We start from the raw sequence: 576,716 nt of genomic DNA on the forward strand, positions 1-576,716 counted from the left end.
GCTGCTCTCACCGTCCTAGAAGCACACACCCCTCAATAAGAGCCCTGCTGCTCTCACAGTCCTAGAAGCACACACCCCTCAATAAGAGCCCTGCTGCTCTCACCGTCCTAGAAGCACACACCCCTCAATAAGAGCCCTGCTGCTCTCACAGTCCTAGAAGCACACACCCCTCAATAAGAGCCCTGCTGCTCTCACAGCGCCTAGAAGCACACACCCCTCAATAAGAGCCCTCCTGCTGCTCTCACTGCTCCTAGAAGCACACACCCCTCAATAAGAGCCCTGCTGCTGCTCTCACAGCTCCTAGAAGCACACACCCCTCAATAAGAGCCCTGCTGCTCTCACAGGTCCTAGAAGCACACACCCCTCAATAAGAGCCCTGCTGCTGCTCTCACAGCGCATAGAAGCACACACCCCTCAATAAGAGCCCTGCTGCTCTCTCAGTCCTAGAAGCACACACCCCTCAATAAGAGCCCTGCTGCTCTCAGTCCTAGAAGCACACACCCCTCAATAAGAGCCCTGCTGCTCTCACAGCTCCTAGAAGCACACACCCCTCAATAAGAGCCCTGCTGCTCTCACAGCTCCTAGAAGCACACACCCCTCAATAGGAGCCCTGCTGCTCTCACAGTCCTAGAAGCACATACCCCTCAATAAGAGCCCTGCTGCTCTCACAGTCCTAGAAGCACACAGCCCTCAATAAGAGCCCCGCTGCTCTCACAGTCCTAGAAGCACACACCCCTCAATAAGAGTCCTGCTGCTCTCACAGCTCCTAGAAGCACACATCCCTCAATAAGAGCCCTGCTGCTCTCAAGGCTCCTTGAAGCACACACCCCTCAATAAGAGCCCTGCTGCTCTCCCAGTCCTAGAAGCACACACCCCTCAATAAGAGCCCTGCTGCTCTCACAGCTCCTAGAAGCACACATCCCTCAATAAGAGCCCTGCTGCTCTCAAGGCTCCTTGAAGCACACACCCCTCAATAAGAGCCCTGCTGCTCTCCCAGTCCTAGAAGCACACACACCTCAATAAGAGCCCTGCTGCTCTCACAGTCCTAGAAGCACACACCCCTCAATAAGAGCCCTGCTGCTCTCACAGTTCTAGAAGCACACACCCCTCAATAAGAGCCCTGCTGCTCTCACAGTCGTAGAAGCACACACCCCTCAATAAGAGCCCTGCTGCTCTCCCAGTCCTAGAAGCACACACCCCTCAATAAGAGCCCTGCTGCTCTCACAGCTCCTAGAAGCACACATCCCTCAATAAGAGCCCTGCTGCTCTCAAGGCTCCTTGAAGCACACACCCCTCAATAAGAGCCCTGCTGCTCTCCCAGTCCTAGAAGCACACACACCTCAATAAGAGCCCTGCTGCTCTCACAGTCCTAGAAGCACACACCCCTCAATAAGAGCCCTGCTGCTCTCACAGTCGTAGAAGCACACACCCCTCAATAAGAGCCCTGCTGCTCTCCCAGTCCTAGAAGCACACACCCCTCAATAAGAGCCCTGCTGCTGCTCTCACAGCTCATAGAAGCACACACCCCTCAATAAGATCCCTGCTGCTCTCACAGTCCTAGAAGCACACACCCCTCAATAAGAGCCCTGCTGCTCTCAGTCCTAGAAGAACACACCCCTCAATAAGAGTCCTGCTGCTCTCACAGTCCTAGGAGCACACACCCCTCAATAAGAGCCCTGCTGCTCTCACAGCTCCTAGAAGCAAACACCCCTCAATAATAGCCCTGCTGCTGCTCTCACAGTCCTAGAAGCACACACCCCTCAATAAGAGCCCTGCTGCTCTCAGTCCTAGAAGCACACACCCCTCAATAAGAGCCCTGCTGCTCTCACAGCTCCTAGTAGCACACACCCCTCAATAAGAGCCCTGCTGCTCTCAGTCCTAGAAGCACACACCCCTCAATAAGAGCCCTGCTGCTCTCACAGCTCCTAGAAGCACACACCCCTCAATAAGAGCCCTGCTGCTCTCACAGTCCTAGAAGCACACACCCCTCAATAAGAGCCCTGCTGCTCTCAGTCCTAGAAGCACACACCCCTCAATAAGAGCCCTGCTGCTCTCACAGCTCCTAGAAGCACACACCCCTCAATAAGAGCCCTGCTGCTCTCAGGGCTCCAAGAAGCACACACACCCCTCAATAAGAGCCCTGCTGCTGCTCTCACAGTCCTAGAAGCACACACCCCTCAATAAGAGCCCCGCTGCTCTCACAGCTCCTAGAAGCACACACCCCTCAATAAGAGCCCTGCTGCTCTCACAGTCCTAGAAGCACACACCCCTCAATAAGAGCCCTGCTGCTCTCACAGCTCCTAGAAGCACACACCCCTCAATAATAGCCCTGCTGCTGCTCTCACAGCGCCTAGAAGCACACACCCCTCAATAAGAGCCCTGCTGCTCTCCCAGTCCTAGAAGCACACACCCCTCAATAAGAGTCCTGCTGCTCTCAGTCCTAGAAGCACACACACCTCAATAAGAGCCCTGCTGCTCTCACAGCTCCTAGAAGCACACACCCCTCAATAATAGCCCTGCTGCTGCTCTCACAGCGCCTAGAAGCACACACCCCTCAATAAGAGCCCTGCTGCTCTCCCAGTCCTAGAAGCACACACCCCTCAATAAGAGTCCTGCTGCTCTCAGTCCTAGAAGCACACACACCTCAATAAGAGCCCTGCTGCTCTCACAGTCCTAGAAGCACACACCCCTCAATAAGAGCCCTGCTGCTCTCACAGCTCCTAGAAGCACACACCCCTCAATAATAGCCCTGCTGCTGCTCTCACAGCGCCTAGAAGCACACACCCCTCAATAAGAGCCCTGCTGCTCTCAAGGCTCCTAGAAGCACACACCCCTCAATAAGAGTCCTGCTGCTCTCAGTCCTAGAAGCACACACACCTCAATAAGAGCCCTGCTGCTCTCACAGCTCCTAGAAGCACACACCCCTCAATAAGAGCCCTGCTGCTCTCACAGTCCTAGAAGCACACACCCCTCAATAAGAGCCCTGCTGCTGCTCTCACAGCTCCTAGAAGCACACACCCCTCAATGCTCTCCCCTCTGCATGGACTCAGGGTCTCTTCAGTGGCCGCACAGCAGGGATGCAGTGTCCGGGCGCTGCGCATGCGCTTCTGCCCGCCACTAAGGTGCGCATGCCCACAGGACGCGCAGTGACGTAACAGAACAGAACACGCATGCGCAGAATCGCCCTGCATCTCATTTAGTATCACCTCTCTGGCGCATGCGCAAAAGCGCTCTGCCGCTCCTCGAGAGACACTGTGTTCATGCGCATGCGCACAGAGGACCCGCTCCTCGCTGGGCATGACATGCGCCCTACATGTGAGCGTCATCATGCAAACATGCTTAGACACGGAACCGACTCAGGCGCTCAGCATTGCAGACCCAGACATGAATGAATGAAGGGCCCACACTATCTGAGCCGACGCATGCGGTGGAGGAGGCCCTGCGCGGGGGACGTGTTTCCGCTTCCGGGTCAATGACATCAGAGTCAGCAGACAGAGAATGGAGACAAGGCCACGCCCACGACTTCCGGTGACTCCAGCTTGGAGGGGCCCTGTCTGTTAGTCATCTTCAGACCCCCAGTCCGAGGCGGAGGGGAGAGCGCCTCGAGGCGTCGGCTCAGGTACGAGACTGTCAGCCCCGTCTGCTGTGGTTGGAGAGATAACACACACCGCTCTGGAGCAATGAATATCTCCATTTTATTTTATCACAGGAAACATTTAATTATCCTATCTTTCGATTTCAATCCTAAACAAATGGATTATCCAAATTATTTCAAAGCTCACATATACTATGGGACCGATCCTTGCAATTAAAAATCATACATAACCCCTCCTTCGGTCTCTTCCTACTATACACATGTATTGTACATTCCTGTGTGTATTATGCATTATACTGTATTTATATGTATCCTGTATCTGTATGTTTTCTGTATGTTTTATGTATTATACTGTATGTATATGTATCCTGTATATATTATGTATCAGTATGTATCCTGTATGTATTATGTATTTATCCTGTATGTATTATACTGTATGTATATGTATCCTGTTTGTATTTGTATCTGTATGTATCCTGTATCTTAATGTATCCTGTATGTATTATGTATGTATCCTGTATGTATTATGTATTATACTTCATGTATATGTATTATTCATTCATTGTATCCTATACAAATGTATTATACATTCCTTCTTCGGTCTCTCCCTCCTATACAAATATATTATGTACAATTGCATCCTATACAAATGTTTTATACATGTACATGTACGAATGTATTATGTATTATTCCTCCTATACAAATCTATTTTCCAAATTATTTCAAAGCACACATATGATATGGGACCGATCTTTGTAAACAAAAATCATATATAACATCTCTCCCTCCTCCTTTCTCACACTTTCCCTCCTTCAGTCTCTCTCTCTTTCTCTCCTACAGTCTCTCTCTTTCTTTCCCTCCTTCGGTTTCCCTCTTTCCCTCCTTCGGTTACTCTCTTTCCCTCCTTCGGTCTATCTCTCTCCCTCCTTTGGTCTCTCTCTCTTTCCCTCCTTCGGTCTCTCTCCCTCCTTTCTCACTCACTTTCCCTCCTTCTGTCTGTCTGTCTTTGCGGTCTCAGACTGAAATTCCAGATAAGAACAACTTATTCGTTCATCATTCTGCATACCCTCCCCCCCCCGCCCCGTCAAACTCCGCTGGCGATGCCACCTCGAGCCTGGCACTCCTCACTATTGTCGTGGTCCCAGATTTGTAGTGAAGATTCCACGACAACAAACTCCCTTCCAGTCTGAACATGGCCCTGAGGGGGACCCTCTGGCATACCTTGGAGGCCGCTTCCTTAACACGTGCAGCAGAGTGGATACTCCCTCATGAGGGAATACTAGAGCAACAGGGTACGCAGTGTCATAACACGTGTGCAAAGAAGAAGAGCCCCACTGGTGACACGCCCAGGTACCACAGTTCCAAAGTGCACACTCTCTTTTTACGTATGCAGGGGGAGGATCCCCACTGGTGACACGCCCGGTACTACAGTCCCTCAGTACACTCTCTGTTAATTCGCATGCAGGTGGAGGATCCCCACTGGTGATACTCCTTGGTGCCCCACACCCTCAGTACGCGCTCTCTTAATACTTGTGCAGGGGGGAGGATAGCCACTGGTGATACTCCTTGGTACTACAGTCCCTCAGTACGCGCTCTCTTAATACTTGTGCAGGGGGAAGGATAGCCACTGGTGATACTCCTTGGTACTACAGTCCCTCAGTACGCGCTCTCTTAATACTCGTGCAGGGGGGAGGATAGCCACCGTGATACTTCTTGGTACTACAATCCCTCAGTACGCGCTCTCTTAATACGCATGTAGGGGGGAGGATCCCCACTGGTGATACTCCTTGGTACTACAGTCCCTCAGTACGCGCTCTCTTAATACGCATGCAGGGGGGAGGATAGCCACTGGTGATACTCCTTGGTACTACAGTCCCTCAGTACGCGCTCTCTTAATACTTGTGCAGGGGGAAGGATAGCCACTGGTGATACTCCTTGGTACTACAGTCCCTCAGTACGCGCTCTCTTAATACTCGTACAGGGGGGAGGATAGCCACCGGTGATACTTCTTGGTACTACAATCCCTCAGTACGCGCTCTCTTAATACGCATGTAGGGGGGAGGATCCCCACTGGTGATACTCCTTGGTGCTGCACTCCCTCAGTACGCGCTCTCTTAATCCGCATGCAGGGGGAAGGATCCCTTATGGTGATACTCTTTGGTATTACAGTCCATCAATACGCGCTCATGTTGGACAGGCCACATGAAGGGCCGCTCTCCCCCGGCCCAACCAGGCCCGAGCCCGGTCACGCCAGTACCACCCACCACCATTGCACGTCCTCCGTCCCCTCAGGGACCCCTGCCCTCGAGCATGTCGACCTCGTGGGTCCGATCCACTGCCGGCCCACGCGCCCATCCTGGGGCGCCATCTTGGACACTCCACCACGAGGCCGCCTGGCCCCCGATCGACCTCAACCCTGGGCCTGGCCCGGCCTCAGACATCCCGGCACCACCATCCACCCAGGAGGTGAGCGGACTACTTGGCAAGTCAATGGGAGAAAGAGGTGCCGATGGCTCTCCCCCCACCAAGTGCCGCTCGCCCATCGCCTCCCCGGGCGCTGGCTCCACCCCCCTGCTGGGTGTCTGGACTCCCCCATCCCGGACCTCCCGACCTCCAAGTGCGAGGGTCCGGACATCAAAGCACACCAGCCCTATAACTGGGGCAGCTCCAGAGCAGGAAGGCAGTTGTATCTTGGAGTCGAGAGACGTAAAGAGGAACTCATCCTGGACGGACTACTGGCGCTGCCATAGCTCTGTCCTGTGCACCATCGTCCTGCCTGTTGGCGCTGCCACAGTCGTCGTAACCTTCATCCTTCATCGTCGTCGGGATCTGCTGGCGTGGCCGCGGACCGTTGTAACCGTCATCTTCCACCGGGACCTGCAGGCTCCGCCGCGGACCGTCGTCCTTCCTTCATCCATCTCGGGACCTGCTTGGCTCCTCCACGGCCCGATCATCTAGAACGCCGAGCTCGAGGATTGAGAGCTATTTTGTACTCATTGGTAACTAAGACTGTCCCGCTACCCCTTTCCTAAACCAGAGACTAGAACCGAGGGGACCCCTGAGTCCAGACCTCCTTGTATCCATCATCGTAACCTAAGAATTGCATATAAAGTCTCGTTAACCTTCAACCTTGTGTGGTGTCCGTCTGTGGGGGGGGGAAGTTACTTATCTGTACAGTCGTTGGAGACGGCTCTCCCTGGAGACCTCTCCCCGTAACCTCGGCCGACCCTCCCGGTCCGTCTAACATTGGTGGCCAGCGGCGCGATCCGAATCACCGCATAAACGTACAGAGAGTAGCTCACCCCACGACGGAGTCACAATGACCACGAAAGAGAGCGGATCAACCGAGAAATTCCAAATGGAGAAATTGGGGGAGTACAACCATCGTGAACTTAAACAATTCTGCATCGAACTGGGTATCGCTACCACCGGACTGAGTACCAAGGACGATTTTAAGCATGCCCTAGAATCTTGGGCAGAAACCGGGGCTGCCGGAACCCCTGATCAAAGCACCGTAGAAAAAACGACCACGGCCCCGGAAGAGCAAAGAACGGGTCTCTCGCAAGACGAGATCCAGGAAAGAGAAAGGACCCGACTACACGAGCTAGAAATGGCCCGACTTAAAATGGACGTTGAACTTAAGTTGGCCGAACAAAAAATCAACTTAGAGCACCTGCGTCTCCGAGAAGAAAGAGAGGAGAAACAGAGACAAAGGGAGCTCGAGGAAAAGAAACTAGCGTACGAACACGAACGAAACCTAGCCGAGATCAACCTACGCAAGCAGAATAAAGAAGCAGGGGTGCCCGAGCGACCCCCCACCCCAGGGGCCACAGACAAAAAGGTACACATCCCCAAGGATGTTGTCCGAGAATACTTCAGAGAGGACGACATCCAGCAATGGTTTAAAGCCTATGAAATCGCTATGACTGCACACCGGATCGATAGAAGCGACTGGGGAGCCGGTCTCTGGGGAAGATTCCTCAATGAGGGCCGCGACACCCTACTACATCTCCCGGACCACCAGATGACCTCCTACGACCATATGAAAGCGGCCCTCCTCACCCGCTATGGTCTCACACCCGAGATGTACCGTCAGAGGTTCCGAGACTGCACCCGCATCCCGGGTACAACTTGGGTGGACTATGTAACATACTTTAGCCGAGCCTTCGAGGGCTGGATCCGAGGAAGCAACGTCACGACCTACGAACAACTATTTAACCTGATGGTATGGGAGCATCTGTCGAACAATTGCTTCATTGAACTCCGCCAACACCTCCTCGACAGCAAGTTAACGGATCCCCGGCAGCTCGCAGCCGAAGCTGACCGGTGGGAGATCACCAGAGTAGGCCGGAATGGGTCCTACGAACAGAACCGGAATAACAATGGTCAGCACCGACCCAGAGGAGGAGGAGGGGGCCAAGGGCGAGGAAGAGACAACGCCCCGGTCGCCCCCGCTACCAACACCACCCCCCCGGCCAACCGGGGCAGCACCCCAGCGCGACCGGGGTACAGAGCCAATGTCACGTGTCACCGATGTCAACGAGTCGGCCACTATGCGAACGACCCAAACTGCCCGCAGTACCAGAGCCCAAGACCCCGCCAAGTGGCCGCTGCAGCCCTAGGGGAAGAACAGATCTCCGAGGAACAGGAAGAGTACGAACAAGAGCATCAAGAGTGGGAGCCAGCCGCCATGACTCTAGCCTGCTTAGGGGGGAAAGACATGGTCCCGCGGGTCCCCCTACCCGCCAACACCCAGAAGTACAGCCAATGGGTGAGCATCAATGGACACCAGGCCGAAGCCCTTCGTGACACCGGGGCCAGTGTAACAGCCGTCCGCTGTCACCTGGTGGCCCCAGAACAGTATCTACCGAACATTCTCTGCCCTGTACGATCAGCCGATAACTCGGAGAGCCTGTGTCGGATGGCCTGCGTCCCCTTCGAATGGGGGGGGGTCTCCGGCATGTTGAAAGTGACGGTCCGAGACGATGCCCCCGTAGACTGCCTCCTGGGCAATGACCTGGAAAGCTCTCCGTGGGCCGCCGTGGAGCGAAAGGAACACCTGGGGATGTTGGGCGTCCCAGACTGGGCGTGCGTCACCACCCGTTCCATGGCCGCCCGTGCCAACCACCAGCCAGAAGAACCCGAATGGCCGGCGCCACCGCCTCCGGTCGCCCCGGCCGAAAACACCGACCGCAACATTCCCGCTGAACCAGCTCAATCTACCGACCTCGCTAACCTCGACCAGTGGCCTCAAGAAGGGGGGCCCACACAAGAACAATTTCGCAAAGAACAGAAGACCTGTCCCTCCCTCGAGGGACTCCGCCAGCAAGCGCTCGCCCAAAGCGCAGGGGATACCCCCGGAACTCATTGGGTCTACTGGGACAATGATCTGCTGTACAGCGAGCAAAGAATCGCCGAGCTGGGGAGCAACCGAGTACTAGTGGTACCCCTCCGTTTCAGAGACTTCCTGTTAAACCTGGCCCACGATGTCCCCCTGGCAGGACATCTGGGACAAGATAAAACCTACAGTCGCCTAGTGACCCACTTCTCCTGGCCCAAAATGAGAAACGATGTGCACCAGCATTGCCGATCTTGCCCCACGTGCCAAGCCAGTGGGAAGAGCGGCCGCAAACTAAAGGCTCCCCTGCAACCTTTTCCCGTGGTCACTACCCCGTTTGAGAGAGTCGGAATAGACATTGTGGGGCCCTTGGACCCACGCACAAAACAAGGCCATCGATTCATCCTGGTGCTAGTGGACCACGCCACCCGCTACCCTGAGGCTGTTCCTCTGCGAACCGTGACAGCCCCGGTGGTCGGCCGGGCCCTGATGGGGATCTTCTCCCGTGTGGGCTTCCCCCGAGAAGTCGTCAGCGACAGAGGCACGAACTTTATTTCCAAATACATGAAGTCCCTCTGGCAACAGTGCGGGGTCACCTACAGATTCACAACCCCCTATCACCCTCAAGGGAACGGACTCGTTGAGCGGTTCAACCGCACGCTAAAGGGAATGATCGGGGGGTTGGAAGAGCCCCTCCGTCGCCAGTGGGATGTGCTGCTGCCGTGCCTCCTCTTCGCGTATCGAGAAGTCCCCCAGAAATCCCTGGGCTTCAGCCCATTTGAACTGCTATATGGACACCCAGTGCGAGGGCCGCTCAGTCTCGTCAAAGAAGGCTGGGAGATGCCTCCGCTAAAGAACCCGCCAGATGTCTTCCGGTACCTCCTCACCCTCCGCAACCAGACCCGGCGGTTCAGAGAACTAGCGAAGGCCAACCTAGAGGCCAGTCAAGAGGACATGAAAAAATGGTATGAACAGAACGCCTCATCCATTGAATTCGAACCTGGCCAACAGGTATGGGTGATGTCCCCCACTGAGCCATGCGCCCTGCAAGACAAATGGACGGGGCCCTTCAAAGTAATAGAGCGCAAGGGTCCTGCCACTTATCTCATCGACATGGAATCCTCCCGGAACCCTCTCCGGGTCCTCCACGCTAACAGACTAAAGCCCCACTTTGTGCGAACAGAGCTCAGCCTCCTGATGGCCACAGACACTGGGGTTGAAGAAGACTCCGAGCCTCTCCCTGACCTCCTACGGACTCAAGAGCAAGACGGCTCCGTGGATGGGGTCCGGCTCTCAGAGGCCCTCACCAGAGAACAACGCCAGGAGTGTCAAGCCCTCCTATCACAGTTCGCCAGCCTGTTCTCCCTCACCCCGGGTGTCACTTCCTGGTGTGTGCACGATGTGGATACCGGGGACAGCCCCCCTATCCGCCACCGAGCCTACCGCGTGCCAGACCGGGTACGGGCCTGCATCCAGGAAGAAATAGCCAAGATGCTCACGATCGGGGTCATCGAGCCCTCAGACAGTCCCTGGGCCAGCCCTGTCGTACTGGTCCCCAAAGCAGCTGCCCCCGGCACCACACCAGAACTCCGGTTCTGCGTCGACTACCGGGGCTTGAATGCGGTCACCAGAACAGACGCGCACCCCATCCCCCGGGCAGATGAACTAGTCGACCGAATGGGAGCTGCCCGCTACCTCAGCATCTTCGACCTGACAGCAGGCTATTGGCAGATCGGCCTCACACCCCGGGCGCAAGAACGTTCTGCCTTCTCCACCCCCGATGGCCATTACCATTTCACGGTCATGCCCTTCGGCATGAAGAATGCCCCAGCAACATTCCAACGGCTCGTCAATCAGGTCCTAGCGGGGCTCGAAGGATTCAGCGCCGCCTACCTAGACGACATCGCTGTATACAGCCACCATTGGACCGAGCACCTCCACCACCTCCGAGCAGTGCTGCAAGCCCTTCAGCGAGCTGGCCTCACGATCAAGGCCAGCAAGTGTCAAATTGGGCAAGGGTCTGTAACCTACCTCGGACACCAGGTGGGAAGCGGCCTAGTGGCCCCGCTACAGCTGAAAATTGCCGCCATCCAGGCCTGGCAGCCCCCCATCACCCAAACCGAGGTACGAGCCTTCCTGGGCCTCACGGGCTACTACCGAAGGTTCGTAAAAGACTATGGTACCATAGTGGGGCCCCTCACAGAACTCACGTCAAAGAACCAACCCAAGAAAGTCACCTGGACCCCAGAGTGTCAAACTGCATTTGAACAATTAAAGGCCGCCATGTGTTCCGCCCCTGTGCTCCAGGCCCCAGACTACAGCCGGGAGTTCGTCGTCCAGACGGACGCCTCCGACCAGGGCATTGGGGCAGTCCTGTCTCAAGTGAACACCGAAGGCCTTGATCAACCGGTGGCCTTCATCAGCCGGAGACTCCTACCACGGGAGCAACGCTGGAGCACCATAGAGAGGGAGGCCTTCGCTGTGGTATGGGCCCTCAAGAAACTCCGGCCCTACCTTTTCGGCACCCACTTTCGGGTGCAGACCGACCACCGACCCCTGCAGTGGCTGATGCAGATGCGGGGGGAAAACCCAAAGTTACTACGCTGGTCCATCTCCCTACAAGGTATGGACTTCACAGTTGAACACCGGCCTGGGCCAGATCACGCCAACGCGGATGGCCTGTCCCGGTTCTTCCGCCTCGACGAGGAGAGTCCCCAAGAGGATGGGTAACTCTCCCCGCCTTCAGCTGGGGGGGACGCATGTTGGACAGGCCACATGAAGGGCCGCTCTCCCCCGGCCCAACCAGGCCCGAGCCCGGTCACGCCAGTACCACCCACCACCATTGCACGTCCTCCGTCCCCTCAGGGACCCCTGCCCTCGAGCATGTCGACCTCGTGGGTCCGATCCACTGCCGGCCCACGCGCCCATCCTGGGGCGCCATCTTGGACACTCCACCACGAGGCCGCCTGGCCCCCGATCGACCTCAACCCTGGGCCTGGCCCGGCCTCAGACATCCCGGCACCACCATCCACCCAGGAGGTGAGCGGACTACTTGGCAAGTCAATGGGAGAAAGAGGTGCCGATGGCTCTCCCCCCACCAAGTGCCGCTCGCCCATCGCCTCCCCGGGCGCTGGCTCCACCCCCCTGCTGGGTGTCTGGACTCCCCCATCCCGGACCTCCCGACCTCCAAGTGCGAGGGTCCGGACATCAAAGCACACCAGCCCTATAACTGGGGCAGCTCCAGAGCAGGAAGGCAGTTGTATCTTGGAGTCGAGAGACGTAAAGAGGAACTCATCCTGGACGGACTACTGGCGCTGCCATAGCTCTGTCCTGTGCACCATCGTCCTGCCTGTTGGCGCTGCCACAGTCGTCGTAACCTTCATCCTTCATCGTCGTCGGGATCTGCTGGCGTGGCCGCGGACCGTTGTAACCGTCATCTTCCACCGGGACCTGCAGGCTCCGCCGCGGACCGTCGTCCTTCCTTCATCCATCTCGGGACCTGCTTGGCTCCTCCACGGCCCGATCATCTAGAACGCCGAGCTCGAGGATTGAGAGCTATTTTGTACTCATTGGTAACTAAGACTGTCCCGCTACCCCTTTCCTAAACCAGAGACTAGAACCGAGGGGACCCCTGAGTCCAGACCTCCTTGTATCCATCATCGTAACCTAAGAATTGCATATAAAGTCTCGTTAACCTTCAACCTTGTGTGGTGTCCGTCTGTGGGGGGGGGAAGTTACTTATCTGTACAGTCATTGGAGACGGCTCTCCCTGGAGACCTCTCCCCGTAACCTCGGCCGACCCTCCCGGTCCGTCTAACAGCTCTCTTAATACGCATGCAGGGGGGAGGGCAGCCAGTGCTGATACTCCTTGGTTCCGCACTCCCTCAGTACGCGCTCTCTTAATCCGCATGCAGGGGAGACGATTCCCACTGGTGATACTCCTTTGTACTACTGTCCCTCTGTACACGCAATCTTTTTGCATATGAAGCATTTCCAATTCAAACAATGCTTGATATTTTTCTTGTTAATTCCTGCATAATTTGGCAACTGTTTCCACCCTTAAGACCTCCTTGATGAATAGTAACTTCAGGTACTTTCAGACATTGGCCTATTTTCAGAAATCTTTCATAATATATTTTGTCTATCGAGAAGTGTGCCCCTTTGTGCAGCACTTTTGCTCTTTCTTGAGTTCTGTATTTGGATTAATTGGCCCTCATATTGCAATAGATTTGACTGTGTTTTGTTGTGGCTATAACTTTTCATTTTATAAGGGGCCTTGGTTGACATGGCTTATTTGTTTGTTTATGGGAGAGCAAAAACGATATGTCATGTTTCTACTACCTGTCCTCCCTTATCAGCTATGCAAGATTATAATCCTTTTACTAATCTTCAAACATACATGGAGGAATCGGATTGCAACACGTTATCAACCCCAGTGGGATCTACACCATTGTCATCAAATATCCTCATTTAAACTTCCAAACATGCTTCAAAAGTACTTGCTTCTTCTGCACTTTCTTCTGGCAATCATATTAAAAAAGGCCCTCTATCTCCTGTCACACCTCCTCCGTCTATATCCATGGAATTACTTCTTGAGTAGATTTGGGCTCTTAGACAATATAGGGAAGAAACTAATAAACGTCTTCAAAATGTAGATGATAAATAGTCATGCTCGAGAACAAAGTAGTACAGATGGAACAATGTGTAGAATCTTTTCAAGCTATGGTAAACAATGTTCCTCCAATGCAATTGGAAATTGCTCATCTAAAAAAATAGGTGGGAAATCTTGGAAATCGTAACGGGCATAACAATTTACACATATATGGCCTGGCAAAAGGCTTGAAAGGTTTGAATCCCATCTCATTTCTCAAGTCTTTTCTTCCAAAGATTCTTGATCTCCCAGACACTCCAGTTCTAAATATTCAAAGAGCTCATCGTCTCGATCGCGGTCCACATTCTGTAGCCTCCTCTACTAAACCCGGAGGTGTTATCATTTAGTTCTTAGAATATACTGATTTATTGAATGTTCTTCAAAAAGCCAACTTAAGGGTTGAATTCCCTGGCAGGGATCTTCTCTTTTCTTTTCCCAAGACTATGCTAAAGAAACGGCGGATAAGAGGAAAATAATTTGGACATGAGACCTGCGCTTTGAAAAATCAATGCTCAGTTTGACCTTTCATCCATGTCTGTTTAAAGTGACTTATAAAAATAGAACTATGACTTTTGAGGATCCTGCTTTCTTACAAGCTTTTTGGACAATTGCAGAGAAGAAGATATGGATATTACCAGGCTTTCAAATATTTGATCCTGTTGTAGCATACTTTAATTGCCTTTCTCTTGTTTGCTTGTTAAAACTGCATATTCTGGTTGTTGATATTATGTGTTACTTACTATTCATGTTTCTTATTTTTGTTAGGTGCAGTTTTTACGTTTGATCACTGTGCTTCCCGATCCGCTTAGATGGTGTGTCCCTCCCTAACACTCCGCCCTGGCTTATCTGGTTGGTTGTATCATCTTCCTTATGTGGCTTTACCTCCTTCAGTTTCTCTCTGTCATTTTTGGTATGTTAGTTTGCTCCTTATTTATGCGGTTGTTGTTTTTCCTTCTTGTATCTCTTCTTCTTTTCCTTTTTTCTTTCTTCTGTCCCTTTTCTGGCAATCATCTATTTTCTTTAATATATACTTTTCTCTTGTTTCATACCTTCTATACTCTTTCTCTCTTGTATCTAGCTTTCAATTGGCTTTCCATTTTTCCTCATTCATGATTGTGTATTTCTTCTTGTATGCTAATCAATTTTGCTGTTTTATTCATGCTTGTTCTTCGATAATTTTTATAGAATTTTGTAATATTTTGACTGCTGTTATGTGTATCAACGTTGTACATTTTTTATTACGTTATAGATGGCTTTAAGAGTTATCTCTTGGTATGTTAAGGGTTTAGGTTCTCCTATAAAACGTCAGGCAGTACTAACGCATACTTCTAATTTAAAATGTGATATTGCTTCACTACAAGAAATTCATATTCTGGACAAATAAGTATCTAAGCTTAAACGTCAGTGTGTTGGCCATGTTTTTCTTCTTCTGGGACTGGGAAACGTAATGGTGTAGCTATTTTATGTGACAAATGTTTGAATATACAAGTGCTCACAAAAGACACTGATGTGATGGGTAGATAGGTTGCTGTTTGTCTGTTGGTTAATAAAATCCCTGTGACTATCTTTAACCTTAATGCACCCACTTCCCCAGGCAACTCCTTTCGACCCGGAATCCTTTCTACATTAAGCACTTGCCCAGTCAGCATGACAGTACCAGACTGCACGCAGGTTCTGCAATGGCAGACCTTAGGCAAATTTTTCTAGGCCGCTACTGTGGGTCGCACAACCAGTGCTGCAGCCCACCAGCAACATTTGTATTTACAAGCCCTGGCACTCCTGGTGGCACAAGAGGGCCAAGCAAACACTTGGGAAGAAGGCATATTAAAGCAACCTGAAAATAATATCGAGATTTTTGAGGATCTTTCTAAAAGAGAAATAGTTGATGTAATTTGGGATGAAGAAGTTCAGAGAAATGAAAGTAAAACTTATTGGTAAATCCATCAGTACCTGGCGCCTTACCGCTTTTAATAGTAAGTATGGCATTAGAAATATCTTGAATGTGAACGTCATCATCTTGTATTGAAAAATCTATATTAAGATGAGAAGGAGGAGTAATGGAAGATAAATAATGGAGAATATCTTCTTGAAGTGTAGGTTAGTCCAGAGTATAAAGAATATGAAAGAAATGTGTAAATTCTGATATCTCTTCATTTTTATAAACCATGCGATTAGTGAAAGGTGAGGACAGAATCAATCTTGGTGTGTTCCATTATAACTTTGAGGTAGTTTGCTAAACGTTTTCCAGCTTTTTTCTGACCACCAGAATATTTGGCAGAAACTCTAAGTAAAAATTAATTTTCATTTTCTGTAGAAAATTTATTACAATCAAATTTGGATTTAATGAGTTGCTCTAAACAAGTTTTAGGATTGGTATGGTAATAAGTGTTTTCCAATGGTTTACTACATCCTGTAAGTAGTTCTTTGATTTCAACTAGGCTTTCTTTTTATGAGATACAAGAGAAATAATGAAATCTCTAGAAGTAGCTTCAAAGGTATCCCATATAATCTGTGGAAAAGTTTTTGGAAACCCATTTTCACGAAAAAAGATATTGGCAAAAAATGTAAATCTTTGAGTAAAATTGGAATCCAATGGGAATAATTAAGTCTCCACCTTCTGGTACCTGTAAGAGGTGGAAAAAGATCCAAATTCAAAGTAACAGGGGCATGATCCAAAATTAATATGGAGCCTATATTAGAATGAGTAATTTATTGGGTGAGTGATTTAGAGAGGAAGAAATAATCTAAACGAGATGGGAAGGAATCTACAGGAGAGAAAAACGTATATTCTAAAAGCGTGGGATTACAGAGTCTCCAAGCATCCACTAGCGACCTTTGTTGAATAGTAAATGTAAACTGAGAATGCATGCAGGAAGGAACTAATTTAGATTTAGAATTGTGATCAATAATGGGATCAAAGACCATGTTACAATCATCACCTACTAATAAGCATCCTTGTAAGTAATTAATGTACAGTACACTCAACTTTCCGTGGGCAGCGCTGCCTAGACAGGCAACACCAGCAGCAGCTTCTCCTTCAGGGGGGTAGCACCCAATGTTCCTGGGGCGCAGTTCAGGGGGGAGGCTCACACGTAAGCCCTTGGAGATTGTTCACAAAAATGCACAAGTTGAATTAAAGTCTTTCTCAGTATTTATCTTCTCTCCTTCTTGCAGCAAGGCACCCACCACAGGCCAGTCTCTCAGGCTAGAAACAGTAGTCCTCCAAGCAGCTTTCCCAGGTCCTTCTCTTCGGGCAGAGTTTCTTCTTGGCGCAAACAGGATCTAATTTCTTTGGAGCAGGGCTCCTACTTTTATACACCATTTCTTTTGTCCTTGCAGGCAAGGGGGGCCTGTGCCTAGTTCAACCCGGTTTTGGAGCACTTTGTTTTGGAGACTCTGCTTCTTCTTTCAGGGTGCAGGGCAGAGACATCAGACGCTCCACAGAAGGTGGAGCCAGCATTGTGGAGGCAGAGCACAACCCTATTCAGAGTCAAGGGGCACTCCTCCCACCCATCCTGGTGTAATCTCTCTATTCACCACCTGGCAGCCCAGACTGTCTCCTGGAATTCCCCAGCCCTGTCACTCACAGAAACCAGACAGGAGATACACATCAAAGCAGATGCAGGCTGAAATGGTCAGGCAAGCAAATGCTAACTTTCTAAAAGTAGCATTTGCAAATGCAGGATATTAAAATAAACTTTACCAAAATAAGTATTTTATTATTCTGAGTTCAGGCATACTAAACTTGACTTTCTACCATGTTCCCTGAGCCTGCTGGGATTATAGAGTGTAATAATTCCAGCAGGCCATTCTGGCCTATGAGAACAGGTAGCCTTACAAGAGTGAAAAACGAAAATGGCTGTAATTCACTATTAGGACATGCCACACACATCAGGGCTTGTCCTACCTTATGCTTACAAAGCACCCTGCCCTTGGGCCTACCTTAGGGGTGACTCACATGAAGTAAAGTGAAGGTTTAGTGGCTGGCAAGTGGGTGCACTTGCCCAGTCAGCATGACAGTACCAGACTGCACGCAGGTTCTGCAATGGCAGACCTTAGGCAAATTTTTCTAGGCCGCTTCTGTGGGTCGCACAACCAGTGCTGCAGCCCACCAGCAACATTTGTATTTACAAGCCCTGGCACTCCTGGTGCACTTTACTGGGGACTGACAGTAAACAAAATAAGCCAATCATGGAACCCAGTCAATGTATACATTTTATACAGGGAGAGCATATGCACTTTAGCACTGGTCAGCAGTGGTAAAGTGCCCAGAGTCATTAAACCAACAAAAGCAGGTCGAAGAGAATATTGGAGGAAGGCAAAAAGTTTAGGGATGACCCTGCCAAGAGTGCCAAGTCCAACAGTGATCAATAAGCTGTATAATTTTAAGATTTAGGTAGGGTTTACGAAGTGAATAGGATATACATGTTTGACACTGTATATTATTATTGCACTGTTTTATGACTTTCTTATTTGGGATCACTAATATGACTTTATACGTTTTTTACATTTATAGGCTGCTGGTTAATGCATTATTTACACAAACCCCCGGTACAGGGGCATTTGTGCATATTTTCTATAATGTTCTCACTGGCCACTATTAGCATCATTATCACTTTATATATTCTGTATACCTAGTATTCCGCATAACGTTATCTTGCAAATTATAAAGTTTGTACCAGGTTCTTGGGTTTTTTGTGGATCTTGCCATATTTTACTACTACTAATACTATATACACTATCAATATGTCGAAACACAAATTACAAAAAGGAAATAAAACTGTAGACGAGGGCCTGCGTCACCGTTCTTCTTGTTTCGGTCAGGATCCACTTGTAGATCCTGCAGAGCATGCGGAGGGTGTTGTAGCAGGAGGAGGAGACAGCGTTGACCTGCTTAGACATGGAAAGGGAGGACTCGAGGATGAATCCTAGATTGCGTGCATGGTCGGTGGGTGTTGGTGCTGTTCCCAGTGTGGTCGGCCACCAGGAGTCATCCCAGGCTGAGGGGGTGGGTCCGAGGATGAGGACCATCGTCTTGTCCGAGTTCAGCTTCAGGCGGCTGCTCCTCATCCAATCGGCGACGGCCATCATTCCCTCATGGAGGTTGGTTTTGGCGGTGTGCGGGTCCTTGGTGAGGGAGAGGATGAGCTGGGTGTCGTCGGCGTAGGAAATGATGTTAAGGTTGTGATGGCGGGCCACTTGTGTGAGGGGGGCCAAGTAGACGTTGAACAGCTTTGGGCTGAGGGATGAGCCCTGGGGGACGCCACAGATGATGTCGGTGTCTTCTGATCGGAAGGGTGGGAGGCGGACGCAGTGGGTTCTGCCGGAGAGGAAGGAGGTGGTCCAGTCAAGAGCATTCTCTTGGATTCCGGCATCTAGGAGGCATGTCTTTAGAGTGCGATGGCAGACCGCGTCGAAGGCCGCCGACAGGTCCAGGAGGGTGAGGGCTGATGTTTCGCCGTTCTCTAGTTTGCGCCTGATGTCGTCTGTGGCGGCGATGAGGGTTGTCTTGGTGCCGTGGTTTTGTCTGAATCTGGACTGGGACGGGTCCAAGATGTTGTTGTCTTCGAAGTGGCGGTCCAGTTGCATGTTGATGATTTTCTCGATGACCTTTGCCGGGAACGGGAGCAAGGAGATGGGCCGGAAGTTCTTGAGGTACTTGGGGTCCGCTGTGGGCTTCTTGAGGAGGGCGTTGATTTCGGCATGCTTCCAGCTTTCAGGGAATGTCGCTGTTTCGAAGGAGATGTTGATGACCTTCCGTAGTTGGGGTGCGATGGCTGCGTCTGCTTTGTTGAATACGTGTTGTGGGCACGGGTCAGACGGAGATCCTGAGTGAATGGAGTTCATGACCTTGCGTGTCTCGTTGACGTTGGACTAGGAGGTCAGGCGGTTGGCGCTGGTGGTGTTCACAGGGGAGGTGGAGTCTGGCGTATTCGCACCGGTCGTGGTGTTGAAGCTGTCATGGATGTCAGCGATCTTGCGTTGGAAGAAGATGGCTAGTGAGTCGCACAGTTCTTGTGAGGGCGGGATGTCGTTGGCGCTGGGGTTGTAGAGTTCCTTTATGATGCTGAAGAGCTCTTTGCTGTTGTGTGCGTTGTTATCCAAGCGATCTTTGAAGGAGGATCTCTTGGCTAATCTGATGAGGTGGTGGTGTCTGCGGGCGGCGTCTTTGTGGGCTGCGTGGTTGTCCAGAGTGCGTTCGTAGAGCCACATCTTCTCCAGTTTCCGGCATGCGCGTTTTGAGGTCTGGAGCTAGTCGGTGAACCAAGTGGCTCTCTTGTTGGTGCGGCTGTTGGAGGTTTTCTTGAGCGGGGCAAGGGTGTTGGCGCACTCGTCGATCCACTTTCTGAGGTTCTGGCTGCGGCGTATGGGTTGGTGGGGTTGGTGGGTGAGTTCTTGGCGAGGGAGGTGATCATCTGGTCTTCGATGACTTTGCTCCAGAAGCGGCAAGGCAGCTGTTGGGTGCGGTGGTGCGTGGTTGGTTTCTTGAAGGTGAAATTGATGCAGCAGTGGTCGGTCCAGTGGAGTTCGGTGGTGTGGTCAAAGGCGATGTGGGAGCCTGTGGAGAAGACGAGATCCAGCGTGTGGCCGGCGTCGTGGGTGCGGTGACAAGTTGTCTGAGGTCCAGGTTGGCGAGGTTGTCGATCAGGGTGGCAGAGTTGGCGTTCTTGTTGTTCTCGAGGTGAAGTTCAGGTCCCCGTGGAGGATGTAGTCCGTGGAGGCGAGTGTGTGGGTGCTGGCGAGGTCGGCGATGGAGTCGCTGAACTGAGCCCGGGATCCGGTGGTCTGTAGCTGAGTGTTCCGATGAGGGTGGTGTTGGGGTCAGTGTGGATCCGGAAATGCCGGTGTTCGTCAGTGTTGAGGTTGTCTGCGTGGGTGGCGACCTTGAGGGTGGACTTGTGGACTATGGCTATTTCTCCTCCGATTCCGTTGGTGCGATCCCTGTGGGTGATCTTGTAGCCGTCCGGGATGGCTATGGCGATGTCGGGCGCCGAGGAGTCGTTCCACCAGGTCTCGGTCAGGAAGGCCACGTCTGGGGCAGAGGTGTCGAGCAGATCCCAGAGCTCGACTGCGTGTTTGCGTGCGGAGCGGGTGTTTTGGAGTATGCAGCAGAGGTGGTTGGGTCCAGTCCTTGGAGGTTTGGTGGTTCTGTCGCAGGTGAAGCTGCAGTTGTGGCAGGAGAAGGGTCCGTGGGTCCGTTTCGGGGCGGCCTGGAAGCAGGTGTGGTTTCAGCTGGCGTTGAGTTTGTGGAGGGTGCTGGCGTCGTAGTGGATTCTGGTGTTGTGGCGTTCGCAGGGCCAGGGGTTCTGGCGCTGGGCGTGGTCCAGGCGCGGATGGGTGCAGAAGGGCGTGGCGCGCCAGCGGTGCTGCCGCTGCGTGGCTGCTTCTCGGCCTGCATATGAGGTGGCTTGGGAGGGAGAAGCAGCTGGGTGGCGGGAGCGGGGAGGCGAATGGGTGTGCAGGGGGGCAGGGCCGTAGGGATGCTGCAGCGGGAAAGGGTCGGATCGAGAGCGGCGGGGACGGGGGAAACTGGTGCACAGGGCAGAAAAGGTTACGGAAAACGGGGGGGAAACGAGTGGCACAGAGGCAGAAGGTCACAAGAAAGGGCAGAATGGTCACAAAAACTGGGGGGAAACGAGTGGCACAGAGGCAGAAGGTCACAAGAAAGGACAGAAAGGTCACAAAAACTGGGGGGAAACGAGTGGCACAGAGGCAGAAGGTCACAAGAAAGGACAGAAAGGTCACAAAAACTGGGGGGAAACGAGTGGCACAGAGGCACAAAGGGGAGTAGAGGCAAGAAAAACGAGTGCAATCAGGGGAGCAGAAGGCAAGAAAAACGAGGGCAAGAAAAACGAGTGCAATCGGGAGCAGAGGCAAAAAAACGAGTACAATCAGGGGAGCAGAAGGCAAGAAAAACGAGTACAATCAGGGGAGCAGAAGGCAAGAAAACGAGTACAATCAGGGAAGAGAAGGCAAAAAAAATGAGTGCAATCAGGGAAGAGAAGGCAAAAAAAACGAGTGCAATCAGGGGAGCAGAAGGCAAGAGAACGGGCACAGATAAGATTGCAGTCACGGGGTAGACAGGCAACAGCGGTCACAGACACCAGAAGACAGTATGGGCAGTACAGGGAAGACAGACAGACAGCGACAGTGATACAAACCTAAGGCCTACCACTGGCCACCAGGGATGAGACGCAGGTGGTAGCCTGCGGGTGGAGGAGGGCCTCAACTTCTACAGCAGCGGCAGCTGGGGCAGGGTCAGGACACACAGGCGGAGCTGTTTGGTGGGGGAGCGACCTACCAGCAAGGTCAAGGGAAGAAATAATAGATCAATTAATCTACCCCCGGAATGCTGTCCATATTTGGCAGTTTTGGTGAATGCCCCTCTTCTTGGACCGGGCCAAAGGGACGCACACTCATCCCTTAAAAATAAAGTGGTGCAATAGCTAAACCGAAATTGCGGCTACCCGGTAGATCGTGCAGACCAGATTCTTACGACCAGAAGATTTAACTGGATTGGCCCTTTAAGGAAAACAACGCAGGGTGACTGTGTCATTATTCATTTCAGGAACCCTCATTGGGCCAGGATTTCCCTGGACAGAGCTGCTGCCTTACCAGACAATGATTCTAAAACCTTACTTCTCCCCCTTGGCTTCTTTTATAGTCATTTAAAGCCATCTCCAACCATGGGAGTAGACCAGGAACACCGCAGCGCCAATTGGGCTATGCCACCCCAGTCGCACTTTGCCTTTCCTATATATAATAGATTCCAATCACTCTGTACACTTGAGGAAAATGATTGACAAAGTTTTGCCTGCCATACCGTTGGAAAGGTGGGCCCTGATGGTACTGGCCAGCAGTGGGCAGAGAGGCTGTCAGGACGGGTGTCAAATGCGATGGAGATTACAGATATGTCTGCTAATAATGATCCAAGAAAGGAGCAAGGGGTGATTTTTGATGGAAATAGAGGTCAATTATTAGAAGATACTGCCTCTCCAGGGGTGGACACCTTAAGTAGTGAGACTGAGGATGGTCACAGTATAATTGCCCAGCCACATGATAATACAGGCAGTCCCCTAGTCAACAGGTTCACTATAGTCTCTAGGAATATCGCCGGATTGGCTAAAAAAAAGGGATATGCTGGGCTGGACGAATTTCCTTAATAAACATGATATAATATGTCTCCAGGAAACTTGGTGTACTGATCATGTTAATTTTGAGGGGTTTACTTCTTATGACCTACCTGCACTGCATTCTTCATTTGGCAGAGCGAAGGGTGTGCTGCTAATACTTATGTCAAATAATTTGCCTTTGGAAGTCAAAAGGTTTATGAATGTTGGGTGCCACTCACAGATACTTTGGCTATACCACAAAAATGGTCGGGATGTTTTGCTAATAAACTTCTATAATAATCTGTTTGGCTCCACTCGTAAAGTAGTCACCGAACTGGAGATAGAAATTGACAAACTGGGAAGGAAGAAAATGTTAATTTTGATATCATATGGGTTGGAGACTTTAATACGCCAATTTGTTCTCTGTCGATGACTAAGGTTTGTGGGTTTAGGAATGATATAGGCGATGATTGTGTACATTTCTGACATAACATCTATGGAGATACATTAAATACCTTCCTGGCTAAATTTGATATGGATATAATGCAGTGTGCTCGAGATGGGCTTGGGAAATTGATCCCAACTTTCACAGGTAGAAATGCAAATAGTATAATTGATCACGTATTGGTCTCCGTAAATATTTTTTCTTTTTGCACTACCCCGTTGATTGAAGAATTGTTACTCAGTGACCATAACTGAATTATTATGCCAATAGTTGTGTGGGGCAATAGTTCCAAAGCAATACAAACTATAGTGGATAATATTGCCACGTTTAGCCCAAATGGCACCAGAATAAGATGGAAAGGTGTTAACCCAGATAAGGTGTTAAAAGATATAGTCTCAGCAAGCAGCACAGAGATATTTGCAATTTTGGATATCAATACCGAACCAGCACAGATTTTAACCAACTTCTGTAAAATAAATGGAACTATTGATCCAATACTGACTACGACATCAAGAAATAAACATACCCGGAAAAGACGATGGTTAAAACAAGCACTGTCTAGCAGCCACAGTGATATGGTGCTTGTAAAAAAATTAAGATTAGATTATAAACTAAAACAAAAACAGAGGAAGAGAGAGCTCCAACAGGAGGCCTGGGACAAGCAGGCTAAATCAATCAATCAATCAATCGAAGCATTTATATAGCGCACTACTCACCCAGAGGGTCTCAAGGCGCTAGGGGAGGGGGCTCTGCTACTGCTCGAACAGCCAGGTCTTGAGTTGCTTCCTGAAGGCGAGGTGGTCCTGGGTCAGGCGGAGGTGGGTCGGGAGGGAGTTCCATGTCTTGGCGGCGAGGTAGGAGAAGGACCGTCCCCCTGTGGTGGCTCTTCGGATGCGGGGGACAACGGCGAGGGCGTGGCCGGTCGATCGAAGCTGGCGTTTGGGAGCGTAGAAGTTGAGGCGGCTGTTGAGGTATCCTGGGCCTTGGTTGTGTAGGGCTTTGTGTGCGTGGGTGAGGAGACGGAAGGTGATTCTCTTGTTGACCGGGAGCCAGTGCAGGTCTCTCAGGTGTCCGGAGATGTGGCTGCGACGGGGGATGTCCAGGATGCGTCGTGCTGAGGCGTCCTGGATCCGCTGGAGTCTCTTCTGGAGTTTGGCGGTGGTTCCGGCGTAGAGGGAGTTGCCGTAGTCCAGACGGCTGGTGACGAGGGCCTGGGTGACCGTCTTCCTGGTCTCGGTGGGGATCCACCGGAAGATCTTACGTAGCATGCGCAGGATGTTGAAGCACGACGAGGAGACGGCGTTGACTTGTCTGGTCATGGAGAGGGAGGAGTCCAGGATGAAGCCCAGGTTGCGTGCGTGGTCTGTAGGTTTGGGTGCGCTGCTTAGGGCGGGGGGCCACCAGGAGTCGTCCCAGGCGGAGGGTGAGGATCCCAGGATGAGGACTTCCGTCTTGTCCGAGTTCAGTTTCAGACGGCTGTTCTTCATCCTTTCGGCTACCTCTTTCATCCCTTCGTGAAGGTTGGCTCTGGCGGTGGCGGGGTCGTTGGTGAGGGAGAGAATCAGCTGGGTGTTGTCGGCGTAGGAGATGATGTTGAGGTTGTGCGGGCGTGCGATGTCTGCTAGGGGGCTCATGTAGACGTTGAAGAGGGTTGGACTGAGCGAGGAGCCTTGAGGAACGCCGCAGATGACTTCGGTGGCTTCTGATCTGAACGGGGGGAGGCGGACTCTCTGTGTCCTTCCGGCGAGGAAGGAGATGATCCACTCCAGTGCCTTCTCCTGGATTCCGACGTTGCTAAGTCGCTGCACTAGTGTACGGTGGCAGACAGTGTCGAAGGCCGCGGAGAGGTCTAGGAGGATGAGGGCTGCTGTTTCTCCGTTGTCAAGCAGTGCTCGGATGTCATCGGTGGCTGCGATCAGGGCGGTCTCGGTGCTGTCGTTGGCCCGGAAGCCAGACTGCGAGGGGTTGAGGGATCCGTTTGTCTCGAGGAAGGCGGCCAGCTGCTTGTTGACGGTCTTCTCAATGACTTTTGCAGGAAACGGGAGCAGCGAGATGGGGCGGTAGTTCTTGAGGTCAGTGGGGTCGGCCGATGGCTTCTTTAGTAGAGCGCTGAGTTCGGCGTGCTTCCAGCTCTCCGGGAAGGTAGCGGTGTCGAAGGAGGTGTTGATGATGTCCCGCAGGTGGGGTGCGATGACAGTGTCGGCTTTGTTGAAGATGTGGTGAGGGCAGGGGTCGGTAGGAGATCCGGAGTGAATGGAGTTCATCGTGCGGACGGTGTCTTCGGCGCTGATCGGGGTCCAGGCGCGGAGTGTGGTGGTGGGGGGCGGTGGTTCGGTCGTGGAGTGCGTGGAAGTTGAGGTCCCTGAGGAGGATGTTGTCAGCGGAGAGGAGGGCGTGCGGGCTGATGAAGTCGGCGAAGTCTTCGCTGAATTGTGTGCGTGGTCCCGGGGGTCCGTAGATGAGGGTGCCTCTGAGGGTGGTCTTGGGGTTGATGTGGACCTGGAAGTGCAGGTGCTCGGCGGGTGCGAGGGTGTCGTCGGTGTTGGTCGTGATGCGGATGGTGTTCCTGTGGATGATGGCGATGCCTCCTCCGGTCTGGTTGATGCGGTCCCTTCGGATGATCTTGTAGCCGTCTGGGATGGCGATGGCGATGTCGGGCGCTGAAGAGGCGTTCATCCAGGTTTCCGTGAAGAAGGCGACGTCTGGTGAAGTAGTGTCGAGCAGGTTCCAGAGCTCGACGGCGTGTCTGTGGACGGAGCGGGTGTTGAGCAGGATGCATTTCAGGTGGCTGCTGCTGTTGCTCGTCTTGGTCTTGGTTGGTGCTGGAGTAGTGCAGGTCCGGATGCAGGTGAACTTGCAGGAGTTGCAGCAGAAGGGTCCGTGGGTGCGTCTCGGGGTGGCTCTGTAGCATCCTGGGATTCGGCCGGCGATGAGGGTGGCGGCGTCGTACGTCCGGTGGGTGGGTTGGGGTCTGCGGGGGCCAGGGGTCCTGGCGCTGGGCGCGGTCCAGGCACGGACGGGCGCAGACGGGCTTACCTTTGGCGCACCTTCGGCGCTCAGTTGGCGCTCCCGCTGCGCGCGTCCGCTGCGCGGTCGCTCTGGGGGCGTCATAGGAAGGGGGACGGGAGGGCGGGTCACCTGGGCGGCGGGAGCGGCTCGGCCAATGGGCCGGTGGTGGGCGGGGCCTGTGGCGAGCTGCGGCGGGAAACTGGCGAGCGGGCGGCTCTGCTGTGGCTGGGCCGCTCAGGGGGCCAGGGGGGCGTCGGCGGTGGAGAAAGGCGTCAAGGCTGGCAGGCAGGAGGTGGCAGGAGGAGCAAGGGGGTGATCCGGCCTGGTGAGAGGCGCACCAGTCACTATGGTTGCAGATACATCAAATAGTCAGTTGTTTTGGGAAACAGTTAATTCACCATTTATAAAAAATAAAGTAGTCCCTGAATTGCTGTCCCATGTTAGTTGTGAGGCGTGGGTGGTACACTTTTCCAGCATTTTTAACCCAGGTGATATTAATGCTGAGGATGTTATTAACCCAAGTACTTAAACATTACACTAGCTGAAGTAGAACAAGGAATTAACAGCAGAAAGGGAGGGAAAGCCCCAGGCCCGGACAGCGTACCAATAGATGTTTATAAAGCTATGCCTGCTCTCTGGGGCCCCATACTTACTAGGGTTTTTAATGCTGGAGCAACAGAGGGAACTCCCACTTCTTCTGGCGAATCACTCATTATACCCATCTATAAGAGGGGAACAAATCAGAAGCCAAGAACTATTGGCTAATTTCTTTATTACATTCATCAATTAAAGTAATGAGTTGGGTTCTACTGGTCAGGTTAGAGGAGTGTGCTGAGGACAATGGGATTTGAACACAGGCCCAATAAGGTTTTAGGAAACGGCGGGGAACCCTAGAACAGTGCATCAATTTAGAACTTCTAATTGGAAAATACACATGTGCTAAGCAAGGGTCCCTTTTTCTATGTTTTGCTGACCTCAGCAGCACCTTTGATCTAGTGGATCACGCTATACTTCGGCCGATTCTACTAGATCTTGGAGCCCCAGAGCCCATTATTAATTTCTTAGCAAGACTCTATGAAAAATTATTAACATCAGTACGGTACGGCCAAAGAGGCGAACGTACCCATAAATTTGATGTTAAACGTGGCATCCGACAAGGCTGCGTCCTCGCACCATTGCTTTTTACACTTTTCATAATGAAGTTGACGCAGCACTCAAACTTGTACAGTCGGTTGCCCCCCAAGCTGAGGGCCAGGATGTGCCGGTTCTGCTTTATGCAGACAACGCTGTACTTTTATCCAGAACAACGGTAGGTCTACAGCGGTTAATAGATAAGTTTGCTGATTTTAATAATGGGGGGAAGATGCAGATTAATAAGACAAAAACATACACTATGGTTTGTGGACCGAGGCCCAGGAGGACAAAATCCTTCTTTATAGATGGCAAAAAATGCAAACTGTTGGCAATTTCTGGTACCTAGGGACATCTTTCTCTGGTGACAGGAAATGGTCGCAGGAGATGTCGAACGCCCGGGCCAAGATGGCAAAAAGCGTCCATGGGGTCTTTAGGTTCGCATCGAAATTAGGGGATCGCCGAAATAAAGATATGACACACATTTACCAGTCTAGATGTACCTTTATTGCATTATACAGTGCACGGGTATGGGGTCATCAATCTAATGGTGAATTGCAATCCGAGGAAAATATATTCCTTAAAAAGCTGCTCGATCTACCTACTTCGATGTCCACCGAATTAATCCACTGTGAAGTGGGGATTAACTATTTGTCAGACCTAATTGCGCTTAGACCTTTATTGATCTGGAGATCAATATGGCTGAAAGAGGAGGCTTTATTTAACCCCTTCGCCGCGGGGATAATTTCCCCGTGGCGTGGGGGGGAGGATGGCCGCGCACGGCGCCGCAGTGCTGATGACGACCCAGGCTCGTCATGCAGCACGGGTGCTCGTGTGCTCGTCATGAGCCTGTCCGCGCAATGGAACGCTCAGCACAGCGGGGGAATTACCCCCGCGTGTGAGCGTTCCACGGCTCATGACGAGCTCAGGCTCGTCACCAGCACACGAGCACCGTGCTGCATGACGAGCCTGCGGTACAAAAGGGGGTGGTGATGGACGGAGCATCTGAATCAATCAAACACTCACACCCAGTCAAAAGATCTGGGTTTAATCCATCACCGTTCTTTAGCCCACTCTGCCACCCCAGTTCAGACATGGCTATATGCAAATCAGTCTGACCCTGTGCCTCATGGGAACAGTCCGGCCCGAACTGCCAAGCCATGTCTTCCCTGGACCGGAAACAAGCTTCCGAGGACCGGTTTCTGGCATTCCAGCCGTCTTCAGCCAAATAGCCATGTCTGAATGTGTCTCAAATCCCAAAGTAAAGGCTTTCAATATGGTGATAATAAATTAAAACTTCCAGTTTATGCTGATGACATTTTACTTTTTATCTCACATCCACAAATGTCATTACCAGCCTTTTTATCAGAGGTAAATAATTTTGCCTCTATCAGGATATACATTAAATGCTGACAAATGTGAAATCCTTCCTTTTACTAAGTTTTGTTTTCTTGCAGATTTTACTTCGTTTAATTTTAGCTGGAATCCGGATAAAATAAAATATCTTGGTTTATGGTTTCAATCTTCTATCAAAGAAACTGTATCCCTTAACTTCAAATAACTACAAACGCCATTGAAATCTCTTGCGTCCAGCTGGAATCCTTTATTTTTATCCTGGTGGGGCAGCCTTGACACAATAAAGATGATGCTAGTCTTTATAATACTTTTTTATTGTTCTAATTTTCCTATTAATATTCCAAATTCTCCATATAAGATAATTTATTCAATTTTATCTAATTTCTTATGGAATTACAAAAAAGTTTGTACATCTCTTCATAAACTCAAAAGAACCAAACCTTAGGGGGGAGTTAATCTTCCAGATTTTCTCTCCTATCATAGCATTTTCCCTCAAACAGTTTTCTTTGTTATTATCTCTTACACACAGGCCTCTGTCTCAATCCCTTCCTATTTTTAATAATACTTGTTAAATCCCCCATCCTCTTTGTATTTCTTATCACAATGCTAAGGATTAATGTTTGCAATCCTTATGGTACAACAAATATTTTAAAATTAATAACTAATTTATATTCTGAAAGGATTGGCATGCGAAAGGAATTCGTTGGGTTTATCAACTTTTTCATGATATCTGTATACCTTTCAAAACTGCTCAGACACGTTTTTCCTTACCATCTTCTTATAAATCTAAATACATTTGTTTAATCTGTGATTCAATCAATTTATAATCAACTTTCCTCTACTCCTATTTCTATCTCTTACAACCCTAAAATACTTTTAATTTTAGCTATTTCTCTTTCTGCGTCTCAATTATATAAACATTTAACTTCTTTCCAGATACTCAAAATAAAACAGAGGTGGAACTCTCTTGGGAATCTGATTTCCAAACTTCCTTTTCCATCTCCGTTTGGAATAACATTTGGACTATATTAAAGAAATGTAGAGAATCTAATACCATTCAAACATTTTTCATTTAAAATAGGCTTAGGTATACTCCTGTTTCATTACATAAAATAAATTCTGCTCTTTCTTCTTCGTGTTGGTCATGTAATGCTAATTCAGAAGATCTCAAACACATGCCATTTGAATGTCCCCATATTTATACATTTTGGGTTGTACGTCTGGCAGCAAATCAATTACATTTTTTACACACAAATCCCTTTTTTTTAGGTAGTGTTTCTGAAGATTGGGCTTCTCATTCTACTAACTTTCACACAATAGATTTACTTCTCGATGTTGCTTTTCAATAGATAACCAGAGCTGGGAAGGATTTTACCAAGGTGTCTTACCATACCTCGTGATATGGTATCTGTTATAATCACATATTAGATAGTCAATAGTGGAGAAGGATCGTCCCCCGCATCGGGTCTTCTCAATGCAAGGGCGGCATGCAGTAGCCTGGTAGGCCAACCAAAGGTGTCTGGTGGGTTGGTAGAAATGGAGGTGAATACTTGTGCTTCTTCGCTTGCTCTTCCATATACTCAGAATCTATAACAGCTCCTGGTCATGCGCCTCTCTATCTTTTGCATAAATCAGGATATTGTCCTGGAAACCGAGGACACCTAGGATACCCTTGAACAGAACCTCCATAAGATGTTGGAAGACAGCGGACCCTGATGCAAATCCTAAGAGCATCTATCTGGAATAAAATGCCCCTTCCAAGGTGACCAAGAAAGTCAAATACTGTGGCACTGTACCACACGGCACTCTGATGCCACATCAAGCATGTTGAAAAACCCTTACTTCCTTTACAATTTTAAATATGTTATATTAATATAATAATAATAATAATAATAATAAATTAATTGAATTGAATTTTTGAATTGAATTGAATATCTTTATTCGGTAAAAATTGTTCACCATAAAAGAGTACATATACACAATAAAAGTACATTTCCCCCTCTTGAACAATGATAAAATATAGCAGTATAATTAATGTAGACTTTAGCCAAAACATCCTCGTCAGTTCACTATGTTAAATAGGAGAGCCATCAATTACATACAGTCAATCAGTTGGTAGCCTAGAGTGCAGCTTCAATAACCTTGAGAGCGTCAGCCATGCACTACTCAAATAGTTTGCCACCCCGCATATCATGGCAGTGGATGATGAGTCAGTAGAAAGTACACGTAAGGCCAGTCTGTGACACCTCAGCCCCAACTCCCTGCATACAGGTTTCAGCCAGATCTTCCGTGCCACTTTGTAGGCGGGGCAGGCAAAAAGTAAGTGGGCCACAGACTCCTTAGGGGCTGCACAACCAGGGCACGAACGTGAAGGTCCACCAGAGTTGGACCACCTCGCGGTGAATTCATGCACCGGGAGGGTCCCGTACCTTAGTTTTAAATATAACGCTCTGTCTAGAGGCTTGGTTATAAGATCAAAAAGGGGTTCCAACTTTCTAGCCCATTTGAACTCTAAAAACCGTTCAGTGAGTGAACCCCCAGCCCCACCGCGTATTGCCTCGCCCTGCACCCAATCCCAGTATAGCTTCTTGATCACTAGTTTGGGCGGCGGCATTTGGGTCTCCCACACATCTCTCAATCCCAATTGAAGAACCAGGTGTTTCACATTGTTCAGCCATCCAATCTTGTTGCCAGTATCAAGCAGTAATAGGTCGTCCAGCCCTTCAGCATATTTGGCAAGCTCCTTGGTCCTTCTTAAGCGGACCCAGAAGAGTAATGGGCGCAGCCTCACTAGGTCCTTTAGGGCTCGTCTGCCCAAATCTATTCGCAAGGGGATCAGCGGGGTAGAGGCGGGGAGAGCCACCACCTCCCTCAGAAACTTATTTTCCGCTAAGGAAAGTTCCAAAACGTTTTCGAACCCCCAGAGCTCAGAGCCATATAATGCTGCCGGGAGTATCTGGCCCTCATGAATGGCCATGACCGGAGACACAGGTTTACTTGTTGACTCTCGATACTCCCTCAAGGTCACCCCATTTACTCTTTTGTGACCAAGTAACATTTTAGCCAAGTGGTCCTTCCAATTCATTCGACTATTTATCCGCACCTCTAAATAATCGAATGAATCGACCATCTCCAGGGGTGCCCCATTGAGAGAGAAATTGTTTTTAAATCTTTTGGAGGATGAGAAAGCCATCAGCTTGGTTTTCGAGGTGTTGATGGTTAAGCCTCTATCTATGCAGAAGGAGCTAAATCGATTCAAAAGCTTTTGCAATCCTACTGGGGATTTGGAGATCAGTATAGTGTCATCAGCGAAGAGTAGAGTGGGGATTCTTTCCCCCGCCAGAGATGGAGCATCCGACTCTTCCCCTCTCAGATGATCCACCACTCCATTCACAAACAAGGAGAAAAGAGTCGGAGCCATGACGCAGCCCTGGCGTACTCCACTCCTCACGGGGACCCTTTCAGTCAGCTGTCCCTGGGTACCCCATCTGATCCTCACTTAGTTCCCCTCGTGGAGCTTTACAATTAAACTCAAGAGTCTACCGGGGAAGCCCATCCTTCCTAGAATCTCCCACAATTTAGCCCGAGGGACCAGGTCAAAAGCTGTTTTGAGATCTATGAAGGCCATATAAAGGCTGCCCTTTTTGATGGTGACTGTCTTCCAATAGATAACAAAAAAGCGAAAGACCTGGTCCATCGTGCCCACTTTCTGGCGGAATCCAGCTTGGAGGTGGGAGAGGATGCTAGCCTCCTCCATCCAATTGCCAACCCTTGAGATAATGACCCTGCCAACCACTTTCTGGATTACATTTATCAAACTGATAGGTCTGTAATTGGCAGGGTCATCTCTTGCCCCCTTCTTATACACGGTGACCACCTCAGCCCCCTTCCACGAATCAGGCACAGGATGGCCCCTTGCAATCAGATTCATTATAATGGCAATTAAGTTGGCCCAGGCCATAGGTTCCGCAATCAAGAGGTCCCCTGGGCTCCCATCCGGACCGGCCGCCTTTTTTGGGGTCAAGTGTCTAATAGCCACTACTACTTCAGAGGCCGTAAATGGGTGCTCGTCCTCCCCTGTAGGTTCCCCACCCTCACCGCTGGCTACCACAGGGCTATTTGTATCTTCAGTTCCGCCATATAAAGCTGAGAAGTGATTAAACCATTGCTGGCTAGTTATATGCGCTGCTAGTGGTTGCGATCTCCCCTGTCTAGCTCTATTGATTAAGTCCCTAAATAACTTCGGGTTCCTCTTACTCACAGCATCTGTTAAATCCTGCCAATGCTGTTCCTCCCATTCACGTTTAGCCAGCGCTAATGCTTTCAAGTTATCCTTTCTAGCCGCTCTAACTAGTAAGGGATCCCTTGAGAGAAGGGCTTCTGTCAGATTTTTCCTTTTACCCTTGCACTGGGCCGAATACCAGGGGTTGCTTGAAATGGGGGGTGAGTTGTTCATTCTGCAACTTTTCCCTTTAGCGAGAAAATAGTGACTTACTTGCTCTATTGTGGCTTTATAAACTGTATCAAGGGTAATGGGAGGATTCAGGTTACTCCCGTTTTCCCGATCCAAAACCTCCAGATCCAAATGCAGGCCCACCACAAGGGATGTAATGGTCCCTAGTTGGTCCTCCTTCAAGTTTGCCTTGTCCCATTTCAGTCTACGATTATTGTTATATGGGATAATCTCCTTAGTTAACTTCATGGGGGCGCTCAGCCCCCTATCTTTAAGGTTACCCCACTTAAACTTGCTGCATAAGGGATTGTGGTCACTATCCTGAGTAGATACCACCTCCATATCAATTAGGTCAGTCCACATACTAACGTCCATTAAGATGTAATCGATTCTGGACGGCCCTGTGAGCCTATTAAAGGTCATCGCACCTGCCCGGTCGGACATGGTCCTACCGTTAAGTGCTCTTAGTTTGTGATCCCTGATAAGGGCATTAATTTGAATTGCCCTTGCAGACCATTTTCGAATGGGGGGTAATGACAGAGTGGGATGGACCATTTAGAATCTTCTTCTTCGATACCTAGGGGGTCATCTCCGAGGAGAGGTTCAAACGTACAATTGAAATCCCCCCCCACAATAATTTTAGCTGCAGGAGGACAGTTGACTAATGCTGAATCTAAGCTTAGTATAGTTGCTGAAGTAGTATCCCCCGGGGCCCCTCTGGCATACACATTGAATATTTCAAGCCTATGTCCCTCAATGTGACCCCTAGAGGAGAGGTGTAGTATATCACTACACTCCGAGTCATGGAGGGTCACATCCCAGTCCAGGTCAATTTTTATCCAGACCGTGAGTCCTCCCGCCGGTCTTCCCTTCCCTCTGCCTACTGCTGGAGAAAAAAAGGTAGTATAACCCGATTTATTTATTGGTAGCAGGATCCAGGTTTCCTGAAACAAACAAACATCGAACTTCTCGATGAATGTATGCCATTCCGGTATGTCCATCTTCCTTTTTAACCCCGCTACATTCCAAGATAACAGGTTTATTACCCGACGGCCCTTAAGAACTTTGGCATGGACCCCCTTGCTCCCCCCATCACCACCCACCTTAGTCATGCAGCCATCCACCACCCGGATAGGAGGTTTGGGGTGTACAGTACAGCCAACAGTATTATCCATACTCAGGGCTTCCAACGAGGCAGTTGCTAGCCGCATTTTGAGCTACAAGGGATCCCTCCTGACTTATACCTTTGGATCTACCTAACCACAGAGCCTCCACACCTAACTGTCCACTTCTCTCCCCCTTAGACTGTGAACATCAATCACAGTCTTCCAAACCGGAAAGCTGCGAAAACCTGTTGCAGGTGTCCAGAGGAGTAAAGGGTCTCAGATGTTCCATCCTAGTGTCGTAATTCATTTTGTGTCTCTGGGGTACTGTAATCCAGCCAAAGTGATCAGCGGCCTGGGCAGGGTACTGCCCGAACGGAGGATAGATGTTGCTATGCGGTAAAGGAGGGTTAGGTCTATAACGGTGGAACTTGTTTTGGTGGTTGGGGGGAAAAGCAACTGACCTAGGATAGAAATATGTTAGAGCCCGAGGGATAATACGATTATCCCCACTTCCAGTGGGCCAGTTTAGAATGTAATCTACTGCCCGAGGGTCTCTAAAGTTAACCACCACTATGTCCCCTTCAATATCTTTGCGTCTACTACCCAGCCAGTTGATCCGCCTGACATGCACTATGTCCCCATCCATATTGTGTGCTATGGGCCTATATGTCCTCAACCAATGTATGATTTTATTTTTTAATTCAGCATAACCCTCCTTCTTGTTCTCTACCAACGGTGGAACCCCGGTCAAAACTACCACAAAGGGCACTGCTTCTGGGGGAATTTCCACTTGCGACCCCTTGTTTACTGGAACTCTAGTGTATCTACCTTCCACATGTTCCTCCCGTTTGTTCGTTCTGGGGGCCTTCGTCACTAACCTATTGGGGTCACCACCCGTTTCTACTACTGGAGTATTTATATGATGTTTAGGGGGGAGTGGATTTTGAAGTCCGGGCTCAGCCCTACCCTGAGACTGCGGCTTCTGTTTAGGAGGTATGGGATGGGATGCGCCGCCCCGCTTCCCTGGGCTTTGGTTAAGGTAACCATGCTGTTTATAGCGGTCTCCAGGATTGTCAATCTAATTTCAACTTTCTTAATGGTCTCGTTAATGGGTAGGAGCAAAGATCTCAGTAAGAATTTCAAGTTCCCTATTAATGTAGGGGGAGATGGTGTATCTGATACTACAACCCCCGCATTACTATCAGAACCTACAACATTTGTGACCATTTCGGTTGATTTGATTTCTGGCGGTGGTGCCTCCGATGGTAGAAATACTGGCACCTCCACTATTGCCCTCTCAAGAGTAGTGGCGGTTTTTAGCACTTTACCAAAGTCAGAGTGCGGAATTTTAACTTTACCTAGGCCCGCCCTTAATTTCCTCCTTTTTTTACTAGGTGGTGGGCCATGGTTCTGGGCTACAACTAATTGCTTAGATTTCAACTTCCTCTGCTTTGCTATAACAGTAGTACAACAGAGGCTAGGAGTAGGGGAAACAATTACAATATGGTCTGAGGGCAAGCAGGGGGTGGGGGTACAATCGCGCAGCAAAAAGGGGACACCTTCTTGACTAGCAATTTCCCCGCTCATATCAAGTGAACCTCCCTCCCGGGCCGTAGTAAGAGGAGCACTGTCAGTGAGGGATCTGTTTTTCAAACACTCGACTGAACTTCGTCGCTCCGCCCTTCGCTCAGCCAAAGTTAATTCCTTGTCACCGTCACACAAGACCTTAGGGAAGTAATTGTCCAGAGACCCATTACGTAGTCTTCCTCTTTTCCCAGGAGTTCCCTCTTCAGACGGCATAGCCATTACACTTGCCTGTAATAGGGACAGCAGATCTACAGACGTTGGAGGGTGGGCCCAGCCCAGCCTACTCTGGCCTACGAGGGCCCGCCCTTTGCCCGGGCTTCGCCCCGAGCTTCGTCCCGCGCGCGTGTCGCTGCGCGAGACGAGTTGACTATTTATATCCTCCCTGGTGGGGGGCGGGGCCGCTGCGGGAAGAGGCTGCAGGTGTGGGGCCTGCCTCGCAGTCCCGCAGCGGTGTGGGCGGTGAGGGCGGGTCCTTCAATCAGCAACAGCAGCTCGCTGGCAAGAGCCGCGTCCAGGGGGAAAAAGGTTCCAATCCAGCGACGTGTAGGATCAATCAGGAGCAGGAGCAACAACAACGCCCAGTCAGGTCAGCCCCACGACTCTGCCTCTGAGTAGCACCCGCGCAGCGGCTGCTGCGAAAGTTTATGGAGCACCGGGCGGGGGGGCCGGGCCGCTGCGGGAAGAGGCTGCAGGTGTGGAGACTGCCTCGCAGTCCCGCAGCGGTGTGGGCGGTGAGGGCGGGTCCTTCAATCAGCAACAGCAGCTCGCTGGCAAGAGCCGCGTCCAGGGGGAAAAAGGTTCCAATCCAGCGACGTGTAGGATCAATCAGGAGCAGGAGCAACAACAACGCCCAGTCAGGTCAGCCCCACGACTCTGTCTCTGAGTAGAATAATAATATAATATTAAAGACATTTATAGAGCGCATGGAAAAAAAATATAGTACGCCATCTCGGCGTGTCCCCGCGCTAAAGAAAGAGGCGAGAAACTCATAAGGAGGAGAGGACAGTACGAGGCATGGGGCATTAAGTAGGCTATAAGGAGAACAGATGGGTTTTAAGTTGCCGTCGGAAAATGGTTTCTGAAGGCTCCAGGCGGAGATGGATGGGAAGTTTATTCCATGCTGTGTTAAATAAATAATAAATAAATAATGTTGGGCAGGAGATGCTGGTTTACAGTCTAGCATTTATATCCCTGAGATTGATAAACATACAGCGCTACCCATAAGTCTAACCACTCCAGTCCTTCAATCCACTCATTACCATCATGTTCACATACATTTTCTTGCCCTTGTTGGCTCAGTTCAAAGATCTGCCCCAGTTTCATTCCCAACTTCATTGACTTTTGTGTGAAAAACCCTTAAGTATTCCCAATTTCTCATTCATCACATTTGTAAATTCATCACTCCCAAGTCCCTAGAAATATACATTCAAATACTCTCCTCTTAGTAAAATTCTCCTGATTGAAAGGACCAGGAATTTGCTTTAGTCACTCCAAGAGGCATGAGCAGCCCTTAGCTCCGTACACCAATCCATGCCTACGAAGAACAAGACTGTCTCCAACTCTCCCGGTACCTCAATCTAAGAGTATGACATTGGTTTTCCTTAAAGTCACATTCTGGAACCAGGCCCCCTCTTTCACTCAAATCAGGATAAACAATGACCCATTTGAACATTCAAACCTAACACATTGATCTTACAAAATGGTCTGCGAATGACGTTTCAAACAACATGTAGTACTGGATCATTACCCAGATCCCTCTTGTTAACCAACAAGGAGTCAAAACACAGCACTTTCTTCCCTCGAATCAAACCACTTGGAGTCTTTGTCCACATGACCCAATGCATTGACAGTTTTGGAAATTACCTTCTCTGCACACTTTAGCAAAATTACTAAACCTGGGTACAATACTCTGCTATGCCAACGGAGTATGCAGAGTTTTGCCAATTCTGCACTCCACTGGGAATGCAGAGCTTAGCAAAAAACCCTGATTCCGCGGCGTAGCGGAGTTTGCCCTACCACGCTCCCCACTATCTGGCTTTTCTGGTCACACCAGTGCTTCTGTCCACTACCCTGGTTGTCCTCCTCCTCCTGGCTGTCTCCAGTCCTCTCCACTCCAGGCTCGCCTGACTCCCCAGACGCTCTACATCACTCTTGGGAGGACTACACATGCGGGCACATGAACAGTCCTCCGTACAGTGACGTTGAGCATAGGTGTTTCATTTTCCCCGGGGAGTTGGATGAGTCTGGAGTGTAGTGTAGTTCCTATTTTCCCAATAGGCCCTGCGCATTGGAATAACATAAACAATAGTTTGGACGTAGAAGTGCGGACTTCCAGGTCTCTACTGACTATGCTAAACTTAATTGGGTTTGTTACCAACTAGCTCAGAGGTCACTGGAAACTTTCTTGACTGAATAGGAAGTGATCAGCTTCCCTGGTACAGACAAGAAGGGATTCAGTTTTCCAACAACCGCATAAACATGACAACTTTGCTCCTTAGAATAAGAGTCAATCTCTAGAGTCGTGTGAAACAATAGACAGTTATTTTACTCAGTCAGTTGTGCAGATTACTTTCACCAAGATGCAGAGAAATAGAGAGACGGGCGTTTTCAATAAAAAGGTATTATTTATTGAACAGTCTTTCTTCTCATGCAAGAGAAATGAATTGCCACAATTGCAAGACTAGTTATTATAAAAAGTGCGTACAGTAAAATGAGGATTGTGAAATAATACTGTAAAAGCATTGATATGGTTTCTTAGCCATACAATGGTTAAAATGAATAAAATATATACATTCATATATACATTTAGCTAACGTACTCAACTGGTGCTTCTAACTACGCCTACCCCAGTGTACCTGACCTAAGCCTAATACTTGGGAGGGAGTAAGTAAGTAGCAGTTTTAGTTAAGTTGGTTTTGCCAAGGTTTGCTTCAAGAATTCTCTCTAAGGGTTTAGTCAACACCATACCTCTGAAATAGAATGTTGGAGGTCTTGTATCTCCTTCCAGGACTCGATATCCCAGTCACTCGCAAGAGTAGGCTGGAATCACCGGAGCTGGATTTTCTCGGCAGGAGAAAAGACAGCGTCTCTCTCAGCGCGTCAAGGAGGAAGAGGGGCAGCGTCCGCGGGCAGCTTGCATCTGCTGGGCTCTGCAGGGGACAGCTGTTCTGCTCCTATGTTCACCACACCATCGCTATCATCGATGTCGTTGAGGCAGCGTTTGCTTAAGGCAACGTTGGTAATATTTATACCTGAAAGGTGCCTGGTTTGACGTAAGTTTTTGGACATAAGACGTCAATAAAGATGTCACTAGGAAGTGATCGTCTCTCAGTGCTAATTAGAGTTCTATTACTAATCAAAACATAGCAAGCGGGGTTTTCCCAGGTTGCTGAGTTTTATCTTGTTGAAGAACACGGAGTGTAATCTAGGAATCTTAGATAGTGGTTTCTGCTGTGTCATTTGCTCTAATGAGCTGCAGAGGAAGAGATTCTGAAATGTGGCTCTGATCGTGTTAGGCCAGAGACGAGTTTCTGAAATATCGCTCTTGATCGTTTATGCCATTATAGGGGAATAAATGGATTATAGCCGTATAGGGGCATAAGGTCACAGTATTGATCGGGGTCCTAGATTAGAACGCGACACCCATTCCACGAATTTATGTCCATCAATTTACTAAAAACTATAGCAAAAGATGCATGTGTAACATTACCCACCCCAAAATACATATTTGCATTTGAAATGGCGTATTTGAAATACATGGATTGTACTGTATGTCTTTAAGCATAGAAATTATTCAAAATTATAGCATATGTAATCAGTGAACGATTTTGCGAAAAAATTTACACATGAAATATCTCTTAATACAGAAAAGAAGGGCGAGATAATTTCATCACATAGAAATGCAATTGCTGTAACATGTGCTAGAGGCTGATGTAAAGTTATTATGTCTCTAGATTTACCTAAAAATAGAAGCTTCTATTCTTTATGAATAGGTCTACTTTAAGCAAAGAATTTCGTGCCAGAAAAAGGTAAATATTTTTTTTAAGTGTTCAATTAAAAAAAAAATTCTTGTTGAACGGGGGAATAGAGTTCCAACGCTTTTCAGCAGTTTTTGTTGATCAAAACTGAAGGCCGAATTCAGAGTTCATGGGAACGCTGTGTGTCGGAATGCTTTCCAAAATTATTGTTTCTGTTCAGGGGAGAACATCATATCAGACAGGCTCTCAAAAAATTGGTCTACAAAATCAGGTGACAGTTCGACCAAGTTCGATAGTGCTGTAACTTGGCAGGTGTGAGAATGATTGCGATCATCAAAGTCTGGATCAGCAATGCTCACAGAAGGTCGTACCTGGGTGATGTCGCTTTTATTTCTCGCTCCACTGTTACCACCTAGTCTTAGCACATGAGTCTCAACGAATGCCGTCATCAGGATTGGTAGCCGCTGGGGACAACACAATGCGTGAGCCGTTATAGGACTTAGCAAAGTATTGATATCCATTGGTACTGCTGATGGAAGTGCAAGACAGATGTCCAACACACACTCATCTCCGCATAGCATACATCGAAGCACAGGTAAGATGCAGGTCTGCCATATAGGTCTGAATGAAAGAAACCAGGTCATTTTCAGATCTCTCAGCCTGGCCAATCCAAGGACTCTAGTTATTCGGTTCCGGTAGCGTATTGCTAGGATCGTTTCTTCCATCCTTGTCTGAGTCATGTCTGAGTTTTGGCTTGCCATATCGGAGCAGGAAGGTCAAAAATAAAATGCCTGCTACAAGTCCCAAAATCAGGGGTATGCCGCCAAAGACTGAATGGACATTTACTGTTGACAGTTCTCTTTTCTTCACGTGGGATGATCTGTGTGGTTTGAGGTCTAAGTTGATGTTCTGACTTGCTGTGTCCATTGTATTGTAATAAACCTTCCTAAAATTAAAACTAAAATTAGGCATAGTAGGAGTATGAATACCCCTGAAATAATCCAATGTTCAATCAATGGTGCATCCAGATATACTTCTTTGATTTGATGAAAGAGTTCTGTTGCTTTTTAGGTCTCGCCTGTCGATGCGCATGCGCATCGAGCTTGCGAGACTATGGGGGCTTAACCACTCTTTAACTGACTTGCAAGGAATCGTGGCGATTCCTTGCAGTGCCCGTGACTTTTAAGCTCAATGCGCATGCGCATTGAGCTTAAAAGCGCGTGCACATCAGTTCCCTCATCCGCACGTCGCATTTCTCCTCCCCAGCTCCCCTCCCCAGCTCCCCTCCCCAGCTCCGCCCCCTCACTTCTTGATTGCACGGCCGCTAGGCCGTGCCTCCCCTACTCTCCTCCCCCCTCCTCCTCCTACTCTGCCTGCCGTGTCGCACCTCTCCCCTCTCCCCGCTCCGCCCCCTGCACACTGGCCTGAATTGTACCGAAGACTGGACCTCGTATGCCCTCAATCCATATTGTGGACCCCTTGGCTCCAGTTCCCGCAAGAGGGCAGACGCTCTGCATGCACCTTTGGTCTGTCCATATATTGTTTCATTACACTCCCAACCCAAAATGGCCGACACTTTCTGCCGCGCGCCCATTGGTCATTTGCTTCCATGTGACCGCGAGCGGCTTTCTTATTATGACAACACATTGCTGAGGGCGTATCGTGAAGATCTCTCACGCCTAGCAAGGACCCCCATTGCGGACCTGCAATTCTTCCTTTGGGGTAAGCCCTTATAGATGCGCGACATATTTGAGGCTCCAGACATGCTTTATTTATTTGAACCCGCCTTCAATTTTTATGTGTCAATTGTTTATGTGCACTTTCCCTTCCCGCAGATTATCCATCAAGGGCACTGTTCCCGCTGGTAAGCTCGTTTATTAGAGCACCCTTTTTTCACTGCACACTCGGTAATTGATACCCCAGTTCACTCTCCCCTCTCTCCCCACAGACGTCTTCAATACTCCCCTTGGCCCCACCTCGTGGTAAGTTTTTTCCGCAATAATGGCAGCCCCTTTTTTGGGCAATATGACCGTAATTAACTGTCTAATTCCTTTCCCCTTAGACACTTGTTATACTTTGCATACAGCGCTGAACTCCTCTCAGCTTCATTCCACCGGTAAGCCTCTCTCACGGTCCCTTACTCCTGCACTCCTTTAGAGTCCTTCACTTATGGCTAGCAATGTTGCATTCCAAATGCTATAGGTGTCACATTCGCAAAAGTTATAACTATTGGCATTGTAAATGACAAAGCTATCAATTTATCTATTTTAAAAACCAACAAATAAATAAAATATTTGTCATTTACAAGACCAATAGCTCCAACTTTTCTAATGCGAGACCTATTGCATTTCCAATGCTTGTTCTTTGAAAGTCTTTGTTTCTGGCATCACTTCAGGGTTGCTATGATCTTCAGAAAAGTTGTTGAAGTTGATGAAGTAGCCAGAGGCAGTTCTGTCAATTGTTGGAATTGTTCTTTCAATTTGTCTTTCGGTAGCACATTCTGATGCCACATCATTGTAGACTTGTGTTTCTTGACGAACTGTTTCAATCTGTGTTTCAAGAGGCACAAGTTCCATGGCATTATTGCATAGTCCCTCTCTGTGCACTGCAGGCTGATCGAATGTGATTAGTCTTTCAGTTTGAACCTCTTGGATTGTTGCAAGTTTGGGTATTCTGTTGTTTCTCGGGAGTCCACTGGGCCTACTGTTGATTATAGACCACATGCTTGTGGTTTTACCAGGTCGATTGATACAACTCTGTTCCCCTTTTTACCAGCAAGGGGCGGTAGATCTTGTTCCGTTGACTGCTAAGACAGGTACTGCTTTTCTGTAAGAAGGCCCAAATTCCTTCTTCACCGCTATTTTTTCTCTGACTAGATCCCCAATCTTTGGAATCTAGACAGGCCTTGCTGGGGCTGGTGGTGCCTCGTCAGTGGTAGTTGGCTGTTGCTTTAACTTTATGTTGCTTAAGGATTTTCTTGTTTTATTCAAGTGCTGTAAAACAGCCAAACGGTCTTTGATGTCAAAGTCTTTATTCTTATCTTCTACCACTGATACCTGACTATCTAAGTCCTGAATGTACATTCTAGTTCCGAACAATAGTTCGTATGGGCTGAAACTTTTTAGAGAATTTCTTGGCAAATTGTTAAGACTTAACTGGACACTTATTAAATGTTTGACCCAGCCATCACCCGAACCTAATACCTTCGCTGTTATAGATTGCTTTATGTCCCAGTTTTTTCTTTCTACCACACTGTTACCTTCGAGGTGTGACGGACAAGAATACCGCAAGCCAACGCCCATGCTGGCCATGGCCTTCTTATGAGCTCGAGAGCTGAAAGCAGGACCCTGATTAGAATGGAACATAGCAATTGCGTATGTGCCGATAAAGACTCGCAGATCTTTTATAACCGTTCTGGCGTCAGCCGAGCGCTGGGGCCACATCCTTTAAGTGGATTTTGTCTTAACGATTAATAGGACGCTGGATGGCATGTAGACAGCATTACGCTGTTTCTAATTGGTAGCCGGGCAACAGACTGGACCAGTTCACTACTGCGATCTCTGTCACAATTGGGACAGTTCTTCACATATATTTGATTTGCACGCTCATCCCCTGCCACCAGTATACTGATTGTAATTCAGTCAGAGATTCCTTGATCTTTTTGTGCCTAGGACCCAATCCCATGTGTGCGTCTGCTATTAAAAATATTCTCCTGTTCATGTTTGGAATTACCCTATCCCCCACTCCAGGGATTCGAGCAAAAGGAACGGAGTTTGCATCAATTACGTATGCATAATTGAGTGGATAGGTCACGGGTAGTGCTGCACAGTCGCCTTTTAAGGACGTTTTTACTGCCAGCATGGTTTCCACGTCTATGTATTTTTCTGAACGCTTTTTTGTGGCTATGGAAGCCGGTTTAGTTGCTTCCGCTATGGCTATATTAGCCAATGAATTCCCTGCAACGTGAACGCCATCACGTTGATGACTCAGAGAGTGTATCACGTGAGTCTTTTGTAGTTCTTTCTGTAAAAGAGCTACCTGTTTCCAAATCATTTTATGCTTTATTGTGGCACCTGTGTCATCTTTGTAATCATTTTCAATCCAGCTCTGCAACTTATTATTGTAAGAGTTGACGCAAAAATGCGAATTGCACACGATTAGTGTCGGGACTTCACGTTCTGCATTTTCAAGCGCCATCTTTAAACATCTGATTTCAGCTCTCTGAGCCGAACAGTTTCTAACTGATTCAGTTTTTGTTATTTTCGGTCTGAATTTACCGCACAGCCAGCGACCTTTAACAATCGCACAGGCTGCATCGTAGGATTTGTTCTCTACGTTGAAATGCTGTACAAATCTATCTGTATAGATTATACAGGCGTACTATGGGAGAGGCAGAAGTTCGATTGGCAGAGGATATTCTTCTTCATATGTCAAATCATTCAGTTTTTCCAACTGCGGAGCGAAATAGTATTTCACATCTTCCGCTCCAAAAGAATTTACACACTGTATCCATTTCGGATCCAGTGACACTGTAGGCAGGTTTACTGGGCTGAATAGCTCCTCGAAGGCGGATTATCTCACCCAAGCCAACAACCTGCGGACTTATACAACTGTCTGACGCAGATACAAGGATGGATGAACAGCTCATCTTTAAAACTTAACGGTTCAAAGACTGACATTCTCCTCCTTGGTCAGAAAGGGCTCTCCCTTTCACAGAACATCTGGCCTCCCTGTCTGGGTTCGCCTCCAGACCCGAAACCCGAGGTCAAAAGCCTGGGTGTGTGGCTCGAAAAAGATCTGTCATTTACAACACAAGCTAAAAAAGTAGCCGGGACGTGCTTTGGGCTCCTCAAGTCGATTAGAAAGATCTTGCCTCTACTTCCTCCCACCTCTCAAAAACTGTTAATCCAAGGCCTGATACTATCTAGGCTCGATTACAGTAACTCCATCTACCTAGGCGCCCCTGAGGCAACCTTGAACAAGCTACAAAGGATCCAAAACTCCGCTGCCCGGATCCTCACTAATACTCCTGCCAGAGCTTCGGCCAAATCAGCCTTGAAGCTTCTCCATTGGCTCCCAGTGAGAGAGCGAGTGAAGTTCAAAGCCCTTTGCTTGGCCCACAGACTGCTCCAAAACAAAGGCCCCCCTATCTTTTTTTTCATTCTGGCCGGCCTCGAAATCAGTTTGTAGCACAAAAAACAGCCATAGAACAGCTCAGCAGTCCCTAGAGATGAAAAGCAGCAAGTATTCGAAATACCACATATGGGAAAAGGGACCGCAGAGTACAGGATAAATTAGGTTAATTTTAAAATTATAAAATAAGAAGGATCAGACGCCATTCAATCCACAGAGAACACATAGTGGGCAATGAACACAGTAGGTTATCAACGAAGCTAAGAGTCACAATTGGAAGATCGGCACAAAAATACGCTTATCAGGATAAAAAACATGTATTCACAGTACATACTGGTCATTACCCACCCCATGAACGTGGAACATCCTAACTAATGTTAGCGGTAGCACTAACAACAGAAACGATAAGCAACGCTACACCTAGTCACCATACTGACCCAAAAGAAGGAAGAAAAAGAGAAAGGAACCAAGAAAAGAGAAGAGAAAAAATAAGGCCCATAGAAACTAAGACAAAACAAAAAACCCCGCCCCCCAACCCCCCACCCTGCACGCATGCAGAGGCTACGGCCTACCCCCCCCCCCCCCCCCCCTAGCAGTGTGCCTGTCGCCCGAAAAACAGGAGCCCGAAATTTAGGTACAGAAAAGAGAAAGGAAAAAGAAAAAAAGTTATATAATACCGGAGGAGGGCCATCCCAACAGGCTCCCGGTCTCCCCTTCCATGAATGTATTCTTCACCCCAGGAGCAACAGTCAAAGCAGCAATCACTTAGTGCAATAAAAATGGGGGTGAATCATCACGTATTGCGCTATTAAATGTATCTTAAGAACTCGCCAACCCGCTTCCCCACCAGCCACACAGACATCAAATATGAGAGAGAACCACTTAGCCCTAGCCCGTTCTTGTAAGTCCCCCGTGGCATGCCCGCAGAGGAGATCCCGTCCCAGCAGACATAGAAAGACAAAATGTCCACGCACGGCATAGGCGCAACTTGCGAACACAAAATGGACGTCGCCGACCACCGACAGAGTCTCCTTCACTGAAGACCAGCACACCCAGTTCCGATTCAGGGGACGCATTCCACAGCAGAAGTACAGGGACGAGGAAAGAGGAAGCAGTCACAGGAGGCAACAGTAGCTGAACCAGTGTCCGAGTCTTCAGCGGCTCTACAATGGACGAGGCCACTATCAAATGCTGGGAAAGGCATCCTTCAGCACAATAGAGACGTGTGGGCATTCTGTCACAGGCACCCACACCGTCCGGGATCATCCATTCCCCTCCGCGTCCAAGTATAACCACAGTACCCTCCTCAAACGTAGGTGGGGGCAATTCCTCGCGTGCCTGGGGGCCATCCGGGTGCAGCCGCCCCAGTGTGAGCGCAATATCGTCCAGCTTTCCACCGAGCGCTCGGGAGCAATCCCTCCAAGTGGAGTGGAAGTCACTCAAGGCAGCAAGAATATCACTGCAAGACAGCACAGGCTGTATTTTCCCCATCACTGAACTACTTGGTGACTCGCACTCACCCTCACACAGCACTTCAGTAGGCAGGGTATTGTACTCCTTCTTATTCAGGCACCCATCAGGCGTTTCCAACTGGTCGGGAGAACAAAGGCAGGGCAGGGACAAGTCCGGCTCAGGCAGACTACAGCTGGAATTCCGGGGACTTCCAGAGTATAAGCCTGAAAAGCAATCTACGGCAGTGGCCATCCCCTCTCCGACTCAGCACCAGTCACAAATTCGGGAGCGGCCCGAGAAAACCGGGCAGGATCAAAGACAAAGCCGACAGGCTCACCTTCCGCACTCCGCAATCAGTAATAGTTCCACCGAGCCTCCATGTCGAGGATGCACTCCAGCCGCACCGTGTGACAACCAGGGCACCTTCAGAAAATATCTCTCTGGAGTTGCTGCGTCCCGGTGGGCCGACTCCGCCCTGGTCCAGCTGGCCGCCGCCGATGAGTCAGCGCCCGGCCATGTTTACCAGTCGAGGTCTCGGCTCAGGGTCGTTTGAGGCCATCAATCGATTTCGCGAATATCTCCGTCTGTGAGGCCGGTAGAGGCGCCGGGATCGCGCAAGCGATATCTGCGCGCTTTCACCGTCGCCCCGCTGCCATGCAATGCCAGGATCTTAGGCAGGACTGCCTTGCGGGGCTCGGAAGCTTACGGAGCCGGGAGCCTACACTTCCATGCCGATCGCCATCTTCAGGCCCCCCTACCTTAAGAAAATTCATCAGACCATATAAAGCCCCAAGATCCCTCCGATCCGATCAGGAATATCTCATCATCATCCCCAGAGTCAAGAAGGCATGCACGGGTGGAAGGCGCTTCTCGGTCCACACCGCACGCCTGTGGAACGCGTTACCCCGCGACCTGAGAACAGAACCAAACTACCTAAAATTCAGGAGGCGGTTGAAAACCCATCTCTTCCCTTAATTTCGGACCCCCCTCGCCCCCACTGACCCGCAGTTGTATGGATCTTAGCGCTGGGATACTCACGGGTGACTACGCGCTTTATACATTTTTTTTAATAATAATAATAATAATTCCACTGTGAGGATATTAATCCTTTTGCCATGTGCTAGTTCTCGTTCATTCGCTAATGCAGTTTCTACTGCTTTCACAGAATTTTCTGTTGGACTGAATGTTTTTTCTGCTTGTGTGTACAAGGGAGATTTAATTGAAATTGGTACCTTTTCTCCCTCATTAGAGGTCAGGTACGTGAATCCGCATCCTCCTGGGATGACTTTGATTACAAGATCGCGTGTGTTGTCACGTGTATCTAATTTTGTTTTTGCTAACATGTCTGTTTGCAGTGATCTCAAAATTTGTGTGTTTTTGAGTCCAAGTGATTGGTTTAAAATCAGGTTTAATTAGTTCGTAGAGAGGTTTAACCCTCTCCGCGTAATTTAGAATGTAAGTTCTTCCGAAATTCAGAAAACCTAGAATCGATTGTAAGTTCTTCAGCATTTTTGGAGCTTGGAGTACAGCGCACTTCTCTAAGAAGTTGTCCGCTAGGCTTTTTCCTTCACTTGACAATTCGTATCCTAAAAATAATACTGTCAGATGGGCAATTCGAGACTTTTTAAAGTTGAATTTGTAACCCTCTGCTGCGAACCCAAGTATAATGGTGTTCACTCTTTTCAAATGAGTCTCCAAGTCGTCGTCTGTGAGATAGATATCATCTACGTAAGATAATGCCTCATCATCATACATTTGTAGTAACTCTGTTACTCTGGCTGAGAATAGTCCTAGGCTGTTCTTGAATCCCTGTGGGAGCCTACAGAAATTTTTCTGTGACCCCATTACTGAGAAAGCGGTCAAATATCTGCTTTCTGGTGCAATATTTTGACAAAAGAAACCATTAGATATGTCTAATGTCGTTTTATATTTTTTCCTAACTATGTTATTCATTAGTGCAGCACTATGCGAATTTTGCACTGCAAATGTTTTGCAACATGCGTTAAGGTGTATGTAGTCCAAAACTAGACGATATGAATTGTCTGGTTTGGAGACAGGAAACAAAGGATTGTTCATTTGAGAGGTGCATGTTTCAATCATCCCCTGGTATTCAAGTTGATCTAAAATCTCCCTGACTTGTTTTTTAGCTTCTTGCTTAATTGGATACTGCCTTTGTGCATTCGGTTGACTTTTTAACTGGATTTTGTGAGGAGGAGAGTCCTCATCCCATCCTACATGATTTTTATATAATGCTGGTGCCTGGGCTACTGCTCATTTCCTTGCATAAATATATTTTTTGTGAATCGGAATGTGATTCGAGAAGGCAGGCATAATCATTTCTTCGCCACGAGGGCACTCCCTGACAAACTCTGGGGGCCAATCTTTTTCAGCTAACAGAATGTCATAGCCTTTTGAGAGTTTATCCCAAAATAGACCCCTTATTTTCCTAATCTTATCACTCTCTATACGTAGTGTTATTTCGTATATCTTATGAGGTTCGCTAACTCTGGTGTCGGCAGTTTCAACCTGAATGTATTCATTCGTGTCCACTGTCTCCAGATGACTCATCAGGATCTTGCGAGCTATACTGATTTCTGCTGCACTGTCTAGCATTGCCTGTGCCCACTCCCCGTTTTTCAACTGTGTCCTCAGTATTCTCGGCATGTTCGATTACTCTAATACTGGCTACCTTCTTTCTTGGAAATTGAGATTTTTTACTTTGAGCAGGTTCCTTGTCTTTGGACTTGGTGTGCTCTCCTGGGTCTGACCGTCCTCTTCTTTCCGATTTCTGCGAAAAAGATCGAGAGGGACGTGTATCAATACTTTGACATCTATCAGGCTTCTTCAAATTATCCCTATTTCTAAGGTTGTATCTTTTCTCACAGGGCTCCCTCTGGGGGAGACTGGTGTTCTCGAGTCGGAGTTCTTTCCCTCCGTCGAGGAGACCTTCTTCTGGACTGGAAAACTTTTTCTTTGGGAGTGGATTGTTTATTTCCATCCCAGCTATTTTTAGGAGTGTTTGAATTATTTTTAATAAATAATTTTTCAGGATTTTCGAGCAGTTGGGGCTTTACTGGTTTTCCACCCAAGCTGTCTCTACCTAGTTCTTCATAACATTTTCTATGATTCTGGCAAGCTCAATTGGTTGATCTGTTATATCGGTTTCCTTCAACTTCTGGCGGATCGCCACAGATGCTGCTTCTCCTTTTATATTAGCTAGTAATATAGCCGAGACCTGTTTGAAGTCTTTCAGTAATTTCATACCAAGAGTTAAAGCAGGTTCTGGACCGTATTCATTCTGAATCTGTTTTAGCACATCTGGTATTACCGCCATTGACGGAACACCATGTGTTTTTGTGTAAATGGAAGCAAAGACTGTACCCCAAGTGTCACAGTCCTCCACGTGTGGTGCGACCCCCATTGGAAGTCAGATGGTCAGGATCCTGTGTTTCTCAATAGGGGTAGTATTCGGAAATACTGCCTCTATTTGAGTAATTTTCTGCTCTAACCAGAAAGGAATTTGTTCCCGTTTTATGGGTGTTTTACCAAGACATGACTGTATGTTCTGTGGTGTAATTTTATTTGTGTTCCCCTGATGAGGGGTCCGCTGTGGAACATTAACAGCTGTTTGGACTGTAGCAGTCCGCATTACATATTGGACTAATTGTCTATGTATTTTAATTAAAGTTTTTAGCTGTATTCACAGCTCATCTCTTGACATTTTTGCAATGTCCGGATGTGGTGTGTAGCTGGCTATAACCGGCAACGTTGCTCCTGGTCTACCTAGTGGACCGAGCCTGGTAATATGATCATTATGTTTAGGGCGCTTTTAAACCAGAGCAGATGCTCTTGGAATTTTAATGGGATTTCAATCTCCTCAAAAGGAGCATACTCTTCCGGTGGATCCCGTACTATGTAGTAGTGGAACTCGTGTGTTGCGGCGTTTGCCGCTGGAAATTTTATCCAAGAATAGAATACCTCTGTCTGCCGATATTCGTGTGCCTCTATCACGAAGACGACTGTGCCACCTTGTGTGGTCAGTCCATTTTCTATAAGTTTTGACGTTATAGATTTTCTTAAATGTGCCGGGATGATTATTGCACCCGGTTCAGTAGTACCGTCGGGACCCTGCTCAGTCGCATTTACTGCGGGTGCAGCGGTTCTGTTTTCTCCTGGCATTGTTTAAATGCAAGGTTTGCAGAGCGGGTCTCCAAGGAGACAAAGATTAGGTGCACAATATTTTGGAACACTGTATCCTTCAACGTTGAATTAACCAGAGCTTTACATAGGAATCTCTTCCTACTAAGTTCGGGCGGATTTTAACCTTTCACCCACTCCAGATGTCTATTGGAGTATTTACGGTAGAAAGGGGTCTGTGTGAAAAATGCACGACTGAGTTACTATAACGTCTTGCGTTAGTTTTATCGCCTTACCAAACGTTGGGCGCTATGTAGTGTAGTTCCTATTTTCCCAATAGGCCCGCGCATTGGAATAACATAAACAATAGTTTGGACATAGAAGTGCGGTCTTCCAGGTCTCTACTGACTATGCTAAACTTAATTGGGTTTGTTACCAACTAGCTCAGAGGTCACTGGAAACTTTCTTGACTGAATAGGAAGTGATTAGCCTCCCTGGTACAGACAAGAAGAGATTCAGTTTTCCAACAACCGCATAAACATGACAACTTTGCTCCTTAGAATAAGAGTCAATCTCTAGAGTCGTGTGAAACAATAGACAGTTATTTTACTCAGTCAGTTGTGCAGATTACTTTCACCAAGATGCAGAGAAATAGAGAGACGGGCGTTTTCAATAAAAAGGTATTATTTATTGAACAGTCTTTCTTCTCATGCAAGAGAAATGAATTGCCACAATTGCAAGACTAGTTATTATAAAAAGTGCGTACAGTAAAATGAGGATTGCGAAATAATACTGTAAAAGCATTGATATGGTTTCTTAGCCATACAATGGTTAAAATGAATAAAATATATACATTCATATATACATTTAGCTAACATACTCAACTGGTGCTTCTAACTACGCCTACCCCAGTGTACCTGACCTAAGCCTAATACTTGAGAGGGAGTAAGTAAGTAGCAGTTTTAGTTAAGTTGGTTTTGCCAAGGTTTGCTTCAAGAATTCTCTCTAAGGGTTTAGTCAACACCACACCTCTGAAATAGAATGTTGGAGGTCTTGTATCTCCTTCCAGGACTCGATATCCCAGTCACTCGCAAGAGTAGGCTGGAATCGCCGGAGCTGGATTTTCTCGGCAGGAGAAAAGACAGCGTCTCTCTCAGCGCGTCAAGGAGGAGGAGGGGCAGCGTCCGTGGGCAGCTTGCATCTGCTGGGTTTTGCAGGGGACAGCTGTTCTGCTCCTATGTTCACCACACCATCGCTATCATCGATGTCGTTGAGGCAGCGTTTGCATAAGGCAACGTTGGTAATATTTATACCTGAAAGGTGCCTGGTTTGACGTAAGTTTTTGGGCATAAGACGTCAATAAAGATGTCACTAGGAAGTGATCGTCTCTCAGTGCTCATTAGAGTTCTATTACTAATCAAAACATAGCAAGCGGTGTTTTCCAGGTTTCTGAGTTTGATCTTGTTGAAGAACTCGGAGTGTAATCTAGGAATCTTAGATAGTGGTTTCTGCTGTGTCATTTGCTCTAATGAGCTGCAGAGGAAGAGATTCTGAAATGTGGCTCTGATCGTGTTAGGCCAGAGACGAGTTTCTGAAATATCGCTCTTGATCGTTTTTATGCCATTATAGGGGAATAAATGGATTATAGCCGTATAGGGGTGTTGGACAGGCCACGTGAAGGGCTTGCTCCCTCCCCGCATGACAAGGCCCGAGCCCGGCCCTCCAGGTGTAACCCACAGTAACCACCCGCTCCCCGTCTCATACGGGACCCCTGCCCCCGGACATCCCTGCATCATGGGTCCGGACCACTACCGGCCCCCTCGCCCGGCCTGGGCGCCATCTTGGACATTGCACCACGAGGCCGCCTGGCCTCCGATCGACCCTAACCCTGGGCCTGGCCAGGCCCCGACATCCCGGCACCACCATCCACCCAGGAGGTGAACGGACCACTTGACAGGTCAATGGGAGAAGGAAGTGTCGATGGCTCTCCCCCGCCAGGTGCCGATCGCCCCCAGCTCCCCCAGGCGCTGGCTCCACCCCCCTGCCGGGTGTCTGGACTCCCTCATCCCGGACCTCCCGACCTCCAAGTGCGAGGGTCCGGACATCAAAGGGCGCCAGACCTATAACTGGGGCAGCTCCAGAGCAGGAAGGCAGTTGTATCCTGGAGTCGAGAGACGCAGTGAAGAACTCATCCTTGATGGACTACTGGCGCTGCCGTAGTCCTACCTTGCGAACTACCGTCTTGCCTGCTGGCGCTGCCGCAACCTTCTGAAGCCTTCATCCTCGTCGGGACCTGCTGGCGTGGCCTCGGACCATTTGTAACTACCACCCTCTCGGGACCTGCTGGCTCCGCCGCGGCCCGATCATCTAGAACGCCGAGCTCGAGGATTGTGAGCTATCCATCTTATCGTCGCATCTACCAGATTGATAACGAGACTGTCCCGCTACCCCTTCTCCCCAAACCAAGAGACTAGAATCGAGGAGACCCCTGAGTCCAGACCTCCTTGTACCATCCTACCGTACTTATCGAATTACTTATAAAGAACGTTAAACCTTACTTCTGTGTGGTATACCTCTGTGGGGGGGAAGTTACTCGTCTGTACGAACGCTGGAGACGGCTCTCCCCGGAGACCTCTCCCCTTGTCCTCGGCCGACCCTCCCGGTCCGTCTAACAAGGGGCATAAGGTCACAGTATTGTTCGGGGTCCTAGATTAGAACGCGACAGGAGTGGATGTCTTACGCCGATGATACTCATCTTATAGTTTCTGTAACTAAGTCTGCAGATGCTATGGCAGCTGATTTCTGTAAATGTACCTCAGCTTTGATGACCTGGATGAGCTCTAATTTTCTGAAGCTGAACGCTGAGAAAACTGAAGCCTTGGAGTTTGGTTTGAAAGACTCAATCTGGAATCAGCTGTGGTGGCCTTCTACAGCTGGCACTTGCCCCGTGCTGGGTATAAAGGCCAGGAATATCGGAGTTATGTTCGCAAAAAACCTCACCTGGGTGTCGCAGATTAACCAGGTCTCATCTGCATGCTTTTTTATGGTAAGGAGCTTGAGAAAGATTCTCCCTTACATTCCCTTCTCCCTGAGGAAAAGGGTGGTAGTAGCCACCATTTTATCTAGAATCAACTATTGTAACGCTCTTTATTTGGGAATAGGTGTTGCCCAACTGGCCAAACTTCAGTCTATTCAAAATGTGGCAGTCCGAGTTCTGCTCGGGTTACCAAAACATCAGCCTACTTCAAAAGCGATAAAGAAACTTCACTGGCTTCCAGTACGACGACGTATTGAGTTTGTCACTCTGCCTCGTGCACAAAGCTCTGTTTAGAGATGGGGCAGAGGATGTGAAAGCTTTGTTTTCACGTTACCTTCCTCTGCGGACTTTAAGGTCATCCACCCTTGGCCTTGTGCAAATTCCCAAGATAAAAAAAGCATGCTGCGGAGGAAAACGGTTTTCCTTACTATCATCCAAACTCTGGAACACATTACCAGTACATCTGAGAAGACTACCTAACAAATTGGCCATCACGAAAGAAATTAAGACATGTCTCTTTACCCAACTCTAATGTATGTGTGGTTATGTCGCAGCTTATTTTTACCCCAGCGCCAAGACACCTCAGCAGTAGTGCGCTTTACAAATACCGTCAGTCAGTCATGGAGGAGACGGCCAGAAGAACAGCCCGGGCAGGGCACGGATGCACCAGCGTAACCAGGTAAGTCTGCAGTGGCCTCGGGTTGGGTGGCAGCAGGGGATGGTGAGGTGCAGAATTCCACAGAGTTTTAAGCCAGCTCCGTGGAATTCCACAAAATGGCAATCCGACAATTCCGCCCACCTTTAAAAATGACCCTTTTTAGCTCTCAACTAGGCAGCGCATGTGCGGTCTCTTTGAGACATGCTATTTCTATAATATGAGCTTAAAGCACCACCCACCTTTTCAACTGGCTCCTCTTACTGCAGTTTGTGAATGCTTGCTTTTGATTGCTGAATAGGCTTAGTAGTCCCTCCTTTTGGACTTTTGTATCCTCCCATAAGGACTGCCCCTGTTACATGTGCTCTTACCCTTCAGGTTATTAAGGATACTTTGAGTGCACTCTTTTTTTGTAAGCCTGCCTCTGCTCATGTTAAGTGTTCTGTTTACTTCATGCACAGCTTAATGAAACTTTCCCGGCCGTTTCAACTTTGCCTGTCACTTAATCTCCCCTGCCATCCCCCCAACCTCTCTCCCCTCCGACAACACTATGTAAATGAATTGTTTGACTTATTTATTGGCATTTCTCATTTTGCCGTTGTTTTAGTGAGGATCCTCATGTATTTACATTCAGTTTTTTAAGGTACAGTTTTAACAGCGCCGAGACACAAACCCGGTTCCCCAGTTCCAAAGTCGGCCGATCTGGAGGTTACACATCAACATGTCGCCTGCTGGGCATAGCGAGCTGCCAGCGGCAAAGCCTGCTTCCCTAGGGCTATCCTTGTCATTTTGTTTGTATTTATCTCGCTCTAAGATCGACTTTTACAACAAAGTTTCGGTGATCGAATTGTAAAAATGGTATGATCAGGAAATAAGGGAGTCTGAATTAGCACCCAAGATTTTTGTGAGAAAACTGAATTCATTAAACATTTCACACTCAGATGTTGTTTTTTGACGTTGCTACACAACTAGTTTATGGCATTTGACAGTTGGAAACTTTGTTGTAAACATCGCTCCTAAGGAGGAGCTGCAGTGCGGGATATGCTGATGCTAGATGTTGCAGTTTTTGTCTGCAGTAGCCATCTTTTCTTTCTCTACAAAATGTGCACAGTCATTCCATTTGGATTTTTTTTCTATTTACAGTGTAATGTCTGCTTTTGCAGCATATTCGCTTAACAAATTGAACACTTTCTGTTATATTTTCCTCAAAACGCAAATAAAACGAGAGGATGGCTTTCATGTGAGCTTTTTGATTGATGTGGCTTACCTTATTTATTAGCATTGTCTCCCGTGTAAAAGTATCTCGCTACTGCGAGCTGGCCCAAATAGAATGTTGGTGCTTTATAAACAATCCATTCTTATCAAATTATTGTAGTTATATTTTTATGTTTGACATTCACATATTACAGGAGTGTTTAATTCACAACATGCCTATGTTGAATTGGCCATAGGGTCAGTCCAGTTTTTATGCCTGTCACCTTCTACCTCTATTATTCTTATAATTGATTTGCGTCTATTTTTAAATTATAAATTTTAAAATTGCGCCGTTGTGTTGATCGTCTTGCCGCACTTACCTGTTCCTAAGCAGCCAGCCTAGACCCTGGTCCACCATGGCCTATGCCGATTGACCGGAGGGACGATAAGGCTTTATTCTACTTCCGGTGGTTAGCCCGGCAATGTAGTTAGCGCTCCAGCCTCTTTACCACTCTCTCCAAGTCTACTTAAGGCGGTGCAGGGTGCCGACGCTTAGCGGATGCGGGCAGCGGTGCGCCAAAGGCAATACCGTCTGTGCCCGTCCACGCCAGACTGCTGCCAGACCACCGCCAAACCGTTGCCAGAAACCCCTTTAACCCTGCATTTCCTCCAGTGGTCCGGAAATGGCAAGAGTACACTACTACAGCCAAGAAGTTAAACACCTCGACAAACTTCCCGAACAACCAGTCCCCCAGGGCAATATAGTTACCAGCAATATGAAAGAAAAATCATGCCAAAACAACCCACTATCTGTTAACACACCTCAAACACCTTGTGACCTGATCAATCATTAAAAGTGATCTTAATGCAAGCGCCATCCCAAAACACACTATGGAAATATGGAGTCTAATGGACATGGAGTCACCAGACATTTGCTTTATAACAGAATCCTGGTTGCATGAACACTCCGCTACAGATGTGGTAGTTGCCTTTCGACCCCAATATAAAATAACCAGGTTAGACAGAAAGGGCAAAAGGGGAGGTGGTCTGTTAATTGCTACAACTCCCAGTATGACCATCACCGCCCTAGACTCTGTTAGTACAGATCAACTAGAAATATGTATTTTTAGAATTGACGGTCTATCTCAGGTCACCTGGAGAGGAGCACTAGTATATAGACCACTTGGTCCGAAAAACGATTTTACATATTAGCTGCCCGAAAATATTGCTCCACATGTGCTAACCTCAGATTTTTTTCTCCTAATAGGAGATTTTAATCACCATGCAGAGATTTTATCTTATCCTTACACCAACCAGCTTATCACTTAAATGAGATGTCTCTGACAGTTGGTAGACATTCCCACTCTGCAGGGCATGCACTTGACTTAATATTTACAAACTCGCCGAGTATTATGGCAGAACCCCCATCCCCACTATTATGGCCAGACCATGATTTACTGAAATTCTCCATCCCAGGCCAGAAAATCAAAAATGAGTTAGAGGACGAACTAAAATGGCGAAAGTCATGGCGGAAAGTCACTCCCGCCTCCTTTTCAACCCATTTCAACCCACCATCTAAATTCCAAGAAGATAAAATCGACAAGGTTGCAACTTCTCTTGAGGGACCCATAACATCTGCTCTTAATAAAATCGCTCCCTTTACTAAAGTCAAATTCAAACCCAGAACCGCACCCTGGTTCACGGAACAACTGAAGGAATTAAAACTGTCCTGTAGGACCTCGGAACTGAAATGGAGGAAAAACCAGAACCAGACAGATCGCAAAAAATATTGCAAGGACAATAAATATGTTTTACCATAAGGCCGTTCAATTGTACACAATATCTTCTTGGTGATTTAGAAAATAACAAAATGAAAAAAAATTTATATTAAAAATGATCAACATCATCCACAGCAGTCACAATACTCTACAACATAACTAACAAATATCAGCCAAACCAATAGCTCAAGCTCAAGGTCTGAAAGGCCAGACCTATTTGCTGTGCTAATGCTTGGTTGCATTTGTTGCAGATTCAAACCCCTGTAGGACAACACAAGGAATTGCCTAAGTGATTTTGCTACCACACTTGTAACAATCTAAGCAATTGGATTTTTTGCCTGTGATCAAGTCTCTGTCTTGTTGGATCTGCTGACAATATCCACTCTCTGGGCACATGGTGAATGCGGCATTAAAGACGTTCCACCAAGTACGTTGTTGCTGTATCATTGAAGAAAAGGTGGGTAACCCAATAAACCCTTGCGGGCTCGGGCAGATATGTGTAAAAAGTAAATTGCCAGCAAGGGATTTGTTTAACAATCTTATCAACAGCACCAGGAATCTCTATTGAAAAAGAGTTTTAGACCGTAACTGTAGGCATCAGTTGCTGTGTTCTATTCAAATGTCTAATTTATAGACCAAAGCACAGAAGTCACAATACCAGCTACCACACTAGCCAGAACAAAGAGAGGCAACAAAGGAAAATTATGTATCAAAATTGTTATTATTTTAAAGCAATTATCAGGGTTCTTCATCAGTTCTTGAAATAAAACATACTATACAATTCTAATGTACAATTAATATGTCAATTTATCCAACAGTACAGTAGAAAAAGGTCCAGACTGCTACAATTGATGCAGTGACTACTGCTAAAATCGAAGTAAGTCACTGAACGCAGGATATCGGTAGTGACAGAAGTGGACGTGAAGGACGTTGTATCATGGCAGAGTCATCTTCAATGACTTCGTCCAATGTTACATTTGGACGAAGCCATTGAGTCAATAATGCCGCATGGATTTTCCTTGTGGTTTTATTCCACCATCTGATCCCTTCCCATCTCCTCTTCTGATGCTTAGTGTGTGCATCGAGCAGCAAGAACTCTCAGCGCACCCACAATACCCTTTTTTGGTTTCTCCAGGTGGTTGATGACTTCTATAATGTGTGACTCTCAAACATCACACTTTGTGAGGGTTGAAACGAGAACTCGACATATTCATGGCAGAGGCATATTCATCAGCTACATCTTCCTCTTCCAATAACATTTCCTTTAGAAAATGATTAATTACCTGTTAGAAATGGGATTTCTGGTTGGCTAAGGCTTGCGCCAAAGCCAGACAGAAACTATCACTCTAGTCCAAGATAACCCCTGCTCACCCCCTTGGTAGCGTGACACGAGCAGTAATGCTTATCCCGGAGGCAATGTGTAAAGCATTTGCGCAACACACATACACAGCAGCAACACACAAGGTACACCACAAAAAGGAACTCCACACAAGGTTATATATAAAAATAGCCTTTGTATTACCATAAACACATTAGGGATTATATTCACAGGACAGGGTCACATGGCCACCGGCAAAAATAGCACTTAGTAGAAATAGCACTTTGTAGAACACAGAATAATTGTAGCACAAAATAACACTTGCAGAACACAACCAGTAACCACTGGTAAAAGGTAGGTACACCCTACGCAATACTAATCATTTCATTTTGATAACTTTATTTCGGTCATGGACCATAAAAGTGCAGATAAATTACATACAGAGCACAGTAGTAAAATCATATGGTATCATATGTTAAAACCCTACACGCCTGCACACATTGCCTAAGTCCCATGTTTCTGCATAGGGGGATCAGCCAATATTTTCGTATTTTACTGTACGACGGGCAAAAGAACATAACATGCACAATGTCTTCTCGGGTACAGTTACAAGCTGGGCAAGTTCCCTCATCGATGCTGGCCCATTTAGAAGTAAACGCCCTAATGGGTAGGGAGCCGTGTCCCAGTTGGGTGTATAATTTCCTTGCGAGGGGAGGTTGCCCTAGATCTAAAAATTCCTCCCTCTGGGAAAAAACTTTTACTAACAGAAACGCAGCAGAGAGCCTGCCCAGAGTTGTCGAGCACTGTAGTGCATGGTTGTTTTGATACCTCACATAGGCCAGCAACTCTGACCTAGGTATCCTCTGGCAGCTCAACTCGGGGGTCTCCCATAGCTGGGGCAAACCTACGTAATAGGAATGAGCCTTGATGTGGGATAACCTGGGTATGTTTTTGTTCCCAAACCTCAAGAAATTCGCTCTATAGCCTTAGAGCTCGGGTACAGACGAGAGCCTTCTCCAGTAGAGCAGAGGTCGTGCGGTTACCAATTCCTTAATGGACTCCAGACCCACATCTAGTTGCATGGGTGTAAGTGGTGTACTTTGAGGAAGACTCACCAAATTTCTCATAAAGGACTGCTCAACCTTTAAGTGTATTCTTGTGTCCCCAAAGTTCTGCGCCATATACGGCTGCTGTCCTGGCCTGGAGTCTATATATCTCGGACAGGGGCAACAGGTTTAAAAACCGATGTTTTGTGGAGTTTACCAATACCCCCTATAATCTGTGAGAGTCTCAGGGCAGATTTAGATATTTGATGGCCCCAATCAAAGTCCCTTGTCATTGTGACACCAAGGTAGACAAAGGTTTCACCCGTTCAAGGGGGATGCTGTTCAGAACAGGGTTAGGGCGGGTGTGCCTCGGGGGATTGAAGATCATAAACTTTGTTTTCTCCAAGTTTACCTACAATCCCCGCGAGGCACAGAAAATTACAAACCCGTCCAAAACCCGCTGGATGCCCGTTGATGTTCGGGATAGCAACAAAGTGTCATCCGCGAACATCAGAGCGGGCACCCGACCGGTAACTAACCGGGGAGCGTCGTTATCCTTGACACCATTTAAGGCATCCACCAGGCCATTGATGTAAAGGCTGAATAGTGTTGGAGCCAGGACGCACCCCTGGCGAACACCCCTAGATACAGGGAAACGGGCCAAAAGGTCCCCATTCCTTCCACACCTAACCTGGGCATAATTCCGTGCATGGAATCTAATCAAGACGTCGAGTAAATACGACGGGAGGCCCAATTCTTCCAACACCTTCCACAATCTTTCCCTGGGCACAAGATCGAACGCGGCCCGCAGGTCCACAAAAACAAGGTAGAGGCTGCCACCCTCTACTCTTGCAGTTTTCCAGAATAGGACCTGGAGCCTAAAGATTTGGTCCAGGGTCGAGATGCCAGATCTAAAACCGGCCTGGAGAGTGGTCAGTATTTCATGTTCCTCCATCCATCCCTGTATCCAGTCCAGTATGATCCTACCCATTAGTTTTTGAGTTGTATCTATAAGGCTAATGGGCCTATAATTGGATGGGGTTAGTGGGCAGTGCTTTTTATAGATGGGGACGATCTCAGCTCCCAACCAGGTGTCCGGTAGGTCAGACCCCCTAATGACCGCATTGAACAGGATTAAAAGGTAGGGTGCCCAGATTTTAGGGTGGGAGCGAAACAGGTCACCTGGCAATCTATCAAGGTCTGGGTCTTTGTTAGGGAGAAGTCTTTCAATGGCAGATTCCACTTCCTTAAGGGAAACACCCTCTCCGATTTCGGTGGGGGTCGCCTCCCGATTTTCCAGGTGGTCCGTCCGTGATCCCACGCCCACGACCCCCAGTGATTGAGACTCATGTGAGAGGTCTAGGGCCGGGAATGACGGGAGGGCCGTGGCCCCATCTAGCATCTGATCCAGACCTGGGTTCTCATGATCGTCACACTCAGTACTTGTGTAGAGTTCTCCGAAATGTGTCTTCCACACTGAGGGAGCAATGTTCGGGGAAATGGCCTCACCTCCCCCTCTTACACCTGAGTTAAATATGGTCCAAAATGACTTGGCATCCTTGGAGAGGAGCGTAGATCTCAGCTCTTCCCACCTCGTTTCCTCCCACTCTCTCTTACCCCTGGTGATTTACCTTTTTATAGAGCAGTCAAGATGACCTAATTTTTACGCTGTCTTTGGATTTAACTGCTATGAGGAGATCCCTTTTTGCCTTCTTGCAGGTATCATCAAACCAGGGGTGTGTCTTATCCCCACGCCGTTTATTTCCACTCACTGGGTAAAACACATCCCCAAGTGCCACAGCTAGCTGCCTTTGTATTTCAACGGCTTGTCAGTTAAGGACCGAATCACCCATCTCGATGATCTGAGGAACAGCAATCTGGTATATTTTAGCAAGCCTACTAGGGGAATCCAGGGAATAGGGCCATTTAACCCTTCGCCTGTTGTTCGTTAGCATAAGGGGTACGGCCACAATATTGGGGTTAGGCTCGGGGTTTGTTAGTCCAAAGGACCCCGGCTTGCGAGTTAGGACTAAGGCATTATGATTGCTATCTTGCCTCGGTAAGACCACAAATTCTTTCAGGGTGTCCCAGTGTTTTGTTTCCATCATAACATAGTCAATGGTGGAGGTTTGGTCTGTCCTATTGAATGTAGCTACCCTTGGGCAATCAGGGTCCAACCTCCCATTGCACGCCCGCAAAGATGTTGCAAGGGAGAAAGACTTTATTTGAAGGACCAATTGGTTCCATGCCCTGACCGGAGGAATCTTGGGGTCAGGAATATGCCAAAACAAATCTTCTTCATCCTGGTCACACACCTCAGGACTACCCAAAGGCTCGAATTGGCAATTAAAGTCACCTCCGAGAATTATCGTAATTGAGGGGTCTAGTGCCTGGATGAAGATGTCCAGTGCTTTAATTGTACTCGATGCCTGCCCATTCTTAACTGGTCTCGAATAAATGTTAATTATGGCTACTTTAGGCTTATTTTGAGGTGATAGTAGCACACATTGGACATCTGGGGAATTTGTTTATAGTTGAGTGGCCTGAGTGCCCAAATGAGTGCCTATCCATATCAATAGACCACCCGATGGGCGGCCTCTACCCCTAGATGTTGCCAGGATATCGAAAGTTGCATAGCCGGGACTTGCACTCCCCTCAAGTGCCCAAGTCTCCTGCATCATGCAGATATCATGTGCTGACATAAAGGAGACCAACTCTGGCGTGAGCAGTTTATTTTTTAACCCGGCTATATTCCAAGAGAGGATTTTTAGACATCCTTCCACTGCCTCAGCGGTTCCTTGTGGTTCCCCTAGACAATTTGCAGGGGGGCTAATGCTAATGGGGGTCTTTGGCCGGGTATTTTCATCCCTTTTTTCCAGGCTAGACACGTCCCATGTGACCGGGCCCCCTGTTAGAACTCCGATTCCCCCGTTTCACCACTTCCCTCCCTCATCACTGTGTAGGGTAATGTACCTTCAGGGGAGGTAGTAGGATCGCATTCCTTCAATACAGTTCCTTTGGTAAACTCTCCATTTACAATTTTTAGTGGTGAGTTACCATTCAATAGGAGTCAATCCACTTCCTCCAACACACTAAACCTGTTCCTGTAAGCTAGCATTGGGAGTGCGAACTTGTGTAAATGTGTGCCCTCCCTGGCTGTTCGCCACTGCTGCATTCTGTTTGTTGGATCCCAATATCCCTCGCTGTGATGAACACTTTTAGAATTTGGTAATCTCAGGTGTTGAACAGGGTGGAAGCGGGACAGATGTAGTGGGTGGATTTGGCTGTTAGTTCTACTTGGAGGCATGCTACAAATGTAATCCACAGCTAAGGTGTCCTAAAATTAATTACTACAGTATCTCCTACTGTTTTTTAAGAGCCCCTCCCGATCCATGCTATTCTTCTAACAACAAGTATTTCCCCAGAAACGTTTGGAGGTAATGGCCTATTTACATTTAGCCATTGGATGCACTTGTTTTTTAAATCAGTGTGGTCTTCTCTTTTGCCCTCACTTAAAGGCGGAACTCCTGTGAGTACCACAACGTAGGGTAGGGATTCTGGCGGTAAGTTTATAATTGGCAATTCATTTGGGGTGACTTTAGGTGGTACATTCCTGCTCCTTAGCTCGCTATTTTTACTCCCAATTATACCCTCCTTAGGGCTAAATCTAGATGTACCAGTGTTAGGAATAGAGTTTTTAACAACCTGATTGGTTTGACCATGTACGTTATTAGTGAGGGGGTAGAGGGGGAGTCGGAGCGCCTGGAGGCTCCGTGATAGTTGGTGGGACTCTTGCATTTTTGTTCTGCGTGGAACAGTTTTGTGGTGACGCTACCCTTTCACTAAGTGTATTTTTGGGTGTGCCACCAGACTCAGGAGAAGCAAGGTTCCCCAAAGAATTTACGGGCTTGGCTGTCCCTACACCCATATTGTTAAGAGTTGAGGCTAATCTATCTAGCTTAGATACCAAGGGCTTGATATGGGTAACAATAGTCTGCTCCAGACAGGCCTGTAAATCAGCCACCAAATGTGTTACCCAGCACAGGACTCCTAGCGTCAATTGCGGAGTGTTATGAATTGGTGTTACAAGGTTATGGTTAGCCAAATTCTTTTTACCCATTTTTTTTGGTAATCTTTCCTTTTTGTTTCTGGGGCCTGGTTTGTTTACAGCATGGATTTCCAAGGGAAGGGGGGAATTCAAAGCAAGGGAGTTAGCCTCAATATCTATGGGGGCCTCTACAGGAGTCTGGGCACAGGGCAGCTCCGCGAAAGAATATATTAAGTAGGAGCTTGAATCAGGGGCATTGATTTCAATTACTGAATAGTCCCTTCCTTGATGGGGGAGACATACCGTGGGAGTGATTGATAATCTTCTTTCTGTATTTTCAATTGCAGTAGCTACAACACCGATAGTTTTTTGCAACATCTTATCAATTGCCGTTAAACTAGGTACAGGTTGCGGTGTAGCCGCCTGCAGCCTAGTATTTGGGCGAGATACAGCTGGTTTTTGTTTTTTACCCAAATGACTCATTTTTGAAAATAAGTAGTGGTTAAGTAATACCCCCGTCCTAGTTAGTTATTACTCCCTCCTGGCTACAGAATGGATAAATATTTGAACAGTATTGGCCAGGGCGTATTAGGTCCGAATAAAAGTACCTTTGATATATTTTCCAATCTTCATTGATGACCGTGGGGAACGAAAGGGGGGTAGCCCGTCCCGTCCTCGTCCGTTCACTGACGGCCACAGACGGTCCTGCCCTTGTCCCGGGCTTCTCCCGGCGACGCCCGCGCGCGTCCCGCGACGCGGGGCACTGCGCTGGTTTTTAACCCCTCCTGGCGCTGCGGGCCATGTGTGTTGTGCGCTGCGCCGCTGGGGCTGCCGGGAGTTGTGGTCCCGGGGCGGCGGCGCTAATGCTGGTTCCTGGTGACTCTCGGCGATGGCGGCAACAAGGTAAGCCCCCCGGTGGTATCCTGTAAAGCTCCCCCGCTCTGCCGGGCACTGCGCTGGTTTTTAACGCCTCCTGGCACTGCTGGCCGCGTGTGTTGTGCGCCGCACCGCTGGGGCTGCTGGGAGTTGTGCTCCCGGGGCGGCGGCGGCGCTAATGCTGGTTCCTGGTGACTCTCGGCGGTGGTGGCAACAAGGTAAACCCCCGGTGGTATCCTGCAAAGCTCCCCCGCTCTGCCGGGCACTGCTCTGGTTTTTAATGCCTCCTGGCGCTGCTGGCCGCGTGTGTTGTGCGCCGCGCCACTGGGGCTGCCGGGAGTTGTGGTCCCGCGGCGGCGGCGCTAATGCTGGTTCCTGGTGACTCTCGGCGGTGGCGGCAACGAAGTAAGCCCCCCGGTGGTATCCTGCAAAGCCACCCTCGCTCTGCCGGGCACTGCGCTGGTTTTTAATGCCTCCTGGTGCTGCTGGCCGCGTGTGTTGTGCTCCGCTTCGCTGGGGCTGCTGGGAGTTGTGGTCCCGGGGCGGCGGCGGCGCTAATTCTGGTTCCTGGTGACTCTCGCCGGTGGCGGCAACAAGGTAAGCCCCCCAGTGGTATCCTGCAAAGCTCCCCCACTCTGCCGGGCACTGCGCTGGTTTTTAATGCCTCCTGGTGCTGCTGGCCGCGTGTGTTGTGCTCCGCTTCGCTGGGGCTGCTGGGAGTTGTGGTCCCGGGGCGGCGGCGGCGCTAATTCTGGTTCCTGGTGACTCTCGCCGGTGGCGGCAACAAGGTAAGCCCCCCAGTGGTATCCTGCAAAGCTCCCCCACTCTGCCGGGCACTGCGCTGGTTTTTAATGCCTCCTGGCGCTGCAGGCTGCGTGTGTTGTGCTCCGCGCCGCTGGGGCTGCTGGGAGTTGTGGTCCCGGGGCGGCGGTGGCGCTAATGCTGGTTCCTGGTGACTCTCGCCGGTGGCGGCAACAAGGTAAGCCCCCCGGTGGTATCCTGCAAAGCTCCCCCGCTCTGCCGGGCACTGCACTGGTTTTTAACGTCTCCTGGTGCTGCTGGCCGCGTATGTTGTGCGCCGCGCCGCGCCGCTGGGGCTGCCGGGAGTAGTTGTCCCTGGGCGGCGGCGGTGCTAATGCTGGTTCCTGGTGACTCTCGGCGGTGGCGGCAAAAAGGTAAGCCCCCCTCGGTGGTATCCTGCAAAGCTCCCCCTACTAATCACCTTAGGCATAGATCACGCAGGTACACATAAACTCCCTGTACTAGGCAAAGCAACCTTCTAAGCATGAAACACATTTAGAGGTATAAACAGGCATAACACACTACGCAATAATAATCACCTTAGGCATAGATCACGCAGGGAAACATAATTTTACTAGCATACCCATACTAGGTAAGAACAACCTCCTAATCATAAACACATTTAGAGGCATAAAGGCATTGCACATTACGCAACAACACACATTAGGAAGAACCATGTAACCTAAGCGAGGGCACAACACATAAAAACTGTCCCCCAGGCCAACTTGGCCTGTTAGGGGCTCAAACGCCCTTGGTCCAACAATGACACGCTCTCTTCTTCTCTACAGTGCAGGAGCACGGGATAGGCTCCCGTATGCTTCCTGCTTACTTCTCGGGGCAGCCAATGGCAGCGCGGTTCGTCACCGTCGAGCCCCTGCGCTGCTAGGGGACGCCCAACGATGCGGCCAATCCCAGCACGGCGATCCCAACGTCAGCAAGGGGGGCGGGGGCCCTCACAAAGCTCCCGGGCCGCTGGCCGTGATTTTCTTTGTTCAAAATACAAGGTAGGCTCCCATTCTAACTGCCAACGTCCCTGGCGGGGTGGGCACCAGCTAGGGGATAAAAAGAACCAGCAGATATGCGAGGTAGGCACCAGCGAGGCACAAAATGCAGGGTGGGCACCTGCTATGCCTATAAATCCACAAAACACGACACAGCAGAGACGCGGGGTGGGCACCCGGGCCGAAAAGAAGGCGGGTGCGGGGGAATCTCCACGCCTGGGATTCCCTTGCAAAAGCGATCGCAGCTCCTTGCTGCAGTTGAGAACAGCAGCGCTGCTCCTCTCAGCACCAGAATGAAGCGCTCCTCCTGGAAGGAGAAATAAAGTGCTTCCCATGCGCTTTAGCACCAAGTCCCAAAGTCCAGGGGAAAGTTCAGGGAAGGAAAGCAGGGGGGGGGCATAGGCTGGGCCCAGGGTCTAGCTCACAGGGCCCTCCAGGCATGGAGGCAGCATCCAGTGGCGGTTCTTCCTGGCCCCCAGCTGCAGCAGGCCCCTTTCAAATTAGGATTAGACAGAGAACACCTTTCATGGGGTCACTGCCCCTTTTTATATACACATTTCCTTTGTCTTACAGCACAGGGTTAAGGAAAAACCAGATGCAACTGGTTTTGGAGCACTTTGTTGTGCTCAGCCCCTCTCCCCATTCACAGGACAGGCTAGGGACATCAGACCACCACAGGGGGCGGAGCCAGCATTGTGGAGGGAAGGCCCAGCCCTATTCAGGACCCAGGTGCACTCCTCCCTCCCATCAACGTGCAGATATCTCCATTCACCAACGGGGCAGACCCATCCCGACTACTGGACCCAGGCACACCAGCCAACTCCAGCCAATCATAAGCCAAACAGTCAATTCACATTTACTACACAGACATGCAAACTTCTAGAAGTAGCACTTCCACACCAGACACATTAAATCTGCGCACATCATCGCGCAGCATTTAATCTCACTACTTCGCACATACCAAATTCGCCCCTGCACTCCCCACACATCAGGAACTACCATGGACACATACATTCCCCATGCATTCCTATGGGAGGGCAGGCCAATCTCACAACATGCACTCAGAGTACGCACACACTTTACACTGGGACACAGTGTTAAAATGCGCATAAGCCAAAAAAAACACCATCAAGTCATCTTACAATGTAAACAGTTTAGGGGTGATCCTGCCAAAAGGGCCAAGTCCAACATTACCTTTGTATCCTCTCGTCCCAGCCAGTGCCTCAACAAGGAGCCCTTTTTAGGTCGAGCCTGGGAACACGCATCCGAAGGATGCGGTCCAGGTGGAGAACTATAGCGAGCTGACACGGGGGAATGACGGACAAGAAACTGTCACGCGCTTCTCCCCGGCTGGATTCAGCTGCTTGCACGCGCACCCACATTCACGCATGCGCACATCACAGCCACACGCATACACAGCACTCACGCATGCGCACATACACACGCATACACAGGCACACCCCCCGTCGCCGCAGCCGCACCTACACGCATACACAGAGACCCCTCCACACACACCAGCCCCTCTCCTCCCGGCTCCACTCACCGGTGTCTGGCGGGCGCTCCCCGGGTCTCCAGGCTCCTTCCCTTCCTCCGCAGCTGCAGGCTCTCCCCACATCACGGGGGCCCGCTGCTGGACAGAAGGCTTCTCTGTGGCCGGGCGGTGGTAGCGCTCGGCGGGGCTCTCTCTCCACATGGGAGCCCCGCCTCCTCAGTGCGCCCGCTTCGCCCCGCGGGTCTTCACCCGGTCCCCCATCTCGGGACCGGGACTTTAAGGGAAACAGTATCCAGGGCTCCTTCCTGGTCACGGGAGCCCCGGGGCCGCAATGCTCACGCCACTTCCTGCTGCCGGCTCCTCTTCCTGGTTGCACGTCAGGTCCCGGGACAGCAGCCAATCAGAGCGCGGCCCGGGAATGACGTCACAGAGGTGTCCCGCAGTACCGCCCCCGGCCTGCCTGACTTCCTGGTCGCAGGAGAATTCTACTGCTGAACTGGGTGTTATAACGCAGTCTCCACATGTAACTGTCTGCAAAGGTAATGCAACACTTTTCAGTTCTCAATTACTTTATTCAGGCACTGAAGTGGGGAAAAAATGTAATTAGATTAAGTTGTTCTTTAGATTTACGTGATTCGTTCACGTCTCGGAAGCGAATTGACCGGGACGGGTGCTGGAGCCCTTCGGACGCGTAGAATGTTTTCCGGGCTTCCGGGCTGCAGGACCTGGGTGTAGCTAACGGAGACGATCTTAAAGACACCCTAACCAATTGAATAAATGAACATTTGGTGAATTACCATTAAAATATTTGACTTTTTTACTAAGATATTATTGTACTCTTTTATGCAAACAAAATTTAGATACTGCATAAATAACTTTAACAAAACATATTTTATATGTAGCTTTTTATGTAAAAAAATAACTATAGCACAAAGCAAAAAACAATTGCCATTTACAATGCTAATAGCTCAAACTTAAATAATGCGAGACCTATTGCATTGCAAATGCTTGTTCTTTTTGGTAAGGGCATCTCCCATTGGCGGTGCCTCCATGAGGGCAAAAGAGCGTCACCACGTCGCTGAAAGTGAAGGGAAACATGAAAAATAAAAGGGTAAAAAAAACAAATGTATTACCATTTAATTTTTCATTCTGGCAAGCAGCCACATCAGATTCGGCTGGCCGGCAGCAGGGAGGAGCCGGGGGCACAGTGCACTTCAGTTTCACTTTGGCCGGCTGTCTTGCGAAGGCCAGCCTGATGTGCGCAGTTTAAACACTCCTAACTTAGCAGTCTTAACAGCCTGGCCGAGAGCATTCACAGGCCTCCAGGGTCCAAAGGAGCGTCGCACAAGGGTGCTCCAACCAATACTGGTGCTGCTGAGCAGCATGAGAGCAGTGCTGGGATTGGTAGAGGGGAGTTGGGAGAGGCTCTCGGAGCCTGCTGCCTGTTCTGGTGGAGCCCCGGAGTGTTGAGACGAAGAGGAGCAGTGGGTAAGTAAATATTTATTTCTTTATTTTAATTTAAATTAGCTCACTGACAATGCACTGTGAGAATCTCGCAGTGCCTTCAGCCTCCACTTCAGAGCACTCAATCATGGCCCGTTATAAACATTGTTTAAAATGCATCACAAGTAAGAGGGTTGACACCGAGCACTGCTGTTTTTTGTGTGGTGAGAGCATCAGCGATAGGTTGACCTGCTCCACACTTACAGCGATATATTATACACAAATAGTATGTGTGGCGTGAGCATCACCGATAGGCTGACCTGCTCCACACTTACACTGATATCTTATACACAAATAGTATGTGTAGTGTGAGCATCACGATGAGCTGACCTGCTCCACACTTACAGCGATATATTATATACAAATAGTATGTGTAGTGTAAGCATCACGATGAGCTGACCTACATTTACATTCACACCTCTCTCCTTACCCTCACAATACGCACTGCTCGCCTTACAATAACATAACACACTGATCTGCTAACACTCACAATACACACCAGTCTCCTTACGCTCACAACACACACTGCTATCCTTACACTCACAATACGCACTGCTCGCCTTACAATAACATAACACACTGATCTGCTAACACTCACAATACACACCAGTCTCCTTACGCTCACAACACACACTGCTATCCTTACACTCACAATACGCACTGCTCGCCTTACAATAACATAACACACTGATCTGCTAACACTCACAATACACACCAGTCTCCTTACGCTCACAACACACACTGCTATCCTTACACTCACAATACACATTGCCTTCCTTACTCTCACCATACATACCCATCTCCTCACACTCACAATACACATTGCTCTCCTTACACTTGCAGTACTTCAATCCTCTTACACTTGTAGTACACACTGATTAACTTACACTCCAAATACACACTGCTCGCCTTACACTCACAATACACACCAATCTCCTTACGCTCACAGCACACATTACCTTCCTTACACTCACAAGAAAACCTGCTCTCTTTACACTCAAAATACATTCTCATCTCCTTACACTCATAATGCACACTGCTCTCCTTACACTCAATCAATCAATCAGGGGTTTATAAAGCGCGTTACCCACCTGTGAGGTTCTCAAGGTGCTGGGGGGGCAGCTCTGGGTCAGTCGAAGAGCCAGGTCTTGAGGTCCTTCCTGAAAGTGTGCAGGTTCGGAGAGCGTCTGATGTTAACTGGGAGCTTGTTGCTGGTTTTGGCTGCGATGTAGGAGAAAGCTCAGGGCAAGGTCGGCGGAGTGAAGGTTCCTATTGGGTGCGTGGAAGGACACTCTCTCGTTGAGGTATTTGGGTCCGATGTTGTGGAGGGATTTGTAGGCGTGGGTGAGGAGTCTCGACGGGGAGCCAGTGGAGGCCTCGTAATTGTTGGGTCATGTGCTCATGGCGCGGTGTCCCGAGGACGAGTCTGGCTGCAGAGTTCTGGATGGTCTGGAGTCTGTGCAGAAGAGTGCTGTTGATTCCAGCATAGAGGGCGTTGCCGTAGTCCAGTCTGCTGGTAATGAGTGTGTGGGTGACGGTCCTTCTGCAGGTGGGGGGATCCACTTGAAGGTCTCACAGAGGATGCAAAGGCAGTTGAAACTGGCGGAGGCGACGGTGTTGATCTGGCGGGTCATGGAGAGGGAGAAGTCAAGGATGATGCCAAGGTTCCTGGTGTGGTCAGTAGGGGTGGGTGGGCTCCCAAGGGCAGCGGGCCACAAGGTGTTGTCCCATGCAGAGGTGCAGAGGCTGAGGATGAGGACCTCGGTCTTCTCTGAGTTCAACTTCAGGCAGCTGTCCTTCATCCAGGCTGCCACGTTCTTCATACCTTTCTGGAAACAGAGTCTGGTGTCCTTGAGATTCTTCGTGAGTGAGAGGATGAGCTGGGTGTTGTTGGAGTAGGATACGATAGTGAGCCCATGCTGTTTGACAATGGCGGTGAGGGGGGCCATGTAGATGTTGAAGAGCGTGGGGCTGCGTGAAGATCCCTGGGGTACTCCGCAGTTGATTTCCATGGGTTTGAGGAGGAAGGGAGGGAGTCGGATCCTCTGGGTTCTCCCGGAACTGGTTACACTCACAATACACACCAATCTTGTTGGACTTGGCCCTTCTGGCAGGTTCACCCCTAAACTTTTTGCTTTGTGAATGTGAATTGGAGGTAGTGATTTTTGGTTTGTGCGCACTTTCACTGTGTCCCAGTGGAAAGTGCGTGCGCACTCTGAGTGCGTGGAGTAAGGTTGGCCTGCCCTCCCATAGGAATGCATGGGGAATGTCTGTGTCCCTGGTAGTTCCTGATGCGTGAGGTGTGCAGGCTCGAGTTTGGTATGTGCGGACTCGTGTGATTGAATGCTTCGCAATGATGTATGTGGTATGATTGTGTCTTGTGTCGAAGTGCCACTTCTAGGAGTTGGCATGTTAGTGTAAAATGTGTCTGGCGTGTGATTGGCTGGAGCTGGCTGGTGAGCCTGGCTCCAGGAGTCTGGATGGGTCTGCCCGGTGGTGAGTGTGGAGATTAGCATGCTGATGGCTGGGGAGGAGTGCACCTGGTTCCTGAATAGGGCTGGGCTTTTTTCACACAATGCTGGCTCCGCCCCCTGTGGTGCGACTGATGACCCTAGCCCTGCCAGTGAATAGAGTGAGGGTCTGAGCACATCAAGAGTGCTCACCAACCAGCTGCGTCTGGTTTTTCCCCTCACCCTGAACTAAGACAAAGGATTTATTGGTAAAAAAGGGGCTGTGTCCCCATAGAAAAGGTTCTCTTCCAGTATCCTGAGGGGGCTGCTGCTGTTGCTGGGCAGGAGGACTGCCACTTGGATTGCCTCCCTGCCTGGAGGCCCAGTGAGCTGGCTCTGGGCCCAGCCTTGCCCCCCTGCCTGCCTAAGGAGCTTTGCTGGATCTGGACCTTGCCCTCAAGTGCAGGAGAGCGCTGGATTTGCCCCTGCCTTCCTTACTTTGAGCGGGGACCCTGTTGCCTAGGCGCTGTGCTGGGGGAAGGCCTGCTGGGGGGCCTGCCGCGCCGAGAGGCTGCCTGGAGAGCCCCTGCCTGTGGTTTACAACGCGGGTGCCCACCTCGCGTTGTCTGCCGCTCCTGTGGCCCCTAGCGCTTAGGAGCGCTTTCTTGTAATTTTATCCCGTTTTATTTATTTATTTAACCGGTGCCACACCGCTTTATTATTGATTCATGAGGGAGCATACCCCTTGTGTGCCCCCCCCCCCCGCATCACCGCTGCATCCCGGGACAGCCGAAAATTGCCGCCCAGCCCGCGACAAGGAAGTCGGGCAGGCCGGGGGCGGGACAAGCGGACAACCGGAAGCAGGAAGTCCGGCCGGCTGAGGAGAAGCGCACCGGCCGCCGTGCAGCGAGGCACCCAGAGTGCGGAGAGTGCCCCGCCACAGCCAGCCAGAGAAGCCCAGTGAAGCCGAGCCGCCACCGCCTGCAGAGGTCTTGAGGGAGAGCCCCGGTCTGCCTGGTAGTGCCCGCGCTGCCTGGAGAGGAGCCCCGCAGCCGCCGCAGGAGAGCCAGTGAGTGCAGGAGGGCTGGGGCCTCCCAATTGAAAGCAGAGCGGCCCAGTTGTTAGTGGGCCCCTCCACCGACAGGAGCAGTGTTTCTTTAGAGCCCTGAGAGGGCTCCAGGGGCATTTGATCATTGTTAGCCCTGAGAGGGCTCTGGGGGCATTTGGTCATTGTTAGCCCCTAGAGGGCTCCAGGGGCATTTGGTCATTGTTAGACCACGAAGGGCTCCGGGGGCATATTTCGTTGGTTGAGCCACCGAGAGGCTCAAGCCGCCACCGTTGTGCACGGGTCCCCCGTGAGGGACCCCGCCGCTCCCCTAGCGAGGTGGCTTCTTTGTAGTACGAGCCCAGAAGAGGCTCTCCAGTGCCACATTTGTTTAGAGCCACGAGAGGCTCTTGTGTCCCACAGTGGTTTTAGAGCCCAGAAAGGCTCAGGGGCATATCTTTGTTACCGAGCCTGACGAGGCTCCCACGCTGTGTTTGGCCCCATTGTGTTATTGAGCCCAGGAGGCTCCAACGTTGGCCCCATCATTTTCCCCAGCTGCCCAGCACTTCGTGGGCAGCTGCTACGTTTAGGCCCCTGACATTGGGACACAGGGCGTCCTAGCCCCAACAAGGCCAGAGGGCCTAGGGACTGCCACAGGTGGTGGCTTATGTGAGTTTGGCGCAATTGTTCTTTTGCTACACCTCTGAATGTTTTTAGGCATCATGTGTTTTCCTTCCCTGCACCTCTGAATGTGTTTTATTGCGTCATGTGCCATGTTCTTACACCGCTGAATGTATGTTATGCATCATGTGTTTTCCTTCCCTACACCTCTGAATGTGTTGTGATGCATCATGTGTAATGTGTCTATGCCCCTACTTGTATTGTGATACTTAGGTGGTTGTTCTTGCTAGTACAGATGGTGCTAGTGAGGTCCTGGTTCCCTGCGTGACCTGTTCCTAAGGTGGTAAGGGTTGCGTAGGTGGTACTTACTGGTTACCAGTAGTTACTGGTTGTGTGCTTTATGTTCTATTTTGTGCTACGGTAATTTTATATTCTATGTTCTAAGTGCTAATTCTACCCAGTGCTGAGTTCTAAGAGTGCCTATTCCTGACAGTGCTCCATGTGGCCCTGTCTTGTACATATCCCCTGTAAATTCTGCCCGTGCCTGTTGGCACATTGTAAAGTGTGTGTTTTTATCTAATGTGTTTTGGTATAATACAAAGGCTATTTTTATATATAACCTTGTGTGGAGTTTCCTTTGTGGTGGGCCTTAGGTGTTGTTGCTGGGTGCGCGCGCAAACACTTAACCTACATAGCCTCCAAGTTTAGCCTTGCTGCTCGCACCACGTTACCTAGAGGGTGAGCAGGGGTTATCTTAGCGTGTAACTCCCTTGCCCTGACTTGGGAGTGGTGGTCTCTGACTGACTTTGGCGCAAGCCCTGGCCAGCCAGGGATCCCATTTCTAACAGATCTCCTTACACTCACAACACACACTGCTATCCTTACACTCACAGTACACATTACCTTCCTTACACTCTCAATAAATACTTTTCTTTTCACGCACAATACATTCTTATATCCTTACACTCACAATACACACCAATCTCCTTACACTCACACCACACACTGCTATCCTTACACTCACAATACACACCGCTCTCCTTACACTCACAATAACTACTGCTCTCTATACACTCACAAACATTCTTATCTCCTTACACTCGGAATACATACCACTCTCCTTACTCTCACCATACATACCAATCTCCTCACACTCACAATACACATTGCTCTCCTTACACTCACAGTACTTAGATCCCCTTACACTTACAGTACACACTCATCCCCTTGCACTCCAAATACACACTGCTCGCCTTACACTCACAATACAAACTGCTCTCCTTACATTAACAATACACACTGCCTTACACTCAAAATACACATTGCTCTCCTTACACTCACAATACACGTTGCCTTCCTTACACTCACAATACATACTGCTCTCTTTACGTTCACAATACACTCCTACCTCCTTACACTCAGAATACACAGTCATCTCCATACACTCCCAAAACACGCCACTCTACTCGCACTCACCCTGCACACTGATCTCCTTAAACTCGCAAGACACACTGTTCTCTTTACACTCAAAATACACACTACTCTCCTTACAATAACAATACATACTGCTTTCCTTACACTAACAGTACACACCACTTCACTTACACTCACAATACACACCGCTCTTCTTACACTCTTAATACACACCCCCTCTCCTTACACTAATGATACATACTTCTCTCCTTACACTAACAGTACACACCACTTACACTCGCAATAGACACAGCTCTCCTTATACTCATAATAATCACTTCTCTCCTTACACTAATGATGCATACCACTCTCCTTACACTCATAATGCACACTGCTTGCCTTACATTCACAATACACACTGCTCGCCTTACATTCACAATACATACTGCGCCTTACACTAATAATACAAAATGTTCGCCTTACACTCAAAATACACACCGCTAGCCTTACACTCACCATACACACTGCTTTCTTAACACTAACGTTGCACATTGCTTTCCTTACATTCACAATACAAACTGCTCGCCTTACACTCACAATACACATTTCTCTCCTAATATTTATAGTACACACTGCTCACCTTACACTAACAATATAAATGTAAAAAAATATATAAATTGATACTTGTATAGCGCACTACTCACCCGCAAGGGTCTCAAGGCGCTTGTACGAATACCACTGTGGAACCCATCCTGGCTTTTCTTGTGAGGCGTCCACTCCTGGGCACCCCCAAGGTGGAGGCCAGGCATCCTTAGCATTGTGGGGGCCGTTGTGGAGATTAAGCAAGCTATTGCCCAGAGTTGCAGAGTGAGACTTCATGATTGGAATAGGCACCGAGGTGAGAATTATCAGGTCCGTGGAATTTTGAGCCCAAGACCCGCCAAGGCGGGGAATTGAACCCTGGTCCCAGGCTAGACCTCTGCATCAGGGTCTGCCGCTCTAACCATTGAGCCACACTTCACTGCTCTCCTTACAATAACAATACACCCAGCTCGTCATACAGTCAAAATACACACTGCTCTCCTTACACTCATAATATACATTGACTTCCTTACACTCATAATACATGTTCACTGCTTACACTCACCACACAAACCGTTCACCCAACACTGATAGCTTATGACACTGACCCTGCACACACAATACAAACCATTTATTCTGCAGTCAGATAATCACTGCACTTCTTGCACTTACAGTACACACTCCTCTCTCATTTGTGCCCACACACTTCTCAACCTGCACTCACACACCTCTCACCTTACATCCAACTGAGTTAAGAGTGAGGCCGACTGTTAGTGTGTCCCTGGTACTACCTGCATGTCCCAAATCTTGGAAGAAGGGTTTTTACTTTTCAGTTTAAACTGATTATAGACAATAAAATATTTGCTTTTCCTTAGAAAGCAGAATTCACTGGATTTTGCCCCTTATTTCTCATCCTAGGTGTTCATGAAAGAAGAAGAAAGAGTGGCCGCTCTCCATCCCATCTCACCTACGTTTTGCCTCGGTTTCTTTAGGTCAGGTGAGGACAGTTCCTACTGTCCCCACCTATCCTAATGTAATTGTAATGTATAAAACAGGGAAACATCTTCATTCTTGTCTAAGAATTAAGAGAATCAAATGTATTGTAATAAACTTGTGGAATTATCTGACATTTTCTTAATTGTACTATATAGGCTGTATCCTTCAGTAGTGTGATCTAGTGGTTACATCATAAAGGTGATGGGTGTGCACAGCAACACCAGTCTGCAAACGATAGGGAGGGATAGCGCCAGGAAGCAGCCGAAACAAGGCTTGACATTTGGCAGTATCACGCGTACAAAACCCTTTGACCTCATTAAATGGACACACATTGAGAGGTGCTCAATAACAATGCACTGCACTGAATACAGAGGTAAAGTGCCTTGTGCAAGTGTCACAAATGCCTGGCAGGATCACAGTCCATGCACTTAACAAATCTGTATATCAAACAAGCAGCGCCTCTACTATGGATCGGTACTCTCAATTGTTTGTCCTCACGTTATTTACGCAAATATACACCATTTTATTTTATCTTGCATCTTTTTCATTCATTATACAACCATGCTAGACGTCATAATTTTCACATCAATACTCCTCGACATGAATAATAATGCTTAATTTTTATTTAAAAAGATCATATGAACACTAAGGGTGGGCGGAACTCGACGAATTTCACTCCACAGAATTATGTTAAGTTACTTGAAAACAGTGCAGAGCTCTGCCTGTAGTTGCAAAAAATGCATGTCCTGCCACGGTTTAACACTGGGTGGTGCGTTCTGTGCTGAAAAATCAGCGCAAACTGCACCACATTGTGCGTAACAGCGTGGGTCTATTCGAGTTGATTTTGCCGTCACTCGAGTAGAAAATATACTCCAGAAGCAGCCGTCTAACCCCAATCACTCTTGTGACCGCTCATGTTGGAAAATCATGCCAGCAGGCGTCCTATCAAACAGAAATCATAATGGAGGATGCCAAAACTGGCTTGCGTTCACCAGCTCGCTTGCTGGAGCCTTGTGTTACTCCCGTTGTCATTGCATTGCTCAAATCGGAAATAAATGATCACACTGCGATTGGCGCAACTTGGTCGGAACTCTGTGTTAAAAAAGAAATGCAGAGTTGCAAATTCCTCCAATTCCGCGAGTAGAACTAAAAATTCCAGCTGGGTCTATTGAACACTTCCATTGTTATGGTGCAAGTAAAAAATTATGGGTAACTCGTGAAATAAGAGTGACACTCTATCAACATTTTGTGATTTGTATCGTGTTCATGCAGAAATCAGATGTGTATTGAACTTGTATGACTACTAAGTACTCCTCAGAATTGGGAACTGGTGATGCAGATTTTGCGACTACTTTTCTGGATGGACACCAGTTCATCAAGAGAAGTAAAGGGGCCACTCTCGATTTGTCTCTGGGGAATAAATGTTGTAGAATATTTTCAGTATTTTGCAACCCATGTTGTTCTGTTGGTATATATTACAGAGTCAGGAAAAAAGGTCACTTACTGCTTTCATATTCTTCAGTTTGCTTTTTTTAACCCCTCCCATGCTCGTGACGGAACCGTTCCGTCACGAGCCTCGGGTGGGCTGTGCTGGTGAAGGAACGGTTCCGTCACGGCCCTCTCATCTCGCCTGCGCGGCGCGAATTCCGCGCCTGCGCTAACGTTCTCTAGCGCGGGCGGGGCCGTGACGGAACCGTTCCATCACAAGCACAGCTCACCCGCGTGCCGTGACGGAGCGGTTCCGTCACGAGCAATGGACTGCCGAGCGCCCCCCCCCCAACCCCTTAGCACTTCGGCGGAATAGCCGCCGCAGTGAAGGGGTTAATGGTGTTTGCACACCGAGAAAGGGGACTTATTAGTCAAAATATGTTAATTAGTGTCCTGTTAAGCGGAGAAAGTTTTTTGGGTGACATAGAGTACGGAGGGAAAGCTGACTTTATATATTGAGAGAGAGAGATATCACGTGCTAAGAAACAGATTTGTTTATAATAACACAGACAACCTCATTTTTTACATGCACTACATAGAGCACATCATATGGATATTTCACTACCTAGTTACATGTTTATGTTGGACCTGGCCCTTTTGGCAGGTTTACCCCGAAACTTTTTGCTTTTTCCTAGCCTGTTTTTGTGACCTGGTGTTGGTGATTTTAGGCCTCTGCGCACTTTCTCACTGTGGTACAGTGTAAAGTGCGTGAGCTCTCTGTGTATGTGTGGTGAGTGACCTGCCCTCCCATAGGAATGAATGGGGAATATGTATGCCCATGGTAGTTCCTGATGTGTGGGGAGTGCAGGGTCGAGTTTGGTATGTGCAAACTCGTGTGATTGAATGCTGCGCAATGGTATATGGGGCATGATTGTGTCTAGTGTAGAAGTGCCACTTCTAGAAGTTGGCATATTTGTGTAATTTGTGTCTGGTGTGTGATTGGCTGAGGCTGGCTGGTGAGCCTGGCTCCAAGAGTCTGGGAGGGTCTGCCCCGGTGGTGAATGGAGTGTTTAGCATGCTGATGTGAGGGAAGGAGTGAGCCTGGGCCTGCTTGTGGATTGACCGTCTGGTTTGAGGGTCCTGAATGAGGCTGGGTTTCCCCCACACAATGCTGGCTCCACCCCCAGGGGTGCGTCTGATGTCCCTAGCCTGGCCAGTGAAAGGAATTCCCTATATCCAGTTCTAGATGGTTCTCACACTGCCTGCACCCTGCTAGACAAAGGATTTCTCTGTATAAAAAGGGTCTGTGTTCCCTTACAAAATGTTCTTGTTTCTGACTTTAATCCTGCCAGGGGCGTGCTGCTGCTTGGGCTCAGGGGAAGGCTTGCCTCCCTGAGCCCTGCCCAGCCCCTGGAAACCTGATGGACTTTCCTGGGGGAGCTGGAGGACTTTTCTTTGTTGGGAGCTGCTGTGCTCCACCTCTCTTGTCCCTGAACTGAGTTTATAGCGCTGGGAGCGCTTTATCCTTTCTCGTAGCGCTGGAGAGCGCTTTATATTGCCTTTAAGCACCTGGGAGCGCTTTTTATGATCCAGGCAGGTGCCCACCCTGCCTTTCGTAATGCCGCGGACCTTGCCGCTATATTGCCCCGTTTTTATTTAATTATTTGAAGCCGGTGCCCACCCGGCATTGCCCAGTGTTCCCACCGCCGCTGCCTGGGACTGCCGAAGGAGAAACCGAAGTAGCAGAGCCCTGATTGGCTCAGAGCGACGAGCCCCCTCAGGATTTTTCCCCAAACCGCAGCATCACCCTTTGGCCCGCACTCTGATTGGGCAGCGCATGGAATCTGCCTGTGAGGAAGAGGAATCATGGCGGCCGGTCGACCGGGCTCCCGTGAGCTGAGGGAGCCCTGCAGCAAGAGGAGAGGTAGCTGGCCGAGTGAGAGGGGCAGCAGCCCGGGGCTCCCGTGAGCGAGGGAGAGTCCCGGGGCCGCCAGAAGGAGTAGCTGTCCGCGGGGCTCCCATGTGTCAGGGAGAGCAATGCTTTGCCCGTGAGAGAAGTGCTGCTGCCGGGCGGAGAAGAGAAGAGCAGCAGTGGAGAAGCCGGTGAGTAGGGCCCTGGTGTGCACGTGAAGGGAGGAGGGCGTCGGGGCACATTGCCAGTGCCTGCCCCTCCCGCTTGGGCTATCAATGCCTCGAGAGGCTCCGGGGGCATTTTGCTAATTCGAGTCCCCCTGCGAGGGACTCCCACAAGGCCCCAGTGATGTCAGTTGAGCCCACGAGAGGCTCTGGGGGCATTCTTGTGTAGAGCCCTGAGAGGGCTCTGGGGGCCATATTATTTCCAGCCTGATAGGCTCCGCCGCTGTTTGGCCCCGCATTTGAGTTAGAGCCCTGCAAGGCTCCCCCAGCAGCCGCATTCTTGCAGAGAGCCTAGTGAGGCTCCTGGGGGCATTTCTATTGAGCACGAATCCCCAGACTCAAACAACGGGGCCATAATTGTTTAAGAGCCTGTGTGGCTCCAACGTTCTGCGCAATGTGGCACAGTTTCAGAGCCTGTGTGGCTCCAACGTTTGGGGCATGTGTTATGTCAGAGCCTGTGTGGCTCCAACGTGGGCACGAGTGTTTCAGAGCCTGTGTGGCTCCAACAGTTGGCGCAGTTCTGTTCTAGGGTCAGTGAGGACCCTGTCGCAGTTTTGATTCCCAGCTGCCAAGCAATTAGTGGGCAGCTGCACCGTTTAGGTCTTGCGATTGTTCCCAGGTGCCCAGCAAGTAGGGAGCACCTGCAACGTTTAGGTTTTGCGCCGGTGGCGCACCCCTGACTGGCGCTGCAAGGCAGCGCGCCCTGACATTCTGGACACAGGGCTCTTTAGTCCCTTTATTATATGGGGGCTGGTATGTGATTTTATTTAAGCGCAATGTGATTATCTATGTGATAATAATTGCCTAATGTGAGTTTTGCGCAATGTGATGTGGTGCTAGGAAATATAATGCATTTAATATGATTACGCACCTTGATCTTACACCTCTGAATGTTTTTTGGCATCATGTGTTTTTGCGCTATTGAGTTATGTTCTGGCACCTCTGAATGTTTTTATGCATCATGTGTCTTCCTTGATTTTACACCTCAGAATGTGTTGGTTTATGCATCATGTGTTTTTCCTTCCCTGCACCTCTGAATGTGATTTTGATGCATCATGTGCCTTGTTCTGACACCGCTGAATGTATGTTTTATGCATCATGTGTTTTCCTTCCCTAAACCTCTGAATGTTGTGATGCATCATGTGTAATGTGTTCTTGCTTATACCCCTAATTGTATTGCAATACTTAGTTGGTTTTTCTTTTTAGTACAGGTGGTCCTAGTGAGGTCCTGGTTCCCTGCGTGACATTCTCCTAAGGTGTTTAGGGTTGCGTAGGTAGTACTTACCTGTTACCAGTAGTTACTGGTTGTGATTTATATTTGCTAATTTGTGCTACAGTGATCTTATATCATATATTCTATTTTCTACTAAGTGCTGATTCTGACAGGACAGGCGCCCACGTGGCCCTGTCCTTTGTAAATAATCCCTTGTGAATATTGCCCGTGCCAGTTGGCACAATGTACATGTGTGATTCTATCTGATGTGTTTTGACAATACCAAAGTTATTTTTATATAACCTTGTGTGGAGTTCCTTTTGTGGTGTACCTAGGATGTTGTTGATGTTGTGTGCTGGCGCAAATGCTTTACACATTGCCTCCGGGATAAGCCTGTCTGCTCGTGCCAAGCTACCAAGAGGGTGAGCTGGGGTTATCTTGGCGTGTGACTCCCTTGCCCTGACTAGAATGGTGATTTCTGCTTAGCTTTGGCGTCGGCCTTAGCCAACCAGAAATAGCCAGTTCTAACAGTTTGTTTGCTTGAAAGATCTGTTTTAAAATCACATGCTTTAGAATTTATTTAAAGATATTGTCACATTGACCTCATGTCGTACTTCACACTGCAGACAGTCTAAATGATTTTAAATGTCTTTTTTTAATCTCTTTTCACACAACTACAGGTGGACACATGAAGAAAAAAGAAATTAAAAAATGAAATATCTCCAGTAAGACTTCTAATAAATGTCTTCAGTGTTGGGAGCTAGAAGAATCCAGTAAGAAATGGAAATGCACCCACGAACAGATACATCACTTTCGAGAAACATCAATGAAGCAGATCTCAGAATCTGTGCTGAGTGCACAGTGAATACAATGCATTGATCGCACCGACAAATGGAAAAAAAGGACCAAATCCAATCTTGGTTCTGGAATGCGCACAGTAATCATACACTTTTATAAATAAACTCTTGCCTTGATGTTGGAACATAGTAAATCCATTGTAAGTCAGTTCACAGCAGCCAGAAAAAGAGTTCAAAGGTTAAGCGAATGCTAATGGTGAACCAGACAACTGAAAATTTAAAAAATGTTTAGTGACCATTTAGTGCTAATGTTAAATTTTAAAACCTGTGAGAAAAATACCATATAAATGCAGTAAACATAGAAATATCTTTCAAATTCGATTACATGTGATGGCTCATTGGTGAAGAAATCCAGTCCAGTATATACAGATAGCATTCCTTACTTGGAAATATGCTCTCAAATTTCCACCATCATACCTAAGCCAGGAAACGCAAACTGAAGGTTCGGAGTCCTCTGAAAACCCATGTCATCTGCACTGTGTGTTGATGTTGTTGGGTTCTAAAAGTACTTAATGTTAATTTAATGTAATTAATTTAATCTGTCCCTTTGTGATTCTGTGTTATAAAAGTCAGTAAAAAAATATAAAAACTGGATATTCTAATGGCACAACAAAAATGTCTTACATTTACAGTGTGTATTAATCACTTCAGTTAATTTTCACAGTCAGGAACCCATCGGAAAATACATGTGCAGTGAATGTGGGTCGAGTTTTAGTAACTCACATACCAAATAAATCAAGCATAGTGAATGTGAGATGATGGTTAAACAATCATTGAACCCAAAGCGCATTTGTTTAGTGCAAACGAAAGAAAAACTACACACATGCAGTGAATGTGGTATGACCTGTAATGGATCATCTCATCTAAAGATTCATCAGCAAACGCACAGAGTAGAAAAAAAAACACACACATGTAAGGTCTGTGGGAAGCATTTCAGTCGCTCTTCAAGTCTTAGGCTCCATCAGCGGACACACTCAGGAAAAAAACCACACCCATGTCCTGAATGTGGTAAGAGTTTCAGTTACCCTTCAAAGGTTAAGGCCCATCAGAGGACACACACTGGGGAGAAACCATACACATGCTGTGAATGTGGGAAGAGTTACACTACCTCAGCAATACTTGCCACCCATCAACTGAAACACACAGGTGAAATGCCATACAAGTGCAGTGAATGTGAGACGAGCTTTAATCGGTTAGCAAACCTAAAGAGACATCAACAAATGCACACGGGATACAAACCACATATATGTAGTGAATGTGGGAAGAGCTTTTTTCAGTTAGCACATCTAATACTTCATCATCGAATACATACAGGAGAAAAACCACATGTTTGCATTGAGTGTGGTAAAGGGTTTAATCAGCCATCCCACCTATATCGCCATTACCGAACACACATTGGAGAAAAACCACATACCTGCAGTGAATGTGGCAAGCATTTCACTCACTTATCTAGCCTTAGCGATCATCGGTGGTTGCATATTGGAGAAACGCAATACAAGTGTGAAGAATGCGGTATGGGTTTTAATCGGTTGGTAACTCTACAGCGCCATAAGCGCACACATAGAGGAGAAAAACCATACACATGCAGTGAATGTGGTAGGAGTTTTAATCGGTCAGAACACTTACAGCGCCACCACTATATACACACTGGAGAAAAACCATACATATGTAGTGAATGTGGAAAGGGCTTTACTCAGTTAACAAACCTTAAATGTCATAGTCGAGGACACACTGGAGAAAAACCATACACATGCAGTGAATGTTGTATGAGGTTTAATCGGTTGATGCACCTGCAGCGTCATTACCGAACACACACGGGAGAAAAACCATACAAATGCAATGAATGTGGGAAAAGCTTTATGCAATCATCAAACCTAAAGTACCATCAGCAAACACACAAGGCAAAACCATAAAAATATCATCAATCCTTAAAGGTCATTAGAAAACACACACACACAGGATAAAACCCACACTGTGCGGTGAATGTGAAAAGAGTTGCAGTGATTTATCAAGTCTTCGAATCCATCAGCACCCATACAGTAGAAAAACCTTAAATTTGCATTGATTGTGCCAGGGGTTTTAATCAATTAGTTTGCCTACTGCACTAGTAGTGAACACTCACTTTTAGAAAACAAATACACTCAGTGAATGTGGGAAAATATTTACTCTGTCCGTACTTATAACATTCCATAAGCAATCCCACAAAGGTGAAAATATATTATTGTACGACATGTGGCATCCATTTCCGTGACTTGAAAGAGCTATGGAGTCATCAGAGAACATGTTAATATCATAAATGCAGTGAATGTAGAAAAGGTTATAATCTGTTCTCAAACCTAAAGATCTATCTGCAAATGCACAAGACGAACCTTATGTGCAGTGAATATAAGAAGAATGTCTTTATTCAGGGACTCGACGGAGCCATCCCAGAAAATACAAGAGGAGGGAGAGTCGATTCAGTGAATATGAGAACATTTTCAACAGCCTGGTAATCATGGAAAGGCCATTAAACAAAACATAAAGAGAGGAACTTGGGACCTTTTATTTAATGTGAGAAACAAACCCAACTTTAAATCTCAAAGTGATAACATGCAGTAAATGTGACAGGAGCAAAGAGCCCTATCTCACACAGCAGAGAGACTGCAAGACTCAGAACTTTGCACTGGATGTGGGTTAAAGGAACCAAAGCCAAAAGTGGCAGCCCTAATCCTGGGAGCAAATATTGTGTAACTTGGTGTTCATGAAAAAGAACAGCTGACGGGATAACCACATGAAATCTATGCACTTGAGATAAGGAGATTTGAAAGAGGTGTGTTGTCAATCAATCAATCAAGAGTTTGTAAAGCGTGCCACTCACCAGTGAGGGTCTCAAGGCTCTACTCACCCGTGAGGGTCTCAAGGCACTGGGAGGGGGAGGGGGGTTGGTATTCTCATGTGTATGCTAAAATAATCTCACTTAAAAAAGGCCCCACATAAAGAAGGGCCTTACAATCACATGAAATGTAAAAGAAGAGAGCTCTATGGAAAAGAACCTTGAGCACGTGTAGTTCTATACAATAATGTTTATTTATTTTGGGTGTGAATAAATGGTCTGTTTTGTGTAGCCCGTCTTCAGCAGCTCACCTGCCAGCATTGCACTGTCTTGGTGAAGGTGTGGTACTTGAATGACCTTGTACAAAAGACTGAGGTTCTTAAATTCAAATATTTGCTTGACTAAGAACCAGTTGAGTGAAAGCAGAGAGGGTGATTTGTGCCTATCATGCAGGTCTTGTGACTTTTTTTTACCCTGTTTTTGGTTCTTGTCCTATTCCCTGGCAGGTTCACACATTGTATTTTCAGTAATCCACGCCATTGATGACCACCACTGAAATCAGCGTCACTTTTTGCAGCACGTGTAATTCCGCCAGTAGTGGGACCTCCTTTAGTGATGTTGTTCTCACGTTAGGCTCATTGTTTCTCTGGAGTGATTCCCAGGTTGCAGGGCTTGTGGGAGTGAATCATGATGTGTCCGGTGAATCTTCTTGTCTCAACAGTAGCACCTCAGTCTTTTGATACTCAATGGAGCAAAAAATATCTGCTTGGACACTCTGATTGCATTGTATGTTACGCCCTTAAACTCGTAAAGTATTGATTTGGAAGTTGTTCTATTCAACGTGATTTGTTACATGTAGCCCAGAATAGGCCCTATCAAATGTGATTATTAATCAACTTTAATTTTTTTGTGCCATTAAACTTAAAGATTGGATTTAGCACTAGTTTTAAATGTTCAACCCATATCGGTTGTTAAGCAAATGCAAATAAATTTAATGGATTTAGTTCAGTTTAATAACTGTGCATGTTTAATGACCTTTTTTCCCCTTTGCTCCCATGTGTTTTGTGGCTGATCATTAGGTGCTGTGAATGGAGAGTTAGGCGTGACATCCATCCCTTTGATAGTACAGAGGGGTTGCAGATACTTGTACGGCCCCCGGTGCAGATGTAGCAGCAGCACAATCCTAAGCTGGTGTTTCCTCATTTCAATGGGGGAAATGAGGAAACCATTTGACCCTATGCCTTGTTATGCAGGTACAGAGATAAAGAGGCCATTAGGGTGTTTGTTAACAGAGTGCCGCAAAAGGTTGTGCTAAATTTGTGCCACAGGGGGTTGGAGCACAGTGTGCGCACTCTCTGAAGGTGCACCTTGAAAGGGTGCGAGGGAACGGAGTCAGAAGAGTTCCCTTATACTCTGCAGCTGTCCCTTCTGCAGGCGGGTACAGTCACTCACTGCACTCACCTGCTGGGGAATCTCTACCTCCTTTTACATTGCAGGCCATATTGCCTGCTGCGAAGCCCCACAGCAAATGCCAGTTCCAAACTGCCCTGGGGGCAGCACATTATCGGTCAATGGGCGCACTGCCCTGGTGTGTGCCCGGTACACCCAACTAAAGGTGCTCCACAGTGCAGACTAAGGCAGCGGACTCTTTAAATAGTACGCCCCTTGGTGATTGACAATGGTTTGGAAAATGGAGACAGCAGCACATTCTATTGTGTGCTCCAAATTCAACTAGCCCACGTTTTGGTATGATCCTATCCTGTGGTGAGCTATTGAGACCAAAGAGAATTTGCTGTAGAAATTCAGGCTTTTTATAAAGAAATTGACTTACTGGGGCATCACAATATTTCCCCGATTCAGCAATGGGTAAAGTTTCAAAGCCATTACATGAGGTTACCAGTAAATAAATCAGACCAGCAATGAGGTTCATACCTGGCTACAGAATTCAAAGTAAGTAAAGTATTGATGAAAAATGGGCGATTCTACATGAATATTCAAATTTGTAGGAGTCTATTATAGGGAGGTCATATGTCACCTTCAGGCATCTGCCAATATGTAGTGGATGTTGAATGAATGGGTTCTCGATCCCACTCTCTAGGACTCTTTATGCCACCGCCAACCATTTAGAGGGCTTCTTTAGCTGACAAATGTGTTCCAGCTGAAATAAAGATTGTAAAGGAGATTGCTAACCCAAATGTAGAACTGAAAATTCTTTAGCATCTTAATGTCCAAGAGGCGTTATTGGTGTGTATCTTTGTCCATGTAAACTGCTATACATTGCCACTACCATATGAAGATTAAGAACAAGCATTGGCATAGCCAATAGGTCTTGCCTTTGGGACCTTATAAGTATTTAGTTATGCAGCACAATATCCTTTGTGCAACTACATAAACTGTTGCATGGCTAAACACTTATAAGGTCCCAAAGGCAAGACCTATTGGCTATGCCAATGCTTGTTGCTACTTTGTAAATAAATAAAAAAAAATCTTAAAATACAGTCGCCCTTTATGCAAGTAATACTGCTGTAAACACGCGGTAAAAAAGTATTCAGTGTTGTTATCGTGACAGCCCAAACCAAGGAAACAGGTTTACAATCTTAGAACCATCTTATTCACAATGATGTCTGGCACGAACCAACGAAATCGCAATTACTTCATGACATATTAATTGTAAACTATGAAGTTCTGGAATGCATTCAGTTATGCAAAAATGATTTAACCCTGTTGGCTGCTGCAATAAGCACACGAGGAAACACCTTAAGAATGGTAAAGTAAATTGTGGTGGTAGGGAGGAGCAGTGGTGGTACACTCCCGAGACAGCCTAACCTTTTAGGAAACTTCTGCTGCTTCAGGGACAGCACTCTGTTTAAGGGTCTGCCACGGCTGGGCTACAGTCAGCCGAGAGTCCTGTGGCTGCGTGGGATAAGGAAGGAGTTGTGTACTCGTCACAGGGGAGCCCATGGTCGCCGCAGTAGGTCCGTCCATACTTGTAGCTGTTTTGACTCTGACCAGCGACAGCAGGAACACACCACCCTCCAGAACCCGTCAAACTAGGTAGTCTTGGAAATAGAAGGAGGACGTACAACGCGTATACAATGTTGTGGCCATCTTAGAAGGCTGATTCAGTCAATTCTGTTTTTTATCATTTAAAGGCAAGGTCATCCCAGGGAGCAAATGGATTTCAAACTATTGAAAAGTGATTAATATTACACACTGGCGTTAATTTTTAAATATAAAGCGGCATATACAGTGTTTATATATAATATAGACAGACTTTAACCTAAAATGCATTTTCCTTACACATGCGATGACGCGCACTGTGCTAAGCACGCTATTGATGCGCGCACAGCAATGATGGGAGAGGCTGAGAGAGGCGTGTGTGCTTGTGCACGTAACCGCAAGCTGGTGGTCGGCGGTTAGCACTTTGAAAAGCCCCTTTTCACTTTTCACTGCAGCCTGCCACAAAAGCACCCTTAGGTCTGAGAAAGGGGCCATGCTTGGCTTCAGACCTTTAATCGGTGATCCCGGCCTTTAGTTAGGGTTGTTGGTGGTTTTGGCGTGTTCCAGACGCTACTTTACTGATGTGACAGAAAGCTCTGGCTTCTGTGTGTGCATCCTGCTATCAGTGCACTGTGGCAAATGTGCAGCCCCGGTGTGATGAAGGGCAAGAGAGCCCCCCTCCTGCTTCTGGAGATAACAGAGAAAGGACGAGATGGTGCTCTAGTCAGGAAGGCGCTGTGGTTGAGGTTTCTCAGGTCAGAGTGATGCTCAAAAGGGTCAACCTCTCGACACCCTCAATTCTTAATACCATTAAGAAACAGAATATTGAGGTGATCGAGCGAGGGAAAGGGTTGTGGGGTGGGACAGTGGGGAAGGAGACCTGTAGACAACACAACACCCCACTACTCTTAAGATACACATGCAGTTTACACTGTGTAAGCAGGTGACTGGCAGGGCGTGTGTGCACCTACCTGTGAGGTCCGGGACCTCCATTCACAGCTGACTCCAAGCACAGGCCGGGATCGCCCCCGCCCCCAACTAGAACATATTTATAATCTGTTGTAAAAGTCACAAATATGTGAATTTACTGATAATTCACATTGTAATAAAAGTGTCCGCATTGACAGGACTGACGCAAAGACTGAGGTCTCACGAAACCAGCTCTGAGACTCCAAGGACCACCACCATGTCTCCATGGCTTCCTCAGCCCAAGCATTTATGTGACTTCCAACATGGGCCGTGCCTGGCAGCGATAAAATAGAAGCACGTAGAGATACTGCCATCAATTTGGTGATACCCTAGAGTCAAGCTAGCCTGGCTGATGAGGGGTGATACTCCAGAACTCTCCCCCTGCCTGCTTTGTTTGTCCTTATGCCTATGCTATGCTTTTGTAACTCATGTAACAACGCTTCAGTAACTCTGTGTAACTGTGTAACTATGTTCTGAAACAATGTTCTTCCTCATGTAAAGTGCTCTGATACCTCAGGGTCTAGCCAGCGCTAAAGAAAACTTTTCAAATAAATAAATAAATAAAACCAGTCCCCGGATGCTTGTTTCCGGTCCAGGGAGGATCTGGCTGGTGGTGGTTAGACACAAATGGCGGCGTAGATTGAGCCAAGAGTATGGAGATCAAGGGTACAGAGCTTGGAGCCTTCCGCTGAGGATTGTGGAAGCTGTTTGGAAGAAGTGAACTGTGCTCAAAAGAAGGAAACCTCGGTGAAGGGAGTTGGAGTTCTTGCATTAGCGCCTGGAGACCCTCACGGGTGGTTAGCTGCACTTTACAAATACTGAATGATTGACTGACTGATTGATAGGTGGATGTAAAGGAGCGGCCATCTTTCAGTGATCATAACACCAGTTAACCTGATTTTTAATAAAAAATTAAAGTATGTTTAGCTAACATGAATGGGTTGTAAATAATTTAATTGAACTATATTTCACATGAAAAACTTTTAAGTCAGCATAACCGGGCCGCATAATTAATGTACTGACCCTGCTGGTGTAGTTCGCCGACAGCTAAAGAAAGTGGCTTTTTAAAAATTCAATGGAAAGGTTTTTGCACGGATGTTTTTTTGTACACGGTCCTTTTCATAAAATCATTCAAAATGTGATGGCTTCTGTGGTGCTGCTTATTCATATTTTATCAAAAACTGTTCTAAAGGTAGCTTGCTGGGAACGTTTATTTAGTTCACACGCTGTCACAAATGATCAGGCTGTCACTGCATGCACAACCTTTTATTTATTCATTGGGCACGAATGCCCTCTGATTTATTGAAGTGGTCAAAAATGGAGCAGAACTTTTGACATTTTAGAGACAAATTCCCCTTTATGGAAGGGATCTAGAACTTGTGCAGAGTACCACAGTGAGGCTTCATTGACTTCAAATGTCATGGTTAGCGAAGGGACATTTCTATACATCATTGCAAGCCATTTCTCATGGAAAGGGAAATACAATTTCCCTAATTGCTCCTCATCATTTCTTTGCTTACCAAGTGCCAAGCATTCTAACCAGGAACATGTTGCAGTTCCAACTAAAGGTGTCGCCCAGCCCACTCTCAAGGAGAGTGGGCTGGGCCTTAAGGGCTTGCCTGTGGGTGGTTCTTTAGATTCGTTGTGGTACAAGATTGCGATCCGAAACCACTTCACTTTCAACTGTCTGGGCACTTTTCAGTTAGTTGGACTTCGCTATGGGAACCAAGACTGCACCGGGAAGACTCCTGCCACTCCTGGTCTCGTCGTCCTGCCTTGTTTCTGCATCTTCTGTGCCTGTGCTCCTTAAAGGTCCTTCTCCAGGCCTGTGGGCATCCAAGACAGCCCAAAGAATCTCCCTTGAAGTGAAGGAGTCACTCCCCTGCATTTGCAGGCATCGCAAAGAAGCTGACCAGTCTACTGTTCCTGAGCTCCCATGGATTCCAAAAGGTTCAGCAACACAGGTTCTGCAACTCCCTCGAGGCCTGCACTGTCTTCTCAGCAAATCTGAAGTCAGTATCCCTCGTGGGAACCACTGGAGCAATAGCCCCATGCACTGCATCGACTTGCAGTTGCCAAGGCTTGTTGACTCTTCTCCAGAGATCTTCAGAATCAAGAAGCTCCAGCCTTCAGCATCTCTGGCTACCAAGATCTTCGTCCTCACCGCATCCTCTGCACCGTGGGCCTGCATCATTGGTGAGCTGCTAGAGGTCCTCTTGCGTCTCCTGTGCCTTCGGTCCGTGGGTCCTCTTGAAGGTCTTCTTTGTCTTCAGAGGGCCCCCTTATTTGCTCCGGGTCTACTTTGACTTTCCTGCACTTGGTTAGTCCTTTGGACCTAGCTGGTTCAGACACTGCACCTTTTTCGTCTGCCCCATTTGTTGCCGCTGTCAAGGCTTGTTGATGTGCCCGCCGGAGACCGACCCCCTGACTCTTCACATCTGATGTGGTGCAGCTCGTGAATGGCTTCTGGTCTTTCACAGCAGTCTGATCCACACACCTACAGCGCAAAGGTCACCATCCACTCTCCAACATCTTCCGACATCGGTGGGCATTCGTCTTCAGTGCCTCCTGAACACTCGTGAATGCCACAGACGTTGTCCCCTCCGCTTGCAGGTACCTCTCATCCTGAATCCACTCTTGGATTCCACCGGACTCTTGCACCTTCTTCGCCAGCAGCATCTTTACTGAAGTCTTCCATTGTGGTCTACGGCGGTTTCCGAAGTCACTTCGCGCCTATGCACCCAGCTTCCCTGGTGTAGCTTTCCTGGTTCCTGGGGTATCTACAGGTGGGGTGACTCTCCAACCTTCCATCTTCCACAGGGTGTCTTCAGGGTCCTCTGGGAAACAGCAACCGTGACTTCCCCATTTACTTGTATTGATCAGGTGGTTGTGTTTCGACTCTATAAGAGCCTCAGTGGGGTTCCTGGGTAATCACCTTGGGTGGTTCCTTGGGTCTTCTAAGTCTTCTGGGTCCAGTCGCGACTTAGGTCAAGGGTCGCATTCCACTTTATTAGTATATGGTTTGGTCTCCCCCTGGAGACCACTGTGTATTTGTGCTACTTACATGTTCTATTGCTGAAGTATTGAGTGTATTCTGATTATATCTCCGGGGAGGAGATATTGCAATGTTTAGTGAGTGTTTATAATAAAAACATATTTTTATAACTATACAGTGTGGTTCTGTTTCACTATATGATGAGTACTGGTAAAACAAGCTGCTTTACACTCCTTCTGGACTAAGCCTGAAGGCTGCTCTCCACAGCTACCACTTAGAGAGCTTTTTATGGTGTCTATGACCACTAAAATCACCATATGTGTTGCCTGGATTAGCTGAGGGTGCTACACTAACATAAGTGAGCACCATACACTAAGCCAGCTTCCTACATTGGTGTGCAGTGGTTGGGATTCAAGCCTGCTTTTTTAGGTCGACCTCTGCCAATGCGCTTGCGCATTGCAGATGGTCGATCTATAGTGGCCAAAACAGGAGCTGAACCAGGCGGCCGGATTTCGGCAAGTGCACGTGCTCATGCACGAGCTTGTCATTTGCTCCCCAGCCGCATTTCAAAGGAGCTCTCCCCCGCCCCCCTCTGTGCATTGCCTTCAAAGGGATCACCTCCCCAGCCCCCTGTCGCCAAGCTTCCCTCCCACTCGCTCACTCCCCTGCTCCTTTTGGCTCCCATGCAAAGACCAGCTCACTGAAAGTCTTTACTAAAAGAAATGCTGCTTGCGGAGTGCTCTTTCAAAGAGTTTTTTTACGAAAGATGGCAACATTTGGAAAGGTCAAGCACCAAAATCAGACAAACATTGGCATGGTGACGGTCAGCATTTGTGTATGAACACGCATTTAAGATAATGTTACACTGTCACAGTTCTCAGGAAATACGTTTTGTCTTTGAATTGCAATATAATTCCTTTCGTAGGACATCTCCTTAACAGTCCTTCCAACGCAAGTTGCGCCTTTTTACATGAGTGAAAGGATGGTGAAGGGATACAGCTCTGATAACCTTTATCGGTCAATGCACGGCATTCCCTGTATGCTATGCTTTTGTCGAGGTGAGTGTTTATTGAAACTGCAGGCTGCAGTTCACTTGGAAACACCTAGGCGAGGGGCTGGAAGTGACTCGGCTGGAGCTGGGAGTGTCAAGGTCTAGGCCCGTTTTCATGCAGAATTGCCCAGGCAATCGCCAATTCACACCTGTTCCTCGTACGCCTGCATGACAAAAGAAGCCCTGCCTTGCATATCTGCGGGAGGGGGGACGGGCGCCACGGAGGAGGGGGAACCTTCTGAAAAGTTCTCAGGTTTGCAGCCACGGGAAAAGTGGGCTTCGACTCTCAGACGGAATTAGAGCATTTCAGCACACTGCATGCTCATTCTATAAATAGACACTATTATTTTGTGGGAAATAATACCGAGCCCATCCATAGAAAAAATGCAAAATGTCACATTTGAAATCTGTGAAAGGTAAATACCATCTCTGCACCTGCATTAGCCACTGGGTATGTATGAAAAAGTTGATATTTTAGCTTTTAGCAGGTGCTTTACATTTAAATACTTACTATACTTTTTTTTTAAATTTGAAATTTACACGCCCAAACTCGTTTCTACTTTTTTATGTAAACATGCTCACATTCTCATTCACATTTTACAAATCACTTTATAGACAAACATCACTCTGGGGCAACACTCATGGCCAACACCGCATTACTTAGGGACACCCTAACCTCACTCATGGACACCGGCACACTACTTACAGACACCCCCACGCATCAAAAAGGGACATCAACGCATCACTCAGGGACACCACCACATCACTCAGGGACACCACCACTCATCACTCGGGGACACCACCACATCACTCTGGGACACCACCACATCACTCAGGGACACCACCGCATCACTCAGGGACACCACCGCATCACTCTGGGACACCACCGCATCACTCGGGGACACCACCGCATCACTCAGGGACACCACCACATCACTTAGGGACACCACCACTCATCACTCGGGGACACCACCACATCACTCAGGGACACCACCACATCACTCAGGGACACCACCGCATCACTCAGGAACACCACCGCATCACTCAGGAACACCACCACATCACTCAAGGACACCACCACATCACTCAGGGACACCACCGCATCACTCCGGGACACCACCGCATCACCGCATCACTCAGGGACACCACCGCATCACTCAGGGACACCACCGCATCACTCAGGGACACCACCGCACCACTCAGGGACACCACCGCATCATTCAGGGACACCACCGCATCACTCAGGGACACCACCACATCACTCAGGGACACCACCACATCACTCAGGGACACCACCGCATCACTCAGGGACACCACCACATCACTCAGGGACACCACCACTCATCACTCGGGGACACCTCCACATCACTCAGGGACACCACTGCATCACTCAGGAACACCACCACATCACTCAAGGACACCACCACATCACTCAGGGACACCACCGCATCACTCAGGGACACCACCGCACCACTCAGGGACACCACCGCATCACTCAGGGACACCACCGCATCACTCAGGGACACCACCACATCACTCAAGGACACCACCACATCACTCAGGGACACCACCGCATCACTCAGGGACACCACCGCATCACTCAGGGACACCACCGCATCACTCAGGGACACCACCGCATCACTCAGGGACACCACCACATCACTCAGGGACACCACCACATCACCTCTTCCGCAAAACTCCGCCGACCAAGGTACAAGTGTTCCATATGTTTGCACTAAACTGCCGCTCTCTACCGAAACACCATACGGAGATTGCCATATTGCTCGAGGAGAAAAAACCTGACGCAATCTTCCTGACAGAAACATGGCTCACCGCCCACTCCGATCCAGACGTGGCGCGTGCACTACCCGTAGACTATCACATTCTTAGAGTGGATAGACCGGTCGGCAGAGGCGGAGGTCTGGCGATCATTCTAAAAAACCAGTACCAATGCCGTTTCTCAGCAGACACTATCCCTGATTGTGAAAGCGCAGCATTCTGCTTAGAATTCAATGCAAACAATTCCTTCTCAGGTACCCTGATTTATCGCCCCCCGGAACCTGTAAAACTGTTCCACAGGTCTCTGCCAGAAATCATTGCGGAAAGAACCCTCACATCAGCCAACCACACGATTTTGGGGGATCTCAATCTTCATTTTAATTCCCCTACAGACCACATCGCACAGGAATTACTAGAAGATCTGGAAGCCCTCCAACTCACCCAGCTGGTGGCTGCTCCGACCCATGAAAAAGGCAACCTGCTAGACCCCATTTTTAGTAACTGCCTGGACCTAACTGTCGACCAACCCACTCCCCTTCCGTGGTCAGACCACTTTCTGGTCCCCTTCTCTTGGGCCACTCATAAAAACACCCAAGCACCCCCCCAAGCCACCATTAGGAGGAACTGGTCAAAACTCCCTTTGGAATCCTGGCTGCACCAACTGGACTCCACCCGCCCCTCACCCTGCCCGGATCCTAATGTGGGAAATGACAACTACAGAGACTGGATCACTCGCTCATTAGACTCTACTCTACCGATGCGTAAAAGCTCCTCCAAGAGACCTCATAAATCTGCCCCCTGGTTTTCCGACTCTCTAAAACAGCTTAAACGCACTTGCAGACAACGAGAGAGAGCCTGGCGCCTAGATTTCCTCCCAGAAAAGAAGACCTCTTATAAAGAAGCCATCAAGGTATATAAAGAAGGGATTAGAGCAGCTCAGGCTACCTATTTTTCTGAGAAAATAATGGAAGCGAAGTCTAAACCCAAGGAAATCTTCCAAATCATAAAACAATGCTCTAGCGCCACCACGGCTCCCCCCCCTATCAAATCCCAGGAGCAATGCAACGAGCTTGCAGATTTTTTCCATAACAAAGTTTTAAAAATCTATTCCACCTTCCCACCTGTAGCCACTCCCCCGGAAGCGTTCAAACCACCTTTTCTCAGACCACTTCCCCGTCCAGGCCAGCCATCGCTCGAGCACTTTCTCCCCCTCGTCCTCGACACTTTAAGCAAAGTGGCCCGTGCGGTCAAGTCAGGATCTCCCCGTGACCCTGCCCCTCCAGACATCCTGATGCAGGCAAGCAAAGCCACCTTGCCTGTAATCTTGGATCTCCTGAACACGTCCATTTCTGCATGCTCTGTCCCCACAGCTTGGAAGCAGGCCATGGTACGGGCGCTGCTAAAAAAACCCAGCCTAGACCCTAACGACCTATCAAGCTACCGTCCCATCTCACTCCTTCCTTGGACGAGTAAGGTGCTGGAGAAGCACATAAATGCACAGCTGGTGCAGTTCCTGGAGGACCACTCGCTGTTACACACATCCCAGACAGGCTTTAGACCACAACACGGGACAGAAACCGCCTTATTAGCAGTCACCGAAGATACTAGAAGGATTCTGGACCAAGGAGGATCAGTGGCAGTGATCCTCCTTGATCTAAGTGCCGCCTTCGATACGGTCAGCTATTCCACCTTGCTGGACCGTCTCCACAACATCGGAGTTTCAGGCGACGCTTTAAGGTGGTTTGAATCCTTTCTGTCTGGGAGGTCGTTTCAGATCTTCGACGGTGTAACAGTATCCTCCAGCAAACCCCTGAGCTGCGGAGTACCACAGGGCTCCTCCCTGAGCCCTGTGCTGTTTAACGTCTACATGAGGCCGCTGGCAAGTGTCGTCGAACCGCATGGCATTAAAATCGTGTCATACGCCTACGACACCCAGCTGGTGGTCTCGCTGGCTACCGAGAACAGCAAGCACTCCCCAGCCGATTTACTACACTGCCTAGAGGACATAAAGGGTTGGATGACCAACTCCTCCCTTAAATTAAATGGAGACAAGACGGGGCTCATGCTCCTAGGCCCACCCTCCCCAGTCCCATTCACCTCCCTGTGGCCCAATGCACTGGGTCCCCCCCCCACCCCAAAGGAAAGCGTGAAGAGCCTGGGAGTGTGGTTGGATAACAAACTCTCCTTCTCCACCCAGGCCACAAAACTATCTGCTACATGCTTTGGCCTACTAAGAACCTTGAGGAAGGTTCTTCCGCTGCTGCCGTTAGAAGCCAAAAAGGTTGCGGTCCAAGGGCTAATCCAGTCTCGCCTTGACTCGAACAATGCCCTATACATGGGGGCTCCTGAGTTTACACTTCGGAAACTACAGGTTGTTCAAAACTGTGCAGCACGTTCCCTGCTAGAAATCCCGCGCACTCAGTCTGCTAAACCTGCTCTAAAAAAATCTCCACTGGTTGCCAGTGAGGCAGAGGATAGCCTTCAAAGCACTGTGCCTGGCGCACCGCACCTTCTGGAACACAAGCCCAGCGATCAACAGAAATCTTGTCACCCCCTATCATCCCAACAGGAACCTACGATCAAAGGAGGCCTTCCTTGCCGTCATTCCCAGAGTAAAGCGAGCCAGAGCAGGGGGAAGAATGTTCTCGCTGAATACCGCCAGGCTCTGGAATGACCTTCCCCTTTCACTCCGGTCCAACTCAGATCTTCTCTCATTCCGCAAAAACTTAAAAACATGGCTGTTTGACAAACCCACTGTACCATAGCACCTCCTCTGTCACTTTCTGGTCAGCTCAGCGCTTGGACGCCCACGGGCAGCAATCGCGCTCTACAAATACCGTTACAATACAACAATACAATTACAATACAATACTCAGGGACACCACCGCATCACTCAGGGACACCACCACATCACTCAGGGACACCACCACTCATCATCGGGGACACCACCACATCACTCGGGGACACCACCACATCACTCAGGGACACCACTGCATCACTCAGGAACACCACCACATCACTCAAGGACACCACCGCATCACTCAGGGACACCACCGCATCACTCAGGGACACCACCGCATCACTCAGGGACACCACCGCATCACTCGGGGACACCACCGCATCACTCAGGGACACCATCGCACCTCTCAGGGACACCACCGCATCACTCAGGGAACCACCGCATCACTCAGGGACACCACCACATCACTCAGGGACACCACCACATCACTCAGGGACACCACCGCATCACTCAGGGACACCACCACATCACTCAGGGACACCACTCATCACTCAGGGACACCACTGCATCACTCAGGGACACCACCGCATCACTCAGGGACACCACTGCATCACTCAGGGACACCACCGCATCACTCAGGGACACCACCACTCATCACTCGGGGACACCACCGCATCACTCGGGGACACCACTGCATCACTCAGGGACACCACCGCATCACTCAGGGACACCACCGCATCACTCAGGGACACCACCGCATCACTCAGGGACACCACCACATCACTCAGGGACACCACCACTCATCACTCGGGGACACCACCGCATCACTCGGGGACACCACCGCATCACTCAGGGACACCACCGCATCATTCAGGGACACCACCGCATCACTCAGGGACACCACCACATCACTCAGGGACACCATCGCATCACTCAGGAACACCACCGCATCACTCAGGGACACCACCACACCACTCAAGGACACCACCACATCACTCAGGGACACCACCACATCACTCAGGGACAACACCACAATACACTGAACATAACATTCACAAAAGTTTTTTAGTAAAGTTTAAGATATTGCCATTATAAATTAAAATTACTTTTATTTAAGTATTAAATACTATTTTAGAAAAAACAATTGTTATTTGTTATATCAACCTCTAATGACCAGATATTAACCATACTATACTTTTGTACTACACTTTCTCTCTTTTCAGAAACGCTACTCCCTTCTACAAACTTGGTGGCACTGGTTACTTCAGGCCACCACTGATACCTTTGGTCCTGAAGAAGTGCTTTGGATATCCTTCTGAGGCCACATACAGCACGAAACATGTTGACCTTTATATATGTCCATTAGGGGCATATACCCAGCTACAGAGGGACATAATATCCCCTAGACCAGCACTACACCCTATGTTTTAACAATGACAGATGGATCACCCTAATAAATAGTACCCACTCTCCCTCCAGTCATTTTTTAACACACCACTTTAGAATTCACTGCCAGGTTACACCATTCGCTTCTCATCAAAATATCTCTGATAAAGAGACCCTTCGGGGGGCTCATAGGGCATAAAAGCACCGGCCCGACGAGGAGCAAAGCCCAAATAATGAAGCATGACATCCTTCGGGGTGTGTGAGGGCATTATGATGAGGACACACTGTCCCGCACAGATAGAGTGGCACACGAAAAAACGTTTCTTCCTCTTTCATCCTCTGTGTTGGACTTGGCACTTCCTGCTGGGTCATCCCTAAGCTTTTTGCCTTTTTCCTCCTATATTTCCTCTGACCTGTTTTTGTTGGTTTAGGACTCTGGGCACTTTACCACTGCTGGCCAGTGCTAAAGTGCATATGTTCTCCCTGTACAAAGTGTATCTGTAGTTGATATTCCTGATTGGGTCATTGGATTTACTATCAGTCCCCAGTAGAGTGCACCAGGAGTGCCAGGGCTTGTCAATGCCAATACTGCTAGTGGGCCTGCAGCGCTGGTTGCGCCACCCACAGAAGCAGCCTTTTAAAATGTGTCTAGGGTCTGCCACTGCAGAACCTGCGTGCAGTCTGGTACTGTCATGCTGGCTGGGCAAGTGCACACACTTGCCAGCCCCTAAACCTTCCCTTAACTTCATATAAGTCACCCCTATGGTAGGCCCTAGGGCAGGGTGCATTGTAAGTGTAAGGTAGGACATGCTCTGAGGTGTGTGGCATGTCCTAATAGTGAATTACTGCCAAATTCGTTTTTCACTATTGTAAGGCTACCTGCTCCCTTTAGGCCAGAATGGGCTGCTGGAATTATTACACTCTATAATCCCAGCAGGCTCAGGGAACATGGTAGAAATTAATGTTTAGTATGCCTGAACTCAGAATAATAAAATACATCTTTCAGTAAAGGTTATTTTAATATCCTGTGTTTGCAAATGCTACTTTTAGAAAGTTAGCATTTGCTTGCCTAACCATTTCAGCCCGCCTCTGCTAGTATGTGTATCTGACTGTCTGGGATATGTGAGTGACAGGGCTGGGGGATGACAGGTGGTGAATGCAAGGATTACACCTTAGTGGGAGGTAGGAGTGGCCCTGGACTTCTAATCAGGCTGTGCTCTGCCACCACAATGCTGGCTCCGCCCCCCTGGGGAGTGACTGATGACTCAGCCGGCACCTGGCCCAGGAAGGGCGAAGCACCATCATCAAGGTACTCCTGGCTGCCCCTGGCCACACAATGCTGGCTCCACCTCCTGTGGAGCGTCTGATGTGCCTGCCCCTCACACTGAAAGAAGACACCAGAGTACACCCAACAAAGTACTCAGAGACTGAAAGGAGTTATGCAGAGGCCCCCCTGGCCTGGGAGAACAAAGAAAACTCTGTATAAAAGTAGGAGCCCTGCTCCTTGTAAATTAGATCCAGTTTGCGCAAAGAAGAAGCTCTGCCTGAAGAGAAGGACCCTGGAAGCTGCTGGAGAAGTACTGACTCTGACCCCAAGAGACTGGCCTGTGGTGGGTGCCTCGCCGCTGAAGGAGAGCAGGAGAAGAAAGACTGAAAGACTTTGCTTTTATTCAACTTGTGCCAAACTTTTACCAAGATCTCCAAGGGCTTGCTGTGGAACTTGCCCCCTGAACTGCGCCCCAGGAACAGTGGGCGCTACCCCCCCCTGGAAAGAGAAGCTGCCGTGAGATCTGCATCTGCCTGGTAAACCCTCCTGAGGAAAAGCGGAGTGCGCTGTGAAGGAATCACTGCGCCCCCTGAGAGGCCCTTGGCACCCCCGTCCCGCCGAGCAACGCATCTGCTTCCTGGCAGGCCCCAGATAACATCGCCAGGACCAGCCTCGCTGGCCCCAGCACCGTGCCTGTCGCCTGCCTAACTGCGGACTGCACCGCCAGACCGGACTCTGCCTTTCGCCCGCCTGCTCCTAAAGGAGAAAGTGCCTTGAAGCCCCAGCCGCCACCGTTCGTGTGCAGCAGCGGCGTGGGGAGAGAAGGAGCACTCCCTGTGCTTTGCCAAGGCTTGTTTTGTGCCTCACTTTGCTGCCCGGGGCACCGCCCCCTCTTTCCAGGACTCGAGGCGCTTTGTCTCTCTGGCCCGGCCCGCGCCGCAACGCCAACCTTCAAGCCCGAGACGAGCCGCCGCTCTCTCCAGCCCAGGGAGGAAGACACCGCGACGCAGGACACCGAGCCGACTTGACCTTGCCGCCTCGACCCTCTTCAAGGATCTCAAAGGTACTGTGTGTCCCACGGTGCGAGCATCCTGCCCTTTGCAGCTCGCAACGCCTTGTGTGACCTTGTGTGCCCCGGGAGCCTCGCAGCTGCAGTCTGCACCTCGGCACGAGCCTCCCCTCTCCAGTGAGGCTCGCACCGCTCCTGGCCCCCCGAGGCCCCCCCCTGACATTCCCCGTGGCCGGCTCCCCCTCCGCAGCGAGTCCCACACAGCAGTGTGACTCATCCTGAGAGCCAGCCCCGGTCGTGCCCTTCGCTGCTCACGCGAAAAGCGTGAGATTTGGCAGGCCGGGCCCGATTGTCAAGCAGGAGGTGCACAGAGGCGCTGGGAAGCGCTCAGAAGCGCTAGAAAGCACTATACTTATTGAAACTGGGCAGAAGGCCCCAAGAACACCTTTTAAGACTATTTTTGAAACGTTGAATAAGATCTGTGGCATATTTACAAGTTGCTGGAACCTCGCATTGAAAGTAACAAGACTGTATTTACAAGCCTACGTTAAATGAATGTCTGACATAATATCGACAGACAGAATATCTACATACAAAAATATCGACACAAAAATATCGAAATCAAAAATATCGGAGTCATATCTTCATAAAGGTAAGTACAAAAATATCAAAAAAATTAATATCTTAGTACAAAAATATCGAAATTAAAAATACCGTTTTTTTAAATGTATTAATAATAATGTAAAAATAATTTTAAAATACATATAATTTTACAAATATTAAATAAAAATATTAAAACATAATTAAAAAATTAAAACTAATACATATACATTTAAAATAAATTAAAAACTTAATAATTTCATGTAATTTTATTTTTTTTAATTTCATTTAATTGATTTAATTTAAATTTATTTTATTTTTACCCTGTACGACTGTACCCCAAAAACCCAAAACTGACCCTGAACCCTAAAAATACCCCTTTACCCAAAAACCCAAAACTGACCCTGAACCCTAAAAATACCCCTTTACCCAAAAACTGAAAACTGACCCTGAACCCTAAAAATACCCCTTTACCCAAAAACCCAAAACTGACCCTGAACCCTAAAAATACCCCTTTACCCAAAAACTGAAAACTGACCCTGAACCCTAAAAATACCCCTTTACCCAAAAACTGAAAACTGACCCTGAACCCAAAAAATACCCCTTTACCCAAAAACTGAAAACTGACCCTGAACCCTAAAAATACCCCTTTACCCAAAAAATGAAAACTGACCCTGAACCCTAAAAATACCCCTTTACCCAAAAACTGAAAACTGACCCTGAACCCTAAAAATACTCCTTTACCCAAAATTAATTAATATTATTTAATTACCAATTAATTATTAATTAACAATAACAATAAAGTAAATATATTAGCACATTAGCTGTAATTAATTAAATTTAATAATTAATATTATTTTTTCCCAATTAATTAACAATAACAAAAAATTATATATAAAAAAATTACTCTAAATAATATAATTAACTAATTAATATTAATTAATTACCATTTAATTATTAATTAAAAATATGTGCAAAATTATATTAATTAACTAATTAATATGAATTAATTACCAATTAATTATTAATTAAAAATATTTACAAACATATATTAATTAATTATTATTAAATTACTTCCCACCCTATTCCCCTATAAACCCACAACCCGCTCTGATACTAAAACGCAAAATGTAAACAAATTTACAAATTTTCAAACTTACATTACAAAACATGTTTAACAAACATATAAACAACATAATAAAATACATAACACTAAAAAAAAATTCGATATTAGTAAAATTCGATATTAGTAACATACATACCTTAAAAAAACGATATTCTGTCTGTCGATATTTTGGACATCGATATTCTGTACTGTCGAAATTAAAACATCGATATTATTGCATATCGATATTTTAATTTCGATATTTTGTCTGCCTACCACGTTAAATATATATATAAAGATATATTTTTACTAAAATACAGTTTGGTGTCATTGTGTGGTGGGTTAGTGGTCATTGTGTGTGATGTTGCAAATGTTTAACCCTATGTACTCCAGAGTTTAGCCTAGACTGCTTGCGCCACACTACCTAGAGGGTGAGCAGGGGTTATTTCTGGGAGTAATCCTTTGCCCTGACGTAGAAGAGAGGGTCCCTGCTTGTCGCAAGTACATACCTGCGCCAACAAGAGACCCCCAATTCTAACACTCTACAAGTGACTCCCTTTAGGTACTCGTTAATTTTCGGGAGCAAGTGTGTCTGGACCTAATAATCAGCTCCTAGAGTCCCCCTCTCTAAAAATAGGGTTAGAGAATGTGTACAATGTAAAAATAGAGACAACATTTTTACATCACGGACTATGCCAGTGGTTGGTTGTAAATTGTCAAATAAGATGTTCCATGGCAAGAAGGAGCTATTGATATTGCTGGTCCGCTGGAAGGTGAGCATCATACACCATATTTGGTTGTTTTGATAGATTTGTATTCCAGGTGGGTGTAACTGTTTTGTATGAGGGAAATGACCACAGATAGTATTAGTAGTTTTTTACAGGAGATATTTTAAATAGAAAGTTTTCCAAAAACTGTTTTATCTGATAATGTCTCCCATTTTTGTTCCAAGCTAATGAAGGGTCTTCTAGATTCATGTCGGATAGAACACAAGACGTGTTCTACTTATCACCCTGAGAGAAATGGACCTTTAGAGCGGTTCAACAGAGTAATAAAAGAGAATATTCAAATGCCCAGGGTGAATGTTTTAGATTAGAAGGAAGAGTTACAGAAATCTATCACAGCTCGTCTTATGACACCTCATTCCATGATTCATAAGTCACCTGTTGAACTGTTTAAGGGTAGAGCACACAATACGGAGTTGTGTTCAGGAGGGATGAATTGGGATAACGGTATTAAGTATAATGATCTGGCAGACACCAAGTACATCAGTTCTCCCAGCCCCCTCCCCCTGTGGCATCAGCCACTGACCCACCTTAGCTTGCCATAAGTGACACATTTTTGTGGCAGGAAGAATCCAGCACTTCCTCCCAGGCTGGGAGGAAGTGCCCTACCCTTTCTCAATACTCCCCAAATCTTTTCACATATCAGAGCGAACCTAGCAGAGCACCTGTCCATTCTGTTGCAAGAGGTGCACGTTTTACTCTCAGTATTGACTCATGCCGAAGAAGTATGGGAGACTCCAACCCATCTTAGACCGACTTCCTCAAAATGCCTTTCAGTGGAAGGGCAAATTCAGAATGTTCGCACTGGCCCCATAATGGCTGCCCTAGACCCGAATGGATGGTGAGTTTGGACCTGCCAGATACATATTTTCATATACTCGTCCTGCAGTCCTACAGACTTTTCTGCGATTCAAGGTAGGTAGGAGCATTTTCAGTTTACTGTGCTCCTCTTCTGCCTCAACAGTGTTCCTTGGTGTTTACAAAATGGTAGTGATTGCTGCCTATCTTTCGATGTTAGACATGCCTGTTTTCCCCTATCTCGATGACAGGGTGCTGAAGGCATGCTCACCACATTCAGTCATAGACTACCTCCTGGCGACAGCGCGCCTCGTGACATTGTTAGTGTTCACGAATCAGCCTAACTCCTGGCGAAAGCGCGCCTCATAACATCGTTGATGTTCACAAATCAGCCTACGTCCTGGCGATGGCGCGCCTCAAGACATCTTTAGTGTTCACGAATCAGCCTACCTCCTGGTGACGGCGCGTCTCATGACATCGTTAGTGTTCACGAATCAGCCTACCTCCTGGCGATGGCGCGCCTCATGACATCGTTAATGTTCACGAATCAGCCAAAGTCACATGTGACTCCTTGCTAGAGGCTTCCTTTCATTAGAGCTGTCCTGAATACTTGTTGGACTTGGCCCTTCTGGCAGGTTCACCCCTGAACTTTTTGCCTTTTAGTGTTACATAATTATAATGATTTCTGGTCTTTGCACACTTTGGCACAGTGGCGCAGTGTAACGTGCGTGCGCTCTCTGAGTGCGTGTGTGAGAATGGCCTGCCTTCCCATAGGAATGCATGGGGAATATGTGTGTCCATGGTAATTCCTGATGCGTGGGGAGTGCAGGTGCGAGTTTTGTATGTGCGGACTCGTGTGATTAAACGCTGCGCGATGATGTGTGCGGCATAAATGTGTCTAGTGTGGAAGTGCCACTTCTAGAAGTTGGCCTGTCTGTGCAGTGAATGTGCTGGCTTGTGATTTGCTGGGGCTGGCTGGTGTGCCAGGCTCCTGGAGTCAGGATGGGTCTGCCCCGGTGGTGAATGGGGAGATCTGCATGTTGATGGCTGGGGAGGAGTGCACCTGGGACCTGAATAGGGCTGGGCTTTCCCCTGACAATGCTGGCTCCACCCCCTGTGGTGTGTCTGATGTCCCTAACCCAAACTGTGAATAGGCAGAGGGGCTGAGCAAAACAAAGTACTCAGGAACCAGTTGTATCTGGTTCGCCCCTTGCCTGCACCCATGTAGACAAAGGAATTGTGTGTATAAAAAGAGGCTGTCACCTCATGTAAAAGGTTCTTTTTTCTGACTGGAAACTACCAGGGGCGTGCTGCTGCTGGGGCCCAGGGGAAGGCTTGCATCCCTGGGCCCTGCCCAGCTCCTGGATGCCTGATGGACCTTGTGATGGGACCCCTCTGCCTTGCCTGGGGGACTGGAGGACTTTTCTTTGCTGAGGAGCTGGTTTCTCCAATTCTTTGCCCCAGGACCTTGCGGCATCTTTTTAGCACCCTGGGAATACTTTCCTCTTTATTTCAGGACCTCTGGGTACATTTAGCGCCTGGGAGCGCTGTGTGCATTATGCCTGCTTATTTTTTATTGGCCCGTGCGCAGGTGCCCACCCTGCGTCTTCATTTTGAGTTAATAATTAATAGCGGGAGCCTACTCCGCTTTCTGTTTTTTTAAATTTAATTATGGGTGCCCACCTCAAATATTTTGTAGGGCGGGTGCCAACCCCGCTCGCTACTTGTTCACTTAGAGGGAGCCTACCCCTCGAATACTGCCGCGATTACCGCCCGCGGCCCGCCTGACTGTGGGCATGGGCCGCATTTTGGAAGTCCTGAGTGCGGTCGGAAGTAGTAATGCCCAAGAGAGGAGGTCGGGAGCCCACCCCGCCTCCTTGAGCCCCCGGAAGAGGAGAGGAACGTCCTCCCGCGGCCCGGGGCTCCAGTGAAGTAGGGAGAGCCACGGGGCCACCAACAGAAAGGAGACCAAGATTGCGGGGCTCCCTTGTCCCAGGGAGAGCCCCGCGGTGGCGCCAGGCAGAGAGAAGCCCCGGGTCCCAGGAGGGGGCCCTGGTGAAGAAGAAATGGCGGCCGAGGCCGCCCACTGCAGTGCGGGGCTCTCAGGAGGCCAGGGGAGCCCCGCTGGAGAAGTACCGCTACCCAAGAAAGAAGCCTTCCCCCGCCAAGAACCGGTAAGCTGGGTCGGCTGGAGTGGGGGGTAGGCCATGTGTGCACCGCGGGCCCGCAATGGTGGGTCGGCCCTAGCGTTGGGCGAATCCCAGTGAAGGGGCCCCAGTGGGGGTCCCTCAGGCAAACAAGTGGTGCCCCTTGCCCTTGTCAGAGCTGCCCCGGATGTCAGCAGGCCGCTCCTACGTTTGAGGGGCATCTGTTGTTAAGGAGCGAGGTTGCTGCCCCGCCCCAGTAGTTCTCTGAGCCCCGTGGCTCCAACGACCCGCATATTTGTTATTAGGGTGGCCCCGGATGGCAGTGGGCCACCCCACCGTTATTTTCAGAGCCTAAATGGCTCCTGTGGCACAGTTGTTTTTCGAGCCTAGAGGGCTCCGAAATGCACCTATATTTGTTCCAGAGCCTAGAGGGCTCCTGGGGACACATTGTTTCAGAGCCAGAGGGCTCTAACGGTTTGGCGCAGTCCTTTCTCCAGAGGGCCAGTGAGGGCCCCGGTCGCAGTTCTTGATTCCCAGATGCACAGCAATTAGTGGGCAGCTGCACCTTTTAGGTTCTTTCTTTCTAGGTACTATGTCTTTGGACTCAGGAGTGAGACGCATTCCTTCTTCTCTACCTTGGCCTTCCACAGCTGCGCAGCACTTAGTGCCAGCTGCAGCGTTCAGGCCCTGTCCCTGTCCTCAGCTGTCCAGCAAGTAGTGGGCAGCTGCTACGTTTAGGTTTTGGCACAGTGGCGCAACCTGGACCTTAATATGATTTGTTGGACCTGGCCTCATGGCGTGGTTCCCCCCCGTTCCTCAGCACCCCGGTAGCCTAGCCCTGCACCCAGAAACCCCCGGTCGTCCTGTCCATGTCCGCCCAAACGCCGACGAACAGCCCCGGCATGCCCCCGTACTCCTTCCCGGCCCCGCGCGCCCGAACCTGCAAAGCCCCACAGGCCCACCGGCAGCCATTTTCCCTTCCCGAGATCCCTGACCCCCTGGGCCTAGAATGACCCCAGCCCCAGCGAAACTTAGGCTCCAGCTGTGCCAGCCCCAGCTGGGAGGGTGAGGGCTCCCCGAGTGAGATAAGACAGCGAGTTTAGATTGCACCTCTGGCCTCCCCTGAGAGACTGGTTTCTGTCGCACCTCTGGCCTTCCCCAGGGAGCCGGTTTCGATCGCACCTCTGGCCTCCCCGAGTGCTGGCTCCAGACCCTGCTGGGCGTCTGGGAATTCCCGGACGCATCTTCAAAGAGATCAAAGGGCCAACCGCCAGACCTCACCAACGACCCAGTCCCCAAGGCCTAAGACCTCCGCCTGCGAGGGTCCGGACATCAAAGGGCCACTGGACTATATCAAGGCCCGCCCCAGAGCTAGCGGGCAGTTGTATCCTGGACAAAAGAGCCCTGCTGATCTGATCGCGGCTTACCCTTGGGGAAAAACGGAACTTTAGAACTCTTCGAGCCCTTCTGACGCTGTCGCGGCTCATCCTCGTAATTACGGAACTGGAGCATCGGAGCCCTGCTGACCTCGTCGCGGCTCGATCTTGAACCTCAACGATCTTCATCGAAACTCCTGAGCCCTGCTGACGTGGTCGCGGCTCCTCAAGAACTATCTTCCGGATCGAGTCCTGCTGACTACGTCGCAGCTCGAGGAGTACTCTGGTCTGGCTGGACCATCGACGCTACCAACACGAACGGAGTCAACCTGAAGTGAGTAGGACATCCAGTACGACTATCATCTCCCGTATCCCCCCGGCTCGAGGATTGAGAGCTGTGCGCAGGGTACGCTTTGTACTGGCCGAAAGTTAAGACTGTCCCGCTTCCCTTCTACCCGAATCTCTGAGACTTTACGATCCCTCGATCGCTTGTAAATAAGAGTGCTGATTCATTTTTTCTGTTCATAAAGAACTTATTACTAAAAACCTACAGTGTGGTGTCCGTTCGTAAGTGTGGTGTGATCTCAGTGTGTACGATTCGATACTCGAGGTTCTCCCTGGTGAGAGCCTCTCGTTAAGACTCGGCATTATTGGCAGGAGAGGTGGGTGACGGAGCAGTCGGGTGGACATAACCTGGCCTCTGGGACCGCCCCTTCTAACATTGGTGGCAAGCGACGGGATAAGAGCCTACGTCTAGGAATCGTACAGTAAAGCAACTGACACACCACCGGAACAAAGAACAACCATGAGTCTCAACGGAACAAGCGAAAAGACCACATTGCAAAAGAACCTTCTGGAAGAATATACCCACCGAGAACTAAAATAATTTTGCAAAGACTTCCACATTGCTACCACTGGGTTAAGCACCAAAGACGACTACCAGAAAGCCCTGATGGCCTGGGTAGAGGCCGGGGCCCACCTCCCCACGACAGAAGGAAATGGCGTACAGGGAGAGACACCGATCGAAACCAACCGCCAAGAAGATGAGGGAACCGACTCCCTGACGCGGAATACAAGCGTGGAGAAGGGTCTGTCGTTAGAGGAAATGACAGACCGAGAACGCAACCGAAACTACGAGCTAGAACTGGCACGCCTTAAAATAGAAGGAGAACTCAAGTTGGCTGAAAAGAAACTGGCCGTAGAACAATTACGGCTGCAAGGAGAACTGGAAGAGAAGAAGCTCCAGAGGGAGCATGAAGGAAAGAAACTCCAGCTTGAACATGAGCGCAGCTTAGGAGAACTGGAACTCAAGGCCAGAAACGAAGAGACCCGACCCCCGGGGAACAGAGAAGTCCCTTTCCAGCCGAAGCTAAAGTGCATATATACTCAAGGATGTCGTGAAGGAATATTACAAGGGGGACAACATCCAGCAATGGTTCAAGGCGTATGAGGTCGCCATAACCTCCCATCGAGTGCCTGAAAAGGTTTGGGGGCCGGATTATGGGGTCACTTCCTCAGTGAGGGATGTAGCGGCAACGATTCAGAGACTGCAAAAAGATCCCCGGCACCACTTGGGTGGAATACGTGAATTTCTACAGCCGAGCCTTGGAAGGGTGGATCAGGGGCAGCAAGGTGACCACCTTTGAAGGACTCATTGATCTCATCGCCTACGAACACCTATCCAACAACTGCTTTGTGGAATTGCACCTTCTGGACAGCAAGTTGGCCGACCCCCGGAAGCTGGCTGTCGAGGCCGATTGATGGGTAAGCACCAGAGTCCCACAAGGTCCCGTTGGGGACTATGGCCGAAACGAGCATGGATCTCCCCGCCAGAGGGGCGGGGGGGTCAGAGTAGACAGGCGGGGCCCCCACGAAGCCCCTCTAGAAACAAGTCCGGGGCCACCGCGAGGGCAGGGTTCCCCCAGCTAGACAAGGACCCAGAATAAGCCCAGCCTGCTACCGATGTCGACAAACTGGGCATTATGCCAGTGACCTCAACTGCCCCATGCTCAGAAAACCCATTGCTGCAAGTCCCCCTGCACGCCACCTCGCCAACGTAGCCTTAGAAGAGTAAGTGATAGAAGAACCGGAGGGGTGGGAACCAGCAGCCATGACCTTAGTCTCCCTGGGGGATAGAGAAATGGTTCCCGGAGCTCTCCTGCCAGATAACACTGAAAAATACCGACAGCAGGTGATCGTCAACGGGCACTGCGTGGGGGCCCTCCGAGACACAGGGGCCAGCATTACTGCAGTAAGGGGGCACCTAGTTACAGAAGACCAAATCATACCCCACGCCTCCTGCAGGGTGATCTCAGCTGACAACTCCGTCCGCACCTGCCGAATAGCTCAGGTCCCGTTCGAGTGGGAGGGCGTCTCCGGGGAATTATGAGTAGCAGTCCGCACCGACATGCCCATGGACTGTCTACTGGGTAACGACCTGGAGAGCTCCCCGTGGAAGCAGGTGGAGCGAAGAACTCACCTAGAGATGGTGGGCCTGCCCGAGTGGGCCTGCGTAAACACACGATCCATGACCGCCCGAGCGCCCGCCCCCGAGGGGGTGGAACCCGAGAACCCTCGCACTGTCCCCGCCGAGCCAGAGGGCAGCGGCAAACCGAAGGCCTCGATCTTTCCCCCGGCGAGGGCAGTGACCCCGACCCAGGTTCCCTGGACCCTGCCGGTGAACCGACCCCGAACACGGAAGACCTCCCCGAGTTAGCCCAGTGGCGCCAGGAGGGGGGGCCTTCCCGAGAGGAGTTCTGCCTGGAACAGACCTCCTGTCCCTCTCTAGTGGGACCGCGGGAGCAGGCCGCCGCCCAGGCCGCCGGTGACCAGTCCGGCTCCCACCACGTCTATTGGGAAAACGGCCTGTTGTATAGTGAGCGAAAGTCCGCCGAACTAGGGTCAGCCCGGGTGCTGGTGGTACCCCTACGTTTCCGCTGCTTCCTCCTGAACCTGGCCCATGATGTGCCCTTGGCGGGACACTTGGGACAAGACAAAACCTACCACCGTCTGGTCACACATTTCTACTGGCCCCACATGCGCTCCGATGTGAAGGCCAACTGCAAGTCCTTCCCCACATGTCAGGCCAGCCGAAAGAGCGGAGGGAGGTGCAAGGCTCCCCTCCAACCCTTCCCCGTGGTCAATACCCCCTTTGAACGGGTGGGAATAGATATTGTGGGGCCCCTTGACCCCGGGACCTCCTTAGGCCACCGGTTCATCCTTGTCCTGGTAGACCATGCCACCCGATATCACAAGGCCATTCTCCTCCGAACGGTGACGGCCCCCGTAGTGGGGCAGGCCCTCATGGGAATCTTCTCCGGGGGGATTCCAGCGAGAAGTGGTAAGCGACCGAGGGACGAACTTCATCTCCAAGTACATGAAGTCCCTCTGGCAACAGTGTGGGGTGACATACAAGCTCACCACCCAATACCATCCCCAAGGTAACAGCCTGGTTGAGCGGTTCAACCGTACCCTCAAGGGAATGATTATGGGTCTCGAGGAGCCCCTGAGGCGCAAGTGGGACGTCCTCCTTCCCTGCCTCCTGTTCGCTTACCTAGAAGTTCCCCAGAAGTCCTTGGGGTTTAGCCTTTTCTAACTGCTATATGGGCACCCCGTCCGGGGGCCCCTCAGCATGGTCAAGGAATGATGGGAGACGGCGTCTCTGGACCCCCCTCCAGATGTGTTTCGATACATTCTGGCCCTCCGAAACCAGACTCTGAAGTTCCGAGAGCTGGCCGAGGCAAACCTCGAGGCCAGTCAAGAAGAGATGAAAAGGTGGTATGACCAGAATGCCACTTTGGTCGAGTTTCAGCCCGGACAACAGGTCAGGGTGATGGCCCCTGTGGAACCTTGTGCCCTACAGGACAAGTGGACAGGGCCTTTCAAGGTGGTAGAACGTAAGAGCTAGGTTACCTACATCATCGATGTGCAGTCCCCCAGGAACCCCTTGCGGGTCCTTCATGTAAACCGCCTTAAGCCCCACTTCGTGTGGTCCGAGTTGAGTTTGCTACTCGCCACCGACGACGGGGCAGAAGAGGACACGGAGCCTCTCCCCGATCTCCTGTGTGCGAAAGAAAAAGATGGCTCCGTGGAGGGAGTGAGTCTTTACTCCTCCCTCGCCGTCGAGCAGCGCGAGGACTGTCGCCAGTTACTGGGACAGTTCTCTGACCTTTTCTCTCTCATCCCCGGCATCACCATTTGGTGCGTCCACGATGTGGACACCAGGGACAGCCCTCCAGTACGGCACAGAGCCTACCGCGTCCCCGACCGAGTCCGAGCCTGCATCAAGGCAGAAGTCTCTAAGATGCTAGCCCTGGGGGTGGTCGAAGCCTCCGACAGCCCATGGGACATGGCCCGTGGTCCTGGTTTCGAAGGCGGCCGCCCTCTGCACTGTTCCAGAGCTGAGGTTCTGTGTGGACTACCGCGGGCTCAACGCAGTCACCAGAACCGACGCCCACCCCATTCCCCGAGCAGATGAGCTCATTGACCGCCTAGGTTCTGCTCGCTATCTCAGCACCTTCGACTTGACCAGCGGATACTGGCAGATCGCCCTGACAGAGGGAGCCAGAGAGAGATCCGCCTTCTCCACCCCAGATGGTCACTACCATTTCCGGGTGATGCCCTTCGAAATGAAAAACGCCCGCCACCTTCCAGAGGCTAGTTAACCAGGTACTGGCTGGGTTGGAGGAATTCAGTGCCGCATATCTGGACAATATCGCAGTATTCAGCTCCCACTGGACCGAGCATCTCCTCCACCTCCGGGAGGTCTTGGTAGCCCTGCAGAGGGCGGGTCTCACCATCAAAGCCAGCAAATGTCAAATCGGACAAGGGTCCGTGGTCTACCTGGGGCACCAGGTCGGGAGCGGCCTCGTGGCACCCCTCCAACCCAAGATCGATGCAATTGTGGGCTGGGAGGCTCCCACCACCCAGACGGAGGTGCGGGCGTTCCTAGGGCTCACGGGATACTACAGAAGGTTCATAAAGGGGTACGGCAGCATTGTAGTTCCCCTCACGGAGTTAACCTCCAAAAACCAGCCGAAGAAAGTTAGCTGGACCCCCGCCTGCCAAGAGGCGTTCGAAGCATTGAAACACGCCATGTGCACCGCCCCCGTGTTACAGGCCCCCCCGACTACTCCCGAGAGTTTGTAGTCCAAACGGACGCGTCCGAGCATGGCATCGGAGCCGTCCTGTCCCAGATGAACGAGAAAGGTCTGGATCAGCCAGTGGCCTTCATTAGCCGGAGGTTACTCCCTCAAGAGCAAAGGTGGAGCACCATCGAGCGGGAGGCCTTCGCGGTGGTTTGGGCTCTGAAGAAGCTGAGGCCCTACCTGTTCGGTACTCATGTGAGTTATGTGCTATTATGATTCATGCACTAATGCTTTGGGTGATAAGAAATGTACTGTGTGTAGTATGTTTTGCGCACCCTGTGTTCTGACACCTCTGAATGTGTTGTTATGCATCATGTGTCTTCCCTACACCGCTGAATGTGTTTTTATGCATTGTGTGAAGCTTCTGGCCTATACCCCTAAATGTATTTTCATGCTTAGGTGGTTGTTTTTATCTAGTATGGGTTATACTAGTGTGTTCATGGTTCCCTGCGTGATATTTTCCTACGGTGGTTAGGGTTGCGTATGTGGTACTTACCTTTTTCCAGTGGTTACTGGTTGTGTGCTACATTTGCTAGTTGGTGCTACAATTGCTATGTTCTAAGTGCTACTTCTAAAAGTGCTTATTCCTGACAGTGGTCCATGTGGCCCTGTCCCATGTACATAATTCCTTGTAAATATTGCCTCTGCCAGTTGGCACAATGTACATCCTGTGTTTATGCTTCTGATGTGTTCTGATAATACAAAGGCTATTTTTATATAACCTTGTGTGGAGTTCCTTTTGTGAGGGGCCTGGGATGTTGTTGCTGGTGGGTGCGTGCACAAATGCTTTACACATCGCCTCTGAGATAAGCCTGACTGCTCGTGCCAAACTACAAAGTGGGTGAGCAGGGGTTGTCTTGGCGGGTGACTTCCTTGCCCTGACGTAGAATGGTGGTTTCTGCCTGGCTTTGGCGCAAGCCTCAGCCAACCAGAAATATCAATTTCTAACAATACTGTACAAGTCAGCGCCTTCTGTCCGCTGCAACAAGTCCATTCTATTTGTACTATGGTCCCGATATTTCAGCCTCTGTCCTGGATCTTGGTTATAGCAGCTCTGACATTTCAGAGCCTTTTGGCCACATGCATCCTCCTTGTAACCAGGTGGCACAAGCAGGCTCTGCAATGGAATCAGTAGTTCCATTAAGCTGAGCGCTAAGGAAAACTTTTTGATGGCATTTAAATCTTGGAGGAGACCGCAGACTACTCGCAGTAGCGACTGCTCGACCATAACTGGACCATCAGCAGGCCCCCTCCATTCACCACCTAGGACTGAAGGTGGAGATTGAGGTGTCACTGATGGGTTGAGGGGCCATCAGGGGACGTAGAGCTCAGATAACTCTGGTCTCCCATGGAAACCCTGCTCCATTTGAATAACATAACATAACATTGGTATTTGTAAAGCGCATGTATCACCCAAAGGTCACAAGGCGCTGAATAACAGATGTATATTTTTACCCAAATCATTTTATCAACCTCAGATGGAAGAAAGGCTGGGTAGACCTTCCCGAATTTGAACCTGTGACCATGAGGTCCAACACAGGCCCCTACAGTGGAAGCATTAGTCCACTGCGCCACCAGACCCGGCATATCAAACGGATGGAGTAGTGCACCCAGGACTGAAGGTGGAGATGGAGGTCTCACTGATGGGTTGGGAGCCATGAGGGGACATAGAGCTCAGATAACTCCGGTCTCCCATGGAAACCCTGCTCCATGTCAATCTGTTGGAGTAGTGCACCATTCGAAAGGCATTGAAGGTTTTCCTGCCATCCATCAAGGAGAGGCTAGTAAAGTTTCTCAAGGACCACATCACTGCCATGTTGTACTGATAAACGCAGAGTGCAGCGGGTCCTGAATCCTATGGAAGACCCCCTGCGCCTCTGGAGATTGCAGGAGTGTTAGAGAATTTCCCTTACTGTGAGCAGCGCTGCCGGCTCCTCTATTGCGAGGACAGATGAGCAAAGCTTTCCTCATCTGGCAGATCATTAGTGGCATCTACATCCAGAGGATACAGGGGCTATCTTCCAAGATTGGGAGAAACCTGGGTGACCCTTCTCGCCATCATAAAGAACGCGCAGAGTCCAAAGATTTGCATGTGGGAGATTCTGGAAAGAAACTCTTGCATTCCAGCTGGAAAGGAACACAGGGCTCCTGTACACCTTCTCACCCCTGACTCCTGCCCAGAGTTCTGAAGAAGATCAGGAATGACCAGGCACAAATCGTCCTAGCGGCGCCGTACTGGACCAGGAGTGAGAGGTACCTGGAATTTATGAGCACGAGTATATATCCGCCGATCAGACGTCCACAAGATCTTCTGTCGCAGCAGCAGGGCAGACACAATCTACAACGCCATGAGTAAAAATGAGGAAAAGGCACTTAACTACATTTGATCTGCCCCTCAAAGTGTTGGATGTCATCCTAACCGCCAGGTGCCCACCATGAGCACTGGGGCAAATGTGTGGCCTGGTGTGGAGTCCACAAGGCAGCTCTTTTACAAGCCAAATTATAAGGTGTTCTATAGTTTGAGGCCCTGCAAAGGGCACTAAAAAAGGATGTTTGTCTGCACTTTGGGGCCTTTTTGTATTTACAGGACTAACAGTAATCTTTGAAGTTACTGTTGTGATACGATTTATCAAATGTTTGACACACGTTTCCTGTCACAGTATTTGAGATGCCACAGGGGGACTTTAAAATCATTTGACGTCTATCATGTGTAAGCCCTTTGAGCCGATGTCCAGTTGCCGCTTGCGTCTTATTACTCTAAAGACTCTCTTCATCATGTGTGTCTGCTACGCACTGGCCACGAGGCCGCCCCCCGAAGTCTGAGAGCCCATCCACCAGGGCCGAGGCTGCTGCCACTGCATTGGCATGTGGAGGGCACTAGTCCCATGACAACCAGGTCTGCTGGGAAGACTTTTTTGCCTGTTTGATCCTGCAGGACTATTTGTAAATGTAAATGTAAATCCACTACTTGTATACCACACAAATCACCTCCAAAGGGGTATCTCGGCGCTGGGAGCCGTTGGGAAGATTAAGCGAGCTATTGCCCAGAGTCGCATGGTGCTGGGCAGACCCCTGCCACCGGAGCCAGGGATCGAACCGTGCTCCCCAGCGTCCAGCGTCAGTCGCCCTGGCCGAGGCGCCAATCGAACCGTGCTCCCAGCGTCCAGCGTCAGTCGCCCTGGCCGAGGCGCCAATCGAACCGTGCTCCCAGCGTCCAGCGTCCAGCGTCAGTCGCCCTGGCCGAGGCGCCAATCGAACCGTGCTCCGAGCGTCCAGCATCAGTCGCCCTGGCCGAGGCGCCACACCTCTCCCCTTTTTGGACTGAGTCCACTCGGCAGACCCTCCATCTTGGTGAGGTGCAGTTTCTGGTATCGATGCTATGGTGAGGAATATGTAAGTAGAAGTATCCATCAGAAGAACAAATGACTTGCCTCCGGTAGAGCTCTTTCTGGCGGATACTCTACTTAACCACCGATTCTTCATGGATCTTCACCTGTGACCCCGGAGGAGGATTCTAAGGTGAGAAATCTGCAGTAAGATAGAGTATCCGCCAGAACAGTACGGAAGGTAGTAACGTGTTCCTCAAGGTGCTGCATAGAAGGCTGATTGGATGGTGATTTGACAGATCATTTTTGGAGCCCATTTTGCGCAAATGCACTATTCCAGCACAGTACCGGGGGCCTCATTTATGAAAAGTGACGCATCGTTGCGTGAAAACAGCGATGCGTCACTTTTCACTGCGCACTCCTTGCGACACCAATGATGCGTCATATTTAATGTATGACGCATCATGTCGCAAGGACTTACAGATACGTTAGTATTTTTGACGTATCTGTAAGCGCAAAAGTGACGCATTGCTGGAGTGTGCCACAAAAGTGACGCAACTCCAGCAATGCGTCCTTTCACATGGGGAAAGCCCCATGTGAAAGGGCTTGCGTCAGTCTTGCGCCTGCTGTGAGGCAGGCGCAAGATTTTGACGCAACGGTGTCCTAAAAGTGACGCAGTGAAATCTCATAGATTTCACTGCGTCACTATTACGAGGCTTTTTGCGGGGGAACGCCCCCTCTGCATACATTATACCTGACGCAGGTATAATGTGGCGCAGGGGTTTAAAAAGTGACGCATCTACCTAGATGCGTCACTTTTTAAATATGGCGCAACAAGGCGCATTTTGTACGCCGCTGGTGCATCACAAAAAGTGACGCACCAGCGGCGCAAAACTGACGCAAGGCCTCATAAATAAGGGCCCAGGAGTTAGGCAGGTGGGTGTCTTCCAAATCATTTAACTTATGAGCAAAATATAACTCCCCATAGGGTAGGCTCAGATTTATATCAGGAGCATAACGTGTATTTGTATAGAACGCGTTCACCCTGAAGGGCCTCCAAGCGCTGAATCAAAGATGTTATCGATCTGCCCGAACTGTCTCGGGAGCCATGGATTTTCCAGTCATGTGTCTATTCATGGGTATGATAAATTCATTGTGGGGGGAGGGTTAGAAAGGTGGACATTCTGTGAGCGGCGAATGGCAAAGGAACCCATTCACCAACTGAAAAGTGGTCTTGTACTATAATGACGAGCAATGTGTCAGGGAGTCATATTGTGTTTCAGGATTACTATTAACAATTTTCCAGCCAAATAACTTTGCAGCCTTTGACCAGACTGCCTTGAGTAACTCTTTCCACCTCACATTGTCCCACTTTTGTCTTTTCTCAACTAAAGTAGATTTGTAACATCTGCTGCATATTGTTTTAGGGCCCAATTCACAGAACTAACTTAAGTTCAAGTTCAAAAATGTGTATAGCGCAGTACTCACCCAGAGGGTCTCAAGGCGCTTGAGGGAGGGGAGGGGAACTTTACTTATCGAATATCCAAGTTTTAGTTGCTTTCTGAAGGAGAGGTGGTTCTGTGTAAGGCGGAGGTGGGTAGGGAGAGAATTCCAGGTTTTGGCCGCTAAATAGGAGAAGGATCTTCCCCCCATGGTGGATCTATGGATGCGCGGAATTGCGGCGAGGGCTTGATTGGACGATCGTAGTTGGCGGGTGGGGGTGTAGAAGGACAGTCGCGTGTTGAGGCATTCAGGTCCTAGGTCGTAGAGGGATTTGTGTGGGTGGGTGAGGAGACAGAACGTTATTCTCTTGTTGACGGGGAGCCAGTGGAGGTCTTTCAGGTGACCGGAAATGTGAGCTTGACGGGGGATGTCCAGTATGAGTCTAGCTGAGGCGTTTTGGATGCGTTGGAGTTTTTTCTGTAGTTTGGCTGTGGTTCCGGCGTAAAGGGTGTTTCCGTAATCCAGTCGGCTAGTGACCAGTGCGTGGGTGACCGTCTTTCTTGTTTCGGTGGGGATCCAGCGGAAGATTTTTTTGAGCATGCGTAGGATGTTGAAGCATGATGATGAGACGGCGTTGACTTGTCTGGTCATCGAGAGGGAGGAGTCCAGAATGAAGCCCAGGTTACGTGCGTGGTCCGTAGGTATGGGTGCGGTTCCCAGGGCTGGTGGCCACCATGAGTCGTCCCAGGCAGAGGGGGATGAACCTAAGATGAGGACTTCTGTTTTGTCTGAGTTCAGTTTTAAACGGCTGTTCTTCATCCACTCGGCTACTTCTTTCATTCCTTCGTGTAAGTTGGTTTTGGCGGTGTTAGGGTCTTTGGTGAGGGAGAGGATCAGCTGGGTTTCGTCTGCGTAGGAGATGATGTTGAGGTTGTGTTGGCGTGCGATGGATGCGAGGGGACTCATGTATACGTGGGACTGAGTGATGATCCTTGTGGTACGCCGCAGATGACTTCGGTGGCCTCTGATCTGAAAGGGGGGAGGCGGACTCTCTGAGTTCTTCCGGCGAGGAACGAGATGCTCCAGTCCAATGCTTTTCCTTGTATTCCGACGTTGCTGAGGCGTTGTATGAGGGTGCTATGACAGACTGTGTCGAAGGCTGCGGAGAGGTCAAGTAGGATGAGGGCAGCTGTTTCTCCGTTGTCCAGTAGAGTTCGAATGCCGTCTGTTGCTGCGATGAGGGCGGTTTCGGTGCTGTGTTTGGCTCGGAAGCCAGATTGTGAGGGGTCGAGGGATTTGTTGGATTCAAGGAAGGCGGCGAGCTGACTGTTGACGGCTTTCTCAATGACTTTGGCAGGGAATGGGAGGAGCGAGATGGGGCGGTACTTCTTAAGTTCAGTGGGGTCTGCTGTGGGTTTCTTCAGAAGGGCGCTGAGTTCGGCATGTTTCCAGCTTTCCGGGAAGGTAGCGGAGTTGAAGGAGCTGTTGATGACGTCGCGGAGATGGGGTGCGATGATGGAGTCTGCTTTGTTGAAAATGTGGTGGGGACATGGGTCGGTTGGCGATCCTGAGTGGATGGAGTTCATCAGGCGAATGGTGTCTTCAGTGGTGATTGGGTTCCAGGCGCAAAGGTTGTTAGAGGGCGGTTTTGGTTCGGAGGTGGGTGGAGTGGAGTGGTCTTCGGTCTGGTTTTCACAGCTGTTATGTATGTCGGCGATTTTGTTGTGGAAGAATGAGGCTAGGGAGTCGCAGAGGTCTTGGGAGGGAGTGATGTCATTGGTGTCGGCGGTGGGGTTGGTAAATTCTTTCACGATGTTGAATAGTTCCTTGCTGTTGTGGGCGTTGTTGTCGAGTCGATCCTTGAATGCTGATTTCTTGGTGGATCGGAGCAGTTGGTGGTGTTTGCGGGTGGCGTTTTTGAAGGTGGCCAGGTTGTCAGTGGTTGGGTTTTTTCTCCAGGCTTTCTCGAGAGTACGACAGAACTTCTTGGATTTCTTAAGGTCATCGTTGAACCAGGGGGCTTTTTTGCTACCTTGCTTGAATTGATGGTTTTTCAAGGCTGCTAGTTCGTCGGCGCTGTGGGTAATCCATTGTGTGAGGTTGGTGGCTGCTTGGTTTGGGTCCGATGATTTGGCAGGAGGATTTTGGCGAAGCGATGTGAGGAGCTGGTCGGTGGTAATTTTGTTCCAGTTTCTTCTGGGAATAGGTTGTGGGGGGTTGTGGGTTGTGGTCTTTTTGTAGTTGAAGTGAACCCAGCTGTGGTCCATCCAATGGAGAGCTGTGGTGTGATTGAAGGAGATGTGCTTGCTGGAGGTGAAGATTGGGTTGAGCGTGTATCCGGCATAGTGGGTGGGGGTATTGACAAGTTGTTTGAGTCCGAGGTTGGCCAGGTTGTCCAGAAGGGTGGAGGTGTTGCTGTCGTTTTTCTTTTCCAGGTGGAAGTTGAGGTCTCCCAGTAGAATGTAGTCCTCGGAGGGGAGGGCGTGTGGGCTGATGAAGTCAGTGATGTCTTCGCTGAATTATGTGCGGGGTCCTGGTGGTCTGTAGATGAGGGTGCCTCTGAGTGTGGTCTTAGGGTCGGTGTGGATCTGGAAGTGGAGGTGTTCGGCGGTAGCGAGGTTATCGTCGGAACTGGTCGTCATGCGGATGGTGTTCTTATGGACGATGGCGATGCCTCCTCCTGTTTGGTTGGTGCGGTCCTTTCGGAGGATCTTGTAGCCGTCCGGGATGGCTATGGCGATGTCGGGTGCTGATGAGGCGTTCATCCAGGTTTCTGTAAGGAAGGCGACATCCGGCGATGTAGTGTCGAGTAGGTTCCAGAGTTCAATGGCGTGTCTGTGGACCGAGCGGGTGTTGAGTAGGATGCACTTTAGGTGGTTAGTGTCGGAGCTCTGTTTGGAGTTTGTGGATTTGGTGTGGGTCCTGATGCAGTCGAACCTGCAGGAGTGGCAAGTGAAGGGTCCATGGGTGTGTCCTGGGGCGGCTTGGTAGCAGTTTGGTGGGCGGCCGGGGTTAAGGGCTGAGAGGGTTGCGGCGTCGTATGTTATGCGGGTGGGGTGGGTTTAGCGGGGGCCAGGGGGTCCGGCGCTGGGTGCGGTCCAGGCGCGGACGGGCGTAGACGGGTTTACCTTTGGCGCACCTTCGGCGTGCATGGGGCTCGATCGCTGCGCATGAACGCTGCGCGCGAATGCATCTGACATAAGTGGGTAGTGGAGGGGGGAGGAGCGAGGGAGGAGCAGCTGGGAGGCGGGAGCGGGGTGGAGAGGCTGGCTACGAGGCACAACAACAAGTATGGCGGCGAAAGCAAAACCGAAACAGGACGAGATTGAGGGCAGAAAGTTGGATGTCGCAGTGGCACCGGCACAATGAGGCAATAATAGGTTATTTCAAATCAGGCGATGCGAGCGCTCACTAAAAATATAGTACTTTGCACAGATTACAATGCGAGCAGCAGCAGTGAGCTCTAGCAGGCAGCAATTCTTTGTAAGTAAAGCGAACAAAGCGCTACGATACCCAGATCACAGAGCAATGTGTCAGGGAGTCATCTTGTGTTTCAGGATTACTATTAACAATTTTCCAGCCAAACAACTTTGCAGCCTTTGACCAGACTGCCTCTTTCCACCTCACATTGTCCCACTTTTGTCTTTTCTCAACTAAAGTAGATTTGTAGCATCTGCTGCATATTCTTTTAGGGCCCGATTCACAGAACTAACTTAAGACAAATTCCTAAACTTACCACTATTTTGGTATTCACAGAAGGCACTTACTCATTTTGGTATTCACAGAAGGCACTTACTCATTTTGGTATTCACAGAAGTTAGGAGTCCTAACGTTAGGAATCCTAAATGCCTTCTGTTATGTTATGTTATTCGGGATTTGTAAAGCGCACGGGCACCCAGAGGTTTCATGGCGCCAGAGAGAAAAGATGGTATGCAGTGTCCTAACCGTGCGCTTGCTTGAACAACCAGGTCTTCAGTGCGCCCCTGAATTCCATTTGATTAGTGCAACGCCAAAGTGACAAGGGAAGCGAATTCCATATCTTTGGGGCCAAGTAGGCAAATCGACATCCACCGAGGCGTTTCTTTTTGAAGAGGGGCAAGGTAAGGAGGGACAGGTGGGCAGAGCGGAGATTACTAGTCGGTTCGTGTTTGTTTATGAGATGGTTAATAAACTTGGGGCTTTTTCCATGAAGAGCCTTAAAGGCCAAGCAGCCTACCTTGAAGGTTACCCGTTGGGCTATAGGTAGCCAATGAAGAGTGGCTAGCAGTGGTTTCGCCAAACTCCTGCCGTTGCATTTAAATATTAGTCTGGCCGCTTGATTTTGCACAATCTGCAGGCGATTAGAGAGAGCCAAGGGAAGGCCTAAGTAGATGGAATTGGAAAAATCCAAACGGGAGAGGACCAAGGCGATTACCACCTGGATGAGGGCCTAGTGTGTGAGCAGATGAGCTATTTTCTTAATCTTCCGAAGCTGGAAGAAGCATGAACAGATCACAGTTCCCACCTGACTTTTCAGTGAGAGATCGGTGTTGAGGGTGATCCCGAGACTTTTTACCGATGGAGAGGGAGACGGGGGAGATCCCATTGATGGTGGCCAAAAATGAGGGCCCCAGCTGGTTGCACTTTTACCCGGGAGTACCAGCTCGGAATTTCCAGGGTTGAGTTTTAGATGGTTCAACTCCATCCACCCTTGAATGTGCAACATAGTGGCCTGAAATTCCTCAACAGAGTCTGTAGAGTTTAGTGGGAATATGAGCTGTAGGTCGTCCGCATAGTTGTATATTGTGACCTTCCTGTTTTTTAAAGAGTGCAACAGCGGTTTAAGGTACAGATTGAACAGGAGGGGGGACAATGACGATCCCTTTGGGACACCGCTGGTGGTGGAGAGTTTGGGAGCCGTGAAGTTCTCAAGCTTGACTGCTTGGAATCGGTCATTCAGAAAGGACTTGACCGAACCGAGGGCCGCGCCTCGCAGGCCGGCCTGTTCGACACGGTGTAATAAGATAGTGTGATCCACAGTGTCTGCCGACAAGTCCAGGAGCACCAAGGCCTGATGTAAGCCCTTATCGGCATTAGACCTCGTTGTGTCCAGGACCGTTAGGATCACCGTCTCGGTAGAGTGCGCCTGGCGAAAGCCGGCTTGGTTGGGCTCCAGGTAGTCAGATGTCTCTATCAAACTAGAGATACAGCTAGCCACATGAGCTTCAAGAATCTTCGCACCGAAAGGGAGAAGGGATATGGGTCGGTAGTTCAATAGGTTGGAAGGGATTTTCCAGTCCTGTATCTATTAATGGGTATGATAAATTCATTGTGGGGGGAGGGTTAGAAAGATGGACAATCTGTGAGCGGCGAATGGCAAAGGAACACATTCACCAACTGAAAAGTGGTCTTGTACTATAATGACGAGCAATGTGTCAGGCAGTCATCTAGTGTTTCAGGATTACTATTAACAATTTTCCAGCCAAATAACTTTGCAGCCTTTGACCAGACTGCCTCTTTCCACCTCACATTGTCCCACTTTTGTCTTTTCTCAACTAAAGTAGATTTGTAACATCTGCTGCATATTCTTTTAGGGCCCGATTCACAGAACTAACTTAAGACAAATTCCTAAACTTACTACTATTTTGGTATTCACAGAAGGCACTTACTCATTTCGGTATTCACAGAAGTTAGGAGTCCTAACGTTAGGAGTCCTAAATGCCTTCTGTTATGTTATGTTATTCGGGATTTGTAAATTGCACGGGCACCCAGAGGTTTCATGGCGCTAGAGGAGAGAAAAGATGGTATGCAGTGTCCTAACCGTGCGCTTGCTTGAACAACCAGGTCTTCAGTGCGCCCCTGAATACCAGGGATTTCTGCAGATGTCCACTATTTCCGAAATGGTAGAGCTGGACTGAATACTGTCTTTTATAATGGCAATCTTATCCTTAAAGAAGTCATTAAGCTGATTGCACATTATTTGAGTGGGAACTTGAGAGGGGGAGGTTCTGACATCATTACATAGGTCGTTTACGACCCTAAAGATTTCTCTGGATTTGTTTTGGGCGTTTGAGATTTTTTCGGAGAAGAAAGCAGCCTTAGCAGATAAAATGGAGTTCTTATACTTCCTGCGGGCAGATGTACATGATGATCTGTCTTCATCAGAGTACCCGTGTCTCCATTTTCTCTCCAATTGGCGCAGTTCTAATTTTTGGTTTTTTAGGTCTGCGGTAAACCACCTATGGGCATCCATACGGCGAGCACATGAGAACTTGGTTAAAGGAACATGCACGTTGCTGGCAGCCAGGAGCCATTCAGTGAGATCTTTGTCCATGAGGTTAATATCTGGGGAAGATGCTGGGAGAGAGTTGGCCAGAGTAGACAGGAAATCTTGTTTATTTAGTGAGCTCCATTTCCTTACTAACCCTCCCGCAGAAACGGGAGCCTCAGAGTGGCCGTGAAAAGTGATGGAAAATTGCAGTAGGTGATGATCCGACCATATGCAAGGCATTGTCGTCGGGGTGGATAGTGGGACATTGCAAGACCAAATCTGGTCCAAAATGTGTCCCTTTTCATGGGTGGGGGTCAGGACTGATTGAGAGAAGTTCATGTGGGAGAGAAGCTCAAAGAGTTCTGTGGCCTGGGGTCCTGCTTCTGTGAATACCGAAAGTCTTAAAGTTAGGATTTTTCTCACAGAAATGAATAAGTGCCTTCTGTGAATACCAAAATGGTAGTAAGTTTAGGATTTTGTCTTAAGTTAGTTCTGTGAATCGGGCCCTTAGCCTCTATGTTCCTTCTCTATATTGCCTCCAGAAGGGAGGCCTTAGCCACTCAGCAGTCTTTTTGAAACCTGGGATGTCTCCTAGGCTTCAGTGGCCTCCTACAACCACAATGCATGGGGTGAGGTATGGACGACGTCTTCTGGCCTCTGAAGTGATGTGGATGAGATGGTCTTGCCCTCAGCACAGCCAGGCTCAATGGTGCTGGGACGAAGCCATGTAGCAAACAAGGCGCTGAATGTTATAGGATTAGAAATCCGTGATCATTTTGGGGATGCGCCTCCAAACCATATCAGTTGTGAGATTTCAGCTCGTCTGATCCTGCATGTTGTAATTCAGTTGCGCTCGAGTGCAGCCTATTTTTGAATGAACTTCTTCAGTTGGAATCCAAGGCTGTTCTACCACTGCACGTTCACAAGCCGTGTACAAGAGTGATCAATACACATTGGCGACCATCTCTTGTGCGACAGGTGCTGTAGTTACCAGTGAACAGGGGTAAGCCCCAAAATAGGCATTCACTTGTGAGATGGCTGTGTAATCTCCACGTGGTTCACAGGTGCTGTTAAAATCGCCTGCAACTGTTATCATGGCCATTTCTTAAATATTAATGTGATTAAGAAGCTCAGTTAGCCTTCAGTAAACGAATCTGACTAAATGTGATGCCTCTACGATTTCTCATCTCCCTGCAAACATTGAAGAGGGTCATGTGTCTCCTTGTGTTGATGCGAAGTAGCAACTGTTGCACGTCCTTGTGAACACTCAATTTCCTCGGCTCCCCCATTACAATCGATGTCAGTAAACCATCACAAGGTTTGCCCATGGCGCCCCTGGCTGTCAAGATTGTCAGAGCATGTATGCCCAGCCATATGTACTGGACTGACACTGGAACAGGTTTGGGTGTCTGTTTGTGAAGCCATTTCTAATTCCCAATCAGATCTTCAAGTCACCGGATCTGGCTCCAGGGCACAAGGTTTACACTTCGTTGGTTGAGTGTTAACCAACTAAGTAACCTTTTTAATTAGAGAGTGACCTCTAACTCGTGAGGCAAATGGACCCATTCATATTGGGTTTCAGTGTTGGCATGGCCGCTGCTAACCATGACCTTTTCTGTTTCCTTTTTACCTGCTGGTTCAAAGACTGTCAATATTTCTTCATTCGGACGCTTGCTGGTGGAGCGGGATGGTGGAGCGGGATGGTGGAGCGGGATGGCGGAGCGGAATGGTGGAGCAGGATGGTGGAGCAGGATGGTGGAGCGGCGTGGTGGAGCGGGATGGTGGAGCGGCGTGGTGGAGCAGGATGGTGGAGCGGGATGGTGGAGCGGAATGGTGGAGCGGGATGGTGGAGCGGGATGGTGGAGCAGGATGGTGGAGCGGGATGGTGGAACGGCGTGGTGGAGCGGCGTGGTGGAGTGGGATGGTGGAGCGGCGTGGCGGAGCGGGATGGTGGAGCGGGATGGTGGAGCGGGATGGTGGAGCGGGATGGTGGAGCGGGATGGTGGAGCGGCGTGGTGGAGCTGGATGGTGGAGCGGGATGGTGGAGCGGCGTGGTGGAGCGGGATGGTGGAGCGGGATGGTGTTACTCATCAGATCTGATTGCACGCCTGGCCGGGTTTGTTTAGCTTCCTCAAATTCTTTTTTGCTGTAAACAGTGATGAAGTCTTTGGGTGGCCAAGGTACAGTTACTTCATCCTGCTCTGTGCCTGCGTTGTCTTCTGATGGGTGCATGGTAATTGGCTTTTTGATGCAACACAATTTTCGCCATATGGAGAGACATTCCTGATTGCAATTTTCCCATGGCATTGCCTTTATGCCTCACAAACGCCTTTATTTTCAGACTTCCTTTGGCTCCTATTTGCGTGGAGCACTTACTGAGTCGCTGTCCTTGATGTTCCGGCGAGGCACGGCTGCGGGAGCATCCCAGTTCCATAGAATGATTCATTTTACGGGCATGGGTCTAATCTCATCAATGAGATCTTCTAGTCTCAGAAATGAAAAGAGGGGTTCAATCAGTCTGAGGGTGCGGACAAAGAGTTGGGGCCAAACTCAAGAAGAGCTTTGTCGCCACTGATCTCAGCCTCAAGTGCTCCCGTGTCCCTGTGCAGTTTTCAGTATGTTCATGGTCTTATGTATTTCTGGGTCTCTATAAAGTTGCTGTCCGGATCTTGAAGGATTTTGGAAAACCTTTTAGTCGAGTGTGTGTTCGTTTTTACATATCCGCTGCCCATTGTTCATCACACCCACAGATCACGTCTAAGCAGCTGTGGTGAAAAGAAATGGACTTTAGTGCCTGGGAACGCTTGCTTCGGACTATGGAAACCCCAGGTCAAGGGGAGTCCTGCACAGTCCAGACAGCGTCGGAAGGTCAAGGGGAGTCCCGAGCAGTCCAGACAGTGTTGGATGGTCAAGGGGAGTCCGGCGCAGTCCAGACAGCGTCGGAAGGTCAAGGGGAGTCCTGCGCAGTCAGACAGCATCGGAAGGTCAAGGGGATTCCCACGCAGTCCAGACAGTGTTGGATGGTCAAGGGGAGTCCGGCGCAGTCCAGACAGCGTCGGATGGTCAAGGGGAGTCCGGCGCAGTCCAGACAGCATCAGATGGTCAAGGGGAGTCCTGCGCAGTCCAGACAGCGTCAAATGGTCAAGGGGAGTCCTGCGCTGTCCAGACAGCGTTGGATGGTCAAGGGGAGTCCTGTGCAGTCCAGACAGCGTTGAATGGTCAAGGGAAGTCCGGCGCAGTCCAGACAGCGTCGGAAGGTCAAGGGGAGTCCGGCGCGGACCAGACAGCGCAGTGCAGTCCAGACAGTGTCCGATGGTCAAGGGGAGTCCGGCGCACAGCGTCGCATGGTCAAGGAGAATCCGGCGCAGTCCACACAGCGTCGGATGGTCAAGGGGAATCCGGCGCAGTCCACACAGCGCGGCGCAGCCCACACAGCGTCGGATGGTCAAGGGGAGTCCCGCGCAATCCAGACAGCGTTGGATGGTCAAGGGGAGTCTGGCGCAGTCCAGACAGCCTCGGATGGTCAAGGGGAGTCCGGCGTAGTGCAGACAGCGTCGGATGGTCAAGGGGAGTCCGGCGTAGTCCAGAAAATGTTGGATGGCCAAGGGGAGTCGGCCGCAGTCCAGACAGCGTCGGATGGTCAAGGGGAGTCCGGCGTAGTCCAGAAAATGTTGGATGGCCAAGGGGAGTTGGGCGCAGTCCAGACAGCGTTGGATGGTCAAGGGGTTAGCACAGAGAAGACTCGATCGCTTTATATATGAGTCACCCATGATTTGTTTACTGGATTCGCAATTAATGACACATGCATGGATTTGAGCAGACGCCACAAGAGATGTACTATCAGAGTGGGATGGTGGAGCGGGATGGTGGAGCGGGATGGTGGAGCGGGATGGTGGAGCGGGATGGTGGAGCGGCGTGGTGGAGCTGGATGGTGGAGCGGGATGGTGGAGCGGCGTGGTGGAGCGGGATGGTGGAGCGGGATGGTGTTACTCATCAGATCTGATTGCAAGCCTGGCCGGGTTTGTTTAGCTTCCTCAAATTCTTTTTTGCTGTAAACAGTGATGAAGTCTTTGGGTGGCCAAGGTACAGTTACTTTATCCTGCTCTGTGCCTGCGTTGTCTTCTGATGGGTGCATGGTAATTGGCTTTTTGATGCAACACAATTTCCGCCATATGGAGAGACATTGCCGATTGCAATTTTCCCATGGCATTGCCTTTATGCCTCACAAACGCCTTTATTTTCAGACTTCCTTTGGCTCCTATTTGCGTGGAGCACTTACTGAGTCGCTGTCCTTGATGTTCCGGCGAGGCACGGCTGCGGCAGCATTAGCGACAGTGACCCCACCCCAACTTATCTGGGTCCAGATTATACTGGTGAGCGCCCATTCGTCCCAGTTCCATAGAATGATTCATTTTACGGGCATGGGTCTAATCTCATCAATGAGATCTTCTAGTCTCAGAAATGAAAAGAGGGGTTCAATCAGTCTGAGGGTGCGGACAAAGAGTTGGGGCCAAACTCAAGAAGAGCTTTGTCGCCACTGATCTCAGCCTCAAGTGCTCCCGTGTCCCTGTGCAGTTTTCAGTATGTTCATGGTCTTATGTATTTCTGGGTCTCTATAAAGTTGCTGTCCGGATCTTGAAGGATTTTGGAAAACCTTTTAGTCGAGTGTGTGTTCGTTTTTACATATCCGCTGCCCATTGTTCATCACACCCACAGATCACGTCTAAGCAGCTGTGGTGAAAAGAAATGGACTTTAGTGCCTGGGAACGCTTGCTTCGGACTATGGAAACCGCAGGTCAAGGGGAGTCCTGCACAGTCCAGACAGCGTCGGAAGGTCAAGGGGAGTCCCGAGCAGTCCAGACAGCGTTGGATGGTCAAGGGGAGTCCGGCGCAGTCCAGACAGCGTCGGAAGGTCAAGGGGAGTCCTGCGCAGTCAGACAGCATCGGAAGGTCAAGGGGATTCCCACGCAGTCCAGACAGCGTCGGATGGTCAAGGGGAGTCCGGCGCAGTCCAGACAGCATCAGATGGTCAAGGGGAGTCCTGCGCAGTCCAGACAGCGTCAAATGGTCAAGGGGAGTCCTGCGCAGTCCAGACAGCGTTGGATGGTCAAGGGGAGTCCTGTGCAGTCCAGACAGCGTTGAATGGTCAAGGGGAGTCCTGCGCAGTCCAGACAGCGTTGAATGGTCAAGGGAAGTCCGGCGCAGTCCAGACAGCGTCGGAAGGTCAAGGGGAGTCCGGCGCGGACCAGACAGCGCAGTGCAGTCCAGACAGTGTCCGATGGTAAAGGGGAGTCCGGCGCACAGCGTCGCATGGTCAAGGAGAATCCGGCGCAGTCCACACAGCGTCGGATGGTCAAGGGGAATCCGGCGCAGTCCACACAGCGCGGCGCACCCCACACAGTGTCGGATGGTCAAGGGGAGTCCCGCGCAATCCAGACAGCGTTGGATGGTCAAGGGGAGTCTGGCGCAGTCCAGACAGCCTCGGATGGTCAAGGGGAGTCCGGCGTAGTGCAGACAGCGTCGGATGGTCAAGGGGAGTCCGGCGTAGTCCAGAAAATGTTGGATGGCCAAGGGGAGTCGGCCGCAGTCCAGACAGCGTCGGATGGTCAAGGGGAGTCCGGCGTAGTCCAGAAAATGTTGGATGGCCCAGGGGAGTTGGGCGCAGTCCAGACAGCGTTGGATGGTAAGGGGTTAGAACAGAGAAGACTTGATCGCTTTATGTATGAGTCACCCATGATTTGTTTACTGGATTTGCAATTAATGACACATGCATGGATTTGAGCAGACGCCACAAGAGATGTACTATCAGAGGTGGGGGGGAAACGGGGGTTGTGGGCGTGGTTGTGAAAAAGATAGACAGATCACTCCAGAGTGTTGATACTCAAGAGGATAGCAGCTTTGCAGATTGCGGTTACCATTTACAGCAATATTGACCTCAGAGCAGCCAATCATCAAGTCAGGCTCAAAAAAGAATCCCAAGCTCTCTGTACTTTTATTACACCCATTGGTGCTTATAAGTATCTATGCATGCCGTCTGGTCTGGCATTAGCAGCAAGTGTTTTTTAAAAGCTGATGTTTTCCCTATTTAAGGATGTGCAGGAAGTTTTAGTTTTTCAAGACAATATACTCATTTTCGCCAAGAATATTCAGGAACACAATTGCATCTTGGACAATGTATTGGAAACACTGTCCAAGCATGGAATGACTATTTCAAAGGATAAATGCACATTTCTTACAGACAATGGCTAACGTTACGTTACGTTAAAAATATTTGTACCGTGCACGTTCACCAACGGTTTCATGGCGCTCCATGGCACCAACGGTTTCATGGCTAACACGCACTCGCGAAGTGCTTGAAGGGCAACGCTTACCGACAGCAACGCTTACCGGCTGATCGCAATCTACCACCAGGCAGCACAACACCTCTGGGGTCCTGATGCTGAGGTTGCCCCCGCCGCCGAGCTGGTGACACCGCTCGGCCGCGGAGTGGGGTAAAACTACAACTCCCAGCCTGCCTTGGAAGGGCCGCACCGCCCACTTCCACTGCAGCGTGCCTGGAGGCGCTTAAATACATGCAGCTTCCAGGGAGGAGCGGGGGCTAACACGCACTCGCGAAGTACTTGAAGGGCAACGCTTACCGACAGCAACGCTTACCGGCCGACCGCAATCTACCACCAGGCAGCACAACACCTCTGGGGTCCTGACGCTGTGGTTGCCCCCGCCGCCGAGCTGATGACATCGCTCGGCCACGGAGTGGGGTAAAACTACAACTCCCAGCCTGCCTTGGGAGGGCCGCACCGCCCACTTCCTCTACAGCGCGCCTGGAGGCGCTTAAATACATACAGCTTCCAAGGAGGAGTGGGGGCTAACACGCACTCGCGAAGTGCTTGAAGGGCAACGCTTACCGACAGCAACGCTTACCGGCTGACCGGAATCTACCACCAGGCAGCACAACACCTCTGGGGTCCTGACGCTGTGGTTGCCCCCGCCGCCGAGCTGGTGTCATCGCTCGGCCGCGGAATGGGGTAAAACTACAACTCTCAGCCTGCCTTGGGAGGGCCGCACCGCCCACTTCCTCTGCAGCGCGCCTGGAGGCGCTTAAATACATACATCTTTCTCCTCGTCGCGGACGCGCGCGGACGGTGCCAGGCGAAGCCCGGGCAAAGGGCGTGCAATCTGTGGCCGTCCGGGGACGACAAGGGACGGGACGTCCCTTGTCTGAGGAGTATCGTCCAATATGGGTAAGCGTAAATTACAAACTTCAATTAATGGAGGATCTGCCAAAGCTAAAGTCCCTCGAAAATCCACCACTTCAGCCAATATCTTGTCCTACCTTACTTCAGCTGTGAGTAAATTAAATAAAGAAATTGCTAATACCGAACGGGAGCTGGGACTGGAAAACCCTACAAGTGAGACACCAGGGTCTCCCTTGAACTGTAGACAGACTATTCCATTGGAGCCCAGGATTCTTATTAACCCTTGTAAGGACATTTTAAACCCGCCCCCCCCCCCAACACTCTATGCCCTGAGGATGATATCCCCGCCAATATCCCAACAGAGCAAGGTCCCCCAGGGGGTGCCACAAATATAGTCAAGAAACGTGGCAAGAGACAGTCTAAAAGGTACAAAACGCCTATCTCCTATCAACAGAAAAAAGGACATTCTTCATCCAGACACTATGAATCCTCGATGAGAGACATGGCTGAGAGTATCCTCACAGAAAAACTGGAAACGACACTGATCCTGATATCAAATGACATTATTGAGACCTTAAAGGAATGTGTAGCAGAAATTTTGAAAAAATGTGAGCGTATAGATGCATTTATAGCCTTAAAAGAACGTTATCCCCCTATGCCAAACGACCACTCTACTATCAATCCCCGATTCCAGCAAGTACAGCCCCCGGAGACGTCAGGAGAATGTACACCATCAATCCCTCTGACCTCTCCTCCCTCACCGATGCTTCATAGTGGTATAGTATCAACTGGCCAAGAAAAGGGCCCTACGGGCCAGGTGCTGGGTACAGCTCACTCTAGCTCCCCCTCCCCCCAGGACTCTTTAACAACAGGGAGGGTACATCATAAGGGCAGGGGTCTGGGCCTCAAATCCATCATTAATCTACCCCCTGAGGCCACACCCTATGTAGCTATATTAGTAAATGTACCCCCACTGAAACAGGGAGAGATGGAGACCCAGGACTCACTGTTAACTAACATCAAGACATGGTGTGACGAAAACTGTATGGGTGGTAAAAATCTTTCTGCCAGTATAAATATGGGAAGACGAGTAGGATGGTTGGGGAACACAAAAAAAAACCTAAAGGGAGACTGCCTCATTGTAAATTTTAAGAGACCCTATGAGGCGTCACGTCTGTTTTGGAATGCCACGGAATTGGATGCTAAGGAGGGAGAGATAAGAGCTCTACCACTTGGATTCTTTTACCCTCGGCCAGAGTCACCTAGGAGTTATCCAGGGGTGGGCTATCCTCTAGTACCAGTAAGACATTCAGTAAGACATCCGGTCTGCCTAACTAGTTGGGCTACTCAGAAAACAGGCCTACTACCAAAACCTCAAAACCCTTGTACGACAGAGCCTAGGGAGGGACTGGCATTGACAAATAGGTTTTCACCCCTATCACAACTGGGAGATATTGATTGACTGACTCAAGTAAGATCATCGAATCAGTCTCAATGTAACGCATTAAATAAAGAGGGGAGGGGGAAACTGCCAAAATTGATGAGCTGGAACATCGCAGGTTTACGATCTAAGAGGGATGACAAAGTATGGCTAGAATTTGTGAGGCAGTATGATGTTGTGGCAATACAAGAGACATGGGATAGGGAGTGTAATTTCTGGGTGGATGGGTTTACCTCGTATTTTGTAGCTGCCAGTATGTACACGTCAGGGAGAGACAGAGGAGGGCTTATGTTTCTGATCTCGGTTAATATAAAGGGTACGGTGAAGGTGCTTAATACTATCTCTCCAAATTACTTGGTACTTGAAGTAACCCTGCCTAATAATAATAAAATCTTATATATTAACTTTTATAATGCAATGCAGGGAGAGCGCCCAAATGAGCACCTCCAATCATTAGCAAATTTTGTATCGAAATATAGGGAAGCCTAAACCACTTTCTTTCAATTTATTCTGATGGGTGATTTTAATATTCATTTATGTGATTTAAACTGCCAGTATAGAGACTATAATTACCCGGATCATTCCTCTTATCAGCACTTTAAACACAGCGCAAAGGGGACTGCCTTGGAAGATCTGCTCTCGGATATTGACTTTTCGAGCCAGGGTTCGCTGACAAGAAGGAACGGGTTGCCACGTATAGTGCTAGGGACAGTGAATCCATTATAGACTATATGTTTATATTTCCTGGCTTGTTAAGTTCTGAGGTAAATCGAATTTTATATGACCAGGTATGTCCCCTATCGTGTACCCCAACGTCCCATGTACATGCATGACCTCCGTGCATTTTCCCTCCATGGCCGAAAATGAAGACGCAAATGCATTTGCGTCCAACGTTAACATGTTATCTACCAAGTTCTCCAAGAAAGCAACATTAATCTGGTTTCTAAACCTATGTTGCCAACGTCTTTACATGGTGCACTTTTAACGCGAAGCCATGTTTTCCTGGCTCTGCCGAGCTAGGCCCTGAATTGAGGCTCCGAAGTCTCTTCTGTTTCTGAAAGCTGCCGTTCTGGTATGCATCCCTGACCTCTGCCTTACTTCCTGCCCAGCGAAGCGGTGCCCGGCTAGGCCTGGCCTGCCTGCCTGCCAAGACCGTATTTTGCCTACAAGTTATCTGCTCAGCCTCCTCGAAAACACATTCCAGTCTAGTGAAATAGGTAAACATATTCCCGGCTGCAGAGTAAAGGGCCCTGCCTTCCTGTCTCCATGCAAGTAATTTACAGCACCCGTTACCATGGTAGGCCTATGGCCCCCGCGCATTGTGCCAAGACACGTATGCACTCCCTAGCATTCAGTAATGTATGGCCCATGCCTGAGAGACCTTTCACTCCAGACACTACATCCTCCAAACATGAGATATTAGATAGGTTATAGGTATAGGTCGTCCTGACATCCCAGACATCGAGACTCTTCTACTAGAACTAAAGTCAAAGCCCCCAGCTCTCCCCAGTTACACGTCATGCCAGCTGCGCGCGCATCCAGGTCATAAGTTTCTGCTGACCCTGCAGAATCCTCCTATACATCCACCCACTTATGACGTTTCTTGTGACGTTTCTCTGACAAGTTAAGTGCACGCCCTCATGTACGCCTTCTTACACACCTCCTGCTACGCACATGTGTTCTTATCTCTTACTTTTCACTTGTCACGCCTACTGTATTCAATGCAATTATACTGTTTTACTATATATATTGTGTGATGTTAATAAACTTTGAGATTGTCCCTTCCTGAACCTTAGTGGTGATGGAACCCGATGTCCCCTGCCTCGAGGCATCCCATTAAAGCCCGTATGACTCAGATACCACGGACTCTGCCTCTCATTTGATTGAGCTATCCCTCTTGATTATTTAATGCATGAAAAATGGTCCGGTAAATTTTATTTACCACAGTTCAGTTATTTTTTTATAGTGCTATACAATCAATTTTTAGTGATCACAACCCAGTGGTGATGGAACTTGATAATAACTTACTCTGCTTTAATAATGCAGTGACCACAGTAGCTGCAGTTGAGGTTGTAACAAAGGACCAGGGGAGGAGATTAAAATGGAACAAAATCACCCCTGAGGACTTTTTTAACACAATCAGATTTAAGGTCGGGAAAGAACCTAATATCTGCAGTGATCCGCTTAGATACGGCGGGGATGTTATTGCCTCATTCGAAGCAATTTGTCACCAAGTCTCAAGCGATCTTACAGTGAAGGTACAACAGAAAGCAAAACCGGCGCAGGGATGGTTTGATCACAAATGCACAAAAGCTCATAGTGAGCTCAAGAAAGCACTTAATAAGAATACTAGAGACAAGTACGAAGTTTCTCTGCTAAGGAAAAAATATAAAACTATCCTGCAAACACGTAAAAATGAAGTAAAAAAAGAGGCATGGGACTCATTATATGAGAAAGCCATCTTGAGGAATAGCTCTAAATTCTGGTCAATCGTTAACTCCCCTTTGTTTAACGGTAAGGAGAATGACCCGTTAGAAGCTAACATTTCAGAAAGGGATTGGCTAAACCATTTTGAAAACATATATGGGAGTAACCTAGAGCCTGTTATCTACGTGCCACATAATAGTGAGTCATTGAGGTCTCCCCCGAGATTCACTATAAAGGAAGTGCAGAAAGCAATAGCAGATACGGCTGGACATAAAGCACCCGGCCCAGATAGGGTGCCACCTGACATGTATAAAGCTAACCCTGACTTTTGGTCAGTAATTCTTACAAATGTTTTTAACATAGCAGCCTGCTCCACCCCTGTCACCTTCCCCGCCTCCTGGTCCCGCTCCTCTATAATCCCCGTATTTAAAAAGGGTCAAAGGTGGGACCCAAGATGCTACAGGCCAATCTCTTTAATTGACTCCTCAATTAAAATATTGGGGAAAGTAATTATAGCCAGGATAACAGCCTGAGCCACTGAAAATGCCATCTTAAGTAACGCACAATACGGCTTTAGAGCCGGGAGAGGCACCGAAGACCAGTGCCTAAACTTACATCTTGTAATTAATAAATATACGGTTGCGGCTAAGGGATCAATCTTCCTGGCATTTATGGACTTATCCACAGCTTTTGACCTGGTCAACAGGTCAAAGCTGTGGATGATGCTCCTGGAGCTAGGACTTGACCAGGCCCTGGTGAATTTTTTGGCTCAATTGCATAGAGACCTAACTGCATCTATTAGGATGAAGCAGGAGGGAAGGTGCACGGCTGGGTTTAGATCGGGAAGGGGGGTGCGCCAAGGGTGCATTTTGGCTCCATTGTTATGTACATTATATATAAACTCCCTGGAAGATGTTCTGGTAACTGCAACAGCCGATATTCCGCGTATAGGAGGAACGCCCATCCCTGTACTCCTTTACGCGGATGGCACTGTGCTATTAGCAAGGACTCCCATCACCTTGCAACGCCTCCTTAACTCCTTTGGGGAGTTTATGAAAAAACTGGACCTCGTTCTTAATGTAGAGAAATCGCATGTCATGTCACTAGGGAATAGGAGGAAGTGCTTTAAAACCGCCTTTTGTAATGACCCAGTAATATCTAGAGTAAAAGTCTTCACGTACCTAGGGGTCGTGTTCGACGATGTAGGCTCATGGGTCCCCCAAGTTTTGAATAACGTAGCCGCCTTAAGAAGATCCTCGGCTGCTATTTTAGGATTTGCTAAGAGACTGGGTGGCAAACCAGGAGAGGCAATATTGTCTATCTACAAAGCCAAAACTATGGCCATTGCAAGGTGTGGGGCAGCAATATGGGGCTATAAAGATACAGCTCTCATTCAGAGAGAATAAAATACATTTCTGTGAGCCTTATTAGGTTTGCCCCAATCAACTGCTACATATGCAGTACATATGGAGCTTGGGATGGGATATATCTCTGACTTATTAAACATGGCCCCTATCCTACTATGGATCAGAACCTGGCTGAGCCCCAATCTCACACTGAACCATAAAATCATCAGGGAATGTATGTTACTTGATAAAGTGTCGGAAATACAATGGCTGTCCTTCATTAAATCTACTTCTAATAATTTGGGACGTCCAGATATTTACACCAATCCAGAAGGCCTAACTAAAGCTGACATCAGCTGGGTAAAAACAAACTTTTTAAGGTCCAGAGAACTGGATCGTGAAGCCACAGAAACAAGTAAACCAACTGTGAGGGCCCATTATATGCTGATACTGTCTATATCTATACAACCGTACCTGACAATTGTCACTAAACCCTTTCATCGATGGCTGATTACCAAATTTCCTTTTAATCAGTCGCACTTGTTATTGGGAATTTTTAGCGGGTGGTGCAAACCAGAGGATGCCACTCCTTGCAAATGTGATGACCATTCATATCAGGACACGATGCATTTTGTGTTTTTCTGCCCATTTTATATGGGAATATTTACAAAAAGGGGCGGTGAGGGACAGAGTCTCTGAATTAAGCAGAAAGCTCTCACCCAGTCAAAAGATCAGGGCTAGATCCAACACCGTTTTTTAGCTCACTGCACCATCCCAGTTTCAGAACCCGGCTGTATGCAAATTAGCCTGTTCCTGTCCCAGTGCATGATGGGAACAGGACAAACCAAACTACAGAAGCCAATTCTTACACTGGGAAGGAAACAAGCTCCCGGGGATTCAAGCAAGCCGGGCCGAAGAAGGCTGAAATGCCAGAAACCGGTCCCCGGTAGCTTGTCTCCTTTCTGGTGAAGAATTGGCTTGGTAGTTTAGTCTGCCCTGTTCCCATGATGCACTGGGCCAGGGACAGACTGATTTGCATATAGCCAGGTTCTGAGCTGGGATGGGGCAGTGAGATAAATAACGGTGATGGATCAAGCCCTGATCTTTGGACTGGGTAAGAGTGGTCTGTTTAACTCAGACACTCTGTTCATCACCACCCCCTTTTTGTAAATCATTTTATATGGGAGGCAGGAAAAAGTTTATTATCCCACTACTAAAAGATAGGGGGTTCTTGCAGGTAAAACCGGCATTACTTTATCTTCAATTAATGGAATCCCCCGCGGTCATGTTTGGGGTAGCAAACTTCCTGGTAGCATCCATCCGCAACAAGAAGTATAGATCACTGGGGCAAACATCCTCGGATTATGTATCTTCTCAAACTGTAATTGATACTACCAACTAATTGAGAATGCACACAAATGAATTTTGTTGTTTTTAAATCTGTATTGATTTGCTGACTATCATGTGCAACCTGTAAGCTACTATGAATTATTATCAATTCGACACCACTGTGTGTTCTGTATATATGAAATGTACATTTTTGTGTAAATCCATTTTTATCTTTTTGTATTAACCCTGATATTATCCTGTCATTGAATAGCATACTTTTATGATTTTAAAATAATCAAATAAAGTGGATTTGATTTGATTTGATTACAGACAATGTAGAATACTTAGGTCACCACATAACTGCACAAGGTATCAAGCCAAAGAAGATCTTGCAAAGCTTTAAAAGAAGTGCCTCTACCCTCTAACAAAGATGAACTAATATTCTTTTTTTGGGGTTGAGGGATTACTATTCTAGATTTGTTAATGTTAATTTGCTACTCTAATTGAACCTCTGAAGAAAATGCTGAGATAAAAGAGCATTTTCCTGGGGCACAGTGGAACAGAATGTCTCTCAATAGATAAAAAAAAATTATTTCCAATGTCACTTTAAATCTTATGTAAGAGGGTGTAAATGTATCATAACAGTAGTTGCTAATGCGGTTGGCCTTGGCGCAGTTTTGTGTCAATCAATCAATCAATCAATCATGACATTTGTATAGCGCGCTACTCACCCGGAAGGGTCTCAAGGTGCTGGGGGAGAGGGGTCAGTTACTGCTCGAAAAGCCAGGTCTTGAGTTGCTTCCTGAAGGAGAGATGGTCCTGGGTTAGCCGAAGGTGGCTGGGGAGGGAGTTCCATGTCTTGGCTGCCAGGTAGGAAAAGGATCTTCCTCCGGCAGTGGCTCTGCGGATGCGTGGAACGGCGGCGAGGGCGAGGCTGGTCGATCGTAGCTGGCGGGTGGGCGTGTAGAAGGTCAGGCGGTTGTTGAGGTACTTGGGGCCCAGGTCGTGGAGGGCCTTGTGTGCGTGGGTGAGGAGTCTGAACGTGATCCTCTTGCTGACGGGGAGCCAGTGCAGGTCTCTCAGGTGTCCGGATATGTGGCTGTGTCGGGGGACGTCCAGGACGAGTCGTGCCTAGGCGTTCTGGATGCGCTGGAGTCTTTTCTAAAGTTTGGCTGTGGTTCTGGCGTAGAGGGTGTTTCCGTAGTCCAGTCGGCTGGTGACGAGTGCCTGGGTGACCGTCATCCTGGTTTCGGTGGGGATCCATCGGAAGATCTTTTGGAGCATGCGCAGGGTGTTGAAGCACGATGATGAGACGGAGTTGACTTGTCTGGTCATTGAGAGGGAGGAGTCCAGGATAAAGCCCAGGTTGCATTCGTGTTCCGTTGGCTTGGGAGTGGTGCTCAGGGCAGGGGGCCACCAGGAGTCATCCCAGGCGGAGGGCGAAGACCCCAGGATGAGGACTTCCGTCTTGTCTGAGTTTCAGGCGGCTGTTCTTCATTCACTCGGCGACGTCTTTCATCTCTTCGTGTAGGCTGGATTTTGGCGGCGACGGGGTCGTTGGTGAGGGAGAGGATCAGCTGGATGTCGTCGGCGTAGGAGATGATGTTGAGGTTGTGTTGGCGTGCGATGGCTGCGAGGGGGCTCATGTAGACGTTGAAGAGGTTGGGACTGAGCGATGATCCCTGTGGTACGCCGAAGATGACTTCGGTGGCCTCGGATCTGAACGGGGGGAGGCGGACTCTCTGGGTTCTTCCGGCGAGGAACGAGATGCTCCACTCCAGTGCCTTCTCTTGGATTCCGATGTTGCTGAGGCGCTGCACTAGGGTGCGGTGGCAGACAGTGTCGAACGCTGCGGAGAGGTCCAGGAGGATGAGGGCGGCTGTCTCCCCATTGTCGAGCAGAGATCTGATGTCGTCAGTGGCTGCGATGAGGGCGGTCTCGGTGCTGTGGTTGGCTCGGAAACCGGACTGCGAATGGTCGAGGGATCAGTTCGTCTCGAGGAAGGCGGCAAGCTGTCTGTTGACGGTCTTCTCGATGACTTTGGCAGGAAAAGGGAGGAGCGAGATGGGGCGGAAGTTCTTGAGGTCGGTGGGGTCCGCTGTTGGTTTCTTCAGGAGGGCGCGGAGCTCGGCGTGCTTCCAGCGTTCCGGGAAGGTGGCGGTGTTGAAGGAGGCGTTGATGATGTCCCGGAGTTGGGGTGCGATGATGGAGTCGGCTTTGTTAAAGACGTGGTGGGGCAGGGGTCGGTTGGGGATCCGGAGTGGATGGTGTTCATCGTGCGGGTGGTGACTTGACTCAGTCCAGGCGCAGAGGGTGGTGGTGGGGGGCGTTGGCTCGGTGGTTGGGTGCGTGGTTGGTGCGCCGTAGCTGTTGTGTATTTCGGCGATCTTTCGGTGGAAGAGGTCTTGCGAGGGAGTGATGTTGTTGTTTCCGGCGCTGGGGTTGGAGAGCTCTTTGACGATGCTGAAGAGTTCCTTGCTGTTGTGGGCGTTGTTGTCCAGTCGTTCTTTGAATACTGTCTTCTTGGTGGTGCGGATCAGCTGGTGGTGTTTGCAGGTGGCGTGCTTGAGGGCAGTCATGTTGTCTGTGGTCTGGTCGTTGTGCCAGGCTTTCTCGAGGGTGCGGAAGTTCTTCTTGGAGTTCTTAAGTTCGTCGGTGAACCAAGAGGCTTTCTTGCTGCCGTGTCTGCTGGGAGGGGTCTTCTGTGGTGCGAGGTCGTCTGCGCAGTTGGTGATCCACTGTGGAAGGTTGCTGGCTGTTTTGTTGGGTTCCGTTGTGCTGGCGGGAGGGTTCTGGCTGAGGGAGGTGGTCAGCTGGTCGGCGGTGATCTTGTTCCAGCTCCTGCGAGGAACCTGTTGCGGGTGGTGGTGGGTTGTGGTTCTTCTGAAGCTGAAGTGGACGCAGCTGTGGTCAGTCCAATGAAGTCCAGTGGAGTGGCTGAAGGCGATGTACTTGCTGGAGGAGAAGACTTCGCACTGCCCCACACACATCTTTCGGAGGTGCAGACTCACTGGATTGAAGCCTTCGCACTGCTTAAACACATCTTCTGGAGGTGTGCACTCTCACTGGAGTGCAGCCTTCGCACTGCCCCTGACACAACCTCTGGAGGTGCAGACTCTCACTGGATTGAAGCCTTCGTACTGCCCCAACACATCTTCTGGAGGTGTGCACTCTCACTGAATTGAAGCCTTCGCACTGCCCCCAACACATCTTCTGGCGGTGTGGACTCTTACTGGATTTAAGCCTTCTCATTGCCCGACACATCTTCTGGAGGTGTGCACTCTCACTGGAGTGCAGCCTTCGCAGTGCCCCCAACACATCTTCTTGAGGTGCAGACTCTCACTGGATTGAAGCCTTTGCACTGCCCCCGACACATCTTCTGGAGGTGTGGACTCTCACTGGATTGAAGCCTTTGCACTGCCCCCGACACATCTTCTGGAGGTGTGGACTCTCACTGGATTGAAGCCTTCGCGCTGCCCTCGACACATCTTCTGGAGGTGTGGACTCTCACTGGAATGCAACCTTCACACTGCTCCCTACACATCTTCTGGAGGCGCGGCCTGTCACTGGAGTGCAGCCTTCACACTGCCCGGCACATCTTGAGGAGGTGTGGACTTTCACTGGCGTGCAGCCTTCGCACTGCCCCCAACACATCTTCTGGAGCTGCAGACTCTCACTGGATTGAAGCCTTTGCACTGCCCCAACACATCTTCTGGAGGTGTGCACTCTCACTGGAGTGCAGCCTTCGCACTGCCCCCGACACATCTTCTGGAACTGCGGACTCTCACTGGAGTGCAGCCTTCGAACTGCCTCAGACACATCTTTTGGAGGTGCAGACTCACTGGAGTGCAGCTTTTGCGTTGCCAGTACCACTTCACTAGAAATGGCTCTGCAATCTCCTTAATGTAGCACTTGCTCCCATTCTTCTTCCACAAAATCTAGCAGGGTCCTTATGCCTGAAGTGAACCGGCTTGTTTCCTGCACCTCTGCTTCTCCCAGCCCCCTCTGCATGCCCACAACAAAGGGCATAACTACACTCAGACTGTGTCAGTTTCTTAAACAAGAAAGATCCATTCTGCGAATCCTTGCAAGATGTCCTATCTGCCCCTCTATTCTGCTTTTCCACCAGGTATCACACAGCTGGTCTGCAGCCATCCTAGTCACCATCTGTCTTGGACAGGATAGGTGTGCTCCGGAATCAACACCTAACCCAAGTCTGGCAAGTTGGAAACATCAAGTAGAAACAGCAGAGCTCCCACACCTGCTGGCAGTGATGGCAACAATAATTCATTAAACAACAGCATTTTTATAAAATCAATGGTGATATACAATAAATGTTACATAAACTCAAGGAATAAACGATTGTTAACATGAGAGTGCTGACACCGCAGATAAAGTCACTTCTGTCCCTGATGTGACTTTCTAAGCGATGCTTGAGACTCCTTGTTCCCTTCGTGACTCGCCAGCTGCTGAAAACACTCCCCACATAAGTTCAAAACAAAGACAACACCCTTCCACCCACACACCCTCACTGTGTAGCGTGCTACCCATGCTGACAAGCGCTTCAGAGCCCCACATAGGAGTAGTAAGTGCAGTATGAGATTTGCAACACATTACAATACGATACAATAGACAGTCTTTGGGCCACGGTGGGTGGTCTCTACCATGCATATAAAGCCTCATTGAGGTCACGAGTCACCTCCTTTTATAGCTGTGAATCTCGCAGATCCAATATGCAGACTTTAAGATGATGATGCTGATTGGACCATGCTGCATAGATTTGGCTGGTGGACCACGTGAAGTGGATGTTCAATGTCTCTTTAAACTGATGCAGGGCCCAATGTCCTCTCCTCTTATCCCCTGAAGCCAGTTTAGTGTTTCAAACTTGCTGCACAGGGTCCTCTCCTCATCAGTGATGCAAACGCTCAAGTCACATCTGGGTCCCTCGTCCCTCCAGGAGATGCTCCGAACCTTGTTTGACGAAGGAGGGACAGGAGACTGCAGCGAAGTGTTGTGCTTGCTTTCAAAACCATTGGCAGCACAATTGCAAGTACAAGCTACATATTTAAAGAACACTCTCAGCAAATGCAGCCTGTTCTCACCTTTGTACACACACATCAACTAAGCTATGCCACTCTTGCAGGACACTGAAGGTGGCAAAGTATGACGCTCACTCATTGCACCTTGTAACATTTGTACATCCTTGGGCCTTCATTAGTAGACCAGAAGATATTATTAATCAAAATAAAGTCTACAAATCTAACAGAATGAAGATCTTATTAAGTATCTACTACGGTACTAATGGCATCAAAAAACATCGAGCGGTGTCTGGTCTGATCTATTGTAATTAATTCTCTTTCAATTCAACTTATAAGGTTCTAGAGTAAAACATTGTTTTTTTGAATGATCCAGTTCAAGTCCGTTAAGACTGTTTCAAGCTGACACCAACTCTTCCCTCCCAGTCATGGATGACATTTCATATGATGTGCCACTGATGAATGGAAACTGGGTGAAAAGAAGATTTCGGCGAGCATCAGAACATGTAGAGCTGGGACTCGTAGATGTAGACGTGTCATAGCATGTAGATGTTAGAGTCTGCGTCTGTAGATGGACATTGCCACCACATGAAAAAGGCCAGTGGCGTCATCAGATGTACAATGGATTTGGTGACTCTGGACTTGAAATTTTGGTGACAGTCATGAAGACCTCCTGAATGTTCCTGATCTAAGGGTTGGCTCTGATGCCGCCACCCTGGGTCAGAGCTAGCGCTGGGCACGTCTTACACTGGATGTGGGGTGCTCATGTTTTCACCAAGCCGTGATTTTGTCTCTCAAACATAGTACAATGTTTCCAGGAAGTACCAGTACTTAAACATTATTTATGTCTTCTTATCTCCTGTGTCAGTGTCTCCAAGTGAGGTTTGAATACACATATTGGCAAAAATGTACTCATTCCAAAGTCACAGTATGTTTGGATAATATAACCTCAGATTGTTATTTATAATCCTTGCACTGTGGCAAAGATAACCTCTGTGTAGTTTGTTGTTTATTGGCCATGCAGCTTTTCTTGATTAATCCGGCTGTACCTAAGACGACTGGAACAATTTGTGTTGCTGTGTTCCACAGTTTACTCTCCAGGTAGTTGTTTTCTTGTTTCTTTCAGTGCACAGAGCAGTGCGCGCTGAGACCCCACACTGCTAAAGTCATATGCATAGTTGTGAGTTTCTCCTTTAACAGTGTCTGCTGTTGACACAACAACCTTTCTAAAGGCTGAGATCGATGTGAGCCTTGTTATTATAACGTCTTTGTGCTCTGTACCCGTGGCTGGCCGTGGACCCATTTAATGTACAGTGTTATAATCCTGTAATGCTTACACAACTTGAAATGGATGAGGCGAGGACAAGGTATTATGCTGTTTAGCACTACGCACATCAAACTCTGCATTCACCTGATGTATCTGATTGTTCTTTGCAGATAGTAAACCATCTTGTGGGAAGAATGCAGGGCAGGTGTCACCGGCATCTGTGGTTTGTGTTCCTTTCTGCACAGCCAACTGTTTGCCTGTTTACTGTCCAAGTGGGATTTCTGAGTGCTCTACAAATGCATCCACTTCTGATAGGCCTCATGCTACCAAGAATAAGTACTTTTTGAGACATGCTGCCAATCTTGGAAGGAATGTGAACCCTCACAGAGAGCCAGTGAAGGGCATGCTTAGCCCTGGGATGTGTGAATGCCCTCCTTTTAGACTTGCAGTATAGGATGAATTTGATGCCAAAAGACCTGTATAGAGTGAATTGCTGTTGATAGGTGTTCCACCACTTATGCTCAATGTATATCTTGTAGCCGAGGCCTGATGCTTTTTAAAACATGCGGCTGTAGTTGGTAGAAACAGCTACACATGAGCGAGTCTACCTCAGGACTCAGAGAGAGGTCGGCTTCAAAGGTGAAACTTCAAATTTCACCCATTCAGTGACAGGAAACTGCTGCTCAAATATGGACAGAGGTGTAACGGATGATAGATTACAGCAACATTTGACCCTAAAGACAATAAGCTCTAATTTGGAGCAGTTAAGTTGCAGATAGTTACTGTGCACCCACAGCCACCTCATCAGAGACGCTCTGAAGGTCAGACACTGACGAGGCATCTCGAGAGAATTGTGTCTGGTGCTAAGTCTCATCAGTGTCGGATTCTACCGCTATATCTGTGTTTCTGAAGACATGGACTATAGGAACCGCTGAGCAATCGGAACCAAGTAACACACTCTATTAAGACATTTTTACTTAAAGAATTGTCAAAGAACAGTATCAAACACTGCAGAGGTAACATTTCAGTTTTTTTTGCTGGATTTCTGCCCTCCTCAACATTTTATTTGTATTAGTCATGTTTCTTGAACAGGTGCTTTTACTGTGTTGTTGTTTCTGGTACCTCTTTTTCTTCTTGGATTAAAGAGCTGCCTCTTATGCCTTTCATTTTGCAAATGTTTATTCAGGTTTGATAAAAGAAGAAGAGTTAGTCTATATTTTGCTGCTCTTAGTTTAGTATGTAAGGGTATCATTGAGTGTAAGTATGTAGGAGAATTCTTATTGACAGATAGGTGCAGTCAGATTCACTTAGGTCTACCTCACTTTTTGCTCTTGGAAAGTACAATCTAGAAATTAACTTTTGCATGTTAAATGATGATCCTACAGCAATGTATGTTTTTTCTGAGACAATTGGTTTACTTGTTATTATCTGTGATTCTGTACATAGAGCATAAAATAGGTGTGGTAAGTCTATAACTTACTGTTTGTTACCGACTTAAAAAACTCTTCAGACTTAATTGCATTTTTCTCCAAAATTCTTTACCTTTGTTCCTATGTATAGATGTACTCCTTCCTGGCCGAGTTCTTTCATGCTGTAGGCTTCTTTTAAGTTGATGATCTGTGTGAAATCTTTACTTCATGTGTTTGCTGATGAGTCTTCAAGGTGGATGAGTGATTGAAACACGCCCCACATTCACTGCACGGGTGCAGTTTTTCTCCTGTGTGTGTTCGCTGATGGATCTTTAGCGTTGATAAGCGGTTAAAGCTAATTCCACATTCACTACAAAAGTATGTTTTGTCTCCAGAGTGCGTTCGGAGGTGAATTTTTAGGTGTGATAATCGATTAAAGCTCGTCTCGCATTCGCTGCAGGTGTGTAGTTTTTTCCGTGCGCATGCTTGCTGATGATATTTTAGTGTTGATGAGATACTAAAGCTCTTCCCACATTTACAGCATGCATATGGTTTTTCGCCTGTGTGTGTTCGCTTATGAATTTTTAGGGCTGATGCGCGATTAAAGGTATCCCCACATTCACGACATATGTATGGATTGTCTCCTGTATGTGATCTCTGGTGAATTTTTAGGTACCATAATTGATTAAAGCTCTTCGTACAGTCGCTGCACGAGTATGGCTTTTCACCAGTGTGTGACCGTTGGTGGGTCTTTAGGTTTGATAGCTGATTAAAGGTCTTTCCACATTCACTGCAGGTGTATGGATTTTCTCCTGTGTGTGTTCGCTGATGACATTTTAGGGTTGATGACCGACCAAATTCCTTTCCACATTCACTGCACCTGAATGGTTTCACACCTGTGTGTGTTCGCTGATGGTTCTTTAGGTTTGATGAACGATTAAAGGTCTTCCCACATTCACTGCACATGAAGGGTTTTTCTCCTGTGTGTGTTAGTTGATGGTCTTTTAGGATTGATGAACGATTAAAGCTCTTCCCACATTCAGTGCATTTGTATGGTTTTTCTCCTGTGTGTGTTTGCAGATGGCTGTTTAGGATTGATGACATATTGAAGCTCTCCCTACATTCACTCTGTTTGTATGCTTGTTCTTCTGAGTCTGTCTGATTTTTTTTGGTGATATGAGTAAGTAAAGCTCTACCCACATTCACTTCACTTGGATGGTTTTGTTTCTGTATGTGTCATGGAGATGGCTCTTTAGGTTTAATGACATATTAAATTACTCCCACATTCACTGCATTTATGTTTTTGTTTTCTCCAATGTGTTTTCTCTAATCTATCCATTTAATGAATGCATTATCGAAGCAATCCTCAAATTCACTGCATATATATTTTTTTTCACCTGTGTGCACTCGTTGATAATTCTTTAGATTTTCATAGTAAAGACCGCATTTATTGCACCTTAGTGGTTTGTTACCTCTGGGCAGGCACTGATGGGTCCTTAAGGTTGCCTTCTAAAGACAGTCCCGACATTCACTGGATGAGTATTTGCGGATGGCTCCTCGGGTTTGATGGATAACTGAAGCTCTTCCTATACTCATTGCACATTACTTTTTCTCTCAGTGTTGGCATCTCCAAATTGGGTACGTTTTTGCACAGGCGAGATAGCTATGTTTAGTGATTGATCAGTTTATTTTCACATTTTTTAGATGTTTCTGAAACAGAGGAGAACATTGAGGAGTCTATAAGAAGGATACCTTGTCACAGGGATGGTTCATCGAATGTTCCTTTAGTGAGTGTGTTAATGGGTAGAATGAAGTACAGCTGTTTTCCCATCACATAAAGCCATTAAGGTCAGATTCTGCTATCCACTGAATATATCTTGACTGTTTCTTGCTGTGTTACATCTGCTGAAGTTTGGGTTCCCGTCTCAAATCAACTGTTTATTGACACTGGGAGCCTTTCACTCACAAAGAGTATTTGATTATGTCCTTGATTCTTCATCTCCTACGTATTTTGTTCCTGCATCTTTTCTCTGTAGGATATAAAGAGATATGACATGACTAAAGGTATACACTGAACATGGAGAACTGAGTATACATAACATACCAAACCTTTTAACATTAGCTTTTAAAGAATCCTAATGCTTTCAATTGTAGTTCGTTCACATAAGAATGCATGCCACAAATCTGTCAAATAGCTATTTTTCTAGGATTTAAAATCTCCAGAATTAAATAAGAAAATGTTTCTACTTTGAAAAACACTACCCCTTAAAATATGGAATATAAAAGCTAAGTACAACCTCAGGCCTCACAAAAATATTCATAGCAAGAAAAATAATTCAGTGGTAATCATCATATTCTACCATTGCTGAAGCTTCAGCATGTGACAGTGACGACAGTGACACAGTTTCACGGTAGCACACATGACTCCTATATTCCTGGTCACTGGGAACTGTATGAACGCTTAGTAACAAGAGAATTTTACGAGGGCTGTTCACTTGGTAAGCTATGTATGTTTAAAAATTATAACATTTTAAAAAGTATATTTATTTTTTAGCAATTCTCCAACTCCTCAGCCACATAAAACACCATCAACCCTTCCCAGGAACTCTGCGACACCATGTCTAACTTCTTCCACAACAAGATCTCCGTCATTTACAAAATATCAAACCCCAACCTAGCGACCTTTACAGCTTCATCACTCCCACATATACAAACCCCAACCACTTTCTCACCTGGGAACAGCTCTCCACTGAGAACACCACAGCAATCATGAACTCCATCCACTTAGGATCACCCATGGACCATATGTTTAACCGCAGAAGCAAGGAAATCAGCAGCGAGCTCACCTCCATCCTCAACATATCCATCACCACAGCCTCCTTCCCCAGAGACTGATAGCACACAAAGGTCAAACCCCTTCTCAAGAAAACATCCGCTGACCCCAACGAGCTCAAGAACTACAGCCCAATCTCCTTGTTCCCTTTGCCAGCCAAAGTTCTCAAAACAGCCATCAACGATCAACTTACCGAACACCTGGAGAACAACAGCCTGACGGACACCTCCCAATGCAGATTCTGCATGAACCACAGCACTGAAACCACCCTGATCACTGCCACAGACAACGTCAGAATCCTTCTCGACCACGGAAAAACTGCAACTCTGATGCTCCTCATCTTATCTGCAGCATTCCACCGTATCCAATCACACCCTTATCAAGAGACTTCAACACATAGGAATCCAAGGTGACGTCATCAAATGGATCGCCTCCTTGTTCTCTGGGAGAACCCTGAGAATCCGCCTACCTCCTTTCACCTCGGAACCTAAGTTCATCATCTGCGGTGCCGTTCAAGGTTCATTCCTCAGCCTCACACTTTTAAACACCTACATGACCCCCCTGGCCAACATCATCAGAACCCATGGACTAAACATCAAATCCTATGCTGACGACACCCAGCTGATCCTCTCACTACCCAAAGATCCCTCCACAACTAGAGTCAACTTCCAAAGATGCATGACAAGCGATGCCGACTGGATGAGAAATAACTGCCTGAAACTCAACACTGACAAAGCAGAGGTGCTGATCTTTGGGAACAACACCTCCCCATGGTGCAACGCATGGTGGCCCTTTAAATCAGGATCATCACCCACTACTGTAGGCCACGCCTGCAACCCTGGCATCATCCTTAACAGCAAGCCCAGCATGAAAAGCTAGATCAATGCTGTCTCGTTCGCTTGCTCCCTCAGTCGCAGCATGCTCCAGACAATCTTCAAATTGCTCCCCATCAACACCATTACCCAAGCCCTTGTCACCAGCCTGCTGGATTAGGGCAACACACTCTACGTCGGAATTACCAATCAGCTCTAGAAAAGACTGCAGGCCATTCAGAAAGCAGCAGCCAGACTCATCTTCGACCTTCCAAAAAGGACCGACATCACCCCCCCACCTCAAGACCTCTACTGGCTCCCCATCCAGAAAAGATGCCAATACAAGATGATCCACCCGCAAGAGCAGATCTCAGCACCTGGATATCCTCGCGGGTGATTAGCTGTGCTCTACAGATCTTGTTTGCTTGAACGATTGATTGATTGATTTACACGTTCCTAAATATATTTACAATTATAGGTGACATTGAAATCACATGTAGATACAGACAAGATAGTTTAATCAACGAACAGCAGGAGAGAAAGGGGATCAAACTTAATCTTTGGACTGACCTGTTTCTTTGCTGTGGTTCCTGGTAGCTCCTGGCTCCCTGCGGATAGCGCCACGCACCTTGCCCCTAACGCCGGTCTCCCCCCGCCGCAGCCTCTTGAAATCTCGGCGCGGCCGCAGTGAGGGGGGGGGGGGGACTACATTACCCAGTGTCCCCAGCGGCAGAAAGCCGCACACGCCTGTTCCGCGCCCGGAGGCGCATAGAAATCCAGGAGAGCCCCCGCGTTGCGGGACAAGCGCGGGTAGCGCCGGGCTAAGCCCGGGCAAAGGGCTGGCCATCTGTGGCCATCAGAGGCCAGAGGAGGCCAACCCCTTAAGGCCTACCACCGGATTTTCCTATTGTTGTCAAAACTCCAGGGGAGACAGACATCTAGCAGATCCTGGAAGCATAATCAACGATTATTGACTGTCCAGAGTTCTTCAAAGGTACTGTTTATCATCGTTGTTAGTAAAGCAGGGACACTTTCCAGTCCTGTTCATGGCGAAATGTAAGCCCACACAGACTAGGGTGGGGAGAGGAGTGAAGGGGACCCTGGACGCTTTTATTTCAAGAGGAGAGTCCCTTCTAACACACGAAATACAGCTGACTGAAAAGAGACTGTCACTGGACACACTAATCGCACGGAAATGATCCTGTATGGGCAAAATAGCGACGTGCTCATCTCCCTGAGTCGACACTCCCTTAGACCAGGCTAACCCTGTGCACACTACACCCATTCACTGCACTAAGGCACAAGTTCATACCAACCCACTAGTACAAGGGGTTGGCGAGTTAGCCAAACCAAATGAGCGGATCGGAATTGATTTAAACCTAGCACAAACCCCTATAGGTGAAAGAAAAGGGCACGCGGCTATCCCCCCAGGGTTAGTGGAGGTGAGTGGATTGGGGGAAGGGACAGCCCTAATAACAGATCCCTCACAAGGGTCAGTTAGGGAAGTGGTCACACGCTCCAAAAAGTCTCTACTCACCACAAATTCTGCCCCTTTAGTCACCCCATCAGTTGTCACTAAGCCTACTGGTAACCCAGCTAAGGGCGGGTCACATACAACAAGACCCAAAACCATATCTAAACGGAAAGGGGGTGATAAGATTAACAAAGATGTGGAGGGTGGAACCGTGAGCACAGTGTGTCAAAGTTGCCCAATTTGTAGAGGAGTGGATTGGTCCCAGGGAATTGCTATGGCGCTAGAGTCAAAGCTGGAATTGCTTTTAATCGCACACCTAGGGCCGGTGCTTGAAGAAATAAACAGATTAGAAGGGAAAATATGCAGGATATTTGAGTAAGATAGGGGACAACCAACCGTGATTAGTGCACGGGCGGCGGATGAGTGGACAGGGTCCCTGCATTGCCCGGAGCCAGCTAGCACCAATAAGGGAATAGCGGAGGGAAACTCTCATGTTGATAAGCCTACAGGCGGGAAAGAGGTAGCCAAGGAGGGACTAAGGGCAAACATCAGGAGCCCAATAAGTTTGGGGCCAAGTAATACCCCCAACCCCTCTACAGCCACCACACATAACGAGGGAAGAAAGGAGACTGCCAATTGTCCCAAACATAAACTCAACTGACCATGTACGCAGCAGGCAGGGTCTCCAGACCCTCGACTTACCGCCGGCATCCTGTCACTACACTATAGTATTGACAGGGGTCCCAGCATGTAGCCAGGATAGAGAAGAAACAACAAGAACCCTGATTAATAAGGCAGCACATTGGATGGCTAAAAATACGAATGTGAGCACATTCCATCACAGGCACATTCTCATGGCAAGGAGGGTGGCATGGAAAGGAGCTAGTAAGAAGTAGTTCACAGGAGATTGTGTAATCGCAAACCTTAGACATCCAGAGTTAGTTAGGGACCTGCTCTTCTCCCGGCAGTGGGGCCCTCATGAGGCAGACGGTGTATCCTGCATTAAAATGCTGCCCGTGAGTTTTTTTTACAGGGACACAGTCAGAGAGGCAGGCAATGTAGGCCACAGGCGGTTCATGAATGTTCCAGGATGGGAGAATTGGCCCAAACCAGTAACCAACAGATACGTCCCACTTGCTAGTGCATTCATACTGTATGAATTAGATTGACTGGGAGCAGGGGAGGGATCTGAAGACGCTATAATACAGGAGAGCCCCCTCAGGACTGTAGTAAAAGGAATGGTACGCACAACAGAGCCAAGTAACCCAACCTCCTTGGAAGTGCATGGGGTACAGTCGAGGGAGGGCAATGAACAGCTTGTAAGACGGCTGGAGACGCCTTTAATACTAGGGAAGGGCACCACGGGGAATAGCACAGAATAATCTTACAACCAGTGAGATTAGAGCGGTCTCATGGAATATTGCAGGATTATCGGCCAAAATACAAAATAAAGAATGGTTAAACATTTTATCAGAAAATTTCACATCATCTGCCTTCAGGAAACCTGGGAAACTAAAATCAGTGCCCCTCACCTAGATGGATACAAAATGTTTTTTGTCCCGTCACGCAAAACAACCATGGGGCATGCTAAGGGCGGCCTAAGCATTTATGTGGACTTGGCAATGCAAGGAACCTGGGAAGACTTGGGTTGGGACTCGGAATTCATGCAGGGAATTAGGTACTGCAAGAAGGGACTAAAATTAATTTTTATTAATTTCTATAACGCAATAGTGGCGGGACAAACCACGCTAACATTGTGTGAGCTAGACGACAGGCTGGCTGGCATACAGGAGGCAGGGGATACACCCTCTCAGCTGATAATAGTGGGCGATTTCAACTGCCATCAGTGCCCCTTCCTGAAATGGGCCACTGATCAGGGCAGGAGATTGAGATGGGGAAGCGTTTTATAGAACGCTACTCGCCAAGTCTGAAATCCAGATTTGGAAATGCCTAGACCCAGCAGTGGAGGGGAATGACCTGATCAGCGCATTTGAGAGCACAGCGCAACACATCGACGGGCTATTGAGGGGCAAAAAGATGAACCATGACCCAATGCACCCTAGATGGTTTGACCACGGATGCAGCTTGGCACAGAGAGAACTGAAGCTAGCACTTAAAACCGTCCCAAAAGATAAGAGTAAGGTGGTTGACTGTAGGGCACACTATGAAAGGGCCATTAAACAACGTAAAACCAGGCTACAGAACCAGGCAGATTAGAGACACTAAAAGATGCAGCAGAGCGCAGGGATATGAATGAATTCTGGAGAGTGATTAACGATCCTTGCTTCCAGGAATCGAATAAATCGAAGGTGGCCTGTCATATTCTCCCGGACTCTTGGAAGGAGCACTTTAAAGGCCTGTATAACTACGGTGGCTTGGAAGATTTAATAGTACCAGATGCAGGAAATGTAAACAGCACGCAGATAAGCTTTTCCCTGGGAGAGATCAAGTCAGGAATAGACGGGCAGACACGAAATAAGGCCCCAGGCCCCGACAGGATCCCGCCAGACCTTTTTAAGAGCCAGGTAGACCTTTGGGCCCCTATACTCACAAGAGTGCTCAATACAGCAGTGGAATCAGGGATGCCCAGGTCATGGTCCATGGCCCATGGCCACCATAGTCCCGATTTTCAAAAAGGGAAACAGGAGCGATCCACAATGTTACCGCCCGATCTCGTTAATAGATGTAACAGTGAAAGTCCTGGGAAGGGCCATCCTCAATTGGTTGACAGATTGGGCGGAGGAACATGATATTATCTCGGGTACCCAGTATGGGTTTAGAAATGGCCGATCCACAACGGACCAATGCCTTAATCTATACCACCTAGTGGCCAAGTACACTGTGTCAAGTGAGGGGACGGTGTACTTGGCCTTTATGGACCTGACGGCAGCCTTCGACCGGGTCAACCGGGGGAAACTGTAGGAATCTCTAGGGCTGCTTGGTGTTGACCTAGGCCTGATAAATATTTTGAGAGTGCTCCACCAGAACACCGCGGCACAGGTCAGATTCAATGAAGAGGGGAATACAACTAATCATTTCCCTTGCTCAAGAGGTGTGAGGCAGGGATGTATCCTGGCGCCTTTTCTATTCACATTATATATAAATGCCCTGGACAAAGCGCTCGGAGATCTAGGGGTGGACTGTCCACGTATAGATAGGAGAGGTATACCGGTCCTACTGTACGTAGAAGACGCGGTACTCCTGGCCCGAACCGCTCGAGGATTACAGTCCCTTATTGATGGTTTTGTCAGCTTCATGGAGGATCTAGATCTAACACCCAACCTCACTAAATCATACGTAACGCAAACAGGGAAAAGACCATCTAAGAATTTTATCTTTACAATTGGGTCTCACAAATTAGAAAAAGTGCAGGTATTACATTATTAAGGGATTTCTTTTGGTAAGCACCTTAGTTTTAAAACATTGATTAATGATCAATGTAGCTCACAAATCAGCTCGGTGGGCTCAATTATGAATTTTGCAAAAAGACTAGGCCTCTGGTCACCGATTGATATAATACAATTGTATAGCTCTGTATGCTGTGCTAGGACCTTGTATGGAAGTGAGGTATGGGGTTTTAGAGATACCACACTGATTCAAAATGAGGAAAAGAAATTCCTGAGAATGATTCTGCAGGTACCACAAAGCACGCCTTCCCATATCGTCCATGAGGAGTTAGGCCTCACCAATATTAGCAACAGGCTTAGACTCCGACCCATAACCTGTTGGATTAAAATATGGACGTGCCCTGAAGCCACATTAAGTAGACAAATACTAATGGACTGCATTGCCCTGGATAGGGGACGAATGATACCTCGGCTCAAATATGTAAGGGAAACCTTGAAAGGGTTGGCCTATGTGAAGTATTTTGATGAACCCACTAAACTCACGCCTAAAGACAAGGGCATCATAAAGATGGAATTCTTAAGGCAAACAGCAAATGAAAGGGAGGACAGAGAACTGATTAAATCCTCGGTGAGAGCCCACGCGCTAACTAAATCAACTCCAGGAATGGATTTTACCTGTCCCACACGTACAACAAACATGACAGATTCTTAATGACCAGATTCACGCTGAATCTCCTGCGTCACATTTGATCAGTTCCAGCAGGGTACACATCAGATATCGAGATAAAGGGTCCGTGTGGCTGCGACCAGTGGTCTCCGCAGGACACTCTTTATTTCGTTTTAATATGCCCCTTCTATACGTACCCAAGGACAATGTTTTTAAAAGCTATTTTAAGGCAGAACAGATTCAACCAGGCAAAGGTGGCACTACTGTTTCTGAAACTGTCATCAGATCCCCTAACGCTGTTCAGCACGGTAAAGATCGGCGGTGGGACTAAGGAACACTGGAGGCGACGAGTAACTGTCTATGATCCTCCTTGGTGACAGAAGGGTTGGCTGCACCAATATTGTCCAGGATTCTTTTTTTTATTGTATAAATCGTTTTTAATATGACTTTTAAGACATGAAACAATTTTACTGTGAATGTTCATATCTTTCTTTATTTTATTACGTAACTTTCAGCGGTTGTAATGCCTTTCTTTTTTTATTAATAATGCACTTTGTATGGTATCGTTTCTATACCGAATAAAGTAATTCTTTTTTGTTGACAGGGGATATAATTAGACTCTGAAGCAAACACAAGCAGGGAAGGGAGGTGCTGAAACGGAAGAGCTGCTGTCTACAAACGAGTTGGAGAGAAAAACAATAGCCCCTTGGGTTGCACAATTTAGCAATAAGAGATGGAGAGCGAGTGGAATCTGTTACTGACAACTCTGATACTGAAGAATATGATCCTCAATTTCCACCCCAGGACAGGATGTTGCAAGAACCGCTAAGGATGGGTACGTAGGACTGATGTTACAAGCAATAGTTTTGAGGTGCTTGCGAGAAACACATTAGTTTAAAGTTTACATTTTTTATTGGTCTCTTGATATCATTCATAAAAATACGGTTATGCACCCCCCGCCATGCACAGGTTTCTCATTAAGAATTTTTCAGCAAATGTTGCAGTGATATTATCAATGATGTCATGAAAAGTGGTATGAGTGATGTAATGTGTGGGGTAATCAGGAGAAACATCCGGAACAACAAGGCCGAAGCCACGAGTTCCAAAGTCCCGCAAGCTTAACCGCGCTTGCCCGAACAACAACTTTGCCTTAACCATGGTTAAGGCAAAGGCGCTGCTCGGAATGGGCAGGGAAAGAGGAGCGTCGGGAAGCGGAAACAGAAAGGTAAGTGGGGGCTGGGGCTGGGGCCATGTCTTGACGGTGGGCGTTGTGGCAGTTTTATGGGGTGGTGTGGGTTCGGGTTTGTTTTCAGGGGTGGAGGTTTGGGGTAGTTTTTATGGGTGGGGTTTCAGGGTAGTGTTTAGGGATGGGTGTTCGGGGTAGTTTTATGGGGTGGTGGAGTTCAGGATAGTTTTAGGGGATGGCAGGGGTTCTGGTTTGTGTTCAGGGGTGGGGGGTTGGTGTGGTTTTTAGGGGTGGGAGTTCAGAGTAGGTTTTAGGGATGGGGGTTCGGGGTAGTTTTATGGGGTGGCGGGGGTTCAGGGTCGTTTTTAGGGGTGGTGGGGGTTTGGTGTAGTTTTTTAGGGATGTTGGTTCAGGGTAGTTTACAGAGGTGGAGGGTAGTTCGGGGTAGTTTCTAGGGGTGTGGGTTTTTAGGGTAATTTCTAGGGGTGGGGGATTCAGGCTTGTTTTTAGGGGTGGGGGTTGGGGTAGTTTTTAGGGGTTGGGGGTTCAGGGTACTTTTTAGGCGTGGAAGGTATGGGGTGATTTTTTAAGGGGTTGTTTTTAGGGCTCAGGGAGGTGGATGGGGTCGTTTTTAGGGTTTAGGGGAGGGCGCGGTCGTTTTCAGGTCTCAGGGAAGGAGTAAGGGATGGTAACCTTAGCCACGCATGCCCCTCTACCATGCATGTCATTATCACATAAAATTTGGGGTGAAGGCATGCAAGGTAGAGCAATGAATGTTTAAGACGCTGTCATTATACAAACCGCGTTGTTTAGGTATGGGGGTTTGAGGAACTTGTTGTTCCATCATACAACCAGCAACTAGCAGTGCCTGACGAGGATGTGAAGTTAGATATTCTTACAACTCCTAACTATACCACCAGATTAACCTTTATTTTTTTCAGTGGAATTGTATTTTTTTTATGTAAAGTACAATGTCCATTGCAATCCACAGTGGTGGATGGAAGCAAGGCCTGGCTTGGATTTACCCGTTGTAAAGCCCCTGTCCAAGCCTGCTTCCTCTGCCTCCCTGCTCCTTCCCCTCCATTCAAGTCTATCCCCCTGCCTCCTTATTCTAGTCCAGATGTTCTGCCACTGCCCTACCCGCCTGCCCTGCACAGTTAGCTTGCTGTCCCTACCCAGCTCCTCCCTGCCCTGTGTTATCGGAATCCATGCTCCGGCATGGTTTGATGTGTTGCCACTGCTGATGTCCCTGCCCACTCCTCCTGCCCTCATTGCCTGAGTCTATACCCCATCACTGCCCTCCAGTTAGCTTGATGTCCCTGCCCACTCCTCCTGCCCTCATTGCCTGAGTCTATACCCCATCACTGCCCTGCTGCTTAGCTTGCTGCTCCTACCCTTCTACCTCTTGTCCTCAGATATCTGTGTGCATGACCCTTCTCTCCCCCTTTTGCCCACCATGTTCCATGAACTTGCCACTGCCCCTCCACCTGCCCAGCATGGTCAGATGTCTGCCACCTGTGCCCGTCCCCTCCACCCTACCTTCCACTGTCCAGGTTACATGCCCCTATCCTCTCTGTCATGCCCTCCATGGTCCATTTTGCTACCACTCCCTTCTGTCCTCCATGCTCTGTTGTGCTGCAACTGCTCCGCCTTGGTCTATCGTGAAGCTCTTTTCCCTTCCTAAGTCCTCTCTTGTCTGTGTCTAACCCACATCCCTCACTTCTGCCCTCTGTGGTCCTTTGTGCGTGCTCCTTTCCCCTGCCTTTTGCTCCCCATGGCCATTGTTCTGCCACTAACTCCCTGCCTGCTGTGCATGGTCTTTTGTTTATTTATTTAATTTATTTTTATTTAGAGAGTTTTATACAGCGCGAACGTGACCCTTGGGTATCAGAGCGCGAACGTGACCCTTGAGTATCAGAGCGCGAACGCGACCCTTGGGTATCAGAGCGCTTCACATTTACATGAGGTCGGTTCGATATACATCTTATGTGGCATGGCAATTCAATGGTATGAGGTAGGTTTGATATAAAGCTATACATTAAACGTTTCACAAGGTATGAGGTAGGTTCAGAAATGACATATATCTGTATAAATCCTGTAAATGTCTATCTTAAAGGTTTCAATGAAAGTTGTTGGACTTGTCTACTGTACTGTATCAGGTGTATTGTGACTCCAGTACCAATAGTTCTGAATTGCCCTTTTCCGTGCAATCTACATCCATAAATCTGGATTAGTATAGTATCGACACATGTTATCCCCTATATAGCATGTGACTTTCTCTTCACTTCCATTTGTTGTTCTGTTTTAGAAACATCCATGTCCCGGTGGTGGTGATGTCCTGTCTTGCCTATTTGAGGAACTTACTCATTAGGAAGATCTTAGCTTCCCTCTTGAATGTTGCCGGGGAGGGAGTTCCAAATTCGGGGGACGGCTCCGGAGAATGCTCCGTTATACGTTTTCTTCTTCGGGAACATGGGAGGTCTCAGCAGCAGCTCCTTGGCACTCCTGGCTGGTCTTCAGCCTCCAGATAGCTCAATCGTCTGGGCCAGGTATCTTGGTGTTTTGTAATTGAGCGCTTTGTGGGTGATACATGCCATCTTCAGTTGGATTCTGGCTTCGTACGGTAGCCAGTTTAACGATTTCAGGTGTGGGGAGATATGATCGCATTTCCTCGCTCGGTGATGAGTCTTGCAGCTGCATCGAGGCATGCTTTTAGTGGAGCTGTAGAAATTTTTGGTAGACCTGCTAAGGTCGTGCATCCATATTCAATCCTTGAGATAACTAATGATTGTACTGCCAGTTTGAGATCCGCCATAGAAAAGAATGGTTTCACTCTCCTAATGTATTTCAGGTGAAAACAGGCACTTTTCGGCATTGATTTGATGTGGACTTTCATGTCTAGGTTCTTATCTAGTGTGATTCCTAGCGTTTTCGCTGAATCCACTATATTAGGGGTGCAGTTTAGTGCTGTGATCAGTTTGGTCCACTCCTGCACTTCTGTGTAGTTCTTTGGTGGTGAAATTAATAGGAATTCTATTTTTTGTGCATTTAGTTTCAGATGATTGGTAGTTAGCCAGCAAAGTGACACTTTTAGTGCCTCATTCATTACCTTGATGTCTTCCAGGGATGTGATTTTTATATAGATCTACGTGTCGTCTGCGTACATGTGATAGGATATGTTTGCGTCTCAGAGAATTTCTGTAAGGGGTTCGACATAAAGGTTGAAAAGTGATGGAGATAGTGTAGCGTCTGGTTGACCAGAAATCTTTGCGTTCTATTCTGAAGGAAGGATTCAAACCATATCAGCACATTTCCTGACAGTCCCATCCTGTCATGAAGCCTGGCTAGTAATTTTCCATGATTTACCGTGTCGAACGCAGACGACAGGTCGAGAAGGACTAGTAGACATGTTTGATTGCGATCTAAGGTCTGTAACGCATCATCGACAATATGTAGGATCACTGTTTCTGTGCTGTGGCTTGTTCTGAATCCCGACTGGCAGTCGTCCAGTAGCAGGAAATTAGCGATGTGTTGGCTCCGTTGATTTTGCACACATTTCTCAATTAATTTGGCAAGTAATGAAATATTGGTAACTGGGTGAAAGTTATAAGGATCTGCTGGGTCCGCTGTAGGTTTTTTGATGATGGGGATGACTTGACCTGTTTTTAGGCATTCCGGAAGGATCCCTTGAGATAGTGAGGCATTTATTATTCTAGTCCATATTGGAATGACAATATGGCTGATTTTTTGTAGACATTTATAGGGGAGTGGGTCATTATAGTGGTTATTAGGTTTGATATCCGAGAGGATTTTGGCGATGGTAATCTGGTCGTATAGCTTGAAGGTATCCCACTGTGCTTTGTTCTTTGCCCTCTCATGGTCGATTGTCAAGGTGGTTTTGTTCAGTATTTGTGTTTGGTTGGGCATGTTGTCAGCTGCAGACCTGAGCTCTCTTTCAAGAGTGTTGGCCTTATCGGTGAAGAAAGTTGAGAATTCTTCACAACTCAGATGAGTTTTAGTGGTTTCTTGGGCAGAATTGTCCAACTTGTTGGATTGCTGCTTTAATATCTCGAATAGTTTCCATGGTCTGTTTTCGCATTATTTAGTTCCGATCTAATAAATTCTTTTTTGGAATTGAGGATCTTTTTGTTGTATTCGTTTCTGATTTTTCTGAGCGATTTCAGCTCAGGGGATGATGGGTGCTGTCTCCATTTTCTTTCAGCTGGTCTTAGTTTCCGTCTCTCTTCGTTCAGCGTCCCATTAAACCATGGATTTTTATCCTCTTATGTGACTCTTTTCAGTTTTAGTGGCATGGTAGAGTTAACTATATTTGTTACTGATATATTGTAGTGATCCGTTAGCTCATTCACATTCTGCAGATTGTTAGGCGGATTCAGTTTCTTCTCACAACTTTCTACCAGTAGCTCACTATTTTAGTCTTTAGTGTCCCGGGTCCTCTTTTTGAGTTTAATATGTTGCGTGGTCTTGTTCCTTTTCAAGGTGGGTATCAGGAAGGTTATGGCATGGTGATCTGAACAGTCGCATGGAACAACTGAATGGATTGAGACATTCTTGTTTCTCAAAACTATCCCGTCTAGTGTTGCTCCTTTCGAGTGTGTTGGCTGTGTGCAGGCTTGGGTAAGGTTTAGCCCTGGTAAAAAGTCTTTAAGAGCGTTGACCTGTTTGTCCTTATTGTCTTCCCATTGTAGGTTAAAATCGCCTAGGAAAATGTTGTGATCGTTAGAGTTAGCAGTGATGATCTCCATTAACTGTTCTATGAAGGTGGCATTATTACCTGGAGGGTGGTACAGCGCATGCCATTGCACCTCCCAACGGCCCTGTGTAGTCAGCTTGCTGTGCCTGACCGCGTACCACCCTCCCACCGCTGTCAGTGTGTATGCCATTATAGTTTCCCTGCTGCCCTCCATTGTGTGTTCTTCCAGAGCCCATTCCGTCTGCCCTGCATGGTCAGCCTGCTCCTCCTGCCCTTCACCCTTGCCCCCTGCCCTCAGTTTCACATGTGCAAGCCCCTATCGCCTCCCTCCTGCCTTTCATGGTCCATTACGCTGCAACTGTCCCTCCTAACTGTCTGATATGGTCAGTTTGCTGCCCTTGCCCCTGTCCCCACTGCCCTCTATTGTCCATGTGTATGGCCTTGTCCCCTCCCTATTGCTTTCCATGGTCTGCTGTGCTGCACGGCCCTCCCACTCACCCTGTGTGGCTGCAACCCCTGACGCCTGCCTGTAAGGTCCGTTTGCTGCCCCTGTCCACCTCCCTCCTGTCCTTTATTGTCTGAGTCCATGTCCCTGCCCCATTCCTCCTGCCCTCCGTGGCTCAATTTACTATACATGCCAATATTTTGACCTTTGTAAGAGTAAGATTTTGGAGGAAAGAAAATCAGGGGAAATGATTTTCCGCATTGACTTACACTGAAAAAGAGGTGATTGTAGGCGGGAGACAGATAAAATAAAGCCCCTTTGGGCTTAAAAACATCAGGAGTGTCCTGCCTGAATCGGGTCTGTTGCCATGTATGTTTGAACTACCCCTGCCTCTCCCTTCTGGCCTCAAGAGTGGTTTGTGTTGCCACAGCCTCTCTTGCCTGTCCTGCTTGGTTGGTTTGGTGCGCCTCCCCCCTTTTCCTGCCTTCCATGGTCAGTTGTGCTGCAACTGACGCTCCCCCCGGTCCTGCGTGGTCAACCTGACTCTTCCCCATCCTTCCAGCCTTCATTCTGTCTTCTTATTTTAAACAAAAATGATATTTTAAGAAGTATATTAAAGTTTACTTTGCTGTATGATGTCATCCGTCATGTCATTTGAGATGTCATCAGTCATATCATGAGTGATGTCACTGACCATGCCATGAGTGATGTAATATGTGAGGTCATAAGCAGTGCATTGTGGGGGCGTACGTTATAGGTAGCTCAGGTAACTATAACTGCTGAATTTCTATGGTTTTGTGCATGTAAAATCTAAGCCTGACAATAATGTCTCTGTAACCTTTATTTGTTTCAGTGAATTTCTAAGGTTTTTTTAAATTCTATTTCCTAACTATCATGTCTCTGTACCCTTTATTTGTTTCAGTGAATTTCTAAGGTTTTTTTAAAATTCTATTACCTAACTATCATGTATCTGTAACCTTTGTTTGTTTCAGTGAATATCTAAGGTTTTTTTTAAATTCTATTTCCTAACTATAATGTCCCTGTAACTTTTGGTTTTTACAGTGAATATCTATGTTTTTTAATGCTATTTCCTAACTATAAAGTGCCTGTAACCTTTGTATTTTTTTGTGTGAATTTCACTGTATAAAATGTACTACAATTTCACATATATGTTCAATGTAGCAATATACATTTTTACAAGTTGATAAATACATTTCAGTTACACATTTGTTCTTATTATGCATTTTAAAAGTACCAATGAAAAAATTCATGTAAGGTAACTTATGTAGTCTTTCTATAAATGCAATACAGAAAGTCTATCCCCCTTTTTAGGTCTCGTAGAGAGACCTTTTGCCATCCATCCACAAAGCTGACTTTTTATGATGAAGATTCTCAACAGTTCACGTTGAATCACGTGACCACAAGCTCCTTCATGCACGAGCTTGCATTTCCCCACAGGCTTCCCCCTGCAGCATTTGCTACATCAAAGGCTTCAGCTGCCCCGCCCCCCGCCGTCACTTATTCACGGCTGCAGGCCGTGCCTTGTTGTCTGTAGAGAGCCGCGCGGCTGGTATGTTTCGTTTTCGCTTTTTCGCTACTTCCTTGTTCCTGAGCAGTCATCCGTTCCCTCTGCTGCATGCTATCACAACAAGCTGACGGGCTCGCTTTATCTGCTTATTTACTAGAATATATATTATTTTAAGAACTCACTCTCTGACTGGTAAACGGTGTCTTTTTACAAGACCGTGCTGTCTCTGCAAAACATGGCTCTTTCTGCTGTACACAGGGCCCAGTCTGGCCTGATGCAGTATTGTTGAACGGCGGAATACACCAAGTTTCTGCTTTGCACATCACATGCTGTCTCGGTTCAACATTATGGGTGTAGAAATTTGATTGGGTTACTCGTCGTTATCTTGTTGAAAGTTTCCGATTTATTTTTTACGAATGCCGTCTCAAGTTTGTAGATGTAGATAAGCATTGCTATTTGTGTGTGTTTGACATTCCCTCCAGAGGATCTGTGCCGCCGCAGGAGGCAAGCCCGTCACTGCACATGGCTTACAGTGTAGTATGTTATAGAGAAAGAAATATTGAAGTAATAGCGACGTTTCAAACAACTTTTCTGTTATTAACATACTTGAGGTGCCACAGCACAAAGCAGCCCATCTGTTTGAGTTCTTAAATGGTCTGCTTTGAAGTATGGGTGAGGGCTCATATCTCTGCCTTAAATGTTTTTGTTGCACCTTAACGTGCACGTCAATGCAGATTTTTTTTGTCTTGAAACTTGTAGTAAGTGATGTAATTTGAATTATACTCATACCGCCGGCAGTTTTTTTTGGAAGATTCTTGGCATCTCATGATTTTGATAGAAGCAATCAGGCGTCTTTTACCTTCGTCTGTCAAGTTCTAAATGCACCAGTAAGCAACTTAACCTGTTTATCAAGGTGTTCTACTCTTGTTTTTTTTGGATCCATTTCATGTGAAGAGCTGACGTCTTGTTGGTATTGTCGTTGATCTGCCTCGCTTCTGCTGAAATCACCTAGCAGCTCGCTTCCAGGGGGGCTACATCAGAGGACAGAGGTGCTGGAGGAATGTCCCATTCTGATCAAAAGGGCCTCCGTACTGCACGCCTCCTCACAAATAAATTGAGTGAAGCCGTTGAAATTAATGCAGTCTGATGTTTAGGTAACAGTTGCGCGGCGTGCGAGTTTGGCAGGCGACTGCTATATTTTATAGTTTATACTTCCCTGTAAAATACTTAAATTTTTATGGCAAAGGCATACGTATAAAAAAAAGTCGGTGTTAAGACTTATGTTGCAATGACGCTGTCATGGTCCCAGCATCGTTGTAAAGGCATGCGTGGTAAATGTCCTTGTCGTTCCGTCATACAGCCTGTCTGAAAGAATATGTTGCAGAAGGATCCATATTTCAATACCAAGATGTCCAACCGGGTCATAGGAAACATTGGTTCTACTTCCACCCGACTGGGATACAAACGGTGGACATTTCCTTGGTGATCCGGTCTCAATATCCTCTTTAACCGCTCAATGCAATGTTGACATCTTGTTTTTTATTAGTCTTCCGGACAGCCTTGTGGAGTATTAAACAATGAGCAATGCCTACTATGGTGCCCTCTGCCGCCATCGCAAGGATGAAAGCCCAAGAAGACCCTACTGGACTTTTACCTGTAAGAGGCAAGTTGCCCAGAGAGGTCTAAACCCGAAGCATTAAGCTGCGGAGGTCTTACAGGCCTCCGACTAGATGCAGTAACTACCAGAAGTGCTGTTTATTAACAGAAGCAAGCATGAAACTGAATACAGGCATGGGTGATGCTGGCGGAGGGTCCTATTGTGCACAGGCAGTGAGCGGTTTACACAGTAGCAGTAGGGTAGTCCTGTGGTGCACAGGCAGTGGGCCGTTCCAGTGTTGCACAGTGAACACACTAGCAGTGGGGCAGTACAGTGGTGCCCAGGCAGTGAGTGGCGAACACAGTAGCATGGGGCAGTCCTGTGGTTCACAGTGAACACAGTAGCAGTGGGGCAGTCCTGTAGTGCACAGTGAACACAGTAGCAGTGGGGCAGTCCTGTGGTGCACAGTGAACACAGTAGCATGGGGCAGTCCTGTGGTGCACAGTGAACACAGTAGCAGTGGGGCAGTCCTGTGGTGCACAGTGAAAACACAGTAGCAGTGGGGCAGTCCTGTGGTGCACAGTGAACACAGTAGCAGTGGGGCAGTCCTGTGGTGCACAGTGAACACAGTAGCATGGGGCAGTCCTGTGGTGCACAGTGAACACAGTAGCAGTGGGGCAGTCCTGTGGTGCACAGTGAACACAGTAGCATGGGGCAGTCCTGTGGTGCACAGTGAACACAGTAGCAGTGGGGCAGTCCTGTGGTGCACAGTGAACACAGTAGCAGTGGGGCAGTCCTGTGGTGCACAGTGAACACGGTAGCATGGGGCAGTCCTGTGGTGCACAGTGAACACAGTAGCAGTGGGGCAGTCCTGTGGTGCACAGTGAACACAGTAGCAGCGGGGCAGTCCTGTGGTGCACAGTGAACACAGTAGCAGTGGGGCAGTCCTGTGGTGCACAGTGAACACAGTAGCAGTGGGGCAGTCCTGTGGTGCACAGTGAACACAGTAGCAGTGGGGAAGTCCTGTGGTGCATAGTGAACACAGTAGCAGTGGGGCAGTCCTGTGGTGCACAGTGAACACAGTAGCATGGGGCAGTCCTGTGGTGCACAGTGAACACAGTAGCAGTGGGGCAGTCCTGTGGTGCACAGTGAACACAGTAGCAGTGGGGCAGTCCTGTGGTGCACAGTGAACACAGTAGCAGTGGGGCAGTCCTGTGGTGCACAGTGAACACAGTAGCAGTGGGGCAGTCCTGTGGTACGCAGGCAGTGAACATGAGCAGTGTGGTGTTCCTGTGGTGCACAGTGAACACAGTAGCAGTAGGGCAGTCCTGTGGTGCACAGTGAACACAGTAGCAGTGGGGCAGTCCTGTGGTGCACAGTGAACACAGTAGCAGTGGGGCAGTCCTGTGGTGCACAGTGAACACAGTAGCAGTGGGGCAGTCCTGTGGTGCACAGTGAACACAGTATGTGAAGTAGTGTGGCTCACTGGTTAGAGGCGGCAGACCCGAGAGCAGAGGACGGCCCGGGACCAGGGTTCGAATCCCGGCGCGGCAGGTTTCTGGACCAGGGTCAGCGGACTCGATAATTCTCTCGCCTCGGTGCCCACTCTGATCAGCGATCACACTCGGCAACTCTGGGCATTAGCTTGCCTCATCTTCACTAACGGCCCCACCAGACCGCCGGGGATGCCTGGTCTCACCCTGGAGATACCCATTAAGGGACCATCTCTCAGGGAAAGCCAGGAAGGGTTTCGCAGCGGTCGAAGCGCCTTGGGACCCTCCGGGTAAGTAGTGCGCTATATAAATGCCTATACATACATACATACATACATACATACATACACAGTATCCTGTGGTGCACAGTGAACACAGTAGCAGTGGGGCAGTCCTGTGGTGCACAGTGAACACAGTAGCAGTGGGGCAGTCCTGTGGTGCACAGTGAACACAGTAGCAGTGGGGCAGTCCTGTGGTGCACAGTGAACACAGTAGCAGTGGGGCAGTCCTATGGTGCACAGTGAACACAGTAGCAGTGGGGCAGTCTTGTGGTACGCAGGCAGCGAGCACAGTAGCAGTGGGGCAGTCCTGTGGTGCACAGTGAACACAGTAGCATGGGGCAGTCCTGTGGTACGCAGGCAGCGAGCACAGTAGCAGTGGGGCAGTCCTGTGGTACGCAGGCAGTAAACATGAGCAGTGTGGTGTTCCTGTGGTGCACAGTGAACACAGTAGCAGTTGTGCAGTCCTGTGGTGCACAGTGAACACAATAGCAGTGGGGCAGTCCTGTGGTGCACAGTGAACACAGTAGCAGTGGGGCAGTCCTGTGGGGCACAGTGAACACAGTAGCAGTGGGGCAGTCCTGTGGTGCACAGTGAACACAGTAGCAGTGGGGCAGTCTTGTGGTGCACAGTGAACACGGTAGCATGGGGCAGTCCTGTGGTGCACAGTGAACACAGTAGCAGTGGGGCAGTCCTGTGGTGCACAGTGAACACAGTAGCAGTGGGGCAGTCCTGTGGTGCACAGTGAACACAGTAGCAGTGGGGCAGTCTTGTGGTACGCAGGCAGCGAGCTCAGTAGCAGTGGGGCAGTCCTGTGGTGCACAGTGAACACAGTAGCATGGGGAAGTCCTGTGGTACGCAGGCAGCGAGCACAGTAGCAGTGGGGCAGTCCTGTGGTACGCAGGCAGTGAACATGTGAACATGAGCAGTGTGGTGTTCCTGTGGTGCACAGTGAACACAGTAGCAGTTGTGCAGTCCTGTGGTGCACAGTGAACACAGTAGCAGTGGGTCAGTCCTGTGGTGCACAGTGAACACAGTAGCAGTGGGGCAGTCCTGTGGTGCACAGTGAACACAGTAGCAGTGGGGCAGTCCTGTGGTGCACAGTGAACACAGTAGCAGTGGGGCAGTCCTGTGGTACGCAGGCAGTGAACATGAGCAGTGTGGTGTTCCTGTGGTGCACAGTGAACACAGTAGCAGTTGTGCAGTCCTGTGGTGCACAGTGAACACAGTAGCAGTTGTGCAGTCCTGTGGTGCACAGTGAACACAGTAGCAGTGGGGCAGTCCTGTGGTGCACAGTGAACACAGTAGCAGTGGGGCAGTCCTGTGGTACGCAGGCAGCGAGCACAGTAGCAGTGGGGCAGTCCTGTGGTACGCAGGCAGTGAACATGAGCAGTGTGGTGTTCCTGTGGTGCACAGTGAACACAGTAGCAGTTGTGCAGTCCTGTGGTGCACAGTGAACACAGTAGCATGGGGCAGTCCTGTGGTGCACAGTGAACACAGTAGCATGGGGCAGTCCTGTGGTACGCAGGCAGCGAGCACAGTAGCAGTGGGGCAGTCCTGTGGTACGCAGGCAGTGAACATGAGCAGTGTGGTGTTCCTGTGGTGCACAGTGAACACAGTAGCAGTTGTGCAGTCCTGTGGTGCACAGTGAACACAGTAGCATGGGGCAGTCCTGTGGTGCACAGTGAACACAGTAGCATGGGGCAGTCCTGTGGTACGCAGGCAGCGAGCACAGTAGCAGTGGGGCAGTCCTGTGGTACGCAGGCAGTGAACATGAGCAGTGTGGTGTTCCTGTGGTGCACAGTGAACACAGTAGCAGTTGTGCAGTCCTGTGGTGCACAGTGAACACAGTAGCAGTTGTGCAGTCCTGTGGTGCACAGTGAACACAGTAGCAGTGGGGCAGTCCTGTGGTGCACAGTGAAAACACAGTAGCAGTGGGGCAGTCCTGTGGTGCACAGTGAACACAGTAGCAGTGGGGCAGTCCTGTGGTACGCAGGCAGTGAACATGAGCAGTGTGGTGTTCCTGTGGTGCGCCGGCAGTGGGTAGAGCAGTCCCAAGACAAGTTTTGAACCCTAATATTTATTTATTGCAAAGGAAGCACGAATTATGTTTGGAACGTGTAGCAATCAAAACAATGTGTGCACGCACATAACTCATTGCTGTACACCTGAACACAACTAGTCTTCTTTGTTTTATTGAACTGCTGGATTATGTCGTCACATCTAGACCTGCACTTTCAATCGAATTTGGGCCTCTTTCTACAAGTTATGCTGCTTTTTAGAACAAGGTGGTATGTGGAGCGGCCTTAACTTGGTTGTTAATATTTTTTCTCATTTAAAGTTTAAAAGCTTATTACCATGCAAGTCAGTTCTCTTAAAAGCAAATGTAATAGACATCAGTTTAATTGTATGTAATAAACTAGAACATGTTATTAATAAAAAAATAACCCGTGATTATAGAAGCATCTTCGAATCGAATAACAGGTGTTTATTGTTACAAAGGCAACTCAATGGTTTTCCTTAAACCGACCTCCGAAGGATGAACGGCTGAGAGAACCCTGTAGGATTGGAACGGCAGAGAGACCAAACATTTTCTTGGGGTGGCTGCATAAATCCACTGAGTCGCCAGACCTGGCATGTTGCGCATAATGCTTATTCTTCTGTTTTACATTTTTAAAAGTCTCTATCCTCTTCAGTAACTGAACCTTTTTGTAGACTACTTTATTAGTTTTAGTGAGATTGATATACATCTAATATTTAATAAAGTGGAAGAATTTCAAGACATTTGTCACTTCAGTGCTGAAACTGCAGGTTTTCAAATAATAGGCATTTTAGTGGCTTAAACTGGCTCCAAAAATGGGTCTGTGATTCAAGGAAACCCTCTGCGGTGTATTCTTAAGATCGTGTGTGGGAAATGTTGTATTTGCCAAATACCTGGAAAAGATGACAATTCACTTCTAACAACTACAAAACACAGGAAATCGAATACTACTTCCTGCACGGATGAGGTCACGGTTTTCACCACATGGGTCTAAGCAGATGATGCAGACGGTGATATAGTCAGGAGTAACAGTGTGCTGGCGTCTGGGAAACTCAGGGTGGACTTTCAATCATCATTTTTTTAACACAAAAGACTGTTTTGTGCATTAATGGCCAGAATGGTGGCTCGTCTTTAAAAACAGAGCCTAGTGTGACAGCAAGGATTTCTGTTGGTCCTAATTGTGGAAGATAGCCCAGCAAAGCAATTTAATACCATCTGTCCCATTACCACAAAAGTATTCCGGCATTGGCTAATGCCGGAATACTTTTGTGGAACAGCAAACAGGATAGAGAAGACGTTTTTGCAGGTCTATACATTTTGACATAGTGTTGTGTTCAATGCAAGCAATGTAAAGAGGAAGTAAACTCATATGGTCCCAGATGAAGGTCATAGCGACCGAAATGCATTGGACTGACTAAAGAGTACACATGTACAAATAAGATGTTTAATCAATGAACATAATCAGTAAAAGAAAGAATTTTTTTTGAGAAAATAAAGAAAAGAACATTTGAAAACTTGTGTGGAGTTATCTTTAGAGGAACTCTGGGTAGTCCCCAGTAGGATCCAATAGCAGTGCATCAAAGGATGCTTTCACTTTTCTAGTGGGAAGCACAACTTTGGACAATTTCAAAAACATGCCATAAATGGGGTGCTGATCTTCTTCCTGGGCTCACCACAAGGCATCGTGTAAAACGTTGGCTCGACTCAACCAGATTTTATACCAGCTCTTGACATGTGCATAGTTTCTCCCAATCCCTTGATGGATATGGCCAAATTCCAATGTTATCTATTTTATTTATTTATTTATTTAGCGATTTGTAGAGCGCCTGGTGACCCGGAGGCATCCCCGCGCTATAAAACTTGTAGAGACCAGGGGGGGAAGTGGTTCTATTTGGGGAAAAGAAGAGTTTTCAATTTTTTACGGAAGAGAAGGTGGCAGGGTTCCAGCCGCAGGCAGCGGGGGAGTGAGTTCCATCCTGAGGACGCTTTTACTGCGAAGCGTCGACCGCCGGTGCGTGCCTTCCTAAATCTAGGGACATTGGCCAAGCGCTCGTTATCCAAGCGCAGGAGTCTGGGGGCCTTGTAGGGGGTGACCATGTCTCTCAAGATAGAAGGGCCTAGACCGTTGAGGAGTTTGTGGGCGGTACACAGAGTCTTAAATTCTATCCTCTGATGCACTGGAAGCCAGAGTCGGGCCTTGAGCGCTGGTTTGGCAGAGGCTCTGGAGGGGAGACTCATAAGGAGTCGGGCAGCCGCATTTTGAGTGCGCTGAAGTTTTGCCAGGGTAGATTCAGGGGCTCCAAGATAGACAGCGTTGCTATAGTCTAGCCGAGCAAGGATCAGACCTTGAACCAGGAGTTTCCTTGATAAGGGAGGGAGTAGTGGGAGGATCTTGCGGATGGATCGCATGAGTCCGAAGCAGGTTCCTGCTGTTTTGGCTGCCTGGGTCTTCATAGAAAGCTCAGGTTCCAGCCAGACTCCCAGAGTCTTGATTTCTTTTTTCGGGGTGGGCACCTCGCCGAAAACGTCTGGCCAGACCGATGGGGGGATGGTGGTCCATTTCTTACCCATGAGCATGACTTCGGTTTTCGATCCGTTGAGCTTAAGTGATGACTCGCACATCCAGTGGTGGATTTCCTGGAGGCAGTTCAACAGATTGTCTGGGTGGTTGTCAAGATGTGAGAGTGAGACGACCAGTTGCGTGTCGTCCACGTAGCTCACTATCTTTATCCCGAATGGGGCGACGACATCCTCAAGAGGGGCCATGTATGTGTTAAACAAGGTGGGGCTTAGCGAAGACCCCTGGGGAACTCCGCTAGAAAGGGGGAGAGAGGCTGAGTGGGAGTTGCCGTCCCATACCTGGAACGAGCGGCCTGATAGAAAAGATTCTATCCATGCGAGCGCGGTGCCCGCGAGTCCTGCCACGGCCAGCCGGTGGAGTAGGACACAGTGGTTCACCGTGTCAAAGGCTGCACTGAGGTCCAGGAGGATCACTGCCACTGATCCTCCTGAATCCAGAATGCACCTTGCCTCCTCGATGACAGCGAGGAGGGCGGTGTCCGTGCCGTGGCCGGGACGGAACCCAGTTTGGGACCGACGCAGAAGGTTGTTGGATTCGAGGAACTGGGACAGTTGTACATTGACCAGTTTCTCGGCCATTTTGCTAATGCTTGGGAGAAGCGAGATCGGCCTGTAGTAACCAGATCGGAGGGGTCCAGTTGAGGTTTTTTAAGAAGAGCTTTGACTACAGCACTCTTCCAACTCGGAGGGACAGAGCCTTGGGATAGCGAGATGTTGATCAGTTCCGTGATAGTGGGCACTATGACAGGGTCCACTGTTTTCAGGAATCTGATGGGGGCGGGGTCAAGGGGGGAGCCGCTTTTCATCTTGGCCAGAGTTGTTCCTACTTCGTCCAGAGATACTGCCCTGAATGCGGTCAACTGTGGGTGTGGGATGTTGCCTGTATGGTTAGTGGTTGCCTCATTGTCCGTGTGGTTAGGCAGACTGGGAGGTGGGAGGGAGGCTAGGATCCGGGCGATTTTGGAGTCGAAGTAGGTTGCCAGTTCATCACTTCTGTCCGGAGGGGATATGTTGGAAGAGGGGGGCGCTGGTATTTTCAGCAGTTCTTTGGCGATGAGGTAGGATTCTCTCGCCGAATTGGTGGAGTTTTTTATTCTGGCGTCGTAGTAAGAGGCTTTAGCGAGCTTCAGGGTGGATTTATAGATTCTCACCGACCTACGGTAGGCGTCCTTGCTGGCATGAAGCCAGTCCTTAGAATGCTAAAATGGAAATGGATGTGTAAGTGACGGTATAGGTGTCTTAGTTGTTGTGTCAGTGGCTGCATGTTTGTATTAGTGGTTGTGTAAGTAGCTCTCTGCCTATGTGAGTAGCTTTATAAGTCTTTGAGTGGATGTGTAAGTGGCTGTGTGAAACTCAGTTTGGAACTCATTGCATGGTGTTGTCACTTTAAGAGGTGTGGGTCTTAAACCTAAAAAAAGCGGTGAAAAAAATCTCCCAAAAAAAGTGTTGTGAGTATTTAAGAAACTTTGATAGGTGGATGGCGTCATGTGATCAAGTCCCACGCTTGGGATGAAACGCGTAATGGCTGCCCCATCTTGCTGTACCATGGAATGAAATAGCAAAAATAAATTGAAGGATTTGCACTTAGTGGTCCGTTCTCTTTTTTTGTGCCCTACGGGAAAGGGATTACAAAGCTGAAGAGTCTTACTGCATCTATCTATGAGTATATGTATTTGTCTATGTGAGTAGGTGTGTGCATGTGAAAATGTTGTTGAGTGAGCCCTTGTAGAAGCCAGTAGTCACTGTTCTGTGGGCTGAGCAGACTAATGTTCTTTCCTTAGGACCTGGTCAACCCCCTAAGGTATTTTACTGTTTGGGAAATTACTTGGCGGTCCCCAGTATTTATTTATAGCTTACCTGCAGGACTGGGCCGCAGCCTGGATCCTGAAGGCCCTGAGCCAGCAATGGCACACATTTAGGGTGGATTTACAAAGGCAGTAGGTGTGGATTGTGTCTTCCTTTGATTGGCCGCACAGCCTGTAGGAAGCTTCTCCATGTGGGTGTGTAATTGGGTGAGTGAGTGTCTGTGAGATGTGTGAGTGGTTGTGCGAGTGGCTATTTGGGTGTGTGAGTGCCTGTATGGAAGTGTGAATTGGTGTGTCTCTGTGTGGCTATGTCAGAACCAGTGTTAGTGACAGTATGGGTGTGTTAGTGGGGTGTAAATATCTGTGTGGGCAACTAATTGGGTGTTTCACTGTGTGTGTGACTGAGTGTGTGACTGTATGTGTTGGTCTGTGAGTGGGTGTGAGAGTGGCTGTATGGGTGAGTGAGTTGGTGTCTGAGTGGCTGTGTGGGTGTGCCAGTAGCTGTGTGAGTGGTTGTATAGATGTGTTAGTGGGGATGTAAATATCTGTGTTGGTGTATAATTGGGTATATGCTTGAGTGGGTGTGTGAATATCTATGTAGGTTTGTGAGTGGGTGTGAGAGTGGCTGTATGGATGTGTGAGTGCCTGTGAGGGTGTGTGAGTTTCTGTACGGGTGAATGAGTCTATGTGATTAGGTGTTTGCATGTGTAGATGGGTGTGTGACTGAGCATGGAAGTGTGAGTAGGAGTATGAGTGGCTGTGTGGGTGCGTCAGTACCTGTGTGAGTTAATGTTAATGTTAATGTTAATGGGTATTTATTGAGCGCACTTACACCGGGTGGCTTCATAGCGCTGACCAGAGAACAGAAAGAAACTGGAGGCGAACTGAGCAGACCACAGCTGTCAATTATCCCAGATTGTAGGCTAGCCGAAACAGCCATGTCTTGAGGAGCCTCCTGAACTGCATGATGTCAGTACAGGATCGAATTTCCAAAGGAAACGAGTTCCATAGTTTGGGTGCCAGAACCGCAAAACGGCGGGCCCCCTGACGCACCCGTTTGAACTTGGGTACAGAAAGCAGACAGAGGTAGGTTGAACGAAGAGTCCGGTTTGGCACATATCTAGGTAACAGGTTAGTAATGAAAGCAGGGCTTTTCGCATACAGGGCCTTAAACACAGTGCAGCCTGTTTTGAAAACGCATCGCTGGAAGATGGGAAGCCAATGGAGTTTCTGAAGCGCTGGGCTGATTGGTTGCCATCTGGGTTGGCGCATGAGCAACGTAGCTCCATGGTTTTGAACCAACTGTAATTGCTTAAATAAGTATTTTGGCATCCCTAAGTATACAGAGTTCGCATAGTCCAAATGTGATATGACCGTAGCCATTAGGATCCGGACCAGAGCGTCCTGAGTGAAAAATCGATGGATTTTCCTGATCTTCCTCATCTGAAAGAAGCATTTTGATATCACACTGCCCACCTGGGTTTTTAATTTTAGATCCTTATCCATAGAGACCCCCAGAATTTTGGCTGAGCTGGAAGGAGAAGGAGATGGACCGAGCTCCGTGGGCCAGTAACGAGGACCCCAGAATTTGAAACTGTCCCCGGTCAAGACAAGCTCTGTCTTGTCCGGGTTAAGTTTCAGATGGTTACAATCCATCCACTGCTGTATAAACAGCAGTATTTCATGGAACTCCGCCACTGAGCGATCGGAACCATCCATCTCGAGGACCAACTGCAGATCATCTGCATAATTAAAAACTGTCACGTTTCTCAACTTCAGAAATCGAATCAGAGGAGAAATATAGATGTTAAATAAGTGCGGTGACAGTGCTGAGCCCTGAGGAACCCCAAATGTGATTATGTGCGGGGAGGCAAGGTGGGGCACTTGGTGGACTGCCTGAGACCTGTCATTTAGAAAAGACAACAGCCAACTGGCAGCCGCCCCCTGGACACCTGCCAGTTCGACACGGTCGACCAATATTTCAGGGTCAACCGTGTCGAACGCCGCTGAAAGATCTAACAATACCAGTGCCCGTGGGGAGCCCCTATCCACATGTTCTCTAAGAGTATCCATTACTGCCACTATGGCTGCTTCTGTCGAATGAGCCGGCCGGAAGCCCGCACGGTGGGGGTCAAGACAGCCCGACTCCTCCAAAAAATCAGACAGGCAGTTTGCTACATGGGTTTCCAATAGCTTTGCCACAAAAGGCAACAAAGAGATTGGGCGGTAATTGGATAGCAGTTTGGGATCTGCCCCAAGTTTCTTCAATAGGGGGTCAACTATGGCCTTCTTAAAGGCCAGGGGGACTTTCACCACAGTAAGAGACTCATTCATTAGGGCTAGTATGGGACCAGGAAAAGCCAGAAAACAGTCTTTGAGAATATGCCGCAGACAGAAGTCAGAAGGAGCCCCAGACTTGACCTTCACTAGAAGCTTATTGAAGATTTCTAAGTCAATATTAGGGAATTGGCTTATCACATGAGTGTTTTTAAAATGGTCATCAGCGCTAGGTGCAGCGAGACATTTAGGAATATTATTTTTAATAGTAATGATTTTGTCAATGAAGTAATCATTGAGAGAGTTACATAATTCCTGTGATGGTGCCGCCTTCAATATTATCCTCTCTGGATTGGACAATTTATTGCCAATATTAAAGATCTCTTTTGAGTTATTATTTGAGTTGATGATGCGGTTAGAAAAGTGTGCCGCTTTAGCTGCCAGAATATTTTTCTTGTATTCTTTCCTAGCCTTCACATAGGTCAGTCTTTCTTCCTGGCCATACTTTACACGCCACTGTCTCTCCAATTTACGAAGCTGTAACTTTTGATCTTTGAGTTCAATCGAGAACCATCTGGTTGCGTCAGCGCATCGGGTGGTTTTTAATCTGGTGAGGGGGGTATGTTTATCGAAGGCATTCATGAGCCAGTTCGAGATATTAATATCCATCGTCTCTATATCTGGCCCAACCTGGGGAAGTGTGTCAGCCAACGAGCTAAGGAAATCACCTTTATTAATAGAGTTCCTTCTTCTGGCAAAACCACCCTCCATGGAGTTAGATTTCTCAACTGAAGGGAGTCGTAGAGTAAATTTCAATAGATGGTGATCAGACCAAGTACAGGGAGAAACAATAGGACTGGAAATCTCCGCCCCATTCGTCCAGACATGATCTAAAATATGTCCCTTTTCATGGGTAGGGGACAACACTTTCTGGGTGAAGTTCAGGTTCATAAGCAGGTCCGTCATTTCAGCTGAGTGCGGGCCCTCCTCAGGGTCTTGATACCAGTAGTTGAAATAACCCAAAAGCAAAACCCTGGCGTGATCAATCGCCAGTTTAGCTATCTGTTCGCTAAGTTCCAGCGGAAAGGAGGGAGAATTATTGGGAGGCCTGTAGATTAATACACAGACTAGGGGTTCATGTGGGGATTCAAGTTTTATTACCAGGTTGTCAGTATCTTTAAGGGCAAGGCTAGACAAGGAGCTAAACCTGTAGTCACTATGAATAATAGCTGCTACGCCTCCCCCTGCCTTATTGGCGGAGCGGTCTGCATGTATGATGTAATAGTTATTGGGAATGGCTGCCAGCATGTCCGGACTAGAGTCCTCCGTGAGCCATGTCTCAGTCAACAATAGTTAACTGAGACAAGGCTATCTGAGAGTAATAGGGAGAAAATATCCAACTGATGCTTGACAAGCGAGCGAGTGTTCAAATAGTATACTATCGGGTCTGGGCTAGTTTCAGGCCTGTCATGAGTAGATAAAGTGCCAGTAGGGCCTATGCCATCAGACAATTCCGGGAAAAGGATCCTGTTTATGAGGATGTCATTTTTAGACAGCAGATCCAAGGTATACTTGGTTGGGGTCAAATCGGTAGTGTGCAAATTTTGTAGAAATGCTGCGGAGTAGGTGATAATCCGGGCATTCTGACTGGCCCCTGGTTCCGTCCGGGTGCGGACGGGCGCAGAAGGGCTTGCCTTTGGCGCGCCTTCGGCGTACCTGCTGCGCCCGTCCTCTGCGCTCCCGTCTACCATGTTGCATTTTATGCTCCAAGTCCTCCTTCTAACACCGCCCACAGGGCGGGGAAATTAGCTCACCAGGGAGTCTATTGGGGAATAGCAGGGTCTAGCGCGCTCGCGCCACGTCCCCGATTAAGTAGGGCAGCGTGCTGACGTGAGGGCAAGGAAAACAACTAGACCGCACCATCTCCCAAGATGGCGGCACCGGTCAAAGATGTATTGAGGGTCAGGGTTCGATTCCCCCTCCCGCTACGATAACGCCCACCCAAAACAAATTCCCACACAGTCAACACAAAGGTCTAATCATCGATGTACTGATATTCAATTTTAGAGCAGTTTCAGTTTAAAAACTGTTTCTCAATTTTAAAAATTCGGTACTAAACAAGTTAATCTGCAATCTTTGACTAGATCAGCGAGCAGAGCGCCTGTCGGTAGCTCTCTGGGTCTAGCGCGCTCGCGCCACGTCCCCGATTAAGTAGGGCAGCGTGCTGGCGTGAGGGCAAGGAAAACAACTAGACCGCACCGTCTCCCAAGATGGCGGTGCCGGTCAAAGATGTATTGAGGGTCAGGGTTCGATTCCCCCTCCTTCTACGATAACGCCCACCCAAAACAAATTCCCACACAGTCAACACAAAGGTCTAATCATCGATGTACTGATATTCAATTTTAGAGCAGTTTCAGTTTAAAAACAGTTTCTCATTTTTAAAAATTCGGTACTAAACAAGTTAATCTGCAATATTTGACTAGAGCAGCGAGCAGAGGGCCTGTCGGTAGCTCTCTGGGTCATAGTGAGTGACACTATGGGTGTGTTGATGGGGATGTAAATGTCTGTCTGGATGTGAAAAAAGGCTAATTGTTAAATTTAGTTAAAATCATTACAATACAAAATGGAGTAAGAGACAAGTTTCATTAAAATGATGCAGATGGGGGCATGGCCAGGATGATGGCGAGATAGGATGTGTGTTTCTGTCCCTCCGGCGCCGTCACTCTTTAGCCTTGTTTTATCGCCCATCCTGGAGACCATCTAAGCTTACCGGCGAGTGTGGCAGTTCGGGAAGAATACCTGTTATCATCGCGAAGCTTCTTTTCCTGCTTCTCAGGGCTTTGCTTGCTTACTGTGGCCTTTCCGGCCCCGGCATTGCTGCGGCCCGGCGGGCCCGGTGCGGGCCACGATCTCTGCAGGACCCCGGCCTAACTGCGCACTGAGATCGCCAGGCAGTGAAGGTGGAGGTGCGTCTCCCTTGATAGCTTGATCGTGGAGTTGTCAGGCGGCTGGCGAGGGCGCACTGAATACGGCTGGGAGCCGGCGCCATTTTAAGCTTCCCTGCCGCGGCCGGACCGGGTGCCCAGATTAGCGGTGACCGGTGGGGGAGGGGCCGGGTGGGCCTGAAGGCTGGCCGTAATCGTCCCCATTGCTTTGGCAGCCCAGATGGCATTTAAGGTACCCGCGAGCGAGCTGTGCTGTTTGGCCAGAGGAGGTGCTGCCCTGAGGGGCTCGGGCTAGCGGAACAGATTCGGTCTGCGGTTGGTGGACAGTGCAGGTTGTGGAGGGAGTCATGGCCGGTGTCTGCGAGATGCGGGAAACAGAGTGCCTTTCCTTGAGGGGTCCCCTGCTGTCTGTGGCTGGCCGGTCTGGCGCGAACCCCGTCTGGTTGGTTAACTGGCTATCTGTGGTTGCGAGGTTTGAGCGAAGTGGAGAGACCTTGCAGGCCTGGCACCAAGTTGCTGATCAGCAGTTGCTGCTTGATTAGCCTAGGCCCCTGGTCTGCCCCTCTGTCCCGACGCGGGTACAGTGCTCCTCCTGCTTGGTAAGAAGAGGCGGGGGCCCTGGTTGCCAACTGGATCTGGAGAGCTGGTGGCACTTGGTGTGACCAGGGGCTGATTACGGTTTGCAAATCGGCAGACGGTGCATCCGGTGCGCGGTGCCGGCGACGCCATTGGGAAGTTACAGTGTGGAGGGTGCTTCCCCCTTTGTGGACCCCGGAGGGTCCTAGGCCTTAACATTCTGCTGCATGCCTAAGCACAAAGAGAGAGAGTGGCACCATTATTAGAGCGCTCCCCCCACGCTGCTTGATGAATAAGGCCTTTGAGGTGGTGCGCTAAGTTTTCCTCTTCACTTTAAGCAGTCCAGTAGCTACGTTGCACCGGGGCCTTTCACTTCAGCTTTGGTACGCTGTGGTTACCTGACACCTTCCCGGTGTGACCCAAAGCTGAGCTGGGTGGGGGTACCGGATAGAAGGGGATTGGTTGGCCCGTGATTTGGCGGAGTAGAGTCGAGGGTGTCTGTTCTGATCTGCGTGGTGAAAAGGCACCTACCACTAAAGCCTGAACTCGCTTGTGGCTCTGACTGGTTGACCACACCTAGCAGTACGAGAGGGGTTTTCTGGGGGGTTTAGCATGCTGCTCTCTACGCTGGTGCCGGGAGAAGGATGGTGCAGGTGGCAGAGCTGGGTGACTCATCATGTCGTCAGCCAGAGGACGAAGGGAGGAGTCATTAACAGACCTCCTTCAGAAATCTTCAGGACACTCGGCACCGCAATCAGAGGCCAAGGCACCACTTATGGAGGGAGATGATACGCCGGCGACATAAGGCTTTTATGGTTGAGCTCTTCTCAACTATCAAAGATGATATCCAGGAACTGCGATCACAGCTTTCGGCTGACCTGAGAGAGGTTAGGCGCGATGTGGATAGCATTAGAGAAAGAGTGGTGACTTTTCAAGAGCACGACCTGGGTAGGGAAGATGATATACACCAGCTGCAGCAAAAGATGCTTCACCTGAGAAAGCAGAACATTGACCTACAGGATCACGCGGACCACCTGGAGAACCGCTCCAGGCGTAATAATATTCAGATCTGCGCGGTTCCTAGGAAAGAGGAAGGTGACGACCTTCTTACCTACGTTAGCGCTCTGTTTCAGCAGATCCTCGGGGATGAAGAGGTTCAGGAGATTTAAATGGATCGAGTTCATCGAGTGGGTCTCCCGCGTGGCCCTAAGGCTCCCACGCCAGATATCCTTGTCTGTGTCCTTGACTTTCAATTGAAAGAGCGTATCCTCCGTAAAGCGCAAGATCTTAATCCGGTGCAGTTCCGTGGTCACCAACCTATGCTCTTCCAAGATTTAGCTGCCTCTACATTGCTTAAACGCAGGGAATTCAAGCCTATCTCCAACCACCTTCGCGGGAAGAGCATTCCCTACGCCTGGGGCCACCCGTTCCGCATCATTTTCAAATAGCAAGGCAAACTTCTGCAGATTCGATCCTTGGAGGAAGCGTTTGACACTTTGGGTCTCGAGAGGATTCCTGCCTCGGCTGGGGATGAAAAACCCTTCCCGGCACTCATCTGACTGGCAGCAGGTGGGGAAATCACCAGCAAGCTCCAAACCTGACAAGGCCACTTTCCTCTGTATCACTAGTCACAGAAGGTCCTGATGCCCCTTGATGTTTCTGCGATATGGCATCCACCTGGGTTTATTAATTGGCGCTGGAGGGAGGGATCAGTCCAACTGTATGCAGTGCACCACTCCCTGGCCCTTGGAGTGGTAGTTACGTCTTACCTGGTGCTGACTGGGTTTGCGATACGACCCCCTGGACATTGATCGCCGAGACAAACGTTTGTCATGTTTACTGGTTTACCTCTTTTCCTTTCAATGCTTCGCATTTTTTTTTTGTTTGGGGTTGGGGCTTTTTGGGTGTTATTTTGGGGCTCCACATCAGTTCATGGGAGAGTTTGGCAGGCGATTAGCTTGTGCAGGATGATCTGTGCCGTGCTGGAGTTACTTGGGCGTGCGCAAGTTCTTAGCCTTACCATCCCTCAGTATCAAGATAGGTAGGGATTTGAAAGTCATTAGCCTAAATCTCAGAGGGTTAAATAATCCTGTAAAACGCTCAGCTATCCTCTCACTTCTGGAGAGTGCCAATAGCGATATCTGCCTGCTCCAGGAAACCCATCTTTTAGCTAAAGATACCAGGCGCATGAGGGATAGGCGCTTCCCACAACAATTCTGGTCATCTGGTCCTTCCAAGAAAAACGGGGTGGCGATTGTATTTAGCAAGGTAGTTTCCACATTGGCTGAGGTTAAAGGCAGATTTCTGGCTGTTCGGGTGCAATGGGGGGATGCACATCTTACAATAGGGTCTTTATATGCACCTAATGAACGACAAGAATCCTCCCTACGCATGGCACTGTCCGAGGTTCTTGCCTCTCCTGACTCGGCGCTTTTGGTCGAGGGGGATTTGAATGTTGTCATCTATCATCAAACAGGGGTGCTTTCGCAGACTGGGAAGCAGTGGTTGGCGGACTGTGGGTTGTGTGATGTGTGGCGGATACAGCACCCAAGTTAGCGTGACTATGACTACTCCTCAGCAGCGCACAAAACATATGCACGTCTCGATCACTTTTTAGCTTCCTCATCTCTCCTACCCAACTTGCACTCCGCGGATATCACCCCCGCTCCCTCTCAGATCATGCTCTCATCTCTGTTTTTCTGCCAGCGCTTTGCTCGCACTCAGCCCCGCTGGGGTAGAGACTCCGTTAATCACTCCTCCACTCTGAAGAGATTACTAAGCGGATCCAAGATACTTTAGTCCACTACTTCACTGAGAATGACCGGGGGGATACTTCCCTCGCTGCGGTTTGGGAGGGTTCGAAATTAGTGGTGCAGGGCGAGTTCATTGCGATTGCGGCGTCATTTTCGAAACGACAGAGAGGGAAGCAGAATTAGAAAGGGAGGTGGGAGAACTGGAGGCGGTCCATAAATGGACGGGGACCTCAAGGGTAGGTAGGGGCGAATTTTGCGGATTTGCGGTCCGCGAAATCTCGCCAAATGGCAAAAAATCCACGATTTGAACAAATATATACTAGAGTTCTGTTCCTACTGGTTAATCAGTAAGTGCTACCTTGTTGGGTAAATGTATAGTGCTTTTCCTACACTGCAGCTGCGTAAAGGGCCAGAAGAGTTGTCTCCAGTGACCACATGTGTCTGTAACTTTGCCACCGCGCCGAAAGGCGCAGAGGTCCCTAGAGTGAGCTGTCCATCATAGTGAGGAAAGGTCGCAAAGACGTTGCAAACCCTATTGTGTGTGGGGCGGGGCCAAACGGGCGGGGCTTCTATGCGAGTTCACATGCCTCATGTTTATAAAGGGTCAGAGACCGATCAGAGCAGCAGAGGAGAAAGAAGCAGCCTCCTGGTCACAGGAAGTACACAGTGATTGGGCTCGAGAAACTCTTAGATGCAAGGATTACATCTAATTGTAGACGGTAGATATAGGGAGGAAGCACACCTGCCTAGCCTCAACCGAGCTCACTAGTTGTTTGGGCTGATTATAATGCGTTACTGAATTTGAGTTTCAACTCGGGCCTGTGGAAAAAAAATTAAAAATCCGCCCGCGAGCGGATATGCAGATTTTTGGGCAATTTTGCGTGATCCGCGGATAGCGACATTGCCGAAAATCCGCAAATTCTGCGAGCGTAACGGATTTTGCGCCCATTCCTAATTACTCAAGGGTATGGAGGGAATTGGAAACATGGCGGCGAATGCTGAAACACAAGGACCCAGAAGTGTGGAAGAAAGGCTAACAAACACATTGCCGGCGCAAGCGCAGATGTCCGTAATTCACTCCGTTCAGGACCAGAAAGGGGTGGAACACACCACAGATGCCCTTATTGTCGACTCCGACCGTGATTTTTATCGATGCCTCTATACTAAGGAAGACGCCCCTTGCATGACCCAGAGGTATATTTGAGCTCCCGCAATATCTCTCTCTTACCCACTTCTTCGGCTGAGGCTTTAGTTTCAGAAATTCGCATAGAAAATGTCATTTCAGCGATCTCGAGGTTGAAGGTAGCTAAGTCACCGGGGCCCGATGGTTTCCCGGCTGTGTTTTATAAAACATTCTGTGTGGAGCTGGCTCCCTTTTTAACATAGCTTTTTAACTCCTTTTTGGATACCAGGGAAGTGACACCCACAATGTCTGAAGCGGCAATTTCTGTTATTCTGAAACCTGGGAAAGAGCCCAAAGAATGTGGGTCATACCGACCAATATCGCATCTTAATATTGATGCGAAATTGTTTGCGGGCATCTTAGCGTCACGCCTAAACCCCCTTATGGCTGATATCGTAGATCGAGATCAATCAGATTTTATACCTACTCAGCAAGGGGGTGACAATTCTAAAAGACTGTTGCATCTCATTGACCTTGTGCACCAATCGTGGACGCAGGCTCTCTTGCTCTCGGTCGACGCAGAGAAGGCCTTTGACCGCGTTGATTGGGAGTACTTATTCTCTGTGTTGCGCGCGTATGGATTCGGTGATAAGTTTATCCGCTGGGCTCGCTGTTTATACGCTTCCCCCACAGCCTCAGTGCGGATTAATGGATGTAAATCGTCCCTTTTCCCGATAGCGCGGGGAACGCATCATGGCTGTCCCTTATCCCCCCTTTTATTTGCACTCTTTATGGAGCCATTCGCTCAGCGCATTCGGTCAAATCCTGACATTGTTAGGCTCAAATTTGGACCTGACATTCACAAAATCAGTACGTATGCCGACTATGTTATTCTGTCGCTCATGCAGCCCCGGCTGACGTTGCAGTCCCTGACTAGGGAGCTTACTGCTTTTGGGACTGTGGTGGGGTTCAAGGTTAACTTCGCTAAGTCGCAGATTCTAAATATATCGATTCCAGAGAATTAGGTTATGGATCTACAGCGTGACTTTGCATTCCATTGGGCACCCACAGACATCACCTACCTGGGCCTTCGACTTACCACGACCATCGCAAAAACGGTCTCCCTCAATTACACCACGCTGATGGAGTAAACGGCCAAGGAGCTGGCCGCCTGGTCGCGCCCCAAACTGGCGTGGATCGGGAGTATAGCAGCGGTGAAGATGACAGTACTCCCACAAATTCTTTACATCTTTCAAATGCTGTCACTGACCCCGCCACCGGGTGCGCTTCGGAAATTACAAGGGCTACTCAACAAATTTATATGGTAGAATAAGAAACCTCGCCTCTCGCTTGCACACGTTGCCTCCCCGAAGTCACAGGGGGGCTAGGTCTTCCGTTGGTGTTTGCGTACTATCAAGCGTCATGCCTTCGCTACATTGTTGAATGGAATAGGCCACTATCCAGTAAACACTGGAACTTCATGGACCAATCAGTGGCTGGATAGAATATATGGGGAGAATTGTGGCTCCCTCGCAAACATAGGGCTTGGGGGCTGTACTCATCACCGGTTACCTCCCCGCGCTTAAGGTGTGGGATTGGTTGACAGGGTCAGAGGGCTGGACCACATTTCCGTCTCCTATGTCCCCTATTGTGGATAATCCTGACTTTCAGCCATGACGTGCTTCCCCAGTCTTTCGTAGGAGGGAAGAGGAGTGCAAGAGAGTGGGGTCCCTTTTTGATATTGAGGGCTTGATCCCTTTTACCCAACTGTGTAAAGATTATGATTTACTGCCTTCTGATGCCTTACTATACACAAGTTGCACACTGGGTTACACGTCCTGAAAACTTTGCCCTGAGGTCCCATCCTCTGACTTCCTTCGAAAAGTGGCTGGTTTTCAAAAAGAATAATCGTAAACTCATATCTGAGCTTCATACCATGATTACTGCACACCGAAGGGACACCACACAAAAGCGCAAGTAAGGTGGGAGACTGAGCTGGGGAGGCCTTTATCACCTAAAGAGTGGGATCGCATTTTTTATCGAACGCATCACACGGCACACAACACAGCAGGTGCAGAATCTGCATATAAAGTGGTTTCTTACTGGTATTATACGCCGGCTCGTGTTCACTGTTACCCTGCATACCCTACTAGATCTTCCCCATCCTAAGTGCTTACGGCTGAAATCACTAAGGGTTAGGCAGATTGCATTGGCTTTGCTTGCAGCGCGGCAGGTGCTCTAGGGGCAGTGGAGGTCTTCAACAGTCCCTGAGCTACGAGACTGGATCCACCGACTATGGCACCTCTTGCCATGGAGCGCTTATCGCTTGGCGTAGACAGGAAAGGCAACAAGTTCGCGAAGTTGTGGGCCCATTACCTCAGATCCTTACCAGGGATATGAGAGAAGTCACATGCCTGAAGTACCTGAAAATTCTACAGCTTATTTCGGTAGAACCAACCGGTTCATCCACAGATAAGATTGTTAAATAATTGACCACTGTTATAGATGACTATGGCGCAGTGACTTAGGTTGGGCCCGAACTGATGCAGAGGGAGGGTGGATGGTGGGTTAGGGTGGATGGGACTGTTACTTTCTTTCTTTGTTAATTTTTATAAATGTGGTAATCTGGACTGGGTGCTCTAACCAATTCCCAATGCCTGAATTCCTCGCGAGGTCGCCCTCCGGGATGTAGACCTGAACGCTGCGTACTGCTAATTTCTCTTGTTCTGCCAGCGCCCAGATGTAGGTAGTTCAGCTGTGCACTCATCACCATGCTACCACACAATAAAAATGATTGATTCTAAAATGATGAATGAATGAATGAAGCAGGATTTGTGTCGCGCAACTTAGCCCCAGAGGGCGTCAAGGCGCCTTGGATGATGGAGATGGAAACTTCGCAAAGTTTGTGAGTTAACACCTTTACTGTGTCATGAGACCAGCTTTGTACAAGTAGCAAGAGGCTACGTGACCTGTAGTCAAGATTTTGATAGTTGGTCCGCCTAAGGCAGTCAGTATTCGATTTGTGCGAATGAGAAAAAGTGCTTTGTGCAAAAAGGTGCCCTGTGCAAGTGGTAACTGGAGTCCAAGGAGTGACAAGCATTTGCAATGCAATAGGTTTCGCATTAGTAAAGTTAGAGGTATTAGTATTGTAAATGACACATTTTTTATTTATGTTTTTGTTTTGAAAATAGCGAAATTAATAACTTTGTCATTTACAATAGCTTAAACTTTTGCAAATAACTTTTTGGAAGATTATGTTTAGTGTATTTTATTGTGATGAAAATACAAGAACAGAAGTGAAATATTAACATTTTTTTGTGACATTTGTAATAAAGTTTGAAACATTGAGAGAACATATTTGAATCAGTTGTTGTTGAATGGTTGCACAGATTGATGCTGTGGTGGCTCTGAATGATGTTGTGGCGGCGACGAGTGATGCTGTGGCGTTCAGTGATGCTGTGATAGCGCATAGTGATGTTGTAGTGCCCCTGAGTGATGCTGTGGTGATGCGATTGATAGTGAGGGCGATAGATAGATAGAGGGAGGGCGAAAGATAGATAGAGGGAGAGCGAGAGATAGAGGCAGGGTGAGAGATAGAGGCAGGGTAAGAGGGCGAGGGATGGAGTGTGGGCGAGGGATGGAGTGTTAGGAGAGGGATGGAGTGTGGGCGAGGGATGGAGAGTGGACGACGGATGGAGTGTGTGGCGGGGGAGGGATGGAGTGTGGGGCGAGGGAGGGATGGTGGGTGGGGCGGGGGAGGGATGGAGTGTGGGGCGGGGGAGGGATGGAGTGTGGGACAGGGGAGGCATGGAGTGTGGGGCAGGGGAGGATGGAGTGTGGGGCAGGGAGGGATGGAGGGAGTCGGGGAATGGATGGATGGAGTGGGGGGATGGATGGATGGAGTGGGGATGGATGGATGGAGTGGGGATGGATGGATGGAGTGGGGGGATGGATGGATGGAGTGGGGGGAATGGATGGATGGAGTGGGATGGATGGATGGAGTGGGATAGATGGATGGATGGATGGATGGAGTGGGATGGATGGATGGAGTGGGATGGGTGGATGGAGTGGGGGGGATGGATGGAGATGGAGTGGGGATGGATGGATGGAGTGGGGGGATGGATGGATGGAGTGGGGGGAATGGATGGATGGAGTGGGATAGATGGATGGATGGATGGATGGAGTGGGATGGATGGATGGAGTGGGATGGATGGATGGAGTGGGATGGGTGGATGGAGTGGGATGGATGGATGGAGTGGGATGGATGGATGGAGTGGGGGGAATGGATGGATGGAGTGGGATGGATGGATGGAGTGGGATAGATGGATGGATGGATGGAGTGGGATGGATGGATGGAGTGGGATGGATGGATGGAGTGGGGGGATGGATGGATGGAGTGGGGGGAATGGATGGATGGAGTGGGATGGATGGATGGAGTGGGATAGATGGATGGATGGATGGATGGAGTGGGATGGATGGATGGAGTGGGATGGGTGGATGGAGTGGGGGGGATGGATGGAGATGGATGGATGGAGTGGGATGGATGGAGATGGAGTGGGATGGATGGAGATGGAGTGGGATGGATGGATGGAGAGGGGGGATGGATGGATGGAGTGGGATGGATGGATGGAGTGGGGGGATGGATGGATGGATGGATGGAGTGGGGGGATGGATGTATGGATGGAGTGGGGGGATGGATGGATGGAGTGGGGAGATGGATGGATGGAGTGGGATGGATGGATGGATGGATGGATGGATGGAGTGGGGGATGGATGGATGGAGTGGGGGGATGGATGGATGGAGTGGGATGGAGTGGGGGGATGGGTGGATGGAGTGGGGGATGGATAGAGGGGATGGATGGAGGGGATGGATGGATGGAGTGGGGGGATGGATGGATGGAGTGGGATGGAGTGGGGGGATGGGTGGATGGAGTGGGGGATGGATAGAGGGGATGGATGGAGGGGATGGATGGATGGAGTGGGGGGATGGATGGATGGAATGGGGGAGCCGAAGGCAAGAAAAAAAAACGAGTGCAATCAGGGGAGAAGAAGGCACGAAAAATGAGTGCAATCAGGGGAGCCGAAGGCACGAAAAACGAGTACAATCAGAGGAGCAGAAGGCACAAAAAATAGTATAATCAGGGGAGCAGAAGGCAAGAAAAAAACTAGTGCTATCACATGTATACATGAAGGCTCACAAATAACACCGGTAGACACAGAGCAAGGAGACAGACAGGCACTCATTCTCAGAAACATAAACCACAGGTTCAAACCAGCATTTTGTGATATCTTATTTTAACGCCAGGCCCTGTGGGTGTGGTGGGAAAGCCTGTAGAGAAGTCTCTTGTCCTCTGAAATTGAGAGTACTACATTTGTTTGAGTATTGTTATCAAAGTAGCTACAATCACCATTTTATGGTAATCGACAAAACCTTTTGCAACTCTAGACACCTGTCAGCTTGATCATAGGGCAGGTGGTGCTAATGGAAAAGGGCAGTTGGGGTGGTTCTGTTGTAACAGTTCAATGGGAAAGGCATTCTCACAGGGGGAGCCATTGAGAAGATTGGTATAAATTATAATGTCTCAATGGAATCAGATGCTACTGGGGAAAAGAAGATTATTAAAAATATTTAAAGAAAAACCGAATGAGCTTACTTGCCAACCCCTACATTTGATGTGCTCAATCACAATGTATCACTTTAGATTTTAATGATTGTGTATCCCACATGTTTCTAAACATGGCAGGTGAGAGACATTTTTTTAGCAACTTGAAGCAGGTGGTAACCTCTTGATTCTGCTAGAAGTCCAAGAAAAAAAAAGATTTTTTTTTTACAAAGGCCTTAAAAGTAAAAAAGAAAACACGATTTCTTGTTGACGAGCCTGCAGACACAAGAAAGACAATGAGACTGTTGAATATTTTCTGTTCTTTAATAGATGGGGCAGAAGCCAAAGAAAAGGAAATAGTCGTGCTGCACAAAATACATTCCTTTTGCTCTCAAAATACTTCCTGCTTGCTTTGTTCAGATAAGATCAACGTAGCTGATCAGTGAATAGGGTATGGGCTGCTTTTATTTTGAGAGACACACTGCAGTCTAAATGAAGCTGAGATCTGAGCTGACAGTGTCAGAAACATTTTTGTTCTGTCAGATAAAATCTTGTTTATGTGTTCCTGTCCCTACATGCATGTTGGTATCTGCGTAATCATTTGGTGGTGTGGTTGCATTCACACAAGCCGTACAATTGCCTTGTATTTTTGCAGTTACTGGAATGACTCCATTGGAGCACAGCTTTAACAAGGCTTGATGAAGTGCCAGTGTGGCTGTGGCGAGTTAGGGGTGGCGGAGGGTACGGAAGGGGGGCCGGGTCCCGCGGTGCTTGAGAGGAGGGAGTCATGGGACGGGCTGGAGGTGGGAAATTGCAACAGACAGCTCAGGTCTCAAGCAGTGTAACATAGCGCAAGCATGAAACGTTAGATGACACGAAGGGGAAAGTGATGGAACTGAACGTTGTAAAAATAGGAGAGACTAAGTGCAAGGGACAGGTAGTCGGGATGTAAAAGGCAAAAAATGCACTTGTCTGGAAACGTGAGTTAAGATGTCAACTGGGCGATTGTTCCGGACTGCGGACAAAAGTCAGTTCAGAGACAAGCCCCCGGCATTGCTGTGGTGGGGAGGGGGGGCGGGGAGAGGCAAGAAGGGAAGAATAGGGGAGAGTAAGGGTGACGAGATGCACGGGGAGCAGCAGCCTTTGATGTGCCAAGCGGCCGTGGGCACTGAATAATTAGGGGAGGAGAAATGCCAGCCTGAGGCAGAGCGCACGCTGGGGAAGCTTCAAATGCCTGTGGGAGGGAGGCTGGTGGCTTTGTGCACGCGTCAGATGGTATGTTTATATTTGCTAATATCGAATTACTAAATCAGAGAGGAATAGGTTTGACAATACCTATTCCGCACTGCATTAAATGAAGGAGTGGTCGGCCCAAATACATTTCCGTATTATGTGATTAATAAAATGATACAGACAACTGCCAGGGCAAAGAACTGAACTGTTTGAAGAAACTATTCTGGCTCTCAGCAGGCGCAGACTGTGAATGCAATTAGCTTTCAGTGAACAAATATTCAGTATGACACGCAATGTTGTGCTATAAGCAAATGCCTGTAATTAAAATGTAAATACAGAGTGTTTTTAAAGGGCTTGTTGGGGTTGGATTAAAGCACGTATTTGTTTGCTTTTGTTAAAGAAAAGTCAGCACAAAGTCTCTTTAGTGAAACCGCAGGTAGTGGGAGAAATATAAATAAAAATAGAAAGAAACCGCATGGGGTTAGCTGAAGAGTCTGAACCCGGCCGCTGATGAACTACTTAACCTGGCAGCAGGGGTGGGGGTAGAGAGTTCAATGGGCAGCCTGTGTTTGGTGGCGGGAGGGCACCTTACAGGGAGATGGAGCTTTAAAGTTGAAATGCTGAAAATATGCTGCTTTTAAGTTTCACGGGGCTGGAGATGTGGAATTAACTTAATCAATTGGCAACTTTGTATGTAAGAGAGCCTGTGATTGTCCCTGCCTAGTTATCAGAAACATCGGTAGATCGGGAATAAAGCGTGCTGCAAACGGGCAGTCTGAAGCGTGAGAGAAAAACCACTGGCTGTGGCCGTCGGGGAGTTACGGGTGGCGGAAGGTAGCGAAGGGGGGCCGGGTGCCGCGGTGCTTAAGAGGAGGGAGTCATGGGACGAGCTGGAGGTGGGAAATTGCAACAGACAGCTCAGGTCTCAAGCAGTGTAACATAGCGCAAGCATGAAACGTTAGATGACACGAAGGAGAAAGTGATGAAACAGTAGAGCAGCTTGAAGTTTAGAGAATTACTGCAAAATGGACCGGGCGGTTAGTCGGTTAGTCCTACACAATGGGCATGGGGATGGGAATAAATATTAGATGCTCAAGATCGAGCGCAAAGGGTGGCGTGGCAGTGTTAAAGCAAGGCTTGACGAAGTGCCAGTGTGGCTGTGGCCGTCGGGGAGTTAGGGGTGGCGGAGGGTAGCGAATGGGGGCCGGGCGCCGCGGTGCTTAAGAGGAGGGAGTCATGGGACGGGCTGCAGGTGGGAAATTGCAACAGACAGCTAAGTAATGGAGCGGCCGCGAAATGAAAGCCTTTGATGCAACAGGGGGCGGAGCTGAACCCCTTGAAGTGAAGCTGCTGGCGGCACCACGTTGGGGAAGTAACATATGGCTTGGATGTGAAGGTCTTGGAGGCAGGCGGCTCGGACAAAAGCTCGTGCACGAGAGCACATGCACTCGTGGAAATCCGCTTTGGGAGAGCTTAGTTTAACTCTTGGTTTCACTGCTATAGACTCATCCTATTCATTCCTGAGGAATGGAATAGGCCGAGACCTAAAAGAAAAGTACCTGTGCAGTGTTTTGAGGGCAAGGTGCCATTACCCAACCCCTAGTAGAAGCCAGCAGTCACTGCTGCGTGGGCAGACTAATGGTGTTCTTTCGTAAGGGCCTTGTCAACTCCTATAGGTATTTCACTGTTCGGGAAATTACTCGGGGTCCCCCACGTTTAAGCATGCTATTATTGCTTGTCTGCAGGATCCGGCCCCAGCCTGGATACAGAAGGCCCTGAGCAAGTAACGACGCAAGCTTAGAGTGGACTTACAAAGGCAGAAGGTGTGGTTTGAGGCTTCTGTTGATTGGCCACACAGCCTGCAGGGACCTTCAATTTGTGAGTGTGTAATTGGGTGCGTGACTGTTTGAGTGGGTGTGTGAGTGTCTGTTAGGTGTGCAAGTGATTGTGAGAGTCGCTGTTTGGGTGTATGAGTGCTGTGTAGGTGTGTGAGCGCCTATGTAGGTGTATGAGTCAATATGATTAGGCATTTGCATGTGTAAATGGGTGTGTCTGACTGTATGGGCGTGTGTGAGTGGCTGTATGGGTGTCAGTGCCTGAGTGAGTGACTCTATGGGTATGTTAGTGGAGATGTAAATATCTGTGTGGGTGTGTAAGTGAGTAGGTGAGTGTCGATGGGTGTCTGTGTCAGTCTGTAAGTGGGTATGACAGTGGCTCTAAGGGTGAGTGCGTTGGTATGTCAGTGGGTATGTGGCTGTGAGAGCTCCTTTATGGGTATGTTTGTAACCGAGTGTGTGGGTGTTTGAGTAGCTGTGTGAGTGTTTATATGGGTGTGCAAGGGGGTCTTTGAATGACTGTGTCTGTTTGTGTGAAGTGAGTGAGTATAAGTGTGTGAGTGGCTGTATGAGTGTGTGAGTGGGTTTGCAAGTGACTTCATGGGTTTGAGAGTGGAGCAAGACCACTGACTCATTGTCAGTGAAATTGCTCTCCCACCTTCGCAGCTCCACCATTAAGTGAGGTGCCCCTGCACTCTTGAGTGATAGTGATCGAGGCCCTCCTCCACCCGCAGGTTTCCCTGCTCCTCATCCCTGGTGGTCCAGTGGAACTTTGTCTCCTTTCTCTCACTCTGCTCCTTCACTCGTTTTTCTACCCTTTCTATCTTTCACCCTTCTGCACCTTTCTGCATCTCTGCTCTTTTGTGCCTTATTTCTGCCCATTTTCCCTTTCTCGCCCTCTGCTCCTTCACTCGTTTTCACTCGTTTTTCCACCCTTTCTATCTTTCACCTTTCTGCACCTCTGCTCTTTTTTGCCTTATTTCTGCCCATTTTCCCTTTCTCTCCCGTTGCTCCTTCACTCATTTTCACTCGTTTTTCTACCCTTTCCATCTTTCACCTTTCTGCCCTTTTCTGCATCTCTGCTCTTTTGTGCCTTATTTCTGCTTATTTTCCCTTTTTTCTTTATCCCTTCTTTCCTCCATTTACCTTTCCCCGCCGCTGCTGCCCCCGCGGCCCCTCCCCCCCAGCGTGACCGTTCCAATCCAGCTCCTCTCCCCGCTCCCGCCTCCCAGCTGTCCAGCCCTCCCCGACCCCTACTTAATGGCGGCCGCTGCGGGCGCGCCGCTGGTGCACCAAAGGCGCGTCAAAGGCAAGCATGTCTGCACCCGTCCGCCACCCGTCCGCGACCAGGAACCCTGGACCTCCGCCCCGCCAACGCTACGACCCAGCAGCACTCCACGCACTCAACCCAGGCTGCAACCACAACTGCAAGCTAGCATCACCAGCCGGCACCCATGGACCCTTCAGCTGTCACCGCTGCCGGCACACCTCCAGCACCGCCAAGAACACGGATCCAGCACAACCCGCCCACAAGAACACAACCGAACCGAAGACCCTGCAATGCATCCTCCTCAACGTCCGATCCCTCCACAAACACGCCACAGAAATCTGGGACCTCCTCGACAGCACCACCCCGGACGTAGCATTCTTCAACGAAACCAGGACCAACGCCACCTCAGGACCAGACATCGCCATCGCCATCCCCCAAGGATACAAGATCTACAGGAAGGACCGCCCCACCCACCCAGGAGGAGGAATCGCCATCGTCCACAAATCCAGCCTCCGCCTGAGCACACTCCCTGACGAGTCCACAGAACTGATGGAACACCTTCACTTCAAGATACTGGCCAGCCCCACTGCCCCCCTCCGAGGAACCCTCATCTACTGACCCCCTGGACCCCGCGGACCCTTGGCCAACTCCATCACAGACATTATCTCCCCGCAGGCCATCGCATCCACCAACTACACCCTGCTGGGAGACCTCAACTTCCACCTCGACAATCAACTGGACCCCAACACCACATGCCTTCTGGACAACCTCCACAACATTGGACTCTGCCAGATCGTGACCGAGCCCACGCAATCAGCAGGACACACCCTCGACCCCCTCTTCACTACAGGAAACTCCATCACCTTCAGCCACATCACCGAACTCCCATGGACCACTTTGCGTCCACTTCACCTTCAGAATATCCACCATCCACAGACACCAGCACCTGCTTCCACAAAGAAACTGGACCAAAATCACCGACGACCAGATCATCTCCTCACTCCACCCCAACCATCGCGGAAAACGACGACCCCAACACTGCAGCCCGAACCCTGTATAGATGGATCTCGGACAGCACCAACACCATAGCCCCTCTCAAGAAAAACAACAATACCCGTGCCAAGAAAGCCAGATGGTTTACCACCGAACTTCGAGAGTCCAGGCGCACATGCCGCCGCCTCGAAAAGGCCTGGAGAAACACCAAATCCACAGAAGCCCACAACAACTTCAGAGCCGCCACCAACGCTCACCATCAACTCATCAGAGAAACGAGGAAAAAAGCGATTGAAGACAGAATCTCCACCCACGCACACAACAGCAATTAACTCTTCAGCATCATCAAGGAGTTCGCCCAACCCACCAGCGAGTCTACCGACATCCCTCCCTCACAAAACCTCTGCGACAAACTCAGCACCTTTTTCCACCAGAAAATCAAGAGCATCAACTACAACTTCGACGAAAACAACCAACACACGGAACCCTCACCAACCACCCCGACACCCGGAAACCAGCGATTGATGACTGGACAGCCCTCACCACCAAAGACACACTGAAGACAATGAAGTCAATCCACTCAGGGGCCCCCACGGACACCTGCCCCCACCACATCTTCAACAGAGCCGCTGACACCATCGCACTCATGCTCTGCCACACCATCAACCGCTCCCTGGCGACCGCCTCGTTCCCCGACTGGAAACACGCCGAGGTCAACCCCCTCCTGAAGAAATCCTCAGCAGACCCCACCGACCTCAAAAACTACAGACCCATCTCCCTACTCCCTTTCCCAGCGAAAGTCATCAGAAAGCCATCAACAGCCAACTCGCCACATTCATTGAAGAACACAACATCCTCGACTCCTCCCAATCCGGTTTCAGAAAAAACCACAGTACGGAAACAGCCCTCCTCGCCGCAACAGACGACATCCGCACCCTACTGGACAAAGGAGAAACAGTAGCCCTCATCCTCCTAGACCTATCAGCGGTGTTCGACACAGTCTCCCACCGCATCCTAATACGCAGAGTCTACGACGCAGGAATCCAGGACAAGGCCCTCGACTGGATCTGCTCCTTCCTCTCCGGCAGGACGCAACGGGTCAGACTCCCCCTTTCCTCTCAGACCCCACACTTACCACCTGCGGAGTCCCCCAGGGCTCCTCCCTCAGCCCGACGCTCTTCAACGTCTACATGGCTCCACTTGCCCCCATCGTCAGAACCTACGGACTCAACGTCGTGTCATACGCAGACCACACCCAGCTCATCCTCTCGCTATCCAACAAGCCCAACACCGCCAGACGCAACTTTCGAGAAGGCATGGAAGCCGTCGCCAAATGGATGAAAAACAGCTGCCTACAACTAAACACCAACAAAACAGAAGTACTCATCACGGGCCCAAACCCCGACGCCTGGAGCGACACCTGGTGGCCCACCGCCCTCGGAAACCCGCCAACCCCCACAGACCACGCACGCAACCTGGGAATCATCCTGGACTCCGAGCTCAAAATGGACCGCCAGATCAACTCTGTCTCATCTTCCTGCTTCCACACCCTCCGCCTCCTTCGTAAGACCTTCAAATGTGTCCCCCTCGAACACCGAAAGACAGTCACTCACGCCCTGGTCATCAGCAGACTCGACTACGGCAACGCACTCTATGCCGGAATAAACAAAAACGCATCCGCAAGCTACAAAACATCCAGAACGCCGCCGCAAGACTGGTCCTCAACCTGCCAAAACACTGCCACATCTCCCAGCACCTGCGCACACTCCACTGGCTCCCCGTCGAGGCGAGAATCACCTTTGAGATGCTCACCCACGCACACAAGGCGCTCCGCGGCACCGGACCAGCATACCTGAACAGCTGGCTCAAATTCCACGCACCCCAAAGGACCCTACGATCAGCCCAGCTCTCCTACGCCGAGGTCCCCCGCACCAGAAAGACCAGATCAGGAGGCCGCTCCTTCTCCTTCCTCGCGGCCAAAGCAAATCTGGGGATCACGGTTTGATCCCCGGTTCCGGCGGCAGGTTACCCCAGCACCATGTGACTTTGGGCATTAGCTTGCTTAATCTTCCCGACGGCCCTCAGCGCCTAGAGACCCTTAGGGGTGCGTGTTCGCGCTTTACAAATGTGGATTATTATTATTATTATTACTTCCGCTCCACCTCAGACAGACAACATCGCTCCCTATCTTCGCAAGAAACCTCAAAACCTGGCTCTTCAACAGACCCCCTCCTTGATGGAATGGAACCTGCACCCCCCCCCGCACCCCTAGCGCCTTGAGACCCTTACGGGTGAGTAGTTGCGCTTTAACAAACTCCTGATTGATAGATTGATTGATTGATGTGTGAGTAGCTCTATGGGTGGGTGAGTGGGTCTGTGAGTGGCTGCATGGAAATGTGAGTGGGTGTGTGCGTGGGTCTGTGAGTGGATGTGTAGGTGTCAGTATCTGTGTGAGAGTCTCTATGGGTGTGTTAGTAGACATGTAAACATATGTGTGGGTGTGTAAGTGGGTATGTGAGTGTGTCAGTTGGTGTGTGAGTGTCTGTATCAGTCTGTGATTAGGTATGACAGTGGCTCTATCGGTAAGTGTGTTGGCATGCCAGTGAGTATGTGGTTGTGTGAGTTTCTTTGTTGAGTTCCTGTATGGGTGTGTTTGTAATTGAGTTTTGGTGTGTGAGTGTTTGCATGGGTGTGCAAGTGGGTCTTTGAAGGACTGTGTGGGTATGTGAGAAGTGAGTATCTGTATAAGTGTGTGAGTGGCTGTATGTGTGTGAGTGGGTCTGGGAGTGGCTGTGTGGGTCTGTGAGTTGGTGTGTGAATAGCTGTATGGGTGTGTGAGTTTGTTTGTGAGTGGCTGTGGGGGTCTGTGAGTTGCTGCATGCATGTGTGAGCGGGTGCGTGAGTGGCTCTGTTGGTCAGTGACTACATATGTGAGTACTTGTGCTGGTGTTTGGGTCTGAGTGGGTGTGTTAGTAATTGGTTTTGTGGGTCTGTGAGTGAGTGTGAGAGTGGATGTTTAGGGGTATTGGACACTGTGTGGGAGTGTGTGTATTTTTAACTGAGCGCTGGATCCGTGGATCCATCGCAGATTTATATGGGGGGTCATGCTGAGCGCTGCAGTGGATTCGCAGAACCTCACACAACAAAAACAATTTTTGGGGTACTTTATTACTCATGAGGCGTGCTCAGAGACCCCTCTATCACTCTCATGGGACCAGGGTACCTCTACTCTGACCCCTACTTCCAATTTTCTGGGGGATTCCCCCCCCCCCCCAGGATGAGTCTCGCAATAAAAAATGGCAGCCGTAACTTTCCTCTCAAGTTGCGGCCAGCCAATCACGTACGTGCTGTTGGTGTACAGAACTGTGGGTCGACCGTATTGAATCTGCTTTCCTGGTTATACATAAATCTTTTTTCTTTAATAATGCCAAAACTACTGAACAAGTTTACACCAAATTACAAAAAGAGATCCTACTAGATCAAGATCTGGCTTTCTTCCAAATTTAGTTTAATTCTGTTCAGTGGTTTGGGCTGTAGTCGTGTCTAAAATCCCAATGGGGAATTGTTTGGTGAAAACGTGTTTTGGAGCCCCCTTTTTATCTGCACACACTTGACTAATTGAACCGAAAATTTTCAGACAGCAGCTGAAAGTGTGTGGCACACTAGTTTTGAAAATGTCATGAAGATTCAGCAAACGGCGTCAAAGTTATTGGCAAAACACAAAACACGTTTCCAATGGTAAATAGGTCCTAACTATAACTACCTCGTCAAGAGGGGACCGAGAAAAAGGAGAAGTCCCAATATGCCTTTTCCACATGCAATTTCTCATGGAGATTTTAGACATGACTACAGCCCGAACTGCTGAACGGAATTACACCAAATTTCGAAGAAAACTAGACGTTGATCTAGAAAGCATGCTATCTGTGATTTGGTGTAAATCAGTTCAGTAGATATTGAGATATCAATGTAAAAAGAAATATAGATTTCAGAGCCATAAACCCTCTGTAAATTCTAACAAGCTCGAGCATGGATCTTATTGGCTGCCAATACTTCACACAGGAACTGTTGGCAGCCTTTTTGCGGCTCGTCTCAGTTGAGTCCCAAATGAAAAGCTAAAAAAAGTTAAGCGGACAGTGCAGGAATACCTTTACCCCTTTGCCCTCGTGCTGGGGTCCTCCAGGAATCCCACCAGGGTAAAAAAAACATTTTTTTAATGCAGTGAAATCACAGGAGGAACTGAGAATCCACAGCAAAAAAAAAAAGTTTGCTCTTGCACGTTTGTTTGAAGATCAGCTCTTGGGTGAGTCGGGTCCCAAGGCATTGTGTATATAATATAGTTGGGAGGAAGGCTTCCACGGCCCATCCCCTTGGTCTTTCAGTGAATTTTTACCGTTTTTATAATTCTATTTCCTAACTATAACGTCCCTGCAACGTGTGGTCTTTTCAGTGAATTTAAATGTTTTTTAAAATTGTATTTCCTAACTGTGACCTGTAACCTCTGAGAGGGGGATGTGTGAGTGGATATATAGGTAGATGAGTGGGTGTGTGAGTGGCTGCAAGGGTCTCTGAGTGAGTGTGTGACTGAGTTTGTGAGTGGCTGTGTGGGTCTGCGAGTAGGGTTGTGTGTGCATTTCTCACCTTTATTTTGCCTCTTGCTGCTGGTTTCTGACCTCTATTTTGTCTCTTTTTACTTGTTTCTGACCTTTATTCTGCCTTTTCTGCCTCTGTGCTTGTTTCTAATTTATTCAGCCTCTTTCTGCTTGTTTCTCACCCTTATTTTGCCTCTTACTGTTTGCTCCTGTCCTCTATTTGCCTCTTTCTGCTTATTTCTGACCCTTGCTCTGCCTCTTTCTCCTAATTGTTGACCTTTATTTTACCTCTTTCTGCTGGTTTCTGACCTCTATTTTGACTCTTTCTGTTCATTTCCGACCTTTGTTCTGCCTCTTTCTGCTAATTTCTAACCTTTATTTTGTCTTTTTCTGCTCGCTCTTGCCCTTTATGTTGCTTCTTTCTGCTACTTTCTGACCTTCATTTTGTCTCTTCTGCTCGTTTTTCATCTTTATCTTGCCTCTGTCTGCTTGTTTCTGACCTTTATTCTGTCTCTTTCTGCTCATTTCTTTCAGTACTACAGCGATGTGGTATATAAACAAACAGGGAGGAGTAGGGTCGTAGCTTCTCTGCAGAGAAGCTCTACAGCTTTGATTCAGGGCCATCAGATTGGCATCATCGCAAATCACTTTTCCGGAGTTCTGAATGTACAAGCGGACAGTCTCAGTTGGCATTATTCGGTCAATCACGAGTGGCGTCTCTATAAAGTGGTTCAGCACATTTTCTGGATGTGGGGGATTCCTCAGTTAGACCTGTTAGGCACTTTCGAGAACGTGCACGGCCCGCTGTTCTGCAACCTACAGTATCAGATGCAGGGAGCATTGGGGGATGTGTTTCAATTGGACTGGGGCTACCAGCTGCTTTACGCTTTTCACTCATATTCTTGATTCATCAGGAAGATCCGCCAAGACCGGACCCAAGTCATATTCATAGCCCCTGATTGGCAGTGAAGGGTGTGGTACACAGACCTTTTTTTGCCTCTCATTGTGCCTCCTGCTCCGTGTCCTTCTCAGGGCAGATCTCCTCTCGCAGTCGCAGGGGCTGGTTCAACACCCCCACCTCCACAGCCTGCCCTGGAGATTGAACGGAACAACCGAGTTCTTTTTCTCCCCCATCTGATGTGGTGGATGTTATTTTACCGGCCAGAAGACTCTCCATAAAGACAGTCTTTGTTGGCAGGTGGGCGAAGTTTGTGAAATGGTGCGGGAAAAAAAGTGAATTGACCCTTTGAAGGCCCATTTGTCGCATGTTTTGAGTTGTTGCAGAGATTCTGCTCATACACAGAACTATGCACAAGAAAACAGGACCTCAGTAAATAGGGGTATACCTCCTACCATATTAGTAACCAAAATCCCAACCGACTAGCAATAGTGTCTCATTCGGTCTCCTACAAATATCAAGAAGCTATGAATGTTTAGACAACCCAGAACACGAACCTGACCCATCTCAGAATCGTGGGAGCAAGACAATCTTTCGCTCTTTCGTACTTATCCACAATAAGAATAGAGTCACTAAATAAGGTCAAAATGTTTATTTTGACTATAGTGATTCATAAAAAAGTATGCGAACAAAGACCAGCAGCAAAATGCATAAAGCTAGCACCATTAGCATTGTTACGATCCCATAGAATACAAAATGAGTAGTCATTATATAAAGACTGTGAAAAAGGCAAAATAACTAACCTTTTCACCCTCCCGTTGGCAGTAAGAAGGCATTTTATATAACAGAAGATCTCTAGGCGTTGTTAGCAGACCCCATACCTGAAAGCCTAAAAGCAAACGTTTACATCATAGGAACAGCAGAGCTGAGCATCATGGAACGGCTTTCTTTGAGTATGTTTCAAAAACATGCAACAACGCTATATCAAAGCACGATTCTTCCATAGAGCAGCTGTTGGTAACAGGGACTGACCAGAACAGAATAACAAAAGACATTGTTGCTCGACCTTGCACATTATGTTCATAAGGATTCGAAGGGAAAGCTGCAAACATGAAAAACAATCTGTTATCATGTACAAGGCAGAGGCAGAGTGTTGCGAATAGAATCTCTTAGCAGAGGCAGGTGCAAAAGCAGCAGCATAGGGCAAGAAACTCATGCTAACTTAGCAATTCCGACAAAGTATCTAAGGGCCACATAACACCATATAACTGAGTTTTGCACTTTCCCTGGCACAAGAAGGATGCATGGTTGTAATAGTTAAAGGGCATTTGTCTGCCTTATCCGCATTCCTTTGTTTGCCAGACCAACCTTCCATTTTTAAGTCCCTTATAGTTTTAAGGTTCATTAAGGGGCTTACTAATAAGTTTCCTCCCACTCTGTTTATCATGTCTCAGTCGGATCTTAATCTAGTGCTTACAATTCTTATGTGTCCTCCTTATGAGCCCTTACACAGCTGCCCGTTGAGGCTTCTTACTTTAAAAACTATGGGGCAGATTTACAAGAAAGTGATGCATCTGTAGAGATGCGTCACTTCCCCTGCTCCACCCTGAGAAACCCTTGTGCGACCATAGATTCGCCGTATTGTAAATACGGCGCAGCACGGCGCAAGGATTGACAGATTCGTCAGAAATTCTGAAGCATCTGTTGGGGCAAAAGTCACGCATTGCTGGAGTTATGTTGCAGGCACGAGGCAACTCCAGCAATGCATTTTGAGGCCTATCCCAATACACTGTGTCACTCCTTACGCCTGCTTTAAGCAGGTGTAAGGTTTTGACGCAGTGGCGCCCTAGAAGTGACGCAGTGAAATCTTGTACATTTCACTGCGTCACTTTTACGACGCTTTCATGAGTGAGAATGCCAACCCTGCATACAATATATCTGACGCAGGAATAATGTGACGCAGGGCTTTACAACGTGACACATCTCCCTAAATGCGTCACGTTGTTAATTGTCCGCATTTCTTACACTGCAGCTGCATCACAAAAGTGACGCAACGGTGGCTCAAAAGTGTCGCAAGGGTCTTGTAAATATGCCCCTATATTTTTAGTGACAATAACCTATGCCCTTAGTACTAAGCTTTATTTCATGCAGATAAGTTGGTGTTTAGAACCAGAGCTGCTTTTCTGCCAAAGGGGAGGGTGTGGCCTACTGGTTAGAGAGGTCGACCTTGAAACTGGGAAACCGGTTTCGAGCCTCGGGCGGAACGCTCAACATCCTGTGATTCTGGGAAGTTCACTTAATCTCCCCGTGCCTAACAAAAATTAATGTGTCTGTCTGTAACGCAACTGGTGCTCATGTAAAGCACTTTGATACCTTCGGGTCGAATTCACGCTACTTAAAACCCCCGGAAAAAAAAAACAGGTGGTCACTCCATTCCACTTGGGACAACCCATTACCTTGCCTACTTTTTACCCTCCCCATATCCATCGAAGAAGGAGAGGCTACATCGTTTGGACCTTAAGAGGGCTGTGAGTTTCTACATGGAGAGAACTCGTTCAGATTGGTTGACCGCTGTTTGTTGGATATGTGGGCAAGATGAGGGGAAAGCAGTCCACAGGAGGATTTTGCCAGATGGATAATCCTGTGTACCAAGACCTGCTACACTATGGCCAAGAAGGAACTGCCTGAAGGTATTAGAACTAATTCTATTAGAGCAACAACTTCAACTTCTGCCTTGGCTACAGGTGTCCCTGTGGTTGATATTTGCAAAGTGGCGAATTGGGCGTCCCACCACACTTTTGCAAAGCATTATTGCTCGGATTCAGAAGTGAGGAGGGATGGCCATTTTGCTTGTTCTGTGTAACAGGATTTTTTGGTATGGGCAGGCAGGCACCCTCCCCCGGGGGAAGACTATTTAAGGATTCTATTCAAACGGTGAGGAATCCACAGGTTGATGTCACCATTTGAAGAACAAGTTACCTACCTTCAGTAACGCTTTTTCTGGTGGATACATTATCTACCTGTGAATTCCTCACTAACCCACCCGCCTCCCTGTCGCCTGTGTGCGCATACCGGAAATACGATTGGTTATAGTAATCAAGTGCAATGTTTCTAATAAGGAATACTGTGAAACTCATGATTATGCTATTGTGTATGCAATTTAAGTGCATTTTTGTTGTGTTTTTAAATGTATGAGGTTGTCTTGGCATATGCCTTATACTACTTATGTTTTGGTGTATGTGTTGTTGGTTCAACCGTTTACCTCGAAGGCACGGAAACAGTGGGTGAAAACTGACATGAGCACACCGACGAGGACTTCTTATGGCTCAGATGACGTCACGTGGAGGTGCATGCAGAGCCGTGGTATTATGACGTTCTTGTTAAAGTGGGAAAGCAATGGAGAAATGTTTCTGTGGAATGCTGCACACGGGGGATATTCAGAAGGTGAGGAATCCACATGTAGATACCGTATCCGCCTGAAAAAGCGTTACCGAAGGTAAGTAACTTGTTCAACAGGGCACACGAGTAGCGTCAGTGCTCTTTGACAGCGCAACTTACTTACCACTGCTGGATGGCGTCGCACAACAGTTTTAAAAACAGTGACTGTACAATCTCATTTAAAACACTTACAAGGCATACAGTGAACCCCCGTTTAGATCCGGGGGAAACAAGTCTGATCAGAAACAGTGCGGGCACATCTGCATCAGTTTAAATGGGCCTTTCTGTTTCCGTTTACCTAAGTGACTTCAATACCTGCACCCCCCCCCCCCCGAGATGGTGCGCCAACGATGGCCTAATCTGGAAGTAAGAAAGTAACAGGGCAGAGCAGTAGAGTTGGTGTCTTTGAGAACGCAGATCACTTAACTGCTGGGTGGCAAGGTGCCATAGTTTCAAAAACAGCAAACACACAATCTCATATAATAAACGAATAAATAATAAGGAAGTAAGAAAGTAATCCCACCCGGAAGCAGAGTAAGTGCCCTTTGGCAGCGTGACTCACTTAACCCTGCGGGATAGCACAGAGCAAAAGTTTATAAAAGCAACTCATACACAATCACATATTGAAAAAAAACGCTTAGTTGAGGGTGACATTCATTACCCCACATATGTTGGATGTCCTACCCCAGGACTGGAAAGACCCACAAATGCCCCATTGAAAGGACATGGAAGTTCTTTTGAAAGGGGGTGCTTTTAGGACTGTGAGTATCTACTGTCTATGGGACCAGGCTGGCGGCGGAGATCCCCTTGTGGTAAAGTACAGTAAAAAGCAAAACAAGTTAATTAAACTTGGAAAAAATATGTATATTTAGATGTTGAACATTAATGTAAATTAATGTTATATATTTATTTTAAATGTAGAACAAAATAAAAATTAACTTCAGTTTAAAAGTAATTATTTTGAATATATTAAATTTAAATTATTTTTCTAATGATTAAATAAAAACAAATGTTTCCACCTAAGGTAAGAAAATATACATTTATTGTGTATTAAGTGGTGTATAGATTTAATTAAAAGTAGTTTAATTATATGTTATTAAAAAGCAGTCTAGTTACATGTATCTAAAACGTATGTTACATTTATATTTAAATTGTAAAAAGGTTACTAAAATATTTTAAATAAAATAATAAAGCTATTCAAAATTATTACATCTTTTTTGATTATTTTACATCATTTTGTGAACATTAGATTAAATTAATGTATATACTTTTAACTAGTTTAAATAAAGTAATATAACATTCTTTCCTGTGGGTTTTACTTTAAGTTCCTACTTCTTTTATTTTCTATGAGAGGGTGTTACGCACCAGTGGTTGGCCATGTGTGGGGCTGGACTTGCTCCATCTTGAGCTCGACTACATTTATACTGTTTTGGGCCATTTCTAGATGTAGAAACGTTAGCGGTTCAGTTTATGAATAGCACTGTACTTACCTTTTCGTGGGTGGGTGCATATCTCTCTAAAACCAGCCCAAACCCATCCCAAACTCTTTTACTCCACATAAAATCCCCTCCCTCTTGGTAGTAAGGATGCCCCTTTGTCCAGGTGCTCTCGCCGGTCCCTTCCACATGTACTACTAAGTAATAAACTAACATGTGTGAAGATGTCCCTGTAGATAAGATTGGAGAGGTGGAGGTCGAGAGATTTACTCTCGTAGGCTCCTGTATGACATTTTGTCGTTTGTACTTTGCGTTCAACAAAATACATTTTAAGAGTTGTAGTCTGTAGATTTCTCCTACTGGAGCAGCCCAAGCATTGTGTAGGTTCCTGTCTTGAGTAGCTCCGCGGGCAAGAAACGACGCACTGTAAAGCGTCCCGTGTAATGACCAGTAGCTGAGACTGTGACCAGCATTCACCGATCATCTTTACATCTGACTCAGTAAAGTGTCCAGTGGCGGCTCCTCCATTATGGCGGAGGAGCGCTGTTCCACTGCTCAGAGGCAGCAGATGAAAAATAAAATGGTAATAAAACAATTTATTGTCATTTCATATCTCACTGACTGAGCCGAGTCTGACGAGTAGCCGGAGTTTGGGGCGGGGCATGTTCCATGGACAGTAGCAGGGAGGAGAGATGGGCACTGTAAGTGCGCATGTCGGGTTGGCCGGCTGTCTTAGGATGGTCAGACCAACATGAGCACTTAGACATTTCTCTAACCCAGCTGTGTTGCACAGCCAGGTGGAGAAGAGTCACAGGCTCACTGTCCCTGAGCGAGTGTCTAACTAGACCGCTCAGACCAATCCCAACGCTCCTCTCATGCTGGATACTAGCATGAGAGCAGTGTCTGGATTGGGTGGGGAGTCTGGGAGCCTGTGCAGTGTGGGCAGTGGACTACTGGAAGCAGAAACCATCAACCCACTTGTGAAGAAGCTGGACCCTGGCAGCAGCAGTAAGTTCTTTAAAAAATTATTCCCCCGCGTGGCTCACCCCTTTCTATTGGCAGCAACCGCCACTGAAAGTGTCCTCAGTATGATGGGAATGCAAAAAAGGGATCCTTGTGCTCCCTGTGCCAAAGGACTCTCGCTGCAATAGTGAGGCCCAACATCGCTGAAACCAGTCTGCAGACGCTTGTTTTTCAGGGCGAAGGGGTGTGGCCTGGCAGTTTGGGCTACTGGCGCAGGTCCAGTGCGGATTTGCAAGAGAATGGCTCCAGTTTGGAGAGTCACAGTCTGCAAAAGAATTATGGACTGGAATAGGGCCCCAGAAACGGACCTAAGGTTGAGAATGAATCAAGCATTTGATGCGTCACCTTCATGTACTGCTCCTAAGTCTGAGCATCTGTAACCAACGCTAGACTGGGGACCCGATAGCGATCTGGGTGGACAGGGTTACTCCAACACACAACTGAGATCCCGACCGCCAAATTACAATTCCATTATATCCTACGGAACTTGTCATTTGGTGGGCGGAATATCTGTCACGTTTGTGACGCATTATCCCATCTGACGCCCCCTGGGCTAAGTTCGCGCTTTACAAAGTTTATATTTATTCATTCATTCATCTGCCAAGATCGCCAGCAGGCCCTACATCTGCTCTTACAAAGGAGGCTGTGGCCAGACACAGCAAAATAAGAATATGCGAATATATGACGTATCTCTTAGTCTTTAACATTCTGCTTCATCTTCGCGTGTATGCAGAGCTATAGGTTCCCCCCGACATGGATGAAGCCCCTCCCCAGCCCTACACATAATATGGGAACGTGGGCAACATTGTAAATTCACAATCTACTACCCAGGAAAAACAAATGGAGTCGCCCCTTCCTTATCCACGAGTGTTCTAACGCCTCATCGTGTGTATGAGCCGCTATACAACTGAAACTACAACACAATAAAATGCAGCATGACAAAGGTGCTACTATGTGTATGTGGACTAGATTAGATTAGATTAGAGTATTTATAGAGCGCATGGCTGCCTCTGCAAAAAGGCGTCCCAGCGCTAAGAGCAGATCAGAGTGGAGAACATAAGAGGGAACTAAGGGCCAGATGTAGGTAATCTCGATTTACCTACTCTTAAATACCGAATCATAATGATTCGGTATTTAGGAGTAGGTAAATGGAATGCAGATAATTTTCTTTTGAAATTACCGAATCGGTAAGAATCGGTAATTACCGAATCGGGATTTAGCGATTCGGTAATTGCCATTCATTCCTATGGGCCTGGAGGCCCATAGGAATGAATGTCAATCGGTGCCGATTCGGTAGTTGATGGTAAATAACGAATTCTGAAAGCCCTGTAGCACAGATTACAGTGCTACCTACATCTGAAAATACAGATTCGGTAATTTTACCGATTCGATAATTTTACAGAATCGGTAAAATTACCGAATCTGTACTTTAGGTGGCCCTACATCTCAGTATCCAAATACCGGTCGGTAACGGCCGAAAATCGGTATTTTCGGCCGTTAGCGACCAGTATTTGGATAGCTACATCTGGCCCTTAATCTGAGAAAAGAGCCACGCACCTACCATAAGGTAGGAGACATTTGAAAACAATTGATAAGAAACTCACTTAAAAATAGGTTTGGTTGATTTTTGCAAATAATTGAAATAAAAATTCAAAATTACATATTTTTTATATTTCTGCAAAATGTTGTTTCAGGATATTTTTTACCAAAAGAGGAAAACATGCCAAATACATGTTTCCAAATACAAATTCACTGGTTAAATATAGAACTCACGAAGAACAAACATTCAAACCTGTGCATCCCCCAAGAGATGTAACTTATGTAAAGGTGTTTGGAAGGAATGTTCTTCATTAAGACAAACAGTTGTCTGAGGGTCTCAGACACAGGAATGGCCTCTGGAATACTGGCGCTGTTGCATCATTAGAGTAGAGCTAGTCAAGACTAGTCAGAACGAGTTATCATCGCTCACCAGAATGTGGGCCCGAGGCAAAGGCTTCCCAACCATAACTGGCGCTTCTTCCTGGCTTGAAAGTCAGTGATGCCGCTGGACACAAGCTGCCAGCTCTTCACAATCAATCAATAGATTTGTAGAGCGCTTCTAGTCACCCTTGGGGTTGTCCAGGCGCTGCCCCCACCAAACAGTCAACTCTGTGGAGAGCTGCAGCTGAGGCCCTGTGAGGAGCCTCCTTGGTGTATCCCTGTGTGAAGCGACAGCACAAGCTCCTCACAAACACATCTCCTGCCTCGAAAAGAACAACAGTGATTAACTGAGGAGTATCCGGGTGACAAACTTTACATGACTTTTATTTCTCATCCGATGGTCGTCAATTTATCAACTGTGGAAGGGAGGAAACTTGAGTGGGTTTCACTGGAACTCACCCCTGTGTGTCCAGGGTGTTGTGTCCTGCGAGGCACGGTCTCGTGTCTCGACAGGCACTGGTTTAGTAGCCACTCCCCCTATGGGAGTGGGCACACTGCACCCCACACCCATCCATTACAGGCACCACGAGTGACGTGAGCCTGCGAATAAAAGGGCCCTGGTGCACGTGCTTGAGGCCAGTTCCCTTACCTAACCACCCTGTCTCTGCATCTATTATTGTTAGCATGTGGGCCCAGCGCCCACTACACCACACAGGGGTCTCTGCTTCCGGTTGTAAATTGTTGGACTTGGCCCTTCTGGCTGGTTCACCCCTGAACTTTTTGCTTTTCATTGTGACTTGGTGTTAGTGGTTTTTGGCTTCTGCGCACTTTACCACTGTGTCCCAGGGTAGAGTGCGTGCTTGTAGTGAGGTCGGCCTGCCCTCCTATAGGAATGCATGGGGAATGTATGTGTCCCTGGTAGTTCCTGATGCGTGGGGAGTGCAGGTGCGAGTTTGGTATCTGCGGACTTGTGTGATTAAATGCTGCGTGATGATATGTGCGGCATGATTGTGTCTAGTGTGGAAGTGCCACTTCTAGAAGTTGGCCTGTCTGTGTAAATTATGTGAATTGGCTGTCTGGCTTGTGATTGGCTGGAGCTGGCTGGTGATCCTGGATCCATGAGTCATGATGGGTCTGCCCCGGTGGTGAGTGGAGAGATCTGCATGAGTGATGTGAGGGAGGAGTGCACCTGGGACCTGAATAGGGCTGGGCTTTCCCCACACAATGCTGGCTCCGCACCCTGTGGTGCGTCTAATGTCCCTAGCCTGGCCAGTGAATAGTGAGAGGGGCTGAGCATAACTGAGTGCTCCAAAACCAGTTGCGACTGGTTTCCCCCCACCCTGCACCTAAGGACAAAGGGATTTAGGGGCATATTATCAAGATGTGCGTTAAAAAACGCACATCGCACATTTCCCTATCGCCGGCTATCGCCAGTTTTTATCGCCGTGATAGCACGTTATTATCAATCCGCAACACGTAGGTGATATTAAATCCGGCGATAGCCGGCAATAGGGAACATTAGCGCGTGAAAACAAGCGTTGTTGTCACGCGCTAATGTGTGCCTTGATAATATGGGAGGGTGGATTCAGCTTTATGATCCACACCCCCATGTTAACAATGCCTAACACCTGATCAAAGCAGGCATTGGGAGACCTGCGATAAACGAGTTTATCGCAGTTCTCCTTCTCCCAACGCCTGCCTTGATAATAGGGTGTTACCACCTCCAACCACAGTCTACATGTGGTTGGACGTGGGAACGCCCACCCTGCATCCCATTAGCGTTATCTATCGCCCCTAGCGCGAGGGCGATAGATGAAGTCAAGAATACGTCTCTAACTCCGGTTAGAGACCTATTGAGAATGGTGCGATAATAAAAAAATGTGTTATCGACTCTAAAAAGTCGATAACACTTTTATCGCGGGCTTGATAATATACCCCCTAGTGTATAAAAAGAGGCTGTGACCTCTTGAAAAAGGTTCTCTCTACCTGATCCTATCTTGAGGGGGGCCTGCTGCTGCTGGGCGCCAGGAGGACCGCCACTGGGACTGCCTCCCTGCCTGGAGGCCCCTGTGCAAAAACAAGTTGATGGACAGAATGCAGAACAATGTCATACATTCACCCCAGTACAGGGATCTGGGCCTAAATCCATAGTTTTTTTGCACTCGACACCACCCCAGTTCAGACATGCCCATATGCAAATCAGCCTTGACCCTGTGCCTCATGGGAACAGTCCAGCCCGAACTGCCAAGCCATGTCTTTCCTGTACCGGAATCAAGCATCCTAGGACCGGTTTCTGGCTATCAGCCGTCTTCAGCCAGGATAGCTTGACTCCAGTGGTGTGGAGAGCATGGGACTCACGTCTGAGCATACCCATCCCACTCGGGGTGACAAATGCAAAAACAACAGTTGATGGACAGAATGCAGACTAATGTCTTACATTCACCCCAGTACATGGATATGGGCCTAAATCCACTGTTTTTTTGAACTCCAAGCCACCCCAGTTCAGACATGGCCATATGCAAATCAGCCTTGACCCGGTGCCTCATGGGAACAGTCCATCCAGAACTGCCAGGCCATATCTTTCCTGGACCAGAATCAAGCATCCCAGGGCCCTGTGAGCTGGCCCCTGGGCCCATCTTTTGCCCCCCTCCCTTTCCAAAGACTTTGTCCTGGACTTTGGGGATTCCTGCCTGCCAGCCCTGGGGAGCGCTGGCCTCCCCCCTCTACAAATAGTGCATTGCACCGCTAGAACGGCGATCCCTTCTCTCGAGGGATTCCACGGTGTGGGGATCCCCCTGTTTGCTCATCATCAGCGCGGGTGCCCATACCTGCTCATTGCCTTGCCCAGATAGGAATGCTTTGCGAGTGCCCACCTGGGCTGTGCCCGTGTGATTGCCATAGCGGGTGCCTACCCCGCTGGATATCGCCATTTAAAGGGAGCCTACCCCTCTTGTGCCTGATCTTTTTGTTGTATTTATCTAAAGGGAGCCTACCCCGTCCTGCAAAGAAATCACCGCGCTGCCTCAGCAGCACGCCCCGGAGCCTAGAGGCTCGTCCAAGGCGCCGCGCTGCCATTGGCTGTCCTCAATAGTCCGATCCGAAAGTGCTGGGGAGCAACAGGAAGCGGACAGGAGCCCACCCCACGCTCCTGTGCTCCGAGGAAGGTCGTGGCACCATCCCCCGGGGCTCCCCTAGAGGAGCAGGCGGGGCTCCAGTGTGGAAGGAAGATCCCGCGGCAAAGAAGAAGTCCTGGCCGCCAGGAGACGCAGCAGAGGAGCAGCGCCGAGGAGGAGCATCTACCCCAGGAGTACCGGTGAGTGCTGCTCCGGTTCTCCAGTGCTGGGGGCATCATTTTAGTAATAGTCCCCAGAGGAGGGACTCCAACGAAGAGGGCATTGTTTATTCTAGAGCCCACGAGGCTCAAATCGGGCAGCATTTGTAATTTGGAGCCCCGAGGATCCCAGGGGACATGGTCTTCTTGAGTCCCCAGAGTGGGACTCCAACGAGCTTGGGGCATTTTGGATGGTAGAGCGCCCCCGGCTGGCAGCGGGCCGCTCCCACGTATCCCACAGTCATTTGTTTAGAGCCCACAAGGCTCCGGGGGCATTTGCATATTTCGAGTCCCCCGAGCGGGACTCCCACAGTAACGGGGCATTTGTTTCGTGCCTGAGAGAGGCACCCTTTCATTCAGAGAGCCAATAGGAGATCCCTTGCTGCCCAGCACTTAGCGGGCAGCTGCTTCATTTAGGCTTGCCCCTTTGCGCATTTCTTCTGTTGGCCGCCTGCGCAGCGTGCCCTGACATTGCTGGACACAGGGCGTTGCAGCCCCTGAGAGGCCAGTTGGCCTGGGGACAGTTCTGTTGTTGTGCCCTTGCTTGGGGTACGTGTTCATGCCCTATGTGATATTTTGCGCAAATGTGATACCTGCCTAATGTCATTGCTGCATCATGTGTAATGTCTTTGTGCCTATACCTCTGAATGTATTGTGATGCTTAGGAGGTTGTTCTGCCTAGTATAGTGATGCTAGTGAGTTCATGATTCCCAGTGTGATATTTTCCTACGGTGGTTAGGATTGCATAGGTGGTACTTACCTCTTACCAGTTGTTACTGGTTGTGTGCTACATTTGCTATTTGGTGCTACCGTTATTATATGTTCTATGTTCTAGGCGCTATTCCTACAAGTAATCTATGCCTACAAAGTGCTAATTCTACCAAGTGCTAATTCTAAAAGTGCATATTCCTGACAGTGGTCCCATGTATATAATCCCCTGTAAATTCTGCCCGTGCCTCTGGCACATTGTAAAGTGTGTGTTTCTTATCTAATGTGTTTGGTACAATACGAAGGGTTTTATATATATAACCTTGTGTGGAGTTTCCTTTGTGGTGGGCCTTGGGTGTTGTTGCTGGGTGCGCGCGCAAATACTTAACTTACATTGCCACCGGGATAAGCCTTACTGCTCGCGTCACGTTACCTAGAGGGTGAGCAGGGGTTATCTTTGGCGTGTAACTCCCTTGCCCTGACTATCGTGGTGGTTTCTGGCTGACTTTGGCGCAAGCCTTAGCCAACCGGAAATACCATTTCTAACATTGGTGGCAGCGGAAGGGATCCGGATTTGTGTTTGTGCTGTACCGCATTGGCAACTGGCTGCACCACACAACTCTGCATTTTAGATAATCACATTTTGGGGATTATTGTTTTTTTGAAGTTCCATTATTTCTTCCCCTAAGAGTGTCATTTTTAAATAGTGTCCAGTACATTTGTTCCCCGCCCCGCTCCCAGAGTTTGCTACCTGTGTCACGTGTGGTCAGGTTGAGAAATCAGGGGTGGTAGAAACTGCCTTACCAGTCGAGGGGGGGTTGTGTGTGGATGAATGGTGTGTGGCACTAGACAGGTGAGTGTGAGTTCTCTGGGATAGGGAGCTTGCTGAATACAGACAGTTAAGTCCCCTGTGTTGCACGTGTCTGTGAGCATCCTACCAAGATGGAGTCTGCTTTTAATTTCCGGGGTATGTTTATGCATGCGTTGGTAGAGTTTTGCGAAAAGAGAGACATCACAGTGAATGAGTCAGACACCCAGTCCCAATTTATGGATAACCTAAACATAATCCAATGGCAGAAAGATGGCAGAAGGATGACTGGGAACGTGAGCACAGTGAGGAAAGGGCCCAGGCCACACACCAGGAGGGTGGTGGGTCTGAGGGCAGTAAATAGGTAAGGTAAAGAGAGACAACCCCCCTAGTTCCAGGGAACAGGGTGCTCAAGACAATATAAGCCCAAAGGAAAATACCAGGAAAGGCGTGCAGCAAGACGGTTGCGGTCTCTAAGATACTACGAAAAGGCTAAAACTATTGGACCGAAAGATACAAAAAAAAGGAGAGAAAAATATCATCTCTGACCCACCGCTCTACTAAACTTGTCCTGAGACTAAAAGTTCGATAACATAAGATACAGATATAGGGGACGAAATACAATAATTCTCATGAAGATAAGGAACTGCCGCCATTGATTAAAAGAAGAATTCTAAACCCGCAATATTGCGTTTTATAAGAAGACCATTATTCAGAGAATATCGTCTATATCACAAGTAACACTTGGAAGCCATATCGCACATAGGCCTCTACAGATCTGAAAAAGAATCAGCAATGCCAATATAAAGAAGCAAACCCCATAAGAATAAGTCCTGAAGGAGGTGGTATCACGTCAAAGGCCACAAACCACCGAAACGCGTTGACGCACTTGTTAAACTAAGAATCCAAATAAAGCCGGGGTACCAACAGATATAAGGAAATTCCTGTACTGAGTGTCCCTCATGTATCATAATAGGCTTTTTGGATCTAATTGAAATTAACTAAGAACATTAGATTAGCTAGCGGAGGAAAGGGGGTAACTATAGAGGTCCATGACCCACTGTGATAATGTTTCCGTTTTGCATGTAGTAATCGTTTTTCCTATGATATGAAATGAAATGTTTAAACAGCTCTTGTTTTAACCTTTTATAATCAAAGTGCATTTTATGTATGTCTTTTTGGAAATGTTTCTGAAATTTTAAATGTCAAGAAATCTTTTTTTATACATTAATAAAAAATTGTGAGCGCTATCTTTTAGTCTGACAATACATTGACAAATCAGATCCAAAAGTAATGTGTTGTGAGAGAATAAGAGTGTGAGAATTTACAAGGTCTGTTTCCAGGGATTTTTCTGTGGGCTTATAGGGTCTGAGGGGAGCCCTGAAGAGTCTGAGGAGGAGGAAGAAAATGACAGAGCAGGGATGCCAGCAGATAGTGAAGACCCCATAGATAGGGAGTCCCTTGCTGGGTCCAGTGTAGGGGGCAGCGCCCCATCCCTTTCCCTTTCCCTATCCCCAGAGGAGTGGGAAGATAGGAGGAAAGAAAGGGAGCACCAGCTGGCTTTGGAACAGCTCAGGTTAGAGCATGCCCAGGCGATGGTGCAGCTGGGTGTTAAGAAGCAACAGCTAGAGACCGAGAGGGTCTTACCGCAGATGAGGATAGAGGAGGCTGAGAGGGCCTTCACCAGAGAGAAATTACCTCTGGAGGGTAGACTATCCCCTGCGTGCAGTTATAGTTTTCTGGACTCCCCAGGGAGGGTTGAGTCCAGTGGTGGCAGCTATATAGAGCCCAGTGCAAGAAGTCCCACTCCCAGATCCCCGAGTCTGGTACCTGTTTCCCAAGAAGAGGAGTATAGGTTGAAATTCAGGGACAGTAGGAAACTGTCTCACCAGTCTTGGGAGGACTTCAGGGAAGAATGTCAGTGGGCACTGATTGAGTGGTTAGAGGTTCCCACGGGACCTGATTTTAACAAACTGTTTGATATTGTTCTCAAGGAGCAGGTGCTCAGTCGTTGTTGGCCGGAGTTGCACCAGCACCTGTTGAGGTATGATTCCTTTTGCCCTTGGACGCTTGCCAGGAAGCAGACCGCTGGGAAATGGCCAGAGGATCTTTAGAGTCATTGGTGAGTGATTCCAAAAGTAGTGGTTCAGGTATCTTCCAGCCCAGCGTGGTGGAAGAGGTTCAGAGTAGCCCAGCTAGGTCCCAGGGTAGCGAGGGGGGTGTAGGGGCTTACTACCTGTCTCAGTGGAGCGGGAATGAGTGGGGTACTGAGAGTCCCCAGATGCCCGAAGCCCTGTCTCAGAACCTGTAATTGTTCCAAAGGATGAGCTCAACGGTACCCCAGAAGACCAACTCCCAGAGTGACAAGTTTGAGTCTCCCTTACATTGACTGTACCGATTATACAATGGGGACATCCCGAACTGGTATTATAATTTAACTATTCTCTCCTGTACTTTTTCGGCCATGCTTTTATTAATGTATATTGTTGCAATGATTTTAATTAATTATGCAATTAAAGTATCTTATCTTATCTGTCTCAGAACCTGGGTGGTTTCTTTAGGGAACACCAGGGTGGGGACCTAGTCTGTGGCGTTCTAATCTAGGATCCTGATCGATACTGTGACCTTATGCCCCTATTCAGCTATTCAGCTATAAATCCATTTATTCCCTATATTGGCATAACCGTTCAAGTGCAATATTCAGTAACTCATCACACGAACAGAGCCACATTCCAGAATAGCTTTCTCTGCCACTTCCTTTGCTACCAATTAGTGCAATGACAGAGCAGAAGTCACTATCTGAGATTCCTAGATTAACACTCTGAGTTCTTCAACAAGATAAAAACTCAGAAAACCTGGAAATCCCCGCTTGCTGTGTTTTGATTAGTAATAGAACTCTAATGAGCAATGATAGACGATCACTTCCTAGTGACATCTTTATTGACGTCTTATGTCCAGCAAACTTACGTCAAACAAGGCACCTTTCAGGTATAAATACTACCACTGTGTCCCAGGGTAAAGTGCGTGCGTGTAGTAAGGCCGGCCTGCCCTCCCATAGGAATGCATGGGGAATGTATGTGCCCCTGGTAGTTCCTGATGCGTGGGGAGTGCAGGTGCTAGTTTAGCATGTGCGGATTCGTGTGATTAAATGATGCGTGATGATGTGTGCGGCATGATTGTGTCTAGTGTGGAAGTGCCACTTCTAGAAGTTGGCCTGTCTGTTTAAATTATGTGAATAGTCTGTCTGGCTTGTGATTGGCTGGAGCTGGCTGGTGAGCCTGGCTCTATGAGTCATGATGGGTCTGCCCCGGTGGTGAGTGGAGAGATCTGCATGGGGGATGTGAGGGAGGAGTGCACCTGGCACCTGAAAAGGGCTGGGCTTTCCCCACACAATGCTGGCTCCGCCCCCTGTGGTGCGTCTAATGTCCCTAGCCTCCCGCTGTTGGGCGCCAGGAGGACCACCACTGGGACTGCCTCCCTGCCTGGATGGCCCTGTGAGCTGGCCCCTGGGCCCAGCTTTTGCCCCCCTGCCTTTCCAAAGACATTGCCCAGGACTTTGGGGATTCCTGCCTGCCAGCCCTGGGGAGCGCTGGCCTCCCCCCTCTACAAATAGTGCATTGCACCGCTGGAGCGGCAATCCCTTCTCTTGAGGGATTCCCTGGCGTGGGGATCCCCCTGTTTGCTCATCATCGGCACGGGTACCCACCCCGCTCATTGCCGTGCCCAGATAGGAGGGCATCGCAAGTTCCCACCTCGGAACTGGGCTGTGCCCGTGTGATTGCCATAGCGGGTGCCTACCCCATTGGATATCGCCATTTAAAGGGAGCCTACCCCTCTTGTGCCTGATCTCTTGGTCGTATTTATCTAAAGGGAGCCTACCCCGTACTTCAAAGAAATCACCGCGCTGCCTCAGCAGCGCCCCCGGGATCCTAGAGGCTCGTCCAAGGGGCCGCGCTGCCATTGGCTGTCCTCAATAGTCCGACCCAGAAGTGATGGGGAGCAACAGGAAGCGGACGGAAGCCCACCCCGCGCTCCTGTGCTCCGAGGAAGGTTGTGGCGCCATCCCCCGGGGCTCCCCTAGAGGAGCAGGCGGGGCTCCGGTGTGGAAGGGAGAGCCCGCGGCAAAGAGGAAGTTCCGGCCGCCGGGAGACGCAGCAGAGGAGCAGCGCTGAGGAAGAGCATCTGCCCCAGGAGTCCCGGTGAGTGCTGCTCCCGTTCTCCAGTGCTGGGGGCATCATTTTAGTAAGAGTCCCCAGAGGAGGGACTCCAACGAAGAGGGCATTGTTTATTCCAGAGCCCACGAGGCTCAACGCGGGCAACATTTGTAATTTGGAGCTCCGAGGCTCCCAGGGGCCATTGTCTTCTTGAGTCCCCAGACCCTAATGTGTTTGGTATAATACAAAGGCTATTTTTATATATAAATGTCTTAAATAAAGGTCTTGGATACGTACCAACTCCTAAAACAGACATTTTTGTCGCACTCTGAAATTGAAAGCATTCTTCAAAGATGAAGCACCACCACCCCAAGAAGGAGATACCACTTTGAGAAACAAATCCAACTTCTGTCCTTTGAACTCTCAAGTCCCGATTGAAATCTGTGCCTTCGAACAGGCAATAATGAAAGAACTTGATGATCTAGACCAACAACCACAAAAGGTTTTTCAAAACATCACCAAAGCAGAACAAATGGCCCTAACAGAACTACGGAATGACAAAGAACTAGTGATCAAACCGGCAGACAAAGGGGGAGGGGTAGTACTCCTCACTGCAGAGGGATACGACAAACAATGCACTGATCTATTGGCTGACACAAAATTCGATGAAACCCTCACTTCAGACCCTACTGCACGCTTACAAAAAACAATATCACTCATGATTGAGGAAGCTGAGGCAAACAACTGGTTATCAAAAAAAGAAGCAGACTACCTGGTCACCAAGTCACCAACAATACCTTACTTTTACTCCCTCCCAAAAACCCACAAAGGGAGAATACCGCCCCCAGGACGACCAATCGTCTCAGGAATCAACTCACTCCTGGAGCCACTATCCGAATTTGCTGACCAGTTCCTAAGACCTTTAGTCCAAAAAAACCCCACATATCTTAAAGATACAAGAGACCTTCTGAACTTACTAAATTCCTTTGAATACTCTGAGAATACCATGCTCTTGGTGGGGCTAGACGTAGAGAGCCTCTATACGAGCCAACCGCAACAGAAAACACTAAACATTCTAGAGAGCATCCTTTTCAGCATAGATTGGCCCCACAAAACCCCTAGACACTTTGTGCTAGAATGTTGTAGATTGGCCCTGATGGAGAACTTTTTCATGTACAAAGACACCCTCTTTCTCCAACGCCATGGGACCTCGATGGGCAGTACATTTGCCCCAAGTGTGGCTGGCCTGTACGTGAGCCACTTTGAGAACAGGTTCATCCAAAATGCAACTAACCCTTTCCTGGAAAACATTGTCTTTTGGAAACGATATATAGACGATATCATATTGATTTGGAAAGGAGATGAACAGACCCTCAACCATTTTCACTGATGGCTAAATGACCAAGACGACTGCTTGCAATTCACGTACACTGCCAACAAAGGTACATTAGACTTCCTAGACATAACCATCTTTGCGAGGAACAACTCCCTACATACTAAAACATTTTTCAAACCAAGGGCCAAAAATAGCTTACTATCCTTCAAGAGCTTCCACCCTCGGCCCCTAAGGGAGAATCTCCCTTATAGTCAATTTCTTTGTCTTAGAAGAAATTGCAGCATTAAAAGTGACTACAAGGACCAAGCAAATGATCTCTGTGAAAAACTGTCAGCTCGAGAATATCCGAAGAAAATAATCCTCTCTAGCAAGAAACGTGCGCAGAACCAGCCTAGGGATGCATTGTTGGAAACACATTCCAAGACACAGGACAACAGAACGACATGCATCACCACCTATAGTCCAGTCACAAACAAGGTTAAAAAGATAATCAACAAGAACTGGAAAATGATCACATCAAACAACCTTGACTGGCCTAAACCTCGCTTTGCTAACAGAAGGAGCAGAAACCTTAAAGATCTGCTAGTACACACCAGACCCCCACCTAAAAAGAAAAAAGAACAACAGGGCTTATGGAACACTACCCCCATAACAGGACATTATCCCTGTGGCACATGCCTAGCCTGTGAAACCACCAAACCCACCAAAGATCTACAATTACTCCCTGATCTGCTTTGGAAACTAAAAAGACACACTAATTGCAATACTAGTCATGTAATTTACATGATTACATGTCCATGTCAAATGAAATACATAGGCATGACCTGCCGCAAGGCCAAACAACGGATGTATGAACATCGCAGTAATGTGAACTGCAAATGGACAACAACGAAAATGTCAACACATTTCAAAGAATTGGGACATACAGTCAAAGATCTACAGTGGGTCATTTTAGAAACCCTCGAAACTGTAGATAGAAATGCCTCAAAAATCCTGTTCGAAAAGGAACAACGCTGGGTGCATAGACTGAAAACTGACACCCTGGGACTTAATGATTCTATCCCTTGGCTTGCCCTTAACAAATAAGAAGTTCAATTCCAATTTGGCTCACTCCTTCTCAAATCCCCGGTCTATTAACCAATTTCTGGCTACTTAGAGTGCTCAGCATCAATTTAAAATTTACAATTTGCTGCTCTTTAGAGTCTAACCATACACGTCATTGAAGGTTTAATTAACCCCCCGACGTTTCCGAAGTATACAAAATACACCCACCCTTCTTTCCAACCCATAACGCGGAATTATAATCGGCAAAATATACCTTATCAAAATCTTTAGGGGTTCTTAATAACACTCGCCATAACAAAGATTTTCTTTATTTCTATACCGCCTTGCTTAAAAACATCCGCCTCGCCAGCCACCATCATTTCCGGGTGGACGGAGGCAGAGACAGCACATGCTGCAGGCGAGGGCGCGAAGGCGAAAGGTAGAAGACGGAAGCTTCGCCCAGCCGATAGACGAAAAGCGCAAGTAAAACCTGTCCTCACTAACGAATATTTTACTCCCCTTAGCGCTACCGTCTTCTTCAGGAAACCTCCCTCCCCTGATGAAGCAACAAGCTACTAACAAAGAGGTAGGCACAATCCGCTGTCTTGTACAGTGACCCACGCCCAACCCGATAAGAGTCACAGGTTCCTGACCACTAACCATTAATAAAACTCGGAAGGAAGTATAAAGAACTCCCGCCTTCCCCATAAACTCCTTAATAAACGCAATATGCGAGTTGTATACACCGCGTGATAATGATGACGTAATCACAACCAGCACCAAAACCCTTGATAACATCACATTAGCAGCACTAAGTGCCTAGAAATAAGCATGCAATATTACCGTGCGAGAGAAATGCATAAACACCAATGACCGGCAAGAGTGACGTAATCACAACCAGCACCAAAACCCTTGATAACATCACATTAGCAGCACTATGTGCCTAGAAATAAGCATGCAATATCACCGTGCGAGAAAAATGCATAAACACCAATGACCGGCAAGAGTTAAGAGCACCAGAGAAACAGTATAGCACAATCACCTCACGCCATTTTAGGCATGAGAATGGATGAGTTGACGCCTGATATGAGTGTGATTCTGCTCGAAGTATTGCCATTTTACAGTTTCTTTATTCGAAATCAAGTGATTTTGAATGTGTACATATTTGTACTTTATCTACTTCCTTTCCCTTTGTCTCCCTTTCTGTTTTTTGTTTTTTGTCTTTGTTGTGTGCTTTTATTTACAGGTACAATGAGACCTCTCATCACTTGAAGAATCAGGTTATAATTTACCTATTCTTTCACTTAATTCACCACTCTCACTCCCTGGTCCTGAAGAAAGCTATCTGACAAATAGTCAATCACAGCTGAAACATGTCGACCATTTTATCAGACCTTTAAGAGCGCTAGAATTCATAACAGATTCCACAGCAGCACGAACTTCTTTACTTTTAACAATAGCCCGAATCCAGACTCAATAAACTTCCTAGCACTGGAAATCCGGACTATTTTTTAAAATCACTCACCACTGCTTTGATCCCTCCATTTCCACGATCACTACTGCCTTAAAACTTAAGGTATAACCTCCTGGTGGAGGGTGCACACAAATGAATTGACCCAGTGATTACGCACGCACGTGTGATATAAGCGAGGACACCTCATATACCGCTAACGTAACCAAGTAAGAGCAAAACCACACGTGTATGAGGGTCATTTTATTGGGAGACACCCAGTTACCAACCTGCAGACCTGAGTTTTTCGCAGGACAAGTGATCCTTTCCCCATTTGATGAAAAGCAATTTAACAGGAGTATGAAAGGATCGTATCTCTTACTCCCCCCCCAATTGATTATCTGTATTTTTATATATAACCTTGAGTGGAGTTTCCTTTGTGGTGGGCCTTGGGTGTTGTTGCTGGGTGCGCGCGCAAACACTTAACCTACAATGCCTTCGGGATAAGCCTTACTGCTCGCGTCACGTTACCTAGAGGGTGAGCAGGAGTTATCTTTGGCGTGTAACTCCCTTGCCCTGACTAGAGTGGTGGTTTCTGCCTGACTTTGGCGCAAGCCTTAGCCAACCGGAAATCCCATTTCTAACATAAATGTTCCTCTCATATTACAGAATTATAAAGCTGTGCAGTGTCTCATCTGTAAACACCCTTCATAGTGGGAACAAATCCCTGGCATGTCCCCGCCTGTTCGACTTACGACGTCACCTTGGGTTTCCGACACCTGATCCCCCCAAGCCGTGGAGTCAGCAGGATGGAGGTGAAGAGTCCCTCACAGAGAGACCTATAGAGGTGCAGAGACCCCCTCCTCCAGCAGCATTGAGAGAGCGTGCTGCCTGCACAGGTTTCTACTTAAAGTCCCTGATGACCCCCCATTTCCATTTATCATGGAACATGCATGCAGTGCACGGAAAATGCATGTCACTGCATGGAACATGCACATCACTGCACGGAACATGCACGTCACTGCATGAAACATGCACAGCAGTGAACGGAAAATGCACGTCACTGCACGGAACATGCACAGCAGTGCACGGAAAATGCACGTCACTGAAGGGAACATGCACTGCAGGGCCGACAGATTCATTTCAGCTGTGAATGCCCCTCACAGCGTGGATAAAATGCAGATCGAGAACACAGGCTTTCTCGGTGAATATCGCTTAGCATGTATAAAAAAGCATTGGCATAGCCAACAGGTCTCGCCTTAGGGACCTTATAAGCGTTTAGCCAGAGCTAATGGCTTTGCCAATGTAGCATGTTGGAAAGTTATAATAAATAAGTGTTATAATCAATATTCTTACCTTATACATAAGCAAGAAGACATTATGTACAACTGAACGACCCTAATAAAAAAGTAACAAAACATCTCTAAAAGTGTTTTTTCTTGCAATGCTGGCAACTTGTTCCTGCCTGTTCTAATGCTGCTTTAACGTACAGAGGCAAAACTATACAGCTCCGGCGACTTGGAATGAATATTGCAAATGATAGCTATCCAATATGAAATGAAAAGCATATGAATAGACACAATTTCAAGGTGGTGCTGTCATGCTATGCACCCCGTCACCATGGGTGCTTAAAAACAGACCCAACGGGTTATGTTTGCGATATGTCGAACAAAGAAGCAAGCACACACACTGGTCTGTATAATTGAAAGTCCAACTCGTCTCGAGTCCTTTTGTAAAGAACCAATGCAGTCCACCGTTGCGGACACGTGTTTCGTCCCCTACATAAGACCCTCCCCAGCAATGTCAAAACGTATATGGCCACAGACATGAAGCGAGACATGGCAGAAACTGCCATTACCACTGGTACTGCGGACATATCTAGCATTAGCATGCCACAAGCGGGGACGCAATGTCTTCCGAGAGTGTCATTCTCATGCAATTACTTTCTTTCCTCTCTCTGTTTTGCGCACTTTCGGATGTATCCCGGATCTCTACTCACAATAGTTCACACTTGTTACATTTTGGAGCTTTGAGCTCGTTGGCCCTTCACAAAATCAACTAGCACATGGGGAGGGTCTATTATAGATACCCGTTTGGGTATGCTCTCACGATCATACCAACATGTATAATACCTATGTAATATGCCATTGCAGCCCTGAAAAAGTCGAGGGGGACGAAACACGTTTCGGATGTTTACACCTGTGACTGTCATTGTGAAATAAAAGAAGAAGCACAATAACAACAGGGGATTGGATTGGTTCTTTACAAAACGACTGATTGACTCGAGACAAGTTGTACTTTCAATTATACAGACCAGTTGGGGCTTGTTTGCTTGCTTCTTTGTTTGCCCTAATGCTGGTTTGTTATATTTTTTTTGTAATGAGTGGGGGGAAGAAGAGACAAACAACAGGAGGATGGAGAACCAACAGACGGCAGATTCCGAGGGCAGACTGAGGAGGTGCTGAGTAATGCTGAGGTGGTGTGGGGGTGCGGAGGTGATGCTCAGGTTATGCTGAGTAATACTGAGTTGGAGCTGAGTTGGGCTGTGGTGCTCAGTCAAGCTGAGCTGGCGATCAGGAGTTGCTGCGCTGGTGCTGAGGTGGGGCTGTGCTGGTGGCGGTGCACTGATGCGGAGGTGGTGCTGTGCTGATTGTGAGGTGCTGCTGCGCTGGTGCTGAGGTGGTGCTGCGTTGGTGTTGAGGTGGGACTAAGCTGATGTTGAGGTGGTGCTGCGCTGGTGCTGAGGTGGGGCTGCGCTGGTGCTGAGCTGGTGCTGCGTTGGTGTTGAGGTGGGACTGTGCTGATGTTGAGGTGGTGCTGCACTGGTGCTGAGGTGGTGCTGCGTTGGTGTTGAGGTGGGACTGTGCTGATGTTGAGGTGGTGCTGCACTGGTGCTGAGGTGGGGCTGCGCTGGTGCTGAGTTGGTGCTGTGGGTGGCGCTGTGCTGATGATGAGTGCACTAAAAGAGATTTAAAGTGCTCTGATAATTATAGCTCTGCATATATATCCACATTCGCAGGTATTAACAAACGTAAAAGTAAGTGGGGAACAGCTGCACTTGTCTAAATAGTCATAAAATGTGTATTTCCATTTACAAACTTTTTTCACTTTTTCCAAGGGAATGAATAAATCAATTCTCCGACCCCTCTAGTAATTTTGACAATGTTACCACTCCATTTAAACATAGAAAATGAGGATTTCTGCTGAGTTTGTTAGGAACCAGAGTATTCACTGGTTTGTGGACAACCTAGACAACTGGGACTGTTTTATATTAAAATATAGATTTTGAGTGTAGAGCCTGAGAGAACCAATAGGGGAGGAGCATACAGGACATTAATCAGGCGATAAAACCTTCCCATGGTAGTCGACCCAATGCCGCCAATGAGGAAGAAGGGAGTGTACAACGACTGCAGCCACTACCCCCAGGACACTACCCTTGCAGTAACTGCAGCGTCTGACACCTCACTTCAGCCACCAAGACAGTGAATCTAAATAATAACACCACATGGGAATTGAGACAATTCACAACTGCAACACGAGGTGGTGTACCTAATCACATGCACATGTAAGCTCCACTACGTGGGGATGCTACTAGGAAAGTCAGCACCAGAATAGTTGAACATCGGAGTAACATACGCTGCAAACGTATCACTACGAGAACGACCACCCACTTCCTCAAGAAACAACACACCCCTAATGATATGAGGTGAGTGGTACTACAACACATCAAAAGTAAAGAGAACCTAGAGAAAAAGTTACATGAGAAAGAACAGCGCTGGGTTTTCAAACTTCGTACAGACACCCAGTGCCTCAATGACAACATCCCCTGGGGTTAGGTTTGCTAAGGCCAAATGATATCCTCAAGCCATGATCTGTCAAAAATAAGGTGATAGGTGACCCACGAAGATATTTACCAATGGAAGTTTCATCTCTGAGGACGGTGATAGATACCTCTTGTACCCATAGTCACTGTAAACATATACTAGGACAGACATTTTTTAGATGTCATGACCAAATGGTGACAGTTACAACCAACGAAAACACCCTTTAGCCAGCCACATGGCACCAACATCTGTGACATCATCTTGGTTAATTTACACCTCTGTATGGCATCAACACCTGTGACATCCCCTTTATAAATCTACACCACTACGTGGCAGTAATATCCGGGCAGCACAAGGATTTTACTAACATAACCCCCGCTCTCTACAGACTGATACAGCGAGTGTGCTCTTCTGTACAATGTTGCATTAACCTACATAATTACCCCCTTCTTATATACACATCTGTATTTCATTTTGATCCCTAAATGCCACAGCCCAATGAATATCTAAAGAAGATGTTGTTTTGGGACCACAACTACCTAAAACACTAAACAGTAATATGGTATTAAAGGAGGATATCGCGGAGCCCACTCTCGTATCCTACCAGCATGGCTGCCACCTTTGCCATCGGCTGCGGCCATTTTGTAAACTTCCCCCGCGGTCTAATCTTTGCAGACCTCATTGCGGGCGAAAATATTCAGTTCTGCTTACAATTAAGTATGTGCTTACAGTCTGATATAACGACTTTTTTCCTGTCTGTATGTGTGATGTGTGAAAGTCACCTCATGTACGTTGTGTGTTTTTAATAGATTTTTTATAGATAAACAACCACCACGCAGCACATTTGGCCGGCATGTTTATACCTTTTTAGGTTGCAACCACGCTCTGAGCCTGGACGACTGCATGCGTCATTAAGGAGCATCTCACCAGCAGGGAAGTACATTGAAATGTGTACCCACCTACTCTATAAGAGAGAGGGGGCTGTTCCCTAACCATGTCTTTCTTTATTGTTGCAGACATACTACGTGGCATAGTGATCGTATGTATAACCACGCATGCTTAATAAGTTGCAGCGTTTTGTTGATTTAATACTTTATTTACACATTTAGGTTTAATAGGAGTGGCAAACACAGGGCTTGTCCTGATGAAGAGCTAGGGGTAGGCTCGAAACATGTTGATCTTATACTGAAATTATAACCATCATAGTTAAGTTTCTCTGTATAACATCACCTTTTAGATATACCAACCTAGGAGCAATAATAAAGTATTTTAGCCCACTAACAAGGTATTTGAATCACCTTACCCCATCCACCACACTGTGCCCTACACATAGTCTTCCATTTAAAGTGTTCCTACGGATTTTCCGGAAGTCGGATCATGCCCCAGTTCCTAGAGAACTGGGATGGCCCTAATGATGAAGCATGTCACAGTGGGGAAACCCTGGTGAGTGAGGGGACTCAAGAAAGACATTTTTCTTTCTTGAAGGAAATCTCTGGTCATATTGATTGGAAGCCTTTTCCTTTGACTAGGTCCTTAAACCCGAGATCTCGGGTTTCATTTGGAGTATAAACTAAGGAGGGCGGAACCAGTTCATAACACCTCTACCTCCCTTTCCTTTTGTGAATTGTGTGCACAGATTCCTCAGAGTGCCGTAAACAGCGGAGCACCATGCGCAGATTACTCAGAGTGCAGTAAACCGCGGAGCACCATGCACAGATTCCTCAGAGTGCAGTTAACAGCAGAGCAGCGTGCACAGATTCTTTATTGTGTAGTGAACAGCAGTGCAGCATGCACAGATTCCTTAGAGTCCAGTAAACAGCAGTGCAGTGTGCACAGATTCCTCAGAGTGCAGAAAACCGCAGAGCACCATGCACAGATTCCTCAAAGTGCAGTAAACAGAGGAGCACAATGCACAGATTCCTCAGAGTGCAGTAAACAGCAGTGTAGTGTGCACAGATTCCTCAGAGTGCAGAAAACCACGGAGCACCATGCACAGATTCCTCAAAGTGCAGTAAACAGAGGAGCACAATGCACAGATTCCTCAGAGTGCAGTAAACAGCAGTGTAGTGTGCACAGATTCCTCAGAGTGCAGAAAACCGCGGAGCACCATGCACAGATTCCTCAAAGTGCAGTAAACAGAGGAGCACAATGCACAGATTCCTCGGAGTGCAGTAAACAGCAGTGTAGTGTGCACAGATTCCTCAGAGTGCAGAAAACCGCGGAGCACCATGCATAGATTCCTCAAAGTGCAGTAAACAGAGGAGCACAATGCACAGATTCCTCAGAGTGCAGTAAACAGCAGTGTAGTGTGCACAGATTCCTCAGGGTGCAGTAAACTGCGGAGCACCATTCACAGATTCCTCAAAGTGCAGTAAACAGAGGAGCACAATGCACAGATTCCTCAGAGTGCAGTAAACTGCGGAGCACCATTCACAGATTCCTCAGAGTGCAGAAAACCGCGGAGCACAATGCACAGATTCCTCAGAGTGCAGTAAACAGCAGTGTAGTGTGCACAGATTCCTCAGAGTGCAGTTAACAGCAGTGTAGTGTGCACAGATTCCTCAGAGTGCAGAAAACCGCGGAGCACCATGCACAGATTCCTCAAAGTGCAGTAAACAGAGGAGCACAATGCACAGATTCCTCAGAGTGCAGTTAACAGCAGTGTAGTGTGCACAGATTCCTCAGAGTGCAGAAAACCACGGAGCACCATGCACAGATTCCTCAAAGTGCAGTAAACAGAGGAGCACAATGCACAGATTCCTCAGAGTGCAGTAAACTGCGGAGCACCATTCACAGATTCCTCAGAGTGCAGAAAACCGCGGAGCACAATGCACAGATTCCTCAGAGTGCAGTAAACAGCAGTGTAGTGCGCACAGATTCCTCAGAGTGCAGTTAACAGCAGTGTAGTGTGCACAGATTCCTCAGAGTGCAGAAAACCGCGGAGCACCATGCACAGATTCCTCAAAGTGCAGTAAACAGAGGAGCACAATGCACAGATTCCTCAGAGTGCAGTTAACAGCAGTGTAGTGTGCACAGATTCCTCAGAGTGCAGAAAACCACGGAGCACCATGCACAGATTCCTCAAAGTGCAGTAAACAGAGGAGCACAATGCACAGATTCCTCAGAGTGCAGTAAACAGCAGTGTAGTGTGCACAGATTCCTCAGAGTGTAGAAAACCGCGGAGCACCATGCACAGATTCCTCAAAGTGCAGTAAACAGAGGAGCACAATGCACAGATTGCTCAGAGTGCAGTAAACAGCAGTGTAGTGTGCACAGATTCCTCAGAGTGCAGAAAACCGCGGAGCACCATGCACAGATTCCTCAAAGTGCAGTAAACAGAGGAGCACAATGCACAGATTCCTCGGAGTGCAGTAAACAGCAGTGTAGTGTGCACAGATTCCTCAGAGTGCAGAAAACCACGGAGCACCATGCATAGATTCCTCAAAGTGCAGTAAACAGAGGAGCACAATGCACAGATTCCTCAGAGTGCAGTAAACAGCAGTGTAGTGTGCACAGATTCCTCAGGGTGCAGTAAACTGCGGAGCACCATTCACAGATTCCTCAAAGTGCAGTAAACAGAGGAGCACAATGCACAGATTCCTCAGAGTGCAGTAAACTGCGGAGCACCATTCACAGATTCCTCAGAGTGCAGAAAACCGCGGAGCACAATGCACAGATTCCTCAGAGTGCAGTAAACAGCAGTGTAGTGTGCACAGATTCCTCAGAGTGCAGTTAACAGCAGTGTAGTGTGCACAGATTCCTCAGAGTGCAGAAAACCGCGGAGCACCATGCACAGATTCCTCAAAGTGCAGTAAACAGAGGAGCACAATGCACAGATTCCTCAGAGTGCAGTTAACAGCAGTGTAGTGTGCACAGATTCCTCAGAGTGCAGAAAACCACGGAGCACCATGCACAGATTCCTCAAAGTGCAGTAAACAGAGGAGCACAATGCACAGATTCCTCAGAGTGCAGTAAACTGCGGAGCACCATTCACAGATTCCTCAGAATGCAGAAAACCGCGGAGCACAATGCACAGATTCCTCAGAGTGCAGTAAACTGCGGAGCACCATTCACAGATTCCTCAAAGTGCAGTAAACAGAGGAGCACAATGCACAGATTCCTCAGAGTGCAGTAAACTGCGGAGCACCATTCACAGATTCCTCAGAGTGCAGAAAACCGCGGAGCACAATGCACAGATTCCTCAGAGTGCAGTAAACAGCAGTGTAGTGTGCACAGATTCCTCAGAGTGCAGTTAACAGCAGTGTAGTGTGCACAGATTCCTCAGAGTGCAGAAAACCGCGGAGCACCATGCACAGATTCCTCAAAGTGCAGTAAACAAAGGAGCACAATGTACAGATTCCTCAGAGTGCAGTTAACAGCAGTGTAGTGTGCACAGATTCCTCAGAGTGCAGAAAACCACGGAGCACCATGCACAGATTCCTCAAAGTGCAGTAAACAGAGGAGCACAATGCACAGATTCCTCAGAGTGCAGTAAACTGCGGAGCACCATTCACAGATTCCTCAGAGTGCAGAAAACCGCGGAGCACAATGCACAGATTCCTCAGAGTGCAGTAAACAGCAGTGTAGTGCGCACAGATTCCTCAGAGTGCAGTTAACAGCAGTGTAGTGTGCACAGATTCCTCAGAGTGCAGAAAACCGCGGAGCACCATGCACAGATTCCTCAAAGTGCAGTAAACAGAGGAGCACAATGCACAGATTCCTCAGAGTGCAGTAAACTGCGGAGCACCATTCACAGATTCCTCAGAATGCAGAAAACCGCGGAGCACAATGCACAGATTCCTCAGAGTGCAGTAAACTGCGGAGCACCATTCACAGATTCCTCAAAGTGCAGTAAACAGAGGAGCACAATGCACAGATTCCTCAGAGTGCAGTAAACTGCGGAGCACCATTCACAGATTCCTCAGAGTGCAGAAAACCGCGGAGCACAATGCACAGATTCCTCAGAGTGCAGTAAACAGCAGTGTAGTGTGCACAGATTCCTCAGAGTGCAGTTAACAGCAGTGTAGTGTGCACAGATTCCTCAGAGTGCAGAAAACCGCGGAGCACCATGCACAGATTCCTCAAAGTGCAGTAAACAGAGGAGCACAATGCACAGATTCCTCAGAGTGCAGTTAACAGCAGTGTAGTGTGCACAGATTCCTCAGAGTGCAGAAAACCACGGAGCACCATGCACAGATTCCTCAAAGTGCAGTAAACAGAGGAGCACAATGCACAGATTCCTCAGAGTGCAGTAAACTGCGGAGCACAATGCACAGATTCCTCAGAGTGCAGAAAACCGCGGAGCACAATGCACAGATTCCTCAGAGTGCAGTAAACAGCAGTGTAGTGCGCACAGATTCCTCAGAGTGCAGTTAACAGCAGTGTAGTGTGCACAGATTCCTCAGAGTGCAGAAAACCGCGGAGCACCATGCACAGATTCCTCAAAGTGCAGTAAACAGAGGAGCACAATGCACAGATTCCTCAGAGTGCAGTTAACAGCAGTGTAGTGTGCACAGATTCCTCAGAGTGCAGAAAACCACGGAGCACCATGCACAGATTCCTCAAAGTGCAGTAAACAGAGGAGCACAATGCACAGATTCCTCAGAGTGCAGTAAACAGCAGTGTAGTGTGCACAGATTCCTCAGAGTGTAGAAAACCGCGGAGCACCATGCACAGATTCCTCAAAGTGCAGTAAACAGAGGAGCACAATGCACAGATTCCTCAGAGTGCAGTAAACAGCAGTGTAGTGTGCACAGATTCCTCAGGGTGCAGTAAACTGCGGAGCACCATTCACAGATTCCTCAAAGTGCAGTAAACAGAGGAGCACAATGCACAGATTCCTCAGAGTGCAGTAAACTGCGGAGCACCATTCACAGATTCCTCAGAGTGCAGAAAACCGCGGAGCACAATGCACAGATTCCTCAGAGTGCAGTAAACAGCAGTGTAGTGTGCACAGATTCCTCAGAGTGCAGTTAACAGCAGTGTAGTGTGCACAGATTCCTCAGAGTGTAGAAAACCGCGGAGCACCATGCACAGATTCCTCAAAGTGCAGTAAACAGAGGAGCACCATGCACAGATTCCTCAAAGTGCAGTAAACAGAGGAGCACAATGCACAGATTCCTCAGAGTGCAGTTAACAGCGGAGCAGCGTGCACAGATTCCCTCTTTAACACAAACAGTGATCACAAACAGCCCCAGGGCTGGAAGGAAAGCCCTGTGTAGGCTGCGGGCTGAGCTCGGGTCCAGACACAGATTTCCTCTGTAAACACCCTTTTTGGTGCAGCTAACAGCAACGCAGGGTGCACAGATTCGTCAGAGTGCAGTAAACACAGTGCCGTGTGTAGATTTAATCTATGAAGTTGAAGTTGAAGGAATTTATTGAGCGCACTAACACCTGGCGGTTTCATGGCGCTATGACTTGACCTAGAGGAGGAAACGTGAAAGTGAGAATGAAAGTGAGGTGCGGGAAGTTATTGCAGAGGAAAGGCTAAAGAAAAGAGATGAGTTTTTAAGGCTTTGCGGAAGTCCATGTAGACAGAGAGGGACCGAATGGTGAAAGGAAGGGCTTTCCAGAAACAGGGGGCAAGAATGGAAAAACGCATGCCACCGTGTTTTTTCCTCATAAAACGAGGGACCTCCAAGAGAACTTGGGTAGAGGAGCGGAGGCTCCTGTTAGGAAGATAGGCCCGGATTTTTGAGTTGACGAACTCAGGAGCAGTGCCTGCAAGGGCCATGAAAGTAAGGCAACCCAACTTAAAAAGGGAGCGCTGGGAGATGGGGAACCAGTGAAGAGATTTGAGTAGAGGGGTTACACGATGGCACTTAGGGAGCCTATAGATAAGTTGGAGGCGCCGAAGTTCGTACGCCGGAATCCCTACATAGAGGCTGTTGCCATAGTCCAGGTGGGAGATAATCATGGCCATGATGATGAGCTTAAGGGCATCAACGGGAAAAAACGAGAGATTTTGCGAATGACGCGGAGGGACAAGAAGCAGGACGAGACAACGGAGCTGATCTGGGGGTGCATCGTTAGGTCTTGGCATATTAGAATACCCAAGGTTTTTGCTTTAGTGGAAGGTGAGGGAGGAGAGCCAAGAGAGGGGGCCAGAAGGCAGGGGACCAAGGGCTGGGGAGGCTACCAGTGAGTATCAGTTCCGTCTTGTCCGGATTTCATTTTAAATGATTGTAGTTCATCCAGTCAAAGATGAAAGTAAGTACAGTACAGAATTTTGACATAGAGTCGTGAGAAGGGGAGAGATTGAAAATTAGCTAGAGGTCATCAGCATAATTGAATACTGACACCTCCATGTTTTGTAAGGCAGCAATAAGAGGGTTGATATAAAGGTTAAAAAGAAGGGGGAAAGAGAAGAAGGGTGGGGAACCCCGCAAGCGACCGAACAGGGGGAAGCAGAGAAACCATCCAGGTGAACAGCTTGTGTCCGATCTCTTAGGAAAGAAGTAAGCCAGGCCAGAGCAGTCCCCCGGATGCCGGCGCCTCCAACACGGTCGAGAAGAATGGAATGATCGACCGTGTCGAAGGCGGCGGACAAATCGAGGAGAACCAAGGCCTGGGAAGAGTTGGTATCCGCACTCTGCCTAAGCTCATCCAAGTCAGAGAGGACCACGGATTCCGTCGAATGGAATGGGCGGAAGCCCGCCTGGTGAGAGGCCAAGAGATGGTTATCCTCGAAGAAGGTAGAGAGGCAGGAGGTGATGTGACTCTCGAGAATTTTTCCCAAGAACGGGAGTAAAGAAATAGGACGGAAATTGGAAGGGGAAGATGGATCAGTCCCAGGTTTTTTCAAGATAGGAGTGATGATGGCAGATTTAATGGCAACCGGGACGGTTCCCTGATGGATGGATGTGTTGAGGAGGGTAAGCGGGGGTTCTGGACAGTTAGAGAGAACCTCCTTCAGTATGCGGGCAGGGCAGCAGTCTGAGGTGGACCCTGATTTAACTTTCTTCAACAAGGTAAGAATGGTCTCCTTAGAGATTACGGGAAACTTGTCAAGAGAAATGGAAGGAGGGGAGGGAAAGGGTATGTTGTGTTTGATGACAGCGGTCTTCTCTATGAAGTACCTATTTAGAGAGTTACAGAGGGATTGAGAGGGGACAGGTTTGGGGGAAGCTCTTTCCGAGGCTGCTAAATTATGTACGATGGTAAAGATCTCCTTGGTTTTATTGGCCGCAAGGAGGGTTTTAGCAGAGAAGTGTTCAGTTTTGGCCAGAAGAATGGCTTTTTTATATTCGCGAAGGAGAGCGGAGTATTGAGACTTGAGGATGGGGCAATACATGCGCCTCCAATGACGTTAGGCTTGTCTTAGTGAGAGTTTAAGGGTTTTATGGTCATCAGTGAACCATCTATTGGCCTCGTGGGGATGCATGTCCTGACTAACTTGGGAGGGGCAGCTGAGTCGCAAGATGCTGAAAGCCAGTTGTTAACGGCCTCCTGTGAGTCCAGGGAGACATCCACCAAGTGGGGTGGTGATGCCGCGAGGGAGGAACACAAGGCGGGCATGTCCACACGGTTCCAGTTGCGGGCCCAGGTATTTTTTGTGGGGGGGGGGAGTTTGTTGACAGCCCCAAGGTTGAGGGAGAATGAAATAAGCAAGTGGTCGGACCAAATGCAAGGGGAGATGGAGAGGAACGAAATGGGTAAGTTGGCAGACCAAATCTGGTCGAGGATATGGTCACCTGAGTGGGTGGGGAGGTGGATATGGGGAGTGAGGTTCAGACATCCAAGAGATTCGGTGAAATCTTTGGACATGAGATCTTCCCGGGGGTCATTAGGGCCAAAAGTTAAAGTCTCCCAAGATTAACACAGAAGAATTGTTGACCACAAGGGTGGCCAACAATTCCTCAATAGCTGCGATAAAATGGGGCGTGGCCTGAGGGGGACGGTAGAGTAATACGCAGGTGAGGGGGGCCGCGAGGTTGACTGAGCGGGCCACCAGGAAGTCGACTGAAGCAATAGGGGGGTGGGGCAGGAGCTGGAACTGAAATTTGGAATGGACTATCATGGCTACTCCGCCGCCAACTTTCCTACCCGTGCGGTCAGCGCGGATGGCATAGTAAGAGTCGGGGAGAGGACATCAGGCAGCGATTCAGGAGAATACCAGGTTTCAGTGAGAAATAGGAACTCCGGTTTTGCAGAGACCAGAAGGTTGAGCAGTTCAAGTTGATGCTTAACCGCCGAACGGGTATTAAGAAGTATGGCACTGGCCAGGGCGGGGGAGGTGGTCAAAGAGGGCTGTTGAGGATGCCCTGAGAGCGCAGATAATTGCGCTGGTGTCAGGGTGGTTGATGATATTCCCAGTTTGCCGATTCGTGCCTGGGTGGAGGGGCTGATGCACCAATCATCTAGGCAGGCCTGAATTTGGGCCGATGAATAGGATATGATTTGGGCAGAGTGGCAGGCCCCAGGCCCCGGCCGGTCGCGGACGGGCGCTGACAGGCTTGCCTTAGGCGTGCCGCCGACGCGCCTGCTGCGCGCATCCTCTGCGCGGCCGGGAGTGAGGAGGCATATTATGCTGCAGGGAGGTGGGAGGGTCTACCAGCTTCACCGCCAACCCACGACTCCCTCCCTCCAAGATGGCGCCTGTTCTCACTGTACCCGATCCCCTGCTACAGCCCAAATCGGCTGTGCGGGGAAGCAGAGCGAGGTGAGGAGGGGTGAAGGAAAGAGGGTAAGTGAATAAACAGAGTTTAAAAAGCAGGAGTTGAAAGAGTGACCTACTCCCGGCTTTCCGCCTCAGGAGTTGTGGCATCTAAGTCTAGTCAGCGTGCGAGATCCAAGAGCGCGACTTAAGAGCAGGCGGGAGGCGGGAGGGTCTACCAGCTGCACCGCCAACCCACGACTCCCTCCCTCCAAGATGGCGTCTGTTCTCGCAGTACCCGATCCCCTGCTGCAGCCCCAAAACGGCTGTGCGGGGAAGCGGAGCAAGGTGAGGAGGGGTGAAGGAAAGAGGGTAGGTGAATAAACAGAGTTTAAAAAGCACGAGTTAAAAGAGTGACCTACTCCCGGCTTTCCGCCTCAGGCGCTGTGGCATCTAAGTCTAGTCAGCGCGCGAGATCCAAGAGCACGACTTAAGAGCAGGCGGGAGGCGAGAAGGTCTACCAGCTGGACCGCCAACCCACAACTCCCTCCCTCCAAGATGGCGTCTGTTCTCGCTGTACTTGATCCCCCGCTGCAGCCCCAAATCGTCTGTGCGGGGAAGCGGAGCGAGGTGAGGAGGGGTGAAGGAAAGAGGGTAAGTGAATAAACAGAGTTTTAAAAGCACGAGTTAAAAGAGTGACCTACTCCCGGCTTTCTGCCTCAGGAGTTGTGGCATCTAAGTCTAGTCAGCGCGCGAGATCCAAGAGCGCGACTTAAGAGCAGGCGGGAGGCGAGAAGGTCTACCAGCTGCACCGCCAACCCACGACTCCCTCCCTACAAGATGGCGTCTGTTCTCGCAGTACCCGATCCCCTGCTGCAGCCCCAAAACGGCTGTGCGGGGAAGCGGAGCGAGGAGAGGAGTGGTGAAGGAAAGAGGGTAAGTGAATAAACCGAGTTTAAAAAGCATGAGTTAAAAGAGTTACCTACTCCCGGCTTTCCGCCTCAGGAGTTGTGGCATCTAAGTCTAGTCTATGGTCAAACCTTGGTGCGGACAGATTTTCTCAATAAACACCTCACAGACTGTAGTAAGCAGAAATGCAGTGTGCATAAAGTTCCTCGTTTAACACACTAGATTGTAGTAAATAGCAGTGCAGTGTGCACAGTTTTTCTCTTTTGGTGTAAACACCCCTCACAGTGTAGTATATATCAGTGTAGTGATCACAGATTACCTCTTTTGTAAGCACCTCACACTGTGTAGTAAACTTCAACAGGGTGCACAGATTTCCACTATAAATATCCCTGGTAATGCAGTAGGATGCAGTGTAGTGTACAGATTTCTGACAGTGCAGTAGGATGCAGTGCAGTGTGCACAGGTTCCTCACAGTGCAATTAGATGCAGTTCAGAATGCAAAGATTTCTGAGTTCCTTAAGGTGCAGTGCAGTGTGCACAGATTTCTCCGAGCGCAGTAAGTGTAGGAGAGTAGGGTCTGCTTCCTGTGGTCATCCCCACTTTTTGCTGTGATTCTCTGATATTTCGACTTTAGTGTGGCTGTGGGCCTGCTAATCAGACCCACAGTCCAGCTGTTCTCTCTCTAAATTGATACCATGTATTTTAGGTACATACCTAATTGGGAATTGGGTCACCTTTGTGAGCCCCTGTATAGTGTACCATAAGTACCAAGGGCATAGGTGCATCCAAGGCCTACCAGGGGCTGCAGAATGTATTATGCCACCCCTGGCTGGCCATCCAAACTGACACCACAGGCTGATCACTCAGCTTGGGCAAGGTGGTGTAATCACCCGTTGCTTAGATATAGTATACCTATATCTACCCTTATATATAGACACATATATACCTAGAAGTCACTCCTATGGCAGGCCTTGACAATCCTGAAGGCAGAGTGCTTGGTTTTATGTGAGAAGGTGCCCTAGCATGAGCTGAGCCCCTCTGCAGCTTTCTGAACCATCTCCTTATAGCTGTTCTATGATATAGCCATACCATATACTCTTAAGTGCATTATAATCCTCGCGGTTAATGCTAACTTTGGTTTGGCTTTATCAAAACATGTCGTGTAAGGTGTCAAACACTTTGGAAAACTATCCCCCGCCAGTTCTGGCGGTAGGGGTAGCATTCCACCCTTCTAGAGGGAGAAGACATGTAGTTACTGCTTTACCCAGTTAAAGTTAAACAGAGCCTCAGCATCACAAAATGGATGCTGCTGCCGTGGCGGACACGAGAGACGTGGGACCGGACACCCTGGACATCCTGCATTTTGCTAACAGTGCAACTACCGAGGCACCCTCGCAGTTGTGCATTGGGGTTTAAGAAGCCCCAGACACGAGCACCATTTGCACCAAAGTTTAGCCCTCCACACTCCACGAGTGCCGCGTGGGGCCTGCTCCTGCATTTCAGCCTGACGCGTCTTCCGGTTGCTAGCCCGTTGGCTAGTTAGCACCCTTTGAATCTACACCACTAGCCTGGTTGCTTCAGGCTTTCTCCAGCTTCCCTCCAAAGGAGAAGCTCCCCAGACCTTGCTGGTCTGACTCGAAGCCCATCTTCACTTCCTGTGTGGATTGCGGTTATCAACGCTTGTTGGGTCCAGTCCGGATACAGACACCGCAGTCAACTAGATCCTTCGTGGAACAGCTCGAATCCAGCTCCTGGTCGTCGTCGACGCCTCCTGGTCCACGTGGCTGTAGTGACAAGCTTCACCTCTTCACCTGAATCAACTCGACATCGCCTGGTTCCTTCCTGGTCACTGGCTACTGACCCAATCAATCAATCAATCAAAGCATTTATATAGCTCACTACTCACCCAGAGGGTCTCAAGGCGCTAGGGGAGGGGGGTCCGCTACTGCTCGAACAGCCAGGTCTTGAGTTGCTTCCTGAAGGCGAGGTGGTCCTGGGTCAGGCGGAGGTGCGTCGGGAGGGAGTTCCATGTCTTGGCGGCGAGGTAGGAGAAGAACCGTCCCCCTGTGGTGGCTCTTCGGATGTGGGGGACGGTGGCGAGGGCGTGGCCGGTCGATCGAAGCTGGCGTTTGGGAGCGTATAAGTTTAGGCGGGTGTTGAGGTATCCTGGTCCTTGGTTGTGTAGGGCTTTGTGTGCGTGGGTGAGGAGTCGGAAGGTGATTCTCTTGGTGACCGGGAGCCAGTGCAGGTCTCTCAGGTGTCCGGAGATGTGGCTGCGGCGGGGGATGTCCAGGATGAGTCGTGCTGAGGCGTTCTGGATCCGCTGAAGTCTTTTCTGGAGTTTGGCGGTGGTGCCGGCGTAGAGGGAGTTGCCGTAGTCCAGACGGCTGGTGACGAGGGCCTGAGTGACCGTCTTCCTGGTCTCAGTGGGGATGCGCAGGATGTTGAAGCACGACGAGGAGACAGCGTTGACTTGTCTGGTCATGGAGAGGGTGGAGTCCAGGATGAAACCCAGGTTGCGTGCGTGGTCTGTTGGTTAGGGTGCGCTGCCTAGGGTGGGGGGCCACCAGGAGTCATCCCAGGCGGAGGGTGATGATCCCAGGATGAGGACGTCCGTCTTGTCCGAGTTCAGTTTCAGGCGGCTGTTCTTCATCCATTCGGCTACCTCTTTCATTCCTTCGTGGAGGTTGGCTCTGGCGGTGGCGCGGTCGTTGGTGAGGGAGAGAATCAGCTGGGTGTCGTCGGCGTAGGAGATGATGTTGAGGTTGTGCTGGCGTGCGATGTCTGCGAGGGGGCTCATGTACACGTTGAAGAGGGTTGGGCTGAGCGAGGAGCCTTGAGGAACGCCGCAGACGACTTCGGTGGCTTCAGATCTGAACGGGGGGAGGCGGACTCTCTGTGTCCTACCGGCGAGGAAGGAGATGATCCACTCCAGTGCCTTCTCCTGGATTCCGACGTTGCTGAGTCGCTACACTAGTGTACGGTGGCAGACAGTGTCGAAGTCCGCGGAGAGGTCTAGGAGGATGAGGGCCGCTGTTTCTCCGTTGTCAAGCAGAGCTCGGATGCCATCGGTGGCTGCGATCAGGGCGTTCTCGGTGCTGTGGTTGGCCCGGAAGCCAGACTGCGAGAGGTCGAGGGATCCAATCGTCTCGAGGAAGGCGGCCAGCTGCTTGTTGACGGTCTTCTCGATGACTTTTGCAGGAAACGGGAGCAGCGAGATGGGGCGGTAGTTCTTGAGGCCGGTGGGGTCGGCTGATGACTTCTTTAGTAGAGCGCTGAGTTCGGCGTGCTTCCAGCTCTCCGGGAAGGTAGCAGTGTCGAAAGAGGTGTTGATGATGTCCCGCAGGTGGGGTGCGATGACAGCGACGGCCTTGTTGAAGACGTGGTGAGGGCAGGGGTCGGTAGGAGATCCGGAGTGGATGGAGTTCATTGTGCGGACGGTGTCTTCGGTGCTGATCGGGGTCCAGGCGCGGAGGGTGGTGGGGGGCGGTGGTTCGGTCGTGGCGTGCGTCGGTTGAGTGCTGAAGCTGTTGTGTATGTCCGCGATCTTGTTGTGGAAGTAGGAGGCGAGGGAGTTGCAGAGGTCTTGCGAAGGGGTGATGTCGTTGTTGCCGGCGTTGGGGTTGGAGGGCTCTTTGACGATGTTGAAGAGTTCTTTGCTGTTGTGTGCATTGTTGTCCAGTCGTTCCTTGAATGCGGTTTTCTTGGTGGCGTGGATGAGTTGGTGGTGTTTTCGGGTGGCGAGTTTGAGGGCAGTCATGTTGTCCGGTGTTGGGTCTCTCCGCCAGGTTCTCTCGAGGGCTCGGCAGTTCTTCTTGGAGCTCTTGAGTTCGTCGGTGAACCATGGGCTTTCTTGCTACCGGGTCTGCTAGGCGGGGTCTTCAGAGGGGCGAGGTCGTCTGCGCAGTCGCTGATCCACTTCGTGAGGTTGGTGGCCGCTTGGCTGGGGTTCGTTGCGCTGGTGGGTGGGTTCTTGCTCAGGGCGGTCGCGAGCTGGTCGGCTGTGATCTTGTTCCAGCTTCTGCGTGCAACCTGTTGCTGGTGGTGGTGGATCGTGGTCCTTCTGAAGCTGAAGTGGACGCAGCTGTGGTCCTTCCAGTGGAGTCCGGTGGCGTGACTGAAGGCGATGTCCTTGCTGGATGAGAAGACGGGGTCGAGTGTGTGTCCGGCGTAGTGGGTGGGGGTGGTGACCAGCTGCTTGAGTCCGAGGTTGGCGAGGTTGTTCAGCAGGGTGGTGGTGTTGCGGTCGTTGTTGTTCTCGAGGAGGATGTAGTCAGCGGAGGGGAGGGCGTGCGGCTGATGAAGTCGGCGATGTCTTCGCTGAATTGTGTGTGTGGTCCCGGGGGTCTGTAGATGAGGGTGCCTCTGAGGGTGGTCTTGGGGTTGATGTGGACCTGGAAGTGCAGGTGCTAGGCGGGTGCGAGGGTGTCGTCGGTGTTGGTCGTGATGCCGATGGTGTTCCTGTGGATGATGGCAAGGTGTTGTTGATGCGGTCCCTTCGGACGATCTTGTAGCTGTCTGGGATGGCGATGGCGATTTCGGGCGCTGAAGAAGCGTTCATCCAGGTTTCCGTGAGGAAGGCGACGTCTGGTGAAGTTGTGTCGAGCAGGTTCCAGAGCTCGACGGCGTGTCTGTGGACGGAGCGGGTGTTGAGCAGGATGCATTTCAGGTGGCTGCTGCTGTTGCTCGTCTTGGTCTTGGTTGGTGCTGGAGTAGTGCTGGTCCGGATGCAGGTGAACTTGCAGGAGTTGCAGCAGAAGGGTCCGTGGGTGCGTCTCGGGGTGGCTCGGTAGCATCCTGGGATTCGGCCGGCGTTGAGTGCGCTGAGGGTGGCGGCGTCGTACGTCCGGCGGGTGGGCTGGGGTCTGCGGGGGCCAGGGGTCCTGGCGCTGGGCGCGGTCCAGGCACGGACGGGCGCAGACGGGCTTACCTTTGGCGCACCTTCGGCGCTCAGCCGGTGCTCCCGCTGCGCGCGTCCGCTGCGCGCGTCCGCTGCGCGGTCGCTCTGGGGGCGTCATAAGAAGGGAGCTGGGAGGGAGGGTCCGCTGGGAGGCGGGGAGCGCGTGGGCCAATCAGCAGGCGGGGGGCGGGGTCGCGGCAGGTACCGGCGGGAAAACCTATGCGGGCGGCCCTGCGGCAGCTGGGGCGCCGGGGATCCGAGGTGGAGCGGCCCTGCGGCGGCTGGGGCTCCGGATCGGCGTCAGGCAGGCAGCAGGTAAGGAGGCAGGAAGAGCAGGCGGGGAGCGTGGGGGCAACCAGGCCGTGGAGGGCGCAGTGGTCGCTCAGACTCTGTCCCCTCTGCTTTCAGGTTCTTCTCATCTCTGATTCACCCTTGGATCCACCAGGACACCTTTCCTCTGGTCGCTGCAGCACTTCTTTGCAGATCCCCATAGAAAACATCGACGAAACCCGACACGAAAAGACACCTATGCACCCGGCTTCCCTGGGTGAGGTAACTCGAGTACTCCGGTGCTCCAGTGGGTGTTGACTCTCGAAGTGTCCTAGTTTAAAGGGGTTTTACCGTAGTTCATCCGGAAGTGTCTTAAAACTGTAACTTTGTAACTTCTGCGTTCTCCATTGTAAGTCAATTGTAACTCGCAACTGTGTTGTGTGGGTCTCCTACTTTCTAACCTTTGGTTGTCTAGTGTAGCCCCAACGATTCCCTAGGCCCTAGGCCTATTCACTATTCCTGAAGTGGTTCTTATACCACTTACTTAGTATATGGTTTGTGAGGCCCCTGGGGCAGAACTGTATTTGTGCAACTTATAGTATGCTTAATGAGTAACTTGTGATGTATTTCGATCTCTGACCTCATAAAGAGTTCGGAGGCGTTGGTACTCAAGGGATTATAATTGGTAAAACAGGTTGCTTTATATACTCTCAGAAGTTTTAGCCTAAGACTGCTGGTCCATGCTACCACACTGATAGTGTTGGACAGGCCACATGAAGGGCCCGCTCCCCCTCTGCCCGACCAGGCCCGAGCCCGGTCCCTCAAGTGTTACACGCCACCACTTCACGTTTCCCGTCCCCTCCGGGACCCCTGCCTCTGAACATCTCGACCCCTTGGGCCCGATCCACCACCGGCCCACGCGCCCGACCCAGGCGCCATCTTGGACACTGCACCACGAGGCCGCGTGGCCTCCGATCGACCCTAACCCTGGGCCTGGCCAGGCCTCAGACATCCCGGCACCACCATCCACCCAGGAGGTGAGCGGACTACTTGGCAGGTCAATGGGAGAACGAGGTGTCGATGGCTCTCCCCCGCCAGGTACCGCTCGCCCCCAGCCTCCCTGGGCGCTGGCTCCACCCCCCTGCTGGGTGTCTGGACTCCCTCATCCCGGACCTCCCGACCTCCAAGTGCGAGGGTCTGGACATCAAAGGGCACCAGCCCTATAACTGAGGCAGCTCCAGAGCAGGAAGGCAGTTGTATCCTGGAGTCGAGAGACGCAGAGAAGAACTCATCCTTGACGGACTACTGGCGCTGCCGTAGCCCTGCCTTGTGAACTATCGTCCTGCCTGCTGGCGCTGCCGCAACCTTCGTAACCTTCATCGTCGTCGGGACCTGCTGGCGTGGCCGCGGACCGTTTGTAACCACCATCTTCATCGGGACCTGCTGGCTCCGCCGCGGACCGTCGCTTCCTTCATCCATCTCGGGACCTGCTGGCTCCGCCGCGGCCCGTCCATCTAGAACGCTGAGCTCGAGGATTGAGAGCTATTTCATCTATTGGTAACAAGACTGTCCCGCTACCCTTTTCCCAATCCAGAGACCAGAATCGAGGGGACCCCTGAGTCCAGACCTCCTTGTATCATTTTACCGTACTTGAAGAATTGCTTTTAAAGTATCGTTGAACCTTACCCTGGTGTGGTGTACGTCTGTGGGGGGGAAGTTACTTGTCTGTACGATCGCTGGAGACGGCTCTCCCCGGAGACCTCTCCCCGTATCCTCGGCCGACCCTCCCGGTCCGTCTAACATTGGTGGCCAGCGGCGCGATCCGAATCACCGCATAATCGTACAGAGAGTAGCTCACCCCACGACGAAATCACGATGACAACCAAAGAAAGCGGATCCACCGAGAAATTTCAGATGGAGAAATTGGAAGAATACAGCCATCGGGAATTAAAACAATTCTGCATCGAACTAGGTATCGCTACCACCGGTCTAAGCACCAAAGACGATTTCAAGCATGCCCTGGAGTCCTGGGCAGAAACCGGGGCCGTCAGACCCCCGGACCAAAATGTCGCAGCAGCAGAAAAAGACACCACGGCTCCCGAGGAGCGAAGAACGGGTCTCTCGCAAGACGAGATCCAGGAACGAGAAAGAACACGACTACATGAACTAGAAATGGCCCGGCTCAAAATGGATGGTGAACTCAAGTTGGCCGAACAGAAACTGAGCTTAGAACATCTGCGGCTCCGAGAGGAAAGAGAGGAAAAGCAGAGACAAAGAGAGCTCGAGGAAAAAAGACTGGCATATGAACACGAGCGCAAATTAGCTGAGATAGACTTACGCAAGCAGAACAAAGAATTAGGGGTGCCCGAGCAACCCCGCACCCCAGGAGCAACAGATAAAAAGGTACACATCCCCAAGGATGTCGTTCGAGAATACTTCCGAGAGGACGACATCCAGCAATGGTTCAAGGCCTACGAAATCGCTATGACCGCCCCGGATCGATCGAAGCGACTGGGGAGCCGGTCTATGGGGGAGATTCCTCAATGAGGGCCGCGATGCCCTGCTACAGCTCCCGGACCATCAGATGACCTCCTATGACCACATGAAAGCTGCCCTCCTCACCCGCTATGGACTCACACCCGAGATGTACCATCAGAGGTTCCGAGACTGCACCCGCATCCCGGGTACAACTTGGGTGGACTACGTGAACTATTTCAGCCGAGCCTTTGAGGGTTGGATCAAGGGGAGCAATGTCACCACTTACGAACAGCTCTTCAATCTCATGGTGTGGGAGCATCTATCAAACAATTGCTTCATCGAACTCCGGCAGCACCTCCTCGACAGCAAATTGACTGATCCACGGCAGCTCGCAGCCGAGGCTGACCGGTGGGAAATCACCAGAGTAGGCCGAAATGGGTCCTATGAACAGAACCGAAACCACTACGGTCAGCACCGTCCCCGAGGAGGAGGAGGGGGCCAAGGACGAGGAAGAGACAACGCTCCGGCCACCCCCACTACCAGCACCACCCCCCCGGCCAACCGGGGCAGCGCCCCGGCACGACCGGGATATAGAGCCAATGTCACGTGCCACCGATGCCAGCGAGTCGGCCACTACGCCAACGACCCAAATTGTCCACAGAACCAGAGCCCGAGACCTCGCCAGGTGGCTGCCGCTGCCTTGGGGGAAGAGCAGATCTCCGAGGAGCAGGAAGAATATGAGCAAGAACACCAAGAATGGGAGCCAGCCGCCATGGCTTTAGCATGCTTAGGGGGGAGAGACATGGTCCCGCGGGTCCCCCTACCCGCTAACACCCGGAAGTACAGCCAATGGGTGAGCATCAATGGACGCCGGGCCGAAGCCCTACGTGACACCGGGGCCAGTGTAACAGCCGTCCGCTGTCACCTGGTGACCCCAGAACAGATCCTACCAAACATTCTCTGCCCTGTCCGTTCAGCCGATAGCTCGGAGAGTCTGTGTCGGATGGCCTGCGTCCCCTTCGAGTGGGGAGGAGTCTCCGGCATGTTGAAGGTGACGGTCCGAGATGACGCCCCCGTAGACTGTCTCCTGGGGAATGACCTTGAAAGCTCTCCGTGGGCCGCCGTAGAACGAAGAGAACACCTGGGGATGTTGGGCATCCCGGACTGGGCGTGCGTCACCACCCGGTCCATGGCCGCCCGTGCCAATCCCCAAACCGAAGAACCTGAATGGCCGGCACCTCCTCCCCCGGTCGCTCCAGTAGAAGACACCGACCGTGCCGTCCCCCCAGAACCAGCTCCCGAGGGACTCGCTCAACCTCCGGACCTTTCCGGACTGGATCAGTGGCATCAAGAGGGGGGACCCACCCAAGAGCAGTTTCGCCAAGAACAGAGGACCTGTCCCTCCCTCGAGGGACTCCGCCAACAAGCCCTCGTTTAGAGCGCAGGGGATACTTCCGGAACACATTGGGTCTATTGGGACAATGATTTGCTATACAGCGAACAAAAAATCGCGGAGTTAGGGGCAGTCGAGTGCTAGTGGTGCCCCTCTGTTTTAGAGACTTCTTGCTGAACCTGGCCCACGATGTCCCCCTGGCTGGCCACCTGGGCCAAGATAAAACCTACAGCCGCCTGGTGACCCACTTCTTCTGGCCGAAAATGAGGAATGACGTACTCCAGCATTGCCGATCTTGCCCCACGTGCCAAGCCAGTGGGAAGAGCGGCCGCAAACTGAAGGCCCCCTTGCAACCATTTCCAGTGGTCACCACCCCGTTCGAGAGGGTGGGGATAGACATTGTGGGGCCCCTCGACCCCCGTACAGCACAAGGACATTGGTTCATCCTGGTACTGGTGGACCACGCCACCCACTACCCTGAGGCTGTTCCCCTGCGAACTGTGACAGCCCCGGTAGTCGGCCGGGCTCTGATGGGGATCTTCTCCCGTGTGGGTTTCCCCCGAGAAGTCGTCAGTGACCGAGGCACGAACTTTATTTCAAAATACATGAAGTCCCTCTGGCAACAGTGTGGGGTCACCTACCGATTCACGACCCCCTATCACCCTCAAGGAAACGGACTCGTTGAGCGGTTCAACCGCACGCTCAAAGGGATGATTGGGGGGTTGGAAGAGCCCCTCCGTCGCCAGTGGGATGTGCTACTACCGTGCCTTCTCTTCGCCTACCGAGAAGTCCCCCAGAAGTCCCTCGGCTTCAGCCCGTTCGAACTCTTGTATGGACATCCAGTGCGAGGGCCGCTCAGCCTAATCAAGGAAGGCTGGGAAATGCCCCCTCTAAAGAACCCCCCAGATGTCTTCAAATACCTCCTAACCCTCCGCAACCAGACTCGACGATTCAGGGAAATGGCAAAAGCAAACTTGGAGGCCAGTCAAGAAGACATGAAAAAGTGGTATGACCAAAATGCCTCCTCCATCGAATTTGAACCCGGCCAACAAGTATGGGTGATGTCCCCCACCGAACCATGCGCCCTGCAAGACAAGTGGACGGGGCCCTTCAAAGTAGTCGAGCGCAAGGGCCCTGTCACCTATCTCATCGACATGGAATCTTCACGGAACCCCCTCCGGGTCCTCCACGCTAATGGACTGAAACCCCATTTAGTGCGGTCAGAACTCAGCCTCCTGATGGCCACAGACAATGGAGCCGAAGAAGACTCTGAACCTCTCCCTGACCTCCTACGGACTCGGGAGAAAGACGGCTCCGTGGATGGGGTCCGACTCTCGGAGGCCCTCACCCTGGAACAACGCCAAGAATGTCGAGACCTTCTGCTGCAGTTCGCCAGCCTGTTCTCCCTCACCCCAGGTGTCACCTCCTGGTGTGTGCACGACGTGGACACGGGGGACAGCCCCCCTATCCGCCACCGGGCCTACCGCGTACCAGATCGGGTACGGGCCTGCATCCAGGAAGAGGTGACCAAGATGCTCACGCTCGGGGTCATTGAGCCCTCAGACAGCCCCTGGGCCAGCCCAGTAGTACTGGTCCCCAAAGCAGCCACCCCCGGCACCACACCGGAACTCCGGTTCTGCGTCGACTACCGGGGCCTGAATGCGGTCACCAGAACAGATGCACATCCCATCCCCCGGGCAGATGAACTAATCGACCGCATGGGAGCTGCCCGCTTCCTCAGCATTTTCGATCTGACGGCGGGTTACTGGCAGATCGGCCTCACACCCCGGGCCCAAGAACGATCTGCATTTTCCACTCCTGACGGCCATTATCATTTCAAGGTCATGCCCTTCGGCATGAAGAATGCCCCAGCAACATTTCAGCGACTCGTTAACCAGGTCTTGGCCGGACTCGAAGGATTCAGTGCCGCCTACCTAGACGACATCGCTGTATACAGCCACCACTGGTCCGACCACCTCCATCACCTTCAAGAGGTGCTACAGGCCCTTCAGCGAGCTGGCCTCACGATCAAGGCCAGCAAATGCAAGATTGGTCAGGGGTCCGTGACCTACCTCGGACACCAGGTGGGAAGCGGCCTGGTGGCCCCTCTGCAGCTCAAGATCGCCGCCATCCAGTCCTGGCAGCCCCCCATCACCCAGACCGAGGTGCGCGCCTTTCTGGGACTCACGGGCTATTACCGACGGTTCGTGAAGGACTATGGTAGCATAGTGGGGCCCCTCACAGAACTGACGTCCAAAAATCAACCAAAGAAGGTCAACTGGACCCCAGATTGTCAAACAGCCTTCGAACAACTGAAGGCCGCCATGTGCTCCGCCCCCGTGCTCCAGGCCCCCGACTACAGCCGGGAATTCGTCGTCCAGACGGATGCCTCCGACCACGGCATTGGGGCGGTCCTGTCTCAATTGAACCCCGAAGGCCTTGATCAGCCAGTGGCCTTCATCAGCAGGCGACTCCTGCCTCGAGAACAACGCTGGAGCACCATCGAGAGGGAGGCCTTCGCCGTGGTATGGGCCCTCAAAAAGCTCCGGCCCTATCTCTTTGGCACACACTTTCGGGTTCAGACCGACCATCGACCCCTGCAGTGGCTGATGCAGATGCGGGGGGAGAACCCAAAACTACTACGTTGGTCCATCTCCCTACAGGGGATGGACTTCACTGTGGAACACCGACCTGGGCAAGACCACGCCAACGCGGATGGCCTGTCACGCTTTTTCCGCCTCGACGAGGAGAGTCCCCAAGAGGATGGGTGACTCTCCCCGCCTTCAGCTGGGGGGGACGCATGTTGGACAGGCCACATGAAGGGCCCGCTCCCCCTCTGCCCGACCAGGCCCGAGCCCGGTCCCTCAAGTGTTACACGCCACCACTTCACGTTTCCCGTCCCCTCCGGGACCCCTGCCTCTGAACATCTCGACCCCTTGGGCCCGATCCACCACCGGCCCACGCGCCCGACCCAGGCGCCATCTTGGACACTGCACCACGAGGCCGCGTGGCCTCCGATCGACCCTAACCCTGGGCCTGGCCAGGCCTCAGACATCCCGGCACCACCATCCACCCAGGAGGTGAGCGGACTACTTGGCAGGTCAATGGGAGAACGAGGTGTCGATGGCTCTCCCCCGCCAGGTACCGCTCGCCCCCAGCCTCCCCGGGCGCTGGCTCCACCCCCCTGCTGGGTGTCTGGACTCCCTCATCCCGGACCTCCCGACCTCCAAGTGCGAGGGTCCGGACATCAAAGGGCACCAGCCCTATAACTGAGGCAGCTCCAGAGCAGGAAGGCAGTTGTATCCTGGAGTCGAGAGACGCAGAGAAGAACTCATCCTTGACGGACTACTGGCGCTGCCGTAGCCCTGCCTTGTGAACTATCGTCCTGCCTGCTGGCGCTGCCGCAACCTTCGTAACCTTCATCGTCGTCGGGACCTGCTGGCGTGGCCGCGGACCGTTTGTAACCACCATCTTCATCGGGACCTGCTGGCTCCGCCGCGGACCGTCGCTTCCTTCATCCATCTCGGGACCTGCTGGCTCCGCCGCGGCCCGTCCATCTAGAACGCTGAGCTCGAGGATTGAGAGCTATTTCATCTATTGGTAACAAGACTGTCCCGCTACCCTTTTCCCAATCCAGAGACCAGAATCGAGGGGACCCCTGAGTCCAGACCTCCTTGTATCATTTTACCGTACTTGAAGAATTGCTTATAAAGTATCGTTGAACCTTACCCTGGTGTGGTGTACGTCTGTGGGGGGGAAGTTACTTGTCTGTACGATCGCTGGAGACGGCTCTCCCCGGAGACCTCTCCCCTTATCCTCGGCCGACCCTCCCGGTCCGTCTAACAGATAGCTTGTCTATAAGGTTGATTTTAAAACCACCATCAATAAGGCTCGTTTAGACTGGTGCAAGGTGCCCACTAGAATAGTGGACATCATATGCCAGGCTAACTTCTCACATTGGTGTGCAGCGGATAGGATAAAAGCTTGCTGTTGTTTTACCATATAATCTTGAGATATCATTTGAAGGATCACATTAAGGTACCTGAAAGTACATATAAATCAAGTTCTCATAATACTTAAGTTATACTGAACTTAGTTGTTGTAGAGCAAAGGGCTTAGCATACCCCACACCACACCTCACTAGAAAATGCCCTTGACTGCAGGGTCTAGTGTGCCTCTGCAAGAAGTGGACCCTCCCAGGATGACTTCTAAATACACTATGCAGCCTCTGCGGCAGTAACAAAGAGGACTTTCATTCATCTAATCTGCACATGTGCCAAACTTTGCACGGCACGAGTCGCTTTATTAAGAAAAGCGCTAAACACTAGAAGAATAAGGATGTGCAGAGCGGCCATTACAGCAGGGCTGGACCTGTCTGATCCTCAAATGAACTGTCAACGGATACAATCTCTTAACCGCCATGAGCTTGCTTTGAAAACAGAAACTCTAGCTACAAAGCACAGAGAGAAATCCACGATATGTTACAAAATTTTATTATTCATGATACCTAATTGGAGAATGTTTGTAACCTTAGAATTAGGCCTGAAAAGTAACTCTTAACTGAGTGGTGGAACAATGACATTTTACCATTTAGCAAGTGCTTACCGCAGGCTACAAACCCCACTATTACAACAACAACTGAGAATGTAAAGCTTTTAAGGTTTTAAAAATGAGAAATGTTATTGCTTACTTTTACTCATGCAAAACATTGTTAAGGTATTAAGTAAATAAACAATAAACATTTATTATCATTATCATTTGTATAATTTGCTTGTGCAGAGATTTCTCAGAGCGCAGAAGGTGCAGTGCAGCGTGCACAGAGTCCTCGTAGCGCACAGAGTCCTCGTAGCGCACAGAGTCCTCGTAGCGCACAGAGTCCTCGTAGTGCATGGATCCCCTCTTTAACACAAATGATGCCCACAAACACCCTCAGGGCCGGATGAAAGCCCCCCAGCGGCCCCCGGATAGAAGAGCCCAGCTGAGACCCAGGGCCCCCGGATAGAAGAGCCCAGCTCAGCCCCAGAGCCCACCGGATAGAAGAGCCCAGCTCAGCCCCAGGGCCCCCCGGATAGAAGAGCCCAGCTCAGCCCCCTCCCCCCGGCCCCTGTATGGAAGAGCCCAGCTCAGCCCCAGGGGCACCCGGATAAAAGAGCCCAGCTCAGCCCCAGAGCCCACCGGATAGAAGAGCCCAGCTCAGCCCCGGAGCCCACCGGATAGAAGAGCCCAGCTCAGCCCCAGAGGCCCAGCTCAGCCCGGCTCCTGCAGGGATTCCCTCCAGGATTATTCAGTCTATTTCTCCAAACACAGCAGAAGATGCTGACAATCTCCTACCTGAGCAGAGACCTGAGCAGAGAAGTCCAGGCGGTCTCCTCCTCCCCTGGGGCTGGGGGGACAGGTGCAGGTCTGAGGTCTGAGGGGGTCTGCGAGGGTCTGAAGGTAACTGCACAGACAGACGGGCAGTGGCTCCTTCTTCCTCATGCGACAGACAGATAGGGCGCCTCCTCCTCAGACAGACAGGCAGGGCCCCTCCTCATCAGACAGGGGCCCCCCCTCCTCCTCCTCAGACAGACAGGCAGGGCCCAGACCGATAGACAGACAGGACCCCCTCCTCCTCAGACAGACATGGCCCCTCCTCCTCCACAGACAGAGAGACGGGGTCCCTCCTCCTGCTCCTCAGACGGACAGACAGAGCCCCCTCCTCCTCAGACAGACATACAGGGGCTCCTTTCGCCTCAGACAGACAGAGCCCCTCCTCCTCAGACAGACAGACAGGGCCCCCTTCTCCTCCTCAGACAGACAGACAGGGCCCCTCCTCCTCGGACAGACAGACAGGGCCCCCTCCTCCTCAGATAGACAGACAGGGCCCCCTCTTCCTAAGACAGACAGACAGACAGGGCCCCCTCCTCCTCAGATAGACAGACAGAGAGGGCCCCCTCCTCCTCCTCTGACAGGGCCCCCTCCTCCTCCTCAGACAGACAGACAGGTCCCCTCCTCCTCCTCAGACAGTCAGACAGGGCCCCTCCTCCTCAGACAGACAGGGCCCCCTCCTCCTCCTCAGACAGACAGACAGACAGGGCCCCCTCCTCCTCCTCCTCAGATAGACAGACAGACAGGCAGGGCCCCTCCTCCTCAGACAGACAGACAGGTCCCCCTCTTCCTCAGACAGACAGACAGACAGGGCCCCTCCTCCTCAGATAGACAGACAGACAGACAGACAGGGCCCCTCCTCCTCAGACAGGGCCCCTCCTCCTCCTCCTCCTCCTCCTCAGACAGACAGACAGACAGGGCCCCCTCCTCCTCCTCCTCCACAGACAGACAGACAGGCTCCCCTCCTCCTCCTCCTCCTCAGATAGACAGACAGACAAGCAGGGCCCCTCCTCCTCAGACAGGGCCCCCTCCTCCTCCTCCTCAGACAGACAGGGCCCCCTCCTCCTCCTCAGACAGACAGTCAGACTGGGCCTCTCTTGGACAATGGCAGGGGCTGGCAGGGCTCTGCCTTCGCAGCTTTCCTGCTGGTGCTGACGCTGCTGACGCTGACCCGGAAGCGGAAGTGCTGCTTTCTGTGACTGTAGAGCTCTGAGGCGATCAGTGGAGCCCGAGGACAGAGCCTGAATCTGCAGAGACTGAGAACCCTGCACAATGAGGGGGCCCCTCCTGCACACAGGGCCCCCCAGGACCCCTGGACCCCAGCACACACCAGGACCCCTGCACACAGGGCCCCCAAGGATCCCTGTACTCCCCAGGACCCCTGCACACAGGGCCCCCAGGCCCCTGGACCCCAGCATACCCCAGGACACCAGCACACAGGGCACCCCAGGACACCCCAGGACCCCTGCACACAGGGCCCCCAGGATCCCTGCACACCCCAGGACCCCTGCACACAGGGCCCCCAGGACCCCTGGACCCCAGCATACCCCAGGACACCAGCACACAGGGCACCCCAGGACCCCTGCACACAGGGCCCCCCAGGATCCCTGCACACCCCAGGACCCCTGCACACAGGCCCCCCCAGGACACCCCAGGACCCCTGCAGACAGGGTACCCCAGGATCCCAGGACACCCCAGGATCCCTGCACACAGGCCCCCCCAGGACCCCTGGACCCCAGCACACCCCAGGACCCCTGCACACAGGGCCCCCCAGGATCCCTGTACTCCCCAGGACCACTGCACACAGGGCCCCCAGGACCCCTGGACCCCAGCATACCCCAGGACACCAGCACACAGGGCACCCCAGGACCCCTGCACACAGGGCCCCCAGGATCCCTGCACACCCCAGGACCCCTGCACACAGGGCCCCCAGGACCCCTGGACCCCAGCACACACCAGGACCCCTGCACACAGGGCCCCCAAGGATCCCTGTACTCCCCAGGACCCCTGCACACAGGGCCCCCAGGCCCCTGGACCCCAGCATACCCCAGGACACCAGCACACAGGGCACCCCAGGACACCCCAGGACCCCTGCACACAGGGCCCCCAGGATCCCTGCACACCCCAGGACCCCTGCACACAGGGCCCCCAGGACCCCTGGACCCCAGCATACCCCAGGACACCAGCACACAGGGCACCCCAGGACCCCTGCACACAGGGCCCCCCAGGATCCCTGCACACCCCAGGACCCCTGCACACAGGCCCCCCCAGGACACCCCAGGACCCCTGCAGACAGGGTACCCCAGGATCCCAGGACACCCCAGGATCCCTGCACACAGGCCCCCCCAGGACCCCTGGACCCCAGCACACCCCAGGACCCCTGCACACAGGGCCCCCCAGGATCCCTGTACTCCCCAGGACCACTGCACACAGGGCCCCCAGGACCCCTGGACCCCAGCATACCCCAGGACACCAGCACACAGGGCACCCCAGGACCCCTGCACACAGGGCCCCCAGGATCCCTGCACACCCCAGGACCCCTGCACACAGGGCCCCCAGGACCCCTGGACCCCAGCATACCCTAGGACACCAGCACACAGGGCACCCCAGGACCCCTGCACACAGGGCCCCCCAGGATCCCTGCACACCCCAGGACCCCTGCACACAGGGCCCCCCAGGACCCCAGGACCCTTCACACAGGGCCCCCCAGTACCCCTGGACCCCAGCACACCCCAGGACCCCTGCACACAGGGTACCCCAGGACCCCTGCACACAGGGCCCCCAGGACCCCTGGACCCCAGCACACCCCAGGACCCCTGCACACAGGGTACCCCAGGACCCCTGCACACAGGGAACCCCAGGACCCCTGGACCTCAGCATACCCCAGGACACCAGCACATAAGGCAACCCAAGACCCCTGAACACAGGGCACCCCAAGAACCCTGCACACCACAGGACCCCTGCACACAGGGCAACCCAAGAACCCTGCACACAGGGCACCCCAGGACCCCAGGACATCCCAGGACCCCTGCACACAGGGCACCCCTGGACACCCCAGGACCCCTGCACACAGGGCACCCCAGGACCCCTGCACACAGGGCACCCCAGGACCCCTGCACACAGGTCCCCCCAGGATCCATGCACACGTCAGGACCCCTAGACCCCAGCACACCCCAGGACCCCTGCACACAGGGCACCCCAGGACCCCTGGACACCCCAGGACCCCTGCACACAGGGCACCCCAGGAATGTATGGAAGGACCCCTGCACACAGGGCACCCCGACCACTGCACACAGAGCACCCCATGACCCCTGCACACCCCAGGACCCCTGAACACAGGCTACCCCAAGACCCCTGAACACAGGGCACCCCAAGACCCCTGCACACCCCAGGAACCCTGCACACAGGGCAACCCAAGACCCCTGACACAGGGCACCCCAGGACCCTTGCACACAGAGTACCCCAGGACCCCTGCACACAGAGCATCCCAGGACCCCTGCACACAAGGCACCCCAAGACCCCTGCACACAGGGCACCCCAGGACCCCTGCACACCGAGTACCACAGGACCACTGCACACCGAGTACCCCAGGACCCCTGCACACAGAGCATCCCAGGACCCCTGCACACAGGGCACCCCAAAACCCCTGCACACAGGGCACCCCAGGACCCCTGCACACAGAGCACCCCAAGACCCCTGGACACGGGGCACCCCAGGACCTCTGCACACAGAGCACCCCAAGACCCCTGCACAAAGGGCACCCCAGGACCCCTTCACACAGGGCACGCCAAGACCCCTGCACACAGAGTACCACAGGACCCCTGCACACAGGGCACCCCAGGACTCCTGCACACCCAAGAACCCCAGCACACAGGGCACCCCAAGACCACTGCACACAGGGCACCCCATGACCCCTGTACACCCCAGGACCCCTGCACACAGGGCACCCCAAGACCCCTGAACACAGGGCACCCCAGGACCCCTGCACACAGAGTACCCCAGGACCCCTGCACACCCCAGGACCCCTGCGCACAGGGCACCCCAAGACCCCTGCACACAGGGCACCCCAGGACCCCTGCACACAGAGTACCCCAGGACCCCTGCACTCACAGTGTGCCCTAGGACCCCTGCACAGAGCACCCCAGGACCCCTGCACACCAAAGAACCCCTGCACACAGGGCTCCCAAAGACCACTGCACACAGGGCACCCCAGGACCCCAGTACACCCCAAGAACCCTGCACACGGGGCACCCCAAGACCCTGCACACAGGGCACCCCCAAGACCCCTGCACACCCCAGGACCCCTGCACACAGAGCACCCCAGGACCCCTGCACACAGAGCACCCCAGGACCCCTGCACACAGGGCTCCCCAAGACCCCTGCACACAGGGCACCCCAGGACCCCTGCAGACCCCAGGACCCCTGCACAAAGGGCACCCCAGGACCCCTTCACACAGGGCACCCCAATACCCCTGCACACCCAGGACCCCTGCACACAGAGTACCACAGGACCCCTGCACACAGGGCACCCCAGGACCCCTGCACACCCCAGGAACCCTGCACACAGAGTACACCAGGAACCCTGCACACAGAGTACCCCAGGACCCCTGCACACAGAGCACCCCAGGACCCCTGCACACCCCAGGAACCCTGCACACGGGGCACCCGAAGACCCCTGCACACACAGTGTGCCCTAGGACCCCTGCCAGAGCACCCCAGGACCCCTGCACACAGGGCTCCCAAAGACCACTGCACACAGGGCACCCCAGGACCCCAGCACACCCCAAGAACCCTGCACACGGGGCACCCCAAGACCCCTGCACACAGGGCACCCCCAAGACCCCTGCACACCCCAGGACCCCTGCAGACAGAGCACCCTAGGACTCCTGGACACGGGGCACCCCAGGACCCCTGCACACAGAGTACCCCAGGATCCCTGCACACAGAGTACCCCAGGACCCCTGCACACAGAGCACCCCAGGACTCCTGCACACAGGGCACCCCAAGACCCCTGTGTAGGAAGGTACCTCCTGACTATGGTTGCCCCCAACTTTTTGCCCTGTGTTTTAGCTGGTTTTGGACATAGTCGACCTGGGGCCCTGCCAATCAGGACCCCAGGCCTACTGCTCTCTCTTTAAAATGGATTCCATGTACCCTAGGTACATTTCCAATTGGTACTGGGCCACCTTATCAGACCCCGTAACGCAGGGCATAGGTGTACCCAGGGCCGCCAGGGGCTGCAGCATGTATTATGCCACCCCTGGCTGGCCTCCTAAATTTGACACAACTGGCTGCATGACAGCTGGGGCAAAGCCGTGTAACCACCCTTTGCTTTAGGTATAGTAGCCCTATATCTAACTGTACAATGGACGCCCGAGTTCCTATCAGTCACTCCTATGGCAGGCCTTGACAATCCTGAAGGCAGAGTGCGTGGGCTCGTGTGAACTAGGTTCTGGCCCGAGCCGAGCCCGGTTGCAGCTTGCGGAACAAAGACCCAATGGCTGTTCCATGATAACGCGTACCACATCGGTAACTTCGGTGTCGCGTTATCAAGACATGTCGAGTAAGGTGTCATACGAATCGGGATGCTGCCCCCTCACCAATTCTGGCGACGAGGTTAGCATTCCGCCCTTCTAGAGGGACACGACATGTACGTAACTGTGAACCCCGGTTAAAGTTAACTAAAGCCTCAGCTCCACAAAATGGATGCTGCCACCACAGACACGAGTCTGACCTCCTGCTGCTGGGAGTCCTTCCAGCGAGGAGCGCTTGGACAAAGGGTTTCTTGTCGAGGGCGGTGTTCGCACCGTCCCAGACAGGGTTTGTGTATTCTGGGTAGGTAGGGCTTTTGCGAGAAGGTGACTGCGGAGTGGCACCCCGGTGCTCACTACGCATCTGCCGGTTAGAACCAGTTCCAGGGGCGCCAGCCCTGGCCTGGGGAAAGTCCGGCAGGGGAGAGGGGTGTAACTACCCCCCTTCCTGGTCCCACTCTTAGGGCAGGACCTAGTCATGTACCCACCCCTTTCTTTAGGATAAAGACCGGAGCGGGGACCCTTCCAAATTAGATCATCTTTGAATCAAGAACTACTTTCTACGAAAGGACATTCGAGACTCTTCTCAAGATTTCTCCCTTGTGACTAAGGAGTAGTCACCCTGCATCAGCGGGCACCATCTAAGAACTCTGCGGTTTGCTGTAAGTCCTTCCTCAAGGAATCCGACGGCCCAGCTCGACGAGAACCGGCTTCCCTGGCACCTCTGACCTCTACCCACGTCATCAGCTCAGCTGTGATCTGTGGGTGCGACGAGACCTCGAGGGACCGGCCATCATCAAAACCTGCACGCTCTTAACCAGCACAACCATCGAAGCAATTCCCTGGTGAGTGCTCTGGGGTCCGAGAAGCCCCGACCCTGAGCCGCTCCAGCACCGAAGTGCAGTCTCCCAGCATCTCCACGATCTGCGTGGGGCCCTTCTGCTCGCTGCTCAGCACGTTGTCTGGTCACTAGCCGCTGGCTTGTGCCCTTCTGTGACGACATCCGACAATCAACGCTGCTGGTCTGGTTGCTCCAGACCGGCCCTTGCTCCCCTTTTCCGAGAGGAGCACCCCGGACCCTCCTGGTCCATTCAAGACGCCATCTTAGGCCTACCACGTGGCCCTGAGATCTGCCAAGGCTTGTTGCCCCAATCCTGGGCCCAGCGACGCCGACAGCATCATCCTTCGTGGGACAGCTCGCACCTCCATCCTGGTCGCCGACAACGCCTCCTGGTCCGTGAGACTGCAGAGCCTAGCGTCGCCCACTCACCTAGTCGAGGTGACGGCCAACCGGTGCCCTCCTGGTACCCTCTGACTACTGGCTAGTAGTACGAACTTGGTCCCCTCTGCTTTCAGGTATCAACGATCTCTGATCCAGGCTTGGATCTCTACGAACTATTCATCACTGGTCGCCGGCCAGCAACTCCTTTTCTTCCGGCTCCTGGCTCGTCAGCGAAGACCCCGACGCCTGTAAGACTTGTGCAGCCGCAGCCCTCGTGGCTAGGTAACTCGGCATTTCGGTGCCTGCATAGCCTCTTTACTCTAGGGTCCCGAGTCTCTCGCTTCCGACTTGCCTTGTCGGGTCCGCCCGAGACCTCTAAACTTTCCGTGTCCTCGGACACTTGTTTTAATTGTGCACATGAAGTATTTTCATAAGAGATTTGGTTTGTGCTTAGTACCCTGTCCTCATAAAGAGTACAGGGCTGTTGTGAATCTTAATAAATATCCTGTTTATTTTCATAACACTTGTGTGGTGTCCTTTCACTTGGTGTTCAAGGGGTACATGTGTGGTAAACAGCTGGCTTAACACGCCCTCTCGAGTCTTTAGCCTTAGACTGCTCGTATCCACGCTACTAGGATAGCTGGTCTTTAGGTTGACTTACAACCAATCATCATAAGGGTCGTTTGGAACGATACATAGCGGTCGCTAGAATAGCGAACGCTGCATATCGGGCCAACTTCTCACACCCTGGACACAGGGCACCCCAGTACCCCAACACACAGGGCACCCCAGGACCCCTGCACACAGAGCACCCCAGGACTCCTGCACACAGGGCACCCCAAGACCCCTGGACACAAGGCACCCCAGGACCTCTGCACACAGGGCACCCCAGGACCCCTGCACACATGGCACCCCAGGAATGTATGGAAGGACCCCTGCACACAGGGCACCCCAGGACCCCTGAACATAGGGCACCCCCATGAGGCGTAAGTGGGACGTCCTCTTGCCATGCCTGTTGTTTGCATATCGCGAGGTACCACAGAAGTCCCTAGGGTTCAGCCCCTTTGAACTGCTGTACGGTCACCCCGTGAGAGGACCACTGAGTTTGGTAAAGGAAGGCTGGGAGCAATCTCCCCGGAAACCTCCCCAGAATGTATATAGCTACATGCTGGCCTTCAGAAACCAGACCAGACGCTTCAGACAACTTGCCGAGGCAAATCTGGAAGCGAGCCAGGAGGAAATGAAGCGGTGGTACGATCAGAATGCCACTCTGGTCGAGCTTCAGCCTGGACAGGAGGTGTATGTCTTGGCCCCAGTGGAGCCCTGTGCCCTTCAAGATAAGTGGACAGGACCATTTGAGGTTGTGGAGCGCAAGAGCCCCGTGACATACTTGGTGGACATGAAGACGCCCAGGAACCCTTTGCGGGTCCTACATGTCAACCGCCTCAAGCCCCACTTGCGAAGGTCCGAAGTGGGCATGTTGTTGGCAACCGATGACGGAATGGAGGAGGAGTCGGAGCCTCTTCCTGACCTCTTGGTGGCCTGTGAGAAGGATGGGTCTGTGGATGGAGTTAACCTCTCACCCTCCCTGACCGCCGAACAACAGGAGGACTGCCGCCAGTTGCTGGGACAGTTTCCAGACCTGTTCTCCCTGGTTCCGAGTGTCACAGATTGGTGCGTCCATGATGTGGACACTGGAGACAGCTTACCGGTGAAGCACAAGGCTTACCGGGTAACTGACAGGGTCCGGGCCTGCATCAAGGAGGAGGTCTCCAAGATGCTTGCCCTCGGGGTGGTTGAGTCCTCCAGCAGTCCTTGGTCCAGCCCCGTGGTCTTGGTTCCGAAGGCTGCTGCGCCGGGAGCCACACCCGAACTCCGGTTCTGTGTGGACTACAGAGGACTCAATTCAGTCACGAAGACTGACGCGCACCCCATCCCCAGAGCTGACGAGCTCATTGATCGGCTAGGGGCTGCCCGGTTTCTCAGCACGTTTGATTTGACGTCTGGGTACTGGCAGATCGCCTTGACCGATGGGGCAAAGGAGAGGTCGGCATTCTCGACACCAGATGGGCATTTCCAGTTCCGGGTTATGCCATTTGGAATGAAGAATGCCCCTGCCACCTTTCAGAGATTGGTCAACCAGGTGTTGGCTGGACTGGACGAGTTCAGTGCCGCCTACCTGGATGACATCGCGGTGTTCAGCGGCACCTGGCCCGAACACCTGCGACACCTCTGGGAAGTGTTGATGGCCCTGCGCAGAGCAGGCCTCACAATCAAGGCAAGCAAGTGCCAGATTGGGCAGGGTTCAGTGGTGTACTTGGGACACCAAGTTGGGAGTGGCAAGGTAGCCCCCTTGCAGCCCAAAATCGAAACCATCCTGGCTTGGGAACCCCCCAAGACCCAGACTGCAGTGAGAGCCTTCCTGGGGCTCACTGGGTATTACAGGAGGTTTGTCAAGGGCTATGGCACGATCGTGGCCCCCTTGACAGAGCTGACTTCGAAAAAGCAGCCCAGGAATGTGATTTGGACTGACACCTGTCAGAAGGCTTTCGACACCCTGAAGACTGCCATGTGCACGGCGCCCGTGCTCCTGGCCCCAGATTTCTCCAAGGAGTTCATTGTGCAAACAGACGCTTCAGAGCATGGTGTAGGGGCTGTTCTTTCACAGATGACTGAGGAGGGCTTTGACCAACCCGTAGCCTTCATAAGTCGGAGGTTACTTCCACGGGAAAGTAGGTGGAGTGCAATAGAGCGTGAAGCATTTGCTGTGGTCTGGGCGCTGAAGAAGCTAAGACCCTACTTGTTTGGGTCTCACTTCCGAGTTCAGACGGACCACAGGCCCCTCAGATGGTTGATGCAAATGAGGGGTGAGAACCCGAAACTGTTGAGGTGGTCCATTTCTCTACAGAGTATGGACTTTACGGTGGAACACCGCCCTGGCACCGATCACGCCAACGCTGACGGTCTGTCCAGATTTTTCCGCCTTAGTGATGTGGAACTCCCTGGGGAAGGGTAGTTCCCCCCACATTTCAGCTGGAGGGGACACATGTTAGACCTGGCCCCTTGGCGTGAGTCTCCCTTCCACTTTTTGCTGATGTGCCTCCGATGTTTTGCTGGTTTTCCGATACTCAGGGCACTGCGCCACGGCTGATCCGTGCCGCAGTGCAAGTGCTCCCTACTGTAAACTGTACATACGATTGGTATCCATGATTGGTGCATTGGATTTACTGTTAGTCCCTAGTAAAGCGCACGAGAGAGTGCCGGGGCTTGTAGATGCCAATACTGCTGGTGGGCCTGCAGCGCTGGTTGCGCCACCCACCGAAGCAGCCGTAAAGATGTGTCTGGGAACTGCGACCGCAGAACCCGCGTGCGGTCTCGTACTGTCACGCTAGCTGGGCAAGTGTCCCCACTTGCCAGCACCGACCCTTCCCTTGAATACATATTAGTCACCCCTATGGTAGGCCTGCGGGCAGGGTGCGTTGTAGGTGCAAGGTAGGACAAGCCCTGATGTGCGTGGCATGTCCTAGTAGTGACTTACAACGAAGACCGTATTTCACTACTGAAGGCTACCTGCTCCATTAGGCCAGACTGAGCTGCGAGGGTTATTACACCCTATAATCCCCGCAGGCTCAAGGAGCATGGTAGTGAGTCATGTTTAGTATGCCTGAACTCGGGATAATGAGATATTTCTTGTAGTCAAGTTTATTTCAGTATCCTGGGTTTGCAAATGCTACTTTTAGAAAGTTAGCATTTGCTTGCTTAACCATTTCAGCCGCCTCTGCTGGTATGTGTATCTGTCTGTCTGGGATGTGTGAGTGACAGGGCTGGAGGGATGACGGGTGGTGAATGCGCAGATTACACCTTAGTGGGAGGTAGGAGTGCCTCTTGACTCGAGCTGTCACTGTGCTCGACCTCCACAATGCTGGCTCCACCCTCCTGGGGAGCGGCGGATGACTCTGCCGGCACCTGGCCCAGGAAGGGCGAAGCCCCCATCAACAAGGTACCCTGGCCACTCCCGTCCGGACAATGCTGGCTCCACCTCCTGTGGGGCGTCTGATGCGCCTGCCCCTCACACTGAAAGCAGAAGCCGGAGTACACCCGCGGGGGTACTCCAGAACTGAGAGTGGCTATGCAAAGGCCCCCCTGGCCTGCGAGAACAAAAGAATTGGCCTATAAAAGACGGAGCCCTGCTCCTTGAAAATTAGATCCGGTTTGGGCCACAGAAAGACTCTGCCCTACGAGAAGGACCGTGAGAGACAAGAAAGGGTGCTGACTCTTGCCTGTGTCTGGTGCCTTGCTGCTGAAGGAGAGGAAGACAATAAGACTACGAAAAGACTGTTGTGCTACTTGTGCCAAACTCTGCAAAGAGATCTCCCAGGGCTTGCAACTGAACTTGCCCCCTGACCAGCGTCCCAGGACCAGTGGACGCTACCCCCTTGGAAAGCGACTGCGGGTGCTGACCATCGCCGCAGCACTGACGGAGGAATCTCCTCTAAGGCATCAACATCCTCCCGACCACCGTGACCGGGGCCCAAAGCAACAGCGGAAGCAAAGTGAGGACCAGCCGCCGCTGGCCCGAACACCGTGACCGCAACTGCACCGGGAGCCCGAGAGCAAAGCAAAGGAGGACCCGTCCGGTCCGAGCTATCGAGGTGAAGGCATAGCGAGCCATCACTCACCTGCAAAGACGGACAGTTGCCCTACGAGAATCCGCAAGGTCGGTAAGCCTGCCCGACAGCCCAGCTGTGAGCCCACAGCTGCACCGACATTTGGCTGGGTACGTCCTGCACTTGGGGACCGTACTGCCACTTGTCACCACCGCACAGCCGCCGCCTCCAGGGTCGGAGCGGACGACGAGGAAAGGACCCTGCCGCCACAGAACACCGCTGCCCCGGACGACCAGTGACCTGCTCGGCCGAAGAGCCGCAACGATCAGCGACCCCGGGAAGGCAACACGACGTGGGACAGATCCCTTGGAAGCCGCCGGCTCCACAAGAACATTGAGTAACCCCGGCCTACGGGCCTCGAGAGAACTTCCATAAGAACTGTGGTAACCCGAATTAAGTAACCTGCAACCGTCTTCATAAAGTTATTGACTGTATTCATAAGCCTGCTTAAAATCTATATAAAGATATATATTTTTACAAGAATACAGTCTGGTCTCGTTGTGTGGTGGGTTGGTTGTAAAGGTGTACTGTTGCAAGTGTTTAACCCTATGTGCCCCAAAGATTATGCAAAAAACTTAAGACCCATTTGTTTCCCAAGTAATACCCTTCGACTACCTCCCGTCTCAATAGGTTCAAGTTACATAGCGCGGGGATACCCTTGGGTCACCAGGCGCTGTAGAAATCGCTAAAATAAAATAAATAAATAAATAAAAATAAGCCACACTACCTAGAGGGTAAGCAGAGGTTGTCTGGAAGGTAACCCTCAGCCCTGACGAGGAAGAGAGAGTCCCTGCTTGTCGCTAGTGTTACACTGCGCCAACTAGAGCCTCCCCCTTCCTACAACAGCCCTGATATTTGATGCTTGATATCTCCTGACAATACACGGCCCTGATAGTCAATGCTTGATATATCCTGAGAACACACAGCCCTGATAGTCGATGATATCTCTTGACAATACACAGCCCTGATAGTCAATGCTTGATATCTCCTGACAATACACAGCCCTGATAGTCGATGCTTGATATCTCCTGACAATACACGGCCCTGATAGTCAATGCTTGATATATCCTGAGAACACACAGCCCTGATAGTCGATGATATCTCTTGACAATACACAGCCCTGATAGTCAATGCTTGATATCTCCTGACAATACACAGCCCTGATAGTCGGTGCTTGATATCTCCCGACAATACACAGCCCTGATAGTCGATGCTTGATATCTCCTGACAATACACGGCCCTGATAGTCGAAGCTTGATATCTCCTGACAATACACAGCTCTGATAGTCGATGATTGATATCTCCTGAGAACACACAGCCCTGATAGTCAATGATATCTCTTGACAATACACAGCCCTGATAGTCAATGCTTGATATCTCCTGACAATACACAGCCCTGATAGTCGATGCTTGATATCTCCTGACAATACACGGCCCTGATAGTCAATGCTTGATATATCCTGAGAACACACAGCCCTGATAGTCGATGATATCTCTTGACAATACACAGCCCTGATAGTCAATGCTTGATATCTCCTGACAATACACAGCCCTGATAGTCGGTGCTTGATATCTCCCGACAATACACAGCAGCGATAGTCGATGCTTGATATCTCCTGACAATACACGGCCCTGATAATCGATGATACTTCATATCTCCTGACAATACACGGCCCTGATAGTCGATGATATCTCCTGACACTACACAGCCCTGATAGTAGATGATATCTCCTGACAATACACAGCCCTGATAGTTGATGCTTGATATCTCCTGACAATACACGGCCCTGATAGTCGAAGCTTGATATCTCCTGACAATACACCGCCCTGATAGTAGACACTTGATATCTCCTGACAAAACACAGCCCTGATAGTCGATGCATGATATCTCCTGACAATACACGGCCCTGATAGTCGATGATATCTCCAGACAATACACAGCCCTGATAGTCGATGCTTGATATCTCTTGACAATACACAGCCCTGATAGTCGGTGATATCTCCAGACAATACACAGCCATGATAGTCGATGCTTGATATCTCCTGACAATACACGGCCCTGATAGTCGATGATATCTCCTGACAATACACGGCCATGATAGTCGATGATTGATATCTCCTGACAATACACAGACCTGATAGTCGATGCTTGATATCTCTTGACAATACACAGCCCTGATAGTTGGTGATATATCCAGACAATACACAGCCCTGATAGTTGATGCTTGATATCTCCTGACAATACACAGCCCTGATAGTTGGTGATATATCCAGACAATACACAGCCCTGATAGTTGATGCTTGATATCTCCTGACAATACACAGCCCTGATAGTCGATGATATCTAATGACAATACACGGCTATGATAGTCGATGATTGATATCTCCTGACAATACACGGCCATGATAGTCGATGATTGATATCTCCAGACAATACTCAGCCCTGATAGTCGATGCTTGATATCTCCTGACAATACACAGCCCTGATAGTCAATGATATCTCCTGACAATACAAGGCCATGATAGTCGATGATTGCTATCTCCTGACAATACACGGCCCTGATAGTCGATGCTTGATATCTCCTGACAATACACAGCCCTGAAAGTCGATGATATCTCCTGACAATACACGGCCATGATAGTCGATGATTGCTATCTCCTGACAATACACGGCCCTGATAGTCGATGCTTGATATCTCCTGACAATACACAGCCCTGAAAGTCGATGATATCTCCTGACAATACACGGCCATGATAGTCGATGATTGCTATCTCCTGACAATACACGGCCCTGATAGTCGATGCTTGATATCTCCTGACAATACACGGCCCTGATAGTCGATGATTGATATCTCCTGACAATAGCCTCTGCTCTCTGTGTTAATGTGGAGTTGCCTTTTGTCAGCTGAAGATCCCAAGACAGCTTGTTGGTGAGCCTAACTCCCAAATAGTCAAAGCTCTTAACCTGTTCTTTGCTTTAACCCCTCCACAGTCATCCTATTTCCACAAGTGCGATGAGGGTTGACAGCAATAAATGTATTTCTGCCTGAATTGATCCTAAGCCCTTCCGTCCCTGCTGAACCCCATAAAGTACTTTAGCCATTCCTGCAAGCCAAGAGGGGTCTGTGAGAGCAGCAGAGCATCATCTGCAAATAGCAGAAGAGGGGTGTGTTCAGCAGCTGACCTGGGGGTGTCAAGCTGGCATTTGGTGTTGTGGAAACCCCAGGGTTTCCACAACACCATTCATAAACAAGGAAAACAATGTGGGGGCCAAGGAGCGGCCCTGTCTCACCCTGCGGTAACAGGGATCCTGGGGAAAAGGTCTGACTCGGTCATATCGATCTGAAGATCCTCCCTCTGCATATCTCACACACATATGTTGTGTCTTGTGCTTATGTGCACGAGGACTCTAGTGGTCCTTGGCGGACTCCTTACAACCATTACTTCATCAGTAGGGTGTGGTTAATTAAGTTTGCCTTGGCAACGTTTCTGAATTGGGCTTGGCCCATTAGATCACATGTTCTTTTGTTAGGCTGATGGCGGCTGCTATGGTTCTTTCCATTGTATGAACTGCGGGTGCCGCCACATATAGGATGGCCTGTGCTGTAGATAACGATGAATTGAATGATGCTAACAAGGTTTTTATAGTTTTATCAATTTTGATCACATTTGTAATGGTGTACTTTTTATCGTACTTTTGACTAGCTTAAGCTTTTTAGGTTTAAAGCATTTTATTAAGACAAAAGAACACGGGGAGAGGGAACAGGAGGTCAGGGTTACATACAGTACAGTAGAAGAAAAATCGTAGCATCAGGAGCGTGTTCGTGGAACAGTTAGGCTAGAGGAAATGCAATAGCAGATGAAAAAAAAATGAAATGCAATTTATATCTCCACTCTGCGCATATCCAGCACCCCAAATCTGATCAAAGAAAGCAATGAAATTGACACAAAAAAGCACAGCCCCTCCCCCTCTAGAACCCCCGCCCCAAAGGAAAAACCCAACTCCCCCCAACCCCCGGCCAATGTCCCATTACCAGTACTACCCGCCCCAGAGCCACACCCCCCCACACTAAGAACCCGCCCCCCACTCATTCTAGTCTGGTGGAGTCGCCGGTGGCGTCAGACTCAGAAGCCTGAGGTACCTCGGGCAGGTGAGCTCCCTAAATTCGGTGGTTAACAGCGCAAGGAAGGGTTGCCACAGCTCATCAAATTGATCTATCTCCCCCGCCACTGTGAGCGACAGTTTCTCCATTCCCAACACGTGCCAGAGTCTATGTAGCCAACCTGTGATGGAGGGGACAGTGTTAGTGCGCCAATGGATGAGGATATTCTGGACCGCAGACCCCAGCGCGATCGCGATCTGCCTACCCCTGCGGGACTTCAGAGGATACATCAGGCCATTAGGGAGGCCCAGCAATACATACGCCGGAAAGCGCGGAAGCTCAATTTCAAAGTGCTTATCCACCTCATCCAGAACCTCCTTCCAATAGGCGGTCAGCAAGGGACAATCCCAAAGAATATGTGAGAGGGTCCCCACCTGCCCGCAACCTCTCCAGCACCCCTTATCAATGTGCCTATTCATCTCATACAGTCTCTCTGGGGTGTAGTACCAGTATGTGGACACCTTGGTAAATGTCTCCGTAAGGCCGGTATGGTACGCTGAGTGTCTTGCCCGGTGTGCGATCTGGTCCCATTCCTTGTGGCTAAGTGTCCTGCCCAGTTCCCTGTGCCATCGTTCCCTCCCCGGGTTATAATAGTGGAACGGTGGGGGCTGTAGATGCTTATAAAGATCAGTAATCAATTTAGCATCAGAGGTACGGGTCACCAGCCACCGCTCATACGGTGTAATGTGACGATCAGCGGTGTCCCGCACCTGGGGCTGGAGGGCCCAATGTTGGACCTGCATGTAACGTAGTCTATCCAACTCCTTCAGGCCGAACTCCTGCTGAAGCTGCTGAAAGGGGACCACGCCTTCCGGCCCATAGACCTGAAAGAGCGCCCGACAGCCCGCAGTCCTCCAATGGGAGAAAGCGCCCGGCTCCATCCCCGGGGAGAAGTCAGGATTATCCACTATGGGTGTAAATGGTGAAGGGAAGGTGGTAAGGTCTCGGGCCTCGCAGACTGCATCCCACACCCTCAAGGGGACCCGTGTAACGAGAGAAGCGTAAAGGTTGGGGGGGGCGGTGAGCTCGGCGCAAGAAAGGGACCTCCTGTAGGGTGCGGCCCGCCACCGTTTGGTCCTGAAAAAGCCAATGTTTATCGGACTCCCACCTGCTCCACTCCACAAGGTAACGTAGCTGCGCCGCCTGAAAGTACTTACGGAGGTCCGGAATACCAAGGCCCCCCGCCTCCGGGGCAAGCGTGGAGAGAACCCTCTTCACCCGCGGCTTGCGGCCTTGCCAGACAAAGCGGGAGATGTCGGCCTGCGTTTGTCTAATCCAGCCCGCTGGAGAGGTAGGGCTCGAAAAAGATATAGTATCTGGGGCAAGACCGTCATCTTAACCGCCGCGATCCTTCCCAGCCAGGTTAGTAGGCCCTTACTCCAGCGGCCGAGCTCCTCTCTGATCTTTTTACTGAGAGAAGTGTAATTAGCCGTCACCATCGCTGGCAACGTGGGTGCCAGTAGGATCCCTAAGTATGCTACAAGGGACGATGACCACTGCATAGGGAAGAGTCGCTGGAGGCCCCTCCTAGTGTCCGCAGCCAAAGACACATCTAAGGCCACCGACTTGCTCATGTTCATTTTAAAGCCGGCTACACGTGAAAAGGCATCCAACTCGTGGATGCAGGCGGGCAAGGACCTCCTAGGGTCGTCCAGGGTCAGCAGGACATCGTCCGCATAGAGGCTGACCGTATGGACATACTGGCCCATCCTGATCCCAATAGCATCCGGATTGTGGCGGATCCTCTGGGCGAATGGCTCCATGTAGAGAGCAAAGAGGAGTGGAGAGAGGGGGCAGCCCTGCCTCGTACCACGCTCGATTGCAAAACCACGGGAGCTGCACCCATTGACTCGCACCGACGCTGAGAGATACTTATAGCAGTTGAAGACCATTGTGCGGAATTTATCACCAATTCCCAGTTTCCTGAGGACCAGCTCGAGATACGGCCAATGAACTCTATCAAAGGCCTTCTCAGCGTCCACTGCTAGCAACATCCGCTCCCCCGGGATCCGCGAAGCCTTCTCTAAAACGTGCGTCACCCGCTTGGTGTTGTCGACCGTCTGCCTGCCGGGCACAAAGCCAGCCTGGTCCGCCTCAACCAAACCGGGGAGGTGCAGGGCCAGCCTGGACGCCAGAATCCCCGAGTACAGCTTGAGGTCGACGTTGAGGAGCGAGATGGGCCTGTACGAGCCGCATAAAGCCCGGTCCTTCCCGGGTTTCGGAATCACCGAGACCGTCGCACTCAGGAGATACGGTGGGATGGCTCCCGGGTCGGAGAAGGAGTTAAATAACCGAGTTAAGACAGGGGCCACAACCGGGCAAAAGGTCTTATAAAACAGGGACGTGTAACCGTCCGGGCCCGGGGCCTTCCCGTGCTTCAACCTAGCTATAGCGGAAATCACCTCTTCAACGTGAATATCCCGCTCCAGATATTCCGCCTGAACGGGATCCAGTGCCGGAAGGGGCACCGACTCTAGATATTCCTCAGTGTCCCGTGGCGAGGAGGGCTCCCCAGCGTACAGCGCCTCATAGAAACTGCAGAAGGTTTCCGCCACCTCCGCGTCCCCGGAAACGGTCACTCCGTCCGTACTCAAGAGTTCCTTCACTACATTACGCTGTTGCGCGACCCGAAGCCGATGCGCCAGGAGCTTGCCGCACCTATCCCCCCCTGTGTAGTAGGCATGTTTCAAGCGCAAGGCAGCGTATTCCGCTCTATCCAGATCCAGCGCCGACAGGAGCTTCCTTGCCGCCTTCAGCTGCCTCCAAACCCTCGGAGCACCCGTACGGCGGTGGACCTGCTCAAGCTCCCGAACCTGAGTAGTCAGTTCATCCCTCTTCCGTTGCCGCTCCCTATTTTCCGCCGAGGAGATGGAGATGAACTCCCCTCGAAGAACCGCCTTCAATGCAGCCCACTGTGTCGCTTGTGAAGTGTCTGTATTACTGTTGTGCGTCTGATAGTCCTGTATGACCTCTGCAATACGTTTCACCACCGTTTTCTTGTGCAAAAGGGTGTCCCTAAGGCGCCACACCCCCCGAGAGGGGGAGGCCGCCGGCCACGCAAACGCGCCAGTAACCGGCGCATGGTCAGACAGAGTCAGGACCCCAACGTCCGCCGCCGTAGCAGCGGCGCGCATCGGCCCACTAACCAAAAGATAGTCCAACCGTGCGTAGGTGCGGTGCGCATGCGAAAAATAGGAGTAGTCCCTATCCGTGGGATGCATGGAGCGCCAAAGGTCGTGTAAATCCATGTCCTCAATCCGGGCCTTCACAGCCTGGGAAAGTTCTCCAGTCTGTGGGAACCGCTGCGCTGACCTATCCAATATTGAGTCAAAGACGATATTAAGGTCCCCCCCTAGAATAACATGTCGGTCATGCGAGGCAGTGACATCCACCAGTACTGAGTCCAAGAAGCGTTCCTGGTGGTCATTCGGGCTATAGACAGAGCCAACTGTAAATGCTATACCTCCCAGGTGAAGGCGAAATGCCAGAAGCCTCCCCTTCTGCTCAGCATATTTATATAGCACCTCCCCCCTGAAGGAGCTCGCTATGAGAATGGCCACTCCCGCGGTTTTGGTCGCTGCAGAGGAGAAAAACTGGGTGGGGAACTTAGCAGAGCGCAATCTATGGCAGTCACGGGACAATAAGTGGGTCTCCTGCAAAAGGCAGATGTCAGCCTGCGTCCCCTCAAGCAGAGACAAAATCGCCCTGCGCTTAACCGGATTATTCAGTCCCTTAACATTAAGGGTCACCACCTTCAGGGACGACATGTCTCCCAGGGACCAGGAACGCTATGCTGCGGGCAGGGAACCAGAGGGGGGGGCGCGGGGCAGTCGCGCGGGACAGGCCAGAGCAGGCCAAGCGTGGGCATGGACAAGGTCGGACGGGACTTCCCCAACTCTAGAACAACACCCAACCCCACCCCAAACACACCCACGGCAACTAGCCAAATGCCAACTCAAACAACCCATTGTCTCAGTCAAGCCCCAAAACGGGCAAGTCCGTAGAAAATAGAAAAGTGGACGTCCGGCCACTCACCTCCACCCGCTCCCCCCCGACCCCCCCCAGCCCCAAACCTGGCATCGAAGAAGCTTTGTTCATCTCCCCCCGGAGTGAGTCTAGGCCGTCAAGGCCACGCCGTTGGAGTCAGCCGAGTCCCTGGCCGCCGCCCTCAAGGCACTGGCCATGTCCGCCCTGATGGTAGGGGAATCAGGACGCCCAGCGCTCGCCGTCGATCGTCTCCTCGCCGACCTCCGTCGGCCCCCTCTCTCCGATCGCCTCCAGGACGGCGTGGCTCCGTCCTCCTCTGTAGCCGTGAGCCCCAGGACACCACAAATGTCTTGCAAGGAGCGTAGCTGATGTAGCACTCCGTTCCAGCGAAAGATCAAGCGAAAGGGGTGCCCCCAGGAGTACGGCGTCCCATGTTCGCGCAAGAAGTCGGTGGCAATCCTGAAGGACCTGCGCTTCTGCAGCGTGATGGCGGACAGGTCCTGATAGAGCGCCACGGGCCGCTCCCGGAAAGTCAGTGGCTGTTTCCTGTGGGCTTCAGACATGATGCGCTCCTTCAGCGGGAAGTCGGGCAGGAAAGCCAAGATGTCCGGCGGGGGCGCCGATGACTGGCGCTGTCGTCCAACTCTGTGGGCTCTATCAATGCGGATAGGAAAGTCCGCGGCCTCCCCCAGGATCTCCCGGAACAAGTCCTGCAGATAGCCCACCAGGTCAGTTCCTTCGTCCGCGGACTGCACGCCACGCACTCAAATGTTATTTCTCCTTGACCTGTTCTCAAGGTCCTCGGAGTGGGCCTGGAGCTCAACGCATTGCTCCCGGAGACGGAGAACGTCCTGTTGTAAGTGGACAATCTCGTCGTCCCGGCGTTGGGCCGCCGTCTCCACTGTCTCAACCCGTTCACCGAGGCCCTCCACCTCTCTGCGGACCTCACGGACCTCACTAGCCACTTCCCGCTTCAGTGTCTGGAAGTCCTCCTTAAGAGAACTGAACAACTCCTCCATGAAAGATCTCGTGACAGGGGGTTCTCCCCCGGGCGCGTCCGCCGAGGCCCGGGAAGACCCCGGCGACGGCTGTGCTCTGTCCCGTTGCTGCTGGGCCCTGCCAAGCATATCCGGCAGGGTGCGGTCCCCCTTCCTCGAACCACCTCTTCCAGACATTCCAAGCGCCTCAAGTGAAGAGCGGGCACAGGCCCGACCGCTCTGGAGAATGTCCAATCACCAGCAAGCACTCGCTGTAGGGAGCTCCCGGCAAAATCGGGGACCTGCGCCACAGACGACAAAATGGCGGATCGGTCCGGGCACTGCAAGCCGTGGGCGCCCAGTCGAGATGGCAGCCGGGACTATGCGGGGGGGACCCCGGCCAGTGCGCTCCGCCACTGGGAGATAGCTGTGTAGAGGTGGAGGGTGCAGGAAACTGCCTTCAAGGGACTCCGGAGGAGGCCAACGACACCGACCCCTCGAGGACAAAATGGCGGCAGGGTGGGGCCAAGCAGATCGTCCGAGCCCGGCGACACCACCGGGCCACTCCAGAAACCAGGCAATCTGGAAAGTTCCACAACCGGGGCCGCTCGGTTACTTAGAAGAGTTGGCAGATCTGGCCCCGGTCTCAAGTCGATCGTCCTCCAACCCCGGGACCGGGGTCCTCGCTATACAGGAGGCCATCGCCTCAAGTCCAAGCATCAGGGCACGCACTCAGAGTCCCCCGCGTAGCGGGCCCTCCAGCTGATAGCCCTCCCTCGGCCTCCGTCGAGCGCCGGGACGGTCTTCACCTAGATCGCCAACTTTCAGCACTAGGCCCAGCCAAGGCGCATGGACAGCACTCCGATACGCTCCACCTCCCGGGCGCTCCGTCGTCTCTCGATCTTCAATCGGTCTTTTGAGGTGCTTCCACCGGAGCGATCAGGGCCAAAGCGGCATCAATGCGTGCACCAGGGTCTCCGCCACACTCCTCTCAGCCGCTGAGCATCAGCGGGGGGAGAGAAGCTAAAGAAAAAGGGGCTCGAGCCTAGCCGGGCTGGAGGAGCTGCGGGAAGAAGCGTCTGCTCACCCCGCTATCTTGGCCACGCCAGTTTAAACTTTTTAAAACAAACTTATGTATCATGTGTGAGAAGTTGGCCTGATATGTGATGTCCACTATTCTAGTGAGCACCCTGTATCAGTCCAAACAACCCTTATGGTGATGGTTGCCAGCTGTTTTACCATGTGTAACCCCTTTAATACCAAATGAAAGGACACCACACAGGTTATATATAAAATATATATGTATTTATTACTAACACTATCCCTCTGAACTCTTTATGAGGTCAGAGGCACAAGCACATAACAAGGTACTCAATTATCATACAATAAGTTGCACAATATACAGTAGGGCCCTAGGGGCACGTAAAACCATATACTAAAATAGTCGTATAAGAACCACGTCATGGACAATGGATAGGACTAGGGCCTAGGGAATCACTGGGGCTACACTGTACTACCAAAGGATAGGAAGCAGGAGGCCCACGGGAGGCGTGTGCAGTGTCTTAACACACACACGAGTTACCATAGGGATACAATGGGAACGAAAGAAATGGAAACTAGTTCTTTTAGGACACTTCCAGATGGACTTACGAGAAAGCTACTGAAAACTAGGACACTAGGATAGTCAATACCCACAGGAACACCAGAGTACTCGCGTTATCTCACCCACAGGAAGCGGGTGCATAGGTGTCAAAGTGTGTCGGGTTTCGTCGCTGAATCCTATGGAGCCTTGGAGAAAGATGCTGCAGGCGACCAGGAGAGAAGTGTCCGGTTGGATCCAAGGGCGGATCGAGAATGAAGAGTACCTGAAAGTAGAGGGGATAGAGTCTGGGTCACTAGCCAGTGAACAGGAAGGAACCAGGAAGGAACCAGGCAATGTCGCAAAGCAATCAGGTGATGTCGTGAAGCTTGTCTCTGCAGCCACGTGGACCAGGAGGTGTCGACGACGACCAGGAGCTGGGCACGGACTGTCCCCCAAAGGATCTCGCTGTCGGCGGTGTCGTCTTCCGGATTGGAGGCAACAAGCCTTGGCAAAGGCAACCCACGCAGGAATCGAAGATGGCTTCTGGATCAGACCAGCAAGGTCTGCGGGGCTTATCCTTTTCAGGGAAGCAAGGGCCAGCCTGGAGCAACCAGGCAAACGGTGTAAATTCGTAGGTTCGTCGTCACAGAGGCCACTAGCCAACGGGCAAGTGACAGGACAGACGCGTCGAGCACAAAAACACTAGCAGGCCCCACGCGGCACTCGTGGAGTGTGGAGGGCTGTGCGTCGGTGCAGGAGGTGCTCGGGGCTGGGGCTTCTCAATCCCCAATGCACAGCTTCGAGGGTGCCTCGGGAGCTGCACAGGTAGCAAAGTGCAGGTTTTCCAAGATGGCCGGTCCCACGTCTCTCGTCGCCTCCACGGGTCTCAGCTTTGCTGTGGCTCTGGATCGGGCTCAGGGAAGTCTGGAAGTCTGGTTCTTGTCAGGCTCTGGCGGGAGCGTCGACAAAGCAAACCGCAGATCGCTGGATGGTGCCTGTTTGCACAGGGTGGTCACTCCTTGACCACAAGAGAGATTCTTCAGTCTTCTATCTTCAGTAGTACGTCGAAGGTCCAGAGTTTCGTTTCAAGTTTCATTTCAGGATAAATCTAAAGTCTCTTGACTCAGCTCCTACCTATATACCAATCTGAGGGGCTGGATTACCTGCTAGGTCCCTCCTATGGGTGGGACCAGGGAAGGGGTGGTTACACCCCTTTCCCTTTGTACAGTTTCGCGCCAGAGCTGGGGCTGGAGTGCCCCAGCAACCGGTTGTGAGAAGGTGGCCTGATATGCAGTGCTCACTATTCTAGTGAACACTATGTATCAGTCCAGCAACCCTTATTGATGATTGGTTGTAAGTCAACCTTATAGACCAGCTATCCTAGTAGCGTGGATACGAGCAGTCTAAGGCTAAAGACTCGAGAGGGCGTGTTAAGCCAGCTGTTATACCACACATATACCCCTTGAATACCCAGTGAAAGGACACCACACAAGTGTTATGAAAATAAACAAGATGTTTATTTAGATCACAACAGCCCTGTACTCTTTATGAGGACAGGGTACTAAGGGAAGCGGGTCTCGTCGAGCTGGGTCGTCGGATTCGTGAAGAAGGACTTGCAGCAGACCGCAGTGTTCTTAGGATGGTGCCCGCTTGATGCAGGGTGACTACTCCTTAGCCACAAGGGAGAATCTTGAAGAAGGAAATCTTGATGTCCTTTCGCAGAAAGTCGTGTCTTGATTCCAAAGATGATCTAATTTGAACAGGGGGCCCGCTCCCATCTTTATACTAAAAAAAGGGGCTGACCCGGTGACTAGGTCCTGCCTATGGGTGGGACTAGGAGGGGGGTGGTTACACCCCTCTGCCATGCCGGACTTTCCCAGGCCAGGGGCTGGTGTGCCCCTGGAACTGGTTCTGACCGGCCTATGCGTAGTGAGCACCGGGGTGCCACTCAGCAGTCACCTTCCTGTAAAGCCCTGCCTACCCAGGATACACAAAACCATGTCTGGGATGGTGCTAGCACCGCCCCGGACAGGAAACCCTTTGTCCAAGCCTCCCTCGCTGGAAGGACTCCCAGCAGCAGGAGGTCAGACTCGTGTCTGTGGTGGCAGCATCCATTTTGTGGAGCTGAGGCTTTAGTTAACTTTAACCTGGGTTCACAGTTACATACATGTCGTGTCCCTCTAGAAGGGTGGAATGCTAACCCCGTCGCCAGAATTGGCGAGGGGTTAGTATTCCAATTCGTATGACACCTTACTCGACATGTTTTGATAAAGCAATACCAAAGTTAGCATTTAACCGCGAGAATTATAATGCACTTAAGAGTATATGGTATGCGATATCATGGAACAGCTATTAGGACTTGGTTCCGCAAGCTGCAGACAGGCTCAGCTCATGCCAGGGCACCATCGCACACGATTCCAAGCACTCTGCCTTCAGGATTGTCAAGGCCTGCCATAGGAGTGACTGATAGGAATCTGTGTGTCCATTTTAGGGTTAGGTATAGGTATACTACACCTACAGCAAAGGGTGATTACACGACTTTGCCCCAGCTGTCATGCAGCCAGTTGTGTCAAATTTAGGAGGCCAGCCAGGGGTGGCATAATACATGCTGCAGCCCCTGGCAGCCCTGGGTACACCTATGCCCTGAGTTACAGGGTCTGATAAGGTGGCCCAGTACCAATTGGTAAATGCACCTAGGGTACATGTTGTAATTTAGAGAGAGAACAGCCAGGCTGTGGGTCTGATTAGCAGGCCCACAGCCAGAGAAAGTCGTAAACCAGTGAAACAAAAGCAAAAAAAATCTGGGTGATCATAGGATTGCAGACCCTACTCTCCTACACCGGTTTCAACCCAACTGTGCATGGGACACCTTGTGTGCCCCAGGCAGTGTCTCATTTCATTCAGCCCTCCCTGCCCCAATACACCATGGCCTGTCTGGGGTGGTGCTAGCACCTCCCAGGGCAGGAAACCAATTGTCCAAGCCTCCCTCGCTGGAAGGACTCCCAGCAGCAGGAGGTCAGACTTGTGTCTGTGGCAGCAGCATCCATTTTGTGATGCTGAGGCTCTGGTTAACTTTAACCGGGTTTACTAGGAACAACATGTCTTCTCCCTCTAGAAGGGTGGAATGCTACCCCCGTCGCCAGAACTGGCGAGGGGGTAGTATTCCAAAGCATATGACACCTTACACAACATGTTTTGATAGAGCCAAAACAAAGTTCGCATTCAACCGCGAGGATGATAATGCACTTAAGAGTATATGGTATGGCTATATCATAGAACAGCTATAAGGACATGGTTCCGAAAGCTGCAGACAGGCTCAGCTCATGCTAGAGCCTCATCTCACATAAAACCAAGCACTCTGCCTCCAGGATTGTAAAGGCCTGCCATAGGAGTGACTTATAGGTATATATGTGTCTATATGTAAAGGTAGGTATAGGGATACTACACCTAAGCAAGGGGTGATTACACAACCTTGCTCCAGCTGAGTGATCAGCCAGTTGTGTCAATGTGAATGGCCAGCCAGGGGTTGCATAATACATGCTGCAGCCCCTGGTAGGCCTTGGATGCACCTATGCCCTGGGTACCTAAGGTACACTATACAGGGGCTCATACGGTGACCCAATTCCCAATTGGGAATGTACCTAAAGTACATGGTATGAATTTAGAGAGAGCACAGCTGGGCTGTGGGTCTGATTAGCAGGCCCACAGCCACACTAAAGTCAAAAACCAGTAAAGCAAAAAGCAAAAAGTGGGGTGACCATAGGAAAGCAGACCCTACTCTCCTACATCATGTAGTATGCTTTGATGACATATCTGTCGAATAAAGCTATTTTGGATTGGATTGGAATCAAGTTTGTGATGCAGTGCGTTCAGTCAACAGTTACATGCTGATGAAAAAAGATGTGCAAACCAGAGCTCCGTGTGTAGCGTGGTCTGTTACCTGCTCCCAGGCTGGGGAGTACGCTACAACTGGCAACAAGATAGGGAATATGTGCCCCGAAGATATAAGATTGCTCTCCCTGAGGGTTTGCCGTGGTCCAGCAAACTGCTTGTCATGGCCCATGCAGGTAAGAATGGTGGGGCCCCATGGGGGGGGATTCAACAGATGACAATGAGGGGAAGCAGTCTAAGATAGGCGTATGTGGAGTCAAAGCTTACAAGGCCCTCGAAGAAGCGGAAGGCCATACAAAGAAGCATAGCTGGAAAGCTTGCCAGAAACTCACTGGTAAGGCCAAATGAAGAGATACTGCGCCGTAGACTCACACAGACCAATCATTGATACAAGGCAGAAATGCTCAAGGCAGCGGCAACCAGGCATTGAAAAAGGACTAAAGGCAGCGACAGCCAAGTGCAAGAAAGCGCTAAAGGCAGATCTAGTCAGGCGCAAAGAAACACTAAAAGCACCGATAAACAGATATGATGCACAAAGTTGAGAGCGGTGATGAACACGTGCAAAAGGCAAAACCGTTACACCGTAAAGAAGGAATATTGTGTCAGCCGACCTCGGATCAGGTAGAACAACCCGAGTACTAGTGAGCAGGCCGCTGCTCGTAGAGGTGCCACCGAACCAAAAGATGCTGAAAGACAGACTCTGTATGAATAGCACTCAATGTTGGTAGGAGATAGCGCAAAGTCGGATGCAGCTGTGTTCCTGAAACCACCACTTCCATTCGATTCCGCCAAAAAGCACATTATTTGCGCCAGATGAACTGTTTGGATTGAGACATTTGATTACTTCATAGATGCTCTAGAAGAAGAGGATGACAAAAAGTTCATCAAATACTTAAAGAACCTTGCAGGTGACAGAGTGAAACAAGTGATAAAAAAAAAATCACATGCTGATGAAGTATCGTACCATCAAATCAAATAGGCGTTAGAAGCCAAGATCAATCGATTATGAAAAGTAGATTTTCTATCAGTCAAGACAGCAACCTGGTGAGACGATAGATATGAGTTTATTAAGAGACTTGATACACACATTACGCATTATAAATTTGGTGAATTCAATGACGAAGAAGCCATGCGTTTGAGAGTTATTGATTGTTGCCTTTCTGATTCATTCAGAAGAAGCATGCTACGTGAAACACTCAGTATAAAAAAAGTACTCATGGCTCTGAGTTTAGGAAGGTGCCGATCGATAGGCTACTGATATAGAGGCTATGATAACCCAGAGTGAATCAGCATTGAGTATGAAAAGTAAGCAGAAACACAAACCAGAGGCCCGTAGAGTCATGTCTCCGAAGAAAAAGGAGCTATGTTTCCATTCTGGATTCTCGTTTCCACATGAAGGCAAGTGTCCCAAAATCGGCCAAGTGTGCAAAGGCCGCAGAAAAGAAAAATACTTCATAACGGGCTGAAAAGCAAAAATGATACTAAGTGCATTACGACAAGACGAGAAAACGGACACTAAAAAGTTCCAGAAATATTCTAGCCACTCCCACAAGGCAACATCAACTGAGGCAAGTGCAAACTAAACGAAGTTGATCATCATCAAATTCATCTATCAAAGGTTCTTTAACGCGATCATCAAGTGACATTGATGAAGATGGATCTGCGATTATGATGTCAGTTACAGAACGGCACGTAGGACTGGCAGCTTGCAAAAAAGAATACAAGTCGAATAAGAATCGCTGCATGAAGCAACAAAATTAATTTGGACATTGCCCCACGGTCACGCTAAGGTGAATGATTGCCCTATAATTTTTATTATAGAAAGTGATGCGTTGATAAACATCACACTAGCAGAGAAGCACAACAAATTATCTCAGATGCCACGTCTCGCACTGTTGACAATAAAGGTGCACACATGGGCAGCTTCTACTCAATTGCATGATAACACAGCTCAATAGCGCCAAGTCTTTTCCTGTCTTGATTTCGACAAAGGCTGCCACCATCTTGAGCTGGAGTTAGATTGTAGGTACATTGCTACTTTTTCTAAACATGTTGGTTTGTTCAGATATATAAGACTCAGTGTTGGTGTGTCATCAGCTGCAAACATTTTTCAGGATGTCATTCGTAGAGTAATTCAATCTGTCACACATGCTCTTAACTGAAGTGATAATATATTGATGTTTGGGGCTGCATGAAGTAGCATGATGAAGCACTGACACAAGTATGGCGTCTGCTTGCTGATGCAGGTCTCACTCTAAACGCAGAGAAATGTGAGTTTCCAAAAGTCAGACTCAAATTCTTTGGGCATATTTTCTCTGAAGAGGGAATGACTCCTAACCCTGAAAAGATACAAGCATTGTCATCCACTTCGGAACATGTGACCAGGCTGTGATCTTTCTGAGGCATGGCCAAGTACTGTGATTTTGCCACAGTGTGTGCCCCACTTAGAGAATTAGCAAAGAGAAATGTTCAGTTCAATCGGTCTTCTAACTGTGACTAACGTTCCAAGAAAATCAAACACGCAATTGAAAATGCAAGTAAAACAGCCAACTTTAATCCACAGTTGCATAGAGATTGTTGTGGAAGCAAGCCCAGTGGGGTTTTGCGCAATCCTTGCTCAGCACATGGGACATCCAAGTGCTCAGAGACACACTGTTTCTGTACTAGCAGAACTCTATCTCAGATTGACCGTGCTCACCTGAAAAAGAGAGTTTCACCGTAGTGTGGACTTGGGAACACTTCCATATGTTGGGTGTACAGAAAGCATTTCACCTTTATCACCGACCACCAGGCATTGCTCACCATTTCTGGACATCATCTCATGCAAGTTACCAATGAGTATTCAGGCTTTGCTCTCGTGGAAGACCTATCTTCAACCAAACCCTTCAATAGCAGAGAGTTTAAGGACTTTCTAGGTTGTTTAAACATCCAATATCAGAAAAGCACAAATCCCTGGCCACAAGCAAATGGTGTTGTTGAATGATTTATGGGTACATTGAAAAGGGTGGTTGAGCCCAGCCCTCCATGCCTACCATTCCACTCCTCATTCCATTACAGGCGATAGCCCTGCCCCCTTGCTGTTCGGGAGTGCTCTTGGAATGAAGCTACCACAATGAACCACCAGTCGGTCAATAGACCCCGACGAGATTCATGTTACTGAACCTCTCACGAGAGCAAAATGAAGGCCTATGCCAACACTCCATCTGATGGTGCGCCAATGAAAGTTGTGACAAGTAAATGGTAACCGCTCAACATCCTGGAAAATCCATAACCAGCGACTGATCACACTTGAAGCATCTGCCTTGATGTTCGTCGGCTCCAGAACTCAAGAGTGAGGTAAGTCCACCTGAGTGCCAGATTCGAGCATCTGATTCTTCATCCAAGATGTCAGATGAAGGTGCCTCGTACAACTCGATCTGGAAGACTGGTGCATTTCGAAAACTTATTGAGGAGTAATAATGCATATATGTGTAACATGTCTGTATTTTTTATTTAACAAAGGAGATGTTGTGTCTTATGTGGAGAAGGACTCTGGTGGTCCTCGATATACTCCTATGGGTGTGTCTAGATGTGATTAATAAACTATGTGATGCAGTGCGTTTAGTTAACAGTTGCATGCTGAGGAATGAAGACATGCAAACCAGAGCTCTGTGTGTGGCTACTGTGGGAAGTTGACCTGGCATATGCTGTCCACTATTCTAGTGGGAACCTTGCACCAGTCCAAACGACCCCTTATTGATGGAAGGTTAAAGACAACATTATTGAAAGCTATCCTAGTGTAAAGCAGCCTTCAGCCTAAGTCTTGAAGGAATGTAAAGCAGCTTGTTTTACCAGTCTATAGTCTTGTGAATGACCAAATGAAAGGAGAACCACACCAGGTATCTGTATAAAATATGTGTTTATTCTAAATCAATCAATCGATCATAGCATTTATAAAGCGCACTACTTATCTGTGAGGGTCTCAAGGCGCTGGGGGATGGGGAGTGCTGCTACTGCTCGAAGAGCAAGGTCTTGAGTAGTCTTCTGAAGGTTAGAAGATCTTGGGTCAGCCGTAAGTGAGTGGGGAAGGTGTTCCAGGTCTTGGCAGCAAGGTGGGAGAACGATCTTCCGCCGGAGGTCGTTCTTCGGATGCGGGGGTACTGTGGCGAGGCGGAGCTGGCGAGTGAGGGTGTAGAAGCGGAGTCGTCTGTTGAGGTACGCTGGTCCGGTGTTGTGTAGTGCCTTGTGTGTGTGGGCGAGGAGCTTGAAGGTTATCCTCTTGTTAACCGGGAGCCAGTGCAGGTCTCTCAGGTGGGGTGAGATGTGGCTCCGGCGAGAGATGTCGAGGATCAGGTGTGCAGAGGCGTTTTGGATGCGTTGGAGCCATTTCAGAAGTTTGGCCGAGGCTCCTACGTAGAGGGCGTTTCTCCAGCCTACTGCTGATGAGGGCTTGGATGGCCGTTCTTCTCGTCTCGGTGGGGATCCACTTGTAGATCATGGAAGCATACAGACGGTGTTGAAGTAGGAGGAAGAGACGGCATAAACCCGTGTAGTCATGGAAAGGGTGGAATTGAGTATGACCCCTAGGTTGCGTGCGTGGTCGGTGGGTGTTGGAGCTGTTCCCAGTGCAGTCGGCTAAAACGAGTTGTTCCAGGCCGAGGGGGTGGATCCGAGGATGAGGATCTCCATCTTATCTGATTTCAGCTTCAGTTGGCTGTTACTCGTCCATTCGGCGACGGCCTTCATTCCTTCGAGGAGGTTGGTTTTGGCAGTGTGGGGTTCCTTGGTGAGGGAGAGGATAAGCTGTGTGCCGTCAGCGTAAGAGATGATGTTGAGGTTGTGCAATTGGGCGACGTGGGTGAGCGGTGCATGTAGATGTTGGAACAGTATTGGGCTGAGGGATGAGCCCTGGGGTACGCTGTAGATGATCTTGGTTGAGCAGAAGGGGGTGGGGGGGGGGGGGGAGAGGAGGACGCTCTGTATTCTGCCGGAGAGGAAGATAGTGGTCCAGTCCAGGGACTTCTTTTGGAAACACATCCCTCTAGGCTCTTTAGGAGGCTAGAGGTAAAAGTACATTCAGTAAACCTATTTAGCACACAGTAAATTAGCATAATATACTTTGAGCCCCAGGTGTGTACCAAACCATATATTAAGTAGGTGGTATAAGAACCACGACTGACATAGATACAAGGCCTAAAGCCTTTAGAACTGCTGGGGCCACCTGGAACCACCCAAGGTAGTGACGCAGGGAACCCACGGGGGACGCGTGCAGTGTCTAAACACAGCCGCGAATCACCATTAACTTCTATGAGGAAAGTCGTGGGGTGAATTTTAAAGAACGAGGACACTTGGAAGAGGACTTGGAGGAAACCCCTTTAGAACTAGAAGGTTCTAGAGTCAACACCCACAGGAGCACCGGAGTACTCAAGCTACCTCACCCAGGCAAGCCGGGTGCATGGGTGTCTTTTCATGTCTGGTTTCGTTGTCTTTTTCCATAGAGAGCTGCTGAAAAGTGCTGCTGGCGTCCAAGTGGAAAGTGTAGGGGTGGATCCAAGCCTGGATCGGAGATGAGAAGAACCTGAAAGCAGAGGGGACAGAGTCCGGGTCACTAGCCAGTGACCAGGAAGGTGATGAGGGGATGCCCACCGATGTTGGGTGATTGCAGGTGAAGAAGGTGAAGCTTGACTCTTCAGCCACGAGTACCAGGAGGCGTCTACAACGACCAGGTGCTGGATTCGAGGTGTCCCACGACGGATGTCGAGTGCTGTGGTGTCGGATTCCAGATGGGACCCAACAAGCCTTGGCAACAGCAACCCACGCAGAAAGCAGGGATTGGCTTCGGTGCACACCAGCAAGGTCTGAGGGACTCACACTTTGGAGGGGAGTCAAGGCACGTCTGAAGCAACCAGGAAAGCCCAAAGGAAAGAATTACCTTCCTGGGGACCCAACACTCGACGGACCAGGGATCGCAAAGGGGCCTCGAGAAGAAATGCCAGAAGCGGGCTGACAGAACACTCTTGGAGTGTAGGCCCACAATCTTCGGTGCAGATGCTGCTCGGGGCATGGACTACGAGTAACCCAATGCACAACTTCAGAAAAGCTTGGGAAGTGGAGGCACTAGCAAATGTGCACGTTGTCCAGGAGTTCCGGTCCGACGTCTCTTGTGAGGGTTTCGGGTCTCAGCTTTGCTGGGATCTCGTGTCGGCCTCTGAGAAGTCTGGAAGTCTGTGTTTTGAGTCGCAGATACCTCGGGTACAGCAGGAGACTCGGAAATGCAGACCAGCAAGATGCTTCTTGGTACCTGATTAAACAGTGAAGTCACTCCTTGACCCCAAGGGAGATTCTTCCGTCTTCTAGTCGAAATAGAATGTCGAAGTTCCAAGATGCATGTTGCAGAGTTTCGTCCAAGTATAATCTAAGGTCCTAGGGACTGGGTTCCTATACTTATACTAAGTTTAGGGGTTGACCTACTCTAAGGTCCCACCTATGGGAGGACCTGGGGAGGGTCTCAAGGTGCGGGGTGGGGTCTGTAGAACTGTTTAGCTGAAGAGCCAGGTCTTGAGGGTCTTACTGAAGGTGTTCAGGGAGGGGGCTCGTCTGATGTCTGCCGAGCCCCCCACACCCTCAAGGTAGAGCACCAGCCTGCACTCTCCAGGTGTCTGTCTTCAGCACGATAGCGATTGGACAGACTGACCACTGTGATTCTGACTGGGCTGAGAAGGGTGTGCTCTCATTACTGCCAGCCTTATACGATTCAGCCTGGTTTTTGGTAGGGAGGTAGACCAGCGCCATGAGGGGGCTGATGATACTCTGAAGAACTGATATGGATGAAGACGAGGGCGCTTGTAAGTGTTTGGAAGAGACGTCATTTTGTGTACAGGAAGATTGTCATAGTTGTTTACAGTTTCTTAGTTCTGTCAAGTCAATGACGCCAAACAAGAAGAGCGTGACATCTTACGGCTGCCACAATGTTGGAGTGGATGGAGCGAAATGCTCACCGGGGAAAAACAATGTTTGTACACAATTCTAAATTACCATTTGACATTAATAGCAAACAGGTGTGCAATAACTCGCTAATTTGGTTCCGTTTCATTATTAGGTCCAACTACCAGGAATTATAAACGCATTTGTTTCTAATGTGAAAAAAACGAATTCCCCGCATTCCAGCGATTTCACACATTAAGTTGTTGCCAGGCATACTTTTAAAAAATTGGCTCCTTGACAATAAGTACATTCATTTTATTTTACTCTCTAGCAGTACTCGCATTCACAATGACCACCGCGCACCAGCACAGTTTATGTTTTTCACCCCCTCCCACAATTGCTGAACATTTCGTGCTTGTATGCTGGTTCCAACATCAATCCCTGCTTAACAAATAAAAATGAACATTTGTTGGAAATAAACTGCTTTACTTGGTCTCCACAGGTCTTTGACTCAGTTGAATGTTACTGACGTTCACACAGTAAAATGACCTTTCACAATGGTATAAAGTGTTTCCGTTGGGATCTTTGCCTTTTAACTATATTTGTTGTCTCTCTCCCTCTGTCCCCAACGTTAAATACTGGGTCCTCCCCATCTCTAACAGGAAGGCCCTCCTCTTATTCGCTGTTTCCGTCTTGACTTGGACCCCCTGGGACTTCACAGTCAAACCCTCTGGGACCCCACACTTGGACCCATTGAGGTCCCACACTGGGACCCCACACTCGGACCCCCTGGGACCCCACACTCGGACCCCCTGAGACCCCCCACTCGGACCCCCTGGGACCCCACACTTGAACCCCCTGTGACCCCACACTCGGACCCCCTGAGACCCCCCACTCAGACCCTCTGGGACCCCACACTTGGACCCATTGAGGCCCCACACTGGGACCCCCTGGGACCCCACACATGGACCCCTTGGGACCCCACATTCGGACCCCCTAGGACCCCACACTTGAACCCCCTGGGACCCCACACTCGGACCCCCTGGGACCCCACACATGGACCCCCTAATGCCCCACACTCGGACCCCCTGGGATCCCACACTCAGACCCCTGGGACCTCACACTCGGACCCCCTGGGACCCCACACATGGACCCCCGGGGACCCCACACATGGACCCCCTGGGGCCCCACACTCGGACCCCCTGGGACCCCACACATGGACCCCCTGGGACCCCACACATGGACCCCCTTGGACCCCACACATGGACCCCCTGGGACCCTATACTCGGACCCCCTGGGACCCCACACTCGGACCTTCTGGGACCCCACACATGGACCCCCTGGGACCCCACACATGGACCCCCTGGGACCCCACACTCAGACCCCTTGGGATCCCACACTTGAACCCCCTGGGACCCCACAGTTGGACCCCCTGGGACACCACACATGGACCCCCTGGGACCCCACACTCGGACCCCCTGGGACACCACACTGGGACCCCCTGGAACCCCACCCTCGGACCCCCTGGGACCCCACACTCGGACCCCTTGGGACCCCACACTCGGACCCCCTGGGACCCCACACATGAACCCCCTGGGACCCCACACTCGGACCCCCTGGGACCCCACACTCGGACCCCTGGGACCCCACACTCGGACCCCCTGGGACCCCACCCTCGGACCCCCTGGAACCCTACACTTGAACCCCCTGAGACCTTACACTCGGACCTCCTGGGACCCCACACTCGGACCCCCTGGGACCCTACACTTGGACCCCTGGTGTTCCACACTTGGACCCCCTGGGACCGCACACTTGGGCCCCCTGGGACCCCACACTAAGACCCCCTGGGACCCACACTCGGACCCCCTGGGATCCCAGACTTGGGCCCTCTGGGACCACACACTCAGACCCCCTGGGACCCCTCACTCGTACCACCTGGGAGCCCAGACTTGGACCCCCTGGGACCCCACACTGGGACCCCCTGGGACCACACACTTGGGCCCCCTGGGACCCCACACTCAGACCCCCTGGGACCCTACACTCGGACCCCCTGGGACCCCACACATGGACCCCCTTGGACCCCACACATGGACCCCCTGGGACCCTATACTCGGACCCCCTGGGACCCCACACTCGGACCCCCTGGGACCCCACACATGGACCCCCTGGGACCCCACACATGGACCCCCTGGGACCCCACACTCAGACCCCTTGGGATCCCACACTTGAACCCCCTGGGACCCCACAGTTGGACCCCCTGGGACACCACACATGGACCCCCTGGGACCCCACACTCGGACCCCCTGGGACACCACACTGGGACCCCCTGGGACCCCACCCTCGGACCCCCTGGGACCCCACACTCGGACCCCTTGGGACCCCACACTCGGACCCCCTGGGACCCCACACATGAACCCCCTGGGACCCCACACTCGGACCCCCTGGGACCCCACACTCGGACCCCTGGGACCCCACACTCGGACCCCCTGGGACCCCACCCTCGGACCCCCTGGAACCCTACACTTGAACCCCCTGAGACCCTACACTCGGACCCCCTGGGACCCTACACTTGGACCCCTGGGGCCCCACACTTGGACCCCCTGGGACCGCACACTTGGGCCCCCTGGGACCCCACACTAAGACCCCCTGGGACCCCACACTCGGACCCCCTGGGATCCCAGACTTGGGCCCTCTGGGACCACACACTCAGACCCCCTGGGACCCCTCACTCGTACCACCTGGGAGCCCAGACTTGGACCCCCTAGGACCCCACACGGGGCCCCCCTGGGACCGCACACTTGGGCCCCCTGGGACCCCACACTCAGACCCCCTGGGACCCTACACTCGTACCCCCTGGGAGCCCAGATTTGGACCCCCTGGGACCCCACATATGGACCCCCTGGGACCCCACACTCGGACCTCTGGGATCCTAGACCCCCTGGGACCCCACACTCGGACCCCCTGGGACCCCAAACTCAGACCTCCTGGGATCCCAGACTTGAACCCCCTGGAACCCCACACTCAGACCCCCTGGGATCCCAGACTTGGACCCCCTGGGACCCCACAGTCAGACCTGCTGGGACCCCCACAGTCAGACCCTATGGGACCCTACACTTGGACCCCCTGGGATCCCACACTCTGACCCCCTGGGACCCCACACTCGGACCCCCTAGGGCCCCACACTTGGACCCACTGGGACTCCATAGTCAGACCTGGGTTTCACAATCCATCAACCTGACAACAACACCCAGCTGAACGGAAGGGGCGAGAGAACCCAAGCTGAAGCCTGGTGGTTCTGCCATGTCAACACCAAATCAAACCAAGACCTTCTGGTGTCCACTGTCTCTGCAAGGCACGATGGAATTATTCCGGCCTGAATACTGTTCTGGAGCTGTCGCACTGCATCACCCTGTCGGTGGCCATTCCAGCATTCTAGAAATCCACCTGAGCTTTCCTGAAGAATATGCTTTGTGAGGCACAATTTAGGGATGGCGCAAAACAAAATATATATGACAAGATTTAATAATAAGTAAAGCAGAGTAGAAACTAAAGTTGCTCTGCTGTACTGTGTGAAAGGAAGAGAGAACAGAACCAGATCTACTAGGATGTGTCAAGCACTCCACTCTCCCTGCGCTGGTGCACTTGGAAGCCATGCCCCAACGCTGACACCCTTGACCCACAGTTCAAGGGTGACGCATTCTTTAAAGCATGGGTACTCACAAACTTTCTCCCGGGGGCCAAATTTAAAGTGTGGTGTTTGGCCGAAGGCCGCACCAGTGGGGGCGGGATCAGAGGGGGTGTGGGCAGGGCTAAAGCAAAAAAAATATTGACCATGAGGTTGAACACAGGTCCCTGCAGCAGACACCTTCGTTCACGGAGCCACCAGACCCAGCATACACACCTCTCTCTCTCTTTTTATCTCCCTCTGCCTCCCTCCCTCACTCTCTCACCCTCCCTCTGTCTCCCTCCCTCCGTCTCCCTCCCTCCGTCTCCTTCCCTCTGTCTTCCTCCCTTTGTCTCCCTCCCTCTCTCACCCTCCACCCTCCCTCTGTCTCTCCCTCCCTGTCTCCCTCCATCTGTCTCCCTCCGTCTGCCTCCCTCCGTCTGTTTCCTTCCCTGTCGCCCTCCCTGTCTCCCTCTCCCTCTGTCTCCCTCCATGTCTCCCTCTCCCTCTGTCTCCCTCCCTCTCTCTGTCACCCTCCCTCTCTTACCCTCTGTCATCTCACCCGTGTGTGTATTTGTATGTGTGTGTCTGTGTGTGTGTGTATGTGAGAGTCTGTGTGTGTGTGAGAGTCTCTGTGTGTGTGTGTGTGTGTGTGTGTGCGTGTGTGTGTGTGTGTGTGTGTGAGAGTCTGTGTGTGTGTCTGCGTGTGTGTGTCTGTGTGTGTGTGTGTCTGTGTGTGTGAGTGTCAGCCTTCAGCCCAGGCTGAGACAGCTTCCTCGGCGCACACACACAGCCGCACCCGAGTACTTCACAGGTCTTTAAAAGACCATTTACATGTTATTGAGGCTTTGTTGTATTCACCTATTAGCGCCCCTGCATCTCCACTCTGACAATCACTGCTCCCCCGGCCCCCACAGAGCAGAGTCTCTGAGTCCAGCACTGCTGCGGCGGTGTTTGCTAACACTATTTAAAGAATGTGTTAACAGGTACATGTCTGCAAGGTCCATGGGCCGCCAGGGAAGGCTTGCCGGGCCGTTGGCAGCCTGCTGGCCGTACTACGAGTACCCATGCTCTAAAGCATATGTTTTTTGTAGAAGAAGAGTTTAGTTTGAGTACAATAACTATGCGTTAAGACTTTTCCAACTTGGTATGTTGGTTGTAGAATGCAGCACACATGCAACGTAGGAAAAACGAGGAGAAATGAAAACATTTCTCCTTGCGCCTGCCTTGAAGAGGGAAAGGGGATTTTGGCACAAATTTTCTACAGCTAGGGATTTGCAGTAACACTCATAGGTGGTGGCATGGAAATGTATATGCGGCACCCTTGGAATGCACCCTATACACAAAGTAACAAAAGGCAGTGCATTGCACAACTTTGTTTTACTTTAGGAAACTATCCAAAGAACATTTGAGTTAATTTTGTAAGGCAAACCTGATGTAAAAGGCTAGTAAATCTGACCATGGGCCTGGGAGCCTCAGATCAGGGCATCCTAGGGGCAGTGATAATGCTGCAACTACAGCATCACTACATCGGGGCTCAGGAAGGGCAGGAAAGACACAACTAAATGCAAGGTTTTCTCCTGCTACAGCCTGAGAGTTGGGAATTCAAGCCCAGCCGAGATCGCCAGGCACAAAGCATCACCCACTTCAGGAAAAACCTAAACAGCAGCCTGTTGTAGTCTTGGAACTATTTTGGCAATCCGGCTAATTCAAGAAATGCCCCCTTCGTATCACTCACCCCCATTCGTTCTCCCTCACCAGTCTGTTTTTGCCCCTACAGCTGAATCGCTACCTTTCTACCACTGCACCCCTCCTATCCCTGAACCCCAAACTCCCAGCCAACCCCCTGGAATATATCCCTCCTCTTCTGTGGACTCTCCGTTGCATTGAGCTGGATCTGAGCTTTATAAACTCTTTAAATGCACACTTACATTTCAAGTTATAATGACATCAACTCTCTTCAGGATCCATGTGCCGATGCAGGAGTGTGTTCGTTTCCATCTCTCTGACCTCTAGCAATGCTTTTATCACAGACCCTTCAATGGCAATCAAGGGGCCAAGATACAAATCAACAGAAGAAGGACGACGACTGATGGGACAGATGGACAGATTGTTATAACTTAATGCCAGCATTACTGACTTTAGGAGTGTGACCACAGGGAGGGCGCGTTCCCGCTCAGCCGATAAAATAAAACCATAGTGTAAGTGAGTGAACACTTTGAGGTCACACTACATTTGCCACATCCATTGATGTATATATATGTATATGAGCAGGGTGATTGCTTGTGAAACGAGGAGTGCACCACATACTTTGTATATGAGGGTGCAGGGAACACCACCGGGCAGGAGACAATGCAGGTTTGCAGTGATTATCTTTGGAGAGGTTCGATTAATACATTTAACGGCAGAAAGGCTCACCTGCCTACAGGTTCTGTCATTACAGGTAGGAGAGCCTCATGCCTCCTTATATCCATTCTCTTTTATTATTAGAAAGGGGAAGGTAGAAGGGAGATAGAAAAGCCCAGAAAAAAGCTGAGCGACCGATAAGGGCAAGAGTTTTCAGCTGTACAAGAAGGAAATATAGGATGTGGAAAACATTATATTTTCACAAACCTTCCAACTTTTGTATTTTTAGCCATGATAATGGTACCCAGTAAATAAAAGGAGATAAGCTCATTACCATTTTTATAACTGGACCCCTGCATCTGTCCAGAAAAGGAATATCTACCAGCTCCCAAAAGGTTGGTTGAGCCCATCTGGGTGGTATAAACCTATCTGGGTGAGGGTAGACACAGCTGAGGACGCATGCTCCCAGGAGGGGGGTGACCTGCCTTATGTTATTTCATTAAGCCTGTAGGACATCAGAGGGCACAGACAGTAGTAACTATGTGTGATTAGACCTCAAACTATGTTGTGTGAAAACAGGAATGTCCCTTATCAGGATTCAAATCTTGCATTCATAAGCAGCATGGGCTGCTGTGCTTTGAACTTTATCCTTTTACATCTTGTTGCACCTACAATGAATGGTATATTTTCTGCTATCACTCGACCTAACAGCCAATCTAACTCTTTGCGATCAATTCGAAAAAATGGTGGGGTTTGACTCAGTGCCCCATAATGCTGTAGCAGAAATTCTAGTTGAGTTGGTGTTGGCCAAAGTCATGGTCAAGTTCACAGCATCATGTTTTACGATTCTGGTTGGCCTGTAGCCCCGCTGTCGCTCTGATACTGGAATACGTTTGTATCAACTGCTTTCGTTCTATCCGTCGTGCAGTGTTGCTGTTTCTTCGCGTGTATTTTATGGTGCTCCAGAAGATGGTGCTTACGATTGAAGCATTTTCCACATACATTACACTCATAGGGTCTCTCACCCGTATGCATTTTCTGGTGTCTAAGAAGCACTTCTTTCTGATTGAAGCTCTTTCCACACATGGTGCACTGATATGGTCTCTCCCCAGTATGTATTCTTTCATGTCTAACAAGGTTTGAAATAGCATTGAAGCTTTTTCCACACTCAGCACATGTATATCTTTCCTTGACTTTGTGTATTCGCTGGCGTCCAGGATGGCTGCGCCCTTGGAGAGCTTGCTCACTGTCCAGATCTGTAAATGATGTGCAACTTTGCACCAGGTCGGACGTAGTAATGTCGTTCCTCGATGTAGTGCTGCATGTAATGTAGGTTTCTGATCTATGAATGGGTGAAATGGGATGTAAATTTAAATGCATGTTCCAATCAGACCCACTTTCATTTTGCCACTGTGCAGTTTGCTCTCCTTTCTGACTGTGGTCAGTTTGCTTCAGCTTCTGGCTCACGGAATGGCTTGACGCAGACACGGTCTGGACGCTGTTTGCCTTGAGGTTCTTTACTGTAGATTTGCTACGGCTTTTTAAAGAGTTAACAACATTTCTCCTCTTTTTTGTGCATCCTTTTCCTGTTGAATCAAAATGAAATTGCAGTGTTAGCATTCTATATAAATGACACATAAACAACATTTTGACATTAGAAAGTGGTCTGTGCAGGCAGGAAGTGCTGACTGGGATCCTTCAGAAGATCTACAGAATGATATACTTAAGGCCCGAAAGCAGGACCAACCAGTGAGTACCTAATAGCAGAAGGACCAACAAGTGAGTAACTAATAGCAGAAGGACCAACGAGTGAGTAACTAATAGCAGAAGGACCCATAAGTGAGTAACTAATAGCAGAAGGACCCATGAGTGAGTACCTAATAGCGAGTGAGTACCTAATAGCAGAAGGACACACGAGTGAGTAACTAATATCAGAAGGAACAAGTGAATACCTAATAGCAGAAGGACCAACAAGTGAGTACCTAATAGCGAGTGAGTACCTAATAGCGAGTGAGTACCTAATAGCCGAAGGACCAACAAGTGAGTACTTAATAGCGAGTGAGTACCTAATAGCGAGTGAGTACCTACTAGTAGAAGGACCAACATGTGAGTACTTAATAGTGAGTGAGTACCTAACAGCAGAAGGACCAACGAGTGAGTACCTAATAGCAGAAGGACCAACGAGTGAGTACCTAATAGCAGAAGGACCAACGCGTGAGCAACTAATAGCAGAAGGACCAATGTGAGAGTCCCGGAAGGCAGATGGGCCTATGTGTGAAAACCAAAGAGCAGAAGGACCAAACAATAAGTACCCAATGGCACAAGTACCAATGTGTGAGCAGAAGATCTAACGAGTGAGTACACAACGGCAGAAGTACCACAGTGTGAGTCCCAGAAGGTACAGGGTCCTGTGTGTGTTGGAGGGCAGAATGGCAAGTGTCTCAATTCCAAAGAGCAGAAGCACCAACCAGCGAGTATCTAATGACAGAAGTACTAATGTGTATTAGAGGGCAGAAAGATGTGTGTATGTTTGTATAATGTAGGGCAGAAGGGCAAATGTGTAAATACCAAAGAGCTGAAGGACGAACAAGTGAGTACTTAACAGCAGAGGTACCAATGTTTGAGTTCTGGAGGGCAGAAATACCCATGTTGCGTGTGTCAGAGGGCAGAAGGTTCAATGTAGGAGTACTAGAAGGAAGAAGTGTGAGTAATGAAAGACGGAAACAGCAATTTGTGCCTAAAGAGGGCAAGCGGTTAATCTGAGTATCTGAGGGATACTTTATGAGTACCAGAGCTCAGAAGGACCGAGGTGTGAGTATCAGAGGGCAGGAGGGCCGATGAATGCTGTGGGTAGATATGTAACTACCAGATGATAATCAGGCCTATGTGTGAGTAATGGCAGGCAAAGGGTCAATGTGTAAATACTAGGCGGCAGAATGACCAACATGCGAGTAATGGGATGGCAGATGACAATGATCGACTATCTGAGCAAAAGAGGACCAATGTGTGCAACCTGGAGGGCAGAAGGATGAAAGTGTGAGTATCTGAGGGCAAAAGGATGAAAGTGTGAGTACCTGAGGGCAGAAGGATGAAAGTATGAGTACCTGAGGGCAGAAGGATGAAAGTGTGAGTACGTGAGGGCAGAAGAATGAAAGTGTGAGTACCTGAGGGCAGAAGGATGAAAGTGTGAGTACCTGAGGGCAGAAGAAATAACGTGTAAGTACCTGAGGGCAGAAGGATGAAAGTGTGAGTACCTGAGGGCAGAAGGAATAACGTGTGAGTACCTGAGGGCAGAAGGATGAAAGGGTGAGTACCTGAGGACAGAAGGATGAAAGTGTGAGTACCTGAGGGCAGAAAGATCAAAGTGTGAGTACCTGAGGGCAGAAGGAATAACGTGTGAGTACCTAGGGGCAGAAGGACGAAAATGTGAGTACCTGAGGGCAGAAGGATGAAAGTGTGAGTACATGAGTGCAGAAGGACAAAAGTGTGAGTACCTGAGGGAAGAAGGATGAAAGTGTGAGTACCTGAGGGTATCAGAATGAATGTGTGCGTACCTGAGGGCAGAAGGATCATCAAAGTGTGAGTACCTGAAGGCAGAAGGATGAAAGTGCGAGTACCTGAGGGTATCAGGATGAAAGTGTGCGTACCTGAGGGCAGAAGGATCATCAAAGTGTGAGTACCTGAAGGCAGAAGGATGAAAGTGTGAGTACCTGAGGGTATCAGGATGAAAGTGAGCGTTCCTGAGGGCAGAAGGAATAACATGTGAGAACCTGAGGGCAGAAGGATGAAAGTGGGAGTACCTGAGGGTATCAGGATGAAAGTGTGCATACCTGAGGGCAGAAGGAATAATGTGTGAGTACCTGAAGGCAGAAGGATCAAAGTGTGAGTACCTGAGGGCAGAAGGATGAAAGCGTGAGTACCTGAGGGCAGAAGGATGAAAGTGTGAGTACCTGGGGGTATCAAGATAAAAGTGTGCGTACCTGAGGGTAGAAGGAATAACCTGTGAATACCTGAGGGCAGAAGGATCAAAGTGTGTGTACCTGAAGGCAGAAGGATCAAAGTGTGAGTACCTGAGGGCAGAAGGATGAAAGTGTGAGTGCCTGAGGGCAGAAGGAATAACATGTGAGTACCTAAGGGCAGAAGGACGAAAGTGTGAGTACCTGAGGACAGAAGGATCAAAGTGTGAATACCTTAAGGCAGAAGGATGAAAGTGTGAGCACGTAGGAAGGTGGATACCTGACTATGGTTACCCCAGATTGTTTTGCCTAGTGTTTAGCTGGTTTTCGACTTAGTTGGCCTGGGATCCTGCTAATCAGGGCCCCAGGCTATCTGCTCTCTCTTTAAAATAGACTCCATGTACCCTAGGTACATCTCCAATTGGATATTGGGTCATCTTATCATCCCCTGTACAGTGTACTATAGGTACCCAGGGCATAGGTGCATCCAAGGCCTGCAGCATATCTTTTGCCACCCCTGGCTGGCCATCCAAAATGACACAACTGACTGATCACTCAGCTGGGGCAAGGTGGTGTAATCACCCCTTGCTTAGATATAGTATACCTATATCTAAACCTCTATCTGGACACATATACACATCTAAGTCACTCCTATGGCAGGCCTTAACAATCCTGGAGGCAGAGTGCTTGGAATTATGTGAGATAGAGCTCTAGCATGAGCTGAGCCTGTCTGCAGCTTTCGGAACCAAGTCCCTTAGCTGTTCTGGGATATTGCCATACCATATACTCTTAAGTGCATTATAATCCTCGCGGTTACTTGCTAACTTTGGTTTGGCTTTATCAAAACATGTCGTGTAAGGTGTCATACGCTTTGGAATACTACCCCCTCACCAGTTCTGGCGACGGGGGTAGCATTCCACCCTTCTAGAGGGAGAAGACATGTTACTTTGCTTAAACAAATTTAAATCTAACCAGAGCCTCAGCATCACAAAATGGATGCTGCTGCCACAGACACAAGTCTGGCCTCCTGCTGCTGACCGAAACTCCGGCAGGGGAGGCCTGGACAAATGGTATCCTGTCACAGGGAGGTGTTACTTTTTTTGGAAGGAATGAGTCAGGTTATTAACATTTATATCTTTTGAGTAAGCTAGACGCTGTTTAGATCGAAAATTCTACCAGATCATAACTGTTCAAAATGTTTATTTGTATTTCATCTTTTTGTTTTTTTCTTCCCTTCCTTATTTCATTTCTATTATTTGTACAATTATTGACACTTTTTTGTTTTTTTTGAACACATATTTTTTACATATAATACATTTTAGTTACTGCACAATAGAAAAATATTTAAAACATTCGACAATGCGCAATCAATCAATCAATCAATCAAAGACATTTATAGAGCGCACTACCTACCCGTAGGGTCTCAAGGCGCTGGGGGCTGGGGGGGTGCCGTTACTGCTCGAACAGCCAGGTCTTCAGCTTCTTCCTGAAGGAGAGGTGGTCTTGGGTCAGGCGCAGGTCGGTCGGGAGGGAGTTCCAGGTCTTGGCGGCCAGGTAGGAGAAGGACCTTCCTCCTGTTGTCGCTCTTCGGATGCGGGGGACGGCGGCGAGGGCGTGGTTGGCTGAGCGAAGGTGGCATTTGGGAGCGTAGAAGTTGATTCGGTTGTTGAGGTAGCTCGGGCCTTGGTCGTGTAGGGCTTTGTGTGCGTGGGTGAGGAGGCGGAAGGTGATTCTTTTGTTGACGGGGAGCCAATGCAGGTCTCTGAGATGTCCGGAGATGTGGCTGGTTCGTGGGATGTCGAGGATGAGTCTGGCTGAGGCGTTCTGGATCCGCTGGAGTCTCTTCTGGAGCTTGGCGGTGGTACCGGCGTAGAGGGCGTTGCCGTAGTCCAGTCGACTGGTGACGAGGGCCTGGGTGACCGTCTTTCTGGTCTCGGTGGGGATCCACCAGAAGATCTTCCGTAGCATGCGTAGGATGTTGAAGCACGCCGAGGAGACGGTGTTGACTTGCCTGGTCATGGAGAGGGAGGAGTCCAGGATGAAGCCCAGATTGCGTGCGTGGTCTGTCGGTTTGGGTGCGGTGCCCAGGGCGGGAGGCCACCAGGAGTCGTCCCAGGTGGAGGGCGAAGAGCCTAGGATGAGGACCTCCGTCTTGTCTGAGTTCAGTTTCAGGCGGCTGGTCGTCATCCACTCAGAGATTATTCCTTTCAACGCGTTTCGGCCGTTCGCCTTCCTCAGGAATTCTGCATTTTTCTTTTTTAAATCAATAGTAGCTGTGTGTATTCAAAGTTGTGTCAGTGTCACGGACAGGTTTCTGCATGTAGTCTTTGATATATCGGACGTTAGTCCAAGTAGAGCTGCGTTCTGCGCGGGTAGTCAGGGGGCCATCACAGAGGGACGCTTTCTGTATGAAGGCTGTGAGGTGAGAGGTTGTATTCCACTTCGGATGAGTGTGACTAGGGCGGCAGGTCAGCAAATGGCAGCCGCTGGCTTCTTTCAATTCCTCACGCAGCGTGGACCGGGGAGCATCTCAGTATTCATGCACGCCGATGTTCATGTTCTGTGTTGCCTTCGGTCAGGAGCAGTAAATCACCACCACCCCAGACAGGAGATAGTGGATTGGGGCAGGGAGGGCTGAATGAAATTAGACACTGCCTGGGGCACACAAGGCGTCCCATGCATAGCCCAGTTCAAACCGGTGCTGGGGCACTCCAGCCCCAGCTCTGGCGCGAAACTGGACAAAGGGAAAGGGGTGTAACCACCCCCTTCCTGGGTCCCACCCATAGGAGGGACCTAGCAGGTGATCCAGCCCCTTGATTTGGAATAAAGGTAGGAGCTGTGCCAATGCACATCAGATCATCCTGACTGAAACTTTGAAACAAAACTCTGGACCCTTCGACATCCTACTACTCGTAGAAGACTGAAGAATCTCCCTTGTGGTCAAGGAGTGGCAACCCTGTGCAAGCAGGCACCATCAGCGCATGAAGACTTTCTTTGCCGTTGCTCCCGCCGGAGTTCGAACGACAGACCAACAAGACCTGGACTCCCAGACTTCCAACAGCCCGATCCACAGTCCTAGCAAAGCTTCGACCCTTGGAGGCGACGTGAGACGTGGGACCGGCCAGCTTGAAAAGTCGACGAAGTGCTTCCTGTGCAGCTCCCGAGGCTCCCTCAACGCTGTGCTTTGGGGTTTGAGAAGCCCCAGCCTTGAGCAGCCTGTGCTCCAAAGATCACCTCTCCACACTCTCCGAGTGCTGCATGGGGCCCTTTTGCACTTTTCCTGCTAGACGTGTTGTCTGGTCGCTTGCCCGTTGGCTAGTGGCCTCTGTGACGACGATCCATCGAAACTACACTGCTGGTCTGGTTGCTCCAGACTGGCCCCAGCTCCCCTGAAAAGGAGCCATCGATCTGACCTTCCCGGTCCGATCAAGAAGACATCTTCGAGTCCTGCGTGGGTTCTCTTTGCCAAGGCTTGGTGACTCCGAATCGAGTACCGACACCGCCGACAGCAAGAGCCTTCGTGGGACAGCTCGTGTTCACCAGCTGGTCATCCTCGATCCTTCCTGGTCCACGTGGCACGGAGACAAACTACTCGACAGAACCTGATCGCAACCCGACATTGCCTGGTTCCGTCCAAGTTCCATCCTGGTCCATCCTGGTCACTGGCTAGTGACCCAGACTCTGTGCCCTCTGCTTTCAGGTACTCTTCATCTTCATCTTCGATCCACCCTTGGAACTTGATTTTTACGCACCATTGACTTGTATGGTAAACGCGGTTGCCTATAGACACTGCACCCGCATCCTGTGGGCCTCCTATGTCCTAACCTTCATTAGTCCAGTGTAGGCCCAGCGATTCCCAAGGCCCTAGGCCTGTTCATTGTTCGTGACGTGGTACTTATACCACTTTCTTAATATATGGTTTGAGAAGCCACCCGGCCTATCCATAATTGTGCAGCTTATTGTATGTTATACTGTGTTCTTTGGTTAACGCTTGTGCTTCTGTGCTCATAAAGAGTATAGGGGATTATTCTAGAAATAAATACATATATTTTGTAATGTATAACTTGTGTGGTGTCCTTTCATTTGGTATTAAAAGGATTGCATATGGTAAAATAGCTTGCTTTACATGCCCTCTTAAGTTTAGCCTAAGACTGCTGGTCCACGCTACCTCTAGGATAGCTGGTCTATAAGGTTGACTTACAACCAATCACCATAAGGGTCGTTTGGACTGGTGCACGGTGCTCACTAGAATAGTGATCATCATATACCAGGCCAACTTCTCACAGAGTACCTGAGGGTATCAGAATGAAAGTGTGCGTACCTGAGGGCAGAAGGATGAAAGTGTGAGTACCTGAGGGTATCAGAATGAAAGTGTGCGTACCTGAGGGTAGAAGGATGTAAGTGTGATTACCTGAGGGTATCAGAATGAAAGTGTGCGTACCTGAGGGCAGAAGGATGTAAGTGTGCGTACCTGAGGGTATCAGAATGAAAGTGTGCGTACCTGAGGGTATCAGAATGAAAGTGTACGTACCTGAGGGTATCAGAATGAAAGTGTGCGTACCTGAGGGCAGAAGGATGTAAGTGTGTGTACCTGAGGGTATCAGAATGAAAGTGTGCGTACCTGAGGGAAGAAGGATGTAAGTGTGCCTACCTGAGGGTATCAGAATGAAAGTGTGCGTACCTGAGGGCAGAAGGATGTAAGTGTGAGTACCTGAGGGTATCAGAATGAAAGTGTGCGTACCTGAGGGTATCAGAATGAAAGCGTGCGTACCTGAGGGTATCAGAATGAAAGTGTGCGTACCTGAGGGCAGAAGGATGTAAGTGTGCGTACCTGAGGGTATCAGAATGAAAGTGTGCGTACCTGAGGGAAGAAGGATGTAAGTGTGCGTACCTGAGGGTATCATAATGAAAGTGTGCGTACCTGAGGGCAGAAGGATGAAAGTGTGAGTACCCGAGAGCAGAAGGATGTAAGTGTGTGTACCTGAAGGCAGAAGGATCACTATGCGTTGAAAGATCCGGGTTCTGTGGGCAGAAGTGTGAGCTCCAGATGCTGGACAGACCTATGTGCGAGGGCAGAAGGCCCATATGTGCTATAGGGCTGATCAGAGATGGTACTGAATAGTTCTGGCCTCTGCTCATGTATGTGTTTTCTCGCTCTACCCATTCAAAATGTGGACAACGGTTGGAAAAAAGGTCTACTTGTGCAAACAAATTTGTACCATGTCTAACATCGTGAAGGGCTGCAGCAGAGTCCCAGTGCTCATGTACATTATTTCAATACTGCTGTTTTATCAAGGGTAGAAATGAAATCAGTTCTGCTTGCCTAAAGCCCCTCTCAAGAGTGGTACTGCCCATCCTCTCACACATGTAGCTTATCAGAGTTTGTAGCAGACTTACTTCCATCCATCCAATGGCGGGACGGAGTTATTAATGATAACGCTCTTTCCGGTGAGTGCTCTATCTAACCTCAGATTCCTCACCCTGTGACTACCCTCAGGTGCCAGAGTGGATCTGGAGACTTTTGTTTATGTAATTCCCTTCGGCGACAGTAAGTGGCGTAGTGCATCTCCGTATTGACTCAGTCCTGCCCCCGAGCCACATACAGTCGCCACCCCGTGCAGTGACGTCAGTTTCTTTCTGAACTCTGTCTGTGCCGTCGGATATGGAGCCACGATCTGACCAGACTTGACAGCATGCAGATCTCTAGACTTGGACTTTGTAAACATTGAGAAGAGCCCGTTCCCCAGATCAAGAATGTGTAGAGCTGGTGAGAAATCTGCAGTGAGACAGAGAACCACCAGAAAGAGTGGTACAGAAGGTAAGTAACCTGTTCTTCTGATGGATACATCTAACCGTAGAACCCCACCTTGTCAACAGATGCCAAAGCAGCGCCAACCAAAAAGATGGGTCTGTGGAATGGCTCAGACCAAAAAGACCAGCAGAACCGACGGGCAAACTATCCCTCTTGTCCGACCTGGCAAGCAAGGCAGTAGTGCTCTGCGAACGTGTGAAGTGAGGCCCACGTTGCAGCCTGGCAGATGTCCATGACAGACAATCTGCATGTGAATGTGAAGGGATTTATAGAGCGCACGGCTACTCAAGAGTGTCCCGGCACTATATGGCCTGTGAAAAGAGGCAGATACAGAAGGTGATTACTGAGAAAAAAGGGAGCTTGCTCCACCATACAGAGCCCAGGACGGAAAAGGAACAACCTCCCGCAGTGGACAAACGACCCTTGGACAGATGATTACCAGATGACCGTCAGACCCTCGCCGGGCTACAGGAAGCAATCCTAGCCAAAAGAGTCAAGTCCACAATGATGGAGAGCCCTTTGCATTAAGAGCGCTACTTTAAAAGAAATCCATTTTTGAAATGGGACGCCAGTGCAAATTGCACAAATGACAGGAAATATGTTCCTGTCCCGGCAATCCCAGAACCAATCGTGCTGCTGGAATCTGAACGACCTGAAGTCTATTCAGGGCCAATACAACAGTAATCTTTGAGGAAAGAGATTCTAAAAAGTAGAATTTCTTTTGCCATACGCAGGATGCCAAAACAAACACCAACAACTGATATAATTTGATTATGAAATGGCATTTTTCTGTCAAATATGAAATCATTTCAAAGCAATGGTAACAGCCTTGGCTCTGGTGGAATGAGCCTTCGAGTGTTGTTGAAATCTTCTTCTAACCCAGATCTGTGACTGTGGGTGAATGTTTTGCCATTGTGCAACTTTCCGTCCATAGTCTTGTGTGTTTTGCTGTTCGCCCTATGTGGGAAGGGTATGCCCATACGTGGGTCCCGTGCTCACTAAGCCACTGGAGTCAAGCTATCCTGGCTGAAGACGGCTGATAGCCAGAAACCGGTCCTAAGATGCTTGATTCCGGTCCAGGGAAGACATGGCTTGGCAGTTCGGGCTGGACCGTTCCCATGAGGACAGGGTCAAGACTGATTTGCATACGGCCATGTCTCAACTGGGGTGGCGTGGTGAGCAAAATAATGATGGAATAAACCCAGATCTTTGACTGGGAGTGAATGTTTTGCCAATGTGCAACTTTCTGTCCATCATCTTGTGTGTTTTGGAGGCTTCTTCTAAGCCAATGTGTAGAGGATTGAGATGCAGAAAACTAGACACCTTGAAGTGGTTTGTTTCTGCACTGCTCTACCCTTGTGAGATAGATGTAAATACTCAGAGAGCCAAACAATGGGATTCTTTTGAAGGACAAGTTGGAGCAAACAATGCCGAAAGGGTGATGGATTATCCAACATGGAAAGGAATGACAGCCCTGGGCAGGAATGATGCCCCAGTCCGTAGCACCAGTTTGTTTGGAAAAAAGGTGGTTTATGTTGGCTGGACAGAGAGTGCTTGTAAGTCACTCATAAAATGAACTGATGTTAGTGCTAGAAGAAATACTTTTCAGAGTGAAAAGGCGCAGAAGAGTCAAACGGTGCACACATTAAGTATGTGAGAATCAGGTTAAGCTCCCACTATTGCATCACAACCAAAAACATCACAACAGATGATTTAAACGATGATGGTTGATCTGGTAAATGTGAAAAGGTTCATAAATAATCTTTAATCTTGGCCACAAGAAGCCCTTGCTGTACTAAACATAGCACTAACACAACACATCCGACAGATGTACCTTACAGCACTTCTATTTGTCAAAAAAAAGTACACGAAGCAACACATTTTTCCCAGCATCTGGCGTAGATTTTGTTTGTGGACGGTCACCTAGCTGGCAATATGACATGCACTACCTCGGGAGGGAGGTCTGAAGCAGTCATTGGGCACTGTGTCGCTATCCACACAAGGAGGTGTAGGTTGCACAGGCCCAGGTGCATGACTCTGCCCCGTGGCTGCGAAGGAGGTCGGAAGCAGTCATCTGTCACTGCGTCACTCTCCGTTCGAGGTGTAGGTTGAGCAGGCCCAGGTGCATGACTCTGCCCCGTGGCTGCGAGGGAGGTCGGAAGCAGTCATCTGTCACTGCGTCACTCTCCGTTCGAGGTGTAGGTTGAGCAGGCCCAGGTGCATGACTCTGCCCCGTGGCTGCGAAGGAGGTCGGAAGCAGTCATCTGTCACTGCGTCACTCTCCGTTCGAGGTGTAGGTTGAGCAGGCCCAGGTGCATGACTCTGCCCCGTGGCTGCGAAGGAGGTCGGAAGCAGTCATCTGTCACTGCGTCACTCTCCGTTCGAGGTGTAGGTTGAGCAGGCCCAGGTGCATGACTCTGCCCCGTGGCTGCGAGGGAGGTCGGAAGCAGTCATCTGTCACTGCGTCACTCTCCGTTCGAGGTGTAGGTTGAGCAGGCCCAGGTGCATGACTCTGCCCCGTGGCTGCGAAGGAGGTCGGAAGCAGTCATCTGTCACTGCGTCACTCTCCGTTCGAGGTGTAGGTTGCGCAGGCCCAGGCGCATGACTCTGCCTTGTGACTGCGAGGGATGATCCTCTCAAGCCAGCAGCCTGATCGGAAAACAGATGAAGTTTCGTGTAGATGACCTGGGCCCGGATATTTCTGATTTTCTTCAGAACTCTGGAGAGGCAAAGATGCATATGGGAGTCCTGAGCTCCATTTTAGGTGGAAAGCATCTCTGATGGAGAGTCGCCTTGGGAAATCCAGTGTGCAAAAGCTTGGACACTGTGCATTCTCGTCAGTAGCGAAGGGATTGAGCCAGGGTCCTCCCTATTGCTGGAAGACACCCAGCGCCACCTCCAAGTGCGATTGACATTCGTGATCCGCTAGACAATGCCAGCTGAGTTCATCCGCCCTGGCTTGCAAACATTCTGCCAGACATTTGGCTATCAAGGGGATGCCTGGGCAACTCACCCAGTTTTAAAGGTTTTCGGCCTCTCGACACAGAGCCCAAGACCCACTTTGCCGTGTTTACTGCAGTACCACATGGCGGCGGTGCGGACGGTGAAAACCTGAACCAGCCCTTCCTTGATTGACGGGAGGTAGGCCTTTAGTGCCAAGCAAATCATGCCCAGCAGATTGATGTGGAGGCAGGTCTCTGAATGCTGCTCCTCCCAGATGACTTTCCCAACCCAGCGACGATGCATTCGGCAGAACCGTCAACTCGGATGGTTTTCGCGCCGGTCCACTTGCAGTCGTACAGCCACTAATGCATAACTTTTGCAGTCTTCTCTGAAATCTGGATATAATCGTTCAGGTTTCCTTGGGGGTTAGCCCACTGAGGCTTCAGAGTCCACTGCAGGGACTGCATGTGCCATCTGGGGTCTTCCACAGGATTGCGGCAGGAGGTGATGAGGTCAAAAAGCCTGAGTACCACTCTTACTGAGACCCAGGGTCGAGGTCAAAACACTGGGATCACAGCCTGAATGTCCTAGAAACATTGAGGTGGGGGAAAGACTGGAAAAAGCACTGTTGAATTAAGCCTCTGGGAAGGATACAGGTGTGAGTTTGGCATGTTGGTCGAGAGCCCCAAACATGTAAAGATTTGTTGTTGTCTGAAGGTAGACTAAAACTGACTGCGGCAAGCCAGCCTTCAACAGCCAGCATGGTATGTGAAGACTGCAGGGCTCAAAACCCCATTAAAATGTTACTAGACCTGCATGTCTAGTAACTTGAAAAATCTACTCGACCTAACTGAATGTACTTGACCTGTGAACTGGTCTCAACGCAATTGTCACACAGTTCACTTTACAAACTCCTCTAACTTCAGTCACAGAAAGAAAAGTAAATGTAGGAAGACTGACGTTTGAACCCCTTCTCCAAAAGCCGAGCAAATGTGACAAGACTTGTTACCTTGTCATATTTGCTCCGCTTTGAGACAGAGGTCAAAAGTTTGTCTACATTTAGTTTTCTTTGTTTGACTGAAGTTAGAGGATTTTCAGTTTGCCAGAAAGGGCGAGGAGGCCCAAAAATGATCTTGTCCTGGGGTCAGTGAATGTTTCGAGCCCTAGACTGGCATTGCCAACCACTGATGATGTGCTGTGAGTACAGCCATCAATTGTGTGTCTCCGGAGGGGTGCTCATGAGGCAGAAGGCCAACAATGAAAGCTGAACATGCTTGTAGCCCAACCTGAACTGCAGGTAATGCCTCTGCAGACAGCAGGATGGGTATGTGGAAATAGGTATCCTGTACATTCGACACCACCATCCAGCCACCTGGATCCAAGGCGGATAGAACTTGGGCCAGCGTGAACATTTTGAATTTACCCTACTTGAAAAGGTGAAGGTCTAAAATAGGATGAAGGTGTCTGTCTTTATTCGACACTGGGAAATAAGGGGAGCAACATTCAGTCCATACTTCTGATGCCAGGGCCTTCTCAATGCTCCTTTTCCTTTGCCAGATGAGCAAATGCCCCTCGGACAGTCGCTCTGGTGTGGGTGAAATAGTAAAGCATATCCCTCTGAATGAATTGAAAAACTCATCTGTCTGATGTGATGATCTCAAATCAACAACGGGTAGTGGGGCGCACTGGGTGAATCAAAAGTAAATCTGTGTCTGATGAAGGTAAACTTCTTGGGTGCACACGAGGTATCCCCCTCTGGCCTGAAGGGAGTAGATACACAATGAATGAAGCACTAAGTGTTAATACTTCGTGTCCCTCTGTTGCACTCAGTTATGGTTAAATAACCTTTTTAGAATTACATTTGTGGAACTCTCTTTAATTCTAAAAAGGTTATTTTAACCATAACGGAGTGCAACAGAGGGACACTAAGTATTCACACTTAGTGCTTGATTCGTGATGTGATGATCTGTCATCCTTGGAGGTAATCCTTTCTCCTGCCCCCAGTGGGATGGCCGTGTGCGACTGAGGGCACGTTAAAGTGGTTTGGAAGCGGTGGCAGGAGCGGTGAGCAGTACGTTGCATCTGAGAATCTGGAGGTTATCAGCTGATGCCAACCCAGAAAGGACTGAGGGGTCGGCTGTTGTGGAGGTGAACCTTGATGTAGTCTTTGTGCCAAACCGCTTGCAATGCCTGTGAGCATGGAAAGGTAGCCGGAGCATGCTGTGGCTATGCTCTCTTTGAAGTGCTCTGGGGCCGGGTCTGCTTCGTCTCTTAAGAGAAAGGTGATGCCTGAAGGTCCCTTGAAAAGCCAGTGGATCTCATTACCGCATGACGCTGAAGCTCCACGCAGGTACCAGCTGCCCAAACAGTTGGTGGTTCCAGCTCAGAACATACGGCATACTTTGCTGCTTCCTGTCCATCCTATACACACAAGATTGGAGCGAAATTTCTCCTGGACTGTGGGCTAGAGCTTGTCAATCATGCCCATAGAGTAAGTAAAGAGAGTCCCAGAAAGCAACCAGTACTGACTAGTTGGAGGCAGAGGTTAGCTGAGGAGAACACTCTCTTTCCGAATGTCTCTATATGTTTGGATTCCCTATCAAGGGGAGCAATAGGGAATTAATTTAGGTTGATGCTGCTTGTCTCTGCCTCGACCAGTAGACATTCGGGTAAAGGATGCTGGGGAATGAATGGTGCGTCATTACTGTGTCGCTAGGAGCTCCTTTTAAGGGGAGGAATGGATCTGAGGACATTTGTCCTGGTTGTAGGATCCGCCAGGACGCTGGGGAATGAATGGCGCGTCATTACTGTGTGGGTAGGAGCTCCTTTTAAGGGGAGGAGCGGATCTGAGGACATTTGTCCTGGTTGTAGGATCCGCCAGGACACTGGGGATTGAATGGCGTGTCATTACTGTGTCGGTAGGAGCTCCTTTTAAGGGGAGGAATGGATCTGAGGACATTTGTCCTGGTTGTAGGATCCGCCAGGACGCTGGGGAATGAATGGCGCGTCATTACTGTGTCGCTAGGAGCTCCTTTTAAGGGGAGGAGTGGATCTGAGGACCTTTGTCCTGGTTGTAGGATCCGCCAGGACGCTGGGGAATGAATGGCGCGTCATTACTGTGTCGGTAGGAGCTCCTTTTAAGGGGAGGAGTGGATCTGAGGACATTTGTCCTGGTTGTAGGATCCGCCAGGACGCTGGGGATTGAATGGCGCGTCATTACTGTGTCGGTAGGAGCTCCTTTTAAGGGGAGGAATGGATCTGAGGACATTTGTCCTGGTTGTAGGATCCGCCAGGACGCTGGGGATTGAATGGCGCGTCATTACTGTGTCGGTAGGAGCTCCTTTTAAGGGGAGGAATGGATCTGAGGACATTTGTCCTGATTGTAGGATCCGCCAGGACGCTGGGGATTGAATGGCGCGTCATTACTGTGTCGCTAGGAGCTCCTTTTAAGGGGAGGAGTGGATCTGAGGACATTTGTCCTGGTTGTAGGATCCGCCAGGACGCTGGGGAAAGAATGGCGCGTCATTACTGTGTCGCTAGGAGCCCTTTTTAAGGGGAGGAGTGGATCTGAGGACATTTGTCCTGGTTGTAGGATCCGCCAGGACGCTGGGGAATGAATGGCGCGTCATTACTGTGTGGGTAGGAGCTCCTTTTAAGGGGAGGAGTGGATCTGAGGACATTTGTCGTGGTGTAAGGACTCCCGCCAGGACGCTGGGGAATGAATGGCGCGTCATTACTGTGTCGGTAGGAGCTCCTTTTAAGGGGAGGAGTGGATCTGAGGACATTTGTCCTGGTTGTAGGATCCGCCAGGACGCTGGGGAATGAATGGCGCGTCATTACTGTGTGGGTAGGAGCTCCTTTTGAGGGGAGGAGTGGATCTGAGGACATTTGTCCTGGTTGTAGGATCCGCCAGGACGCTGGGGAATGAATGGCGCGTCATTACTGTGTGGGTAGGAGCTCCTTTTAAGGGGAGGAGTGGATCTGAGGACCTTTGTCCTGCTTGTAGGATCCGCCAGGACGCTGGGGAATGAATGGCGCGTCATTACTGTGTCGGTAGGAGCTCCTTTTAAGGGGAGGAGTGGATCTGAGGACATTTGTCCTGGTTGTAGGATCCGCCAGGACGCTGGGGAATGAATGGCGCGTCATTACTGTGTCGCTAGGAGCTCCTTTTAAGGGGAGGAGTGGATCTGAGGACATTTGTCCTGGTTGTAGGATCCGCTGGGACGCTGGGGAATGAATGGCGCGTCATTACTGTGTCGGTAGGAGCTCCTTTTAAGGGGAGGAATGGATCTGAGGACATTTGTCCTGGTTGTAGGATCCGCCAGGACGCTGGGGAATGAATGGCGCGTCATTACTGTGTAGGTAGGAGCTCCTTTTAAGGGGAGGAGTGGATCTGAGGACATATGTCCTGGTTGTAGGATCCGCTGGGACGCTGGGGAATGAATGGCGCGTCATTACTGTGTCGGTAGGAGCTCCTTTTAAGGGGAGGAATGGATCTGAGGACATTTGTCCTGGTTGTAGGATCCGCCAGGACGCTGGGGAATGAATGGCGCGTCATTACTGTGTGGGTAGGAGCTCCTTTTAAGGGGAGGAATGGATCTGAGGACATTTGTCCTGGTTGTAGGACCTCCGCCAGGACGCTGGGGAATGAATGGCGCGTCATTACTGTGTCGCTAGGAGCTCCTTTTAAGGGGAGGAGTGGATCTGAGGACATTTGTCCTGGTTGTAGGATCCGCCAGGACGCTGGGGAATGAATGGCGCGTCATTACTGTGTCGGTAGGAGCTCCTTTTAAGGGGAGGAGTGGATCTGAGGACATTTGTCCTGGTTGTAGGATCCGCCAGGACGCTGGGGAATGAATGTCGCGTCATTACTGTGTCGCTAGGAGCTCCTTTTAAGGGGAGGAGTGGATCTGAGGACATTTGTCCTGGTTGTAGGATCCGCTGGGACGCTGGGGAATGAATGGCGCGTCATTACTGTGTCGGTAAGAGCTCCTTTTAAGGGGAGGAGTGGATCTGAGGACATTTGTCCTGGTTGTAGGATCCGCCAGGACGCTGGGGAATGAATGGCGCGTCATTACTGTGTCGGTAGGAGCTCCTTTTAAGGGGAGGAATGGATCTGAGGACCTTTGTCCTGGTTGTAGGACCTCCGCCAGGACGCTGGGGAATGAATGGCGCGTCATTACTGTGTCGCTAGGAGCTCCTTTTAAGGGGAGGAGTGGATCTGAGGACCTTTGTCCTGGTTGTAGGATCCGCCAGGACGCTGGGGAATGAATGGCGCGTCATTACTGTGTCGGTAGGAGCTCCTTTTAAGGGGAGGAATGGATCTGAGGACATTTGTCCTGGTTGTAGGATCCGCCAGGACGCTGGGGAATGAATGGCGTGTCATTACTGTGTCGGTAGAAGCTCCTTTTAAGGGGAGGAGTGGATCTGAGGACATTTGTCCTGGTTGTAGGACTTCCGCCAGGATGCTGGTCTGGACCTCGAGAGATGGGAGTTGGAGGTTCAAAACTTCTGACGCCCTCTGTATCACCATGGCAAAATAAGATAAGCTTGGAGAGGATGGGGTGGTGGTAGTGGTAGTGGGGGTTTTCTGCAAATTTGGTTGGGAGGGTGAAGGGGCACGGAGGGCAGGTTAACCCAGTGTCTGAAGAGGTGTTCAACCCACTGGCATTGTGAAAGTAAAAGCTGTTCATCATCAGTGTAGTAGGATGCATCATCCCTGTCAGCTCCTTCATCATGTTGATCGGAACCCGAAGCCGCAGCAACATGAGGGGCCTGAAAAAAGAAAAGATCCCATTTAAGTCATATTGGGGCTGAATCGACCATGTTTGACACTGAGAAGGGTGAAACTTGAGTCACGGACATTCCAGATTTGCTTACAAGTGTGAAACGTCTATTTGTTCCTCCTCTGGCTTCAGCAGCGTCAGCACCGAAGTCGACATGATTTGATTTGGCAATTTATAAAGCACGAACAAATGTCCGAGGGAGTCAAGGCATTATGAGGGAAACTGGGCGTAGGACTTGGCACCAGGTATGAAGTCGGGAAAGACACAGGCCCCAGAGTCAGGGCCGCAGACTGGCCAAGAGGCACAGATGGCATTGAGGACAGAACCGCTGAAAAGATTCTGCCTCGAGGACGTTCTTGAGTCTTCAGGGCCTGGGTGTGCACCATTGGATGCCAAAAATGCGCAACACGGCCTCCTTGAAGGCTTCAACCTGCAGCAGCATTGCTGATGGACCTGGGAATTCACGTTAAATCAGAATACGCTGAGGAAAAGCCTCTGGAATTATGATCAAAACGCACCCAGAAGACCACGTGACTTTTGTCGAGAGGGAAGATGGTGAGTCATACTTTGATTCCTTATCCTTTTACTCAGACTTACCTGCCGTCATGTAGTGGGAAGAGGATATTTTGGCTGAAAAGGCTGAAGCATGAAAATAGGTCTGGATCCTCGACCTGGATTGATCCTTATGCGCCTTTCGACAGTGTTTGGCAATGTAGGGCTTGGCTTTGTGGTCCCGGATCGCTTTAGGATTAGGTGGCCCGGGGGCTGTATTCGGCACCCACAGGAATCGGAAGGTGCAGGACACCTTCGGGGCTGCTCCGATCGCCCCTGGCGCCGCGGTAGCTAGATCTGGAGGAGACGCGAGTGGAGGACGGCCGCGGGAAAAATGGCGGCCGGAGCGCCGAGGACCTCAACTATCTATGAGAGGTACGCTGATGGCGGCTGAGGGCTGACGGGCGCAATCTGAGGAACGCAGGGGCCGCCTCTATCTCAAGATAGTCTCCGGGGGCCTCGGTAGCGGCAAAACACCGAGGGTGGCCACGGCTAGAATCTGCCTTCCCCCGCCTGCCTGACTCTAAAATGGCGGCCCGATGTGACTCCCAGCCAACGATCGGCGCCTTTGTCTGCTTGCTGGACTATCTGGCCCCAGCGCTTGCTGCCACTCCCTGGGGCGACTCCGCATGCTCTCTCTGGGGCTCTTGCCTGCAGGGGTGAGCCCTCCTCATGGATCCCTTGGCGGTGAACCTCGCCTGCATCTGCCTCTGCGATCTGCCACCCGATGACAACATCCCGGGTGGTAGGATCGCTGGCTGCTCGCTGTTTCCGCCCGCAACAGACGTCAGAATGGGGTCAGAAATGTGCCCCTCCCCACCCCCCCTCACTGTCCACGCTGCCTCGCGCAAAAGGTGCCTGACTCCAAGATGGCGCCCTGGGGGACACTCTTCCGATGACCGGCGGACACAGGAGACACAGGCTCCAGGGACACGAACGCATGCCAGGGGAAACCTTTGCCTAAACCTAACTTTGTTGCCTCCATTTCTGCCTGGGCGCCGGGGGTCTTTCTCCCCTGACCCTCCTCTGGTCTCCGGATTGAACTCCCCTGCCCAGCTCCTCTTGATCTATGTGGCTGCGACTTTGCTGCGGACTGCCTGTCCCCCCCCTGGACCTGCTGGCTATGCTAGCCCTCTCTCTGAACCTTCGGACTCGGACCTTCGCGCTCCCCCGCCATTATCTCTATAGGACGTGCCTCTTCTACCAACGTTTTTCGTCCACCATTTTGGTGACCTCTCACTGTCCTTCTGACTTTCCTACTGTCTCTCTTATTGCCTCTGACCAGTATAGGCCTAGAGTATATCCATTTGTATCTCCCCCTCTTGTGATTCTACCTCTTGTACATTTGCAATTTTTCTCTTTCTATTTGCACCTTTTGTATGGGCCTAGAGTATATCCATTTGTATCTCCTCCTCTTGTGATTCTATCTCTTGTACATTTGCAATTTTTTTCTTTTCCATTTGCACCTTTTGTAACGCGTGTGATCCTAGGTCAGCTGAAATTCCTGGAGCCTAGTCCCGACAGCTCGACGACTTTCGGAGGGCTGGATGAGGTCCCCCGCTACACGGCGGAGGAGGGCACTGGACATCGAATGCTGTCTTATGTAAAGCGCTCTGATAACCTAAACGGGTCAAGATCCTGAAATGTGCAATGTAACTGATTCTATGTAAACTGCTGTGATAATATGTAACGGAACTGGTGCTATGTAAAGCGCTCTGATAACCTTATCGGTTCAAGTTCGCGCTATAGAAAACTCTAAAAATAAAAAATAAAAAAAATAAAATCCAGTCACAGTCCACGCAAGCCTTGGAGTGAAGCGAAGACCTTAGTCACCAGAGACATACGTGATGGAAGGTCTGTCAAATACATCTGTTTGTGACAGACGCTGCAAGGTTTAACCCTGTAGTCTTTGAAGGAGACATGGACTAGCACACTCTGGAGAAAAACTTTGTACGAAAAACTCATCTATCTGACAAAAAAAGCTGCAGGAGTGTATTCCAGATCCATGTCAAAAGGCACGACGCAAATAAAGCAATAGATGTCAGAGCGCAAGCATGGAAGCTATTATATGGTCTGACATCATTTCCGAGAGGGTGGGCAGGCAGCACGGAGTTACATGATGCCACCTACCAGAGTGCAAAGAATTACTAAAACAATTCTCCGGATTCAGTCTGGGGGTATTTACAAGGTAAGGAATCTGTAGTTAGATGTATCCTTCAGAAATGTTCTACTACATCCACGTTAGAGGAGACGATGATTCAGTACATCTACAACACCACACATAACATGCATTCTTGTGCCATCACCAATCCTCTCTGCGATCTGATTAGAGAATTAGCATTTCTAATTGAAAGAAAACTAGACATATGAGGAAGGCTGGGAGAACCCAGTGATACAGAAACCAACACAGCCAAGGAAAGCTATAAAGGATGGCGTAGTTTGGTTCAGTAAACACACTTAGAAAAACAGTAGTTCACCGACACATTACAGGGTATTCTACACACCTGAAGGAGTGGTAAAGCACTCTCTCCGATGGCAGTCTTGGAAGTCAAGCGCATAGGTCTTCCCCTCTTCGTTGATGCCGACTGAAGCCACAGCGGAGGCGACACCAGACGCTGTTATGAAAATACATTTATTTACAGACGCTTTCACAGGGATGGGAAACATCACAGCATTAAAAATGAACATTGAACCCACAATCTTCGGTCTATAACTTTTACTGGATATTACTGCTAAAAATAATCAATGGGTATACATCCTTTTGGAAACACAGGATAGAGAAACATATTATTCTAAGAGGCATAATGGTTGCTGTACAAAGTCTGCCACACACTTTCAATGGTAAAATCAAGCAAATTACACAGGTGGGAAAAAATATGTTAAGAAAAGAAAATTCCCATAGATCTTTGGCGAGCTAGGCGTGGTGAGACAATGACGACCTAAAACTATTTTTTCAAAATATATTTTGTGCACAGGGTGGACCTTTCTCCCCCTACAAGGGCTAGGGGGTCACAGTAACTATACCCTTCCCCCTTTAACCCTTGTTTCTGAGGACTCAGGCAGCAAGTCCTCGAGTTATGTAGTGGCAGCTGTAGCATTTATCGTCATGTTGAGGCCAGGGAATCAAAACTGTCAGTCCTGGGTGCGCCCCCTTCCACCAAATGTATTTTAAAAAATTCCCCCAGGACATTGAGCACCCGGGAAGTTGCTGCAGTTTGTTTAAAAACATACATTTTTGGCCCCCAGAGTGGTACCTGCAGGACTTCACTACCAGGCCTCGGGGTTAGGGTATTTCTACCCTGCCCCCTTCTGTTTCTTTCTCCGTTTGCTTTTCTGGCTTTTTCTTGGGACTTGTCCGAGTCCCGCGATCGCGGCCACTACTTCCTCGTTGAAGGGGGGGTCGTCAATCAGATCTCATTTCGAGATGTCCAACCGGCGGCTCGGGTGCAGCGGTGCTTTCCAGCATCAGGTTCTTGGGGTCTTTGGACCTTCCAGCTCAGTCTTTGGTACCTGGGAAACAGCTCTGAGTCTTTGAAGAAGTGTTGACAGCCCTCCCAGGCTTTGAAAGAACAGTAGCATGCAGGGCGAGACAACTTTGGCGCAATTGTCGAGAATACACTTATAGGGCAGCTGGGCTGGTGCCAATGCAGTTGCTTCTTCTGCAGTTCTTGCCTTCGTAGCTCTTCGGCCCTCCTTCTCCTTCTTCTTCTTCTTCTCCTTCTTCTTCTCCTTCTTCTTCTTCATCTCCTTCTTCTTCTTTTGGCCAGTAGGATCCAGGGGTGGCACTGATGGAGCGAGGTGGCAAACACAACATTTTGTGTACCCCTCTCAAAATTAATGTCCCATAACGTAATATTTACTAATTGCATGTTTTGTGAAAATAACCAACCATAGTATAAGTTGCACACATTATTTTTTAGAAATTATTACACGTGGGATACTAACTCTGCTTGCATGTCGCAATAATATTGACTAATATGTAATGTTATTGTGTTGTGAATTAAGGTGCTGCCTAGCCATAAACAAAACGCTATTTAAATGTGCTTTTTGTACATGTTTTGTGTAGAAAGAGGGTTGAATATGTAAGTATAAACACGTATATGTCGCTTAATTGCTAGATAATTAATGGGAATATTAGTATGGTGGGTGGTAAACAGAATGGGCTTAAAAATCAATAATTAACATGAATTTGTGTTTCTTTCCATGATAGTTCCAAAATGTGGCCTGTGAGGCCTAGTGAGAAAATGGCCGCTCTAAGCTACTGCGAGTGGGTTCTGGTCTGCGCAGGCGCGTCAAAGATTTCTGCCAGCGCGAGTGAGCTGACAAAGCTTGAGGGAGAGTTCAAGGCTACCTCACCCAGAACCTAGGATGGGTGTCAAACATGAATGATCGGATGCCCAAACCATGAGAAAGAAGGGCAATGCTGCTGAAGTGTGATGCGCCGAGGCCACGGACTGTCTAAACAAAAGACTTTTATATTTTAGCTGAATCATGTGAATAACAAATGGTGTAATGGTGAGGAAGTGCTCATCTACCCCTAATTTGTCCAATCAGAACACCAGATGGTGATGTTAGTTACTTTTTAGATAGATTAAGTTAGGGATTTAGTGTATAAAAACCCCTGATTTTGGCTAGAAGGGGGTCGCCTTTCCAATTTCTATCGGAGATGCTGCCCGTTTGCTGACCGATTCCTGGATGTAAGACTCTGTCAATTTTTCTATTTGTTTGCTTTGCAGGACTGTTAGGATAAGATGAGGGTGTTAGTCAGGGATGTTAAGAGAGACTGAATTGGAACTATCTGTTCTTTACTAAACTTTCGCTGAATTCTATAACAGGTGATTTTTCTGAGTTCTTAATAAAATGATCATTTTGAAATAAAGATTACGTTTTATTGAATAAAGAATTAATAAATGCATAATGTCGGACATACTAAAGTTTGCTTTGAATAAAATTAGAGAAATGAAGAATTAAAAGCTGGTCTTTGTTTCTTCCTACGCCTAATTTTCGTTCTAGCAGATCCATTGCCATTATGGTGGTGTGTCTGAATAAAGATGTTTAGTATGAAACCATGGTAAAAAACTTTTGAACTTTAGTGTAAATATTACATAGGTTTTTAGACGCTTCACCAAATGTTACAGCATTTCTCCATTGCGATTCACCAGAAGCTCTGAAGCCAAGTGTAAGTGAACAGGTAAATGCACAGTGTTATGGGCCCCACTGGTGCATGTTTTGTGTGGTCAAAGGTTTCAGGGAAATGGTGAGTAATGATAAGAAATAATTTTTGGAGCCTCGCAGTAGCAGCACTAGCCTGAGGGTGGACACTCCTATAAGACCAGCTAATTTTCCTGCTTGCCCAGGTGCCAAAGGGCTTGGCTTTCTCTCCTGTGAGAGAAAATTGATTTGTATACCAAAGGCAGTTGGCTCTCTGAAGCTCACCTGACTTGGAATGCTAACCTGCAACCGGGTCTGGTGGCTCTGTGGACTAATGCGTCTACTGCAGGGGCCTGTGTTCGACCTCATGGTCACAGGTTCAAATCCCGGCGGGTCCACTCAGCCTTTCATCCATTTGGGGTCGATAAAATGAGTACCATTGAGTTGGGTAACAACAAACATCTGTTATTTCAGCGCCAAGAGGCCCGTAGTGGTGAACGTGCGCTTTACAAATACTCATGTTATGTTATGTTATTGTGTGGGCGGGGGGTGAAACCACCCTCTGCCTGAGCAGGCTTTGTTTCTGGACTCCTGAGAACAAAGGCCCTCTCTCTTAGGGGTCACAAACTCTTCTCTGGTGGCAGGTTGGCGAAAACCAGTCAGTCGACACACCAGTAGCTGGCAGGTTTTCAGGGGGCACCTCTAAGGTGCCCTCTATGTACAGGTATCACTTAATCTGACACTGCCATCTGTGTGTGCCTATTAATACGAGACGTTTGATACCAAACATCCCTATTTTCAGGGAAGCCATCCTGTAACTGGTGAACTCCTTTTCACCAGTGTCCTGCACATGCTTTTAAAATGGTGTGCGTAATTTATGACTAACCGGTAGAATCGAAATGAAATATGTCTATGACACTTTTGTAGAATTACATAGATTGGAAATAGTCGTTGAAAGAGAAAAATTTACTGCCAAAAATGAGGAAATGAAATCATCTTTCTGCAAGTGGCAATTTAAGAGTACTTCACAGTAATGTAAGAAAAACAAAATGGCAACTGAAGTGAGCCATAGTTTGTGAATGAGGTTAACAGTCTAGAATATTATTGACACAAAGAAGGGTACGATCACTGAGCACTTTATATAAACTTACTAGACGCCTGGGACTCTATGCTCCAGTTGAAGGCTAATTGTAGCTGAAACGCGTAGGCCGTCCTGTTCTTGCACGTTTTGCACATGGTGATTTGAAAATAAATAATTTATATTAATCTACCTGCTGTTGTGCCGTGACTTCCGCTGGAAAAGAAAGGCGGAGAGAGGAGTCGAAGGAATATATAGGAGGATGAGTGCCGCTGTTTCCCCGTTGTCGAGAAGGGCTCGGATGTCGTCGGTGGCTGCGATGAGGGCGGTCTCGGTGCTGTGGTTGGCTCTGAAGCCGGACTGCGAGGGGTCGAGGGATCCATTCGTCTTGAGGAAGGCGGCAAGCTGTCTGTTGGTGATCTTCTCGATGACTTTGGCAGGAAAAGGGAGGAGCGAGATGGGGCGGAAGTTTTTGAGGTCGGTGGGGTCCGCTGTTGGTTTCTTCAGTAGGGCGCTGAGCTCGGCATGCTTCCAGCTCTCCGAGAAGGTGGCGGTGTCGAAGGAGGTGTTGATGGCATCTCGGAGTTGGGGTGCGATGGTGGAGTCGGCCTTCTTGAAGACGTGGTGGGGGCAGGGGTCAGTCGGAGATCCGGAGTAGATGGTGTTCATCGTGCGGGCTGTGTCTTCGGTGGTCACTGCGGTCCAGGTGTGGAGGATGGCGGTGGGGTGCGTTGGTTCGACGGTTGGGTGCGAGGATGGTGCGCCGAAGCTGTTGTGGATGTCGGCAATCTTGCGGTGGAAGAACGAGGCGAGGGAGTCGCAGAGATCTTGTGAAGGGGTGATGTTGTTGTTGCCGGTGCTGGGGTTGGAGAACTCCTTGACGATGCTGAAGAGTTCCTTGCTGTCGTGGGCGTTGTTGTCCAGTCGATCCTTCAGTGATTTCTTCTTGGTGGTGCGGATGAGCTGGTGGTGCTTGCGGGTTGCGTGTTTGAGGGCGGTCATGTTGTCAGTGGTCCGGTCGAGGAGCCAGGCTTTCTCGAGGGTGCGGCAGGTCTTCTTGGAGTCCTTGAGTTCGTCGGTGAACCAGGGGGCCTTCTTGCTTCTGGGTTTGCTGGGAGGGTTCTTCAGTGGTGCGAGGTCGTCGGCGCAGGCGGTCAGCCACTGCGTGAAGTTGCGGGCTGCTTCGTTGAGGTCCGGTGTGCTGGCAGGTGGATTCTGGCTGAGGGAGGTGGTGAGCTGGTCGTCGGTGATCTTGCTCCAGCTTCTGTGAGGAACCTGTTGCGGGTGGTGGTGGGTAGTGGTTTTTCTGAAGCTGAAGTGGACGGAGCTGTGGTCGGTCCAGTGAAGTCCGGTGGAGTGGCTGAAGGAGATGTGCTTGCTGGATGAGAAGACGGGGTCAAGCGTGTGGCCGGCGTAGTGGGTGGGGGTGTTGACCAGTTGCTTGAGTCCGAGGTTGGCGAGGTTGTCCAGCAGGGTGACGGTGTTGCGGTCCTTGTTGTTCTCCAGGTGGAAGTTGAGGTCCCCTAGGAGGATGTAGTCGGCGGAGGGGAGGGCGTGTGGGCTGATGAAGTCCGTGATGTCTTCGCTGAATTGTGTGCGTGGTCCCGGGGGGTCTGTAGATGAGGGTGCCTCTGAGGGTCGTCTTTGGGTCGGTGTGAATCTGGAAGTGGAGGTGTTTGGCGGCGGTGTAGGTGTCGTCTGCGTCGGTCGTGATGCGGATGGTGTTCTTGTGGACGATGGCGATGCCTCCCCCAGTCTGGTTGACGCGGTCCCTCCTGATGATCTTGTATCCATCCGGGATGGCGATGGCGATGTCGGGGGCTGAGGAGGCGTTCATCCATGTTTCAGTGAGGAACGCGACGCCTGGTGATGTTGTGTCGAGCAGGTTCCAGAGTTCGACGGCGTTTCTGTGGACGGAGCGGGTGCTGAGCAGGATGCACTTGAGGTCGCTGCTGGGGTTTGGCTTGGCGGGCGCGGTGCATGTTCGGAGGCAGGTGAACTTGCAGGTTGCGCAGGTGAAGGGTCCTTGGAAGCGTTTCGGGGCGGCCCGGCAGCAGGCGGGGTTCCGGCCGGAATTGAGTGCGTTGAGGGCGGCGGCGTCGTTGGTCTGTCGGGTCGTCTTGCGTCGGTAGGGGGCAGGGGTCCTGGCGCTGGGCGCGGTCCAGGCGCGGACGGGCGCAGACGGGCTTACCTTTGGCGCGCCTTCGGTGCGCAATCGGCACGCCTGCTGCGCGTCCGCGCGGTCGCCATTTATGGCCAAGTGGGAGGGAGGGAGGAGCAGCTGGGAGGCGGGAGCGGGGAGGGCACAGAAGAAAAAGGGGGCATGGCCGCTAGCACGGCGGCGGGAAGCGGGGAGTGGGGCGGGCAGGCACAGGGGGCAGAGAGACAGGACAACAGCACAGGCAATAACACAAAATCAAAACAGCAAATGGGAAACAATAATAATATTAACGAGATGCAGGGAAACAAAAAGGAAACAAAATAAAATCCACAGTACACGCAAATACGGCGGGGGGCGGGGTCGGCGAGGCAGGCTCAGTGAGGCGAGTTGCACACACAACAGCTGGTGGCCGTGCGGCGCGGGGGTGTCCTGAGAACAGGCTGAGTCGCTAGGGGCAGCCACAGCCCTGGGACAAGGACAAAGGCACAGCAGAAGGTCCTGGGCATCAGGAGGGGCATGCAGGGCCGAGGCGCCAGCGCACAGGGCAGGAGACAGCCCCCATGGCGGTCCCTCCTGGGCCCCAACAGCAGCAGCCCCCTCCTATCAGGATCCTGGAAGAGAACACCTTCTATGGGGACACAGCCCCATTTTTATACAGGTCAATCCTTTGTCTTTGGGCAGGGTGGGGGAAGAACCAGTCACAGCTGGTCTGTAAGCACTGTTGATGTGCTCAACCACCCTCTCTATTCACTGGCAGGGCTTGGGTCATCAGTCGCACCACCTGGGGCGGAGCCAGCATTGTGTGGGGAAAACCCAGCCTCATTCAGGACACGGGTGCACTCCTCCCCAGCCATCAGCATGCTAATCTCACACTCACCACCCGGCAGACCCATCCAGACTTCCTGGAGCCAGGCTCACCAGCTAGCTCCAGCCAATCACACGCCAGGCATATTTTACACTAATATGCCAACTCCTAGAAGTGGCACTTCCGCACAAGACACAATCATGCCACATACATCATTGCGAAGCATTCAATCACACAAGTTTGCACATACCAAACTCTAGCATGCACACCTCACGCATCAGGAACTACCAGGGACACATACATTTCCCATGCATTCCTATGGGAGGGCAGGCCTTTCTCACCTCATGCACTCGCAGTGCGCACGCACTTTCCACTGGGACACAGTGAAAGTGCGCAGAACCCAAAAATCACCATCACCAGGTCACCATTAAAAACAAAAAGTTTAGGGGTGAACCTTCCAGAAGGGCCCAGTCCAACAGGCAGCAAAATCAAAGCTGCTGGGGCGACTCCCCCAAACGTAGCATACACACATAACATGCAGAGCACATCAACACTGACAACAATGTGGCACAAACCGCAACACGTCCACAACAGAAAACAACTGGTGCTGACTGGGTGTAGACACTGGCCAATCACAAGTGGCATTACAGGGAAATGTGAGATGATAATGTACAAGTACAAACACACACACGTCTGTTGTCGTAATGTCCACTGTCCACCATCAAATAGGCAGCTCCACCCAAACAGCCACGATGTACACAGTCATGCAGTCTGTATGTAAACATGTACAATGTGACAACATACATGTGGATACATTATTAAACTGCATCTCCCCTTCACATTCCAGGGGGACAATTAACACCTCCTGCAGAGCAGCCTGAACCTCTTCTATGATGACGAAGAGGACAACCACACCTTCGACTCCGACGCCCTCAAAGAGTTAATTGACAGTCTCCATTGCCCACCTCTGGGAGTAGGGCAGCCCAGCTGCAACAAGGACACCCCAACCCCTGCACAGACCACACAGCAGGCAGCACCCACCACCATGGCCCCCTCCCAGGACCCCCATGAAGAACACATGGCCTTCCAAGGCCGTGTGTTGGGGCGCCAGGAGAAGCTGGCTGAACAGGTGTGGGTCGGCTTCGACAGCATGGCAGACAAACTAGATGCCATACGTGGGTGTCTAAGTCCCATCAGGGACCCCCCACAGTCCCTAACGAAGACCCACAGTCCACCCCATGCTCTCTAACGAACCATGGCTGACATCGCCGGAGTCCTGTCTCAAAGACAAGAACAACTGTCTAGTCAGAGTGGCTCCACCAAGCTCGCCCAGGAGGTGGGAAACATGCGGAGGCTCATGGAGACCATGGAGCGGGCCTATGCGGCCTATGCGGAAAGAGCGGCTGACACGGCTGCACACCAGCGAGTGGTAGCTGGGTTCCTCAATGACCTCAAACCATCCTCACGGCATTGCTGCCACAAGGCCTGGCGCTGATGCATGCTGCTGCTGCTACCACTACATCCACATCTCCGCCCCCGAAGTGTCAGTGCCACACAGTGTGGCAGACATTCGACCTCCGGCTCCTGAGGTGTCACTGCCAGTGCTGGAGAAAGGCCAGCACCACCCACACGTGAGGCACATGGAACAGCAGAGGACGAAGAGGTGGATGAAAACGCCATTGTGGTAAGAAGGACGCAGTAGCATTCATCTCCGCCATATGACTGGTTTCAGCTTGGTTTTGCCCTCTGCATCATCACCTTCCACTGTACCCAGATGCACCCTGTGACACTCAGCTTGGACCTCACAATGGACTGCCATATTCTGTTTGATCGCCTATGACAAAGCAATCAGACTGCGGACTGAACTCTTCTCTTTCGTTGGACTTGTCATTCCCTGAAGGACTCTGGCTGGCCCTCCAAGGGCCAACATTGTAAAGTGGGGTCCTGTACTGCTCCAGATGCAACACTCCACTGAATGTGCATTAAGCATTCCGAATCACACAGATGTGTCGTGTCTATGATCTTTCAAGTGTGGTAGTATTGATGAATGTAGGGTCAGTGAATTCCTCCTACATCCATGTGCCTCATGTCGTTGGACTTGGGTCACAGGGTGACACATTGCTGAATGTTGTCCGGGTGGCACCAACGCAACAACAGTGACACATGCATTTGTTGCTTACTTGTCCAGCCCCGTACGGAACCACGCCCAGAGCCCCGGGGTCATTGTTCAAATCTTTATGCTTGACTGGCATATGCCAGGCGAGCCCACTACACTTACGCTCATAGGGGGAGGGGGGCGGGATACAACGCTACGTGTGCCAGGGCTCCCCTGTAGTATTCTGGTGTTCACATGTCTAGTTGTCAGCATGCCACAACCTCTTTCTCACAGCTAGTTTACACCCACATCACACCCATCCAGCACACGCGTCACAGCACATGTGACCCTGCCAATAAAAAGGGTGAGCGCACGTGCTCAACGCCATTTCCAACCTCTCTCGGGGGCTATCCGTGTGGTGTGCATGTAGGCATGGGGGCCCAGGGGCCTGCGACATCATATTCCGCCGGCCAGGAGGTGACTTGAGGGCATCCGCACCACGATACCCAATCATAGAGGGTCCATGACCAGTGGGGCACAGACTTGATGGCACCGGATACACTCCGTCTGGCAAAGGCACACCGCCACAGAACGGTGACTTTCGGTGCACTGAGGTAGGGGCGCCGTAAATGCTGAGTGGGTGTGCAGCCTGCGATGATGCCCCGTCCCGGCGGTCCGGACTGCTCAGGTTTTGTGTGCCCTGCATGACCGCAGTGTAGGCCTGAGCCAGCGGTCAGCGTGGGCTACAGCCGCGTGGCCTCCCGGGTGACAGAGTTAGTGGCACCTCAAGGGCTGAGCGGGTGTGCAGCCTGCCATGTGCACGGGTATGTCCCCTGCCATGGCAAAATCAAGACCCAACATCAAAAGTGAGACCTGGTGGCCTGCAGGGAGGAGCTGCATGATGTAGAGGGAATGATGTCCTAGGACCCCCGGGCTTGAGGCTTGCAGCGGCACGCGGTGGTTCCTCTTTTCTACACGCCAGTGGCAGAAGGTGAGCAGTGATGCCTGGGTGTGCAGGGGCGTGCATGCACCGCTGGCGGTGGGAGGGGCTGGGTGCAGCTGCCTGGGTGCCCGGCGGCAGGCATGCACCACTGGGCGGTGGGAGGGGCTGGGGTGCATCTGCCTGGGTGCGCAGGGGCAGGCATGCAACACTGGGCGGTGGGAGGGGCTGGAGTGCAGCTGCCTGGGTGCGCAGGGGCAGGCATGCACCACTGGGCGGTGGAAGGGGCTGGGGTGTAGCTGTCTAGGTGCGCAGGGGCAGGTATGCAACACAGGGCGGTGGGAGGAGCTGGGGTGTAGCTGCCTAGGTGCGCTGGGGCAGGCATGCACCACTGAGCGGTGGGAGGGGCTGGGGTGTAGCTGCCTAGGTGCGCTGGGGCAGGCATGCACCGCCAGCGGTGGGAGGGACTGGGGTGTAGCTGCCTAGGTGCGCAGGGGCAGGCATGCACCACTGGGCGGAGGGAGGGGCTGGGGTGCAGCTGCCTGGGTGGGCAGGGGCAGGCATGCACCACTGGGCGGTGGGAGGGGCTGGGGTGCAGCTGCCTGGGTGCGCAGGGGCAGGCATGCACCATTGGGCGGTGGGAAGAGCTGGGGTATAACTGCCTGGGTGCGCAGGGGCAGGCATGCACCACTGGGCGGTGGGAGGGGCTGGGGTGCAGCTGCCTGGGCGCGCAGGGGCAGGCAGGCACCACTGGGGGGTGGGAGGGGCTGGGGTGTAGCTGCCTAGGTGCGCAGGGGCAGGCATGCACCACTGGGCGGTGGGAGGGGCTGGGGTGCAGCTGCCTAGGTGCGCAGGGGCAGGCATGCACCACTGGGCGGTGGGAGGAGCTGGGGGTGCAGCTGCCTGGGTGCGCAGGGGCAGGCATGCAACACTGGGCTGTGGGAGGGGCTAGGGTGTAGCTGCCTAGGTGCGCAGGGGCAGGCATGTACCGCTGGAGGAGGGAGGGGCTGGGGTGCATCTGCCTAGGTGCGCAGGGGCGTGCATCCACCACTGGGCGGTGGGAGGGGCTGGGGTGTAGCTGCCTGGGTGCGCAGGGGCAGGCATGCACCACTGGGCGGTGGGAGGGGCTGGGGTGTAACTGCCTAGGTGCGCAGGGGCAGGCATGTAACACTGGGCGGTGGGAGGGGCTGTGGTGTAGCTGCCTAGGTGCGCAGGGGCGGGCATGCACCACTGGGCGGTGGGAGGGGCTGGGGTGTAGCTGCCTGGGTGCGCAGGGGCAGGCATGCACCACTGGGCGGTGCAAGGGGCTGGAGTGCAGCTGCCTGGGTGCGCAGGGGCAGGCATGCAACACTGGGCGGTGGGAGGGGCTGGGGTGTAGCTGCCTGGGTGCGTAGGGGCAGGCATGCACCACTAGGCGGTGGGAGGGGCTGGGGTGTAGCTGCCTGGGTGCGCAGGGGCAGGCATGCACCACTGGGCGGTGGGAGGGGCTGGGGTGTAGCTGCCTAGGTGCGCAGGGGCAGGCATGCATCACTGGGCGGAGGGAGGGGCTGGGGTGCAGCTGCCTGGGTGCGCAGGGGCAGGCATGCACCACTGGGTGGTGGGAGGGGCTGGGATGCATCTGCCTGGGTGCGTAGGGGCAGGCATGCACAACTGAGCGGTGGGAGGGGCTGGGGTGCAGCTGCCTGGGTGCGCAGGGGCAGGCATGCACCACTGGGCGGTGGGAGGGGCTGGGGTGTAGCTGCCTGGGTGCGCAGGAGCAGGCATGCACCGCTGGCGGTGGGAGGGGCTGAGGTGTAGCTGCCTAGGTGCGCAGGGGCAGGCATGCAACACTGGGCGGAGGGAGGGGCTGGGGTGCAGCTGCCTGGGTGCGCAGGGGCAGGCATGCACCACTGGGTGGTGGGAGGGGCTGGGATGCATCTGCCTGGGTGCCTAGGGGCAGGCATGCACAACTGGGCGGTGGGAGGGGCTGGGGTGCAGCTGCCTGGGTGCGCAGGGGCAGGCATGCACCACTGGGCGGTGGGAGGGGCTGGGGTGTAGCTGCCTGGGTGCGCGGGAGCAGGCATGCACCACTGGCGGTGGGAGGGGCTGAGGTGTAGCTGCCTGGGTGCGCAGGGGCAGGCATGCACCACTGGGCGGTGGGAGGGGCTGGGGTGTAGCTGCCTGGGTGCGCAGGGGCAGGCATGCACCACTGGGCGGTGGGAGGGGCTGGGAAGTAGCTGCCTGGGTGCGCAGGGGCAGGCATGCACCGCTGGCGGTGGGAGGAGCTGGGGTGCATCTGCCTAGGTGCGCAGGGGCGGGCATGCACCGCTGGCGGTGGGAGGGGCTGAGGTGTAGCTGCCTGGGTGCGCAGGGGCAGGCATGCACCGCTGGCGGTGGGAGGGGTTGGGGTGCATCTGCCTGGGTGCGCAGGGGCAGGCATGCACCGCTGGCGGTGGGAGGGGCTGGGGTGTAGCTGCCTGGGTGCGCAGGGGCAGGCCTGCACCACTGGGCGGTGGGAGGGGCTGGGGTGTTGCTTCCTGGGTGCGCAGGGGCAGGCATGCACTGCTGGCGGTGGGAGGGGCTGGGGTGCAGCTGCCTGGGTGCGCAGGGGCAGGCATGCACCGCTGGCGGTGGGAGGGGTTGGGGTGCATCTGCCTGGGTGCGCAGGGGCAGGCATGCACCGCTGGCGGTGGGAGGGGCTGGGGTGCATCTGCCTAGGTGCGCAGGGGCAGGCATGCACCACTGGGCGGTGGGAGGGGCTGGGGTGTAGCTGCCTGGGTGCGCAGGGGCAGGCATGCACCGCTGGCGGTGGGAGGGGCTGGGGTGTAACTGCCTGGGTGCGCAGGGGCAGGCATGCACCACGCGGTGGGAGGGGCTGGGGCGTAGCTGCCTGGGTGCGCTGGGGCAGGCATGCACCGGTGGCGGTGGGAGGGGCTGGGGTGCATCTGCCTGGGTGCGCAGGGGCAGGCATGCACTGGTGGCGGTGGGAGGGGCTAGGGTGCATCTGCCTGGGTGCACAGGGGCGGACAGGCGATGATGTTGTGTGAAACTGTATGTACTGGCCCATTCATGTATCTGGACTCTGTTTCAGATGACGGGTCTTTCTCAGATGTGGGACCTGGTGAACTGCACTACATACTGGCATCTGGTTGGAGACACACGAGTGGCAGCAGGTGAGCAGTGTGGCCTGGGTGCGCAGTGTCTGCACTTTTGAAGAACCGGGATTTAAACCCAGCGGCGCCAGGGGCACGCCCAAAGTCTTCGGGTTCACCTGTCGTAGAATACAGAGACACAGGATACTTCTTGGTGGCGTCAAAGATCAAATTTATTTACTGCAGCCAGTAACAGAGGTCCTAGAAGTACCACACGGAGTATGTTCTCAGGAGACTGCTCAACTTTACAAAGCAAGCCATCCCTTTTTATACAAATAATTGTGCTTCAGGCAAACATTCCTTATTTACAGTTTGACCACTCACATGTTTCCACGAAAGAAAGCATTGCATGATGGCAAACCCATTTTTCAGTTTGTCCAGCCCATAATTAATCATCAAACAAACCCAAGATAAACATTCTTCTTTTAGACAAGCCGGACAAACCCATAATAAAAAGGACCTCAACCCACATCATAAATAGACCATAAAGAAGAAACAGAAACAGATAGAAGTAGGATAAGGCATGTTTGTGTGTAGTACAACTTTACGATGTCCTGTGCTCTGATCCTTAATCTTGATCAGCTAAAGGGCAAGAACTGGTTTGGCAAGGTCAGCTTCAGGCAACAGGGTCAGTTCACTCAGGTCAAACAGGAGCCAGCACAAACTCAAGCTAAGACTTGTTCAGCCACAGTCATCGGCTTATGTGAGGGCAACCACACAATAGCTGCCATGCACAAAATGGAACCCGAGGGTACAGAACGAAATGTTCAAATACACAGGGAATCCATCGGTGTAACATGACGAAAACACTCATGCTTGCTGAGCTCACTGTTTACGGTTCGCTGTTACCAAAATCGCAACAGAATCACGACCTTTATGACCCAGGTTCAGAATTCACGGAACCTCACTTTCTCTCCCTGTCCCTCTCTTCTTTTCTCCGTGTCTCTCGCCCCCTCTCTGCCCATCTATCTCTCTCTACACCTCTCTGTCCGTCTATCTTGCTCTCCCCCTCTCTGTCCGTCTATCTCTCTCACCCCCTCTTGTCCGTCTATCTATCTCTCTGCCTCTCTGTCCGTCTATCTCTCTCTCCCTTGCTCTCTCTCTGTCCCTTGATGTGTGGAGTACACACCTTCTCATCATGATTTTGGTCTTGCAGGCTGTGACCTACAGATTGTCCCGAGGGTATCCACCATGTGTCTTCATTTCTGTTCTGTGTTTGTTTTAATAAATTTTCATTTGTTGCTTCGAAGGTGAATGTGTGATGCTCATTTTTGTGATGACACATGCATGTAACCAGATGTGATTGTGCGACATCAGGCAGATTATTTGGTGCATGATTCTGTGGCATATCTTTGGCCGAGGGAGGGGGGCCCGGGTCCTGGGGGTGGTGGCGGTGGGTGTTGTGGTCCAGTTGGGGCACCGAGCTGCATAATCAGTGGATCCATGGTCTTCAGGTGTGGCTGTGGCCTGGGCTCCCTTTTCTGGTGCAGACTGTGGTCTGACTTTGCACCAGGCCAGAGCAGGTGTTAGTTTCCTGCTGCTAACACGCCTTATCGCATGTTTTGTTGTCGTATCGCTGATCTGGCTGGTCGTTGAGAATGTTGTGACGTGGTGATGTCGCGGCTTTTTGCTCAGGAATGCCTACTCTGCATCTCATTAGCAATAGTTGCGGGGGTCATCTGTGGCGATGTTTTTTGCGGCTGCTATCGCAGGTAAACTGGTGCTATGAGCTGTTAGCACCAGCTTGTGAATGGGGCAATACTTTTATCACAACTTTGGCTGCGATAAAGCGTTGTTAACTCGGCGATAGCTCCTTGAGAATATGTCCCAACGTTTCTACTGGCTACTGGGAGCTCTAAGAGGTCTGCTGTTTGTAAATGTCACACTTTGAAATGGAAGAAAATGAATCGTTAACTGAATCGTTAAGTTACTTTCCATTTTAATTTTCTACCATTTAAAAGCATTCAGAAACATCATTTTGTTCTCACCCTCCAATATTGAGTTGACAACGACTTATTTAAGAGTTAAATAACTCAGTGCTTCAGTTCTTCACCTCTGTGCCCTGGGTCATAAATCTGACTCCAGCACTGCTCATTAGCAGGCCCTGCTATCTGCAGCCTGAAGAAAATAATGTAAAATAAACACAGCCTTCCCTTAACGTTAAAAGAAAAATGTGACCATATGCTATTACACCAGTTTTTCACGTATTTGTGTGCAGGCTTTTGCTAGACTCCACAGTAGGCCAATTCTGTTGGTTAGCGAGCTAATTGTGGAATAACTGAGTACTAGCAACAGTACAAAATGTCAACCTCTGTGTGAACCTGGGCGAATCTCAAACTCCCTGTCCCCCAGCGCCTCAGAGCTTCATTCTTGCCGCTAGCAAGTCCAACACTATAAAACTCATTGCTTTAATAGACTTTAAAATCCATCACAAAAATGTATTATTCCAGGCCCTTTTATCTGCAGACAAACCAGCTCCTTGTCAACACCTTCAACAGGCTGCAATAGAGACCTATCACTGGAGCCAGCTGCAAGTACTGTCAATGTCGTAAGTTGGCATTAGGTCTTAAATTGGGCATGGGGTTGCCTTTGGAATTGACTTTTTACGAGGTATTTTCTTTTTTTGGGGGAGTTTTATATAGCACAAACTCGACCCGAAGGTATCAGAGCGCTTTACTCTAGCACCAGTTGTGTCACACAAGGACACATTCTTTTTTGTTGGGCGCGTGGAGATTAAGTGATTTGTCCAGAAACAAAGGAAATTCAGTGTCCCTGCCGAGACCCGGTTCCCAGCTTTCACGTCGACCACTCTAGCCGGTAGGCCACATCCTGTCATTATTATTATCCCTCGTCAGAGACTGACCCACGAGAAGCGAGACAGAGACAGAATAGGGAGAAAAGACACAGAGAAAACTGTGACAGATGAAGAAAGCAGGAATGACAGATAACATACAAAGAACCAGGAAGTCCAAGGTGATGGGAGAGAGAGACCCAAGACTAGCCAGCCCTGATAATTGGCAGCACTGGCGGCGAGTTTTTTTTTTCTTTTTACAAATTAAGTTCTGTAAGGAGGCTGAATAAGAGGCGCATCTTCGGCTTTCCCATAAACCAGGTGAATTCTTGTGGACAATGGCAAGTAAAGCAAAAATACAGAAATTAACCTTGATGTCAATAACACAACCGGCCCATGCTGAGATTCCGGTATGATGAAGTGCACCTATAATATGTTACACTGGCATGCTTGTGTCACACTGCCCTCTACTGTACACCCGTCTCGTAGTGTCCGCAACCCGGCCAGTGCCCAGGCTGGAGCTCAGTGGTCCAACCACGAGGCGAGGGGTACCGAGACATTTTCCACCGATATCTAGCAGGAGAGCAACAACATACTCAAACAAGAGGCAAGCACAATGAAGAAAACGCAGAATGATACACTTGAGAAAAAAGGGAGAAAAAATGCATATTTGAGCATACACAGACTAAAACAAGCTAACAACCGGGTATACAATTAGAAAGGTAGTCAAACATGTATAAACATACAGCGACACACAAACATAAACAGAGACAAACAGAAGCACACGCTAGACAAAAATAGGAGCACGTGAAGCCCACACATGTTAACATGACACACGTGGGTACGCAGAAAGAAAACGCACCCAGGTCAGCTGACAGAAACTCCGATAAAAGTATGACACACACCCCGTATTCACAGCACTGTGTGTGACGCAGGCATCGCGAGCCGAGGCGTGCACGCGGGTAAGTGTTTATATCCGTCAGGCAGGTTCAGACAAGCAGCGCACGAGCACAGACAATAGACACAATATTCTACAGCGGTCCCTTCCCTGGGACTGCAGGGATCAAGCCTGCGGACCTGCCCAGTGGCCAGTGGGCAGGGAGAGGTATATGTACCTCACTCCCCGACCCCTCTACCCGGAAGTGACGCGGGACACCGGACCCCTGAGGGTCCCAAACACTGGAAGGCTGCCTCCTGTGCCTCTTACGAGTTTCCTTCGTGGACGCCGGGCAGCCTGCAGAATGCCTCTGGCTACAGATGGAAACAAGCCTGAAAGCGTCCTGAGTGAAAGTGAAAGCATGTCAGCTCTATAGGGGGACAGGAGATGTGCACATGTACAGATTGCACATCTCCTGTCCCCCTTCGCCCACCAAACCGACAACAATAGGTCTCGCCAAGGCGAGCAGCGCATGGGCTGCGTCGCTAGGCTAGACCTAAAAATGATCTTAAGGCTGTGAACTACTTAAGGTGTCAAAGAGCTTCTGGTAGCTCTCGATCGACTGGTTGGAGACACCTGCGGTAACTTTTGTTTTTTTCAGGGAATTGCTATGTTTTAAAATTCTATTTCCTAACTATAACATCCTTGTAACCTCGTTTTTTTGTGAATTTCTAATGTTTTTTTATTTTATTTTCTAACTGAAACTTCTAATCTTTGAGAGAGAGTGCGTGTGAGAGTGCATGAGTGTCTGAGTGGGTGTGTGAGTACGTGAGTAGCTCAATGGGTGGTTGAGTGTCTGAGTGGGTCTGGGTGTACCGGCATGAGAGTCTCACTGAGTGTGTGAGTAGGTGCCTGTGTGTCTGACTGGGTCTGTGAATGAGTGCATGAGTGGGTACATGTGTGTCTAAGTGGGTCTGTGAGTGGGTGCATGAGCATCTGAGTGAGTCAGTGAGTGAAAGCATGAGTGTCTAAATGGGTCCATGTGTGGGTGTGTGAGTAGGTGCTTGAACCTCTGAGTAAATCTGTGAGTGGGTGCATGAATATCTGGGTTGGTCTGTGACCAGGTGTGTGAGTGCATGTGTGGGTCTGTGAGTGAGTGCATGAGTGTCTGAGGTGGTCTGTGAGTGTTTGTGTGGGTCTGTGAGTGGCCAGGCCACATTTGAATTGGGTGGGAGGCTGCGCGGCCCCCTCCCCTGGCAGGTTTTAGCCCCAGGGTCCCCACCCCCCAGGGCCCAAACATAATTAAATTGGGGAAGGGGGGCTGCCGGCCCCCCTCCCCAGGCCAATTTCAGCCCCGGGGTCCAGCCTTTAATTTTTTTGTATTTTGAATAGGGGAGGTAGGTGACTGCCTCCCCTCCATGGGCTGATTTCAGCCCCGGGACCCCATCGCTGGGGCCCCGCCATAAGAATGGGGAAGGGGGGCCGAGTGGCCTCCCTCCCCAGGCTGATTATGGCCCGGGACCCCATCCACCGGGCCCGGACATAGTACCTTGGGTATCCCCTAGATCACCTAGTGAGGAATGGGACCGTGGGGAAGCCTGAAGGCCCCTGTGGTCCCTACCGGCTCCCCACCTCCTGCAGGAGCTGGCATTGCTTTCACACACAAGGAGCTGCTGAACCTGCAGACGTCTGTGTGTGAAACTAATCCCTTTACCTGTTTCCCTGTTCACTTGACAGCGGGTAGGGAAACAGACGAAAGCTCTGCTTCCAGCAAGCAAGATTATTTCTCTGCTCTTGCTGGCTGGAAACAGAGTGTTTGCTCTGACTTGGCGGGAGCTGGCAGAGCTCACACCAAGCCACAGCGATGGCCATCCTGGGACATAGCAGGAGCCAGCCCTGGAGGGTGGTGGTTCCCAGGGCCAATATTGGCTCCAAGAGGGGTCCGTGCGACTCCCCACCTTTGTAGTTGATGGGCCAACCCCAGGGAACTGGTGGTCCCCGGGTCGTTCAAAGCTTGGCAGGGATACCATGTGGCCCCCCTTCCACTTTTAAAATGCTAATACAGCCCCAGGGAGGTGGCATTCCCTAGGGCCCGGAGGATACGTGAGGCCCCTCCCATTAGTACCAGTTTAGCCCCAGTAGGTGGTGGTCCCCGGGACACAGTGGTCCGTGAGGCCACACCGATTTCCTTCTACTCACTCCCTGGAAAGTGGTGGTCCTTGGTGCTACTAAGGGTTCCCCCTGCATTTATTTATACTGATTTGCCTCGGGAGGTGATGGTCCCTGGGGCTCGGGGTGCTGAGCAGGCACCCCATGCACACAATAAAAGCAGTGCCTTGGGGAGGTGGCAGCTCCCAGAGCCTTCATAAGCCCTTGGAGGGGGGCCCGTGCAACAACAAAGATGACCAGGGCCCGTGCACCCCCTCCTTTTTATTATTCAGCATGTCTCGGGGACCCGGCCCACTTGGGGGCTAAACGTTACAGAGGCGTGGGAGCCTGCACTTCTATTCATTTTTCAACCAACCAACTAAACGCCAATACTGACTATAGCCCAACAAACTACCTTGTTTGTTCCTGGACACTGTATTTACTAACAATGAACCCTTTTAAATATTTATTCTTGTTTTCTATACAATAATTTAAACACCATGATCATTTATACATTATAGACTGTCGTATACAAAACATACAATATGAACATTTTAGCGATATACAATTATATCACAGTGTCACCCACCCCGCATAAAACGGAATACAATTGCAAAAACAAATCAATACAGACATAAAGATACCATACATGAAACAGTTCTGACTTGTATATGCCCAAGAGGAAATGTTCATTACATTTCACTGCTGTTACTCAATGTACTCCTAAATGGGCCCACTCACCACTCAGTGCCCAGCTGGTTTAGGAACAAAGGAGTGGCCTAAAACTGTTCAATATCATTCACCGACGTTCCAACTCCACCTAACCGAGGCACAGATGGACAAAACGTTTTAGCAATTCACTAAATTTGTGGGTTTGTGACTGTTTTAAAGTCCCTCTGTACTAAACCCTTTTTGGAAGTTAAAAAGTTTTACCAACTCTTAAAATGGGTTTCAAAATGTATTACTAAATCACAATTTGACATGGGCATGTTGTGGGTGATCCTTTCGAATTGTGATTCCTATCCATGCGTATCACTGGTTTCTATCCTAAAAGCGGCTGTAAACAATTGAAAAGTTACTGATGCCCAAGTTGGGGTGGTAACTGATTTGCAAAACAGGAAGGGGACTCTTTGCCTTTCTGGAATCGGGGTAAAAGATTTAGGGGCAGTGGATCGTCCAGGGGTTCACTGCCAACTCTCTCGGACACTTATTTATTTTTTTCTCTAAAGAAGCAGTCGTTTCATTTTAAAAAACAAAAAAAACCTGTGATGTGCAGTGGTGATGGAATGTGGAGTCTGTGTGGTGGTGTTGTAGTATGAGGGTTGTGTGTGGTGGTGCAGGAGTGCGGAGTGACTGTAGTGGTGCAGTAGAGTGAGGAGTGGGTGGTGATAATGTAGAGTGGAGTGAGTGTGTGTGGGCATCTTAGAGTGACGTAAGTGTGGGGAGGAGCATAGTGTGGAATGAGTGTATGATATCTATGTATGTACTGGTGTGTATATAGTGCAAAACTAGCTATAAAGCAACAAAGTGCAGTAAAATTATGTAAGAGATTGAGTGTGGTGGTGCTTCATAGCTTCTACTGTGGAGGGTGGTGGTGCTGTAGGCTAGAGTGAGTGTGTGGTGGTGCTGTAGAGTGTGTGGTGGTGCTGTGTTGTGGAGTCAGCGTGTGGTGTTTCTACGGTGTGTAGTGAGTGTGGTGGTGCTGTAGAGTGTGAGGTGGTGCTGTGTTGTGGAGTCAGTGTGTGGTGTTTCTACGGTGTGTAGTGAGTGTGGTGGTGCTGTAGAGTGCAGAGTGGTGATAATGTACAGTGGAGTGTGTGTGTGTTGATACAGTAGTGTGGTGAGAAAGTGTGACATGTTTGTATGAATGTACATATTGATATTTATATAGTGCAAACCTAGCTATGACGCTAGTAGGAGGATACTTGTAAAGAGGCCGACAAACGTAAGATGGACACGGTCAGCCATGACACAAGAAGCAAGAAAATGAGTGACAATAAAGCCAACCAATGGTAAGCAATGTGTGGCAGAGGATGGGCTTCGACCCCACTGTAACCTCTTGGTAAACTGACAACAGGTCGTTTGCACCCAGATAGCAGCGCTGTCTAGAGTGACAGATTTAAAAAGGAGTCGGAAAATAAATCACAATCTAACTGGACACCCACGTGCAGGCAAAATAAGCAGCTGGCATTTCATGTTAATATAAGAATAAGCACACAGGCTTTAGGCAGTCACTCAAAGCGACAGGAATCCACAGCTAAAGTGGGTTGCCCCAATGTCCCATTCAGGAAATTGGTGAAAGCAAAATGGGAATGTGAACAATAGACCTAATACATTTTCATGAAGGTCCCACCAGCTCCCCCTCGATACACTCAGGGCCGCCTCCTCCTGCGCTGCTGCCAAGGCTGCTCTTGCCCAGTGCTGGTCCGTCCTGGGCGATACAGCAAACAAATGATGGACGGAAGGCGAACAAATCAAAGCATTCTCCCCGTCAAAACATCTGGGTTAAATCCATCGTTTGTTTGCCCACTACGCCACCCCAGTTTGGACCCCGCCTGCCAGCCAGTGGGTTCTGCTCATTCTTTTTCCGCGCATTTCTCCATTCTTTGGCTCCCGCAGCCCTTGGAACTGCAGCTCCGTTTTGCCTCCAGTTTTTACAGCCACCAGCTCCCTGCCGTCCGCCTCTCCAGCGCCCCTCTCAGGACCTACTTAATGGAGGCTGCAGCACGGCACCCCTGAGCAGGCCCCCAGCAGCTCCCTGCCGTCCGCCTCTCCAGCGCCTCTCTCAGGACCTACTTAATGGAGGCTGCAGCACGGCACCCCTGAGCAGGCCCCCAGCAGCTCCCTGCCGTCCGCCTCTCCAGCGCCTCTCTCAGGACCTACTTAATGGAGGCTGCAGCACGGCACCCCTGAGCAGGCCCCCAGCAGCACCCTGCCGTCCACCTCTCCAGCGCCCCTCTCAGGACCTACTTAATGGAGGCTGCAGCACGGCACCCTTGAGCAGGCCCCCACCAGCTCCCTGCCGTCCACCTCTCCAGCGCCCCTCTCAGGACCGCCTTAATGGAGGCTGCAGCACGGCACCCTTGAGCAGGCCCCCAGCAGCACCCTGCCGTCCACCTCTCCAGCGCCCCTCTCAGGACCTACTTAATGGAGGCTGCAGCACGGCACCCCTGAGCAGGCCCCCACCAGCTCCCTGCCGTCCGCCTCTCCAGCGCCCCTCTCAGGACCGCCTTAATGGAGGCTGCAGCACGGCACCCTTGAGCAGGCCCCCAGCAGCTCCCTGCCGTCCACCTCTCCAGCGCCCCTCTCAGGACCTACTTAATGGAGGCTGCAGCACGGCACCCCTGAGCAGGCCCCCAGCAGCTCCCTGCCGTCCACCTCTCCAGCGCCCCTCTCAGGACCTACTTAATGGAGGCTGCAGCACGGCACCCTTGAGCAGGCCCCCACCAGCACCCTGCCGTCCGCCTCTCCAGCGCCCCTCTCAGGACCTATTAATGGAGGCTGCAGCACGGCACCCCTGAGCAGGCCCCCAGCAGCTCCCTGCCGTCCGCCTCTCCAGCGCCCCTCTCAGGACCTATTAATGGAGGCTGCAGCACGGCACCCTTGAGCAGGCCCCCACCAGCTCCCTGCCGTCCACCTCTCCAGCGCCCCTCTCAGGACCTACTTAATGGAGGCTGCAGCACGGCACCCTTGAGCAGGCCCCCAGCAGCTCCCTGCCGTCCACCTCTCCAGCGCCCCTCTCAGGACCTACTTAATGGAGGCTGCAGCACGGCACCCTTGAGCAGGCCCCCACCAGCTCCCTGCCGTCCACCTCTCCAGCGCCCCTCTCAGGACCTATTAATGGAGGCTGCAGCACGGCACCCCTGAGCAGGCCCCCAGCAGCTCCCTGCCGTCCGCCTCTCCAGCGCCTCTCTCAGGACCTACTTAATGGAGGCTGCAGCACGGCACCCTTGAGCAGGCCCCCAGCAGCTCCCTGCCGTCCACCTCTCCAGCGCCCCTCTCAGGACCTACTTAATGGAGGCTGCAGCACGGCACCCCTGAGCAGGCCCCCACCAGCTCCCTGCCGTCCACCTCTCCAGCGCCCCTCTCAGGACCTACTTAATGGAGGCTGCAGCACGGCACCCTTGAGCAGGCCCCCAGCAGCTCCCTGCCGTCCACCTCTCCAGCGCCCCTCTCAGGACCTACTTAATGGAGGCTGCAGCACGGCACCCCTGAGCAGGCCCCCAGCAGCTCCCTGCCGTCCGCCTCTCCAGCGCCTCTCTCAGGACCTACTTAATGGAGGCTGCAGCACGGCACCCTTGAGCAGGCCCCCACCAGCTCCCTGCCGTCCACCTCTCCAGCGCCCCTCTCAGGACCTATTAATGGAGGCTGCAGCACGGCACCCCTGAGCAGGCCCCCAGCAGCTCCCTGCCGTCCGCCTCTCCAGCGCCCCTCTCAGGACCTATTAATGGAGGCTGCAGCACGGCACCCCTGAGCAGGCCCCCAGCAGCTCCCTGCCGTCCGCCTCTCCAGCGCCTCTCTCAGGACCTACTTAATGGAGGCTGCAGCACGGCACCCCTGAGCAGGCCCCCACCAGCTCCCTGCCGTCCACCTCTCCAGCGCCCCTCTCAGGACCTATTAATGGAGGCTGCAGCACGGCACCCCTGAGCAGGCCCCCAGCAGCTCCCTGCCGTCCGCCTCTCCAGCGCCTCTCTCAGGACCTACTTAATGGAGGCTGCAGCACGGCACCCCTGAGCAGGCCCCCACCAGCTCCCTGCCGTCCGCCTCTCCAGCGCCCCTCTCAGGACCTATTAATGGAGGCTGCAGCACGGCACCCCTGAGCAGGCCCCCAGCAGCTCCCTGCCGTCCGCCTCTCCAGCGCCTCTCTCAGGACCTACTTAATGGAGGCTGCAGCACGGCACCCTTGAGCAGGCCCCCAGCAGCTCCCTGCCGTCCACCTCTCCAGCGCCCCTCTCAGGACTTACTTAATGGAGGCTGCAGCACGGCACCCTTGAGCAGGCCCCCAGCAGCTCCCTGCCGTCCGCCTCTCCAGCGCCCCTCTCAGGACCTATTAATGGAGGCTGCAGCACGGCACCCCTGAGCAGGCCCCCAGCAGCTCCCTGCCGTCCACCTCTCCAGCGCCCCTCTCAGGACCTACTTAATGGAGGCTGCAGCACGGCACCCTTGAGCAGGCCCCCACCAGCTCCCTGCCGTCCACCTCTCCAGCGCCCCTCTCAGGACCTATTAATGGAGGCTGCAGCACGGCACCCTTGAGCAGGCCCCCACCAGCTCCCTGCCGTCCACCTCTCCAGCGCCCCTCTCAGGACCTATTAATGGAGGCTGCAGCACGGCACCCCTGAGCAGGCCCCCAGCAGCTCCCTGCCGTCCGCCTCTCCAGCGCCTCTCTCAGGACCTACTTAATGGAGGCTGCAGCACGGCACCCTTGAGCAGGCCCCCAGCAGCTCCCTGCCGTCCACCTCTCCAGCGCCCCTCTCAGGACTTACTTAATGGAGGCTGCAGCACGGCACCCCTGAGCAGGCCCCCAGCAGCTCCCTGCAGTCCGCCTCTCCAGCGCCCCTCTCAGGACTTACTTAATGGAGGCTGCAGCACGGCACCCCTGAGCAGGCCCCCAGCAGCTCCCTGCCGTCCGCCTCTCCAGCGCCCCTCTCAGGACTTACTTAATGGAGGCTGCAGCACGGCACCCCTGAGCAGGCCCCCAGCAGCTCCCTGCCGTCCGCCTCTCCAGCGCCCCTCTCAGGACTTACTTAATGGAGGCTGCAGCACGGCACCCCTGAGCAGGCCCCCAGCAGCTCCCTGCCGTCCGCCTCTCCAGCGCCCCTCTCAGGACTTACTTAATGGAGGCTGCAGCACGGCACCCCTGAGCAGGCCCCCAGCAGCTCCCTGCCGTCCACCTCTCCAGCGCCCCTCTCAGGACCTATTAATGGAGGCTGCAGCACGGCACCCTTGAGCAGGCCCCCAGCAGCTCCCTGCCGTCCGCCTCTCCAGCGCCTCTCTCAGGACCTACTTAATGGAGGCTGCAGCACGGCACCCTTGAGCAGGCCCCCAGCAGCTCCCTGCCGTCCACCTCTCCAGCGCCCCTCTCAGGACCTACTTAATGGAGGCTGCAGCACGGCACCCTTGAGCAGGCCCCCAGCAGCTCCCTGCCGTCCGCCTCTCCAGCGCCCCTCTCAGGACCTACTTAATGGAGGCTGCAGCACGGCACCCTTGAGCAGGCCCCCAGCAGCTCCCTGCCGTCCACCTCTCCAGCGCCCCTCTCAGGACCTATTAATGGAGGCTGCAGCACGGCACCCTTGAGCAGGCCCCCAGCAGCTCCCTGCCGTCCACCTCTCCAGCGCCCCTCTCAGGACCTATTAATGGAGGCTGCAGCACGGCACCCCTGAGCAGGCCCCCAGCAGCTCCCTGCCGTCCGCCTCTCCAGCGCCCCTCTCAGGACCTATTAATGGAGGCTGCAGCACGGCACCCCTGAGCAGGCCCCCAGCAGCTCCCTGCCGTCCACCTCTCCAGCGCCTCTCTCAGGACCTACTTAATGGAGGCTGCAGCACGGCACCCTTGAGCAGGCCCCCAGCAGCTCCCTGCCGTCCACCTCTCCAGCGCCCCTCTCAGGACCTATTAATGGAGGCTGCAGCACGGCACCCTTGAGCAGGCCCCCACCAGCTCCCTGCCGTCCACCTCTCCAGCGCCTCTCTCAGGACCTACTTAATGGAGGCTGCAGCACGGCACCCTTGAGCAGGCCCCCACCAGCACCCTGCCGTCCACCTCTCCAGCGCCCCTCTCAGGACCTACTTAATGGAGGCTGCAGCACGGCACCCTTGAGCAGGCCCCCAGCAGCTCCCTGCCGTCCACCTCTCCAGCGCCCCTCTCAGGACCTATTAATGGAGGCTGCAGCACGGCACCCTTGAGCAGGCCCCACCAGCTCCCTGCCGTCCACCTCTCCAGCGCCCCTCTCAGGACCTACTTAATGGAGGCTGCAGCACGGCACCCTTGAGCAGGCCCCCACCAGCACCCTGCCGTCCACCTCTCCAGCGCCCCTCTCAGGACCTACTTAATGGAGGCTGCAGCACGGCACCCTTGAGCAGGCCCCCAGCAGCTCCCTGCCGTCCACCTCTCCAGCGCCCCTCTCAGGACCTATTAATGGAGGCTGCAGCACGGCACCCTTGAGCAGGCCCCACCAGCTCCCTGCCGTCCACCTCTCCAGCGCCCCTCTCAGGACCTACTTAATGGAGGCTGCAGCACGGCACCCTTGAGCAGGCCCCCAGCAGCTCCCTGCCGTCCACCTCTCCAGCGCCTCTCTCAGGACCTACTTAATGGAGGCTGCAGCACGGCACCCTTGAGCAGGCCCCCAGCAGCTCCCCCTTGCTGCAGTCAGTGCCGCCTCCTCCTGCACTGCGGCCAAGGCTGTTCATGCCAGCCAGCGAGCTCTGCTCATTCTTTTCCCTGTGTTTCTTCAGTTTCGGGCTCCCGCAGCCCTTGGCACTACAAAGCCGTTTTGCCTCCCATTTTTCCAGCCACCCCCTTTTGCCGCCCATCTTCCCAGGCCCCTCCCAGGACCTACTTAACGGAGGATGCAGCGCAGCCGTACCACTGGCGCGCCGACGGCGTGTCAAAGTCAAGCCTGTCTGCGCCTGGACTGCACACAGCGCCAAGAACTCTGACCCTCCGGACACCACAGACATCCCAGCCTTCGAGCCCAGACGCTGCAACAACGGCTGCCTCACATCTCCGCGCTCCACAAAAGGACCGTTCACCTGCCACAGATGCAAGTTCACCTACAACCTAGCACCTCACATCCTTGTAGAAACCCTTACCACTCGCCCTCAACAACCCGACACCACCCCGGAACCTACCCAATGTCGTCTGATCAACGCCAGATCGCTATGCAAACATGCCACCGAAGTCTGGGACACCATCTCCACCCTTGCACCCAATGTGAGCTTCATCATATACATGGTTCAACCCCACTTTAGTCCCCGACATCACCACCGCGGCACCAAACGGCTACAAGATGAAACAGCGGGACCGCACTAACAAACTCTGAGGTGGCATCGCCATCATTCACAAAGAATCAATCTGCTGCACGACCTCCGAGACGAAACCATGCCGATCATCTGAATTTCCAACTCCACACTGACGACAAAACTACCATCAAAGGCACCCTCGCCTACAGACCCCCAGGACCACGAACCGGCCTCTGAGACACCATCATAGACACCAAGTCCCCACTTGCCATAGAATCCACAGACACGAACTCTGCCAACCTCCTGGGACGAAAGAACAACATTGTCTCACCCAGCTGGTCACAGACACCATATAGAGAAGGACACACACAAGATCCTATCTGCACATCCAGCAACAGATACAAATACAGCCATACCACGGAACTCACCTGGTCCGATCACTCCATCTCCGGACCACCTCACACCACCCCCAACCCTCCCAGCACCTCTTTTCACAGCTGAAGCAAAGGGACACAGAACCAATGCACAGACGCTGTTGGACAGGCCACGTGAAGGGCTTGCTTCCTCCCCGCATGACAGGGCCCGAGCCCGGCCCTCCAGGTGTTACCCACAGAACCAACCCGCACCCCGTCTCATACGGGACTCCTGCCCCCGGACATCTCTGCATCATGGGGCCGAATCACTACCGGCTCCCTCGCCCGGCCCGGCCGCCATCTTGGACACTGCACCACGAGGCCGTGTGGCCTCAGATCGACCCTAACCCTGGGCCTGGCCAGGGCCCGACATCCCGGCACCACCATCCACCCAGGAGGTGAGCGGCCCACTTGGCAGGTCAATGGGAGAAAGAAGTGTCGATGGCTCTCCCCCGCCAGGTGCCGATCGCCCCCAGCTCCCCCGGGCGCTGGCTCCACCCCCCTGCTGGGTGTCTGGACTCCCTCATCCCGGACCTCCCGACCTCCAAGTGCGAGGGTCCGGACATCAAAGGACGCCAGACCTATAACTGGGGCAGCTCCAGAGCAGGAAGGCAGTTGTATCCTGGAGTCGAGAGACACCGTGACGAACTCATCCTTGACGGACTACTGGCACTGCCGTAGCCCTGCCTTGTGAACTACTGTCCTGCTTGCTGGCGCTGCCGCAAACCTTCTGAACCCTTCATCTTCACCGGGACCTGCTGGCGCCGCCGCGGACCGTCGCTACCTCAATCATCTCGGGACCTGCTGGCTCCGCCGCGGCCCGTCCATCTAAGAACGCCGAGCTCGAGGATTGTGAGCTATCCATCTTATCATCGCATCTACCAGATTGGTAACAAGACTGTCCCGCTACCCCCTTTCCGCCCAAGAGACTAGAATCGAGGGGACCCCTGAGTCCAGACCTCCTTGTACCATTCTACCGTACTTAAAGATTGCTTATAAAGAACGTTAAACCTTATCCTTGTGTGGTGCACGTCTGTGGGGGGGAAGTTATTCGTCTGTACGATCGCTGGAGACGGCTCTCACCGGAGACCTCTCCTCTTGTCCTCGGCCGACCCTCCCGGTCCGTCTAACATTGGTGGCCAGCTGCGCGATCCGAATCAACGCGTAATCGTACAGAGAGTAGCTCACCCCACGACAAAACCACAATGACAACCAAAGAGAGCGGATCCACCGAGAAATTCCAGATGGAGAAATTGGAAGAATACAGCCATCGTGAGTTGAAACAATTCTGCATTGAACTAGGCATTGCTACCACCGGTCTGAGTACGAAAGACGATTTCAAACACGCCATTGAGTCATGGGCAGAAACCGGGGCCGCCAGACCCCGGACCAAAATGTTGCAACATCGGAGAGGAGCACCACGGCTCCCGAGGAGCGAAGAACGGGTCTCTCGCAGGAAGAGATCCAAGAGAGAGAAAAAAACAGACTACATGAGTTAGAAATGGCCCGGCTCAAAATGGACGGTGAACTCAAATTAGCAGAACAAAAACTGAACCTAGAACATCTGCGGCTCCGAGAAGAACGAGAAGAAAAACAGAGACAAAGAGAACTCGAAGAAAAGAGACTAGCGTATGAACATGAGCGCAAGCTAGCGGAAATAGACTTACGAAAGCAGAACAAAGAACTGGGGGTGCCCGAGCAACCGCGCACTCCCGGAGCGACAGAAAAGAAAGTACACATCCCCAAGGATGTCGTTCGAGAGTATTTCCGAGATGACGACATACAACAGTGGTTCAAGGCCTACGAGATCGCCATGACCTCCCACAGGATCGATCGAAGTGACTGGGGAGCCGGTCTATGGGGGAGGTTCGTCAATGAGGGCCGCGATGCCCTGTTACAGCTCCCAGACCATCTGATGACCTCTTATGACCACATGAAGGCTGCCCTCCTCACCCGTTATGGGCTCACACCCGAAATGTACCGCCAGAGGTTCTGAGACTGCACCCGGATCCCGGGTACAACTTGGGTGGAGTATGTAAACTATTTCAGCCGAGCCTTCGAGGGGTGGATCAAGGGGAGCCAAGTAACAACCTACGAACAACTTTTTAATCTCATGGTGTGGGAGCACCTCTCCAACAACTGCTTCGTCGAGCTCAGGCAGCACCTCCTCGACAGCAAATTGACAGATCCACGGCAGCTCGCCGCCGAGGCTGACCGGTGGGAGATTACCCGAGTAAGCCGGAATGGGCCGCACGAACAGAACCGGAACCACCAAGGTCAGCACCGTCCCCGAGGAGGAGGAGGAGGCCAGGGACGAGGAAAAGACACCGCCCCGGCCGCTTCCGCTGCCAGCACCCCGCCCCCGGCCAACCGGGGCAACCCCCCGGTGCGCCCGGGGTACAGAGCCAATGTCACGTGTCACCGATGCCAGCGAGTCGGCCACTACGCAAATGACCCGAACTGTCCTCAGAATCAGACTCCGAGACCCCGCCAGATGGCTGCCGCCGCCCTGGGGGAAGAACAAATCTCCGAAGAGCAAGAGCAATGCGAGCAAGAACAACAGGAGTGGGAGCCGGCCGCCATGGTTCTAGCGTGCCTAGGGGTAAGAGACATGGTCCCGCGGGCTCCCCTACCCGCCAACACCAGAAAATATAGTCAGTGGGTGAACATTAATGGGCGCAGGGCCGAAGCCCTACGTGACACAGGGGCCAGTGTGACAGCCGTCCGCTGTCACCTGGTGACCCCAGAACAGATCCTGCCGAACATTCTCTGCCCTGTCCGTTCAGCCGACAATTCCGAGAGTCTGTGTCGGATGGCCTGCGTACCCTTCGAATGGGGAGGAGTCTCCGGCATGTTAAAGGTGACGGTCCGAGATGATGCCCCCGTGGACTGTCTCCTGGGGAATGATCTTGAGAGTTCCCCATGGGCCGCCGTAGAGAGAAGAGAGCACCTGGGGATGTTGGGCCTCCCGGACTGGGCGTGCGTAACCACCCGGTCCATGGCTGCCCGTACCATCCCCCGACCCGAAGAACCTGAATGGCCAGCACCTCCTCCCCCGGTCGCTCCAGTAGAAGACACCGACCGTGCCAACCCCCCAGGGCAAACCCCCGAAGGGCTCGCTCAGCTCCAGGACCTTCCCAACCTGGCTCAGTGGCGTCAGGAAGGGGGGCCCACCCAGGAACAGTTCCGTCAAGAGCAGAAGACCTGTCCCTCCCTCGAGGGACTCCGCCAGCAAGCCCTCGCCCAGAGCGCAGGGGACACCACCGGAAGCCATTGGATCTATTGGGACAACGACCTGTTATACAGTGAACAGAGAATCGCGGAGTTAGGGGCCAGTCGAGTGCTAGTGGTGCCCCTCCGCTTTAGAGACTTCTTGCTAAACTTGGCCCACGATGTCCCCCTGGCTGGTCACCTGGGTCAAGACAAAACCTACAGTCGCCTGGTGACCCACTTCTTCTGGCCCAAGATGAGAAACGACGTCCTCAACCACTGCCGGTCCTGCCCCACGTGCCAGGCCAGCGGGAAGAGGGCCGCAAACTTAAAGCACCTCTGCAACCCTTCCCAGTTGTCACCACCCCGTTCGAGAGGGTGGGAATAGACATTGTGGGGCCCCTGGACCCCCGTACAGCACAAGGACATCGGTTCATCCTGGTACTGGTGGACCACGCCACCCGCTACCCCGAGGCTGTTCCCCTGCGAACTGTGACAGCCCCGGTGGTCGGCCGGGCCTTCATGGGGATCTTCTCCCGGGTGAGCTTTCCCCGAGAAGTCGTCAGCGACCGAGGCACAAACTTTATTTCAAAATATATGAAATCCCTCTGGCAACAGTGTGGGGTCACCTACCGATTCACGACCCCTTATCACCCTCAAGGAAACGGACTAGTCGAGCGGTTTAACCGCACGCTCAAAGGGATGATTGGGGGGTTGGAAGAGCCCCTCCGTCGCCAGTGGGATGTGCTGCTGCCGTGCCTCCTCTTTGCATATCGAGAAGTCCCCCAGAAGTCCCTTGGCTTCAGCCCGTTCGAACTCTTATACGGACACCCTGTGCGAGGGCCCCTCAGCCTAGTCAAAGAAGGTTGGGAGATGCCCCCTCTGAAGACCCCTCCAGATGTCTTCAAGTACCTCCTGACCCTACGCAATCAGACCAGGCGATTCAGAGAAATGGCGAAAGCGAATCTTGAGGCCAGTCAGGAGGACATGAAGAAGTGGTACGATCAAAATGCTTCCTCCATCGAGTTCGAACCTGGCCAACAAGTGTGGGTGATGTCCCCCACCGAACCGTGCGCCTTACAGGAAAAGTGGACGGGGCCCTTCAAAGTGGTCGAGTGCAAGAGCCCCGTCACCTATCTCATCGATATGGAATCTTCTCGGAACCCCCTCCGGGTCCTCCACGCCAATAGACTAAAACCCCACTTTGTGCGCTCGGAGCTCAGCCTCCTGATGGCTACCGACAGCGGAGCCGAAGAAGACTCCGAGCCCCTCCCTGATCTCCTAAGGACCCGGGATAAAGACGGTTCCGTGGACGGGGTCCGACTCTCAGAGGCCCTCACCCCGGAACAGCGCCAAGGCTGCCGGGACCTCCTGCTGCGGTTTGCAACTCTGTTTTCCCTCACTCCAGGGGTCACCCCCTGGTGCTTGCACGACGTGGACACTGGGGACAGTCCCCCTATCCGACATCGGGCATACCGCGTACCAGATCGGGTACGGGCCTGCATCCAAGAGGAGGTGTCCAAGATGCTCACGCTCGGGGTCATCGAGCCCTCAGACAGCCCCTGGGCCAGCCCAGTGGTACTGGTCCCCAAAGCTGCCGCCCCCGGCACCACTCCAGAGCTCCGATTCTGCGTCGACTACCGGGGCTTGAACGCTGTCACCAGAACCGACGCTCATCCCATCCCCCGAGCAGATGAACTAATCGACCGCATGGGAGCTGCCCGCTACCTCAGCATCTTCGACCTGACAGCGGGCTACTGGCAGATCGGTCCCACAACCAGGGCCCAAGAACGATCCGCCTTTTCCACCCCTGATGGCCACTACCACTTCAAGGTCATGCCATTCGGCATGAAGAATGCCCCAGCTACTTTTCAGCGACTAGTGAACCAGGTCTTGGCGGGACTCGAGGAATTCAGCGCCGCCTACCTGGACGATATCGCTGTGTACAGCCGCCACTGGTCCGACCACCTCCATCACCTCCGAGAGGTCCTGCAGGCCCTCCAACGGGCCGGCCTCACGATCAAGGCCAGCAAATGCCAAATAGGTCAGGGGTCCGTGACCTATCTCGGACACCAAGTGGGAAGCGGTCTGGTGGCCCCTCTTCAACTCAAGATCGCTGCCATCCAGTCCTCGCAGCCCCCCATCACTCAGACCGAGGTCCGCGCCTTCTTGGGCCTCACCGGCTACTACCGGCGGTTCGTGAGGGACTATGGCAGCATTGTGGGGCCCCTCACGGAACTCACATCCAAAAATCACCCAAAGAAGGTCAACTGGACCCCAGACTGCCAAGTGGCCTTCGAGAAGCTGAAGGCCGCCATGTGCTTTGCCCCTGTGCTCCAGGCCCCCGAGTACAGTCGGGAATTCATCGTCCAAACGGATGCCTCCGACCATGGCATTGGGGCAGTCCTTTCCCAGTTAAACCCCGAAGGACTTGACCAACCAGTGGCCTTCATCAGCAGACGCCTTCTGGCCCGAGAACAACGCTGGAGCACCATCGAGAGAGAGGCCTTCGCAGTGGTGTGGGCCCTCAAAAAGCTCCGGCCTTATCTCTTTGGTACCCACTTCCGGGTGCAGACAGATCATCGGCCCCTGCAGTGGCTAATGCAGATGCGGGGGGAAAACCCAAAACTATTGCGTTGGTCCATCTCCCTGCAGGGAATGGACTTCACTGTGGAACATCGACCTGGGCAAGACCACGCCAACGCAGATGGCCTGTCACGCTTTTTCCGCCTCGACGAGGAGAGTCCCCAAGAGGATGGGTGACTCTCCCCGCCTTCAGCTGGGGGGGACGCATGTTGGACAGGCCACGTGAAGGGCTTGCTTCCTCCCCGCATGACAGGGCCCGAGCCCGGCCCTCCAGGTGTTACCCACAGAACCAACCCGCACCCCGTCTCATACGGGACTCCTGCCCCCGGACATCTCTGCATCATGGGGCCGAATCACTACCGGCTCCCTCGCCCGGCCCGGCCGCCATCTTGGACATTGCACCACGAGGCCGCGTGGCCTCAGATCGACCCTAACCCTGGGCCTGGCCAGGGCCCGACATCCCGGCACCACCATCCACCCAGGAGGTGAGCGGCCCACTTGGCAGGTCAATGGGAGAAAGAAGTGTCGATGGCTCTCCCCCGCCAGGTGCCGATTGCCCCCAGCTCCCCCGGGCGCTGGCTCCACCCCCCTGCTGGGTGTCTGGACTCCCTCATCCCGGACCTCCCGACCTCCAAGTGCGAGGGTCCGGACATCAAAGGACGCCAGACCTATAACTGGGGCAGCTCCAGAGCAGGAAGGCAGTTGTATCCTGGAGTCGAGAGACACCGTGACAAACTCATCCTTGACGGACTACTGGCGCTGCCGTAGCCCTGCCTTGTGAACTACTGTCCTGCTTGCTGGCGCTGCCACAAACCTTCTGAACCCTTCATCTTCACCGGGACCTGCTGGCGCCGCCGCGGACCGTCGCTACCTACGATCATCTCGGGACCTGCTGGCTCCGCCGCGGCCCGTCCATCTAAGAACGCCGAGCTCGAGGATTGTGAGCTATCCATCTTATCATCGCATCTACCAGATTGGTAACAAGACTGTCCCGCTACCCCCTTTCCGCCCAAGAGACTAGAATCGAGGGGACCCCTGAGTCCAGACCTCCTTGTACCATTCTACCGTACTTAAAGATTGCTTATAAAGAACGTTAAACCTTATCCTTGTGTGGTGTACGTCTGTGGGGGGGAAGTTATTCGTCTGTACGATCGCTGGTGACGGCTCTCCCCGGAGACCTCTCCTCTTGTCCTCGGCCGACCCTCCCGGTCCGTCTAACAGACGCCCTCAACACCACCCAGCTCAACACCGCAATCAACCTGAAACAGGCAGCCCAGAACTTCAACCCCTGGATAACCAACGCCTCCGACTGAGTCCCCCCATCAAACCAGCCAAAGCTCACAGATCCAACAAACAAGCCACTTAGATTGAACGCATCTGGAAAGGACAAACACAGCCGTTTTGGGGAGTTGGGAGGGCAAACCACTTATATTACTATCCGTATATGTACCTCCGGGTCTCCAGGCGTCAGCTTTTAAAGACCTAGGGGACCTCTTGCTAACACTCCCCAAAGGGATTCTACTAAGGGGATTACAACTCACTAATATCGGGGCAGATGGATCAACATCCTCCAAAGGTGGTCCCACCCTAACGCACACAACTTCGAGACTTTTTAGATGCGATGGGACTGGTAGATGTGTGGCACACCCTCCACCCTACCGATACCCAATTCACTTAATAATTCGGGGCTCATAGGTGCTTATCCAGACTAGACTATGTAATAGCACCTGCGGACCAGGTGGGCCGCATTGGAGAAGTGAGACACATGGCCAGGGGTATATCCGATCACTCTCCTTTGTGGGCCCAGGTAGAGATGGGAGAGCGACAGATGGGCAGATTAGGACCAATAAATCCCTGTTTTTTGAAAAATCAAACAGTAAAGAAAAAAGTGAAAAAAGAAATAGGGATGCACGTTAAGGAAAATAAAGGCTCGGTTGCATCGTCACAGTCACTATGGGAAGCCTTCAAAACAGTGATTAGGGGGCATGTGGTCCCCAGATAGCAGGGACTCAAAAAGAGTAACCCACACAACTAGCCAAATTGGGGGAGATTTTGCACTTGGAGGAGAGGGCAGGGGGACCCGAAGAGTCAGACGTCCAGCATATGCTGGACGTAAAGATGAAAGAATATACAGACTTAGCTATGGATTCGGCTCGTGCCAAACACAGAGCCACGCAGAGCAGGATATACGAAGTCGGGGACAAAGCAGGGAAACTACTGGCATGGCTCGACCGCAGAGAACAAGCCTGCAGATTAGTAGCTGAGTTTAAATCCTTGTCAGGGTTGCGCGTAATGGACCCACAAGATGTTGCAGTTGGGTTTGCTAACCACTTCCAGAACATGTACAAATCTAACACTGCCTCTACCTCAGATGAGGCGGAGTCCATGTTGTCTGACATGACACTTCCAACTTTATCAGAAGAAGATTCCTCCCTGCTTGAGAAAGAGCTCTCCCGCCTAGAGGTAGAAAGGGCAATCTCTGACCTGCAGTCCGGGAAAGCGATGGGCCCCAACGGGTTGCCCATAGAATTGTATAAGCTGGCAAATAGCCAAATCGCACCACATCTTAACAAGATGTTCAAGGAGAATCGCGAACAGGGGATGCTTCCAGCTGACCAGAGACTGGCCACAATTGTGGTCATTCACGAAAGTGGCAAGCCCAAAAACGAGTGCACCTCCTATAGACTGATATCGCTGCTTAACGCAAAGGTTAAGATATTGGCCAAACTGTTAACCACTTGCCTCTTCGAAGTGATTACCAAATTATTGCACCCAGACCAGTCTGGCTCTACGCCGCCATGAACACTTCCCTTAACTTGCGACGTTAGCATGGAGTAATGGGCAGGATAGAAACATTAAGGGAAGATGCAGTGGAGGTGTCACTGGACGCCACCATGGCATTTGATACTATAGAAAGGCCCTACTTGTTGGTAGTCCTTAAGATACTAGGTCTCGGCCCCAATTTTATCAGCTGGGTAAGACTCCTCTATAGTGAGCCACAGGCTCGAGTGGTGGTAAATAACAGACAATCGAGAGTGTTTGCCCTTGAGAGAGGAACCAGACAGGGCTGCCCCCTCTCCCCACTAATTTTTGCACTGATGTGATGTTGGATCCCCTGGCGCATTGGATAAGGAAGGATCCGGCCATGAGGCGATTGCATTGAGCTGCTGACTGGGAGGACTGTATCTCCTTGTACGCCAACGACATATTGCTATATCTGGCTTCACCGAGCGCCTCATTAAACAGAGCTCTCCACATTTTCTCAAACTTCTGCAAATACTCCGGAAATCGGCCATCTATGGCCTGAGGGGTAAATTCCCAAACTTCCTAAAGGGTACCTAATACCGGAAGCGATAGGAGGGTTTCAAATACCTGGGTAGATATGTCACCAAAGACCCTGCCCTACATTATGAACGTAACCTCTTTCCCCCCCTGCCGAGGCTCAGAAGCGACGTCCAACACTGGAGGTCCCTCCCACTGCCGATCCTGGGGCGTGCCACGCTTTTTAAAATGATGGCACACCCCAGATTTCTTTACATTTTGCAAAACTCACGGACCCCAGTCCACACAGACTATTTTAGGAGTGTTGAAGGTGCACAGCGAGAATTGTTGTGGGTAAGGAAACCGCCACAGATAGCAACCCAGAAACTCACGCAGGGATTGTATGATGGAGGCATAGGACTACCTGACATACGCAGATACTACTGGGCAACACAGCTGGCTCCAATCAATCAATGCATATATAGACCCGTTGAAGACCCGGGGTATAGAATGGATAGGTGGCTTCTCCCAAATGGGAACTACTCCAGGGTGTTCTATGCTAACAAACCTTCAAAATTCCTGACGGCCCTACCAGGCACATTGTTGGACCTGGCCTCGTGGCGTGGTTCTCTCCCCCGTTCCTCAGCACCCCGTGAGCGTAACCCTGCACCCAGGGTTCCCTGCGCAGCGCCCCCTTAGCGTAGCCTGCCCCCAGAGTTCCTGGACGTCCTGCTCCTGTACACCCAGACACCATAGCCAACGACCAGCCCTGCTTACCCCGTCCCACTCCCGGCTCCGAGCGCCTAGAACCTGCATGCCCCACAAGGCCCGGCAGCCATATTCCTTCCCCGAGACCCCTGACTCCTTGGGCCTAGCGTGACCCCGGCCCCAGCGAAACCTAGACTCCAGGGTGCGCCAGTCCCGGCTGGGGGGGTAAAGGACTTCCCGAGTGAGATAAGCCAAGAAGTTTCGATCACACCTCCGGCCTCCCCTGAGAGACCGGTTTCTGTCACACCTTTGGCCTCCCCCTGTGGGCCAGTTTCGATGGCACCTCTGGCCTCCCCGAGTGCTGGCTCCAGACCCTGCTGGGCGTCTGGGAACTACTGGGCGCATCCTCAAAGGATCAAAGAGCCAACCGCCGGACCTCCCCAACGACCAGCCCCCAAGGCATGAGGCCTCCGCCTGCGAGGGTCCGGACATCAAAGGGCCACTGGACTATATCAAGGCCCACACCACAACTAGCGGGCAGCTGTATCCTGGACAAGAAAGCCCTGCTGATCTGATCGCGGCTGACCTTAAGGAGAACTCACTTTGAATCGCTGAGCCCTGCTGTCGCTGTCGCGGCTCCTTCTCGTAACACGGAACTGAACCATCGGAGCCCTGCTGACGCTGTCGCGGCTCGTTCTCTCAAAGACCGAACTAAGACCTCGGAGCCCTGCTGACGCTGTCGCGGCTCGAGCTTGAACTCGAAACCACCTGAGCCCTGCTGATGCTGTCGCGGCTCCTCAAGACCTTCTCCGGATCGAGCCGTGCTGACCTCGTCGCGGCTCGAGGAGTACTCTGGTCCGGCTGTACCATTGACGTTACCATCACGACCTGAGCCGACTCCACGTGAGTGAAGCAGCTAGTACGATCTTCATCTTTCGTATCCCCAGGATTGAGAGCTGTGCGCAGGGTACGCTTCGTACTGGCCTAAAGACCAAGACTGTCCCGCTTCTTTCTTCCCGAATTCCTACAGACTTTACGATCCCTCAATCGCTTGTAAATAAGAGTGTTGATTCATTTTTACTGCTTGATAAAGAACTTATTCCCGAATACCTACAGTGTGGTGTCCGTTCGTAAGTGTGGTGTGAGCTCAGTGGGTACGATCCTAGACTCGAAGTCCCCCCCCCCGGTGGGGACCTCACGATAAGACTCGGCAATATCTGAGGGAGAGGTGGGTCCTGGGGTGGTCGGGTGAGTACAACCTGGCCCTCTGAGATCGCCCCTGAGAAACATGCCACCGTGCCTGCATCCAGACTCGCCCCTAGATGAGTTGCCTCGTCAACTTATGTGCCCACGTGCCTGCGTTCAGATGCATCGCTCGTGAACGGGCTGCTCAAACCCTGTGACCATACACCTGTGTCATATAGACCCCTGGATGAGTTGGCGGCTTAAGATTTCTTTTAGATAAAAGAAAATAATTGCTTTTTTAAAGGTATTCTGTATTTACCACCAACTTATAGTTGGTGGTAAATAATGAATCCTTAAATGAAAAATGCACTGACTTGAGTGCTCCCTACATTAAGGATTCGGTAATTTACTGAATCGGTATTTCAAGAATTTGGTAATTTACCGATTCCTTAAATTACCGTTCTGTAAATTACCGAATCCTTAAACCTGCCTCCTACATCTCAAACCCTAAATACCGGTCGATAACGGCCGAAATTCGGTCATTTCGGCCGTTAACGACCGGTATTGGGCTACCTACATCTGGCCCAATGTGACTTTGGACTCAGGAGGAGTATATACATTGTCTGAAAAAGAAGGCAGACCTGTTTGCACTGAAATGTTTCAGAACAAGTTTGCAAGGCAAAAGTGTTCTTTTGAGGGTCAACACTATAAGTGCTGTGGCATATATGAAAAGGCTGGGAGGGACGAGATCGAAAAGACTAGTGGAGTTGGCAAAGGAAATATGGGAGTTTTGTTTAGTACAAAAGATCGGATTGAGAGCAGAGTATTTACCAGGGGAGCTGAATGTATTAGCGGATTGGAGTTCACGATAGTTGACAGATTAAAGCGATTGGAAATTGAAAGAGGAAGTGTTTCACAAAAGTTTGGTGGAGATGGGCTCGTTGGAAGTGGATCTTTTTGTGTCAAGATTAACTAACCAGCTAGAAAGGTAAGTCAGTTGGAGAACAGATCCAGGGGCATTGGCAGTGAACGCATTTCTACAGAATTGGTAAGGGATGAAGTGTTGCCTTTCCCCCGTTTTCTAGGATTCAGTGGAATCTGGTGCAGGTGAGGAGACAACAATGTCAATTTGTTAGGTTACTCCATTTTGGAAGACTCAGCCTTGGTTTCCATCAGTGACGGAGTTAACAGTGGAGGAACCGTTTTTGGCGGCAAGTTTCGATGGTCTGTTAAGAAATGTAGAAGGGAGAGAACATCCGATGGTGGAATCGGGTTCCCTTAACCTTCTAGTATGGAAGATATCAGGTGTTCAGAAGCAATTAGAGAACCTTCGAGCTCGGCTGCAGAATTACTCAATAAGTCACGGGCTCAAGGTCCCAGAAAGAGGTACAGAGGAGCACGGAAGGTGTGGTTTAGTTGGTGCGTGGACAGGGGTTTGGATTCCTTGGGAGGTGATGATGTTCAGGTAGCGAATATTTTAGCTGAATTATTTGGAAATGGTGTTGTACAACTGAGAGTTGTTATAGATCAGCCCATTATACTGTTTATTCCCTTAAACATGGTGCATCGATTGGTAAAAGTCCTTTAGTATGTAGAGTGATGAAAGGTATTCAGCTAAGGAGACCACCGAATCCGAAATATAGCTCATTATGGAATGTTGATTTGGTATTGAAGTTGTTTGAGGGTTGTCCAAGTAATAAATACTTAGGTGTGAGAGAATGGTCATGGAGGTTAGCTTCTTGTTGTGTCTTATATCTTTTAGGAGAGTTTCCGATGTGAAAGCAATGGAGTTCTCTCCTAGGTTTCATCAACCAAATTGAGTTCTTTTTGAATAATGCTGGAGAAAAGCGTGGCAGGAGTTGAGCAAGTGTTGGTTTCGTACGTGAAACCTTATAAAGCGGTTTGTAATGCAACAATTGCAAGATGGGTTAAGATTGCAATGACAGAAGCAAGTGTGGATGTTTCCAAGTACACGGCTCACTCAGCGAGAGGAGCGTTGGCAAGTAAAGTGTATATGCTTGCTGGAAGATATTATGAAAGCAGCAGACTGGTCTTCAGCTGAAACTTTCAGAAGGTTTTATTTTAAATCAATAGATCATGTATCAAGATGTGGTTTACAGAAGCTTTGAACATGCATCATGCCGGCCTCCGGTCTTGATGTAAAATGTCAATTCTAAAAGGTTTACTGTATGAAGAATCAAAATTTTATTTAAGACAAGGAGGCTAGCATTATCCTTCCAACCCAACCTTTTTTTGGGAGGAGTGGTATTTTGGATTATAAATTATTTCAGGTTGAATTTATATAAAGAGAAAATATAGGAATAGAGTGAAAATACTATGGGACTTTCATGTAGAATTGTTTGAAATTTTTTCCAGAGAACTGAAAAAGGTTCAAAGGAATAATAAAGAACAAGGGGAATAAGTAGAACAGCAAACGAAAAGAAAAGGAAAATGGAGGTCACAGAGTATGGGACTGAACACTCTTTTTGCTGTTTTTGGATTCTATGAAGCTTTTAATGGCCACTGCTCAGAAGTGGCAAATAAAGATTATTATGCAAAATGCTGGCCTTCAATAAAATCTCGATTTTTATACAGTAAACCTTTTAGAATCGCAATTCTCAACCCACAAGCCTGCATCAAATTCACCCCGGATGAATTTGCTACTGAGTTTCTGTGCATATATGCCTGCATTAGACACACCTCTAAGTTGGCTGCTTAAATGCGGCACCAGATACACCCCTAATATAAGTCACAGCCACAAACCTGAATGAGATATGCCCTCGCATGAGTCGCCAGCTGACATCAGTTGCCTGCTTAGATTCGTGCACCCAGACGCCTGCATTATATACACCTCTGGATGAGTTGGCTGCTCGGATTCTGTACCTACCGCCTGTATTCAGGTGCATCCTTGGATGAGTGGGTCACTCAAATGTCTTTTAACAATCATATTCTAAATAATGCTTACTTGTGAGACCAGCGGTGTGTTCTGTTTCCACAGCACCAGTGGGGTCACTGAAATACAATCCATCCTCATGTTTAATGCTGAATGAGACAGCTGGTTCCGTTTCGATAGGCCCTGTTAAAATATATAAATATCAAATTGGAAGTGAGCGAAAGTGTTGGCTAGGACGTAGGAGATAGCCTGGGTGGTATAACAGAAAAGTGGGCATGCATAAACATTTCTGCATATGTTTTACTGGCACCATTTGTGTCCTTTGATTGATGAAAAAAATTGTCTTTGGCACTCAGAAATTTGCACACATTCCAAAGGTACTACCTCATGATAAAGCATGTGCTAAAGTGCTAATCTACAATTTCACAAATTCAACCATCAATTCTGGTATGTAAATTTGTCTATCATGATTTTAAGTGACAATGTCATCTACAATAGGACTTAAGAGAGGTCAAGAAGGCGTCTGCCGGGTCGGATGTGTGAGCAGCAGCTCCTGGTTCGCCCCCTGTAAAGTTTACTCTCAGCTCTGAGCATGGTTGATATATATACCTGGCATCTGGGGCTTTCTCTGTTCTATTGCCGTGCAGCTTTGGACGTCTCACCGTAACTGTTGACTGTTTTTGGGTGTTCCTGCTCATGATTTGGAGACCTGGAAGACTTGGTGGGACAGGAGCAGTCTCGTTATAGGCGTCAGTGGTTGCTGCCAGTCTCAGGTGGAGGTGTGTTCGTGACATCTCTGGATATGCCCTGCCTCACAATGCCGCCAGAATGTGCTAGAGGAGGAAAATCGCGGGCAGCAGGAGATGCTGCCGGATTAGGCAGAGGCTGTTCTGGGCTCAGAGTGCATCGCAATGGAAGGATTTACGAGGTGGAGTACCCACCAAACTGGATAAATCGTATAAAGGAAACAGAGTTGAGCGGGAGGGGAGGAAAAACATACTGTCGCTGTTTATGCCTAGGAACAGCAGGAAATCGATATTTCTGCAAGACTCAGTACAGGTTAATACAAAACAACCTGAGGCAGTCGTACATGCTCAAGGCAACTATGGCCCTCAGATAGCAAAAAACTTGCCTGGGGAGCTGAGTCTATTGGAGAAAACGGGCCAAAATGCATCTAAGTGGATTTCTGAAAAGGAGATGGAGACTGATAACACGCTGGGAAGAGTGGAAAACCAAAGTATATTCACCCCGGTCCCTGGGAGTACTAATGTAGCCAACATATGTCATACAGATCTCCAGGAACTAACAGTTGATATACAGTTGACTCCTCCTTTGGGTTCACCCGCAGTTGGGGGGACATCAAAGCTTACCGGTGGGGGGGTGGGGGGCGAACAGAAAAATTGTCTAATAATTCTCACAATGCCGGGAAAGAAAGTGACCCTGGGGAAAAGTTCTTCTCAAGGTCCAACCCCTCTGACTCATCAGATGACGATATTGATGTGGCCTCCAGAGCACGCTCAGGAGGGGAATCGCCTGGCAGTGGTGGCAGCGAGGGCAGTAGTAAGCAGTTTGAATAGGAAGTCAGTTGTAATGCAGATATTGGCCCAATGACTGTACAGAAAAAAACTGGCAACCACAGCAACAAAGGGACTAATAGATGATGTAGATACTCCGTCATGGGGTCATTCTCATTTGCCAGGGTCAATGTTGGGGAACGGGCTAATGCTATAGGGCAAGCCTTATTGGAAAAACCTGATGAAGAGATCTCTCTAGCGGTGATCTATCAAGGAATTCTGGACCATAGAGCTGAGACTCGCATGAAGAGTCAGACGACACAGGGTGTTTGTCGGAAATTGCAAAATTCAGTTAGGCAAATTGCTAAATCATGTACTGAGTTTGTGGAGAGGATTAATGTAGCAGAGGCATGGATATTGACCTTTCAGGATGAACTGGCAACCCAGAAAACCATAAATGACGCTATACGGGCACATAAAGAGGACACAGAATGGAAACTTGCTGATCTGGAGAACCACCTTCTGCGGATTAACTTAAGAATTCTGGGCATACCGGAGGGGTGGGAGGGGCTGGACACTCAGAAATTTGTGGTGGACCTTCCTACATAGGCCTTCCCCGATCTAGCGATGTGTAATTGGGATTTAGAAGTCCAGAGGGCACACTGATTCCTGTTTAAACAGCAGTCTGCATGAGCGGGCAAACTGCTTTAAGCCTATAGCTATTTTGATTTGTTTAAACAACTTTCACGTCTGTCAGGCATTATATGATCTAGCGCGCCCAGATAGGAAACGCTCAGGGCAGAGCTTTCAGTTTTTTGTTAGGCCTGATTTCTGCCACCAGTGGTAAGACGCTGGCAACTGCGTAAACTAATCGTGCCATTCCAAGCTAAAGAGGCCCAGGTTTTTCGGTTAAACCCTGCAACGTTGAAAATAGTTTACAATGAGGAGCCGCACTTTTTCATGTCCGAGGTGCAAGCAAAGGAATATTTAGGCTCATTTAGTGGGTGTGTAGATGTAGGAGTTATATTTTTGCAGTATTAAGGACCCTACTCAATGTTTAGAAATCGCAATATATTTTCTTCTCTGTTCTGGGGTGGGCAGGGTACCTGAAGTATGGGGGGTACACTGGGTAGCATGGGAGCTTTCCATCATACAGGACTATGAGTCCCTTGGCTTTGTTTGTGGGGAAAGGTGGGAGGGAGGGTGTTTTGAGAGGTGGGTGGCTGTACGGGGTTGGGCACGTCGGAGTGGGGCAGAGGTGGGGTGATGGGTTGTGGGGGTTATTTGGGAGAAAAGATCAACTCACAATATGAGGATGTTAGAGGAAGTATTGTCAGGTATAAGCAGCAGCAGTGACCCCGGTTGGGTCAAGGTTCTTTTTTAGAGATGGGGGTAGGGTAACGCCTCGGGGAGACACATTTGTTAATTTAATGTATGTGGGCTGAATAGTAGGGAAAAATGCTGCGGGTGGCGGCTGACTTGCATTTAATGAAACCTGATATACTATATATACAGGAAACACATGTACCATGGAGTAAACGGAGTAGTTTGACTGAGCTTTGGCTTTCTTTAATAGTAAGTACATCACAGGCTACCACAAACAGGGGAGTTGCCATCTTGGCGAAACACGGGATTCGCGGAACAGGGAGGACATTGGCTGACAAGCATGGTAGGTGGGCTATCGTGGAATGTGTTGTAGGTGCAGCCAAGGTTGTGCTATGTTCAGTTTATGGTTCGAATTTAGATGAAGAAGAAGTTCTGGATGGATTAAACTTAGAACTTGCATCGTGGCTGACTCCACTGATCTTTTGCGGGGACCTTAACATTCATTTGGGTTGCCAATATTCGGAGCTGACCTTTAATAATTATAAGGGGAGGAAACCAAAGGTTTTTAGAGCACTGCAACGGTTATTGGCGGATCACTAGTGGACGTGTGGCACACTTTGAAATATCCGGATCCAGGATATACATTTTAATGACATTCACATAATAAGCTGGCCGGCTTGGATTCTTTTTTTTACCTCATGGGCGCTTACAGCTGGAGCTAGGATACAGGTGTGGCTACGGATTACAGCTGATCATGGTCTGCTGTTGTTTGATATGTCGGCCATTACTTAAATTACGTTGGTAAGCTTGTTATCTTTTGATAGGAAGTTGTTGCTGGATACTCAGTTTGCGAATCATATTAAAACTTAGTTAGTGCAATTTCCTGTTATCAATAGAGAGTCAGCTCCCAGGTCTATAGTTTGGGGTGCTTTAAAAGCTGGGCTCTGGGGGGACGGGGAAGTTATCTGCTATGGACTTTTCAGACAGAGGAAATTTAAACTTGAAACGCACGCATTGGTGGATGACCTTCGAAAGGCAGAGGATAGACTTATGCAAGGGATATCCGCTGGAGCTCTCGTAGATTCACTCCAAACCACGATAGCTCGCTGTAAGTCTAAAATTATTTTGGTGTGGAGTAAGGCGATTGCTAGTAAATATAAACTTTTTAGAGCAGAGATGTACAAGTATGGTAAAAGTACAGGGCGGTGTCTTGCACAAAGGCTACGATTTTAGGAAGGGCCAAACCGCATTAACACTATGACCGACTCAGGGGGAGGACAGTGGACACTAACAATGAGATTTTGGTAGTATTCTGTATATTTTATGAAGAGTTATATAATGGAAGTAATCTCGATAGTCGACCAGGAGAAGGGCGGGTATTAACCCCTTCGATGCTCATGACGAGCTCAGCTCGTCATGAGGCACAGTTGAGCTGTGCTTATGACGAGCTGAGCTATTCATGTATAATGGGAAAGCTTACAAAGCAGCACAGGAGGGGAAAACCCATAGCAGCCAAGGTGTTAAGTCCAAACACTGCAATGTTAGATAGGGCAGAAGAGGAAATACATTAAGCCCCTATCATGGTAGAGGAGTTAGAAGAGGTGATCTAGGCGTTAGTTAGCAGAAAGGCGGCGGGCCCAGATAAGTTGCTGCTTGAAGTTTACAAAATCTTTTTCCACAAGTTTAAAAATGTGCCTAAATCGCTCTATTGGACTGTATGATATTTGTAGATTGTCCTGATGTACTATACTTTTCACTCTGCGCTTACTGTTCACGCTCCAGACATTACTTGGCCTTAACTGAACGCAATATTAGCAAAAAGTTATTTTTTCAATTCATGTGTGAGACTACTTTTGAATTACATTTCAATAGGAGAAATATTGCAGATGTGTTAGACCTGGCATCTTTTGAGGTGTTTCACCTGTATTTTTGCTAACCGACCTCCAGTTTTTGATGGTATGCTGGTTTTTAATTTTGCTGGTTTAGTGTCTCTGCACACTTTTTCACTGCTATCCAGTTCAGATGCTCCTACTATAAATTGTGTTGTAATTGGTTTTGCATGATTGGCCTATTTGATTTACTAATACGTGCCTGTATAGGTGTGCATAGGGCCTGTACATCAAATGCTACCGGTGGGCCTGCAGCACTGGTTGTGCAACCAACACAAGTAGCCATTTAAATGTGTCTCAGCCGTGCCACTGCTGTGTCTGCGCCATGTCGACCTGGCAAGTGCTTCCAGGTCCTAACCTTCCCTTTTCTAAGGTAGGGCCAAAGTACACCCATTGGCAGGGTGTACACAGTGTACATGAAAGGTAGGACATGTAGTAGTGTGTTTTAAGTGTCCTGATAGAGGAATACTGTGCATTTCGTTTTTCACTACTGAAAGGTTGCCTGTCCCGTCAGTTAACAAGGGAGCTGCCTTGGAACATCTTACAAGTGTAACTTTCCATTGGGACAAGATAGAGAACTGTAGTTTAGGCTCTCTGAACTCAGAATTTAATAACATATTTTAGTAAAGGTGTTAGAACTGGCTATTTCTGGTAGGCTAAGGCTGACGCCAAAGCCAGGCAGAAGCCACCAATCTAGTCAGGGCAAGGAAGTCACACGCCAAGATAACCCCTGCTCACCCCCTTGGTAGCTTGGCACGAGCAGTCTAGGCTAAACTCGAAGGCAATGTGTAAAGCATTTGCGTCAGCGCACAATAGCAACAACATACTAGGTACACCACAAAAGAGACTCCACACAAGGTTATTATAAAAATAACTTTTGTATTGTAAAACCACATATCAGATAAACATCACACATGTACATTGTGCCCATTGGCACGGCAACATTCATAAGGGATTATTTACAAGACAGGGCCACATAGGCCACTGTCATAATCAGCACCTTTAGAAATAGCACTTAGAAATTAGAATAAGTATATAAAATCACTGTAGCACAAAGTAACAGTTATGAATCACACCCAGTAACTACTGGGAACAGGTAAGTACACCCTACGCAACCCTAAACACCTTAGGAGCATGTCACGCAGGTAACCAGGACCTCACTAGGACCACCTGTACTAGAAAGAACAACCACCTAAGGATAAAATCCACTTAGGGGTATAAATCAGAACACATTACCCATGATGCATGAATATACATTCAGAGGAGTGGTAAAGAAAGAAAACACATGATGTATAGACCTACACATTCAGCGGTGTTAAGGACAGAGCACATGATGCAATCAAAATACATTCAGGGGTGCAGCGCAAGAAGACACATGATGACTAAACATTCAGAGGTGCAGCGCATGAAAAGAAAGACACATAATGCAGAAAACATCCAGAGGTGCATAATGAATCAATAGCGCAAAAATCACATGAGGCCTAAAAACCTTCAGAGGTGCAGGACTAACACATGATGCAAGAGATCACATTCAGAGGTGCAATAACCATACCATTGCGCAAACTCACATAAGCCACTACCTGTGGCAGTCCCTAGGCCAACGGCCTTGTTGGGGCTCAGACGCCCTGAGTCTCAGTGTCAGGGGTGCGCTGCCATGCAGCGCCAGTCTCAGTACAAAAAGCCTAAACGTAGCAGGTGCCCACAAAGTGCTGGGCACCTGGAGAACAACAGAACTGCGCCAGGGCCCTCACTGGCCCTTAGGCGCCAACTGCGCCACTGCTGGAGCCACACAGGCTCTGGGCATAACACACATGCCCCAGACGTTGGAGCCACAGAGGCTCTTAAAACAATGGTGCCCCCATGAGCCTCGCCGGACTCTGGACACGAGCTTCTCCCAGGCAGGAGGGGACGAGCACCGACAATATGCCCCGACGCCCCCGCTTAGCTATCATGGCCCCCACGAGCCTCAACAGGCTCTACACACCGTTGGGGCGGCCCGCTGCCATCCGGGGCCGCCCTGAAGCAGTGCCTCTAAACCGGCACCAACACGAAGCAATGCGGGCCCTCAAGAGCCCCTCGCGGGCTCTGTGTTCACGGTGGGGCGACCCACTGCCATTCGGGGCCGCCCTTCCTTGGTGCCTCGACCGGCATCACGAGAACCCATCTGCTCCCTCACGGAGCAGCAGCATCACGGAGCCCCCCCAGCCCTCTTGACTCACCGGGCTGTTCTCGGCGGGGGCTCCTCTTCGCCTGGTCTCCCTCCCTGGGACCGGGTCTTGTCACCGGCAGCGGGCGGGGCTCTCCTTCGTTCGCGGTGGGGCAGGCACCGCCAATGTGCCTTGCGCCCCCGCCGCAAGTCTCCGCCTGCCGCTCCTCCTTCACTCGGGGCTCCCTCGGCACACGGGAGCCCCAGCAGCGGACCACACGCCTCTTCAGAGGCCGCCGGGTTCCCTCAGATCACGGGAGCCCGGCCGACCCGCCGCCATGCTTCTCCCCCGCCTCATCCCTCCTCTCGCTGCAGGTCACGAGCGATGGGCCAATCCCATTGCGGCTCCTTCGGCGAGCCCCCAGTGACGCCAGAGCCTCTGGAGGCGTCTCCACCAACCGGAGCGCGACTCTCCGGGGCAGCGGCCAATCAGAGCGCGTCTCTCCTTGGGTCTCGGCCAATCCGGTCGCGGCCCCTTCGTGGTTTGTTTTCACCGCAGCAGATCGAGGTGGGCACTCGTAGATAATTAAATCAATGCAGGCAGGAATCCTCAGCGCATCCAGCGCTATAAACGAGCCGGAAAAGCACTCCTAAGCGCTGCAAAGTCCAGAGAAGGCGCTCTCAAGCGTTTGGGGGAAATGAAGCGCCCCAGAGCTCTAGACAGCAGGCAGAGCGCTCCCAGGCGCTCAGGGGGAAGCACAGCGCCTCCAGGCGCTAGAAATCAACTCCAGCGCTCTCCCCAGGAAAAGGCAGCTTCTCCATGCTGCCAAGGTCCCAGAGCTTCCCCAGGGGCAAAGCCAAGTCCCCCCTTCAGCCCAGGCAGGGCAGAAGGGTCCCCCAGGAGTCCAGGAATCCAGGCACCCAGGGGCTGGGCAGCGCCCACCCCTGGTAGATCCAAGTCAGCCACAAGAGCTAGAACAAGAACAAGTTGGAAGGAGACACAGCCCCTTCTTATACACAGGAATGCCTTTGAAGTACTTCGTGCAAGGGGCCCCGAGTACTGGAATGTTTCTGGCTTTCATCTTCCTGACAGCTTCAGGGCCAGAGGTGACAGTGGGCCGTCACAATGGAGAGCCAGCAGGGTGGGCGACAGGCGCGGCCCGGCACCACCAGACGCTCTTTCCTCCCATCCCTGACAGCAGAGGGGCCTTTCATCCACGGCTGACTCAGACCCCCTCCTCTGGGGCCTTGCAGACCCTGCAGACCCTGTCCTACTCAAACCGGACAGTCCATCCACCAGCAGATCCAGGCACTCCTGGGCAGACTCACCAGCCAATCACACGCCAGAACTAACTTACACAAATATACCAACTTCCAAAAGTAGTACTTCCAGACTAGGCACAGTCATGCCGCATACATCATTTTGCAGCACTCATTCTCACGAGTTTATACATACCAAACTCGACCCCTGCACTCCCCACACAACAGGAACTACCATGGGCATACATATTCCCCATTCATTCCTATGGGAGGGCAGGTCACTCACCCTTCATACAGAGAGCTCCAGCACTTTACACTGTACCACAGTGAAAAAAGTGCGCAGAGGCCTAGAATCACCAACACCAGGTTCCAGAAACAGGCTAGGAAAAAGCAAAAAGTCTAGGGGTGAACCTGCCCAAAGGGCCGGGTCCAACACAGCCCCCTTCCAGCCAAAACGCAGGGTAGACCAATCACTCCACTGATGGGCTTCACTGCTTTGGGCGACAAAAACACGCACCCGGCCCTGCACGGCAGGGACAACCTCTGGTTTTTCGCCACTCTGAACCTACCTGGTTACCTCTAAACAATAACTCTCTGACACAACTAGGACACCCCACTGGTACTCCCTAGTCATCCACAGCCAAGACCATCCAAATCACAGGTCCTAACCAATACACAGAGCGGGGGGCAATAACCCCTGGAACACAATAGCCATTCCCCACTCTCTCTCTCAGTGTAGCTACAACTACCACTGATCCAACAACCTAGGGTCCACACCCCCAAGCTGACCAGAGGTCTCGGGCAAGAATGCCCCACCCTACCTCTACTTCTGGGTTTCCGCACCCTCACAGAGAAGCATTCACCAGAACACAAGTCTCCTACCAGCTCAGGACCTCACTCCATCACTGGTCTACCACCTGGAAACTATTTCACTTCTGAGGTACAAAGCACACAGCACAGTTCCTCTTCAAGCAGGTGGGGGGACACAGCACACCGCAAAGCCCCCTTTCCTCTACCTTAGGGGAAACAACAACTGCAGGTGAGCCCCAGAACACACAGCAAGGGCAGCCCCCTCAGTCTCTTCAGCTGATCCACTTTGGCAGAGATTCCTCTTGACCTAGAAGTTTCCTAATCTCCCAACCTAAGATCTAAACCCACAGGTTGCACCGGGGTCAGAAGTAAGGACACCGTCCCTCTGCACCCCCTTCCAGTTCCATGACTACAGGCCCAGTATGTCTCAGGCTAGACAGAGCACACGCCAGCGGCGTATCAGCGACACACCCTCCTCCAGTACTCCCTATCACAGGGTGATTCTCAGTATGTCCCAGGCTAGACAGAGCACACGCCAGCGGTGTATCAGTGACACACTTTCCTCCAGTACTCCTCCCAGGTCAGGCCACAACCCCAACTCGTCTTTCCCCCCTCCTCGGGGAACGACCTCCAGAGGCCCCACAAATGGTCAAGCACTCTAGACGGGCAAATGCTCAGCGAGCCAGGACTTCTGCACCCTCCACTTAGGAGCGGTACTGCCCAATACTAGGACCGCCGGAGTTCTGGTTACAGACACTCCCCGTCCTCTAGACACAGGAAGATCCTCCTCAAATGACCTGTATGTACAGCCTAGGCCCCTGACCTGGCGCTCCCTTAGGGAACCCTCCGGGCCCTGAGATAAGGTTTCAGGCCAACGTGGGACACACCGTCCCACACTCACTCCGCCTCCACTGAGACAGGACGTGAGCCCCTACACCCTACCCTTTCTACTGGGATCTAGCTGGGCTACACATGAACCTCTTCACCTACACAGGATCATCAGATACACAAGCCACTGCTTTTAGAATCACTCCCTAATGCCACTGCAAGACATCTAGCACACCGCCAGACGTCCACCTTCTTGTCCAGTTCCTCTGCAGGACCTCCTGCACACCACCAGAGGTACACCTCTCATGCAAGCTCTTTAACAAAAAGAAAACTCACACCAACTCCTCCAGTTCAGCACATAACTCATTCGCACACTCCCCCCCCTCGGACTGGTAAGGCAGTTTCTACCACCCCTAATTCCTCAACCTGACCACACGTGACACAGGTACCAAACTCTGGGAGCGGGGAATGGGATTTCACGCGCACTGGACAAATTAAAGCTGCCACCACTGGATCCTACCACACTGGGGAATCCAGACACACACACTACACTCAGGGAACAACCACCCTCCTGAGCTAGTCTTTTCTCCTCACACTCCCTCTCTTCCATCTACCCATATAGGTACAGGATTTGGGATTGGACAAGGGACCCAGCAAGGGATTCCTAATCTATGGGAACCTCCCCTCTACTGGCGTCCCGCCCTGTCACTTTCTCTCATCTGCCACTAAACATAAAGCGCAGGAACACATTTGAAAATGACACTCTTGAGGAAAAAATCAAAAACAATAATCCCAAACATGTGACTATCTGAAAAAAACACAATTGCAGAGTTTTGTAATGTAGCCAGTTGTCGCTATGGCACTGCACAAACACCAGTCCAAATCCGCACCGCTGACCCACCAATGTTAGAACTGGCTATTTCTGGTAGGCTAAGGCTGACGCCAAAGCCAGGCAGAAACCCCCAATCTAGTCAGGGCAAGGGAGTCACACGCCAAGATAACCCCTGCTCACCCCCTTGGTAGCTTGGCCCGAGCAGTCTAGGCTAAACTCGGAGGCAATGTGTAAAGCATTTGCGTCAGCGCACAATAGCAACAACATACTAGGTACACCACAAAAGAGACTCCACACAAGGTTATTATAAAAATAACTTTTGTATTGTAAAACCACATATCAGATAAACATCACACATGTACATTGTGCCCATTGGCACGGCAACATTCATAAGGGATTATTTACAAGACAGGGCCACATAGGCCACTGTCATAATCAGCACCTTTAGAAATAGCACTTAGAAATTAGAATAAGTATATAAAATCACTGTAGCACAAAGTAACAGTTATGAATCACACCCAGTAACTACTGGGAACAGGTAAGAACACCCTACGCAACCCTAAACACCTTAGGAGCATGTCACGCAGGTAACCAGGACCTCACTAGGACCACCTGTACTAGAAAGAACAACCACCTAAGGATAAAATCCACTTAGGGGTATAAATCAGAACACATTACCCATGATGCATGAATATACATTCAGAGGAGTGGTAAAGAAAGAAAACACAAGATGTATAGACCTACACATTCAGCGGTGTTAAGGACAGAGCACATGATGCAATCAAAATACATTCAGGGGTGCAGCGCAAGAAGACACATGATGACTAAACATTCAGAGGTGCAGCGCATGAACAGAAAGACACATAATGCAGAAAACATCCAGAGGTGCATAATGAATCAATAGCGCTAACATCACATGAGGCCTAAAAACCTTCAGAGGTGCAGGACTAACACATGATGCAAGAGATCACATTCAGAGGTGCAATAACCATACCATTGCGCAAACTCACATAAGCCACTACCTGTGGCAGTCCCTAGGCCAACGGCCTTGTTGGGGCTCAGACGCCCTGAGTCTCAGTGTCAGGGGTGCGCTGCCATGCAGCGCCAGTCTCAGTACAAAAAGCCTAAACGTAGCAGGTGCCCACAAAGTGCTGGGCACCTGGAGAACAACAGAACTGCGCCAGGGCCCTCACTGGCCCTTAGGCGCCAACTGCGCCACTGCTGGAGCCACACAGGCTCTGGGCATAACACACATGCCCCAGACGTTGGAGCCACAGAGGCTCTTAAAACAATGGTGCCCCCCTGAGCCTCGCCGGACTCTGGACACGAGCTTCTCCCAGGCAGGAGGGGACGAGCACCGACAATATTCCCCGACGCCCCCGCTTAGCTATTATGGCCCCCACGAGCCTCAACAGGCTCTACACACCGTTGGGGTGGCCCGCTGCCATCCGGGGCCGCCCTGAAGCAGTGCCTCTAAACCGGCACCAACACAAAGCAATGCGGGCCCTCAAGAGCCCCTCGCGGGCTCTGTGTTCACGGTGGGGCGACCCACTGCCATTCGGGGCCACCCTTCCTTGGTGCCTCGACCGGCACCACGAGAACCCATCTGCTCCCTCACGGAGCAGCAGCATCACGGAGCCCCCCCAGCCCTCTTGACTCACCGGGCTGTTCTCGACGGGGGCTCCTCTTCGCCCGGTCTCCCTCCCTGGGACCGGGTCTTGTCACCGGCAGCGGGCGGGGCTCTCCTTCGTTCGCGGTGGGGCAGGCACCGCCAATGTGCCTCGCGCCCCCGCCGCAAGTCTCCGCCTGCCGCTCCTCCTTCACTCGGGGCTCCCTCGGCACACGGGAGCCCCAGCAGCGGACCACACGCCTCTTCAGAGGCCGCCGGGTTCCCTCAGATCACGGGAGCCCGGCCGACCCGCCGCCATGCTTCTCCTCCGCCTCATCCCTCCTCTCGCTGCAGGTCACGAGCGATGGGCCAATCCCATTGCGGCTCCTTCGGCGAGCCCCCAGTGACGCCAGAGCCTCTGGAGGCGTCTCCACCAACCGGAGCGCGACTCTCCGGGGCAGCGGCCAATCAGAGCGCGTCTCTCCTTGGGTCTCGGCCAATCCGGTCGCGGCCCCTTCGTGGTTTGTTTTCACCGCAGCAGATCGAGGTGGGCACTCGTAGATAATTAAATCAATGCAGGCAGGAATCCTCAGCGCATCCAGCGCTATAAACGAGCCGGAAAAGCGCTCCTAAGCGCTGCAAAGTCCAGAGAAGGCGCTCTCAAGCGCTTGGGGGAAATGAAGCGCCCCAGAGCTCTAGACAGCAGGCAGAGCGCTCCCAGGCGCTCAGGGGGAAGCACAGTGCCTCCAGGCTCTAGAAATCAACTCCAGCGCTCTCCCCAGGAAAAGGCAGCTTCTCCATGCTGCCAAGGTCCCAGAGCTTCCCCAGGGGCAAAGCCAAGTCCCCCCTTCAGCCCAGGCAGGGCAGAAGGGTCCCCCAGGAGTCCAGGAATCCAGGCACCCAGGGGCTGGGCAGCGCCCACCCCTGGTAGATCCAAGTCAGCCACAAGAGCTAGAACAAGAACAAGTTGGAAGGAGACACAGCCCCTTCTTATACACAGGAATGCCTTTGAAGTACTTCGTGCAAGGGGCCCCGAGTACTGGAATGTTTCTGGCTTTCGTCTTCCTGACAGCTTCAGGGCCAGAGGTGACAGTGGGCCGTCAGGATGGAGAGCCAGCAGGGTGGGCGACAGGCACGGCCCGGCACCACCAGACGCTCTTTCCTCCCATCCCTGACAGCAGAGGGGCCTTTCATCCACGGCTGACTCAGACCCCCTCCTCTGGGGCCTTGCAGACCCTGCAGACCCTGTCCTACTCAAACCGGACAGTCCATCCACCAGCAGATCCAGGCACTCCTGGGCAGACTCACCAGCCAATCACACGCCAGAACTAACTTACACAAATATACCAACTTCCAAAAGTAGTACTTCCAGACTAGGCACAGTCATGCCGCATACATCATTTTGCAGCACTCATTCTCACGAGTTTATACATACCAAACTCGACCCCTGCACTCCCCACACAACAGGAACTACCATGGGCATACATATTCCCCATTCATTCCTATGGGAGGGCAGGTCACTCACCCTTCATACAGAGAGCTCCAGCACTTTACACTGTACCACAGTGAAAAAAGTGCGCAGAGGCCTAGAATCACCAACACCAGGTTCCAGAAACAGGCTAGGAAAAAGCAAAAAGTCTAGGGGTGAACCTTCCCAAAGGGCCGGGTCCAACAAAAGGTTTTTAATTTTGTGTTTTAAAATGCCGCTTTTAGAAAGTAGTCATTTTTTACTTAACCATCATGTGTGCATCTGCCTGTCTGTGTATTCACTGTCTACCTTTCCTTGGTGACTTATAGCCAGGCTGAATAGACCTTTCTGCATTTAGAGTGGTGGGGGGAGTTTTCACTAGCACCTGAATAGGCTGTGTCTGCTCTGCAAAATGCTGTCTCCACCTCCTGTACTAAAGTTGGACCAGGGAGGACAGAATGATTTTCACTGAATCTAGAGACTTTCTACCTCAAACATCAAAGGGAAAAGTAGTATAAATATTGGGTCCCTGATGCCAGAATTTTAGAACTTGTTTGGACTAAGGAACCTGCCAAGAAGAAGAGGTGGAGAAGCTTTGAGGAGGAACTACCACTTTGATGTGTACTTTGCAGTGTTGGCCTGCAGTGGCTGCTTCTGTCTTGGGCAGTGAAAGGACTGGGCTGGGCTTTCTGCAACTTATTATCCTGAATTTCTCCCAGGGATTGAGGTAGAGCTTGCCCCCTGTTCAAGAAGTCTCAGGAACAGCAAAGACTTCAAGATCCTCTGTTACCATCACTGGTATTAGAAGGTGGTTCTGACACTAGGTGCCGCCCGGATTTTTCGTTTTTTGAGTACCCAATTGTTAAGCTTTTACTGTGGAGGAGCCTCATAATCTGGGACTCACCCACAGTGAACTCATAATGAAGGAGACTGTATGGAGATTTTACTGGTGTCCCCCTGGCTTGACTAGGCCGCTACGCAGCAGCTGGAGTATGGGGCACCGGGCTGGTTACATGCAGACACATGTGTACATGCGTGTGCACACGTGTAGGGGCTGCGCAGATGAGATTCCTAGCGTGCGTAGTCCAGGAGCAGGTACAAATTGAATGGTGTGGCAGGACTTAGGCAGAATTGGGTGGTGACATGGAATAGGCTTTATACACTGGAAAGAAACATGCCAGGGAAAGTCAGTGTGTTTTACTGTGTTTTCACTTCATTATTCCCCTATGGGGATGTGGGGCCCATGGCTAGAGTAACTTCCATAAGGTCTACAGATTCCAGACACGCACTAAAGTCCATTGTAGCAGATGTGAAAAGAAGTATTTTGCGAGACCAAAGTCAAATTTGAACTGCTTTTGGGTTGTCCAGAAATGTCATATTTCTCTGAGTCCCTGGCTGGGGTCTGGCCCTGGCAGGTTAGATTAATGACCTTTCTTTCCAGAGCAAAGATCTTCCCTCCAAGGAGAAAAGATAGGTGGAGCTACAAGCCAATCCATGGTCGCTGGGTGCCAGGCACCAAGTTGAACCAAGGTGAAGGCAGCACTGGGGGAAGGGGGACCATGTGACCAGAGACACTGGACGACTCCATTTTGAACAACCCAGAGGCTGGACAAGAAGAAGGGAGCAGGGGTAGGGAAGTGATGTGTAACTGCTTGGTAGGATACTCAGAGACTTCCTGCCAGCCCCCTAATCACCTTTTAAAAAGTACTTGCAAAGGAAGAGAAGCTCTCTCTGGGGTGTGGTCTGCAGAGGCAGAAGGTGCTGGAGCCTGGCACAATGGGCAGTTAGAAGGAGCACCCCCTTGACTGTCACAGGAATCTGAACAGCGTCAAGAGAAGAGTCCAGGATCAGTGAGCAGCCGCCTGGTCCCCTGCGCAAGCAGAAGAGTGGCGCAGGAGAGGAGGAAGGCGAAAGGCTGGCGCAGGGAGCCAGGTAGGACAGCTTCCTGCAGAATGGGACCCTCTTGAAGACTCCGAGGGCGAAGGAGAGTGCTCCCAGTAGGCTGGGTGGCGCCACCGGGAGCAAGAAGAGCCAGAAATGGAGAAGATCGGACCCCCAGGAGCTCAGATAAGGCCCCTGGAAGGTAGGCGATCTTTGACCTTTCATGAGACCAGCGACGTAGCACCTGGGGCTCCGCCGCCGGTCTGTAATGGGTACCCGGGGTGGGTGAGGTCCCGGGGCCTGCCTCCAAAGAAGTAAAGCGGAGGTGCCAGGAGCCCACCCTGGCCCCCGCTGAACACTAAGCCGGGGAGCGCCGTTGCGCACCCTTGAAGAGTTGCAAGGGGTGGGGCCCGGAAGCCCAACTCCAGGACCCATGTGAGGGGGCGGGAGGCGCTGTCACGCCCCCCCACCCCCGCGAGAGAACTGGAGGGGGTCTGGAACCTCATCCCAGGGCCCCGAAGTCAAGCCGGGGCGCGCCGATGCGCTTCCTGTGGAAATGCCCAACCGGGGGCCAGGAGCCCACCCTCGCCCCCGCAGAGGTGCAGGAGGGGGGAGCGCCGTCGAGCCTCCCCTCCGAAGATATCCAGGGGCCCAGGAACCCATCCCCAGGCCCCGACGACGAGGAGGAGGCTGGGGGAGTGCCGCCGCACTACCCCGAAGTCCCGACGGGACTGCTGGAGTCTGCATCTGCCCGCCAGAGCGGGCAGACCAGAAGTGCTCGGCTGGCTCCCGCGGCAGCACCGAAGAGTGCTGGCCATGCGGGGAGCCGGTGGGGACAGCCGGGGTTGGGCTCCCCAGGCTGCCCTCCAACACGGAGGAGGCAAGTGGGGTTCCCGGGTGGGACCAGGATGCCAAAAATTGGCAAATCAGCCAGGGGTGGGCTCCCCGAGCCGCATGTACTCACCTGGGGTCCGGGTGGAACCGGGCACCCCAACTTGCTAGGCATTTGGGAGTCTGCCGTTTTTGTGCTTGGTGGCCCCCCCAGAGGAGAGGGGTCACCCTCAATGGTGAAAGGCGCTGGGGGGAGCTGCTAGAGAAGCGCAGTGTCCCCACTGCACAAAGATTTCAAAGGAATAACCCCTCAAGGGGAGAGCCAACAATTATCACCTTCTGGGCTGGAACTTTTGTTTTTCAGCTGAGGGTGTTTTCAAAATTGGGTCAAGGAGTGAAGAGCTGAGGGGTGGATGTCTGGAAGAAGGCATCCCCTGGAGGTGAAGAGGTGTAATTACACCAGAAATGCTTTTACTAATGTTATTTCGTATAGAGGGACTGAAGGTCACATGTGTAATGTGAAGTACTGGTGTAAGGTGATGTCATAAGCAAAGTGGGGTTAGGTTATCAGACATTCCTGCTAGGGTCTCTGGCTGTATATGCATAATCCTGTGATCATCTGTGATGCCTTTAGGGGCTGTAATTGGAATGCATTTTTAATGATATCCAAATGTTATGAGAACTATCATTATAAAGTGGTGCTTAAACATGTATTCTCTTACTGCTGCTGTTAGGTGAGGAACAACCCAGACTGGTAGCCCTTCAGATGTAGAGGTGCATACTTTATGGTCAGTAGGAGATGCTTAGTCAGGGTTATGTGTCACCAAGGCAAGTGTACCCATTTTTAATGCTGGTTGACGTAATGGGGTGGGTCGCCACTGGGATGGTGCCAGTGCGCTGGGCCCATGCCCCAGGTTATGGTCCACTAACTGCATTGGGGGCTAGATGATGTGCATACATGGGAGTGGTGGTACTAGACCCCACTCCCCTGCGGGAGGGGTGGAGATGTCATGCAATGTTACAAAGTAATTCCAACAGCTTATGTATATTTGTAAATTGGTGCATGCTATTGAGTAGTGTGTGTGTTTAATAAATGTACTCTTACTTTTATAAAGCAAAGTACAGACTGGACAATCAATTATTGAGTGTTATTTTTGCGCACCTGCAAATGGAGATTACTAGCCCACACCACCTCCCTTGAGTAAGCCTCAGACTGCTCTGCAACGCTACCCTCTGGGAGTCAGGCTCTACAATTGGGTGTTTGGTTCCCAGTGAAGGACAAATGTAGTCATGTTATTTGTGCAGGCCTCACTTATTTCTGCCCATTTTCCCATTCTCTCCCTCTGCTCCTTCACTCGTTTTCACTCGTTTTTCTCCCCTTTCTATCTTTCACCTTTCTGCACCTCTGCTCTTTAGTGCCTTATTTCTGCCCATTTTCCCTTTCTCTCCCTCTGCTCCTTCAATCGTTTTCACTCGTTTTTCTACCCTTTCTATCTTTCACCTTTCTGCTCTTTTCTGCATCTCTGCTCTTTTGTGCCTTATTTCTGCTTATTTTCCCTTTTTTCTTTATCCCTTCTTTCCTCCCTTTACCTTTCCCCGCCGCTGCAGCCCCCGCGGCCCCTCCCCCCCCCCCAGCACGACCGGCCCAATCCAGCTCCCCTCCCCGCTCCCGCCTCCCAGCTGTCCAGCCCTCCCCGACCCCTACTTAATGGCGGCCACTTGGCTGCGGGCACGCCGCTGGTGCACCGAAGGCGCGTCAAAGGCAAGCACGTCTGCGCCCGTCTGCGACCCGTCCGCGACCAGCACCAGGAACCCTGGACCTCCGCCCCGCCAACGCTACGACCCAGCAGCACTCCACGCACTCAACCCAGGCTGCAACAACAACTGCAAGCTAGCTTCACCAGCCGACACCCATGAACCCTTCAGCTGTCACCGCTGCCGGCACACTTGCAGCACCGCCAAGAACACGGATCCAGCACAACCCGTCCACAAGAACACAACCGAACCGAAGACCCTGCAATGCATCCTCCTTAAAGTCCGATCCCTCCACAAACACGCCACAGACATCTGGGACCTCCTCAACAGCACCACCCCAGATGTAGCATTCTTCACCGAAACCTGGACCAACACCACCTCGGGACCGGACATCGCCATCGCCATCCCCCAAGGATACAAGATCTCCAGGAAGGACCGCCCCACCCACCCAGTAGGAGGAATCGCCATTGTCCACAAATCCAGCCTCCACCTGAGCACACTCCCTGACGAGTCCACAAAACTGATGGAACACCATTACTTCAAGATACTGGCCAGCCCCACCGCCGCCCTCCGAGAAACCCTCATCTACCGACCCCCTGGACCGCGCGGACCCTTCGCCAACTCCATCACGGACATTATCTCCCCGCAGGCCATTGCATCCACCAACTACACCCTGCTGGGAGACCTCAACTTTCACCTCGACAATCAACTGGACCCCAACACCACATGCCTCCTGGACAACCTCCACAACATTGGACTCCGCCAGATCATGACCGAGCCCACGCACTCAGCAGGACACACCCTCGACCCCCTCTTCACTACAGGAAACTCCATCACCTTCAGCCACACCACCGAACTCCCATGGACCGACCATCGTTGCGTCCACTTCACCTTCAGAACACCCACCATCCACAGACACCAGCACCTGCTTCTACAAAGAAACTGGACCAAAATCACCGATGACCAGCTCACCTCCTCACTCAACAACTCCACCCCAACCATCGTGGAAAACAACGACCCCAACACCGCAGCCCAAACCCTGCATAGATGGATCTCGGACAGCACCAACACCATAGCCCCGTCAAGAAAAACAACAATACCCGTGCCAAGAAAGCCAGATGGTTTACCACCGAACTTCGAGAGTCCAGGGGCACATGCCGCCGCCTCGAAAAGACCTGGAGAAACACCAAATCCACAGAAGCCCACAACAACTTCAGAGCCGCCACCAACACCCACCATCAACTCATCAGAGAAACAAGGAAAAAAGCGATTGAAGACAGAATCTCCACCCACGCACAGAACAGCAAAGAACTCTTCAACATCATCAAGGAGTTCGCCCAACCTACCAGCGAGTCTACCGACATCCCTCCCTCACAAGACCTCTGCGACAAACTCAGCATCTTTTTCCACCACAAAATCAAGAGCATCTACGACAACTTCGACGAAGACAACCAACACACTGAACCCTCACCAACCACCCCCGACACCCGGAAACCAGCGATTGATGACTGGACAGCCCTCACCACGAAGACACACTGAAGAAAATGAAGTCAATCCACTCAGGGGCCCCCACGGACCCCTGCCCCCACTACATCTTCAACAGAGCCGCCAACACCATCGCACCCATGCTCTGCCACAACATCAACCGCTCCCTGGCGACCGCCTCGTTCCCCGACGACTGGAAACACGCCGAGGTCAACCCCCTCCTGAAGAAACCCTCAGCGGACCCCACCGACCTCAAAAACTACAGACCCATCTCCCTGCTCCAGTTCCCAGCGAAAGTCATCGAGAAAGCCATCAACAGCCAACTCGCCACATTCATTGAAGAACACAACTTCCTCGACTCCTCCCAATCCGCCTTCAGAAAAAACCACAGTACAGAAACCGCCCTCCTCGCCGCAACAGACGACATCCGCACCTTACTGGACAAAGGAGAAACAGTAGCCCTCATCCTCCTCGACCTATCAGCGGCGTTCGACACAGTCTCCCACCGGACCCTAATACGCAGACTCTACGATGCAGGAATCCAGGACAAGGCCCTCGACTGGATCTGCTCCTTCCTCTGCGGCAGGACGCAGCGGGTCAGACTCCCCTCTTTCCTCTCGAACCCCACACCTACCACCTGCGGAGTCCCCCAGGGCTCCTCCCTCAGCCTGACGCTCTTCAACGTCTACATGGCTCCACTTGCCCCCATCGTCAGAACCTACAGACTCAACATCGTGTCATATGCAGACGACACCCAGCTCATCCTCTCCCTATCCAACGAGCCCAACACCGCCAGATGCAACTTTCGAGAAGGCATGGAAGCCGTCGCCAAATGGATGAAAAACAGCTGCCTACAACTAAACACCAACAAAACAGAAGTACTCATCATGGGCCCAAACCCCTACACCTGGAGCGACACCTGGTGGCCCACCGCCCTCGGAAACCCGCTAACCCCCACAGACCACGCACTCAACCTGGGAATCATCCTGGACTCCGAGCTCAAAATGGACCGCCAGATCAACTCTGTCTCATCTTCCTGCTTCCACACCCTCCGCCTCATTCGTAAGACCTTCAAATGGATCCCCCTCGAACACCGAAAGACAGTCACTCACGCCCTGGTCACCAGCAGACCCGACTACGGCAACGCACTCTACGCAGGAATAAACAAAAACCTCATCCGCAAGCTACAGAACATCCAGAAGGCCGCCGCAAGACTGGTCCTCAACCTGCGAAAAACACTGCCACATCTTCCAGCACCTACACACACTCCACTGGCTCCCCGTCGAGGCGAGAATCACCTTTAAGATGCTCACCCACGCACACAAGGCCCTCCACGGCACCGGACCAGCATACCTGAACAGCCGACTCAAATTCCACGCACCCCAAAGGACCCTACGATCAGCCCAGCTTTCCTACGCCGTGGTCCCTCGCACCAGAAAGACCAGATCGGGAGGGCGTTCCTTCTCCTTCCTCGCGGCCAAAGCATGGAACGCCCTTCCGCTCCACCTCAGACAGACAACATCGCTCCCCACCTTCGCAAGAAACCTCAAAACCTGGCTCTTCGACAGACCCCCTCCTTGATGGAATGGAACCTGCACCTCCCCCCCCACCCCTAGCGCCTTGAGACCCTCACGGGTGAGTAGTCACGCTTTAACAAACTCCTGATTGATTGATCGTTTTCCAACAACTGGGAACTGTGTGCTTTGTACTGAAAAAGAAGAAAAAGCAACCGAAAAACATCAACGAGCCCGCTGCCGGCTCTGTGAACTGTTGGAACCGCAGACAACATGAACTTGCTTTGCACCACAACCCTCATCTCACCGGGAACAATGCCACCACCGAGCTGCTGCTTGCACCACACCCTGAGGGCACCGCACCGCTTCACTTCACCGCCCTGGTATCCCAAAAGATGGCACTCCACGCCGACATCAACGTCACATTCTGCACCATCGCCTGGGGCACTGCTCATAAGTTACCCAACACAGGGCCCCATCCCACACCACAGACTTGGCCTACCCAGGTCACTGATTCCAATTTGTCTACCAAAGACATCACTTCAGCAACGAGGCTGCTGCTTGCACCATGACCTGCCAGCACCACGACGAGCACCAGTCCACTTTGCACTGCAGCCCTAGTCTCACCAACGCTGCTGGACGCCGTCACCGAGCTGCTGCCTGCAAAGTGACCTAAGGGCATAGCATGCAGCACCGCTCCACTTCACTCTGCTGCCCTGATGCCTGCCGATGCTCCAGACTTCAACCTCACGGAGGTCGACCTACAACATGAGTGACTTCAAGGGCCTGAGGACTTCTGCAATAATCTCGGACGCCTGCCGATGCCGCATCTTCAGATCTCATAGCAAGGTTAACCTCTTCGGTGCTCATGACGAGCCCAGCTTGTCATGAGTCACAGTGGAGCTGTGCTCATGACGAGCTGGACAATAACGGCTGCGCTCCGCCCACGTGCGATTGATTCCCCACCTGTGTAGGCAAATTAATCAGTGGCGGGGTCGTGACGACCCCAGCGCGTCATGAGCACATCTCCACTTTGACTCATGACGAGCTGGGCTCGTCACAAGCACTGTGGTGACGCAGTGTTCTTCCATGTTGGTAGAGTAGATGAAAATGTCATCAATATAATCTATAAATACCACTGACCTGTTGATAACGTCCAGCGGGGATGATGGAGGGCAGATAGTTTTCCACCTTCCCTTTACACTGCCACACAGGGAGCAAAGGCGAATATCTCACTGCCCTGGGAGAAGTATGGCAGGGAATGGGAGAAAATAATAAAAAACACTGGATGGAGAATGCACCTGTCAGATCATCATCAAACATCACTCTTGATGACGTACACAGTGTGCAAGAGAAAGAAAAAATAAGACCTCTGCATGCAAGCTTTCCCTTGAGTAATGCAATCTAATCACCAAACAAGCAGAACTCACATTCCCTGCATCAACCAAGGCATCAAGTCGAGGGCAAGGTCTGATCACTAGAAACTGACCAGAGGTATAGAAGGAATCAGTAGTACATTGCTTATAATGAGCAAAACAAGTTTCAGGAATGTTTTCCAAGATTCCAGCCACTGTGTGCGTATTACACAACACAAAGCAATTCTTCTGTGAATACAGCCCAAGCACCAACACACTCCCAGCACTTATCTGTCAGCGGGCAGTAGAGCTCCGTGTTACGTCACAGGAGCTGTGCGAACTGTAAAGGGCAGGGCACGGAAACAATCCGGTTCCCGCATAGCCCCTAAGCAGGAAAAACAACACGGCTTCCTCCGTGAAGCCGCGTGTGCAGAAAGGAAGGAGTCTGCAGAAGGCTGGAGCCGCAATGAGGACAGACGCCACAAAGACAGCGTGTGAGCAGGAGGCAGCTGGAACGACTTCCGTATCCGGGTAGAACCCGTAAATTCAAAAAGAAAACACAAAGGTAGGTCTGTGATTCCAGGAACTGGAACGACAAGCACAGAGCAGCGGTGCGTACCGGATATATGCTGCCATCTCGCATCAGCTGATCTCCTGCCACTTTCTGAGCATACCCCAAAAGGATGCTAGGTAACTTCGTTCCTGACCCATGCATTTCCAAGTCATGCGGCAGTAACCTGATGAGAGAAGTATGTGCCTGTATTTACCCCTCCAGCTATGATCGTGACACCAAGGGGTGCGGGTGTTCCGACATCAAAGCTGGCACGCAACGGTCATCCAGAACTGTTGGATTTGATTGTTCACGGTACAGTGATAGCCCTGGAAGGAGCTATCAACTTCAAGGAACTGTATTTTAAGTCTATTGTTGCAAAAATGTTATTTTGATTACTGTATGTTGAATTTCTATCATTTTAATTTTGTTTTACACTGATAAATGCTGCAATTTTTCTAAAACTGGTGTGGTGTCCTTTTGTAGTGTTCTTACAGTATTATTGTGTGATATGTGCTAATGCTTTACACATGTCCTCCGAGATAAGCCTGACTGCTCGTGTCAAGCTAGCAATGGGGTGCGCAGGGGCTTTAGACGTGTAATCCCCTCACCCGGACTAGAAGGAAAGGTCCCTATTGGGACAAGGTGTATAAATTTGCCAACTCGGAAACCCCATTTCTACCATTCAGATGGACATTAGACTGTATCATATTAGACAATGATATCTTTAAGACAACGGTAGGGAGCAAAAACACATTTTCTGAAGTTCATATTTAGTGATGCTAATAATTTAGGTATCATTTCGGAAAGTTTAGAGGCTTTTTAAGTATTAAGAAGATGTTGATCCTCACACCTATGACTACACTACATCTGTTGACTCCATGTTTGCTTGGTGCTTCATGGAGAACGGATCAAGTGGCACCCGCAGCAGGGTAAAGGCGGCACACATTGATTTCACTTGTTTCGCAGTGTCCACATAACGAGAAGAGGAAAAATACATTTCTCCTCTTTTCAAATCATGAAGATGGAAGATAGAGGCAAAGACCGATAGAGGCAAAATGAGTTAGGTTAATTTGTTTCCTAAAATATATTAGGACTGGCGCTGCGTTGATAAAACTTTTACTTGTGTAAAATGATTTATATAAAAAGGCATTGTCATTATGTATGTATGTTTAAGATGGTCCCAGAATCTATGTTGATATTTTTCACAGCAGCAAAATATTTTCTGTAATCTTTTCAGAAAAAAGTATTTGGTTCATTCCATAAAACACAAGCAACAAAACAGTGCAAATAGTGTTTTTTTTTATACCAGTGCAAAGTTCTTTTAATATGTTATGTTATGTTATATCGATTTATAAAGTGCACGTATACCCGGAGGTGTCTTGGCGCTACGGACAGTGGGGTATGTTCTTGCATCTAGTTGTGAAACAGCCAGGTTTCCTAAAGGACATGAGGGTAGGGGCGCTCCTAAGTGCAAGAGGAAGGGAATTCCAGAGCTTAGTGGTGTGAAAGTGAAAGCTGCGGCCGCCCCATTGTAAGGTGCGGATTTTAGGCTCCCGAAGAAGTTTAGTGCCGGAGGAACGTAGATGTCTGGTGGGCTCGTACCAGGTGAGCAGATTCTGTAGAAAAACCGGGCCTTTTTGGTTTAAGGCTTTATAGGCTAGGGAGAGAGCCTTGAATTTGATCCGCTGCTCCACCGGGAGCCAGTGCAGTTTGCGAATTTCAGCAGAAATCGAGTCATACCTGGGGATGTTGGATAGTAATCGTGCTGCTGACTTTTGTACACTTTGTAGTTTTTTCAAACATTGTTTCTGTACATTCCCCAGAAGTCTGTTACAATGGTCTAGTTTTGACTGGATTAGGGATGTCACTACCGGTTTTTTTTGTGTCTACCGGGAGGTATGGAAGGACTTCCTTACTTTCTTGATAAGGAAGTGACTGGCTGAAACCGTGGCGTCTGTGTGTTGGATAAAGGAGAGTTTGTGATCCAACCACACCCCTAGGTTCTTAGCTTTTAACACCGGTTTTGGGGGCTCGCTTAGTTCTGAAGGCCACCACAGGTTTCCCCAACTGGGTAGTAAGTTGCCAAAGATCAGAATTTCGTTTTTTTCCGAGTTTAATTTGAGGCAGTGTGTGTTCATCCATTGGTTGATGGAGTGCATATAGTTTAGAAATTGTAGGGTGGGCCTCATTTTTTGTAGGCTGTTACTACGATCTCATAGGATGTAAGGCTAAAACCAAAACTCTGAATTAGAGGGCCAGCTCCGAAACATACACATTGAAGAGTGAAGGGCTCAGCAAGGAGGCCTTAGGCAAACCACAAGGAAGGGTGTAAGGGTCTGAAAGAAATGTGTCGACCGAAACTGTAAGCTTCCTGTCTTTCAGAAAGGAGGACAGCAGGACCAATGCAGAACCCCCTACCCCTAACTTCTCGAGCCGCTCATGCAAGAGAGAGTGGTCCACCGTATCAAAGGCGGCTGACAGATCGAGGAGTATTAGCACCGCTGTGCCGCCTCGATCCATCACCGCCCTGATTTCTTCAGTGGCCTTGATAAGTGCGGTTTCGGTACTGTGTTCGCGACGAAAGCCAAACTGGGAGGCATCTAGCCCCCACGTAACTCCCTCTTGGAAGTTCTTATCTATCGCCCCCCAGGGGCTTTGGGCCAGTTCTGCAGTTCCCTCCTGGAATCCTCCTTGGCCATGGCCAGTACCCTGCCCATTTTTTTAATCTTAGGGGACCTTAATGTCCACTTCGGTAATAGTAAGGACAACACTACCTCAGAACTGATTTTAGACCTGGCAGCCCATCAACTCCACCTACAGAACGACCAACCCACGCATACTCTTGGGCACTTGCTTGATCCCATCTTCTGCAACATTCCTGACCTCAAAGCGAGAGCACCTATTCCATTGCCTTGGTCCGACCACCTGCTTATCCCCTTTAGCTGGTGGATCTCGACCACTCCACCTCCCAACCAAGCTCCGGGTAGACTCTCTCGTCCCTGGGCCAAACTAGATTTTGGCAAATGGAAGCAGGTCCTGGAGCGTTCTAGGCCTAACTATGAAACCAAACCCGCAACAGCAGATGCCGAATTTTCTTCTTGGATTGAAAACTCCCTCGATACCGTACTCCCCAAAAAACCGTATCTGAAACCCTGGATAAAAAACCTACCTCCCCATGGTTTACACACGAGGTCCGCCTCCTAAAAAAACTCTGTAAGAGGTCTGAAAGAGTGTGGAGGAAAGACTTTGACCCTAACAGCAAGAGGGATTATAAACTGGCTATCCTCAATTATAAAAAAGCTCTAAAAGCTGCGCAAACAGCCTTCTTCAATGAAAAAATTAGTACTGCATCCTGCTCGTCCAGAGAAACCTTTCAAATTGTAAAAAGACTTTTAAAAACCCCGGAGCCTATATGCACGAGTGATCTCTCGGACAATCATTGCAACGAGTTAGCCACCTATTTTGATCAAAAGATCCAAAACATCCTCCACCAACTCCCCCCTCTCACCTCTGTGGACCCTCCACATCTCTGCCTGATGCAGGCCCAGAACCTGAATACAGGACTAGACATGTTCACCCCCATCAGTGAGGACATCCTGTCTCCCATCCTCCAATCACTTAAGAGTGGCTCTCCGCATGACCCAGCCCCAGTCAAGAACTTAAAACAGGTAGCACCCATCCTCCTTGCTTCGATGGTGAACTGATCAATGCCTTACTAGCAGACGGAACAGTACCCCCCAGCTGGAAGAAGGCGGTGGTCAGGGCCTTACTCAAAAAACCTAACCTGGACCCCCGAAACCTGACTAACTTCAGGCCGATCTCTCTCCTTCCATGCATCAGCAAGATGGCTGAAAAATGTATTAACGGCCAGCTGTCCAATTACCTGGAATCCAATGAACTGCTCAAACCTTCACAAACAGATTTTCGCCCGGGCCAGGGCACTGAGACAGCGATGGTGGCGGTTGTCGAAGAGGCTAGGAAGATCATCGATGCAGGAGGATCAGTGGCAGTGATCCTCCTGGATCTTAGTGCGGCCTTCAAAACCGTCAACCACCATATCCTGGCTCAGCGGCTCAGAGACCTTGGTATTTCAGGGTCTGCCCTGTCGTGGTTAAAATCTTTTCTTCACTGTTGCTCCTTCCAGGTGGCAGAGGGTGACTACATCTCCAAAGAGACCCCTATACGCTGCGGAGTGCCGCAGGGCCCAACGCTCTTCAACGTATACATGTCTCCTCTTGAAAAAATTGTCACCCCCCACAGAATTAAACTTCTGACATATGCGGATGACACCCAGCTGGTTGTCTCTCTTAGTCAGCAGGAAAATCCTACCATCGATTTGTACTACTGTCTGAGAGATATAGTCAGCTGGATGGATAGGACCCACTTGAAACTCAACAGCGATAAAACGGAGATACTGGTGATGGGCAATCAGTCTCACTTCCGTCCGGAATCCTAGTGGCCCATGTGTATGGGCCTGTCTCCAACCCCCAAATCAGAGATCAAAAGCCTCGGGATTTGGCTTGACCAAAACCTCACCTTGAACACCCAAGCAAGGAAAACGACAGGAGTCTGCTATGGTCTCTTGCGCAACGCCCGTAAGATTCTCCCGCTGCTCCCCTTTCAGTCAAGAAAGCTCCTTATACAGGGCCTCATTCTTTCCAGACTGGACTATGGAAATGCCCTGTATCTTGGCGCGCCGAAGAAAGTGACAACAAAGCTCCCGGTAGTGCAAAACGCTGCCGCCCGGATTCTTACTGACACCAAGAATCGCTGCACGGCCAAACCGGCCATCAGAGCACTGCACTGGTTGCCCGTCTTGCAAAGAGTGCAGTTCAAGGCCCTCTGCCTAACCCACAAAATTCTCCACGGGAAAGCCCCCCCTATCCTTAAAGACCTCATCGTTCCCTATACTACCTCCAGAACCCTCCGATCCTCCAATACCCACCTAACCTTGCCACCCAGGATCAAGAGGTCGCGCTCCGGAGGCCAGCGTTTTTCTTACAACGCTTCTAAACTGTGGAACGCACTCCCTCTTGACCTCCGTGCCCAACCTAATCTCTTGCCTTTCCGGAAACTTCTAAAGACTTGCCTGTTCCCGTAACTTCCCTCTCCTGTTCTCGCCTGATCTTCTGTCAGCGCTGGGACGCTTGCGAGCAGCCATGCGCTTTCGAAATCTTTTAACATTAACATTAACTAGCAAGCTGTTCTCATTAATGAATTGGGTCAGCTGGGAGTTCATGATTTTATCGATTATTTTAGCCGGTAGTGGCAGCCGAGCTATGGGTCGATAGTTATTGGGGTCTGAAGCATCCAGAGAGGGTTTTTTTTTTACAAAGGAAGGATGGATGTATCTTCCCAGATGGAGGGAAAGGAACCTGAAGTGAACATAGAATTGAAAATGTCAGTTAAGACTTGGACTGATCAGTTCGGCATATTTAAGAATTTTTGGTGGACAGGGGTCAGTAGGGGACCCAGATCTAGAGTCTTGGATGAGTTTAGCTACTGTGTCCGAGGAGATCGGTGAAAAGGAGAGAAGTGTGTTGGCGTTGGGTTCTCTTGTGATAGGTTCCCTTGGGGAGGGAGAGGTGGAGCCTGAAAGTTTTAAAAAATATTCATTACTTTTGTTTTAAAAGCGGCTGCGATGTTATTGCATAACTTTTGGTCACTCTTCATCCCTGGGGGTTTTGCAGGAGTGAGTTTATTCACCACCGCAAAGAGTTCTTCGGCTGAATTTTTAGCTGTTTCGATCTGATTCATGTAAAAGTCTATTATTTTGCTTATCAGATGGCGTTTGTATTGAGCTAGGGCTAATTTGTATATTTCTTTTTCATTCGGGCAGTAATTGGCCCGCCAGCGTCTTTCTAATTGTCGGCAGAGCTGTTTTTCCTTCTGAAGATCATCAGAGAACCAGGGTGCTGAGGGGTTATGCCTGTTACTAAATAGTTTTTTTAAAGGTACGAAGGAGTCGTTCAGCCTTTTAGTATATAATGGGGCTGTGGTCTCGGGAGGCCCAGCTGGGAATGGAGAGACTGTCTGTCCATTAAGTCCCAGTTTCTTTTTATTGTGGCCGGGGTCTTAACTGTCTCAGTGGGACTTAGGGGGGGAAAGGGTAAGTTAAATTCAATGAGCGAGTGGTCAGACCAGGTTAAAGGCAGGGTTTTGGTAGGGACAAGATTGTTGACTGATGTGAAGATGCCGTCAAGTGTGTGCCCTGCTTCATGAATAGGGGTCTGGACTTTTTGTGTGAGGCAAACTGCTTCCAAGGTTTCTAATAGAGCTGCTGTCTTTCTATTTAGCTTATCCTCAAGGTAAAAATTAAAATCACCTAAGATGGTGAATCGTCATTTTGTAGGGTTGGCTCAAGCAGGCCGTCGAGATTAGAAGTGAACTTGCTCCTGTAGCCTGGTGGCCGGTATAAGAGCATACCCTGAAATGTCTGTAGCTCTAGATGTGGAGAATAAAGGCCTCGTAGGACACAATCTGGCACAGGGATTGAGAGGAAAGCATAATGCTACACAAGAAGAGCTGCCAAAACTATGTCCACAAACAAGCTTTCAAAGGTGCCACAACCATGGACATTGGATCCAAAACATGGGAGCAGATGGGAAAGCGATCGTGTCCAATACTTTCAGATGAGAGAAGATCAACACCGAACGACTCACCACAGGGAGGGCCAGCAGGAGCCCTACTCTCAAAGTCACCAAAGTCCTCAGAGCACAGCTCCTCTGCTTCCTCTGGTCTTAAGGAAAAGACAGACGAGGCGATCAGCGGACCTATTGGGAAAAGAAAAGCAGTAAACACTGTGAAAAAGAAAATCACACCAGTATAGCTACTGCGAAGAGAATGTGAATGGAGAGCCTCCCTGTCGCCAAAGTCACTGAGTAGCAAACAGAAATATCAAGTGGAAGATGTGAGGTAAAGGTAGATATAAAACAAACAGTCGCTTTCATGTGCCGGGGCTTTGTTTATCAAACCTGCAGCATCTGTGGCCCAAGCCTTTGCCACGGTCCTTCCCAATTTACAATGCTTTGCTACTCTAGGCTACAGGTTTTTCTTTCAGCCTTCAATTCTCTCTGTAGCACAACCACCCAGTCAATGTTGACACATTTGTAAAACCCGATTCATCAAAATGTAATCTTAGTGTATGAGAATGAAGCGATTACTCCTCGGCCACAAAGAAAATTACTTTACGGTGGGAGAGGAACAAGCTAGCTAAGTTTCAATGTCTCATCTTTGCCTAATTGCAATGAATCTACCTCAAATGCATTGATTCAAAAAATGTGCTAGTGAAAAAGCACTATTTATGGCCCAACTGAGAAATAAATCTGAGTGAATGTAGCAGAAATCTCTTGCAATGGTGAGGGTGGAGAGAAGATGACATGCAGGTGGCGTTCAGTAGGGTAGAACATATGCACAATTGAGAAGAGAGAATTTGTACATGGAGGCAAGGATAGAGGACGACAAACATGCCTAGAAAGGATCCGTCACAAGAGTCTTGAGCACAGGAAGCATCAGATATGCTGATGGGGCACAGATATTCTTAACTGAGCAATGGAATAAGGCACAATCTGACATTGAGAGATGGAGAATACTATGAGAAATGTGCAACACAATCCAAACCAACAAACATCATTTTATTACAAATTTAATACAGGTGCAGCTATTTAAAAAAAAAAAAGCCCATGTGCAACAAATTTGGCAAAGATTCTATGTCAGGACCGGAGGCAAAGATTCTATGTCAGGACCGGAGGCAAAGATTCTATGTCAGGACCGGAGGCAAAGATTCTATGTCAGGACCGGAGGCAAAGATTCTATGTCAGGGCCGGAGGCAAAGATTCTATGTCAGGACCGGAGGCAAAGATTCTATGTCAGGGCCGGAGGCAAAGATTCTATGTCAGGACCGGAGGCAAAGATTCTATGTCAGGGCCGGAGGCAAAGATTCTATGTCAGGACCGGAGGCAAAGATTCTATGTCAGGGCCGGAGGCAAAGATTCTATGTCAGGGCCTGAGGCAAAGATTCTATGTCAGGGCCGGAGGCAAAGATTCTATGTCAGGGCCGGAGGCAAAGATTCTATGTCAGGGCCGGAGGCAAAGATTCTATGTCAGGGCCGGAGGCAAAGATTCTATGTCAGGACCGGAGGCAAAGATTCTATGTCAGGACCGGAGGCAAAGATTCTATGTCAGGGCCGGAGGCAAAGATTCTATGTCAGGGCCGGAGGCAAAGATTCTATGTCAGGGCCGGAGGCAAAGATTCTATGTCAGGACCGGAGGCAAAGATTACGCTTCTCCAACTTTACTGCAATTGTTTTCAGAATCCAATTAAAATACTAAAACAAAAAATATACAAACTACACTTCCCATAAACCCATTAACCAATCAGGGCAGACCGCCCCTACATAAGAAGTCATCCAGAATGGCACGTCCTCGTTCTTTGCTGCTGTAGACTGAGCTAAGTACCTTCACCATGTCTCTATTGAAGCCCTATGTGTATTTTTCAGTTTGGAAGTTGTATTGGGTGTGTTTTGGCTTTTGTTACAGGCCTTGGGATCCTGGGCTGATTTGTGCGATTGCCAGCATGCTGTCTACCCCACGCCCTTTGTCCCGGCTGCCTGTTTGGACAGTCCTCCTTCTAATTCTCAGCTCGGCCAGCGAATCCCTGCCTCCGCGTACTTGGAGAAGCGGTGCCGAACAGTAGGTCACTAGGTAAGTTGACCCGGCTATTTCCCCCCAGCTAACACGGCTATGGCATCATTTTGGCAGGTTGTCCCTGCTGCTTGGAATCCCAGGTGGTCAGCTGCAAATTTCGGCCCGATTTGCAGGCTTATACACATCTCCTTAAGGGCAGAAGTCCCATTCATGAGTCACCGTCTGACACACTGTCACCTCTGGCCCTAACTCTAATCAACACGACGATGACTCTCCGACCCGTCGCTCTCCCCACCCCATCTGACGCTAGTCATGTGCTTTCAAAGAGAGACCGGCTTTCCTGGCCGCTAATCCTTCTCAGGCAGACCTCCTTGATTTTGAGCTTGATGAGATTGTCCACGTCAGATCCAGTAACTGAACCCCTCGCCCTGAAAGGGTTACTTATTAGCACGCAAACATTTTGACAAGAAGGTACATGCCAGGCTCTGCACTGAATGCCCATGGTCTACTTTGCAGGACAAGGTGTTGGACAAACCAGAGGTGGATATGAATATGAACACGTTCCTTAAAAGTTTTCAAAAGACACCTAGACGGGTATTGACAGGGCTTTGCTATTGTTAGACATATCATCTTTAGGGTGGTCTTCCCCAAAACATTTTGCATGCTTACCTCTTCTTTTTGCTAATTCTTTTTGTTGGCCTTCAGACTCTGAGCACTTTACCACTGCTGACCAGTGCTAAAGTGCATGTGCTTCTCTTGTAAACATGATAACATTGGTGTATACACAATTGGAATATTTAATGTACTTGTAAGTCCCTTTTAAAGTGGTACACTATATACCCAGGGCCTGTAACCTAAATGCTACTAGTGGGCCTGTGTAGTGACCGGGTTTTTGGCTCTACTTCTGAGTGATGGTGACTTTAAGCTTGCTACCATCCTAAATCCCTATTCTTGGCTTGTGTTGGTCCTTTTCAGGCCTTTTTCCAGACCTAGAAGCATAAACTAGAGGATAGCTGCTGAAGGACTGGGTTATTTAAGACCCAGCGGTGCCAGGGGACAACACCTGAAACCTTCGTGGGTAACCTGCTCCGGCGTACGAATGACAGAGACACGGGACACTTCCTTCGGCGTCAAAGATTCGAGGTTTATTTACTGCAGGGAACACAGAAGTCACAGGAAGTACAACGAGTGTAAGTTCGAGGAGACTGCTTCAAATTGCTACTGTGGATCGCTCCTTTTATACAGATTTCTCCCATAGGGTTACATGGTACACAAAGGTTTACAACTCGGTTCCCATAATTATCCCCGAGAGGGGTCACTTTGATACATTCAAGGTCCGGAGCATAAGTGCGGAAACATTTGGCGGTTCCCAACTGTAAAAACCCATCTTCCCACCATTAGTACATTCCAATCGGCAGTAAAACAGATCGAAGAAGGAACAAGGACAGGTGCAGAGGAAGATGGAAACAGTGGGGAGATCGAAAAGAGTGTAAAAGGGGAGGTATCGGGAAACACGAGCTACAGGCATCAAAGGGACGTGCCTAATGAGATGCACGGCTGGGACAATAGACCGGCACGGCAAGATGAGCCTCGAGCGGGGCCATCTGCCTTACAGTATCATCCCCCTCATCATAAAGACATTTTCAAAGGACATGTGTCTTCCGCGGATGTTTTGGGAATCCCAGGGTCGCGAAACGGACGACGTCCGTTCGCTGGCTACTTGAGGGCAAGAAACAAAATGGATGCTGTATCTAAGATGGAACCCGTGGGTACAGATGAATAACCCACATAACAAACGAACGGTTTAAGTTAGCACAGCGAAACTGCGCACACTTATTAAACTCGTCATTTGCGGTTCGTAGATACCAGACTCGACCATATTCGTGCGAGTCGAGAACACCACTTACAATCGTCACGGAACCTCAGACGCTCCTTTTGCCCTCATGTAGGCAAGCACTAGTCGGAATCATACTCGATATTCATCAGACCATCTAGATGTTGCTGTAACATAGCTCTGTCCAACCGAGTCCCCTTGGTAACAGGTGGCTGTCTTATACACGTTGTAGCACAGAGGCCACATAAGGCGGGACCACACTGCACACAAAGGCAACACGTAAACAGGAATGCCACAACAACTCCGATAATCATCAGAATCTTCCAACCCCAAGTCGACATCAGGCCCCAAAACCACCCAAGTAGCGTCCAATCCCCTACATCCACGTGTATGGATTCAGAGATCTTATGCAACTTTGAGATGGCTTGATAGACGGTCGGAGCGTTATCTGGAATGAAAATACAGCAGCTCGAATGGATCACCTTACAAACCCCACCTCGATCTGCTAAGATCACGTCTAAAACCATACGGTTTTGTAACCTCATAAGCCTATCCGCCTGAAGTTCTGTGGTGATATTACCAAGGGCACCGGCAGTAATATTAGCTGTTGATTCCACCACCCGAGTCAACTGTCTCAGGTTCCTACTATTAACCATAGGCCCCCAAAACGGGAGGAAACCCTTGAAAAAGTCTCCTGCCTCTTGACCGGCAGTGTCCTCTTCGCTAATTACGCCTCTCACAACTCTAGTTTTGTGATAGTCTGCGTCTACAGTAAACGTCGGAGGCAACAGATTTGCGATAAAACATGAGCCCACAAAGTCGGAGGGCAACCATGCATACGCACGATCATGGCAAACAAAGTATGTACCCTTGGCAGCCAGAAACACAGGGGACGAGACCATCGGCAGAATGTAATTCTCGGTGCAAGCACTCTCTCCAAGTCGGGCTTTCGATCTTCGGCCACGACCCATTAGACAAAAATTACCAATGTGGGGTACGACCCATATCGGAGGCGAGCTTTTAAGCTGTTTTTCACTCGTGAGCGCACTATACTCGACCTTACTCAGGACCCTATAGGCTTGTACCTCTTCCTCTGGGATGAGCGACGGCTCATAGATATCTCTATCTAAATCTTCTATCGCTATAGACAAAGGCTTATGATACGAGCCAGGGCCAAAGTAGGGAGAACGTGGCTCTCGACTGGGATACGAATCTAGTGCTCTTCGAAACATTGTTTGGAATGCTCGAGCTGAACCCTGGGAACTATACGGTAAGACCAGATATGGAATTCCCTTATCCGTGGTATGTGGCATCAACCCACACACCCAACAATTAGTAGTATTAACCACTAACTGGTGCTGATGAAGGAGCTGAATAAAGGAATTATTTCGGAATTCTGCACGTCTAGCCTGCTCGTTCGGGTAGGATATGGAAAGAATGAGGGGATGCAGTAGAGGTAAGTTTAGGGTCAGAAGTAGGAGTAGGTATGGCAGAAGGTAAGAAGTACGACATCATGTAATACACCCCACCCGCCAATAGTGCAGAAACAGTCAAAAGCAATACGAACATTTGAAACATAAAACATTTGGAACGAATAAGTTGTTGCAGTTTGAATCTTTGCGCCTGAGCTTCTTCCAAGTCCATCAGCTTTGAAAACGCCATCCCCTATGACCGTCCGCAACGTTTCTTGACGCACTTCGTTCTGTGTAGCAGTAGTCAATCCCTAGGAGTTCCCAGGAACCGACGGTCTTTAACCTAGCGTCAAGACCTACTAACCAGAAGGAAGTACACGCGCGGCCCTACGGCCTTTATTCACAATGTATATGAAAAATGTCTCTCAGCTGTGGAAGCAAAAATACATATGGAACAAAACTCAATATATACAAAAATAATTACAATGATACGGGTGTTCAGACTGATCGTGGAAAACGGGAAATGCAATTGTCAAGAGACAAAACGAAATCTTTTTATTTGTCCTTAGTGCTGGAACGCAAAAAATATCGAGTTTTCCCAGGACGTGTATGTTCATCAAACAAAGGATCCGATGAGGGAACAGAGTCCTGCTGATCAGTCGAATGTTCCGGTCTTGAGTCTTTTGGTGGCGAATGTTCAACAATGTCTTTCTGCTGCACTGAGGATTCTCCGACAGGTTGTGCGTCGCTAAAAGGTACAAAAGCCGGCAATCCTTCGGATTCAGCTGAAGCAATGCCCCTCCTCACCCACGAGTCTGCCGGTAAAGGTATAGGAACTTTCTTTGTATGGGTGGCATGCACCCAATTTTTTCGGCCTTCTAAACGGACGGCAGTTCTCGTGGCAAGGAGGACCTGGTAGGGTCCAGTGAAACGGGGTTCCAAATTCTTCTTACGGGCAAAGTTGCGGGTTACCACCCAGTCTCCGGGCTGGAGCTGGTGGCCTGGACCCTCCGTCTGTGTCGGCAATGCTTCGTAAACCTGTTGGTGAATTAACCTCAGTTTAGCAGTCAGATCATGAAGATAGTCAATCAACATTGGATACTCAAGACTAGAGAACACACCCGGTCTAGGGACCCCCCAGACATTCGCAGGACGACCGAACACTATTTCATAGGGACTAAGCCCTACTCGGGACTGTACGGTTGCCCTAGTTGACAATAAAGCTAAGGGTAAGGCATCAGGCCACGAAAGACCAGTCGTAGCCTGAATCTTCGCTAGCTTCAGTTTAAGGGTGCCGTTATACCCTTCAACCAAACCAGCTGACTGGGGATGATTGGCGCTATGGAATTTCTGATTAATTCCAAGGCCCTTACACACACTCTTCATCACACTCCCCACAAACTCACTTCCGTTATCAGACCATACAATCCGAGGCATTCCATACCGAGGAAAGTATTCCTTCAGTAGGATTTTCGCAGTCGACAGGGCAGTATTGTCTTTAAGAGGGTAGGCTTCAATCCATCGGGAGAACGCGCAAACCACAACTAAAACATATTTCAGGTTGTTGCATTGCTCCATATGGATGAAGTCTAATTGAATCACCTCAAAGGGACATGTAGGGGGAGCAAAATGGCCAGGAGGAGTTGGGGTTCCCTTACCAGGATTGTACAACATACATACCATACAATTCTTAACCAACCGTTCAGCACATTTCGTGATACCATCATTCTTCCACACATGGGACAGCAACTTACAAATACCTTTCACACTAATATGTGCTAACCCATGCGCCATTTTCACAACAGCTAGCACATACGCATCTGGCAACATCCATCTCTTATGTTCCGACAAATCAACCCAACAACCATTCGCATCCAACTTTCCCATACTTTCTTTCCACTTCGTCTTTTCTGTCTCGGTGGCCTCATCTTGAATCGCTTTCACACTCTCGATAGTGTCCTCACACATACTAGTCTCTGTAGGCCACCTAACCGAACTCGTCACATACATTCTAGTGCTAAGGTTCCGGGCAGTCTCCTTAGCAATCTCATCCGCAAATGCATTACCACGACCAACATCATCCGTCACCTTACGATGTGCACTACATTTAACAATCGCTACCTGCTTAGGCAACGTAAGTGCATCCAAAAGATCATTCACAAGTTGTCCATGCTGAATCTTCGTACCATGCGACGTCATGAAACCTCTCTCTCTCCACAATCGTCCAAAGCTATGGGCGACTCCAAATGCATATTGGCTGTCGGTAAACACATTCACACGTTTCCCTTTCGCCAACACACACGCTCTTGTTAGAGCGATCAGCTCTGCAGCCTGGGCAGAGTTCTGATTCAATCTCGCAGTTTCCACGACAGTATTCAAAGTTACAACAGCATACGCAGTAGTCACATCACCATTCGGCAATTTAAAGCATGAACCATCCACATACAAAGTTCCATCTGGATTTTCCAAAGGAGTGTTTTTAAGGTCCACTCGACCTTTTGTTTCCTCTTCAGTCCTCAGATAGCAGTCATGGGCTGCTATTTCATCTGACTCTGTGCTAATTGGTAACAAAGTCGCCGGGTTCAGAACATTGCAACGTTTTATCTGAATATGACTTGCCAACAGCGTCAACTCGTACCCAGACAACCTCGCACTCGTCAAATGCTGAGTTTTCGTACGATTCAAAAGAGTGTCGACCGCATGCGGAACCATCACCGTAAGCATATTATCCATGACCAATCCTGCTGATTGTCGGATGGACACCGCAGCTGCCGCTGTTGCTCTCAAGCAACTCGGCAATGCTCTAGCTACCGGGTCCAAGGTCGAGGAAAAATATGCACATGGACGTTGCTTACCACCAAAAGGTTGCGTTAAGACACTCAAAGCACAACCTTCCCTCTCGTGAACATATAATGTAAACGGCTTGCTGTAGTCAGGAGTACCTAACACAGGAGCCGAACACAATGAGTCACGCAATTCAGAAAAACTCTTCTGACATTCTTCCGTCCATGGTAAAGGAGTTGAAACATCCTTGCACGTAAGAGCCACCAATGGTTTCGCTAGCAATGAAAAGTTTGGAATCCATTGCCTGCAATACGACGTGATACCTAGAAAGGCACGTACATCTCTTTGGGTTGTTGGCACAGTCATTCGCGCAATTGCTGCAATCCTCTCTGGGGTCAACCGTCTTCCCTCCTTTGACAATAAGTGACCTAGATAGGTTACTTCTTGACAACAATATTGGAGTTTAGAAGGTGACACCTTGTGATGTAAGTCACAGAGATATTGCAGCAACGACACCGTAGCAATTTTGCAAATGTCCTGGGTATCTGCAGCCACCAATAAGTCATCGACATATTGGATTAAGGCCGCACCAGTCGGCAACGAAAACGCATCCAGCTGACCCTTCAAGGCTTGACTGTAAATCGATGGACTCTCACAGTAGCCCTGAGGAGCACGTTTAAACCGGAAGCTGCGACCACCAAGAGAGAAACCGAAAAGGTCTCTGCTTTCTTCTGCAATCGGAATGCTAAAGAAAGCATTCTTCAAATCGATCACCGAAAACCAAGATGCAGAAGCTGGAATCAGAGTCAGTAGCGCCGTGATGTCAGGCACAACAGGGAACTGAGGAATCACAATTTTATTCACCTCCTGTAAATCGATAACAAAACGATAAACAGGCGGTTTTGAAGGGTCAGTACGTTTTAGAATGGGTAATACAGGGCTGTTGCACACGTTTCCCCGCGTTTCTTCAATAACATCTTTCTCGATCAGATCATAAATGATCGCTAACAGTGCTCGTTCACCATCAAGAGAGATTCGATACTGGGGAATACGTGGCAACCGTACATTAGATTTCAGCTGAACAACATAAGGGGAGATGTCAAGCAGGCCCACATCATTGGGACCTGTTGCCCACAAAGATGCAGGAAGAGAACTCAATTCCGGTGGGAGCTTATCGAGAGACAAGTACATAGGAGAGACAACCCTCTCACCTAACGTAAGCTTTACACCCGCAGGAGAACAATACAAAGTTGCATACAAACGTTTTAGCAAATCCAGGCCCAAAAGATTTTCACCACAACCAGTAGTTAGAATCAGCGGAGCTTGAAGCTCACGAGGCCCAATTGTAAGGGGCAAAGGGCGTGAAACTGGATTGCTAACGGGGCGCCAGAGAATCCAACGGAAACATTGGTTAAGCCAGACAAAGATGCGCCAGGGAGTTTCGAATGCATTATGGAACTTTTCGCTGCACCAGTGTCCAACAGAAAAGGCTCAACGACGCCCGATGTAGCAACTGCGACGTAAGGCCCTCTCTGATCAACCAGAACTGATACCACTCCCTCTCCTTGTCTATGGCTGTCCTAGTAATTACTGTCGTCAGTTCCCTGATCAACGTAATAATCATCTACATTGTACTGCGCGGATCGTCCTTGCGATGATCCACGTTGGTCAAAACAGTTATTGGAATTTGATGAGTTATCTGAACGATCATTTTGAACACCACAACCCCTACCACGTGATGTCTGCTGAGAACCACCACAACCTCCTCTAGATGAGTTACCACTATTACTATCGTTTAGAACAGGACAGTTGAATTTTAAATGACCCTCTTGTCTACAATAGGCACACTGATTGTACCCTAACGAAGATCTTTGGAAAGAGGAGTCATTTCGAGGTTGCAACCTATTCGATTGCGACTGTGATCTATTTTGCTGAGGAGCATTCTGATTCGAACGCGGAGGATAGGCCTGCTGCAACAACACTTTTGTTTTAAGTTCTTTCGTCTTTTTATCAGCGCGGTCGTTCTCTTCTTTTTCTCTGTTCTCATAATACTGTGCCGTAGCCAATATTTGAGCAGATGTAGAGACGGCCCACGCACTCTCATAATTTTTTAATTTATTGCTCAAATCGGGCAATAAGTTAGAGACAAATTTATCCACAAACAACCGTTGACCACCCTCAGTGCCCATATCCTGACCACTATGGTCGATAAATGCCTCCTCAAATCTCGTAAAGAAATCAGAGACACTCTCGTCCTTCTTCTGTTTACAGGCTGACAACTTGTCCCAGTTCACCCTCATTGCTGGCATAAGCGTTTTCATCAAGGTAATAATTCTTTGAGGGAGAGCAGTAATGAGCTGTTCAGGTTTTGCCCCGCCAACTTGTTGCGTATCGGCCGCAGTAAGAGCAGCCCAATCGCCACCTAATTCGTTTGCGTGATCTTCGTGCCGAATCTTAGCCCATACCGGTTGAGGTACGACATTGCCGAACAACATATCGATATCGGCAAGATTCATTATCGTAGCGTCTACGAGCTGTGACAATTCTTTATAGTACCCTGCAGGATTTTTGCGAGGGTCAGGCAAAGATTGTTTCACCTGCAACACTTCTGATCTTTTCCATGGGAGATGTATCCATACTCTCTGGAAATGTGGCAGGACAATAGGAACAGCAGTAGCATCACCTGGCATCCACACTGGTGGAACTTCACGCATAGGAAACTGACCAGACGGATCTAACTGTCTCTCAACATCCTCAACAAACAATGCTTGAGGTATCGGAGAGGGTCGGAAAGATAACAACCGCTCAACAGCGCGTCGAACGTTGGTATCCACTATCATTCCGCTTGAGAACTGAAGCTGTAGATCAGACAAAGCGGTCAACACATCGTCAGGTGCATCGGCCGATATCTGGTCGCGAAGAACCTTGCACATTTCTTCGAACACGTACCTCTGTGTCGGTACATTAAATTGACAGAACGTATCAAGTACAGCACGTGGAGGATTTCTAAGAGGGTACGTCATCCAACCCATCGCCATATTATATAATGCAGCACGTTCCCTGTTACCGGGAAGCTGACTACGTCTTTGAGGACCGTCCGAACCAGCGGACCCAAGAACAGGGCCAAGAGAATTGAAAAAGCTAGCCGCAACCGGAGGGGTACGACATCGAGTAGATGGGGAAGTATAGCATAAGGGATTAACAAGAGAAGAATTAGAAGCAGAAGAAGCAACAGGAGTAAGTAGAGTAGGAGCAGTAGCGGGAGCAGGAGTATGTGGAAGCGGAGGAGCAGTAGGAACAGCAGTAGGCAAAGGAGCAGGAACAACCGGAAGAACAGGTATAGGTTGAGGAACAGGTTGGGGAGCAGGTACAGGGGGAACCACAGGAGGCGTGGTACCCTGTACATACGGAGGTGGCGACTTCATAAGATAGGACATTAAAGGATCCTCAACTAATTCTTCCTTTTTATCCGACTCCGTTGGCAAAGCAGGATAGCATTTATCTATGGACATACGCTGTAGCCTATCAAACACTTCCTTTTCCTTATCACGCTGAAACTGCTCTGCTTTCTTTACAATAGTGGCAACACCATCTTTCTGATTACGTTTAGTCTGTCTGATCTCTTTCTGTCGGGCTTCTTTACGCCACAACCGAAAGGCATCAAACATGGCCGGCCTTGACTTTTTCTCAAACAATTTAGCCTCAAGATTATCTAAGATCGTGGTCTCAAAACTACCATGAGGTGGCCAACTAAGGGCACCATCTTTTTTGGTATAACGAATCCAGTATTCATTAAAAGTAATCGGGCCTAGCCCGTGCTTACTGTAGAGCTCATAAGTGGGAGTTCCAACCGGAGGTATCGGACAAGAGTCCTCCAGTCGGGAATCCGTACCACAACGTCTAAAACAACTAAACAAAGTACTGCGACCAGGCATCGTGCACACTAGCCGAGTTTCACAAACGTCAAGGGTTACGGGATTTACCAAGTCCCTGCAAAGAGCAACAACCCTCGGTCTTTGGCGGCTGCAGTCGTCAAATATCACAACAAAGTACCAAGAACCACAAATGCAATGGAACCATGCAACAACTAAGCAACCACAACCAAGAACTCTGGGAGCGACCCACAAATACTTAACTCAAAGATCGATGGCGTCACCAGGAAGGCCCGTCAATCGTCTCGCTATACCAAGGTCTACGCCAGGCGCCAAAACAGGTCTACAGTCAGGGCAGCAGTCCGTCGCAGCCGTCAGGAGGCGGGAATCTTCGCGGGAAAAGTCTTCGGGCCACTTGTTTCGACAACAGGATCGATGAAGCGGAGTGCACCTTCCCTCGGAGATTTCACACGAAGTTCCTCACGATCGTCGGGCTTGGACCGGTACCACTGATGCAGCCCCAACTGAAGGACTGGGTTATTTAAGACCCAGCGGTGCCAGGGGACAACACCTGAAACCTTCGTGGGTAACCTGCTCCGGCGTACGAATGACAGAGACACGGGACACTTCCTTCGGCGTCAAAGATTCGAGGTTTATTTACTGCAGGGAACACAGAAGTCACAGGAAGTACAACGAGTGTGAGTTCGAGGAGACTGCTTCAAATTGCTACTGTGGATCGCTCCTTTTATACAGATTTCTCCCATAGGGTTACATGGTACACAAAGGTTTACAACTCGGTTCCCATAATTATCCCCGAGAGGGGTCACTTTGATACATTCAAGGTCCGGAGCATAAGTGCGGAAACATTTGGCGGTTCCCAACTGTAAAAACCCATCTTCCCACCATTAGTACATTCCAATCGGCAGTAAAACAGATCGAAGAAGGAACAAGGACAGGGGCAGAGGAAGATGGAAACAGTGGGGAGATCGAAAAGAGTGTAAAGGGGAGGTATCGGGAAACACGAGCTACAGGCATCAAAGGGACGTGCCTAATGAGATGCACGGCTGGGACAATAGACCGGCACGGCAAGATGAGCCTCGAGCGGGGCCATCTGCCTTACAGTATCATCCCCCTCGTCATAAAGACATTTTCAAAGGACATGTGTCTTCCGCGGATGTTTTGGGAATCCCAGGGTCGCGAAACGGACAACGTCCGTTCGCTGGCTACTTGAGGGCAAGAAACAAATGGATGCCGTATCTAAGATGGAACCCGTGGGTACAGATGAATAACCCACGTAACAAACGAACGGTTTAAGTTAGCACAGCGAAACTGCGCACACTTATTAAACTCGTCATTTGCGGTTCGTAGATACCAGACTCGACCATATTCGTGCGAGTCGAAAACACCACTTACAATCGTCACGGAACCTCACTGCTTGATATGATGATAGATCCCTTATTCTTGACTCTAATCCATCTATTGCCTATTGGCTTTGACATAATTATGTGTCCTTTCATCATCCTACCTATAGTAGAGGGTGGATCATGTAGTCCTGACTTTATATTACATATTGGTATGGTTTGTGTAGGTATTCTGATAGAGTTAAGTCCTTTTCGGGCCTACAAGGCCCAGAACTAGAGAGACTCCATTTTGCTTTCTGTCCCTGCAGACTGAGATGCTTGCAGGGTAAAGGTGATGTTTTAGTTATGAGGTGTTGTTCGCCCTATGCAAACTGGAGAGAACCGGCCAGAGCTGAATCTAATCAAGAAGTGTCCCTGGGCTCAAGTCTCTAGACGAAACAAGCAGCTGGTCACTGTGGGGGCGTCTGGAGTAAGGAGCCTGGTACATGGATCCGGTGGGAGGAGGCTACTGGCTGGAACTTTCCATGAGGAGAGAGCATTCCATATTAGCGAAGTGCAGAAGAGGAGTGTCAGTTTGTGAGTTTGTCAGTTAGTCGATGCTTGGAACAGAGAGAAGTCAGACAGTTGAAGCTGGAGAGAGAAGTGAGTTAATGCTTGGAGGGAGAGAAGACAGATGATTGCTGGAGTTGTCAGAAGCAGTTGTGAGCAGATGGTGTTTTGAACAGAGAGAAGTGAGATGATGTTTGGAACTGAAGGAAGCAGTCAGAAGCAGTTACTTATCAGAAGGAGTTGTGATCAGCTGGAGTCTGAAGTGATGCCTTTTGGAAGAGACGGAAGTTATATCGTGGATTAGTCTGTGGGAGCAGCTGGAGTGAATTGGACATTGGAGCTGAGATAATCAGACAGAGTGAAGAAGCTAGTGGTGCGAACTGTTATCAGAGCGGCAGAAACGTTATTATTAGACTGAAGCTGGGAAGTGAAAACAGTTCGTGGGGGAGAGGAATCCAGTGCAGAGTGATCAGCGCAGATGCGTGTCCAAGAGTGCAGGGGAGAATCTGAGACGAGCTAAGGCACAGACGAGAGAGGAACCCAGATGACAGCTAGAGCAAGACTTCATACTAATCAGGTGATATCTGTCCTGTTATATTAATGCCCATAAACATTAATCTTGTCCTTTATTTCCTAGGCTAGATTCCCCTACTGTATTGCTAATCCTTTTTCTTTCAGTGGTGTGCAGTATAATCCATTCCCTCTTTAGCTATTTACAGTCCCTGTTAGTTACATGTGGATGTGTTATAGTAATAAAGCTTTCCATTATAATAAATAGACCCCGCATATCTGTATATGTGTCTATTCCCCTTTTACTTTTCAGGCTATGTGTTATAGTGCAGTATTATATTGTTATTGTTAATAAAGGAACCCCAGTTCTTAGTGAACTAGTGTGTACTTGTTATTTTCTTATGATAAAGCTAACCTTTCTTCTAGCCAGATGCTGTAATGGTAACTGATGGATCAAAAGGGAGGAGGAGCGCTTAAATCAGGGAATAACTTTTGCATATAGTGTGTAACTGCTATTGTTTTATGATAAGGTTAACCTTTCTTCTAGTCAGGTGCTATTATGTGGACGGATGCGACTCCCGGACAGGTAAATGGTAACTGAATAATGAGGGGGAGAGGAGAACTTGTATTAGATGACAATAATTGCACAGTGTAATTTGGCCATTCTTGTGTGATCCATAATATTGTAGTATTGTACCTTTAGTGGATAGTGAGAGAAACTTCCCAACAGAGAGAGAGAAAGAGCTGAAGGTATTCATAGGAAAGTGATCGTCGTGGTAAGGCGGCGTTAATGAGAACACCTGGGGGGATACTGGTGTGTAATGAGATCGCCTCTAGAGAAAGTGGCGTTAATGAGAGCACCAGGGGGGAAACTGGTGTGTAATGAGATCGCCTCTAGAGAAAGTGCCGTTAATGAGAGCACCAGGGAGGACACTGGTGTGTAATGAGATCGCCTCTAGGGAAAGCGGCGTTAATGAGAGCATTGACTGCGGTCAATGTGTATACCCACAGGATTGTGGCTTGTGTCTGTATGTAATAGTGAGAGCACTGGGAGGACACAGTGCGTATACCCACAGGATTGTGGCTTGAGTGAGCACTGAGTGTGTCAGTGTGTAATGGTAAGTTATTGGAACTGCCCCATTCACTATGAGTAGGAGGGTAGATTAGTCTGGGCCATGTGGTCGCGAGACTATATTGTATGAGTGTGGTGTAGGGCATGGACGTCCTTAGTAATCAGTGAGTATTCCTATTAATCCCCATAGATTTAGTGGTGTTTTTGATGATATGAGCTTGTATATTGCTAGTTCCCCATCCTCAGGTAGGTACCCAGGTGCCTGGATAGATGGGTCCTGAGGAGGGAGGTGGTTATGTTTCGGCTGGGTTGGTGGTGTCTTGGTGAGCTGATCCTATCTGGTCCGAAAATCCGGTCGTTACAGCCTGCAGGACTGATTGTGCCACCCACATGAGTAGCCCTGGAAAGATGTCTCAGGCCTGCCGCAGCAGGGCTTGTGTGTGCAGTTTACTGCCATTTCGCCTTGGCATTTAAAACCCTTTGCCTTAAGCCCCCCTTTTATTACACATAAGCCACCCCTAAGGTAGGCCTTAGGTAACCCATAGGACAGGGTACTGTGTAAGTAAAAGGTAGGACATATACTTTTAAGTTTTGCATGTCCTGGTAGTTACAGACAGCTACTTTTGTTTTTTACTACTGTGAGGCCTACTCCGCTCGTAGGTTAACAGTGGAAATTCCTTAATACACTTTTAAACTATCATTTCCAATTAGAAAGGAGTAGCTACATCATGTTTTATATCTTTGGAATGGTAATGATAAATTCTCTTATCTGGTAAAGTTAGATTTAACATTGTTTTAGAAATGCCACTTTTAAAAAGTCGTATTAAGCCTGACACCAGAAAGGCTGCCAGGGCTCTAAGGTGCACAACATAAAACTGAGCAAGCTCTTAATTCGTTTAACTTTTTTGTTTATATTTCAACCATTATTTCATTATGTTAAACACATTACATAAACATGCTTTCTTTTCATCAATCACAATTTATATTTTGCAAATCATTGAGAGTCATCAACTCAACATAAAGATAACACAAAATAATGTTGCTTAATATGAACACATAAGAACCCAATGCATTTCGGGACCTTTCGTGGCCCCTTCGTCAGGGGTCTGTTGAAAAAAGAAAAAATTAGTGTATAGAAAACTATTGCTTTGATGTTTATAAGTTACTCAGTTATATAATTATTTCTGTATCTCAATACTTGAGATTTAAGCCTTTTAAATTTCAATGGAATTATATTCCTCTGTTTTTATTTTGATACCTGTACAAAACGATCTAACCATTAGCTGTATTTTAGATAATTATTTTGAATTCATTATTCATTTGAATTGTATCTGAGCCTACCTACCGTGACTGGCAGGTTGTTTGGAACAATAAAACGGTATTCCTATGTACAAAAGGGATGAAATTGAGCGAGATGTTTATAAATATCTTATATCTAAACTTTGCTTCTGCATATTTATCAAGTCTTAAAAAAAGGAAGGACGGATAAAATAATTACCTGCGAGCCGATGCGTGATGCGTTGGTCTCGCTTCTATGGCCAATTTAATTGAGTTTATACTGAAAAGGAAAAAATAAGGTTGCAGTCTAATTTCCTTAGATAACAGGAAAATAGTCTATTTAACGTATACATGTGACAAACTCATGTTGTACCTGTTTCGTATAACGTTTCCAAATCCTTCTTGTTATTTGGGCTGGCAGCCCTCACCAACCTGTTAAAAGGTTGAGAGTCTTGTTTTAATGCCATGATCGTTTTACTAATCAACAAGTATTCTCACAAAAGGGTTTAAGTTTACCTGCGGTCCTATGCTGTGGCGCTTTGGTCCCGCAGTGTTAGTCTTTTTGTTGTTTTAGCTGTGGGAAAACCACAGAATTAGTTTACCCAATTTTCATTTTGAAATCCCTTTCGCTTTAAGCGTTTTCGAAAAAACGCATTGCGCGGCTTACCTAGAATACAAGTTTTGTTGGCCTTCTAAGGTTCCACTCTGGCGTGTTCGCAGCCGCCATTGAAGTTTCAGTCCTTCTTCTAGTTTTGGTTTTTAAGTTTTCCCTAACATTAAAAACGGACTTTAGTAGTTCTGCGCTAGTTAGTTATGAGCGGATAGGGGCAGCCATTTTAGAGTGTTCTATAAAAACGATCAAACCTAATCTGAGTTTTCATGCTTGTACAGTATTGAGTATGACTTGAGACTATTATTTAATTTGTATTCAAGGGAGAATAATTGTTTGCACTTTTAGCTGAATTAATGTTAATTTCCTTAACATAAAACAAATGGAAAATGATAATACGAATACATAACATATGCATCTAAGCAAAAAACTAATTTCAGAACATATATAACATCCAATAGATATTTACAATCCCTTTGTATTCTATGTCGATGCCTGCCTATTTACAATCTTCTGCTTAGTGTATTTGTGTATGTGGAGTAATGTGAATTATTCGTAGTTTGTGCCTCTTTGAATTTATTTATAGATTTTTAACTGGATCGCGTGTCTGAATTCACGGGGGTGTCAGGACCGTCCATCAGTGTTGGTTGTTTAAAGAAAACATACCATCTCAATTTTATCGTTGAGCCCAAAAGGGACCAAAGTTTGCAATTTGCGTATCCAGAAGGCTTCTCTCTGGAGAAGAATCTTTGCATTATCGAATCCCAATCTTTGTGGAACCTGCTCAACTATTTGGAATCTTAGTTGCGCTATCGTGTGCCTTGCTTCTGTCCAATGTTGCGCTAGAGGTGATGTGATATTTTTTAGTCGTATCCTACTCTTGTGTTCCGTTAGTCTCACTTTTAGCTTTCTGTCTGTTTTTCCTATGTAGAGGAGTCCACACGGGCATTTGATGGCGTATATCACGTGTTCGGAATTGCATGTTGTATTATGTTTAAGTTGAATTTTCTCCCCTGTTCTTGGATGCAATATTATATTTCCCAGTGGAGTTCTGGACTTTTTGGTTCCGTCCAGAGGTGTCAGGGTACAACACCCAAAGACCCCGGAGTTCCACCTGCCTTGGTGCACAAATGAACAGAAACACGGGCTTCTCGATGGTGGCGTCAAAGACCAAAGGTTTATTACTGCAGGGACACAGAAGTCACAGAATCTACACACGGGCAGAAACTAGGAGCCTGTTCGATTTGTACAAAGTGGGTTGCTCCTTATATACGAAATTTTATGCTGGGGGCAAATTCTTTACATGTAATACATTCCCAAAACCTTCGTGTCTAAAACAATAAATATTTGGTGTTACACAGGAACCGTCGATAATATCTGAGGCCAAACATTGCGAAGAGAGGGGTTCCCACTAGTTTGTCACAATTCCCTGTCAATATTGCATTCAGGACCCGGACCGCCTCATCGTAAAGTTCGTTACCTCCCCCTAATAAAGATTCAGAAAGAAAGAAACAGAGCCAGGTGTGGGAGATAGAAAAGTGGGATAAGGGATGTTTGTGGGTTGTAAATGGGCAAGGCTACCGGCTTCGGCCGCCTAATCATGATCAGGTACAATGGACACGAAGACCAGTTTGGCAGGGCTGGCCTCGGGCAGAGGAGGCAGCCTTTGTCGAGTCATGCAGCTACAGCGTGATCTGGTTTAAGATGCACGTGTCATGTAAGAGGTGAATCTCCGGCTAAGACTACGTGTCCTTAATCAAAGTGGAGTGAATGAAGTGATCAGAGGCTATTGCATATGTGAGGGCAAGGAAACACAAAATGGCGGCCATGATCTAAGATGGATGCCGTGGGTATATCAGAAATATGTCAATGGAAGGAGTGCTCTTGCTCGTAGCGTAGCGAAAACACTAGGATATACTAAATGGATCATTTGCGGTTCACTGATACCAATATTAGGTATTTCCGACAAACTTAAAAACACGGGTTCAAGTCGTCGCAGAACCGTCACGGAACCTCAGACCCTCCTTTTGCCCTTACATAGGCAATTACTCAGTCTATGTCAGAATCTAGTTCTATGCTCATCAGGTCAGTGACATGTTGTTGTATCATCATCCTTTCTCGTGTCTTTTCTCCAAACGCAGGTGGTTTTCTGAGACAAGTCGCAGCACAAAGACTACACAGAGCAGGACCACACTGGATAATCAGACAACATGAGAATAGAAATACTAGGATGACACCAATGACCATTAGAACCTTCCATCCCCACGCTGAGATCAGAGTCCAAAACCACTCCATGAAGGACCAGTTTCCCTTGTCTACATGTATGGAGTCTGAAATCTTGTGCAACTTAGAGATCGCCTCATAGACTGTTGGAGCATTATTAGGAATAAAGACACAGCAGCTCGATTGGATCATTCTGCATACCCCACCTCGATCTGCAAGTATAACGTCTAGAACCATACGGTTCTGCAACGTCATGAGCCTATCCGCCTGAAGCTCAGCTGTCAGATTGCTAAGGGCACCAGCAGTTTCAGTAATAGTAGATTCAACTACCCGTGTTAGCTGACGTATGTTTCTACTATTGGCCATAGGTCCCCAGAACGGAAGGAAGCCTTTGAAGAAGTCTCCGGCTTCCTGACCAGCGGTATCTTCCTTGCTGAAGACACCTCTCGCTACTCTTGTTCTGTGGTAATCAGGTGAAGCAGTGTATGTCGGAGGCAATAATCGAGCAATATAACATGATCCTGAGAAGTCGGCAGGCAACCATGTATAAGCTCTGTCTCGACAAATGAAATAGGTACCCCTAGCAGTAAGAAAGGCAGGGGAAGAGTTAGCCGGAAACACATAAGTCTCTACGCACTCACTTTTCCCTAGCTGAGCTCTCGGATTTCTTCCATTACCTTGCAAACAGACCTGACCTCGGTGAGGTACGACCCAGATTGGAGTTGAGCTTTTACGCTTGCTTTCTCCTAAACTAAGGCGATACTCTGAAGTATTCCAACTTAAATATACTCGCAATTCGTCTCTAGGGTATGATGGAGTATTATTGACGTCCTTGACCATGTCAATAATTCCCTGGACTAAAGCTTTGTTAGCAGAGTTATATTTAGTGGAACGTGGTGGACGTGGAGGATAGGTTTCCAGGGCATAAGCAAAGATGGTTTGGAAGGCCTGAAATGATCCATTATAGCTGTAAGGCAAAACCAGATATGGAATACCTTTATCCATAGTGTGAGGTATCAAGCCACATACCCAGCAGTCTGTAGTGTTAACTACCAGTTGGTGTTGGTGCAAGAGCTGTACAAAAGTGTTGTTGGTGAATTCTGAGCGTCTGGCTTGCTCATGTTCCGGAAACGGGTGAAAAGAGTGTATAGAGGAAACAGTAGAAATAGCAGGGTCAAGGGGAGGTACTGTAGAAACTGGCACAAAAATCAAGTTTATGCTAAAGACGATTCCACCCACCAATGTTGCTAAAACAATCAAAAATGTAACGGCACATTGCATCAAGAAACATTTGCTGTGAAGAATTCTATTAAGTCTGTTTCTGCGAACGTAAATCACATTCTTTCGTTGCAGCGCAGGAAGCTCCATCTTCTACAATCCGCTCGCGACCACTGATGATGTGTACGTAGATGAAAATGCCTCTATCAGCCCTGGGAGTTCCCAGAACTAACAGAAAGATCGACCTTGTGTCAGACCCCTGCAAATTCAAACTAGGCACACAGCCACGACCCTACGGCTACCCAGACGGCAAGGCAATTTTAAAAACAATAAACAGTAGCAAACTTCCTGGCTGAAGGCAAAAGGTTCAATATATCAAAAATCACAATATGCAGTTGCCTGCTTTATTTGTCCTTTTTATGGCTTCTAAGGTTGTATCTCTTCTTCGCTGGTACTGTCTGATCGGAAAATAGTGTATTACTAGCAGTTGTTGCAGAGTTTAAGTTCGCAGATAGCAAAGTTTCTTCTGATGCCGGAGTCAAATGTTCAGTGTTCAAAGGAGTCTTTTCAGGAGGAGAGTCAGGTTTCAAAGTGTCAGTAATCAAATCGGCATCGCTGAAAGGGATAAATTTTGGAGTGTTTTCAGATTCGGAGGCACCAATTCCCTTCTTCACCCAGTCGTCGTAGGGCAGCGGCAAAGGAACACGCTTTACATGAGAAGCGTGGATCCAGTGCTTGCGACCAGCAACACGTACAGCTGTCCTCGTCGCCAGCAGGACCTGGAAGGGACCGATGTAGCGGGGCTGAAGATTCTTTGTCCTCGCAAAATTTCTGACCACCACGTGGTCGCCGGGTTTCAGCTGATGCCCTGGACTCTCCGGAGGTTTTGGCAAAGCATCGAAGACCTGTTGATGAATAAGACTCAATTTAGCAGTCAAGTCGTAAAGGTAGTCTATCAACATAGGATATTCAATGGAGCACAATTGTTTAGGCCTTGGCACACCCCAGATATTTGCCGGGCGGCCAAACACAATCTCATATGGAGAAAGCCCTATTCTAGAATGCACTGTTGCTCTTGTTGATAACAAGGCCAAAGGAAGTGCATCTGGCCAGGCTAAACCTGTGGATGCTTGTATTTTGGCTATCTTAAGCTTGAGAGTGCCATTGTAACCCTCGACTAAACCAGCAGACTGGGGATGGTTTGCACTGTGGAATTTTTGTTTCACTCCTAGACCAGCACACACACTCTGCATAACTTTCCCTATAAACTCACTTCCGTTATCTGACCATACAATCCGTGGCATTCCAAACCTAGGGAAAAATTCCTTGAGAAGAATTTTGGCAGTTGATAGGGCAGTGTTGTCTTTTAGTGGGTATGCTTCTATCCACCTGGAAAAAGCACAAACTACCACCAGGACGTACTTTAAATTGTTGCAGCGTTCCATGTGAATGAAGTCTAACTGAATCACTTCAAAGGGGCAGGAAGGAGGAGCGAAATGACCAGCTGGAGTTGGAGTTCCCTTGCCAGGATTATGCATCAAGCACACCATGCAGTTTTTCACCACTCTCTCTGCACACTTACTGATTCCCTCATTCTTCCAGACCGGAGCTAACATCTTACATATCCCTTTAGAACTTATATGCGCAACTCCATGTGCCATCGTCACTACTGCAAGAACATATGCATCAGGCAACATCCAACGCTGCTGTTCTGTCAAATCAATCCAACATCCATTTGAGTCCAATTTGCCCGTACTTTCTCTCCATACACGTTTCTCTTCCTCAGTCGCTTCTTTCTGAATCTCTTTCACACTTTCCATAGTGTCCTCACACATTCCAGACTCAGCAATCCATCTTGCAGACGTAGCAACGTACATTCTACTCATCGCGTCCCTAGCTGTCTGCTTAGCAGTTTCATCAGCAAAGGCATTCCCACGACCAACATCATCCGCGATTGCTTTATGAGCACTGCACTTCACAATCGCAACTTCAGTCGGCAAGGTTAGAGATTCCAACAAGTCGTTAACTAGCTGACCATGTTGGATCTTAGTCCCATGGGACGTAATGAAACCTCTTTCTCTCCACAACCGGCCAAAACTATGGGCCACGCCAAATGCGTACTGACTGTCTGTAAACACATTCACTCTCTTTCCCTTAGCTAAAACACACGCTCTCGTTAGAGCTATTAATTCTGCAGCTTGGGCAGAATTCTGACTCACTCTCGCAGTCTCCACAATCGTCTTCAAAGTCGTTACCGCATAAGCAGCAGTCACATCACCATTCTCCAATTTAAAACATGACCCGTCCACATACAGCGTACCATCTGGGTTGGATAGAGGAGTATCTTTTAAATCGATACGTCCTTTTGTCTCTTCCTCCGTTTTGAAATAACAGTCATGTGGCTCAGAATCACTCGACTCTTGATCAATCGGCAACAATGTTGCTGGATTCAATACATTGCATCTTTTGATCTGAATATGACTCGCTAATAATGTCAGCTCGTAACCAGATAATCTCGCACTAGTAAGGTGTTGTGTCTTCGTTCGGTTCATGAGTGTATCCACTGCATGAGGAACCATGACCACTAACATATTGTTCATCACCAAACCAGCAGATTGTCGAATGGAAGCTGCAGCTGCCGCTGTAGCTCTCAAACAACTAGGCAACGCTCTAGCTACCGGATCTAATGTTGATGAAAAATACGCACAAGGGCGTTGTTTATCACCAAACTTCTGTGTCAGAACACTCAACGCGCAACCTTCTCTTTCGTGAACGTAGAGCGTGAATGGCTTGCTGTAATCAGGTGTACCCAATACAGGAGCTGAACACAATGCTTTTCGCAATTCAGTAAAACTCTCTTGACATTCATCAGACCATGGCACCGGACTCGGAACATTTTTCCCAGTCAAAGCTACCAATGGTTTCGCTAAAAGAGAAAAATTTGGGATCCACTGCCTACAGTAAGAGGTAATACCTAGGAAGGCACGTACTTCTCTCTGTGTGCGTGGAACACTCATCTGCGTAATTGCTTTTATTCTTTCTGGGGTCAACTTCCTTCCCTCCTTTGACAAGAGATGACCTAGGTAGGTCACTTCTTGGCAGCAGTATTGCATTTTTGAAGGTGACACCTTATGATTCAAATTAGACAAATGATGCAATAGGGAAATTGTAGCTGCTTTGCAAGTTTCCTTGTCATCTGCAGCCACTAAAAGATCGTCTACATACTGCACTAGGGCCGAACCTGGAGGAAGGACAAAAGAATCTAACTGACTTTTTAAAGCTTGACTGTAAATGGATGGACTTTCACAATAGCCTTGTGGAGCGCGTTTAAATCTGAAACTGCGACCTCCTAGACAGAAGCCGAAAATATCCCTACTTTCTTCGGCTATCGGAATGCTAAAGAAAGCATTCTTTAGGTCTATAACTGAGAACCATGTAGCTGTAGCAGGTATCAATGTTAACAAGGCAGTAATGTCTGGCACTACAGGAAACTGCGGAATTACAATCTTATTAACTTCTCTAAGGTCTATGACAAACCTATAAACTGGAGGTTTTGTAGGGTCAGTTCGCTTCAGAATCGGTAATACAGGACTGTTACAGACATTTCCTCTAGTTTCTTCAACCACACCCTTCTTGATCAAATCTTGCACAATCAATAAAAGTGCACGCTCACCTTCACTCGAGATTTTATACTGGGGAATTCTTGGAAATTTCACATTTGCTTTCAAAGTTACTACATACGGTGGAATTTCTAGGAGACCTACATCATTAGGACCAGTCGCCCAAAGAGAATCAGGGAGTGAACGTAGCTCCGGCGGGAGTGCATCCATTGACAAATACATCGGAGAGGTGATATTTTTACCCAATGTAAGCTGTACCCCTTCCGGAGAACAGTACAATGTCGCATATAGTCGTTTTAACAAATCTAAACCAAGCAGATTTTCATTACAACCTGTCGTCAAAATCAGGGGTGCTTTCAATTGGCACGGTCCAACAGAAATAGACAAAGGACCAGATATCGGGTTGTACACAGGGGCGCCTGAAAAACCTACGGAAACATTTGTTGAGCCAGACAAAGGTGCGCCAGGGAGTTTCGCATGCATGATAGAACTTTTTGCGGCACCAGTATCCAACAGAAACGGTTCGACCACACCTGATGTTGCTACTGCGACATAAGGCCCACTCTGATCCACTGGAACTGATACTACTCCCTCTCTCTGTCCATGGCTGTCCTAGTACCCATTTTGTTGAAAACCCTCTTCTACTTCACAATAATCTTCAACAAGATATTGCTGAGATCTATTTTGCTGAACAGATTGTCCATTTCGTTGATCAAAGTGATTGGAGGGACGATCATTCGTTTGTGGAGGCATAGCACCTCGTCCTCGTCCTCTAGAATTCTGCACAAAACCACCACGACCTCTTTGAGCTGCTGCTGCATTATTTTGCGCTAAGATCGGACATTCATTTTTATAGTGACCCTCTTTCTTGCAGTACGCGCATTGATTCCACTGATATTGAGGTCTTGATGTATTATAATCTGTCCTTTGGTATGAGTTTTGCTGCGTATTAGTCTGGTTCGTGCGAGGCGGATACGCCTGCTGCAAAAGAACTTTAGTTTTTAAATCTTTCGTTTTCTTTTCTGATTTTTCCTTTTCCTCTTTATCCCTATTTTCGTAGTACTGCGCAGTCGCAAGTATTTGCGCTGTCGTAGATACAGCCCACGCACTTTCTGAGTCTTTTAATTTATTGCATAATTCAGGTAACAAATTATGCACAAATTTATCGACAAACAATCTTTGTCCTCCTTCTGTACTCATGTCCTGACCACTATGATCCACAAAAGTTTCTTCGAACCTCGTGAAGAAGTCCGAGACACTTTCGTCTTTCTTTTGCTTACATGCTGACAACTTGTCCCAATTAACACGCAATGCTGGCATCAGAGTCTTCATTAGATCAATTATTCTACCTGGCAGATTAGCGATCAAAGGTTCAGGTTTCGCACCACCTATTTGTTGACCATCTGCTGCAGTGATAGCTGCCCAATCACCACCTAAAGCAACTTGATGATCTTCTCTACGAATTTTAGCCCACACTGGTTGCGGAACTACATTACCAAACAACATATCAATGTCGGCTAAGTTCATTATACAAGCCTCAACTGTCTGTGTTAATTCTTTGTAATATCCGGCTGGATTCTTACGCGGATCTGGCAAGGCCTGTTTCACAGCTAATACTTCTGCTCGCTTCCATGGAATGTGTATCCACACTCGTTGGAACTGCGCTGGAGCACCTGCAATACCAGCATTATCATCACGTGCCACTGCTTCGCGCCAGATTGGAGGAACTTCCCTCATAGGATATTGGCGACTTAGCTTCATTTTACCTTTTTCTAAATCTCTCGGTGAACGAAGAGATGGTTCATTCCTAAAACTTAAAATGAATTCCATCGCTTGTTTTATTTTCTCACCCACTATCATTCCAGCAGCAAACTCCTTTTGAACCCTAATTAAATCTTCCAAATCTGATTCGACATCGTCTTCTTCTATCTCTTCACGTAACAACGAGCACATCTCATCAAAGACGTATCGCTGCGTTGGTTCTCCCCACTGCATAAATGTGTCTAACACATCTCTCGTACTATATCTTCTACCCTTCGAAATCCATCTGAGAGCCGTGGAGTCTAAAACTCCCCGTTCTTCAGTACTCGGAAGCTGACTCCGTCTCTGTACAGAGTCAGGAGTAGGAGTCTTAATCAAAGTTTTATATATAGGAGACAGCATATTAGTAACCGAATCAGTGATTCTTCGACGAACAGAAAGTGGAGTTAGTACACTCGCAGACATAGAGAATGCAGTAGAGGTAGGAATAGATGAGGAAGCAGTAGGAGTATCGAGGAAAATAGTTTCTGGAGCAGTAGGTACAGAGGTAGGTATAGTGGCTGGCAGTGTAAGAAGAGGAGGAGCTGTAGGAACATTTACATTCATCACAGGAAGTACAGGAACTTGATTCTGAGGGATAAGAGCAGGAGCACCAGGTTGTCCAGCAACCGGCAATTGAACATTCGGGACGAGTGGAGTCGTAGCACCTTGTGCATACGGTGGAGGTGACCGTAACAGATAAGATAGCAGAGGATCGTTTTCGGAGTCCTCCAGTATCTTAGCCATTTTCGATGGCAAGGCAGGATAGCACTTGTCAATCGCTAAGTTATGCTCTCTAATGGCTACATCTATGACCTTCTCACACTCGTTAGCTTGCAACTGTTTAGTCGCTTGCTCTAGAGTTAACTCTTCTTGTTCTTTCTGCTCTTTCTTCAACCTTCTCATTTCTCTCTGTTTTGATTCTTTCCGCCAATAACGGAAGGAATCAAACATTGCCGGCCGGGCTTTCTTCTTGAACAATTTCGCTTCCAAATTGTCGAGAATCTCTTGCTCAAAACTACCATGCAGTGGCCAACTAAGGACACCATCCTTCTTACAATAGCGAACCCATATCTCATTATAAGTTATAGGACCCACGCCATACTTACAATATAGATCATATAGGGGAGTCCCAATCGGAGGAACCAGACAAGAGTCCTCCAATCGTGAGTCACTGTTACAACTAAAACAAGACAACATTTTCCGACTTACCATTTTCAGTCCGGAACACAAAACAAACACGGAACAAATATGTGCACTCGAACCAAGAACTTAGGCCTACCAAAACGAACTGATGTATCGATACCCAAAACTAAACCAAATAGATTATCGTAACTAGAACAACTAGTGATAATCTTACAAAACCAAACCAAACCAAGAACCGATCAAGGATTTTTAACAATCCTCACAAAGTAACCAGCTAGCTATCACTAAATACTTAACTGAGTCACTGAAGACGTCACCAAAGAGAAACCCGTCACGTTTCGCCGTACTAAGGACTGCACCACTTCGGGTCCAAGACAGGGCGACGGTCAAGGCAACGGCCCACTGCAGCCGTCCTGAACGTGAAACCCTCGTGGAAGAGAACTTCGGGCCACTTTTGCGATATGCCGGGATCGATGAAGTGGGGCGCCTCCCTCAGGAATCTTCACACGAAGCTTCTCGAACTCTTCAGGCTTTTGGACCGGTACCGAATGACGTCGCCCCACGTTGGGCGCCAATTGGAGTTCTGGACTTTTTGGTTCCGTCCAGAGGTGTCAGGGTACAACACCCAAAGACCCCGGAGTTCCACCTGCCTTGGTGCACAAATGAACAGAAACACGGGCTTCTCGATGGTGGCGTCAAAGACCAAAGGTTTATTACTGCAGGGACACAGAAGTCACAGAATCTACACACGGGCAGAAACTAGGAGCCTGTTCGATTTGTACAAAGTGGGTTGCTCCTTATATACGAAATTTTATGCTGGGGGCAAATTCTTTACATGTAATACATTCCCAAAACCTTCGTGTCTAAAACAATAAATATTTGGTGTTACACAGGAACCGTCGATAATATCTGAGGCCAAACATTGCGAAGAGAGGGGTTCCCACTAGTTTGTCACAATTCCCTGTCAATATTGCATTCAGGACCCGGACCGCCTCATCGTAAAGTTCGTTACCTCCCCCTAATAAAGATTCAGAAAGAAAGAAACAGAGCCAGGTGTGGGAGATAGAAAAGTGGGATAAGGGATGTTTGTGGGTTGTAAATGGGCAAGGCTACCGGCTTCGGCCGCCTAATCATGATCAGGTACAATGGACACGAAGACCAGTTTGGCAGGGCTGGCCTCGGGCAGAGGAGGCAGCCTTTGTCGAGTCATGCAGCTACAGCGTGATCTGGTTTAAGATGCACGTGTCATGTAAGAGGTGAATCTCCGGCTAAGACTACGTGTCCTTAATCAAAGTGGAGTGAATGAAGTGATCAGAGGCTATTGCATATGTGAGGGCAAGGAAACACAAAATGGCGGCCATGATCTAAGATGGATGCCGTGGGTATATCAGAAATATGTCAATGGAAGGAGTGCTCTTGCTCGTAGCGTAGCGAAAACACTAGGATATACTAAATGGATCATTTGCGGTTCACTGATACCAATATTAGGTATTTCCGACAAACTTAAAAACACGGGTTCAAGTCGTCGCAGAACCGTCACGGAACCTCACCAGAATGATGTTATTGCAATTTTTGCAGTTATGGCATTTCATTGTCCCTTTAAATGACGCTTGGTCCTCAATGGTGGTTACTGACTTGCTAGGTTTGTTAAGCATTTCTTTGAGATTTTGTGCCCTTTTGTAGGCAAACAAAGGTTGCTCGTGAAACAATGAACCAAAGTCCTTTTCTATTTGCAATATCTCCCATCTTTTTTTGATTATTTTCTTGATCTCCCAGGATGATGTGGAGTACTTCGATACAAATACCATTCTTTTGTTTGTATTCTTCAACTTTTTTACTAGTAGTTCCTTTCTAGGAATAGTCTTGATCTTCTCTACATGTGCCTCCAAGAGTTTTTTCGGATAACCTCTGTCCAAATACTTTTGTTTTTGTTCATCAATGCTTTTATCACAAATCGCTGGGTCTGATGTGATTCTCTTGATTCGCATGAATTGCGACACTGGCAAGTTATTGATCAGGCTCGCTGGGTGAAAACTGCCAAATAGCAAGGCATTATTCTTGTCAGTTGGTTTTTTGTATACACTTGTGTGTATGGAGTCTTCTTTAATTTCCACTAGAACATCGAGGAAAGGCAGTGCTTCGGTGCTTATGCTGTGTGTAAATTGGATACGAGTATCAATGCTATTGAGATTTTGAATGTTCTCCAGTAGTTTCTTTTGTGAATCTTTCCAAAGTATAAAGATATCATCTATATATCTTTTGTAGTGAACAAGTCCTTGTTGCCATTCAGGTTTTGTCAAAATGTGGTCATCTTCGAATTTAGCCATGTAAATATTGGCGTAAATACAGGCTCCGGGAAAACCCATTGCTGTGCCGTTCAGTTGTATGTAGAAATCATTTTGCCATGTAAAATAGCTATTTTCCAAGCAAAATTCCAGAAGCTTAAGGGTCATGCATTTGACTTCTTCTGATTTTTCACCCTTTAGAAGCGCCCATTCCATGGCTTCCAGGCCTTGTTGGTGTGGTATTGAAGTATATAGAGATGTAACATCTATAGTACAGATAATCCATTTTGTTGCTCCTTGCGTGTCGATTGTTTGAAGGTTCCTTAGGAAATCTGAAGTATCTTCCAAATACGTTGACCAGTTCTGTATGAATGACTGCATGTGGGTATCGATGTATATTCCCAGATTTTCGAAAATTGAGGAGCACCCCGATACTATTGGTCTGAATGGTGGATTTTGGAGACTTTTGTGAATCTTGGGTAGAAAATATATCCGCGGTCTTCTTGGATACACTTGTCTCAAATAGCGTTTTGTTCTTGAATTGATCCAACATAACTCTTCCGCTTTATTTAATATTTCATCCAAAGCATGTGCTATTTCCATTGTGGGGTCTTTGTCAGGTTTTGCGTATGTAGTTGTGTCATTTACATGCTCTGTTCCTTTTTGTAGATAGAACGTGGAGTCCATAATGACTAGACCCCCTCCTTTGTCCGCCTTCTGGATTACGATAGTTGGATTTTTAGCTAAGGATTGCAGTGCACTGTATTCAGCTTTAGTCAGATTCTTTAGTTTGCTCTTGAAGTGAATTTTGCTTAAGTCGGCCTTGACTAGTATCTCAAAAGTATCCAATGTCTTGTGTGATATTGGGGCTAAAAAAGTACTCTTGGGTTTGAATTTAGTGTCATCGTTTTCTTCAGTTTGAATTGGATTTACTACAGTGAAGAAATGCTTAAGCCTTAACAGGCGCATGAACTTGAAAAATGCTATCTCAGTTTCTAGCTCATTAGTTTGATATGTCCTCACGAAAGTTGTTCCTTTGTTTAGCAAATCTGCTTCAAATTGTGTCAAAGGATATTTAGATATATTGATCACGAGGTTTTGGCTTGGCTCCTGAGGCTTGCTTTCCTTACCCTTTCCTTTTCCTTTTCCTTTTCCTCTTCTCGTTTTCTTTCCACTTGTGATGTAGTTGTTTGATCCGGTGGTTTGCTGGGCAATTGGCCCTCCGCTAAAAAAGAATCCGAACTCAAGTTGGTGCTGCTGGCACCTTCTGTGGATGTTGAAGGAGTTGCTTGCTGTTTATTTAAGGGTTGCCTTGTAGTACTGGTATCGCTGTCAGATACACCACTTTCATCTGATGTTGTAGGTTGTTGTTTCTTATTTGTGTATCTCCTTTTGGCGTAAACTTCAGCCCAAGTGTAAGCTTCATTGAGCTTGTAGTCAATTGTGTCGCGTTTAAATTTTCGCAATTTTGTCTCCTGTATTTCTTTGCCATACTTGTCTAGTTTGACGTCCAAATCCGCTAGGAATTTATTCCATGGTTCTAATTCCATTCTGGATGACAAGTCCTTCTTGACATTGAATATTTCTTCTTCTAACTCTTTGATGATTCTCGAGAGCTCTTCCACTAGTAGCAAAATCAAATCAAGCGAGCATTTGTTTAGGATACAGTACCATTTTTCCATAAATTGAGGATTGTTATTCAATCTATATAACATTGGTCTGATGGCGAGCCTGAGGCCTCTTGGAATCCGTCTTACGCGGTGATATTGAATTAGTGTTGAGGCGTGTAAGCGTTGGTTCAATTCTCGTTTTGTCAAATATTCCAATTGTTTGAGCTGTTGCGTAATTGAGCCACTTTTCGCATCAAAGGTTTTCGTTTCCTTAATCAATTGATATATTTGATCAGCTTCATCCGTGGTGTATATTTTTATGTTTGCTCTATTTTCCGTGATACCAGATATCGAATCAAAAGACATTTTCTTTGGTGCTAGTGCCCACCGTTTGCAGAATGATATGTGAAAATGTATGTGTGTGGGTACTGCACACTGTTATCAAATTTGAGGGCGTTTAATCAAGATTGTGTGCTACCTTTGATTGATGCCTGCCACACCATATAAAACTTGTATTAAGCCTGACACCAGAAAGGCTGCCAGGGCTCTAAGGTGCACAACATAAAACTGAGCAAGCTCTTAATTCGTTTAACTTTTTTGTTTATATTTCAACCATTATTTCATTATGTTAAACACATTACATAAACATGCTTTCTTTTCATCAATCACAATTTATATTTTGCAAATCATTGAGGGTCATCAACTCAACATAAAGATAACACAAAATAATGTTGCTTAATATGAACACATAAGAACCCAATGCATTTCGGGACCTTTCGTGGCCCCTTCGTCAGGGGTCTGTTGAAAAAAGAAAAAATTAGTGTATAGAAAACTATTGCTTTGATGTTTATAAGTTACTCAGTTATATAATTATTTCTGTATCTCAATACTTCAATGGCGGCTGCGAACACGCCAGAGTGGAACCTTAGAAGGCCAACAAAACTTGTATTCTAGGTAAGCCGCGCAATGCGTTTTTTCGAAAACGCTTAAAGCGAAAGGGATTTCAAAATGAAAATTGGGTAAACTAATTCTGTGGTTTTCCCACAGCTAAAACAACAAAAAGACTAACACTGCGGGACCGAAGCGCCACAGCATAGGACCGCAGGTAAACTTAAACCCTTTTGTGAGAATACTTGTTGATTAGTAAAACGATCATGGCATTAAAACAAGACTCTCAACCTTTTAACAGGTTGGTGAGGGCTGCCAGCCCAAATAACAAGAAGGATTTGGAAACGTTATACGAAACAGGTACAACATGAGTTTGTCACATGTATACGTTAAATAGACTATTTTCCTGTTATCTAAGGAAATTAGACTGCAACCTTATTTTTTCCTTTTCAGTATAAACTCAATTAAATTGGCCATAGAAGCGAGACCAACGCATCACGCATCGGCTCGCAGGTAATTATTTTATCCGTCCTTCCTTTTTTTAAGACTTGATAAATATGCAGAAGCAAAGTTTAGATATAAGATATTTATAAACAACTCGCTCAATTTCATCCCTTTTGTACATAGGAATACCGTTTTATTGTTCCAAACAACCTGCCAGTCACGGTAGGTAGGCTCAGATACAATTCAAATGAATAATGAATTCAAAATAATTATCTAAAATACAGCTAATGGTTAGATCGTTTTGTACAGGTAACAAAATAAAAACAGAGAGGAATATAATTCCATTGAAATTTAAAAGGCTTAAATCTCAAGTATTGAGATACAGAAATAATTATATAACTGAGTAACTTATAAACATCAAAGCAATAGTTTTCTATACACTAATTTTTTCTTTTTTCAACAGACCCCTGACGAAGGGGCCACGAAAGGTCCCGAAATGCATTGGGTTCTTATGTGTTCATATTAAGCAACATTATTTTGTGTTATCTTTATGTTGAGTTGATGACTCTCAATGATTTGCAAAATATAAATTGTGATTGATGAAAAGAAAGCATGTTTATGTAATGTGTTTAACATAATGAAATAATGGTTGAAATATAAATAAAAAAGTTAAACGAATTAAGAGCTTGCTCAGTTTTATGTTGTGCACCTTAGAGCCCTGGCAGCCTTTCTGGTGTCAGGCTTAATACAAGTTTTATATGGTGTGGCAGGCATCAATCAAAGGTAGCACACAATCTTGATTAAACGCCCTCAAATTTGATAACAGTGTGCAGTACCCACACACATACATTTTTACTTTTAAAAAGTCGACATTTCTCTGCTCTTGCTGCTCTGTGCGCCTGTAGCCTGTCTTCAATACACATCTGGGATGAGTGACAGCTGCAATTTGTTTATTCCCTCTAAGCAGTAAAAAACAAATGGAAGGTTAGGGGTGTCTAGATCAGTGGTCTTCAATCTGTGGGCACGACCCACAGGGGGGCCGTGGAGGCATGGGAGGGGGGTCGCGCTCTTCATTTGATAAAATAAAACTTCCCAAACGGTTAATTCCGGGAATCCCCTGTGCTGGGGAATCTTAGTCAGCTAAAGACACCTTTCTAATAGTGTGTTGCTGGCCTGTGAAAGAAATGCAAATGTGTGCAATGAGTTAATCTGCAAATGTAAAGGATTTGCAGATGAACTCGTTGTGAACATTTGCATTTCTTTCAGGCCAGCAGCACACTGTCAGAAAGGTGTGTCCAGATGTCTGCCTGGCTTTGATTTCTCGTAGAGTGCAGTTGCATTTAACTGATCAAATCACTTTACGTTTTTGAGTTATAGTGCAATGCGTTCAAGCGTCTGGGAGGGCTCTATGTATTGAATGTGAGAAAAGGGATTAAAAAAAATAGCACTTGAAATGCGATCGGAAGAGGACATTATAGAACGGGACAATATTGGGGTGCAGAGTGCTTAGAAGTGGTTAGAATTAAAATAGAGAAGGGGGTGGGCTTATTTAAACATTGTTTCTTTAAGAGAAAAAAAAAAGATTTTGTCACAACCCTGGTGTGAGTATCCTGGGGAGGGCAGCAGTGAGGCGAGGACATCTTTGGGCATATAAAATAGAAACAACTCGGACAGCATTCTTTATAAAGGGGCAAAAACGGCCCATTGCCTGCGTTAGGAACAGCTTGTGCCCTCTCTGGCTTTACCATTTGAAATCATTTTATGGTTTGTTGTTAAAAGGGGAAAGTAATGAAACTTGGGAGGGGCTTATCCTGTGGGGGGGGGGGGGCGGGGCTTCTGAAACAATTGCATTTTTAAATGCCCCCACCCAACACATGCCAGCACACAAAAGAAGGGGTTGGGGGGTCAGTTTAGATAAGAAATTACGTTACTGCTATCCACTATCTCGGGGTGGATGGTATGCACCATATCAAACAAGCGCAGAACGCTGCTGGAGTTAAAAAAAAAATATGTCCTTCTAGGAAGGATTCTGTGTATATCTCTGTGGGGGTTGTGGGCATGAGAACTGCATCTAAAGTCAGAAAACTAGAGGGGCACAGGGCGGCTCTTCACCCATGTCCTCGGAAGAGCAACAATGATGGGGTGAAGTAATGAGCAAATTAATGAAGAAAACACACATTGTAAAACTCCAGCATATGACCTAGCTTGGAGATCGGGATAGGAGCACCCCAGGAAGCAGAAACCCTGGTTATGCTCGGAAAAGATTGTCAGTGGTTTTATGGTGGAGAGTAAGTGGGAAGAAGCACAAAGGTTAATGAAAGAGTAAAATGGGGAGGGTGTCAAAACTGACTATGTAAAGCATTGCTACAAATTAAGCAAACAAGGGATGTTCTTACTTACAGCACCACATGCCCAAAATATGTGCATATATAGATACAAATACACACAAATACATACAAATGCGCCATTTAAAATGACCTATTTCCTCCCGAACTGAGGGCGCAGTATCACAAATGCTTTTTTGAGGGGGTGGGGATCTATCAGGCCAATCCAGTTTGATTCTCATGAGGAGATGTGCGTTTTCCAATGAGTGTGTATTGAAGGAGGGGTGGGGGCGCCATCCATCCACAGCCCCCACCGCCAAGCACCCCTTGAAGCATAACAAGACGACGGCATAGCACTGCAGATGTGACTCAGCGCAAGGAACACAGTTCATGGGCTAAAAAGGGATGTTGTACTTGTCTTGACAGGTTTTTTGGCTCTATTTCGGAGTGATGAAGACTTTAAGCTTGCTCACATCCATCATCTGTATTCTTACCTTGTGTTGGCCCTTTTAAGCCCTTTTTCCAGACCTAGAAGAGGATAGCTGCTTTATACGATGATAGATCCCTTATTCTTGACTCTAATCCATCTATTGCCTATTGGCTTTGACATAATTATGTGTCCTTTCATTATCCTGCCTATAGTAGGGGGTGGATCCTGTGGTCCTGACTTTATATTACACATTGGTATGGTTTGTGTAGGTACTCTGACAGAGCTAAGGGTTATTTCATCCTTCTCAGGCCTACAAGGCCCAGAACTAGAGAGACTCCATTTTGCTTTCTGTCCCTGCAGGGCTGAGATGCTTGAAGGGGAAAGGTAATGTTTATAGTTAAGCCTGTTGTCTGCTAGAGGAAAACCAGCCAGGACAGGTTCTTATCCGAGGAATGTGTTTGTCTCTTGGGTTCAGACGTAACATGCAGATGGTCACTGCGGTTGCGCGAGGGGCCCTGGAGCTGGCACAGGAATTCGGTGGGAGGCAGCCCTCTGTTGGAAATTTCCATGAGGGAAGAGCATTCTATAATAGTGAAGTGCAGAGGCGGAGTCAGTTAGTTGAGTTGGAGTTGCAGAAAGAGCTTGAGCTGGAGAGAGTTCGAGCGAGAAGGAGTTGAGCTGGAGCTGCAGAGTCAGTTGAGTTGGAGGAGCGGAGAGAGTTGAGCTGGAGTTGCAGAAGGAATGGAGAATCAGAAAGAATTTATGTTGAATTGGAGCAGAGGAGAGGAGTGGAGTTGCAGGAGGAGAAGAGACAGAAGATGCTTGGAACAGAGAGAAGACAGACAGACAGTCAGTGAGCTGGAACTGAAGGAAGCAGTCAGAAGCAGTTACTTATCAGGAGGAGTTGTGAATAGCTGGAGTCTGAAGTAATGCCTTTTAGAAGAGACTGAAGTTATATCGTGGATTAATCTGTGGGAGCAGCTGGAGTGAATTGGACATTGGCATGGAGACAATCAGATAGAGTGAAGAAGCTAGTGGAACGAACGATTATCAGAGCGGCAGAAACCATTAGACTGAAGTTGGAAGGTGGAGAGAGTCCGTGGGGGAGAGGAGTCCAGTGCAGAGTGATCAGCGCAGATGTGTGTCCAAGAGTGCAGGAGAGGATCTAAGACGAGCTAAGGCACAGACAAGAGAGGAGCCCAGATGACAGCTAGAGCAAGACCTCACACCCCTCAGGTGATACCCTTCCTTTTTCCCAAACATTAACCTTGTCCTTATATTGTATGTCTAATCCTTTTCTTTCAGCGGTGTGTTATAGTTCCTGTTAGTTATAGAGACCCCGCAGATAACCTTGTCCCTGTTATATGTCTAATCCCTTTTCTTTCAGCGGTGTGTTACAGTTCCTGTTAGTTATAGAGACCCCGCAGATCTGTGTATGAATCCTTTTCTATTGTTATTGTAATAAAGATACCCCAGTTCTTAGTGAACCAGTGTGCATGTGTTGTTCTTATGATAGAGAGCGTTTAAATCAGGTAATAACTCTTGCATACAGTGTGTGTCTCTTGTTCTTAAAGTGCAGGTAACCTTTCCTTCTAGTCAGGTGTTACAGCCAGAACAGATGCTGCCCCTGATCCGGTAAGTAGCCACTGAATAATTAGGGAGAGAGAGGAGCCCGTGGGCTGAAATAACATTGATACACTAAGTGATTCGGCCATCCCATAATATTATTGTAGTAGCGAACCCTTAGTGAATAGTGAGAGAGACTTCCCAACATAGAGAGAGAGAGAGAGCTGAAGGTATTCATAGGAAAGTGATCGTCGTTGTGTAGCGGCGTTAGTGAGAGCACTGATTGTGGTCAGTGTGTATACCCGCAAGATTGTGGCTTGAGAGAGCACCGGGGGGATACGGTGTGTAATGAGATCGCCTCTAGGGAAAGTGGCGTTAGTGAGAGCATCAGGTGGAAGCCTGATGTGTAGGTCCGCCGGATTGTGGACCGGATAAAAAGAGAGCACTGGAGCTGCAGCTCAGTGTGTATGGCACGCCGGATTGCGTGTCGAGTGAGCACTGATGGTGATCAGTGTGTAATGGTAAATAATCAGAACTGCCCCAGGGTAGATTAGTCTGGACCCATGTGGTCGCGAGACTATGAGGTATGAGTGTGGTGTAGGGCAAGGACGTCCTTAGTAATCAGTGAGTATTCCTAGTAATCCCTATAGATTTAGTGGTGTTTCTGATGATATGAGCTTGTATATTGCGAGTTTCCCATCCTCAGGTAGGTATCCAGGTGCCTGGATAGATGGGTCCTGAGGAGGGAGGTGGTTACGTTCCGGCTGGGTTGGAGGTGCTCCAAGGAGCTGATCCCATCTGGTTCGAGAACCCGGTCGTTACAGTACTAAAAAGAAGCAACAGTTGTTGCCGATCTGTAGAAGGCCCTTTGTAAAACTGTACCGTTACCTTTTTGTTGCGTATTGCTATATTTGGGTGATAAACTGGTACTAATGCGGTGCAACCACAGATTGAATGTTTCCCTGTAGAATATTTATAGTTGCCAATGATCAGGAATACTAGGTACTAGAAATTTTTGTCAAGAGGGGGTCCTTATGCCTAAAATATTTTGATGGGGGGGTCCCGGCATCAAAAAGTTTGAAGACCACTGGTCTAGATACTAGATAGAGCTTTTCTGTGCTGACCCAGCAGAATCCGCTCATCGCTGCCTTTGCATCAATCAGAACTGACTTTCTTTATCAATGGAGAGCTGCTGGAGGACGGCGCTTCAACAGACTGCACGGCTTGACGATGACTCATCCCCTGCATCGCAAATAGGTTTGCTGATGAAACTTTGTCGACTGTGGGATACAAACCAATGCATCGCCTACATCCAAGGGATCAACGACTATGCATCGCCTCCTCTGCTCCTCACACCGGGTCTTTGACATCGACGCATCCTCCATGCAAGGCACTTATTCAGCGGGCCGAGACTGTTTACTGTATCTGACCGTGCTCAATTACAGTCGACCTGAACTTCTGGATCTACCCCGGTGAAGCTCAACCCAAGTTGGCGCTTTAAGACTTTAAGCAGTATATTTTGAAATATTCTTTAAAAATTCATAACTCCAGTTATACTTATTACATTTCTGTCATTTTGGTCTAGTTTTAATCATACAATTAGTATCTATTTTTCTAACCCTGAATTTATGTGGTGTTTTCATTGTGTTACTGTGTGTCGCTGTGCATTGCACAAAAACTTTGCACATTGCACATTGCCTCTTTGGATAAGCCTGACTGCTCTGTGCCAAGGGTCCAGAGGGTGAGCATAGGTTATCTTTTATAGCCTTGGTGGGCTCTACCAGACAATAAAGGCCTGCTCCAGTAAACAAGGGGGCACACCTTTAAAGGCCGTTAGAGCCTGCTACGGAGGGCTCTAAGGCTATTTGGAACATTCTGCCCTTGCTGGCAAAATGTTCTAATTTGTAAAACAAAGGCCTCGTGGAGCCTGAGGGGGTTGAATGTTGATGCTCCAGGCTTCTACCAGCCATTAGCAGCCGGAGCACTCCACTGTCTTCAATTGAGCTCTCAACATTCCAATGTTCTAACAGTGTGTATCTAGCTTACCCTGACTAGAGTGGTGGTCCCTACTTGGACAAGGTGTACACCTCTGCCAACTAGAGACCCCATTTCTAACAGTGATCCTACCAAGACCGTTTACTAAAAGTCACTGGGCCCTTTGGCAAAAATCCTGAAACTGGCAGTTGATGCGAAAGAGTCTGGAATTCCCACTGATCTCGAGGTAATGGGTGATTGTGCTCAAACGAGTCATTTGTCAGGTGGGCAATACCAACCGCTCAATTTCCATAGAACGCAGGCATTCCAATGCACATCAATCCAAAACGTTCATAGCTGGCCTCAGCAGAGGCCGGTCCAGTGGCTAACTGTCTTCTGCTTGATGACCCCTTTATTAAAGACTTAGGTACATTTGTGAATACTTCCACTGCCCTCGAGAAGTCCCAATGCTCTCTGTAGAAAGAATTCCATGCAGGCCTTTTTGTCAGGGTTGGGCGTTATGGAGACCGAATGCCCATCCATGCCTTCCTACGAGGTCATCAACGAGGCTATGTTGACCACCCACTCTCCTCCTGGCAGGACTCAAGTAGCAGACCATCCTTCTTCCCCACTCGCTCTCGCTTTCTCAGAGTTAGACACGGCAGGGGCGGCTCCCGTACAGGAGCTTACAGCGGATATTGGTGGTCTATTACAGGTGAGACTGATTTCTCCTTTAGGGATTTCTTTGGGGAGGTGGTGTTGAACATGTTTTTTCCTTCACAACTGGGCTCACCTTACTCAGAACGTCTGGCTCCCCCAGACCAGGGGTCTCCAACCTTATCTGTAGGGACAGCTACTTTTCATCAGTGAAAATCATCATGAGCAACTGAAGGCTTGTGCACTGTAACCATACACCCCTGCCACGCCAAGCTTCATTGTCTGTAAGCCTAATGTCCAAACAGCCAGATAATATGGTATGAATAAAATACTTTGACTGGAGGCACTATGACAGGCCTGCCATGTGAGTCAGTGAGACCGTGGTCTTTGGGGATGTATAAACATGTGTGCACAAAAATGGGATACATGTTTTTGGGCCTGTGGCATATGTACTTGTGGCACAGGACATTGCTTTTGCCAATTGTGGAACCGTTACATGTTCACCACAAAAATATAATCATTTTTTTTAAAATGGGAGACATTTAAAGTGCAGAAAAATGTTCTACAAAAATGTACATGATATTGAACGTTTTTCTGCACTTCAAATTTCTCCTTTTTAAAAAAATGACAGTATTTTTTCAATTACATATGGCACAGCGTCTACTGGCCACTGGGAGCAAGAGACCTGTTGTTTGTAAATGCGACACTTTGAAATGGGAGGAAATTAAAATAAAGAGTTGACTTAATCATTACGGTTACTTTTCATCTTAATTTTCTCTCATTTAAAGGTATTCAGAAACATTATTTTGGTCTCACGCTCCAACATTGAGTTCACAAGGACTTTTATAAATCAGATTTAAATACCCCGGTGCTTTAGTTCTTCGTCTCTTTGCCCTAGTCTGTGTCATAAATCTGACTACTGCTCATTATCAGGCCCTGCCATCTGCAGCCTGATAATAACAATGTAAAATAAACACAGCCTTTCCTTAACATTAAAAGACAAGCATTTGCAATGCAATAGGTCTCGGATTATTAAAGTTTGAGATATTGGCATTGCAACTGGAGCTCATGTCAAGCGCTCTGATACCGTTAGGACGAGTTTGCGCTATATAAAACTGCAAAACTAAAAAATAAGCATTTTCAATTCAATATGTCTCGCATTACTGAATGTTTGAGCTATTGGCCTTGCATTGTTATTATCAACGCCAATAGCTCAAACTTTTAGTAATGTGAGACCTATTGCATTGCAAATGCTTGTTCTCTTATGAAGGAGGCTTGGGGGCAGGGCTGGTAGGTTTGATTGAGGTTTGGGCACTGAAAAAGTGGACAGTGCAGCATGTTGCACAAGAAGTGACAAACAAGCATTTACAATGCAATCGGTCTCGCAGCATTAAAGTTTGAGTTACTGGCATTGTAAATGACAATGCTTTGCATTATTATTATTTTTTTTATTTGCAATTGGTATATAAGCATTGTTTGTGAATGGTTAGTTGTTGCTTATGATAAGCAAAGTTGGCAGTAATATAGAGTGCTAGTCTTGCTTCTTATAAGCATGCTGATTTAAAGCGTTCTGATACCTGCGGGTAAAGTTTGCGCTATATAAAAGTGAAAACGAATAAATAAATTAAGAAAAGCTTACCTGTACCACGTCCGTTCTTATTCTTTGATGCCACATATCTTTGGGTCCCTGTATTTATTAACTGCACTCGGCTGTGGGAAACCACCATGGCAGGAACAACGTGTTGCGGGGCAGACACGGGCAATGTAGCCACTGTCCTGTGGCTGCACCGCGGGGTAACAGTGTAGGGGCAGGAAGGCAGTTGGTAGTGCTGTGTCTTAGCAGTGTAGTTCTTTGTGTATGCTGGGCATGGGGGTTGCTATTGGCTGACAAGAAGTGGTGAGGAGGTGCCGGTTCGGTGCGCCTGCTTCCTGATCTTGGGCAGGCGACAGGTAAAAAAAAAATCGGAAACCAAAAGAAAAAAAAGAGTTGTGAACTGGTAGAAAAATGCAAAAAGATTCTATACTTCCTGTAATCCCCCATAGAATGCCAAAAATAAAATAAAATAAAATTGCTATGATAGTTCCCTTCACGCTGATCAATGTTTACTTTACAAAAATGAAAAGGCATTGTTATTTACAATACCAACAGCCCCACCAGCCTACTGACGGTTGGAAGCAGTCAGTCTGGACCCACGGAGGAGAGAAGCATATTGCGGTTCTCTTCAAGGTTCTCTTTGCCGGTGTGACCCCAGTGTGCTATCCCACAACCGGAGCAGTCTGCTGGAGCCACGCGTACCTCACCGTCGCTGCGTGTCTATGGGGAAGGGCTGTGGGGTTGTGGAATTGCCCCCATTCTTTGCTGTTGTGCTCTGAGTCTGGGGGCAGCGAGCTCACCTTTCCCCCGTGGTTTTGCACAGATCGACAGTCGCCATCTTGCCTCGGCTCAGGAGGGAACAGTTGCGGTTTCGGTTTCGATTGCTTCGCCTCTGGTTTTTGTGTTAAACCAGGGGAAATACGGCTGAGCTAGTCCACGATAGGGCTATTCTGCATTTACCCTCTATCGGTCTTTCCCTGTACCGCTCTGCTAACAGTAGACCTCCTTCCCGCAGCTGCGCATATTGCGGTTCTCTTCAAGGTTCTCTTTGCCGGTGTGACCCCAGTGCGCTATCCCCCCACTGGAGCAGTCTGCTGGAGCCACGCGTACCTCACCGTCACTGCGTGTTGCTATCGCTGGCTTTATTGGGGGTTGCAGCGGGTCCCTGAAAGCTTCCCTGCTCAGATTTAGCTTGGGGATGTTGGACGTCCTAACGTCGCCATTTTGCCTCTGGGCGCTCTGTCCTCCTCCTTGGTTTATTTTCGTTTTATTCCTTTCTGTGTGTGTGCGCGCGCGTGCGTGTATGTGTGCGGCGGCGGGGGGGTCTCTTTGTATGTTTGCGTGCGTGTATGTGCGCTCGTGTGTGTGTCTCTGTGTGTGCGCTTGTGTGTGTTTGCGCATGCGTAAGCAGGGGGAGGTGTGGCTGTGTGTGTTAGAGCTTCTCAGAAGACAGGAGATGTGCACACGCGCACCGATCCCTTTTATGCGCGTGGCCATCTCTTGTCTCCTGAAAGCTGAGCCGGTGACTATAGGTTTCTGTCGAGACCGCGGTAATCGCCACGAGACCTAAAGAGAGAGGAGAGAAAAAGGCGATGGCAAGCTGGAGGTTGCTGAGCCAACAGATGCCAGGGCCAAGAAAAATACATGAAATAAAAGGGCCACGACATGGGGACAGGCGAAACCAGAGACCAGAGAAGAAAGAAGCAACAGAAAAGGGAACTGGGCTTGTAGGATGAAGAGAGGGAAAGAAGGATTGGCGAATGACAGACAAGAAGTTGATGGGATATTGAGTTGGATGGGCAAAGATGGCAGCAGACACTTCACTTCAGAGTGGAATGAAAAAAGATCGAAGCCGCTGAGGGCAGACATCCGAAGAAGGACATGAATACATTCGACGTTGCTATACACTCAAATTAACAGAATGAGCATAATAGCAGTGTGTCCATCCCTTGAGACAAGACATAAGGAGAAGTAATGGAGGAGAGCAGGGAAAAGGAGCAGTGAATGAAGACAATAGAGAGGGTGTTACCAATGATTGTTGGGGGCGGGGTAAGGGTGACAGAGTGAGAAATGTGATAAGGAGAGAGACAAGTGCCAATTACAACATGAGTGATAGGTGGCTAAGAGGCATTACAGGGCATTCTCCGCTGTACATGTGGGAGATCATGAGGACTCGCGGGGATGAAGCCATAGGGAAAGTCATGGGACTAGGATGGGGAGAAGTTGTGGGGACTCATGGCAAAGATGGCCAAAGGGTTGCCCTAGACTGGTGGAGGAAACAGAGAGTGGCAGAGACAATGCGAGGAGAGAGAGGAACAAGATCAGAGAAAGGACAGGGGTGTAGCTCCAAAAAATGTATTCTGTGGTAATGTTAAGTGTTTGATTTCAACTGGGACTTTATCATGCTCCCACTGACAAAAACACACACATTGTCCCGCTTTTATGTTTCGAGTATATTGTGTACCTCTAACAATGGGCACCCCTCTCTTTTTTCTACTGATCCTTAAAGCCCCTCTCAAGTCTCGCTTCTCATTTAATGTATTTTAACAAAATGTTCCAGCTGGAGTGTTAAGAAATCTGACCCCCCCCACCCTTCCCCCAATCATAGTGAAGCCCCTGGAGACTGAAGAGGTAGCTTGAGAGGTTTCAGATGGGAGGAAGAGGAGCTGGAGGGGGTAAAGACAGATCAGAATGTAGAGAGAAACAAGAGACAGACAGTAACATGTTTTGGAAGTAGAGGCAGGGAAAATGAAGAAAGACTGGTAGTGAGATTGGGTATGTGAAAGACTATAGAAGGATTGGACGAATCTGACAGAGATATAGGATGGTTATAAAGGATGTACTCGAAAACTTGGGAAGTGTGTGGGCGTGGATGGTAAAGCAAATGAAGACTGTACAAGGTTGAGACCCGTGAAGACAAAGTTAGTGGGAGTGCCAGCAATGGCACCAGAAAAAAACGAGTCCACTGTATAATTTGTAGCTCATATGTCCCCCATACATCACTGCTCTAAGGAAACAGGCCTTTCCCTTCTACTGTTCATTCAGCAACTGCCAAACTGAACAGGCTGCACCGGTCGAAACCACGTTTTTCTTAAAAAGGGCATCCTGAAGTCTACTGTAGTGGTTTCCTTGAAGGCACAGCCCGAGATCACAAGGTCAATACACAATTGGATTTAGTCGAACTCAAACTGAAACATCACAACGCGTGCATTAGTGGGTGTGCCACAAACAGATCCTCACTGGAGGGTTTTAGCAGAGACTAGAAAAAAGGAAGAGACCATTCATTCACGCGGCTCATCGCCCAACCTTTCACTCCTCTTTCCTTCACAACGTGAAAAGACAGTTGGGTTAGCATACTGTTGTCATGTAGGGTTTATAGTGGAAATTTATTTTTAAAGTTTTAGATTGCGTGCAAACTCAACCTAAAGGTATCAAAGCGCTTTACATGGGCACCAGTTGCGTTACAGACGGAAACATTTTTTTTTTTTTTTTTAGGGGGGTTAAGTGATTTGCCAAGAATCACAGGATGATGAGTGTCCCCGCCGAGACTATAATCTGGATCGAGGTCGACCGACCTCGAAGCGTTATCTAGCAGTGTTACCCATTATAAGGTATTTGGAGGCCGCTTCACTATAATTGAATCTGTCTTTTATTTCCCAACGTAGGCTTAAGGGGGCCGTACGTTTTACTTGCATTACAGACCATGCCCACTTGCTAAATCGCAGTTCGAAGGATTTCAAACAAATGAAAACAAGGTGATTATCCACATTTAAAGAGCATCTCAGCAGCAAAAAATGGAGCAGCCTACAACCCCCAGGAGGCAGAGTGCCACCACCGTAACCCCGTCCGGAGGTGCAGATTAAAATGCGACAGAGCCCCCACAGCTTTGAACGCGCCCGGGAGAAGACCGGGCCCGTCAGCAACAGTCCGAGCCTGGGCTTGGCCCCCCTCTTTGAGTCCCCGGTTCGACTGATAGACTCATCGTGTACAACCACGCGGACTTCACTCGCTGGACTTAAGGTACTTAAAAACATTCAATTAACAATTTTATTATTAATAAAAATGGGCAAACATCTTTGGAGCATGTAGGCCTTGGGAACCCGATACTACAAATTGGCGACCACGAAGGGACTCATCGGCGACTCGGATGCCCGAAGGAGAGGTCGTGATGAAGGTTTGGAAACTCGCCATGGACGCGTACGCTGCCACCGAGTGACCCGAGTCTTGGCACCCGTGGTGTTTCTTCCTATCCTTCTGATCTGACCTTCCAGGTGGTGCCGGTATCCGACTGAGTTCTTGATCATCTGCGTTGCTGGATAAAGTGCCGTTTGGCTGATTCGATTAAAAGACCTTGGCAGTTGGAATCTGGACCTTTGAGACTTTGGGTAAGATTTGTGATCGGTAAGGTAGTCTGCGGACGCTTACTGAAGTTCTATGATTTGTGATCGGTAAGGTAGTCCTCGGACGCTTGCCGAAGTTCTATGACCTATGACTTTGATTTGAGTTAGCTAACATTTGTGAATTTGTGAACTTTGAATCTATATGTGTAGTGCACTTCACATAGGCAGGCATGTAGAGATGTTTCTCTAATTTTTTTTTTTTTTTCTCTGAGCGGCACATTTGTGTGAAGTACTGTAAGTGCCATTTCTTACGGTATCACGCTTTCGTGATACTTTTTGAACATGCCTGTTTTAAGCACACTCCGAGGGATGTGCTGTCTTGGGAATGGTACCACAATTAGGTTAGCGGAATCACAGCCGGCTCCCCCAGAAGGAACACCAAACCGCGAGATGTACATTAAATTCGGCCTTCCCCCTATAATGTACAGTAAACTATGGCATAAATATACTAAATCAGATCCTGAATTGCAATGGCCACTACATGGGTCGTTCGATTTGCGTAAGGTTCAGTTTGTGGAGCAATGTTTGTTTCAACGAAGGTCTAGACAAAATATGTTTGATTGTGTGCGAATGTGGGAGAAAGCGGTGCGTGAGCGAATGAAACGTGAGGTTGCCTTGGCGGATAAAGAGCAGCGCAAGGCTGCTCGCGATAAGGCTTTACAGCTTGAGGAAAAGGAGGCTCAGGAAAAAAGAGAGAGAGAGGAACGGGAACGTAAATTGCTAACGACTGGTCAATTCCCTATTCGCCGACCACTTTATCCTGTCCTTAATAATGAAATTGATGATTTTTCATTGCTAGATCGATCACCGCCTCCGTACGTTTCACCTACGGCTCCAACTGCAGAATCTGATGACGAAGGACAGGATAAGCCAGGAAAAAGGGATGCGTCTGGTGTCAGGTTTTCTGCGGAGAAATCCGCGAATTTGCGTAGTTGGGCTCGTAAAGTGAATACGAATTTTGTTACTCAGGCTGAAGTTGTTATTGAAAGGGGTAAATGGACAGACCAAGAATTACTGTATTTTTTGGCTACTTCGGCAGATGAAGTTGTTACTGCATACCGTCAATTTTCGGATACGTTAGAATCTAAGGCTGTGTCAGTTCACCGTGAGAATTTGGAAAAAGGTGTATTTAATCTTTCAGATGTCGATGCCTTTTACAAGCAACTGATCCAGCTGCGGGATGAGACGTCTAAGTTGCGGGACGAGCGGAAAAAGGATAAGAAGTCCGGGCCGGAGTCTACTGGGCAATCTAAGGAGTGTTCTCTCCGGGGTTCAGATAAGAGTTCTACAATGCATGTTATGCCGATGCGTGAAGCCGCACCTTTGTATGTTCCGCCAAAAGGGGAAGGTACAGATGATGATAAAATGTCAAAGGATGCGAAGGGATATTTTATATATAATTGGGTGTATACGCCTTGGATTAGAGCGGATGTTATGGCATTGAAAAATTCTTTACCTGACCTTCGTAAGAATGCGGCAGCATTTTATGAAGGGGTTGAAGGGGCTATTTCGTCCTGTGTTATGACTTTGGTTGATATAGATTTGTTTTTTGGGTTAATTCTTCCGCCTGACATGTGGAGGCTAATTCGTAAAAATAATGATGAAACAATACTTGGGGGAACATGGAAAGAAATAAATGCAGCTGATTTAGATAGGGAACCGGCATGCAAGCCATGTCAGTTAATTTTGGACCTCCCGGCGGCTATTTTGATTAAATTAAAAACGCTTGTCCCATCTAAAAAGATCGATTGGACCATGTTAGCTTCGTGCAAACAAAAGCCAGATGAAACGGTTTCGGATTTCTTTATACGCTTCGAAGAAGCGTTTCACGATTACAGTGGTCAATCGTTAACAGACGATACGGGTAGGCATTTGTTTGTAGATAAGTATGTGGCTAATCTCCTACCGGAGATTGCAAAACGATTGAAATCGAGTGAAAGTTCCTGGGCCACGGCGACCCCTGCGTCTTTGTTAACTATGGCTCAGTATTATGAGCGGCAGGAATTGGAGGCTAAAGAAAGTGTTGATAAAAAAGCGAAAGAATTGAAAACGAAGGTGATGTTGGCACAGGTTCGTGGAACACAAACTAGAGGGAATGATAGAGGTAGACGAGGTGGAAGCAATACGTCGTATGGTCGTACAGATATAGCGGAGAATCAATGTGCGTATTGTAAAGAGTTTGGGCATTGGGCTGAAGATTGTCCGGTACTTCGTGAACAACGTAGCCAGCGTGGTCGAGGAGGTGGTAGGTCGAGGGGCAGTTATACGGGGGCGAGAGGTGGTGGAGGTGATCGTGGAAGGGCTGAAGAGAGGGGCCGTGGCCAGGATGAACGAAATACTTTTGATAGACGAAATCAATATCAGATATCGGAGGGTGAGAATGTGGAACATCAAGATTATGTGCACGCATAGGACTGCGTAGGATGGGGTACGGAATCAATTGAAGTGCCGGTAGATCAGAAAGGGCCATATGTAACAGCCGGCATTTTGGGTTCTACTGATCAATTTCTAGTCGACACAGGAGCTACTCGTAGCGCTTTGTCAAAAAACTTGGTTCCGAGGGCTCCCCTGTCTGGCGAAATGATAACATGTGTAGGGTTTGATGGCACACCCTCCCCTAGCCCATTGTCAAAACCCCTTGCACTTTGTCTTGACAAATTTTTCAGTTTTGGTCAATTTTTGCTATCGCCCCATACACCAGATAATATTCTGGGCATTGATTTGCTTAAATATTTTCGAGCGACGATACGGTGCGCTCCTGAGGGAGTGCGGGTTATCCTGAATGACAATTATCCTGAATCAGATAGGTTTTGCACTATACTAGACACTCCAGCTTTGGCCTCTCTCCCGCACACGTTATGGGCGACCTCAGACACGGATGTGGGAGAGATGCGTATTCCACCTATTCGAATTACTGTAAAGGAGGGAGTCTCTCTGCCACCTGTGCCGCAGTATAAGATTTCCTGGGAAGGTGAAATTGCCCTGACACATATTGTCCAGGATTTGATAACTGCAGGAGTGGTGGAGGAGGTTCCTTACAATGTTTGCAACAGCCCTATTCTTCCGATCCTTAAGAGAGATACTGACGACAAAGTCTATCGGTTTATTATTGACTTGAGAGAAATTAACAAAATTGTCATTCCCCAATACCCGGTGGTGTCCGACATTACGACTTTGCTGACACTGGTGCCACCGACGGCAACGACCTTTAGTGTTATTGACTTGAAAAATGCGTTCTTTTCTATCCCTGTCCATCCTGATAGCAGATATTTGTTTGGCTTCACGTTAAATAATAAATCGTATAGATTTTGTCGTGTTCCTCAAGGTTACACTGAGAGCCCGAGCATTTACAGCCAGGCTCTGAAAAGACAGCTTGATTCCTTTGAGTTACAGTCTGGGGTTGTCCTTATCCAGTACGTGGATGACCTTCTGCTTGCTGCAGATTCTTATGTACAATGTGAGGAGAGTACGATTGCGTTGCTTTCCTTTCTGGCACAGAACAATCGCAAGGTTTCTAAGAAAAAGCTTCAATACTGTAGACCCAAGGTGACCTACCTCGGTCATCTTTTGTCTAAGGAGGGGCGTGCATTAACATCAGATCGAATTCAGGCGATTTTAGATACACCAGTCCCCCGCACGCAGAGAGATGTACGCGCCTTCATAGGTTTAACGTCCTTTTGTAGACAGTGGATCATGGGGTTTTCGCACATTATAAAACCTTTGTTAGCGTTACTGTCCAAAGCTACACCAATGCCCCTTGAATGGACAGATGAATGTCAAAATGCTTTTGAACAATTGAGACAAGCTCTCTGTTCTGCACCCGTGTTAGGTACACCAGATTATGCAAAGATTTTCACGTTGTATGTCCACGAGAAAGATGGGTGCGCGTTATCAGTGTTAGTGCAAGCACACGGGGATAAACAGAGGCCATGTGCATACTTCTCGGCGGTTCTTGATCCTGTAGCACGAGGGTTACCTGGGTGTTTCCGAGCAGTTGCAGCAACAGCAGTAGCTATACGACAGAGTGAGGGAATAGTGTTATCGCACAAACTGTTGGTGTTAGTTCCCCATGCAGTAGATGCCCTGTTAAATCAAACAAAGACCCAATATCTCACGAGCGCACGTTTGATAGGATATGAGCTCACACTTCTGGCGCCACATATCACACTAAAAAGATGCGCTACCCTGAACCCTGCCACTTTATTGCCCTATCCGGTTGAGGAGGGTCAGGAAGAAAAACATCACGACTGTGTTTTCCTGACCGAGGAACAGACAAAGGGTCGTGTCGATCTACAGGATATGCCACTTCCAGATGTGGATGGGGAACTGTGGGTTGATGGATCGTGTTTGAGACTGCCAGATGGTACGACTTCCGCAGCCTATGCGATCACGACACTTAAGACAGTGATAGAAACAGCTAGAATACCACAGAAATCGGCTCAAGCAGCAGAGCTGATAGCCTTGACAAGAGCCTGCGAATTGAGTGCTGGCCTATGTGTGAACATATACACAGACAGCCGGTACGCCTTCGGAGTAGCACATGACTTCGGGCTACTCTGGAGAGAACGTGGGTTTCTGACTTCCTATGGAGTACACATTATGCACGGAGAACAAGTGCGTGATCTCCTAAACGCATTGCTTTGTCCAAAGAATGTAGCGATAATAAAATGTAGTGCCCATAAAAAGATCACCGATAAAGTGGGTCAGGGAAATGCCTTTGCGGACAGCATAGCGAGACAAACGGCTATGTCTCGGACTGACTCCCCCATGTACGTGACACAATCACAGGCTGAGCGATGGTATGATGCTAGAGCAGAGATACTAGATATTCAGAAATCAGCTACTGAATCAGAACTTGCGGCATGGGCAGCAGATGGGGTGCTAGATGATGAAGGTTGTTGGGGAAGCAAGGACATGGAGAGATGGAAATTGCCTGCAGCTTACTTGCAAGCGATGGTTCAGATGACACATGGGTTGGCGCACGTGGGGGCTCTTGCAATCACTCGACTATTAACACGAGTTTGGGAGCATCCCGAGATTGGAAATACTGCCAAGAGAGTAGTGCAGACCTGCCTGATATGTTTGCAGCACAATCCTGCAAAGGGGACCCATACTCCGAAAGGAGGGTTCGTTCCACCTTCTGCACCATTCGAGGTACTCCAAATGGGTTATATCCAGCTTGAGCGTTGCAACAACCTGAAGTATGTCTTAGTGGTGGTATATGCTTTTAGCAAATGGGTTGAGGCTTTCCCCACGAAAGACAATACAGCTCTGACAACAGCTAAGGTGTTGCTTAAGGAGTTCTTCCCTCGATTTGGAGTTTGCAAATTCTTGTGGAGCGATAATGGGCCTCATTTCGTTGGGAAAATTGTGGAGTATGTGTTGAAGGGCTTGGGAATTCAGCAGAAGTTTCATGCTGTATTCCACCCTCAGTCGGCAGGTCTTGTTGAGTGGTATAATGCCACGTTGAAACTAAAACTGGCTAAAATTGTGGCGTCTACGACATTGAAGTGGCCGGTTGCCTTACCGCTAGCATTGCTCTCTCTCAGATCAGTGCCCCACTCGCGAACTGGCCTCACACCGTATGAGGTGGTGTTTGGAAGGCCTATGAATATTTGGGGAGTGCCCAAGCCGCGATTGATACATGATGTGCCTTGTATAATGATGAACGATTATTTGGCACGATTAACAAATGATTTGCTTTCTATTCATCAACAGGTTCGAGAAGCGCTCCCTGACAACTCTACTGGAGAGGCCCACGATCTTCACCCCGGCGACTATGTTATGATAAAGTCGTTTGAGAGGGCGAACAGCTTGGAACCGAGGTGGCGTGGCCCCGAGCAGGTCCTCCTGGCGACTCGAACAGCTGTACGAGTGACCAACAGAAAGTGGTGAGTGCACTCAACCCACTGCCGTCGTGTCTCTCCTGATCTGGTGAATCCTGCTGTGTTGACCGACTACAAGGAGATTTTGGAGAAAGAAAAGAGCCCAGCTGTGACATCGGCCGAAGTTGAGGGAGCCTTCCCGGACCACACTGTTTCTGGACGAGAGCGCTATAATCTGCGGCCACGATAAGAAGATTTTTTTTGGTTTTCGAGACTGGTTGGTTACCGCTCTGGGGTTTGTGAAACGAAAGCCGGGAATCTCAAGGGGGGGGATCAGTTCTGCCAAGAGTAGCGACACCCGTCTTGACCCCGGAGAAGAAAACAACGGCTACCTCGGAGCTCAGCACCGTATTTTTCTTTTTTAGGTATATACATATGTACATTTGAGACTTTGTGAACTTTTGAACTATTTGAGACATTAAGAACTTTTTGAACTATGGCGTCTTCTGCATCACGAGATAAAAGAATACTTGGTGCCATCCTTTTCGTTTTGACAATTGTGGTAATAGCAGTGATAGCTTGGGTAGTTGAACTCGTGGTGCCTGCACGTGAACATTTGCTGCCGAATACCCCGGCTCCATCTGAACATTTTCACTTCACCCTGCCCTATCATGAAGAACGGCACCGACAGACTTATTTGAACAATAGTTTTATTCAGATCCTGCATCATACGCATAACATGACAAATATGTCTAATTGTTGGGTGTGTGGGATGTTGCCTGGGCACCAGAAGAAAGGGGGCACTCCACTCATTCCACTCCCGTTCTCACATAATGGATCCTGCAATGCCTGGTACACTCTTCTCTTCACTTTGAGCTGGCCAACAAAAGGGGGGGGGTGCTTTTCCGTTTGAATAAAATTTGCTACCATGACCGGGATGGGTATCCACGAGCTGAGGGTACTCGATTTGAATGGGAGGAGTACCGCCCCAATAATGCATCTGCCCCACGTGTTTACAGCAACCAGAGGAACATCAATGTATCCAGCTCACATGTTATTAATGTTATTGCCACTAAAGCTGATTTGTGTATACGCAATAAAGGTACAACTCCGGTGGGGAAAAGTGAATGCAACACTACACTTACATTTGACAGCCCAAATGGCATATCGTTTGTAGCATCTCGCAATACTTATTTTATTTGTGGAACGGAGGGTTATCATCAGCTCCCGTTGGGATGGTTAGGCACTTGTTATGTATCCTTTGTATTGCCCCCTGTATTCATCGCCACGCCAATGTATCATAATGATTATGTCCTTTATCACGATTTCGTGTTGAATCGTGTTAAGCGTACTGTCGTTTTAGATGAAATGGATCAGACTGATACTGCTTTACAACAATATGTGGACTTCAATTTGGGACTGTTTTCCTTTGTGGGGGCTGCTTTGAATAGTCGGAAAATACGACGACTGACCCGTGTTGTTGAGGCTGTAGCTAATGATACTGCTATTGCACTAGGAAATATTACCGAAGAACTTCAGATTTCTAGGATTGTTACGCTCCAGAATAGAATGGTTCTAGATGTGGTTCTAGCTGACCGTGGGGGGGCATGTAGAATTATCGGAAGTAGCTGCTGTGTATACGTACCAGATAATTCACCATCTGTTTATGATGCTATTTCGAAATTGCACAAGATAGCTGCCGAAATACACCCGGACAATGGAACTTGGACTCTTTCAGGGTGGTTCTGGTCAATGCTTACCACTTGGGGTTGGAAACTGCTAACGATTCTATGTATCATTGTTGGGATATTGTTTTTTGTATGTTTATGTATACAATGTGCCCCAGCTTTATGTTCCATGTGCTTATCGGCTTGCATACCATCAAGACGAGCTCTTGCTCACGATAAAATGATGCTTCATAAAGAAGTAGTTCAAATAATGCTAATTGATATTGAAGATGAACACCCTGATTATGTTCACTATGAGGTAGCTTCAGCTAAACGCTAAAAGGGTCGTCTGTCGTAATTTGACAATGGCCGGGTTAGCGCTTAGCTGTGCTACACGTTTTCCCGCTTAACTTGGCTATACTTGGAAACGCCATCTTGTGTGTTACGGCGGCCATCTTAGATCATGAGCGGCCTCGTGGCCAGCGTGCCCTTTAGTCCGTTGTCCGTGCCACTGACCACTCGAGTTTGCCAGGCAACAGGCTATTTTTAGTAACGGTCAAGCCTGTGCATGCGCAGTCCCAGCTGACCAGTCGTCCCTCAGGAATGTGCCGCCAAACTGACCAGCGGGGTTGTAACCCCTCCAATGAGCTGGCTGTGTTCCAAAAATGACCATATATGTACATAACGCTCTGTAACTCTGTACCGCCTATCTTTTTATTACCTGCAAATTGTATAAAAGAACGGGTCACACCGATGTTCGGTGTGATACTTCTTGCATTACCGAAGGGTGCTGTAGGAATGTACCACCACCCCATGGGGTCTTAATAAACTTGTTCTTTGAATTTTTCAGCTTCCGTGCCAACAGTTCTTTCAATGTAAGTGGGTTATCTTTGGAGCATGTAGGCCTTGGGAACCCGATACTACAGAGTGCCAGCAATGGCACCAGAAAAAAACGAGTCCACGGTATACTTTGTAGCTCATATGTCCCCCATACATCACTGCTCTAAGGAAACAGGCCTTTCCCTTCTACTGTTCATTCAGCAACTGCCAAACTGAACAGGCTGCATCGGTCAAAACCACGTTTTTCTTAAAAAGGGCATCCTGAAGTCTACTGTAGTGGTTTCCTTGAAGGCACAGCCCGAGATCACAAGGTCAATACACAATTGGATTTAGTCGAACTCAAACTGAAACATCACAACGCGTGCATTAGTGGGTGTGCCACAAACAGATCCTCACTGGAGGGTTTTAGCAGAGACTAGAAAAAAGGAAGAGACCATTCATTCACGCGGCTCATCGCCCAACCTTTCACTCCTCTTTCCTTCACAACGTGAAAAGAGAGTTGGGTTAGCATACTGTTGTCATGTAGGGTTTATAGTGGAAATTTTTTTTGTAAGTTTTAGATTGCGTGCAAACTCAACCTAAAGGTATCAAAGCGCTTTACATGGGCACCAGTTGCGTTACAGACGGAAACATTTGTTGTTTTTTTTTAGGGGGGTTAAGTGATTTGCCAAGAATCACAGGATGATGAGTGTCCCCGCCGAGACTATAATCTGGATCGAGGTCGACTGACCTCGAAGCGTTACCTAGCAGTGTTACCCATTATAAGGTATTTGGAGGCCGCTTCACTATAGTTGAATCTGTCTTTTATTTCCCAACGTAGGCTTAAGGGGGCCGTACGTTTTACTTGCATTACAGACCATGCCCACTTGCTAAATCGCAGTTCGAAGGATTTCAAACAAATGAAAACAAGGTGATTATCCACATTTAAAGAGCATCTCAGCAGCAAAAAATGGAGCAGCCTACAACCCCCAGGAGGCAGAGTGCCACCACCGTAACCCCGTCCGGAGGTGCAGATTAAAATGCGACAGAGCCCCCACAGCTTTGAACGCGCCCGGGAGAAGACCGGGCCCGTCAGCAACAGTCCGAGCCTGGGCTTGGCCCCCCCTCTTTGAGTCCCCGGTTCGACTGATAGACTCATCGTGTACAACCACGCGGACTTCACTCGCTGGACTTAAGGTACTTAAAAACATTCAATTAACAATTTTATTATTAATAAAAATGGGCAAACAAAAGGTGCCAGGGGCCTGCATTTCAACACACACATGCACTGCCATTGATAACATGCTAGCCAAAGCAGTGGGAGCGTACTCCAATGAAATAGTACTCGGTGAACGCAGACTTTCGTTAGATCTGGGCCATCTACATAAGGATCCTGTTAATGTGGCCAATCCTACCTCGTTTACTATAACTTGCCCGTATCACCCCCTTTACCAGTACATAATACACGATTGCTAAGCACCGGTTCCTTCAATGCTGTATCTCCCACTTGCTGCGTTCACTGTGCCTCGTGGTTCTCGTTGAGTTACACAGTCTGGGCTTCTAGATTATACCCACCCTCCCCAAACCTAACAAGCGGCAGTGAAAGTGATCGCTATTGTAAAAAAAAACAAAAAAAAAAAAAAAACACCAGCGAGTGCTGCGCACGCGCCACAGCAAAACATGGGCTTTCAATTATCGCACCTGTGTTTGGGCACGATAATTAAAACCACATGGCCTTTGGTGGGCGTAATAGACACCAATAGGCCATGGGCGGAGCAATGCCCCCGCCTTTGGCCGATTGCGTGCACTCTTGCTAAAAAACACGCATGCAAAGGCCAATAGCGGGGCACAAAAGGAAAAGCACACGCACAAGCATGTGCGATTCCTAGGTCACTCTCCTAAACCCCATTTTTAGCTACTAAATGTCTTGCGCTGCATGAGCAATGCTGCACACTGCACCGCTGGGCGAAAGACCTAAAAAATGAGACCCTGTGCTTAGTTAAAAACTAACTCAAGGCTGTGTGCTACTCTCAAAGTGTCTGGGAGCTACTGGTAGCTTATGATCGACTGGTTGGAGACACCTGCTTTAGAAAGTGGAGGTTTATCAGACAGAGGTCTATGGGACTCTCTCGAGTTCCACCCTTGCCCCTTTCTTTTTCCCTTCTCGACCAAGCGGTTATAGACTAGAAAATCCGAATCTTCTGATTAAAGTGGTCATATCTCCTTCCTAACATCACTCAAAGGGGTCTTGCAGTACCATTTTTTCGGTTCCCAAACACAGGGAATGCCACAAGTTGGTTTTAAACCTCTGGGAGTTCAACATATTGGGCTTACTACCACCACTTCAAGATGGAGAGTATTCCTCCCTCAGGGATCTCCTCAGAGAAGGTGACTAGATGGCCCAGCTAGACTTGGAACATATTTAACAAAGTTGGCCCAGCACACTTTAAAAGTCAAGTAATAAAAATTAAACAGTTTGTAAGATGCAAATGTATTCCAATGAAGAGTCGATGTTATGTGGTCGTATTAAATTTCATCCTTTATTTTTCTTTTTAAACGTTTTGCAACCGCCAACGCGTTTCATCCATACACGGACTTCTTCAGGGCTCGCAGTATGTATTTGTAGCGCTGTCATATGATTATTGCCAATGTACTATGACCAATTCGTTTTTGAGAACAGTGAACACCTCGAAAATAAGGTCTATTTCACTCCAGGTAATATTCCATGTTGAATTTGTATCAAAGTAAAACATAGTTCGGGCAGCACGATTGTTGGACTTGGCCCTTATGGCAGGTTCACCCCTAGACTTTTTGCTTTTAATGGTGACCTGGTGGTAGTGATTTTTGGGCGAGCGAAGAGGAAGAGGAAGAGTTCTCCCAGTTAATTTTAGGTCCAGAGGGGGGAGATAAAGGTAAACTAAACAAAGGGGGTACCTCTAGAGAGACCTATATTTCTTTTACAAGGAATGAATCCTAATAACGTTCACAATAGGAGGATGCTAAAGAGGGAAACCAGAACCTTAAAGTATTATCAAAACATATATATTTTTTTTTTTATAGAAATTAATTTGAAAATATTTGTGCATTTATACATTTCATTTTGTCATGTAACATAATTAACAGAAGTTCTGGAACATCGCTGGGTTAGGGAAGAAAGTCATGGACGCTAGATGGCTAAAATTTGTGTCCCAATACGAGATTTTGGGTTTCCAAGAAACGTGGGATACCAGAGACAACTTTTTCCTGGATGGGTTCCGGAGCTTTTCAGTCAAGGCAACCCCAGGGGAGGGAGGTAGGCACAAAGGAGGGTTGTTCATTCTCTTCTCTTTAAAACTGGCAGGGGTTACCACTAAGATTGATTGCACCTCCGATAACATCCTCTGCATCGAGTGGGTCAGGCCAAACTCCCCGCTAATCCTCATAATAAATTTTTATAATGCCCCCACAAAGGATAGTACCTGTCCTCACTTGAAGTCCCTTTCTCTGTTTTTATCTGCATACAAGTCAAAGCAACGCGCTTCATTCGATATTTTGTTATTGGGTGATTTTAACGTCCATCCATGTGGATGGGGTTGTTTGTCCATGGAGGTACTGGGCCCTTTGGGAGCTGTCAGTACTCACTTTGAGCACACCGGCCATGGGGCGGACCTAGAAAACCTACTTGCCAATTTAAATTTATATGAGGCTGAAGGGTCATGGGGTGAAGTGAGGGCACCTACCTTTGTAGGCAGGGATGCCAGTACAATTATTGATTACATTTTCATTACGCCCGGCCTAATAAGCATGGCGGTAGCCTATGATGTGTGTACCTCTCCTTTTAGTGACCACAACCCTGTTGTCCTGACATTGGATATGGGCGATAACACTGTGACCCAGGTTGAGCGCCTGGGGGCCGGTGGAGACGCCCTCATCCCTAGGGAGCAGGGCCGCAGATTAAACTGGGCAAAAGTTGTCCCGGAGAACTTCATGGATCAGCTTGTTCAAAATAGACAAGCTGACATTATAACCTGCATGGAGAGTACAAGTGAGGGATTGGCCATCATCACCTCTTTTACCGCCATATGTACACAAATTAGCCATGACCTGACGTGCACTAAAAACCTAATGGCTCCCACTAGCCCTAGATGGTTCGATAGGGAGTGCTCCCAAAAACATAATGCTCTACTCCAGGCTCTTAAACATCAGCCCAGAGATAGGGAGTTGGTGGGTCGGCTTAGAAAAGAATATAGGCAGGCTATTGAGACACGCAAAAAAACTATAAAAAGCGAGGCATGGGACAGCTTAACATCGGTCAGTGTACTGAGAGATAGTTCCCAATTTTGGACGATCTTAAATCATCCGTATTTTGCCTCCACTAACAACACTGTGCTGGACTGCGTGATTCCGGAGGATGACTGGGTGAATCACTTCAGTAAAATTTATAATAGTGCAGACCTTTTAAATACACCCCATTCCCATCAACCACCTAGCGAACCCCCCCTTTTGTCTTTTACTGAATCTGAGGTTATTAGGGCAATTGAAGAAATGACTAAACACAAGGCACCGGGCCCAGACGGGGTCCCTGCAGACCTATATAGCTCGCAGTCACCATTCTGGGCCAACATCCTCACAAACGTCTTTAACTCAACTGTCATCGTGGGGTTCCCAAAAAGCTGGTCCACCTCAACCATCATCCCTATATTTAAGAAGGGCTCCAGATCGGACCCAGCATGTTACAGGCCGATCTCGTTAATCGACTCTGCCGTAAAGATTCTTGGCAGAGTCATTTTACACAGATTAGACGATATTATTAAGGAGAAGGGGGTGCTCTCTGAACTGCAATATGGTTTCAGGGAGAAAAGAGGTACAATAGAGCAGTGCTTGAACCTCCACATGCTGATTAGTAAATACACCATGGCCAAGGAGGGTCACCTATATCTGGCCTTTATGGACCTTTCGTCGGCCTTTGACTTGGTCAATAGGGCCAAGCTATGGACCATATTGGCTGGTATTGGGATTGACCCTCCTCTAGTAGACTTCCTGGCCGCACTCCATGCAGATCTTTCAGCTAACATCAGAACTACCCGTGATGGTAAAACCACCAGACCATTCAGATCCGGACGGGGTGTTAGGCAGGGCTGTATCCTAGCCCCACTCCTGTTTACCATCTATATCAATTCACTTGATAAAGCCCTGGAGGGGACTACACTTGATATTCCCTATGTGGGGGGGTTTGCAGTTCCCGTACTCCTCTATGCGGACGATGCGGTGCTTTTAGCCCGCACAGGGGTGGGGTTACAGAGGCTCCTCAATGCATTTGGTCACTTTATGTCCTCGCTTGACCTGCTGGTCAATAACAAAAAATCTCACATTATGCTGGCAGGGAAGCGCCCAAGGCCAAAAAAGTTGAAATCTTTCAGTTGTTGTGGAGAGGGGATCTCGAGAGTACAAGTGTTCACTTACCTGGGACTGATATTTGAAGAGAAGGGCTCATGGTCCCCACAGGTGGATGCGAAATCCCTAGCTGTTACCAGATCCACCTCTGCACTTTTGAGTTTTGCCAAGCGTCTTGGGTCTCGACCGATGGAGGCATTATTGAAGGTCTACAAAACCAAATGCCTATCTATAGCCTCCTACGGAGCCCCATTGTGGGGCCACGCAAACTGTGGCAAACTACAAACAGCAGAAAATCATTTCCTTAGGTCCTTGTTGGGTGTTCCACAATCCACACCTGTCCTTTCAATACATACCGAACTAGGGCTGGGTTATCTTACTGACTCGCTCAAACTAGCGCCCCTAATGTGTTGGACCAAAACTTGGCTGAACAAGGACATTGCTCTGAATCACAAAATCCTCAGGGACTGCATGACCTTGGACAACGCCTTAAAAATCCCATGGCTCGAATACATAAAGGGGGAGATGGGTAGACTCGGCAGACCAAACCTATATAGCCACCCAAATACTATACTCAAGGGAGATCTGAAATGGATCAAAGAAAACTTCATGAGGAGGGCAGTCCAAACACGGGAGGAGAAAGAATTAACAAAACCAAGAGTCAGAGCCAACTTCCTACTCCTAACCTCGCCCCAAATTGAACCCTATTTAAAAATTGTGAGCAGACCTTACCATCGTCACCTGCTTATCAGATTTAGGTTCAATTTAATTCAATATTCCCTGGGCGATCTTCCCGTGTGGGGCGTTCCTGATGAATCTACCCCGTGTAGCTGTGATAATTTCTCCGACCAAACCCTCATGCATTTCATCATGTTTTGTAGTCACTACAAAGCGAGTAGGTTGAGGTTCTTGGCACCCATTTTAAGAGATGCAGGCTTTGTCCAGGTACGGCCTGCTCTACTTTACCTACAGTTATTAGGCAGCACCAGGACAATTCTCGGGGTTGCTAGCTTCCTGGTCGCCGCCATGCGTACTAGGTCCAGGATGCTATCCCCGAGACAACTGGAAGGGTGATTTTATTATTATAATTCCCGGCTTGCTTAACCTTCATGAATTTTACTGAATTGTAATGTTTTTTAACCCACATGATTTTAGCAAATTGTAATGAATTTTATGCAATTGTAATCAATTTTTTAAATATATGTTGTTTGTTGCTTTTATGATTTTAAATGTAATCGAATAAAGCTTGTTTTGACTTGACTTGAACAGAAGTTCATCAACATTCATAATACAATTTATATAATGAGATAAAGTGCAGATTAAGAAAATGAGAAGAAAGGTACCCCTAACAATCTAGTGTGTTCCTACCATACATACATACATCCATTCTTACATACCAGTCATACCTTTGCAATAGTATAAAAACATACCTAACAACATAGATACAGAAACTAAGCACAATAAGACAAAAACCCAAAGGTGTACTTGATGGTTTACAGTTAAAACCTAGATTTAACAGTTCTGCCAATTAATCATTGGTCTGTGTGTCATTGACCAATCTATATCCAGATTGTGGATGTACGGCCGACGTACGTTTCGGTGATGATGTCACCTTCCTCAGGGCCAGGAAAAAACATATAGTAGACTAACATATATACATAATCTGTACACGAGTTAAAAGAACAGGGGCATTGCAAAGAATTTTTTCTATTTGGGATTTTTTAGAGACACATAGTTTGGATATATGTAGAAAGCCGGTCATTGGATACTGCTACTAGCTGCTGACAGCAATGAGATATTCTGTGCTGCACATAGTGCATAGCATGACAAGATCCACAGGGTGATAGCAAATAGTTGCTCCCGTATATGATGATAAAAAATATAAGGCGCTTATATATGGGTAAAGTGTAGCATATAGTAAATCTGGTTATTTGACTTTATAATACCTGAATTGTAAGATTTCATGTGAGGCAGCCACTACATCTTCTTAGTAGCCAGCTGACGCTGTAGCCTGGGGTTCCTGGGTCTGTCCGAAAAAAAGGGATAGTCCCAGTTCCCAGATCCCAGTCCCAGTTCCCAGATCCCAGTCCCAGTTCCCCCAGTCTGGTACCTGTTTTCCCAGAGGAGGAGTTAAGGATGAAGTTCAGGGACAGTAGGAAACTGTCTCACCAGTCTTGAGTGGATTTTGAGGATGAATGTTGTGATACACTGTTTGATTGGGTAAAGGTTCGCACTAAAGATGATTTTGATGTCTTGTTTGATCTGATTGTCAAAGAGCACCTGCTCAGCTGTTGTTCACCAGGGTTGTGCCAACACCTGTTGGGGTGTGGATTTTCTGAAGCATGTGAGCTTGCAGATGAAGCAGACCGCTGGGAGAGGGCCAGAGGTTCTTTAGAGTCCCTAGTGAGCGAGTCCAACAGTAGTGGGATAGGTATCTTCCAGCCCAGCGTGGTGGAAGAGGCTCTGTGTAGCCCAGCTAGGTCCCAGTATAGTGAGAGGGATGGAGGGGCTGACTACCTGGCTCAGTGAAGCAGGAGTCAGTGGGAGGCTGAGAGTCCCCAGAGGCCCGAAGCCCTATCTCAGAACCTGGGTGATTTCTTGAGGGAACACCAGGTTAGGGACCTAGGCTGTCCTGTTAGTACACTTGAGGAGGATCTCCTAGTGTCTAGGGAACCTGGAGCATCTGTAACTAGAGCTCCAGGGGTTCCAGTGTCCGGCAGTGCTGCTCCAGGAGGGAGGGCACAGAAGTCCGAAGTGAGGAGTGATTGGGGGATGAGTTTCCCAGTGGATGCACCAGTGGACCAGGGACTAGCCAGTTGGGCTAGATCTTCTTGGGGGGACCTGGGTGGCACCACTTCTGGTCTGGGGGATCTTTAAGCACTGTCAGGTGGACAGGGGGCGGGAGATCTGCGCCAGACAGCCCTCGCGATAAATTAATATCTCCAAAACGGGCACAATAAAAGCGGCAATGAGCGGGGTGGCACCCGCGCCGCTAGGTCACCTCACGGGGCGATCAGATGCCGGGTGGGCACCGGCAAAGGGCACCCACAGCGCTAGCCACGGAGGAAAGGCGCTCCCAAGCGCCAGGGGACGAAATAAAGCGCTCTCAGCGCTAGAAGCCACATGAAGCGCTCTCAAGCGCTAAGCAAGGATCCCCAGTGCTCCCAGCACTGGGGGGACAGAGAGCAGCGCTCTCAGGACTATAGGCAAGGAATCCTCAGTGCTCCCCAGCACTGAAGCACAGGACAAGGCTCCAGCAAGGGCTGGAGGCAGGCAGGGGGGCAAGGCTGGGCCAGAGCCAGCACACTGGGTCTCCAGGCAGGGAGACACTCCAAGTGGCGCTCCTCCTCGCCCCAGCAGCAGCAACAGCCCCCTCTGGCAGGATCCAAAAGTAGAACAACTTCTGTGGGGACACAGCCCCATTTTTATACACCACATTCCTTTGTCTAAGGGTGCAGGGTGGGGGAGAAACCAGTCGCAGCTGGTTTGGGAGTACCCTTGATGGCCCAACCACCCCTTTCTTTCACTGGCAGGGCTAGGGTCATCAGTCGCACCACAGGGGGCGGAGCCAGCATTGTGTAGGGAAAAGCCCAGCCCATTCAGGACACAGGTACACTCCTCCCCAGCCATCAGCATGCTAATCTCCCACTCACCACCGGGGCAGACCCATCCAGACTCCTGGAGCCAGGCTCACCAGCCTGCTCCAGCCAATCACACGCCAGGCATATTTTACACTAATATGCCAACTCCTGGAAATGGCATTTCTACATATGACACACTCATGCAACACACACCATTGCGAAGCATTCACTCTCATGAGTTCGCACATATCAAATTCGAACCTGTACACCCCATGCATCAGGAACTACCAGGGACACATACATTCCCCATGCATTCCTATGGGAGAGCAGGCCTATCTCATCACATGCACTCAGAGTGCGCACGCACTTTCCACTGGGACACAGTGAAAGTGCGCAGAACCCAAAAATCACTACCACCAGGTCACCATTAAAAGCAAAAAGTCTAGGGGTGAACCTGCCATAAGGGCCAAGTCCGTCTACGGGAGAAGGCAGCGCATGCCCTGTGAGTCCTGAAGAAGTCTGGGTATGGACGAAACGCGTTGGCGGTTGCAAAACGTTTAAAAAATAAATAAAAATAAAGGATGAAATTTTATCCGACCACATAACATCGACTCTTCATTGAAATACATTTGCATCTTGAACACTGTTTAATTTTTATTACTTGACTTTTAAAGTGTGCTGGGCTAACTTTGTTTGTTGTGGTTTTGGCAAAAGCCGGTTGGGTGACGACTGGCTCCCCAATTATGGGAGGCATAGGGGATTGTGTCTCAAGCCCTTTTTGCACCTTTTGTATCTGATAAACAGGGATGTTAGGACTTGTGCGGGTATCTATGCATTGATCCCCAAAAACCCTTGTAATTTGATCGTCCATATTTACTCCTTGTACCGTCACTTCCTCCAGTTTCAATGGGGTTCGAGTATTCAGCTGTTCCATTTGAGCTGTCCTCCACCCCTTGGTGCTTTATCAATTTGATGAAACCTGTTTTTTAGTTTCTATGGACTCCCAGAGTTCGGCTCATCATTTATCAAGATGACCGCCTAATCGTAGCCCAAGTTAGGGACCTCTGTCTCTCAATCAATAAATTAATCAGGATTTGTATAGTGCAGCACGGTCACCCCTAAGGGTATCTGGACGCTGTGGATGTGACTTCAGAATAAAGGTCAGAAACGAGCAGCAAGTGGCAAAATAAGGCCAGACGGAGGCAAAATAGAGGCAGGATTGAGCAGAGGCAGAAAAACGAGCAGAGGAGACACAAAACCGAAGGAAACAGAGGGCAGGGGGCAAGCTGGATCGGAGGACCATCGCGAGTCATGATGCGGCCTCCGTTAAGCAGGTCCTATGGGGAGGGCGGGCAAGCTGGATAGGAGGACCATCGCGAGTCATGATGCGGCCTCCATTAAGCAGGTCCTGGGGGGAGGGCGGGCTAGCTGGATAGGAGGACCATCGCGAGTCATGATGCGGCTTCCGTTAAGCAGGTCCTATGGGGAGGGCGGGCAAGCTGGATAGGAGGACCATCGCGAGTCATGATGCGGCCTCCGTTAAGCAGGTCCTGGGGGGAGGGCGGGCAAGCTGGATAGGAGGACCATCGCGAGTCATGATGCGGCCTCCGTTAAGCAGGTCCTGGGGGGACCGCATTGTCAGATCTCGAACCCCTTTCCCGTCTCCTTCCTCTCTGTCACCGTCTCCGTAGGTGCAGAAACCAGAACTACGGAGTCCCGAAGCGGCTTGGAATGAACTACACATCCCCGCAAGCCGTGTTGCGCGGCGCACATGTGACGCAGAGGCAAGCGCACACCCGGAAACAAAAAGACGTCGGAGACCTGCGGCGGTGCCGATTATTCAGCTGAACACGGAGTGTCTGGTGCTGGCGTATGGGTAGCGGTAAGCCGTTCTAGGAGGTCTGGATCCTTCATTGTGTTTGAGGGAGTCTTGTGCTTGGTATTGAACACGCAAGCTGCGTGTTGTTCTGTTCTTGGTTAAGCGTGTTGGTAAGGACGCACAAGCAGCGTGTTGGAAAGAGCTGCAACTATCTTTTGATCTTGCTTTGTGTGTACGCGCGGACTGCGTGTGAACACTTCTGTGACATTTATCTCTCAAGAAGAGAGAAAGGACTTTATGGGTTCACGAACATTTGGCTCTGCTGAACTATGATGTGGGTTGCAAGAATCATTGACAACTAAAGTGTATGCGGAGCCACAGCCTGTTTGAACCATTGTATATTTACATTAAGAACTGGGGATGAAATGCAAAGCAGAAAACGTTAAGGCGTATTAACATTGACTGCTGTTCTTTCCTGTTTATTTCCACAACCCTGGTTTGCTTTATTTTCTGTGCAGGAGAATCAGAGAGAGAGATACATTAAGCAAGGGTTCTGTGCTGATAGGTGAGCCGTTTTGAACACTACCTACTAATTAGGTGTGAATGAGCATTGTGTTGGTATTCAAGTGCAGGGATTCATATTGGTTCCTTTTTTACCTTTTCCTACAGCAAAACAGTAGCCCTGGTATTCCCTCACGTCTCGTCTCCTTGCATATAATCCCCAACCTTTCCCCTCTCCAGGTAGGAAAGAAGGATAATCAAGTACCCTACATGTCTAGATAGAAGAAGTGCGAAAACAGTGGGTGAAAGGGGGGGGGCTTCTCCTTTAATGGTTTGTTCCTTTCTCGTTTCAGATCTCCCTCCCCGCTGCTCCCTTCCTTTCCTTCCCTGGGGGAATTGCTTTTATGGTCTGTGTATATTTCGGACATAGAGGTGGTTCTTCGAGGGGAGGTAGAGGTCTTGCAACACAGCTCCGAAGAGATAGAGGCGGAGCCTGACAGAATAATCGGCCCAAGTAGTTTCTCTCTTCTCGGCTGTGTTGGAAGACACCATGACAACATTGGATGATGTCATGGCTGCACTAGTGCAGGTTCAAACTGAACTCGCAGCTTCTAATAGAGAGGTGGCGGCTGCCCAAGCCGAGAACGCCCAATTAAAAGCTAGAATGGATCAGACCCTTACACCCCAGGCCGTGGGAGGAGGGAGTCAAGGTCCGTCAACCAATGTCACAGTAGAAATGCCGGCTAAAATCCCCTTAGCCCCACCAGAGCGATTCCACGGGGATAACAGCAAGGTACAGGTGTTTCTTACACAAGTGTTGTTACACTTCATGTGCAAACCGAAGATGTTTGCCACAAACCAAGCGAGAGTCGCGTTTTTGATCTCACATCTAGGGGGTGAAGCCGCTCAATGGGCAGTCCCCATAGTACGAAGGGATGACCCATTACTATACGCATGGGAGGACTTCCGTGAGGCATTTGAGAAAACCTTTGATAGGAGGGCTGAGACCTTTTCGGCTGATAGGGACCTGCTTAAATTGAAACAAGGCGGTTCAGATCTAGTGACCTATCTGAACAACTTCCGCCGGCTAGTGGCCGAAACAGAGTGGCCTGAAAACAAACAATCCGCCCTGTTCTATCAAGGCCTGAATGACGACCTTAAAGACGTCTTGGCGCAAATAGACCCCCAGCCTAGAACATGCTCCGCCCTGATTGAACTTACCTTACGCCTGGATCACAGGTTGAAAGAACGTAAAGGGGAACATAAAACCAAAGACAAAACTGTGTTACCTTATGAACATGCAGGGCATGGAGATAAACCGGCCTCATCCTCGGAAGCAATGGATATTGGAGCAGTCCGTGCTTCATTAACGCTTAGTGAGAAGAACTATCGTCGGAAACAGGGTCTTTGCCTGTACTGCGGGAAAAAAGGTCATTTTTTGAGGGAATGTCCAGTGAAACCCAAACCAGGCAGGGGAAGAGGCGGACCGGTAGCAGCAGGAACCTCTAACACGGACCCGGAAAACTGCAAAGCTTGAAGGTGGGCGAAGGGGAACCATCAAGCAAAATATCCATCCCTTCCATTACCCCAGAAACTAACTCAGACCACACGCATCTATTTCTGCATATGTCTACGGTGATTGCGTCTAGGGAACGGAGCATCAGAGCAATGATCGACTCAGGTGCTACCGGATGTTTTATGGACTACTCCGAAGCAGAGCGCCTCGGGGTGCTGTTGATCACAAAAGAACATCCAGAAACGGTTTATGCAGTAGATGGCAAGGAGCTGAAAGCAGGACCCATACGGTATCACACTCCGGACTATGTTTTGTCCTATCAAGGAAGTCATCATGAGGAGATTTCATTTAACATCATCGAAGCGCCTCAATACGGCATCATATTGGGACTCCCGTGGTTGAAGAAGCATGAACCTCAAATCCATTGGACGTCAGGCGAGGTGTCCTTCCGATCCATCTTCTGTAAGGAACATTGTTTTCAGGAAAGGCTGAACCCCTCATGTGCCTTGGCTTTGGTGAGACATGTTGCTACCGCAGCAGAAAAAGAAGTCACTCTTCCCTCTTGCTACAAGGCATACGAGGAAGTATTTAGCGATGTGAAGGTGGAAAATCTCCCTCCCCATAGGTCATATGATTGCCGGATCGACCTTCTTCCCGGGTCTGTGGTGCCCAATAGCAGGATTTACGCCCTCACACTGCCGGAAAACGAGGTACTACGTGCCTACCTGGATAAATATTTGGCCCTTGGGTTCATCAGGCCTTCCAGGTCCCCAGCAGCGTCGCCTCTATTTTTCATTCCGAAGGCGAACGGTGAGAAAAGATGTTGTATAGACTACCGTGCTTTAAATGCCATCACGGTGAAAAATCAATACCCCTTGCCCTTGATACCGGTCCTGTTGGAACAAGTCCGTTCAGCCACTGTGTACACAAAACTGGACCTGAGAGGGGCATATCACCTCGTCAGAATCCGACATGGGGACGAGTGGAAAACCGCATTTAAAACGAGGTATGGGCTATACGAATACCTCGTAATGCCCTTCGGATTATGTAATGCCCCGGCGGCGTTTCAATTCTTTTTAAATGAAGTACTACGAGAATACCTGGATCGCCATGTAGTAGTCTACATCGACGACATATTGATTTATTCCGACTCCATGGAAGAACATGAGGAACATGTAAAACAAGTATTGGGAGCATTGCTTGCACACCACTTATACTGTAAAATTACAAAATGCGACTTCCATGTGTCCACAGTGGAGTTTCTCGGTGTCATGCTCACTCCATCGGGACAAGGGATGGCTGAGAGGAAAGTCAAGGCTATTACGAACTGGCCTCGACCTTGTAATGTAAAGGACATACAGTGCCTGCTGGGATTTGCCAATTTTTATAGGAGATTCATCAGAAATTTCTCCAAACTGGTGACCCCGTTAACCCGCCTGACGAGAAAAGATGTTCCCTTTGAGTGGGACCAGGAAGCACAGCAGTCGTTTGCACAGCTAAAAGCCTCTTTCTCCTCTGCGCCTATTTTGATACATGCCAACCCCGAATTACCGTTTGTTGTTGAAGCCGACGCCTCAGAGTACGCTATTGGCGCCGTCCTTTCACAACGGAAAGAAGACACTGGTGTGCTACACCCTATTGCTTTTATGTCACGGAAATTGAGTGTGGCTGAGGGTAACTATACCATCGCCGAAAAGGAACTGTTGGCGATTCGTGATGCCTTCCTGGAATGGAGACACTGGTTGCTGGGTGCTAAACAGCTGGTTACCGTTTATACAGATCACAGAAATCTGCAGTTCATGCGGGACGCAAGACATCTTACCCCACGACAACTTCGATGGATGTTGTTTTTTGAAGAATACAGGTTTGTGGTAACTTTTCGGCCAGGCTCAAGCAACAAAAAAGCCGATGCGCTTACTCGCCAAGAACTTCCCAATCAACAGTCCTTACCCCCTGAGCGAGCAATAATCCATCCTGCTCAAGTGATCGGCGCAACAGAATCACAAGCCTTTCTCACAGGAGTGAGTAAAGGAGTACAGACGTGTGTGTGGAGGACTTGGCTACACCATCACCCTGAATGGAGAATGAAACATGGAGTGCCCGTAAAAGGGAATCAGGTATTAATCCCAACAATTCCGTTACGAAAACTGGCGTATTCCTGGTGTCATGACACCCCTTGTGCGGGACACATGGGATATGTAAAGACTCTGGAGAAGGTGTTGAGACAGTTCTGGTGGCCTTCGGTGAGACCTGATGTTCGTAAGTGGGTGAGTGAGTGCAGGACGTGTGCACAAATGAAATCCGACAGACAACAACCTCAGGGTCTACTCCAGCCTATGCCCACGCCGGAACAACCTTGGGAGCGGTTTTCAGTGGACTTCATAGTGGGGCTCCCCAAGGATCAAGGAAACACAGCCATTATCGTTGTCATAGATTATCTGACGAAGATGGGTCACTTCGTGGCATGTAAGCAGGTCCCTACGGCTGGTCAGTTGGCTCACCTTCTTTTGGTTCACGTTATAAGGCTACACGGTCTTCCACGCGATATAGTGTCCGACAGAGGGGCCCAATTTACGGCCCGTTTCTGGAAGACCTGGTGTGCAGAACTGCAAATTAAGTCCTCTCTGTCCACCAGTTTCCATCCGCAAACTGATGGGCAGACAGAGAGGCTTAATCAGACACTTAAGCAGTATTTGCGTTGTTATGTACGGAACAACTCGGATGCATGGGTGGACTGGTTGTGGGTGGCAGAGATCGCCTACAATAACACTGTACATTCATCCACACAACATACCCCTTTCTTCTGCACCTATGGGCATCACCCCAGGTTCACTCCTTTGCTACTGCCCAGTACGTGCAACACGCTTCCGGAGGTAAAACACAGGCTGTTGCGGCTACGCAAGGTCTTGCTCGCCGCCCGTAGGAATCTGATTCGGGCCAAATCGGTGTACAAAAAACATGCCGATAAACACCATAGACCGAGCCCTGTGTATAAGTGTGGTGATTTGGTATGGTTGTCCACGAAACACATCAGGTTTCGGAAGCATAGCGTGTTTAATCCTAAATTTATAGGCCCCTACAAGGTTGTGAAACATGTCAATCCGGTGGCGGTGCGTTTGTGCCTTCCGAAGCACCTTAGGATTCACCCGGTGTTTCATGTTTCCTTGTTGAAACCATCCTTGTGCCCCCGCCGTCGGGCGCCCTTGCCTGTTTGGGTGCAGCAGGACCAGGAGTATGAAGTGCACAGTGTCTTGGATTCCAAACGGGTGAGGGGGCGTTTGTACTACTTGTTGGCTTGGAAAGGATTTGGTCCGGAGGAACACTCATGGGAACCTGCTGATGCGGTGCATGCCCCTAGGCTGGTGGCCAAATTCCATGCGGCTCACCCGGATAGTCCTGTGTGAGTCCGGGACCCTTTTGGAGGGGGGATGTACTGTCAGATCTCGAACCCCTTTCCCGTCTCCTTCCTCTCTGTCACCGTCTCCGTAGGTGCAGAAACCAGAACTACGGAGTCCCGAAGCGGCTTGGAATGAACTACACATCCCGGCAAGCCGTGTTGCGCGGCGCACATGTGACGCAGAGGCAAGCGCACACCCGGAAACAAAAAGACGTCGGAGACCTGCGGCGGTGCCGATTATTCAGCTGAACACGGAGTGTCTGGTGCTGGCGTATGGGTAGCGGTAAGCCGTTCTAGGAGGTCTGGATCCTTCATTGTGTTTGAGGGAGTCTTGTGCTTGGTATTGAACACGCAAGCTGCGTGTTGTTCTGTTCTTGGTTAAGCGTGTTGGTAAGGACGCACAAGCAGCGTGTTGGAAAGAGCTGCAACTATCTTTTGATCTTGCTTTGTGTGTACGCGCGGACTGCGTGTGAACACTTCTGTGACATTTATCTCTCAAGAAGAGAGAAAGGACTTTATGGGTTCACGAACATTTGGCTCTGCTGAACTATGATGTGGGTTGCAAGAATCATTGACAACTAAAGTGTATGCGGAGCCACAGCCTGTTTGAACCATTGTATATTTACATTAAGAACTGGGGATGAAATGCAAAGCAGAAAACGTTAAGGCGTATTAACATTGACTGCTGTTCTTTCCTGTTTATTTCCACAACCCTGGTTTGCTTTATTTTCTGTGCAGAAGAATCAGAGAGAGAGATACATTAAGCAAGGGTTCTGTGCTGATAGGTGAGCCGTTTTGAACACTACCTACTAATTAGGTGTGAATGAGCATTGTGTTGGTATTCAAGTGCAGGGATTCATATTGGTTCCTTTTTTACCTTTTCCTACAGCAAAACAGTAGCCCTGGTATTCCCTCACGTCTCGTCTCCTTGCATATAATCCCCAACCTTTCCCCTCTCCAGGTAGGAAAGAAGGATAATCAAGTACCCTACATGTCTAGATAGAAGAAGTGCGAAAACAGTGGGTGAAAGGGGGGGGGGCTTCTCCTTTAATGGTTCGTTCCTTTCTCGTTTCAGATCTCCCTCCCCGCTGCTCCCTTCCTTTCCTTCCCTGGGGGAATTGCTTTTATGGTCTGTGTATATTTCGGACATAGAGGTGGTTCTTCGAGGGGAGGTAGAGGTCTTGCAACACAGCTCCGAAGAGATAGAGGCGGAGCCTGACAGAATAATCGGCCCAAGTAGTTTCTCTCTTCTCGGCTGTGTTGGAAGACACCATGACAACATGGGATGATGTCATGGCTGCACTAGTGCAGGTTCAAACTGAACTCGCAGCTTCTAATAGAGAGGTGGCGGCTGCCCAAGCCGAGAACGCCCAATTAAAAGCTAGAATGGATCAGACCCTTACACCCCAGGCCGTGGGAGGAGGGAGTCAAGGTCCGTCAACCAATGTCACAGTAGAAATGCCGGCTAAAATCCCCTTAGCCCCACCAGAGCGATTCCACGGGGATAACAGCAAGGTACAGGTGTTTCTTACACAAGTGTTGTTACACTTCATGTGCAAACCGAAGATGTTTGCCACAAACCAAGCGAGAGTCGCGTTTTTGATCTCACATCTAGGGGGTGAAGCCGCTCAATGGGCAGTCCCCATAGTACGAAGGGATGACCCATTACTATACGCATGGGAGGACTTCCGTGAGGCATTTGAGAAAACCTTTGATAGGAGGGCTGAGACCTTTTCGGCTGATAGGGACCTGCTTAAATTGAAACAAGGCGGTTCAGATCTAGTGACCTATCTGAACAACTTCCGCCGGCTAGTGGCCGAAACAGAGTGGCCTGAAAACAAACAATCCGCCCTGTTCTATCAAGGCCTGAATGACGACCTTAAAGACGTCTTGGCGCAAATAGACCCCCAGCCTAGAACATGCTCCGCCCTGATTGAACTTACCTTACGCCTGGATCACAGGTTGAAAGAACGTAAAGGGGAACATAAAACCAAAGACAAAACTGTGTTACCTTATGAACATGCAGGGCATGGAGATAAACCGGCCTCATCCTCGGAAGCAATGGATATTGGAGCAGTCCGTGCTTCATTAACGCTTAGTGAGAAGAACTATCGTCGGAAACAGGGTCTTTGCCTGTACTGCGGGAAAAAAGGTCATTTTTTGAGGGAATGTCCAGTGAAACCCAAACCAGGCAGGGGAAGAGGCGGACCGGTAGCAGCAGGAACCTCTAACACGGACCCGGAAAACTGCAAAGCTTGAAGGTGGGCGAAGGGGAACCATCAAGCAAAATATCCATCCCTTCCATTACCCCAGAAACTAACTCAGACCACACGCATCTATTTCTGCATATGTCTACGGTGATTGCGTCTAGGGAACGGAGCATCAGAGCAATGATCGACTCAGGTGCTACCGGATGTTTTATGGACTACTCCGAAGCAGAGCGCCTCGGGGTGCTGTTGATCACAAAAGAACATCCAGAAACGGTTTATGCAGTAGATGGCAAGGAGCTGAAAGCAGGACCCATACGGTATCACACTCCGGACTATGTTTTGTCCTATCAAGGAAGTCATCATGAGGAGATTTCATTTAACATCATCGAAGCGCCTCAATACGGCATCATATTGGGACTCCCGTGGTTGAAGAAGCATGAACCTCAAATCCATTGGACGTCAGGCGAGGTGTCCTTCCGATCCATCTTCTGTAAGGAACATTGTTTTCAGGAAAGGCTGAACCCCTCATGTGCCTTGGCTTTGGTGAGACATGTTGCTACCGCAGCAGAAAAAGAAGTCACTCTTCCCTCTTGGTACAAGGCATACGAGGAAGTATTTAGCGATGTGAAGGTGGAAAATCTCCCTCCCCATAGGTCATATGATTGCCGGATCGACCTTCTTCCCGGGTCTGTGGTGCCCAATAGCAGGATTTACGCCCTCACACTGCCGGAAAACGAGGTACTACGTGCCTACCTGGATAAATATTTGGCCCTTGGGTTCATCAGGCCTTCCAGGTCCCCAGCAGCGTCGCCTCTATTTTTCATTCCGAAGGCGAACGGTGAGAAAAGATGTTGTATAGACTACCGTGCTTTAAATGCCATCACGGTGAAAAATCAATACCCCTTGCCCTTGATACCGGTCCTGTTGGAACAAGTCCGTTCAGCCACTGTGTACACAAAACTGGACCTGAGAGGGGCATATCACCTCGTCAGAATCCGACATGGGGACGAGTGGAAAACCGCATTTAAAACGAGATATGGGCTATACGAATACCTCGTAATGCCCTTCGGATTATGTAATGCCCCGGCGGCGTTTCAATTCTTTTTAAATGAAGTACTACGAGAATACCTGGATCGCCATGTAGTAGTCTACATCGACGACATATTGATTTATTCCGACTCCATGGAAGAACATGAGGAACATGTAAAACAAGTATTGGGAGCATTGCTTGCACACCACTTATACTGTAAAATTACAAAATGCGACTTCCATGTGTCCACAGTGGAGTTTCTCGGTGTCATGCTCACTCCATCGGGACAAGGGATGGCTGAGAGGAAAGTCAAGGCTATTACGAACTGGCCTCGACCTTGTAATGTAAAGGACATACAGTGCCTGCTGGGATTTGCCAATTTTTATAGGAGATTCATCAGAAATTTCTCCAAACTGGTGACCCCGTTAACCCGTCTGACGAGAAAAGATGTTCCCTTTGAGTGGGACCAGGAAGCACAGCAGTCGTTTGCACAGCTAAAAGCCTCTTTCTCCTCTGCGCCTATTTTGATACATGCCAACCCCGAATTACCGTTTGTTGTTGAAGCCGACGCCTCAGAGTACGCTATTGGCGCCGTCCTTTCACAACGGAAAGAAGACACTGGTGTGCTACACCCTATTGCTTTTATGTCACGGAAATTGAGTGTGGCTGAGGGTAACTATACCATCGCCGAAAAGGAACTGTTGGCGATTCGTGATGCCTTCCTGGAATGGAGACACTGGTTGCTGGGTGCTAAACAGCTGGTTACCGTTTATACAGATCACAGAAATCTGCAGTTCATGCGGGACGCAAGACATCTTACCCCACGACAACTTCGATGGATGTTGTTTTTTGAAGAATACAGGTTTGTGGTAACTTTTCGGCCAGGCTCAAGCAACAAAAAAGCCGATGCGCTTACTCGCCAAGAACTTCCCAATCAACAGTCCTTACCCCCTGAGCGAGCAATAATCCATCCTGCTCAAGTGATCGGCGCAACAGAATCACAAGCCTTTCTCACAGGAGTGAGTAAAGGAGTACAGACGTGTGTGTGGAGGACTTGGCTACACCATCACCCTGAATGGAGAATGAAACATGGAGTGCCCGTAAAAGGGAATCAGGTATTAATCCCAACAATTCCGTTACGAAAACTGGCGTATTCCTGGTGTCATGACACCCCTTGTGCGGGACACATGGGATATGTAAAGACTCTGGAGAAGGTGTTGAGACAGTTCTGGTGGCCTTCGGTGAGACCTGATGTTCGTAAGTGGGTGAGTGAGTGCAGGACGTGTGCACAAATGAAATCCGACAGACAACAACCTCAGGGTCTACTCCAGCCTATGCCCACGCCGGAACAACCTTGGGAGCGGTTTTCAGTGGACTTCATAGTGGGGCTCCCCAAGGATCAAGGAAACACAGCCATTATCGTTGTCATAGATTATCTGACGAAGATGGGTCACTTCGTGGCATGTAAGCAGGTCCCTACGGCTGGTCAGTTGGCTCACCTTCTTTTGGTTCACGTTATAAGGCTACACGGTCTTCCACGCGATATAGTGTCCGACAGAGGGGCCCAATTTACGGCCCGTTTCTGGAAGACCTGGTGTGCAGAACTGCAAATTAAGTCCTCTCTGTCCACCAGTTTCCATCCGCAAACTGATGGGCAGACAGAGAGGCTTAATCAGACACTTAAGCAGTATTTGCGTTGTTATGTACGGAACAACTCGGATGCATGGGTGGACTGGTTGTGGGTGGCAGAGATCGCCTACAATAACACTGTACATTCATCCACACAACATACCCCTTTCTTCTGCACCTATGGGCATCACCCCAGGTTCACTCCTTTGCTACTGCCCAGTACGTGCAACACGCTTCCGGAGGTAAAACACAGGCTGTTGCGGCTACGCAAGGTCTTGCTCGCCGCCCGTAGGAATCTGATTCGGGCCAAATCGGTGTACAAAAAACATGCCGATAAACACCATAGACCGAGCCCTGTGTATAAGTGTGGTGATTTGGTATGGTTGTCCACGAAACACATCAGGTTTTGGAAGCATAGCGTGTTTACGGTAATCCTAAATTTATAGGCCCCTACAAGGTTGTGAAACATGTCAATCCGGTGGCGGTGCGTTTGTGCCTTCCGAAGCACCTTAGGATTCACCCGGTGTTTCATGTTTCCTTGTTGAAACCATCCTTGTGCCCCCGCCGTCGGGCGCCCTTGCCTGTTTGGGTGCAGCAGGACCAGGAGTATGAAGTGCACAGTGTCTTGGATTCCAAACGGGTGAGGGGGCGTTTGTACTACTTGTTGGCTTGGAAAGGATTTGGTCCGGAGGAACACTCATGGGAACCTGCTGATGCGGTGCATGCCCCTAGGCTGGTGGCCAAATTCCATGCGGCTCACCCGGATAGTCCTGTGTGAGTCCGGGACCCTTTTGGAGGGGGGATGTACTGTCAGATCTCGAACCCCTTTCCCGTCTCCTTCCTCTCTGTCACCGTCTCCGTAGGTGCAGAAACCAGAACTACGGAGTCCCGAAGCGGCTTGGAATGAACTACACATCCCGGCAAGCCGTGTTGCGCGGCGCACATGTGACGCAGAGGCAAGCGCACACCCGGAAACAAAAAGACGTCGGAGACCTGCGGCGGTGCCGATTATTCAGCTGAACACGGAGTGTCTGGTGCTGGCGTATGGGTAGCGGTAAGCCGTTCTAGGAGGTCTGGATCCTTCATTGTGTTTGAGGGAGTCTTGTGCTTGGTATTGAACACGCAAGCTGCGTGTTGTTCTGTTCTTGGTTAAGCGTGTTGGTAAGGACGCACAAGCAGCGTGTTGGAAAGAGCTGCAACTATCTTTTGATCTTGCTTTGTGTGTACGCGCGGACTGCGTGTGAACACTTCTGTGACATTTATCTCTCAAGAAGAGAGAAAGGACTTTATGGGTTCACGAACATTTGGCTCTGCTGAACTATGATGTGGGTTGCAAGAATCATTGACAACTAAAGTGTATGCGGAGCCACAGCCTGTTTGAACCATTGTATATTTACATTAAGAACTGGGGATGAAATGCAAAGCAGAAAACGTTAAGGCGTATTAACATTGACTGCTGTTCTTTCCTGTTTATTTCCACAACCCTGGTTTGCTTTATTTTCTGTGCAGAAGAATCAGAGAGAGAGATACATTAAGCAAGGGTTCTGTGCTGATAGGTGAGCCGTTTTGAACACTACCTACTAATTAGGTGTGAATGAGCATTGTGTTGATATTCAAGTGCAGGGATTCATATTGGTTCCTTTTTTACCTTTTCCTACAGCAAAACAGTAGCCCTGGTATTCCCTCACGTCTCGTCTCCTTGCATATAATCCCCAACCTTTCCCCTCTCCAGGTAGGAAAGAAGGATAATCAAGTACCCTACATGTCTAGATAGAAGAAGTGCGAAAACAGTGGGTGAAAGGGGGGACTTCTCCTTTAATGGTTTGTTCCTTTCTCGTTTCAGATCTCCCTCCCCGCTGCTCCCTTCCTTTCCTTCCCTGGGGGAATTGCTTTTATGGTCTGTGTATATTTCGGACGTAGAGGTGGTTCTTCGAGGGGAGGTAGAGGTCTTGCAACACAGCTCCGAAGAGATAGAGGCGGAGCCTGACACGCATCATGACTCGCGATGGTCCTCCTATCCAGCTTGCCCGCCCTCCCCCCACGACCTGCTTAACGGAGGCCGCATCATGGGTCCTGGGGGGAGGGCGGGCAAGCTGGATAGGAGGACCATCACGAGTCATGATGCGGACTCCGTTAAGCAGGTCCTATGGGGAGGGCGGGCAAGCTGGATAGGAGGACCATCGCGAGTCATGATGCGGCCTCGGTTAAGCAGCTCCTGGGGGGAGGGCGGGCAAGCTGGATAGGAGGACCATCGCGAGTCATGATGCGGCCTCCGTTAAGCAGGTCCTGGGGGGAGGGCGGGCAAGCTAGATAGGAGGACCATCGCGAGTCATGATGCGGCCTCCGTCAAGCAGGTCCTGGGGGAGGGCGGGCAAGCTGGATAGGAGGACCATCGCGAGTCATGATGCGGCTTCCGTTAAGCAGGTCCTATGGGGAGGGCGGGCAAGCTGGATAGGAGGACCATCGCGAGTCATGATGCGGTCCCTCCAGGACCTGCTTAACGGAGGCCGCATCATGACTCGCGATGGTCCTCCTATCCAGCTTGCCCGCCCTCCTCCTTAAATCTTGGGGCTTCTAGCCTTCGCGATTCAGGCCTTCATCCTGGGTTTGCTTCACTACTGAGTGCTTCAAAGCCTCAAAATCCACCATCTCCAGAAAGGTTTGTCCAGTTAGGACCTGGTTCCCGATTCAGGAGACAAGGGAAGAGATGGAACTGTGGTTGCATCACATGGAGGCGTGGATGGCAGAGCGAATTGCAGTTCTCCACCGGATGTGGTCATCAAGTTGGATGCGAGCAGATGAGGTTAGTGGAGCCGATGTGGCTCTATCTCCGAGGGGGAACTTGGTCAGAGGAAGATATCTTCCTCTACATTAACTGCCGGGAATTGTTGGCCAGGTCTTTCGCCAAAGGCTCTGTGCCGCAGAAATTCTCAGGGTGCATCATCTTGTGGATGGGCAATGATTCAGCCGTCTGTTATCTCAACAAGATAGCGGGCATGAGGTCACGCAAGTTGGTGGAAATCGCTTTTGTCTGCAGCGCAAGAATTCAATGATCGCGGAGCACCTTCCTGGTTCATCCAACACGAACGCCAACTGGAATTCAATGTTGAGGGATGGCAGCAATTGGAAGCTACACCCACCTGTCATCGAATCGCTTTAACTTCTTTGGGGTTCGTATTGGATTGATTTGTCTGATTCACTGCTCAACATGCAGCTGCGCAGTTTTTCAGCGGGAGGCCGGACCCTCTGGCCCTAGCAACAGATGCCTTTCCACAGGACTGCAGTCAGGATCGGATGTACGCCTTTTCTGATGATTCCTTGAGTGGTGGCTCATTTGAGAGCTCAGAGGGCGAACTTGGCCCTAGTATCCAAATCTGGTTACCTGCTTTGATGGATCTCTAAGGCGACTAGCACGTCCTTCTTTTGTCCTTTCAGAAGATTCTGATGGATTTGTTGGTGGGGCTTATACTGCAGGAATCCCTTAAGACTTATGGCATGGCGTCTTTTAGGGTTCGCTGGAGACCACCTATACTTTTGCAGCCAGCTGAGTTCTTTGTCTCTTAATCCTGGTCTACCAACACACAAAACAATACTCGTTGTGTGGTACTGATGGGTCAGTTGGAATGATCCACAATGTATTGATCCGGTGGCGGCAGACTTACCACATGCAGTGAATTTCCTCTCATGTTTGGAAGCGGACGGAATGGTCTATCAATCAGTTAAAAACTTCCACTAGCCCATTTCCGCTGGTCATCTTACTTTGGAGAGCAAACCCATTGGTGAGCAGCCGTTGATTTCTAAGGTTATGGGGGGTATTCACATCTTAAATCCTACTGTCCCTCGCAAATCACACCTATGGGATGTGGACATTGTCCTCAGATTTTTGCAACACTGTCACGAAAATTCCTTCTTATATCTTAAGTGGCTGTCAACCAAGCTGACTCTACTCCTGTGCCTTATTTCTGGCCGCAGAGTCTCGGATGTGAGAGCACTCAAAGTTGCAGGTAGAGTATAAACTCCAAAAGGGGTATCTTTCCAGATTAACAAACGTACAAAGACTTTTTCCAAATGCATTCGTATCCCAGTTTTCTGAACTATTTTCAATTGTGTGTGGTTCAATGCCTCAAGGTTTAGTGACCCAGCCTATTCGCTTTGATCCTACAGGGTAAGTGTGATAGCGCTTCGGAAGCCCTCTGGCCCAGTGACTTCCGCCACTTTGGCATATAGTGTGAAATGGCTGCTAGCTGAAGAAGGTGTGGATCGGAGTATGTTTGGCGATCATTTTGTCAGGTGGGCTATGGCCTCCAAGTCTTTTAGTTTGGGATCTTGTATGGAAGACATCATGGGAGCTGCTGATTGGTCCACAGACTCTACTTTTAAACATTTCTATTATAAGCCTATTGTGAATGTTGCTTCTGTGGAGGTGGATCAGCTTTCACCAGGCACAATCTAAGCCCCATGTCCTCACACAGAGTAAAACATTTTCAAGCATTTGCATCTAGAATTTTCAATTCTATTAAGGATGCGGAGGCGAGGATTATCCCACCGATATGGTATTTTTCGCAATGTAAACTAATGCTCTGTTTGATTGTATTGTTCCCTCCCCTTAAATAGAATATGTGGTATAGGGTGGAGATTACTTCCCTTCCTTTTTGTGCTGCAGGTGCAGAGCTGAATGGGTCCCAGGATACCTTTTGGAGTTTCCCGTTAATGTTAATGATCTCGTACCAGTTGCGTGTGAAGATACCATGGTTCCATCTTCTCTGCTGTGGTCTGACCATGGAACACATGTTTATCAACACCCTGACAATACTCAATGCTATTCAAAGGTTTGGTTGGTCAATGGAAGTGCCTTTCTTCTGATGATCAGAATCAGAACACAGTTTGAAATCGGAATTTTTGTTTTCTGATTTATACTCAAACAGAAGAATGAACTGTACAATAGAAAATTACTATTGTTTGTGATTATAAAGTCTTTAACTCAAATTAAAAACATCAAATAAGAAATATTTCAGAGGGAGCGGGGACAGAGCTCAGGATTCACACATTTTACACTCTGTTGAATCCTCACCCAGAGAACTGAAGGCCTGGTGGATTTCCTTCATCACGTTCCTGTACAGCTCCTTCTGCCACCGGTGTAACAGCTTCCACTCCTCTTCGGAGAAACACGCAGCCACATCCCGAAACTCAAGTAGAGCCTGGAACAAAGTGTTTTACATCATACTTTAATGTTCAGTGTTGACACCAGTATGAGGTAAATGGAGATGGAAATTCAAGTAAAACAGAATGTTACAATTGATTTTAAATAGGGGGTCCCAGAGTGAATGATTGCGACAACATTTTTCAGAGAAGCAGCATGCCTCCATTATTCACATGGTTATTAAATGCAGCAACAACGGTCACAAAAATCTTAAAACAAGTAAACTTTACACATAAAAAAGCATATTATACAACTCTTTGCTCCATGGCCAAAATGTGCCAAACTGGTATTACAATGTTTTAATTGAGATAAAAGTTGAGCCTATATTCTCTTTTTTCAAATCTGAAGGTGGTGGGTTATGCCAAAGATAATATCATGTATCACAGCCTATAAAATCCAGCACTGTTTGCTACTCTTGCTGGGTTGCTCTAGCGCCTTACTGTATCTCAACAGATGTGACATCCTCGAACTCTTCCTCAGCCGTAGTGTGGTCCCCTAAACCCTATCATCACAGAGTGCGCCTTTCCAGACTCCTCCCCTGTCATTAGTGTCCCCCACAGACTCTCCTCCAGTAGAAGGCCCCCCCACTCTTCCTCCAAACCTGAAGACTCTCCAATAGTTTTCTTCAGGAGCAGTGTATGCCCCAAGACTTCTCCTAATGAGCTCTGGACTTCTCCCTGCCATTCCAAGGAAACCTTAGAATCTTTCTCTGTAGCTGTGTGGTCCTCCGCCCTCTGGTGTCCCAGACTATTCCTAAGCAGCTCTGGCTCCACTCGACTCTTCCTCTGTAGTTGGGGCTCCCCTAGTCTCTTACCCTGTAGCTGGGGCTCCAGTAGACTCTTTCTCTTTAGTCGGGGCTCCCCTGGACTCTTCCTCTGGAGTTGGGGCTCCCCTAGACTCTTCCTCTGGGGCCATGCTTTAGAGCTCCTTGGGGCCCTGCCTCAGAGCTCTTTGGGGCCATGCTTTAGAGTTCCTTGGAGCCATGCTTCAGAGCTCTTGGGGGGGAATGCCTCAGAGCTCCTTGGGGCCCTGCCTCAGAGCTCCTTGGGGCCCTGCCTCAGAGCTCACTGGGGCCCTGCCTCAGAGCTCCTTGGGGCTATGCCTCTGCCTATGAGCCTCCTCTGGGCCATGCGTCTCACCTCACCTGGCCTGGCTGCACCTGTTTCTCTGTCTGCACTGGGGGCACCCCTGCTCACCCTTGTTGACCCCTGCTCACCTCTGCTGATCCCTGCTGACCCCAGCTGACCTCTGCTCACCCCTGCTGACCCCAGCTGACCTCTGCTCACCCCTGCTGACCCCAGCTGACCCCTGCTCACCTCTGCTCACCCCTGCTCACCTCTGCTCACCTGTGCTCATCCCTGCTGACCCCTGCTCACACTTGCTCACCCCTGCTTACACAGAGGTGTGGCGCCGCGGCTAGAGCGACTGACTCTGGAATCTAGGGATCACGGTTCGATCCCTGGCACCGGCGGCAGATTAGCTCAGCACCATGTGACTCTGGGCAATAGTTTGCTTAATCTTCCCGACGGCCCCCAGCGCCTAGAGACCCTTGCGGGTGATTGTGCGCTTTACAAATGTGGATTATTATTATTATTATTATGCTCACCTCTGCTTACCCCTGCTGACCCCCTGCTCACACTTGCTCACCCCTGCACACCCCTGCTCACCTCTGCTCACTCCTACTCACTTCTGCTCACCTCTGATCACCTATGCTCACCCCTGCTGACCCGTGCTCACACCTGCTCACCCCTGCTGACCCGTGCTCACACCTGCTTACCCCTGCTGACCCGTGCTCACACCTGCTCACCCCTGCTGATCTCTGCTCACCCCTTCGGACCTCCTTGGGGCATGCCTTAGAGCTCCTTGTGGCCATGCCTCGGTGCTCCTTGGGGCCATGCTTCAGAGCTCCTTGGGGCCATGTCTCAGATCTCTCTGGGGCCATGCCTCAGAGCTCATTGGGGCCCTGCCTCAGAGCTCCTTGGGTGCATGCCTCAGAGCTCCTTGTGGCCCTGCTTCAGAGCTCCTTTGGGCCATGTCTCAGATCTCTCTGGGGCCCTGCCTCAGAGCTCCTTGGGTGCATGCCTCAGAGCTCCTTGGGTGCATGCCTCAGAGCTCCTTGGGGCCCTGCTTCAGAGCTCCTTAGGGCCCTGCCTCAGAGCTCCTTGGGACCCTGCTTCAGAGCTCCTTGGGGCCCTGCCTCAGAGCTCCTTGGGGCCAAGCCTCAGAGCCCCTTGGGGCCATGCCTCAGAGCTCCTCGGGCCCTGCCTCAGAGCTCCTTGGGGCCCTGCCTCAGATCTCTCTGGGGCCATGCCTCAGAGATCCTTGGGGCCCTGCTTCAGAGCTCCTTGGGGCCTTGCCTTAGAGCTCCTTGGGCTCCATGCCTCAGAGCTCCTTGGGGCCCTGCATCAGAGCTCCTTGGGGCCCTGCCTCAGAGCTCCTTGGGGCCATGCTTCAGAGCTCCTTGGGGCCATGCCTCGGACCTCCTTGGGCCTCATGCCTCAGAGCTCCTTGGGGCCATGCTTCAGAGCTCCTTGGGGCCCTGCCTCGGACCTCCTTGGGCCTCATGCCTCAGAGATCCTTGGTGCCATGCTTCAGAGCTCCTTGGGGCCCTGCATCAGAGCTCCTTGAGACCATGCCTCAGAGCTCCTTGGGGCCATGCTTCAGAGCTCCTTGGGGCCATGTCTCAGAGCTCCTTGGGGCCCTGCCTCGGACCTCCTTGGGCCTCATGCCTCAGAGATCCTTGGTGCCATGCTTCAGAGCTCCTTGGGGCCCTGCCTTAGAGCTCCTTAGGGCCCTGCTTCAGAGCTCCGTGGCCCCCATGTCTCAGAGCTCCTTGGGGCCCTGCTTCAGAGCTCCTTGGGGCCCTGCTTCAGACCTCCTTGGGTCTTTGGTTAGAGCTCCTTGGGGCCCTGCTTCAGAGCTCCGTGGGCCCCATGCTTTAGCGCTGCTTGGGGCCCTGCACCAGAGCTCCTTGGGGCCTTGCCTCAGAGCTCCTTGGGGCCCTGCCTTAGAGCTCTTTGGGGCCATGACTCGGAGCTCCTTGGGGCTCTGCCTCAGAGCTCCTTGGGGCCATGCTTCAGAGCTCCTTGGGGCCATGCTTCATAGCTCCTTGGGGGCATGCCTCAGAGCCCATTGGGGCCATGCCTCAAAGCTCCTTGGGGCCATGCTTCAGAGCTCCTTGGGGCCATGCCTCAGAGTTCCTCGGGGCCATGCCTCAGAGCTCCTTGGGGCCCTGCTTCAGAGCTCCTAGGGGCCATGCTTCAGAGCTCCTTGGGGCCATGCCTCAGAGCTCCTGGGGGCCTTGCCTCAGAGCTCCTTAAGGCCATGCCTCAGAGCTCCTTGGGGCCCTGCCTTAGAGCTCCTTGGGGCCATGACTCAGAGCTCCTTGGGGCCATGACTCAGAGCTCCTTGGGGCTCTGCCTCAGAGCTCCTTGGGGCCATGCTTCAGAGCTCCTTGGGGCCATGCCTCAGAGCCCATTGGGGCCATGCCTCAGAGCTTCTTGGGGCCATGTCTCAGAGTTCCTCGGGCCCTGCCTCGGAGCTCCCTGGGGCCATGCCTCAGTGCTCCTTGGGGCCATGCCTCAGAGCTCCTTGGGGCCCTGTCTCAGAGGTCCTTGGGCCATGCCTCAGAGCTCCTTGGGGCCCTGCTTCAGAGCTCCTTGGGGCCATGCCTCAGAGCTCCTTGGGGCCATGCCTCAGAGCGCATTGGGGCCATGACTCAGAGCTTCTTGGGGCCATGCCTCAGAGCTCCTTGGGGCCCTGCTTCAGAGCTCCTTGGGGCCATGCCTCGGAGCTCCTTGGGGCCGTGCTTCAGAGCTCCTTGGGGCCATGCCTCAGAGCTCCTTGGGGCCCTGTCTCAGAGGTCCTTGGGCCATGCCTCATAGCTCCTTGGGGCCCTGCTTCAGAGCTCCTTGGGGCCATGCCTCAGAGCTCCTTGGGGCATTGCCTCAGAGCCCATTGGGGCCATGACTCAGAGCCCATTGGGGCCATGACTCAGAGCCCATTGGGGCCATGACTCAGAGCTTCTTGGGGCCATGCCTCAGAGCTCCTTGGGGCCCTGCTTCAGAGCTCCTTGGGGCCATGCCTCGGAGCTCCTTGAATCCGTGCTTCAGAGCTCCTTGGGGCCCTGCTTCAGAGCTCCGTGGGCCCCATGCCTTAGCGCTCCTTGGGGCCCTGCCCCAGAGCTCCTTGGGGCCTTGCCTCAGAGCTCCTTGGGGCCCTGCCTTAGAGCTCCTTGGGGCCCTGCCTTAGAGCTCCTTGGGGCCATGACTCAGAGCTCATTGGGGCTCTGCCTCAGAGCTCCTTGGGGCCATGCTTCAGAGCTCCTTGGGGCCATGCTTCAGAGCTCCTTGGGGGCATGCCTCAGAGCCCATTGGGCCAAGCCTCAGAGCTCCTTGGGGCCATGCTTCAGAGCTCCTTGGGGCCATGCCTCAGAGTTCCTCGGGGCCATGCCTCAGAGCTCCTTGGGGCCCTGCTTCAGAGCTCCTAGGGGCCATGCTTCAGAGCTCCTTGGGGCCATGCCTAAGAGCTCCTGGGGGCCTTGCCTTAGAGCTCCTTGAGGCCATGCCTCAGAGCTCCTTGGGGCCCTGCCTTAGAGCTCCTTGGGGCCATGACTCAGAGCTCCTTGGGGCTCTGCCTCAGAGCTCCTTGGGGCCATGCTTCAGAGCTCCTTGGGGCCATGCCTCAGAGCCCATTGGGGCCATGCCTCAGAGCCCATTAGGGCCATGCCTCAGAGCTTCTTGGGGCCATGTCTCAGAGTTCCTTGGGCCCTACCTCGGAGCTCCCTGGAGCCTTGCCTCAGTGCTCCTTGGGGCCATGCCTCAGAGCTCCTTGGGGCCCTGTCTCAGAGGTCCTTGGGCCATGCCTCAGAGCTCCTTGGGGCCCTGCTTCAGAGCTCCTTGGGGCCATGCCTCAGAGCTCCTTGGGGCCATGCCTCAGAGCCCAATGGGGCCATGACTCAGAGCTTCTTGGGGCCATGCCTCAGAGCTCCTTGGGGCCATGCCTCGGAGCTCCTTGGGGCAGTGCTTCAGAGCTCCTTGGGGCCCTGCCTCAGAGCTCCTTGGGGCCCTGCCTCAGGGCTCCTTGGGGCCATGCCTCAGAGCCCATTGGGGCCATGACTCAGAGCTTCTTGGGGCCATGTTTCAGAGCTCCTTGGGGCCATGTCTCAGAGTTCCTCGAGCCCTGCCTCAGAGCTCCCTGGGGCCATGCCTCAGAGCTCCTTGGGGCCATGCCTCAGAGCCCATTGGGGCCGTGCCTCAAAGCTCCTTGCGGCCATGCCTCCGAGTTCCTCGGGCCCATGCCTCAGAGCTCCTTGGGCCGAGCCTCAGAGCTCCTTGGGGCCAAGCCTCAGAGCTCCTTGGGGCCATGCTTCAGAGCCCATTGGGCCATGCCTCATGCCTCAGAGCCCATTGGGGCCATGCCTCAGAGCCCATTGAGGCCATGCCTCAGAGCTCCTTGGGGCCCTGCCTCAGAGCTCCTTGGGGCCGTGCCTCAGAGCTCCTTGGGGCCATGCCTCAGAGCCCATTGGGGCCATGCCTCAGTGCTCCTTGGGGCCTTGCCTCAGAGTTCCTCGGGCCATGCTTCAGAGCTCCTTGGGGCCATGCCTCAGAGCTCCTTGGGGCCCTGTCTCAGAGCTCCGTGGGCCTCATGTCTCAGAGCTCCTTGAGACCATGCCTCAGAGCTCCATGGGGCTATGCCTCAGAGCTCCTGGGGGCCTTGCCTCAGAGCTCCTTGGGGCCATGCCTCAGAGCTCCTTGAGACCATGCCTCAGAGCTCCTTGGGGCCATGCCTCAGAGCTCTTTGGGGCCCTGCCTTAGAGCTCCTTGGGGCCATGCCTTAGAGCTCCGTGGGCCCCATGTCTCAGAGCTCCTTGGGGCCATGCCTCAGACCTCCTCGGGGCCATGCCTCAGATCTTCCATGGGGCCCTGCCTCAGAGCTCCTTGGGGCCATGCCTCAGAGTTCCTCAGGCCCTGCTCAGAGCTCTGTGGGCCCCATACCTCAGAGCTCCATGGGGCTTTGCCTCAGAGCTCCCTGGGGCCATGCCTCAGTGCTCCTTAGGGCCCTGCCTCAGAGCTCCTTGGGGCCCTGCCTCAGAGCTCCTTGGGGCCCTGCCTCAGAGCTCCTTGGGGCCCTGCTTCAGAGCTCCTTGGGGCCCTGCTTCAGAGCTCCTTGGGGCCATGCCTCAGAGCTCCTTGGGGCCCTGCCTCAGAGCTCCTTGGGGCCCTGCTTCAGAGCTCCGTGGGCCCCATACCTCAGAGCTCCCTGGGGCCATGACTCAGAGCTCCTTGGGGCCATGTCTCAGAGCTCCTTGGGGCCATGCCTCAGAGCTCCTTGGGGCCCTGCTTCAGAGCTCCTTGGGGCCCTGCTCAGAGTTCTGTGGGCCCCATGCCTTAGAGCTCCTTGGGGCCCTGCATCAGAGCTCATTGGGGCCATGTCTCAGAGCTCTTTGGGGCCATGCTTCAGAGCTCCTTGGGGCCATGCTTCAGAGCTCATTGGGGCCCTGCCTCAGAGCTCATTGGGGCCCTGCCTCGGAGCTCAATGGGGCCATGCCTCAGAGCTCCTTGGGGCCCTGCTTCAGAGCTCCTTGGGGCCTTGCCTCAGAGCTCCTTGGGGCCCTGCTTCAGAGCTCCTTGGGGCCATGATTCAGAGCCTCCTCTGGGCATGCCTTAGAGCTCCTTGGGGCCCTGCATCAGAGCTCATTGGGGCCACGTCTCAGAGCTCCTTGGGGCCATGCTTCAGAGCTCCTTGGGGCCATGCCTCAGAGCTCATTGGGGCCCTGCCTCAGAGCTCATTGGGGACCTGCCTCAGAGCTCATTGGGGCCCTGCTTCAGAGCTCTTTGGGGCCCTGCCTCAGAGCTCCTTGGGGCCCTGCCTCGGAGCTCTTTGGGGCCGTGCCTCAGAGCTCCTTGGGGTCATGCCTCAGAGCCCATTGGGGCCATGCCTCAGTGCTCCTTGGGGCCTTGCCTCAGAGTTCCTCGGGCCATGCTTCAGAGCTCCTTGGGGCCATGCCTCAGAGCTCCTTGGGGCCCTGTCTCAGAGCTCCATGGGCCTCATGTCTCAGAGCTCCTTGAGACCATGCCTCAGAGCTCCATGGGGCCATGCCTCAGAGCTCCTGGGGGCCTTGCCTCAGAGCTCCTTGGGGCCATGCCTCAGAGCTCCTTGAGACCATGCCTCAGAGCTCCTTGGGGCAATGCCTCAGAGCTCTTTGGGGCCCTGCCTTAGAGCTCCTTGGGGCCATGCCTTAGAGCTCCGTGGGCCCCATGTCTCAGAGCTCCTTGGGGCCATGCCTCAGACCTCCTCGGGGCCATGCCTCAGATCTTCCATGGGGCCCTGCCTCAGAGCTCATTGGGGACCTGCCTCAGAGCTCATTGGGGCCCTGCTTCAGAGCTCCTTGGGGCCCTGCCTCAGAGCTCCTTGGGGCCCTGCCTCGGAGCTCTTTGGGGCCGTGCCTCAGAGCTCCTTGGGGTCATGCCTCAGAGCCCATTGGGGCCATGCCTCAGTGCTCCTTGGGGCCTTGCCTCAGAGTTCCTCGGGCCATGCTTCAGAGCTCCGTGGGCTCCATGCCTCAGAGCTCCATGGGGCTTTGCCTCAGAGCTCCTTGGGGCCCTGCCTCAGAGCTCCTTGGGGCCCTGCTTCAGAGCTCTGTGGGCCCCATACCTCAGAGCTCCTTGGGGCCATGACTCAGAGCTCCTTGGGGCCATGACTCAGAGCTCCTTGGGGCCATGACTCAGAGCTCCTTGGGGCCATGCCTCAGAGCTCCTTGGGGCCCTGCTTCAGAGCTCCTTGGGGCCCTGCTCAGAGTTCTGTGGGCCCCATGCCTTAGAGCTCCTTGGGGCCCTGCATCAGAGCTCATTGGGGCCATGTCTCAGAGCTCTTTGGGGCCATGCTTCAGAGCTCCTTGGGGCCATGCTTCAGAGCTCATTGGGGCCCTGCCTCAGAGCTCATTGGGGCCCTGCCTCGGAGCTTATTGGGGCCCTGCCTCGGAGCTCATTGGGGCCATGCCTCAGAGCTCCTTGGGGCCCTGCTTCAGAGCTCCTTGGGGCCTTGCCTCAGAGCTCCTTGGGGCCCTGCTTCAGAGCTCCTTGGGGCCATGATTCAGAGCCTCCTCTGGGCATGCCTTAGAGCTCCTTGGGGCCCTGCTTCAGAGCTCATTGGGGCCACGTCTCAGAGCTCCTTGGGGCCCTGCTTCAGAGCTCCTTGGGGCCATGCCTCAGAGCTCCTTGGGGCCATGCCTCAGAGCTCATTGGGGACCTGCCTCAGAGCTCATTGGGGCCCTGCTTCAGAGCTCCTTGGGGCCCTGCCTCAGAGCTCCTTGGGGCCATGCTTCAGAGCTCCTTGGGGCCATGCCTCAGAGCTCCTTGGGGCCATGCCTCAGAGCTCATTGGGGACCTGCCTCAGAGCTCATTGGGGCCATGCCTCAGAGCTCCTTGGGGCCATGCCTCAGAGCTCATTGGGCCTCATGCCTCAGAGCTCCTTGGGGCCCTGCTTCAGAGCTCACTGGGGCCCTGCCTCAGAGCTCCTTGGGGCCATGCGTCTCATCTCACCTGGCCTGGCACCCCTGCTCACCCCTGCTCACCTTTGCTCACACCTGCTGACCCCTACTGACCCCTGCTCTCCCATGCTGACCTCTGATCTCCTCTGCTCACCCCTGCTCTGACCCCTGCTGACCTCTGCTCACCCCTGCTGATCTCTGCTCACCTCTGCTCACCCCTTCTCACCTCTGCTCACCCTGCTCACCTCTGCTCACCCCTTCTCACCTCTGCTCACCTCTGCTGATCTCTTCTCACCTCTGCTGATCTCTGCTCACCTCTGCTGATCTCTGCTCACCTCTGCTCACCCCTTCTCACCTCTGCTCACCCTGCTCACCTCTGCTCACCCCTTCTCACCCCTTCTGAGCTCTGCTCACCTCTGCTGATCTCTGCTCACCTCTTCTGAGCTCTTCTCACCTCTGCTGATCTCTGCTCACCTCTGCTGATCTCTGCTCACCTCTGCTCACCCCTTCTCACCTCTGCTCACCCTGCTCACCTCTGCTCACCCCTTCTCACCTCTGCTCACCTCTGCTGATCTCTTCTCACCTCTGCTGATCTCTGCTCACCCCTGCTGATCTCTGCTCACCTCTGCTCACCCCTTCTCACCTCTGCTCACCCCTTCTCACCTCTGCTCACCCCTGCTGATCTCTTCTCACCTCTGCTCATCTCTGCTCACCCCTGCTCACCTCTGCTCACCCCTTCTCACCCCTGCTGATCTCTTCTCACCTCTGCTCATCTCTGCTCACCCCTGCTCACCTCTGCTCACCCCTTCTCACCCCTGCTGATCTCTGCTCACCCCTGCTGATCTCTGCTCACCTCTGCTCACCTCTGCTCATCTCTGCTCACCCCTGCTCACCTCTGCTCACCTCTGCTCACCCCTGCTGATCTCTGCTCACCCCTGCTGATCTCTGCTCACCTCTGCTCACCCCTGCTGATCTCTGCTCACCTCTGCTCACCCTGCTCACCTCTAGTCACCCCTTCTCACCTCTGTCACCTCTGCTCACCCCTGCTGATCTCTGCTCACCCCTGCTGATCTCTGCTCACCTCTGCTCACCCCTGCTGATCTCTGCTCACCTCTGCTCACCCTGCTCACCTCTAGTCACCCCTTCTCACCTCTGTCACCTCTGCTCACCCCTGCTGATCTCTGCTCACCTCTGCTCACCCCTGCTCACCTCTGCTCACCCCTGCTGATCTCTGCTCACCCCTGCTGATCTCTTCTCACCTCTGCTCACCTCTGTCACCTCTGCTCACCCCTGCTGATCTCTGCTCACCTCTGCTCTCACCCCACTGCTCACCTCTGTTGACCCCATGCAGTGGGACCCCTCCCCAGGGGGCACTCACCTCTGGCCCCTCCCTGGACACGTTTCTTCTGCCTTTCATGGCTCCAGCTCCTCCTCCAGACGGACAGACAGACTCGCAGATCCTGGATGCAGAAGAGCTGCTCGGGGTGTGATGCTTCTGATAGGAGGCACTACCTCTGCGCAAGCGCGGAGCAGACACGCGTTAGTGCGCATGTGCATCGTAGTTCTATCCTTTTGCGCATGCGCGTAGCGGACACGCGCTAATGCGGAAACGCAAAGGTTTAAAATTCTTTAGCGCATGCGCATTAAAAGGGAGCGCTTCCGCATGCGCAGCATGGCCGAGGTATGTGCCTGTTACGCGTCGGCGTTCATGCGCATGCTCACAATTGCCAGGGTAGTGACTCCTCGCGCAGGTGCAATGGGGACACAGGGTATCGGTGTCACTGCGCATGCTCGGCGCAGGGTCATGGCAGAGGAAGCAGCGCATGCGCAGGACCGGAGGATTCAAATCCACTGCATGTGGAGGATGGGGCCTTTGTGTATTTGTTTGTTTGTTTGTTTCTCTTTTTCTGCGTCTTTATATGGAGAAGCGTGGCAGCGGTGCTCGATAGAGGGAAGGAGCAGCATTTTGTTTGCTTTCGATACTTGCACCAGTGCCACCAGTGCCTACGCAATGTCTGTTCTTGTGTTTGAGTGTCCTCCATTTATTGCAGTATTTTGCCTCTACTTGTACATTGTATGCTTTTGTAAACTGCGTATGTCACGTTTTCCTCCTGTAATGCACAGTTTCCTCCTCTTGTATTTTGTTTGCTCACGGTTGTCACTTTTGCCTCATGTAACTTAACTTTGCTTTTGTACTTTGTTCACTTGTAATTTTCTCATGTATCAGTTCTGTTTCTATTGTGAAGCGCTCTGACGCCTTCGGGGAAAGTCCACGCGAGATAAAAATGCATAAATAAATTTAAAAAAAAAAAGGCAAGACGTGTGTCCTGGCGAGCTGCATGTTTACAAATGACAGACACAGCGGAGAGGAGGCCAGGCAGGGCCCCTCACACACACACACACACATGACACGTGTGGGGTGGTCAACGGGTGTTTGATCGCGCTGCAGCTTACGCAGGCCTGCCGGCATTAATAACGGAGGTCCACACAGTGCTCTGGTGATCTGGACCGGAAGTCTTGAGCGACCCCGGCCCGTTTATTTAAGCTCTCTGGCCACGCCTGGCCAGAGAGTGATACTAAGTGTGGATGTGCTTCCTGCTGTCTGCCCTGGGGCAGAAACACTAGAGCACTACATCCCATCCCAAATCAGTCCTTTGTTAACAACTTAAACTTTATAAGCTTAGCACATAAAATCAGCAAGTCTCTGGCTGGGCCGAGGATTCGGCCTGAGGTGATATGGTCGTTGACGATTACCACACTGCGGCATGGCCCCTTTTTCTTCGCTCGGGGTTGCTGGTTGTGCCTGGCTGTCTAACTGAAGTTCGCTGACACCAGCATCCGGGACAGTCAGATCAGGGCCGTTACTTGATGGCAGGTCTCCGGATGGAGATGAGGCTCCAGCTAATGGCTGTACTTGTTTGAACCAGGACACGTTACGCGTGACTACTTCTCCGTTCCTCTCGGCGGTGACAGTCGTGCCCTTTGTTGACTTCACAGTCCACGACCCTGGGGGTACGGAACTTTCCGCCAGGTCGCCTTACACGTATATTACGGAGTCCCCTGGGTTTAGCATCCCGGATCGAGCCCTCCGCCGTTGACTGGCTCTGTCGTTGTTGGTGCGTCTTCTTTCTTGGGTGGCCTATGGGTCGTACGGCTCAGAGATCCAGGTGTCCGCCATGGGCAGCATGTCCCGCCGCGGGCCAGCCAGCATGAGGGACCACGGTGATCGTTGCGTGGTGCAGTGCGAGGTGCGCTGGTACTCCCGTAGAAAGTTTTGGAGAGCGACTCTGGGTCCTTCTCTTCCGCCATTGCAATGTGCAGCACCTTATTGATGGTCCTCATGAACCGCTCGACCTCCCCAATTCCTTGGGGCCATTGTGGCGTGATCCGGTGGTGCTTGATTCCCCGGTCTCCTACGAATTCTCTGAATTCGCTGCCCTGAAATGGCGGCCCATTGTCTGTCTTGATTTTCTGCGGTATGCCAAATAGCGCAAATGATTTGTCCAGGATAGGTTGCACATTTGTGAAGCTTGTTGATGGGGCAATTTCTACTATCGGATACTTGGTATAGCTGTCGATCAGAACAACAGTAACTCTCCCATCAGGGAAGCTCCCGAAGTCCAGGCTCACCCACGCCCATGGCGACGGCGCTGGGTCTTTCGTGATGACAGGTGCTGGGTTTTCTGAAGTGCTGGTTAGTTGGCAGGACCATATAACTAGAAAGAGTGTCCGGGGGTCTAGAGAGAAACTACAAAGCTTACTATAGAGACATCAATAAGAAATGTTATGTGATAAATAAAGTGATGTGACTATGTGTCATGCTGCACGCAAATTCCCATACTTGGAAAAAGTGCCCATCAGTTCCCACCTGGTTCTGCCCTACATCATTTGGGCTCTCCTTACCCAGGAGAAAGTGCAGTATGTCTATCAGTGTAGTATTGATAGATCAACCTAAGAAGAAATCCAAAGTTGTGCTGGTAGGACTGCTAAATTGTCTATTGTGGGTAACTGAATTACAGTACCAAATTAAATGCGTGAAGATAGTGAAATGTTAAAATTAGGTAGTTATTGAGTGGATACAAAAATATTTTATTTGATTCCCTCAAAACTCCCAATATTGAAATGTGAAAAAGCAAACAGATTTAACATAATATCTGTTAATCAGTAGGGTCAACATGTTTCAGCAAAAGTGACTCTAAATATGTCACTGCTTTCTTCAGGACCTAGATGTATATGGCTACTGTATAAGGAAAGGAAAAATATCACCTGTATATTTTTCTCGAGTTCATTCAATCTTCTCCACTAAATTTTGTAGGAGGAATAGCATCACCCCACCTGGCTGCTGCTCAGGTAAGAGGAGCACCGCTCTTCCCGTCGGTACACCAAGCGTCCCTCTGATTGCCCAGAGGGACGCTTGGTGTACCGACGGGAAGAGCGGTGCTCCTCTTACCTGAGCAGCAGCCAGGTGGGGTGATGCTATTCCTCCTACAAAATGTAGTGGAGAAGATTGAATGAACTCGAGAAAAATAGTCCAAAGCACTCCTACGTATTTAAAAGACACGAGGGACCTTCTGAATCAAATACTAGAGATGCCATTTGACCAAACTACCATGTTACTGGTAGGACTAGACGTGGAATCGTTATATACAAGTCTACCCCAAAGAGAGACACTACAAATGCTTGAAGACACACTATTTATGGAAGAGTGGACCTATCATACACCTCGCCACTTTGTCCTCGAATTTTGCCGACTGGCATTAACTGAAAATTATTTTGAATTTCTATGGACTTCTATACCTACAGAAACATGGAACTTCCATGGGCAGTGCGTTTGCCCCTTCGGTGGCAGGACTGTATGTCAGTCACTTTGAAGCTGACAATCTATTTGCTGACATTAATCCTTTCGCTTCCAGTATCCTTTACTGGAAACGATACATTGATGATGTCCTGATGATTTGGAGGAAAGAAACAGATCTGAGCCTCTTCATGGAATGGCTGAACACAAGAGATGAATGTCTGAAGTTCACGTTTACATCAGATGATACCAGCATAGATTTTTTGGACCTGACATTCTTTATCAAAGATGGATAGATCGAAACAAAAACCTTCACCAAGCCTACAGCAAAGAACAGCTTGCTGTCATATAAAAGTTTCCACCCAAAACCTCTCAGAGACAATCTACCGTATAGCCAATTTTTAAGACTCAAATGAAACTGTAGCCAAAACATTGACTATAAGGAACAGGCCCAAGAACTAAGCCTAAAACTTCAATGTCGGGATTACAAACAAAAAACGAATTCCAAATGCCGGAAAAGAACCGATAACCAACCTAGGTTATCCTTACTTGAAACTAATAGAAAAGAACCAATTCCAAACTTGGTAACTTGTGTTACAACATACTGCCCAGCAACCTATATTGTCCAAAAAATAGTAAATAAGAACTGGCGTATACTGACCTCAGGAAACCTTGATTGGCCTAAACCAAGATTTGGTTATTATAACAGGACATTATCCTTGTGGAACTTGCCTAGCGTGCAACACAACAACCACGACTAAAACACTGCAACTAACAGAGACACTACTTTGGACCCAGAGACAACACACAAACTGTAATTCATCTCATGTAATCTACATGATCACATGTCCCTGCGGAAAAAAAGTATATAGGAATGACCTGCAGAAAGGTAAAATTAAGAATTGGAGAACATAAAAGCAATATTAGATTGAAGAAAAACAACACGAAACTCTGCACCCATTTTGTAGAATCAGGTCATACAGTAGAAGAAATGCAATGGACTGTCATTGAAATGGTGAAGGATAAGACTGGAAATGCTGAAAAAGTCCTATATGAAAGGGAACAAAGATGGGTCAATCGTCTTAAAACTCATCTTACTGGACTTAACAATATTGTCCCATGGCATCAATTTGCATAAATGTATGTATACCTTACCTTTACATTATTTGGATAGACATGCAAATTCTTAATATTTGAGAATTACCCTGGAGTATTATTTTATTTTTCAATCAAGGTTGTGGAACACAGAACCCACTGATTGACTACAAGTATAAGCTCCAAGACTACCGGACGAAAGTCTGTTTTCTGTATCTATCAAGTTAACCCAAACCACATGCAGTCCCCTTTCTACCACAATGTTACATGCAGTAGAAAAAACGATAATATTGCTTTTTATTTCTAAATTGATACACAAGCCCACGTATAAAATAGAAAAGAATACAAGATCTTTAAGCATTATTTCTATACGTTACAACAAATACAAGCAATAAGGTATGTTTTTCATGTCACTTAAGAAAAGCAACATTGCGTGTGGTCCGTTTTCTATTGTTATGAGATCTGCAGAATAGAAAAACGGGAAACTGATGCGTTTCCGTGTCCGGGGGCAGCGCCAGCACCAGACGCCGAAGACGCTCCACATTGCGGGTAAGAGAAATTCGAGGCCGATCTAATATCCTAGTCGGTTCTCGGACTGTTACCTTAATGCAAAAATACCTCCTTTCTTTTCTACTTTAGCCTGCGACCAATTGGTCTAAAACCCCTGATGTGACACAATATCGCGAAGACCAAGGTAACACTTTTATTCTGACACGCGGTGATGGTACCAGTATCCCGCATACAATTGCGAGTAGATTAGGCAGTCTTCCACACACTTGACGTAATGTCAAATACAACATTGATACCTTTATTTCCAGACTAACGAAAGATCTGTTGCCATAAAAAAGAAGGTTATTAATACTAACTGTCTAATACAACAATGTGCCTCTCTCACAATTGCGAGTAAACTGGGCGTTCTTCCACACACTTACCGCATTATCAAACACATCATTGATACCTTTATTCCCAGACTAACAAAAGACCTGTTGCTATAAAAATTAAGGTTATTAATGCTCACTGTCTAATATAACAATGTGCCCCTCTCTTTACTGTTTGAATTCCTAAATGTGATTCGCCAATTGTTTTCCTAATGAATACCTACACTGTAATGAATATGCTTTAGAAAGTATACACAATATAAAGGTGTTGCAAAATTTGCGGTAGTCAAAAAATATATACATGCCTAGGTAATCACACATAACAATATCGAAAACTGATTTGTGATTTCTATTACAGGTAAATTAAACCTTGTATCTATAATACGGTGGGTATAACAAAATCCACTGACATACTGCACAAGAGGTGTGAGTATATTTTATTTTGTTTTGTCCTGACGAATGCTCCACGGACCCGACTGGGCAATACAGAGCTGAAACATGTTGACTGTATGTTTTAAGTGATATACCAAGATCCAGTTACTTGATCTGATAGTATACCCATATACCAATTTTAATAACAAACCACACCCTTTGGAATAAAATAGTAATGTGGGTGATGACTTGTCTTTTACTATAACTAAACCTTCAAAGTGGTGATACCTAAATTCATCTCTGGACACTGCTAGGCTGCTCCAGAGTGGTCCTCAGGCTTGAGGCTGGCAAGTAGCACGAATAGATCACGCGATGACAAATGCCACGAACGTCTATGTGGGGCGGAGAACTAAGATACACCGCACTTACGAAAAATCATAGCGTTTATGAGGGTTTTCTATACCACTTCGTGTAACGTAGTTACAAGTGTCCTAGTCTACTTTTGATATTGAATATCAGCCTTCTTCAGCCTGGATAGCTTGACTCCAGCGGTGTGGAGAGCCTGGGACTCACGTCTGAGCATACCCAGCCCACTCAGGGTGAAAATTGCAAAAAACACAGTTGATGGGCAGAATGCAGAACAATGTCTTACATTCACCACAGTACAAAGATCTGGGCCTAAATCCATCGTTTTTTTGCACTCCACACCACCCTAGGTCAGACAATGGCTATATGCAAATCAGCCTTGACCCTGTGCCTCACGGGAACAGTCCAGCCCGAACTACCAAGCCATGTCTTTCCTAGACCGGAATCAAGCATCCAAGGACCGGTTTCTGGCTATCAGCCTTCTTCCGCCTGGATAGCTTGACTCCAGTGATGTGGAGAGCCTGGGGCTCACGTCTGAGCATACCCAGCCCACTCGGGGTGAAAATTGCAAAAAACACAGTTGATGGACAGAATGCAGAACAATGTCTTACATTCACCCCAGTACAAAGATCTGGGCCTAAATCCATCTTTTTTGCACTCCACACCACCCTAGGTCAGACAATGGCTATATGCAAATCAGCCTTGACCCTGTGCCTCATGGGAACAGTCCAGCCCTAATAGTGAATTACAGCCATTTTTGTGTTTCACTATTGTAAGGCTACCTGTTCTCATAGGCCAGAATGGGCTGCTGGAATTATTACACTCTATAATCCCAGCAGGGTCAGGGAACATGGTAGAAAGTTAAGTTTGGTATGCCTGAACTCAGAATAATAAAATACTTCTTTTAGTAAAGTTTATTTTAATATCCTGTGTTTGCAAATGCTACTTTTAGAAAGTTAGCAATTGTTTGCCTAACCATTTCAGCCCACCTCTGCTAGGATGTGTATCTGGTGTCTGGGCTGTGTGAGTGACAGGGCTGAGGATGACAGGTGGTGAATGGAGGGATTACACCAGAGTGGGTGGTCGGAGTGCACCTTGACTCTGAATAGGGCTGTGCTCTGCCACCACAATGCTGGCTCTACCTCCTAAGGAGCGACTGATGACTCTGCCCGACACCTGGCCCAGGAAGAGGGAGGACTGTCATCAGAGTGCGCCTGACTGTACTTGCCATCTCAATGCTGGCTCCACCTCCTGCGGAGCGTCTGATGGCCCTGCCCCTGCCACTAAAAGTAGAAGCCAGGAACAGCACAACAGAGTAATCCAAGACTGAAAGGGATTATGCAGAGGCCCCCCTGGCCTGAAAAGACAAAAGAAACTGAGTATAAGTATAGGAGCCCTGCTCCCAAGAAATCAGATCCAGTTTTACCACAACAAACCGCTGCCCAACTAGAAGGACCCAAAGAAAAGTTGAAGGACTGGCCTGCAGTGGTGCCTTGCTGACGAAGGAGAGGAGAATACCAAGAAGGACTCTGCTGAATTGTGCTCTAAACTATCTCCAAGGGCTTGACTGAGCTTGCCCCCTGAATTGAACCCCAGGACTAGTTGGTTCCTTGTTCCTGGGCTCATCTGCAAACAGAGCTGTGTGTTTCCTCCCACCGGAGTCAAAACTGCGCCCCCTCGTCCCCTCCTAGGGCCGTGACACCCGGGAGCTTGCCTGCCTTCTACCCGTTGAGAGCCTCGCTCTGCTAGAGCCGCTCTCTGCCCCTTGGGTCAGGCCGCCTGCTCTTCTGTCACCTCGCTCGTCACTGGAGTGCTTTCTCCCCCTTCCCGCCGGAATCCTGGTCGAACGACCGCACTCTGAAGCCTGGACTGCTGCCCGTGCGCTGCAATTGCACCCGGCCGCCCCGCTGTACCCTCCGACCTCTGGAAGAGGCCGCGCCGCACCACCAAGGGACTCGCCACCTGTACCGGAGGCCCCGTGCCGCGCCCCGATGTCTGGAAGCCACCCGCCATCCTCAGACCTCAAGGTACGTCTGTACTTTGAAGCGCACTGACATCCTACGCGTCTGCCTGCCAAGAAGACTGAGCGAAGAATGGACGTCGCGCACTTCCAAGGTACAATACTGCACACAACGGGCTCGGGGCCCACAACGTTTTCTTTCCCCGTGACAACTGTGCGCTTCACCTTGCTCCAGTACGCTCCTACCTGCCCGCCTTGACCGCCGACAGCGTGAGGTGCGTACCCCGCCTGCAAAACCTCCCTTTGCCTCGGAGTGCGAATCGCACTAGAACAGTATGCCTCGTACCCCGCCTGTGAAATCGACAGCGCTGTAGGCGGCGCACCGCGAGAAGCGTGGGAGTAGGCAGGACTTCGCTTCCCTGCCCGTACGAAGCGCAGAGAATCACTACGAAGCAAACAGCTTGTACGGCCCGCGCCCCAGTGCTTGAAAATAGTGCCCAAAGTGTGGAAGAACTGTTCTGAGATAATAAGGACTAAATGGAAGCAACCTAAAGTAATTTGAAGCTAAGAAGAACACTTGCCATTGTTTTTATACCTCGTGGCCCCAAAATAGAAACGTTATAAAAGGTCTTGTAATACAATTGCCTACATATATATATTTTCACATAAAGAATACGTATTTTTGATACAATTCACAGCCTGGTGTCCGTTTGTGGGGGAATCAGTATATTTGTTGTAAAGGATTACAAATGCTTAACTGACTTAAACACTCCTGAGTTTAGCCTTGACTGCTCGCGTCACGCAACCTAGAGGGTGAACAGGAGTTATTCTTAAGGGGTAATTCCCTTGCCCTGACTAGAGCAGAGGGTCCCTGCTTGTCACAAGTACCTACCTGTGCCAACCAGAGACCCCCAATTTTAACATTCTCCCTCATTCTTGATTTCATCCGCTTTGTGCCTTGGTGGCCTTCGTGAGCAAGGATCGTGGCTTGCTCTTGTAACTCCAAGGGAATGACGACTCTCGACCCTCTTAGAATGATACCATTTTCAGCCATGCTGAGCTCGTCATGAACTCTCAAGAACTGCGCCAGCTGGTTCCTCTGTCTCGCTCCAGCCTTGGACGTTTTTGAGAAATCCTTCCCACGAACCGCTGGTGATTGCTTGCGCCACTCTTGTCAGGATGGGGTCGGCGTCGAGATGTGTCTTGATCATGTCAACTGACATGACCCGTGGGCACGCCCATTGGGACACCATGTTTACGAAGTCCTCAGTATTTACCTCCTGATCAGCGTCCAACTCACTTCTTTGGGCAGGGTGACGTGATAGGAAATCCGCTGGGTTCTTGGCTCCCGGGCGATATACTAAGTCTATTTGGTACTGTTGCACCTGTATCGCCCACCGCTCGGTTCTGGGAGGTGGATGTGGCGCTGTTCCTTTGAATAAAGGGATGAGCGGCTGATGATCAGTCACCATCCGGAAGGGGTAACCGCTTACATAAAGGTGAAAGTGGTTGCACGCCCACTTTACGGTGAGCGCTTCTCTTTCAATCTGCAAGTATTGTGACTCCGTTGCGGTGAGGGCTTTGCTCTCAAATGCTAGCGGGGCCCATGTGTCTGGCTCCGTCTCTTGTGTGAGTAGCGCTCCTAGGCCGACTGGGCTGGCGTCGACTAGTATCTCGGTGGGTCTGGAGGTGTCAAAGTAGGCCATTGTGGTGCTGTCTAGCAACGCTCATTTGATTTGCTTGAATGCTTTGCTCTCTACCGTCGTCCATTGCCACGGAGTCTCCTTCTTCGTGAGGTTGCGGAGTGGCTCGGCGATGGTTGCAAGATTCGGGATGAACCTTGCACAGTAAGTCGCCATCCCCAGGAAACTTCTGACTTAGAAGCCGTTGTCGGAGCAGGGGCGCCCTCGATTGCTTGTGACTTTCTGGGGTCCACTTTGACTCCGTCAGAGCTGAATACGTAGCCAAAGAAATCGATGGTCTTCTGGAAGAACTGACACTTCTCCTTGTGGAGGGTTACTCCATGTATCGCCAGCCGTTGCAACGTGGCCCGGAGACGCCAATGGTGTTCTTCGACTGTCTTAGAGTGGATCAAGATATCATCGCTCACGTAGAGCACGCCTTGAAGGCCTGACAGTATTTCCTTAACAATGTTCTGGAATATTTTGGCGGCTGATGGAATGCCGAAGTTGAGCCTCTTATAACAGCGGAGTCCGAGGTGGGTTGAGAATGTTGTGATATACCTGCTTTCTTCTGCTAGTCTTAGCTGATGATAGCCGGCATTTAGATCTAGTTCGGAAAACCATTGCGAACCATTCAGGTCAGCCAGGATGTCGTCCACTGTCGGTGTTAGGTGCCTTTCCCGTTTGATAGCTCTATTCGGCATTCTCATGTCTATGCAGATCCTAATTTTGCCTGGCTGTTCCGGTTTTTCGGCAATCACCATGGGCGACACCCATGGCGTGGGGACTGACACCTTTTCTATTATGCCTTGCTGCTCTAGCTTTACCAGCTCTTGCTCAACAAGCGGTCTCAGATGGAATGGAATACGCAAGTGTCTTAGTGCTACTGGCTGCACGGCTTTATTGATGTGGAGCTTAACTGGTGGCTTCTTGATGGTTCCTTGTCCCTTGAAAAGTTGCGGGAACAGCTCTAGTATGTCCTCTGTCTGGAGCATCTTTACTGCATTTGCGAATGCTATTAGCTGAAGGTCTTCCGCTGTATGGCTTCCTACTAGCAGGTCTGCCTCTCTGTCTACGACGTGGAACGTCGTCATTACTTCTTTATCTTCTGCCTTCACCTGAACCGTCATCTTCTCTCGGAGGGGTAGTGACCTCTGGCTGCCATATGTCAGAATTCGGATCTTGGACGGTGTGAGCTGTGGCCGGGGTTTCAAACTTTTGTAGTGCTGGATGCCCATCACGTTAACTGTGGCTCCTGGTGTCAATTAGTCCTGTCACCGATTGTGTTATTGGGTTCTCCAGGCCTACATACTCCGCAGAATACCCACTACACCATAAGAACTGTTGGCACGGAAACTGGAAAATGCAAAAGACAAGTTTATTAAGACCCCATGGGGTGGTGGTACATTCCTACAGCTCCCTTCGGCAATGCAAGAAGTATCACACCGAACATCGGTGCGAGTCCTTCTTTTATACAGTTTTCAAACATAAGAAAGGTAGGCGGTACATGGTTACAGAGGTTTAGGTACATATATGGTCATTTTTGGAACACAGCCAACTCATGGGAGGGGTTACAACACCACTGGTCAGTTTGGCGGAACATTCCTAAGGGGTGACTGGTCAGTCAGAACTGCGCATGTACAGGCTTGACCGTTACTAAAAATAGCCTGTTGCTGGGCAAACTCGAGTGGTCAGTGGCACAGACAAAGGACTAAAGGGCACGCCGGCCACGAGGCGGCTCATTCTCTAAAATGGCCGCCGTAGCATACAAAATGGCGTTTTCAAGTAAGGCCAAGATAAGGGTAATAACGTGTAGCAAAGCTAAGCGCTAACCCAGCCATCGTCAAATTACAACACAATGACCCGTCTATCTCAATGCTACATTTTGGCTGCGGTCTTCTCCGTCGCTTGAGGTCACTCACGAAGGATACGAAGTAGCATTCCCCTTGCTCATCAGTCGAGGAGTCATCCAGGCGTTGATAGCTGTGGGACAGTGTTTTCGCTGCCTGTGATGTCGTCGGCTCATCCAGCTATAAGTGCCTCACCGCTCCTGCCATTGATTTCTTCCTTGCGGTACTTTTGCCTCGGAATCCTCCCCGACAGACACTTGCAAAAGGATTGGGGATTCCGCATTTTGAACATGTCTTGCCTCGCGCGGGACACCCGTCAGGGTTATGTTCCTCTTTGCCACAATACCCACATGGAGCATGTCGTGTTGTCCTGCCGGGCTATCGTCCTCGCCCGCTCCGCGCTGGTGTGCGGATGGCGTCCACTCGTTCTGTATTCACGTGGGTGCGCGTGTCTGTCGGTTGATTGAGGGCGGCCTCCATCGCTGTTGCGCGAATATCTGAGAGTTTGTGCAATCGCGCGAGAAGCAGAGTCTCATCTAGGGTGATACGTGGTTGCTTGAGTATAAGTGTCCTCAGAGTCTTATTGTGACACCCTTGGATTAGCTGTGCTGTGACTTCTTTAGCTTGATCATCCTCCGGGCATGTGCTCGCAGGTTCCCTGAGCCTAGCGTGAAAAGCGTTCATTGTATCTCCCTCTCTTTGTCTGGACTGTCTGAACTTGAATCGTTCGTAGTGGGGGTTGAGTTGCGGGTTGAAGTGAGCATTCAGAGCCCTGACTGCTGCGTCATAGGCGCCTGTCGCACCGGTGTTTGGGAGGTGTGCAAATAACTTGTAGATTGCGTCTCCTCCGAAGTGGAGGAGTAGCGACATCTTTACTGCTCCATCTGTTTCTCTAGTCGCGATGAAGTAGTTATTTAGGTGCCCAACCCAGTGTGCCCACCGTGATGCGGCAGTCGATGGTTCAATGAGTTCGCTGAATGACGGTAGCGCTTGGATCTGTGAGTGCGCTGGCGGAGGTGGCGGTTGGGCAGGAGCTGCTGCCTGCTGCTGCGCTGCATTTGGGTTTGGCTGGTTTGACATAGTGTGGCCTCGGTTGCTAGTGTTCCTTATGTTGTTTCTGTTTCCTTCTCTTTGCCAGTGCTTGTTTATTGCTGGGGTGACCCTTGCCTTTGCCAATGCTTGTTTATTCCAGGTGTGGCCCTTGCTTTTACCACTGCTTGTTTATTTGGGCTGACTTCCCCTTCAGGCAGGTGACCACTCGACTGGACCGGCTTCTGGAGGAGGCTTCCTCGCTCAGCGCGTTTCTGGGATGGCGGTGGGAGGCTCGGTTGTTCGGCTCCCTCCGCTCCTGCCACGTGTTGCAGGCGTCGCGCTGAATCGTTAATGCGCATGCGTGCCTCTCCGGCACTTCAGTGAGCCACAGAGTTCTTCAAACTGACGGCGGTTGTCTTGCGCGATGTACACACACCTCCTTCGTTGCCTCTGGGTGGCTTGTGCTGCCTTTTGCCTCTGTGCTCCGCTTACTGGCCTTGCTGCTGCAGGTGATCATCTCCCGCATTCACGGGGCGGCCGCCTGACAATTAAGGCGCGTCTTGTTTCTCTGCAGCATCTTCACCAGTCGCCGTCCAACGGGGTCAGCTGCGGGTGGTGCGGGTTGATATATCCCATCCTCGTCACCAGTATGGGGGGGTCAGCGGGTGTTTGATCGTGCTGCAGCTTACGCAGGCCTGCCGGCATTAATAACGGAGGTCCACACAGTGCTCTTGTGATCTGGACCGGAAGTCTCGAGAGACCCCGGCCCGTTTATTTAAGCTCTCTGGCCACGACTGGCCAGAGAGTGATACAAAGTGTGGATGTGCTTCCTGCTGTCTGCCCTGGGGCAGAAACACTAGAGCGCTACAACATGTGCAGGGCTAGGGTGACCACTGCCTGGGTGCAAATCCAGGCCCAAGGGCAAGTCTTACAGAACCATCAGAGGAGGTCTGAAGAGTACAGAAGTGAACAGACCCCCCTGAGGACCAGGGAACACCCCCCCCCCTCAGGACCAGAGAACACCCCCCCTCAGGACCAGGGAACAGACCCCCGTCTCAGGACCAGGGAACAGACCCCCCTCAGGACCAGGGAACAGACCCCCCTTAGGACCAGGGGACAGACCCCCTCAGGACCAGGGAACAGACCCCCTTCAGGACCAGGGGACAGACCCCCCCAGGACCAGGGGACAGACCCCCCTCAGGACCAGGGAACAGACCCCCCCAGGACCAGGGGACAGACCCCCCTCAAAACCAGGGAACAGACCCCCCCTCAGGACCAGGGGACAGACCCCCCTCAGGACCAGGGGACGGACCACCCTCAGGACCAGGGGACAGACCCCCCCCTCAGGACCAGGGAACAGACCCCCCTTAGGACCAGGGGACAGACCCCCCTCAGGACCAGGGAACAGACCCTCCTCAGGACCAGGGGACAGACCCCACTTAGGACCAGGGGACAGACCCCCCCCTCAGGACCAGGGGACAGACCCCCCCTCAGGACCAGTGGACAGACCCTCCCTCAGGACCAGAGGACAGACGCCCCTCAGGACCTGGGGGCAGACCCCCCTCAGGACCAGGGAACAGACCCCCCTCAGGACCAGGACACAGACCCTCCCTTTACCAGGGGACAGACCTCCCTCAGGACCAGGGGACAGACCCCCCTCAGGACCAGGGAACAGACCCCCCTCGGGACCAGGGGACAGACCCCCTCAGGACCAGGGAACAGACCCCCCAGGACCAGGGGACAGACACCGCCTCAGCACCAGCGGATAGACCCCCCTCAGGACCAGGGGACAGACACCTCCTCAGGACCAGGGAACAGACCCTCCCTCAGGACCGGGGAACAGACCCCCCCCTCCTGGACAGGGAACAGACCGCCCTCAGGAGGAGGGAACAGACCCCCTTCAGGACCAGGGGACGGACCACCCTCAGGACCAGGACACAGACCCTCCCTATACCAGGGGACAGACTTCCCTCAGGACCAGGGGACAGACCCTCCTCAGGACCAGGGGACAGACCCCCCTCGGGACCAGGGGACAGACCCCCCTCAGGACCAGGGGACGGACCACCCTCAGGACCAGGACACAGACCCTCCCTATACCAGGGGACAGACCCCCCTCAGGACCAGGGAACAGACCCTCCTCAGGACCAGGGGACAGACCCCCCTTAGGACCAGGGGACAGACCCCCCCTCAGGACCAGAGGACAGACCCCCCTCAGGACCAGGGGGCAGACCCCCCTCAGGACCAGGGAACAGACCCCCCTCAGGACCAGGAAACAGACCCTCCCTTTACCAGGGGACAGACCTCCCTCAGGACCAGGGGACAGACCCCCCTCAGGACCAGGGAACAGACCCCCCTCGGGACCAGGGGACAGACCCCCTCAGGACCAGGGAACAGACCCCCCCCCCCCTCAGGACCAGGGAACAGACCCCCCAGGACCAGGGGACAGACACCGCCTCAGCACCAGGGGATAGACCCCCCTCAGGACCAGGGGACAGACACCTCCTCAGGACCAGGGAACAGACCCTCCCTCAGGACCCGGGAACAGACGCCCCCTCAGGGCCAGGGAACAGACCCCCCTCAGGAGGAGGGAACAGACCCCCTTCCGGACCCGGGGACGGACCACCCTCAGGACCAGGACACAGACCCTCCCTATACCAGGGGACAGACCTCCCTCAGGACCAGGGGACAGACCCCCCCTCAGGACCAGGGAACAGACCCCCCTCTGGACCAGGGGACAGACCCCTCAGGACCAGGGAACAGACCCCCCCTCAGGACCAGAGGACAGACCCCCCTCAGGACCAGGGAACAGACCCCCTTCAGGACCAGGGGACGGACCACCCTCAGGACCAGGACACAGACCCTCCCTATACCAGGGGACAGACCTCCCTCAGGACCAGGGGACAGACCCCCCTCAGGACCAGGGAACAGACCCCCCTCGGGACCAGGGGGCAGACCCCTCAGGACCAGGGAACAGACCCCCCCTCAGGACCAGAGGACAGACCCCCCCTCAGGACCAGGGAACAGACCCCCCTTAGGACCAGGGGACAGACCCCCCTCAGGACCAGGGAACAGACCCTCCTCAGGACCAGGGAACAGACCCCCCTCGGGACCAGGGGACAGACCCCCTCAGGACCAGGGAACAGACCCCCCCTCAGGACCAGGGAACAGACCCCCCAGGACCAGGGGACAGACACCGCCTCAGCACCAGGGGATAGACCCCCCTCAGGACCAGGGGACAGACACCTCCTCAGGACCAGGGAACAGACTCTCCCTCAGGGCCAGGGAACAGACCCCCCTCAGGAGGAGGGAACAGACCCCCTTCAGGACCAGGGAATAGACACCCCCTCAGGACCAGTGAGCAGACCCCCCTCAGGACCAGTGAACAGACACCCCGGGAACAGACCCCCCCAGGACCAGGGAACAGACCCCCCCCCAGGACCAGGGGACAGACCCCCCTCAGGACCACGGAACAGACCCCCCAATAGGGACCAGGGAACAGACCCCCTCTCAATTTACTTATTAGAATTATCGCATAAGCTGAAAGATTCAGAGAGTTTGTGGGCTGTTTCTTCATCTGCACAGATATTAGCTACTGCTCAGTATTACGAGAATAGGGATAAAGAAGAGAAAGATAAGCTTGAGAAGAAGACTAAGGAATTAAAAACGAAGGTTCTTTTGCAACAGGCTTATCCCCCTCGCTCTGCTCAGCGTCAGTTTCAACAGCATCCCCAGCTTCAGAGGTTGTTACAGAAACCTGACCCTTTTGTTCCGCGACTTTTGTTAGGACCTAATCAGTGTGCCTATTGTAAAGAGGAAGGTCATTTTAAGAATAGCTGTCCAGTTTTATTGCAGCGTAATGGTGGATTCCCAGGGCCGCAAGGCCGTGGTGGTTTTCAGTCAGCAGCTAGAGGGTGAGGTGCGTTGCCTCAAGGACAGCGTTCCTTTTCCCCTCAGAATTCTGTGAATTAGTTTGATCAGCAGAATACTCAGTCTTCGCAATATTACAATGATGATTATTGTGTTGAGGGTGAGGTTCAGGATTTTCATTCTAGTTAGGACAGCCATGGACAAAGTAAGGGAGTCGTATCAGTTCCAGTGGAACAGAATAGGCCTTATGTTGAAGTTGTTGCATTGGGTGTTGCAGAGCCATTTCTTTTGGATACTGGTGCAATGAGACGTTCTATCATTCACTCCAAACTCCCTGGGGCACCTTTGTCTGGCTTAACTAGCGTTTCTGTAGGATTTTCTGGTGCCCCAGTTACTAACCCGGTTTCTTGTCCTTTACCTCTTTCAATTGGTTCTTACAGTCTGGAAGCTCTGCTTATTTTAACGACTGGTTGCAGAGAGAACTTGTTGGGTTTGGACTTGTTGAAACGTCCTCATGCAACGTTGTATTTTTCCCCCTCTGGTGTGCATCTAACTTTAGGCGAGAAATTGGTTTCTCCTATGTATTTATCGAAATACCAATTCCCACCAGAATTGCATTCTCTTCCTGCTACGCTTTGGGCTACAGGTCCGAATGATGTTGGTCTGCTCCAGATTCCGCCTTACGTGGTTACTATTAAGCCTAATGTTAAACTATTAATGTTAAACTGCCGCACATTCCTCAGTATAAGATTTCTAATGATGGTGAACGAGCTTTGTTCGCTATTATCTATGATCTGGTTCAGAAGGGTGTGGTCGAAGAGACGAGAGGTAATGTTTGTAACAGCCCCGTTCTACCTGTCCTTAAACGCACTGATCCTTCTCAGCCTCCTGTATATCGCTTTGTGATTGATCTTCGGGAGGTCAACAAAATTGTTGTTTCCCAGTTTCCTGTTGTCCCAGATATCACTGCCTTACTTACTATGATACCTGCCTCAGCGGCATGGTTCTCGGTTATTGATCTCAAAAATGCTTTCTTCAGTATTCCTATTGCTGAGGAGAGTAGGGACATTTTCGGCTTCTCTCTTGGAGGCCGAATTTTCCGCTTCAAACGTGCGCCTCAAGGCTATTGTGAGAGTCCCTCCATTTATAGTCAGGCTTTGAAATCTCAGCTTGATGCTTTCACCTTGCCCCTAGGTGCTACTCTTATTCAGTATGTGGACGATTTGTTAGTTGCTGCTGACTCAGAGGATGTTTGTAAGGAAGTGACTGTTTCACTGTTGCGTCATTTGTCTGACCTGCATCACAAGGTGTCACCCTCTAAGTTGCAATATTGCCGCCAAGAGGTTACCTATTTAGGTCATCTCTTGTCGAAGGAGAGAAGACGATTGACCCCAGAAAGAATTCAAGTAATTGCGCAAATGTCTGTACCATCCACACAAAGGGAGGTGAGTGCCTTTCTGGGCATTACCTCTTATTGTAGACAGTGGATTCCAAATTTTTCTTTGTTGGCTAAACCTCTGCTGGCACTTACTCTGAAAGACACACCCCAACCTCTTCCTTGGACTAATGAATGCCAGAAGAGTTTTTCTGATTTACGTACTGCCTTGTGTTCTGCTCCTGTGTTAGGTACTCCGGATTACAGTAAGCCTTTCACACTTTACGTTCATGAAAGGGAAGGTTGCGCATTGTCAGTTTTAACGCAAAAATTTGGAGACAAACAACGGCCATGTGCCTATTTTTCGGCTACGTTGGATCCAGTAGCCAAGGCATTGCCTAGTTGTCTCAGAGCTACAGCAGCGGCAGTGATTTCTATTCGTCAATCTGCTGGATTGGTACTAGATAACACTCTTGTTGTTATGGTACCACATGCAGTGGATGCTCTTTTGAACAGAACAAAAACACAACACCTCGCGAGTGCTCGTTTGTCCGGATATGAGTTGACGCTCTTGGCTAGCCACATACACATCAAGCGGTGTAATACTTTGAATCCAGCAACATTGTCACCCATTCCAGAAGAGAAAGACACTCAAGAGCAGCAGGATTGTTTTCTCCGAACAGAGGAAGAAACGAAAGGCAGAATAGACTTAAAAGACACACCACTTGTGGCCCCGGATGGGATCCTATGGGTGGATGGGTCTTGTTTCAAAACATCCAAATGGCGAGACGACTGCAGCTTTTGCTGGTACCACCTTGTATACGGTAGTGGAGACAGCACGTATTCCACAGAATTCAGCCCAAGCAGCTGAAATAATTGCCCTGACGAGAGCATGTGTGTAGGCTAAGGGAAAGAGAGTGAATGTTTACACTGATAGCCAATACGCCTTTGGTGTGGCTCATAGCTTTGGTCGTTTGTGGAAGGAAAGAGGATTCTTCACTTCCCATGGGACTAAGATTCAGCATGGTCAGTTGGTGACTGATCTTCTCGAATCACTTGCTTTGCCTACCCAAATAGCGATAATAAAGTGTAGTGCTCACAAGAAGATCACTGATGATGTGGGCCACGGGAATGCTTTTGCAGGCGAGGTAGCGAAAGAGACAGCAAGAGATGCTACGAGTCGCATGTGTGTTGCAGGCCCTGCAAGATGGGTCAGAGAGGGAGGAATGTGTGAGGACGCAATAGAAAGTGTGAGAAGATTCAAGAAGAGGCTACTGAGAAAGAATTGAGTAAGTGGAAAGAAAGTACGGGAATGTTGGACGCAACAGGGTTTTGGACGGAATTGTCAGAACATCAGCTTTGGCTGTTGCCAGACGCCTATGTACTGCCGGTAGTTACTATGGCGCATGGTCCAGCCCACATTAGTGCAAAAGGCATATGTAAACTTCTGGCTTCAGTGTGGCAGAATGAAGGAATCCCTAAATGTAGGAAGAATATGGTGAAACATTGCATTGTTTGTCTAATGCATAATCCAGGAAAGGGAACCCCAACTCCAGCAGGTCATTTTGCTCCCACTACTTACCCTTTTGAGGTATTACAAATTGATTACATTCATATGGATCGTTGTAATAACCTCAAGTATGTTTTGGTAGTGGTGTGCGCCTTTTCCAGATAGATAGAGGCCTACCCCCTAAAGGACAATACTGCTTTGTCTGCTGCTAAAGTCCTTTTGAAGGAATTTTCCCCGAGGTTTGGTTTGCCGCAAATTGTCTGGAGTGAGAATGGAAGTGAATTTGTAGGCCAAATTATTCAGAAAGTGTGTATGGGTCTTGGAATTAGGCAAAAATTCCATGCGGCAAACCACCCTCAGTCAGCAGGTTTGTTAGAGTGCTATAATGGCACTCTCAAGCTTAAATTGGCGTAGATTCAGGCCAGCACGGGTCTTGCTTGGCCTGACGCTTTGCCTTTGGCACTTTTATCCACAAGAACTACTGTACATTCTCGGTTAGGCCTTAGTCCTTATGTGGTCGTCTTTGGGCGCCCAGCTAATGTCTGGGGAGTCCCTCGACCTAAAAAGTATTCTGACATCCAGTACCCAATGTTGATTGACTATTTGCATGACCTCACCACTAAATTACGTGTTCTTCATCAACAGGTTCAAAACGCTTTGCCGGAGGCCTCTGCAGATCCAGGTCACCCCATCCAACCCGGTGACTGGGTCTGCTTGAAGAATTTCCAGCGGAAAAAGAATCTGGAACCTCGTTGGGGGCCGCCTCGGCAAGTTTTGTTAGCGATACATACAGCAGTAAAGGTCATCGGGAAGAAGAACTGGGTCCATGGCGTGCACTGTAAGAGGGTACCTTTGCCTTTACCTTTTGATCAGTGGGCTCGTAAGGGTATAAGTGACAGTGAAGGCGAAAGGGTCCCTCGATTTGTACCTTTCAGTGATGCACGCCTGGATCGAACAAACTCTGAGAAAGAAGACGACGACGTGTTGCAAGAAGCTGTGCCATCACATCTGTGACTGACCACAGTAAATCCAGAGACTTTGTTTCAAGAGCAAACGATTCCTAATAAGACTCGGTACAACTTAAGATCCAGATCAACAAAAGACAATTGAATTTTTCTTTTTCCATTTTCTGATTGCGTTTTTGTTGAGAGACATTTTCTTTTCCACTATCCATCAAGTTGCAGGGTCACGGTAGGCGTCTTAAGCTGTGACCTGAGTATTGACATAGGTCTGCAGGACTTGCAGTGTCAAGACGCCCCTACAAAGCCCCAGAAAATCCAGGCACTCTTCCTAAAGACACGCGCATGTTACAGCTCCTAGCGCGACCTGGTTGAGGAATTTGCTCTTTGTGTATTGATTTGAAATTACACTTAGCTCGATCTAATTTTAAAAATTGAATGTTAAATTTTGTACTGGGTTTTTAAATTGCTCTAAAAGCACGTTTGCACTTTTACCTACCTGTCTGTGGTGTTAGTTGACGCTCCTGCTCCCCGGTCCACCGCAAGCACTCGGCTTGATTGATGTGGAGGGTGCAGGGCGCTTCCTACTTCCGGGCTCCTTTGCCGGCGCAGGACAGGGATTGGTTAGAGGGGAGGGAGGCGGTGCTGAATGCTAGCGCGGCCCCTACAAAACTCTCAGATGCATAATACGCGCAGCGAGGACGCGCAGCGAAAGTGCCGATCCCGCGCCAAAGACCCACCAAAGACAAGCCCGTCTGTGCCCGTCCGTGCCACGACGGGCCACAGGGCGGAGGGTCATGCCCAACATCCTAGCAATATACAGGTACTGTCATCCGACCGTCTAAAATCCCTACGCCCAACACCAAATCACAACTGCATGTTGTTGGAAATCCCTGACTCAGGGAAAAATACCTGCCTCGCTTGTAGTTTTACAATATCATCTATCCAACCTTATCCTCCCCGTAGGAATAGACGCAAGAATCAAACAAAGCTATCCTTCCTCACTAACGACCCCTACCTGTTCTATAGCACAAACTGTCGCTCCCTGCCTATGCATAGGCTAGATATCTATGATCTGTTGACAGACAAAAACCCAAGCGCCCTGTTCCTTACGGAAACCTGGCTTCACACGGGGTCTGGCCCTGATGTAGCCATGGCTCTTCCTCCGAACTATGCGATCGTTAGGATGGACAGAGTTCGGAAAACGGGGGGGGGGGATTGCAATTGTTTATAACAAAAAATACAAATGTTCTCTTGAGGAAATACTAATCCCTGATTGTGAGTCTGCCTTTTTTTAAATCTGCCTCAATCCAAACTTCACAATGTCTGGCATTCTTATATACAGACCGCCTGGAAATAGCAGTAAATGGGCAGCAGAATTGGCTAATCACATTGCCCCTTTCCTTCTTGCAGCCAAAAATTTCTCCATCATTGGAGATCTAAATCTTCATCTCGACGAAAAATCAAATTCAAGGCTTTAGAGAATGGATACTAGAGTGGAAATCAATGATCAGAATGCAAAAATGAAAAGTAAATATAAAGAATTATTGGTTAGTCCATGTGGCATAACCTTATGTATTTTAATATGTTTATGTATGTTATTGGCTTGTGTAAGTTGGGTTGTTTACACTATGCAGCAAGCACCTGTTCCGACTTCTGTTTCCTTGTCTTTTGCTTCTACTGCCTCCCCACATCAGTTTCATACACTTCCAGAACATGAGCAAATTAGGAGAACGGAATACTTCAATAATTCATTTATTCAGTTATTACATCAGCAATTGGTAATTAATACCACTGACTGTTGGGTCTGTGGGCTCATGCCCCACAACACAGAGAGAGGGATGCCATATTTAGTTATTCCATTTTCCTATGAAGGTTCCGCTTGGGCTTATTTGGCCATGTTTTCTAATGCATACCAGAATCAACTTCGATATCCTCCTGGTAGTGCATATGCTGGTGGAGTAGATTTTAGTCATAGTGCTTTGATAAAGGGAATAGTGACTATGGCTAAAATTGCTGGGATTGGGAAGATTCCCGTTGACGAGAAATGAGCGTATGATGGTTGGAACGTGACTCGTTATGTTACTAGCCTTACAGATAAGGCTAGATGAAGGAGATCCCCACCAATTTGGACTGTACCTCATCGAGGTAATTTCTGTCTACAGATCAATGGTCAAAATGTTAAAAATCAACAGGAGAAGAGTGTCTGTTCCCATACGTATATTTATTCACCCCAGATTTCTTCACCGTTAGTGCCATCACAAGGCACATACTTTGTCTGTCATGATAGAGGCTATACGTGGCTTCCTATCTATTTTTCAGGAACTTGCCATGTGGCTTTTCTTTTTCCTCCAACGTATACTGCTCCTTCAGGTCATCATAGAAAGAGATATGGCAGAGGAGTTCTTGATTCTAAGGACACAGCAGGACAAGAAGGAGGTGATTTTATTAAAGGGTTGCTTCCTTTCTGGAGCCCAATGGCCAACAGCAGAGACATCAGACAACTAGTTCGTGTTGTTGAGGCTACCATAAATGTAACTTCTGGAGCCTTGAGTAATCTAACAGCTGAACTTCAGGCGGACTGCCTTATGACTTTGCAAAACCAGATGGTTCTAGACATTGTCCTTGCAGATCGTGGAGGAGTCTGTAAATTGATCGCGTCTAGTTGCTGCATTTACATTCCTGATAATGCCCCTACAGTATACCAAGCTATCTCTAAATTGCACGTAATTTCCGAGTCTATACATCAGGACACAGGAGATTGGTCTGTGATGGGATGGTTTTGGGGACTACTGTCCACTTGGGGATGGAAAGATATTAACCTTCCTTGGAATGGTTTTGGCCATAATTTTTTCTTGTTGTCTCTGTTTACAGTGTGGCCCTGCCATCTGCGGTCTTTGTGCCACTATGTGTGTCCTAAGGCCTGTGTCACAGAAAACGGAGAACATTAGAATGATGTTGCAACAACAGCTCGATGACCTCATGACCATTGACATCGACTCAGACTAACTTGAGTCCTTTGTGTTTTGCCTGAGTAATGGCAAAAGGAGGGTCTGAGGTTTTGTGTTCCGTCGCCATTTTGTGTTGCCCTCACTCAGGCTGCACGGCGAGCGGAGTGTTTTTGCCTTTTCCAACTGCTACATGTCTCTTCTGTTAGAAAGTAACTCCCTGCCCTTGTTTACGAAACCGATGTCAGGGTCTGGTCGAGTTCCCTAATCCATGTCTGGGTTGATTGATCCCTGTCTCGACTGACTGTTTGGGTTTCCCTATTCTTTCCCTACTTTATCTTATCCTACTGACCTTCGCTATTCTCTCCTTGTATTCTCTTGTTACACAACTATCCTTTGAGGCATACAAATACGTCCTGCCACCTGCAAATTAGATTGTCGGTACTAGCACTGATTAATTTGTTGGGAGGGGTAACACACGGGGTCTGAGAAAGGGGCGTATTTGGGACACCCGATAGCTTGTTTTCCAACTTTTTCTATTGGCTTGCTTTGTATGTACAGGGAAAAAACGCTGTAAATATGTATGCTATAAAAGATGTGCGCCAAGGACTGAAGTGGCAGTCTCCTTAGAATCTACACTCTGTATGTACTTCTGGGACAACTGTGCTTAGCTGCAGCTAATAAACCTGTTTTTCTACGCCCAACAGAGTGTCTTGTGTCTCTGTTCAACAAGGCAGGTGAACTCGGGGATTTAAGGCGTGCCCTGCGCCGCCAGGCCCATGGGGCCCGGTTCTCCACCCAAGGGCGCCTTTTTAGACTCTATAGGCTCCTTATTAGAGGATGGACTTTGCAATAAGTACTTTACAGTGCGGGGTGACTTTAATTTCCATCTTTTTTTTTTAACAACTCTTTTTATTGACAGATTGCACACAAAAAAGCAGCACTCCGTACCCCGGAGGGACTGTAAACAAGCATTTCTTATCATAAGCAGCGATCTATACAGCATCTTTGAACAGGACCCCTGACCCCCCGCCCACCTACTCCACCCCTTCCGCCAACACCCCTCCCCCAACCCGGATCCCCTCCTCCTCCCCCCCGGCACAATGTCATTACGGTCCTGTAGAGAAAAGAAGAAGATTACATACACAAAGCAATGTGTACTATGTCGCCCTCATAACCCCATCAAAACAGCCCCTCGGTGTCTCTTGACAGCGCTGGCAGTTCCAGCCATATACCTCTGTAGTCTGCCCATCGTTTCCATATTTTGTAAAGTTTCCTAGGGTAGCCCCTGGCTTCAAACACTGGCCGCTCCAACCCCATACAAAAATCAAGGCCCTTTTTCCACACCACAACCTTAGGAGCCTGGGGGTCTTTCCAGACCTGAGCCACATCTCACTTCGCAACCGTAAGACCCAGCTGGAGCAGATGTCTTTTATATAAATTGCCACCTACTCCTTCGAAGATGTGGAGAAGCCACAGTTTGGGAGTACGAGGAAGGTCCCAGCCCAGCACCTCGGCTAAGCAGTCCCACACCCCGGTCCAAAATCTAGCCAAATTACCACAGCTCCACACCGTATACGGGAAAGTGCCCACCTCATGACCACATCGCAAGCATTCAGAGGATTCAATCAGTCCAGCCCGCCACAATCTCTCCCTGGTGTAGTAAGCCCTATGTAGGTACTTGAACTGGATGGAGCGCCGGCGCATGGCAATAGCCGCTCCTCTTGGGGCCTCAAGGGCTTCTCACCAATCTTCTTCCTCTAGCTCCCCCACATCCCTTTCCCAGGAATCTTGCAGCTTCTGCAATGAGGAGGAACAATGTGTGACCAGTGTTTGGTAGATGCAGGATATTTTCTTCTCCTCCAGGTCTCCCATGAACACTTTTGCCTCTATCGGGCTAAACTCGGGCAAGGAGTCCAGTCCCTCCAGGGCAGGTGTAATGGCATGACGGAATTGCAAATACCTAAAGAACTGCATTTGGGGCATGTGAAACTCCTCGCTGAGCTCTTGAAAGGATTTAAGTGACATGCCTTTCAGAACGTGTCCTAATGTGGAGATTCCTATAGAATCCCAGCCCGAAAGCCTCCCAGTGATGCCAGTGCCGGCAGTCGACCATTTTGCCAGAGCGGGGTCTCCTCCGTCAGTCTACCCCACCATCCCATGCAACGCAACGCCTGCCTCCAAATCTGGAAGACCACTTGGGTAGCCCTGGGCAGCCCTTTCCTCAGCCGTGCTGAGTATAAGATGGTGTGTAGCGTATCATGTTCCATGAGGTATCTCTCAAGGGCATACGCCGGGTCCCCCTATCCCCATACCACCATTCATTCAGAATGAGGAGGTGGGACGCCTGGTAATAAGACAGAATATCTGATGTTACCAGCCCTCCGCAGTATGTGGACAAAAAGCAGGTGCGTAAGGCCACTCTCACAGCCCCCCTGCCCACAGGAACTGGCCCAGAGCCGAGTTTACTTGCCGAAACCATTGCAGCGGATCGAATACGGGTGATTCTGCAACTGGTACAGTAGGCGTGGAAGGGCAACCATCTTAAAAATAGCCGACCTGCCGTATATATTGAGGGGCATGCGAGACCAAGATTTCATATCCGTCCGAACCCGGTCCCAGACCGGCACTATGTTGCGCTCCCAAGAAATAGCCCGGTGGCTACCTGCAGTGGCGAATCCCATGAGCCAAGCCCTTCAGAATCCCCCAGGACTCACAGAGTGGATTTACGCGGGTTCAGGTACAATCCCAACACTTCGCCGAATACTCTCATGATCTCCAGGACTCGAGGCCCAGACCTATTCACATCTGTAAGGAAGAACAGGACGTCATCCGCATACAATGCGATTCTGTCCGATGGACCAGCATCCCATTCAAAGCCCCGTACTTGTGCGTCCACTCGGACCCACGCGGCCAGCGGTTCCAAAGCAAGAGCAAACAGATACGGCGGGAGGGGGCATCCCTGTCGAGTGCCCCGCCATATGGAGAAGGCCGCAGACGTGGCCCCGGCCACCCTCACCGAGGCCGTCAAATCAGTATCCAATAGCTTCAGGTGGGACATAAAGTGTGGCCCAAAGTTAAGGTGTGAGAGGAGTGCAAAGAGGTTGTTAGAGGGCTGATCTCAGGAGAGGACAGATTTCGCACCTCTCGTAGGAACACAGCCGAGTACTGGCGGGAGACCCTCAGGTCGAGGATCTCGAATCTAGAATCGTACGCGCTGCGCTAGCACGACTTCAACAGAGAGACACCACACTGGAGATTTTAGAGAACGTAGTCTTTATCTCTTCAAATATGAATGGATCTTTATGATCCGCAGAGTATTACGTACAGGCGAGCCGGGGCTCAAAGAGTCTTGGCAGGTATAGGGTAGCGGGACAGTCTCAAAGTTCAAGGTATCCGGTGCACAGCTCTCAATCCTCGAGCTGGGGGATACAGGATGATCTTGGGTCCAGCCGGACCAGGGTAGTCTCTCGAGCCGCGATCGAATCAGCAGGGCTCACGGTGATCTTCTTGGTTGCAAAGGAGCCGCAAACGAATCAGCAGGGCTCACGGTGATCTTCTTGGTTGCAAAGGAGCCGCGAACGAATCAGCAGGGCTCAAGAGTCTCAAAGTAGCGATGGAGCCGCGACAGCGCCAGCAGGGCTCAGTAGTCTTCTCGGTTGCAAGGAGCCACGAACGAATCAGCAGGTCTCAGTGGTCTTCTCGGTTGCAAGGAGCTGCGAACGAATCAGCAGGGCTCAAGAGTTCTCCGGATAGTAGGGAAGCCGCAACCAGGTCAGCAGGGCTCTCGTAGTCCAGGATACAACTGGTTTGATCGTCCCAGAGCCACCCTTGATATAGGACTTCTTGCCTTTGATGTCCGGAGTCCTCGCAGGCGGAGGCCTTAGCACCTGGGGCTTGTTGTTGGGGGTTCCGCCTCGGCGGCTCCTTTCATCCTTTCAAGTTGGGTCTGGAGGGATCCCAGACACTCAGCAGGCCTGGAGCCAGCCCTCGGGGAGGCCGGATCGGTGATCGAAACTCATCTCTCGAGGGGAGGTGGAAGGTGTGACCAAGCTACTCCTCCCTCTCTCACTCACAGGGAGCGCTCTACCCCCTGGCTGGGGATGGCACCGACGGCCGAGGTCGGGCTGGGGCCGGGCGGCCATTTTAGGTGCAGGGACATGGGCCTCGGCCTCAGATGCCAGGAAAATGGGGGACGAGGACGGGAAGCCCAGGGTCGGGGATGTGTAACATGGTGGGAAGGGTCGGGTGGCTCAGGGTCTGGGGAAGCTATCTGGTTCAGGGGTGACCACGCCACGAGGCCAGGTCCAACAGAGGTAGACCCAGCCAAGGGAGTCAAAGGCCCTGTCAATGTCAGCCAGTAACAGTGCCGTCTGGGCCCCGGTGCCCCCAATCGCCTTTATTGCTACATGCGCGCGTCTGATGTTGTGTCTTGTTGCCCTAGGGGCATGAACCCGGCCTGGTCAGGGTGAATCAGATCCGTTATAAGGGGGAGGAGCCGGTTCGCGAGAGCCTTGGCCAGTATCTTGGCCTCGATTTTTAGGAGGGAAATCGGGCGATATGACTCATGTCTGCCTGGGGGTCGTCCGGGCTTGCAAAACACTACAATCTCAGCATGTCTCCAATCTGACGGCAGGAGTCCGTGCTCTCTCGCCGCCTGTAAGGCATTCTTATAGTGTAACCCTAATTGGAGATGGTATTTCTTGAAGAACTCGCTCGGAAACCCGTTAGGCCTGGGGGCCTTGCCAGTATTAAGTTCCCCTAGGGCCGTGCCCAGTTCCTCGGCCGACAGTGGAAGCTCAAGGCGCTCTCGCACGTCCTCTGGGACAGCGCGTGGTGGGAGATCTGCAATAAATGTATCTATGTCCGGAGCAGAGAGACACTACTGTGGGGCATACTGGGCCGCATAGTACCGAGCGAAGCTGTCTGCCAGCTTCTTTGTGGACGAGATCGAGGCCCCAGCTTCATCTCTAAGTCCTGGTAGCACCTGCGCCCGGAATGTGTTTTGGCAGAGCATTGTGCTCGATTTGTTGCCCCATTGATAGATTCTACTCCGTGTCACCAACCACATTTGCCGGGCCTCGCCGAGCAGCAGGGACGCATAAGACTGCTGGGCCAAGAGTAACTGCCCCACCTCCCTACCGTCTCGGGCCACCCCACATCGAGTCTCCAGCAACTCCACCATTGCTGCGGCCTTCACAAACTCTTCCTTGCGCTTCCTACGAGCCGCCGAACACCAGGCAATGTCTACTCCACGGAGCGTGGGCTTTAGGGCTTCCCAGAGCGTCACTACATCCGTCACTGAGCCTAAATTATCCTCCCAGTAATGAGCTATGGCCTCCCCCATATGGTTCTGGTAATCCTCCTGCTGTAGGTTCCACTCTGATAGGCGCCATCGAAATGGTTGTCTCACCCTGTCTAGAGTAATGTCTACCGTGACTGGAGAGTGGTGAGATAGCCCCCGTTGTAGGATAGACGCCGAGTCAACTCTCCCTATCACTGCAGTTGGGACAAAGATGTAGTCAAGTCTAGAAAATGATTTATGAACCGCTGAAACATATGTATACTCCCGACTAAGTGTGTGCAGATAACGCCAAGCGTCTACCCATCCCATTCCCTGCACCATATTTCTCAGTTTAGTGGGCGTGTCTGCAATTTGTCCCCCCCGGGCCTACATCAATCCACTTGACAATGCATGACATCATTCCAATCGCCCCCAACCACAGCCAGCCCCTCTGGAATCTCCGCCCACACTGTAAACAGCTTCTCCACTAGTGACCACTGTAAAGGGGGCGGGACGTACACACTTCCGATCACCAGGGATTCCGCACCAATCATCCCCCTAATAAACACATATTGGCCCTGTGGGACAATCCACTGAGTCGAGTGGACATAGGACAGTCTACGATCGACCAATATGGCCACCTCATGAGACCCCCTCACAAACCCAGCATGGTAAACTTGGTCATAGCCGTATCTCTTCAGGCTAAGCATTTTGTTGCCCAACAGATGCGTCTCCTGTAACAAGAGAATGTCCGCTCTCTCCCTTTTCCCCAACCTCAGAACTGGGCCTCTCTTAATTTTATCCAGTATCTCCCGCACGTTCCAACTCAACACTCGCATAGAGGCCTTAGGAGCCTTCAGCCTGAGACTCTCAACCGCCATCCAATCGCAAGCACATCACAGGGCCTAGCAAAGGGCATAGTGGGCATGTACACAGCAAGAATGAAGATCTCAAAGCACTGTGCCGAGCAACCCCTCCTCCCCAAACTCCCATCCCGCCCCCCCTTCCCCTCCCCCCAACTCCAAGTCCCATACCACCCCCCCCCCAACTCCCCCTCAACTCCCCAGCCTCCCCCCCATACCTCAGCAACGTTGAAGTATCTGTTGCGGCATAGGTTATCGCCGACCCATAACGGGAGGCCGGAGACCATCTACCCCAATGGATCCCCATGAACTGCCCACCCAATCCCCAACCTGCCCCCGTAAAGAATGAACTCCTCTGAACTCTGGGAGTGCGTCGGCCCTCCATTCTGTCCCCCCCAACCTCACACATCCCATGTCAGCAAACCCATAATCGTCTAAACATGTCTAGTGATGAGTCCCGAAGTCTTTGTCAATCCTCAGTCTGGAATCTCGTGACTTCTCACGCCTCTCACATGTATCTGTGCACCAAAATTTTAATCAGTACAAATCGAGCCTTCACTGATCCGACATCTGAGTGTCAGGAGCATCAACTGTCTCCACTACAACCTCCTTGGAGGGAGATCGTTTCTTAGGTCGGGACCTCTAGTTGCTCCTGTTCCGTGATCGTCGGGGGGTCCGCGGCTACGCCGCCTTGGAGGGTGAGTTAGAGTCTCGACCTGGCGGAGTGTGCACCCTGATTCGGACAGTTCCATTGGTCCAAGTGAACACCTCCTCTGGAGTGGTAAAGAAGAGGGTACGGGACTGAAATTCCACTCGCAGGCGGGCCGGGTAAAGCAAGGCGTAGGGGATCTTAAGGTCTCGCAAGCGTGCCTTGGCCGCTGTAAAGAATTGCCGTTGTTGCTGCACCAGCCTAGTGTAGTCCGGGAATATCAGGATTGTCTGATTGACGAACATAAGGGGCTCCTTTTCTCACGCATGTCGCAGGATAGTGTCCCGGTTGTGGTAATTTAGCAGCTTGGCTATCACCGGTCGGGGGCGAGCGCCGACAGGCGGCTTCTTGATAAGCGCTCTATGTGCTCGTTCAATTACAAAGCAGCGCGAGAGGGATTCCGGCAGGAGCCATCCCTCCAGCCACTGAGTCAGGAAGGTCTCCATGTTGCCCTTCTCGCAGCCCTCCAGAAAACCAACAAATCTCAGGTTGTTCCGCCGAGCCCGTCCTTCCGCGTCTTCCGCCCGGAGTGCTAGGCCCCTCTGAATCCCCTCCATGCTAGCCACCTTCTTCTTCAAGATCGCCACATCGTCCTCCACTCCCGATATTCTGGTCTCAGCTTCTGTTATACGAGCCACTGCACTCCGCAGGTCCTGACGTAGTAGTGTAACGTCCGCCCCAACCGCCCCAATCTTCGCATCCAGCATATCCCTAGATTGCGTAATTGCCGCCATGAGAGCTGCGTTGTCCGACCCCGGCGATTGCTGGCTTCCTGAGGCCCTGGCACCCCCACTTGGGCCTGTGAACTTGTCTATGGTCCCCTGCTTTGAGGCTCCTCCACCACTCCCGCCTCTGGTCATTGTTACAGTACTGCGGAGAGGGGCCACCTCACCAAAGTTTCACTCAGTCTCCAAGGCCCAGTGGACCCGCCAGCCGCACTGCCAATGCTGCACTCAGTGTCTCATCACCCCGCTTCACAGCTCTTGTCCTCGGCTGCAATCGCCCACGGTGCCACTCAGGTCCCCTCCCAGCGCTGTCCACAGGTGCAGCTCCAACTCGGGGTCCACCCTGGGGACCGTCCAGCGGTCTTATCCGCCCACAGCTGTCTGCAGTCTGGGGCCCACACTTCAACGCCCCTTGTTGCTCCGGGACCCGGGCCCCCTCCACCTGGATCCTTCAGCAGTCCAACAAGTGACTCCCGGCACGGGCCCCTGTCCCCTGCAGGCCCCAGGCGGGCAGATTCCTCCGGCGCGCGTGGGGCCAATGGCGAGCAGGGCAGATCACCGCCCGGGTCCCGGAGCGTGCTGCACCTCAATGGTCTGTCGTCACGGGGCAGGGCCCCAGTCCAAGCACCTCATTCAATGTAGGCCCACAGCCTCTCCGACCCTCCACACTACACCCCCGTGGCCTGAATTAGCCGCCGAGCAATCAAGCGTCGGCCCCGACAAGCTGCCGCACCCCCAGGGCCCGCACAGCACTCCCGGGGGACCACACCTCCTCACCTCCGCCCCACAGGGCCAGGCACCGTCAGGGAATGTCGCCGCAGAGACCGGCGAGAGGATCACCTCAACTCCAGTCCCCGGCTCTGATTCGTCGTGTAGGCCTCACAACGATGCGTGTCCACAGGGCCGTCAGATGGCACGGCCCCTGCCTCCAATCCACGCACAATGAGGTCGGGGGCCCTAGTATTGCCACTGGGGTGCCGCGCAGGTCCACCCGGCACAGCGCTGCCCGCCTTCCCGGTCCGGCGCTCTCCAGTAGCCTCCGCCGGGCCTCACGAAACTCGAGGTCCCGGCTGCGCGGCGCGATGTAGGCCTCTCCGCTTCAGGACTCGTGCTCCGGCTTTCTGAGCATTGCAGTGCCCCAGAATCGCCTGCCAGGCTCGCCGCTTGTGTCCGCTGCCAGAGCGCCCCGCTGGGTGGGAGAGGGATAGGATTAATCAGCGGATCAATTGTCGGCGGGATGGAGCTCGTCTAGGCAGCGTCCGCCATGCTGGCTTCCTTGGCCACGCCCCCCTTTAATTTCCATCTTGAAGATCAGATTGACCCAGACAATGTGAAACTTCAGCAGATTTTTAACAGAGGTGATCTTAGGCAGTTAGTGCGAGATCCCACTCACTCTGCTGGGCATACATTGGATGATATTTTTTATAACAACCCAAATCTTGTTTATTCCAAAGTAGAACAGCGGTTCTTTTTGAGCTTAAACAAGTTATGCGTAGTCCGTATAAACCCTCCACCAAGGCAGCGCTGACAACAAGAGCCTGGAAGATATTGATAATGCTACCCTTGATCATATGCAAAAAAGTTCCTTGCCCACACTTTCCTCCAATGTAATTATGGCTACTATTAACTACAATGTTTGGATAGACTCTGTTTGCAAGAAGCTGGCGCCCAATAAGTGGTGCATCCCTAAGCGCTCCGCACCTTCAGCCCCCTGGTATTCTGAAAGTCTAAAAAACCATAAACTAGACTGCAAAAAATTGGAGAGAGTTTGGAGGAGGGAATATAAGACTTCTGATAAAGAGGTCTATAAATAGCGTCTGGCTAGCTATACGAAATTGCTATATGAAACGAAAAAGGCCTACTTTGGAGAACAAATTAGACTGGCCAGCTCTTCATCTAAAGCTCTGTTTGAAACTCTTTCTACGCTAACTACTGCCCCTAGCCCCAAAATAGAAAGTAGCCCTGAACTGTGTGAAACTTTGGCTACTTTGTTCCTACAAAAGGTTGAAAATATCTTTTCCTCTTTCACTCTTACATCTAAGGTCTCCAACGTGGCGTCGCTTTCGGTGAGTACTGAGCAGCATGGATGCCTTCCTAAATGTGATCACTTCATTCAGTTGGAACAACCAGGAGTTATCAAATTGATATCAGAGATAAGGTCTGGTTCTCCATCAGATCCCTGCCCAGTTTCTGTGCTGAAAGCAGTCCCAGATATCATTGGGTAAGTTCTCACTCCTCTGTTTGCTTCCATATTCAAAAGTGGTGAGTTCCCAAGCCTTTGGAAGACAGCCTCCATCCTGCCTCTACTCAAAAAATCTAATCCGGACCCCACAGATCTGAGCAACTATAGACCTATCTCTCGTCTTCCCTTCCCGGGCAAGATGATTGAGAAGGCCATGAATGGTCAAATTAGTCGGTTCCTCCGGTCCAACTCCCTGCTAGACACCACAAAGTTTGGTTTTCGCCAGAACACAGTACTGAGCTGGCGTTAGATCAGAGTGGGTGTAGCAAATAAAGGTCTTGAATCCAGTAAGTAAATATAGGTTTGATTTATTGTAGATTAATCCAAGTTAAGTAACAATAAAATGATCCATAGATGTAATAATAAAAACCCCACCAGGAGCAGTTCCTCTCTCGCTCAGCCTGCCTGCCATCAACTGCCTCTCCACAGATCAGTCAGGTACCAAACATTCTAAGGTGTCATCAAACATTCTACTAGATACAGTGGCTAGGCAATGGGGAAATCTAAGCAAGGGAAATGCAAGACATAAGCAAGATGTAACAGTGGGGCTGCCATACTTATTATGTTGGACCTTTCGGCTGGATTTGATACGGCCCCTCACAAAGTTTTGATGGACCGGTTACTGGCGGTAGGAGTCCGTGGCAAGGCTTGGGATCTTTTGGAATATTTTCTGGCCAACAGAATACAATCAGTGGATCTTGGTAGTGACAGCTGCAAGCCTTTTTCTCTTCCCTGTGGAGTTCCACAGGGCTCTTCGCTCAGCCCAACTCTATTTAATGTGTATGTTGTCCCATTGGCACTTTTGATAAGATCTTTTGGTTTCCAGTTAACTTCATACGCCGATGATACACAAATTGTGTTATCTATTCAAACAGGTGCTGAGGTAGAGACCAGTATAAAGTGCCACAATTGCATGCAGGCAATTGCTGCTTGGATGGCGTCAAATTGCCTGAAGCTCAATGCTGGGAAAACAGAGGTTATCCTCTTTGGGAACACGGCACATTTATGGACTCCTGACTGGTGGCCAGACTCAATGGGCGCACTTCCAAAGCCGGTGGATAAGGCGAAAAATCTTGGAGTGATTGTGGACTCAAAACTGGCATATTGTCATCAGGTCAGCAAGGTTGTTTCCTCCTGCTTTTTCATCTTGCATGTTCTGCGCAAAATACAAAATTTCCTTCCGGATGACAGCATGAAAATAGCGGTCACTGCGCTCATTCTATCACGTCTGGACTATTGCAATGGTCTCTTCATTAACATCCAGAAGAGACAATTGGCTAGACTCCAGGAGGTGCAGAATGCGGCATTCGGATCTCTTTAAGAAAGCGCTTAAAACCTGGTGCTTCATTAAGGCCTATCAGTAAGCTTCTGTCACTTGGTGTTATCAGCTTTATATTGAGTTAGGCGCCTTGACGCCCACTGGGCTAAGTTGCGCATGTATAAATCTCACTTCATTCTATTAGGGATTCCCAGGTACATCTTAGTTAGGTCAGGTCTTAGAGCCCTTCACTGGCTCCCTGTGAAATCCCGGACTCAGTTTAAGGCCATGTGCCTAGTCTTTAAGGCCCTTAATGGCCTTGGCCCTGACTTTCTTAAACAATCCATTCCGTGGTACGTTCCGGGAAGAGCCCTACGTTCTACGCAAGCTAAACAAGTTTCTCTCCTCTGCGTCAATAAACAGAGCTGGGGCGGCAGGTGTTTTCGGCATTGCGCCGCTAAAGTCTGGAACAGCCTTCCTTTTTCTTTAAGGAACTCGACAGAGCTGTTGTCTTTTAGAAAAGGACTGAAAACTTGGCTTTTTACCTAATTGACTCCTGCCCACTGGGCTTGCCACAGTTTCCACAGTAGGTAGTGTATAGCGCCAGGACACCTCAGGGTAGCAGCGCGCTCTAAAAATCCCATTAACATTAACACCCCCTCAGGACCAGGGGACAGACCCCCCCAGGACCAGGGGACAGACCCCCCTAGGACCAGGGGACAGACCCCCCAGGACCGGGGGACAGACCCCCCTCAGGACCAGGGGACAGACCCCCCCTAGGACAAGGGGACACAGACCCCCCCTAGGACCAGGGGACAGACCCCCCAGGACCAGGGGACAGACCCCCTCCAGGACCAGGGGACAGACCCCCCCCCCAGGACCAGGGGACAGACACCCCCCTCAGGACTAGAGAACACACCCCCTCAGGACCAGGGGACAGACCGCCCACGACCAGGGGACAGACACCCCCCTCAGGACCAGAGAACAGACCCCCCCTCAGGACCAGGGGACAGACCGCACCCTCAGGACCAGGGGGCAGACCCACCTCAGGACCAGAGAACAGACCCCCCCTCCGAACCAGGGAACAGACCCCCCCTCAGGACCCGAGAACACACCCCCTCAGGACCAGGGGACAGACCACCCAGGACCAGAGGATAGACACCCCCCTCAGGACCAGAGAACATACCCCCCCCTCAGGAACAGGAGACAGACCCCCCTCAGGACCAGGGGACAGACCCCCCCTCAGGACCAGTCTAGTCTAGTCTAGTCTGGACACTTATACTGCGCACATATCACGTCCAAGGGAGTCTCATGGCGCATGCAGACAGTCCTGAAAAGGAGACGAGCCAAGAATAGATCTAGCAGAAGAGCCAGGTTTTCAATTTCTTTCGAAAGTTCATATGTTCTACGATAGTACGAAGACTCAGAGGTAGTTTGTTCTAAAGGGATGGTGCCATAAAAGAAAAGGCACGACCACCATTTCTGGCAGTTTGAACTCTGAGAGGCGTGAGCAGTAACTTAGTGCTCGATCTCAGCTGTCTGCCAGGCATATACGTGTAAGTTTTTGGGTCCAATATGTTGGTCCTCGTCCATACAAGTATTTGTGAACCAGACATAGGGTCTTGAAAATAGTTCTTTTTTTTACAGGGAGCCAGTGTAAGATTTTCAGACACGGCAATGAAGGGGATCTTCTGGGTAGGCCTAAGATCAGACGAGTGGCCGTATTTTGTAAAACCTGCAGTTTCCTGATATAGCACTCGTTTATGGCAAGGAGAAGTGAATTGCCATAGTCTAGTCTATTTACAATCAGGCCCTGGACCAGAATTTTACGTGCTTCGGCCGGTATCCATTTAAAGACCCTGCGTAGACTCCGCATAATTCCGAAGCAGGTGCCCACAGTATGGTTAACTTGGTCCCTCATGGATAGCTTGTTGTCCATGTGGAAACCTAAATTGCGGACTGATTCCTTTGGGACAGGACACTCCCCCAGTTCCGAAGGCCACCAGTCCTGGGTCCAGTACTCGTTTGCTCTCCCAAATAACATAACCTCAGATTTACTGCCAGCTGGAGGTGGTTTTGGCCCATCCAGTTTTTTACCTCTACCATACAATTTCTAAAATGCCTTTTGGTCTCGTCAGGGCCAAGTGTGACCACGATTTCCGTATCATCCGCGTACGACAGCACGTCAAAACCGCATGCCCTGATCACTTTGGCCAGGGGGGCCATGTAAACATTAAAAAGCGAGGGGCTCAAAATAGAGCCCTGAGGCACGCCTCTTATGACGGGCCGAGTACTGGCCAAGGTTTTATCTACTTGTACTGTAGTCGTCCGGTTCGTAAAATAACTGACAAACCATCTCAAAACCTGCCCTCTGACACCACACTCCCACAGGCTTCTATTCAAGATCTGATGGGAGATGGTGTCAAAGGCGGCCGACAGATCGACAAGGAGAATAGAAGATTGACGTTTGTCCAAGGCAAGCCTAATGTTGTCAGCAACCTCGATGAGTGCTGTTTCCGTGCTGTGGGCAGCGCGGAAACCTGACTGTGATGGGTCGAGTAGGTCATTCGTCTCCAAGTAGTTAACCAGTTGTTCATTTACAAATGCTTCCAGCACTTTCCCTGAGTATGGCAACAAGGAAATGGGACGATAATTTATAAAAGCATTTGCATCTGCGCCAGGTTTTTTTAATATAGGTTTAACTCTTGCCGCCTTCCAAATTTTTGGGACCTCCGCTTCTTTCAGGGATTTATTTAAAAGGCCAGAAAGACAATCCACTAGCGCTGGGGCAAGGATGGCAAATAGTTTGGAAGTTAATTGATCATTGGGGGAGCCTGATTTAATTTTCCGTCCTACTAGCATGTTTTTTTCATTATCAAACAATTCAAAAGTGGCCCACCTCGAAGAAGATTAGTTTATATATAAAGATTCATTTATATATAAGTCCTGTTCTAGATACTGAATGGATGCAGTGTCCAATTCGAAGGAGTTACATATGTTTGTAATTTTATCATCTAGGAATTTAGAGAGCTCTTCCGTCCATTCTTCAGTACTTGGTGTTAATTGTGGACTATATGGTGAAGCTCCTTAGGAGAGTTCTCAGCTTTGATTATCCGTTCAGCTATGTGCGTTCTCTTTACCGTTCTTATTTCCCTCATATATTTAGTGTGTAGGGTTTGATAAGTTTTACGGTCATTTAAATTTTTACTTGTCCGCCAGGTTTTCTCAACATTTCTTGTCAAGGTTTTAAGATCTTTTAATTGGTTTGTAAAGCAGGGCGAAAATTTCTCCCTGCATTTGACCATTCGTAAAGGGGCGATCTTGTCCAGTGCCTTGCCAACGGCAGACTCCAGATGCATAGCTGCTAGGTTGACATTTGCCTACGGGTCTATTTGATCTATCTCAAAATTATCAGAAAAGGCAGCAAGAGGGATCTTTTTCATGTTTCTGCATGCTTTTTTATCTTTATTACTAGTCGTTTCCAGTATACAGTTATTTATAGCAAATTTCACCAAGTAATGGTCAGTCCACAATAATGGAGTAGGGGGGACCGTCAAGATATTAGGAGAATTAGTAAATAGGAGATCCAGCGTGTGGCCAGCTTGGTGGGTGGGACCTGTAATCTTTTGAATCAGATTAAGGGTACTCATAGAAGAGATTAGTTTTTCTGTCTCTACATCTGACTGGTCATCAGCGTGATAATTAATATCACCCAGTAACAAAAAACTGTCCGCAGTCAATACATGAGGGGCTATAGTTTCTGTAGGAGAGTAGGGTCTGCTATCCTATGTGTCAAGATCACTCTTGGTAATAAACACACTGAGACTGAGGCTTTGCAGGAACGTCTACCTTTATTCCCTGTCAGCCTCAGACTGACTTACAGGCTAATTCCTTTTCTTGTTTGCGACTTCCTGTTCCTTCTTCCTGCTCGCCTGTCCTGTCCCGAAGGGGTCAGGCGAGACGACATGACATGTCCCCTGTTTCACAGAGTCTTGCTTCTACTGCATTTCTTCCACCAGTCGTCGAGGTTTCCTGATGAGACGTTGGGGACGTCTCTCTTGCTTTGGCGTCGGACTCTGACGTCTTGTGACTTCCTCGGTCCTGGCTGGGCTGCAAAGGCCTTGGTCACTGCTGTCACTGTGATTGTGAGATTCACTTGAGGTTTGACTCGACGATGTCCCTCGTCGGGTGATCCGATTGCATTTCTTGAAGTGCGAGATGTTTTTCGTTATCTGTTTGTGGTCAGCCTTGGCCGTAATCATAGTTCCTTTCTTTTTGACAACTTGGAAGGGAATGTCGAGGTATCAGCTGTCTGCCTTGGTGCGCCGATCACTTCGGACAATTACCCAGTCTCCTTCTTGGATGTTGGTGTCTTTGGCATGCCTACGCTGGTCCGCGTATGTCTTCATTCTGTGTTTGTTCCTGTGGTCTATCTCGACTAGTGTATTGTGGTCGACTGTGACATGCCGCTGTTGAGGTGTGGGCTCCACCATGGGTAGTCGGGTTCGAGGTGTTCTTCCTAGCATCACGGTAGCTGGGCACTGGTTAGTGGTGCTGTGTGGAGTGTTTCGATATGCTCTTAGCATTTCATTTAGTGTCTGTTGAACATCTCTTTGAGTTAGTTCAGTCTGTTGGATCGCCTTTTTAAGTGTTCCCATAAAGCGTTCCACCATGCCATTGGCTTGTGGCCATAGTGGGGTGATTTTCTTATGTTTGAAGTTGAGATGGGTTGCGAAATGTGCAAATTCATGTCCATTAAATGGCGGTCCATTGTCTGTTTTTACGCGCAGCGGAATGCCCCATGCAGCAAAGGTTTCATCTAATACCGGGATCACTGTTGCTGCTCGAGTGGATGGTATTAGCTGTGCAAAAGGGAATCGGGAGTATTCATCCATGATGACAATAATGTATTGACCTGATTGCAAAGGTCCGAAAAAGTCAACTGCTACTTGCTGCCATACCCCTTCCGGGAGGTCTGACATTTGTAGTGGTGCTGGAGGCTCTTCCCGACTGACCACCTGACATGTCATACAGTCTTTCAGGGTTGTTTCTACCATGTGGTCAAGTGTGGGGAACCACACGCGTTCTCTCAAGGCTTTCTTGGTTGCGTTTATGCCTCGGTGGCCCTCATGTGCCAAGTTGATGACTCCTTGACGCAGGTTGAGCGGGATCACAATCCTTCCCCCTCGCAAGAGAAGACCATTGTCGCTGATGGAAAGTTCATCACGCACCCGTTGGAACGCGGCAAGGTCTTGGCGCAGGTGGTCAGAGTCTTGCGGCGAGTGTTTCACATCCCTCCAGGAGTTTGTGCGGTTGCGGGCCATGACAGCTTGTATGAGAGGGTCAGTCGTGGATGCTTCTTGAATTGCGGCCATGGAACTGTGGGTGGACAGGCTGCGTCAATGACAAAGTGAAGGTATTCGTCAGCCACAGACAGGGCAGTCCGGGCCCCGGCCATGGGATGGCGTGACATGAAATCGGCTGGATTTTCAGCTTTGCCGGGTTTGTGTATAATTGTGAAGATGTAGTCTTCACAAGACGTAGGCCCCACCGTTCGATTCGCGGTGGCATCTTTGCATTTGGATTTCCGAAGATGGTGATGAGGGCCTGGTGGTCCGTGATGATCGTGAAGTGCTTGCCATATACGAACAAGTGGAAGTGTTCGCACGCCCACACTACAGCCAGGCTTTCTTTCTCCGGTTGGGAGTAGGCCTTTTCAGTGTTTGTGAGGCTGCGGCTTGCGTACGCGATGATATGGCGCTGCTCTGAGTCGTCACGGTATTGGGCCAAGATGGCGCCCAGGCCCACTGGGCTGGCATCGACTGTGATTTCTGTCTTTTTCTTGGTGTCAAAGTATGCCAGGTTCGTGGCAGACCCAACAGCTTGCTTGATGGTGGTAAACGCTTGTTGGCATGAGTCAGTCCAGTCAAAAGGTTGGCCCTGGCGAGTGAGTTCACGTAAGGGGTAGCTGATTGTGGCGTAATCGCGAATGTAGCGCACGCAGTAGCTCGCCATGCCGAGGAAAGAGCGAAGGTCGCTCACATCTCGAGGCATTGGGGTGTCTGCAAGTGCCACTACCTTCTCGGGTTCTGGTAGCATCCCATCTTTGGAAAAGATATGTCCATAGAACTTCAAAGTGTCTCTGTGGAATTCACATTTACTGGCGTTCAGAGTCAGGTTTGCGGTCAACAGTGCGTGGCAGACCCTATCCAGCGCAGTGTCATGTTCAGTTTGGTCTTTACCGAACACTAGCAGATCATCACTATAATTGAAGGCGTTGGGGATGCCTTGAATGACCCGTCTGATGGCCTCCTGAAAAATCTCGGCGGCCGAGGAGATGCCGAAGTTCAGACGTTTGTAACGGAATAGGCCTTGGTGCGTAGTGAACGTAGTGATGTATCTCGATTTGTCGTGGAGCTCCAGTTGATGGTAACCTTTATTAAGATCGAGTTTAGAGAAGACAGTGGCGCCGTTCAATTTCGTGATCATGTCACTGATGTGCGGCCCAGGATGACGTTCCCGCTCAATGGCGGTGTTGGGTGCGCGCATGTCGACACACAAGCGGACTTTGTTGTCTTGTCCTTTCTTGGGGACTACCACGACTGGGGACACCCATGGCGTGGGTCCTGATGTGCGTTCAATAATGTCAGTCTGGAGTAGGTCTTGTAGCTCATCATCAACAGCCTGTTGGAGGTGGAACGGCACCTTTCTATGATGTTGGGCGATAGGTGTCACCTTCTCGTTGATGTGGAGTTTTACTTTGAAGTGATTCAGTTTCCCGAGGCCCTTGAAGAGGTTTGGGAATTTTGCTACGATGTCAGGAGCATCTTCCGTCATGTAGAGGAGTTCTACCAGCTTAAGTCTTTCTGCCGTGGGTAGGCTGAGGAGGCAGTCTGCTACATCTGGACCCTCTACTACATGGATGTATGCATCGACCGTCCGGTCCTTGAAGGTGAGGGTAGTGTGAAATCGGCCCAGGCATGGTAGGGGTTTGCGTGACATCCACGTGAAGATGCGAACAGCAGCAGGTGTTAGTTTTGGCCTCTGTTTCATGTTGTAGTATTCCAGAGCGCAGATGTAGTTTAGTGAAGCCCCGGAGTCCAGGACGAATTTTGCAGGATGTTCTCCTATCAGGATGTCCAACTTCGGGTATCGCTTCAGACGGTCCGGATCAGATACCATGCAGATGTATTCATCGCTGTCTTGAGATGTGGGGGTGCGCGATGAGGAAGATTCACTGGAGGTGTCTCTGCGTGACCGATATGAGTTGGTCGTGTGGTGGTGACTGGTCCGATGGATGCTCTCAGAGCGACTTCTTGACTGGCTGGAGTAGGCGGACTGGACGCTGGAGTTTGATGAGCTGGAGGAGCGACTCTCCTTCCCTTGTATGGCTCTTGCATGGTGACGGGTGTCACGATGGCGAGTGTCACGGCTTCTGGTCGATGAAGTGTGAGTTGACTGCTTGGCTTGACAAGCCACTTCAAAGTGATTATCTCTCCCGCATCGATGGCATCGTTGGCCAATTGCTGGACACTGTCCTGAGTGTGGGTAATCTTGACCGCATCTGAAGCAGGTGGGCGCTGACTTGGCAGATCTGGAGTGGCGTGAGCTTCCTTTGGACGGCGTTTTTCTGGAGGAATGAGATTTGTGAGACCTTGATGTTGGTCTGGATGACTTGGATGATCGATGTGTCTGGACACGTAGTGCGTGGTCCTTCTGGTCAGATTTGTGCGTGCCCATTCGCTTGGCATAGTCTTCTGCTTGATCGTTTATTCGGGTCAGCTCCTCGATTTCTGCCAGCGAATATGGTTTCTTTAGAAGTCGTCGACGGAGAGTTTCAGAGTGACACCCCCCAATGATGCGGAGCCTCAGAGCATCTTCGGTCTTGAAGTTGTCGAAGTCACAATACAGCGCCAGTCTTCTGATGCGCATGATGAAATCACTCATACATTCATCTTTATCTTGAGTGGCTAGATGGAAGGTGTGTCTTTCGTAATCCACATTGCGTTTGTGGAGGAACCGTCCGTCAAGGGCGAGTTTTACTTCATCGTAAGTGGCGGTCGCTATATTGGGTAATTCTTTGATGATCTGTGCAATGTCCGGACCAATCAGGTTCCTCAGCGCCACTATCTTTTGTTTTGAGTCTTCCACCCGGGACCCTATCATATAGTCCTCAAAATCTTCACTCCAACGCTTCCACGTTGGGCCCATGCAGTTGCCTGGTGTTAGTGGTAGTGGCTGCGGTTGGCGCATGAATGAGGCTCCAATGGGGTTGTTGGCCATGGTAGGTGCGTCGCCCGAGTTGGATGGCCCTCCTGTGTTTGCTTGAGGGGCTACTGTGTTTGCTTGTGGCGTTGGGCCTGTGTTAGTCCCTCCAGATGAGCTATCAGGAGGTGGGTCGGACATCTGTGGTGTCCCCTTCGAGAGGTGAATGAGTTTGCCTTATTGCGCAGTAAATGTGAGGTACTAGTGAGGTTTCCAGGTTTTCGCGTTTCTATGTGTGTTCTCTGTTTGACTGGCAGGTTTGATCTGCTGCGCATCAGTTGTAGGCTGCTGTGGAGGTCTCCAGGCTTTTTCTGCGCGTCTCCAGGCCTTTCCTGCGCTTTTGCGCACTTTTCGCGCTCTTTTATGTTGATTGTAGGTGCTATTTAGTTTGACTGGCAGGTTTGGTCTGCTACGCATTAGTTGTAGGCTTCTGGGGAGGTCTCCAGGCCTTTCCTGCGCCTTTGCGCACCTTTCGCGCTCTTTTATGTTGACTGTAGGTGCTATTTAGTGTTGTAGGTGCTATTTAGTGTATGGCGCCTGACCCCAAGATGGCCGCCATCGAAAAATCGTGGACTGTGTAATGCGCCGGCGCCTGACTTCAAGATGGCCGCCGCGCGGGACGTCTTGCTCCTTACTTGGTACTGCTGGGACGTCTTGCTCTGTGTATGTTGGACCTCGCTTGAAGGCTGTCGGGTGTGACTCACCCTCTCTCCTCGATCGCGGGCGCAGGCAGCTTCTTCCTCGCGCTGCACGGGCGCCTCGGACTCCTTAGGCTGCTCGCGCCGGGACCACGTGGGGCAGCGCTCTGGCATACGCGCTCCCGCTCCCCTTGCTCTTGGCTGGCGGCTCTCACCTCCAGGGATCGTACAGGCTTCTTGGTGAGTGCACAGGGCGACAGCTCCGACGCTGGGTCTATGTTGGCAGCGCCGACGGTAATTTGAATTTCGCGCTCTTTCTTTTCTCCGCGCCGCCGGCAAGACAGGCTGCTAGGCTCAGTGGTCGGCCACACTGGTTGGCGGAGTGATGTTATGTTGAAGTCAGTGGGTTTTAGGAACATCCCACCTTCGTCGCCATTGTCAAGATCACTCTTGGTAATAAACACACTGAGACGGAGGCTTTGCAGGAACATCTACCTTTATTCCCTGTCAGCCTCAGACTGACTTACAGGCTAATTCCTTTTCCTGTTTGCGACTTCCTGTTCCTTCTTCCTGCTCGCCTGTCCTGTCCCGAAGGGGTCAGGCGAGACGACATGACACTATGGTCACACCAATTTTTGCTTTTCGCTTCACTGGTTTTCGACTTACTGAGGCTGTGGGCCTGCTAATCAGACCCCCAGCCTGCTGTTCTCTCTCTAAATTCACATACATGTACTATAGGTACATAACCCAATTGGAAATGGACTCCTTGTCAGCCCCTGTACCATGCACTATAGGTGCTCAGGGCATAGGTGCCACCAAGACCTACCAGGGGCTGAAGCATAGCTTTTGCCACTCCTGGCTGATTCTTAAATTGACACAACTGGCTGATCACTCAGCTGGGGCAAGTGGGTGTAATCACCCCTTGCTTAGATATAGTATACCTATATCTAAACCTATATCTGGACACATATAAACCTGTGAGCCACTCCTATGGAAGGCCTCATCAATCCTGGAGGCAGAGTGCGTGGTTTAATGTGAGATGGAGGTCTGGCATAAGCTGAGCCTGTCTGCAGCTGTCGGGAACAACTCCCTAAGCTGGTCCGGGATAATGCCATACCATATACTATTAAGTGCATTATAATCCTCGGGGTTATATAGCAACTTTGGTTTGGCTTTATCAAAACACGTCGTGTAAGGTGTCATACGATTTGGAAAACTATCCCCTCGACAGTTCTGTCTACGGGGATAGCATTCCACCCCTCTAGAGGGAGAAGACATGTTACTTTACTGAAACGTGGTTGATTTTTAAAAGAGCCTCAGATCCACAAAATGGATGCTTCTGCCACAGACACAAGTCTGATCTCCTGCTGCTGACCGAAACTCAGCAGAGGAGGCCTGGACAAAGGCTTTCCTGTCGCAGGGCGGTGTTACACCACCCCAGACAGGAGATAGTGGATTGTAGCAGGGAGGTTTGAAAGAAACCAGACACTGCCTGGGGCGCACAAGGCTGCCCCTTGCATAATCCGGCCAAACCGGTTCTGGGGCACACCAGCCCCAGTCCCAGCGCGGCCTGGATCAAAGGGAAAGGGGTGTATCCACCCCCTTCCTGGGTCCCACCTATAGGAGGGGACCTAGCAGGTAATCCAGCCCCCTTGATTGGTATAAGAATGGGAGCAGTGCCAACGCACTCAGATTATCCTGATGAAACATTTGGATCGAAATTCTGGACCCTTCGACATCCTACTCAACGTAGAAGACTGAAGAATCTCCCTTGTGGTCAAGGAGTGACCAACCTGTGCAAACAGGCACCATCCAGCACCTCGACGTCTGCTTTGTTGCAGTTCCCGCCGGAACTCAAGCGACAGAGATCAAAGAGATCAAGCTTGCCTGCCTTCTTACAGCCCGATCCACAGTCCCTGCAGAGCTGAGACCCGTGGAGGCGACGGAAGCGTGGGGCACGCCATCTTGAAAAGACCACGAGACGCTGACTGTGCAGCCCACAAGTATGTGTATAGGCATTTATATAGCGCACTACTTACCCGGAGGGTCCCAAGGCGCTTCGACCGCTGCAAAACCCTTCCTGGCTTCCCTGAGAGATGGTCCCTTAATGGGTATCTCCAGGGTGAGACCAGGCATCCCCGGCGGTCTGGTGGGGCCGTTAGTGAAGATGAGGCAAGCTAATGCCCAGAGTTGCCGAGTGTGATCGCTGATCAGAGTGGCCACCGAGGCGAGAGAATTATCGAGTCCGCTGACCCTGGTCCAGAAACCTGCCGCGCCGGGAATCGAACCCTGGTCCCGGGCCGTCCTTTGCTCTCGGGTCTGCCGCCTCTAACCAGTGAGCCACACTACTTCACCGTGACCCTCGAAGCTGTACACCGGGGTTTGAGAAGCCCCAACCCTGAGCCACTCTTGCACCGAAACTCACCCATCTACACTCGACGAGTGCTGCGTGGGGCCCTTCTGCTTTCTTTGGCTTGACACGTTGGCCCGGTCACTACCAGCTGGCTTGTGGCCCCTGTGCCGGCAAAAACCTAAATACGACTTGCGATTCTGGTTGCTCCAGACTTGCACCAGCTCTTCTGAAAAGGAGCACCCGCTCTGACCCTCCTGGTCCGAGCGGGTAAGAAGCAATCTTCCAGTCCTGCGTGGATTGCTCTTGCCAAGTGTTGTTTGCTCCGATCTTGAAGCCGACAGCGCCGATGGTGAGAGCCTGCGTGGGACAGCTCGTGACCCACTCCTGGATGTCGCAGATGCCCCAGAGCCCACGTGGCAGCGGAGAGAAGCTCCTCGACAACCACCTGATTGCGCCCGACATTGCCTGGTGCCGTCCTGGTTCCACCCTCGTCACTGCTGAGTGACCCAGACTCTGTCCTCTCTCCTTTCAGGTACTTTTCTACTCTGATCCACCCTTGGATCACACCGGACACTTCTCCTTCACATCGCCTGCAGCATCTTCAGCTTCAAGCACCAACAACCTGCGTGACAAAACCCGACGCCACTTCGACCCTATGCACCCGCTTCCTGTGGGTGAGGTAACTCAGCAACGCCGGTGTTTCCACACTGGTACACACCTCGTGGGTCTGTGTCTAAAGTTTTGTCCATCTAGGTTCAGCGGAAGTATCCTTAAACTCTATTTGTGTAATCTTTACGCACCATTGACTTTGCATTGGTGCATGCGTGTGCTTTAAGCGCTGCACCCGAATCCCGCAGGCTTTTCCCGACTTCAGCATTGCTTGTCCCGACTTCTCCCAGCGATTCCCTAGGCCCTAGGCCTAACCACTGTTCGATTGGTATCTCTTATACCGCTTTCTTAATATATGGTTTGAGTTGCCACCCGCCCTCATCCATAATTGTACAACTTTCATATGTTATACTGTGCTTTTGATTTAACGCTTGTGCCCCTTTGCTCATAAAAAGTACTGGGGATTATTCTAGTAATAAATACATATATTTGTATAATATATACTTGTCTGGTGTCCTTTCATTTGATATTACAGGATTGTGATTGGTAAAACAGCTCGCTTAACACGACCTCTTGAGTTTAGCCTTTAAGGCTGCTTAGTCTATGCTACCATTAAGATAGCTTGTCTATAAGGTTGACTTACAACCAGACACCATAAGGGATTGTTTGGACTGATACAAGGTGGTTCCAGAATTGGAAACATCATATATCAGGCCAACTTCTCACATTGGTGCGCAGCAGTGCGGATTTGAGCTTGCTGTTTGTTTTACCATTGCAATCTTTATATCAAATTGAAAGATCACATTAAGTACCTTAGGTACATATAAATCAAAAGCTTAGCATATTAAGTTCTACTGAACTTAGTAGTTGTAGATTAAAGGGATTAGCACACCCTGACTATAACTCACTAGCAAGGTACAGTAGGAAAACACTTAGTGTAGGTAAGTGCACCACTTGCACCTCACTAGCAGTCATGTCTGACACAGGAAGAGCTTCAGGCTCTGCCCCTGTGACAGTTGACCCTACCAAGGCAACTTCCAGCTATGACAAACTTAGCCACAAAGACTTGGGTGCCTTGTGCATTGCAAGGGGGCTAAAAAGGGGCAGACACCCCACCATTCCTTCCCTGATAGCCATCCTGGAAAAGGATGACTTAGATAAGGTGAGTGCAGCTCCCTTAGATTTAGGAGATGGAGTGAACAACCCTGAGAATGAGACCACTCCAGAAGAGGAAGAAGAAGAGGAGGAAGAGGAGGAGGATGGCTCAGTAGTAGATGAGCCTGTTCAGGATCAGAGGGGTAACCAGGTCCCAGTGGGGAGGCTTAACCAAGCCAACTTGGACCTACATGGGAATGGAGAGGGCCAGCACCACCCCAGATCCTATAACATATTTCCCCCAGGCAACAGAAGGGTGAGATCTCCATCCGGGGACTCTCACATTTATAGTGTCTCAAGGGAATCTCAAAGGGGAATGACTTCCCCCCAGAGGAAAGAGCATAAGGCCAGAATGAGGGCTGTCCAACTCCAGATCGAGAGGGAAGAGATAGCCTTGGTTAATTGGATCTCCCAATCTCTCGACATTGCCCTTCCGAAAAAGGAAATCATGCTTAAACGCCTCCATAAAACTGCCCCGTAGTACACGGAGAATCTGAGAGACAAAAAACGGTGCTGTAGGAAATACGTAAGACGATGGCGAACTGATTACTCATCGGAACATAAAACACTCTACCGAGAAGCCATTAGCGACTACAAAAGTCTGATAAAGGAAGCCCAGGCCGCCTACTTCTCGGAGAAAATTGTCCTTGCAAAATCCAAACCGAAGGAAATTTTCAAAATCATAAAACAACTAACTAAACCCCCGCCCAGCCTACCGATGGACAAACCCACTTCCCATTGCAACAAAGTTGCCGAATTTTTCCATCAGAAAATCAGTTCCATCTACTCGGCCTTACCCCTGAACAACCCCCTCCTCCCATTACATCCCCTCACCCTACCGAACCAGTCCATAATTTTCAATCACCCACGCTGTCCCATTTTCCTCCACTGGAACTTGCCTTGCTGGAGTCTCTGGCACGCAAAGTCAAATCTGGTTCCCCTAATGACCCTGCCCCCCCAGAGATAATAATGGCGGCCTCACAAACCACCCTACCCATATTAAGGGACGTCCTCAACACCTCCATCTCCACGGGCACAGTTCCTACAGTTTGGAAGCAAGCTATGGTGAAAGCCCTGCTGAAGAAGCCCAGCCTAGACCCCACGGATATGAGCAACTACCGCCCAATATCCCTGCTCCCCTGGGCGAGCAAGGTCCTGGAGAAATACATAAATCTCCAACTTACCAACTTTCTAGAAACCCACCTTCTTCTGGACCCCACTCAAACTGGCTTTAGACCCAAACATGGGACCGAGACCGCCCTCCTCATGGTCACCGAGGAGGCTAGGAAAATCTTAGATCAGGGAGGATCAGTGGCAGTGATCCTCCTTGATCTCAGTGCGGCCTTCGATACGGTCAGCCATGTCACCTTGCTGCACCGCATGGCCCAGGTCGGGATCAAGGGTAAAGCGTGGACCTGGTTCCGGTCTTTCCTGGAAGACAGATCTTTCCAGGTGTTCGATGGTGATTCGGTCTCCACCAGCATTCCTCTGAACTGCGGCATCCCCCAAGGATCCTCTCTGAGCCCGGCACTTTTTAACCTGTACATGAGACCACTGGCTGATGTCGTCCGTCCGTTTGGGATCAAGATCATTTCCTACACGGACGACACGCAGCTAGTGGTCTCTCTGATACAGGACACCAACCTACCTGTACAGAGCGGACTCAGAGAGTGTCTGGAGGAGGTAAAGACTTGGATGTCCCAATCATCCTTAAAATTAAATGGAGACAAAACCGAGCTTATGGTCCTCGGCAAGTCGGTCTCTAGCCTCCCGGCCACCCTTTGGCCACCCAGCATGGGCCCTCCACCAACCCCCAAAAACAGCATTAAAAGCCTGGGAATATGGATGGACAGATCTCTTTCCTTCGACGTACAAGCTACCAAACTCTCGGCCACCTGCTTCGGCATCATGAAAATGCTTAGGAAAATTCTCCCCCTCCTCCCTATGGAAGCCAAGCAAGCAACGGTACAAGGCCTGATCCAATCCCGCCTTGACTTTAATAATGTCCTCTACCTCGGAGCCCCAGAATCCACCTTGAGAAGGCTGCAGATTGTGCAGAACTGCGCCGCACCTCTGTTACTTGACATCCCTCGCAGACAGTCAGTTAGGTCCGGGCTAGTCACTCTCCACTGGCTACCGGTGCGCCAAAGAGTTTTGTTCAAAGCCATGTGCATAGCCCACCAGTCCTTCTGGAACTCTGGCCCCAGGATCACACAGGACCTAATCCATCATTACAGGCCCAACAGGAACCTAAGATCTAACCAGTCCTTCCTAGCAGTCACTCCGAGAGTAAGAAGATCCAGATCTGGAGGTAGGTCGTTCTCCTACAATGCTGTGAGGGCTTGGAACGCCCTTCCACTGCACTTAAGATCCAACTCTAATCTTACGACCTTCCGCAAACAATTAAAAACCTTCCTATTTCACCCAGTCTAAACTTCCCACCCTCCCTCTGTGTTTTTCCCCTGGTTGGACCCGGTATTCTTAGCGCTTGGACGCCTCCGGGCAGCAATTCGCGCTCTATAAATTTACATCCTATCCTATCCTATCCTATCCTTGGCTCAAGCTAAACTTGCTTTAGCAAGAGAACAGAAGTTGTGTGGCTTAGATGCCACTGGTGGCAGCAAAGTTCCTAAAGAGAAAGACAGGGCCTATGATAATAGAAACCTGACAAAATTGTGCCCCCCTACAAGGAAGGGGACGACATCCACAAATGGATGACTGCTCTTGAGAGAGCCTGCATGGTACAGCAGGTTCCTCAGGATCCGTGGGCTGCAATTTTATGGTTCTCCTTTTCTGAGAAAGGGAGGGATAGGCTCCTCACAGTTAGACCTGAGGATGCCAAAAACTACTCTGTCCTGAAGAATGCTCTTATTGAAGGGTTTGGCCTAACCACTGAGCAATACAGGTTGTTGTTCAGAGACACCCAAAAAGCACAGACTCAGGACTGGACTGATTTTGTTGATTGTGCCACTAAGGCTCTGGAGGGTTGGCTGCAGGGAAGTAAAGTCTCAGACTATACAGGATTGTACAATCTTATAATGAGAGAGCAGATCCTTAATAACTGTCAGAACCAGCTGTTGCATCAATACCTTATTGACTCTGATCTGACCTCTCCCCAAGAATTGGGAAAGAAGGCAGACAAATGGGTCAGAACAAGGATTAAGCAGAAACCTCAGAACCATGGTGGTGACCAGAAGAAAACAGACCAGAAGGGTGGGAATCAGAAAGATAAAGAAAAGGACCAGAAGTCTTCAGGCCCCCAAACTAGTAATAAGGAGGGTGGTTCCCAAAATGGCAACAAGAAAAAGAAGAATGATGGCCCAAAGAAACCTTGGTGTAATACCTGCAAATCAGTTTCACACTGGGGCAGTGAATGCACCAAGAAAACTCCAGTCCCCACCACTGCAGCTCCTAAAGCACCTGCACCCCCTAGTACAGTCAGCAGTGGTAGTGCACAACCTAAGGGGTTAGTAGGGTTAACCCTGGGTACTGAGATGGAATCTGGCCTAGTCAGAGTCCCTACTCAGGCAGTTCTCCTATAAGATGTGGACTTATCTTTGTCCACTACTGTGAGTCCCAGTAACCTGGGCAAGTATAGGCAGACGCCTTTGATACATGAGAAACTGGCTCAGGCCTACAGGGACACTTGTGCCAGTGTCACTATGGTGACACCAGACTTTGTGGACCCTGGTCAGATTGTACTAGGTGAGAATTACCTAGTAACCAATGCAAGTAACACCACTACTACACATAGTGTGGCTGTTGTGAACGTCTCCTGGGGAGGGGTAAATGGCCTAAAGAAAGTTGTTGTGAGTGCAGACCTCCCAGTAGACTGTCTGTTAGGCAATAATCTTGAAAGCTCAGTTTGGTCAGAAGTGGAGTACAGGACTCATGCAGAAATGCTAGGGATTTCAGCTCATGTCCTTGCAGTGACAAGGTCTCAGGCTAAGAAGTGCCTTCCTGAACCAGTGGTGGATCTTGAAACATTAGACCAACCACAACCCAAGAGAAGGAGCAAGAGGGTTAAGGCTGTGCCTTCCCACTTGCCCCAGGTTGAGGATCAAGTTTCACAGGAAACTGATTCTGCAGTCCAAGAGGAGACTGTCTCAGAGGAACTTGAGCCTGACCAGGTTGAGTTTCTGGGGACAGGGGGACCCTCAAGGGCAGACCTGCGGCAGGCCCAATTAGATTGCCCTTCACTTGAACCCCTCAGACAGCAAGCTGCTGCTGAGGCTGCAGGGAATGCTCAAGGTGCCCATAAAGTTTATTGGGATGATGGACTCCTTTACTCAGAGGCTAGAGACCCCAAGCCTGGTACCACCAGGAGGTTGGTCATACCTTTGAAGTTTATGGGCTTCCTTCTTACCTTGGCCCATGATATTCCCCTTGCAGGACACTTAGGCCAGAACAAGACTTGGGACAGGCTTGTCCCTCACTTTTACTGGCCTCATATGTCAGAAAATGTCAAGGAGTTTTGTCGCTCCTGTGTCACTTGCCAAGCCAGTGGTAAGTCAGGTGGCACAACAAAGGCCCCCCTGATACCACTACCTGTGGTGGGGGTACCATTTGAAAGAGTTGGAATAGATATTGTGGGTCCCATGGATCCTCAAACATCATCTGGGCACAGATGTATACTGGTGGTAGTGGATCATGCCACCAGGTACCCAGAGGCAATTCCCCTGAGGACCACTACAGCACCTGTTGTGGCAAAGGCCCTTCTTGCAGTGTTCTCAAGAGTGGGTTTTCCAAAGGAGGTTCTTTCAGACAGAGGTACCAACTTCATGTCTGGATACTTAAAGGCAATGTGGAAGGAGTGTGGAGTAAACTACAAGTTTACCACACCCTATCACCCACAGTGCAATGGGCTTGTAGAGAGATTCAACAAGACCCTCAAGGAAATGATAAAAGGATTACCAGAGAAGCTTAGGCGGAAATGGGACACCCTTTTACCCTGCTTGCTCTTTGCTTACAGAGAGGTCCCACAGAAGGGGGTTGGCTACAGCCCTTTTGAACTTTTGTTTGGCCACCCTGTGAGGAGTCCACTGTGTTTGGTGAAGGAAGGATGGGAGTTACCTCTCAAAAAGCCTAAGCTAGATGTTGTGGACTATATACTTGGTCTCCGCTCCAGGATGGCTGAGTACATGGAGAGAGCATCCAAAAACCTGGAGGACAGCCAAGAATTACAGAAAGCTTGGCATGACCAAAAGGCTGTTCTGGTGGAGTACAAACCAGGGCAGATGGTGTGGGTGTTGGAGCCAGTGGCCCCAGCAGCACTCCAGGACAAATGGACTGGACCCTACCCAATTGTTGAAAAGAAGGGAGAAGTCACCTATGTGGTTGACTTTGGAACCCCTAGGAGCCCCCACAGGGTGCTCCATGTAAATCGTTTGAAAGCATTTGTTGACAGGGAGGAGATGAGTCTCCTCATGGCCACAGATGGGGATCAGTAGGAAGAGAGTGACCCTCTCCCAGACCTGCTTTCCCAGAACCCTGATGATGGTTCAGTTGATGGAGTAGCCTTGGCAGGCAGCCTCACTGAGCAGCAACAGGTGGACTGCAGACAGGTGTTGCAGGCCCACAGGCATATGTTTTCACTCACACCCAGTCAAACTAACTGGTGCACCCATGAGGTGGACACTGGTGACAGTCTGCCTGTGAAGAATAAGATCTACAGGCAACCTGACCATGTCAGGGATTATATAAAGGCTGAGGTGCAAAATATGTTGGAGCTTGGAGTGATTGAGCCATCAAGGAGCCCATGGGCTAGCCCAGTGGTCCTTGTGCCAAAACCTCATACCAAAGATGGAAAGAGAGAAATGAGGTTTTGCGTGGATGTGAGACGACGTCCCGGCAACCCCAACCTGAACACCGCCCTTCCCCAAACCTACCTCCTTCGCTACCCCCGGGACTGTATCCCCGGCCTCATAACGCCTCCATAAGGACCAGACTCGAAACGCCAACAAGAGCCCAGAGAGTCACGCCCTTCTTTTCCCCGCAGGGACCAACCAGAACACCGGGTCAGACGGACTCAAATCTCGCGGACCCCGGAAGCTCCGCCCCTGTGGCAGCGACAGCACAGGATAAAAGAGAGAACCAGGAAGTGAAAGCCGTCGGAGATTTGTGGCAGGAACCTCGGACTGGTGGTCGTGAAGGAGAAGAAGCTGGAGACGGAGAACAGACGGGTGAAGCAGACGTGTGGACCGCAGAGTGGTGGAGCCCACAGGAGGTGGCTGTATAGCGGCCGTAACTCACCGGGAGAGTTACGGCGGACCGCGTGAGTGCCTTTATCCTTACTATTGTCTGCTCGCTAGGAGTCCCCTGTAAAGTCCCTGTATAATATTCCCCCTCTCTTTAGAATCACGTCCCCTGCACTGTATTATAGTTTTATAGCACCACACTGCGTGCCCAGCCATTTCCTTCACGCCCCGACCGAACACCCTTTCTTCTTACCGCCCCGTGTTCCTTCCTCCCGATACCTTCCTTCCCTCACTGTCTCTTTTCCGTCCCTTCCCCAACACGTCCCGGGTGACGGTGAGCGTTGCAGAGATCCTAAGACTAGGATAGGACTAACGGTCCCTTGTTTTCTCTTTTGCTCCCTGCCCTCCGTGGATCCTCCACGTCACCGGAGTCGCCGTTGGAACCCCGAAGACAGCGAGCTGCAACGAAGACCCGGACTGGATCCCATACCCTGAAGTCTTCCTTGTTTTCCTTGTGTCCTACCTCTGTGACTATCTGCAATAAACAACCAGTATAGCACACTATATACGGCCTCCTCGCCTGCTTTTCCGGCCCGCTGCACACCCTCCCTCACATCTGGTGTCAGAAGTGGGATTAGCCGGAAGCATGGAGGCCGTTGTTAGAAAGATGGCGGAATCTCAGGAACAGTTCAGTAAACTAATGGAGCAGTTCCTAAAGACCGCCGAAGATGACAGGGGCCAGCTTCACGACATCCTGAAGGGTCAAGGGACCGTCCACGAACAAACCATGGAGAAGTTAACAACGGCCCTGGGTCAGCAGAGACCACTAGCCTCCCTCCCTTCTGTGGTACTGCAGAAGTACGTTCCGGGGGAAGACCCGGACTACTTCTTCACTAACTTTGAACGACTTGCCCAAGCAGCCAATTGGCCAGTGGACCGTTGGGGTCAATATCTGGGTCCCCTTCTCACAGGCGATCTGCAAGCAGCCTACCAGCAGGCCAACATACAGGGCACCACACCGTATGCGGATATCAAGCGGTGCATATTGGAACGTCTTGGGATTGACGATGACACCTATAGATTAAAGCTAGGACAGGCAAAAGAGAGGCCACAAGAGAATCCAAGGGCTCTCTCATTTCGGATTAGGGATCTTGCAAACAGATGGCTCCGGCCGGAGACCTCCACAAAGGATGACATTCTGGAGAAAATCTATTTGGAAAAGTTCCTGAACTCTCTACATCCGGCCACCCAGCGTTGGGTGAGGCAACATTCCAGGCTCACCCTGGAAACCGCCATTGAGATAGCCTCAGCATTTAGTCGAGCACAGGAACTCCAGCGGGGCAAGGAGGAACATCCACACCGAGCCCCGAACGCCGGACAGTCACGACCTCTCCGGCCCCTTCCACAAAGGAGACCAGAACCGACCCCCCTGTTTCCCTCACCGGTCGTATTCCGTCCCCCTAATCCTGGACCCCAGTGCTATGCCTGTGGTGGGTTCGGTCACATCGCCTGGATGTGCCCGCAGAAGGAAGAACCAATGGAGGTCGGCCTTGTAAGGAACTATCTGTGCAACCCTCCAGGGACCACACCACCAGCCTTCCACTGTCCGGTCTCTATCGACGGCCAACGACTAATGGCCCTTGCCGACAGCGGCTGTCTCCAGAGCGTACTGAGACCTCAAGACCTGGCACATCCAGTCAGTCCTACGGGGATGGTTGCCATACAGTGTGTCCATGGGGACACCAAACAGTACCCCACTACCCAGGTGCGTGTCCAGCATCGGCACGACCCCGGAACTTCCCTCACCATTGGTCTTGTGCCCGCTCTCCCCGAACAAGCCATTTTAGGGAGCGACTATCCGTGTCTGCCTATGCTTCTACAGGACACATCGGACTCCCTGACACAGTGGTGGAAGGAAGCTCCGTACCCAGGACAGAACCACCCAGTGACGGTTCCTAAACCCCACAAAACCAAAATCCAGAAGAGAAAAGAGAAGAAAGAATACGTCAGCGCTTACCCCACATTTACTGATGACCACCCGTGGCAGACCGACAGGGAGTTCAGAGCTGCCCAACAGGAGGATCCCCTTCTTCAGGAAGCATGGGGAAGGGCCCTCGATCACGAAGACCCCTTGCAAGTAGGTCCCTACTTCTTTAAGAGAAACGGGTTGCTGTACAGAAAAAGGGGCCCCCAACAGAACGCACAGTTACTTATCCCAGGTCCCTTCCAGGACAAAGTTCTCTTCCTGGCCCACAGCCACCTTCTGGGGGGTCATTTTGGGGACGGGAAAACTAGTCAAACCGTCTTGGAGAAGTTTTATTGGCCCGGAGTGTATCAAAGGATCAAAACCTATTGTCGTGAATGCATTGTATGCCAGAAAAACAGCCGACACAGACCTCCCAGAGTGCCTTTGCAACCTCTCCCTCTCATAGACGTCCCCTTTAGCCGAATAGGGATGGACATCATAGGACCACTTTTGCCCTCCCGTAGCGGGTGTCGCTATGCCCTGGTTATAGTGGACTACGCCACTCGCTTTCCTGAGGCCATACCCCTGCGACAACCCACTACCCAAACGATAGCCAAAGCCCTGATCTCCCTGTTTTCCCGGGTAGGGTTTCCCCGGGAAATCCTGACCGATCAGGGCACGCCTTTTGTTTCTGCCTTGATGAAACGAGTATGCGCTGAACTTGGGATAAAACAAATCAGAACTTCTGCCTATCATCCACAGACGGACGGATTGGTGGAGCGCTACAACGCCACCCTAAAGCAGACCCTAAAAAAACTCTTGGGCCTAGAAGCCAAAAGGTGGGAGGACATGCTACCATTGGCCCTCTTCGCCATCCGCTGCAAACCCCAGAGCAGCACAGGCTACTCTCCGTATGAGTTACTGTACGGGCGTCCCCCTCGTACCCTGCTAGACATGGCACAGGAGGCCTGGGAAGCCGAGCCGGATCGCGCACGTCCGCTTCCTGAATACCTCGAGAATCTGAAAACACATCTCTCCATGATCCGGGACATAGTTAGACAGAATCTGGGGAACGCTCAAGACAGCCAAAAGAAGCAGTACGACAAGGGCACCAGGTCCCGCGTCTTTGCTGTCGACGACTTGGTACTCCTTATGATGCCCTCGTCTGACCAAAAACTTCTTGGACAGTGGCAAGGGCCTTATACAATCCTCCGACAGGTGACCCCGGTTACCTATGAGGTAGAGATAGACCATATACGTGGAACCTCCCAGATATACCACGTAAACTTGCAGAAAAAATGGGAAGGACCCCGTCCAGTTCTACACGGAAACCCTGATAACCTTCCTTTCTCTTTTGACTCCTGTTTAGATCCGGAACTGACCCCCGTACAAACCCAGGAGTTACGAGAATTCCTGGCACCCCTGAAAGGGGTCTTCTCCTCCTCTCCTGGTCGAACCAACATCACCGAGCATGCAATAGAAACAGTACCAGGAAAAGTAGTCCGCTTAAGGCCCTACAGACTTCCCGAGGCCCGCCGAGCGGTCATACGACAGGAGATAGCGGATATGCAGAAGATGGAAATCATAGAGCCCTCAGTTAGCGACTGGAATTCTCCTATCGTCCTTGTGCCAAAACCAGATGGATCAGTCCGTTTTTGCATAGACTTTAGGGAGGTCAACAAGGTCTCTACCTTCGACAGCTACCCCTTGCCCTGGGTAGATGAAATGATTGAGAGGATAGGAAAGGCAAAGTACATATCGACCCTGGATCTATGCAAAGGGTATTGGCAAATACCCCTCAGGGAACAAGACAAAAAGAAGACCGCCTTTTCTACCCCTGAGGGGTTGTACCAGTTTTTAGTCATGCCCTTTGGTCTACATGGCGCCCCAGCCACCTTTCAGCGTGCTATGAACCACGTCTTGAGACCCCACTCACAGTACGCCGGCGCCTATTTAGATGATATCATCATCTGCAGCGACAGCTGGCCCCAACACTTGAAACATCTTTTTGACGTTGTCTCCTCCCTAGGGTCCTTTGGGTTCGCCATTAACCCCGCCAAAACAACCCTGGCGGCAAAGACAGTTAAATACCTGGGGTACCTTCTCGGAGATGGCTTGATAAGACCCCAAGAAAGCAAAACTGTTGCTATTCGATCCCTTCCCTTCCCCCAAACAAAAAAAGATCTTCGTTCTTCGAGCCTTCCTAGGTCTTCTCGGGTATTATCGACGGTTTGTACCGAACTTTTCCCAGAGAGCAGCAGCCCTGACGGATCTGCTAAAAAAATCAAACCGATCCGAAGAGAAGCTACGGAACCCCTCTCCCGAAGCCTGGGAGGCCTTCACGGACTTAAAGGAAGCCTTGACCTCGAGTCCTGTCTTGGTCCCCCCGACTACTCCCTACCCTTTATCCTACAAACGGATGCCTCCGATCATGGGTTAGGGGCGGTGCTGTCCCAGAAAGATCCCCTGGGTAATGAAAGGCCTATCCTTTATGTCAGCCGCAAGCTGTTTCCTCGTGAAAAACATTACGCCGTGGTGGAAAAGGAAGCCCTAGCCATCAAATGGGCGGTGGACCATCTCCGATATTATCTGGAGGGCAGAGACTTTGTCCTCTACACTGATCACGCTCCTCTGGAGTGGATGGCCCGGAACAAAGGTCAGAACGACCGAGTCCTCCGATGGTTTCTCTCCTTACAGCCCTTCTGCTTCAAAACCAAACATAGGAAGGGATCCGAACAGGGCAACGCGGATTTCCTTTCGAGATACCCTTCATCTCCCTCCCCTACAAGAAGGACAGCTAGGGAAAGGGGATGTGAGACGACGTCCCGGCAACCCCAACCTGAACGACGCCCTTCCCCAAACCTACCTCCTTCGTTACCCCCGGCACTGTATCCCCGGCCTCATAACGCCTCCATAAGGACCAGACTCGAAACGCCAACAAGAGCCCAGAGAGTCACCCCCTTCTTTTCCCCGCAGGGACCAACCAGAACACCGGGTCAGACGGACTCAAATCTCGCGGACCCCGGAAGCTACGCCCCTGTGGCAGCGACAGCACAGGATAAAAGAGAGAACCAGGAAGTGAAAGCCGTCGGAGATTTGTGGCAGGAACCTCGGACTGGTGGTCGTGAAGGAGAAGAAGCTGGAGACGGAGAACAGACGGGTGAAGCAGACGTGTGGACCGAAGAGTGGTGGAGCCCACAGGAGGTGGCTGTAGAGCGGCCGTAACTCACCGGGAGAGTTACGGCGGACCGCGTGAGTGCCTTTATCCTTACTATTGTCTGCTCGCTAGGAGTCCCCTGTAAAGTCCCTGTATAATATTCCCCCTCTCTTTAGAATCACGTCCCCTGCACTGTATTATAGTTTTATAGCACCGCACTGCGTGCCCAGCCATTTCCTTCACGCCCCGACCGAACACCCTTTCTTCTTACCGCCCTGTGTTCCTTCCTCCCAATACCTTCCTTCCCTCACTGTCTCTTTTCCGTCCCTTCCCCAACACGTCCCGGGTGACGGTGAGCGTTGCAGAGATCCTAAGACTAGGATAGGACTAACGGTCCCTTGTTTTCTCTTTTGCTCCCTGCCCTCCGTGGATCCTCCACGTCACCGGAGTCGCCGTTGGAACCCCGAAGACAGCAAGCTGCAACGAAGACCCGGACTGGATCCCATACCCTGAAGTCTTCCTTGTTTTCCTTGTGTCCTACCTCTGTGACTATCTGCAATAAACAACCACTATAGCACACTATATACGGCCTCCTCGCCTGCTTTTCCGGCCCGCTGCACACCCTCCCTCACAGTGGACTACAGAGGTCTCAATGCTGTCACTAGGACAGATGCTCAACCCATTCCAAGAGTAGATGAGCTCATTGATAAATTGGCTTCTGCCAAGTTTCTGAGCACATTTGATTTGACAGTTGGCTACTGGCAGATCAGACTAGCTAAAGAGTCAAAAGCCAAGACAGCATTCTCTACCCCTAGAGGACATTATCAATTTGTGGTAATGCCCTTTGGTTTGAAGAATGCACCTGCCACCTTCCAAAGGTTGGTGAATCAAGTCCTTGCTGGGTTGGATGACTTTTGTGCAGCATATCTAGATGATATTGCTGTCTTTAGCTCCACCTGGGAGGATCACCTGATCCACCTGAAGGCCCTGCAAAAGGCAGGCCTGACTATCAAGGCTACCAAGTGCCAGATAGGGCAGAGCAAGGTTGTGTACCTGGACCAATCCCTCGGCCAACTCCAACGACATCACCCCCTCTCAAACCCTCTGCGACTCCCTAGCCTCATTCTTCCACAACAAGATTGCAGACATCCACAACAGCTTTGACAACCAACCCGGAAACCAACCCACCCTACCATCTGCTGACCATCTTCCCCCCGTGAACACCCTTAACGCCTGGAACCCAATCTCCACTGAGGACACCATCCGCCTGATGAACTCCATCCACTCAGGATCCCCCACAGACCCATGCCCTCACCACATCTTCAACAAAGCAGACTCCGTCATAGCACCGCACCTCAGAGACGTCATCAACTGTTCCTTCAACTCCGCTACCTTCCCAGAAGACTGGAAACACGCTGAACTCACCGCCCTTCTGAAAAAACCAACAGCCGACCCCACCGAACTCAAAAATTACCGCCCCATCTCGCTTCTTCCATTCCCGGCCAAAGTCATCGAGAAAGCCGTCAACAACCAGCTTGCCGCCTTCCTCGAAGCCAACAAATCCCTCGACCCCTCACAATCTGGCTTCCGAGCAAAACACAGCACTGAGACCGCCCTCATCGCAGCAACAGACGACATTCGAACTCTACTGGACAATGGAGACACAGTCGCCCTCATCCTCCTCGACCTCTCCGCAGCCTTCGACACAGTCTGCCACAGCACCCTTCTACAGCGCCTTAATAACATCGGAATCCAAGGAAAAGCACTTGAATGGATCACCTCGTTCCTCACCGGAAGAACCCAGAGAGTCCGCCTTCCTCCATTCAAGTCCGAAGCCTCTGAACTCATCTGCGGAGTACCTCAAGGATCCTCACTCAGCCCCACCCTTTTCAACGTATACATGAGCCCCCTCGCGGCCATCGCACGCCAACACAACCTCAACATCATCTCTTACGCGGACGACACTCAACTGATCCTTTCTCTCACCAATGACCCCAGCACCGCCAAAACTAACCTACACGAAGGAATGAAAGAAGTTGCCGAATGGATGAAACAAAGCCGTCTGAAACTGAACTCAGACAAAACAGAAGTCCTCATCTTAGGTACATCCCCCTCTGCTTGGGACGACTCCTGGTGGCCGGAAGCCCTCGGAAAAGCACCCATCCCAACAGACCACGCACGGAACCTTGGCGTCATCCTGGATTCTTCACTCTCAATGAACAGACAAGTCAGCGCCGTATCCTCTTCCTGCTTCAACATTCTTCGCATGCTCAGAAAAACATTTCGCTGGATCCCCTCCGAAACAAGGAAAACAGTCACCCACGCTCTGGTCACGAGCCGACTGGACTACGGAAACACCCTCTACGCAGGTACCACCGCTAAACTCCAGAAGAAACTCCAATGAATCCAAAACGCCTCAGCCAGGTTCAAATTAGACATCCCACGCAACGAACACATTTCTGGTCACCTTAAAGACCTCCACTGGCTACCCGTCAATAAAAGGATCACTTTCCGACTGCTTACCCACGCACACAAATCACTCTACGACATCGGACCAGATTGCCTCAACTCTCGACTATCCTTCTACACCCCCTCCCGCCAACTACGTTCTTCCAGCCAAGCCCTCGCCACTGTACCTCGCATCAACAAGACCACCATGGGAGGCAGATCCTTTTCTTACCTGGCTGCTAAAACATGGAACTCACTCCCCGCTTACCTTCGCCTCACCCAGAACCACCTAGCGTTCAGAAAGCAGCTTAAAACATGGATATTTGACAAATAATCTTCCTCCCCTTCTAAGCGCCTTGAAACCCTCTGGGTATGTAGCGCGCTATACAAATTTCATGACTTGACTCATGACTTGACCACCTAGTAGGTGGGGGTCAGGTTCAACCATTGGAGAGCAAGATTCGGACCATACAGGACTGGGCTCCTCCAACTACCCAGACACAAGTCAGAGCCTTCTTGGACCTGACTGGGTATTACAGAAAATTTGTAAAGAACTATGGGCCCATTGTGACACCATTGAATGACTTGACATCCAAGAAGATGCCCAAAAAGGTTCAGTGGACAGTTAGCTGTCAAAAGGCATTTGATGACCTAAAGAAGGCCATGTGCTCTGCACCTATTCTGAAGAGTCCTGACTACTCCAAACAGTTCATTGTACAGACAGATGCTTCTGAGTTGGGGGTGGGAGCTGTGGTTTCACTACTGAATACAGATGGTCAAGACCAGCCCATTGCTTTCATTAGCAGAAGGCTGACCCCCAGGGAGAAACGTTGGTCAGATATTGAGAGGGAGGCCTTTGCTGTGGTTGGGGCCCTGAAGAAGTTGAGGCCATACTTGTTTGGAACTCACTTCAAAATTCAGACAGACCATAAGCCCCTCTTGTGGATAAATCAGATGAAGGGTGAAAATCCCAAACTGCTCAGGTGGTCCATTTCCCTACAGGGGATGGACTTTACAGTGGAGCACCGCCCAGGGACTGGCCATGGTAATGCAGATGGTCTCTCCGGGTACTTCCACTTAGAACATGAAGACTTATCTGGTCAAGGTTAAGTTTAATGTCCCTGCGTTTGGGGGGGGGGGGGGTTGTGTAGGAGAGTAGGGTCTGCTATCCTATGGTCACCCCACTTTTTGCTTTTTTCTTCACTTGTTTTCGACTTACTGAGGCTGTGGGCCTGCTAATCAGACCCCCAGCCTGCTGTTCTCTCTCTAAATTCGCATACATGTACTATAGGTACATAACCCAATTGGAAATGGACTCCTTGTCAGCCCCTGTACCATGCACTATAGGTGCTCAGGGCATAGGTGCCACCAAGACCTACCAGGGGTTGAAGCATAGCTTTTGCCACCCCTGGCTGGTTCTTAAATTGACAAAACTGGCTGATCACTCAGCTGGGGCAAGTGGGTGTAATCACCCCTTGCTTAGATATAGTATACCTATATCTAAACCTATATCTGGACACATATAAACCTGTGAGCCACTCCTATGGAAGGCCTCATCAATCCTGGAGGCAGAGTGCGTGGTTTAATGTGAGATGGAGCTCTGGCATAAGCTGAGCCTGTCTGCAGCTGTCAGTAACAACTCCCTAAGCTGGTCCGGGATAATGCCATACCATATACTATTAAGTGCATTATAATCCTCGCGGTTATATAGCAACTTTGGTTTGGCTTTATCAAAACATGTCGTGTAAGGTGTCATACGATTTGGAATACTATCCCCTCGACAGTTCTGTCGACGGGATAGCATTCCACCCCTCTAGAGGGAGAAGACATGTTACTTTACTGAAACGCGGTTGATTTTTAAAAGAGCCTCAGATCCACAAAATGGATGCTTCTGCCACAGACACAAGTCTGACCTCCTGCTGCTGACTGAAACTCAGCAGAGGAGGCCTGGACAAAGGCTTTCCTGTCGCAGGGCGGTGTTACACCACCCCAGACAGGAGATAGTGGATTGTAGCAGGGAGGTTTGAAAGAAACCAGACACTGCCTGGGGCGCACTAGGCTGCCCCTTGCATAATCTGGCCAAACCGGTTCTGGGGCACACCAGCCCCAGTCCCAGCGCGGCCTGGATCAAAGGGAAAGGGGTGTATCCACCCCCTTCCTGGGTCCCACCCATAGGAGGGGACCTAGCAGGTAATCCAGCCCCTAGATTGGTATAAGAATGGGAGCAGTGAGGGGGAGGAGCCAAGATGGCGGACGGGACGGACGCTTGAGCTCCCGGCTCCGCAAGCCGTCTGGTTTCTTTCGGACATCCTGATCATTTCTCCTGACCTGCGCCGTCCTATCACGGTGAAATACTGGCGCTGAAGTGACTGGCGTTCTTCTGGTACCTTTCCCGGCGGAATTGGTGGTAGACTCGGTGTTTTTCCGACCTCCGGCGCTTCCCCTGGACCCTGATCTGATGGCCGCCGCTGGACGCCGAGGGACGTGGATGGGGAGACGAGCTGGTGAAACGCTGACGATCACGGGGGAGTAGAGCGCTGCCCGGACGATCGGAGTCGGACCCTTCCAACTGGGTCAGACTCTCTCTCGCGCTGCTGGTGGCGTGGACGACGCTGAAGCCCCCCACGGTTAGCTCTCCCCCGCCACTCCATAGAGTAACGGGTGGACTCCATCTTGGTGCGTCTTCCCTGTGGTGGACGGTCGATACCCACGGGAACCTGGAGGGCTCCCATCCTGTGCTGCCTCCGAGTTGTTCACGGAGTTCCCCCGGCGGCTACACTATTGCTTCTTGAGATACCGCTCTCCCCCCTGCATCGCCATTCATTGTGCGCAGCAGGCATGGACATGGCGCCTGTTCTCCCTGCCGAGACGTTGGCTGCTCCTGGGTCGGCAGCGACTGGGGGCCCATATGCCCTGGTGCCAGTGACCGCATCGAAGAAACGGGAGGATAATGCAGACCGGCTTCCGACACGGAGTGACCCGACCTGCGGCGACATCCTGGCCGCCCTCATGGAACTGAAAGCTGAAATGCGGAGCACTGTCCGGGCACTGGTCCGGAGGCTAGATGAAGCGCTGCCTGACATGGGGCGATCCCGGCTGGATGATCCCCCGCCGCCCCTGTTCCGACCTGGAGGAGATACAATGTTGCCGAATGAAGAGACGGCGGTGGGGCATTCTCCTGGCTACAAGGTACTGTGTTTCTCCATCGACTGTGTAACAGTTGCAGAGGCACCCTCTACTTTTGACGCGACTACTCTTCCTACAAACTATCCACCGGGGCCCGGCAGCTCTTTTTCCTCGTCATCTGTCCCCCTCGCTGCCTCTATCATTGGAGCCCCTGGGGTATGTTATTGCACTGTTTGGGACCCTGCGGCACAAGGAGTCTTCATTGTCCCCTCTCCTCGTAAGCGGCCATCTTGCTTCTTTGTCCTGGTTACAGGCGCCTCGCAGCAATGGACAGGCCTGGAGAAATTCTGCCGGTCCGGACAGGGTTGATGGATTGTCTGTTGTCGCATTGATTGGATCGGATGGCGAGGACCTGGACTGAAACACGTTTTATGATTTTGGCTGAGTGGTCTTTAATGTCCTGTTTTTCTGCTGCACGTCACTGTCGATTTCTCCTGTTGTTTATTTCATCTGCTGGGGGGGGACTAGTGCTGGACTGAGGTACTGGGTGTTACTGCTTCGGATCTACTGGGAGTACAGTTTTTTGTCATTGTGTTGTGTACGGCGCGGGAGACATTGACGGCGAGGGAGGCCGGGAGTTCGGTTGCTGGGTGGGCTCCTCCCCGCTTTTCCTCTTCCTGGGAGTAGTAGGGTAGTGTATTCTTCTCTCTCTCCCTACGTGCTACCGTGCATTTATGGACTTTTTCTTTTCTTTCTTCGCTTGTTCTCTATATTTCGGGTTCTCTTTTTGGGGCGACAGACACACTGCTAGGGGGGCGGTAGGCCATAGCCTCGGCATGCGTGTAGGGTGGGGGGTCTTCATTGGTTCGTCTTTTGTTTCTATGGGCCTTCTTTTTCTCTTTTTCCGTTCTTCTTTCTTACACGCTTTTTCCTGGGTCAGTGGGTGGGATTGGTGTTAGGAGGGTAACGGCTGGGGGGCTCACCTCACTATGTTTTGTCATCCTGGTATCCTGGTCTTGTGCCGCCATTTTAGATATGTTTATTGTAAGTGGAATCTCCTGATGGACGTTGCCCATTTATTACTTGGATGTATGTACTGTACACTGATCCGTTCTAGCTTCTGTATCTCCTTATATATAAAATTATTTTAAAATTAACCTTACTATTTCCTGACACTTGGGGCACGTGGATTCACTGTAACACGTATTGTAAGCTTCTACATTCTGACGTGCTACCGAGTGGATGTATACTTTGCTACCGAGCATCAGAAGTGTCGAGGCCGGCCGGATGGTTGAAGGCCCGTATTTGTCTTATGATTCGTGCTCAATAAAGGTTTTCAAAAAAAAAAAAAAAAAAAGAATGGGAGCAGTGCCAACGCACTCAGATTATCCTGATGAAACATTTGAAATGAAACTCTGGACCCTTCGACATCCTACTCAACGTAGAAGACTGAAGAATCTCCCTTGTGGTCAAGGAGTGACCACCCTGTGCAAACAGGCACCATCCAGCGACGTCTGCTTTATTGCAGTTCCCGCCAGAACTCGAGTGACAGAGATCGACAAGATCAAGCTTGCCTGCTTTCTTACAGCCCGATCCACAGTCCCTGCAGAGCTGAGACCCGTGGAGGCAACCGGAAGCGTGGGGCACGCCATCTTGAAAAGACCACAAGACGCTGACTGTGCAGCCCACGAGTGACCCTCGAAGCTGTACACCAGGGTTTGAGAAGCCCCAACCCTGAGCCACTCTTGCACCGAAGCTCACCCCTCTACACTCGACGAGTGCTGCGTGGGGCCCTTCTGCTTTCTTTTGCTCGATGCGTTGGCCCGGTCACTTTCCAGCTGGCTTGTGGCCCCTGTGCCGGCGAAAACCTAAATACAACTTACGATTCTGGTTGCTCCAGACTTGCACCAGCTCCTCTGAAAAGGAGCACCCGCTCTGACCCTCCTGATCTGAGTGAGAAGCAATCTTCCAGTCCTGCGTGGATTGCTCTTGCCAAGTGTTGTTTGCTCCGATCTTGAAGCCGACAGCGCAGACGGTGAGAGCCTGCGTGGGACAGCTTGTGACCCGCTCCTGGACATCACAGATGCCCCAGAGCCCACGTGGCAGCGGAGAGAAGCTCCTCGACAACCACCTGATTGCGCCCGACATTGCCGGGTGCTGTCCACCCTGGTCACTGCTGAGTGACCCAGACTCTGTCCCCTCTGCTTTCAGGTACTTTTCTACTCTGATCCACCCTTGGATCACACCGGACACTTCTCCTTCACATCGCCTGCAGCATCTTCAGCTTCAAGCCCCAACAACCTGCGTGACGAAACCCGATGCCACTTCGACCCTATGCACCCGCTTCCTGTGGGTGAGGTAACTCAGCAACGTGGGTGTTCCCACACTGGTACACACCTCTAGGGTCTGCGTCTAAAGTTTTGTCCATCTAAGTTTAGCGGAAGTATCCTTAAACTCTATTTGTGTAACTTTTACGCACCATTGACTTTGCATTGGTGCATGCGTGTGCTTTAAGCGCTGCACCCGAATCCCGCGGGCTTTTCCCGACTTCAGCATTGCTTGTCCCGACTGCTTCCAGTGATTCCCTAGGCCCTAGGCATAACCACTGTTCGATTGGTATCTCTTATACCACTTTCTTAATATATGGTTTGAGTGGCCACCCGCCCTCATCCATAATTGTGCAACTTTCATATGTTATACTTTGCTTTTGATTTAACGCTTGTGCCCCTTTGCTCATAAAGAGTACTGGGGATTATTCTAGTAATAAATACATACATTTTTATAATATATACTTGTGTGGTGTCCTTTCATTTGATATTACAGGATTGTGATTGGTAAAACAGCTCGCTTAACACAACCTTTTGAGTTTAGCCTTTAAGGCTGCTTAGTCCATGCTACCACTAGGATAGCTTGTCTAATAAGGTTGACTTACAACCAGACACCATAAGGGAATGTTTGGACTGATACAAGGTGGTTCCAGAATTGGAAACATCATATATCAGGCCAACTTCTCACAGTTTCTAATAAGGTATTGGCAAAATCTCCTTTATTCCCCGGGGGTCGATATAACAATGCCCCTTTCCACACTTCTTTTCCCAGACCATTCACTCTAAAAACTATGATCTCTGACTCATTAACCACGATGCTTTCTATAATATGAACATTCATATTCTCCTTTGCTGCTATCAATACTTCTCCACCCCTTCCCCCTATTCTATCAGACCTAACTATAGCGTACTGCTGAGGGAAGGCTATATGAAGGTCGGGAATAGCATGCTCATGCAGCCATGTCTCAGATATGAAGCACAGATCCGGATTTTCAGAGTCACAATTAGGACACAATAAGGGGAGAGTCTAATTCTAAAAGTTCGTTCCGTGCATACCTGATGAGAGGTGATGCAGTAGCAGCCATTTTCGAATGGTGATGATGACTGGGGAAGGTAACCCACCCGAATACGATATTGGTGTGGCAGCTGGCAGCATTCTGGCGCGGACGGGCGCAGAAGGGCTTGCCTTTGGCGCGCGTCCGCGCCTACCTCCAAGTTAAGTAGGGAAGGGGGCCAGATCAGCTAGAGCGCTGACAGTCTCTTCCGTGTTAGAATACGGAATGCGGAGTGAGTATATTGCCTATGCGACCCTCCGCAACAAACGGCATACGCCGCGGCGGACCGGGGTCTAGGCAAGGTAAATACACTTGCTAAATCAGTGACATGAACATTATTTAAAAATAGATTCACAAAAACGTTGCGGCGCAACAAAAATTCATACAAACATAGAAGATTTAAAAGTTAGTGCACAATTCAACTCTGAGCACCAGAAGTAGCGTAAATTCAAAATCACACACTAGGAGATAGACAGCCTTTTCAAAAGCGGCTCGCCCTCTTGATCAGGGTGCCGCTGCGCGCGTCCGCGCCTACCTCCAAGTTAAGTAGGGAAGGGGGCCGGATCGCTAGAGCGCTGACAGTCTCTTCCGTGTTAGAATACGGAATGCGGAAGTGAGTAGGGACCAGACACTCCCCTCAGGACCAGGGAATAGACCCCCCCCCCCTCAGGACCAGACACCAGAAACCCCTCAGGACCAGGGGACAGACCCCCCCTCAGGACCAGACACCAGACCCCCCATCAGGACCAGTGTCAGGGACCCCACAAGTCTTACTTGTGACTTTACAAGTAATCTTGCAGAGACAACAAGAGCCACCACCACCGGACCCACCTTACCCCCAAACTGGCTATACACAGGTTAGGATGATGATGGATACGGGGAAGGAAGCAAGAGAACGCTGGGATGTTCTTGGTAGCTTGGTAAAGAACCTCCCTCTGTTTGGGGACCCGCCATGTGTACCGACCACTGTATAGGAGAAATAATAGCCCCTATTAGTATATGACACAAACACACAACCTAACCCCCCCTTGCTTCTCCCTCTATGCGTATGCAAGGAATGTTCTAGTACCTGTAGAGGAAGTCATCAGGCATAAACAGGGTATCAGCGCTCCTGCGTGAGGTAGAGAGAAATCGGCATGGGCGATCCCAGCATGGTGTAGCAAAATCAGCAAGTGCGCCTTCAGCGCGGTAATGTCAACATAAACAAACAAGCGCATTCCAGCGCGATATGGTAAGGAATGAACAGGGCGTCCCCAGCGTGGCACAACAAAATCAGCAAAGGCGCCTTTGGCGCGGAAAGGTAAACAAAACAAATGCGCTCCAGCGCGATATGGTGAGTAATGAACGAACAGGACGTCCCCAGCGTGGCACAACAAAATCAGCAAAGGCGCCTTTGGAGCGGAAAGGTAAACAAAACAAATGCGCTCCAGCACGATATGGTGAGTAATGAACAGGACGTCTCCAGCGTGGCACAAAAAATCAGCAAAGGCACCTTTGGCGCGGAAAGGCTAGCAGAAACAAATAAATGCCCTCCAGCGCGTTGCGGGAAATCCAGGAAGTCGGTTTGTCACGGGGCGTGCAAGGAGAGCCGACGGCAGTAGAGTTTTCGTGGTTCTGACGTACGAACATGAACGCGCAACAGCGCGATAAACACAAAGTATTTCCAGGCAAGGAACAAATGAAGGGATGGCAGGGAAACCCGCTTAAGGGCTGTGGACCGCCGTAAGATCCGGAATTCGAAGCGCAGAGCGGGCGGAAACCACGGGTCTTAAGTGGTTTCCCCCGGAAGTGCTTGGATTCACCGGCAGCCTCGGGAGTGCAGCTAGACTGCTAACTCCTCCGGACCAGAAGTCGGAGATGCCTGCTTTCGCCAGAGGTACGGATCAGCAGACCTTCCGCATACATGCAGGAATCGCTACCCTAACGAAACCTGACAACCAGGGGACAGACCCCCCCTCAGGACCAGGGAACAGACCCCCCCTCAGGACCAGGGAACAGACACCCCCCTCAGGACCAGGGAACAGACCCCCCTCAGGACCAGGGAACAGACCCCCCTCAGGACCAGGGTATCGTAAATTGACAGCAATGGGTTAGCATTTAGCTGAAGCCATCTTGTATTTAGAAGTTATTTTTTCCGCTTCGTGAAAGCCATTTTGTATTTCTGGCAGTGTTGGACCTGGGGGGTTCCAGATCACACAGGGTAGCCTGGCACAGAGCAGGAAGGTCTAATCCAAAAGCAACAAGGTTAAGCTTGCGTCACGCCCTCACAGTAACTCGGCCTCCATCCATTCAAAAATGACACTACACCAGGTTTTAGGAAAATATGGGCTGTTTTATAAAAAATAATTCTGTTTTCTCTTATTTATCTCCTCTATCAGTTTTGTTACTGTTCACATCAAGTATTTCTCTATCAATTTCTTTGCATCAATTGAAACTCAGCAATTCCTTTTACTTGGTGTTATACTTATTTTCCGAATTGATAAGAGCTAAACATCCACTTCACAGATTAAATTAAGCAGTGGCAAGAGTAGTGTCTCCCTATGGAGTAATCAGAACGCACGTTACACTCAAAAGCTCTTTGACTTTTCAGACAGAACGATATTCAGGTTTAGCACAGTTGACATCCTTGATAATAAGATCTTGGCACAATACGGAACAGAGTCTGTCGTCTACAAAGGTACAAGGATTCTCTGTGTCTTTCCAGGGGGAAAAAAAATAAGTTCCACAACCTGCCTCGCTAAAGGACATCAGATATTTACCACAGTGAATTTGCAGGAAGCTTCCTCCTCCACCCCTGTAATAGAAGGGTTAAGCAATAACACAGTCTATAATGGCCTTCAAATAAGCTCAGAGGCCTTTTTCCCCACTTGTAAGAGACTCAGTGGCTTCCCGGGATCAATTCTCCCTGACCTCGCCAACTCGATACTCTCAGTCAGGAAAGAGGGGAAGAATCTAACCTCCGGGACCTTCTGTTGGTAGGTCCCAATTCACTCGTTACCCCCAGATCGCTCCTTACTTTAATCGTTGGGCATCTGTCTCCAATGTCTCGGGCAGCTGAGAGAGGCCAGCAGTTCTAGCAGGCCTCGGTCCACTCCCAACCGTGCCTTGCCCACAGGTCAAGCCACTCGCTCACAGAGCTGACACTGGGGGAAGGCTGCGCGGGAGGAAGGGAAGCGGCGACCGCGCCTCTTTCACTACCTCACAGTGCGCCGCCTCTGCCGTCCTCCGGGAAAGCGTCACCACTGAGCAAGCGCCGGGGACCAGTGGCTCTTCCACTGAACCGGCTCAATCGCGGCAGGCCTCCTGTTGCCGCTCCGCCTCCACTCTGGGACTAGCGTTCACTTCACCGAGCCTGCGCAGTTCCGCGGTGGCACGGTTCTTTTAAACTGCGCTTTCCCCTCACAGGGTCTAACGTTCCCCTCACCAGGCCTGCGCAGTTCGGCGGCGGTTCTTTCCTCACGGCCACGCCACTGGAAGAATGTAAGGACGTAGGTGTGCAATGGTGGAGCCCGAGCCCCTCTGACGGTCCCTTTTCAACTTCTCCGCAGAACAACGAGTGGAATGACGGAGGTCAGGGAAGCGAGTGCGGCTCCTTTAAGTGGGCGTCAACTTTGGAGGAGGAGGGCCAGGCACTGCAGGACGTCAGAGGACACGAACGAGTGAAAACCCCGGAAGTGTTGTACACGGGGTGTGGAAACACCGCGCAGGAGAAGGCGCGAGCGGAGGAATCGGAGAACGGAAGCAGAGCCGAGGAAGAAGATCAAGCGGACCCAACAGGACCATACGAAGGGGCGGACGGAGGAGTCGAGGAAAAAGGCGAGCCAGGAGGCCAACGACCCTGCGGACCGCCGTGCCACACTCCCGAGGGAGGAGTGTGGCTAGCACAGGTACGGCGGCGTTGGGCAGCCTGGGTGGGAAGACGCAACGCTAGCGAGTAGAGCGTTTCCCGGTTTGTTGCTATCCTGTACCTTTCCTAACCCTCCAATACCCCTTACCCCTCCTCATTCTCCTGGTCAACCCCTCTATGTTCACGGAGCACTGTAGGTAAAGAATTGTAGCACTGGGCTTTAACCTCTCACTCCCCGGGTCCCTCGGTGCAACCCCCACAGAGGACTGTAACCTAACGGCCTCCCTTCTTGTTGGTCTTTCCTTTGCACGAGGTATCCCCATCAACGGCCGGAGAGAAGACCCTGCTTCTGTGGGAGGAAAACCATAGAAGACCAAAGCCACGGATCCCAGTGCCTTTGCCCGGGAAAGACTAACGTTAAGGACCAGAAAGACGCTTATGACAAAACCCCTACGATCACTAAAAATAAAACCTTCTCTAAACCCTACACCTGGTGTCACGGTCGTCCCTACTCCCACGCCCACAAAGTCACTGCCCCAGACTCCCTTACCAGGCTCACCAGCTCCCAGCCGAGCTCACTCGCGAGAGAAATTGTTCCCGTATTGGCAGTCTCTAGCTCAGGTGAGAGGGGGTCAGAAGGGGAGAGCGTGGAGCAAGTATGGCCATAAACCAAAGGAGAATAAGGAGGAAAGGGAGTGTTCAAATCCACAGCTTCTATTCTCTCTTCTTTTGGGGTAATGCCCTCAGAGTTTCTAATAAGCTCACCCACTGGACAACAGGGCAGAACTATCTCAGTTCAGTCTCCCAAGATCACTCCTATTCCCTTCCCCAGGCTAGGGGTCGATTTCCAGGCTTTGGGAGGGTCTTGTGTCCAGGGTCATCAGGAACACAACGTGGCAGGGCCAGGTCTGTAGACAAAAGGGGAGAGGGTGGTGAAGCAGTAAGGAGGCAACCCTAAGTGGGAGGTCAACCCTCTGAATATCCTACCCCCACCTAATGCCACAGCCTGCACTCCAGCTGACTCTCTCTCTGTATGACAAAATGGCCACCCTACAGTTGGCCTTTTATACCCCTAGCCTCAAGTGTCCATAACAGGCCAGAAGGTTCTAGATTCCCTATGTTAACCTATGGGTCCCTTTCCTGAAGTAACCGTTATGGCAGTTACTGGCCACCATTTTGGTTATTCTAGATACAGACAACGGTGAGGGTACAAGACCAGCACAAACATAAACTAAATTTCCAAAAACGTCAAGAATAGTGTAGATCAATTTTTCCAAGTCAGCTCAACACCTCATCTGGATCCACCGGTAAAATCCAGTAAATACAATAGTAAACAAACAAAGAATTGAGGGAGCGACTAATTCATACAAATCAAGTGGTTCACAAGAGTGAGTTCCAAAAAGTTCATTTATTTTGATGATTTTTCCACAGAGATGATGTTGATCAAAGCAGTATCAATTCTTCAATATTTCAAAACTGTAACACAAACAGCCGACGCGTTTCGTCCACAGATGGACATCATCAGGGCTGTGAACACCAAAACATAAAAAAGTATTACATTAATGAATTAATATTTTTAAATCTTTCACATTAACAGATTCCAAGAAACAATATTAATAAACATGAATTAATGCGACACCTGCCTATATAACAATCTAGTGAAAAAACACAGACAAAACAATTGATGACAGGTTTATCTTCAATCAACAGCATTTATTTTTATATAAACAGAGGGACAAAGAAATCAATTTACCAAAATCAAAAAATATAGTCCTCCTTACCTCCTGTAAGTGTTATTCTTGTTTCATGACGAAATTCTGTCTTAATGCTTGGTTAGTCCTAATATGATTAACCTAATAGAATAAGATTAATGATAAAGTATGACATAGATGCAATGTTTCACATCCCATACAAGTCATAACAACATTTGAGACATAGATATAGTAAACGATTCTTAACTAATAAGTCCTATAAATTGAAACAATATATATCCAGCCATGATATTCCAGCAAATGTACACCGTACAATGACATATCATGAAAATAAAATTTTTCCTGAACTACATAAGTAAGTATTTCTAATGATAACAAAAGAGATATCTCACCTGGTATAAATTCAAATTATGTATTGTTGCCTGAGCTCCCCTTAAAATATTCCTAATGTAGATTCAGTCTCTAAACTTGAAGTCACTGTATGGATGTAAGAAGACAATATATCTAATATTAAGGTCTAACTCAGGAAAAAGTGCCACACAACCTTATCTATAGGAGGAGGGATGAGCACAAATTATCAAAGCACTAGAGCTGCAGTAACCTTGTGACAATGCATCTGCCTCGCCAGAACCAACTAATGAATCAATCTAGCATGTTCCGTATCAATTCAAAAAAATGTTTTTCAATGTGAATGCATTATTATTAAACCTATTCACATAAACCATGTTAGCACAGCCCAAACTAATTTCTGTCCTTACCTAAAGACAGCCGATATTCAGCATTATAGTGTAATCCCAGCCATTAATTTATCGAGGCAAATTCTAAAAAAGAGAGAAGAAAAGAGTATGCAAATGAGGCGAGACTAAAATGACCTCATTTTTGAAGCAGCTATAATGTAGTAAATCCATTACCTAAAAGTCAACATGACTGTTATCATCGGTGGGCGTGGCTTAGCACGCGAAGCAAATGGTCGCCTGCGGGTAGAGCTCCGTGCCGAGTTCCCCTTCCCGACGCTGTTCTCCGGGACAGTTCTGCCCTGAGGCCGCCGAAAACCACCGGCGAGTGCCTCACCAGACCCGACGCGGCGCCTGTCCAACTTTGGCGCGGATCGGACCCGCGAAACCGCACCGGGAGGTGCCGGCCGCCCGCGGCCGCGAAAGTTGCAGCCGGCCCGGGCGTGGACCCAGGAAACACCGAGGATCCAGCAGCTGCGGTAGGCCCAGAACCGAGGCCGACACCTAACGCTAGCGGACCACGCGCCAAAACACCGGAGGCCGCCCACCCCCCATGACGGTGAGGAACTGGGGCGAGATGACCTCACAGACCCGGCTGGACTTCCCAAACACACATTAAGGCGGATCGGCGGGAGTGCCCTAATCGCCAGGCCTGGACGCGTCACCCCTGCATCGGGAGCTACACTGGCCCTGAATCATAGCGGTGAGGAGTGGAGAACGGCTGGGCTTCTGACGCCTGGGGAGCTAGAGGGCAGTAGAGGCTGGGGCACGCAACACGACACTCGCCGGCAGCCACACGCGCCGCGACACACGGGGCCCCGATCGCAAGCAGCACCCATTGGCTCCGCAACACAACGAGGCCTGCGACCCACCGGCGCTACCCCAGGCGCACACCGAGGACATAGCGACGGCTCGAGGGGACGGAGACCCGCACCACCTGCGATCAGAGCGAAGCTCAACACCGAGCGGCTGCCATACGAGCGGAACCAGCCGCCGCGCCAGCACAACATACAGCCCACTGGGATCCACACAGACCCTGAGCCCCTTGCAATAAACGGGCTCACGACTCAAAAGGGGCACATCGCGGACCCGCGCCGCACACCCAGATATACTGCGCAGCACCGAGGTGCGAGGCGCCCAGCAACTGTCTGCCCTCCTAGGAGCGACCGAGTGCCACGCGAACACCACGCAGATAGAGCCTAGCGACACCAGCAGCCGGGCCCCAACCAGCAGCAGACGACCCTCACCCACCCCCCCGCCATTGGCCAGGCCGGACTGAACCGTGCCGGGACGAGGAGAGCGGACTCCCCGTAGGACGCCGATGTCTGGCGGGACCAGGGCGCGGACTGGCACTGGGGGCACGAGGCCTAAAGGCGACATGAACAAAACTAGCAAAACCACAGACCAGGACCAGACGGCAGCGAAGCTCGACGTCATGCTGGCAGCCATGGAGCGGCTAGAAGAATCAATTCAACTCACACGCACCTCCTTGGCCACTAAGATCGACAGTGTGGCCATAGACCTTACGCATCTCCGCGAAGACCACAAAAAACTCGCTGACCGCACCTCGATGCTGGAGGGAACCGTGAAGGAGCTCCAACCCCAAGCCAGCCGGTCGCATACCCAAATACAGGACTTACTGAACCGAGTGGAGTTCCTTGAAGACCGGGCCGAGGATGCAGAAGGCAGGGCGCGGAGGAACAACGTACGCTTGGTCGGCGTCCCGGAGAAATGGGAAGGGAGAACACCGGAGGAGCACATGGAAAAATGGCTGACATCCATCCTGCCTGAGGGCTCACTCTCGCCTCAATTCGTGGTGGAACGCGCCCATAGAGTACCGACTGCGCCCCTGGCTGCGGGCTCCAACCCAAGGCCCATGCTCCTCCGCATCCTGAATTATAGAGACCGGGACTCCATACTGAGAGAAACACGCAAACTTGAGGAGGTGAGAATCGAAAACACCAAAGTAATGTTCTTCCCGGACTACACCATTCATGTACAAAGGCAGAGACAATCCTTTTTAGCCGCGAAGAAACGCCTGCGCCAGCAGGGCCTACAGTACTCCTTACTATTCCCTGCGAAACTCAGAGTGATAGCCGGGGAGAAAACCCATTTCTTCACAGACCCAGATGAAGTGGAAGCGTGGCTGGACAGTGGCACGGATACAGCCCCCAGGACCCCGGCAACCCACGCGAACGGATACCAACCCGGCGGGAACAGGAGACGACGGCGCCCGAAGCAGCGAACGCAGGGGCGCACGAACGGGCCAAAGAAGATGTCTCCCCCTGCCGACGCCACGCAGCAGGAAAAACAAGACGCCCTCCGCCTTGTGCGGGAACTTAGCAACTCCCCAGCGCCTAGCGACCCAACTGGCAGCGGCACACAAGACCCCCCAAGCGACGACGAAGCAAACTACAGAATGTCGGACTCTCCTGCGACAGATCCTGGACCGGACGTCACCCCCCAAACCTCGGAATACATCGGCTAACTGTCTCCTAGAGCATATCCACCAAGCCCCCCACAGGAACACTCGAAGGGCCACCCATGTGGAGATTGCGGACACAGTCTGAGCACGACTGGCCCGACGAGACCTCCGGATAACTGAGAGCTGCACCTCGTCCTGGCGATGGCCCAGCGGACGCTGGGCGGCCGGCCCCCCACTCCTGTGGCCTGCCACCCTGCTGCACACGAATCAAGACACGTAACGTATGGCATTAAATGTTGGTTTTATACCTATGACTTTTATAGTTGGGGCTGACTAGGGCCTTCACATACCCACCGGGAAGGGGAACGACCCCTCTTCGATGACTCTACGAACACTTGGCCAGCTGCTACTGCTAGCACTGCACGGCCGCCCCCAGAACTGAACTAAACTTTGTTACTCTCCTTGAGAGCATGGACGGGAGCACGTTTGCCCACCGACCTCTTGGTATTTCGCATGTTTGCGATGTTCATTGGCTACCTGTTTTATTGGCCACGTTAACTACCTGTTTTCCCCCTTCACAAGACCGCAATGGCGTGCGGGCCAATCACTATTCCTTACGTACTGCGGGCGGGCGGGGGGTGGGACGGGGTGGCCACTCTGGGGAGACCGTCAATACAAAGCAATGTCTGTGATCACTATATGCACATGGAACGTGAGAGGGATGCACACACCGTCCAGACGGTATCAAATATTCTCATACCTCAAACGCCATAATGTACATGTTGCTCTCTTACAAGAGACGCATCTCTGTGCGAAGGAAGTCACCACCCTACGCCGCAGATGGCGTGGCCACCTATACGCCACGCACCACTCTTCTTACGCTAAGGGGGCGCTGGTATGGATACGTCCGGGCACCCCGTGGATAATGCAGGACACCTTGGTGGACCCCGGGGGGAGACATGTAGCAGTCCGGGGCAGGATAGATGGGAACCCGATAGTGCTAGCCTCGATATATGCGCCCAACACAGGGATACAAGATTTCTTAACACAACTGTCCAGCACCCTGGCGCCATGGCACGGCACACAGTGGATACTGGGCGGGGACTATAACTGCACACTGGACCCTTCTCTAGACCGTTCCCGTCCCCCGCGCCCTAACTCCCCAGCTCTCCACGCAGCGCGAGCCCTCCTAGATTGGTCCACGCAATGGGAACTGCTAGACGCATGGCGTAGCCATAACCCAGACACCAGGGCCTACTCCTTCCACTCAGGGGCACATAATCTGCATGTACGCCTAGACAGATACATGGTATCCAGAGACTTACTACCGGCGATACGAGACACGCAATACATGGGCCGCACGCACTCGGACCACAACCCTCACTTCATGACACTCACCTGGGAACAGCCGCGACCACCAATCCCCACCTGGCGACTACAACCAGACCTCTTGCTTGACGGCACATTCAGATCCTCGATAGGGGCGCAAACAGCACAACACTTCGAGGAAAACAACAACACTGCCTCCACACCCCAGATAGAGTGGGACGCGTTCAAAGTGGTCCTGAGGGGGCTATGCCTCGGAACCCAGGCACACACCCGCCGACAGCTGGAAGCAGACCTGAAACAGATAGAAAGGGATTTACTGCACAAAGAGCAAGAGGCGACGGGAGGGGATGATACAGAGCTGCTTGAGGCTAGGGCAGAACACGATAGGCTGATAGGCAGACTAAAACAAGTCAACTTCACTGCACACTCAGCACGCACACACCGCTACGGCGACAAGCCGGGCAAACTCCTAGCCTGGCTGATAAGGCGAGAAGACCGCTCCGCCCCGGTAACGGCCATAAGCCCTACTGCGGATACCGTGGTGTACACTCAGGCGGGCATACATGCAGCCTTCGTAGCGCATTACAAGACACTATATCAGTCGCAAATGGCCAATCCGCAACCGGACATCCAAGCATACCTGGAGGAACTCACACTTCCCGCCCCGACCGATGACCAACGAGAAGAGCTCGGAGCCCCGTTGGTAGCGGAGGAATTACGTGAGGCCATATTCGCCCTCTCTAACGGGAAGACCCCAGGTCCGGACGGACTGCCTGCAGAATACTACAAAGCGTATTCTGACATCCTAATTCCCGAGCTGCTCAGAACATACTCGGCGGCTCTAGACGACTCATCCCTACCAACATCCATGAACGAAGCCATACTAGTATCGCTTCTCAAACCGAACAGGGAAGGGATGCTCCTCGGGTCATATAGGCCGTTAGCTCTGCTTAATACGGACTACAAAATCCTGGCATCAGCACTGGCCCGTAGACTAGCGACCCTGGTACCGGCCCTGGTGCACAAGGACCAGAACGGGTTTGTCCCAACGAGATGCACCTCCCAGAACATCCGGAGGCTGTTCCGGGTGCAGGAATACGCAGCCCAGACGTGGCCAAGATCGGGTTGCCTGGTGTTGGACCTAGAGAAAGCGTTCGACTCTGTCGAATGGCCCTATTTATCGGCAGTGCTACGCAAGTTTAACCTGGGCGATGACTTTCTAGAATTGGTCGGCCTGCTATATGGGAAACCTGAGGTGAGGGTACGCACTGGCAAGTTGGTCTCGGAGCCCATAAAGGTTAGAAGAGGCACCAGACAAGGTTGCCCACTTTCCCCACTACTATTCTCCTTGGCGATTGAACCACTGGCTGAACGGCTGCGCTCCAGCGGAGCACTGTGGGGTATCCCGCTAGCAGATGGCACGCATGCAGTGTCGCTATACGCAGACGATTTACTCTTATATATCAAAGACCTTGAGAATGTGCCGCAGGAACTGTCGGACATCTTCCGCACGTTCGAATTGATGTCAGGCCTCAAAGTTAACTGGGCCAAGTCAGGGGCTTATTCGTTCACCCCCGATGCTCCGGACCCGACACTTCACATTAATAATGAACGACTGACATGGTACCAAACCACGTTCAAGTACCTGGGCATCCATGTATACAGGACGCCCCCAGACATTTTAGACGGCAACCTGACACGGGCCATTACGTCTGTTCGCACACAGGTCGCCTTCTGGAAAACTCTCCCCATCAACGTGCCAAGCAGGGTAACCTTAACGAAAATGATAATACTCCCCAGGCTCCTATACTACTTTGCCAATCTCCCACTCTACATCCCGGTCCGCATATTCAGAGAGCTGGAATCCATGCTTAGAGATCTGATCTGGAACGCAGGCAGGCCGAGAGTAGCACTGACGAAACTCTACAACCCGGTCACTGAGGGCGGCGCAGCAGTCCCGAACCTAGAGCTCTATTACCTAGCAGCACAAGTGCAATGGGCAGTGGCCTGGATTTCGGGCAGGAATCTCGAGGACACGGCTACGGCCACAGACGTCCTTTCCCAACTGCAGGTACTCACCCTATTTCACCCGCTGACGAGCCCTAGGAAGCACCCGCAGCTACACGTGGCTGTAGCCACGAAATGTTACGACAGATGCTTACGCCTCACCAGGCCCACCATACCGTATGCGCCAGCGCTACCGCTCCTGGGCACCCCCAAAGCCACGTCAGTCGTGACAGAGGCGACACTGGCACAGTGGACCCACGCAGGCATAGAGACCATGGCAGATTTGTACGCAGATGGCGCTTTACTCTCCTTCGAGGCACTGACTGCTGACACGGGACTACCCACGGGACAATTCCTACAGCATGCCGCAATACTGCGGACGCTTACACGGAAATGGGGGAACATCGCTGACGAACCGCCCACACACCAGCTAGTGCAGTGCATGCACGTGATGGGCAACGGGACGCACGTGGTGCACTGGCTGACGCAGGCGCTACTCTCGCACACCCAACACGCATTGCAACCTCTCCGGGACAAATGGGCGGAGGACAGAGGGAAGGCATGGACGGACAAGGAGTGGGCGGCGATACTCTCAGGCCCCCGCAACATTCCCCGCAATGCACGTTTCAAACAGATCCAATTTTATGTTCTACACCGCGCTTATCTATCCCCGGACAAGATAAACTTGTACTTCCCGGGCACGGGAGCCAAATGCCCGAGGTGTGACACGGAGGGAGCGGATCTCCTCCACATGCTGTGGCAATGTCCCCAACTTCGGGCGTACTGGCACTCGATACACACGACACTGAAACGATGCGCGGCAATGTCGATCCCGCTCTCGTGGGAGGCGTGCCTCCTGGGCCTCTTTCACAGGACCAAACTGAACAGGGTGACTTCCCGCTTCTGGGACCCTGGCCTCATCACAGCCAAAAGGCTCATTACGAAGCACTGGAAGCGGGCGGCACCACCAGCGGCGGAGCACTGGCGCGCATCACTAGATAACTGGGCGAAAGCGGAAAGCATATCATTACATAATGAGGAGACAGCGGGATTGCGTAAATACCCCATAGCGGCGCCTTGGGACGATATGATCCGCTCTTTCCACAATGGACCCCAGGCACCAGATACTCCTGAGAGACAGACACCCCCAGATGGGGAACATAGCGATGACCAACACACTCCAGGTGCCGCAGACGACAGACACAACGCTCATACACCTGACCCCTAGGCACCCCCCCCTCTACTCCCCCCCCCCGGCTCAGCTGACACGCCAGGATTGCCGACACCCTCCTGCATCGCCAGCGTACTTCCCACACATGCAAGATCAGACACGAGCCTGCTGAAACATTGCCACTGGGTCCTCCCCCCCCTCTCTCCTCGCCCCCCCCCGCCGTAGGCCCCACCAGCTGCTGCACCGCACGCCCCACGACCCCAAGTTTGACACCCCCACCCCGTTACGTTTTCACCGAAGTAGCTTGATTGACGGGATACAACAACTAAGACAGCATGATCACGCACTGTTTGAACGCTGACATTCTCGGCGAACTACTGTGATATACTCTGCAGACTACTCCATGATCTATGTAAGCATTACCTTGAATATTGAATCTTCATACATTGAGACTCTGTATGGAATATGCTTGTATTCTTCTTTTCTCCTTTGCATTGAATAAAAGACATATTTAAAAAAAAAAAAAATGACTGTTATCATCGGTACCTCACCTTATCTGCAAAAAAACGTTTCCATACGAAAGGGGAGTCTCGGCAGGCGACGTCTGGCGTGTGATCCAGACAGCGTGCAAATAAGCCACAATTCAGACTTCCCTTTAAACTCTTATTGAGCCAATCAACAAGCGCCAGCATTTTCACGCCTTACACAGTTAAATGCATGCTTTCATTTAGGTCCGCCACAGCTATTGCGCATGCCTCTAAACACCGAGCAAGTAACACTTTTCTATTACATCCATTACCACAACACCAAGATAATATATCCGGTGTAATCAAGTATTTCCGGTATCCGCCTACCGTAGTTAACCACAAGTTTACGTTCAGGTCCGCCATGTCTCTTGCGCATGCCTAAACACACTGACCCAGTAACAATTCTCTATTACATCCGTCACCGCAACATAAGTGGATTATATCCGGTTTAATCAAGTATTATTGGTATCCGGCAATACGAACGGTGGAGAAGTACATAACGATTAAAAACACAGCCAATAAAATGCCCATTATAGAGCCGTCGATAGTCCAAGCGACGGCATTGCGCGAAAATGCAAAAACTAGCCCAGTAATAATTCTCTTTTACGGCCGTCACTATAACACGGATAAATTATATCCGGTTGTAACAAGTATTTCCGGTACATGGCAATGCGATCGGTAGCGATGATAACTTTAAAAAGAAAACAAGCATTTGCAATGCAATAGGTCTCGCATTAATTAAGTTTGAGCTATTGGCATTGCAAAATATTGCAACACCAATTGCAACAAAAGTCTATAAATTGTAGGCCAAAGAAAGGTGTATTTATTTTTGTAGCAATGGTGGGATGCTGCGCTTTAGATGAATATGTTTTTAAAAGTAAAGTGTGCCATACTGCGATTGCTACAATAGTTAATTGTGGATGAGTTAACAATTGATGTGTGCATTGATAGCTGCTGGTGTGTGTGCCTGTAGCAATTACACACTGATGGTTGGTTGTGTGTGTGCCTGGTGGAAGTGTGCACTGCCCGCTGGTGGTGTGTGTGTTCCTGGTGGAAGCGTGCACTGACGGCTGGTGGTGTGTGCCTGGTGAAATCGTGCACTGACAGCTGGTGTGTGTGTGTGTGCCTGGTGAAAGCGTGCACTGGCGGCTGGTGGTGTGTGTGCCTGGTGGAAGCATGCACTGACGGCTGGTGGTGTGTGTGTGTGTCTGGTGAAAGAGTGCACTGACGGCTGGTGGTGTGTGTGTGTCTGGTGAAAGAGTGCACTGGCGGCTGGTGGTGTGTGTGTGTGCTTAGTGAAAGTGTGCACTGACATCTGGTGGTGTTTGTGCCCGGTGAAAGCGTGGACCGACGACTGATGGTGTCTGTGTCTGGTGAAAGTGTGCACTGACTGTGTGGTTGTGTGCGCGTGGTTGGTTGTGCGCGTGGTTGGTTGTGCGCGTGGTTGGTTGTGCGCGTGGTTGGTTGTGCGCGCGGTTGGTTGTGCACGCGGTTGGTTGTGCGCGCGTGGGGTTGTGCGCGCGTGGGGTTGTGCGCGTGGTTGGTTGTGCGCGTGGTTGGTTGTGCGCGTGGTTGGTTGTGCGCGCGTGGTTGGTTGTGCGCGCGTGGGGTTGTGCGCGCGTGGGTTGTGCGCGTGAGGTTGTGTGCGTGTGGGGTTGTGTGCGTGTGGGGTTGTGTGCATGTGGGGTTGTGTGTGGTGGTGGGGTTGTGTGTGGTGGTGTGGTTGTGTGTGGTGGTGTGGTTGTGTGTGGTGGTGTGGTTGTGTGTGGGTGTGGTTGTGGGTGTGGTTGTGTGTGTGTAGTTGTATGTGTGGTGTGTGTGTGGAGTTTAGAAAGTAATCTGCGGTAAGACGATGGAGGACCATGCAGTAATATTAGTGAGGAACTGGACTTTAATGGCGCATGTGTGTCTGTGCATGCGCGCGTCCTGATCCATTGTGACTGGGAACAGTATGCCAGAATCTGAGTGCGTGTTCACGCGCGCAACCTGATCAGATTCCGGCATGCTGCGCGTGCCCATCTCCTGTATCCTGTGAAGCAGAGTCGCTTTGCGCTGTAATCGCCAGGGCGAGACCTAAAAACCAAAAAATGAATGTGTCCATCTGTAACAAAATTGGTTCTCATATAAAGCGCTCAGATACCCTCGGGTCTAGTTTGCGCTATTTAAAACTCGCCTAAAAAAAAAAAAAGTTAGAAATAGCTGCCCTGTTTTTTCATGTAACGAGAGCACGAGTGCTCGTTTCCCATAGCGAAGAACGATATGGGAAAAAAATTATTGAATAAATCATTGAAGTAATTTCTTAAGCAAAAGAGCAGCATCCTTTAGCGGCCAAGGAAGGCAGGAGTCTAACGAAATCCAAGATATTACTGCTAAAATGCTCGCTTCAGTGACTTCAAGAGCGACCGGGCCAAACAAATTCAAAACAGCTCTCTCCTGGAGATATGACTGAGAAGAAATCTTGGAAGTGAGTTTCTCTATAGGGAATGACGAGTGAATGCCCTCCAAATATTTTCTGCCACTTAAAACAGCCTGGTTAATTGGTTAACCTTTATTAGACCATCTGACTTTTAAACAAGGCCATAATAAAAATGCACAAAGATTGTGCAAATCACAAAGCCAAGTCTTTCACATTGGCCACATTATGGCTTCACACACCCCAAATTAGACTTTAAAAACATTTCCTGGGTGCTCCATAAGCAGCACTGAACAGCGGTAGGTTAAGCTTCAACATGTCAAAATAAACCTTTGATATGTTAAAAGCATGTGTAGAAGAGTGACATGGCAAGCAACTGCCATATCGCCACAGAAACCGAATTTAGTTGTCCTACTTACTGTAATGGCTAAAGAAGCATTACTCTTTGCAAAGGCTCATAACCACATTGTTTTTTTTGCAACAAGAACAAATTTCGTAGTAAATTGTTTTTTTGTAACAAAAACAGATTTCGTAGTAAAGTTATATATTTGGAGCACTTTTAATATTTTTTTTAATATTAAACCTCCGCGCAGATATGGAGTCTTATGTCGAGTTAGGACCGGTCGTTTATCTCTGGCTCTGAAGCAGTAAGGCCGTTAAGTCTGCCTCTTCTTGGAATCCATGGCTTGAGATCCATAAGAGTGAATGATAGTTTAGCAACATTTGGTGCTTTAAGATTTTTCACTTCAAGTTCTGTTTTCACCAGTCTTTAGAAAAATACATTTGCTGGAGCAAATTAGACTGTTTTTGGATTGGAAAATATTCAAAAGCTTAACAGTTTTAGGACCATTTTCTCAGGACTAGATTGTGTCAGTTATAAAAACGAACACACTACTGTACCTCAGTGGCTATTTAGAAAAGTACATCTAAAGAGGTCTTTTGAAGTCACCCTTGTTTTCCCTAAAATCGCCTTTTCTTTGAAAATGTTAACTTCCGATTTCCTTAAGCAATTTGATGTTTAGGTGGTTTTAAATCAATGCATTTATAATGTCCTGACCTGAATGCTATTTTTTTGCTGCTAAAATATTTACGCACATTTTCTCTGAGAGAAGCTTATCGATTTGAGCTGCATTTACCAAGGGTAAGAACAAGATTTCTAACTGAAACCGGCTTTTATTTAAAAGGCAGTTTACTTAATGTTGTGGGACCTCGTCCACTGCTCTATCTACACCATGGTTAAGAATCCAGATTCTAATCAGATAAAACAAGGTATAGTAGCAAAAGCATACTTTAAGAGGCGGAAGGTGCTAGAACCAGATCACTCATAACAGTTAATAAACACAAATTCAACATTTAGGTACTAAATATTACTGCTAAGCAGAAGGGATTAAGAACAAAAATGTAAAATAGGACAATTAACATTAAGATATGAAAAAAATGAAGATGCAATCAACTTTACTGGGTCGAGAGAACACCAGAAGCACTAGCAGCTACATTTTTATAACATGAGCAATGCTAAATATTATACAAAGGTAGTAACTTACAGTGTGCTCCGCTGCCTTTGAAACTCCTCATTAACTAGGTTTTGTTTTCTCACAGCCAGGCAAAGGGACAGAAGTTACATCAAATAACATGACGCAACAAGTTGTATATGATTTGGCTGCCTCCTGCCTTAGTTTCTTGGTAACAAATGAGCCATGTCAGTTTCTTTCAGTCGATTAAAAAAAAAAGGGACTGCGCATCGGAGTGCCGCCGCGCTGCCCGCGGCGACCCGGAAGCTCTTGGCCGGCCGGCGAATCAGGTCGCGGCCGACCGGAAGTCCCGCCTCCCGAGGTCCGCGAGCCCGATTGAGAAGAGGAGACGAGCCGCGCCGCGCCGTGAGGAGCCCGCCGGAAGAGCGCAGTCGGTGAGTGGGGCCCAGGGCTGAAGTGAAGTGCGTGCGTGCCTGTGTGTATGCCTGGGAGGGGAGGGGGGAGTGTGTGTGTGCGCGCGTGCGTGACTGTGTGTGATTGAGCCTGTATGTGTGTCGTATGCCTGCGTGTGCATGCGCGCGCCTGTGTGTGTGTGTGCGTGTGTGTGCGCACGCGCGCCTGTGGATGCGTGCATGCAGAGGGGTGGGGGCTGGCTGTGTGCGAGCAGGGGCTGTGAGTTGATCTGCGCAAGCGCGGGTCAGACGCGCGCTCCCGCGGGGAAAACTGCGAGCTCGTAACAGATTGGTGTCCTCATTCCCCAGCATTCTCACTAACGGGCCACAATAGGTCTGAAGCAGACACCGTCAATGCTCACGCATTGAGGGTAGGTCTGCTCGACCTAAAAAGGAGGGGACATCGTGAGAAACACTTAGTAGGATAACTACATCACGCTTCAGAATTATTCACATTTGTAAGAAGAGTATTTATTTTAAATTTGGAGCAATATAAATGATAATGGCAGGACCCATCCCATGGCGAATGAAAATTAATCTGTGACTCCAATACACTGGAGTCTGAGTTAATCGAGATAGTGAGTATGAAGATACTTTTCATTAGTTTTCTAATTCAAAAATATTAATGAAAAATCACAAAATCACGATGCCCTAAACGTACATTCTGTTAGCCACTTTTAAATTATAAAGTGGCAATATGGGAAATAAATCTAATAATTCTTATTGAGGATATCTCATATCCAGCTATATGGAATCCCCTAATGTTCCTGTTTCTGTACTACAGCTCTAGAGATACACCTAAATCCTATATGCAAGAAGATTATGCACAATACCGCCAGTGAGTGATAAATTAGGGAAAACAGATCCGTCAGTAAAGACCTATAAACCCTGTATAAAAGTTCACTTCTTACAGAAAATAATTGAGCTCACTTTCAGTATTAAGTCCTAGTTTAAGAAGTCTACAGCATGAAATCCATCTTGCTTCAGCCTGTTTTAATCGGAGGATCCAATCCCCCCTCTTTTCCATGGGTGAACCTTTTGTACCCCATGGAATGATATTTTAGCTTCTTGAGGATGATGGGCCTTGATATGCTGAAAAATTGGCGACTTTACATCCTTATTTTGAATAGCCCTTACATGTTCTTGTATTCGAGTCTTAAGTTTCCTCTTGGTACTCCCCATGTATACTTTGTTGCATTGACATTTAACTGCATAAACAACCCCCTCGCTGTTACAGTTAATGAATTCCTTAATCATATAAATTTGATTAGTGTTGTAACAGAAGCTCTTCATTTTATTTAGACCAAACTCGCACACATTACAAGTGCCACAAGTAAAGAAACCAGATGGACGTGTAGTTAACCAATTAGAGGTATTAACTATCACAGGATTAAGATAATTGCTACTAATGAGCTCTTTAACAGTCGGACATCTTTTGAAAATGACCTCAGGGCGTTCACCAATTAAATCAGAAAGTGCTGGGACTCCCTTCAGAATATTCCAATGTTTGCCTAAGGCTTTGAAAATGTCCCCCTTCTGAGCACAATGCTTGGTTATAAAAGCTACCTGGCCTTTAGATGATTTCTTCTTTTCTTTTTGAATCAGGGTAGACTTCCTTTCAAGTTTAGATACTCTGTTCCTAGCCCTAATGAGGTCAGATTCATGATAACCTCTTTCCTTGAGCCTTTTCTCTAAAGAATTAAGTTCTGTCTGAAAATCACTATCCTTACTACAATTCCGGCGGATCCTAACCATTTCTCCATAGGGAATGCCCCTAGTAACAGATTTAGTATGATGACTTTCGGACCTCAAAATGGAGTTTGTGGCAGTAGGTTTTCTATACAAAGTGCTCATAATTTTATCATTCTCAACGAACAACTCAACATCCAAGAACACTAAACGTGAATTACTGTGCTCTAGTGTTAATGAAACATTAAAGTTATTATCATTTAAATAACTAAAGTACTTCTGTAGCTCGTCCACTGACCCCCTCCAAATCATGAGAATATCGTCAATGAAACGAGTCCAAAACAATATGTTATCATGCCATTTGGTAGCCTCACGGCCCAAGGCATGCTCCCTCTCGAACCAGCCCATAAATAGGTTGGCGTAAGAGGGAGCAAACCTGGAACCCATCGCCGTGCCTCTCGTTTGATGGTACCAGATATCCTCAAATAAAAAGAAGTTATTATCGAGAATCAATCTGGCCATTTCCAATAGCATCTCTGAATGTTCTCTCAAACTGACATTCCTGCATCCCAAAAAGTGTTTCAATGCCACCAACCCCATTTCTGTATGAATACAGGTGTACAACCCTACCACGTCCATAGTGACAAGGATGTACCCTTCCTCCCATGAAAAGTCCTCCAATTTATTAAGGACGTCCATGGTATCCCTGATGTATGCGGGCAGGTTCACCACCAGAGGCTTTAAAAACATATCTACAAACTCTGATAGATGTTCAGTAATACTGCCTATGCCTGCTACAATTGGTCTACCCGGAGGTTTTTTCTTTGACTTATGTAGTTTGGGTAAAACATAGATGAAAGGAAAAGTAGGTTTAGAGATGTGGAGATACTTAAATTCTGCCTCATCCAACATCCCTTCTTCTTTCCAATTAAAGAGTCTATCATTAATCAGAGAGGATGCTTCAGGGATAGGATTGCATATGAGCTTGCGGTAGCAAGAGGGGTCCTGCAACTGTCTTAAAATTTCTGCATTGTAATCAGATCTGTTCAGAATGACTACATTGCCCCCCTTATCAGAAGATTGTATCACAATATTCTTATCATTCCTTAAACTTATTAAAGCTGCCCTTTCACCTAAGGATAAATTGTCATTAGGTTTCCTATTCCTCTTATTTTTCCAATCTCGATCTTGAATCTTGTGAAGTTCCTCCAAAGTCTTGTTAATATACAAATCAATTGCAAAAAATTGCCCTCCTTGAGGAATAAATTTAGATTTAACTTTTAAACTACTTGAACAGCTATAATCAGTCATGATATTCAATGGTTCTGCAACATCCTCCTCCCTTACATCATCCCCATCAGAAATGGACAATAATAAACAAGTGTTTCTCAGATCATTGATAGACATAGCACAATCTTTATTTGATTGAGGACTCACAGTCATAGATCTCTCGTGTTCAGAAAAAAATGTTTTCAACTTCAGCCTTCTCGAAAAACAGAACAGGTCTATTTCTAAATCAGTATAATTACAATTGTACAAAGGACAAAATGATAAGCCTTTCTTCAAAACTGATAATTCATGATTATTGAGAATCCTGTCTGACAAATTGATAACTTGAAGTTCACCTGATATAACATCTGACCTTTGCTCTGTTATTTCCTCTGTGCATCTTGGCTCCTTGTCCCCATCCTCATACCTCCTGTGTTTCCTGCCCCTCCTGTTCCTACGGGGTCTTTTCTTTTGCCTTTCTTTATACGAGTGATCTCGTCGAAAAAAGACGAATTAGCTGGAGGGGCGGCACTTGATTTGTATGAATTAGTCGCTCCCTCAATTCTTTGTTTGGCCACCATTTTGGGTAACTAAGCTTGCCCTCAGAAAAAAGGGATTTCTAGGCCTATGAGGAACCATGGGGTCAAGGAGCACCTAACCCCCAGGTCAACACCTAAAATTCCCAGTGGACGAAAAAATGAAAGGATTGAGGGGCAGAAAGGGGACAAAAATTTATAAATAAAAGGAGGGACCACCCAAAGGGCTGACAGGTCTAACACACAGCCATTTTGTTTGTCATGTGCTCTGTCCTACCTTTCTGTTAACTGCTCTTGTAGTCTGCCTAGAGACAAACTATATTCAGCATCTTCCACTTTCGCATATGCCCAGAAGGGCCCAGCTAGTAGAATGCACCTGCTTTTCTAGTATAACTGTCAGGCTATTTTTGCTGCTGTAACTATCCTCCCACTTTGTTGAGCAAGTAGATCTTGTATGCCCATCTTAGTAATTTTGCTTGATTACATGAGCCAGGACTGCCCCTTGGTTTTATGCTTACTCTGTTACTCTAAGCATATATAAAGCCCCAGTTTTCTGTACTCCTTAAACTGCCTCATTCAGTTGCTAAGGCTTCTGTGTGACGTAGTCTCGCCTCATTTGAGGTTAATAATTTGAGCTCCCGGTTACTCACCTCGAGTGTAGTCGAGGTAGGACTACGAGGGGCGGCCATCTTGGGTGAGGAGAAGGCTGGCGCCCACCCTCCCGCCCTCGAGTGCATAAAATGGAACCCACATGCAGGCAGCGCAGCGGACGGGCGCAGCGGGGGCGCCGGCGGGGCGCCAAAGGCAAGCCCGTCTGCGCCCGTCCGCGACCGGTCGGGACCAGGGGCCACGACCCCTGGTTCGGCACCGCGGTACTCCAGGGAAGACCTGCTAGCGCGATGTAACAACATCTGCCCCATTAGCCAAAATACACTGCAGGCATTGAGGCGGGAGAATCTGCTCAAACCCTCAGCAGAATCATCTCATATGAAACCAAACCTGAGGAGAGAAAGAGTAAAGGTAACTTCACTGAGCATTAGTCTACTTAACACACGCTCTCTCCATAAACATAACTTGGTAACATAGATATATTAGGAGTCACGGAGACGTGGTTAGATGAGTCCTCCACGCCCGACTTAGTGGCTGCACTCCCACCTAACTTCGGCGCTATCTCCCATAATAGGAAAGATGGTAGGAAAGGGGGAGGAGTAGCTCTGTTTTATAAAAACTCCTTTAAAACAGAAACTATTTGTGCAGAAAGCATCGAGGGAGCGGACATCCTAGGGGTCAAGCTCTGCTCTGCCACCAATTGCCTGGCGATACTTATCGTCTATCGCCCCCCAAAAACTCCCCCAACCTTTCTCGAACCTTTTTTGGGATTGGTCCACAACCTCCGCACAAGATATGAAGGTCTTGTGGTGATGGGAGATTTCAATCTCCACTGGGAGGAGCCCACTAGAGACGCAATCTCCAAACAGCTTGAAGAGGCTATGAAGGTATTAGAACTAACCCAGATAGTGACAGGCCCAACACACAAGAAGGGTCACACTTTGGACCTGATATGGACCTCGGTACCTGCACTGTGCCCGGTCACTATCTCGCCTTGCATTTGGTCGGATCATAACCTACTGCAGGGTAGCCTAGCCTTCCCGGGGCAAGAAGGAATCCCCACCGCCGAATGGCGGGTGGTGAGAAGGTGGAATTCTATTAATCCTGATACCCTGTTATCTATTTTAGAGCAACCTTCCCACCTAAACAGACTACCAGAAGATGACCTGGAGAGGGCCAGTCAAAAATTATCACAAAAACTGGAATATGCTATTGAGGCAGTGGCACCAGCACGTAAGGTAAAAATCAGGGATAAAGGAAAAGGGGCCCCCTGGTTTAATGACGATCTGAGACTCTTGAAACGCGCCCTGCGCCAGTGCGAGAGAGCCTGGCGAAAGGGGTATGATCCCAATTCCCAAATCTTATATATGGAAGAACTTTCCACTTATAAACAAGCCATCAGGACCAGGAAAAGGGAGTTCTACGAAAACAGAATTGCTACAGCACCTAACCCCCAGAAGGAAATTTTCAAAGTCCTCAATGAACTGAGAAAAAAGAAGGAACAACCCCCCTCCTTCATGCAAGAAGACTGCCATAAATTCCAGTCTTTCTTTACCACCAAGATATCGGCCCTCCTGACAGAAATCGAGAGCACTCCTACACTTGACTGTCCGGTAATCACTCAAACTCTCCCCCCCACAGTCATCCAGCCTCTAACTTCATTACCCTTACTTACCAAGGAAACCCTGGATAGAGTGATGAACCAAGTTAAATCTGGCTCTCCGGCGGACCCATGCCCCCCGCGGATATTTAAACAAGTGTGGCCAGGACTGGAGGACGACATATTATCGCTCCTGAATAGTTCCCTCACCTCCGGACAAGTTCCCTCTAACCTTAAGGAGGCGCGATTAATTCCTCTTTTAAAAAAGGCTGGAGCTGACACCAAGATCCTGAAAAATTACAGGCCTATCTCTCAACTTCCTTTTTTAGCAAAAATACTCGAACAGCATGTGTTGTCCAGCCTCTCTCACCATCTCGAGAGCAACTCCTTGCTGGAACCCAACCAGGCCGGTTTCAGGGCCCACAATAGCACGGAATTGGTTATGCTCTCCGTGCTAGACGATCTGCGACTTAAAGCAGATAAAAAAGATCCTTGTGCCTTGGTGCTACTCGACCTCTCCGCGGCATTTGATACGGTCAATCATGACCTTCTTCTGTCGCGGTTGGGGGAGTTTGGTATCCAGGGCACGGCCCACGCCTGGCTGACCTCGTTCCTCAGTGAACGGGTTCAGAGAGTACAACTGTATAACCTAGTATCAGAGGCAGCAAGGATTACATGCGGAGTCCCACGGGGCTCAGCCCTATCTCCCTTGATGTTCAATGCATATCTGCAGCCCCTCATCTCATCTTTGAATCAGATGGACTGCAGTATATACAAATACGCTGATGACACCCAGATCATCATTCAAATAGGCAACTCCCCAACTGCAGATCAAAAATTGAAGAATATCCTAAAATTTACCGTCACCTGGATGACGGCAAATTTTCTAAAGATTAACCCTGACAAGACGGAGGTGCTTGCAATTACGACATCATCTAGCCCTTGGAGCGACCTCTTATGGCCCACAGAATTAGGAAACCCCCCAGTACCGGCAGCAGCAGTAAAAAGCCTTGGCATAGTTATTGACACCAACCTTACTATGTCAGCCCAGGTCTCAGCGGTGGTGGGCACTTGTGTAGGCCTGGTGAGACAACTCCGCAAACTGTCTCCCATCCTAAAGGCGGACACTCTCAGGAGAGCAGTGTCAGCATTAATCCTGGCACGACTGGACTACGGCAACGTCATGTATCTCGGTATTCCGAAAAAATTAATGAACAGACTTCAGATTGTCATGAATGACGCGGCCAGACTCATCTTTAATAAACCAAGAAGGACCCCTGCCACCACCCTTCTTCGTGAGCTGCATTGGTTGCCAGTGAATCAACGAGCCAAGTTCAAAGGCTTATGCATTACGCAGAAAGCCTTATATGGGCAAGCCCCGAAATATATTAAAAAACGCCTTGTCCCATATGCCCCCAGCAGGAACTTACGTTCAGCAGAGGCTGCACTACTGATCTGCCCAAGGTTTAAACTATCTTCCCTAGGAGGACGTACGTTCTCCCACACAATTCCTAAAGCATGGAATCAACTGCCTGAGAACCTGCGCAAAGAAACAAAGTTCCTGCCCTTTAGGAAAAAGCTAAAAACCGTGCTCTTTCAAGAGGCATGGGGTAATATCTAGTCTGCTTTTTCCTCTACAACCTTGTGTCCACTCACCGCTAAGCGCTTAGAGACCCCTGGGTGATAAGGCGCTCTACAAATCAAAAATACAAATACAAATACAAAATACAAATAAAGATGTACTTTTATATTTCAACTTCTGTGCCAATTTCTTCTTTGTTGGTTTAAAACAGAGGTCTTCAAACTTTTTGAGGTCGAGACCCCCTTCTCAAAAGTTTATAGGTGTAAGGACCCCCTCCTGATGCAAAATTCTAGAACCTGTTACTCATCATCAGTAACAATAAACACCCTCGATTCCCATAGAAAATCAATTTTTGCAGTGGGGAAATAATGTTGAAAATAGTGTATTCTGTAAGATTTTTAGGTCTTTCACTGCCAGGTAGCTAGGTATAAAGTAACGGGTAGCTTAAATGAAAAATAAATATAAAACGTTGTTACTCAGTGGGAAATGCACAATAGAACATTATGAAACCTTTATTAGTTATTGCACTGCAGAGGCCTGTGTGTAAACAGAGACCCGCAGGATTAAATCTTGGATGATGCAATGGAGAATAGTGACTTATGCATTTTTAGTGCTAGAAGGTCACAGTTTGTGACAGAAAGCACTGTGAATATGTAAATCATTATTTAAATCTTGAATTTTACTAATACCCAGATTGCAAGCAATTGTTTGTTTTGTTTTTATTGTAAGGACTTCCAACTCGGACCACATGCTTGTGCGTGTGTTTATTTTTCTTTGCTCACACGCTATTGGCCTTTGCGTGCGTCTTTCTAAGTAAGACAGCACGCAATTGGGCAAAGGTGGGTGCATGTTACTTTTGCATCCGCCCAGGGCCTATGGCTTGCGAGAGCGAGCATCAGCGCCATCTGTTTCCAATTATCGCGCCTGTGTTAATTGGAAACAGGTGGCGCTCGGGCTGGCCTTGGCTTTATTTCCCCTTTCAGAGCGATTGTTTACAGTCAGGAAGAATCAGGGATTTCCAGGATGTGCTGAAATTCGAAATATATACAATAGGTAAGCCTGGATTAACCCTGTAATGCTGATGTTGTCGAAGGTTATAAAATGAGTACGTTTTCACTGCCTGTTTTGTTTGTATCAAACGCATCACCTCTTTCTTGCAAATTAAGTTGTGGAAATGTCTTTTCTAGAGTGCACATATCTTTTTATCCATCATCCACCTATTTAGGTCGCATTCTTCCATCTACCGCTCCAACCACAATCCATCCGTTTATCCATAAATACATGCCACCATCTGTTCGTACAGGCGTCCATCCATCCGCACAACCACCCATCATTTCATCCATCCATTCATTATTTGGGTGAGTGGTTGTATTGTACCCCCCATAATCATGTCATTGAAAACTACGACAGTGGTGCATGACCTAAGTATAGAACTGCGTGACTTAGTACACTATACCTACAAAGGAATTAGCAGACTCTGCGCTGTGAGGTCAGTAATGTATCACTTCCTGGAAGCTGCACGTGAAGAATGTTTGTTTATTTTGAGCATGATATTACTAGATGTGTAAGTGTAGCAGCAGAAATAACTGATAAATATGACATATATACTAGCTGTTTGCTAACCGTGTTCCTTCCGTTTATCAGCTTTCAATTCATAGTGGCGGCACCGGCTGTGGCGCCCCCCCAGAGCCCCCTCACCTCAGCTGTACCAGGCTGATAGCGCTCTGAGGCCTTCCCCGGTGAAGATGCTTTTATACCGGCCCCCTGCTCCCAGCGATGACAGTTACTTGATAAATCAATCAATCAATCAGGAGTTTGTTAAAGCGCAACTACTCACCCGTAAGGGTCTCAAGGCGCTATGGGTGGGGGGTGCAGGTTCCATTCCATCAAGGAGGGGGTCTGTCAAAGAGGCAGGTTTTGAGGTTTCTTGCGAAGATGGGGAGCGATGTTGTCTGTCTGAGGTGGAGCGTAAGGGCGTTCCATGCTTTGGCCGCGAGGAAGGAGAAGGAGCGGCCTCCCGATCTGGTCTTTCTGGTGCGGGGAACCTCGGCGTAGGAGAGCTGGGCTGATCGTAGGGTCCTTTGGGGTGCGTGGAATTTAAGCCGGCTGTTTAGGTATGCTGGTCCGGTGCCGTGGAGGGCCTTGTGTGCGTGGGTGAGCATCTTAAAGGTGATTCTCGCCTCGACGGGGAGCCAGTGGAGTGTGCGCAGGTGCTGGGAGATGTGGCAGTGTTTTGGCAGGTTGAGGACCAGTCTTGCGGCGGCGTTCTGGATGTTCTGTAGCTTGCGGATGAGGTTTTTGTTTATTCCGGTGTAGAGTGCGTTGCCATAGTCGAGTCTGCTGGTGACCAGGGCGTAAATGCCGTGGTATCCCTGAGCACAGGGGCACCACATTGCCCTGGAGACAGAGCCTGCCTTTGAAGCGGGGTAATCCTGCAAACTACGCCCCAGTGAAACGCTGCTCGTGTCCCGTCAGAGACCCCATTTCACAGCACGGGTCAGCCGGGAAGAATAACTGGTGAAATCATGATGGCTGGAGGCGAAATGGAGATTAATAGATTCAGTGTCTGTTGGGGGGAGTGAAGGCTGTTGAATATTGTTGATATGCCTTCCTGCTTTTATCAGACGGCTGTTGCTCAAATGAACACAACATGAGCACAGACTCGGAGCCTCGGATGGAGCCAGACAGGGAACTGGTACCGGGCTTCAATGTGCTACAGATGCCCGTGTCAACTGTGGGCCTCTAGGTAGATATTATCTGTCACAGGGATACAGCTGTATTGCGGATGTCAGGCCTTTAAAAAAAATATATAGTGCTCCGTATTGTGGACTAGTAGGCTTCCAAGAGCTCCCTAACTTTGCATTTAAGAGAATGGAGGCACTTAGAAACATATTGATTTGCTCAGGATCACAAAGCTTACACATGGGAAAGAAGCTGGCATTTCTGGCTTCTGGCCCCATTGCAGCCATTTTAGATACTAGACAACTTTAAGGCTTTGTGTTTTTTTCATATCTAAACGTCCTCTCAGTGGTAATAATGAACAGGCAATAAGAGTCTCGTAGTTAACTGCCAAGGGTCTGCTTTCCGGGCCCTGTTGCTTTCTTGAACAAATTGTGCACTTTAAACGCCCCTTGGTTCTGGGTTTAGACTAGCAGGCTTCTAAGCGCACTCGCTCTGTACCTTTAAATACATCGATGCACATTGAGTCTGGGGGATGAGAGCAGGGTCGCACAGTGTGCTCAATTTGGCAAATGAGGATTAGAACCCTGAACTCTTGATGCCCTTGTCTGCAAATAGATACCAAAAATAGGTTATCTGGGAGCTACCCTTTCTATCAGGAAAAGGATTGGGTCAACAATAGCAAAAATTCAGAGTTCCTTCTCCTGGGTTCACTATTTATCAAATCTTTAATTAGTCATGGGGTCTTCCCTAGAGAAGCAAGGGGGTTTGTAGTGTTACAGTAGTTACCAAATTTACACTTCAATGAAAATGGTGCCCACAGGTATCAGCAAAAACATGAAACAAAAGTGTTGTTATATAAAATTATTGATCAATTATTTATTTAAAAAACATAATGAAACATAATGCAAACAATTTATAATGAGTCACAACATGTACAAAATTACAAATTTATTCTAGGTTTTTACAAACGCAAAAAACATTCATCATTTTCAAAAAGATTATTATTAAAACATCATACTGTCAATTATACAATGGTTTTTGTTAAAAATTACTGGGACATAGGAACGAAAAAGTGTCGACGCGGCGTTTCGGTGCCTCTTTATTTTGCACCTTCTTCAAGGACTCGTTCACGATTCAGTTATTCTACTCTGAAAACATACAGTGATACATAATGTTAGGCCCATATTTTCGTACATTTGCACATAGATATTTAATAACATTTCTAGACTTAGCTGGTATTTGGTAACTATGAACATCAATACAAGCGCCCTGCGGTTTCTTAGCATTCATTTTGTTAACAGAATGCCAAGGATGGAATACATCCCTTGTGTTATGGGGGGTCTAATAGTTGTTATTTAGACACCTAGTGTACTACTCCTTACAGGTTATCAATTTCAGGGTAGATGTTATCGCCTTGGTGGGTTCTTTGATTTTTTTAAATTTCAAACTGAACCCTTTAACTTACCCAGGTGCGAACATCCTGGTGATCTTTCTTGTATTTCAGATTGAACACGTTTCTTCTTGTGCTCACTGTCTTTCCTTATCACTTATTTCTAAGGAAAATTGTATCATAAGTCATGATCGATAACTGTGCTTGTTTTTTACTTTAACTGTTGTTTTTGCACTATAATGAACTTATTCCGAAGTTTTTTACCTTGTGCAAGTGTCTTTGGTTGAGCGTCACTTGTTTTGGAAAAGATTGGGGACACGCTTCAGTCCTGTTAAGAGGATGTGTTCTAGTTATACCACTGGTTATCTGGTGTATTTGCTCCAACATTCAACATATTTTTGCAACTAAAGCAGCATGTTACTGGCTGTCTAGAGGCTCTATTTAGTCTAAATTTAACGTGACATTTCTTACCGGTCCGCTTTACTCTTGGTCTTTTGAGGGTGATGGAGGACGCCTCTGGGAGCTACCTTCTGATAATTTCATCCACCATTAACTCTGTGAAATACATTTTGTTATATTTATTACTCTAATGCCCTAACTTCTGTCGCTCAATTCTACTTTACAGGGGAAATTTATTACCTGTATGGTTAGAATGAATACATCTTAAGTTTATTTCTTTCTCCTTATGGCTTCTTCTTTGTGGGGCTTTTTTATCACATTAGCGGTCCACTCTATCAGGGAGAATCAGAAAATACTCACATTTAGTCAAGCATTGCCTTGCTCTACTTTACTATTAAGTTAACTTTAACTGTTATAAATTATTTTAGCTTAGTTCAACTCTTAGGGAGTACCTAAGTCTAGCCATATTGTTAGTAGTCAGAGGGGTCCTTTCTCACTTGCTCACCTGTCAAGGATAGCTGAACTGCACGGCGTCCTCCACCTTCCTGGACTCGTTTGGAATGAATGATTGCTGTTCTAAACCCTCATTTTTATACTTCATCTTATTGGGTAATTACTTGCACCTGTGGCTAATAATTCCATCTGTTGCGTTCGATGGATGTTTTCAGTTGGGCATACCGGTCGCCATCTTGTAGTGCCTTTTTTAATTAATATACTTGTTACTGTTCCTTATGGTTGTGGGTCTCTCTATTTTTTTGGGTATCTATGAATGGGTTTCTTCTTGTCTTATATTAATTCTGTGTATTTACGGCATTAGACCATTTAAAACGGATCTATCTCGCGGACTTTTTTGAATTGTCTCTATTCGGTGTTAATTTTTATATAATACTCGCTTTTTATAGTACCAGCGTATTTTTGTTTTTTTGTTGTACCCGTGCTCACTTTTTTGCTCAAAACACCGCTAATTCGCTCACGTTTTTCGCCAGTGCCGGGATATACAACCGGGCTCGATTTCTTTGTATGGTGATCTCGGTCACATAACGTAGCCGCCATCTTGTAATGTGCAATCTATTACCCTTATCATATCTCTTAATCCCTATGCTTTGAAGGAAAAAGTTGTTCTGGGTGTTTTTATTTTAGTCTTTTTGTTGGCATACTATTATCCCAGCTTCTCATTGTTTAACCCTTGCTTGGCCCTGTGCTTTTGGCATTTATTTAAAACTAATTTCGTTGATGTGTTTTGCATAGAGTTTATTTCTGAGCCCTGTGTCTAAGAAATTTTCACGATGTTATTTAGCGGTTGCATCTATTTTTGCTCGCCCTTTTAGAGTTGGGGCGCTTTATCGCTGTGTTGCACTCTTCCATATTCGATGCCTTGAGTATAGGTGTTTAAACTGTTGTTTATATGGGTGCCATTTTGGATTGGGAAGGGGCTGCCTTTCACACTGAGTTGTGTGGAGGTAGAGCCTGCTTGTTTATAGTGTCACTTTTCATTACTGCCCATTCATAAATCTATAATTAAGTTAATTTAAAATTTGACAATTCATCAATGTTGGCTAGAGTCATAACGCTTTTCCTCAATATTAGTTTGTTGTTTGGAGCTATTTACAAATTATATGGTATTTTTCAGTACTTTTCAAAATATTTTCCATAGGGATGTGTTTGTCTTCCCTTGAGGTGTGCATTAATATGCAGCCAGGAGTTGTTTTGTCTATTTCTTCCTTCCTGTCTCGATGTCTGAAACATCTGCACGTTTATCCTACACTTTTTACTCCTGCAGCTCTTTTACAAAATTCTCTCCCATTCTTCTCTATTGTTTAATCCCGTTTTGTAACTGTTGAATTTGGACATAAAAAACTGTTCCCTTAGTTTTCGTTTCCTGGTCATATCTCCCCCTCTTCTGTTTGTGGTTATTGTTTCTAAAACACACCACCTAAGGTCCTCCACTTTGTGGTTCTGTTCTAACCAGTGTGTCACTAGGGGGGCGGCCGTTTTCTTTGTACGAATTGCTGATCTGTGTTCATTAATCCTTGATCTAATTTCACGCTGTGTCTCGCCAATGTATATTTTGGCACAGGGACATTTGATCAGATATACAACGTTTTGCGTTTTACAGTTGAATAAAGATCTATAAGTATGGGTTGTTTTACCACATTTGATGCTTGTTCCTGATATTATTAGGGTGCAGTTTGTGCAATTTCTGCAGGCTACATTACCAGTAGGTTTCGAGCCGTCTATGGTTCTAATCATATTTCTATTGTTTCTGTTGGGGTATGTATGTACAAGGCAGTTTCTTACTGTCCTGTTTCTCCTGAAAGCAAATATTGGTTTTGGCATCGGTACTTCTCCTGCCTCATTAATTAATTTCCAATTACTGTTAATACAATTTTTTATTTTGTTGGATATACAGGAGAAATTGGATACAAAGACAATGGGTTTGGTTGTTTTATCTTGGTTTACTTTCTGTTCGAAAAGACTCTCCCGATTATAATATTTTGCCCGCTTGTAGGCCTTTTTTTACCATTGATTTAGGGTATCCTCTCTCTAAAAATGTGTTGATCATATTGCCTGCGTGTTTATCATATTCATTTTTAGTGGTGCAATTTCGTCTTATTCTTAAAAATTGCCCAAAGGGTATGTTGTTCTTTTGGGTCGCAGGGTGGTAGCTATTAAAATGGAGCATAGTGTTGCGGTCAGAAGGTTTAGTGTATAACTTCACTGCAAGGGTGCCTTCCACATTTTTTATCGTTATATCGAGAAAATTGCACATCTCATTACTGTATGCGGAGGTGAACCTTAAGTTCTCGTCCCCTAAGTTAAGCCAAGTGATGAACTCAGTTAAATATTCTTCACTGCCTTCCCAGATGAAAAATATATCGTCTATAAACCTAGACCATTGAGATATATTTTCGTAGAAGGGTGCTGATGTATTAAAGATGTGTTTTTGCTCAAAGTCTGCAACGTATAGGCATGCCAGGCTGGGGGCACAGGTAGCCCCCAGGTGCCCTTCGTTTGTTTATACATCGTTTCTTTGCATAAAAAAATATTATTTTTCAGGATCAGTTCTAAGCAATCTATTATAAATATAGAGTGTTCTGATAGATCTTCCCCATCTTGAGCTAACATTTTTTTAATTACCTTGATTGTATCGTCTTGTGGAATGTTAGTATACAGTGCTTCTATGTCAAGCGTCACTAACCATTGTGTACCTGAGTTAAATTCAATGCCCTCCACTTTCTTTATCATCTCGGTGGTAGCTTTTATGTATGCTGGTTGTTCAGTGACCATTGGTTGGATGAACTTATCCACATACTTGCTAAGGGGCTCTGTTAGTGAATTCAGGCTCGAGACTATTGGCCGCATTGGGGGATCGTTGATGTCTTTATGGACTTTTGGTAGTCCATATATTGCTGGAATTGTGGGTGTCTCGTTGTGGAGGAAGTTAAATTCCTCCTGGTTGATGATCCCGTCTTCCTTTGCTAACAGAAGTAAATTTTTAATCCGTTTTCCTAAATCTTGCCATTCTAGTGTGTTGGATTTGACATAATGTTTTGGGTTGTCAAGGAGAAGATTCATTCTTCTATCGTAATCTGATGTTTCCAGTACCACTATACTCCCACCTTTATCTCCTGGCTTGATGGTGATTGTGCTATCATCTTCCAGATTTTTGAGGGCTTCTTTTTCTTTTACTGAGATATTATATTGGGTCCAAATTTTTTGTTCAAATATCTCCTCTATATTTCTGCTAATAACTTTTTCAAAGGTTTCCACATTTTTATTAACCATAGAGCTGGACGGCGTCCACACGGACTTGGGGCGTAGACCAGATTTGTTCTCTGATGGTATTCTGTCCTTACCTTCAAAGTATTTATTAAGTCTAATTTTACGGACAAAATTCTGCACGTCCCTCTCAAGTGTAAATTTATCTGGTGGTCCTGCTATCGCAAAACCCAATCCCTTTTCTAAAATCTTTGTTTCTTCCCTATTTAGGTTTCTCTTGGATAGGTTAATAATTGGTGCTCTGGTGTTTTTATTTAGTCCCAGGTTTTCTGGCTCCTGGTCTTCATATATGGACGTTGTTGGCCCTGGTTCATCTGGTGGTATCCTCTCCCTCTCCCCCGTCCCCGGGGGTTCGGGTTTGGATTTTGACTGCGGTTTCCCTTTCGTCTGTCTAAAAAATCTAGACTCTCTCTATTCTGTTTTTGTTGACCTTCTTTGTTTTGTTCTGTATGGTCTGCCGGTGTGAGTTCATTCTCTGATTCGCTGCTGGTATATGACGTGTCAGAGAATGTTACTCCTTTTCTAAAATTTTGGCGTTTGTTAGTCTGCCAGTTGTTCTTACTCGGCCAGTCTTCTCTTGGTCTTTCAAAATAATCTTTCTGTAGATAGGGGTACACTAATTCAGGTTTGTATTGATTGAGGTCTTTCCTAAACTTATTGCTTTTCTTATTAATTAGGTAATCTTTATAACTATCCAGGTCTTTTTGGATTTCCTCTAGTTTCAATTTTGCGTCTTCTACTGTGGTGTTATCTTTTAGTTTTCTCTCCTTTTCGTCAAGCTCTACCTTTTCTATAATTATACCAAACCCCCTTGCTTCTCTAGGGAAGACCCCATGACTAATTAAAGATTTGATAAATAGTGAACCCAGGAGAAGGAACTCTGAATTTTTGCAAATAGATACCTACATGAATATCTCGCTAAACCCAACAAAGGCAAACGTCACCCAAAAAAGGCCTTGCCGGATCAGCTATGCAAAAAGTGCTTCAACTACTTTTTAATAGCCAGGCACTCCTTTATTTAGCTCCTGTTGTGCTTTCCTGAGACAAATGTCAATATTTTTTGTGTGCAATCCTGTCCTGTTTGTACGTGCTTCCAATACTAGTACATAGAACAATCGTGGCGCAGGTAGATAAAAATGTGTCCAGGAACACACAGCTCTTTTGCAAATGGAGGAGCTAGGATTACATGCAGGCCAAGTTGCACAGAAGGCACCATTACTACAAGACGGCTACTTCCCCATATGATTCCGATCTTATTTACAGGAAAAATGCAAAGCAAATACCGTCAGTTGCAATTGATGATTGCCACTAGAATAAAACAATGCATATTACAGAAAAAGGAAACTCACTCCCTGCAAAAATCCACTCTGGAAGGTAAAATTACCACTGACTGTAAGCACATTTTCATTGCCAATATCCACCATCGAAAAAGATATGCCAGAAAATGAAGGAATGTACCACTCAAACTAAGAACAGTTGTGAAGCAGTTTTCTAACAGGTAAAATAGACTAAAAGCTTCCAAAATAAGAAATGTAAGTTGCACAGGCAAATTTTCATCTCAGAGAGAACGGCCCCCTCCAACCCCCAAGCCCCATGCAGAACAGGCGGGACAGTGGGCCACTTTCACTCCTTCAATGCACCAACCCATATATCACCATTATTTGAATAAGAAAGTTCTTTCAAACGGTGTGCAATTTCGAGTACTCCCTGTCCCAGGAGCACATCCCAGATACACCCTAGGAAAAAATACAATTTTCAATCCAATTTCGAAAAAGCACCACTCCAATAGAAATAAATTGCCACTAGGCTTGATTGATAAAGTTCGTCAACAGACAGTAATTCCAAATGGACAACGCTGAATCCGTGGTTGCAAAAAGAGTTTCTTTAATGTGCCAAGAGAAACCAGCCAACGCGTCAAGCGGAACTTCTTCAGGGCTGTAAATTATAAAGTGAAACATACAAAAAACCTTCGTGCAAAATTTCTCAAACTAGAGAGACTAAAAAAGTTGGAGATGTCCAGATGGTGGGATGGAATAACACTACAAAAGTATTTGGATAATCAGAAAATTCCGAGGGGTCTGCGGATCTTGATCTTCCCAACTTTTGAGGACTTGGATGACGATGCCCTCAGAGATTGGGAAGAGAACCTGAAACAGTCCTCATATACGATGATGAAGATACTAATCCGCCATTCTGAGAAGAAAGTTGCGGTTCTCAAACAGGAAATCCTAGATCTGGAACGAGATATTGATACATCCAGTTTAAAGGATAGTATAAAAAAGAACTATGAAATTTTTGATGATGTCATAAGCAGGTATCAGATCTACCTACGGGATAAGAAGTTACGCAAAATAAAGCGCGATGATAATGATTACAGGACAGGGCGTATCTATACGTTTGCCCACAAATTTGATAATGTTAAACAGGGAGGTGATGGCAAACGTCCCAGGGAAGAATCACTAAATGCCAGTAGTAGCTCAATTTCCTCTATGGGAAGCTCTTCCTCGAAAGATGGGGGGGCATGTCAGGCTGCATCTCCAAGACGTAATAATTTTTTATGGGAGATGGAACGCATCCGCCAAGGCACCAAATTACCCAATACCAACCCAGACCCAAAACCAGGAGGGGGGGAAAAAGGTGGAAAGGCAAAACAGCCCAGGGGCGAAACAGTTCACCCAATGGACACCAGGTCCAAGAAAACCTAGAAGAGGTGACTCCCGCTCCCAATATTGACCCGGTTAATGACCATACCATTTCTGTTAATAACGCCCTGTCCATTGTTAATCTATCAGACCGCGAACTTACAGATGTGGAGACAAACATCTTAAAAAGAGGTCTAAGTTTTTGTCCGTCTCAGGTTGGGGACCCAACCTTATTAATGGTGGATCTGTTTAAGTTTACAAGACTCTTGAAATTAAAAGATCATTTTGCAAACCATCCTGGTACTCCTGTTTGTGATTTAAATACTAAACCTGAATGTACCACTACCATCTCTGACCTTCAAAATGCACAATTGTTACTATCAATTGAGACTGGAGACAATCCCTCATTACAGGAAATCCGTTCGGATTTAAATATTGATGAAGACACTACCATAAATAGCGGTCTTAAGGCCCGCTCAAAATACATTCCTGTAAATACACACAAAAACATTGATCTATTCAATAAAAGAGTCTCACAAGACTTTTGCAGAATGATTGACTCCCCCAACAAATACACATACAAACAAAATAATCTGACAAAGACGGAAAGACTAGCACTCGAAGGACTGGCAAGAGATAATACCATCACAATAAAGGAGGCCGACAAGGGTGGGAATGTGGTTGTGATGAATACTGTGGACTATGACAGTGAAATCGCTCGACAACTAAGTGATACTAGCTGCTACAAAAAACTACAGGATAATCCCATTCCATCCCTTGTCACACATATTAACAATCGAATACAGGATTGGGGTGAAGTTGGTCTCCTGTCAGAGGAGGAATGTCGATATCTCAAGGTCACACACCCAACTGCACCTTGTATCTATGTATTGCCTAAAATACACAAGGGGGGCGATTTCCCACCGGGACGTCCCATTATTTCGGGAATTAACTCTCCAACGGAACGTCTTTCACAATATGTCGATGGGTTCTTGCAACCCCTTGTGGCCAATTTACCATCCTACATACAGGATTCAGGGGACATTTTGAGGAAATTGGATGGCCTGGAATGGTCTGCTGACTTAATGTTCGTCACGCTAGACGTGACTGGGCTTTATACATGTATACCACAACATTTTGGCATTAGAGCGCTCTCGTCATTTCTATCGATGAGGACAGCGGATCACGTTGACCACAATGAGATGCTGATCGAAATGACGGAGCTAATTCTATCCAGAAATTTTTTCCTATATAAAGACACCTGGTACCATCAGATAAGGGGGACCGCTATGGGGAGCAAATTTGCACCTTCGTATGCGGGACTCTTCATGGGGTGGTGGGAACGTGAACACACATGGGGCAAATATGCCTCCCCCTGGATGGATATGATCATCTTTTGGGGGAGGTATATTGATGATATCATCATGCTTTGGAAAGGGAATGATACACAACTATCTGAATACTTTAAGTATCTTAACGACAATCCCTACAATATACAATTGACAGTGAAGTCTGATTATAATCAAATAGAATTCCTAGATATATTGTTTTTTGTTGAGAATAACACCATTCAAAGCAATTTGTACCGCAAAGATACCTCCTGTAACAGCGTATTACATGCTACCAGTGCGCACCCTAGTTCCACCATCCATAATATTCCATATGGAGAGATGGTACGCATAAGGCGGAACTGCAGTAAAGAAGAGAACTTCAGACATGCGATACGAGATAGTAAAATCAGGTTTACCAATAGAGGCTATAATAGCAAAACCCTAGACAAAGCTGAAAAGAGAATTCTAACTGTTAAACGCAGTGATACCCTTATCAAAAAAGCAAAGAACAACAAAAGGAACAAAAAACCCAGGATGTCTTTTACTACTCAATACACTCAAAATAGTACAGAAGTATTTAAGGTCCTTAAAAGACATTGGAAATTATTATGTGAGATTCCTAATCTGAAAGAGGTAATCAATGAGACTCCTAGCATTACCTTCAGGCGTGGCAAAACCCTCCGCAATATTTTGTGTCCTAGTTATCCGACCAAGAAAAAGTCGGGCACATGGATGAAGACAAAACCGAAGGGCTTCTACACATGTGGAGGATGCAACATTTGCCCCCTTGCTATGAACAAAATCAAGAAATTCAAGTACAATACAGAGAGAGAATATGAAATAAGACATTATATTAATTGCAACACTAGCCACGTGATCTACATCATTGGCTGTGGTTGCAATATGATATATGTTGGGAGTACTGTGCGGCCCCTAAAACTTAGGATTCAGGAACACATTCGAGCCATGAAGAACTATGATTTGAAATACCCTATGACTTATCATATGCAGGAACACCACAAAGATAATAGGCCTATATGGTTTCATGGCATTGACCACATACCACCGCACCCCAGAGGAGGGAATCGCGAAATTATCCTCAGGAAAAGGGAAGCAGCTTGGATATGTCGCTTACGATGTGTGGAGAGGGGACACAATACAGAGGATGAAATGCACTATTATCTAAGTTGAAATATTGATGATATGCTTATGTTGAATAATTTTGCAGAAAAATGCGTTCTTTTCCATCATGTAAATTATTTACATACTGAGTACGGTCCTTTTCGGCTGGGCCACTCCTAAACTGATGCCCATGTTTTCCCCCTTTCCCTCCCCCCCCCCCACTACTTAATTCTAATCATTGGATTATATTGTCATTATTGTGATCCTGTTCCTGTCCTTTCTCACCTTCAGGCTGTATCATTTCCGACAACTATACCCGTTTTAATTATAAAGTAACAGTTGTACACACGATAGTCACACCTGTATACAGGACTCTATGAACACGTAATAACAATTTGTCTTCCTTTTTCTTTAATTTGAATGATGGGTAACATTATTACAAAGGATTGTGGTATGCTTGCCCTTATGTCCTGGCGTATTTCTGTGCTCCACGGGAAGCGGCGGTGATAATCTCTGCTTTCGGATACAATGTATTCCACGCAATAGGATGGTCTACTGCCAGTTTGCCTATATAGGCACATTATTTACTTGGACGTTAACTTATATAACTCCAATACGGACAATGAATATGTTTGAATATGTCCTTGATGTTTGGAATATACATGCAATAGCAAACATCAGCCTGACTTGTACCTAATAAACCCTTTTGGGTTTCATGTTCCAACTACACGAAGCATCCCATGAATTAATGTACACATACTTTAAGACATTGCCGCTCGTTTGTTCTCAGTCACACGTTATAATTTCTTACGAATTAATAATTAACCAACAGTGTGGTATACCGCCAATGACTAGCTTTAAATGGCGGCCGTGTTCGACCGGGAATTCGTGGTTTAGGCAGCGCGACTTTCCCCCGTCCACACGTGAGGAAAGGGGTGGTTATATTATAACCAATCGAAAGAGGGCCGGCTCCGTTAATCTGCCGGGAATTGTTTGGCGCGCGGATTGCGAACGCGCCAACTGGGGGGAGAGAGATACTACCCCAAGAGGTAAGACCGACAGGAGACTTCCCTGTCGGACTAGGTTCCTTTTTCGATAGTCCTATATGACAGCCCTTAAGGATTTTGGCAATAAGGCCCACAACGGGACGGGAATTATATATAAAAACACGCCTTGCAACAAACTTGGGGATTGTTTTCTCTGCAGCAACATGCACCGCGTTTTGAAATAAGACGCATAAATATTGCTGATATAGATAACTACCCTAATGGGGAACTAACCTTTCCGTTATAAAAGGTGGGCTCACGGGGATTCAGATAACGCTTATGACATTATTGCTAATGTAAAATTGTAGATTGTAGATTCTAACATATATACTCGCATTTAATTTGCAGGTTACTACCTCAATGCGACTACACAATTGGAGCCTATTTTTAGAACTTTGGAAGTGGGAATACGACGGTGCCGACAGAGTGCACGTCAGACCACTTGAAGGTAGGCCACCATTTGCAACGGTGTAACTAGATTTACACCTCAAAAGTGATACTATAGTGTCAGGATAGGTTTAATATATCCCCGCAACTGAAATCTTTCGCTTGTTGTTATTTTTCAATTTCCGTCACTGTGGCAGGCAAGGACTTGGGCCTTAGTGG

General features: G+C 49.7%; 2 protein-coding genes across 5 annotated transcripts; one reads left to right on the top strand and one right to left on the bottom strand.

Annotated features, from left to right (window-relative positions):
• The first annotated feature begins 3,341 nt into the window (after nucleotides 1-3,341).
• On the top strand, nucleotides 3,342-85,796 carry LOC147729426 (uncharacterized). 4 transcript variants are annotated; one of them, XM_086959771.1, is made up of 3 exons: nucleotides 3,342-3,619; nucleotides 14,350-14,494; nucleotides 81,797-85,796. In XM_086959771.1, the coding sequence occupies exon 3, from the start codon at nucleotides 82,729-82,731 to the stop codon at nucleotides 83,884-83,886; it is 1,158 nt and encodes a 385-aa protein (XP_086815897.1). In that variant the 5' UTR covers nucleotides 3,342-3,619; nucleotides 14,350-14,494; nucleotides 81,797-82,728; the 3' UTR covers nucleotides 83,887-85,796. The 4 variants fall into 4 exon arrangements, with proteins under 4 accessions (XP_086815897.1, XP_086815899.1, XP_086815898.1 ...); XM_086959773.1 differs by having other exon boundaries at nucleotides 3,359-3,619; nucleotides 14,350-14,396; XM_086959772.1 differs by having other exon boundaries at nucleotides 3,490-3,619; nucleotides 14,350-14,433.
• A 56,193-nt stretch (nucleotides 85,797-141,989) lies between these two features.
• LOC147729427 (uncharacterized) lies at nucleotides 141,990-468,730 on the bottom strand. Its single transcript, XM_086959847.1, has 7 exons — nucleotides 468,657-468,730; nucleotides 458,659-458,785; nucleotides 378,776-378,886; nucleotides 349,130-349,240; nucleotides 308,174-308,284; nucleotides 287,465-288,206; nucleotides 141,990-146,643 (listed from the first exon to the last, which is right to left on the bottom strand). Exons 1-7 carry the CDS (start codon nucleotides 468,693-468,695, stop codon nucleotides 145,605-145,607), a joined length of 2,280 nt encoding a protein of 759 aa, XP_086815973.1. The 5' UTR covers nucleotides 468,696-468,730; the 3' UTR covers nucleotides 141,990-145,604.
• Between the last annotated feature and the right edge of the window lie 107,986 nt (nucleotides 468,731-576,716).

This window comes from Lissotriton vulgaris, chromosome 2_2 (assembly GCF_964263255.1).
Source record: "Lissotriton vulgaris chromosome 2_2, aLisVul1.2, whole genome shotgun sequence".
NCBI classification, from domain to species: Eukaryota; Metazoa; Chordata; class Amphibia; order Caudata; family Salamandridae; genus Lissotriton; species Lissotriton vulgaris.

What these genes read in the sequence shown, in the direction of transcription:
- LOC147729427 (XM_086959847.1), bottom strand. Translation starts at nt 468,695, where the DNA reads ATGAAAGGCAGAAGAAACGTGTCCAGGGAGGGGCCAGAG. An exon ending in CCAGGCCTTCAGTTCTCTGG is followed by an intron (nt 378,887 to 458,658) that starts GTGAGGATTCAA and finishes TTTTCCCAATAG; the next exon opens with GTCCGCTGATCGCCTCGTCT. An exon ending in ACACACCGCTGGTCTCACAA is followed by an intron (nt 308,285 to 349,129) that starts GTAAGCATTATT and finishes TTTTCATAACAG; the next exon opens with CGTCTGGTGTCGCCTCCGCT.
- LOC147729426 (XM_086959771.1), top strand. Translation starts at nt 82,729, where the DNA reads ATGATGGTTAAACAATCATTGAACCCAAAGCGCATTTGTTTAGTGCAA.